Source organism: Tachysurus vachellii, chromosome 17 (genome assembly GCF_030014155.1).
Source record: "Tachysurus vachellii isolate PV-2020 chromosome 17, HZAU_Pvac_v1, whole genome shotgun sequence".
In the NCBI taxonomy this organism is placed as follows: domain Eukaryota; kingdom Metazoa; phylum Chordata; class Actinopteri; order Siluriformes; family Bagridae; genus Tachysurus; species Tachysurus vachellii.
The window spans coordinates 15,916,407-16,488,421 of NC_083476.1; the positions used below are offsets into that span (position 1 = coordinate 15,916,407).

General features: G+C 37.2%; 47 protein-coding genes, 1 long non-coding RNA gene and 9 other non-coding genes across 78 annotated transcripts in view; 33 read left to right on the forward strand and 24 right to left on the reverse strand.

The window, feature by feature from the left end:
- Positions 1-784: 784 nt before the first annotated feature.
- Positions 785-4,826, reverse strand: tmem179bb (transmembrane protein 179Bb). 2 transcript variants are annotated; one of them, XM_060891227.1, is made up of 5 exons: positions 4,688-4,826; positions 3,925-4,046; positions 3,025-3,162; positions 2,404-2,482; positions 785-1,718 (listed from the first exon to the last, which is right to left on the reverse strand). In XM_060891227.1, exons 1-5 carry the CDS (start codon positions 4,784-4,786, stop codon positions 1,575-1,577), a joined length of 582 nt encoding a protein of 193 aa, XP_060747210.1. In that variant the 5' UTR covers positions 4,787-4,826; the 3' UTR covers positions 785-1,574. The 2 variants fall into 2 exon arrangements, with proteins under 2 accessions (XP_060747210.1, XP_060747209.1); XM_060891226.1 differs by having other exon boundaries at positions 3,850-4,046.
- A 1,047-nt stretch (positions 4,827-5,873) lies between these two features.
- sumf2 (sulfatase modifying factor 2) lies at positions 5,874-9,769 on the forward strand. The gene is made up of 9 exons (XM_060890771.1): positions 5,874-6,128; positions 6,981-7,128; positions 7,501-7,615; positions 7,693-7,737; positions 7,899-8,049; positions 8,152-8,207; positions 9,048-9,132; positions 9,234-9,375; positions 9,523-9,769. The coding sequence occupies exons 1-9, from the start codon at positions 6,077-6,079 to the stop codon at positions 9,626-9,628; spliced, it is 900 nt and encodes a 299-aa protein (XP_060746754.1). The 5' UTR covers positions 5,874-6,076; the 3' UTR covers positions 9,629-9,769.
- A 5,048-nt stretch (positions 9,770-14,817) lies between these two features.
- On the forward strand, positions 14,818-24,844 carry bicdl2l (bicaudal-D-related protein 2-like). The gene is made up of 6 exons (XM_060890753.1): positions 14,818-15,359; positions 16,587-16,709; positions 17,825-17,980; positions 18,121-18,194; positions 18,362-18,482; positions 24,282-24,844. The coding sequence occupies exons 1-6, from the start codon at positions 14,940-14,942 to the stop codon at positions 24,600-24,602; spliced, it is 1,215 nt and encodes a 404-aa protein (XP_060746736.1). The 5' UTR covers positions 14,818-14,939; the 3' UTR covers positions 24,603-24,844.
- A 305-nt stretch (positions 24,845-25,149) lies between these two features.
- Positions 25,150-32,930, reverse strand: abhd11 (abhydrolase domain containing 11). Its single transcript, XM_060890754.1, has 6 exons — positions 32,703-32,930; positions 29,618-29,753; positions 28,783-28,956; positions 28,519-28,689; positions 28,045-28,226; positions 25,150-27,356 (listed from the first exon to the last, which is right to left on the reverse strand). The coding sequence occupies exons 1-6, from the start codon at positions 32,819-32,821 to the stop codon at positions 27,221-27,223; spliced, it is 918 nt and encodes a 305-aa protein (XP_060746737.1). The 5' UTR covers positions 32,822-32,930; the 3' UTR covers positions 25,150-27,220.
- A 2,394-nt stretch (positions 32,931-35,324) lies between these two features.
- Positions 35,325-42,297, forward strand: LOC132860403 (zinc finger matrin-type protein 2-like). Its single transcript, XM_060891591.1, has 6 exons — positions 35,325-35,339; positions 37,936-38,026; positions 39,320-39,443; positions 40,438-40,511; positions 40,616-40,761; positions 42,157-42,297. Exons 1-6 carry the CDS (start codon positions 35,325-35,327, stop codon positions 42,295-42,297), a joined length of 591 nt encoding a protein of 196 aa, XP_060747574.1.
- A 19,067-nt stretch (positions 42,298-61,364) lies between these two features.
- On the reverse strand, positions 61,365-68,406 carry LOC132859602 (claudin-3-like). The gene is made up of 2 exons (XM_060890373.1): positions 67,728-68,406; positions 61,365-62,592 (listed from the first exon to the last, which is right to left on the reverse strand). The coding sequence occupies exons 1-2, from the start codon at positions 68,218-68,220 to the stop codon at positions 61,949-61,951; spliced, it is 1,137 nt and encodes a 378-aa protein (XP_060746356.1). The 5' UTR covers positions 68,221-68,406; the 3' UTR covers positions 61,365-61,948.
- A 7,931-nt stretch (positions 68,407-76,337) lies between these two features.
- LOC132859743 (claudin-like protein ZF-A89) lies at positions 76,338-88,279 on the forward strand. Its single transcript, XM_060890637.1, has 2 exons — positions 76,338-76,910; positions 86,906-88,279. Exons 1-2 carry the CDS (start codon positions 76,412-76,414, stop codon positions 87,535-87,537), a joined length of 1,131 nt encoding a protein of 376 aa, XP_060746620.1. The 5' UTR covers positions 76,338-76,411; the 3' UTR covers positions 87,538-88,279.
- On the reverse strand, positions 77,256-78,400 carry LOC132859742 (claudin-3-like). Its single transcript, XM_060890636.1, has one exon. The coding sequence runs from the start codon at positions 78,199-78,201 to the stop codon at positions 77,671-77,673; it is 531 nt and encodes a 176-aa protein (XP_060746619.1). The 5' UTR covers positions 78,202-78,400; the 3' UTR covers positions 77,256-77,670.
- A 988-nt stretch (positions 88,280-89,267) lies between the features above and the next one.
- On the forward strand, positions 89,268-94,080 carry LOC132859744 (claudin-like protein ZF-A89). The gene is made up of 2 exons (XM_060890639.1): positions 89,268-89,802; positions 93,355-94,080. The coding sequence occupies exons 1-2, from the start codon at positions 89,304-89,306 to the stop codon at positions 93,978-93,980; spliced, it is 1,125 nt and encodes a 374-aa protein (XP_060746622.1). The 5' UTR covers positions 89,268-89,303; the 3' UTR covers positions 93,981-94,080.
- A 2,152-nt stretch (positions 94,081-96,232) lies between these two features.
- On the forward strand, positions 96,233-97,417 carry cldn28 (claudin 28). The gene has a single exon (XM_060891414.1). It carries the CDS (start codon positions 96,322-96,324, stop codon positions 96,883-96,885), a length of 564 nt encoding a protein of 187 aa, XP_060747397.1. The 5' UTR covers positions 96,233-96,321; the 3' UTR covers positions 96,886-97,417.
- Positions 97,418-100,161: 2,744 nt separating this feature from the next.
- Positions 100,162-101,862, forward strand: LOC132860125 (claudin-4-like). The gene has a single exon (XM_060891208.1). It carries the CDS (start codon positions 100,216-100,218, stop codon positions 100,849-100,851), a length of 636 nt encoding a protein of 211 aa, XP_060747191.1. The 5' UTR covers positions 100,162-100,215; the 3' UTR covers positions 100,852-101,862.
- A 2,065-nt stretch (positions 101,863-103,927) lies between these two features.
- LOC132859916 (uncharacterized) lies at positions 103,928-108,513 on the forward strand. Its single transcript, XM_060890892.1, has 2 exons — positions 103,928-104,659; positions 107,582-108,513. The coding sequence occupies exons 1-2, from the start codon at positions 104,173-104,175 to the stop codon at positions 108,511-108,513; spliced, it is 1,419 nt and encodes a 472-aa protein (XP_060746875.1). The 5' UTR covers positions 103,928-104,172.
- A 3,052-nt stretch (positions 108,514-111,565) lies between these two features.
- Positions 111,566-114,273, reverse strand: LOC132859965 (methyltransferase-like protein 27). Its single transcript, XM_060890973.1, has 5 exons — positions 114,152-114,273; positions 113,918-114,046; positions 113,665-113,800; positions 112,008-112,100; positions 111,566-111,894 (listed from the first exon to the last, which is right to left on the reverse strand). Exons 1-5 carry the CDS (start codon positions 114,266-114,268, stop codon positions 111,689-111,691), a joined length of 681 nt encoding a protein of 226 aa, XP_060746956.1. The 5' UTR covers positions 114,269-114,273; the 3' UTR covers positions 111,566-111,688.
- Positions 114,274-120,671: 6,398 nt separating this feature from the next.
- nf2b (NF2, moesin-ezrin-radixin like (MERLIN) tumor suppressor b) lies at positions 120,672-139,165 on the forward strand. 3 transcript variants are annotated; one of them, XM_060891309.1, is made up of 17 exons: positions 127,992-128,130; positions 128,808-128,914; positions 129,836-129,961; positions 130,142-130,264; positions 130,369-130,452; positions 130,898-130,966; positions 131,677-131,759; positions 132,383-132,458; positions 132,558-132,695; positions 133,240-133,314; positions 133,437-133,550; positions 133,711-133,833; positions 134,035-134,252; positions 134,352-134,454; positions 134,896-135,035; positions 135,214-135,367; positions 136,562-139,165. In XM_060891309.1, exons 2-17 carry the CDS (start codon positions 128,825-128,827, stop codon positions 136,607-136,609), a joined length of 1,764 nt encoding a protein of 587 aa, XP_060747292.1. In that variant the 5' UTR covers positions 127,992-128,130; positions 128,808-128,824; the 3' UTR covers positions 136,610-139,165. The 3 variants fall into 3 exon arrangements, with proteins under 3 accessions (XP_060747293.1, XP_060747292.1, XP_060747291.1); XM_060891308.1 differs by lacking the exon at positions 136,562-139,165 and having other exon boundaries at positions 127,994-128,130; positions 128,807-128,914; positions 135,214-136,352; XM_060891310.1 differs by lacking the exons at positions 127,992-128,130; positions 128,808-128,914; positions 129,836-129,961; positions 130,142-130,264; positions 130,369-130,452 and adding exons at positions 120,672-120,686; positions 120,795-120,878.
- LOC132860195 (methyltransferase-like protein 27) lies at positions 121,022-363,320 on the reverse strand. 3 transcript variants are annotated; one of them, XM_060891311.1, is made up of 6 exons: positions 363,313-363,320; positions 124,505-124,629; positions 124,271-124,399; positions 124,018-124,153; positions 122,372-122,464; positions 121,022-122,258 (listed from the first exon to the last, which is right to left on the reverse strand). In XM_060891311.1, exons 2-6 carry the CDS (start codon positions 124,619-124,621, stop codon positions 122,053-122,055), a joined length of 681 nt encoding a protein of 226 aa, XP_060747294.1. In that variant the 5' UTR covers positions 124,622-124,629; positions 363,313-363,320; the 3' UTR covers positions 121,022-122,052. The 3 variants fall into 3 exon arrangements, with proteins under 3 accessions (XP_060747294.1, XP_060747296.1, XP_060747295.1); XM_060891313.1 differs by lacking the exon at positions 363,313-363,320 and adding an exon at positions 128,564-128,600 and having other exon boundaries at positions 124,505-124,626; XM_060891312.1 differs by lacking the exon at positions 363,313-363,320 and adding an exon at positions 127,911-128,048 and having other exon boundaries at positions 124,505-124,626.
- On the forward strand, positions 169,545-203,059 carry caln2 (calneuron 2). Its single transcript, XM_060891626.1, has 6 exons — positions 169,545-170,084; positions 178,539-178,660; positions 180,939-181,082; positions 184,670-184,782; positions 198,300-198,456; positions 199,349-203,059. The coding sequence occupies exons 2-6, from the start codon at positions 178,546-178,548 to the stop codon at positions 199,474-199,476; spliced, it is 657 nt and encodes a 218-aa protein (XP_060747609.1). The 5' UTR covers positions 169,545-170,084; positions 178,539-178,545; the 3' UTR covers positions 199,477-203,059.
- LOC132859710 (legumain-like) lies at positions 203,789-210,077 on the forward strand. 2 transcript variants are annotated; one of them, XM_060890568.1, is made up of 7 exons: positions 203,789-203,977; positions 205,546-205,591; positions 206,446-206,536; positions 206,637-206,769; positions 207,075-207,245; positions 207,339-207,406; positions 208,899-210,077. In XM_060890568.1, the coding sequence occupies exons 4-7, from the start codon at positions 206,641-206,643 to the stop codon at positions 208,987-208,989; spliced, it is 459 nt and encodes a 152-aa protein (XP_060746551.1). In that variant the 5' UTR covers positions 203,789-203,977; positions 205,546-205,591; positions 206,446-206,536; positions 206,637-206,640; the 3' UTR covers positions 208,990-210,077. The 2 variants fall into 2 exon arrangements, with proteins under 2 accessions (XP_060746551.1, XP_060746552.1); XM_060890569.1 differs by lacking the exon at positions 205,546-205,591.
- Positions 210,078-214,342, reverse strand: sdf2 (stromal cell-derived factor 2). Its single transcript, XM_060890567.1, has 3 exons — positions 214,074-214,342; positions 212,833-213,029; positions 210,078-212,312 (listed from the first exon to the last, which is right to left on the reverse strand). The coding sequence occupies exons 1-3, from the start codon at positions 214,246-214,248 to the stop codon at positions 212,016-212,018; spliced, it is 669 nt and encodes a 222-aa protein (XP_060746550.1). The 5' UTR covers positions 214,249-214,342; the 3' UTR covers positions 210,078-212,015.
- On the forward strand, positions 215,219-231,688 carry supt6h (SPT6 homolog, histone chaperone and transcription elongation factor). Of its 2 annotated transcripts, none has more exons than XM_060890778.1 (37): positions 215,219-215,355; positions 216,033-216,149; positions 216,467-216,622; positions 216,754-216,824; positions 217,269-217,446; positions 217,554-217,635; positions 217,748-218,003; positions 218,359-218,460; positions 218,543-218,656; positions 218,831-218,920; positions 219,011-219,153; positions 219,283-219,431; positions 219,512-219,625; positions 219,853-219,982; positions 220,079-220,229; positions 220,543-220,697; positions 220,869-221,061; positions 222,373-222,512; positions 222,645-222,762; positions 222,857-222,933; positions 223,058-223,193; positions 223,560-223,697; positions 224,247-224,414; positions 224,510-224,637; positions 224,735-224,942; positions 225,258-225,405; positions 225,547-225,689; positions 225,887-226,027; positions 226,219-226,414; positions 226,517-226,755; positions 226,866-226,979; positions 227,485-227,609; positions 227,692-227,804; positions 227,961-228,038; positions 228,308-228,489; positions 228,626-228,828; positions 230,116-231,688. In XM_060890778.1, the coding sequence occupies exons 2-37, from the start codon at positions 216,044-216,046 to the stop codon at positions 230,300-230,302; spliced, it is 5,172 nt and encodes a 1,723-aa protein (XP_060746761.1). In that variant the 5' UTR covers positions 215,219-215,355; positions 216,033-216,043; the 3' UTR covers positions 230,303-231,688. The 2 variants fall into 2 exon arrangements, with proteins under 2 accessions (XP_060746761.1, XP_060746760.1); XM_060890777.1 differs by having other exon boundaries at positions 215,228-215,359.
- On the reverse strand, positions 232,286-239,388 carry rab34b (RAB34, member RAS oncogene family b). Of its 2 annotated transcripts, none has more exons than XM_060890779.1 (11): positions 239,235-239,388; positions 238,018-238,078; positions 236,858-236,943; positions 236,694-236,759; positions 236,414-236,515; positions 235,634-235,698; positions 235,494-235,545; positions 235,323-235,404; positions 235,094-235,184; positions 234,877-234,984; positions 232,286-233,329 (listed from the first exon to the last, which is right to left on the reverse strand). In XM_060890779.1, the coding sequence occupies exons 2-11, from the start codon at positions 238,069-238,071 to the stop codon at positions 233,271-233,273; spliced, it is 765 nt and encodes a 254-aa protein (XP_060746762.1). In that variant the 5' UTR covers positions 238,072-238,078; positions 239,235-239,388; the 3' UTR covers positions 232,286-233,270. The 2 variants fall into 2 exon arrangements, with proteins under 2 accessions (XP_060746762.1, XP_060746763.1); XM_060890780.1 differs by having other exon boundaries at positions 238,018-238,081; positions 239,235-239,326.
- Positions 239,504-242,412, forward strand: rpl23a (ribosomal protein L23a). The gene is made up of 5 exons (XM_060890782.1): positions 239,504-239,612; positions 240,549-240,729; positions 241,306-241,482; positions 241,672-241,741; positions 242,350-242,412. Exons 1-5 carry the CDS (start codon positions 239,588-239,590, stop codon positions 242,362-242,364), a joined length of 468 nt encoding a protein of 155 aa, XP_060746765.1. The 5' UTR covers positions 239,504-239,587; the 3' UTR covers positions 242,365-242,412.
- LOC132860535 (small nucleolar RNA Z17) lies at positions 241,144-241,214 on the forward strand. The gene has a single exon (XR_009649847.1). It is a non-coding gene; the product is annotated as a small nucleolar RNA Z17 (small nucleolar RNA).
- Positions 243,071-248,667, reverse strand: tlcd1 (TLC domain containing 1). Its single transcript, XM_060890781.1, has 4 exons — positions 248,218-248,667; positions 246,802-246,884; positions 245,182-245,264; positions 243,071-244,653 (listed from the first exon to the last, which is right to left on the reverse strand). Exons 1-4 carry the CDS (start codon positions 248,421-248,423, stop codon positions 244,270-244,272), a joined length of 756 nt encoding a protein of 251 aa, XP_060746764.1. The 5' UTR covers positions 248,424-248,667; the 3' UTR covers positions 243,071-244,269.
- Positions 249,364-257,689, forward strand: ca4c (carbonic anhydrase IV c). The gene is made up of 9 exons (XM_060891593.1): positions 249,364-249,688; positions 251,779-251,895; positions 254,316-254,363; positions 254,729-254,893; positions 255,114-255,259; positions 255,386-255,478; positions 255,583-255,649; positions 255,910-256,073; positions 257,064-257,689. Exons 1-9 carry the CDS (start codon positions 249,364-249,366, stop codon positions 257,253-257,255), a joined length of 1,317 nt encoding a protein of 438 aa, XP_060747576.1. The 3' UTR covers positions 257,256-257,689.
- asl (argininosuccinate lyase) lies at positions 258,143-270,499 on the reverse strand. Of its 2 annotated transcripts, XM_060890250.1 has the most exons (17): positions 270,391-270,499; positions 265,917-265,972; positions 265,121-265,315; positions 264,406-264,489; positions 263,803-263,859; positions 263,109-263,206; positions 262,930-263,007; positions 262,089-262,166; positions 261,865-261,917; positions 261,582-261,644; positions 260,434-260,548; positions 260,013-260,097; positions 259,835-259,894; positions 259,660-259,743; positions 259,309-259,389; positions 259,122-259,228; positions 258,143-258,513 (listed from the first exon to the last, which is right to left on the reverse strand). In XM_060890250.1, exons 2-17 carry the CDS (start codon positions 265,929-265,931, stop codon positions 258,369-258,371), a joined length of 1,398 nt encoding a protein of 465 aa, XP_060746233.1. In that variant the 5' UTR covers positions 265,932-265,972; positions 270,391-270,499; the 3' UTR covers positions 258,143-258,368. The 2 variants fall into 2 exon arrangements, with proteins under 2 accessions (XP_060746233.1, XP_060746232.1); XM_060890249.1 differs by lacking the exon at positions 270,391-270,499 and having other exon boundaries at positions 265,917-266,144.
- Positions 266,647-271,206, forward strand: crcp (calcitonin gene-related peptide-receptor component protein). Of its 2 annotated transcripts, none has more exons than XM_060890255.1 (6): positions 266,647-266,757; positions 267,249-267,285; positions 267,378-267,476; positions 268,275-268,369; positions 269,588-269,645; positions 270,406-271,206. In XM_060890255.1, exons 1-6 carry the CDS (start codon positions 266,750-266,752, stop codon positions 270,547-270,549), a joined length of 441 nt encoding a protein of 146 aa, XP_060746238.1. In that variant the 5' UTR covers positions 266,647-266,749; the 3' UTR covers positions 270,550-271,206. The 2 variants fall into 2 exon arrangements, with proteins under 2 accessions (XP_060746238.1, XP_060746239.1); XM_060890256.1 differs by lacking the exon at positions 266,647-266,757 and adding an exon at positions 266,786-266,871.
- tpst1l (tyrosylprotein sulfotransferase 1, like) lies at positions 271,345-278,425 on the forward strand. 4 transcript variants are annotated; one of them, XM_060890253.1, is made up of 5 exons: positions 271,345-271,398; positions 274,759-274,816; positions 275,028-275,882; positions 276,267-276,465; positions 278,184-278,425. In XM_060890253.1, exons 3-5 carry the CDS (start codon positions 275,044-275,046, stop codon positions 278,226-278,228), a joined length of 1,083 nt encoding a protein of 360 aa, XP_060746236.1. In that variant the 5' UTR covers positions 271,345-271,398; positions 274,759-274,816; positions 275,028-275,043; the 3' UTR covers positions 278,229-278,425. The 4 variants fall into 4 exon arrangements, with proteins under 4 accessions (XP_060746236.1, XP_060746235.1, XP_060746234.1 ...); XM_060890252.1 differs by lacking the exon at positions 271,345-271,398 and adding an exon at positions 272,566-272,880; XM_060890251.1 differs by lacking the exon at positions 271,345-271,398 and adding an exon at positions 272,566-272,865.
- trnaw-cca (transfer RNA tryptophan (anticodon CCA)) lies at positions 278,755-278,826 on the reverse strand. The gene has a single exon. It is a non-coding gene; the product is annotated as a tRNA-Trp (tRNA).
- trnae-cuc (transfer RNA glutamic acid (anticodon CUC)) lies at positions 278,915-278,986 on the forward strand. The gene has a single exon. It is a non-coding gene; the product is annotated as a tRNA-Glu (tRNA).
- On the reverse strand, positions 279,205-279,276 carry trnaw-cca (transfer RNA tryptophan (anticodon CCA)). Its single transcript has one exon. It is a non-coding gene; the product is annotated as a tRNA-Trp (tRNA).
- trnae-cuc (transfer RNA glutamic acid (anticodon CUC)) lies at positions 279,503-279,574 on the forward strand. The gene has a single exon. It is a non-coding gene; the product is annotated as a tRNA-Glu (tRNA).
- On the forward strand, positions 279,625-288,818 carry zgc:152891 (uncharacterized protein LOC767741 homolog). 2 transcript variants are annotated; one of them, XM_060891412.1, is made up of 15 exons: positions 279,625-279,733; positions 281,408-281,562; positions 281,661-281,874; positions 282,045-282,126; positions 282,259-282,348; positions 282,530-282,645; positions 282,811-282,983; positions 284,030-284,173; positions 284,349-284,552; positions 284,977-285,063; positions 285,280-285,449; positions 285,882-286,003; positions 287,581-287,681; positions 288,064-288,234; positions 288,493-288,818. In XM_060891412.1, the coding sequence occupies exons 2-15, from the start codon at positions 281,416-281,418 to the stop codon at positions 288,670-288,672; spliced, it is 2,001 nt and encodes a 666-aa protein (XP_060747395.1). In that variant the 5' UTR covers positions 279,625-279,733; positions 281,408-281,415; the 3' UTR covers positions 288,673-288,818. The 2 variants fall into 2 exon arrangements, with proteins under 2 accessions (XP_060747395.1, XP_060747396.1); XM_060891413.1 differs by having other exon boundaries at positions 279,637-279,733; positions 281,412-281,562.
- On the reverse strand, positions 283,372-283,444 carry trnav-uac (transfer RNA valine (anticodon UAC)). Its single transcript has one exon. It is a non-coding gene; the product is annotated as a tRNA-Val (tRNA).
- Positions 292,050-310,139, reverse strand: st6gal1 (ST6 beta-galactosamide alpha-2,6-sialyltranferase 1). Its single transcript, XM_060891195.1, has 8 exons — positions 309,666-310,139; positions 298,975-299,181; positions 298,505-298,849; positions 297,240-297,504; positions 296,580-296,677; positions 296,391-296,492; positions 295,221-295,395; positions 292,050-294,761 (listed from the first exon to the last, which is right to left on the reverse strand). Exons 1-8 carry the CDS (start codon positions 309,675-309,677, stop codon positions 294,517-294,519), a joined length of 1,449 nt encoding a protein of 482 aa, XP_060747178.1. The 5' UTR covers positions 309,678-310,139; the 3' UTR covers positions 292,050-294,516.
- On the forward strand, positions 314,273-314,345 carry trnav-uac (transfer RNA valine (anticodon UAC)). Its single transcript has one exon. It is a non-coding gene; the product is annotated as a tRNA-Val (tRNA).
- Positions 314,587-314,658, reverse strand: trnaa-cgc (transfer RNA alanine (anticodon CGC)). Its single transcript has one exon. It is a non-coding gene; the product is annotated as a tRNA-Ala (tRNA).
- On the forward strand, positions 316,121-316,202 carry trnas-uga (transfer RNA serine (anticodon UGA)). Its single transcript has one exon. It is a non-coding gene; the product is annotated as a tRNA-Ser (tRNA).
- rap1gap2b (RAP1 GTPase activating protein 2b) lies at positions 317,013-356,084 on the forward strand. 2 transcript variants are annotated; one of them, XM_060890742.1, is made up of 23 exons: positions 317,013-317,226; positions 323,721-323,756; positions 338,839-338,923; positions 341,118-341,153; positions 343,068-343,103; positions 343,214-343,432; positions 343,774-343,877; positions 344,004-344,082; positions 344,307-344,360; positions 345,155-345,238; positions 345,457-345,557; positions 345,830-345,959; positions 346,140-346,295; positions 347,067-347,138; positions 347,234-347,320; positions 349,175-349,315; positions 349,440-349,583; positions 351,494-351,609; positions 352,467-352,574; positions 353,045-353,162; positions 353,549-353,654; positions 353,790-353,860; positions 353,947-356,084. In XM_060890742.1, the coding sequence occupies exons 1-23, from the start codon at positions 317,183-317,185 to the stop codon at positions 353,953-353,955; spliced, it is 2,136 nt and encodes a 711-aa protein (XP_060746725.1). In that variant the 5' UTR covers positions 317,013-317,182; the 3' UTR covers positions 353,956-356,084. The 2 variants fall into 2 exon arrangements, with proteins under 2 accessions (XP_060746725.1, XP_060746726.1); XM_060890743.1 differs by lacking the exons at positions 317,013-317,226; positions 323,721-323,756 and adding an exon at positions 328,083-328,202.
- On the forward strand, positions 358,469-365,867 carry ncbp3 (nuclear cap binding subunit 3). Its single transcript, XM_060891307.1, has 13 exons — positions 358,469-358,822; positions 359,393-359,458; positions 359,550-359,655; positions 361,779-361,904; positions 362,026-362,154; positions 362,293-362,438; positions 362,536-362,644; positions 362,886-362,985; positions 363,177-363,286; positions 363,434-363,731; positions 363,810-363,988; positions 364,091-364,273; positions 364,368-365,867. Exons 1-13 carry the CDS (start codon positions 358,646-358,648, stop codon positions 364,664-364,666), a joined length of 2,028 nt encoding a protein of 675 aa, XP_060747290.1. The 5' UTR covers positions 358,469-358,645; the 3' UTR covers positions 364,667-365,867.
- Positions 365,868-367,174: 1,307 nt separating this feature from the next.
- On the forward strand, positions 367,175-374,094 carry pgap2 (post-GPI attachment to proteins 2). The gene is made up of 5 exons (XM_060891085.1): positions 367,175-367,642; positions 368,466-368,715; positions 368,901-369,007; positions 370,144-370,252; positions 371,874-374,094. Exons 1-5 carry the CDS (start codon positions 367,472-367,474, stop codon positions 372,002-372,004), a joined length of 768 nt encoding a protein of 255 aa, XP_060747068.1. The 5' UTR covers positions 367,175-367,471; the 3' UTR covers positions 372,005-374,094.
- Positions 374,095-374,802: 708 nt separating this feature from the next.
- rhogb (ras homolog family member Gb) lies at positions 374,803-383,071 on the reverse strand. The gene is made up of 2 exons (XM_060890346.1): positions 382,895-383,071; positions 374,803-378,424 (listed from the first exon to the last, which is right to left on the reverse strand). Exon 2 carries the CDS (start codon positions 378,373-378,375, stop codon positions 377,800-377,802), a length of 576 nt encoding a protein of 191 aa, XP_060746329.1. The 5' UTR covers positions 378,376-378,424; positions 382,895-383,071; the 3' UTR covers positions 374,803-377,799.
- Positions 383,072-384,507: 1,436 nt separating this feature from the next.
- stim1b (stromal interaction molecule 1b) lies at positions 384,508-416,481 on the forward strand. Of its 4 annotated transcripts, none has more exons than XM_060890667.1 (15): positions 384,508-384,622; positions 384,726-384,796; positions 385,324-385,444; positions 393,867-393,997; positions 395,337-395,451; positions 396,205-396,316; positions 397,194-397,306; positions 400,780-400,957; positions 406,114-406,291; positions 406,768-406,932; positions 407,354-407,454; positions 407,620-407,855; positions 408,050-408,124; positions 410,717-410,774; positions 412,531-416,481. In XM_060890667.1, exons 1-15 carry the CDS (start codon positions 384,535-384,537, stop codon positions 412,949-412,951), a joined length of 2,163 nt encoding a protein of 720 aa, XP_060746650.1. In that variant the 5' UTR covers positions 384,508-384,534; the 3' UTR covers positions 412,952-416,481. The 4 variants fall into 4 exon arrangements, with proteins under 4 accessions (XP_060746650.1, XP_060746651.1, XP_060746653.1 ...); XM_060890670.1 differs by having other exon boundaries at positions 384,559-384,622; positions 384,723-384,796; XM_060890668.1 differs by lacking the exon at positions 408,050-408,124.
- Positions 416,482-416,831: 350 nt separating this feature from the next.
- slc6a7 (solute carrier family 6 member 7) lies at positions 416,832-428,965 on the reverse strand. The gene is made up of 15 exons (XM_060890671.1): positions 428,578-428,965; positions 426,138-426,354; positions 423,347-423,478; positions 422,729-422,877; positions 422,546-422,595; positions 421,959-422,097; positions 421,366-421,500; positions 421,174-421,277; positions 420,951-421,075; positions 420,677-420,789; positions 420,160-420,297; positions 419,947-420,046; positions 419,048-419,166; positions 418,389-418,562; positions 416,832-418,255 (listed from the first exon to the last, which is right to left on the reverse strand). The coding sequence occupies exons 1-15, from the start codon at positions 428,671-428,673 to the stop codon at positions 418,091-418,093; spliced, it is 1,956 nt and encodes a 651-aa protein (XP_060746654.1). The 5' UTR covers positions 428,674-428,965; the 3' UTR covers positions 416,832-418,090.
- On the forward strand, positions 427,356-428,698 carry LOC132859757 (uncharacterized). The gene is made up of 3 exons (XR_009649760.1): positions 427,356-427,531; positions 427,636-427,722; positions 428,564-428,698. It is a non-coding gene; the product is annotated as an uncharacterized LOC132859757 (long non-coding RNA).
- Positions 428,966-433,354: 4,389 nt separating the features above from the next.
- On the forward strand, positions 433,355-442,977 carry rrm1 (ribonucleotide reductase M1 polypeptide). Its single transcript, XM_060890999.1, has 19 exons — positions 433,355-433,493; positions 435,022-435,110; positions 435,407-435,584; positions 435,783-435,883; positions 435,961-436,020; positions 436,131-436,170; positions 436,265-436,427; positions 437,608-437,749; positions 437,830-437,913; positions 438,534-438,695; positions 438,915-438,994; positions 439,138-439,339; positions 439,466-439,615; positions 439,761-439,982; positions 440,095-440,171; positions 441,175-441,310; positions 441,570-441,665; positions 441,754-441,942; positions 442,031-442,977. Exons 1-19 carry the CDS (start codon positions 433,475-433,477, stop codon positions 442,220-442,222), a joined length of 2,382 nt encoding a protein of 793 aa, XP_060746982.1. The 5' UTR covers positions 433,355-433,474; the 3' UTR covers positions 442,223-442,977.
- Positions 442,978-444,262: 1,285 nt separating this feature from the next.
- On the reverse strand, positions 444,263-457,063 carry LOC132860407 (short transient receptor potential channel 2-like). The gene is made up of 22 exons (XM_060891595.1): positions 456,866-457,063; positions 456,559-456,700; positions 455,929-456,084; positions 455,499-455,671; positions 455,236-455,318; positions 454,678-454,841; positions 454,537-454,579; positions 453,681-453,868; positions 452,482-452,694; positions 451,273-451,298; positions 449,998-450,702; positions 449,387-449,596; positions 449,121-449,285; positions 447,931-448,105; positions 447,419-447,619; positions 446,802-446,964; positions 446,002-446,094; positions 445,672-445,864; positions 445,442-445,569; positions 445,294-445,390; positions 445,092-445,200; positions 444,263-444,831 (listed from the first exon to the last, which is right to left on the reverse strand). The coding sequence occupies exons 1-22, from the start codon at positions 456,908-456,910 to the stop codon at positions 444,263-444,265; spliced, it is 4,041 nt and encodes a 1,346-aa protein (XP_060747578.1). The 5' UTR covers positions 456,911-457,063.
- A 1,303-nt stretch (positions 457,064-458,366) lies between these two features.
- Positions 458,367-467,066, forward strand: tnfsf10l3 (tumor necrosis factor (ligand) superfamily, member 10 like 3). The gene is made up of 5 exons (XM_060891314.1): positions 458,367-458,983; positions 461,026-461,175; positions 463,323-463,359; positions 463,470-463,565; positions 464,625-467,066. The coding sequence occupies exons 1-5, from the start codon at positions 458,711-458,713 to the stop codon at positions 465,080-465,082; spliced, it is 1,014 nt and encodes a 337-aa protein (XP_060747297.1). The 5' UTR covers positions 458,367-458,710; the 3' UTR covers positions 465,083-467,066.
- A 3,119-nt stretch (positions 467,067-470,185) lies between these two features.
- Positions 470,186-480,831, reverse strand: clcn5a (chloride channel, voltage-sensitive 5a). Its single transcript, XM_060890538.1, has 12 exons — positions 480,666-480,831; positions 479,919-480,097; positions 478,724-478,872; positions 478,387-478,486; positions 477,674-477,984; positions 477,315-477,521; positions 477,091-477,171; positions 476,223-476,768; positions 473,956-474,142; positions 473,456-473,854; positions 472,416-472,632; positions 470,186-472,160 (listed from the first exon to the last, which is right to left on the reverse strand). The coding sequence occupies exons 2-12, from the start codon at positions 480,061-480,063 to the stop codon at positions 472,070-472,072; spliced, it is 2,433 nt and encodes an 810-aa protein (XP_060746521.1). The 5' UTR covers positions 480,064-480,097; positions 480,666-480,831; the 3' UTR covers positions 470,186-472,069.
- Positions 480,832-484,192: 3,361 nt separating this feature from the next.
- Positions 484,193-485,713, forward strand: si:dkey-22f5.9 (liver-expressed antimicrobial peptide 2-like). Its single transcript, XM_060890954.1, has 3 exons — positions 484,193-484,385; positions 484,537-484,703; positions 484,828-485,713. The coding sequence occupies exons 1-3, from the start codon at positions 484,320-484,322 to the stop codon at positions 484,865-484,867; spliced, it is 273 nt and encodes a 90-aa protein (XP_060746937.1). The 5' UTR covers positions 484,193-484,319; the 3' UTR covers positions 484,868-485,713.
- Positions 485,714-486,994: 1,281 nt separating this feature from the next.
- Positions 486,995-501,486, forward strand: phka1b (phosphorylase kinase, alpha 1b (muscle)). The gene is made up of 32 exons (XM_060890616.1): positions 486,995-487,134; positions 487,375-487,533; positions 488,673-488,720; positions 490,081-490,249; positions 490,470-490,552; positions 490,651-490,731; positions 490,851-490,949; positions 491,654-491,800; positions 491,945-491,998; positions 492,109-492,231; positions 492,342-492,437; positions 492,967-493,074; positions 494,062-494,140; positions 494,218-494,352; positions 494,442-494,551; positions 494,655-494,799; positions 494,966-495,044; positions 495,491-495,561; positions 495,749-495,910; positions 495,987-496,063; positions 496,744-496,889; positions 497,212-497,365; positions 498,034-498,113; positions 498,200-498,278; positions 498,372-498,501; positions 499,197-499,298; positions 499,542-499,657; positions 499,757-499,801; positions 499,917-500,075; positions 500,160-500,213; positions 500,342-500,542; positions 501,077-501,486. The coding sequence occupies exons 1-32, from the start codon at positions 487,057-487,059 to the stop codon at positions 501,248-501,250; spliced, it is 3,543 nt and encodes a 1,180-aa protein (XP_060746599.1). The 5' UTR covers positions 486,995-487,056; the 3' UTR covers positions 501,251-501,486.
- Positions 501,487-501,838: 352 nt separating this feature from the next.
- Positions 501,839-517,736, reverse strand: LOC132860347 (phosphatidylinositol-binding clathrin assembly protein-like). Its single transcript, XM_060891533.1, has 19 exons — positions 516,894-517,736; positions 514,272-514,414; positions 513,239-513,314; positions 513,031-513,133; positions 512,817-512,910; positions 511,599-511,710; positions 510,758-510,864; positions 509,662-509,703; positions 507,430-507,515; positions 506,285-506,339; positions 505,653-505,795; positions 505,395-505,492; positions 505,017-505,127; positions 504,901-504,931; positions 503,959-504,091; positions 503,793-503,816; positions 503,651-503,707; positions 502,732-502,848; positions 501,839-502,530 (listed from the first exon to the last, which is right to left on the reverse strand). The coding sequence occupies exons 1-19, from the start codon at positions 517,021-517,023 to the stop codon at positions 502,516-502,518; spliced, it is 1,677 nt and encodes a 558-aa protein (XP_060747516.1). The 5' UTR covers positions 517,024-517,736; the 3' UTR covers positions 501,839-502,515.
- Positions 517,737-518,090: 354 nt separating this feature from the next.
- rab38c (RAB38c, member of RAS oncogene family) lies at positions 518,091-523,496 on the reverse strand. Its single transcript, XM_060891395.1, has 3 exons — positions 523,113-523,496; positions 521,306-521,586; positions 518,091-519,709 (listed from the first exon to the last, which is right to left on the reverse strand). The coding sequence occupies exons 1-3, from the start codon at positions 523,303-523,305 to the stop codon at positions 519,548-519,550; spliced, it is 636 nt and encodes a 211-aa protein (XP_060747378.1). The 5' UTR covers positions 523,306-523,496; the 3' UTR covers positions 518,091-519,547.
- Positions 523,497-525,396: 1,900 nt separating this feature from the next.
- Positions 525,397-529,227, forward strand: rab39ba (RAB39B, member RAS oncogene family a). 2 transcript variants are annotated; one of them, XM_060891393.1, is made up of 3 exons: positions 525,397-525,704; positions 526,470-526,696; positions 527,765-529,227. In XM_060891393.1, the coding sequence occupies exons 2-3, from the start codon at positions 526,482-526,484 to the stop codon at positions 528,189-528,191; spliced, it is 642 nt and encodes a 213-aa protein (XP_060747376.1). In that variant the 5' UTR covers positions 525,397-525,704; positions 526,470-526,481; the 3' UTR covers positions 528,192-529,227. The 2 variants fall into 2 exon arrangements, with proteins under 2 accessions (XP_060747376.1, XP_060747377.1); XM_060891394.1 differs by lacking the exon at positions 525,397-525,704 and adding an exon at positions 525,835-525,945.
- A 128-nt stretch (positions 529,228-529,355) lies between these two features.
- slc7a3a (solute carrier family 7 member 3a) lies at positions 529,356-542,374 on the reverse strand. The gene is made up of 12 exons (XM_060891166.1): positions 542,296-542,374; positions 536,413-536,861; positions 536,154-536,315; positions 535,887-536,058; positions 535,652-535,770; positions 535,314-535,536; positions 534,793-534,932; positions 534,199-534,301; positions 533,876-534,102; positions 533,139-533,305; positions 532,931-533,039; positions 529,356-531,683 (listed from the first exon to the last, which is right to left on the reverse strand). Exons 2-12 carry the CDS (start codon positions 536,777-536,779, stop codon positions 531,550-531,552), a joined length of 1,923 nt encoding a protein of 640 aa, XP_060747149.1. The 5' UTR covers positions 536,780-536,861; positions 542,296-542,374; the 3' UTR covers positions 529,356-531,549.
- Positions 542,375-546,689: 4,315 nt separating this feature from the next.
- On the reverse strand, positions 546,690-552,703 carry snx12 (sorting nexin 12). 3 transcript variants are annotated; one of them, XM_060890631.1, is made up of 5 exons: positions 552,342-552,703; positions 550,738-550,833; positions 549,957-550,081; positions 549,089-549,187; positions 546,690-547,485 (listed from the first exon to the last, which is right to left on the reverse strand). In XM_060890631.1, exons 1-5 carry the CDS (start codon positions 552,507-552,509, stop codon positions 547,428-547,430), a joined length of 546 nt encoding a protein of 181 aa, XP_060746614.1. In that variant the 5' UTR covers positions 552,510-552,703; the 3' UTR covers positions 546,690-547,427. The 3 variants fall into 3 exon arrangements, with proteins under 3 accessions (XP_060746614.1, XP_060746613.1, XP_060746612.1); XM_060890630.1 differs by lacking the exon at positions 546,690-547,485 and adding an exon at positions 548,143-548,159 and having other exon boundaries at positions 549,097-549,187; XM_060890629.1 differs by lacking the exon at positions 546,690-547,485 and having other exon boundaries at positions 548,246-549,187.
- A 1,253-nt stretch (positions 552,704-553,956) lies between these two features.
- On the reverse strand, positions 553,957-566,217 carry LOC132860244 (porphobilinogen deaminase-like). The gene is made up of 14 exons (XM_060891373.1): positions 566,055-566,217; positions 563,144-563,197; positions 562,164-562,236; positions 561,982-562,031; positions 560,484-560,539; positions 560,302-560,379; positions 559,293-559,370; positions 559,091-559,166; positions 558,889-559,002; positions 557,868-557,906; positions 557,635-557,754; positions 557,416-557,469; positions 556,231-556,317; positions 553,957-555,596 (listed from the first exon to the last, which is right to left on the reverse strand). The coding sequence occupies exons 1-14, from the start codon at positions 566,088-566,090 to the stop codon at positions 555,423-555,425; spliced, it is 1,089 nt and encodes a 362-aa protein (XP_060747356.1). The 5' UTR covers positions 566,091-566,217; the 3' UTR covers positions 553,957-555,422.
- Positions 566,218-570,289: 4,072 nt separating this feature from the next.
- The window catches only part of afap1l1b (actin filament associated protein 1-like 1b), an 18,861-nt gene continuing 17,135 nt past the window's right edge, over positions 570,290-572,015 (forward strand). The window contains exon 1 of the mRNA XM_060890212.1: positions 570,290-570,431. Within this exon, the coding sequence (XP_060746195.1) occupies positions 570,407-570,431 (25 nt within the window). The 5' untranslated portion in view covers positions 570,290-570,406. The remainder of the gene's footprint in view (positions 570,432-572,015) is intronic.

Genomic DNA, 572,015 nt, shown 5'->3' on the forward strand with positions numbered 1-572,015 from the left:
GTACCGAAATACAATTAATGACCCAACATTATAATGTTCAAATGAAGATGTTCAGAACCAAATCAAGAGCAGGGATTACGTATTTCAGCTTGTGTTGTAAATCCAAATAATGGGGACTTAATGTGAGTTTCATAATGACAATACATTTTTCTGTATGAAATGTATAGAGGCTTAGTTTTAGTGTGAGAGGAGTTCTTTAGCATGCACTAATTTAAGCTTCTCAGTAAGCTGCTTGTTTTTGCCAATTTATGTCATTAGAGATTTAGGTCACAGTGTCTCTGGGAATACCAAGCTTGTTTTCCTAGTTACTGGAAAGGGCTTGTTTGGAAACACCTACAGTAGCATGTATTCACCTTGCTCCTGTGGCTCTGATGAAGCTGAGCAGTGAATGGAGTGGAATGTGGAAAGGCTGCTACCATTAGGAGCACAGTTACAAGAGCAGTATCGAATGTCCGATGCAAATAGCTTTGATTGCTGGGGCTGCTCAGCTGAGGGAGGAGAATCAGAGACAACGCGTACACCAGCAGAACTCCCTCCGCAAAACCCTAGAGGTGCTGATGGACACTAATGTAGCCTTTGCAGACAAAGAGAGGGAAGCACACACAGCTCAGTAAGCAGCTGCAAGTGGCAGAACTTGTTTCCGGTGAAGCCTTGATCAAGACTGATACAATAAAATAGCATTTCACAGAACAACGTTCTAATTAAGAAGTTTATTTTCAAGTGTGAACTGTTGTAGAATTGTGTTAAAGTCTGTTAGCATAAGTGAGCAAACATTAACTGGGTGTTTAGTGTATGCATAATAGTAAAAGATTAAGGTTGTGACTAATTTTATACATGTTTCAAAAAGAAATATAGCTAAAAATATTAGCTATAGGTTTGAAAAAAATTGCCTTACTTTTGCCACAATTTCAGGTTTCTGTTTACATTTTTCATCCCAGCTGGAACAAGGATGTGATCCCAAAGCTACTCACACTGCCTCCCTTCTATAAAACAGAACTCACAAGGCTTTCAACAGAGAGGGTGCAAAGTGATGGGAAAAGTGAAGGGAAATTCTTGTAAATGATTTTAACTGCAATTACAAATCACCTTGCAGGCAGGTGCAGGCTCTGAAAATGACAAATTGCAACGTATAACTGGTTGTGAATGTTACACTCCTTACTTAGTCTTCAATTATTTCAATAATTTCAAACAATGGCTTTATTCCACACCATGTTTTGCATTAAGTTTCTGGCAAGAAATACAAATGCTTTGCAAAACCAGAAAAGATGTTTGGAGGTTAAATCATTTCACTGTCTCATCAATGTACCTCAGAAACCCTTAGTGGTGTAATCTAGTTTGGTTAATATAGTATTTAGATAAGTATATCCTTACAATCTTTACATTTGCTTGGCCATATCTAGGATAATGGTCATTTTCACTAGTTCATATGAGATTTTTAACAAAATATTTGACAAATTCATCAAATACAAGTAGGCTTCTTGGATTATCAGTTCTCACAATTTCTTTTGGACATGTCCTCTAGTCAGTCCTCAATGTTCTATGCCACATGTTGATGTGTTAGTGTGTGGTGAGGTTCACAGAACTCGAGCCCGGCGGTGGAGGAAAGGTTCGGTTTCATCACAGCTCCATTGGCCCTCTTCATTAAGGGCCTGCCGTCTCTGCACCACCACAACTGCCACAACTAACAGCCAGAAGAAGAAACTCACCCACACGGATTTCTGAAGAACGAAGTCAACCAGTTTTCAGATTATAAATCAGCCCTGAATTTCTTACAAAATCTCATCATGAAAATGTATCTTCACAGTTTTTCATAGCGGACATACTTTCAAGCATGAAATTATCTGAATATTGCTGTCTATGCAATGTTTGTCCTAGTTTTCCTGACACGCCATGTAAAATTCTGTTCTGAACTATATACTGCACATAGGTCATCTACCATTTTTCATCTACTTCCTTACATTCTCCTTTACACCTCCTTAGTTTAGTGTTGGAGAAATTGTAAATAAGCAAACGACAAAACTTTTGACTATAACTGTTACTGTAGCTACTTCAAAATGATAGCTAATTTACTTAAATGCAAATAATTAGCTAGGTTCTTGATAGATTACCTTACAGAGCTGCCAGTTTACTAAAAAAAAACCCAAAATATCTGTTTAGCTAGATTTCTATAATAGCCTACTTGGATAACAAACAGGCTAATGATAGTTAGTATATTCCACATAAGCGCTAACGCTTGTAGCTACTAGCAACTAGCAAGTGAGACTGAGATTTCTAAACAATAATCCAAACTTTACTGAGAGATTTAACAGAATTTAACTGATATCAACTCAGCAAACTCTGTGTGTGTGTGTGTGTGTGTGTGTGTGTGTGTGTGTGTGTGTGTGTGTCTGTGTGTAGTAATACCTCAGCACTGTACAGTTGTATGTAAAATTCACTTCCTATATAGGGATTCGACCATGTCATATTCTGTGCGTCCTTACAACTGAAAGCAACAGGTCAAAAATAACAAAAATATTGTTATTTCTTTTTTAATATATAGATTAATTCAATATATAAATTCGTACACATTCATTATATCATATTAGCCAAAATAGGAGCCATGTATGCATGAGATATGCATGCTGAATCTGAAACAAATCAATTTGATTCCAAACAAGTGTGGGAAATGTTTAATTTAATTTTTTGTTTATTTGATCATTAATAAAAATAGATTCATGAGTAAGAACATTAGCTCAATCCCTCATCTTAGCTTTCTTAACCTTTCAGAACTTTTTAAAATACAATGTAAATAAAAACTATTTCACATTGTAAAGTTTAAACCTAAATTCATTTAAATGTTTATATGAATTACATTATTAATTAATTATGCAGCCATGATAGAGGCAAAGAATCAGTGAAGCCTATTTTGTGTCAGGAGTCCATGTTAGTCAGACGTATTAGTCAGACTATAACTGATTCATAAATCAACAAAAGACTCCATCATCGAATTCAGTTCAAAACATGATTAACATCTTATTTACACACCTGCTGAAGGAGGAGTTGTTGTGAAGGACAGAGAGACACAGGTTGTCTCTACCAATCTTCAAAATACACCCTGACATCAAGAGAAAAAGTAGAAGGAGTCCACAAATCCACAGGGACACACTGAGCCACATACTTCTCCTAACAGACACAAACACAGAGCAGAAGAGGAATAATTTTATTTTACACCACAGAGATCTGCTGACTTCTCTAATCAGATTTTCTCAGACTGTATTGATTAAGTGTCTATAAGAGCTGCTGTTACACAGAGGAAAAATGAGTGTAATCTTTAAGTGTAAGAGGTTTTCTGAGAGATGGTTCATTCAGATTTCTTTTGGAGGAAAGGAGTCTGAAGGTGTCAGCAGTTGACGTTCCAGCATTATAGTTTCTTTGTAACATCAAAACTGTCTGAGGGAGAAACTGTTTATAACAGAACATAATTGAAGATAGGAACTTTTTAATGTGCATTCTGCAGCAATAAACATAATTATAAATTTAATCAAATTAATAGTATAATGTGCCATTATTTAATTCATTAAAAATATATCTGTTGGCAAATATAGTATAACAGGAATGTTATTGAAAACTTATATTGGTCTTCAGCATTGTGTTAGGATGCATAACATGTCCGTGCTGCTGATTATTTTACCATAACAGAATAAGCCATAGTGTTTTATTCCTTACTTGTTTTTCACCGGACTCACAAATAAATACAATGTTTTAATTTTTTATCGATCTGTGAATAGTCAATGAATCCAGCATGCAAGCAGTTGAAAACTAAACTTGGGGAAATTTCCCATTAGCTATTTTGCATTGATGTGAGTTCACCTTTTAATGTAATCATTGACAAAGCTTGCATAGATCCAGTAGAGGATTAGGGAAAAACAATAAATGGCCACACACATGGAGATGGATGACACAAAATAGCAGACTGAGGGAGAACTGGAGCTTTCAATTGTCAAAGATTGGTCAGATGTGTTGAAGCAGATACTCCCATAGAGGATGCACTGTCCTGCAAAGTGACCCTGAAATAAAATACATGATGTTAAAGTGAAGAATTTTGTAGTAAGCAAAAAAATATGCATGCAAATTCAAATAGATATGAAATGTATGTAATGAAATATTTTAAAAGTAAATTAATATCTCTCTGTCTCTGTCTTTCTCCCTTTTTTTCTCTCATACACACACACACACACACACACACACACACACACACACACACACACACACACACACACACACACACACACAGACATCATTGAGATTTCATCATCTGACTCTCATAAAGCCTAAAGTGGGACCATAGGTTGTTAGTCACATGACCAAAAATTTAATTAAATCACAAATAATACTACATTCAGACTAAGAAGAACTATCACCATTATTATACTACATTATGAAAATGTATTGGAAATACATTTACTGTATATCAGCAAATATGCCAATAAATGTGCATTTATATTTTCTTTACATAGGTTATTAACACCAATATATAGGCTATATCTCCACACCTATAAAATGATAAAAGTATCAAAATAAAACCATGATTACAAATGGGATAATACAATAGCACAATATTTTATGCAGTAAACCCAGTAAACATTTTCTCCCATTAGGATAGTTGTACTTCTGAAAGCAGTTAATTTGTATTTGTAGGGCGTTGTACCTGTGTGATGGTGACCGAGGCAACTGTTATCACTCCACACATGAACGATCCCGCATATAGGACAAGTTCCAGCGCTAGCAACCATGGCACCCCCATCATCCATAGATGCTCTGTCCTTCAGATAGAAAACTCTCTGAGCCCAAGCACACATTCCTCTAGGAGGACTGAGTAGAGTGACGTGGAGCATGGGTATCTTTAATGCCAGCCCTGTCCCCTGCAACAATGTCACTCTTTCCCATTTGCTGACAGTTAATGACACACACTAACATGGCTATTACAGAAAGAATGTGCTGAGTATCCTTCAGTGAGATAATCTACACACGTCTCCTCCGTTCGAGTAACAAATATGCAGTGATCTTTCAGCTTTCACCACTTTTGTTAATCTCATGAACCATCACGTGGTAAGAAGCCAAATTACGAATCAGTAATGATACTGTCTGAAAAAAAGTATATATTTTTTATATACTTTTTTATATTCAAAATGCCATGCCAGGCCATGCTGCTGTTTTTAAGTAGAAAAATATTCAGATTAATGAATTCATATCCTACTCTCATGCATATGTGTGTGTATGTGTTATACAAGCCCATTTAAATATAAGTCTAATATTAATCTTGATCTCTTGTATAATATTAATCGTTATACATATACTCTTGTATAATATTAATTTGTATAATAACAAACTTTTTGTGTTTTATTTCTTATGTTCTGTAAAGCTGCTTTGAGACAATGTCCATTGTTAAAAGTGCTATACAAATAAAATAGAATTGAATTAAATTGAACATTTTATTGCAAACATTTTGATGTTGCCTTTCATAGCTTGCAGAAGAAGCCACTAGCATGGAACTAAAAGAGACTTAATTGGGATATGTCATAAATCTACACAAAATAAACCACGACAGTGAACATTTTGGCCTTAACATAAGATTATTCTAAAATATTTCGGAGAAGCTGAATCAGGCCAGGATTTTCTGCAGCAAGGCGTGTTTAATCATTGAATTGAACATTTATATATGCCATGTTGTGTTTTATGAATCTCAGACTGCTAGGTTTTATAAGCCATTATTAGTCCTGGTGGGTGAGAGACATTTTTTTTTTTTACAGCTAAGAGAGTTATAACTTCACTGCTTGCTGTTTCTCCAGACCATCAGGGGGCGATAATCCTCACCTACAAACTGGAAGAAACTGAATGTGCACTGAATCAGAAAAACCGAGGACTGGAGCTTAAGTGTGTGGATTTTCACACTGTAATAAGGTTCTAAATATTTCATATAAAAGTAAAATGGCTGTAATTCGTTAGTCTTAAGTTCTTTTTAGTCTTAAGTGCTGTTTGAAGAAATTGTTCTGATGTGTTTGTGAGTCTGTGCACAGCTCTGAGATTTGTAAACATCATGTTGTTTACATTCATACTTTTATGGAGTCACAATATGTTGTGTGTAACAGGTAAGATGTCAAAGTGCCCCAGACCTTTGTTATTTTAATTATATTACATTTATATTATACCAGGATGGTGTTTCACTTGTTTGTATAGTAATACAGTGAAGGCTGAGAGAAATACATAAATAAATAAATAAATAAATAAATAGAGAAAACTCAAATTGGTCACAGTCTTCTTCCTTTTTGAGTGTGAACTAAATATTTTCTAACAATGTGTATGATCTCCTTTAACAACTTCTAACATCAGTTGTATTCTATGTACAGAATTTACTCCATGGGTTTATTATTCTTATTGTCATGTTTTAAGTTAAATCACCAAAATTCTATGTGTTCATGTATATACAGCTTCTTACATGTTTAATATATAAAAGTCGCAGTGGCTTGAATAAGTATTCACACTCCTAACAACCTGGAATTAAACTGGACTTAATTGAGATCTACACACCGTGATACCGAACAAAAAGCTCCATGTTTGTCTGAAACCCAGCACTGTTCATCACCCTAAAGACATCCTCACGGTGAAGCATGGTGGTGTTAGCATCATGCTGAGAGTTACCTTTGACTTCTTGGTTGATTCTTTGATTAATACCATATTTACCCAGACACTAACTTTGGTAAAGATTATTTTCTAGGCAGAGATGCTGCTGTTATATATTCTTACATAAGTCTTTTATTATTTACACTTCAATCAATATATTTAACTCAAATCCGAGTGCAGGATCCGAGTGCATATGCAGAACTCTTAACATTTTACAGAATATTTCTGTCGATTTCATTTCTAGGCTTCTAGAAATACTATTTTTTTTTATTTGGATTTAAACATATTTCCTATTTTTGTTGTATTCTCTTTGGCCCCAGCTGATGAGAGTATGGTGATGGTTCCTGGTGGGAACCTGAAAATAGGAACAAATGCTGCTGATGGCCGAGATGGAGAATCCCCTGAAAGAGCTGTGAAAGTCGAGAGCTTTAAGATGGACAAATATCCTGTAACTAACTCTGATTTCAGGTAAGTGTTCATTTACATTTCTGGCCTTTAGCAGACGGCTTATTATATCCAGAGTGACCTTCCAATCAGTAGTCCAACACCTTAACCACTGAGCTAGCACATCCCTTTCCAAAGTCAGTAAGGAATAATGTAAGGACAGGATTGTAAGGGATTGTTGACTATATTGCTGAAACTTTGATGTTCTTTATTAAAGATGGACTGTTACGTTTGATGGAGTCTGAGAATCCTACGTTTTACACACATTTATCATACACCAGCTTAACACACAGCTTACACCATTTAGCACTAGGCTTTTTTTTTTAACTTTATTTATTTATTTATTTATTTATTTATTTATTTATTTATGAATGATGCATTATTTTTTCTCTCCAGGGAATTTGTTAAATTGCAAAAATATCAAACAGAGGCTCAAAAATTTGGATGGAGTTTTGTCTTCCAGGATTTTGTCTCTGAGGAGCTGAAAAGCAAAATCACTCAGAGGATTGAGGTATGAGCATGCAGTGACTCTTGTGTTGATACTTCTCTTTTGGCGTTTTATCTGCATTTTTTATCATCTCCTTTCAGTCTGCACCCTGGTGGCTGCCAGTTGAGAAAGCATTTTGGAGACAGGTAACTACCTCATTTTTGCGTGTATGTAATTCATTAAGTGCTTATTTTTATAGTTTAGAGATGATTCTAAATATATTTAAGGCATAATTAATGGTCTTTAGTATCGAGCCTTTGAGTATATAAGGTTTACTGACATTTATTTATTTTTTGATCGATTGTAGCCAAATGGACCAAATTCTACCATCAAACGGCGTCTAGACTCTCCAGTGGTGCAAGTGAGCTGGAATGATGCTCAGGCTTACTGTAAGTGGAAGAAGAAGAGGCTGCCCACCGAACAGGAGTGGGAAATAGCTGCACGTGGAGGGCTAGATGGTAAACCACATATCAATCAGCATTTCCAAAGAGTTCTCTTCACCTTGGGGGCTTGTTGTTAATGTTTTACATTGATTCTGGTGCTTCCAATGTGTGTTGCAGGAAGAACGTACCCATGGGGCAACAAGTTTCTCCAGAATCGCACCAATTTGTGGCAGGTCAGTGTGGGTGTATTTTTGTGTAAAAAGTGTTAAAAGAAAAGCATGCATTAGAGTTGTTAGATTTAATCACATTTCAATTTCAATCAAAGTTTTCCTCATCTTTAAATAATTAAACACTGGGATGTTGGTGTGCTGTTTTATTTATCGACTGCTGCACTACATCACAGACTCTGTTTGGCTGAATATAGATTTTGAGCATGCACTTAATGAACATGACTCTGAACATGATTTTTTTGATATTTTAATATTTAGACAAAAAAAAAAAAAAGAAGTGTCTTATAAGGTGGCCAGGACCTGATGTTACGTACATTCAGAATGATAAGTAATGAATAAGACGTGACAGGCAACTAATCAGGGATGAGTTGGTGTGGCACCAAGCAGAGACAATCTTTACATGTTATGTAATGACATTTTATATGTTATATTATATACATGTACATTTTATATGTTTCTAGTTGGATTTAACATTATGGAACATTTACAGCCAGTTTATGACATATTATAGTGACTATAAGCAATTATTCCTTCTGAGGTCTTTTTATCTCCCTCTTGAAGTTAATAATACAAAAAAATGAAGATATTTTTATTAGCCACAAACAAAGGTTTCTGTGCTGAAGACGGAAAAATAAACCTGTACCTTAGAGAAAACCTAATTCAATAAAATCCAATGCAATAAAAACTATACTGTATTTAGATGAATGAATTAACACAAAACCGGCATTTGACACTTGCAAACACTGCTGTTCAAGAACTTTATGATAGTGATCAGAATTTTATTCATTACTGTGCAGCCTTTCACTTAGCTTGATGTGTAAAATAACACTATGTTTACTGTAGGGGTCTTTCCCAGAAGGAGACACAGCTGAAGATGGTTATCATGGTGTAGCTCCAGTAACTGCATATCCTCCACAAAATAATTATGGTACCTGAGCATATATCACAAAACAATAAAGAGAGAATCATTTATATAAATGTTGGACGTGACATGACATAACATGTTATGATGTGTGTGTGTGATTGCAGGACTGCATGATATGTTGGGGAATGTCTGGGAGTGGACGTCTACACCTTTTACATCTCCTCAGGTCATGTACGTCCTGCGTGGGGCGTCATGGATCGACACGGTCGATGGTTCAGCCAATCACAAGGCGCGGGTCACAACCCGGTCTGTATTAACTTCCTCTTAGTAGCCGTTCTTCAAACATACTGTTTATTGCATTTTATCTACTTCCTCTGCACTTTTATAGACACACTTCATCATTGTGGTTTATGAAGAATCGTTTTTTTTACTCTGCCTCGGCTTTGTCTGTAGAATGGGAAACACACCAGATTCAGCGTCAGACAACTTGGGCTTTCGTTGTGCGTCGGACTTCAAGACTAAAAAACAAAGCAAGAGCAAAGGAAAAACAGAGTTGTGAGGACCTAATGGATAAATCAATGATTTTGTCAGCAGTCAGACGCTTTAATAATGCATCTCTCCTGTGGAGACCAGAACCAGACATTGATTATGAAAAATCATTCCATTTAACACTGTGAAAATAAAAAACAGCATTTTGAAAGTCCAAGTTTCATTATTTTATTACTAAAATATTATTATATAATTTTTAACAATTATAGGCTCTACTGATATGCTTACCAGCACCAATTATTAGTTATTTTTTGCTCTCTGTTTTAGTTGCAGTCACTGATTACATTTATTCAGACAATATAGGAACATGACTTTATTATCAGGGAGCCACAATTCTTATTATTTTTTATTATTGAATCGCCAGCATTCTGCATTTCACTCGTGAAACTCGCCCATTTCAGGCTACAATCTTATTTTTAATAAGGTTTACTTTGATATTAAATGAGTCACAAAGTTCAAGTTTTTATTTATTTATTTATATTTTATTTTTTTTAAAGCAAAGAATTAGCAAATACACAAACTATAATTAACCAGCATCTACACTACTGGCATGAGGATGACATCTTAATGCTTTACTTATCGTTTTAAATTAAACGGATTCATACATTAATGCAGAAACTATTCTGTTTCTTTGTAAAGTGCAGTTGTACAAATCTAGAGCTGAGGCAGGCAGCAATGTAATGTTGTTAGTTTGTGAAGGAAGTTTTTTTTAATTGTGCATCTAGGTTGTATTGAATCAACAGCCTTCTTTCGATGTTCAGCCCTTCACATCTGCAACCCATTTCATTCATTCATTCATTCATTCATCTTCTACCGCTTATCCGAACTACCTCGGGTCACGGGGAGCCTGTGCCTATCTCAGGCGTCATTGGGCATCAAGGCAGGATACACCCTGGACGGAGTGCCAACCCATCGCAGGGCACACACACACACACACACTCATTCACTCACGCAATCACACACTAGGGACAATTTTCCAGAGATGCCAATCAACCTACCATGCATGTCTTTGGACCGGGGAGGAAACCGGAGTACCCGGAGGAAACCCCCGAGGCACGGGGAGAACATGCAAACTCCACACACACAAGGTGGAGGCGGGAATCGAACCCCGACCCTGGAGGTGTGAGACGAACGTGCTAACCACTAAGCCACCGTGCCCCCCAACCCATTTCAATTAAAATAAAATCAGAAAAATAATCAGTTATTTACATTTTCCAAGCTCACAAAGAGCAATCACAGTAAGTTATTTCTAATTAATTAAGAAAGGCAAAAGTTATGAATGTGGCCATGGTTAAAAAGTGGAATACTGTGTAGCCCTTTTGTATATTTTATCTTTTAAATAAACAAATTTAAGGTAATATGTAAGGCAGCGCCCTCTAGTGACTCAGAGATAAACTTCAACTTGTTCACAGCCTTCGAAATTTCACAGCCTATAATGAAACTGAAGCTTTCTTGTCCTAAATTTTAAAATTATTTACTTGTTGCTTCCTTTGGAATTTTTGGCATTTGGATAATAAAAAAAACAATATACGTGCCAGGTCAAACAAGCTAGCTAATAATCATAAGAACTCTATAATAAATGTAATAACTTTAACATGGTGAGTGGTGATTTTGGATTTCACGCAAAATTAAAATGATCAATGTTTTACTGTGAGACCTACTGCTTTAGAGGCATTATGCAGTTTTCGTCTAGTGTAATGCTTCATTTGATTATTCATTTAGAAGTTTCCTGTTTGCGGGCATGTCATCTTGTCTCCAGAGTCCTCAAGGACGTATCGCTATCCTCAGCAGCAACAGAGAGCAGTTTAAATTTTGGAGTGCTCTCAAATACAGCTGCTCTATTCTGAGTCTGTCCTTTCTTCACCTATTGACCGTAGATCTTAAAGGCACAGGCTTCAACCATCTTCTGCAGTGGTTTGATAACACACAGGTCACTGATGGTTTCTTCATCGGTCACAGGTTTGGCCTGATAGATGCAGTAGATGCTCACAGGGGCCAATTAGGTCAGACAGATAACCTGGGAAATTATTTAATTTAGTAACTTATTTAAGATACTCTACATTTACTAGATTATCGGAGGTATATTATGATGTTAAAAAAAATATTTCACTTTAAAAAAAAAAGAAAGAGTTTAATTGTTTTGCTAAACAACCTAGTAAACCCTTTGCTTTTACTCTGAATTTCCAGTAAGGGCTGAAATTATGTACTTTTGTGACCTCATACTGTTTGAAGAAAGAGTGGTTCAGGGTCTCTGTAGCTGTGTTGCAGCTTTGTAGGTCCACCACCATTGACCTGGAAATCTACAAGAACACTATGTTATAAAGCCTGTTTCTATGAGTCTTTAGGACAGGGATCACAGTCTGGATGTGGACCTAGCAAAAATTTGAAGCCTTATACAGTATATACCTTTTAACTCTTCATTTATTAAATACCTGTGTTTTTGGTTAACTAAACCAGAAATTAAAGCTAAATTTCCAGAGTTATACAGTTCTTTAACAGGTTCCTTTTATGCATTTCTAGTGCACTGCAGGAATTGCAATAAACCTGTAGCATGGAACTTGTGCAACAAACCTTGAGTAATTTGCAGCTCTGTATGAAAATAGTCTAATGAAAATATGCACTTCCAAATTCAAGGCTATGTTACTGTGCTGTAAAAATGGCTGGACAGGTCAAGTCAAAAGAGACACCTTGCCCCTTGTGGAGAAGTTTACTGTAAGTGCCTTGGGATCTTATTCGCAAGTGATGGGAAAAGAGGAAGCTTAGTTTTTAGACTTTCTATTTCAAAGTTGACCTTATCATTATCTAAAGTCACAAGTACAGGTGGCAGAAATGAAAGTCCTGATATATTAGCTTGATATCCTGCTATATCCGGACCTACACTACTGATTTAGAATGATTAAGATCTGTCACTGATATACTGAGGCATACCAGGTCATTCACGGTGTCTGAGCAGCAGTCTGCCCACTCTGGAAAGCAGCCAGAATGGTTCTCAGCATCAGTGTCAGCTTCCTGTGCCAGAATGGGGGTGTGTACATGATCAACCCAGAAGAGAGATAAAACACTGTATAGAATCTATAACAAAAAAACCCAATCCTAATTAATAAACAATAAATGTTTTACATCTGATGATTATTATTACACATAATTGATACAGTACAAGTGGAATTTTTGAATGTTTTGGAGTTATTAGAAGGGATGTCCAGTGCTAGTGAGATCTCTGAATGTTAGACAATAAAGGGAAGCTGTTCTAAGAAATAGTAGATCTAGATCTGTTTGTGCTATTTGTGGCTAAGGACAAATAAAAAATGGCTCTGGGTGTTTAACACTGATTAGGAGGAAAAAGATCGATCTTCTATGCATGTTTGGTTAGGAAATTGAAGATTTGTGCTTTAGCTTGTGTCAATCCAAATCAGGTCAAACCTGAGATGACAAGGATCAAGGAAAAATCTTTTTAAAACAACACAAGGGAGAAACCTTTAGAGAAAACAAACTCAAATCCTTTTCTGTGACACCAGATAGTGGGATTGTAAAACACTATATAAACATGTAGAAGGTAGAAGATTAAAGGTACAGACAGCCGTGGCCAAATGTTTTGTGAATAACACAAATGTTGATTTTTGTTAAAGATTGCTGCTTCACTGTTTTTAGATATTTTGTCAGATGTTACTATGGTATACTGAAGTATAAGTACACGCATTTCATAAGTGTAAAAGGATTTTATTGACAATTACATTAAGTTTATGCAAAGAGTCAATATTTGCAGTGCTGGCCTTTCTTTTTCAAGACCTCTGCAATTTACCTTGGCTTCAACTTCTGGGCCACATCCTGACTGATGACAGCCCATTCTTACATAATGCTTGGAGTTTGTCAGAATTTGTGGGTTTTTGTTAGTCCACTCTCCTCTTGAGGACTGACCAGAAGTTCTCAAAGAGATTAAGATCTGTGATAAATATAAATTGGGTGTTCACTTCATTTATTTAATTCCATATAATTTACATAGTCTTGTGGTCTTCACAGCTTTATGCATTTTAAGTTTCAAAAGTCAAAATATTGTAGATTTCACAAGCTGTGATAGCAAGTCTACATATGGTGGAACCTGTCGAAGTTTGTTTAGCGGTTGTTGCTAAACCTAATAGTGTCATAAAGAGTCTTTTCTCAGGAACCAACCAACAGTTAAGAGAAAAATCATATTCATGACAGCTTTATCTTGTTTACACTGTTACCTTAAATTGCCTTAAATTACCTTAGATGGCTTAAATTGATCACAGTTTAGAAAATACTTAAGTTGACTTAGGTTGATAAATTACCTCAGTTTTAACTATCATATGCTTAGTATAATTACCATATTTATTAGTTAGCTAGAAATATTGTTCTCACAGATTTTTACAAACATAACGTGTCTTCACTTTTGCATTTCATAAGCAAACATTCACAATATTTATTTGAAAACACTGACATTGTAAGCTAGCGGTTTCTCTGAGGTAATGGTTTTAATAACATATAACTGTTGTGTCTGTTATACACCAGTATAAAGGCACAATAGCAAGTAAAATGCTATCCCAATTACAGTATATAATTATTGGTAAATTACAATGAACGACACAGTACAATTTAAATTACACTGTATTACCCATAACACCAGTGTGGCATGAACCTTCTGTACATTTCTGAAAACAAAATTGACTCTTGTCTACGTTTAAACAATTAATTACTAAAAGAATGTTCATAAGCACCCCAACCATTCTGATTGTTGTAATGTTTTATCCTATAAATGTTTTATTCTTTATAAGTTATATTAATTATAAGTAATTCTCAATACTTTGAAAATGTAATAGAGCCTTGACATAAGAAGCATACATTTAGCATGTGTGCTAAACTAGGAACAAATTAGGATTAGCACTTGGATAACACTGATCACTCAAGTCAGTCATTTAAGAAATGGTGGCATAAAAGAAAGTCTGCTTCCATGTTGTTATTATGTAAAATGCAGAACGAAGGCTTCTGTGACACCATGAAGCAAAATACTGGACGTGTTTACAGTGTAATATATGATATGCCTAACCCAGTCTCATAAATGTGTCTAAGCATGTGTATCTTAGCTACAGTGGCAATTGCGTCAAGCAAGCCTTTGTCCCCGAGGCACAGGTGTCATTCTTTGTGTCATTACATGAGGTGATCATTGAAAATGCACATGCTATTTCTGTCCAAAAGCTGGAATAACAAGTTCGCCCTCACATTCTGTATTGCTGTGCTGCCACCCATTCAAGTCATAGCTTGCATAGTCAGGTGGAAGCATTTGCTTTGTTAACTTCTCAGAGGCAATGGAGGGATTTAATCTGTGTTATAGCTCTCATCTGAATGAAGACACACCAGATACTTTTAGAGACCTATTGCAACCATCTCAACCCATTGACAATATGCATGAAACCAGTAAGGATCGTCAAGGGGAAGGTCTAGTTTCTGCCGTGGAGGATGAAGCAACCTTTCCAGGTACAAACACAACGATGTTGAGGCCAACTCCGTCCACGCTAGATGAGAGAGAAGAACAGCTGGAAGAAGTCAAAGACAGTGATATTAGCAGCGTGATGGAGCAATCTGATAAAATTGAGCAGATGAACCTGGGGTCAAAAGATCCAATTATGAATAAGTCTATTCGGTCGTACTTAGATGAAAGTTTACCGGACCTGCTCAGAAGTGGGAGTCCACTTAGGAGACGAGTATCAAGCCCAGTGTCAGACACGGTGAGATAACTACAGCGTTCCATTATATAATTTATAAAATAAGAGCTATCATACAATACACTACATTATAAACGGTCATATTTTGCTGTGTGTTTTATGTAGCGCTTAAAAATCTCAAATTGCCAGGGTGGTTGTAAAAGTACTGGGGTACCAGATGAAAAGGACTTATTAAGGACTTAAAAAATAAATATAATTAATAATTATTAACTTTGAGAACATTACTACTGACATAATCCATGTAAATACTGTAATGTCTGTTGTTGCCTATGAAATACTACAAATTGACAGAAACTGGCCTCATTGCATATATTATCCCTAACACCTTCTAATAATATACTTGTTCGTGGCTGTTCTAAGTGTGAGAGTGTAACTGCAGAGGGATAAGTAATGTCCAACAATGAACAGAAATAAAAATACATAGAATAATCCATATTTACAGCAAAAGACATTCATTCTAACATATGATTAAGGCTGCGTCCTTCTTCTTTTCTGTATGAGTAATGAGTTTATGGCACCTGAGCACTTTATTATGTGTAAAAGTGACATAGCCATGACAAGGAAGGTGGTGTGGAATTTACATGGCTTTGCTTTAGGGCTAATGCTAATAACGTAAGCGATGCTGGTACATACTGGTGTGTTATCGCCACACACTGTTCACAATTTGTCATATTTGGCCTTGCAGTCAGAACCCAGTTTCCCATAAATCTAATAAAGGTAATTTAACTAATAAAGAAAGTGTTTCTGAATCTGCATGAAATTTAAAACGGCATTATTTCATCATTTTATACCTTTCTTGTATGATTTCATGTCTTTGTTTTATTTATGATCCAATCTTGACAGCCTAGACTCAGTATCTGTCATGTGGTATTACGTCTACATAAGTAAAGTTACGCAGGTTACTGAAAGCTTTGGTTTAGCAGGATTAACAAGATTCCTGTTGAGGAATGCAGACTTGCTGGGTTTCGGGTGATATCATGCGTCACATGAGGAGCCGCCCTGTGCACAATAAATGAAACCTGGATGAAATCTAAACCATATTCATCAAAAATAAGAATTATTAAAAAGATACTTACACTGTTGTTTGAACTGTTGTTTGCATTGTCAAAATCTGGTAAATGTGATGTGAACAGATTTTACAGCTTAAAGTAACCGAAAATCCCAATGATCATGTACAGTACATGGGTGTGTTTGTTGACTTGCTTTGTGTGTGTTTGTGTAACTCTGCAGTTAAAACAGATGCGCCGGGATGTGGAACTGTCTCGGCGTAGGAGTATAAAACTAAAGGCTCAAGTGGATAAACTTCAGGAGCAGAGTCAGGAAGGGCTTGTCTGGAATCAAGACAGAGAACAGGTGAGACAGACAGTACAGATAATCAAAACACAGACAATTATTTAATTACTTCACTTGCACAAAACTAAGACATCCAGTTCTATGAATTAACCATTCATAGCCCTTAACCATAAGCACGCACGCACACCCACTCAAACACAATAACACCCCCCCCCCCCACACACACACACAGAGTTTACCTCATGACCTCATAAACTGGTATTATGTGGCTTCCATTTGCATATTGCACATGGTTTTGTGATTAGTTTATAAATCAGTATCTTTATAATACCTTTTTAATACCTGTTACATAGTAAGTACTTTTTTACATTACATTTTTCAGGTCCAGCTTTTTTTTTTTTTCTAAGAACTATTTACTCTAGTTAATCCAAGCCAAAATTATTTAGTCATAAAATATATTTTCTTAGTTTTAGGGCAGGGGTAATATTAAATCATTAATATACATAAGAATAAAACAATATAATCACTACAAATATATGCCTCGCAAACTACTTTCACTTAAATATATAATAAATCAACCGTTTCACACCTCGTCACCCATTCCCATCCAAAATCTACTAATCAGCGAAGACTAACACAAGCTTCCTGTGAGACAACCGAACACAGGCAACCAAATCTTTATGAATTGCTTCTCATGCTGCCTCACAGAGCAGCGGATAAAACCGACACCTGGAGAAAGAGGCTGTCTCTTAAAGACCCCCACGATTGGCTAGTGCTGTGATTGAAAGGGGATAAAAAGAATCCATTCCCTCCAACCCACACAGCATGACCATTTTTACTCTCTTGGACCCTTGGATCTTGGATGGCAGTGGAATGTTCGGGATTGAAATCTTTAAACTTAAATTTAAGTTAACGGAATGAAATGAGATGAATTGATTAGTGTTTATCAAGATGCAATTTTATGTAATTTTACATTACATTTCTTTCTACAGCTTTCCACAGCTGTCATATTTAGGATAGCTGTCATATTTTAAAAGCTGTCATATTTGACAGAATAGCTGTCATAACTGAAACATCTTGAGGCATTTTTACTCTGACTTTTACCTTATTTTGATGATATTTGGGGGATATGATGGATTCGGCATGTTTGATCTTTCATCATTGTTAATCTATAGGTGACAGAGGAGATTCAGTACATTGTAAAGCTCCTGATGCCTCTGACTGATTCAGAGCCAACAGCAGATCTTCCTTCGGGGGGCAACTCACTGGATATGGCACTGTATCAGCTGAAGAATATTGCACGCAAACTTGCTCTCAACCACACATCTCAAGTAAATTTCCACTCTCTTCATCATTTCATCTCATCAACCTCAAACTTGCTCATTTAACCTTAACTCAGATCAGTGAAGATGTTTCACATGGCATTTTAAAGCTTTTTGCATGGTTTAAGTAAAAGTCATATCATTCACAGGGAAAAGCTAAAGACGGGGCATCGGAAGATGTTTTACAACAAGCTCTACGGGACCGAGACGATGCTCTTGCAAAGTAAGTTTATAATTTTTGTAGTTAGAAATCATCAATGCTAACAGACTTTATCAATGCAAACAGACATCAACCAAAAATCCTGACAAACTATTTCGGAAATATTGAGTTGTTTAATGAATCTGTCTAACTTCTGACATTTGCACTGTGCTGGAAATTGATCCTGATAGGAAAAAAGCTATGGAGACAGAGCTCATGAAAAGCAAGACAGAAATGATGTCACTAAATAATCAGCTCCTGGAGGCAGTGCAGCGGAGACTGGAGATGGCTATTGAGCTGGAGGCTTGGAAGGTGAGTTTATTTGGAAGGTCTTCTAATTATTTTCTGAATTATTGACAAATTTAAGTCTCCATTGTTAAGACTTCGTAACAGTCAGGACTGTTTTCACCGTGGGAAAGTCTTCAGGACAGGAGTTTGCAATTTTGTGCTTTTTCTTCACATTATATTTTTCCTTTTTTTTGTCTTATAAACTTCAAGAGAGTAAAACAGAGAGGATGATACGAGAATGACTTTATAAATGCTATAATATAAGTGATAACAGGATCAGGATATTCAGGTTCAGGACATTAAATCTCATAATCTGTCATTTTTATATCATTTTTTATTAAAACAATTTTAAACAATTGTTTGCAAAATGTGATATAAAAGGAATAAAACTTGTGATTGGAAGATTTATGGTAAATACTTCAGGGTGGTAACAGTAACAGTAATAAAATACACCAGTGCATAATTATACAGACATAGGCTTTTTTTTTTAACTTAGATTGGATCTAAAGATATAAACATATAAAAATAGATATACATATATTATATATTTGTTGACTAGAGATTTTTTTTAAGTAGTGTGTTAAAAGACCTTTGACTTCCAATGTTCATGCACATGTTACTTATGATAAAATGTAGTAAAACTCCACCTAAGCCTCAAACAGTCCTATAATGTGGGTTTACTTTATTCCTGTTTGAATGACAAGCCTTCAGTGGTGTGTGTTTATGATATTGGTTATTGTGTAGAACTGGTGTTGTCTTGTTCATATTAACAGGTTGGGTGAGGTTTGGTGGAAGCCAGCAGAACAGCTTTCCAGTCATGTTGAAAGACACAAACTAGATACAAAATGTTTGAAGTGGCCCATTGAATCTTTGTTTTGTTTCATGCTTTGTTGGTATTGCAGGCTAATTTTCAATGCAAATAATGCAAAAAGTTTACATTCAACTGAAATGGTTTCTGGGAGGTAACCATCATTAAAAGTGAGCAGTGAATAGTTCTGGTTCTGCAAGATACCATAAACTGTGTTGACTTGATGTAAGTCAGCACGTGTGTGTGTGTGTGTGTGTGTGTGTGTGTGTGTGTGTGTGTGTGTGTGTGTGTGTGTTCTTGACCCGCTCTCTCTCTTTTTATTTTAAATAACTTAGTCCATAATTAAATTAATTGAAATAAGATTGTATGTGAAATAATATTTCTATAATTAAATGACAAAAATGTAAACGTTTCTTGTGAAGTGCTTCAGATGTACAGTAATAAGAAGGTAGAATACTACACTGAAAAAAAAGTTAGTTGAGTTAACTTAAAAATATAAGGCAACCGGCTGCAGTTTTTAACACCCTTGTGGACGGTGACGACATCATTTTAATGACAGATAAGATCCCCATCAGCACGGTGGCTTAGTGGTTAGCACGTTCGCCTCACACCTCCAGGGTTGGGGTTCGAGTCCCGCCTCCGCCGTGTGTGTGTGGAGTTTGCATGTTCTCCCCGTGCCTCGGGGGTTTCCTCCGGGTACTCCGGTTTCCTCCCCCGGTCTAAAGACATGCATGGTAGGTTGATTGGCATCTCTGGAAAATTGTCCATAGTGTGTGATTGCGTGAGTGAATGAAAGTGTGTGTGCGCCCTGCGATGGGTTGGCACTCCGTCCAGGGTGTATCCTGCCTTGATGCCCGATGATGCCTGAGCGTCAATTTTGCTGAACCACAAAGAGTTAAGCATCTTCCTTTGTTTTGTAAATTTGCAGATTTGCATGCCCAAATAGATTTAGTCCCCTATTGCTGTGACAATAAACTCCACTCTTCTGGGAAGGTTTTCCACTAGATTTTGGAGTGTGACTGTGGGGATTTGTGATCATTCAGCCTCAAGAGAATTACTGAGGTCTGGCAGTGATATTGATAGGCACAGGCTCCCCGTGACCCGAGGTAGTTCGGATAAGCGGTAGAAGATGAATGAATGAAAGATCCCCATCTTCATCCCTTTGTGAGAGTATTTTCTGGCTCTGTTTCCTGCAGTAAAAAGCTGCATAAAGACAGGGTCAAAACCCATCTTTGACTAAATTTTGCTGAACCACAAAGAGTTAAGCATCTTCCTTTGTTTTGTAAATTTGCAGATTTGCATGCCCAAATAGCTACATTACACCAAAAAAAGCATAATAGGTTCCCTTTAAACATCTTCATGCACTCCACAACCTGATCATCTGTGACGTGTATTAATCCAAAAACAGACAAAATATGTAAAACTCCTGTAAATCCTGTAAAACTCAGCACAGACCTTTAAAAAAAAATCATGAAACCAAGCAAACATGCAAAACCAAAAAAGACGAACGTTAATAAACAAAATGAACTCCATCTAAAATTTATAATCCACTTACATACAATTTATTATATTTATAACCGTATATTTTGATACATTCCCTTCAAATGAATCAGGTGAAGTGACACTCTAAAAAAAAAATAATAATAATATTAAGTTTCCTCAACTTAATTGTAAGATTTCATTGTAAAATAAGGCATAAACATGCAGTTAAATCGTTTTTCTAAGTAAACTCAGCATCAGTAACTTCCAATGTCCAAAGCAACCAGCACCTTCTTTGGACACAACATCTTTAAACTGAACAAGTCATGATTTTAGCAGGGCCGATTTCCAGATCACAAAGTAAAAGACTGAAATCCCTGTACTGCTGGACATACACTATATGGCCAAATGTTTGTAGCTACCTTACCATGACACTCATACTCATGCTTTTTGAACTTACATTTTAGATTTAGTCCCCTATTGCTGTGACAATAACCTCCACTCTTCTGGGAAGGTTTTCCACTAAATTATGGAGTGTGACTGTGGGGATTTGTGATCATTCAGCCTCAAGAGAATTACTGAGGTCTGGCAGTGATATTGAGTGAAACATCCAGCATTCAATTTCACCCCAAAGCTCAAGACACTCAAATTCATCTACTCCAACAGGTTTGGGTCTTGTAGCTCCAGTGAAAGGAAATAATGCTGCAGCACACAAAGGCATTCTAGACAACTGTTTGCTTTCAACTTTGTGGCTACAGTTTGAGGAAGAACCACATACTTGTATGATGGTCAGGTTTCCTTATACTTTTGGCTATGTAGTGCAGTAAACTGAAGGTAACTTAATAAATTCTTGTTAAATGTTAGCTAAGTTGAACATATGGTGATAGATTTCAAGAGCTCAGAGAGCATGTGAGATTAGAGAGCGGTCAGATCTTCCAGGCATTCTGGAATTAAAATTAAATCGGTGATTGTATTAATTAAAATGAATCAGTGAGTTCAAAACACTTGTGCAGATCATTTCAGATCACTATAACAGTAGGATCATCTGGTTTTTAATTGAGGATATAAAGTCTGCTCTAATTTGTGAAGGCTGGCAGTTCTGGTAATATAATGTAATTGTAGAAAATATCACTGCATAACAATTTTGATATAAATTATTAGATTATTAAATTTTTACATTGCACAAGACAAAAAAAAAAAGAACCACATTAGACTGACTGCTTGGTGTTAACTGAATGTGTGTTAGATCTCTGGTTTGTGTGGCGGGTTCCTGGCTCTGCAGGATTCTACAGTCTGGAGCCAGAATGGCCATCTGGGCTGTGGCATGCTTTCAACACTGCATTTAAACCCCAGCAGTCTGTGATGTTAAGAGGAATACACCAGCATTTTAACTCTAATTTTCATCCACTTTATCTGTAGTGTGATTGCTACGGACATGATTTTCAAGATGCTTTTTCTGCATGCGATGGTGATGCAGCAAGACATGAAGTGTTTATTAGCATTCTTATCTAAAGTTGATAATTTTCTTTCTAGAAGCACAACCAGATCACTTTTATTCCTCTCACAGCACAGTAATTTGTCAATGCTTCTAGATTTACATTTATTAAGGATGGAGAGATGCATTTTATTTATTTTACGGTCAACATTCATGTGTTGTCATTTGCATTACAGAAGCTATAAAAAGTCATTCTTTAACCAGCATCTACAGTATGTGAGCGAATTAGACAAAAAATATGACTTGTTCACTCTCCTGAAGATTTTACTGTCAGGAAATTTGCAGTTACAGCTTTACCTCTGACTGTTACAAAGCGCTGACACTGGAGGCTTGATGTGGATCTGTTCTAGTGTAGCGTCAGAGCAAGATAATAAAAAAGTCATTCTGAATATTTAGGCTATTTCAAAAAGGTTTGAGCCAAAAATCATGTATTCGTAGAAGTCTAACTAGTCCCATCTTTTAAATTGATGAATTTATATCTAAATTGACAGCTTCCTTTGAAGAAATGATTTGCATAAACGTTTTAGCTGCCTATACAACTGCGTCTAGTCTTCATAAAATGGTAAGTGAATTGTGAGTAAGCCGGTTTTTGTTCTTTTCCCAATACAAGGAAAAGGCCTAGGGTTAGGCCTGTGCAAGGTACCTTTTAAAGAAAGGGTTCATGAAAGGATATGCATTTGTATATTTTTTCTTGTTACTCTCATGCATAGCATGCCTCTTCTTTTTCTCTGTTTGCTGAAACTCGTGGTTTCCCGCTAAATTGTATAAGATGGACATTCTGTATGACCAATCCTGTTTGGGTGATAAAAATCTACTAGAGGCTTTAAGCTAAGTAGTTTGAACACAGTGTAGCTATTCAGGCTGCTGGCCCAAATGTTTATTTGTCAATGTAGCAGCTAGCACCCAGAAAGAAAAGTGTTGTTTAGTCAAAGGCTAATTGCTAAGCCGAGCATTGTTGTGCTGGGCAAAAGCATTATTTCTTGCAATATCAGGCAGGCTACAGTAAGTGGACACTGACATCTGAAACTGTGGATGCTTGAGTGAAGTGAACACTCCTGCTCAACAAAGCATTATCATTGTCTAGACTGTTACTCTAAGACATCAGCCGCCATAAGCGTTATCTGACTGATTGCCTGAATCGTGGATTGTTCTAGTCTCATGACTAGCCTACACTAATCCTCTTGTTTAACCAAGTCGTCTCCATTTACACCAAAAGCCATCATTTTGCGACAGAGCGACTGAACTTGTGTTTTTCTCTCAATTGGAACCTTGCAGCCATTAGGAATACTATCATGGATACTATATGTTTTTTTAGTTGTTTTGCTATTTCTTATGTACACCAATGAATGTGCCCCAATGTTGCAAGCTTGCTTATTTAAGGTTCAAAGAGACTATTTAAAGATAAGACATCTCAGTTGTATCCTTAATGACACCTGTTAATCATGTTGTTGTTTTTTATTTATTACATTGCCATGTGCTTACCTTTTAAGTGAAATGTTTTTTTTTTTTTTTTTATCATTCATAGTTTTCTGCATGAACAAGTATTACATGCAGTCTTATTTAAACCAAAGGGAAGGGGTTAAATAAGGAAATGTGTTATCTACTTATACTGCATAAACATTTAATTACAAGTATTTTGGAGTTGAGTTTTTTCTGGTCTTTCTTGTATTTTCTTGACTATTTAGTTGATTCTTAAGCGATGACTGATAACAGGTACTGGGCTATAGTAATTTCTTCATTGGAGGCACCACTACTTAATTCATTCAGCTGTTTTAGTCAATACATACACATTATTGCCCATATCTTTTACAAACATTTAGTTTAACAGGTCATATATTTAGTGGTACTGTAGAATTGCCAGCCCATTTACCACCAACTGTTGGGAACCTGAGGATCCTGCAACGTTAGTAGTATGAGTGTAATTCCTTTAGTTCCATCTGTACAGAGTGCTCCAGTTTCAGCCTCTTCATGAATGTCAGCAGTTATTAGTGCTTGTTATATAGATTTCATTTCATGTTACAATTTCATGCATTTCTGACAGGATGATGTGCAGACCATAATCCACCACCAGCTCCTGAGTCAGCAGCAGGCAGAACAGGCCCAGAAGAAGCCCAGAGGTTTCGGTGTACTGAGACGCTCCAAACAGCCCAGTCCAATCCAGTCTCCAGTAGTGACCCGGGCATCCTCTCCTTCCTCAATGTCCCCCAATACTCCTGTGGCCCAGCGCTGGAAAGACAGACTGAGACGAGGACGTGCCAGTCAGCTTTCCCCTGTTGTCTATGACCATTCAAACAGCCCGTCACCACTGAACTCTCCAGTCAGCAGCAAGGACGACAGCTTTCAAACAGTCTCTCTTGACTGAGCTTTACTATTTATCTGTATGATAGGCTACACAATTGTCAAAAAAAAAACCCCAAAGGGGTCAACTGATGCTGATTTCTGTGGAGTCTGTTAAGTGTGAGGCCTACAGATTATGTATTTTACTTTGAAATAACATTATTCCTGAAAAATGACACTGAACAGGCACAAACAAATTCTACAGTTGTAAATTATGTATACTTACAGAATACTGGATAATATACAGAATAAAATGGATTTTATGGACTTTTGTCTTTATATGCAGAAGAAAACATTACTTTCATAACTGACATTCACTCAAGCAAGCAACAAAGAAACAGCACCTACTGTAGAAGCATTGAGGCAAATGTGTGTTCCAACATTTTTAGTTTTCAAAGCCCACAGTCCTACATGTTTCTACTGGCAAAATCAAAGCTTGTTCATTTATCGGTAGAGTTAAAACTAGTTAGAGCTACTGTAAACAGCTTCATAATTCTGAATGAAGTTTGTCATACTTTGATTTCCCTTCAACTTGAAGGACAGCTTTAAGATAAAAAAAATTACTATAATAATGATAGTCATATATTACTTTTTATTAAAGATATTCAGAGAAAATACATAGTGAATTCACACACTTGCAATACAGTCCATCCACCACACACAACTGCCAGTATACGTATTTACTACAGGATGAGCGTTAAGTCAGGAACCATGTTCACAGTTATTACATTTTGTATGTAAACATACATCTGTTAAGACACACCACAGACTTTTGGTGTTTAATTCTGCAGCATGTTTTATACTCCTAAAATACCTTTTCCAAACATATACATATAGACTGGAGGAATACAAACAACTAACAGCCATAAAATATAAATACTTTCATCTGAATCTTCAGTAGTATTAATTCATGAATATGTTCAATATAGTAATATAAAATACATTTTAGTCACAGACGCACGACCACGGCAGCTTACAGGTAGCCACATTACGACACAGTGCTATTAAACCTGATGGAGAAAACTTTTCAGATTATAAAACCTGACAGCATAGCTCTTAAAACTTAAAGACTTTTAATTCTGTATGGTAAACTGGGTTAAAAGATCAGTTTAGACAAAACTGAAGTTGAAATAATTTTCCCCATCATAATGATGTTTTTATTTTTATAAAATGAAAGAAGACAGGTTGATGGAGGCAGGATTAGATGAGTAGACAAACGAGAAGTTCCTTAGCTAGACCACTGGGTGAGTAAAAGCTCCAGTGTGCTGCCCAGACAACTGTTGGAGTTACTTGGAAACCTACGTCACTAGGCTAGTAAGTGGTAGCTAATGTACAGTAATAAGACAATGCATCAAAGTTCAGTTAATGAATATGTGTTAAAATGAGTGTAAAAAAAAAAAAGTTACCAAACTGTCAACAAACAATTTGGCACACTGCAAATAAAAAATTCTGGTTTTGTCTAACTAGCTTCTGTAATTACTCTCGCCTTGTTTAATTATTTAGCGATGTGTTATGAGTTTGTACTGCATTTTATTTTGCTCGGTTATGTCACTGCTTCCACTTAGAAACATTGCCTGTTATTAATATGCATGGTGCTACTCTGGAGTCTGTAAGACATAGTTACTATCCAATCTAACGAATCACATGTCAAAACACCAAACATTTCTTGGTTTTAGCTCTAAGCAATCATCTAAACATAAAACAATATTCCTCATTCTTTTTCATTCTCATGAAAAAAAGATTTAAAACTGCTCCCAACGTGCTCCCAAAAATAATACCTACGGAACACAATGTCTAGATGTGTGCTGCAGTAGTGGGGTCTCAGTGCTTAAAAACAGACCACGATTGCATAGGCATCTTTGGGTATAACGATGACAGGCAAGTGTTCATGACTTGTACCCAACCTTCTTAATAAAGGGCAGGTCATTTACATTCTAGTTCATTATGATTACATTTGTCTGATACACTGCATTGTTTGCTAGAATGAGCAACATAATGTGTCCTAAAATGTTATCTGAAAAGAATTTGTGAGGAAAAACTGTTGTCAGTGTGATTGAGTGATTACGGTACTGTGCAATAGTCATAGATTACATTTAGTGAAATTTTGCCTTATGTGGACATTTTAATGACCAGATTTAGTCTTACATGGTAACTCAACTTAAAATAAAAAAATCCATGTAACAGAGAATTTTGATATTATTTTTTGCAATATTAATGTATAGAACTCATACATTAATGCATGGCAGCATATTAAAACCCATCCAATGCTACTACCAACATCTACTTTAAAAACAAACCTTTCTAAACTCGTCTAAGCTTTCTGTAAAGATCTTGTTAGTTACAGTGGGAATAAAGGTGGGTACATTTTAGATCATTATATAAAGAGTTTCTAGAGTAGAACATGTATATTATATTCCAATTATATATATATCTATATATATATATATATATATATATATATATATATATATATATATATATATATATATATATACACACCTCATTATATTCCAGTATTTCTGTAGAGCACTTTATACTTTTGCACAGTACTGCGTGTGTTTTAGACAGACATGGACAAATACATTTTTTAAAAAGACAAAAGAAAAAGGTTGACCTACAGTAAGCAGTCAGTCAGTTAAAGGACTAGGACTGCACAAATGTGATAATGGAACTGATGAACTCCAGAGGTTTGTCAGCATGAATCCAGTGACTGGCATCAGGGATGTACTGGATATCTGCATTTGGAAAGAGACGCTGGATTTCATCGTAATCTTCAGAGCTAAGGGAGGAAAAAAGGAGAAAGAAGCAGCACAATAAATAAGTAATCCAGTAATAGAGATTGCTAGAAAGTAAACAGGTCTGAACATGTTTTATAAAATTCTCACCTTCTCCTAGCCTTTAAAAATAATGCCTACCTAGAACAGAGAATTAAAATTTCTCTTGCTAATTTATACCTCGGGTTATTTAAGAACACGTGAACACAATTTTAAAATTGTATTTCACTATTACTATAATGTTTTATACAATAAAATCTAGAACGTCTCCAAAATGAACTTAATTAAAAATAAATAAAGATTTTTTTTTTATTTTCTGCTTTTCCCATCATTATTCATGTGACTAGAAGTTTAGATTAGTTTAGAGTGACTTGGTGACTTAGTGAAGTCATGCATAGTTTTTTTAGAACAACATCCGATACTGTGCCGAAAGCAAAAAAAATAAACAGCTTTCAAAGTAGTAGAGTGGGGATGAAGGCAACAGTCAGTTTCCTGGCAGGATGACTGTTTCATAAACACAAATGTTTTTTTCTACAGATATAATCTGTAGCGCTAAGAAAGAGTAAATAAAGTAATATTGCTGTTACAGCAAAGTTATAGCAATGTTAGTAATAACGTGTTTGTGTGTGTGTGTGTGAGAGAGAGAAATGGAGGCTGTGCCAATTTAAGGTGCCATTTTTATGGTGTTATTACCTGACGTATTCGGAATTACTGCCGCCCAGGAAGAGGGTGGGGCCGTCATAGGTGGTGTTAAACTCTGGGAAACCCATGAGGTCTGTCAGGTGATTTGAGATGGCCTCCAAATTGATTCTCCAGGCATAGTGTCCGTTCTGCTCTACCAGATTAGTAAGGAGGAAATGCCGGACTGAGCGCTCCTGTGCACAAGCGCACAAAGGAGAGATTTAAAATGTACACATCTCCATTATCCACCATGCCTGTTAAGACTACTGTGTGGCAGATTGCAGATAATACTGAGTTCTACCTAATACTCTGCATAAAACTCAATTAGGTACAAGAATAAAAATAAGAAGAATGAACGTTTGCAATCAATGAAAACCCTGTGCTTTATAAAAAAATCTATCATTCTTAATAAAGGAAATGACTGAAATAGCTAAAAGGTCCAAATGAAATGCTTCGAGCATTAGAAACATGCATCTGCATGCTTACTTTGACATGCTTTCGGAGCTGATCTTCGGCCACCCTGCGTGCAGTCGAGCGTGGAATGTTGCTTGGTATCTTCACCTCCTTCATAGCATCAATGTATCCTTTCATAAAGGTACGAGCTGACGTTGGAACGGGACTGATGTCTACTACGACGAGCTGCTCTACCAAACTGGGCTGCCATCCATGAAACAGCACAAAAAACTTGAAGAAACTGCATGAATCTATGACTGGAGTCTTTAGAATTAAAACTCATCATTCAGATCATACCTGTGACAAAGCTGTAGCCATTGCAGTTTTGCCCCCCATGCTGTGCCCGATGAGAATACACTTTCCAATGTGCAGCTGGTTAAGCAGGTGCTTCAGATCGTTAGTCATGGCCTCATACGTCAAACTTGGACTGTGTATACTATTGCCATGGTTACGAGCATCTACTGTCAGCACCTGACTAGACAAAGTACAGTTAGGACACTAGCAGGCGTACAGTCAGTTAGTACACTATAAACTGGGTTATGGATTCAGTCTTATTCAGCTTGGATTCAGCTTGGACAATAGCAGCACTATTTATTTTATTTAATGCTCGAAGCATTTTAATCCCAGGTTATATTAAAGGGGTGGTTTTAATAGGTTATAATGTAAAAGTCATGATTTTGTATAACAGATGCTCTGAATAATCTAAAACAATTTAAAAAAAAATAGTGTTGCTATTTAAGAAGGAAAAATTTAAAACTGTTGATATGATAATGGCTTCTAAAAGGAGGCATTTATTTAATTTATGTAAGGAGTCTCAACGAGTTCCCAGACATGAGAAAGTTGTCAGGACAGAGGACAAAGGTTTGTGTCCGGTAAAAACATGAGCCTGGAGAGGGAACAACATTTTATAGCTGCTGTAACACATTTTCAGGATGTTCCACAACATTACCCTTAACTATAAAGAAATTGTAATCATCGCAAATCGATGTGGTATGAAAGGAATGAAGCTCTTTGAGACATGCTGGAAAATAAAGTCATTGATTACTTTCCTAAAACTGAACAGTTTCATGAAGTTTTATTCCTAGCAAGAGTTCCTTTTCATATAGAATTGTCAGCCTGTGCTCTATCATACCTTTCGGCCTGTCCTCTGCACCAGAGACTTCGCTATAGAGTGGAAGTTTGATTTGCTCCCGAATAAGCCGTGCAGAAAGACGAGGGGAACGCCGTCCTCTTTACCGTCATACACATCATAGCTCAGGCTTACAGGGCTACAACAGACAAACCACACACTGTTATCACAATGACTCACTAAGACTAAGTCTTGTTGGGTATTGATTGATCAGACACTTGGTTTGGTCCATTATGTTTTTTCCCTCCTCAAGAATCAAACAATATTATGGGCTTTGACGTCAGGAGCTGCTAGCAGGCAGTGGCAACTCCGCTGGACGGTGGCTTTTAGTTGGAGAAAAAGAAAAAAACCATACCTACATTTCCTAATATAATTCTTTTACAAATAAATGGTTTAATGTATGCATTGCTGACATTTACACAACTCTTTAAGGTTGGTAGCTGTGAGAAAATAATAAAGTGAATACCACTGAATTTCTTAACAGTGTAAGATCATGATCATGTGGAAAAGAATAAAACAGTTATATTGCACAAACCTATCCAATCATGATGATTGGTAATGATTTTAAGAATAGAGCTTGTCATGTGGTACGATCTCTTATGTTCCATCAAGATGCTGATGTAACATATGTCTGTACTCAGCTAAAGTTAAAATTATAGTCGTACAGTTATTTTTAAGACTTAGTCAGAGAATTTAGAAAGAATTTCTTTTACTGTACATTCTTCATTTTATATCAACAGAAAGCAGCTTTTTCACACTGTATATTTTAATCCTCCATCCTCCAATCCTCCAAATAACATTGAATAAAATGAAAATAATACAATTTTAAAAATTCGTAATACTTAATTCTTTTAAAGTTAATATGCCACATGCCAATTAAATAAATGGGAGGCTTGCAACAGAGTCTATGGAAGTCAAAATGTTTCATGTTAGTCATTTAGCTAAGCTTTTCAATATTGCAACCTTTTAGTTTAGAGCTGTTTACAGAATGGAAAAAAAAACATACTCATCAAAAATGAAAATGTAATTGTATTCGACAAAATGACAACAATAATGAAATTGCAACAACGGTTTGCAGTTTAGTCTAGAGCCCTGTTTGGAATTCAATTTTTTTAAAATTATCCAGTAATGTATTTGATTGAGTAAATTTGTGACTGACACAAAATGCAGATCATGATGTGAACAAAACAGTGTGATAAAGCTCATATTTATTTTGTTTAATCTGAAAAGATCTTGTTGGTGCTTCTATAACTGTTTCTACAGGCTTACTCAGGGGAAAGGTCTACTATTATGAAAGTGATATGTCTCAATATCATGAAAATACCAAATTTCATGCAAACTGCAATGCTTCTTTGGGTTATGTAAAATCTGGTCAAATATTGCATTACAGTATGGACCATCCACTTTTAATGAAAATTTAAATGACAATTAGCTTTTGACTACTTATACCTAAAGAGACTGGTGCAGCCACACTTTACTCTTTTAGTCTGTCCAGTTCTCACCACAGTTGTTCTTTGTAATACACTTCCTCACATCTGAAGTTCTATGAGAAGTGAACCTAAATAGTGGCATTATTGTGCAATGAGTCAGGCAAAAAAAATTCCCGACTTCATGATTTTTTGCCTCTTGAACACACCATCAACCGCAATGTGCTCGTCATGCTGGCAGTCTGTTACTTTAGAGAAGTTTCTAAGGTTCTCTAAACGGTTTTAATTGAGAAATCTATTGAATAAAATAATAAATAAAGCGAATGATAATAATAAAAAACTGTGACACCACTTTGTATTTAATGCATCAATATCACATTCACTATATTATACAACGAGTCCGCACACCAGCATGAGGTGAAGCGGCTGGTGCTACGGTGCAGCCAGAACAGCCTAGACCTAAACACCCTCAAAAGTGTGGAGATGATAGTGAACTTTAGGAAAGACCCCTCAACACTACTCCCCCTCACAATATCCAACAGCCCTGTGTCATCTGTGGAGTGCTTTGAGTTTCTGGGCACTACCATTTCCCAAGACCTGAAATGGGAGTCCAACATAAACTCTGTCATCAAAAAGGCCCAGCAGAGGATGTACTTCCTACGTCAATTAAAGAAGTACGGTCTGTCACAGGAGCTGTTGATGCAGTTCTACGCTGCGGTCATTGAATCACTCCCCAGAACTTATAGGATACAAGAACCAGAAACCGGGCAGGAAAAATCACTACTGTCCCTTCACACCCTCTTTCAGCTCCTCCCTTCTAGCTGGCGCTACAGAACTTTGTTTACCAAAACTGCCAGACACAGGAACAGTTTCTTTCCTCAGACAATCACCCTGATTAACAACTCACCAGAATTATATTCCCTGCTTCATATCTATAAGTGCTGCATTATCAGAACTGTCAGTCATCACATCATCAGTATATGTTACACACAATACTACTGCTGTATAATGCACAAAAACACAATATTGCACAATATTATTTGCATTACCATGCACTTCTCACACTTTATGTACATAACTGATCAGTCATATATTCTGTATTCATATTTAATACTCATACTGTCTATATCGCATCACATCGTCTGCATTGTCTTGTATAGTCTGTACTGTCTTGTCTCGTATAACGTTATTATATGTATAATATAATGTTGTTTATGTCTACTTTTGAGAGTCACAAACAGTTGGAACCAAATTCCTTGTGTGTGTCAACACACTTGGCCAATAAACCTGATTCTGATTCTGATTCTTTTGCACGTGAATAGCGGAAGTGTTCTGAATAACACGATTTAACTTCATCTACTCTACTAGATCAGTTGGAGTTATTGAACACTGTTATCACTGAAACAGATCTGTATTTCAAACGTGGACTTTTGAACAAACATACTGCATAAATAACGGTTTAGCTCTCATGTCTGTAGCCTAGCAAGGTTAACTAGCTAGGTCCTAAATCCAGTGTTCTGTAACCAGCCAATCAAAAGCTGCAGACCTGACGTTACGTCCATGACCTGCATTTCAGACACATTTCTTACAGTTAAGATAAACAACATTTAATTTAATGTCCTTTATATGTATCTATCTGTATTAGTCCTAAAGGTCAGCACCTGGTGGCGGCAGCAGCGCCGTCCAGCCGCGACGCCCCGCTACAAAAATACTGAGCTCTGACTCCAGACAGCCGCTGCAGATGTCCGATTAATAATCCTCTGGTTAATAAGCCACACATGACGCTGGTGTTCGCGCTGACACATGAACTAGCGCCGCAGAGAGGGAGCGTGTATTTAAAATCAGTTTACAGTTCCGGACGTTGTGACGTTCAGCGTGTACATGCGACGCCGACGTCATGACGTCGTACGTGTGAACGCACGCCTTGCTCCTTCTTTAAATCCGTTTTTAATAAGTGGAAATAAGATTTATTTATTTATTTATTTATTTTAAAGTGGAAAAATTTGAAAGAGTCTTTAGTTTAAGAAAGATTTCATTGCTGTATTTAATATATAGTATTTAGGTAAGAAATAAGTACATTTCATCTGAAATTATGAAAAGGAAAAATAAGGGCATTAATGATTTATTTATGGTTTAATTCCCGACTTCATGATTTTTTTGCCTCTTGAACACACCATCAACCGCAATGTGCTCGTCATGCTGGCAGTCTGTTACTTTAGAGAAGTTTCTAAGGTTTATTTTTCTAATAAGTGGAAATAAGATTTATTTATTATTTTTTTTTAAAGTGGAAAAATTTGATAGAGTCTTTAGTTTAAGGAAGATTTCATTGCTGTATATAATATATAGTATTTAGGTAAGAAATTAAATTAACCTAATTAGAAATTATGAAAAGGAAAAATAAGGGCATTTATGATTTATTTATATTTATGACTAGAGCCGATCCTGACCTCCCTGGGGCCCTAAGCAAAATTCTGCTAAGGGGCCCTCCTACCTGACCATGTAAGCCATTTGCCACACATTCACACTTGACTTCACATCACATCAACTTAACTTTACCGTTATTTGCTCTTGCGGACATCAAACTTGGGGGAAGTCGTGGCCTGATGGTTAGAGTCTGACTCCTAACCTTAAGGTTGTGGGTTCGAGTCTTGGGCCGGCCACGACTGAGGTGCCCTTGAGCAAGGCAACGAACCCCCCCAGCTGTTCCCCGGGCGGAGCAGCATAAATGGCTGCCCACTGCTCCGGGTGTGTATTCACGGTGTGTGCACTTTGGATGGGTTAAACGCAGAGAACAATTCTGAGTATGGGTCACGTCACTTATTTGTCACTGAAGAGAACACAAGTTTACCTGATTGCTGTTCTCGCATTTCACTCTCATTTTGTTTCTTTATAGGTCCGCTTCATATTGTCATCTTTGTAAACATTAACACGCGCTGTAAAATGAGGCAGGGGGAGGCGGGGCCTTGCGTAATTTGCGGGGCCCTACGCAACTTGCGTAATGAGCGCATTTTTGCCGTGTAAAAATGTTTTTATTTAAAAAGTGAATAGAGTCATAAAGTGAATAGGGTGTATTTAAGGAACAAACCACTTGAGGGCGTGCTGTAAAAGGAAATTAATCAACACAGAATCACACGTTTTTTGTATATTATAGAAGATTTAACGCCTTTTGAGCAAACAGACTCAATAATGCAACATCACCAGGTAATAAGTGACATCTTTTGAAAACTATATTGGATATTTTGTAATTAGAATTTTGTTGGTTAAATTTAAAACCACAGTCTTTACATGCAGTCAAATTCTAGTTTTTAAGAGTAGAATTATAAGAGTAGAATTAGAATAAATATAGAGGAGAAAATTTAATTACATTTTCTCCTTTAGTTCTCCTTTAGTAAAATTACTTTTATTTTCACTAAATGTAGTTAAAAGTAGTCCTAATCTTCGTCATAGGAAAATTCTCATGTCTAGATGACAAATCTATGACCTCTTGGCAAAGTTCCTTTATGTTCTTCGGTATACACAGGTTTACTGTACTGCAACCACACCACAAGTTTAATCATTCAGCTCACTGCATAACCACAATTCTGTGTCATTGCAGACATATCTGTGTTGATCTGACAGAAGAAATTAGGCTTTTAAATAAAATAACCAGGTACTTTAGAATTCCTGAAGCCATTAATACAACCAGGAAAGACCTTTGGAACAGGCCTACTTGTGTAATAATGGTCAAAAACAGAGCTTGGGTTTTGTGCATGACCAGCCTGTCTGAACCCACTAACCACAAAACAACCCCATGTATAAATGAGCTATATTTTCCACAGGACTCTTTTTTAATTACAGATCCCTTCTGAGGGATGCACAAAGCAATGGTGTACATGGACAAGATTTTTATTTTGAAATGTTACTGTTATTGACCAGCTAAGCATGTTCCTTTTATACATGGCATGAGTTAAAAAAAAATGATTAACAAAACTCACATTATAAACATTTACAGAATCAGAATCAGAACACAGTGACGTCATTAGCACGTGTATAAAATGTTTTTATTTAAAAAGTGAATAGAGTCATAAAGTGAATAGAGTGTTTTTAAGGAACAAACCACTTGAGGGCGTGCGGTAAAAGGAAATTAATCAACACAGAATCAGAATCAGAACACACAAGGAATTCCAGCTGTTTAATAATCACAGACCAAGCTGTCTCAGTGTTACGACTTAAATTTAGTAAAATTGAGACATTTTTTGGATATTATCGAAGATTGAACACTTCCTGAGCAAACAGACTCAATAATGCAACATTACCAGGTAAGAAGTGACATCTTTTTAAAACTATATTGAATATTTTCTAATTAAAATTTTGTTGGTTAAATTTAAAACCACAGTCTTTACATGCAATAAAATTCTATTTTTTTAAGAGTAGAATTATAAGAGTAGAATAAGAATAAAAACAGAGGAGAAAAAAAACATGTACAGAAAATATACAAATGTAATATATGAACACAACTTGGTGGCAGATCTATATTCATGCATTATATCCATCAATGGATATACTGAGGATCTTGCACCTCAATGCAACTTAACAACATAAAGGAACTTGATATTTGTATTAGGTTTACACATTCTTAAAAGTTCATTGGCACTGACCAACCAGTGATGGGGACAAGTAAAACAACTTCAGGGAGCTAAGAGCCTTTATTTCTCCAAAGAACCATTGAGAAACCCATTTTCCAAAATGTATAAAACCAAGATACAAGTTTGGTCAAGTGAAATATTAACCAAGTACAAAATACTTGCAGTTACAGCAGTTTAAAAATTAGTCTGAGTGTTGGGTACTCATGGTGCCATGGTTATATTCATTAATGACAATCTCAAACATGTATCATATCTTTATTAGGTTTGTTTTCCACTACTTAAAGATGTACAAAAATATGCAAGGTACAAAAGAATTGTAAGAATTACCAGCAACTAAGTCAAAAAAGTGGAAACCAAGGGACTGGACTGAAAAAGAGAACAGCAAAACAAAGTGCTTTTAGGGGCAGGATTGTAGAGTGAGACAAAAGGCTCTGAAAGTGAAAATTTTCAATTTTGACAGAAACAAATGAGAACATCAATGAGCATAAAATAGTGAAAACATGCTGTGCTGGTTAATAATAAATCCATGTTACAAAGATGCCCTTTGATGCTTAACCACCACTAATGTGCTCTGTGCATGCAACAGCTTGTGATACAAGACAAAAAGGTACACATTTTCCTGGAAAACATGGTTTCAGACATGGTCTGTAGAAATCATGGTAAGTCAGTACATTGTCCAGAGTGGCTGTTCACTCTGCAAGGCAGTTCCACTGCACATGTTGTCAGTCTCCAGGAGAAACCTCAACCATCCCAAAACATTCTCCTCAGCAGTTAAGTGACTATTAAATGTGTAGCCCAGTCCGGAAGATGGGCCTTGCTGGCTTATTAATTCAGGCTGCACAGAAAAAGGAAAACAAAAGAGGAAGGTAAAAAACATGTCCGAGACACTGCTTGAAAGTTACAAAAGCTCAAATCTTGTTCCAATTACTTGGGACATGAGAGATTTCAAGAATCCATTGGTTGAGCCATCACTGGGTTGAGCAAGTACAGAAATGTTGGGGTTAGAGTTTTCAGCCTACCTTGCCTTTTATCTTTTTCCTTCTTCACCAAGGTCAGTGTTCATTTGCTCAAGCAAACCCTGCCTAAGGGCAAATGCATGCAAGCCATGCATTTGCCAGTCTCACCTGTTGTTTCCTGCCTGTCAGGAAGCTGGTGATCCACTGACAGATGGAAGGGGGTATAGTGAGCCTTAGGAGTTTGGAGTGGAGAATTTCCTAATTATTGTATTAAAAGTCAGCAAACAGAATCCGGGCGTATGTCCCTGGGCAGTCCAGGTGTTTCAGAATGTAGTGCAGTCCAATGTTGACTGTGTTGTCCACTGATCTGTTTGCACGGTAGGCAAACTGTAGGGGATCCAGCATCTGTTCTGTTTCAGTCTTTATGTGGACCAATACCAGCTGTTCCAAGGTCTTCATGACGACAGATGTCAGAGAGACAGGCCTGTAATCATTCAGTTCAGTGATGGAGGATTTCTTGGGGACCGGGATGATTGTGGAGAGTTAAAGCAGGAGGGGACTTCACACAGCTCCAGAGATCTGTTGAAGATATGGGTAAAGATAGGAGCCAGTTGGTCAGCACATGCTTTGAGACAGAAGGGGGAGACCCCGTCTGGGCCGGGAGCTGTATTAAATACACAACACTGTGTCCCCTGATTCCTTACTAGGGCTTTGAATCACATGATTCTTTTGTTAATATTTATGCGTTAGACTGTTTGTATGTTCACATTTCTTTTGAGAACAATATTCAGTATTGTTTATTTATCTAATCTTTTTCATAGACATTATGGGTCTGAACGATTCGATTCAGTTTTGATTCTGAGCCAGTTCGCAGTGACACATTGATTTATATATTGCATATTAAGTACTAAAACTGGTTTGTTTATTTATCAATTGCATTCGCATTTTTCACTTGAAAGAAATCACGTTACTTGCTTATTTCTTTTAATGAGTTATGATATAAAAAATATTATTTTATTTATTTTTTTTTTAAATCAGAAATGTTTGGGATTTATAGGTTACGAATATTGAAGTAATTCCTTCTCGTTGTACTATCTATTCCTGTCTGTCTTCTGACAGATAAGTTAATAATTGGTTGTGGTGTATCTTTACATTTATTTAGGTTTATTGTCTGAGAACCAGTATTGGAGCCTAGGAAGATTACTGTAACTCCATCCTGTACCTATCAGGGTCTCACAACAATATGTATAATCCTATGTATAATTCTATAGAAAAGTCTAAACTGAAAATAAACTTTTTCATGTTTTTAATAGGCACAGAATGATTTTCGGCGCAAGTGGGACAAGGATGAGTATGAACAATTGGCTCAAAAGCGAATCACAGAGGAAAGAAAGAAAAAAGATGGTGAGTACATTGTCCTCTCATGCTTTTCTATGCAATTTAGGAGTGCTGAGTCAAGCTGACCTTGTCTGATAGCCATTTTCTTTTTAGTCTAACTTGTTTCCAACATATTAACATATATTTTGCACAATCTTTTGTAATATTTGGTATAATAAACCTCATTTATATACAAAAATGCCTCATTTTTAGTAAAAAAAACAAAACAGAAATTTTGAATTACTTTTCAAAAAATTATTTTTTATTTTTTGAGGCACAAAAGTTGATGAATTATTACAGGCTGGTATATTTCAAAGCCAGGACATCGTTTTGAAACCATTTTGACCATTTTTAATGTTGGCAAATAATAAAACCTGTTTTTTTGCAGGTCAAACTGACTCGAATGCTTAGAAATCAAAAATTCTACAATGATCACCATTCTGTGTGATCAGCCTTACAATTGTGAACATTTTACGCTTGTAATGTCTATTTTGCTTTGATCACCCAAAAACAGGGTACACACACACATACACATATATATATACACACACACACACTCACACCACTCAAAAACATGGCATAATTTTTTGAGTAAATGGCATAATGTTTTTGAGTAAAATAAGCAGAAATTATTAAATATTATTTTGGATAACCACTGGCTGGTATATGTCAAACATTAGTCAGCATATACCCAGGTCAAAGCTGACTGATGCAACTGAATTCATAAGTAAGAGAGAGCAAACACAACATGTGTGTGTGTGTGTGTGTGTGTGTGTGTGTGTGTGTGTGTGTGTGTGTGTGTGTGTGTGTGTGTGTAAAGTTTGTTGGTAGATCAGATATTGCCACCAACTGGACAAATGCATATCACAAGTGTGAAATATTTACAAATGAGTAGCTTTTGTTTTTTCTGGAGGCCTAATGAATTGCAATGCCCAATGCTTGTGTGTGTGTATGTTTTGTGTGCGTGTGTTAGTGGACATTTTATGTGTGCATTTTTGTCTCTGTATGTATGCTCATTGCACTTGAAAGGGCAAAAGTGTGACCCATTGCCCCACTAAATGTGGCCAAATTCTGTGCAATCGTTTTCTGAAGCATTTTTCAAACATCATGCACCCTACCTTTAATGTAAACTAGTTGGTTTAGCGTATTACAGCATCATCAATTGTTGACAGAATAACTTAATTCCTTGGCAGGCTAATGACAAAACTCAAAATTAGTTTAGATTTCAGTGATGGTCATGACACTAATAAAGTGGCCACTGAGTTTAATTAATTGATTAGTGTTTAATTGATTAATTTATTTCTGTATTCGCTTCTCTAGGCAAACCCGTACCCCCGGTCAAACTAGCGCCCCTCCGGCACAGAGACTACAAGGTGGATTTGGAGTCTAATCTTGGAAGGACCACCTTCATCACAAAGACCACACCACAAGCTAAGATGGGAGGGTAGGTCGCTGATGAACATCTGCAGAAGGCCTACATGTCCTTTTTCACATTGTCACACTCCATCTCCAAATTCCACATCAAACCATTTTAGTTTAGTTATTTCCTGCTTATTTGACTGTTATTTACACACTACTAGAAAATAGGGATTTCTCTGGAGGCGTGGGTAAAATGGCAAAAATGTCATTACAATGTGCAAACCACTTATACACAGTGCATGAGGCTACAAACCCCAAAATACTGTTAGATAGTGAGGATTAAATAAGTGTGCCATTTATTGTATGTAGTTTGTCTACTCATCATTTTTCAAGTTCATGTCAGGAAATTTATTTGCATGCTTTCTGAACAAAATCGGCCCCTTTCCAAACCCTTTGCATCATTTCATCAAAGACCATGATTATAAACTGTGACTTCGTGCAGTATTTTAATACATTTTCTTAAAGGTGAAGAATTTAACTCATAATATTACATTTGACATCATAAATTAGAATAGCTGTAATAATGACTAAAACAATTAATTTACAAACATTCCACGTTGATGTAGTAATGTGTCTAGCAATGTTGAGAACATATGAAAGGAAATTTTGCATATGTACATGTTTATATTGAGACTGAAGTCTATACCACAGATTTATACCACAGATTGGTGACAGAAAAAAAATAAACCTTCTAAGCGGATCAACACACTGATTAGACAGTTTAAAATTCAATTCTGATGAAAACATCAACCCTAGTAACACATTAGTGGCTTCAATGCCGTTTTATAAGGTTGCCCAAATTTTCCATGTGGGTTTTACACTACTTCAGCAAGTTGAGTGATCGGATCACAAGTTGTGTCCCATTCACACCCTGTTCACTTGTGATATGTTTACACAGAGTCTGATATTAAACAGCCTCTCACCATAACCCTCTCTGTGGACAGGGCTCACTCTGTACCTTTACTTTTTTATGTTTCATTAGTACGTCTCATAAGTGATGCTGTACTTTTTCCCTTTAGGCACTACTGCAACGTTTGTGATTGTGTTGTGAAAGACTCCGTCAACTTTCTGGATCACATCAATGGCAAGAAGCGTGAGTATTCACTTTTATTACCATTTATTTTATTTTATTTTAATTTACCATATGCAGTAGGTACTGTACCACACGTTAAAGTTTGCTTTTTTCTTCTTGTACAGACCAGAGGAACCTGGGAATGTCAACGAGTGTGGAACGCTCCACCTTGGACCAGGTTAAAAAACGTTTCGAGGTGCACAAAAAGAAACTGGAAGAAAAAAAAAAGAAGGACGATTCTGAAGAGCGAATGAAGGAATTGCGAGAAGAGGTGGGTTATGGGATTAAGCTTATTCTCACATCAGGAGGGTTGTTGGTTTGGTTTGAGAAGGAAACGTTCTGAGCTACGAGAAAATCACATCATAGTAAGTTTGTAACTGTAATTCTATGTATAGACAGAGCAGTAACAAAGAACATACGGCTTCTCCTTCATCTCGTATAAAATAATGCATATATACACTGCTGAATTTTATACACAAACACCAAATTTCCCTCCATGATGTTTCATTTTAGCTGCAAGAAATCTCCTGCTAGTTGTGCCACATGCTGCTAAGCAATACGATGAAAGCAGGTAGTAGGAACACCTGCTGGTTACTTCATAGTACAGCGACTGGCTGTTCTATTTTGGTTATGCGTTTATTGATTCATTATGTAATCAAACAATCTACAAAACCTGATCGTTTTACAGTCTTCATCTGTTCAGTTAGAGCGAGTCTGTGTCCATGATTGCCTCATATTCCCGTTCTTGCCTGACAGGCGTTGAACCCCACGTGGTCGTCTTCTGTAGCCTGTCTATTTGATAGGTTGTACATGAGATGCTTTTCTGCTTGCGATTTATATAAAGCATGGATATTTATGCTGCCGTCAGCTCGAATCACTCTGGCCATTCTCCTCTGTCATCTCATCAACAAGGTGTTTCTGTTTCGTTTTGTTTTCCCTCCGTTCTGATGTTTCATGTTAGTATTGACATGAAAGTATCTTCTTTATGAAATACTTGAACTAGCACTTTCTCCCCTGTTTGTTGTATGTATTTAAAAAGAAAAAAAAAGGCTCATGGTATCTTAAGTCTGTATCCCAGTGAACCAGAGTTAATTTATTCAATAATAGAGACTTAAAAGCACTTTTGTATGTCGCTCTGGATGAGGACCTCTGCCAAATGCTATAAATGTATTGACTGAGACTCTTTCATCAGTGTTCATCTACGTATACAATTAAGAGAAAGGTCTTTACTATTACTTTATTAAGCACTGTGCATTTTTTTGATAGACAGCCAAATTATGGTTAGGGACTGAGTAAATAATGATCACATTTCCCAGAAAGCATTTTGAGACTAGATTTTTTAATTTGCAGAAATGAGGAAGGACAAATGTGATTATTTTGAGCTACTCTGACTAATTCTTATAGAGACGCAACAGTTCTTTCCTCTATATAAAGCATAAATTCTAAAGATCTAAACCTTAATCTAATCAAACACCATGAACTGAAGAATTAATGATGTGCTTATGTTGAGGGAACATCAACAGAGTGCTACTTTAATCACGTCTATTATATAATCATGAGAATGATATTAGGAATGTATTTCATTCTGCTGTTCTATAATACTGTAGTTTTTCTGTGCATAATACATACAATACATTTTATGGAATTGTTGTATGTCTGTTTTCAGGAGGAAAAGGCAAAAGCGTACAAAAAGGAGAAGCTAAAAGAAAAGAAACGAAAAGCAGAATACGACCTTAATTTTGAAGATGAGGAAATGGCTGCTGTAATGGGATTCTCAAAATTCAGTTCCTCCAAAAAGCCCCATTGAATATTAATGTGTTGCATGTACCAATGCTGAGGCCTCACTGCTCTGTTTAGCTTGAGGACTGGTCAGTATTTTTTTTTCCCCTCTATTGTTTTCAAATGCACAATGAGAATACAATGAGAAAATTCACAGCCAACAATAACCAAAGATCCACTTATTTTGCCATCCTTGGTTATTTGACATTTTAGTACTTGTCCAAGTCTGGTGATTTAGTATTCCATTAATTTTCCAGTCTACTATAGATTTGGAGTTACACAGTACACTAAAGCAATATTGCATTGATCTACCAATGAATATCTCAGTGACATGAGGTAAAGTGTGTAGGTGCTAAAGGATAAAACGTATTTGTTTTTTTCTCCTCTGCCTTTGGTCCTCTTTTAAGATTTGAATGTTTGTTGATACCTTTCTCATTTTACATTAAAAACCTTTTAAACTTTTTATTTGAATACATATTTATTCTATTTATGCTATCAGATTTCATCTGACTGACTCCATTTCAGTGAAAATCTCAGTGTTCTGAATCAGCTCATGTGCAAGCCTTTATTTTTTGTTTAATAAAATAATGGTTATTACAACACATTAAGTCATCCTTATTTGCTTCCATGTGTAACACTACTGTAGACCACTCCTTCAAAATTAGTTTGAAAGAGGAACACTTCTAGAGAGCACGGGCCCAAAAAGGAAATACTTCAAATCACTCAAGGTACAAAGATTTATTACAAAAATAGGACACCAAATGATTTACACAACAATCAAACACACATGAAATGATTTATGTAAATAACTCATCAAAAATTGGTCCCAGCTCTCCAAGATGCTAACAGCCAGCTCACACTCTTACTACTGTATATTAGCTAGTTTCCTGGCATGTGACAGACCCTTAAAGCATAGGGAGACATTCCCCTGATAATACATACTGAAAAGAAAACAAATAAAACTATAAAACTAACAACTCAGGGCTGGGAAGGTGTTATATATAAAAAAGAAATACAAAAGCCCCAGCCAACTGGACTCGTACATGAACAATCCACAAAATCCATGTGCTGCCACCATGTAGCACACACCTCTGAGACCGGCCAGCCAGGGAAACAAACAAAAAACAACACAGGAGAAACAGCAATTGACTTAAATCTAAAACAGAAGAAAACAAAATTAACAATACATCATGTTTTATTAAAACATGAAACATTTTAAAACCATGGTTACCAACTGCATGATCTCACTCATTTTCTACCGCTTATCCGAACTACCTTGGATCACGGGGAGCCTGTGCCTATCTCAGGCGTCATCGGGCATCAAGGCAGGATACACCCTGGACGGAGTGCCAACCCATCGCAGGGCACTACATGGATTTCAAATGATTTATAAAAAGAACAACATACTTGGATGTAATATTTTACCCCTAAGAACCTTTACCTTCTTTTTTGAATGAAATGTGGCATTTTAATTACATTTACATTGCTCTCAAAACTTTTGGGGCTATTTGTAGATTATTTATTTATTGTTCATTCAAAGTTTTAGTGAATTTCAATTGATTTAAATTTAAATTAAGCATGCCTGAAAGAAGAAAAAAAGGTTGTGGAAAACTGGCTAAATGCTAGTGTGTCATTCCTGAAAGAGTCGGCTCTTTTAGAACAGTGTTGTGATGAGCCGACTCTCATTTTTGAGCTGTTTTTGGATGAGCTAATGGACGCGTTATTTTTGGAATGTTATTTGGTTAAATGGAAACTAAAGTAAAATTGCGTGAAAGTCTGTAGTTGTTGAGTTCTGGCTAATTACTGGTCAATATCTTTTTTGTCCGATTTGGGAGCTGAAGATTCGACTCTGAACTGAGCCAAATGATTTGACACTGTGAACACAGTAGGAATTTGCCCAGAAATGAGTTAATCTACAAGTTTCACCGAGTTTGATTTGCGACAGTACTCCTATGTCACCACTTGGTGTCGTGTTTGTGTACCAAAAATATATAAATTGTATGATTATATCAAAAGTACAACTATTTTAATAGTTTAAGTCTATATTTCAGTTGCTACTTATTCTGTTGCTCATAAATAATCATGAAGTGAAGCAAGTAACCAAGTTACTACTAAATGAATGAAAACATAAATATGAACCCAACATTCTATGAGATTATGTACTATTTCTAGCCCTGTAATAGTGTTTATTAGACTGTACTGTTTGGGTTAGACTTATTTGATAATAAATCTAATAAAGCTTATATAATGACTTGTTACTAGCATGTAGCCAATGAACAATGAAAAACATCTTATAGTAAGTAATGACTTGATGTCATTACAGAACTGAAATAACGATTTGGTCATTTTGTGTGTTTAGAACAGGAAAAAGGCCATTGAGACTAGATTAATCCAGGAACCTTGCAATCGTCTGCTAGAGACATGCCTCAGAAGCAGGGCTTGCTAGCCTAAATGGGCCAGTTAAGCTATACGTCAATATAATATTTAATTTTTTCACATCAGATTATTTGCTCTTGACAAATGTCATAAAGTTAAATCTAACACAACAGCACCACAAATAATCTTTAAAAATATGTAGACTGGAATAAAGAAGCCAGGCTGATTTTTTCTAGCTCAGCCTATAGATTCATACATCCTCGTCAGGTCTTTACACAAAGTGATATTGGAGTTGCTTTTTATTTGGGCTGATATTTTCAGCCCACTTGACTGACACATCCATAACATGTCATTACCATTAACTGAGGTGCATATGAAATACAGTCGTGGGTGTCATCAAAGTAAACGAGGAGGGTTACAGTATATACAGTGTCATCTCCAGAATACATTTGGAGACAAACTTAAATGGACTAAACACATACCGTTCAATCAAAGGACAAATTACACAAAAGGATGTACAATAAAGCCATAAGGGTTTTTTTATACAAAAGGATTACAAATTTGATTACATCAAAAAATATTACATCACTTTTATTATGTTATTGATAAAACCTCATGATTTAATGCACCAAGCTACTGATATATTTGCTTTTTAGCTCTACCATCTCATATCCCAAACACCTGTCACTACTGAGAACACATAGACAAGTACTGGTGCAATATTAGAAGACAGAGCATTAGTAATCAGGACAGACTCTTATTTGTTGCAATCATGTGTATAAGAATAAAAGAGTTGATTCGATATAAATAGAAAGAAAAGTCTAATCCAATTTCTAGGTTTGAAAAAATAAACAGCTGGTTATCAGCACTGAGTTGAAAAAATTGGCCAATCATGTCTGTGACTTTGATTTGACTTAATCTCCTGTGTTACTTCATATACAGCCACTTACACCCCATTTACACTCAGCATCCATTTCATCTGCCAGGAAATGGAAAAAAAATTGTTCTGTGTAGTGAGTACTGTAGGGTTGAAAGATATGAGGATACACAAACTGCAAATGTTATCACCAGGAATGAATCTAGATGATGAAAAATAATGCTGCACATAAAGTTCACCCATTTCCATTAACAAATAAAAGGTCCTGGGTACAAAAACTGAAAACATGTTTAGGTGGCATGACACTACCTCAGAGCTGTTTATTTTCCTATCGGCCTTATCTGAGAATTGTTTTCCCTCTTATACGACAGGAATATGCAAATTGTTCTAATGAACAACACAGTGTACTTGTCTATAACAGTTTATTATTATGTGTATCAGTTATAAATAGCTGTTTCTTAACCAGCCTCACTTTTTTCAGTTCAGTTTATTATACCATTCTGCCCTAAAGACTGTAAACTAACAACAGGCTAAACACTAAAGACTCCTTCTACATAACTGTTAAATATTAATCTCCTTACAGAACATCTCACCATATCAATCATCATATAGGTTACGTGTTATATGAGCGATATCAGAACTGTGCATTATTATAAATGTGTGATTTGTCTTGTAGCCAGCACAAAGCTGCTATTATAGAAATGTCATTAACACCTTCAGAGTATCGAGAATCCAGTAGTGCTGTGGTATGAAGAAGAGTAAGAGTACATGATCCTGCCTCTGAAAAACCAGGGATTAAAAGCAAAGTAATCATCTACAAAAAAGTTTAAAAATAACAGTACCATGCAAAGTCACATACTACATAAAAATTTAATATCACATTATAAATCTGAACAAAATTCCTTAATAAAAGCTTCAATATTGCGTTCAACAAGATACATATGTAGATAAATGTGGTGTGAAAGCACAATAAAGAAGCCGTTCAAATAATGTTCCTTGTGTCTTGTGTGAATATTTGATCAGCATCATCACACCTGCTTCTTGGTACTTGGGCGCAGAGGATCTAAAAAAGAGAAACATTAAAAAAAATTGTCAATACTTATTATTAGCAGATTTATTCATTTTTTACTGTATGTGTGTAACTGCTTGCCTTAATTGAAAAAATCCTCTCTTCTCCTCTTTTTTTTTTTTTTTTCTAATTTCCCAGGAGATCTTGGAGATGAGTCTAGATAAGTTACACAACACAGCATATTGTATAAGCCACCAAATTAAGAAGATGACACACACAACGCTGATGCTTGGGTAGATGATACTCCAGCCCACTGTTGGTGTTTAAAATTGAACAGGTGTCCTGAACCTCAACTCATCTTCCTCACTCTCCAGTGTCACTGCCTCAGAGTTAGCACCAATCAACTCCTCCTGACTCTGTTCACCACACACCTTAAATGCTTTAATAAAATTTGATCCACTATCAGTTGTTGTTCTGACGATTTTTTCTGAGATGCCATATTCTGAGTGGATGTCATCCAAGGTCCCAGCAAGCAAATCAAATGTATGTGATCCTTTCAAATGTCGAATCTACGCTGGAAAGGAGGTCTGCTACCATTGCCTTTAGACAATAAAGTGAGCAGTTACACCGATGCAACTCCGTTGTTGTGCTGTCCAACAATCAGTAGTAGTACCTATATAGCTGACCTATATAGTACCTATATAGTACCTATTTAACTTTGCGGCTGCTTCCTCGATTCTCAGCTTCACTGTTGGTCTGGACAAAACTGTACAGCTAGGTTGCATTGTATGGTTTAGATTTATGAATGTTGGAAGTTCAACTATGGTAAAGGGCTGAAGGCTTTCACAGACAAACTCCACTACAAGCCTGTCAATTTTGGACTGAGTAACCTGCCTACATGACATGGAGTAGTTTTTAATCTTCATCTGTTTCACAGCTGATTCACCCCTCTGTTCTTCAGTTTTTTCTTTTCAATGCGCATTCATTGTACTGCTTTAATTGTATGGATGTTTTCGCTGTAAAAAAAAAAGAAAAATCGAGTAACACATTTGTAACCACTAACAAAAATTTAAAAAATAAATAAACATGATTTAAATGTAAAACTGATGTTTTATGAAATTTGTTATTTATGGGTTTTACATTAAAACATACACCTATAATAAGCCGCAGAGCCGATCCTGACCTCCCTGGGGCCCTAAGCAAAATTCTGCTAAGGGGCCCGCTTACCTGACCCGTGAGTTGAATGAGGTATAAACAAATCTTTATTGAATGGAATATTTTATGATATATACTCGGTGTTCTTTAATGCTTTAATCTCTCGTGTCTATAGTTTTAATACCATATATTTAAGACAATTGTTAGGGTTGTTTGTTATTGTTGTGTTTGTGTTTTCTTCATTTTTAATATTTTTTTGTACATATTTTGGAACTATTTAGTAACTTTATATATATATATATATAAAAAGGGTTAACATGTTTTTACATTCTCTCTTTTTGCATTTGTAATATCTTTTTGACCCCTTAACAGATCTTGTATCAATTAAGTAACTTTAGATTTGATAAATCTTTGAAAAAGCATGCATCGCGATCTACAGAATATTCAAGCCACGGCTGTGACTGATACCAAGCGGCTGATCCAAAAAGAGTTCGGGGGTATGATTTCAGAACCAGCTGGTAAGGATTCGCCCTGTTTAAATCATTCAGGACAGAATTGCTGCAACTTTGAGTTGGTGTATTTGTGTTTTTGACACCATCGGAAGCTGCAGATGAACTCGACACATCCATTTCTCCGACCTCATTGCCGCAAATGGATGAGGAAGTGGTAGCTGTGTCCTGGAGAGCTAAAGTGGTTTTCTTTTGTCCTTTTGGAACAGAAAATCTGTACATGTTGTATTTTATTAGGCTATATATAGTGTGTTAATCAAGTTCACTAACAGTTCTAATAAAGTTATTGTGACTGTCGTTTATTGCTCTATAAGCACGTTCGTTTACCTCAAAGGTTGCGTGAATGTGAATGAATGAGCTAAGTCTGTCTGTCTGTCTGTCTGTCTAGGAGGGGAAAAAAGGGGGTTGGGCAGAAATTAGAAAATAACGTATCTCGAGCTGAATTGAATATTGCACCAATTTTGTGATTGGCTGTTATGTGGTGTGGGGCCAGGTTGGGCCAAGCCTCTGATTGGGTGGGCCACGCCCACTCTGCCCCCCCCCGTGGAGCCGGGCCTGCAGTAAACATTAACACGCGCTGTAAAATGAGGCAGGGGGAGGCGGGGCCTTGCTTAATTTGAATATTATATATTTATAAACAAAACATTTATATCAACATCACTAAAATGCTATGTTCCTTATTGAAAAAGACCACATTATTAATTCACAGCAAGAATTAATTATAATTTATATATTTAATCTATCTATCTATCTATCTATCTATCTATCTATCTATCTATCTATCTATCTATCTATCTATCTATCTAGACTTTTATATATCTATTTTAATTAATGTAGAAAACATTTATCACAAATAACAGTGATATCGCAAATAAAAGGAAGTGATAAAAAATCAAACTCTTAAGAAAAATTGTTTATTATAACAATAATAATTACAATTGTAATATTAATTATAACACAAAATACTTAAGAATAAACCTACTTGAAGTACTATATTAAAGATTTTCAGCAAAAGTAGCCTATTTCACAGTAAGTCATATTTTCTAATTGTAGAAAGAGGCTATTTTTTAATTACATTTTTTACTTTATTAACATGTATTTGTTGTTGTTAAATATGAGAAATAAAACCTGAGGTGTGTGATGTATCACCTTATTATAATTACACTCATTGTCCATGTCATTAGGACATTTATTCTTTCATTAAGTTATCTAATCAACCAGTCAGATGTTATTGCAATGCTCTGCGGGTCAAGAGCATCAGTTAATGTTCAGATCAACCAACAATGTGCAGTGGATCTCTCGAACTTTGACTGTGACAAAGATGGTGCTAAATTGGCTGGTTTGAATATTTCATAAACTCCTGAAATTTTGACACACAACAGTCTCTAGATTTTACACAGAATGGCCTCGTTGATACCAGGGGTCAGAGAAAAATGGGCAGTTTGGTTTGTCCCTGCTAGGAACAAAATAGTAACTCAAATAATCACTCTTTACTGTGTTGAGCAGAAAAAGTATGGAATTATAATGATGCCTAATGTGTTTGAAACAAATAAGTGTGATGAATAACACTAATTGGGGAAAAAACGGTGCTTGCATTTAATTGGCTGCAATTGAACATTGTTGTTTAATTAAGCCTTTCTCTACTTGTTGCTTTGGTCTTCGTCAATGCCCGCTTGCACCACCTGCTGGTGAAGCGGAGAAGCAGCAGGTGGCAATCATGCATCGGTGTTCGACGACTTCTCCTGTGATTCCCGGATGTAAGACATAGAATTTCTTGTCAAATTGTAGTCGCCGAATTTTGAACATTGAACATTATTAGTTATGAACATTGAATTTTTTAACAATGAAATTGTGTTTAAAACGTTTAAAATTCTTCGAAAAATGCACAGCTTAATTATACAACCATGTTGACTTGCAGCCCGTTTAAATGCAAGCACTGTTGATGTGATGCACTATTTGTTTTTCAATTAGTGATATTCAGCACACTTATTTACTTCAAACACATTAACATTATTATAAATGTCTCAGCATGCACAAAACAATCCAACTTTAAAGTGGATGGGAAACAACAGCACTTTGAGAACTGTCCAGTTCTGAAACCATGGGCACTAAAATGAAGTTGGTTTTCCCCTTTCTGAAGGCTTTGCACTACATTTTGGAAGGTTGCACTCTTATAGCTATAAGAGCATAAGTTCTGTTGGTTAATTAAGTCAGGCAAGAAGGCCAGGCGCAAAACAGCCACAGCTGACACATTACATAATTACAGATAGATAGATAAATAAATAAATAAATAATAAACCCGAGGTAGTTCGGATAAAGCGGTAGAAAATGAATGAATGAATGAATAAATAATAAAATAATAGCAGTAAAAATTAATTCATGATTATACAAAAGCCAAATAAAAAAAAGGTTTTCAATCGGTTTTTAAACATGGAAACAGTGGGTGCCTGACTGATGTGCGGAGGCAAGCTGCCCCATAGCCTAGGGGCAGCAACAGAGAAGGCATGGTCTCCTCTGAGCTTCCTATTTGATCCTTGGGTGTCAAGAAGCATTTGATCAGCTGACATGAGCAAACGGGCAGGAGTGTAGGGGTGCAGTTCAGTAAGGTAAGACGGGATGAGGCCATTTAAAGATTTAAAAACAAATAAACAAACCCTAAAATACACTTGCAGTTAGTGAAGTGAGGCCAAAATTGGTGTAAAATGATCATATTTCCTTGCACCAGTCAAAAGAGGTGCAGCAGCATTTTGGACCAACTGAAGGCGAGTAATCCAGCCGAGATGTAATAAAGGCATGGATTACCGTCTCAAATTGTTGCCTGGACACCTTAGATTTTATTTTTGCCAAGCGCCTTAGGTGAAAGAAACTGGACTTCACCCCTGCACCAATTTGGCTATCCAATTTAAGATCTACATCCATTTTAAAGCCAGGATTGGTTATCACGGGTCTAACATATGATGCCAATGGACCCAGGTCAACAGGGGGTGGCTTGCAGGAGCCACTTGGGCCAAACAACATCACCTCTGTCTTGTTATCATTAAACTGTAGGAAGTTTAATGCCATCCAAGCTTTAATGTCATCAAGACATGAAAGAAGATGTGTAATGGAGAAACCCTCCTTTCGCTTTACAGGTGTATAGATCTGGGTGTCATCTGCATAACAATGGAAGGATATCCCGTGGTGTCTAAGGATGATTCCCAAGGAAAGCAGATAAAACGATAAGAGTAATAGCCCCAGAACTGAGCCCAGTGGAACCCCGTAAGACTTAAACCACTCTAAAACAGGGCCACAAGTTGACCTAGGCGAGATATTAGAATTTGATGGTCAACTCTGTCAAAGGCAGCAGTTAGATCTAGCAGGACAATGATCACAAAGTCACCAGAATCAGACGCAATGAGGATATCATTAAAAACCCTTAACAAAGCTGACTCTGTGCTCTGCAATGTTTTGGCTTCCAAGCAAGCAGACTGTGGGGCATTAAGAACAGAGTCGATTGTATTAAAAAGCACTCGGGTTATGATAGTTGGAGGAGATTATGGATGAAAAATGCTGTCTTCTGGCCTCTTTAATAGTGTTCTGGTAATTACGTCAACAGTCAGTAGTACAAAAAGCTATGAGGTAATGCACTTAGAAATTGTAATGCTACAGCATAGAAGGGCCTTCTTAACATTTCCATGCTTTTAAATTTGTGGCGACATGTGTGTGTGTGTGTGTGTGTGTGTGTGTGTGTGTGTGTGTGTGTGTGTGTGTGTGTGTGTGTGTGTGTATGTGTGAGTTCACACCAGACGGTGGCGTCAGACACCATAATTTGCCATGTCTTTATTTGTTACAGGCAAGAGGACGACCTAATACCTAATCTAAAAATAAAATCTAAATCTAAAAACTAATCTAAAAACTATTCACATTCAAATAAACTCATCTATAAAAATAGCATCATCCTAAAAAGCATATTTTGTTAGTTAGTTTTTATTTCCGATCAATGTGCAAAAACCTCACATAAGTTTATACAGTGTCTGTGTAGGACTATTTAAAATATATCCATGATTTTCTGCTTTGTTGTTGTTAGTTATATTTATAATTATACTGTATATCTTTTATTTTCTGCTGCAAAGAATGTGCAATCTCATTTTTCAAGAAAACATGTACATATGACAGTTAAGTACAGCATCATTGAACAAAGCAAGAACCTTGTTTTAGTGCCTATTTAGGCCAAGCCTTTGGAATCCCTCACTCTTAAGAACTCTTATCATAACTAACTAGACCTATACTGTATTTTGGCCTGTACTTACAGCTCATTTCAAAAGTTTGTTCACATTCTGATGTAACCCACGCTGTTATCTAAAGTTATTTACATTCCACTTTTGTTAGATGTTCTACATATTAATAATATGTAATATGTTACATTTCCAAAAGTAATTCTAGTTTGTAGGAAGTCAATATCCTAAAAATATTAATAATAATTTTTAATCGGACATCCATATTCTGGTTTGTAAATTTACAGTTTAAAATGTACATTTATCCTAAGTTTTCAAAAATATACACTCTTCATATCACAGCTACAGACTTTATTTTATGTGTTTACAGTGTTCACGATGAACAAAATTCACCTGCTTACAAATTATTTCGTTCAACAATTAGTTGTGATTTTTAAACTAGTTCTGCCCCATCTCAAGTAGTCTCAAGTTTCCCCTGTAAATTCCCCTTTCTGGCCTCTCCACAATGGGTAGCCCTTACAGTTTGTAGTTGTTAAAGACTTGTTGTGTAGGTTTTGTGAAAAAGGCAGGTCAGTGACTGCTGTGCTTGGTGCTATAGGCAACGCTGGACAGAAACTATACACAGTGTTGCCATAGTGAGATCTAAAGCAGGACCGAAAACTTGCAATGCCATTTAAGAGACCTGTCAATGGCTTAAAATAAAGAGCTAGCCCAGTGCAGTTATAGTCTCTCTATGTCTCTATATTCTTGTTTGTTATATGCTGCAAATGAGGAAAGCAGCAGATTTATCTTAACATTGTTTATTCCGTTTACAGGTTAATTTCATAAAATTAATGAATTAACTGCCAGAGGGACTCAATTTCTATATACTAACTAATAATTTCAATACTGACACAAAATAACAGTGAAAAATTAATGTCTATCTAAGAGTCTACATACGAGATACTGTACTTGAATTTTACTGTTAATATATCAAAAAAGCAATAATTCATTATTTAAAGTACATAAGACTAATCCCTGTCTGACAACACAGTTACTGAATGACTCCAGAATGTTGTGAATGTTGTGAACGATTGTGTTGACGATTTTCTAATCAAGGTTGGCTAAATAAAAATAACACAACAAATAGATTATTTAATAAATAATAACCTTTATGAGGTTTTATTTGGAACTTAACCCCCAACCCTACCCCATGGGTAATGCTAAACGTAACATTTTTACCTAGTTGTCCATCTAAACGACAGCCAGGTTTAGGGTTCTAGATATAATCTTTTCACCTGTATCTTTCAGGATGCAAATTCTTTTCACAGAAGGCATCCTTAGGCATAAGTCTTTATAACTTTAACTTATAGGACCTGATATACCATTAAACTCATAACAAGTACATATTTAGGAAATGATGACTAATGTTGTACCTTTGAAAACATTTACAGTATTATATTTATAGAGCTGGGGGCACGGTGGCTTAGTGGTTAGCACGTTCGCCTCACACCTCCAGGGTCGGGGTTCGATTCCCGCCTCCGCCTTGTGTGTGTGGAGTTTGCATGTTCTCCCCGTGCCTCGGGGGTTTCCTCCGGGTACTCCGGTTTCCTCCCCCGGTCCAAAGACATGCATGGTAGGTTGATTGGCATCTCTGGAAAATTGTCCCTAGTGTGTGATTGCGTGAGTGAATGAGTGTGTGTGTGTGCCCTGTGATGGGTTGGCACTCCATCCAGGGTGTATCCTGCCTTGATGCCCGATGACGCCTGAGATAGGCACAGGCTCCCCGTGACCCGAGGTAGTTCGGATAAGCGGTAGAAGATGAATGAATGAATGAATGAATATTTGGAAAGCTTTCGTTTGGAAAGCGAAATATACCTGCATATGACAGGTAGGCCTATCCAGGGATCGGTTCTAGACCTTTATTAGGGTGGCTCAAGCCCCCATGTCTGTGAACTCAGCCAACCTTAAAACTATAAGTATAATTTTTTCTTTCAAAAATAAATCGATGGGAAAGAAAATTATTTATCAGTTTGATCCAAGAGCGAATTTTTTTTACTTTGCTTTTACGCGCGTGCGTTGTAGTCTCCCAAAAGTGCGTCATCAGCTGTCTGCTTTATTAGAACGGAGAAGCAGAGGCACGTGCAGCGTGCACGCGCAATCAGAGCTGGAGGCTTTTATCTATAACGTTAATCAGCGGAAAGCCGCAAAGACGGCAACCAAAAGCAGTGAAATTTCACTATTCTTATTACCAGAGTTGATAGCACAAATAACATATTAATGCAAACAATCCATTCAATACTAAATAAAAATAACATTTATTGATTTGGTCTTTGTCTTGTGAATATTTGTTTATTAATGACTGCATTCATTGGACACACTGTTTGTAGAGAATGCACACATACATGAACTGATCTGATTCAAGACTGGCATCATTACATCATGCATAAGATTTTGGTGTCCACTTTTGCCATTTTAAATAATACCATAACTTTTGACTTACTATGTAGTCATATATAATATAAAACTCTTCTTGTTTTATAGTCTCACTGAGGGCTAAACCCCCCTAAAGTTGAAATCCTAGAACCGCCCCTCGGCCTATCTTACGTATTATTACTTGAACGTGTAAGAATGAGTAACGTGTCGTTCACAAACGAATCGACTCTGAGTCGTTTTTTTGACATCTGATTATTCATTCATTCATTCATTCATTCATTCATTTTCTACCGCTTATCCGAACTATTCTCGGGTCACGGGGAGCCTCAGATCTCAGGCATCATTGGGCATCAAGGCGACTATTCGTTTGCGTGAATAGGAAGTCGTGTGCTCGACTCTCAGCTGTGGTGATAATGATACGTAGGAATAAATCACTTTAATCAGACACGTGGATGTTTTTATTATTGAAAGGTAAAGTGAGGCTTCGTTCAGCAATTTCTTATGACAAGATAATGCAAACAGTAACAGTTAATTGGAATAAACCGCCTGGAATCTGAAAGAGTCGGCTCTTAATGGTGCGGTGAATCAAATGACACGACTCAATGAAAGGAGTCAGAAATGTAGGCTCATAACGTCAAAGGCAAATAAACGCATCTGCTGTAGTATCGGTCATGTGACTCAGTCTTTATTCTGATCACGTGACTCAGAGTGCATCCGTCTGATACTGAATATAAAAAATACATCTCTGTTAAACATAAAAGCCAACAGTAATAAAGTTCAGCTAATAGCTCGTAGTTTCATTGAATATAATATTTAATATAATAGGATGTTTTCGTATAGGATGTGAATGTCTTTTCCGTGTGCTGAAAGTCATTACTCACCGAAATAATTAAATATGTTAATCTTTACATTTTTGATGCCGTATTGCATAGTTGCAGCTATGCTTTTTATTATTCTTAGAGCATAATGTGCATGACAACTTTAGATTATTTGTTTTTGACGAATTCTTTGAATGTCCAATCTAATTAAAGTTTAACACTTTTATAAGGACTATGGAATTATATCATGGGCTACACTCAGATGATTGCCTAGGGATGTGGAAGCCCAGTGGTTAAGATGTTGGACTACCAATTGGAAGGTTGTGAGTTCGAATCCCAGGTCCACCAAGCTGCCACTGCTGGACCCCTGAGCAAGGCCCTTATCCCTCAATTGCTCAGTTGTATGAATTGAAAATAAAAATGTAAGTCACTCTGGATAAGGGTAATGAAGCAGTGAAGCAACTGAACTTAGCTGGTTTTCCCAGTACTGGGGACATAAAATATAAACATGTACAGATATTTTGTTACGTAAATGGTAAGCTGTCTAAGACAGGATAGCTTTGTTTGGCTTTTTTCCAGAAATCAGATATGTGTGTGAGATGAGAGGGACTCAAGAGCCAGTACAAGACGAGTTCATAGAACCAGAGGGATCTCTTTATGGAAAAATGATTATGTGAGATTATGTACTGTAAGCAATATGTTATTCTTCCAAACAGATAGTGATGTTTTACCTGTCACTTCTGAGGGTAATTATGTGAGCAATATGTGTGGATAAACATGTGAAAATGAATTAACTATATATATATAAAAAAAAGAAAGAAAAGAAAGAAAGAAAGAAAGAAAATAAATTACACACATAACAATAAATAATAAATGAAGCATGGGGAAAAATACAAAATCATGTACAGAAACATGCATGCTAACTAAATAATGGTTAATCACGTGAAAATAATGGAAATGGCTAAAAAAAAAAAAATAAAATGACTCATGGACTTCAAAAATATAACATAAATTGTGTTTAAAAAAACTAAACACATGCACTATAGTAGATGTGAAAAATATGTGCAGCATAATATGAGCAGGGCCTAAAAATCATGAGATTATTGAGTGAAGTTTGTCCTGGCACTGAGTGATCCAAAATCAAAAACAAATAGACACAACCAGAATAATGCTTGCTTGAAAACTCAAGTAATTATCTATATTACACTGGCAAAGTCCAATGACACACAATGGATGATATATAAGGATAGCCAAGGAGACAAGCCAATGAACAGGAAACAGATGTTAATGATAATGGAAATTGAAGGGCAGAGATGAAGCTGTGTGGATTAATCAGTTGTTTCTGCCTCACAGCTCCAGGGTCACTGCTTTGATCCTTAGTTTGGGTTACTGTCTGTGATGAGATTTGCATGTTCAGGCATTATTATCTTATTGTGTTTCTCCATGTTCTCTTTTTCCCTTACACCTCACAAAAACATGGCAATAAACCGACTAGCTATGCTAAATAACCTAGATGTGAACGAGTGTGTGAATGTCACTATTCCAATCTCCAGGATAAAGCATTCAATGAAGGTAAATAAATGAATCAGACACAAAGAAGCTGGGTTAATGATCAGAAAGTTGAGGGTTCAAGCTTCAGCACTACCAAGCTGCTACCTTTGAACAACCCCCTTAACCCTCACAGTTCCAGGGCTCTGTATCAAGGCTGACCCTGTGCTTTAACCATAATATATACTGTAAGTGACAAATAAAAGCTAACACTTCCTCCTGCCAGTGATCTCACAATACTGGTCATGAGTTCTCATTTTGACCAGAACAGCATATATCACCTATGCTTACAGTATCATTTCACGATGAACATGAACATACAGATAATTTAAACATTATTATCATGATAATATCATTTGACCTTACCTGAGGTTAAACAATTCAAAATACAAGTTTTTTTTATATTATTATATAATTTGCTATAGATTCTGACAATATAATCTGCAGGTAAAGTCTAATATGCTGTTGTTTTAAATGTTGAATTTAAATCAGAGAAAAGAAGAAGTTATTATTATTACTGTTTAGTAATATGGTGGCCCAATGGTGGCAGCAGCTCTCCCATATTTAATTAAGCCAGACACAATCAGCTCTAGGACCATTTTTTTATATTTTCTGGTGGTGAGAGAAACTGAATCTGAAACACCACACAGAAAATAAACCTAGTTTATGATATAACCAGGGATACTGAAGTTATAAATTGCCAATACTAACTGCGGCATCTAAAGACATCTTTATTCTATGTATTTAGAGAGTAATGAGTGTGTTTATTACGGAAGTTATGTGAGGTATTTAAGTTTATATTGGTTTATATGTGTATCTTGGTTCCAGATGATAAAACCCTGAAACTGTACTTACTCACAGTTGTCTGTGGTTTGATTCCTGAGTCAGTCATGATGGAGATCCATGACAATATTTTAAAGATTCTACACAAACATTGATGAATTAACAATCAGCAATACGTAAGTAAGCAATAGGGAAGAAAGTAAAAATCGGTCACTATCTATTGTTTTCACAAATTATTGCTTCCTCTTTTTTGTCCCTCTTGCTTCCTGCTGACCTTTTCTTTTTTCATTTGCTTCCGCATTCACATCACCTCAGATATAAGGTTGACTAATTCTCTTTAGACATCAGCTCATTTTAGAAAGTCTAATCTTGTCAGAAACTAAGAACTTTAAGTCATTAATTGCTTTTTTCCCACAATCACTTGAATTATACCAGAGATGAAGATGATGTTGATAAAACTAGAGTTGTGTTAATCTGTATAGGTATAAAAGCTCCTTTGTACTTTCTGTACTTGGAAAAACAGGTTGCTTATCCCAAGAGTATTGTCTCTGTGGTGACTTTGCTTAAGGAAGGTGTGATCCATCTGTTCCTTGGTGTAATAAGGTGCAGTAGGCAAGCGTAAATTATCTCAACTGCAAACAAATCCTGTGTGTATTCATACATACATACATACATACATGCATACATACATGCATACATACAGGAAATTATGCAATAAAGCATGACCAGACAAATCCTACTTTAAGGCATTATAGCAACTATAAACAGTCCTAAACAGTCACTAAATAACATGATTTAGAGTAATCCATATATTATTACACTTACACAGTCTATGAAATCATAGCATGAGTGCATTAAAATAATCCTGTAATTTGCCTAGTATTCAGAGCTATTGTCTGAGCTGATGTTACAGACAAGTAATCAAACAACAGTTCTGAACAACAGTGCTCTAGAATACTTCTTATATGGCTGTTTTTTAATTATATATTGTTGGAAAATTTGAGGTATATAAACACATTCAAACACAGTGCACATTTTAAACATATATTAGATTAGATTAGACATCTTTGTGAATGAATGTGTCTGAAGTGACTGAGAAGCATAAAAGCTCTCAGTTATTCAATATTTTTGAACTTATCTAAAAAAACTTACTGTAAATGGCCTTTGTAATAGGATAATCTTGTATAACATCCTGTATAACTGAAACTGCCTTATCGGCCACAATTAGGCCACTGTTAAAGATACTTTTAACAGGTTATATTGTGGTATGTCACAGACACACACACGCATGCACACACACACACACACACACACACACACACACACACACACACACACACACACACACACACACACAGACCAACGAAGTGTGGTAACATCATCAGCTGAACCCCTTGAGATATCTATCTATCTATCTATCTATCTATCTATCTATCTATCTATCTATCTATCTATCTATCTATCTGTCTTTGCTACCTTCAGACATTTACATGTATTACTGAACTACACCTAACCTTTTTTATTTAGTTTTATCAGATTATGCCATACTGTTCCCTGGAATCATACATTCTCATACTCATTTCTCCCTACAGCAATTTATAGTAACCAAGCCACCTACCATGCTGTTTTTAGGAGAAATACTGTAAGGAAACTGGAGAACCTGCTGGGAAGCCCATCTGGATAGAAACAGTAATCTGAACTCAGTACTGAGTCCTGGACACTGGAGCTGTAAAGCAGCAACACCCACAGTTCCACCATATGAAGAAAATATTCCTTCCCTCCATTTTCTGTGCTGTTTATCATGCACAAAGTCTTGGGGAGTCTAGAGCCTATCCCAGGGGACTCAAGGTAGTAGGTACGCTGGACAGCCAACCCATCACATGGTACAATCATAGACCCATTAACACACTAAGGGCAATTTACAGTCGATATGCCAAGGTTTTGGGCTGGGAGAGGAAACTGGTGTACCAAGAAAAAAATTCCAATGCATAGGGGGAACATGCAAATGTTTCAATAATTAACTACAATATCTTTGAAATCATCTGAACAGTTTCAAGTCCTCTCAGTTTAAAATATGTGACCCATCATAATTTTAATGACATTGAAATTTGATGTTACACACCACCATTTCATATTAAATCAGCTCATGTGACTTATGATGATTGTGATATTTGAATTTTTACTATATGTTTTGGACTTTTGTTGTTTGTTACAAGATACATGAACTTTTCTTGTGGAACTTTTTTTTATTTTTGTCTCTAAAATCAGCCAGAAATCATTAGGGATACAAACAATTATAGATAACTGTAGTGGACATTCTGATATTTATTATCAGTTGCTCAAAAATCTTATGACTTATCTGGGATAGTTTGTTGTTGTTTTCTTTCAGCAACAAAAAGTAAATTTTAAATTTTTAGCTAAATATACATATTCAGTAGTCATGCAGGAAAGAGAGTTATTACTTTCGACAGGCTTGAGTTGTCTAAAGATTATATGGCAAAGAACTATAAATATCGATAGAAATAAATCTATAGATATGTGAAATGTAATTTGTGACAGTTTGACAGGATGCCTGTTTTATGATATGTCTTTAAAAATGTTTTTTACACCACAGCCTTGACTCAAATCTGGTGTTGGTTTGAGTTTTCTATAACAGCAGCTCTAACAGTAATTCTGATTGAATTTCAATTCACAGGTGTATATTATATCTACAGGGACTCGTATTTAAACTTTACATTATCTTTACATAATCTAATGCTAGTAATAAATGCATTTTTAACAAAGAAAACCATATTATCTTTGATACAGTAAAGCTTCTTATTTACAGTAGCATTAGTGGAAGGAGTCTCTAGTATTAGTACATTTTCCACAGTGGGTGAGTCAAGACAGAGCACTTTGGACTTTCTGGTTCCTTGGTTACATGACAAACTGTCTTCAAAAGAAGACAAGAAAAGAGAGGCTATTGAGGAAATGACTGTTTGTGATAAAGAAGAACAAACCTGTCTCATGGATGTTCATTAACCTTAAATTTAAATATAAATGGATAAAATGTATGATGCGTCATTCCTACTGAAGCATATAATAACGTACTAACAAGCAAATTATTATCAAACAAAGCAGAATTAAACTTCTGGACATGTGGAAAATAATTAACAATCATCATTGGAGTGAAAACAGTAACTGTTGCATTTAACTTAAGCGATAAAGGATTTTTCAGTCAGTATGATATTGCACAAGAAAGTTTTGTTTTTGTTTTAACTGATACTTCATATGAGAATCCCATCAGATACTACGTAGACATCTTTGCTTTCTATTTCTCTTTCCTAAAAAAAGCTTTGTTTTATTCATTAAGCACCACCTCTAGCAAACAATTCTGCTCTTAAAAGCTCTGTGTTGTAAAGAATTCTTTATTTGTTTTCACTACACAAAGCAGTCTGTCTTCTTTTGTTGTTACAAAACACAGAGTAAATATCATCGGCCATTTCAACTGTATTCCTTAGGTTTTTTAATATATGATTTATTTTTAGAAGTAAAAAAAGTAAGCTGCAAATTTAAATACAAGCACAAGTACATTTATATTTTTGACGTTTAAGGAAGAAATCTGAGATAATATACAGTAGGTTTCAGTCATCACCATCATCATGCGAGTCTTCAGTTTCTATCCCTGGTCTGATTTCCATAAACAAATACATGTAAAAAAGCAGTGTGTCCTTTCTTCCTGAGTCTAAAAATTATAACAGGGTTATGTAAAGAAAAGACAAAAACATGTATAAAAATGTAACTACAGCCATTCAAACCACCAATTCACATTGCAAATTCTCATTCAGCAGGTAAAGTCTTAAAAGCAACTCCAAACACAGAGCAAACAGAGCACAAAGCAAATATGAACAGCATAACAGAGCCCTTCATCTCGGAGTCTACTCGGAAAATTCTTTGTCTTCCTTTATTAAATCTTTACCCGTCTTTTAAAGAATTTCACACATAGTCCTTCCCATAGGCACTAGTGGAGCGAGGAGCAGTATAGGCTTTTTTGGGTGGCTTGTACCTGGCCTCGCGTGGTGGACAGCTGCAGCATAGCAACGCTCCTCCGAAGATCAGAAGCGTAGCAGCCCCAAAGCCTATGTACAACGATGCTCCCAACTCCCTGCGCTGACTGGATGGCACCAACGGGTTGTAGAAATCCTGAACAATGGTGCTGGAGGACCAGGACACCGGGATAAGTGTCAGGAGGCCAGAGATGATGAAACAGATGCCAGAGACAATCATGACCTTTGCCTTGGATGCCTCATCCTCAATGCAGTTGGTGCACTTTGCACCCATGATAGAGATCATTAAAGCCAGAACACCCAGAATGATGGAGATGATGCACATAGCTCGGGCCGCCTGAAGGTCTTGAGAAAGAGCCAGCATGGAGTCATACACTTTACACTGCATCTGTCCAGTGCTCTGAACTACACAGGTCATCCAGATGCCTTCCCAGATGATTTGTGCTGTGACAATATTAGCTCCAATAAAAGCTGTGACCCTCCACATTGGCAGAGCGCAGGTTATAATAGATATGATCCAGCCCAGTACACCCAGGGCGATGCCCCCAATTTCCATTCCCATTGACATGGTGAGTTGCAGGTGCTCTGGCTGTGACGATACACAAAAAAGGCAAAAAGTCAAAAACCAAACCAATCTCTTTGTGCGGCTATACGAAATGGTGATACTGTAGGGAAAACAAGCTCCTTTTATATTCCCAAAGCACTGTGTGAGGAGGGAGGAGGCAGTTCTTACTGTGATGACATCATGCAAAGAGGCTGCAGGCGGCTGGTTTCATACACAGAGTATCACCTGTCTATCTGGGAGGAAGTTATGTAGACAGTTCTTTTTCAATTGCTCAGTAAAACCAGGATTTTTTACAATGGAACAAAAACACTTAGCTGCTTCATGCTGAAAGGGTAAATAAAACCATTGCTATGTATTTTCTTCAGTCAGCTATGAAAAGCCATAAATGGTTTTAAAACAATAATTTTTATTGTGTTTAGACAATTCAGAGCCAAATCAATCAAAGATCTAGACTCTCAACTCTAGTCATTATCATAAGATTTTCATCTTTCATTAAAGCACAATATTATTTTGTTGTGGTTTCTGTAGACCAGGGACTAGATTAAAACCTTGGTGTGTGATTAGCAAAGACTTTTAAAATTATTATGCTATGTCAAAATTTAGCCAAGATACTAACTTTAGCAAAACAGCATCCTAAAGAGCAAAACTTTGCTTGCATTGCATTGGTAATGTAAAACCACAAGGGCAGGAGTCTTACAAATGTGATGAATTTCTTGCACAAGTATCTGGATTGTACATCACTTGCAGTGCAGATCCGGGTTCAAATCTATTTCATCTTAGCAAAATTTCCAGTACACTTTCCAGCCCTCAAAAAAACACAAAAAGATCCAACTATAATTAAAAAAATGTCATAATGCTTGGTTGGGAACTAAATATTTGCTGTTTACCATGTTTTTGTCAGTGCTTAATACAAACATACCTATAAATGGTTTTAAACCAATAATAAAGAGATAAAACTCATGTTCACACAATTCAGAGATCAATCACAGATCTAGTTGACAAGTAAGTTAAATAAATAGTCTGGTAAGTAACAGTTCCTGGTTTTATGAAATGATCATTGTGGTTAATATAAATATTTACAAATGTCACTAGATTCACCTGGATTACAAGCAATACTTAGCAATACTAAGCTGTTTTTGTTTGTTTTTTACTTTAAGATACTAGCTATGTAAGCAATGCTTGTAATCCAGGTGAATCTAGTGACATTTACTGAAGTTGAATATCTTTGTGGTATTACCTTTGAGGTAAATTTCCTACCCTATCCTTTGTCCACGTTGGTTTAGATGTTGTATATTGACAGTAATATTTAACATTGTCACAGATCTGGACTTTGACTTCAACACTGAAAAACATTCACTTTGTTATTTTTTTACTGCTCCCGCAATGCTTTGGCCTTGTGTTTGGGAACATTGAGAAGTGCAGTTTTAGAACGTTTTAGCAGACTAAAACAGTCTAATATCAACCTTGTATTTTGCTCCATCCAATATTCCTTCCATTTAGACCAGAAGCAAAAACATTAAAAACTTCTTCAGACCATGATGCTGCCATCACCGGATCTGCCATCATCAGTTTAGACATCCTAATAATGTAGTTAGGTATGGTCTGTGTTATGTTTCCACCATACTTTGAAATTTGTCACACACAAAAAAACGCAGATCTTCACTGGATCTTTCACTTATATAGTACTTCTTGATCAATGGTTTCTAAGTTGGCTTTTAAATATGTTGACTGTTACACTTTCACTCTACTCTCAGTTACTGTACTCTGTAACACATTCAGTGTGATTACTTGCCTTGACATGGTTTCCCTCACCAGATTCTGTCTTGTTTTCTGTCTTGTCAGTTTTCTGGGTACATATTGGGATATCCAAGATATTCGAAATAATTTTACACCCTATTACTATATTATGAATATGAATGGGGGGGGCACGGTGGCTTAGTGGTTAGCACGTTCGCCTCACACCTCCAGGGTCGGGGTTCGATTCCCGCCTCCACCTTGTGTGTGTGTGGAGTTTGCATGTTCTCCCTGTGCCTCGGGGGTTTCCTCCGGGTACTCCGGTTTCCTCCCCCGGTCCAAAGACATGCATGGTAGGTTGATTGGCATCTCTGGAAAATTGTCCCTAGTGTGTGATTGTGTGAGTGAATGAGAGTGTGTGTGTGTGTGCCCTGTGATGGGTTGGCACTCCGTCCAGGGTGTATCCTGCCTTCATGCCCGATGACGCCTGAGACAGGCACAGGCTCCCCGTGACCCGAGGTAGTTCGGATAAGCGGTAGAAGATGAATGGATGAATGAATATGAATGAATATGTTCTTGGCATTCATTTTCACTCCTTTCCTTCAGACTGACAGGGTGTAAAATACTTATATGAGAAACATTTTCTACAAATAATTAATTCTGACCATACTGAAAATTCACTGTAACAGAACCTGAGTCAAAAATACTGACAGGAACAATGCATGTATTTATCTGTGCCATGGAAACTGTGCCATTTCTTACATGTGCATGAAATTCAGCACGAGTTTCATAGAGAAGAAGCAAACAATTTAACAGGTTATTATATGTGGAACCATGACTTACAGTCCCACTAAGATTGCAAAATGCAGAAATAGTCACTGGTGGAAAACTTATGCAAGACTTTATCATGAATATTAATTAACCATCAATTGAATAGTCGGTTCTTTAGAGCACCACAATGACTGCCTTATTCCTAATTATTCTAATACAGGAGATGTGTAGGCTAAATATCCAACAATTACTGTTTTGCAGAATGTACACACTATTATTATTAATAATAATATTATTATTAATAATAATAATAATAATAATAAGAAGAAGAAGAAGAAGAAGAAGAAGAAGAAGAAGAAGAAGAAGAAGAAGAGAAAATTAAAGCAGCTTGTTGTGTAGCTTAAGGAGAAGTTTCATTTTTCATCCAAAGAACACAAAGTGCTTGAACCTGTTGTGTGTCTCAGGATTACAGTGACTACTGTTTATAATAAAACTGCCTAATATTCAAATTTAAACTGTTTTGTGATCATACTTTCATTATTTTATAAGGATGAAGTATATCACCATAACATTGTCAATGTACAAAGAAGAAGTGCAAATGCCATAAAAGTTCAAAAACAAAAATGCCATAAATGTTCAGGTATTATAAAACCTTTGAGAGTTTTGTTTAGCCATTTTATGGTATCATGACCTCTGTGCTGAAAAGGAAATGCTTAAATCACTTATGATTAAAAGGTGGGGTCAGTCTGATATTTGGATATACTTCCTTAACTGACTATTTGTATCTCAACCACATGTAAAGTTTGAGCTTTTTTAAAATCTGCTTACTTCCAAAAGATAAAAAAAACCAAAAAAAAAAACAAAACAAAAAAAAATACCCACACCAACCTCTATCACTGCCTCTTTTCTAAAAGTGGCACAGATGCACCACTGCCACATTGACGGTAATAAAAACTGAAATGATTGCACTAATGTTAATTTCATTATGACATGCAGCTATCCAATAATAACTTGACTAAAGCTTGACATTCGAAAAAATAAATCTATACACACTTCATACTCAAACTGATCCTGATCTTGGATAAATTTGAATCTTTGTGAACATTCAGAATAATGCCATGTTCACCAACTTAATGCAACATACTCTACATTAAAAGGTTATGTACAACTGCATGTGTTTAACAAAATATGTATTTATTACCATTTAATTTGTTGCTTTAATGAATGTACTGTGCAGCTGCGTTGATAGCGCAAAATAGCAACCAACAACCTAGTGTTGTTTACAGCAGGTTGGTTTGAGGATACAATCTGTGTTATAATGTTTAGCTCCTTTACCCTCTGCTCAGTTCAAACAGACTGAATTGTAAGTCACAGTGGATAAAATCATCAGCCAAATGACATAACTGTCAATATAAACAATCTAGGTTCTTTCAGACCTTTTTGTAGCTGAAAACCTGTTAAAGTTACTTAGATTTAGCTTCTCTTGATGGATGAGAATCCATATCTTATAGCAAGATATACGTGTAAAACATCATATTTCATGGAGCTATTATCTAGCTATTTTACAGTTCCTCGATGCAATGCTAACTAGCTAATTTAATGGCAGAGAAACCAGTGGCTTCTTTTGCAGGTTATACATTACATATAAGATATACCTTTATTCGTCCCACAATGTCGAAATTTCTCTATATACATATAATTATAATTTGATAGAGCTATGCCAGTAATACTGTGAATTGCTAAACATTTTAGCAAAATGTGAATAGGAAGAAAAAACAGACAGATTTGTTATGATGATAGATTATGATTTTATCTCTGACAAAATGTTAGGTATAGAGAATATTTTAGATTATTTAACTCTCAATATGACATATTACTGCAAAATACTATATTAAATAATAAATATACAAAATATGTTAAACAGTAATTGTTAATATGAGCTTTTTATATATTTAAATACCTGGCATAATTAAAAATGGTACATGAAATGGAGTTAAAATATTGAAAGGTGTATTTACTTATGTATAGATTTTAATCATTCACAAACTTAATCTTCTTTGCTTGGTAGTACATTCTAACTTAGATATTGATTATCATGTGATCACAATGTCAAAAACAGTCAATTATGTTTACTAAATAATAAACGCCTAAAATCGATAACTCTGGAAACTATTTTTACAGTCGAACACAATATCAATAGTCCAAGGGCCTACTTTTTGTAAACTTTCCCTGTGTCTAAATTGATACTGAGATATATTGTATAATGTTTATTAAGAATTACATTTTAATAATGCATATTAAACAAAAAGAAAAAAACAAAACAAAAATAAATATTAATTTCATCCTGTCCTGTAGATGTCCATGTATTGGGATGTGTAATGTATTAACACACTCCAGTTAAAGCATGTCCAGCCTGAGGCATCTGTGCTCATATGCCTCTAATGCTCTCTAAAGCTGCTGAGATACCTTCAGACATAGTCTTTCCTGCTATAAGAGCTGGGAGCCACTGAGCGGTTAGTCATGGTATAAGCCACGCGACCTGCAGGAACGTATTTCATTTCCTTATCTGTAGGTGGGCAGCTGCAACACAAAATTGAGCCTCCAACCAGAAACATGGCCGCAGCACCCCAGCCCAAATACAGTGAGGCGCCAATCTCCATTTTCTGGGACTCGGGCACAATTGGACTGTAGAATTCCCGAACAATGGTATTTGCTGACCAAGACACGGGGATGAGTTGTGTGAAGGCTGCAGTTATGAAGGTGACACCAGAAATAATCATCACACGGGCTTTGGCAGCCTCATCCTCGATGCAGTTGGTGCACTTAGCTCCCACAATGGACACCAGAAGAGCCAGGATGCCCAGAACAATGGCCACTATGGTCAGAGCTCGAGCAGCCTGCAGGTCCTGAGGGAGAGCCAGAATGGAGTCGTAGACTTTACACTGCATCTGTCCGGTACTCTGAAAGACACAGCTCATCCAAATGCCCTCCCAGTAAACCTGAGCTGTGATGATGTTGTTTCCAATGAATGCGGAGACCCTCCACATAGGAAGGGCGCAGCATACAATGCTGAGGATCCAGCCGAGAACAGACAGAGATATTCCCAGAATCTCAAGCCCTAATGCAGCCATAGTGTCCTTGTTTCTCTGGTAAACTTACAACTAATCACTCTTTCTTAACTCCTTTCAGTAAATTAAGTCAGTAATCCTAGAGTATCAACACAACTAACAGAAGTTAGGAGCATGTCCTGATTCACTATGTTATATTGTGTTCAGAAAGAGAGGTTTGTGATATGGCTGCATGGACCTGCCCTTGTAATCTTTATAATGCTTAGAGGAAAAAAAAACCTGAACTAAATAAGAGATGATAAGCTACCATTCTGGCATTGGTTGACCTTCTTCAGTTCTGATCTTTAAATTATCCCATGGCCAATAGCACAGTTTCAACAATGTTTATTGAAATTAACTGCAGGATAACGACCAGCTTAGGTTTGGCTTATTACCTGATGGTTAATGGTTAGCTAGTCTCATCGGTGTTGGATGGCATATAAAAAAAGACTTCTGGGAAATTTCTCTCTGCTTTCCTGCCTGACTATTGAGCTTTATGCAAGTATTATTATTAGGACTGAACAAAAGAAACAGGCTGTGAATCTGTTAATATTACAGATTTAGGGTCAGTGCCATACTGTCAGAAGTATCATTAGAATGACATAAATCTAGTCTACAAGTACAGAATATAAAGCAATTTTAAACCAGACCATAAAAACTAGGAGGGGAATGAATCATCTCTATAAAGATTGGCTTCTCCAAAACACTTCTGTTGCAAAATTCAGTTAAACATTAAAGATATTAAAACAACACCTTCAATACACTTTCAATCATTTCGCATTCATTTAAATTTATTCAGAATATTCATTTAAGCATTTAATGTTATTTTTTCATACATGGTCATCTGCTGTTCTGCCTCAAGATTCAATGTGTTGTCAATTCTGAAGCGCTTTTCTGCTCACTGCAATTGTACAGAGTGGTTATCTGAGTTACTGCAGACTTTCTGTCAGCTTGAACTAATTTGGGCACTGTGTACAGTCCATCCACATTTGTAGAAATACCTCAAATTAGCCTGTCAGACACAACTGTCAAGCCATATTTTCTCCCCATTCACATTACCCAAAGCTGCTGACCATACCATATCTGCATGAGTTTATATATTGCATTGCTGCCACTCGATTGGGTGATCGGATGATTGCTTGAATGAGTAAGGTAGGTTTTCCTAAATACTGTAAATGCTCAGTGAGTGTGAGTTGAGTGGGGGTATTTTTATTTATTTATTTATTTATTTATTTATTTGTTTGTTTGTTTGATTGTTTGTTTGTTTGTTTCAGAATCAGGTTTATTGGCCAAGTGTGTTGACACACACAAAGAATTTGGTTCCAGCTGTTTGTGACTCTCAAAAGTACAGACATAAATAACACTATACTATACATTTAGCTTGGACTATACAAGACAAGACAAAACAGACTGAACAAGACAATACAGACGATAGATTAGAAATAATCTATATTTCTTTATTTATTTAACCATGATTGATTTTAAAATATTAAATTATTGATATTAATTAATCTAATTTCAGCAGAATAAATGGCCAATAATTCCCTAAAATATCCTAATATGTGAGCTCACAGAAGCACATAAAAGCATAAAATATATATAGTTTCAGTCATGTTGGCCCTGGAAAGAAATACCTTTTTATGGAAAAGAAATGAATTTATTTTTTTAATTTTTATCTCTCATATTTGCTTACATGTTGTACTATTTGCACCATATTCATGTAAGGACAAACTAAACATTTACAAATTCTGATAACATTTAACCTTTCAAATTAGCTTTATCTTGAGTCTGGCAGAATGCAAACCATTAGATATTTGCATTGCACATTATGTCAGATTAAAAACTGATTATGTACCAGTCAAGGAGGAACTGAAACAGGTCCAACACAATAGCAAACTGAGAAATTTACCATGATGTATCCTTATTGCTTTCAAAACTGTTGCCAGAAATATTGTGTACTCATTAGCAGAATTAGAATATTGCCATTTAAAAGCACAATAAGTCGTAGATTTATTTTAAATAAAAGATATTTCTTCTTTTCTAAGATTTCTTATGCTATTTACCCATCTCTTAATTCAAATCACATCTAGTCACCTGTCAAATCATTTTAGTGACAGATGCTGCTAAATATCCCTCCCTGCACCATCGATTTTCTGTGTTGTTGGCACCCTGGAAGGGATGCCAGCAACACAGAGAGCACAGTCACGGACGATTTACACACTACAGACTTCAGTAACTAAACGAAACCCACTCTGCGCACAGGGTTGAGGTTTAAACAGACCATGGAGGTGTGATGCAAATGTTCCAACCACAAAACCAGCATGCCCTACAGTATATATACTTCTTGTAAATCACCTACCTACATACTGCAATTAAAACTATAAAATTAACTTGTCCATATATTTCACACACTGCTCTTCAGTTTGTAATGTAAAGATAACTTATCACACAGCTCTTATGTATCTTTAAATGCCTGACATACAGTAAGTGAGGATGTTTTTTTAACCTACTCAGTCAGGAGAGACTGAAACTACATGCTGTCTGTTCATATCTGATCAATGGCTGTGTGTGTGTGTGTGTGTGTGTGTGTGTGTGTGTGTGTGTGTGTGGTTTCTGTTCCGTGACCTACGTGATAAAGTAGTCTAGCGAGTTTCTGTTTGCTCAAATTTTCTGCTCGAATGTCACCTCCGCGCATGCGCATGAACTAACCAGGGTGTTGTCGCACCTAACCATGTAAATAAGTAGTCTGCGAAACAGTTGAAAATCAGGTGTTTGTGCACTCAAAAACGGCCAGAGAAGGCAGTGCTGGATGATTTTTACAAAGCCAACTTGTTTAAATATTTACTCATTTACTGTTTCCGATGATTGATCTAAAAAAAAAAAGGTCTGTTTAATCACTTTTACTAATGTGCATCTTATGTGCATCTGTAGAATCTGTATTTCATCAGATCCAGTGACTCTCTGAACATGGCGTTTCGTTTTTCCAAATTCCAAATATATTCATATATTTGGTATACACATATTGGGTATACACACACACACACAGACACACAGAGACACACTCTCACAGAGACACAAACACACACACATCCCATTGCACCTGTTTCAGGATATTAGGGAGTGGCTCATTGCTGTACAAACACCACTCATTCTTCAACCGTGACACGACCGGAGATTCCTGAGAGCCAGCATACAGTAGTAGATCATCTTTTCAGTGAGTCAGATGGTGATTGTTGTGAAGGTTGTGCGGTTTAATCTCACTGCTGCGCACGCGCACACATTCAACTAGAACTAGTAGGCTGTATCCCAAACCATATAAGTAGCAGCCCGAGCCATAATAACAATGACATCAATGGTGTAAAGATATATTCCACTGTTTAGTACCGTAGTATGTAGTTTGGAACGGATCCCAGGAATTCAGGTATTTTGAAAATAATAAAACTTTTATGTGCACATCAATGTGTCGGTGAAATTCAGTTCAGACATTTAAATGTCATGCAAAAATGCTCAGTGCGTCGTTTGCATAAAACAACTGACATAAAAAGAAACCTGAAGGTCGGTGAGAAAGTGAGATGAGCTACAGATCACACTTGTGATACAGATTTTTTATATATTTCTCATGCTGTAGTGTTTATTTAAGATAAAACACCCTGTATATTTACTATTCAATACTTATAAATATAGAGTGATTTATGGTCGTGGTGACTGAGCTTGTGGATTTTTGCAGTCGGTTCCTGACGTTCAATAAATCTATAAAGGTGAAGACTCGAAGAGCGACTGTAAAGTGAGTCGCTCGTGAGGTATTCAACAATCTTCAGCGGTTTGACGTCACGTTCTGTCAGTTCAAAGCAGCCGTGGCATGCGCGAAATTTTTGATGATGTCTTCTTCATAGTCATTTATGCTTTGTGACATATTACATGATTAGGTGAAAAGATTATTTTAAAACAATATGTTAACAATTATCAAAAATAAAATGAAATGTAAGAAAAAATTAAAAAACAACATCTGGACATTTTAGCCTATTTATTTGGTTTAAATTATACTTTCAGATACTTTCAGAGCTTTTTTAGTGTTATGTAGACATTTTCTTTTATATTCAACCGGTTTACAAAATATTCTATGCGTAGATTGGTCGTTGGTCAGTGAAGATCTGTGATAGGTCTGTTTGAAAGTGCTGATCGTTGATTGGTTGTTTTATAAACTCGCTTTTGATGTCCGTTGAACTCGTTTCGTAGTGCGCATGTGATGCTTGTTCCTGCCGAATCTATAGTGCGCATGCGCATGTGATATGCACAGGTGGCCCAGTTAGATTGTATGTTTTCGCATTTGTAATAGCGTTCCACTATTCAGGATAGCTACTCAAAACGTACAACGATTATGTCCACATTAAATCATTCCTGCTACAAAAAATTATGAGGAGTAAATGTGATTTTTGTGCATTTAAAAAAATGCTTATTCTTTTAGTGCTAAATTCATTTCAATCTAGTTTACATTAGTGTTTCTAATCTATCAATAAAAATGGGAGCAAAACATGATGTAATACTAAGATTAATGTAAGATTAAAATGTTACACATGATTCTTAATACTTTTCTTAATGCTGGATCACTGTTGTCATTTATGTAAATGACTATAAAACAGTGCTTTTATGACATTTTTATGACATTTACAAAGAGTGCATTATTTCATAAAGGTTTTTTTTTGTTTGTTTGTTTGTTTTTTCTTTCATTTTGTACTAGTGTACTACTGTACTAGTGTACTACTTTCATTTCTTTCTTTTTGTACTACAATGACCTGGAAAAGTTTGTTGGAGTTTACAGTCACTCCCCAGTACCATTTCATGCCACACTAGCTACGTATGTCTACATAGCATGCTTCCAAGAAACTGGCACAACACATGTTGATATACAGTATTTTTATCATTTAGAGAGCTGGTTATAGTAGCTTTGGATAAACCATTCATTCATTCATTCATCTTCTACCGCTTATCCGAACTACCTCGGGTCACGGGGAGCCTGTGCCTATCTCAGGCGTCATCGGGCATCAAGGCAGGATTCACCGTGGACGGAGTGCCAACCCATCGCAGGGCACACACACACTCATTCACTCACGCAATCACACACTAGGGACAATTTTCCAGAGATGCCAATCAACCTACCATGCATGTCTTTAGACCGGGGGAGGAAACCGGAGTACCCGGAGGAAACCCCCGAGGCACGGGGAGAACATGCAAACTCCACACACACAAGGTGGAGGCGGGAATCGAACCCCGACCCTGGAGGTGTGAGGCGAACGTGCCACCGTGCCCCCTACAGCAGTGTGATATCTAATTGAATTTTGCTGGCCACAGTAGATTCTGTTAATAGGGATTTGTGTACAAATGTTTTATGTCAGTATTTTGTTTAAACATGTTGGACATTTTTGCTGTGACTTGCCATATAGATTTTTATTCTAGAACTTTCTTTGTTTTATTGCTTTTGTGTTTTTGAGGTTTGGATTGATTCTAGTGATCAGACAAACATACTAATAAAGTTAGGAAATAAATGATAAATATAATAACATAAATAATAGTAGATTTTCTCCACAATAACAGCATTTTAAAAATTGCAGGCGATCTACATATGCTTCATGGACCCCACTTTGACAACGACAGTACTGCAGTAACATTACATGAAAGAGATCGTTCTTTCTTTCAGATCATCTCTTGTGTGTATGGATAAAAAGAAGTGAAAGAAACAATAGTTAATCATACTTTCAGTCATTTTTAGTGTCCTGTTTAACCTGTTCAGGGGTGTGGTGGATCTTGAACCTATCCCAGGAACGTTAAGAGCAAAGCAAAAATACACTTGGGATGTGACACTAGTTATGATATGATTGATATGATGGATTTGATTTGGGGCAAAATCTATTTATCAAAAGTCACCATATATAAATACACATAAGAAAACACAATATTATTGATGTAGTCAGTAGTAAAATGTTCAAATTACAGCTACAATTTTTTATTAAAGACATTATTCCTATTAGCAATAATGCCTTTTAACGAGGGCTTTTTGATTACAAATACAACCGTACAAGTACCTACATTAGATGCTTTCCCTTAAAAGCCCCCTTACTAAGTTTAAACACAATCAGTGTTTTCTCAAGCACACTATGACAAAACAACTAATTATCAACACTAAAGACTGATTACAAAGGAGATCAGAGGACCTTTATCTAAATAAATGATTCTTTCACTATCGACTACTATCATCTGTTGTGACAACAACAAACTGGTCTATTTGCCACAAATAACTTCAACTTTCCCAAGCATAGTAAAAAATATATCTTAGCCATTAAATGGACTAGGGTATAGAACTAAGACACTTTGGCCAAAAAATTAAAATCTGACATGTTTATTGAGGGATATTTTTGCTTTACATTGCTTAAGTGTGTCAGCTTATAGTAGGGACCAGAGCTATAACTAGGATGGCCAATGGCTCACCTAAACTAAGCAAAATATCACCAGTTTTTTCCAATCTAATACTGTCTAGTTTTAGTGAAACTGTGCCCACTGTTGCCTCAAATTACCATAATTGGCTGAAAACATCAATGTTGTCTTTTGCTGTTGTAGTTCATCCTTATAAAGTTTCAGAATGTTGTGTGCTCTGTGATGCTTTTCTGTTTATTTTTTTCTCAATTTTAAAGAGTTTTTATTGAGTTACTCTTGCAACCTGGAATTGGACTGACATTAGGTTATTGTTTATATTCAATTAAGGAGCTGGTGGGCTAAACTGCTCAGGTAACCTCACTGCATGAATTTGAAAACTGGACATAAGCTACCTGAAAGGAATAAATAAAAACATTTCAAAACTAACAATCTGTCAGTTCCCACATAGCTAGTTATGTCTCTGGATGGGTCACAATTGGCCTGAAATTCTTGTGATTGGACCATTTTTTACCTAAGCTCAACCGTATCTTAACCAATGTATAAAAACTGATTGCTTCTGCAGATCTTCCTATAAACAACTTTTTTCCATGCAATAACATCATTCTCTCAAGTATAGATATAAGATTAAATGCTAGTAGTGTGCTGTTCCTTACTGAAACAGTTAGTGGTTTTTATATAATAAACACTACTAATAAATAGTGCATAGGTTTAATCAGTGGAATCACTCTGTAAAATGAAAAAAAAAAAATACACTGTTTAACATACTATCCTGTCTACAGTTTTTCAGCCATAAACAACAGCAGAGTAAAAAGACCACACCAACAACGATTCAGAGGTTATTTGGAAACTGTGGGACAAAGCAGGTGCCTGTTTAGTCAAAGCTCAGGACTTGGTATTTAGTCATGCTTAGGCACATCATGTCAACGTTCACTTGAAGGCACTTTTAAAAACTGGTTGAGCCAGATTGGGTTTCCACAGGATTGTTGCATCTGTCCCTCCCCCATTTTAAGTAATGCAGGGACAAAAAGTACACTCAGTCACATGGAATGTTTGCATCTTTTTCTTTTCACAATTCAGAAGCTTTTCCGATGGTAGTTGTTGAACATCTTTTTAAAAATCCCATGATTTCCTCACTGCCTTTATAAGGCATTATTCAGAATGTGATGAGAACGAGAAAAGTGATCCCAGGCACTTATGACTGATCTGAAGGAATTTACATCGGTGTTAGTTTAAATCTAAATGTTGAATGTGTGATTTTTAGAATAACACACTATATAGCATATAACAATATAAGTATATATTTTATGCAATCAACATTATCACATGGAAAAACCTTTTGTCTCTTAATAATGTGATTGTCAAATACCCAAAGATATATCATCCATTGAATTTGGAACTTAGAATATAGAATTTAATTTAAAAAGTTATATTATCTGGAAAATCATTACATGTATATATATAATAGGTTAATGTATCTCAGGTTAATACATCTTACTTGGGGTTTTTAGAGGTTTAGCTTCTCTGCACACTTTTTTATGAGCTGAAAGCATACCCATATGTACAATAACAGACACACCTTTGTATTCACAATGCATTTAAGGCCTAAAGGCTTTTAGCTAGGTTTTTTCCCAAATTAAGGTTGTGAGGTGGTGCCTGTGTCACAAACCCCACCCCCTATCAGACACTTTTATAGTATCTGCTCTTACTGTGTTTGTCAGAAACTTGCCCAGAAACCACAGAGCTCTGTCAAAACAGCGTAAAAGGAAGAGAAGAGAAGGAGAACAAAATGGTATCGGCAGGGATGCAGATGCTGGGCGCTGCCCTGGGTGTCATCGGCTGGATTGGTGTTATCATCGTCTGTGCTCTCCCTATGTGGAGGGTCACGGCTTTCATTGGCAACAACATTGTCACATCGCAGATCCAATGGGAAGGCATATGGATGAACTGTGTGGTTCAGAGCACAGGGCAAATGCAGTGCAAGGTGTACGACTCTATGCTGGCGCTGAGCTCGGATCTCCAAGCCGCCCGTACTCTCACAGTCATCTCCATAGTGGTGGGCATCATGGGCATCCTGCTGGCCATGGCTGGAGGAAAGTGCACCAACTGCATAGAGGATGAGCAGTCCAAAGCAAAGGTTGCTGTGGCAGCAGGTGTTATCTTCATTATTTCTGGGGTATTGTGTCTGATCCCTGTGTGCTGGACTGCCCAAACCGTCAACAGGGACTTCTACAGCCCTCTGGTAAACCAAGCGCAGAAGAGAGAATTAGGTGCATCGCTGTTCATCGGTTGGGGAGCTGCTGCTCTGCTGATCATCGGAGGAGGTCTGATGTGCAACAGCTGCCCACGTAATGAGAAAACCCCATACACAGCAAAATGTGAATAGGAAGAAAAAACAGACAGATTTGTTATGATGATAGATTATGATTTTATCTCTGACAAAATGTTAGGTATAGAGAATATTTTAGATTATTTAACTCTCAATATGACATATTACTGCAAAATACTATATTAAATAATAAATATACAAAATATGTTAAACAGTAATTGTTAATATGAGCTTTTTATATATTTAAATGCCTGGCATAATTAAAAATGGTACATGAAATGGAGTTAAAATATTGAAAGGTGTATTTACTTATGTACAGATTTTAATCATTCACAAACTTAATCTTCTTTGCTTGGTAGTACATTCAAACTTAGATATTGATTATCATGTGATCACAATGTCAAAAACAGTCAATTATGTTTACTAAATAATAAACGCCTAAAATCGATAACTCTGGAAACTATTTTTACAGCCGAACACAATATCAATAGTCCAAGGGCCTATTTTTTGTAAACTTTCCCTGTGTCTAAATTGATACTGAGATATATTGTATAATGTTTATTAAGAATTACATTTTAATAATGCATATTAAACAAAAAGAAAAAAACAAAACAAAAATAAATATTCATTTCATCCTGTCCTGTAGATGTCCATGTATTGGGATGTGTAATGTATTAACACACTCCAGTTAAAGCATGTCCAGCTTGAGGCATCTGTGCTCATATGCCTCTAATGCTCTCTAAAGCTGCTGAGATACCTTCAGACATAGTCTTTCCTGCTATAAGAGCTGGGAGCACAATTGGACTGTAGAATTCCCGAACAATGGTATTTGCTGACCAAGACACGGGGATGAGTTGTGTGAAGGCTGCAGTTATGAAGGTGACACCAGAAATAATCATCACACGGGCTTTGGCAGCCTCATCCTCGATGCAGTTGGTGCACTTAGCTCCCACAATGGACACCAGAAGAGCCAGGATGCCCAGAACAATGGCCACTATGGTCAGAGCTCGAGCAGCCTGCAGGTCCTGAGGGAGAGCCAGAATGGAGTCGTAGACTTTACACTGCATCTGTCCGGTACTCTGAAAGACACAGCTCATCCAAATGCCCTCCCAGTAAACCTGAGCTGTGATGATGTTGTTTCCAATGAATGCGGAGACCCTCCACATAGGAAGGGCGCAGCATACAATGCTGAGGATCCAGCCGAGAACAGACAGAGATATTCCCAGAATCTCAAGCCCTAATGCAGCCATAGTGTCCTTGTTTCTCTGGTAAACTTACAACTAATCACTCTTTCTTAACTCCTTTCAGTAAATTAAGTCAGTAATCCTAGAGTATCAACACAACTAACAGAAGTTAGGAGCATGTCCTGATTCACTATGTTATATTGTGTTCAGAAAGAGAGGTTTGTGATATGGCTGCATGGACCTGCCCTTGTAATCTTTATAATGCTTAGAGGAAAAAAAAAACCTGAACTAAATAAGAGATGATAAGCTACCATTCTGGCATTGGTTGACCTTCTTCAGTTCTGATCTTTAAATTATCCCATGGCCAATAGCACAGTTTCAACAATGTTTATTGAAATTAACTGCAGGATAACGACCAGCTTAGGTTTGGCTTATTACCTGATGGTTAATGGTTAGCTAGTCTCATCGGTGTTGGATGGCATATAAAAAAAGACTTCTGGGAAATTTCTCTCTGCTTTCCTGCCTGACTATTGAGCTTTATGCAAGTATTATTATTAGGACTGAACAAAAGAAACAGGCTGTGAATCTGTTAATATTACAGATTTAGGGTCAGTGCCATACTGTCAGAGGTATCATTAGAATGACATAAATCTAGTCTACAAGTACAGAATATAAAGCAATTTTAAACCAGACCATAAAAACTAGGAGGGGAATGAATCATCTCTATAAAGATTGGCTTCTCCAAAACACTTCTGTTGCAAAATTCAGTTAAACATTAAAGATATTAAAACAACACCTTCAATACACTTTCAATCATTTCGCATTCATTTAAATTTATTCAGAATATTCATTTAAGCATTTAATGTTATTTTTTCATACATGGTCATCTGCTGTTCTGCCTCAAGATTCAATGTGTTGTCAATTCTGAAGCGCTTTTCTGCTCACTGCAATTGTACAGAGTGGTTATCTGAGTTACTGCAGACTTTCTGTCAGCTTGAACTAATTTGGGCACTGTGTACAGTCCATCCACATTTGTAGAAATACCTCAAATTAGCCTGTCAGACACAACTGTCAAGCCATATTTTCTCCCCATTCACATTACCCAAAGCTGCTGACCATACCATATCTGCATGAGTTTATATATTGCATTGCTGCCACTCGATTGGGTGATCGGATGATTGCTTGAATGAGTAAGGTAGGTTTTCCTAAATACTGTAAATGCTCAGTGAGTGTGAGTTGAGTGGGGGTATTTTTATTTATTTGTTTGTTTGTTTGTTTGTTTGTTTGTTTGTTTGTTTCAGAATCAGGTTTATTGGCCAAGTGTGTTGACACACACAAAGAATTTGGTTCCAGCTGTTTGTGACTCTCAAAAGTACAGACATAAATAACACTATACTATACATTTAGCTTAGACTATACAAGACAAGACAAAACAGACTGAACAAGACAATACAGATGATAGATTAGAAATAATCTATATTTCTTTATTTATTTATGGTTTGTCCTGCAAAGTGCTAGAGCACAATAAATGTATAACCATGATTGATTTTAAAATATTAAATTATTGATATTAATCTAATTTAAGCAGAATAAATGGCCAATAATTCCCTAAAATATCCTAATATGTGAGCTCACAGAAGCACATAAAAGCATAAAATATATATAGTTTCAGTCATGTTGGCCCTGGAAAGAAATACCTTTATATGGAAAAGAAATGAATTTATTTTTTTAATTTTTATCTCTCATATTTGCTTACATGTTGTACTATTTGCACCATATTCATGTAAGGACAAACTAAACATTTACAAATTCTGATAACATTTAACCTTTCAAATTAGCTTTATCTTGAGTCTGGCAGAATGCAAACCATTAGATATTTGCATTGCACATTATGTCAGATTAAAAACTGATTATGTACCAGTCAAGGAGGAACTGAAACCAGGTCCAACACAATAGCAAACTGAGAAATTTACCATGATGTATCCTTATTGCTTTCAAAACTGTTGCCAGAAATATTGTGTACTCATTAGCAGAATTAGAATATTGCCATTTAAAAGCACAATAAGTCGTAGATTTATTTTAAATAAAAGATATTTCTTCTTTTCTAAGATTTCTTATGCTATTTACCCATCTCTTAATTCAAATCACATCTAGTCACCTGTCAAATCATTTTAGTGACAGATGCTGCTAAATATCCCTCCCTGCACCATCGATTTTCTGTGTTGTTGGCACCCTGGAAGGGATGCCAGCAACACAGAGAGCACAGTCACGGACGATTTACACACTACAGACTTTAGTAACTAAACGAAACCCACTCTGCGCACAGGGTTGAGGTTTAAACAGACCATGGAGGTGTGATGCAAATGTTCCAACCACAAAACCAGCATGCCCTACAGTATATATACTTCTTGTAAATCACCTACCTACATACTGCAATTAAAACTATAAAATTAACTTGTCCATATATTTCACACACTGCTCTTCAGTTTGTAATGTAAAGATAACTTATCACACAGCTCTTATGTATCTTTAAATGCCTGACATACAGTAAGTGAGGATGTTTTTTTAACCTACTCAGTCAGGAGAGACTGAAACTACATGCTGTCTGTTCATATCTGATCAATGGCTGTGTGTGTGTGTGTGTGTGTGTGTTTGTGTGTGTGTGTGTGGTTTCTGTTCCGTGACCTACGTGATAAAGTAGTCTAGCGAGTTTCTGTTTGCTCAAATTTTCTGCTCGAATGTCACCTCCGCGCATGCGCATGAACTAACCAGGGTGTTGTCGCACCTAACCATGTAAATAAGTAGTCTGCGAAACAGTTGAAAATCAGGTGTTTGTGCACTCAAAAACGGCCAGAGAAGGCAGTGCTGGATGATTTTTACAAAGCCAACTTGTTTAAATATTTACTCATTTACTGTTTCCGATGATTGATCTAAAAAAAAAAGGTCTGTTTAATCACTTTTACTAATGTGCATCTTATGTGCATCTGTAGAATCTGTATTTCATCAGATCCAGTGACTCTCTGAACATGGCGTTTCGTTTTTCCAAATTCCAAATATATTCATATATTTGGTATACACATATTGGGTATACACACACACACACAGACACACAGAGACACACTCTCACAGAGACACAAACACACACACATCCCATTGCACCTGTTTCAGGATATTAGGGAGTGGCTCATTGCTGTACAAACACCACTCATTCTTCAACCGTGACACGACCGGAGATTCCTGAGAGCCAGCATACAGTAGTAGATCATCTTTTCAGTGAGTCAGATGGTGATTGTTGTGAAGGTTGTGCGGTTTAATCTCACTGCTGCGCACGCGCACACATTCAACTAGAACTAGTAGGCTGTATCCCAAACCATATAAGTAGCAGCCCGAGCCATAATAACAATGACATCAATGGTGTAAAGATATATTCCACTGTTTAGTACCGTAGTATGTAGTTTGGAACGGATCCCAGGAATTCAGGTATTTTGAAAATAATAAAACTTTTATGTGCACATCAATGTGTCGGTGAAATTCAGTTCAGACATTTAAATGTCATGCAAAAATGCTCAGTGCGTCGTTTGCATAAAACAACTGACATAAAAAGAAACCTGAAGGTCGGTGAGAAAGTGAGATGAGCTACAGATCACACTTGTGATACAGATTTTTTATATATTTCTCATGCTGTAGTGTTTATTTAAGATAAAACACCCTGCATATTTACTATTCAATACTTATAAATATAGAGTGATTTATGGTCGTGGTGACTGAGCTTGTGGATTTTTGCAGTCGGTTCCTGACGTTCAATAAATCTATAAAGGTGAAGACTCGAAGAGCGACTGTAAAGTGAGTCGCTCGTGAGGTATTCAACAATCTTCAGAGGTTTGACGTCACGTTCTGTCAGTTCAAAGCAGCCGTGGCATGCGCGAAATTTTTGATGATGTCTTCTTCATAGTCATTTATGCTTTGTGACATATTACATGATTAGGTGAAAAGATTATTTTAAAACAATATGTTAACAATTATCAAAAATAAAATGAAATGTAAGAAAAAATTAAAAAAACAACATCTGGACATTTTAGCCTATTTATTTGGTTTAAATTATACTTTCAGATACTTTCAGAGCTTTTTTAGTGTTATGTAGACATTTTCTTTTATATTCAACCGTTTACAAAATATTCTAAGCGTAGATTGGTCGTTGGTCAGTGAAGATCTGTGATAGGTCTGTTTGAAAGTGCTGATCGTTGATTGGTTGTTTTATAAACTCGCTTTTGATGTCCGTTGAACTCGTTTCGTAGTGCGCATGTGATGCTTGTTCCTGCCGAATCTATAGTGCGCATGCGCATGTGATATGCACAGGTGGCCCAGTTAGATTGTATGTTTTCGCATTTGTAATAGCGTTCCACTATTCAGGATAGCTACTCAAAACGTACAACGATTATGTCCACATTAAATCATTCCTGCTACAAAAAAAATTATGAGGAGTAAATGTGATTTTTGTGCATTTAAAAAAATGCTTATTCTTTTAGTGCTAAATTCATTTCAATCTAGTTTACATTAGTGTTTCTAATCTATCAATAAAAATGGGAGCAAAACATGATGTAATACTAAGATTAATGTAAGATTAAAATGTTACACATGATTCTTAATACTTTTCTTAATGCTGGATCACTGTTGTCATTTATGTAAATGACTATAAAACAGTGCTTTTATGACATTTTTATGACATTTACAAAGCGTGCATTATTTCATAAAGGTTTTTTTTTTTGTTTGTTTGTTTGTTTGTTTTTTCTTTCATTTTGTACTAGTACAATGACCTGGAAAAGTTTGTTGTTTACAGTCACTCCCCAGTACCATTTCATGCCACACTAGCTACGTATGTCTACATAGCATGCTTCCAAGAAACTGGCACAACACATGTTGATATACAGTATTTTTATCATTTAGAGAGCTGGTTATAGTAGCTTTGGATAAACCATTCATTCATTCATTCATCTTCTACCGCTTATCCGAACTACCTCGGGTCACGGGGAGCCTGTGCCTATCTCAGGCGTCATCGGGCATCAAGGCAGGATTCACCGTGGACGGAGTGCCAACCCATCGCAGGGCACACACACACTCATTCACTCACGCAATCACACACTAGGGACAATTTTCCAGAGATGCCAATCAACCTACCATGCATGTCTTTGGACCGGGGGAGGAAACCGGAGTACCCGGAGGAAACCCCCGAGGCACAGGGAGAACATGCAAACTCCACACACACAAGGTGGAGGCGGGAATCGAACCCCGACCCTGGAGGTGTGAGGCGAACGTGCCACCGTGCCCCCTACAGCAGTGTGATATCTAATTGAATTTTGCTGGCCACTGTAGATTCTGTTAATAGGGATTTGTGTACAAATGTTTTATGTCAGTATTTTGTTTAAACATGTTGGACATTTTTGCTGTGACTTGCCATATAGATTTTTATTCTAGAACTTTCTTTGTTTTATTGCTTTTGTGTTTTTGAGGTTTGGATTGATTCTAGTGATCAGACAAACATACTAATAAAGTTAGGAAATAAATGATAAATATAATAACATAAATAATAGTAGATTTTCTCCACAATAACAGCATTTTAAAAATTGCAGGCGATCTACATATGCTTCATGGACCCCACTTTGACAACGACAGTACTGCAGTAACATTACATGAAAGAGATCGTTCTTTCTTTCAGATCATCTCTTGTGTGTATGGATAAAAAGAAGTGAAAGAAACAATAGTTAATCATACTTTCAGTCTTTTTTAGTGTCCTGTTTAACCTGTTCAGGGGTGTGGTGGATCTTGAACCTATCCCAGGAACGTTAAGAGCAAAGCAAAAATACACTTGGGATGTGACACTAGTTATGATATGATTGATATGATGGATTTGATTTGGGGCAAAATCTATTTATCAAAAGTCACCATATATAAATACCCATAAGAAAACACAATATTATTGATGTAGTCAGTAGTAAAATGTTCAAATTACAGCTACAATTTTTTATTAAAGACATTATTCCTATTAGCAATAATGCCTTTTAACGAGGGCTTTTTGATTACAAATACAACCGTACAAGTACCTACATTAGATGCTTTCCCTTAAAAGCCCCCTTACTAAGTTTAAACACAATCAGTGTTTTCTCAAGCACACTATGACAAAACAACTAATTATCAACACTAAAGACTGATTACAAAGGAGATCAGAGGACCTTTATCTAAATAAATGATTATTTCACTATCGACTACTATCATCTGTTGTGACAACAACAAACTGGTCTATTTGCCACAAATAACTTCAACTTTCCCCAGCATAGTAAAAAATATATCTTAGCCATTAAATGGACTAGGGTATAGAACTAAGACACTTTGGCCAAAAAATTAAAATCTGACATGTTTATTGAGGGATATTTTTGCTTTACATTGCTTAAGTGTGTCAGCTTATAGTAGGGACCAGAGCTATAACTAGGATGGCCAATGGCTCACCTAAACTAAGCAAAATATCACCAGTTTTTTCCAATCTAATATTGTCTAGTTTTAGTGAAACTGTGCCCACTGTTGCCTCAAATTACCATATTTGGCTGAAAACATCAATGTTGTCTTTTGCTGTTGTAGTTCATCCTTATAAGGTTTCAGAATGTTGTGTGCTCTGTGATGCTTTTCTGTTTATTTTTTTCTCAATTTTAAAGAGTTTTTATTGAGTTACTCTTGCAACCTGGAATTGGACTGACATTAGGTTATTGTTTATATTCAATTAAGGAGCTGGTGGGCTAAACTGCTCAGGTGACCTCACTGCATGAATTTGAAAACTGGACATAAGCTACCTGAAAGGAATAAATAAAAACATTTCAAAACTAACAATCTGTCAGTTCCCACATAGCTAGTTATGTCTCTGGATGGGTCACAATTGGCCTGAAATTCTTGTGATTGGACCATTTTTTACCTAAGCTCAACCGTATCTTAACCAATGTATAAAAACTGATTGCTTCTGCAGATCTTCCTATAAACAACTTTTTTCCATGCAATAACATCATTCTCTCAAGTATAGATATAAGATTAAATGCTAGTAGTGTGCTGTTCCTTACTGAAACAGTTAGTGGTTTTTATATAATAAACACTACTAATAAATAGTGCATAGGTTTAATCAGTGGAATCACTCTGTAAAATGAAAAAAAAAAAAATACACTGTTTAACATACTATCCTGTCTACAGTTTTTCAGCCATAAACAACAGCAGAGTAAAAAGACCACACCAACAACGATTCAGAGGTTATTTGGAAACTGTGGGACAAAGCAGGTGCCTGTTTAGTCAAAGCTCAGGACTTGGTATTTAGTCATGCTTAGGCACATCATGTCAACGTTCACTTGAAGGCACTTTTAAAAACTGGTTGAGCCAGATTGGGTTTCCACAGGATTGTTGCATCTGTCCCTCCCCCATTTTAAGTAATGCAGGGACAAAAAGTACACTCAGTCACATGGAATGTTTGCATCTTTTTCTTTTCACAATTCAGAAGCTTTTCCGATGGTAGTTGTTGAACATCTTTTTAAAAATCCCATGATTTCCTCACTGCCTTTATAAGGCATTATTCAGAACGTGATGAGAACGAGAAAAGTGATCCCAGGCACTTATGACTGATCTGAAGGAATTTACATCAGTGTTAGTTTAAATCTAAATGTTGAATGTGTGATTTTTAGAATAACACACTATATAGCATATAACAATATAAGTATATAGTTTATGCAATCAACATTATCACATGCACACCAGTAATATGGAAAAACCTTTTGTCTCTTAATAATGTGATTGTCAAATACCCAAAGATATATCATCCATTGAATTTGGAACTTAGAATATAGAATTTAATTTAAAAAGTTATATTATCTGGAAAATAATTACATGTATATATATAATAGGTTAATGTATCTCAGGTTAATACATCTTACTTGGGGTTTTTAGAGGTTTAGCTTCTCTGCACACTTTTTTATGAGCTGAAAGCATACCCATATGTACAATAACAGACACACCTTTGTATTCACAATGCATTTAAGGCCTAAAGGCTTTTAGCTAGGTTTTTTCCCAAATAAAGGCAGACATTGTGGGCGAGGTTGTAAAGTTTAAAGGGTTTCTCTAGATTCACATGTGGCTTTTATTAATTTGTAACCAGTGTCTGATGGAATAAAGCAAGAAATTTAGTACATAGAAACTCGGTTCTTCAGTTAATTTGTTTAAACTGCTTTTCTATTTAAAAGAACTGATAAAAAGGTAAAATCTACTACCATGATCTATTTTGTTTGGGAATAAGATATCTCCATTTTTTGTTTTTTTGTTTTTATTTGATTTTTTATTTTTTTTTAATTTAAAAAAATGGAGATATCTCATGCTAACAACACCAAAATTTTTATGAGTCATGCACTCAGTTTCTGATGTAAAAAAAAAGAGTGAGATCATCAGTGAAGATGTGACTATTCAAGGCTACATGTTGGTAATTTGTTGAAAGCAGGTAAAATGCTAGCGGGTGAGTCAGAATGTCACAGTGGGCCGTCTCTTCCTACACATGATCAAGACAAATGAGCCAAACCAGCCGAGCAGGTTGTGAGGTGGTGCCTGTGTCACAAACCCCACCCCCTATCAGACACTTTTATAGTATCTGCTCTTACTGTGTTTGTCAGAAACTTGCCCAGAAACCACAGAGCTCTGTCAAAACAGCGTAAAAGGAAGAGAAGAGAAGAGAAGGAGAACAAAATGGTATCGGCAGGGATGCAGATGCTGGGCGCTGCCCTGGGTGTCATCGGCTGGATTGGTGTTATCATCGTCTGTGCTCTCCCTATGTGGAGGGTCACGGCTTTCATTGGCAACAACATTGTCACATCGCAGATCCAATGGGAAGGCATATGGATGAACTGTGTGGTTCAGAGCACAGGGCAAATGCAGTGCAAGGTGTACGACTCTATGCTGGCGCTGAGCTCGGATCTCCAAGCCGCCCGTGCTCTCACAGTCATCTCCATAGTGGTGGGCATCATGGGCATCCTGCTGGCCATGGCTGGAGGAAAGTGCACCAACTGCATAGAGGATGAGCAGTCCAAAGCAAAGGTTGCTGTGGCAGCAGGTGTTATCTTCATTATTTCTGGGGTATTGTGTCTGATCCCTGTGTGCTGGACTGCCCAAACCGTCATCAGGGACTTCTACAACCCTCTGGTAAACCAAGCGCAGAAGAGAGAATTAGGTGCATCGCTGTTCATCGGTTGGGGAGCTGCTGCTCTGCTGATCATCGGAGGAGGTCTGTTGTGCACCAGCTGCCCACGTAATGAGAAAACCCCATACACAGCAAAATACAGCGCTCCTTCTCGCTCCCAGGCCTCTGCACCCTCCAACAAGGACTACGTTTAAGAAGGTCAAACACTGCTTATCTTACCTGCACATGTACTGAGCAGTTGTCAAAAGGACTTGATGGACAATTGTGAGAGTGGTTTTGTTGTTGTTGTTGTATTGTTTTTGCTTTACACAACATTAGACACTACTGCACCATGTTCAGCCAAAGTTTTTCTTAATTCGATGTTTTTTGTGATCAAGTATAAAATTTAGAATCAGTTTTCAATTCAGTTTTTCTTTATTCTTCACATTTTAAAGAATCCATGGTTTTGTAAATAAATATTTTGTACAGCATATATCTTTAATTTTTTATCAGGTATCAATACAAAACTAAAGATTAAAATGAAAATTCGTATGTTTCAGACGGACCTTTGTTTTTACTTTCTTTAGTTTTTAATCATGTATTTGAATTAATTTGCATAATGCGTTGTAGTTGTCAACACTTTATTTGTTGTTGGTTGTTAAAGAAATTCAAGTCACAAAGCTTTCCAAAGGAAGATGATTACCTTGACAATCCAGTTCAGGTGTGGCTCAGTTGAAAAAGACTACAGGTTCTTTGTGTGCCTGTACACAACTGCATAACATGTAAATGAAATGAAATCAAAAGCTTTTAATTTATCAGGCAACTATGTATTAGGGACATAAAGCCAAATTTTTTATTTAAAGTTTTTAAAACCTTTCCAGTAATTAATTATCAATCTTTTTGTTGTGTCATAATCTTTTTTGTTGTGTTGTAAAATAGAGCACATCTTGAATACAATCTCTTGGACTTGTCTTATGCTTTTTTACACACACACACACACACACACACACACACACACACACACACACACACAGTCTCTAATAGTTCTGGTCATCAAATTGAGTGTTTTAATGAGGGAAAATCAAGTAAGCTTGTTGAGAAAAGGTAATATCAGATCATATGTGATCAACCTTTTGTTGAGAGGACAGGAGAAATTCCATAATGTTCTATTAATATTTTACATTTTTAAAGTTTTCAGTCCAAATATAAAGCAAATTAAAAAGTCCATTATATATACAGTATGTCAGTGTGTTCTTTACACTTAATAATGAGCCAATAGCTTGTTTAAATAAAAATTAAGCAAACACCATTCCAGTCAACCAATCATACAGTCATTCAACTGACTAACTAATAATCCGGTTAATATATTATTTAATCAATCAATCAATAAATTAATCAATCATTAAACTGACCAAACCAAAAACTCAACCATTCAATCAACAATCAACCAATCAATCAATCAATCAATCAATCAACCATCTTTATGAAACACAGCCGTCAGCTGTCTTTATTTTCCAACCCGGCTAACCAACAGTCACCATGATTACAATGTTTTGTGCAGATATTATTGCATACCAATGTAATCATGGAATTCAAAGTCAGATTTAAAAATCTACAAACAAAAATCAATCATTTATATGAGCTAGCAAACACATAGCAGTAATATATTAATAGGAGCAAGTAGCAAATTATTAGTGGTTATTCAATTTTAAAATTATAAAGGTTTAGTGTGTCGACTTTAGCATACATATTTTCTAGCATGCTAGGGGTCGCTCAGGTTCTAGTATATCTAAACAAACTTTCAGAACAATGGATGCTTCAGGAACACAGATTTAAGTATTGGATTTCTGCTTATTCTTCCCTGTGAATGTGCAGAAAACCACACCCTTTAAGTGCAGGGTATAAAATCAGTGTTAATACCACATGCAGACTCATTTCTGAAACTAATCCATTAAGCACTGATTCCAAACTGTCAGTAAAAATGGTATCCCAAGGACTCCAGATCCTGGGTGTTATGCTGTCTATGACTGGATGGCTGGGGACAATCATCACCTGCGCTCTGCCAATGTGGAGGGTGACGGCTTTCATTGGAGCAAACATTGTCACAGCGCAAGTCATCTGGGAGGGTTTATGGATGAACTGTGTGGTTCAGAGCACTGGACAAATGCAGTGTAAGGTCTACGACTCCCTGCTGGCCCTTCCTCAAGACCTTCAAGCAGCCAGAGCCATGGTCATCATCTCCATCATAGTGGGCATTTTTGGTGTGCTAATGGCTGTGATTGGAGGAAAGTGCACCAACTGCATGGAGGATGAATCAGCAAAAGCTAAAGCCTGTATTGTCTCTGGGGTGATCTTTCTCGTTGCTGCTTTCCTCATCCTCATTCCTGTCAGCTGGTCTGCCCAGACCCTCATCAGGGACTTCTACAACCCCCTTGTGTTAGAAGCCCAGCGTCGAGAGTTAGGAGCTTCTCTGTATATTGGCTGGGGATCTTCAGCTCTTCTGTTGCTGGGGGGAGGACTGCTTTGCTGGAATTGCCCCCCAAAGGAGAACCAGACATATACAGCAGCCAAATTTGCCCTTGCTAGATCATCCCCAGGGATGAATTATGTGTAAGCAGCATGGTGCATGTTTCCATGAGAACTATAAACAAAAGTGGATTCATCTACTGTGTTAACTATTTCTCCGGAAAGGCATGTATTCGATCACATATGTTTAACTATTACATGATTGTAGAAATGCTAATAATGACATGGATGCATGGATGAATAAATGAATATGAACAAATTCTGTACATGGAATAACACTGTTTTGAAAATCCTTTTCATTTAAGATTTTGCCATTAAAAGTCTGTGAAACAGAGTATTATGTGAGTCTTTAATAAGCACCTCTACTGAGATTGATTTAAAAATATTACATTATTTGACCTATTGTCAAGCATGTTTCCTTGCATTCACATTTTAAAAATATGAACACGATTTCTTATCCTAACTATAGTAAAATATAAAAGGAAGCATGAGCAAAAATCTATTGTCTTGGATGGACACAGAAAATTTTGGAACTTGTATGGTCTGAATCACTGCCACTGGTTAAAGAAATGTAGTATTATTATACAGAGCAGTATATATTACACAGTCCCTCTTAGATTCTGAGATTTTATGATCATAGAAATCAATGCAACATCAAACAGACAATATTAAAATAAAATATACAGAGGAGCCTGAACTTGTTTAAAATGCAGATTTGGGTTAAGACATGTGATGTCATCACAACAGGCATTCAGCCAAAACTCTTTTCAATTCACGTGCATCAAACATGAAGACAGTGGTTACATAGTGTAGTAGTCAAAAAGAAGAATCCTGTGCTTACGATTTTATCAAATCAAGCTTTTTTGCCCATAACAATCACAAAGAAACTCCATGAAATCCACCAACTGAGTCCTACTCTTATTACATTGTTCTTTACTGGGTTTAGGTCAAGGTAGGTGACTAAAAACGGGTATGGCATGCAAACAGGTTAAAGAATAGAATACAATACAACACTGTGCCCTGATCTGCCTGTGCATGCAATTGTGCTACATAACATGATATATTATTCACAGTAATGGCTGTTGGTAATGGGAATCAACTATACTGTTTGAAAATGCTATGAATTTAGTAGAGATTGATTATCCATATCCATAAAGATTTTCTAGTGTTTTAGTTATGGTTAAGGCAGTTTTTAAAGTTTAGAAATGGTAAAGCTGAACAAAGAGAAGCAATCTGTAAGCACAAAACAGCATTCAAATATCCATTAGATTATCCCAATTTTTTTGTAAACAATTCCACATTTTGTAGCACCACTTTTCTACAATACAGTTTTCTATAATCCCTGTGCTTATCTGGGACGGACTTCTCTGGATTATTTTAGACTTTTCCCACCTCCTAAAGCATGTCACAAAGTTGCCTGGCAACCCTAAACTGCTGCTAGGTTTGAATGAGTAGGTGAATGTGTGCAACCTCAAGCCTAGTGTTCCCAGGATAGACTCCAGATTAGTGTTAATTTCGTCACCTATTTTTAATTTAGTCTTAGTCTTAGTCTTGTGCCAAATGTCCTTGTTAGTTTTAGTCATATTTAGTCATTCACATATCTTTTTTTGTTAGTCAAGTTTTAGTCGACTAAAAGTCTCGTCATTTTAGTCTAGTTTTAGTCAAAATAAAGTCAAGGTATCTTAGTCAAGTTTTAGTCGATTAAAAGTCTTTTAATTTTAGTCTAGTTTTAGTCAAAATATTTGTCTTTTTTAAAAAAAACACATTATTACTTAGATTATTACTGATAAACATTTCAGTAAAAAAAGTGTTTCACATCTCAAACATTGGTTAAATGTCATAATTACCTGACAAAATACACAATGATTTTTGTTGAATGCAAATGTTAAACATGTCTGGTTTTCCATTTCTGATTTAGGAGACACATTCACAAATGATTAACCTGTTCTGAAGAGTATTTTATTTTAACCAACACAATTCAAAAGCTGGGGCCCAACAGACTCCGACTGACAACTTAAGTTACAAAGGTTTTTAAAACTGTTTTTGGTTGTCTTGTGTCATGTTCAAATCAGAAATAAAATAAATATACTCAGAAAAACTGCAAAGAATAGGCCTACTTTACTGTGGGCCTAAAATACAACCTATTTACAGTCCGCGAATCACATATCAGTGAGAAGTTGAGAACATTCGTTTAAACAGTGCATTCACTCGAACTTGACTGCACATCACATTTTTTACTTTATTGATACTGCTTTTAATCGTAATGCAAAGACCGGTCATCGGGACATAAGCTGTCATATACAATAAAAGAGCCTGCGCAGCGACAGGAAATATAATTTAACACAAAAAGCCTGCCTAGACGGTGGACTTGCGCTCAGGATTTTTTTATTTATTTATTTTTTGAGCGGCATGTGGACGAATTCTTTCTATGCACACACTAAACAGTGCAAAGCCACGAACTCGTTCTGAATATTTTAAAGGCGTAACAGCTGATGAAAAAACAGAGACAATTTTAGACAAAAATGAAGAGAGATTTTATCTTAGTTTTTATTTTATACAAAACATTTTCATCTCGTCTTTTTTCGTCAACAATAATGCATGTTAATTTAGTCTTAGTCAGCGTTTTTGGACAGTGGTGCAGTCTTGTCATCGTCTCGTCTTAGTCATGGAAAAAAAAGGTTGTTGACGAACATATTTCGTCTCGTCTCCAGATGCACAGTGACCTCGACCAGGATAAAGCAATTACTGAAGATGAATGAGTTTAAACATGAATTTTAAACAACTATGGTAGCTTATTTTTGCCTGCTACAGTTTAGATAGATAGATAGATAGATAGATAGATAGATAGATAGATAGATAGATCTTTGTAAATTATCTCTGTATTAGGCCAGATGCACCATTTTGTTTTAGGAGCATAGTCTTTGTTTATATAATTCAAGCCAAATGCTGGATGCATTTCAATCACAATTGCACTCCAGGGCATCAAAATGAATTATGGGTACTTGGTATATTTGCCATGTTTTATTATTCATCATGACACTAATTTATTCCATTGCTTTATGGTACATGTTACCATTTTTGGGCCTGGAGTATTTTCCTTTTCCCAGCACACCTAATGCAAACAATCAGATAAGTATCAGCTCTATCTTAGTTGAAATTGGTGTCCTAGAGCAGGGAAAAACGACAGAGAATACTACAGGACCAGGATTAAGAACCTATATCTAATGAGATTCTATTAGAATATTAGTAACTTTTATTATTTTAGGGATTGTTACCGACATAGCAAATCCTCCACACTGCGTAATGAATGTTCTTTCTTAAATGTTCTGCTTGCCGGTTTTAATTGGTGAGGGCTGAGTGCAGTCACGTGATACAATCAGGTGTAATGATTAGCACCGGTGCATGATTACCGTGACGCATACAAAAAGGGCACAGACAAACAACTCATCAAGCGTTAGAGGATCTTTGGAACTTGGGTAATCAGTGAAAAACGATGGCGACAGCAGGTCTGCAGGTTTTAGGGTTGACTCTGGCTCTCCTCGGTTTGCTCGGTGATATCGTTATCTGCGCTCTGCCTATGTGGAAAGTGACGGCCTTCATCGGGCAGAACATCGTGACCGCGCAGACCTTCTGGGAGGGCCTGTGGATGAACTGTGTGATGCAGAGCACAGGACAAATGCAATGCAAGGTTTATGACTCCATGCTGGCTCTACCCACGGACCTGCAGGCCGCGCGCGCGCTCGTCGTCATCTCCATCCTCCTGACACTGTTCGGGCTGCTGCTTGCGGTCGCTGGGGGAAAGTGCACGAACTGCATCGAGGACGAACCGACCAAGGCGCGGGTGTCTGTGGCTGCCGGCGTGTTCTTCCTGGCTAGTGGCGTTCTGTGCTTGATTCCTGTGTGCTGGTCTGCTCATACGGTCATCATGGACTTCTATAACCCTATGCTGGCGGACGCACAGAAGCGCGAGCTCGGCGCGTCCCTGTTCATCGGCTGGGGCGCTGCTGCTTTGCTGCTGCTCGGAGGCGCGCTCTTCTGCTGCCAGTGTCCCAAGAATGAATACCGAGGTTATTCAGCCAAATACACTGCGCCAAGGCCAAATGCTCCTAGTGCTGGCGGCAACTATGTGTAAAGAAGCTTTACTGTGGCTGGACTGTTAATGTGTCTTAAGTAACTAATTATTTTTTTTTTTAAACAATTTTACTTTAATTAAAGCTAATGGTTTTTATGCATTCTTTTTAGTCTCTTCTTGGGCTCTTAAAACTTATCTATACACCGTGCAAAAAAAGCTTAAAATCAAGTAATTGTTTCTAGTGTCGACTTTAGTTTGCTCACCCTTTTGTTTCATTGTACTATTGCTCTAAAGAAGCTTTAAGACCGAGGTGTAAAACTCAACTGCACGGGGGGCCAAAACTCAAAGCAGGCTTTAGCCGGACAGGATAAACATTTATTGAACACGCTAAAACTAAATGTTTGAACATGAATAAAACCCGGCATATTTAGTCCAGAATTTTTACTTTTCTGCAAAAGTAAACATAACGAACCAAAACATTCACTTTTCTTTGCTCTTGTACTTTTTTTTTTTTTTTTTTTATTTTTTTTTTTTTATTAAAAATAAAAAACTTTTTTGCTCTCCTGTCAAAATCATCCAAATTCAAAATATGAGCATTATACAAAAAACCTGGAAATATAAAATTTGTGCTTTTCAGCTAAAATCAAAACATGCAGTTTTCTTTGCTCTTATGCTATATTGTCAGAGCTGGATGCTTGGCATCATTTCTTGGCAACAAGTTCGTTTAGGTTTGGTGTAAGGTTGTGGAGATTCTCAGGATGGACTGCAGGTGTTCATCAGTGAGATGACTCCTGTGTGCTTTTGTTAATCTTCATCACTGAAAACAGCTTCTCACACACGTGCCATCTTGGATTAAATTCCTTAACTACAGCCACATTAGCACTTCAAATTGCTGGGCCGTTAATAACGATAATAGATCTATAATAATTTCGCAGGCCAGATATAATTGTACGCTGTGCTGATTGTGGCCTGTGGGCCTTGTGATTGACACCTATGCTTTAAGAGTATTCTCATAGACCAACGTGCAACTAATTTAACTCAATTCCTTTTCATAAGGGTTGTAATAAACCAACAACACACTTGATCAAGCAAGAATGTACATGGCATTTCCCGAAATAGTGTAGATTAGCAGTTAAATCTGTGGGTTGCTTGTAAAATATTTGTAATATTTACATTCCAGCCTGTCTGTTAATCCTGATTAAATTGAATTTCTTAAAGTAAGACCAGAAAATTTTGAAGAAATGTCTGGGTAAACTTTGCTAGTTTGGTTGCGTCTTGGCTTGTGCTAGCTGTCTGGGGTCAGAAAACACGTGTTTAATTTTTACCAATACTTTTCAAAATGAAATGAATAAAATTTAATGGTGGACAATTAACTGTTTAACAGCAAAATAATGGTTCATCAGCCTAAATTCTCTGGCTGGTGGATAAAAGTATATCTCCTATCCAAACCAGTACATTCTCATGTGGACTAATCTTTTGTCCCTACATTTCAAACGGTCATTGAAATCAAAATGTATGATGATGTGATGCTATTTCCACCTGATGGAGGTTTTTGAGAATTTTGCCCCACATATTGATTGTAACATTTTGCCTTTGGTGTTGCATGTATAGGTTTATATATGAAATGCCATGTTTGTTCAGCTTCTCTGTACAGATGCTTTACCATGTTAGCTATTCTAAGCCCTGGGAGAGACACAGCTATAAATAAATGCTTCTGTACTACAATCTCTATTTGTTTAATACATTTTCTTAAAAAATTGCTGTGCCCTCTTTGGGCTTTGTGCTTTTTGCTAACTGATCATCCATTTTAAGGTCACAGGAACACTAGAGAAGAATTATGATACCTGCCTTTGGGATGAACAATGAAGTCTTTTCATTCAGTTCTACTCCCAGCCTGTCCAAACTGCTTGTGTTCTCTTTTTTATAGTGTATACTTGTTTGCCCTTTCACTCTCTCTCTCTGTCTCTCTCTCTCTCTCTCTCTCTCTCTCTCTCTCTTACTCTCTCTCTCTCTCTCTCCCTCTCTCTCTCTCTCTCTCTCTCTCACTCTCTCTTACTCTCTCTCTCTGTCTCTCTCTCTCACTCACTCACTATCTCTCTCTCTCTCTCTCTCTCTCTCACTCTCACTCTCTCTCTCTCTCTCTCTCTCTCTCTCTCTCTCTCACTCTCTCGCCTGCCCCCCCCCCCCCCGTGCTTGCTCTCTTTCTTTCGAAAACAAGCTTACAATAAAGAATCAAGTCAAGCAGGAAACTAAAGTCCTGATAAACATAAACTCCACCCCTTCCTTCCTGCCAGTCTTTTCCAAAGCGAATCGTTCTCACTGCGGCATACTTTCATACTTTTTAACTTGTGTTGAATTTTTTTGTAAAAACTAAAGGCGTAGGCTGATATATTTGTCAGAGATGGGACGGCAACTCTTGGCAGTCTTTCTGGCATTGCTGGGATTCCTGGGTACCATCCTGATAGCTGCTCTGCCGATGTGGAAGATGTCGGCCTTCGTGGGAGCCAACATTGTGACTGCACAGATTATATGGGAAGGCTTGTGGATGGCCTGCGTGCTCCAGAGCACTGGACACTTGCAGTGCAAGGCATATGACTCTATGTTGGCTCTACCTCAATACGTCCAGGGCACTAGGGCCTTGATCTGCTTCTCCCTTGCTACTGCCGTTGTCGCCATTGGCTTAATGGTTGTCGGTGCCACATGTACCAACTTCTTTCGTGATGAATTGAATAAGAAAGCCCGGATTGGTATTGTAGCTGGGGTGGTCTACATCATTGCAGGGATCCTGTGTTTGATCGCTGTTAGCTGGTCAGCATATATCATCATCCAGAGCTTCTACAATCCTCAGATCATCGCAGCAGGAAAGGGAGAGTTGGCGGCCTGCATCTATATTGGATGGGTAGCTGGATTCCTCCTAGTTTTGGGTGGTGGACTATTTATCAGCACATACACCAACAGCTGCTGAGCTTTTGGAACAGACACATTTCAAATTTAACTCCATGAAGAATGAAAGAACTTTCATTTCACAGACTAGTTTAACAAAAGTTCTGATAAATCTAAAGCCTTAATCAAAAGAATTTAGTGTTTTACCTGTTTATAGAAATCTATCACCACGAACTGAACCAACTAATATAATAATGGACACATACTAAGACTTTACCTTCTATACTATACAATGATTCATGTTTATAATGCACTTTTTCCTGGTGGTTAATGTAAGGCAGGGCAAATTCTAAAACTTTATAAAGACATTTCAGCTGGTTTAATTTCAGATTAAATGACAAAAAAGCTCTACATAGAAGCCTTTTTGTTAGTGAAACACTCTTTAAGGATTCCCACAGGGGGACAACTGAAGAACCAAGTTCTCCATTTGGGGTTTACATTTTTTCTATGAATGCATGTCTTTTAATGTGGAGTATAATTACAAATTGAGTTAACAAGTTTTAATAACACTTTGTGATATTTAATAAATTCTCATCACATTTTTACACTTAAAATTGTGTTGAAATATTGACAGTGCATTAAAGCTTGCTTCATCTAACCTCCACAAAATCTCAGACTATACCTTTAAGGGCCTTGTTCATATATCACATATTGTCTGTATAGTGGGTGCAATGACTCTGGGGAGACAAGGATGCATCAATAGTATTTTTATCAACTGACTATTAGTGCAAGTTTGTGTTTTGAATATGGAAAGGACATTATATACTTCAATGCTTACAGGACAGAATTATTTCTTCTGGAACTACTCTTCATGGTCTTTCATGTTCACACATGCACCAGTGAAAGTACTTATATAGATATAGACAGTAGCTCATATAGATATTGTTGTTATATAGTATTATTAAGATTAGGATATTAAGATTTAAGATTTTTTCAATAATGTTGGGGTGGTGTTACACAGAGAATGATAATGATACTTCCATCCAACATAGTGCTTTGTGGGCACCACCATCATCTATGTTTAATTATGCTGAACGATGTCAGCTTTCACTGGAGCCAACATTGTGAGTTTCCAGGTAATTTGGTAATAAGGTAATAAAGCTTATCAATGGATTCCACCCTTCTTATTCTTGTACATTAGGCAGTTCCCCTACATTAGGCAGCTCGATAATGATTGTTGCCTTTTTGTTGGGGTTTTGGAACTATCCTGACTATCGTCAGAGGCAAGAGCATTAGTTTTGTAAAGGGTGAGAGTGATAAGGCTAAGATCCCTAGTGGGACCATCTTCATCATCATCACAGGTATTCTTGTTTTCATTCCACTGTACTGGACCACAAACTCTAATGTCAGGTTCTTTTAAAACCCTGTTATTATGGATGCCCAAAAGAAGGAACTGCGACATTGTTATCATCACTGGTATACTATTGATATGTTAAATCTGAAGGTGTGGATTAAGTTTGAGGCTGTACTTTAAATGAGAGGGTTAAATTAAAGCATTAGTTTATTATCTTAAAATGGATAAGCTATATTATCTAGTCTAATATTTGTAGTAGGTAAGAAAGAGGTGTGTATTAATAGGATGAAGTTTTTTCTAAATAGTCATTTTATTTTACATCTGTAGAAAGAGTGTTGTGTCTTCGTAAAGATGCCAGCAGGTTTTCTGTCCTAAGCAATTTTCCAGATCAGAGGCCTTTAATCTTCTGGTTTGTCTGTTTTTTGTCTCATTTGTCTTCAAGAGAGAGAAAAGGGAGTCAGGTGACAAAACAACTGTTTATAACTACTATATCATAAGTTATAATAGGAAGTATTTTTGTCTAGGTTGAAGTTCCATAACATTTATTGTAAATACAAATGGTAAAAAAAAAGACATATTATCATCACCAAGTTGCTGTTGTTGGTGGCAAGCTGACTTAGAGGAACCTTTGGGGATGGAGTGGTGTCCGTAATGTATGTATGTTCTTCTTGTGGTTTGGAAATCTATTCCTGGTACTCTGGTTCCTCTGGTATTTATATAATTATTTGTTTGAATCGTTAAAGGTGTTATGTAAAATGGGAAAATGTGGTGTGGCATTTTGGGGCACTGCTTTCATATACATACTACCACAGGGCTCTTAAGACAGGCAAGAGTGACATCTACATCTTTGATAGCCTCCCAAATTAGTTCAATCCAGTCACCTTTGAAAAAAGGAACCAGGGGCCTCTATTACTGAGATGTTTTCTGGCACCATCTCAGGGCCCCCAGTTTGAGAACCACTGGCCTAGACTACAGTTACAGACACTCATGAAAATCTGATGCTGATTATCTGGGAAACATCTCTAACAGCAGTCAAAATGTCATTGTGTCAAACAAGGAGATCATGACTTACTCTGTGCTCAAAGTGATGCTCGCAGCTCCAGTGGTTTTCTCTGTGGGTGAACGAGGATGGTGCTGAACAATTCCAGAATTTTTATTTTTTTTTTCATTGGTTGTTGCGTTAAATCTTACCTATATACAATAGTGCTATTTTCTGATTGGCTATTGTGTAGCCTCTTTTTTTGATTGGCTGATAAGTGTCAGGCTCGACTAAGAACTCCAGGGAAGACACGCTTGATTCCTGCCCGGTTCCATAGAGACAGCGATGCAGACAGATACATTTTGGGTGCTGCGGCATATTAAATATATGATAAATAGTACGTTTTTCTGCGTGAGAAATACAATGTGTGGCGGGAGCGTGACAAAAGACCAAAATGCGTGACTGTCACGCTCAATGCGTGACACTTGACAGCCCTGCTACCACTGCCATGCTAGAAAAAATATAGCTAAGCTACAGTAGCATTTGAGCTAGCTAAGCTATCTTACATATTTTGATGTATAACTATTTTTCCAGTTTTGTGTATGATATATATTTACTGGATATACAATGCAAGAGACATTTACGAATTCCTGCACTCACAAACACATGCTGCAACTTCAGTTTATCCTGTTATTGACACAAACCAAAGACATGAACAGAAATTTAACATCTTCTTTACCCTACATCAATGCTGGTAAGCTGGAGATAACTTATCTGAACCAAGACAAGTTTCAGTGAACACGTCAGCCCAGAAGTGCGTCCTATAATCAGGTTGTGAAGATAAACTCTATAAAGATGATGTTTGCACAAGTGAATGTGCTCTTACTGTTGCATGGCATAGCAGGGATCAAGTTTGACTGGAAAGGTAAAAAACTAGTTTCGAGCAAATGGTCATGTCATAACAAACACTCCTCCCTATTCAAAAAAGTGTACGGTCAATGAAAAACTGAGTCAGACAACACATACACTCATAGAGGGACAGACAAAGTTATTCCTCCTCTTAAAGGATATACAGCAAAATGGTATCCCAGAAATGTCAAATCCTGGGCCTCATTCTGGCACTGATTGGCTTCGTGGGCACCATAGTCATCTGTGGTTTACCAGCCTGGAAGATGTCGGCTTTCATCGGAGCCAATATCGTGACGTTCCAGGTCTACTGGGAAGGCTTATGGATGGATTGCGTGGTTCAAACCACAGGCCAGATGCAGTGCAAGGTCTATGACTCCATGCTTATTCTTCCTGTACATCTGCAGGCAGCTCGAGCCTTGATCATTGTTGCGCTTGTTGTTGGAATCCTTGGAATTATCGTAACCATCATAGGAGGCAAATGCACCAGTTTTGTACAGGATGAAAGTGCTAAGGCTAGGATTGCCATCGCTAGTGGGATCATCTTCATCATCACAGGGATTCTCGTTCTCATTCCAGTGTGCTGGACCATAAACGCTGTTGTCAGAGAATTTTACAACCCCTCCATTATAGATGGCCTAAAGAAGGAACTGGGACCTTGTCTTTATATCGGTTTTGGAAGTGCTGCACTGCTCATCGCAGGAGGAGCCGTCCTCTGTAGCTCATGTCCACCAAAGGATGATACTCCCTATCATGTGAAATACTCTCCAGCCAAGTCTACAATGAGCAGCAACAAGGTTTATGTATAAGAAGAACACACATTTGGTTTTCGGGTCACTTTAGAGGACTGGTAAAATGATGGGGCAACTGAATCAAGAAACTTCTTAGCACTATACAGTGTGTGTTAGTGGTTATCAGTGCTGCTATCAGTAGTAAGTGCATCAGAAGAAATGTAGCTATAAGCTTGTGATTACAGTAAAATATAAAATGTCATCAAGTAACATTATGGGCTTTTTGCTGACTAACAACAAATCTTATCAAACATAAAAAATCTTAAATTGTGATCACTGCCATATAATCTATTTTGTAGAATTTCATAAGCAATAAGGCTATATGCATAACTTTTATGTATTATATGTACATGCTTATTTATATGGCAACTTTCGAAAATTACTGAATTACTGCTTAGTCTCCGAAGGTCAGACTGACTTTAATGAAGGAACTGGGACCTTGTCTTTATATCGGTTTTGGAAGTGCTGCACTGCTCATTGCAGGAGGAGCCGTCCTCTGTAGCTCATGTCCACCAAAGGATGACACTCCCTATCATGTGAAATACTCTCCAGCCAAGTCTACAATGAGCAGCAACAAAGTTTATGTAGAAGACGGACACATGTTTGGTTTTACATTAGGTTCACTTTAGGGGACTGGTAAAATGATAGGGTAACTGATTCAAGGTTACTTCTTAACACTGTCCTGTGTCATTCAATTTAAAGAAAATAATTATAAAACACACGGTATAATAATATTTATAATTCAGTAATAATATTTAATTTTAATACTTTTGGATTTCTTTATTTGTTAATGATGCTACTTTGTGCACTTTGGGTTTCCTCTGTGTTCTCCGGTTTAAGATTCAAGAAGACTTCTTTAATGAATCTTGTGTAATTGATGCTAAAATCATAATTGTAAAAAATTATGAATTTGAAGCAAACTCGTCAGATGTTTAAGACACAAATAAAACTTCTGTATTTTAACAAAGTATTGTAAAAAGGCTGTTTTGGTAAGTGGGAATAAATAAATCATTACTAAAGGCAAAGACATTACCAATGGAAATGTGTAATAAGCATTGTGGTAAATTATATATTAAGTTTTTATTTATTATAATGTTTATCTTGTTATTGCTAATTATTGTTTTGTCCTTTGTATATTAGTTGCAGGTAGACGTTGGTGCAAAAACCTGTGCCAAATCAAATATGCGGATTAGATGATCCACTGCGGTGACCCCATACACAGAGCATCTAATTTACTCCATCCACTTTATAAGAAACCTGCATGTTCATGCACGTATCCAATCAGCTAATAAAATGGCAGCAGTACAAAGTATAAAGCAATGCATATACGGGCCAGGATATTCAGTGAATGCACACATCACATCAGAATGGGGTGAAATGTGATCAGTAAAAGTGATCTTACTGTATTTTATTTGATTATTGATGGTTGTTGGTGTCAAAAGGGCTGGTTTGAGTATTTCAGAAACTCTTAATATACTTCCTAATATAGTGGGATTATTACACAAAGCAGTCTATAGTATTTACTCTGAATGGCACTAAAAAAACATCCACTGAGCTCTAGTTCTATGGTGAGAGAGATCAAAGGAAAATGGACCAACTGGTTTGAGAAGACAGGAAGCCAACAGTTACTAAAATAAACACACTTTACAACCATGACATGCAGAAAAGCATCAGAGAATACAGAACATGTTGAATCTTAAGGTGGATGGGCTACTACAGCAGCAGATCACAGGGAGTTTCAATTATAACAACCAATAATACTAATATTGGAATAAAGCAGGCTTTTGGTTCAACACCCTTCTCCAGTGTGACTTACAATTATAGCATTATTTAACCGAGCAGTTGATGGTCAAGAGCTATGCTTAAGGGCTCAGCAGAGGCAGCTTGGGTGTGCTGGGGTTCGAACTCATAATCTAAAAGTTACCCCTACACATCTACATACAATATAAGCTTTATGTGTGAATGGAAATGAAGGAGTTTTTCATGTGTGGATTTTAAAAAAAAAACTCATTTTATATACTGAATTGTAAGAATAATCCCTATGTTCAGCAACATATGTGGAAATTCCTCTTGGAATGACTGGGATTCTATATCAAAAGCCCAATGTCTTAAGCACACCACAGATCTAAACTACATTACTGTAGTCTTCTGTCACTTTGAACCTGTCTGGACATTCTGCTCTGATCTCTCTAATTAATAAGGCATTTCAACTCATTGACTTGCTTCTCACTGGAGGTATTTTCATTTTTTTCATTATTACTTATGAACTGGGGGCACGGTGGCTTAGTGGTTAGCATGTTCGCCTCACGCCTCCAGGGTTGGGGGTTCAATTCCCACCTCCGCCTTGTGTGTGTGGAGTTTGCATGTTCTCCCCGTGCCTCGGGGGTTTCCTCCGGGTACTCCGGTTTCCTCCCCCGGTCCAAAGACATGCATGGTAGGTTGATTGGCATCTCTGGAAAATTGTCCGTAGTGTGTGATTGTGTGAGTGAATGAGAGTGTGTGTGTGCCCTGCGATGGGTTGGCACTCCGTCCAGGGTGTATCCTGCCTTGATGCCCGATGACGCCTGAGATAGGCACAGGCTCCCTGTGACCCGAGGTAGTTCGGATAAGCGGTAGAAAATGAGTGAGAGAGTGAGTACTTATGAACTCCAGACATTGTTGTATGTGAAAATCCCAGATGATAAGTAGTTTCTGAAATACTCAAATCAGCTCATCTGACACCAACAACCATGCCATGATCAATGAGATCACACTTTTCCTCCATTCTGATGTTTGATAAACACTCCCTATTTCATCACAAGTTCTTTAAGGGAGAAGGCACAACAGGCTTATATTAAAAGGCTTATATTTTAGGTAGGTATCTAGACATCTGTGGAGGAAAGACATTTTTTTTTCCTATTAAAACAATCTGCATACAAAGAGCAAGGCACAGCCAAGAAGCGTTTCGTCCATTTAACTGTTCATTTCTGTGCCTTTCATTAACACAAGTGGTGGTAAGTGGTGATCTCATCTGAACAAGGATAGGTTTTAGTGATCGCATCTAATATTCAGGTCAGCTATCCTCAGACCTGCATCCTTTAGTCAGTTTGTGAAAATTGACTCTGTGAACATACTGTAATGCATCACTGAAATCCTACTTTCTTGGGTGGCATTTCAGGAATCAAGTCTGACGGGAAAAGCACAAAACTGGTTTCACGCAGTCATAGCAAAAGTCCATGTCAAGCAAACACTCCCCCTGTTCACTAAAATAAACCGTCAGCTAAGTACAGACTCAGATTTGGCATACACTCACAGAGGGACAGACAAAGTTATTCCTCCTCTTAAAGGATATACAGCAAAATGGTATCCCAGAAATGTCAAATCCTGGGCCTCATTCTGGCACTGATTGGCTTCGTGGGCACCATAGTCATCTGTGGTTTACCAGCCTGGAAGATGTCGGCTTTCATCGGAGCCAATATCGTGACGTTCCAGGTCTACTGGGAAGGCTTATGGATGGATTGCGTGGTTCAAACCACAGGCCAGATGCAGTGCAAGGTCTATGACTCCATGCTTATTCTTCCTGTACATCTGCAGGCAGCTCGAGCCTTGATCATTGTTGCGCTTGTTGTTGGAATCCTTGGAATTATCGTAACCATCATCGGAGGCAAATGCACCAGTTTTGTACAGGATGAAAGTGCTAAGGCTAGGATTGCCATCGCTAGTGGGATCATCTTCATCATCACAGGGATTCTCGTTCTCATTCCAGTGTGCTGGACCATAAACGCTGTTGTCAGAGAATTTTACAACCCCTCCATTATAGATGGCCTAAAGAAGGAACTGGGACCTTGTCTTTATATTGGTTTTGGAAGTGCTGCACTGCTCATTGCAGGAGGAGCCGTCCTCTGTGGCTCATGTCCACCAAAGGATGATACTCCCTATCATGTGAAATACTCTCCAGCCAAGTCTACAATGAGCAGCAACAAGGTTTATGTATAAGAAGAACACACATTTGGTTTTCGGGTCACTTTAGAGGACTGGTAAAATGATGGGGCAACTGAATCAAGAAACTTCTTAGCACTATACAGTGTGTGTTAGTGGTTATCAGTGCTGCTATCAGTAGTAAGTGCATCAGAAGAAATGTAGCTATAAGCTTGTGATTACAGTAAAATATAAAATGTCATCAAGTAACATTATGGGCTTTTTGCTGACTAACAACAAATCTTATTAAACATAAAAATCTTAAATTGTGATCACTGCCATATAATCTATTTTGTAGAATTTCATAAGCAATAAGGCGATATGCATAACTTTTATGTATTATATGTACATGCTTATTTATATGGCAACTTTCGAAAATTACTGAATTACTGCTTAGTCTCCGAAGGTCAGACTGACTTTAATGCTATAATCTTCTATATGTTTCACACTATGTTTCTTTTGTCAAACCCAAACCCATTTAGCAGTGATAATGTTTATGATTTGCATTTGCTGAAGGAATCAGACTTCTTTATTTATCTGAATAACATATTACAACTAACTTTGGAAGTATCAAGGCTGCTTTTTGTCACTTGGAATTACTAACTCATTACATTATTATAGAGTTATCATTAGAGAGTTGTACATTCCTGATGACAAATAAAAAACAATTGCTTCCATATGATGTTGGTGGTTTTCTTTTATTATAATTTTATTTATTTTAGTGTTAAGAGTAAGTATGGCTTTTTACTTTGCATGTCAGTTGTTCACAAACAAGAAGATAACATTTGTCCTGTCACTTGTAAAATATTTCCACCACCCAAAAGGTGGGATGAAGCTCGAAAGCCGCCGTGTACAAATACTTTTTTCAAGGATTGGCAAAGAGCTCATTCCCTCTTTATGCAGGTGACAGGAAACCTGAGACACTTTTTAGCCAATAGGAGTGTTTGTTTTTAGTGTTTCCAACTCTTAGTGATTAAAGAAAGCTTGTGGTCATTTTTGTTATTGTTAAACTATCAACAATTATTAAAATGAACTAAAACTAAATAACAATTACATAATACTATCATAATATTCATAAATTCTAATAACCTAAATTTAATTTAACAGACAACTCGTGTCTAGCTTGCTCATTGTTGATAAATATAAGTACATTTTTATATTACTTTAAAGTTGTTTTGAGACAATTGTGATTTTTTGAAATGTTGAAAAGCTATACAATGAACTAGATCACCAGATCATTTAACAGGCTAATTTGCATATTCGTTGAAATATCAAGCTTATATCAATTCGAAATACAGTGCATGAAGAAGCAGGGGTGGCTCATCCTGCCCCAACATTTACTGTATATCAGCCATTCAACAGATGTTCATATCCATATATTCAGTCACGTTAAAATTCTAATTAACTAATATGTTTATAAAATGTTGCTGTTTCACATACATAAGCCCATTGTTACCTGATATGGAACCTCATATTTTGTTTAATTATAGAAATTCGGAACTAAATCTTTCCAGTTTCTGAAAATAACGTTTAAGGGCATAGTGTATCTAAATTTTTCAATACCTGATCTTTTTAGGCTAGTTCCAGGTCTTTTGTGTGGTTTTTGGAATGTACATGGGGTGCAAATGTTTCTGAAACCCGACAACCCTGGTTACAGACACACCTGCTGCATTGAACACATTTGAACAAAGGTATGTCTAAAGCCTAAAAGCAAAAGGAGTTGCTGGACTGTATATTGTTGACTCTCAACAGTCCATTGAGGGTTACTCTAAAAATTCACTAGATCATAACCTGTAGCATAGATCAAGTTTGATAACTTCAGTTAAACATATATAGAATAAAGTGTAAAGAAAAAACAAAGAACAAAGAAGTTCTGTAAAGCAGATTGGGCAAAAAATGCTGATCAGTGGCTCATCATTAAAATCAATGGTGATCAGTGATTGGTCATTGCATAAAATGGTTGTCAGTGACTTGGCAATGGATAGAATAGTTGTCAGTGATTGGCCACTGGACAGAATGGTGATTAGTGATTGGTCATTTGATAGAATGGTGATCAGTGATTGGTTATTGGATAAAATGGTGATCAGTCATTGGTTATTTGATACAATGTTAAAAATCAGTTACCATAATAGAGCAATTTTATATTTTATATTTAATATTAATGTCAATATGCCGAATCTTCTCGCAAATCTTTCTCCGTACTCCGTACCATTGGCAGGGCATAGAATGAACCAATTCTTTTTAATGTGGCAGCAATGAATCTACATGTTTGTCTGTACGTAAGCATTATGTTGTATGTAGATGTACACTTAATATGAATAAAAAGGATTTTGCTCATAAAAAACAATAAGAAGTGTGTGTTCAAGACACAGAGAAATGTAATTATCCAGGATTGTAAACTGCTTTTTTCACTTGTATGGGTTGGAAATGTCCTGAAATATGACCAAAGCAGGTTCTGGACAAAGAAAAAAAAAGCTGGATTTGTGTTTACAGGTGGCTCAAATTAATACTGTTGTCCTTGAATGAACAGAGAATCTGGTTTGGCTAGTAGCATGTAGGTTTAGAATTATATAGGGATGGACTGCTCAGGAGTACACACCTCCTCTCTTATTCTCATCTACTTTAGTTTGGTGTACAGTAAGTGTATGAGCTAGTTCTTATGTGGATACTTTGCTGGCGATAGGAAAGGTATCTGAGAGAGAGAGAGAGAGAGAGAGAGAGAGAGAGTACAAAGACTCTATAGAAAAGAGGATTTTAAATCAAAGTTTTAGTTAACTGCACTTTCGGCCAGACGACCAGAGTAAAATGGCATCACAGGGAATACATTTGTTGGGCAGTGGTCTCGCCCTGCTTGGTTGGGTGGGCATCCTACTCTCTTGCATCATACCAATGTGGCGTGTGACTAGCTTCGTGGGTGCAACTATTGTTACCTCTGAGATCATATGGGAAGGCATCTGGATGTCTTGTGTTGTACAGAGTACTGGTCAAATGCAATGTGACCCTTATGACTCGATGCTGGCGCTCAGCTCTGATCTAAAGGCAGCTCAGGTCCTCACTGTAGGATCGCTCCTGACTGGCTCCCTTGGTCTCATACTAGCCTTCATTGGGGGAAAATGCACTCACTTTATGGACTACAGTAGTGGAGCTGCAAAAGGTAGAGTTGCCACTGCTGCTGGTGTGGCACTGATCATTAGTGCCCTGCTCTGTCTGATTCCTGTGACATGGGCTACTGTTGTTGTGGTCCAGATCTTTTACAACCCGCAAGTAATTGATGCCCAGCGCAGAGAGATTGGCTCATCTATTTACATTGGCTGGGGTGCTTCCGCTCTTCTGTTAATGGGTGGTGGTATGTTCTGTAGCACTTCCTGTTCCCAGAAGGCAGAAGACAATGGTTCTTCAAGCAACTACAAGGTTGTTTGTTCATCTGGAGTTGAATCTAACATACAGCGGGTCCAGGTCCACAGTCCAATCCAGAATAGCAAGATTCAGGCGAGGTCTGAGAGCAGTGATGGAGCTCCGTGCAATCATCAGCAGCACAAAACAACCTCTGAAGGATCCATGAAAAAGACATTGTCTCCAAAATCAGAAAAGCCCATGATAGAGTCTGAGCGAAGTGATAGGCCATCTACAAAGTCCCAGCTCCAACATACAGGTTCTGAACACAGCCTGGGATCTTCTGATAGTGAGGCTGTTTCCGCAGGTCCCGAGAAGACCTACATCTGAGCTGGAAAGACCCTGCAACACCATTTTTCTATGCACCATATACATATTTGGATTGAAACTGGGATTTAGATGAAGAAATTATCACAAAATTTAATATTTAAAGCATTGTGTATTGACTTGCACCATAGTTTCACTGGCCTTCACTATTACCTCAGGGTGTATGGAGGTTTCCTATAGTTGATACGTCATTAATTATCTTCTACATTTGTGAACAAGATAGATACTAAAGCAATGACATATACACATTCAATTCTGCTTAGCTTCTTAAGTTGAACTGACAACTAGAGAGACTTTTTAGTTAAAATGTGTTATTTATATAATGCAAATATTAAATGTCAAGTAACAGGTCTTAAAAAAGAGGGCTCTATTATACACTGTCTAGACTTAACAGAATGGTGATAAATGGAAATAATTAATGTTGGAAAAATAATGAAGAAGATTTATCTACATACAATTTGGGAATGTCGTTTAATTCACCCTTTTTGACATAAAATTCCGAGTCCTTGGGCTCTAATTTACATGTGGAACCACAACTATGCTTTCTTATAGAGTCACTGGTACTCAACATAGCAAAAAATGAATTAACCCTAATTAAGTTTGTTTGTGTGACAGCTGCAAGGATAATTTTACACAAATGAAAATGCCCCCAAACCCCAGATCTAATTGATTATTGAATTTTATTGATGGGATGAATGAAATTGCGTCGTATGAGAGCATTGTAGAGATTGTATAATGAAGAAATCTTTGGCAGCATATAAAAATGGTGTGAATGAACAGGACTGCTCAACAATTTGATTTCTTATGATCTTGTTTTGATTCATGAAGGTGACTAGTGGCTGGATATATAATTTACTGTAAAAGTGAACACTGAATACTGTGGTGTGCTATAATTTTACTGTTGAACAATTAAAGGAGTTGAAAATAGAGGGATTATCCAGGGTTAATCATAAATAATCGTGATGTGAAGCAGAAAGGTTCAATTTTATCAGGTTGTTTGAAAGATTAGCTATAAACCCTTAATAGGATTTACATGTAATGGAAAAGATGACACTTCACGCATTTGTGATAACATCCTCCATTGATCTGTACAATGATTTTGATATGTTTCTTGAAATTAGCAATGTGTACATATTTGATTAGAATTGTATTTGATGTATTCAATCAGGAAAAAGTATGTAATTCATTCATTCAATTTAGTTTTATTACACACACATTCAGAGATATTTTAGACCTAGAAAAGAGACTTTTGTTTAAACATCAAGAAGCACAAATTGCTGGTGTTTTCATAGCATAATTCCAAATAAATCCATCTATACCAGGTGTGTCTGAGGTTAACATTTGGTCGAAAACAGAATCCCCCTTTTGTTTACGCCCTTTTGCTTTGCCCATTCATCGTGGGTCTCTGGAGTGAAAGAGTTCCAGGCCAAACTGGTTTAACAGAAAGTCAGCTCCCGGAAGTCGTTTACATTTTATGAGGTCTCACAACATTCAAAATACATACAAATAGTTTCACTGCATACACCGTGGTGTTCTGTAATAGTGTGTGTTCCAAAAGGCACAGTTCATTTGCTCTGAGTCACAATAATGTATAAAGATATTCACTTGTTTGCCATGTGCAAATAAACTTCAATCTCATTATTTTTATTTTGTATTTCAGTATCACAGCTCTGTGGAATTAAATTATTTCACTGCATTCGTGTTGCCCTGTGTTGGTATCTAAACTGTTCTAGTGTGCTGGAATGAGTGCGTATAAAATATTAAATATGACAAATATGAATTTATCAAATTTTAAAATCTGGTCTACTTTTCTTTTGTAAGGAAAACATTTTTTAAACATTTTCAAGTGAAAATGAGGACAATGTAATGAGTTAGAGGATGGCTTTGGTTTCTCAATATATAATCTCGTCCAGATATAGACAAATGAGCTTCAGTTCAAATCAATTTGATTTTATTTGTATAATGCTTTTATGAGTAAACATTGTCACAAAGCAGTTTTATAGAAATATATAACTTCAGAATATAATTGTGACAGTTTATATGTACTCCAAAGGAGCAAGCCACGCGAATGAAGCGAGAAAAGCTTCCTTAAAGTATCAAACGTTCATCTTTGTATAATTGATCTATTCCATCTTTATATCTAAATAGAAATACATAGTACAGGTATAACATGGGATTGAAGAAACAGCAATTAATTGTGTAGTAAGGCTGCCATCTAGTGATAGATGATAAAAAGAAATCTATCTTCTAGTATGATCAGATTAATATGAAGACTAATAAATAGATGTTGGTAGAATGAATAACATCTTGAACCAGTTCTCTTTGATTTTGCTAATCCTTTCCTCTCTCTCTCTCTCTCTCTCTCTCTCTCTCTCTCTCTCTCTCTCTCTCTCTCTCTCTCTCACCAACCTTGGGGTAACCATGGACAACCAAACTGTCCTTTTCCTCTAACAGTTCTGATCAACAGTCCTCGCACACTAGCAACATCAGATTTGTCCATTTCTATCCCAACAGGCCACTCAAGTGCTTGTTTAGACTCTTCTTATTTCAGTCTCTGTAAATGAAAAGTTCCTATACAATTACCGAATTTGGCAGACATCCTTACCCAGAGAATCGTACATTTTAATCTCATTTTATATAACTGAGCAATTGAGGGTTAAGGGCTGGTAGCTTAGTGGACCTGAGGTTTGAACTCACAACCTTCCATTTGGCAGACCAGTACCTTAAACACTAGACTACCACATATTCACAGCTGACAACAATTTAGAAAATGTTCCATAAAATTTAGATTTAAAATTGTAGCTCTAACGACTCTCTGAGCTGCTGTTACAGAAACCTATTCAACACCTTATGACCATTCAGAATAAAGAAACCAACACAGTTGTGGTATAACATTATTTAATGTTATAAAAAGTTCAATGCCAAATCATTATTTTGATTATCAATGTAGTGCTTGGTTAGTGGGGATATATTACTTAACAACAAGACTTAACTGAGGAGACATTGTTCAAAATATAATTGGATTTAAAAAAGTTCCTCTAATTGTTTACATTAGTCATTGGTTTTGTCCCATTGACCTGCCAAATTTGTATACATAAAATCACTATTAGGCTATTATTTAAAGACCATCCACACATATAATATGCTTTTCTTGCTCCTAGCACAATCAATTCTGAATTTAAAACACTTTCTGATATAGATAAACAACTCCACTTATGTATCCACACTCATGGTCAGACACGGCCTTCTCCCACTCGTCCACTACATCGACAGCGACACGTCTCCATTTCTTTTCTTCCTCCATCGCAAGAATCGCACGTTCCATCTCAGTTTTGTATTCGTGATTATCAGCATTCCCTCTTGTAGTCATGCACACATAGCCACCTGTAGTAAAAACACAATACAGCCCATATTTCCTCACCTCATGAACATTACGTTACATGTCTCAAAATAAGAACACAGCATAACAGACTTGGAGGTGATCAAGATGTTCCTACCCGGCTTGGTGGCTTGCCAGAGCTCCTTGATGATTTCCACTGGCACGTTTCCAATACTCAGAGCTCCCACAATTACTACAACATCATACGACTCTACAATAATACAAAGAATGAAACATCTTAGTGAAACATCCACTAGTCCTGTACAGTGCTGGGTGACTACAAACTGCAAGTCCATATAGTCTGAGTAAACTACACCTGAAAGACTGTCTAATCACATTTGTTACTTTTATTGGATTCTCTGCTAGCAGTGAATCACAAACTTACTAAACATGACCATGAAGTGCTGTCATTGCGCCTGAGAAATTATCTCTGTTATTTCTATATCTGACACTAATAATGGCTTGCTCTCGAGCTGACTTTGTGAGATGACTCGTCTTTTTCTCATGAGAGATCCTGTTATTCGAGTGAATCAGTAATAACAGAAGGCAAGGGCACTGTTAGCTCTCACAATATATTAAGAAGAGACTTTAATATATTTGTTTGTATTTTACTGAAACTATACATGACTATAATCATTATTATAATGACATATATGAAAGGCCAGCAGTCGTCTAGAAAGGTTCATATTGTAATCTGATTAAATGACAGTCTTCTTAAGTTATCTTAAATGCTATTTAATTAAATCTCTAGTACAATTTCAATCTCAAAGCGAAACTCTCCACTTTACCCAGTCTGTAAGTCAGTCATGATTGTTCCATATACTTTCTGTGAATTGGTTTTTGATCGCTCGTTCGCCTCCATAGAGAGATTTCATCTTACAACTAAAATACTAAAATTTATTTCTTGGTTATTTGGTTAATTGCACTTTATGACAATATAAAACCCAGTTTGAAATGAAAATTATCTATAATGGTACTATTCTGTGTCCCCCAGATGAGGATAATCATGTCAGTGAGTTTTTCATTGGCACCATTGCTACTGATTTGCTCATTAGGAATACATTTAAAATTGACCGTTTATATGCTACATTTATTTACTTCTAGTCTATATCAAATTTTGGGACCTTCCAAATTCACATTGTTATTTTAAATCACATAAAAAAGGTGAACTCATTATGTGTAATTATCTCAAGGTGACTGGTTTTACCAGAACTGAATACATTTTTTTATTTGTAAATCATTTTGAAAACTGTATAGTTTTTCCCTCCCACTATGGAGTACGTTGAGTAAATTCATGACTTAAAATCCTCAATAAAGGATAATAATAATAACCCTCATAATTAATTTAACTTCCAGGTTGTACATATACTATAAAACGTGTAAAAGTATGAGGGGGTGAATAGTTATGCACTGTATGTTTATTACATAAGTTATGTTAGACTGTAATGAGGGGTATGTAAATTTACGTATTTGATTTATGACTTTGTGGGGGATGATGACTGGCTATTATGAAAAGATAATCTTGTCATTACACATGAAAGCCGATCTCATCCGCCATGTCTCTGATGATGTGAGGTCATGTTTGTTTACTAGACATTCTGAAAATCCTAGGTTTAATTAGTCAGTATTACTGGATTGAACTCCTGATTCCTGATCGTAATTTGAAGGTGTTTTATTCTGGGAACATGTTGTAGTGTGGGTGGTCTGATTAACAATCCATCCTGTCACAATTTCATTATTAGTTAGGATTCTACAGTATAAGAAGCAGCTCTTACCATCTTGAACAGGCAAGGGATCCTCACACAGCATGCACTGCTTAAGCTCCTGATAAAGACCTGTTTTTCTGGCCATACTCAACATTTTCTCGCTTCCATCCAAGCCCACAAAGTGGCAAAATCCATTTTTCTTTAACTGCACAAAGACAATAATTCACACTATCTTAGATGGTCCATCAAGTACATCATGTGAAACAACAGCAGATAGAAGGAACATAAAATTGATATTAAAACATGAAAATTCTTCTCTTACATTTCCAGAGACCAGCCCTGTCCCACATGCCACGTCCAAAATAATAGCTCTCTCTTTCTCGCCGGTGAAGTGTGAAGCAATGCATTTTGCAGCTAAGAAAGGAGCACGGTAGTCCAATATTGCCGAATCCTTCCAAAACAATTTTAAACACATTCATTGCATGGTGGATCAGGTTCAGTATTGAAAGCATAACAAGCATACTTTTCTAAAAGTGTGTGATTTTGTGCTGCTTACTTCTTCATAGTTCTCGGCCCAGGAGCTGTAGAACGCAACCTTTTCCTTGATCCCTGAGCTTTTATGAGCTGAAAGATAGTTTTTCCTCACATCTGCAAAGGTCCTGGGATCTGCCATAACTTCTGAAAAACAAAAATATTACTGTTACATAATAGAAATTTCAAATGTACAGCCCATGCTTGTTGAGTATTAATGAAGTTGTGTTAATGAAGTGTTGAAGAGTCAGTTGTTATTCCTAATCACAATTCTTGATCTGCCTAATGCAGGGCTCCATGCTCTCCCGCCACAAATTGTATTTCTCACGGAGAAAAACTTACAATTTCTCATATATTTACAGGGCTCTCAAGTTTTGAAAACAGGAAAGAGTGACATCTCCAACCCCCTTTATCATTTGTAATGTTGCTCCCATTTAAAACAGTTCGGCTCAAGCCCAGCCATTTTTAGGGTCATGATTGAGGACAATGTCCCATCCAGAGACAAGCTGTTTCGTGTTGAGGTTTTGTTCAAACCGACAATCAAAAACACCCTCGCTAATTAATATGTTTTTTTCATTGGTTGTTGCGTTAAATCTTAAATATACAATAGCTCTATTTTCTGATTGCCTATTGTGTAGCCTCTTTTTTTGATTGGCTGATAAGTGGCAGGCTCGACTACGAACTCCAGGAAAGACACGCTTGATTCCTGCCCGGTTCCATAGAGACAGCGGTGCGGATAGATACATTTTGGGCGCTGCGGCATATCTGCGTGAGAAATACAATGTGTGGCGGGAGAGCGTGAAAAAAGACTGAAATGAGTGACTGTCACGCTCAATGCGTGATACTTGATAGCCCTGTATTTAATATGCCGCAGCGCTCTCTCTATGGAACCGGGCAGGATTCAAGCGCGTCTCCCCTGGAGTTTTTAGTCAAGCCTGCCACTTATTAGCCAATCAAAAAAGAGGCTACACAATAGCAAATCATATAAAAGCACTATTGTATCTGGGTAAGATTTAACGCAACTTGTTTGACACAAACAATGACATTTTGACTGCTGTTAGAGATGTTTCCCAGATCATCAGCATCAGTTTTTCATGTCTGTAACAGCCAACAGTTTTACAGCCTGTTCACTGACAACACCTGCACAGAACAAGTAGTCTAAGCCAGTGGTTCTCAAACTGGGGGCCCTGAGATGGTGTCAGGGGGCACCGGTTTTATGACACTTTACAAAATAATGAATGTATCAATAAATTCTGTTAATTAAATCTCAGTAAAATAAGGCTACTAACCAACAGCACTACATTGTATAATTTAATATGTTTTGTTTAATTCAAATATTAAGTTTTGGAATGTTTTATCTCATAAATTTTCTTTTTTTGGGGGGGACTAGTCATATTTTCGTTATCACACTATGACTGACATTTTGTCACATTAAACATCTCTCTCCAAATAGGCTTAATAATTTTATTAGCACTAAATAAATGAAAGTGTATTGCATTGTCGATGATATAGGTTACTTTCAAAATCATGTCACATTTGATATCCTGGCCATGGATGCATTAATCATTGCATCTGTCTTTCAAAGATGTCAACTAAAAGGCAACTAAGCATCCTCTCATTCACCATAAGAGGAAAGCCACCTAAAAAGTCCAGGTTGCAGAATGCTGGCCCAGAGAAGGTGGCGAAAAGGGTAGGCCCTATTGTTTGGGTGGGGGGTTGGAGATGTCACTCTTGCCTGTCTTCAAAACTTGAGAGCCCTGAAAATGAGTTAATTAAAAACTTAATTAAAAAAAGCTTTTATGAGCTGAAAGAACTGTATTCCTCACATCAGCAAAGGTCCTGGGATCTGCCAGAACTTCTGGAAAACAAAAATATAACTGTTATATAATAGAAATTTGTACTAAAATATAGATACATTTCAGACGTACAGTCTACTGCATAGAAGAGCCCATGCTTGTTGAGTATTAATGAAGATTAATGAAGTGTTGAAGAGTCAGTTGTTATTCCTAATCACAATTCTTGATCTGCCTAATGAGTTAATTAAGTTCTGAAAGGGGAACAAACTTTTGCACATGCCACAATCATTACTGATTTTTTTTTGTTTGTTTAAGGTTAAAAAAGTGCTGCATCAGTTGTATTTTCTTGGAAAATAATCTAATTTGGCCAATGTGCCAAAATATTTGCATAAAACTGTAGGCTGTTATTGTGAAATGTCTGCATGACAGATTAGTCCTTGCTGTTACTCACATTAGTGCAGCTGTAAGCTGATGTTCCCTTACCAGCCTGTTTAGTTTCTATCACTTGAGGTTAATATGACACATAATTGCAGGTTGTCATATTATGATGAATCCACAAAGCACAAAGTTGTCTGTCCCAAAGACTTTCCCATGGTAGAAAACCGACAGTTAAACATCTCTTAATTATGGAGACCCCTTCCATAATTGTTAAACACGCATCCTACAGACATTTTACCACAGCGACAATTATACATCTTTACTAACAAAAAAAAAAAAAAACATTTTGTGCATTTATTATTATGCTTAGTGCTTGTGTTCTGTTTTTCCCTTATTTTAGCCTTGAACATTATCTATGATTTTGAGTGTGCCCTCTACATGCCTCAGTATAAAAGCCAATTGTTTTCAACTATGGACTGTTCAGTCTCTCTTTGCATACAGTAAACTATCTCTTTCACTATATCCTGCCTCTTAGTCTTAAGTACAGTGTTTTTGATCAAACCTAAAGCATAAACCAGGGTCTAAAGGCAGAATTCTGAGGACACCTTGGACAGAGTAATAACCCATCGAAGGGCATAACTGTACACACTCCGGACAATTTAGAGATACCAATAAGCCTATACTGTAACACGTTTTTGGACGGCGAGGAAACCACCAAAGCACACAGAGAACATGCAACCTGTGCAAACACAGAGCAAAAACAGGTGAAGGTGTGAGGCAAATGTGCTAATCTTTAAGTCCCCTCTGGCTCAATCATAAGCCATAGTTATTCATTCCTATCTTAACATGTCATAAAATGTTAAGAATGTTTCATTACTCGTGTAGTAAATCAATTTGACGGGTCATATTTCTTTTAATACATTTTTAACAGGATATAAACATATGACGCATGTTTATAAACATATGTCATAAATATTGCAATGTTGACTGTGTAACTGTGAGATTTGTTCTCTGTGAGTGAAATATTCAGTTTTAACAGATTGCAACGGCATGCAAGTCTTAGTCCACCTTAAAAATGCTTACAATTCTTGGACTGTGTTCATAAAATGAAATAGTTTCACAATCATTAAAAGGTCTGTGGAGTTCTGAGAGACTGAAAGAAGTCCATGGTTGTAAACAGTTTATGAACTTCAGGAGATTTTAACTTTTTGCTGTTCACCTTCTCGCCTGTAGAGCGCCTCTGAAGGCAAACTTCTGACAATCTTACTCTACTTAGCCAAATATTAAATCGCAGCAGCATGTTAAAAAGCCATACAATACCTTTACAGGGCTGTCAAGTGTCACGCATTGAGAGATCTCATTTCGGTCTTTTCTCACGCTCTCCCGCCACACATCGTATTTCTCACGCACCGCTTAGTCGAGCCTGACACTTATCAGAAAAAAGAACTATCTGGGTAAGATTTAATGCAACAACCAATGAAGAAAAAAAATTCATTAGCGAGGGTATTTTCGATGGTCGTTTTGAACAAAACCGCAAAACGAAACAATCATGACCCTAAAAATGTCTGGGCTTGAGCCGAACTGTTTTAAATGGGAGCAACATTACAAATGATAAAGGAGTCTAAAAAGGCAACAAACACTTACAATAAACAACACCAGTCATAATCTCTCTCTCTCTCTCTCTCTCTCTCTCTCTCTCTCTCTCTCTCTCTCACACACACACACACACACACACACACACACACACAAATTACTAAATGGAAATTCAACAAATACTTGGTGTATTTGGTTAAATTGCGGTCAGCGATCCTTACCTAACACAACTACCCCATTATTGTTTTTCTCTTTTCGGGGGCGGCGGTTGGAGATGTCACGCTTGCCTGTTTTCAAAACTTGAGAGCCCTGCCTTTATATTTATGATTAATATCATTAATCTATCTAGACTATAATATCTATCATATCATATGATCCTAGAGTACGTGGCAAAAATGTCCGCTTGGCGTTGATTTTATGCTGATTGCATGCAGCGCAAAAAGGCCAGTTATCTAGTTATTTCGGTTCAAGCTGCAACTTTCAGCCGTGTTGTTGTTCGTCTTTGTCGGGAGCAATCGGAAAATATACGGCCTGGAACAATAACCGGAGGACTGAAGGAGTCAGGTAGTCGCTTTATTTAATTCTTCGTGTCATTTTCTGAACAAAACTACTAAAGAATCGGGTTCTAAAAAACAATTAGTTGAATTATAACTAGCTAGTAAACGCCAACTAAACTTAACAGCCTTAATCTAGTTATCGCTGTATATGGGTTGGCAATTGCTAACTAGTTAGACATCACATTTAAGTGTTTGTAATTAAAATTGTATAAAGATTAAGATGTTCTGTTATACATATGGACAGCAAGACATTAAAAAAGCAACCACTTTTAGTTTTAAAGCTTTAAGTTCTGCTTTAACTCACTTGCTACAGCTTTATCAGCGAATTTAGTTCATATAATTGTATTTAATTTTAAGTTTAATATGAGACAAAGCAAGTTAGCAATGGCTAAAGCCGTTATGTTATATTATACTTGTATGTCATTAGTATACTTATTATGTAAGTCATGCCTCATACCTGCAGCAGCTCTCTTGTCATGCGATTTAAAGAGTAAATCCCTCAGTGTGATTTTCTTTAAATACCATCCTTATGCTGTTTACACACCCACTCACTCACACCCACATACATATAGTCATAAATATACACATACATTCCTTCATAATATAAAAATCCTTTACCCTTATAATGCTATTTTTGTATATTGTGCATTGATGACTATTTCTAAGCAAATGCCCATTGATTTCTTTTCGCTTTAAGGCTATTAAAAGCTCAAAATGTCGATTCTGGGTCTTAAAAAAAACAACCCAAGACTTTTAAAGTCAAAGTCATCACCAGGACTGATCATATACAGTAGGATATGTTTGCCAGACCTTTATCTGTTAAGAAATGTCGCTGGAGGATGTCTGTAGTGATGATGATGAGCGATCTCTCTCTGTACAAATCTCAGCGATGAGTCTCTTTTCGATGTACCATGCATATTGAATTCCAGTGCATAAAATTTCACTTTTAATATATGCATTTTGTATATAGATTGTAGCCATGCAGGCTGCACTTGATCTTTAGTAGAACCTCTGTACCTTAAAACGTATGTATACTTTACTTGTGCAAGAAACTTTCTAATTTACCTAAAACTCCTGGAAAGTGTCTCTTGGAGAATTTTTATAATACTGAAGAAAAAAATGTGAAACCATTTATTTTTTTACCACAGGGATTTTCTATTGGTCATTTTATAGAAGGTAAAATAGAGTGTAGTCACTTCACACTTACAAACCCTCAGTCTGTAAAGATTACTGACATAACGGATTCAGACATGGCTACAATTATGGACATAAGCTCTCTAAAGCCCTCATATTTACCCAGTTCTAGAGTCTGATTTTTATACATATGCAACAGAGCAGTAGAAAATGGATTGTTGTAGAGAATGAATTGTGTCTCAGTAGCTCAAGTTTAGTAATAATGTCAGCTTGAACCAAAAGTGCACTGAAATTCATAAATAGATCCATGGATTTTAATAAAAAGACAAAATATTCTTGTACACATTTCTATAATTAACGTAATATTGTAAAAGTAAATCTGAGCTGAGGATGCATACCATCCCCAGTGTTCCTTTGAAAAGGTCTTTACAATGAATATATAATATTGTAATATAAAAATATAAAATATAATAATAATATATGCCCTGCGATGGGTTGGCACTCCGTCCAGGGTGTATCCTGCCTTGATGCCCGATGACGCCTGAGATAGGCACAGGCTCCCCGTGACCCGAGGTAGTTCGGATAAGCGGTAGAAAATGAGTGAGTGAGTGAGTAATAATAATATATCATATTGGATTCCACAATTTGTAATGATTGTTTTTTTTATTGTTATTTATATTACTAGGTAAAATGGAAAGGCAAGGACTTGTGTCCTTTGTGTCCTTGTGTGCCGAACTATTGGCCTGAGGGAAACTTGGTTCTTTGGTCTCAGGTACACTTTGAAAGACACGTATGCTTGGCTTAAGCCTGAAAAACAGGTAAGTGGAGTTATTGGTTTCTCTGTTTTTGTGAGATTATGCTCAATTTAAATTTTCAGGATTTTTTACACACACACACACACACACACACACACACACACGTTTTAAGTTTGGTGAAGCAAAATGACATTCTCACAGCGTTCTCCTCTCACTGATTCTCTATCCACAGGTTTTGGATCAGGATGTACCAACAGACTCTCCTATAACATTTCGCTAAATTCTTCCCTGAAAAAGTTGAGGAGGAACTCGTTCAGGAAATCACACAGCACCTTTTCTTCTTATAAGTAAATTAGAGTTTAGCAGTGGTTATAATTCTACTGTATTTTCTTAATGTTCAAATTATTGGTATCAATCTTACTATAATATTCCATAATTTTTTGTATCTCGCCAAGGTCAAGAAACAAATACTAGATGAGGAGATCTTTTGCTCTCCAGAGGCCTCGGTCTTTCTGGCATCATATGCTGTTCAAGCCAAGGTCAGTTTTATAATGTAATGCTTTGGCTTCTCAATATATAATCTCGTCCAGATATAGACAAATAAGCTTCAGTTCAAATCAATTTGATTTTATTTGTATAATGCTTTTATGAGTAAACATTGTCACAAAGCAGTTTTATAGAAATATATAATAATTAATCAGAATATAATTGTGACAGTTTATATGTACCCCAAAGAAGCAAGCCACGCGAATGAAGCAAGAAAAGCTTCCTTAAAGTATCAAACGTTCACCAATCATGGGATTGTGTTTCGGTAGTGAGCTGTAGTAAGGAGCAAAAACAAAAGCTCTTGAAAAAACAGCAATTAATTGTGTAGTAAGGCTGCCATCTAGTGATAGATTTCTTTTTATCATCTATCTTCTAGTATGATCAGATTAATATGAATACTAATAAATAGATGTTGGTAGAATGAATAACATTTTGAATCAGTTCTCTTTGATTTTTCTTTAATTCTTTCCTTTCCTCTCTCAGACACTCTGCACGGATCTCAGCATGCCTGGCATCATGGGATTGCATCTCATCAGCTGAAACTTAATCCCAGCAAAACTACACTGCCGTTCATCTCCATCTCTCTCTCTCTCTCTCTCTCTCTCTCTCTCTCTCTCTCTCACACCTTGGGGTAACCATGGACAACCAAATTGTCCTTTTCTTCTAACAGTTCTGATCAACAGTCCTCACACACTAGCAACATCAGATTTGTCCATTTCTATCCCAACAGGCCATTCATTTGCTTGTTTAGACTCTTCTTATTTCAGTCTCTGTAAATGAAAAGTTCCTATACAATTACCGAATTTGGCAGACACCCTTACCCAGAGAATCGTACATTTTAATCTCATTTTATATAACTGAGCAATTAAGGGTTAAGGGCTGGTAGCTTAGTGGACCTGAGGTTTGAACTCACAACCTTCCGATTGTCAGACCAGTACCTTAAACACTAGACTACCACATATTCACAGCTGACAACACTTTATTCAAAAATACTTCTGAAAGAAAAAATAAGTTCCTCTAATTGTTTACATTAGTCATTGGTTTTGTCCCATTCACTTGCCAAATTCGTATACATAAAATCACTATTAGGCTATTATTTAAAGACCATCCACACATATAATATGCTTTTGTTTTAGATCCTAGCACTGTTTTAGCACAATCAATAGTTTAAAACACTTTCTGATATAGATAAATAACTCCACTTATGTATCCACACTCATGGTCAGACACGGCCTTCTCCCACTCGTCCACTACATCGACAGCGACACGTCTCCATTGCTTTTCTTCCTCCATCGCAAGAATCGCACTTTCCAGCTCAGCTTTGTACTCCAGATTACCAGCATTCCCTCTTGTAGTCATGCACACATAGCCACCTGTAGCAAAAGCACAATACAGCCCATATTTCCTCATCTCATGAACATTACGTTACATGTCTCAAAATAAGAACACAGCATAACAGACTTGGAGGTGATCAAGATGTTCCTACCCGGCTTGGTGGCTTGCCAGAGCTCCTTGATGATTTCCACTGGCACGTTTCCAATACTCAGAGCTCCCACAATTACTACAACATCATACGACTCTACAATAATACAAAGAATGAAACATCTTAGTGAAACATCCACTAGTCCTGTACAGTGCTGGGTGACTACAAACTGCAAGTCCATATAGTCTGAGTGAACTACACCTGAAAGACTGTCTAATCACATTTGTTACTTTTATTGGATTCTCTGCTAGCAGTGAATCACAAACTTACTAAACATGACCATGAAGTGCTGTCATTGCGCCTGAGAAATTATCTCTGTTATTTCTATATCTGACACTAATAATGGCTTGCTCTCGAGCTGACTTTGTGAGATGACTCGTCTTTTTCTCATGAGAGATCCTGTTATTCGAGTGAATCAGTAATAACAGAAGGCAAGGGCACTGTTAGCTCTCACAATATATTAAGAAGAGACTTTAATATATTTGTTTGTATTTTACTGAAACTATACATGACTATAATCATTATTATAATGACATATATGAAAGGCCAGCAGTCGTCTAGAAAGGTTCATATTGTAATCTGATTAAATGACAGTCTTCTTAAGTTATCTTAAATGCTATTTAATTAAATCTCTAGTACAATTTCAATCTCAAAGCGAAACTCTCCACTTTACCCAGTCTGTAAGTCAGTCATGATTGTTCCATATACTTTCTGTGAATTGGTTTTTGATCGCTCGTTCGCCTCCATAGAGAGATTTCATCTTACAACTAAAATTCATTTCTTGGTTATTTGGTTAATTGCACTTTATGACAATATAAAACCCAGTTTGAGATGGAAATTATCTATAATGGTACTATTCTGTGTCCCCCAGATGAGGATAATCATATCAGTGAGTTTTTCATTGGCACCATTGCTACTGATTTGCTCATTAGGAATACATTTAAAATTGACCATTTATATGCTACATTTATTTACTTCTAGTCTATATCAAATTTTGGGACCTTCCAAATTCACATTGTTATTTTAAATCACATGACGAAGGTGAACTCATTATGTGTATCTGAAGGTGACTGGTTTTACCAGAACTGATTTAAGGCTATCACAGCCAGATACATTTTTATTTGTAAATCATTTTGAAAACTGTATAGTTTTCCCCTCCTACTTCAGCACTATGGACTACATTGAGTAAATTCACTACTTAAAATCCTGAAAAGATTGTAACACTACAAAATATGTAAAAGTATAAGGGGGTGAATAGTTATGCACTGTATGTTTATTACATTATGTTAGTTATGTTAGACTGTAATGTGGGGTTTGTAAAATTACGTATTTGATTTATGACTCAATTTCCAGTCCTTTTATGGGGATGATGACTGGCTATTATGAAAAGATAATCTTGTCATTACACATGAAAGCCGATCTCATCCGCCATGTCTCTGATGATGTGAGGTCATGTTTGTTTACTAGACATTCTGAAAATCCTAGGTTTAATTAGTCAGTATTACTGGATTGAACTCCTGATTCCTGATCGTAATTTGAAGGTGTTTTATTCTGGGAACATGTTGTAGTGTGGGTGGTCTGATTAACAATCCATCCTGTCACAATTTCATTATTAGTTAGGATTCTACAGTATAAGAAGCAGCTCTTACCATCTTGAACAGGCAAGGGATCCTCACACAGCATGCACTGCTTAAGCTCCTGATAAAGACCTGTTTTTCTGGCTATACTCAACATTTTCTCGCTTCCATCCAAGCCCACAAAGTGGCAAAATCCATTTTTCTTTAACTGCACAAAGACAATAATTCACACTATCTTAGATGGTCCATCAAGTACATCATGTGAAACAACAGCAGATAGAAGGAACATAAAATTGATATTAAAACATGAAAATTCTTCTCTTACATTTCCAGAGACCAGCCCTGTCCCACATGCCACGTCCAAAATAATGGCTCTCTCTTTCTCGCCGGTGAAGTGTGAAGCAATGCATTTTGCAGCTAAGAAAGGAGCACGGTAGTCCAATATTGCCAAATCCTTCCAAAACAATTTCAAACACATTCATTGCATGGTGGATCAGGTTCAGTATTGAAAGCATAACAAGCATACTTTTCTAAAAGTGTGTGATTTTGTGCTGCTTACTTCTTCATAGTTCTCGGCCCAGGAGCTGTAGAACGCAACCTTTTCCTTGGGCCCTGAGCTTTTATGAGCTGAAAGAACTGTATTCCTCACATCAGCAAAGGTCCTGGGATCTGCCATAACTTCTGGAAAACAAAAATATAACTGTTATATAATAGAAATTTGTACTACAATATAGATAAATTTCAGACGTACAGTCTACTGCATAGAAGAGCCCATGCTTGTTGAGTATTAATGAAGATTAATGAAGTGTTGAAGAGTCAGTTGTTATTCCTAATCACAATTCTTGATCTGCCTAATGAGTTAATTAAATTCTGAAAGGGGAAACAAACTTTTGCGCATGCCACAATTATTACTGATTTTTTTGTTTGTTCGTTTAAGGTTAAAAAAGTGCTGCATCAGTTGTATTTTCTTGGAAAATAATCTAATTTGGCCAATGTGCCAAAACATTTGCATAAAACTGTAGGCTGTTATTGTGAAATGTCTGCATGACAGATTAGTCCTTGCTATTACTTACACACATGGACAAAATTGTTGGTACCCTTCGGTCAATGAAAGAAAAACTCACAATGGTCACAGAAAAAAACTTTAATCTAACAAAAGTAATAATAAATAAAAATTCTATGAATGTTAACCAATGAAATTCAGACATTGCTTTTCAACCATGCTTCAACAGAATTATTAAAAAAAATAAACTTATGGAATAGGCCTGGACAAAAATGATGGTACCCCTAGAAAAGATTGAAAATAATGTGACCAAAGGGACATGTTAATTCAAGGTGTGTCCACTAATTAGCATCACAGGTGTCTACAATCTTGTAATCATATATATTTCTTTATGTAGGGCTCCAGGTAGTCACTGTGTTGTCTGGTGACATGGTGTGTACCACACTCAACATGGACCAGAGGAAGCGAAGGAAAGAGTTGTCTCAGGAGATTAGAAAGAAAATTATAGACAAGCATGATAAAGGTAAAGACTATAAGACCAGCTCCAAGCAGCTAGATGTTCCTATGACTATAGTTGCACATATTATTCAGAAATTTAAGATCCATGGGACTGTAGCCAACCTCCCTGGATGTGGCTGCAGGAGGAAAATTGATGACAAATCAAAGAGCCGGATAATCCGAATGGTAGAAAAAGAGCCCAGAAAGACTTCTAAAGAGATCCAAGGTGAAGTTCATGCTCAAGGAACATCAGTGTCAGATCGCACCATCCGTCGTTGTTTGAGCCAAAGTGGACTACATGGGAGATGACCAAGGAGGACATCATTGTTGAAAACAAATCATAAAAAAGCTAGAGTGGAATATGCCAAACGTTGACAAGCCACAAAGCTTCTGGGAGAATGTCCTATGGACAGATGAGACAAAAATGGAACTTTTTGCCAAGGCACATAAGCTCTATGTTCACAGACAGAAAAATGAAGCATATCAAGAAAAGAACACTGTCCCTACTGTGAAACATGGAGGAGGCTCTGTTATGTTCTGGGGCCTAGAATTAGATTAGTGCTTGTGTTCTGTTTTTTCCCTTATTTTAGCCTTGAACATTATCTATGATTTTGAGTGTGCCCTCTATGTGCCTCAGTATAAAAGCCAACTGTTTTCAACTATGGATTGTTCAGTCTCTCTTTGCATACAGTAAACTCTCTTTCACTATATACTGGCTCTTAGTCTTAAGTACAGTGTTTTTTGATCAAACATAAAGCATAAACCAGAGTCAGAATTCAGGCATAACTGTACACGCTCTGGACAATTTAGAGATGCCAATAAGCCTATAACGTTTTTTGTTGGCGAGGAAACCACCAAAGCACACGAAGAACATGCAACCTGTGCAAACACAGAGCCAGGGTCTGTCACACATTGAGAGTGACAAGTCACACATTTTGGTCTTTTGTCACGCTCTCCAACCACACCTCGTCACACAGAAAAACTTACTATTTATCATATATTTAATATGCTGCAGCGCCCAAAATGTATCTGTCTGCACTGCTGTCTCTATGGAAACGGGCAGGAATCAAGCGCGTCTCCCTTGGAGTTCTTAGTCGAGCCTGACACTTATCAGCCAATCAAAAAAAGAGGCTATACAATAGCCAATCAGAAAATAGTACTATTGTAATCTGGGTAAGATTTAACACAACAACCAATGAAAAAAAAGCAAATCCTGGAATTGTTCAGCACCATCCTCGTTCACCCACAGAGAAAACCACTGGAGCTGCGAGCATCACTTTGAGCAAAGAGTAAGTCATGATCTCCTGTTGTAATGTTACAACAAATTCACAACTTGTTTGACACAATGACATTTTGACTGCTGTTAGAGATGTTTCCCAGATAATCAGCATCAGTTTTTCATGAGTATCTGTAACAGCCAACTGGATTGAACCAATTTGGGAGGCTATCAAAGATCGCAGCCTTGGTTTTAGTCCTTCCACATTCTAATGCTGATGTCCAGATGGTATTTTCGATGGTCGGTTTGAACAAAACCTCAACACGAAACAGCTTGTCTCTGGACAGGACATTGTCCTCAATCATGACCCTAAAAATGTCTGGGCTTGAGCAGAACTGTTTTAAATGGGAGCAACATTACAAATGATAAAGGAGTCCAAAAAGGCAACAAATACTTACAATAAACAACACCTGTCATAATCTCTCTCTCTCTCTCTCTCACACACACACACACACACATACAAATTAATAAATGGAAATTTAATAAATACTTTGTATTTGGTTAAATTGTGTGCAGTGATCCTTATACCAAGCACAACACCCCCAGTGTTTTTTTGTTGTTGTTGTTTTTTGGGGGGGGTGTTTGAGATGTCACTCTTGCCTGTCTTCAAAACTTGAGAGCCCTGCAGAGCAAAAACCGGAATCCCCAGAGGTGTGAGGCAAATGTGCTAATCTTTAAGTCCCCTCTGGCTCAATCATTAGCTATGGTTAATCAATCCTAAAACAACATGTCTTAAAATGTTTCATTCCTCCTGTAGTAAAACAATTTGACGGGTCATTTTTTTAATACATTTTTATCACATTTAATAAATACAATTAAATAATTATATGTTTATATGACAAAAATATTGCAATGCTGACTGTAAATGAGATTTGTTCTCTGTGAGTGACGTATTCAGTTTTAACAGATTGCAATGGCATGTTTGTCTTAGTTCATCTTAAAATTGCTTACAATTCTTGGACTGTGTTCATAAAATGAAATAGTTTCACAATCATTAAAAGGTCTGTGGAGTTCTGAGAGACTGAAAGAAGTCCATGGTTGTAAACAGTTTATGAACTTCAGGAGATTTTAACTTTTTGCTGTTCACCTTCTCGCCTGTAGAGCGCCTCTGAAGGCAAACTTCTGACAATCTTACTCTACTTAGCCAAATATTAAATCGCAGCAGCATGTTAAAAAGCCATACAATACCTTTATATTTATCGATATGACCCTAGAGAACGTGGCAAAAATGTCCGCTTGGCGTTGATTTTATGCTGATTGAATGCAGCGCAAAAAGGCAAGTTATCTAGTTGTTTCGGTTCAAGCTGCAACTTTTAGCCGTGTTGTTGTTCGTCTTTGTCGGGAGCAATCGGAAAATTTACTCCGGGGATTCGGCCTGGAACAATAACCGGAGGACTGAAGGAGTCAGGTAGTCGCTTTATTTAATTCTTCCTGCCATTTTCTTAACAAAACTGCTACAGAATCGGGTTCTGAAAACAATTAGTTGAATTATAACTAGCTAGTAAACGCCAACTAAACTTAACAGCCTTAATCTAGTTATCGCTGTATATGGGTTGGCAATTGCTAACTAGATAGACATCACATTTAAGTGTTTGTGATTAAGATTGTATAAAGATTAAGATGTTCTGTTATACATATGGACAGCAAGACATTAAAAAAGCAACCACTTTTAGTTTAAAAGCTTTAAGTTCTGCTTTAACTCACTTGCTACAGCTTTATTAGCGAATTTAGTTCATATGAGACAAAGCAAGTTAGCATTGGCTAAATAGGCTGCACAGCCGTTATGTTATATTATACTTGTATGTCATTAGTATACTTATTATGTAAGTCATGCCTCATACCTGCAGCAGCTCTCTTGTCATGCGATTTAAAGAGTAAATCCCTCAGTGTGATTTTCTTTAAATACCATCCTTATGCTGTTTACACACCCACTCACTCACACCCACATACATATAGTCATATATATATACACACATATATTCCTTCATAATATAAAAATCCTTTACCCTTATAATGCTATTTTTGTATATTGTGCATTGATGACTATTTCTAAGCAAATGCTCATTGATTTCTTTTCGCTTTAAGGCTATTAAAAGCTCAAAATGTCGATTCTGGGTCTTAAAAAGAAACAACCCAAGACTTTTAAAGTCAAAGTCATCACCATGGACGCAGAGATGGAGTTCAGCTGTGAGGTAAATTAGACCGCATTTCAGGATACAACATTGATATGATGATCATAGGTTTAAGGACTGATCATCTACAGTAGGATATGTTTTCCAGACCTTTATCTGTTAAGTAATGTCGCTGGAGGATGTCTGTAGTGATGATGATGAGCGATCTCTCTCTGTACAAATCACAGCGATGAGTCTCTTTTCGATGTACCATGCATATTGAATTCCAGTGCATAAAATTTCACTTTTAATATATGCATTTTGTATATAGATTGTAGCCATGCAGGCTGCACTTGATCTTTAGAAGATCTTCTGTACCTTAAAACGTATGTATACTTTACTTGTGCAAGAAACTTTCTAATTTACCTAAAACTCATGGAAAGTGTCTCTTGGAGTATTTTTTATAATACTGAAGAAAAAAAAGTGAAACCATTTTTACCACAGGGATTTTCTATTGGTCATTTTATAGAAGGTAAAATAGAGTGTAGTCACTTCACACTTACAAACCCTCAGTCTGTAAAGATTACTGACATAACGGATTCAGACATGGCTACAATTATGGACATAAGCTCTCTAAAGCCCTCATATTTACCCAGTTCTAGAGTCTGATTTTTATACATATGCGACAGAGCAGTAGAAAATGGATTGTTGTAGAGAATGAATTGTGTCTCAGTAGCTCAAGTTTAGTAATAATGTCAGCTTGAACCAAAAGTGCACCGAAATTCATAAATAAATAGATCCTGTACACATTTCTATAATTAACGTAATATTGTAAAAGTAAATCTGAGCTGAGGATGCATACCATCCCCAGTGTTCCTTTGAAAAGGTCTTTACAACGAATATATAACATTGTAATATAAAAATATAAAACATAATAATAATATATCTTATTGGATTCCACAATTTGTGATGATTGTTTTTTTATTGCTATTATATTACTAGGTAAAATGGAAAGGCAAGGACTTGTTTGATCTGGTGTGCCGAACTATTGGACTGAGGGAAACTTGGTTCTTTGGTCTCAGGTACACTGTAAAAGACACGTATGCTTGGCTTAAGCCTGACAAACGGGTAAGTGGAGTTATTGGTTTCTCTGTTTTTGTGAGATTATGCTCAATTTAATTCTGCAGGATTTTTTACACACACACACACACACACACACACGTTTTAAGTTTGGTGAAGCAAAATGACATTCTCAAAACAAAATGACATTCTCAAAACGTTCTCCTCTCACTGCTTCTCTATCCACAGGTTTTGGATCAGGATGTACCAACAGACTCTCCTATAACATTTCACTTTCTTGCTAAATTCTTCCCTGAAAAAGTTGAGGAGGAACTCGTTCAGGAAATCACACAGCACCTTTTCTTCTTACAAGTGAGAGTTTAGCAGTGGTTATAATTCTACTGTATTTTCTTAATGTTCAAATTATTGGTATCAATCTTACTATCTTCTTCCATAATTTTTTGTGTCTCGCCAAGGTCAAGAAACAAATACTAGATGAGGAGATCTTTTGCTCTCCAGAGGCCTCGGTCCTTCTGGCGTCATATGCTGTCCAAGCCAAGGTCAGTTTTTATAATGCAGTGTTAAAAATAATTCTGCTATTATTATTATACTTATTGTCATGATACAAGCCTCACTGTTTACCAGCATCATTGGTAGAGATTATATTTTAGTTTCAATTTCTATGCAATTTCTATGCAATGTGAACCAGATGTACCACATGTCCAGAGAATTGCTTGAGGTTGTTGTTACCATAGAGAAAGAAGAGAATTTTTTCTTATTTTTTGTATTTCTCTTTGAAATATTTGTTAGATACTTAAATGAATTTTTGCACACCCAACCAATCATGATTCTAATCTAAACCTTGGCAAAACTTTTATTCTTCATTGATTAGATGGAAATTTTAAATGGATTGACTTTTTCAGTTTATACTTATAGTGTGTTTCTATTCTTTAGACTGTGTAAATGGTTTTTTAACTGTGTGCTTACACTGCACTCTTTATACAGTATGGAGATTATGACCCAAATTTCCACAAGCCAGGCTTCCTGGCGCAAGATGAACTCTTGCCTAAAAGGGTAAGTGTTGACTCTCGAGCACATAGAACTGATTTGCATAACACATTAATGTTTGATTAAAATGTTGTGACCTTTAAGTAAGAAATAAAACAACAAAATGTGTGATTAATAACGATGCATCATACGTTTTATCTGTTAAATGACAATTAATGTTATGGAATGTGACCAAAATATGTCACTTCCTCACTCATAATTGAACTTAGTACAAATCTTTAAAAAATGTAAAATTGCCACCAAGAAACTGCGAAGCCCATAATCATTCTTCATAAAATTCCTGTGCTAAAAACTTAATTACATCTTTACCTCTGCCTGTTAAAAACAATAGTATAAATCTCTTTACAGGAAACATCACCGTATCACTGATATCATGTGCTGTTCTTTGTTAAATAACCACACTTGGATTACAGATAATTAGTCCGCAAATTGGAAAACAAAACCTTCGATTTTATATTACAAATGTTAGATTTATATAAGAAAACTTGGATTAAATGGAGCAGTCATCATACAGGTTTCACTGAATGAGCTGTGACTTTAGAAACCATCAGAAGGAGTGTATTAGTATAAATGTGTGATTTGCTGCTGGAAATACTGTAAGGCTGCTGTAATAAAACTAAATCAACACCTTCTGGGCAATCCGAGTACAGAATTGAAGAATAAACCCAATTTCAGGGTTTTATATATATACATTGTGTATGTGTGTGACTTTCAAGGTGCTGATGCAGTATCAGATGACACCAGAGATGTGGGAGGAGAAGATCACAGCTTGGTATGCTGAGCACAGAAATCTAGCAAGGTAAAATATTATACTGCTGCTGTTTTGTTTTCAAGGCCTGCATGTATCTAATAAATACCTGCTGATTGTGATTTGTAGATGTTTTGCACATTTTTGTCTCGCAGAATCTATAGATCTATTGCTTCACCGCTTTATCATACAGCAGTGGTTTGGAAAAGACGTAAACGTTCACGATTAGGATTAAACGCAATGATTATGATATTCTTTTAATACTATTCATGGTGTTCAGAATGTAGTGTTTGTTTTTTATTTCCTTCTTTGGCTGAATCCCAGATATCCCCTGTGCATAAGGAAGAATATAATAATAATAATAATAATAATAATAATAATAATAATAATAATAGCTTTAATGTTTAGCTTAAGCTGCCGTGATTGTTGTATTAGATCCGTACATCTAAAAATGGTACAAAGCTGTAACTAATAAATATCGCTGCATTTACATATTGCAGTATTTGTCATATTAATAATTTCTATTAAGCCGCAATGTTCTGAATAATATATTACTTAAAAAACAAAACAGGCCTTAATGAACTTTTGGCACTCAGCGTGAAACCAAAAGGAGACTTAAAAATAAAAAAAGAAAATAGGTCTGTATGTTTCGTACTAATCCTGTATTCTTTTAGGGATGAAGCCGAAATGGAGTATCTGAAAATAGCACAGGATCTCGACATGTATGGCGTCAGCTATTTTTCAATCACAGTAAGCCATCGTCTTATCTCACGTTTTTATAGATTTACGAAATTATCTAGAATAAACCAAGTTAGAAGGGTAAGTTGTTCTGACAAATATTATTTTCAGCAAAATAAAAGAGACAAGGAGCTCCTGCTTGGTGTCGACGCACAGGGACTTCATATCTACAGCCCCAATAGCAAACTGAATCCCCAGAAGTCTTTCCCCTGGAGCGGCATCCGCAACATCTCATACAGTGAGAAAGAGGTATCGGATTAGCTCGGTGTTCCACAGTAAACAAACTGAACTAAAGCTCTACGCGGTTTTGTGCCAGAGCCTAGCAGATTCAGCTGGAGAACTGAGCCACTGATCTGCTGGAGCAGGACTGGCTTTGAACAGTAGAGAAGAGAGAACTTTATTAATCCCCAAGGGGAAATCTGGTGTCATGAGAGCAACAGCAAAGACTAGGACTTAACACCAGAGCAGCATGACACATGCAGTGTACAATAAACTCACTAGTATCATGAATAAGAACTAGAATGCATGCCTAACTATTATTTACAGACTGAAACTGAGGTCTCTGTGCAGATTTACTGTATGATAAATATTACAGGTTGACGGTTTAACTATTATTAAGACAAAGTGTAGTCTGATAGTGTGTGTGTATAAAATAAATGTACAGTGGTCATTATTAAGTCAGAAATAATGTGTATATAAAGATATACATTTTTTTGGCATGTTTTCTGATGTGTGTCCTTGTATTTCCCAAATCATGTAACTCACAAATCATGCGTTTGTGTTATGCAAACAGTTTACTATTAAGCCGCTGGACAAAAAGAAGGACGTCTTTAAATTCTATTCTTCACAACTCAGAGTGAATAAGTTGGTAAGTTAAGTGTCTAGTGTATCGTGCGTTCATATGTTTTACAATCTATACTGAATTCTGTGTTAAGAAATATTCATTCATTCTATTCTATATTCTATTCTATCCTGTTTGCATTTTTGAAGATCTTACAGCTGTGTATTGGGAACCATGACCTGTTTATGAGGAGGAGGAAGGTGGACTCTATTGAAGTGCAGCAGATGAAGGCTCAAGCCAAAGAAGAGAAAGCTAGGAAAAAGGTCTATTTCATGTATTTCCATGCAGCATTTATAAAGTTTTAGTTTTTTTTTTTATTATTGTTACACTGTGTTTGGTTGCCAAATCTCTCCATAATACTTCGGGGGTTTTTTGGTGCTGGGTTTGGGTTTCATATTCGTTTTCATTTCCCATTTGTACCAGATGGAGCGTCAGATTCTAGCGCGGGAGAAGCAGATGAGGGAGGATGCAGAGCGGGCGAAAGAGGAGATGGAGCGCCGGCTGTTTCAGATTCAGGACGAGGCTCGTATGGCTAATGAAGCTCTGGTGAGTTACAGAAAGTCATGGAATTAGATGAAAGATTAAGTGTTTCTCTGTAAAGATAGATTTGAATAAATAGTCAAAAAAAGTAATCTAATTTATGCGACATTCTTCCTGATGTTTTAAATCTATAAAACTATAGTTCTACACACATTCAGTATCTCAGTATATTTTGGCATACGTGTTTTTCTTCATCCCTTCACGTAGCTGCGCTCTGAGGAGACGGCAGACTTGCTAGCGGAGAAAGCCCAGATCGCTGAGGAGGAGGCAAAGCTGCTGGCTCACAAAGCAGCCGAAGCCGAGCAGGAGAGGCAGAGACTGGAGGTCACGGCCCTCAAGACGAAAGAAGAACACAGGCTAATGGAGCAGAAGATGAGGGAGGCGGAGCAGTTAGCTGTAAAACTGGTGGAGCAGTCAGAGAGGAGGTCTACTTTCAGAAATTACACTGCGTTTTATTTCAGTTTGTTGGCTTTGACGTACAGCAGAAGTTGCTAAGAGTGAAACCTTTGTTTGTGCTTTCTAAGGTCAAAGGAGGCTGATCATTTAAAGCAGGATCTGACCGAGGCCAAAGACGCAGAACGTAGAGCCAAGCAGAAGCTGCTAGAGATCACCAAAACTACATACCCCGTAAAACCGACCTTAGATTTCGTTTAGTTTATTTTTGCTGCTATTTCTGTTAACTGAAGCATTACATTAAATTGAATTGATAACACTTGGCTAATAGAACAGGCTGATATTACGGTTACTCAACGTTCTCAATGTGTTTGAATTTGACTGCTACTGATTATTTTTCTATAACAAAATGCCCCATCATGCTTTCTTTTCTTTCTTTTATTTAAAACAATCCTATCAATTTAACTTCAATTCTGATTCTCTGAGATACTTTACGACGCAATATTGGGTATGATTTTAGCTACTTATTAGCTATACTTTTTCCGGCCGAGGTTGAATTCTGTTTTCAGAAAAATTCAGTCAGGTCCAAATCCAATATACTTTTTACTTTTTAGCAAATACCCAAATACAGAGATTAAAATGAAAATGTTTTGTGCGTATTTTGCTCTTTTATAGTTGATAGCTGCGTATTCTAATCCTCCACCTGCACCTGGACCTGACAGTACGGAGATGCAGATGGACGTGGCCGCGTCGTACCGACTGGATTTCAAAGACTCGGACATGAAGAGACTGTCCATGGAGATCGAACGTGAACGGTACGAATGTGGTGTTGTTACATCACAACATTTGAATGTTTCACAGGAAACTTGACACTATACTGCTCCTTTGTGTACCTGGGTTTGGTGGAAGCGTTCGTGTGCTTATTTATATTGGTTGTTTATTGGGGGGTACATGTGGAATACAAACGTGTGTGTGTACGCTCATTTCCATCAGGCTAGAGTACATGGAGAAGAGCAAACACCTTCAGGATCAGCTTAAAGAGCTGAAGTCAGAGATCGAGTCTCTGAAGCTGGAGGAGCAGCAGCAGCAGGCGGGTCTTTACAGCCTAAGGGGTTACTCTGAGCCACCCTACATCCCCCACAGCAACGTAAGACACACACACAACACACACTACAGCATCAACCCAATGCTCTCTCTGTAACCTCTAGAAAAATCAAGTGGGATTGACTGGCAGAAAATGGAGATTCGGTTAAGATTTGAAGCATTGCATAACTTAAAAACATGCTAAATTCTATCTAAAGTATGCATTGATGAAACCCTAAACACCCCAGTCACATGTTTTGGTTGCCTAGAAACCTAACTGACCTGGATAACGTATCTAACATAAGGTATGTCATATCTCTGATATGAAAGCTTCTTGTCCCGGGTTAGTGATTTATTCTCCTCCGTAATGTAAATGGCAGTTGTATCATATTCCTACTCAAGGTATAACTTGTAATTGTTTCCATGTGCATTTACAGACTGATTAATCATAGACATCGTGTACACAGTCAGCTACATCGTGTACACAGTCAGCTACATCGTGTACACAGTCAGCTACATCGTGTACACAGTCAGCTACATCATGTACACAGTCAGCTACATTGTTCGCCTCTGATTTTTTTTTTTTTTTTTTTTTTTGGGCTTTAGGATTAACAGAAAATGGCATTTTTATGTGAAAGTTTCCAAAACCTTCTAGTTTATCAAAAGGTCACAAAGGCAATAATGTCAAGCCTGTCTATAAAAATCAAAATAGACCACAGTTATACAGGAAACTGCACTTATATGATCAAAAGTGTGTGGACACCTGACCTTTAAACATCCCCTGGTGAGAAGTCGGTGTTCCAGTGTTCGATGGGGTTGAGCTCGAGTTCTTCATGGAGCTCTCACGAGAGATCCTTTTGAAACTGGGTTGTTTATGATGAATTATGAGACAGGAAAGAATCTGGCTAGAAATCAGACTGCAGGTTTTTGAAGAATGTGCTGTCTAATGCTTTAAAGCCACTGCAGTTAAATTCTGCACTTTTTTGGCAAAGATTTCTGTTTGTCTAGAGCTTCACCTTTTGTTGGCTAAAATCTCTGTTTTTTTTCTCCTGCAAGGTAGCTGCAGGACCGTTTTTTAGCAGGACCGTTATCTCACTGTTACAGACATTAACAAAGTTTTCATTTTGTTCATGTCTTGGTTGTTTGTCTCCTCAGAAACTATAAGGAAATCCGAATATTCATGCAAGAATTGTCTAAATAAATATATGGGTCTTTAGAGATGATGGAACGGTTGTGACTGTGTGCTGGTGTTTTGCAGAGAAACTCAGCCTACATGACTCAGATGGCGTTTTTCGAAGAAGTGTGAATAGACAGAAACCTGACAAGGAGGACGGAGGTGAAGAAATCATCACTACAGTGTGTGACACTCATCAGGGAATGTACGATATCGAGCACCGATTATCAAGCACACACGCCTGCACAAAACACTTCGGGGGGAAAGTCATTTGAGATCATTTTAATGACTGGTTTAAAAGCTCTCACTAAAAGTGCTGTGCACAGAGCAACACCGAGGTTACTACAGTTACTACAGTTTTCAAGCAGATGTTTAATTTTTGCAATGCCAAAAATTTCTTTTATTTTTATCTTATCTAGACCATATCATAAAATTTAGTTTTCACAAAAAGAGCAAAGAACTTTCCTCTTATATTTCTTTAAGGTACAGTACGTCTGTTTTAATTTAACCGGGGAAGTTTAACTAATGTGCAACTGCTTGTTACCATCAGTCTTTTCATTTGAGAAAATATTTCATCAGCGTCACATTTCCTCCTGGATTTCAGCTAGTAACAAGCAGTCCTCTTGCACTAGTGCCTTTTTAACACGTTAAAATGTTACGAATGCAGGGGTAAGTTATAAAAAGAATTATGTCGCCAGTGTAACACTGCACAGTCTAACAGACCTCTGATGCTTTACCTTTCTGGCAGCTCGGTTTCCGCTTCACTGTTTATTCATTTGGAGGACTCGAAGCCTGGCTCTCTCCATTTTCTACATCCATGGTAAAAGATTTAGCCATATGCCCAAACCACTGCTGCAGTCCTTTCCTTAAAATATGTGCTTTCATTCACCACTTTATTTTCAAAAACTTTTCGGACAGAATCAAGCTCTTAAAATCTAGACAAGTCATTTCCTTTGCACTCTAGTGGGTGTTGAAGCTTGTAAAGTGTAGCACAGGTTTGCATTTTCCTGAAAATGCTGTTCTGTAAGGGATAAAAAAACAACAAGGAGTGCTGATTGATGATTTTCCTCTTATACAACAGCCATTTTCAAACAATCACAATATTTATTTTTAATGAAAGACACATTGTGCTTTTTATCTGCTTTGTAAAACATAAGCGTAAAACTACAGAGCTATGACTTTTAACACTCCTTTCATAAAGGTCTCCACTTAAAACACTAGATCAACAATTCCACCCAGTTTTACATCAGATTATGTGATTATTTGTTACTGTACAAACAATAGAGAGGACTGACAGGGGGATTAACACCGGGACTGCAGCAAACAATACTAAACTACTGGGACAATAACAGGACAAAAACTAAAACCTACTGTACTATAAAGGCCAGCGTTAGTGCTGTTTTAGATGACGTGCATATAAAATTAAAACACCAGCTAAAGTGTCCATTTTGATTTATAGAGACCATTTCAATTTATACTCATTTGTTTCAGCTGTACGACATTCATATTTTTTGTTTTTTTTCCCCAGTTGTCAGTTTTGCAATATTTCTTATACATTTCTTGTGCTGGAAAAAAAACAGGCCATTTTCTATTACAAATTATTTATACTTAAACCCCTTTTTTTAAAATTACTTTTAAACAATTTAAAGAAACCATTTCAATTTATACTCATTCGTTTCAGCTGCACTACATTCATCATTCATGTTTAAATGCTAATGTCACAGAACATTGAGTGTGTAATGACCGAGGTACTTAAACACTATTATTTTTCTTTGCTTTGTTTTCTTTTCCCCCAATGTGAGTTTTACAATTTTTCTTATACATTTCTTGTGCTGGAAAAGAAAAAAACAGGCCATTTTTTATTACAAATTATTTATACTTAACCCCCTTTTTTTTTCTTTTAAACAAGTGACTATAGTTTAAAGTGATATGCAGTTTGTTCTTTATTCTTGTTTTTGTGTGTATCTTGGTGCCTTCCTGGTCAGTATGAGACTGCATGATTTAAACTGGGAATAGCTTAATTCTCAGCTATTGATTAAAGTGGCAGAAAATGTTTGGGGTTTAGCAGTAAGCTTTAGAGGTTTACAAAGAATTCATGATGCTTTGAATTTGAAAATTGGGCAATTCTCCTTTTGTAGCACCTTTTTTAGCACATAAACACAAGTTCATTGGTTTTTGGTAAAAAATAAAAAATTAAAAAACATTCCCTTGTTCCTATAAACATAACCACGTTATACACAGAAGGCAATTATTCATGTTTTAATGAAACCTGCCCATTTTTGCCCATGTGTCAAACACTAATTTATCCTGAACTTTTTGTTAACTACAGCTCATAAGTGCCTTATGTTTTGTAGAAGATTTTTTTTTTTTAAACCTTTGAGTGTTTATACAGATTCAGTGCCACGTGTAAGTCTTTACTGAGTTGCAGTATTATAGCCTTTGTTATGAATCTGCTACAGTTTACAATTTACATTTTGTCGCATTTAATTCCATGCTTTAACCCAAAGTGAGGGTAGTTAGTCGTGAGGCAGAATAGAGGTGAAATCTGAGGCTGGGCAAAGTTTCTAACTTTTAACTATCCGGTCACTAGCTCAAAGGCTTCGGCACTGAGCTGTTACACATACTTACACCTCTGATGTGTAGTGAATTGAAAACTAATTCACAAATAAAAGGATGACTTTTTACAAATATTTGTGTGTGCCTTTAATGAGGAGTGTATGAGTTATATCTTTTTCTTGCCCACGGGATCTTAACTAAAGTCATAGGAACCCAGAGGTTCTTAAAATCATCTTTTAAACCGTGTTCTCGTTATCTGTGGACTATTTTTAATTTAATTCAATAAACCCACTACCTATATACATCAGCACTCATGTTTCTTCCTTGTATACTAGCCCAATATGGTGTAAAAACATGAAACTGGCAACCCTGGTTTAATTCCCAGTAGAGTGTTTTTTTGTTGTTGTTGGTTTGTTTTTTTGTTTTAAAGTAAGCTTTAAATTCCCCCAAGGCAATATTTCCAATTTCTACCTAAAGATGGCAGAGTTAACCAGTTCGGTCCAGCACAGAATGTGCTTTTATTTCCTTATCTACAACAGATCCTCCCAGTTTTCTTTAGAGTACAGTAATCAGGACACACAGCATCACTGAAGCGACTCACCTCTGTTTTCCCCGGGCTGTCTCCACAAGCTGGCAGTGGTTCACAATTTTGAGTTGAGCACTGGGAATATTTGTAGATGACAGTTCAGGGCTGTGCTTCTGCAGACATGGGAATCGTTCTTCCGCAAACATTTTTTTATAAAGTTCAGTGAAAAATAAATATAGTTGTGTATGTGTAATGTGAGGAAGAAGAACACATACATTTTCTATACCACTTATCCTACGCACTGTCAAGGGAGCCTGGAGTCTATCCTATTAAGGTGCACACACACTCAACCATTCACACACTTCAGACAGAAATTACAGTCAACCTACAACATCTTTGGACTGGGGAGGAAACGCTCAAAGCTTGAGGAAAATGGTCAAGAATCGAACCCCTAACCCTGGAGGTGTGAAGCAGGCATGTTAAGTGCAAATCCATTCTAGCTTCAGCTCCAGTGCTGTTTTTAAGCAAAATGATGACCTTTCCCTTCTGCAATGTCATTGCAGTACCTGCATTCCCTTTCTGAAGCACAAAGCCAGCTCAGAATTTACGCTCATAAATAATTTGCAGTTTAGAAGGTTTAGTGGATTTTTCACCTTTTTTCTACTCTTGCATGTAAATTAGAATTTCAAAGCCCTTTTTGATGTTTTGTTTTTTGTTTCATTGAGACGTTTCTGCAGTTACAGGTGTGTGAAGATAGCAGACACTATAAAAATCTAAAAATGCCCCAGAGACATTTAATGCCTTGTATTCTTTTTAATAGATATGCAAATGCACTATAATCTCTTGATTATAATCAGTTAAAGTCTATACTCCTGCTTAGTAAGTAGAACAGAAGGTTTTTTATGTTTACTATTTTTATAGCCATCTGGTGCAACATTGCAACCGTCTGATAAATCAAAATGGTTGATTTTTTTATAGGAATATAATATTACATTAATTCAATTCTGGTGGCACAGTGAGTAGTGCTGCTGCCTCATCTGCTGGATTGATGACTCTAAATGACTAAATGATGATATTCCTATGAAGTGTATATTCAGTGACTCACACCTAATGTTCCTAAGTTGACTGCTTCCTGTCCGGGTTGCCAGTGTAGACCTCTGATCTGCATATTTGATTTGGTACAGGTTTTATATCCCTTCCTTTGTGACCGGCACTAAGAGGTAACCCCTGAGTGGACACGTTGGTTCACAGCCTGTGACTCAAACCACTGGGCCGTCGCAGGATCCCCAGGGGACTATCACCTTGGCTTGGTATTGTTATAGGTGTTATCACCCAAATGATCAGGTGATACTCCTGTTTAATTTAATACCCTTTCTGATGTGCATCTTGGAGTGATATCTGGGTGCATTCAATCTGTAATTTCTTACATTATTGTTATTATTGATATTCATTCATTCATTCATTCATCTTCTACCGCTTATCCGAACTGCCTCGGGTCACGGGGAGTCTGTGCCTATCTCAGGCGTCATCGGGCATCAAGGCAGGATACACCCTGAACGGAGTGCCAACCCATCGCAGGGCACACACACTCTCATTCACTCACACAATCACACACTAGGGACAATTTTCCAGAGATGCCAATCAACCTACCATGCATGTCTTTGGACCGGGGGAGGAAACCGGAGTACCCGGAGGAAACCCCCGAGACACGGGGAGAACATGCAAACTCCACACACACAAGGCGGAGGCGGGAATCGAACCCCGACCCTGGAGGTGTGAGGCGAATGTGCTTATAATGTGCTTATTATTATTATTATTATTATTATTATTATTATTATTATTATTATTATTACAGCCTGACAAATTCTCTATCTGTACACTGTGCACTGCTTGTACCTGTTCTTTATCTTACAGAGGCTTTGTGTCATACCTTTGTTTTGAGTCTAGTCCAGTCTCCCCCTTATCCTATCATTGCTTTATCACAGTGTGTCCACCTGTTTAGTATTAGGCCATAATTACTTTGTCTGTTGTTTTTGTGCCGCATTGCCAAGTCGTGTCTTTATTGTCTCGATAAGTCTTGTCTAGTCCGAGCTTCGTATATCATTGTTCTCCCTCATATGGTTAGGAATTCTCCTAACTTGCTCCTGCAAACCTGTGTTAGAAACATCCAAATAACCTTCTACTTTCTTAAGGCAAAATAACACAACAAATACTGACCATTTTAGACTGAATTATTTAGGTCAAAGTAACAAGTCACCCATGCCTTTTGTGCTGTACTGTCTTCAGACAAAAGGCAAGTGTCTCCTTCTTCCTCCTGGCTTGCTAGGCTAAATTGTGTATGGATTTTTCTGTCCTAGTTTCTGAGCTGATGTGTCCTAAGGTCCCATGTCACATCTGTTGATTTTTTTCCCCCTGCTGCCGTCTTACAGCCTCGGATCGACCCGTCTCACTAGGGACTGTGAAGTGCTCACACGTCTTCTCTGGCAGCAGCTGGAGAGAGTAGGTACTTGAAGAGCATGCTGGGAATGTGACATACAGTATATGACTGTTTCTTTTCCTACTGAACGTACCTGGATTGTGTGGTGTTTAATAAAGCAGTGGAGTTACATTGCAGAATAAAGTCAGTTATTAGTTGGGTTTTAGATGTAGAATATCAGCAGATGTTTGTGCTAGCAGGATCCTTAATGACAGTAATTATCACCTCAATTAGTGAGCATGTAATCATGTAGAGAAAAGATGTTTTAGCTTTTAAGTAACTAATACCTCATGTCAAGTGTATTTTAAAAAAAATGGAAATGGAGAACCATCTTAACTAATGCCCTATGGAGTGATTGAGTTCACCTTGAGAAAGAAAACCAACAATCTTTCATTAATGATCTCATTTCTCCAGCCACCAAGCCATCTGCTTTTTCATGACCTAGATCAGCCTGTAACAGAAGAAATCACAGAATATGTATAGTGGTTTGGGAAAACCTGACATACAAGCAGGGAGATTTTTTGCGAGTTCAAATCTTGACAAAACCATCCATGACCAGGAGAACTGGAGAGCAAAACCGCCTGTGCTTTGTGAGTGGGAGGATTGGCATACATTATATCCTGTCTATCCCTGTGACACTAGCCATTTTAGTAGCATCTATAAAACTGGGGAGAAAATAATAAAAAATATCATTTAGGGTGCATCTCAGTCAGCTCTCTAGCTACCTAGGATGTGAACTCTGGCTTACTACACATTGAGATACTGAATTTCTGTCGACATTTAAATTTCCTCATCAGTCGCTGTAAAAACCCAAGCGTATCAAATATTTAAGTTTGTCATGGAACTTTAAACAAAAACGTAGGCTAGCTGGTGGACTTTTTATTTAAGTCGTTAAATACTTTAAAGTCGTTAGATGCAACTAAACCATATATAGAACATCAAATGTATCTGCTAAAAACTGACGTAACTAATCATTCGAGAGCAACAACAACAATAAGCTACTTGCATTTGTAGAAGTCACATGAGAGTTTGTCGGCCTTTTTTTTTAGAACAAACTTCCAGTAAGAGAACATAGTGAGCAACAAATGCTCTCTGGTTTTAACAGTGTATTGTTAGAGTTTTTCAGGGAGTGAAAGTTCCAGTTCACTGAAAGGATTTTGCAATTGAGAGAGAAACAGGCTTTAAAATCACAGATTTCCTGAGCAGTGCCCTGACTACAGAACTAGGGAGCTGATCGAGATGCATTTTTATTCTGTCTAAAGTGCCTAAAGTGTTATTTCCTCACACAGTGAATGTCACATTTTAATAAACGCCATTGTAAAACTAACAATTGCGCCTTGGGATTATCCGACTCTAAACCGGCAGAGAAGCTCATCATTGTTTCATCAACAAGTTTCCGTACTGTAACTTTTCCTGTGCACTTGCTCTGTCATTAGATGTTTTTGTTGTTTTGTGTTTCCAGTTGTATGTACAACCTGTTGTTTTGTGTAGAAAAGGCCACTCGATAAGTAAAACGAATCCTCCTAAATACACTGTCTTTCCTGAAAGCTATTAAACGGATTGATGGAGTTGCTTACTAACGTGTAAACTTATGCCCTTTTGCTCTTACAAACTCGATGAGCCATTAATACACACCATCCTGAAATCCTCATTAGCGCTGGTTCTGCTTCATTGGTAATCATTTTCAATTAAAATGCCTCCTCTTCTTTCTATGTTTCCATCACAGTCACCAGAGACACAGTCTGTAAAGAATCATGGATTCAATTAAAATAAAAAGAAGTGTGTGTGTGTGTCTGTTCGCCCCAACAGAAACACACACTTTTCTTTTTATTTTAAATGTTAATGATGGCCTTGATGTTGTTTCTAAGGTAAAAACATAACCATCGAATGTCATTTTATTGAACTATTCTTTCTGCTAGTCACCTCTTTTATGAAACTAAACACTTCTCAGAAGATAAAGAAGAAAAATAAATGCTCTTAGCTGATAAGCTGCAGTACCTCGGTTCTGCCAAATTTTGAAGCCATTAAAAACAAATTAGGAGAGAAATAAAGTGTGTGTATACAGTAAATTCATATTGTTTTAAGCAAAAGTTCAATTAATGTTGATGTCTTGGTGTAAAGTAAGGTGTTGAATTTTCTCTGCTTAAAATGTAAAGGGAAAAAAGGTAAACTATCATCAGACATTCTCTGCTGTTATCATATGCACCTTAGAACGAATAGTGAATTAAAAAAGCACTTGTTTTAGACCATGTATGCAGACATAGGAAATATAATTGGAGCTTGTAATCAGTTTGGCTATGGCTTAGTTATCTGTCATGATTAGCATAACATCTGTCAGAGCTGAATGTTTCTGTTAATTACCAGTCTTTTTTTTCCCTGCCTTGCTTTCAAACGTGTCCTCGGGCAGATATGAGGACAGTCTGACTACAGAAAGCATCAGTGTTGCTTTGTCCTGTGGAGTAAAGTACATCTGTGATCCGCAGCGGCTTGTGACTGTAGGTTTTACTTTGGGCAGGATGACATTTATAATCACAACCTCAAGCAAATTAAGTTGAAAGTCTATCACACTTTCACTATCTATTGAATGTTTTGAGGAACCCTTTAATAAGCAGTCGAGAGTCGGTGACATGTAGTCATCTGCCAGACAGTCTGGCAGCTTGTTTCCCATCGCAGTGCTTGAGATGAACACAAAAGAGCTGAAAGCACTGACAGGTTGACAGGATTCAGCAAAATTTCCAGTATAGTTAAATCTAAAACATGCAAAATTCCTGAAAATAGCTAAAAACATTTGGTCATTGGAAAAGGAAGACACAGTTTCTTTTCCGTTTTTTAGTCATTGTGTGAGAAACAAGGTCAGTGTCCCAATCTTTATAATCTAGCTTACAAAAGAAATAGTTCAATACATCATAGAAACCATAGACACTTTGTACTGATATCTTTGCTGAATTTATTAGACTGAATTCTGATTATTTGCTATAAATCATGATCTTAGGCACATGGTATTTTTAAAAAAGCCCATTTTCTCAACAATAAAAAAGAAAATTCCCTAATGGGCCTCTAGTAGCTCTCAATCCCGTTTTGTTTATTATTATTATTATTATTATTATTATTATTATTATTATTTAAATGTAGACAATTCAAACACAAAATAATGCATTTAAACAAACATTGTGCTATGAAAAAATTGTATCTAGCATTGATAACAGCAAAAAACCTTTCTATCATATCAATTTAAATTCAATAACATTAATCAGATTTATTTATTTTTTTAATTTTATTCTTTTTTTTATATACTTTTTCTATACTTCTGTAAAGCTGCTTTGAGACAATGTGAATTGTTAAAAGCGCTATACAAATAATTTGAATTGAAAGAAGAAAAAAGTCAGTGATTTTATTGAATAATAGAACCGTTTTAATAAAAAAATGTTCATTGCTCTCCAAAGCTTCGACATAAGATAAGAACAGAACCCCAAGGAACCTTTAAAAAAAAAAAGTAGTGTTAAAATGGATGGTGTTTTGGTTTTGGTCCCTTTCTTTAGAAAGGCATTATTAAAACAACCAGCCAGTGGTGCATAATAGCAAACGTCTAAGTTAAGACTAAAAGTAAAACATGATTTGTCTTAAAGCCAGTTCTCTGGGTCACACCAGTCCTAAGTGTTACACTTTAAGTCTCCTTAATTTTCTGCTTGTACAAGTCTGGACCTGAATATTTTAAGGCTTTTGTTTCTCTTTCACACTGATTAAATGACTCAAAAATCCTGAACACATTTATAAGTTTATAAGCTCAAAGATTTGTCTTTAAAAATGTCCTTGACATTGATTTCTGAATAGATTTGAATAAGTTTTATGGAGGTTACTGTGCAATTTAAAACACAAAAGCGTTCGTATCACATCAGAAATGTTCATTTTGGTTTTGCATTAGATGTTCCACTTTGCTATAAAACCTATTTTACAGTGATCTGTCACATAAAGACATATGAGAGTCTATGGTGAGTTGCTCTACATTTGATGAAATCCGACGAGGCAGGTCTAGGTCAGTCAGCTCTAGACAGGTTCAGTTTGGGTCTCCTCAATCTGTCGTCAGTTTCCTGTCCTCTGGGATTTTATTAAGGAATTATTCATGTTTTCCATCTTTATTTTTGTGAGACTGAATGACTCATTAATCTTTGGCTCTGAGTAGTTTGACACTGGGGGCATAAACTCACTATAAAATTTGCATTTGAATCCAGTAAAAGGCAAATGACAGTGTGCTTCATGGGGTGAAGTTTGCCTCCTCCTTTCACGCTCCAGGTCAGACCTGGATATCATTTCTTTGTCACTTTGCATTCTGTAAATTTTCTGTATGGATTTAATGTGCTTGGGGAGTAAATAGTCTTAGTATCAAAATACTAGAATTTTTTTTTTCCTCAGAAATAGTGTAAGAGGCTCAGCGGTAGAGCTTTGTTATAATGGGCCCCTGAGGAAGAAGCCCTATACACATGAAACAAAATGCTTGCATGTGAATATGCAATAATCTTAATATTTCGTAAACAATCAGTAACATACCGTGATTGTGCTCAGTACTACTGCACTACTGCATTATTTTGTCACTACTGCCTTAAAAATTCACAGTTCTATTAACGAATACTGGCACAGAGATTAGGTCATACATGATAACCAAATAATAAGCCAGTTATGTTTTTCATTAATGAATACTGAACTGTTACAAATGAATTACTTCAAAAAAAAAACAAAAAAAAACAAAGCAATATAATAAATGGACTAACCTTTAGCAGCTTCGAAATCACCTAATAAAATTAGAATATAATTCACATTACACAGCCAGCGAGCCAGCCCAGATCTCTACAAAACCAGGCTAAGCATTGATTACATTTCAAAGTCCATCATTTTCACATAATCTAATGCAATATTTCATCATGGGAAAGTCTCTATTGAATGTAAAGTTGTAATTCATTAGGTGTAATTCATTGATTGAGCTTTAGTAACCGCTTTATCCTTATCAGGGTTGCAATTGATCAATCCCAAGAACACTGGGTGCAAGTCACATGAAGGAAACATGGACACAGTGCAACAGAAATGTATTGAATTGTTGAGCTTGTTGATAACTGTTGAATTGTTGATAAATAATTTTACACTGTCCTCTGTCAATTAGTCAATCAGAGCAAAACCAGCCAATCACAGGCTTCCTTGTGCTCAGGTAGGTGGAAGAGATAGAGCATTCCAATGATTCCAATGCAGAAACAGCAGTTATTCAATATTGAAGTAGTTCACTTCCTGTGTCTTGGAAGCACATGCTTTACCCTTTACTTATGGTTGGGATTTTGGGATTGTTTTATGATAGTGAAATGCTTTGTAGTGGCTGGGAATTGGCAAATAACCAAATTGGGAGTACTTGAATAGAAGATTCAATAAATTTTTTTGTGTACAAATTTAACAATGAAAATTGTCACATATCAGCTTTAGAGGAACATATAATTTAGGACATAAATGATTAATTTTAAAGCCAGATGCAACAGTGGCAAGGAAAAACTCCCTGAGGTAATATTAGGAAGAAACCTTGAGAGGAACCAAACTCAAAACGGAACTCATCCTCATCTGAGTGACACTTTATGCGATTAAAAAATTGTTTCCATCTATAACTGTGTACTGTATGGTCAAACATGGTGGTTGTTTATCCAGGAAATTCATTCTAGTGTCTAGTTTTGATTGTATTTGTACTTGTACTGTATTTGTATTTGTACATCTCTGTGTAAAGGTACAGTATAAGAATGGGATCCGGGGGCAAGAGGTCTCCTCGCTGGCGATAGACACTAGCCTCCAGCAGCAGGAAGACATTCATCATGCTACAAGCCAGCTGTCAGAAAAAAAGATTCACCTCTGGATCTCAGGAAGGGATAGAGGAACAGATGCTTTGTTTTCCAATATCTGTACTTATGCGAAGAGGAAGGTGGCCAGTGGATCCATCTGTTTGCCTGTCAGTTTTTAAAATAAGGATATACTAGTGATGGCTACCACCTACAGTACAATTTCTTTTAATATATTCAATTCAATTAAATTTTATTTCTATAGCGCTTTAAACAATTGACATTGTCTCAAAGCAGCTTTACAGAACAAAAGAAACATAATACAGAACGTTTATTATACAAAGATACATTTTATAATATTAGACCGATACTTAAATGTGTTTGTATTTATCCACAGTGAACAAGCCTGAGGTGACTGTTGTGAGGAAGAACTCCCTTAGATGGAAGAGGAAGAAACCTTGAGATCGACCTGACTCAAAGGGGAACCCATCCTCATATGGGTGACACTTTAGGGTTTGATTATAATTTATTATAGACACTGGAGTGTGTTGTTATGAGTAATGTCCATTCTATATTGATTAGGAGGTTGTCCTCAAAGTCCACATGTGCTTGGCATCTCCTTTTTGACTGTCCGAAATCCTCGTGAAGTGGAATCCTACTGGAACTTCTCTAGATGCCTCAGGATCCTCACAGCTTTAGCCTCTTCTCACTAAAGATACTAATAACAATGATTTTGTTTGTTGCCTCATCTCAGTTACAACAGATTTGGTTTCAGCTTGATGTATCTACTTGATGTATAAATATTTAACTCCTCTTGGTTGGCAGATTATGCAAACATCACATATTTTTTTTCATTCAGAACCAAGATTTCATCAGTTGCTTTGTAAAACTATTTCACTAAACTGTTCAACTGTTCCAACACACTAAACTGTGTTGGAAAACTGGACACGTGGCAGGGACACATTAATAGAATACATGGCATATCTTGTCAGGGTCGGGCAACTGTTAAATAAATATCTAAGAAGTGAGAATGACAATGTTCAATGAGGCTGATCCTAAATTTGTCCTAGTGTCTACTTGTGAAACATTTAAAGTGATTTTTGCTTTGTTATTTATGGTTAATATGGCACAGTTTGTACAGGAGCCATGAGCAATTTTAGTACAGACAAGTCAAAAAATGTCCACAATGTAAAATGTACCTCTGAATCATAGAGAACATCCTGACAAACTCCATCACAGTTTGATACGGCAACTCTACAGTGTGTAAAAAGAAATCACTGCAAAGGGTGGCGGGCAACTTCCTCCCATTGAGTCTCTTCACCACAGTAGATGTCTGCACAAAGCACATAAAATCTTCAAGGTCTGCTTCCACCCTAGTCACAAACTGTTCAACCTCCTTCTATCGAGGAAGAGATACAGGACCATCTGCACCAGAACCAGCAGGTTCAGAGCCAGTTTTTCCCTACAACCATAAACTTACTGAACTGTACACCATACCGCTAGGACCCTGATGTCTCACTATTACTTCTGTAATATCTGTAATCACATTGCAGTTCTGCTCCACCCTGTACATCCTGTTACATCTTTTTCTACCAATTATAATTGTATATAACTGTACATTCATTTCTTACCATAGTTTACATCCATTTATGTGTTTTACTTAAAAATATACTATATATTTCCTATTTACACTTGTACATACAATGTACATAATGCTCACATGTACACAATATATACTGTAATTCTCCTTTTTTTAGACATATTGTACTTTGTCTATACAACTAGCACATGTTCCTCTTTTGCACATACTATACTTATGTATATATATATAACACTTGCCATAACATTATTTATTATTGAACAAATACTGAAAAATTTATCTGCATTTTCTTTCTACAATTTGCCCTTCTATTAGATGCTAAACAGCATTATCTATCTATCTATCTATCTATCTATCTATCTATCTATCTATCTATCTATCTATCTATCTATCTATCTATTTATTTGTTATTGAACAAATGTCTCCTATGATATCTGATTCAGTCTCTGAGTCTTGCTTGTACCAAAAGTGGCATAACACATTATATCCAATAGCATGGGTAGAGGGTGATTTATTTCAAAACATGAAAAATAATTTATAACACCAAAAGAGTATATTTAATCTATCCACATTGCACATACTGCACTTTAAAATAAGTGTGCAGTGTGCTTCCCTGTCTAATATTTCAGGAGTGATATGGCATTGCAAATTCTGAGTCAGCTGTAAAGTGCCCAGCCCATACATATTTCTGTTTAAGCACATTGAAACGTTCCTAGAAAAAAATATCTGCATAAATAAAATATTACTATTATTAAAACCATTCAGCAGCTGTAGAAACGATTTATGAAGTTTATGAGAAGCTTTAGAAATCATGTAGAAAATAATTTTCATAGGCATTCTGGTTCAAGTGTAAATAAAATATCAGTGCAGAAGCTTGCTGCCTTTTTTTAAAAAGCAAAGATGCTTTGTGTGACTAAATAGCTGAAGCTGTAAAGAGACCTTTATTAATCATTCATGGAAGGAGTTTCTAGCATCAGTGCGTTTTAACAATCAGTAGCTTTTCTATCATGGGAAAGTCTTTGAGATAGGACTTAATTGTAATTGAAATGATAAACAACAACAATAATTACTGGCAAACTGATGTGGCGCAAGAGGAATAAATTTGCTCATAAGACACTGATTCTGGAAAATAATCTGTTTCTGTGTTGATAAATAACCATCTTTATATTTTTTATTTAATGCAGAGCAGATCACATTTATGGAATTATTTATGTAGAAGGTGTTCTATCAGCTATCAAAGTTATTATATAATGTTTGACTTTTACAACCAAGGTGCCTCCTACGCCTTATTTTGTATTGTTCAAGAGATTTCTGTGCTGTCATGCTGGAGCAGATGGAGATGATTAGTAGCCGATATGAAGCACCTCAAATGGTATGATTTGCTGAAGCAATTACCCACCCAGCAGGCCCATTAATCTCTCTAGCTGCATTTGATTATGATATGATTCAAATGCCTGCAAAAAAACACATTACTCTACAGTATCACAGGGGATTGTTCGGAAAGAAAAATCATCAGATGAGTTTCCCACAGCAGCTGACTCAGTCAGCTTGCTAATATGTGGTGCAATTACTGAGTGACGCTAAGACCTTTGAGGCTTTAGTGGGCTTTAATTAGTGACAGTACTGGAGTAAAGACCCTGGGTCACTGGCAACGTGGGAAAGTTGAGTTTTTTCTTCCAGAAAGTTACTCAGAGTGATTAAGTTTGCTTGATTTTAAGTCAGCACTTGCATGCTTGACACTGCAACTCTGTCTTTGGATTTTTTTTCAGCTCGCACCTCTGTCTGGATGTGTTGTCAATGTTTCTTTCTTTTTTTGTACTTCTTTTATCTTCATTTGTCTGATGCTAACACCATAACTAGTGCCGTTTGCATTGAACATGCACAGCTAAGATACACTCCTGCTGTGGTCCTCTTTCTTCCTCGATGTGTGTGACAATCAACACAGATTAATCTTCAGTAATTATTTTATCCTGGCTCATTGTGGATCTTAAAGCTTAAATCTTATGGACACTGGAGCCTATAATAGGAACACTGAAGCCTACCTTGGAACCCTGAAACTTATCCTAGAAACACTGGAGCTATCCTGGGAACCCAGGACCCTATCCTAGTTAAACTGGAGCCTATTCTTATAACAGTGAAGCCTACTGTATCTAAGAAGAACTGGAGTTTATCCTAGGAACACTGTGGCCTACCCCTGAAACAGTAAAAACTATCCTAGGAACACCAGATCCTATCCTAGGAACACTGAAACCTACCAAGGAACACTGGAACCTTATCTATGAACACCAGAGCCTATCCTACTGTAGGAACACTGAAACCTACCAAGGAACACTGGAGCCTATCCTAGGAACACTGGAACCTTATCTATGAACACCAGAGCCTATCCTAGGAACACCACAGCCTTTCAAAACTTTTGGAACCACACAGTTAAAATAATCTCTCTGTCATATCTAACAAGGTGAAAGACAATGGTTAGACTTTTCAAGTTGATTTATGTTCCAAGATTTGTGCTATACAGCTGCTGCACGAACCCAAAAAAGTGTAAAATCTCTGAAATTGTGATGCATTTTAAGAGAAAAAATAGATCATATTGTTCAACAAAATGAAAAAGCATATTTGTAGGAGAATACCCATTCATAGAGAAAAGGTAAGCCAATTCAGGGGTTCAGGTTCCGAATAATGATGTGTACAGTTTATTTTAAAATGTTTTTGCCTATTCTCACAAACCATGCCAATAATTACAAAGTATTCCAATATTGCACATCAACATTTAATATAAATTTCACCAAATGAAGTTTGTGCAGATGTATTTCATTTCAGTAAAGATAAAATGACCTTGTGTCTGACCCAGCTCCTGCAGTTTTTCTTCACCACCTTTCTCCACCATTCTTTTTCTTCATATTCTATCAGCTTTCATAAATTGTATCATGTTGTTTCAGAGTGTCCTTTGTACCCATATGTTTTTTTTATATTATACCGGATCTTTCTGAATCCTCATAGCTTTGCATAACATCTTAGTGTTGGCCGATTTTCATGTCTACTCTAACTGTCCATATGGTCGAAATCCATCAGAGGGCAGCCTGGCTGTCTGCATGGGCAGCAAGCAGTTCTTACTTGCCAGTGTGTGTGGACACGCACACACTCACACTGTTCTCTTGCAGGGGCCAAACAAAAGGGCATCTCGCTCTATTATCTCCCCCTCCACACAGACACAGTGATATATCCACAGACACACCTTTCCTCACTGCAGGGCATCTGTGGTTAGAGCTGCACTCTGAGGTGGCCTTTTATACCTGTGGCCTATTTCCAGGCAGCCCACGTGGGCAGCGGGCAGCAGCAGTCTGATTAAGTCTGGAGTCTGGAGACCCTGAAGTTCCTAAAAGCCTTGAGGAAGCTCACTGTTTTTTGTTTTCTCCCAAAGTTTCCCTCATCGCAATTAGTGAATATAGCTACTGGGCAAGTGTGTGTGTGTGGTGTGTGTGTGTGTGTGGAGAGAGAGAGAGAAAATATGTAATTAATAAATAAATAAATATACTTCACTACAAAGGTGGGCACGGTGGCTTAGTGGTTAGCACGTTTGCCTCACACCTCCAGGGTTGGGGGTTCGATTCCTGCCTCCGCATTGTGTGTGTGGAGTTTGCATGTCCTCCCCGTGCCTCGGGGGTTTCTTCCGGGTACTCCGGTTTCCTCCCCCGGTCCAAAGACATGCATGGTAGGTTGATTGGCATCTCTGGAAAATTGTCCGTAGTGCGTGATTGCGTGAGTGAATGAGAGTGTGTGTGTATCCTGCCATCCAGGGTGTATCCTGCCTTGATGCTCAGTGACTCCTGAGATCCAGAGCCTTCTGCGATCCTGAACAGACGTCTTTTTTCCACCATATACGTATACATCTATCTTCTACCACAATAACGGACAAATATATAACTGTTTAATTGTGCCCAATTATAATAATCAGCAACTTGCTTAGGAACACTACAGCATACTGTATGATTTAAGTTATCTTGCTAACTCTAACGCTAATTCAGAAACTTCTACCAAAATCTCATGAAAATCACTCGTGAATATTTTTTTTTAAATTTATTTATTTTTTATTCACTGTGGGTATTTAATTATTTTACAGTATAGCTGACATCACATCTCACCTTGTTTAGCATCCACTTCTATTTAGCTATAGTTAAACCTAGCTTTTGCATTTTCGTATGTGACTAGAAAGTGTTTGTAACTTATTGAAATTTGACAACTTTTACTAGTCAGGAACTTCACGACATCAAAGGCGGACAGATGGACAGACAGACAGACTGATAGCTAAGTATACAGCAATTTACACATATAATGTCTGTTGACTTTGCAAACAAAATCTATTTATTTATGCAAGGTCTTCTTGAATGAGTTTGGCTTTATGTTTTGGGTCATTGTCTTGGCCATTAGGTTCTTCTCATATCTCTCCGAGCACATTGCTCCATCCATGTTTCCTGTGATTCTCCAGCACTGAGTAATTCCCCAGCACTGCTTGAAGAGAAGCAGCCTCATATCATAATGCTCCTCTGTTCTTCACTCTAGTTACGATGATCTTCATCCTTCATCCTTCATCCTTCATCCACAAGCAGAATTATTTTTAGTTGTGTTTTAGTTTCATCTAAATTCAAATTCAAATGTATTTATAACGCTTTTTACAATGGACATTGTCTCAAAGCTGCTTTACAGAACATAAACATAGACAAACATAAACAAAAAGTTAATATAAAGATTAAAATATAAAAAAATGTTAAGATTAATATTAGATATATTTAAATGTGTTTGTATTTATGTTTGTAAAACTCCCTCAGAAAGTAAAGGAAGAAACCTTGAGAGGAACCAGACTCGAAGGGGAACCCATCCTCATGTGGGTGACACTGGAGGGTGTGATTATAATATACAGTCCAACAGTTGTGTATTGATGAGGAGGTTGTTGTCCTCAGAGACGACATTTAGGTGCAACTCCTCTTAGTATGTCTGAATATTTCATGAAGCAGAGTTCAGAACTGGAGCTGGTAAATCTCTAGATCTTATTATTATTATTATTATTATTATTATTATTATTATTATTATTATTATTATTATTATTAGCAGGTACACAGAAAAGGTGAAACAAAACAAAGACAAGGCAGGTGCAGAGACAGGACCAAAAACATACCCGTACACAAGCATGAGCCCATGGTGCTTGTTGTCATAGGAACCACGATGCAAGGTGAAACAGTTACAGTGGTGTACAATATTTAGTCCTATTATATCAGCACCAAGTCTAACTAAAACAGATTACTTCTGCATGTCTTGATAATATACAGTCCTGATAATATTGATCCTGATTTGAAATATTGCTTTTTTCCAGTCGGTTTGTGTGTGAGAAATGCTGGATTTTAGAGGTGAAGTATTTCAGTGAAGTGAATCGATGGGAACGTGGAGTCGCCGATCATGTGAGTAGTTGTCATGTCATGTTGTCGTGCCCCATTCATATTAAGCATGGCCTTGATTTCACAAAACAGATTATGCTATAATGAATCAAATACCACCCCTCTCTCGCTCTCTCTCTCAAGTATTAATCTTATCTTGTCTTTGATCTCTGATTATAACCCTTCCCTATTTTCCTATTTCTCATTTTCTTACCTTAACCTCGTTCCACCATTACATTATTCCCTGTTTCCTCTTCCCTGTTACTTTGCCATTTATCCTTTACTAGCTGGCACAATCTCTACATACCTCTCTCTCCTCCTAAGTGTTGTTTTTTTTTCATTCTATTGAATACTATTACGGTTATATAAATAGGCTGAATTTCTTACTTCACTTTTTTCCACCAGCTGCCTCACTGTTCACTTGCTTCCATCTCCTCTCTGTTCTTTCTCTAAACAGCATATGAAAGAGAAGATGGGTAGATAAAAAAAAAATGGCTGGGTGAAACATCTGGCTTAACTGTTGCCTTTGATCACTGCTTAAATTTGACATTTACTTACATGTAATCAATATTTCCTCCAGACTGATTTACATAATCTAACAGTTGTTTTTTTTTCACTGCTAAGTTCACACTTAGCGCTGATGGCTGTGAGATCTTAATCTAATAATTGGACTGAAAAGGAACTGAGCAGCTGTGAAGCACTCTTTTTCCCAAAGGAACGAATTCTGGCACTTTGGGGATTTTCGTCGAACACAAACCACACTCTGTACCGTTATACTCTAAAGACTGTCTCTAAAGATGCAGTTAAAAATAGATCACTGAGTCAGACTTCTGCATGCACCGATTAGGACAGATAACCAGATTTTAGGAACTGACAAAAATGATAATAGATCCAGGATTTTAAATTTATAATAGCGGGGAAGTTTGTGAAGTTTTGATTTCAGAAGATGCTTTGCTTAACCAGACCATTAATTATTTACCAATACATAAAATATACAAGCTGCACAGTAAGGATTATGTTAATTTGTTGCTTTGTCATCAGATATCTGTGGTGTGCTGCATATAAGAACAGTAAAAGTAACCAGAAATTTCTCCAGAAAGAGTTTCACAAGAAGTAATGTACATTAGGTTCATTTCCCAGATAAGATTATTAATATATTATATTATTATTCAGTTCCAAGATGATATTTCTATATAATATTCATATAAAATGGGAGTATTATATTAATGAGGTCCAATCATGGAGCAGACCAAGTGAGGGTTAAAGATGGATGTACTCTAAAGACCTGAAGAGTCTCAAACCTGCACAATGTGTATACACTTTTGATTTTGCACCAGAGGAAAATTAGCTTTAGAATTAGCTTTTATACATTTACTCATGTGAAGTAGACCTTCTAAGGGTTGCAGTAGAATGATGTGAGGGCCTAGAAGGCATGGCACAAAAATTACAGCAAAATCTAGCAAACCCTGTGATATTAGGAGGAAAATTAACAATTGTTCATAATGACCACAGATTTGGGACAAGACATGTTGTGCGACATTGTCACAACAAGCATTCAATCAAAAACAAATCTCTTTGATACACGTGTTAAACATGAGTGCAGCTATCATAGAAATTAATTACGTTTGTCTTCACTGGTAGTAGTTTAAAAGATCAATCATGTGTTTGTAGTTTTGCTAATTTAATTAGTTTTCCTAAAAAAAAAAAAACCTCTGCAAATTACTGTAAAAAAAAAATTCCACAGCAAGCATTTTGGCACAAAAAACACCCATGTATTCACAAATCAAAGATAACAGCATCATTCACTCATTGCCATTGTTTGGCTTGAGCGTGCACATGCATAGACTTTCAACAGAGGCTGCAACATGTGGACACGTTCTATAATAATTCAGTCATTAATAACTCTTTCTCATAAAACTGCACCTGGCATTTTAGCATGTTCTGGGATTACTGCAGGCTAATTGTTAACCTTTAAGAGTGCACACATGCGCACACACACATTCACACACACATGCACACACACACAGCACACACTCAGAGACGCATTATATATCAGACACATTATGCTACACTATCAGTCCATAATCGGTGCTTTTGTGATTATCAAAAGATTAAATTGTACACTATGGCTAGATTAAATATACAATTGGTTCATAATTCGTACAAATCAGGCCATAATTTATACTTAATCTATCTATAATTTATACACTATCAGACACAGCTGGCATACAGTGAGGTACAGTACATACAGTAAGTACTCGCACACTTTTGTTTTGGTTTGTCAAAATACATCCAGTGTATATATTCACTTCAATTTTACACACCTAATACCATTTAAGCCTAAAGGGAAATGAATTTAGATACCACAAAATAATAACCCAAATACTTTGTTGCAAAGCTGTTGTCAATTACAGCAGTAAGGAGTAGTTCGCCCTTTTTTGCAGCAGTGAGCTTGTGATGCATTTGCAACTTCAAAATCCTTCATAAAGGATTCAAGACAGGGATTGTTTTGTTAAAACCTGCATCTTCTATACAGATTTGGTTTCTTGACGGATATCAAAATTTCCCATAGTCCATCCTAGCACCATCGAGCCATTCTTCTGTGATTTCTGCAATGATTGCTAATGCCCCAGTACTGTTAGCAGAAAATCAGCCCTGTATTATGATTCTCTCACATTCATAATTCACTGTGGGTTTGTTGTTCTTACGATCATATGTGCAGCCCTTCGTTCTCCAAACACGACAAGCTGAACCATTCCCAAAGAGTTTTTTTCTTTCATCTGACCAGAGTGTGTTATTTCAAAAGATTTCTGATTCATCTAAATGCTTTTAGATGCACATCTCTGTGCTTCGTTTTTAAAAGAGGTTTGTGTGAAGAGCAGGAATAGAGATGATTGCAGAAAAGCTCACTGCTTATTATTGTTGTTACTGCTTTCAGGTTGTTCTGCAACCTTTTTTTTTTTTTTAAATCACTGCTGTCTTCTCTCTTACCATCCTTATCGTTAGTCTGAGTTATAGTACTTTTTTAAAATCTACTCTTTATTCTGTTCTTGTCAATGTTTCTTCCTCGTTATTTCTTGATCTAATTTAACATTTCCAATTTTTAGATTTCTGTAAAGCTGCTTTTTGACAATGTAGAGCAGAAGCTACTGTAAATGAGCTTGGCACAGGAAAGATGTAGACCAAACAACACCAGGGGGAGTTAAATAAGGCTCCTCAACACTCAGTGCATGAACACCAAAATATTACACTTCTTTAAACCCCCTAAGTTTATGTCTAACTCTAGACATGTGCTGTGTAGCATAACAATATTGGTTGATAGACTTTTTTTTTTTAATTGGGTATATGCCATATTCCAGAATATTTTGGGTGGGCTAGACTTTCCATCTCCAACCTGTGTGTGTGGAGTTCAGGTTTTCTCCACATGTTTTGGGGGTTTTCTTTGGGTTCTCCAGTTTCCACCCCAGTCCAGAGACATGTAGGCTGATTAACATCTCTAAATTTTCCAGTGTGTGTGAATGAGCAGGAGTTTGTCCCAAAGTCTCTGTGAGCCTGTGAAGGACAGACATGTACAGAAAATTAATTGAGGTATGAATGGATGGATGGATGGATGGATGGATGGATGGATGGATAGATAGATGGATGGATGGATGGATGGATGGATGGATGGATGGATTTGTTCCTCACACTGCGTACCTCCAAACATTTACATTTGGCAGTTATAAAAAGTGTGTACATTAGATTATTTTAATCTTTGTTCTATGACTGCTCTAATGGACTGAACGTGAATCTAGCAGCTGACCTTCAGATGACTTACCTGTGTACCTCGATATTAATCGAGACTGTGAGTGTGTATTGTGCCACTGAGAGGAACTGACCTTTTGAACACAGCCTGGTGTTCCACATCATTGATCCATAGGAGGTGATCCAAGTAGACAGACATCTTCCCACATAGAGAGGTGGTGTGACATACTATTAGATTTTTTCTCTCTTGTAATTTTCTCTAGTTTTCTCAAGCATAGCGATGATTGAAGGGTTATTTTTTTTAACTATATGCATGTAAATACCTGAAAGCACAGCACACACCCTGCTGTGTGTTGCTCTAAATATTGTCTGCTCTCTCTTGTGGCCAACAACAAAAAAATACTTTATGTGTGAGCTATAACATCCTGCTGGAGGCTTTACGTGGCTCAGTATGACTCTGTCCGTTTTATTACACAGAGCCAGATTGTGGCATGTCAGATTCAATTTCTTTTCACAGAGGACCGAATGACAGTAAACCAGTTCAATTTAATAATGATACAGTCACATAGATGCTTCATCTGCCAGAGATATAGACATGGGCTTGACTGCAATCCTGTAAGAACTCAATCGAGTCAACGTTATTAAAAGTTCGGATAAACATTGCATTTAAACAATTTTAACAATTGCCCCAAGAAACATTTCTTCTTAAACTTTGCTTAGAAGTTTGCCTTGTTATTTACTTGGACTGTGTGGACTGCCTTTTTTTGGGTACTTGACAAAGCTCTGCCTCTCGCAGAGTGCAAGACTCTGAGCTGTTTGTTAATGTGGAGAGTGAAAGGTCTGTTTGGCTCTCAGCTCGTTTGGGACGCAGCATGACACATGATCTGTTTGCACTGCTGCTTGTTGATGATATAGTCAGGTCTATTAGAGATGGCGATCAGTTCTCAGGATAAATGGAAGCAAATCTTTTTCAAACTCTTTCATAAAAGAGAAGTGCAGGCACAGCAGGTGTAATAATAATCCCCCAAGTCCACCGCAGTCCTTAAAAGCTGGCAAGGGCTAAGGACTCATTTTCACTAAGCTTACCCTTTCTTGCTCTACACTATTACTGTATATACTACATTTATACAATGTGCAATATGCCTCTAATTGGTTTGTTATATATACATTTCAATAACCACTCATGATTTATTCACCACCAGCTGTTCCTCTCTCTCTCTCTGTCTCTCCCTCTCTCTATGTCTCTCTCTCTCAATCTCTCTCTCTGTGTTTCATTGTTTCATTTGTTCGTTTTTCCTTCTTTGTATTTTCCAGAATATTCTTTGCATTTATCTTTCTGTGTTTTTTCTGAGTCTGAAATTAGCCTTGTAACCAGTGTAGTGTCTCATTGAGGAGGTGAGTTGGTGGACAGGAAGCAGACAGAGAGAAACATTGCCTTGCTGGAAGACATATTTTGCCTTCTCTTTGCCTGCACACAAGCAGCCATCTCTCCTTTTCTCCTGTCAACACAGATTTATCAGTGGGCCTTGGTGGGTGATCATTATTCTAAAGACTCCTCCATGGCTGATAACCGCCATCAGTTCCACTAGTTGAAGAAGAAATCAGAGAATAGCCATCGGGCTAGGCTTGACCTCATTTTATGGTATCTTTGTAGAGAACTTCAGCCATTGAAAGTCTGCAGGCGTGACAATCCATCCGTCTACTCCTCCTATGAGGTGCTTTGTGAATCTAATGGTGTGAAGGTTGCTATTGGTCAAAGTACACCAGTTTCAATCATGAAGGGTCACAGCTGAATGTTTTCCCTCAATTAACACATCTGATTCAATACATCAGCAAAATGGCATATACTTCTCCAGCTGAGTCAGGGGTTTAGTAAGAAGGAAACAAATAACTGGACTTTTTTCATCTCCTGAGAGTCCGTATGCAGCTGATCTCATTTTCAGGCCAGGGCTGTTGTGAATACCTTTCTGTACATTTTGGGATCAGAACATTTCAGTATCCAGAAGTCAAATGGTGATTGTTCGTTTAAAATCCATTCAGCATGCTCTTTATGGATCATATGCAATCTTTACTGGTGAGCAGTCTACAAAGTTTTGCACTTGGTGTTCCACTTCTCATTTAAAAGCTTGCTTATGAGTGCTCACTCTGAGGTCTTACCCAAAACCCACAGCCATATCAGCATTAATCACAGCATAGAGTAACGTGCCGGTTGTAAAAGACATTCAAATGTGCATTAAAATCATAATCCATAATTAATTTTACTCATCGTCGAGCATCTTTGAAGTGCAACATACAATGGAACAAAAATAGTAATATAGCCGATCGAGCCGCGTATGATTGATTACCTAATTTATTCTACAGTCTACGTCATTTGATACAGAGATACGACAGACAAGTAGCTGATTTTGCCACGCTGCATTATTTTTATTTGTCAGTGTGATATGATGTCATTTCTGTACAGGTGTTAGGACTGGCAAAATCAATTAAACATCACACATCTGGACAAGCTTTGATTGTTTAATGACTTTCTTGAGAGGTAAACATTTCAAAAAACGATCTTAATTTTAGGTAGTGAAAATATCTTGAATAAAGGGAAATATATCTAATAATTTTCCTTATGAGATTATTATATAGCTAAATATATTGCCAGTTGAATTTCTGTAAATTTTTCACACAGTTTGCTTTTTTCTTTCCTTAAAATGGACAAAAAATATCTGTCAATATTAATGACATATAAATAAGACAGAGGTGGCCAGTAAAGCGTGTTAGAGGTCTGTCTGCTCTGATATTGATGACTCACTTAGTGGTTATTTGCTGCACTGCATATTTCACTTCCCAATAGTCTCTTGACACAGCAGTCAATATCCGGCTGCCTTTCAGTACTTAATTTATTTGGGCTTTCAATTTTTAACAGATTTTAACAGTGGAAAACTTTTAGCAAGGCACCACACGGAGAACACAGGTAGGAAATATCCATATTCCAAATCATTCAAATTATCCAAATTATCCATATTCAACATACATTTTGTTATAAGAATTATAGAAATTTATAATAACAGATTTTCTAGCATTTTTTTTTATTTTTTTTTTATTCAGGTAATTTATTTACAGTTTAAGAAATATATCGCATATGCACGATTTTGTTTAAATAAAAGTGAAACATTTTTAAAAGTGAAATATTACATCAGTTTCTGGCTTTATTGTTTCACCTCATTATATTTACATACAGACTGAATGCTTCACTGTTTTTATATGGTGAATTTTCACTGCCTCTATGCATCATGTTTTAGAGGTAATGGGTTTATCTTACAATGCAAATGTGAATGCAAACAAAGTCTTTTCTAAACACTACAGAGTGAATCTGCTCTTATTTCTTGATCCATGTTGTTAACCTTTTAATGGTGACAACTTTCATTTCTTGCAAAATGTTAAGACAAGCAAGCATTAAGCTGTAACATGTTTTAAATATTTTATTGAATTGGATTGCAAATTTTAAATTACTCCATACCTTTCCCAATTGAAGGTTATTTAAAAACAAAACAAACTAACAAAAAAATTCTATTACTGTTGTCTATAAACTCCTTTTCATGGGTGTTGACTAAAATAACCTATGGAGTATTTTAACTCCTTATCAAACTTAACTTAATCTAAGTCTATAATCTGAAATATCTGCTGTAACCTTCACGTTGCCTTGAGTCACGATAAATGACGGTGTTTTGCTGTTATTCTGTATTCTACATGCATAAAGCCTTCAGTCTGTATTTTCAAGGTCACTCTGATGCACTCTCAATGCGATTGCCTTTTTTCATTCTGTGCAATATTTCTGACTGAAATAGGGTTTTATTTTATACATGCCTTTCTATGACCTGAGTCCAGCTGGATTTACAGTGTATGCTTAACATTTATATAGTTCACTGGCTTCCTGAAAATTGGTCCCCTTTAGGTCTAGTGGATCAGGACCTGTGTTTTTACCACTGTGGCCTGCCTTCGATTTCCAGGCAGGACACCAACAAAGCCATGCAGGGGTTAACTCTCAGTACAGGTCATATTTTGTAACCATTTTGTAACATACAAGATTGCTAGAAATATTAAAACAAGATATAGATATCCTGTAAAACCACTGCTAATAGATTTTTAATACCATATTTGTAAGAATGTTTCTTGATTAATAATTGATTGCTTAATATATATGTTTGCAAACAATTTATTGTAACTACCTGGAAAAACAGCACAACTGGACATTATCAACCATTAATGACCAATACAATACAGAATGCTTACTTTTTAGGATTTTAAAACTCCCAAAGCACTCTGAAATTTCCAGTAACATAACGTCATGAAATCGAGACCTTACAGGACAACCTGAAAGTGCAATAGGATTTTCTGATAAGGGGAAATTTTGCAAAGACAAAGTGTAATTGCGGAGAAAAAGAAGAACACGTCCAAAATTTTAGGCTTAGTTTCAGGTCTTTTAAGTGGTTTTTAAAATGTAGAAATTTTGCTAAAACCTCACAACTCTTTTTAGTTCTTGTTCAGTAAAACAAAACTGCTTTACTGAACAAAGTTGAACAACAAGTATGTCTGAAACCTAAAATATAAAATAAGCTTCTAGACTGTAATCTCGATGACTGTATGCAGTGGAACCTCAACTGAATTTTTTTGTTTGTTTTGATTATTTTATATTAATATTAATAGATAATCACCCATAGCTTCCAGCAAGTGCGATAGCTTCTGTATTTAATTTTGTCCGAGGCTATGTTGTTAATGCTCTTCTGCCCCATCAAAATCTATGGTCATGAGTCACTGCTGCAAGAGATTTCGGATGGACTCCGGTAATGCATAATGAAATAAAAAAAAAGGGAATGAATTTAAGCTCCACTGATGTTCATTTTTCAATCCCCTCTTTCTCCTCAGGAAAGTTTGCATATATAACTGTCCAGCTTTCAAATAATAAATGTTTTTGGCTTCTTGGTTTAAAGTATTAAACTTTTTGGAGGAGGACAGATTTCTTTGCTTCACATACTTTATTCATACAAATCATTTCTGTTGCATACACATGTAAAAAAAAACATGTACATGTTTTTAAACCTAATAACTGAATTGACTTCCTCAAGGGCAAAGCGGCAGCAGCTCAAGATCTTGCTCTGCATTGAATCCTAACAGATTCGTTTAAACAGTGTGAGTGAAAGTAAATAAACAGATGGGGTTTGGCAAGAGCGTGAGTGGATTAGTGACGAGGAAACCCAGACATTCATATTTGGTTCACAGCTCAGGAAGAGAGCAGGCTGACAGTGAAGGGTTACACTCTTTTAATATAGTGTGACTTTGCACACAATCTGCCCAAGGTTTCAGCTAAACTCCAGTCATTCTCATACATAAATCAGAGTTAGTGAATCTTATACAAAGAGGGGAAAAAAGGTGTCTTTCATCAAGTTCAAGTGCAGCATGGTGTAAAATCAGTTTTATACATTTTCATAATATTATTATGACCGTGCCAAGGTTTTTGATGTCCCAGACTACAAAAAGGACACATCAAAGCTTCCATTTGCATTCAAAACTACTGATTACCGTGACTGCATGTTAAATTCAGCTGCTTTATTGATATTCTCTTTAATCTGTTTTTGACTGAATTCTTAAAATCGTTTCTATAATATATAATGTTAATTATTTCAAAGGTGCCTCTGTATGTTGTTTTTCTTTTGATGTATTTAAAAACTGCTTACTAAAAGTGGTATTTCTGCAAAACCCTCTGTGCCTCGGTAAAAGCCCATTAAAGATGCCATTTGGATTTAAGCATAAATTAATTTGTTGCGGCTAAATAACATTTTTTTGTTTTAATAGTTTGGATGTCGCAATCTGTGCAGTCTCACAAAATCAGCTTTAAAATTAGCACAGAGGAACCTGGTATATGTCCAACTCACAGGAACAGAAGCAAGAAATCAGAGCTGCATATTAGAGGAACGAGGATGGCCTGCTTCCTGCATGAAGGTCACGTGTTCATGTTATATTCACAATGTTTTGCATTATTCATTTGTGGTCACCTTCAGAGGCTACTTTAAAATCCTCAATTTATTTATTTATATGATTCTGTTTCCATTTAATAACTGAATGCAGTGCTGCTTTATTATTTATACGATAATACACTCCCAGTTAAAGGTATAGTAGTCTCATTTTAGTTTTTTAATAGAGCACTTTAAAAAAAATTGCATAGGCAAAGGCATTACCACAAGTAGCTTAGAAATCCTGTTGCTAATATAAACCTGTGCTTGTCTGCGTTTCCATGGGCCAGCCTTTTTTTTTTACAGACATAACCGCTTTTACTTCACTCACATCTCAGTCTGATGATGAAATGCATTTATTATCAGCAAATATCTGACAACATGTGCAGCAAAACTGGAATAAACATAGGTAGTGCTTTTAGAAAATGGAGAGATTTACTACTGGAAGTATGTCATCTTGATGCATGCATGTTTATATATAAAAAAAAAACACGTTATTAACAGGTAAAGATTCAATTATGGTAATGCTTTGGATGGACCACCTTCATATAAATGCATGTACAGCTTGATAACTGCATTAAATTTCTGTGCAAGTAAAAATAAATGTCAAGTCATATGAAGTTTATTTATCATTTGCACAGGACATATGTACACTGAACTGTTTGTGGGAAAACTAAGGGTAGGAGTAAGTGGATCATGTAACAGAACTTACACACAATACACACAAACACAAAAGTAGAATAACAAATACAATACACACTGAGCAAAATATTAAATAATGAGCAACCTAATACTTAACAATATAATTCATGATTGACTCAGAGCTTGCAAAGATTTTGGAGTAGGCTGCATGGATACATCTGGGCCTCAGTCCAAAACCTAACATCTAAACATCTTGTGAGTGGGATTTGAACTTGCCTGATCTAGCGTTCCTCAAACACATGGGATTCTATTTATATCTCAGTGTAATATTACATAACACATAAATCAGATCCTACTATTAGCAGGCTGTTAACAGTGCTAGAATATTATGGGCTAAGATAAATTGCTCATATTATCAAACCAAGGACAACTGGCCCTGTTTTTCACTCGCTGGTGATTGGGCTCTTTAATCCTAATCCAGAGGAAGTCAATACATCACACTGAGACAATGATTACAATCTAGTGGTAATTCTCAAAGTGATTGGGTTCCTTTATTTATCTCATTATCTTTTTAATTAAAACACATTGCATCCTCCTTCTTAAACACTCACTGATCCCATGCCCAACAGGCTTCTCTCCTTCTCAGACCCTTAAACTGAGCTTTTAATATCATCCTTTTGTGAATACAATATTAATCAGTTTATGGTGATGCTGATAAAAAAAAAATACACCAACATCAGAATCCACAGTGGTCCTATTGTTGCATTATAGAATCATCTAATTTCACAGGAATAGGCAGTTGACTAACATTGCAAATGACCAACCTAATTTATTCTTGACTTTTTTTTTCAGATTATATTTTCTGCATGTTATTGAAGTAAGGAATAAACCATGATGTGCTATTACGGGACAAATAATCAACAAAGCAGTGGTTTGATGGGGCCTGATGTTAAGTGAAGAGATACTGATTATTTTCCTACAACTGTACATCCTGAAGTGTTTTAAGCCTTTGCCTGTGTCTGAAAATTGTCTAAGTGTTACAAAGTGGGCAATATGGGAAACAATGGGGGCAATGGTCGGGGCACTGGGCAATGGTGGGGGCTAAACAGTGGTGGCTAAAATGATAAAGGCTCTGGGTTGTTGTTTAGATTATTGGGGTTCAAGCCCCAGCTCTTATAAAGAAGGAATTTCACTGTGCTGTAACATACTGTATATATGTCAAAATAAAGGCTTCTATTTTATTCTATTATATTCTATTATATAAGTGCTGACACTGGAGAGTCCTTCCAAAAATGCTAACTAAATGTCTCAGCCGCTATCAATATATCAGGGACATTTTGTGTATATTAGAAATATATCGTGAGTGTCCGTCATGCAGGCCCCTGTGAATTAGCTGTTACAATGAAAAATGTGATGACTACAGTCAAAGCTGCTGTATAGCAGTACATACACAGAAATACAAAAAATGTGGAGATCCAGAATTGTAGCCCACAAGATTCTGTTGCCAGAAAAGTTTCTGAAGATTAATGCCAGAAAAAAGTACAAAACAGGTGCTTTCAATGCTGTGAAAGAAGTACTTAAGGCAGAGGTAAAAATGATCATAATTCAATTAACTACATTTGTAGTATTGTCACATGACATTTTATATTTACTGTCTTGCAATATGCCCATTTGTATTATATGGTCTTCTTGCTGGGTTTTAATGATTTATTTATTTATTTTTACCTTACTATATAAATCTAGTGCCAAGACATCCAGACAGTGTTGATGTGTTAAGTGTCATCTGACTTCTTTGACCCATAGAGTTAATTATCTTCCTGAGTGTTTTTACTTTCCTGCCCTGTTCTCTAGATGACAATCAGGTGGAGATTTCAGATAATGTTTGCAATTTCCCTCCAAGTGGCACAGCCAAGTGCTCACACGCGGTCTCAAGGTCAAAGGAAAGCAAACAAAAAACATTTTTCAGAGAAAGCAGTTAGAAAATAAATGGTACAAGTTGCGCTTTTATCGTAAATGATCTCAGATTTGATTCCATAGAGATAAAAAAAATGGCATAGTGTTTATAAGAATGGAGAGAAGGAGAAAAAGTTAAGTTTGAAGTAATACTGGGTGATACAAGACTACATACACGTGTTTCATTTAGTGTCTTGCTGTCAGCAAAACTTTGTACTTTCTTGTACTCCTTTCAAATAGCTTGTTGCTGAATTTTCAACAGAATTAAGTACAACTTAAAATTCAGAACGGATTTTTACATTTTTTGTATTTTGTCAAAGATAAAAGGAAAAAAAAATTACTGAGAGCAATATTTAAGAAAAAATCCTTTAGGAGTTGCAATATATTGAATACAATGATAGACCTATACCATTTTTGCTCATCTCTTAAAGGGTGCCAGTATTTTAAGAGTTGATTGTAGTTAGTTTAGTTAGATGAGACACAGACAGAAATCTGCTGAAGAACTCAGCAGAACAGGACCAGAATTGACTGCTTGTACATTAGCAACAAGCTTATCGGTTGAAGTTCAGTTTGTCCACAAACAGAATTGTACCACACAGGATTCATCCATTTTGACATGTTTAATGTTCAGTTTGTAAACTTTAAATATACACAGCCACAGCCAAAAGATATATTTATACATCATGGTGCAATCCTAATGGTTTAATAATGAGTAGTAGCTTCAGCTCCTAACTTATCTTTAGAATTTCAATTAGGATTGTAAAATAAAGAATGTATAACTTGGGGTCATTTCCAGTCTGTAACATTTGTACTTCTCACAATGATGTCTCACACTGCGGGATCTCAGGCACCCAGGGCACAAAGTGAGCTGTGACGGATGTCAAGGAGAGGAAGAGTAAATCGGTCAATGTCTCCATATTAGTTCACCTTCTATTTAAACCTGTATTGATCTTATCTTTTACAGTGTCCATCTTCAAATGCACCTAATTCCATTCATTAGTCAATAATCAGTTCTTCTATTCAGGTTCGTTACAGCAGAGGAATCACTTAAACTGTGCAGTGATGGATCAGTAAGTAACATGATAAGAATGGAGGTAATGTTCCACAGTTTCTTCCAGCGTCTCCACTTTATAGTCTGTCAGTCTTTTTGAAGTTCTGAAGTTCTCAGTATGTTTGTGCTTTTTTTTTTTCTGGGTTCTGTCAACACTTAAAATCAATTTATGCATCCATTGGACATTTGCAAAGTATTTTTTTAACATGTAAGAATTTTCGTTAAAATGATGAATTGATTATGTACATTTAATAGATACATGTTTTATTCATAAAAGTGAACATCTACTTCCTGTTTGCCCACATATTACTTCCCTGCAGTTCTTCGCATTATGGACAGGAAACCCTCTATAGTAGTGTTCCACAAATAATCATTAAGGGCTCCTATAAAAAGAGAACCTTTTTTCTACAATCTCAATAATAAAACGACCAAAGTTTGTTATTCTTTGTAAGTTATGTGCTACATCTTCTGTAATGTTAATATGTACAGTATCTTGTGCATTGAAATGTGAATATAGTGTGCCTTTAAAAGTAATATAAGTTACGTAATTGGACCTTAAGGACCACTGGTGTGCAGAATGTGTCTGTTTGTTCAGCTCTCCTTGCCTCTACACTGTATTAGTTAAAATACATACACAATTTTATATTAAATACTATACTTTCTTCAAACAGTATGCTCATTTGCATAAGTTTGTTCAGTATTTCTGCATTTTTTATGTAGACAATATGTACCAAATAATGAACATCACACTGTCATTTCTGTAAAACTAAATAAAATATACAAAATGTTTTTTTGTAGAATTCACAAAATGTTTGTATCTGGTTTTATTACTGGTCTCTCTCTCTCTCTCTCTCTCTCTCTCTCTCTCTCTCTCTCTCTCTCTGTCTCTTTCTGTCCCCCCCCTCTCCCTCTGACTCTCTTTGTCTCGCTCTCTGTATGTCTCGCTCTCCCTCTCTCTCTCCTTCTGTCTCTCTGTCTCGCTCTCTCTCGCTCTCTCTCCTCTAATGTGTGATTCCGTGTCCTAATCTGTGTTGTCTTTCACTTGTTGGTTGCTGCTCCTGACTTGACCCATACTTCCATATCAGTTGTGTCTAATTACAGTGTAAAAAATATTTTATATAAATTAAGGATTATTAAGGATGTAGGATATAGGTCACGTGATTCAGCAATAACTTGTGGCCTACCTGCAACATACAACATTGCACTATTCAGCTACTGGAGGAGCTGTTGAGTAATGTTCCACCCTCCACCACTTTGGTAGAAAAAGGGGGAAACGAAAAGACACTGCGGAGAAGTATGTAGGTGCTCACACACGCACACGCACACACACACGCACGCGCGCGCACGCTCACACACACACACACACACGCGCGCGTGCGCGCGCAAACACACACGCACCCCTAGCGATATGAGCGTTTTCCTGGCGTTTGGCGTCATGCGCATGATGAACTGGCACCAGCTACCCAGGCTATTGTGAATGTTTATGGGAAGGTGTTGGCAGGAGGGCACTACACCTGCTGGAGAGTGCTCTTGGCAAAGGTGGTAAAGAGTGAGCGCTTCTCAACACAACAGCACCTCTTTATGTCTTGATGCCATGGAGACTGGCGAACCATCATTCCCCATCACTGAACTCCCCGCTGTGGAGTCTGCACACATCAGCCCCAAGAAGGATCTATGAAACCTGCATGGATTTGTGAGATGTTTTCTCATTCCCTTCTGACTTTTCTATGATGATATGAGACGACGGCTAGCGGACATTTCCCCTGAATCCTGGGCATCCCGAACGGACTGAGAACTCATCCGCAACAGGACTCAGCCTTCACAGAGGTAAGAGATGTAGTTCATCCTGGCAGCCTGGATAAAGTGCTCATTGTTACAGTCGTCTCATATTGTCTTTGCACCTGTTGTTAATCTTGCTCTGTGTCCATTTAATGCCTGAGGACTTAAAGTCAACTAGACATTTGGTCCATTCTGATCAGTTTAATCCGACATTACGCATACTGTGTCTGTGCGTCATGGTGACCAGTAACCTATATTAATCTGAAGGAGTCCTCACTGTATGGATTGTAGGACATATTTTGTAGGAGGTAATTACTGAGTACAATACACCCCAAGCGGTAGATATTAGCAGCTGTAGTTCACATCCCCGTTCGTGCACATCCCCGAGAGAGACATTTGACATCCGAAGTTGTTGTTATTTCGTTTTGTCCGCAAGAGACGGTTTTGTATGGGGAGATTTGACCCGTACATTGGAAGCTAGTATGCTCTGTATAAATCAGACTGTATCCTAAGTCACACACCATTCTAATTTGATACACAAAGACGGTGCGCTATTATGTGCGCTCCTTGAGATGGTGTCCAGCTCACATTGGCGCGAAGCAGACGCAGGAATTTTACAAGTGCCCGTAAGAAAGTAATCCGGTGTCCATGTCTGTTGTCCAAGTTGTCCAGGTCGTAGTTGGGGTTGTGGTCACTGGGTCCGGCTCTGTTAAGTGAGAAAATGAGCGCAAGCGGATCTGAAGTCCTGAGCGCGGGGAGATTTGGGCTCTGCAGGTGGCCGGTGAGCGCATGTGCTCTGGAAACCCACCTTCCGTCGGATGTTTCATAAGGAGGTTAAGTACAGCTGTGTTTTCTGCTGTTCTCATATTTTCTGTTTAGATGATTTTAGAGGGTGTTTGAATACTCGTGATTGCAATTGATTGCAACTGGTGTAAAAAAAAGTCAGGTAATAAAGCCAAGAGGAGAAGAATGGCAGGGGCACCAAATATTTACATAAAATCCAGTAAAATGTAACACTAACATTTAAAAACACAGAAATTTCAAGATTTAGAATTGCTTGAGATCTGCTTTTTGTGTGTGTGCGTGTGTGCGTGTGTGTGTGTGTGTGTGTGTGTGCTTGTCATTTTCATTCTACTAAATAATTTTCAATTACAATCTAAAATGTCACTGGATTTTGTGTTTGTGAAACGTCAAATACATCTACTGCAAAAATATTAAAAATGGTTGACATTGTATTTTTTTTTCTTGCTTGGTTAGTTGGTCTGTTGTCAGTAATTTAGGATACTTCTTGTAATCAGGTAATAGTTTATTTGCCCACCAATTGTGAATTAACCCTTTAGGTTCATTTTTATAAACATAATGATTTAAATAATCATTTAGGTTATTTGCTAGACAGCTGTGTCTTGACTTGCACACTTTAACCCAAGGTAAAGATGTTGAATATGTATGCTCATTACATTCATAACTTGTTCCACAGAGAGCCCTGATTCATCCACAGAGATCCATCACTGGGCCAGAGGTTAATTTGTGCATAAAACATTTGTGACCCTAGTATTATACGATATGGATGAAAAATGTACCTTAAAACATCATACACTGTTATTGATCAGTTATGATCTGCCATGATTTGGCTCTTTAATGTACATGTTTATGTCTGATGACTTGTGTATGATGGACTAAAGGTGACTTTTATACTGGTTTACACTCGCCGAGCATTTCAACAGGAACGCCTGTTCAACTACTCATTCATGCGGTTATCTAAATAGGTGGTGTAATGGTGTGGGTAAAGTTTTCTTGCCACACTTTGAGCCCTTTAATACCAATCGGTCATCGCTTGAATGCCACAGCCTATTTGAATATTGTTTCTGACCATGTGCATCCAGGAACTGGCTACTTATAGCATGATAAAGCACCATGTGAATATAACAATAAGTTCAGTGTTCTTCACTGGCCTTTCTAATCACTAGCTCTCAATCCACTAGAGCACATTTGGGATGTGTTAAAAGAAGAGATTCACAACCTGAATGTGCACCTGAGAAGTCTGCAGAAACTGTGTGACGCTGTCATGTCAACTTGGACAAGACTCTCAAAGAAACGTTTCCATCATATTATGGAAGCACTGCCATGAAGAAGGCTGATTAGTAATGCAAGCTGAAATAACTGGATATAAAATAAAAAGAATTTGCAACCTTGACTATTTGATTTAGCAGATGATCTGGCCAATAAGGTATATTGGCACAACAAATCCTTTCTAAAAAAAATTCAGTGTGTAGTTTTTAGTGTTACAGTATATTGTAGTGTTACAATCAATACATTACACAATAAACAGTGTCCTGTTATTACAATCCACTCTAAAGCTCTCATAAAAACTAGCCCTGCCATTTGAATTGTTTATAGGATGCGAAAAGGTTTAATGTTAACATATTGACCTCCAGATTTAGTGCATATTGTTAAAGTTGTTTATATGAAACAAACATTTGTCATGTACCGGTTGGACTTTTCCAGACGTTCCCATTCCCTCTTATAGGTTTAAAATTATGACGACTCTCTGAACAACAGCCCCGAGCAATAGTTTGCCAGATGTAAGTGCAACCTTTAGTCTTTGGCAGGACTTCCACTGTCTAAATTTTATTTATATTGCACTTTCCAGATATAAAAGGCAGCTCAAAGTGCTCCACAGAAATAAAACAACATTACAAGGAAGAAAATAAAATGAGGTTTGAAATAAATAGGCTGAGTAAAAGAAATAAGAAGAAGCAGTATTTATCATCATGGGGTAGATAGAATTGTCACCTCATGGCTTGAAGGTGCCTGGTTCAGTCCCTGTAGCTGGATAGGGCACTGTCCTTTGGTAGGGTTTTAAGTGTATTTGCATGGTGTCTTGAAATGTGCTGGGTTCACATCCAGGGTGTAGTCTTTGTCATGTCTAGTGTTCCAAGAACAATCTCCGGATCCGCCAACATCCTAAGCAGGATTATCCCTAAACTATATACCTACATTAAATCATATAATGCCCACAATGCTTTTTGTCATTAGTGCTGATATTCTCTCCAGTAGGAATTAACACTTGCTTCATCTCCAATGTAAAGAGAGCGATGCAGCAACACTTTAGTCCTTCAACCTGTCCAGTTAATCTGTCTCCTTAATTGTACTCCATGATCAAACAGATCAGCCTCTTATCATCTTCTCATCCATAATAATGTGTCATATTGCTGCATTGAATTCTGTAAAAAACTAATCTTAAAATCCACTGTTTGACGTTTCCACTACTTATATATTGGATTAATTATTAATGACATTCATTGTCACAGGAAAATGTTCAGTGACAAAAGTCTTTTTTTTTTTTTTTTTTTAACCTAACAGCCAAAATTATTTTTCCTTATGTTGGTGATCATAAAATCTGTCTTTCCTTTATTAAATGCCTTTGTAACAATGCTAGCAATTTCCCCTCTGTGTTGTCGGTGGAGTATGTAACTGCTGATTTCTCATGGGAATAAAGACAATACAGCATCAGTAAACAAGTCAGCACCAGAGTTACTAATCATCACAAATATTTCAGTATTCAGTAAGCATATGTAAAGCGTCAGGGTGGAGGTTTTCTTTTACATGCAAATTTTCATGTTTCCTTTGGCTGAAACTAATGAGAAGACAACTTACTTGACTTTCTAGACTTCAAAAAATGTTGTATGGGATCCCTTGTGGGGCAACAGAAATGCATGAGTTGAAAAAAATCTGCTAATTGGTACATACTCCAATTTGGTTCTTACTTCATTGCTCCCAAATGCCGCTTTTATGTTACAGGTTGTTGCAACTATGCAAGTTCTGCACAATCTTTTGAGTGAGTAAATGATTTGGTTTTTAAGTCCATATGCCCTGGATGGCTGGCAGAGCACAGACTGCAGAGCTTGAGGCTTTAGATTTCCTATGTAACATTTTACTGCTCTTTTATTTCAGTCCAATGCAAATGGAGATCTATATATAGGTGCATGTACAGTGTAGGTGGGTTTGATATGCATTGCTCTATTATTATATTATAAGTTTGACTGTCTGAAGAATGCCAAGGTTTTCAACACACACACACACACACATATGTAGAAATGCTAAGAGTATTATGGTGAGGGGTGGTCCATGTGTCCCTGAAGCACCACTGACATTTCTGACAAGCCTACAGCAAAGCTGTGACAAATCACAAAGCATCTTAGAATCTCTCTCTCTCTCTCTCTCTCTCTCTCTCTCTCTCTCTCTCTCTCTGAGAGCATTTGCACACATTCTGTATCTTCAATGTTTTCTTCATAGCAGTCATGTCAATGTTTCCATTACATTTTTATTATCATTTCTATTCATATGTATACTTTTGTCCTCATGACCGGATTCTTATTTAATATTCATCTGTGATCTCTTTATAAGCTTGTCAATGTCAGATTTTGCCCTGACTAAATCGGAATCCAATGTACTTGTCAGCATGAGGATTGCAATTAACCTTGTCAAGATGCAAGGCCATTTTTTTCAGATCATTATCAGGGCAAGCACATGTGTGCCTTTTCAGAACCAGTTTAATGACATGCCAGCAGCTGTGGCCAGTAGATGTGGTGTCTGTGACCCAAATCCCACCTCTGGCTCTGTTACTGATGCTGGAGCAGAGCCAGGAGCAGACATGCAGCCCAAAGAGAGTGGGACCTACGACTTCATATCTACACCAGCTCACTTCTAATATCTCTGCTGACATTTGAAAGTTTCAGTAGCTCTGCCACTTTGAGAGCTGCTTGAAGCTTAAGCCAAATCCATCAGTTTCTGTCTGTGAAAAATGACAGACAATTTGGCACTTTAAAGTATCCAGTTTGATGATAGTTCAATGAGATAAGATTAACACACAAAGGTTACTTATTTTACAATAAAAGCACACCCAAACTGTTTCATTTTTCTTGCACTATAGCAATTTGTGAGCCTTTTCTTCTGTCATTTATTATTTATTAAATAAGAACATGCACACTTTTTCTCCCATTATAGTTACAGTATAGTTTTAATGTTATTTAAAGTTAATGTCTTAACAGCTACAAATACATCAACACGTCTCCTCACAAACCTTTCTTTTTTCTCTCCCACACCCTCATAAACTTAATAACACACAGCTTAGGAACCTGCAAAAGCCCTCTGTCCTTAAGCTTTACCTCTGATTGTCCTGATCAACTTTATCTCTGATCGTTACAAAGTGCTGACACCGTGGTGTCCATAAAAAAACTAACTCTATTCTTTACTATTATAAGAAAATCTAAAATTGCTATACTATCAAACTTATGTTTTACTGGTATTTGTAATGATGTCACAATGTGCTTTAAGTTTCTAAAAGACACTACTCTACATTTACAGATCAAATTCTACACTGCGTATTGAACTGCAAAGATACAATATTCTATCCATTTCCTCACTCCTTGTTCTCCTTATGGCACCGTGACACCGTCCTCTTTGAAAGTGTGAAGATGATGTAATAGAAATCATGATATTGTCTTGTCAAGTTATTACACCATGAAATTATCCAGACTGCCTCATCTTGAGTTCAGATGGCACCTTTGCACCTTAGGCAGGAGGACAGTCATGGTTCTTGAAGCGCAAAAATAGTCATGGATTTAGGCTGTGAAATCAGCAGTGCATTTCTGCTCGTACACTCCGTTAAGAATCCCCACCAGATGCAAAGAATGTGTGCGGAAAAAGATGATTTTTCCATAAAGCTTGTATGATATCTTCATGACAGTTCCAGAATCTGAGATGAACATGTGAGATGCATCCCACACTGGTGGATGTATTTTGATTATATGTTTACAATAACGGTTTCAATGTATAGTTTAGTTTATAGTTTAGTTTAATTGTAATATCAATACTAATAGTCGATGGATGAATGGATACAATGAATGGAACATGAAATTGTTTAATAGTGTATGTCATTAAAGAAAAGGAAACATAACGTAATAGATGGCCTTTTAGATAAAATCATCATCGAGGCTGTTTGTCAATAGATGTCGAAACAGAAAGAAGTAAGAAAAAGTTCTGGAAGTTTCTTGGAAAAAACTTAGCTGTTCTTTCATAAAATTGCAAGACAGGGCAGGACTGATACAGTTTTAAAGGCAAAGGACGGTCACTCCATATATCGATTTGACTTAGTTACTGCATACTGTTTTAAATAGTCATTTATTTGAATATTTTTCTTGTATCACAGATTTTATTTCGAGGTAAATACTTTTGCATAATCGTATATTTATGCATACATATTTATAATAATTCTTACAAGAAAAAACTTTGCATTAATCCTAACCCCTAACCCTAACCCTAACCCTCAACACACAGATTTATTATCAGAGACGTGTCCATGTAAAACTCCTCTAGAAATTCAAGAGAACCCACTTTCTATCTTCTTGCAGATAACTTAACCCTTCCCCAACAAACAGCTTAATTGTGGTTACTGAATTAGACATTACCATGCATGGAACATCATATGATTAATGGAATCAATACAATGTAAAAATTTGAGTTTGTGTGATTTGAGAAAGTTCATGCATCATTCAAATCAATAGATCATGTAAAGTACAACAGAAAAACCAGTTGGATCTTTATGCATTTCTGTAAAAGTCTCTAGTAAAAATCAACCATGTGTGAAAGTTGTGTTTTGCTTTTGTTGTTGTCTTGTGCTGTTGGGTTGTCTCTGTGTGAAGAAAGTCCAAATGTGATCATAACATAAAAGCAGTCTTACTGACAACTAGCTGTCTATATTTCCATTTCTGGAAGCTCAGAGTTAAGTCCTCAGCTCAGGTCTGTGTCAGAAACCTGACTGTTGTGTGGTAGCTGACTATTTTCATCATCTGAATTAGGAATGTTATGTCTCACTTTCTTTTCAGGGCATTCTGTGCATCAAAATATGCCAGTGCTTTGTGGTTTGTTTCAGCAGACAATAAGCTAACAATAATGCTTGTTAATTACTCTATGCCTCCTTGGCTGTCATAAATGGTTGACAATAACAGAGGCAGTCTATGCAACTGGATTAATCTTGTCAAGTGGATGTTACTGCAATAAGAGATGCTTTTTTGCTCACCCTGGTTGCAAAGAGTGGTTATTTGAGTTAGTGGAGCTTTTCTTTCAGCACAAACCAGAAAAGCACCTTTCATCGACAACGCATTTCCTCTGACAGAGCTAGTACTCAGTGGATATTTTTTGCTTTTCACACCATTCTATGTAAATCCCAGACTCCAGTCCTGTGAGAACCAAACCAGCCTGTCTGACCAACCATCCAGGTGATCCCACTTCTATTTTAAATCTGAATACAGAAACAGAAATGTAAAGGACTAAATATGTATTGAGTGTAACTGAGTAGTAATACAGCATTAGTATTTCTCTCAGGCTGTCAAGTGTCTGAGAAGCTCTTTCAAGGAAGACAAAAAGAATCCAGAGCAGAAATCCCCAAGTTTACCCCTCACACTCTTACAAAGATCTCTAAATCCCCCTGTCAGAAATATTGACATTTGAGGTTGGAGTGTAGAGCAGCTCAATGAAAAGCTTCCCCTCTTTGGCCAATATAAAAGTGCTCGTTAATTATTTATTTCTTTTCTTTTTTTTTGGCCAGTGTACTAAATACTAAAAGTGTGTGTGTTTGTGTGTTATATATCTTTTGTTGCACAGGATTTTAACACTATCTTGGCAGACTTTTAATCTTCTGTGAGATGCCCAACCACCAGCCAGGCAGATGGCTGTATTAAGCACTGCTGTGGATTGGTGCTGCGGTGTTAGATGGGTATGAGAGAGAAAATGGACCAAAGTCTCAAGAGAATCATGCATGAATGAATTCTGGTTCCAAAACAGTGTATGCACAATGTTACTAAAGGAAGATCAAGAAAAAATCCATCCATCCATTTTCTGAACCACTGTGATCCCTGGCCAGGGTCGCAGTTCCAGACAACATTTTGAAACAGCAAATTGTCATGGCTCAAGCAGATCTGTAGATTTATTGAGATATTAAGTGGCTTCCATGTTTGTTAGTGGACCCATGAGAAGCTGCTACACATACACCTGTAGTGGAGTAGATTAAAAAAAATAAAAGCCTGAGCTAAAATTAATTAACATTGAGTACTGTATGGTCACACATGCAACTACTCCACCTCTTTCTTTCTCAGCAACCAGTAGAGGTGTAATGTTTTGTTTGGAGGTAGTGATGGCTGTCTGTGATTTCGGACAGGAGCCTAAAACTCCTAATGTCAGTATCTCAACAAAGAAACTACTAGGGTTAAGAATTATACAGAATGATACAAGGCCCAGCTTCACTTCTTTATACCATTCTGTGTGTTTAATTTATAACCATTAGTAACGGTGTTGTGTTAAGTTCCACAAAGCTCCAGAATTTGCTTTAGAAGGTTATGTGTTATATTATACTATGTGATTATGCCACTGCTTTGTGTGTGAGGTTTTCATTCCCGTGTACATCATTTGTTTAATTACTTTGTGTGTTTGTGTGCTTTTCAGGGTGAAGATGCCTTTTCACCATGTGCGAGCAGGGCTGCTGTACACAGACAACTTCCTGACACACTCGCTCTCTGAGATCAGTGAGGAACAGTTAGCTCACATCTCCACCGAAGAGCTCGATGGTAAGTGTGTGTGAGTCTGTCTGTCTGTCTGTCTGTCTACAAAGCAAAGCCAGCCATAGCCTTTAATACACTATACATGAATCCATTTTATATCAACAGTTTAAAAGAAATCACCTGGTTTTAGCTGATCTAGTATTTAATCTTTCTGAATGCTTTGTACTTTAGCCTTTTACTTTGTTGATATTATTATATCAAATAAAGGCTCACAGACAGAAAGTTCATTTCTCCAAATAATTCCCTGCTGAATGGAACTTGCTGAGCTAAGCTTTTGGCTTTTGTTATTTTTTACTGGTATGGAAGAATACTTAATTCAATACATGTTCTCAATATTTAATTTTATCTTCAAAATATTATTATCAAGGGGGGGCACGGTGGCTTAGTGGTTAGCACATTCGCCTCACACCTCCAGGGTCGGGGTTCGATTCCCGCCTCCGCCTTGTGTGTGTGGATTTTCATGTTCTCCCCGTGCCTCGGGGGTTTCCTCCGGGTACTCCGGTTTCCTCCCCCGGTCCAAAGACATGCATGGTAGGTTGATTGGCATCTCTGGAAAATTGTCCCTAGTGTGTGATTGCGTGAGTGAATGAGAGTGTGTGTGTGTGCCCTGTGATGGGTTGGCACTCCGTCCAGGGTGTATCCTGCCTTGATGCCCAATGACGCCTGAGGCACAGGCTCCCCGTGACCCGAGATAGTTTGGATAAGTGGTAGAAGATGAATGAATATTATTATCATTTATCAAAGCATGGTGACATTTAGACTTTACACTATGCGGAGTATCTGGGTGTTTAGACTTTAGACTATCTGGGTGTTTTTCTGCACTTGATGGATACTGCCACTAGACTGCTATTCATTTGCACCATATGGATAATGAGGAAAATTAAATAATAATAACACTGTGACCAATCTTAATTTTAGTTTATAAGGAGATATTGACAGTTAGTAAGGTTTTATAGCCCTATAAAAAGCGTACAGTAGTTAAATAATAAATGACTATTATTCATAATGTCATTATGTCTTCTGTAGCCTGTAGGCTCATGTGTATATTGATCTTATCTGCAGTATTCTGACATCGTACCATATATTTCACTGGACTGATTCTGGTCCATGGATTGATACAGGTGGAAAGAGTAAACAGTAATATTTAAAAGTACATATCTGACATATCTGACAACAGAGCACAGAGCAACAAAGCTTCACTTCATGCAAATTTTTGTTTTGAAGAGCACGATTGTTTCACCTGATTAGAGAAGCATGTACTGTAGAAAGCTGGAGTAGTAGAAGGAGAGCTGAGATCGCCTCATAGGCCAAGTTAATGATGAGATTCTAAGATTCCCTTGGGCTTTTGCAGGAACAGGAAGGGCTCTTATAATCACAGCATACGGCACTGCCACTCCACTCCAATCATGTCACTGGGGTTTTTTTAATGGGCTTTAAAAAAAAAAAAAAAAGTAATGATGAGAAGTATGGGAGCTGAGTGAAGAGATGGATGGTGTTCTCATTGTTAGTGTGTGTTTGTCAAGCAGAGAATCTGTTCCCAAAAGGGAGCCGTGAAATAAACAGCACAAACAGTTAGAACAGTGTTTAGAGTTAGTGTTTATTTGCTGGATGTCAGTGAATTAGTTACAAACATTCTGATTTTGCTGAGTCCCAAAAAACGTGAAATAGGTTAAATTTGATAATCACTAAAACAGTTTATTAAACATACTTGCTCACTTCCTTGTTCTAATAACAGAGTAAGACATATTAGCTAGCTCGTTAGCAAAATTGACTACTTCATTACACAATACAGTAATTTAAATAACAGTTAATAAACACAGCTCTGGTTTTAGCTACTCAATGCAATTATTTAGCTTACATTACCTAGCTTGCTACTGAACGTCAGGGATGTTAATTATACAATACAAACTTATCTTAGATAACTGAAAATTGCTACTGGTTCTAATTACACAAGATGGTTTACTTTACGTTAGCTAGCCTGTTAGCAAACACAGCAAACTTACCTTTGCCTAATATTAGCTTGTCAGTTTGCTTCAATACTTGCAGGTATGGTGTCTTAGTTTAGGTAAGCTAGCTAGGTTCACACCTTACATAGCTAAAGTCCTCAAATGGTTATACAACAAAAATAAATTATATCTATTTATGCTAATTACATTATCCTTATAAGTTAAAGAAATAAGCAATAAGCTTTTTTTGTCACTAGTTTGTGTGCATGCAGTCCTAAATCTAGGCTAACTGTATTAGTTTTGGACAAAAATTTCTTGATGTTTCTTCTTGTGCACAGAGATTCGGGAGGCATTCCAGGTACTGGACAGGGATGGGAACGGCTTCATCTCAAAACAGGAGCTGGGTGTGGCCATGCGCTCCCTGGGCTACATGCCCAGCGAGGTCGAGCTAGCCATCATTATGCAACGTCTGGACATGGATGGTGAGTTTCTGCTCTCCTTAATCTTCTAACAGGCTCTGTCTATCGCTCAGCTTTTGCTTCACCAAAATCTCCCAGTCTGTATTCTTTCCTCTGTGTTTCTGCATATAGAAATGCTCCACATGTAGGCTATGGAATAAAGTCACTGCAGCTTATTCTGGAGAATTCTTTAGATATTTAAGGAATAATTCACAGGAATATTATCAAGGGTGGAATGTTGTGATGGAAAGCGGAGTTACTGTTACCACATCAACATATTGTTCTCAAGATCAGCAGGGGTTTTATTCCTTTTGTATCATGTTAATGTGCCAACACAAATGATTTTTTATTTATTATAGAATGACACATTCATTTTTTATCTATCTGTAGTTCCACTTAATGATGTATAATTTTAACCAAACAGTTTGCTTCTATTGTGTGTGGAGTTTGCATGTTCTCCCTGTGCCTCTGGGGTTTCCTCCGGGTACTCCAGTTTCCTCCCCCAGTCCAAAGACATCCATGGTAGGTTGATTGGCATCTCTGGAAAATTGTCCCTAGTGTGTGATTGCGTGAGTGAATGAGAGTGTGTGTGTGCGCCCTGTGATGGGTTGGCACTCCGTCCAGGGTGTATCCTGCCTTGATGCATGATGACGCCTGAGACAGGCTCCCCGTTACCTGAGGTAGTTCGGATAAGCGGTAGAAGATGAGTGAGTGAGTGAGTTTGCTTCTATCATTTATGATATAGAGGATATAAACAATTGTTTCTTCTCCACCCCAATTTTTAACTTTTTTTGGCAGTTTTCAAAAACGTTGTCATGTTCAAGAGAAAGTGAAAGAACTGGAGATTTTCCCGTTTCAGAAACGTAAAGGAAAATCTTTAACTATGATGTTACAAAACGCTAAAACTCGAGTCTCCTTCTGAAATGGTTCCTTCCAAAAAAATGGACATTTTTCACTGCTAAATACCAACATATTTTTATTTTAATTAACTAATTAATTTGTTTGTTGTTAGACATAGTAGATTATGTAGACAATCTTCTGTACAAGTCCAATACAATAATGTATTAGAATGAGTGCATTATCATAAGATGGGATTTGCTTTACAGCTGAAACGAATGTCAGAGTTGCTGCTATGGAAAATAAATCAACACCTTTTAACCAAACAAAACTGAGAATCCGATAGCACTCTGGTATAAATCAATATAGATTCTACCTCTTTGGATCTCACTTCTGCTTTTGGCTAGATCTATCCTGTAATGACAAATAGGATGTGACAGGCAGTGAGTGCATGTCGCTGTAACCTGCTGATTGTACTGCACAGAGATAATGCAGGTTTGTTTAAACATATTGTATCACATCAGTACCACACACAAAAAACTCTGGACAAGATTTTAACACATTCACACCCAGATAATAGGTACATTGTTTTATTATTCTTATTAATGGTTATTTAATTGAGATAATGTTTGTGTTTCTTTACTGGTCAATGATTCCACAATGATAACAGGTTTGGGTGAAGCCTTTAAGTTAAGATGCTCATTTATATGCAAAATGACTTTCCTTACCTGTATTAATAACAACATGCCTTTCCTCACCATTGTAAAGCAGGAAATAAAGTGACAAGTTCAAAGTTCTTTATCTGTCCTATGAGTATTACTTACATGTGATGTAATAAATTGAAATGGTTTTCCTTAGTTACTCATACTTTATTATCTCATTACTAAGATAATAAAAAAAAAAATTTTTTGCATATGAAAGACATAATAAAATATTATAGCCATATAGTAAAATATAGTTGTTTATGGATAAATGTAATGAGGATAAAGATCCTCGTAAAGAGCCGGTCGTGTTTTTTTGATACGTGGACCTGGAAGTAGATCACTTTTAAGCATTATGTAGTCTACAGTATATTAATTTCAAGCAAAGCCAAAACCATTATTTTCATGTGGGCTACAGATCACTTAGGGTTCAGCTTTCACACTCAACTGAAAATAGACGGCTTCCAAAACGTCTATAAGTCTAAGTGTATAAAACAACTTTATAGCATATGCTGGCTCCATTCAGATCAATGTTGCCATGAATAGGGGACCGGCATAAATTTGTCTCATTGGTCATTAAGACAGGTGATCAATCCTGACGGTACAACTGGATAGTCAGGATAAGTGCCCTGTCCAGCTGCTGCACTGGAACACAGCACATGCTAATTTCCTGAAATAATAGCTTAATATCAATGCAATTGGTTTCATGTTAGATATTGCTCCCATATTGCAATTAAATAGATGTGGCAGGGTTTAGTTCCACTCTTCTTGAAGTCTTGAGATCTAAACTCAGTATTTGTACAATTAGCACAATTAGACACAGAAATCAGATGTAGATCTTTTGATCCCTTCCCCTATTTTGCATCTGACCTCTGTAATTATTCTTTGTGTGTAACCCGCATCATGGCCGCTAATGCATGTGCATTTGGTCAGATTATGCAAACACTATTAGCCTCTAAACTGGAGGAAACTGGAGGCAGTGTATATTTACATATAATCTGGTCTTTATCTGACTACATTATCAGAGTTGTTTTTAACACTACATTTTTAACTGAATGTAACCAATAAGAAAACTCAAATACACATATTGCAGAGTTCAAGTTGCAGCCATAAAAAATATCCACATAAATATTTAATAGTAAAGCAACACATGGGCGGACTTTTTAGCAGCCAGAAATGCTTTGTCAGTTCTGGATGTCAACCAATCCTAGAGAACTCAGTGTCTGGGCTGAATGTTCTTTCTTTCATTCTTTCTTTCTTTCTCGCTGTCTCTGTCTCTCTCACATACACAGGCACACACACACGAGGGAGAGACAGAGTGTAAAATCTGAGTTTTTTTTTTAGCCGGTATTTCTTTTTTTTACTTTCCTCTGCCTCATGCCATTCACTTTGCTTCTCTTATGAATTCAAAAAAAAAGAAAAGCTGCTCACAACCTTTTGTACTTTGCATGTTTGGCTTACTTTCTGCAATTGTGTTCAAACAGGGTTGTGTTGTGTTCTTATTCCTACCACTTTTCACCTCGCTTGTTGTGGTTTGCACTTGAGCATGATTGCTGCCACAAGGAGGAAAACACACCAAGGTTCAATTTAAATAGATCAAACACTACAAATATGAAAGCACCATGAAAGGTAGAAATATTCATTGTTTCTTTAAATATTGCTGATGCCTCTACAGTTTTGTTGATGGAGAATCACTGGAGGTTGCACTGAGATTTTGAGGAGTGTAGACCTTCTAGTGTTGCTGTCAGGTTGGGATTTCATAAAGTCATTTGTTCTGGAAGGTGGGGTCATCCTAGATGAGTCTCCCTCCAAAACACAGAGGACTAGAATTTGGCTGAGCTAGAACCTCCAGGTTTAATGAGGTCATTTGGGATATGTATTATTAATAGCAAAATGAAACTTGCCTTTGGGTTACGCTGTGTTTTACGGCAGTTAGATGTGCACTGTGTAAGCACTAGCAAATGACTGTCAAACATGAGCGATTATTATTATTATATTATAAATGTTGAAGTGTGTGGGTTGCATCATTAGTGGTAAAGAAGTCGGTTTTCAAACATGTTTTTCTTGCTGCAGGTGATGGACAGGTGGATTTTGACGAGTTTGTGACAATACTTGGACCTAAGCTCCTCTCATCTGACACCAGAGAAGGCTTCCTCGGCAGCACTATAGACAGCATCTTTTGGCAGGTGTGAAAAATTACCTTTTCTATTTTTTTCTCTTGCATATTTGCTTTATTTTCACTTTTGTGACCTCTGTATCTGTCAGTCTCAATAAAGTAGATGTGATCTCTGAGTTAGTTGTGTTACCTTCACACACGGTCCTGCCTTAAGTACGAGGTGATATGTGTTGCAATGGTGTCCTACTGTATGTGTCTGTTAAAGCTGGTTGAAACAGACACGGCATGTGTGCCTGCCTGTTAATCCCTGTGAAGGAGGCATGGAATTTGTTCCTGTCAGTTCCTGTGAAGGAGGCATGGCCTTTATACCTGTTACTCCTAGTAAAAAATGTGTGACCTCTGTGTATGTCAGTCCTAGTAAAAAAAAACAAAAAAAAAAACACATGGCCTAAAGTTCAAGAGAATGATTTTGTCACATTGTAGAGGTGTCATTGTTTGCTCTAAATATATCCTACATGCTTAGGCTCTTATCTTAGATTCCTTAATCACGTCTTCAGATGCTTCCTGTGGTCCATGGTCAGAGTTGGTGATGTATTCAGTGAAAGTTTTTCATATTCAGAGATGGCTTACAGCAGCATGAGTTTTCTGGGTGGTTTATCCAGATCATTAAAATTTCCTATCTGCCAGATTATGTTTGAGGAGAAGTTTTGATGATGGGGTTATTCAATAGTGTGTAGAACATGGCACTTACCTTTAAGCATATAAACAGGAACATGCATCTGTCTCACTTATGAGTGTAACTCCACCACAGTTATCCAGGTAGCACATAACTACACACTTCTGAGGTCTGAATACCAATTTGTGCAATTTCAGTCTCAACTCCTCTTTACTCATGCATAACTTAACTGTGAATACAGCCCTGTGTGTAATGTATTTTATTTGAAAATATCTTTACATTCTGTGCACATGGAATTGTCTACTCCCACATAAAGCCTGTTTTCCATGGATTATAGCTCAGTCACTCCTCTACCTGCATACAGTGTCCCACGATGAGCAGCTTAAATGAATCTTCCCACAAATCCAAGCACAGAGTCCAGGACTACAAAGCAAAGCTCATCAATATAGCCACGATTGTCTTTCCAAGATCTCCTCTGTGGGAATTCCAACAGTATTACCAACTGCATATTAATTGAATTTTGCACAGTTCATTGATTTAATGTGAATCTTTGTTTGGATGTCAGGGCAGCTTGTGAAGTCTTGCTTGCAAACTAATCTAACTGCTATTCATGAGCATGCTAAACGCTTTAGTGCAAAATCAATATTGCCTGGATAGAAAATAGTAACATTCCCTGTTTTCACACACAGCCAAGTGAGTACCTCGATACATGTGTGTGTTTGTGTAACAGCAAGGTCATAGACACTGCATGTCTCAGGGGTGATTTAAAGGCTCACCTCAGCACACACCCAGTGGGACACAATGACTCATGAATGGAAGCATAATTCAGGTAATATCTTCACACCTGCTGAGCTGCATACCAATCACCCAGCAGCCTCAGCACACACAAACAATCCCTCTTATTGCAGCTGAAACCCCCATTTGGGTTTAATAATAGCACGGCGACAAGCAATATTGCATTTATGATGGAGGAAATATCATCCCAAACACACTCTAGCATTCATTTATTGCAAGTGAGGTTATCCCCTTTTCTTTGTGGATACAAACTAGTGACAAGTAATAAAGATAATAATCATCATTAATGCACAAAAGTTACTGCAAATGATAAACATAATATTTGCTTCCTGCTATAAACTTTCACTTAGATTATTACCAGGAGTAATTAATGTACCGATAAATGTGTGTGTGTGTGTGTTTTGTTTTGTTTTGTTTTCTTTCTCTGAAGCAGAGCATGCAGACAAAGTCGTACAAGGTCAAGCATGCAATGTATCTGATTCAGACTTTTCTTATACGATTGCTGAATTCTCATGAGCTTTCTACCAAATCAATTACATTACATACTGAGACTCTTTGAGAGATCATCCTGTTATGCCATTGTGGCATAAAGAATTTAGTCAGTGTAAAATAGATTATAGCCAAATTCTCAAGCTTGCATATTTGAGTCTTTTTGATAAATACGGTATAATCTGTACGTCAATTTCCCTCAGGGGTCCAAAAGTCGGAGAGAATTAAATGCAACAATTTACATTGCAAATTATATTATCGACAACACCTTGAGTAAAAAGTAGAACCTTTGAATTGTTGAGTTTTAGTATTCAGTCCACTTTTGCTTTAATTACACTGCGCACTCAAGCCGACATGGAATTCACGCGTTTATGCAAAACCCTATGATGCATTTGAGATTAAATCCATGTGACCATATGATTCATTTGACATGCTTCAAAAAAATATTAGGTATGCAGAAAAACTGACCTTTTGTACAAAGCAGTTAAACATCAAACGTTTGCTTACATTTAAATAGGGAACCAGAATATTAAATATTCAATATACTGAACATTTACTTATGGGGGCACTGACAGGTGTATGGAATGTTGTAGCCTTGTGGGTAAGGTGTTGGATCACCAATTGGAAGGTTGTGTGTTCGATTCTCACATCTACTCAGTTGTATGAAAATGAGATAAAATGTCTAGATAAGGGGTGTTTGCTAAACGCTGGAAATGTAGAGTTTTATGATTTCAACTGTTTCCCATTACACCTAATGTCTTTTACACTATGTTTGTTCAAGTTAAGTCATTTTTTGTTATGTTTTCATCTTATATACCATGTTTTGTCTTTATCCCTGCATTAGGGTCTGTTAAATCTAGGCCATGTCATTGCCAACGCAACATAATATAGATGTTTTTTAAATGTATTAATATTCTAAGCTTATTTATATCTTTAAATATGTGAGCATGTAAGATGAATAAGAGTTGCCCGTGTGATTTATCACATAGAATAATATCTTTTCTGCTTGAAGTTCCGATAAACCAAGTTGCTCCACCAAATTTCCAAGCGGTTACAAGATGTTACGATGGCACCAAGCTGGTAGTGAACCTTTTCTGCAAGTGCTGGAGTAGCTTCCCTGCATGCCGTAAAGCCACTATTGCTATATTGCTTTTATATGTATAAAGAGTGAGAGAATGAGTAAGAAAAAAGAGAGTGAGGAGAGAAAAATAATGTGTAAAAGTTAATGTGTGCTTTATGCATAGAGAAACCCATGCCTTTATTTATATGCTCAGTCAGGTCTAATGTTTAAATGTTTGTGCTTTAAAGCTATGTTTGATCCTGAGAACATCACAGCACCGGTGGAACATGAAAGACTAAACGCTCATTAGCGGAGCTGTTTCAAAAAGAGAACCTTTACAACTAACAAGCTCATTTAAGAGAAAGCCAGAAAGGAATAAAAAGTGCTAGAGGCAACAGTTGCATCCTTTTTTTTAAGAGCACTTGGACGAACTTTTTTGCACTTCTTACTACTTAGAATTTGCTGTAAAACTGAATTAGTGAGCATATAGACATTCATTATAATAGCGAGCTTGCTAAGATATTCTGAAATAATTTATCTAAGAATGCTTACCTTGTTTAGCTACCATTTCCTAGCAGTTTAGTTAGCTGGCCAGTATACAGGTACCTGACATCAGGGACCAGCTCATGATACCTTAAATGCTTTATAGCAAGACTTACGAACTAGCAGAATCTAGCAAATAAGGCATATAGGACAGAGTGTTTTTTATTTCTGTACCCGATGAACATGTGCAGTTTAGATGTTTCAGCAAGAGAGATCTTGGTGTTAGATTTGTAAAATTGCAAAGGGGTTTTAATTCAATCAAAACCTACCACAGTCACTGCACATGTGTTATTTACAGTTATAGGATCTGCAAGTCGTGTTTGGTTCAACAGCTTTCAAAGCTACTTTGTTAATTGCATTCTCCTCATATATCTTGCACAAGACCAAAACAAAGACAGGTCTGTGTGAGTCAGCTGAGCGTGTTTTCTTTTTACGTCCTTCATTAATATAAAACCCTTCCGCTGAAATGTGATGAATCACAGTATGACAGAGCTCGCTTGTGTTTATTCATAGTTGATTTTTTTTTTTAGCTGAATGATGAAGAATAATTTAAAGGAATGGGCTGTTTGAAATGATGACTGTAAGGTCATAAAAGCTTATTGTGGCATTCACTGCTCCTGAAAACAATTTTAATTTGTTCCCTTCCTAGAAGAGTGGAGGAAAACAGCAACGTTTGGGACTAAATCTGGAAAAGGGATATTTAACAACCATATGAGGGTGTACCACGTTTGGCTATATAATGTGTTTCCAAGCAGCAGAATGCAGAAATAATATTCCCTGACCTGGGTAAGAGGTTGGATTCCTTGGGATTGTTGATTATTTCCTCATAACAGCATGCCCAGTCATGTTTTATTCCTTAGATGCTGTAATACACCATGAATTCTTAAGACACATGCCTATAATTCTGGTCCTAATAAAAAGACTTGACAGTGGGTGGGTGGAGATTTGAGAATTTTGGTCCTTTAAAATTGAGTCATTGGCCAAAAAAGGGTGAGAATCCCTGGACTAATTCAGAATGCTTCAAGCTATCTGAGTCATAAAACTACCCGCTCTGTTGGTTTAAATACATTTTGTGTGCCAAATTTTGTGCTCAGCTTATTAAACTGTGTTTGGTTGTGCATCCATGCTCTAAATTATCTTTCTTATTTGTGCTTCCAGCCTGATATTACATAGAGCTTAGCACTGATGCTGATCATGAATGATTTTATAGAGATTTGTCATAAACCCACAGAGGCTTCTTAAATTATAATGGCCAAAAAGTGTGCTTTTTTAGTTACACAGCTTGATAATGGAAACCATTTGCACTGCAGTACATCAGTAAGCATGTGCATGTTAATGTCTTAGTGTTACTGGCTGGTTTGATGACATATAAGCAATGTGTGAGAGTGTCAGATGTCAAGTATTTAGCAGTTAGGAGAAGCCAGAAGTCACATCGTAACGATGTGGTTGCCAGTGTGGGTAATGATGATGAGCATATACATGAATGAAAATGGGAATATGCAGTGTTATTGGTGGGATGATAAACCCCACACTCCATGCTGTAATAGCCCTGCATCCAGCCACACCATGCACTGTGAAACACCATCTGTCCAACTCCCACTTCTCCAAATGACGGTAGAAGAAGCTCAAGGGACTGAATTTCAGGGGTCTACTGCCTTGGAAATTGATTCCTGAAAAATGTGTGTATGTATGTGTGTTTGTGTGTGAGAGATAGCGCGAGAGAGAGAGAGAGAGAGAGAGAGAGAGAGAGAGAGAGAGAGAGAGAGAGAGAGAGAGAGAGTCTATTTTATTCAAGGTCAAAGATTAAGTTATTGCCAAAATACAGGTACAATATCACATGGTAATGAACCAGTGAGTCACTAGGTCTGTACTGATAAGAATTTTTATTTGGTGGCCTCTGATATCTTCATGGAATAATACAGTATTGATTGGATGATGAGATTAAAAGGAGAATTGTGCTGGAACACAGAGCTTTAAATCATCTCCAGACATTATCTATGAGGTGAGATTAGTTTATCGTAATTCACTTGTATCCATGGACTGAATGGGGGCTGAATGAAAAATATCTTTAAACAGTGTCTACAGTCTTATCACAGAACAGCACCATGACGTTTGGTATTAGTCTATTAGGTGTTATCACACACCCTTGAAATTAAACACTAGATTTTTATACAGTTAACTTCTCTTGGGCAGTCGATCTCAGTTATACGTGTGACCAGATGAGTCACTTATCCCAGGAGAGGAGACATACAGAGGTAATACAAAAGGGTGTTTAACAACGTCTCCTAGAAGAATGCTCCCTAGATCATAGTTGCAAGTTATTTCATTGTAAGAGATAAAACATGATGAGGTGTGTTGTTATAGGAAAATAATCAACGACAGGGTGGTAACAGTATCTCCGAGCAGCATCACACTACTTTGTGGTTGATTTATTTCCAACAGCAGCACATCAAGAAGTAATTAGTCAATATTACCCTTTTTTAATTACTGGAAAAAAAAAACCAGCATATATGCAAAACATCTTATAACATAAGCAATACTCTGTATGCTGGCAAGAGCTTAATTTTAAACAGGACCCAAAAAAATAGGATCATATTTCTCCTGTTTGGCATCTCTTGTTTGTCACTGGCTTGACGTCAAGTTCAGAAGACTTATTTATGTACAGTATACAAAACTCTTTCTGGACCCAACTTCTTCTATCCCCTGTTTTCATACTAAGACAAAATTTGAGCATGAGGACCGCACCATCTTAACATTTACAAAAGCTTGACTTAAAACCTATTTCTATTCTTTGTCTTGTGATGCTATTTAATGTGATGTTATATGATGTTATGTACAGCATACATAACATCAGCAGAAAGTGCTAGGGCGGGAAGGCTACGAAATACGTGGGTGTTTACGATTCTTAATCAGGATAAAGGTGTTTATTAGCCAGTTTCTTAGACAGTGTTCGGAGCATCTCTTCATGGCCATGCTTGGTCTTGGCTGCGAGTTATGAGAAGCAGAGACAGGAATGAATGGGATAGACAGTGAGTCGAGTTCCTCTTTCACACATGATAAATGTGTCTGGACACCTTCGACATGCCGCTTTCCGCACTCGTCCCAGCTCTGCAGGTCAGCCAAAGACATCTGCCTCTGACACTTCACTTCACGCTCCATCTCTCTGACGCTCAGATGTGTCATGACTTGTTACATGCTGGGAAGACTGTCTTATGGATGGCAGGCTGGTTTAGAGGTCATTGTGCACGTTTCTGGAGGAAGAGCTTTGATTCATTCAAAACCGCATGCTACATGATGCCGGACGACATTTGCGACATTAGTGTTTGCATGACGCTCGTATAAGTGACTAATAAAAATGTACCTAACCACAAATTAAACTCACTTTCCCTTCCAAACCCTCAACAGGTTCCTAAAACCCACCTATAAGCTATAAAGAAATTGATTATACCGTTGGAATGATTTTAAGAATAAGAAACAAGAAAAGAGACCTAAATCTTATCCAATTCCCAGTGATTATCTTACTGTAAATAACATACCAAATGTAATATACAGTATTGTCAGTTCTGTGAATTATTATTTCACTCATAGTGCTTTTTACCTTTCTCCAAAACCTTTCTCCAAAATATTCAGTTTATTTCATAATCAATGTATTTTTTTTTTTTTTTTTTTGGAAGTAAATTTTAGATTTTCAAATATTTGAAACATGGCTTCAGAATAGACTGCTGGTAAAAACAGTCTGACTATGTCTAAAGTCTTCTTAGTTAAAGGCTAGGTTGTAGGCTTGAACACTTGATATCAACTACACACAATGGCTCTTGTCCATATTCACAAGTATAGCATCAGTGACAAAAATAAGTGTGACTTCTGTATTTTATAGTTCTTAGATACTTGTGTGTAAGGTGAGAACTTTCGATTTGAGACAGCTCATGACAACAATCATGAAATTTTAAAGAAAATAGAATAGAAGCCTTTATTTTGTCACGTATACATTACAGCATAGTGAAATTCTTTCTTTGAGGTTGAGGTCAGAGTGCAGGGTCAGCCATGCTACAGCGCTCCTGGAGCAGTAAGGGTTAAGGGCCTTGCACAAGGGCCCAACAGTGGCAGCTTTGCAGTGCTGGTGCTTGAACCCTGATTTTCCAATCAACAACCCAGAGCCTTTAACTGCTTAATAATTGTATTTAAAGGTGCAGCAGGAATAGCTGGTCAGTCCCTGCATGTAACAGCAATCTCTTATGGCAAATGTGTTAAATCCACTGTGCCTGAAATCACTAAATAATTTATACCATGATTTCTAGTAGATGTCGCATTTAACCCTCCATATTTACATTAAATATGCATACCATAATGTGAAACAAACATAAGCGTAAAGAATTTCAATCATTTTTTTTTTAATGTGATGACATTCAATTGTGTCCTTTGTATCGTATCTCTTTGTGTTACTTTATCTTCATATAGTTTATTGAGGTTTTTTTTTTTATTTCCACCCTTACCATGCTATCAGGCAGGTTACTGAAGTGTAAATCCACCCATTGCTGAGCATTTACGCCGAATCAATGATCTGCAGTATGCAGTGGCACAACAGATAAAGAAATATGAATAAAGAGAGGGCTTGGAGCATGATGTGATGTGATGCATGGACTACAGTCCTGTCTGGTCTCTATGGTATATATTACAGTCACCCTCCTATTATCAAACTATTGATTTCAATGTGTGTTATTAAATTTGGTGTGGGAAGCTAGGATCCTATAAAATAACTGTGAAAACAAAATGTGTGAAAAGAATACTGAGTCTGAGTTTGCGACCGAGTGCTTTGTTTTCTTTCAGCACAGGAGGGCTGTGTCTAATTTCATTTCAACCAGTTCAGCTCTGTTTTGTCTTGTGTTTTCAGTGCAGTAGGAAATCTATTAAATATCCACACTAACCCTAAACAAAAAGAATTGCATGGACTTTTCTTATGCTTATACTTTATTGCTATTAATGACAATGACGTTAAAATCTTGACTCTGATTGTTCAGATTGTTTCATTTTCTATACCAACACTTGTTCTAATACATTATCGGTTTTATAATAATAACTAATTCACGGGTCATGAATGCCTGTCACTCCACATAATCTAACTCTAATATCAAAAGGCTTAAAATGCCTGCTGTTCTTTGACAAATAAAAATGACTGATCATGTATGCGGAAGTTTTACTTGCGGAGGCATTTATTTATCGTCAGTGCTTTGTAACAGTTAGTGGTAGCGCTATAACTTTTGTGCAGTTTCTTAGTATCTTTGTTGTTAACTCCAGAGAATATGAAGAACGTACTGTTTACAGCTGTTGTTTTGTAAGTGATAACAGGAGCTAACTTGTTTCATGGACATTCCATAAACGGATAAACAGTATGGCAGGGTTTTCAATTAGTTTGTCATGGGGGCAGTTCATGAAAAGCATCCCAAATGATGGGCCAGAGAGATATGGCTTGCAATATGATACAACAACAATATATGAGACAGTAAAATAAGCTTTTTTCCTACATTTAAACATGCTTGTGTTGTATTTTGAATCTGCATTACAACATCAGTGCACCCAATGAACCTTTTTCTACATTCAACTGGGTAAATCAGACAGCCATATCGCAATCATTTAGAATTTAACTCATTTAACTGAGACTTAAGTGCACATAATAAAAAAGTTCACAATATGGAAAATAACATTGTTAATTGTTATGTTTAATGGTATTTTTTTTTATCAAAATAAATTATTTTAGTATGACTATTTAAACTACAACAGCCATCTGAATAATTGACAAACATTTAGGCTGCCTTCTAATGAGAGAAATTATATTTTTTTAGATTTGGCAACAGCAGTGAAATCAGATGTATATTTTGAGGGATGTGTGATTACTCGTTTTATTGGCATTTATGTGTGAGTAGGAATATTCGTATGTGTAATTAGAGAAGGGTTAATGTTGTGTGTGTGTGTAAAAAACTGAAGGAAGAAATGAACAGAAGAAATGATACTAACACAAGTTCTGATCTGATCATCGTTCTGTCAGTCTCACAGGAGAGGCTCGCACCACTCAACTAATGTCACGTGACTCCTGCTCTGTGCTGCGACTGTGGCTCATGCTGAATGAAACAGAAGTGCGTCACTTCATAACTATAGGGTCCGTTCTCCCACTGAACTAAATTTATTATATAGATGTCTTTTTCACACTAGGATACTTGGTGGGCCGGAACAAAGGGCCGCCAACTGAATAGCCTGGCAGTACGGTGTGTTTGTTGTAATAAATCATTTTAATTACTGAAACATTTGCTTTGAAATGAGAGGAATGAAACACAACAGAATGTGCTGTTATGGGAAAATAATACTCCCTATCCTGGATGCATCACACCACCCTGCGACTGATTATTTTATTATAACACTGTGCCGCGTTGTGTTTCATTTCTTAAGTGTATATTGTGAAAATTGCACACGAGCCAGTGTCAGTGCTTTTTGTCTGATACATTAAAATGAATAAAAAGGACCTTAATTAAGGTATCAGTATGTGGGTTACTATTAATCAAGCTGTGAGCAGTTTGGTGGTGTATGCGGCTTCTTCTGAGATTCAGGGGAAAATGTAGGTTACATTTCATTGGGATCACTTATCAGGTAGGGAGTCTTTTTTCCCTTTAATTTTCTTTCAACAGGCAACTCATCTGTCACTTTATTGCTGACTAGCATCTCTAAAAAAACAGCGTGAATTGAAATAAATCTACAACTACACCACATCGTTCCATAATGCAAAGTATCCTAATTCAGCTTTGTGTAAATCTCCATGAAAATTAAGTCAGGCCATGAGGCCAGTCCTGACTTAGAGCACTGAGTCTGTCTGGGAGAGGGAGTGGTGAAGCTGCAGGTGTTTCTAGGTTCATCACTCTACATGCACTTGTTGTATATTCTGCTCTAGATTTCCATAATGATTATCTAAGGCAGATGTTAGTGTTAAGATGAAGGACTTGGTTATGAGTGGGTTACATTTCTATTTTTTATTTGGCAAGAGGACTAACAGTAATTTATTTGTGGTGGACCCATAGCCCAGACGAGGCTTGGAAATATGTGGTGCGTGTTGCAAATACATTTTGGATGGTTTGCCGTTCTGTAGGCTGGTGACACACATCTTATTACAGAATCATTTACACCTATGGAAGGCCAGTCCACCGACCGGTAGTTTTTTGGGGAGGTTGGAAGAAACTTTAGAACTTAAAGGAAATCAGCATTGACACAGCAAGAACATGTTAAACTCACAGCACTTGGACAGCACAGGCATACAGAAGACAGACAGACAAACAGACAGGAGAGTAACCCGAGATCAGGATCAAAGTTGAATAATATAACAGAAGGTGGCTTAGTGGTTAGCACATTTGCCTCACACCTCCAGGGTTGTGGGTTCAATTCCCGCCTCCGCCTTGTGTGTGTGGAGTTTGCATGTTCTCCCCGTGCCTTGTGCGTACATGGTAGGTTGATTGGCATCTCTGGAAAATTGTCTGTAGTGTGTGATTGCGTGAGTGAATGAGAGTGTGTGTGCCCTGCGATGGGTTGTATCCAGGGTGTATCCTGCCTTGATGCCCGATGACGCCTGAGAGGCACAGGCTCCCCGTGACCTGAGGTAGGTCGGATAAGCGTTAGAAGATGAATGAATGAATGTTATCTAATATGTGATTGTTTCTATGGTAACAACACCTGCAGGGAATTAATATGTATGCTGCACATAATGTAAGGCAAATAATAAATAAATAACATTGTCAGCGCTTTAAAACAGTCAGTAGTTTTTCGGCTGTGGGAGAGTCTTACATTTTCCTGTTTCTCTATAACCATACGTTGTTGTTTTTTCGTTTGTTTTTCTTTAATTAACTTTAAAAGAAGTGAGAAAAGAAGAGAGCTTGCTTATGGAATGACTTTTGTAACTGCTATAATGGAAGTGATAACAGGAACAAAGTTTCACAACATTAAATATAATCTACATTGTCAGTGTTTTTTTTTGTTTTTGTTTTTTAATAAAACATAGTGTTTATTAATTTCTTAGATATTGTGTATTGTGAAGGCCAAAAAAAGTCTTATGGGATTATAATATGATTAGATAGAATAAAAGGAAATTAATTTATGGAATGATATGGGATAAGTGCAGGACTAGGTGTAAGGCTGAAATATGGCAGCTTATATAGCAAGGTTTGTCGGGATATTAACTAAATTCTTCCCATAGCTTGTTGGGTTGAGGTGAATGTTAATGGCAAGCTAATGACTTTGATTAATATTTAATACATGTAATCCAATTTAATTGAAATTTGAAAGCAACATGCGTGCATAGCAAATTAAAACTGTCTTGATTAACAAATGTATATACAACAGAATAAAAAGCATTGATTTCCCAAGAACAATATAATTCAGCAGATTGTTGCTTTACATTGCTTTGTTTATAATATTTTCTAATTACTGCAGAAATTCTAAGAGCTGCTCTGAGGCCATTCGCTGTGCTTTAGTGTTTGAGGATTCAGAGCATGAGTCCTTTGCATGTTTTATATAAGCTTCAGAACTGTGTGATAAGGGATTAGTCAATGCATTAGTAAAAGCCAGTGGATAATAAAGACCATAGAAAACCCACTCTTTTGACTCTAAACTCAATTGCCTGTGGACAGAACAGCCTAAAATCACTGAAAGGCAGTCTGAAGGATTTTTTGAGATCTTTGGGTAAACCCTAAAAAGTACTGAACCATAGCAAAATCTTTTTCAAATTGTCCCACCATTACGTCTCCTCTCTTGAAGAGAGAAATGCATATTTTTCCATGTTCTAGGTATACACCATGTATGTGTATGTCTTTAATTCATTTTATCTCTATATTCTGTAATTAAACACCTGCAGTGTTTATTCTTTTGAAAAAGTCAGTTTGTGCCTGATTTTGAAGGAGTGAGGACAGAGCAATGATTGTGAGGACAGACATCCACAAGAATAGTGTATGTTCCCATAGGTGTAGTGTACTAATGTCTTGTACCTTTCATGTCAATTTGTTGACTGGCATCATAAATCATTTGGGAACTAAAGTGAAGGGAAAAAAAGTTGAGGTTCTTCAGTTTGTCCCTTTCTGATAAACCTTTGATTTATATATAACATCTTTTATTGAGGTATCCCAATATCAAAGTATAACAGTCTCCACATTGCATTACGCCGTTCTCTGTCTCATCCTTGTCGATTATTTTTGTAATCGGGATACTTCATTTCACGGTATGCAATTTTTTTTTTTTTTAACTTTTCAGAATGAATTATGGCTAGATAGGATTAAGCCTTTTGAAATACCAAGTACTTCCCTACAGCAAATCAGTGACAATCTGTTTCACATGGTCTGAACCAGCATGATATCATACATTCTCATAAAGCTGTACAATTAATCATATTTAAAACACTATTTCAGTTATTCATGCATTTGTTTATTTGTATTTATATATAAATATAAATACATATATAACAAAAAGTGTTTCAACCTGGTCAGGGTTACAGGGGAGCTTTGGGCAACAGCGGGAACACTGGGTAGCAGGTGCTAGTCTATCAAAGCTAACATATACACAACCATTTACATCTAGGGGCAAATATAGAGTTGCCTATCAGCATGTTTTTGGGACACATACCATATCACAAGCTCAGGATCAAATCAATGACCTTGAAGGTGTGAAATGACCATGTTGCCCACTGTGCCCACAAGCATAAACAATGACAATATAATTAGGATAAGCTATATATATATAGGAATTAGAAGGTGCTGTAATGAAGGTGTGATGGAGATTTATGAAATATACTCAGGTTTATGATGTAGGTCATGGTAATAGAAATGCTATTTTCTCTTGATTGTAAGAAATCATCATGATTTCAATGGTGACCAAAATAATAATCTTATTTACCTTTTTAGACATAATTGTGCAGCCTCCTCACTGAGCGATGCAGTGAAGTTCACCTCTTCTCTCTCTCTCTATCTCTCTTTCTCTCTCCCTCATTCACTCCCTGCAGTTTGACATGCAGCAGATGTCTCTGGAGGAGCTGAAACAAGTCCTGTTCCATGCCTTTCGGGACCACCTGACAATGAAGGACATTGAAAACATCATAGTGAATGAGGAGGAGAGCATGAAGGACAACTCAGGAAACTGCCAGACTGAATTTGAGGGAGGTGAGTGGTAAAGGATATTTCACTGTTTATTGCGGATCGTCTTTCTCGCCTATGGCTTCACTGGTGAATGGAAAGATGATCTTGTTGCTAGCTTGTTTCAGAAGTATTTGTTCTTGTACCTCTCACTTAATCTGCTATGTGGAAAAACCTTCATTCCATTGCTAACAATTTTGCAGTAATTACAGCCCTCAAACTGATCTCAGAACATCTGAAGAGGACATTTTTGATTTTCCTATAGACTCAATGGGCCTTTATGTTTAGCACTACACTAGCAGACTTTAACTTCTTGTTAAGAGGTACTGTATGCAACACACTTATTATAAGTCTGATCTGAATATTAGCAGTAATTTATAGTGCTTTTAGATCGTTTTTAAAGGAATCAACATGTATTTTTAATGCTAAATGAAAATAAATGGTCACAGCAACAGATGAGCTTAGTTATAAAGTAGAGGTAATCCAATGTCACTGTCTGTATCTGTATCCCTTTTGGATAAATACCTCTATCAGCTTTCATGTTTAAACCTGAAGTGGGGGTTCGCTAAAGAACGGTTATTATTCTGATTCTGATTCTGATGTTTATAGCATATTGTCTGTACATTCTGAATAATGACTCCATATTTGGTAACATCATCTGAGAACCTTTGCACATAAACATTATCTATTTTTTAGTTAACGTATTTGAACTTTTGGCTGATAATTCTGTTGCCTTTAAATTGCCTAAAGTCCAAGGTTGTGAAAATAAATATGGGTAATAAACAGGAGTGTTACAACCCCTAGTCACAAAACATTTACTTAATTTAACGCTGTGTGGTCTCTTCACAAAGTTTGAACCATTGTTTTCACTATCAGTTTCCAGACACACATTTGTTTCTCTTCTGTGTGACTTCTTTAGTGCATTCTAAAGGAAAGAATCGGCAAACGTGTGTCCGCAAGAGCCTCATCTGTGCATTCGCGATGGCCTTCATCATCAGCGTCATGCTTATTGCGGCCAACCAGATGTTGCGTAAGGGTATGGACTAGCTCCGTCCACTGTGACTCCTGAGTGATATTACCTCTGCTCCACTTATCTAGCCAAACAAAACATGACAACGAGAACTAAATCTGTAGTTGACGTTTATTGCTCTGTATCTGGGCTTGCAGTGAGCAAGCATCCCACTGTGCTAAAGACACCAGCCCACTCCTCTCTGAATTTAATGCACTCTAAAGACTTCTATGCATCCAGCTTTAAAGCATATAATGAAGTACTACTTTCTCAGAAGAACTGGAGCCAACACATGGAAGTCACAAACGGACAAGATAAACCACTAATAACAGTTGTTTACCCTCCCTTTATCTCTCTGACAGGAAGACATAAGGGCTTTGTGGTGCCCCATAATGCAATAAGATTTTGGCCCTTTCTTGTATTTGTACGTGTTTCTCTCTCATCTTCTCATCAACTCCAGTCTCCATCTGAAATAGGAGTCGCGAGGAGGACGCCACTTCACCAATATCTCCCATCAAGGTCACTTCATTGTCTGTATTTGAGCATGTGCATGTAAACTTGCTTCAGTCTTATAAACAGCATTAGATTTTGCTATTGAGAGACCATTTCCTGATTAAAAATGGAGTCACACAAGCTGTAGCAAAGCACAGTGATTGAAGGATGATACCATATTTTCCAGACAATAAGTTATTATTGAGTAAAAACGTGCATCTAATGAGTAAAGTGTGGGATTCAAATATATACTTGGTTTTGTTTGGTTTAGTATTTGGTGTTCAAGTTAACAAAAAAACAGATATTCTATTTGAATTTATTTCTTTGCAGCTTAGTTGTTAGTTGCATTTAAATCCCCAAAAGCACCAACAGTTCAACAGGAAACTTTCTGTCAGACAAAATGTTTTTGTACAATCATGCTGATTTCAGTCATATATGAAGAAACATGTTTGACAGACAGGCAGAAACGCCTCCTTATCCTGACCGGTTGAATGTTAGTGGTCCACATCATATACATTTGATTGTCTTGATTTATAAATCCCTGAGCCCACTTTTAATGCACAACATCCAGCTGACTGGTAGAGGGCATTTTATAGTCTGGAAAATATGGTAAATATTTTGGTAAAACACCAATTTCCAATACAGGTAGATGGACAACTGTGTGTAGCTAAAATAAAATGAACAGCTATTTTAGTAATTGCTAGTCATGCTTGGAACAACTTAAAGACATATCAGGGTTAAAGTCATTCTCACTGATTAAAACTAAGTATGAGGTCTTTTAAAGGTCTGATCAACATTTTGTTTTGTTTGACAAAGTTTTTTGGACTTTTTTGGTCCAATTTTGATTACTTATTCAGTTCAGACTCAGGCACAGACTGAAACATTGAAGTGCATCTGAAAACTGGTCTGTCTCTTAACCTTGTCTTTTTATCCCCTGTTCCTGTACGTAACCTTTTCTCTGTAGTGCAAATACTATAACCGTTTTAAATATATTTAAATGTGTCAATATTCCTGTTGCCTGTCCACTCTGTTTGTGTGTTGTAGTGTAGCAATGTCATGTTTTCTCATATAGCACTGCATGCATGTCTGTGTATATAATGCTGTATAGCAGAAATGTCTGTTAGATGCATACCTGAATGTTTAGTCCATGCATGTCAGAACCTGTTTCTACACATATGTGTAAAGCACTGGGTTTACTGGGTTTTTTTTTTTTCTTGGAAGCAGTCAGTTGTCTTCCTGTCATCTCTAGAAAAGAATTGATGTGATAATTGAATGAAATGGTCCATTAAATGCCATTTGGGCAAGGAATAAAACACAGCAGGGCATGCTGGTATAAGAAAATAATCATTGATGGGGTTGATTATATTGAGCTAATTATTTTCCAATAACAGCATGCTCTGTGATGTCTTATACCTCTTATACCACAGCAGTTTGCCAAATATTCCAAATTTATTTTGTAACAGACAATACACAGATTAGTTTCTGTTATTCCCTCCCTCACAAACCTCTCTTTGTTTGTTTAAGTTAATAAACCTACTGCAAATTGTCCCCACAAGCACTCCCTCCTTTTGGAAAACGTACAGAAAACTTATTGCTTTACCTCTGACTGTTAGAAAAGTGCTGACCCTGGAGACTCCTTCCAAAAAAATGTTAAATAAACGTCTCCTCACACACTCTTCATCTGTTTATGTGGACTGTCTGCCTTGCAAGTCCCTGTGTAAATTGTTACTATGGAAACAATAAAGTGATAGAAAGGAGTGTGTTAATATAAACCTGTGACTTGGCTTGTGGCCGACAAGCTGACAGTATAGTCAGAGATGCTGTTAGAGAATATGTATAAATTAGATCAGAGGTAGGAAAATTTAACAGAGCTGTGGTATAAGCTTGAAATAATAACTGTAGTGTGAAAAAAAAAGTCGGTACTGAATGTCCAAGACAGGGCTGCAAAGAATGAGAATCCAGCTAGAGTCAAGAAGCAATGGCAAAAAGAATAGGGGAAATTGCCATGCCTCATGTGCTTATTTTTTATTATTAGCATTCAGATATTAAATAGAAATGTTCCAGTTCCAGTGAACAAGGTGTGGCCTCTGTGCTGTCAGTTCCTAAGAAGGAAACCAGGCTATCCAAGTGTTTGTATAATTCTAAACCACAATGTGTCATATCAATTGTACATTATAATTATAACTCTAAATTGTATTATTTGGATTTTTTCTTCAGATCTTTCAAAGATTTGATTGTTAATGTGTAGTGGTTCTGAGAAAAGCTGCACGCTTCTGTTAAACAAATAAGCAGTCAGTGGCTCCATCTAGTGAGCCTAGTGAGCCAATCAGTCTGTGGTTTTCTTTCTTTCTTTCTTTCTTTCTTTCTTTCTTTCTTTCTTTTTTAAGGAGAAAGCAAATATTTATTGTGTTTGTATTTAGTCCATTTAAAATGACCTACATTTAAAAGAAGCTATTAAAACCCCAAAATATATATTTTTCATTTTAATTGATTCTATCATTCCCAGATAAAAATATAACTGTAAAATATATCCAATGTTCTGTCTAAAAATGCTAATAATAAGGTGTCTGCTTCTGTTGTGTGCCATTCATGTTGATGCCATGTAGTGGACTGAAAGTGCCAAAACTCCAGGTGCAATAGTTTGTTTATGCCCCAGTCATTCAGTTTAACCCTGACATTGCAGTCACAGACACTCAATAAAAGACTAGTTTTGGCTGTTTTTTTTTTTTGTTTTGTTTTGTTTTGTATTTTGTTTTTGACTATGTTTTTGAAATATTTACTACACTTTATTACAGTTTTTATTTTGCGTGTAAATTATTTGTTTTTGTTTCCAAGGTTTTTATTATTCTTTCTGGAATTTTTTATCTGGTTAAGGGGACAGTGGGCTCTTGAATCTAGTTTGCTCTCAATCCAGAATCCTCTCTTTTAGCATGCCAAGTGAAATGTTCGGAAGAAATTTGTATTACGTATTTATTCTTATGTATATGATGCATTTTATTTTTAAGAAGCGTAAAAGGGATTGTGGATATGCATAATGGTGTACACTTTGCATGCAGGCTATGGATTGACAGTAAAATTATAGCAATATGATTTTTAAATAAGAAAAACAAAACTTGTAAGAAAATATGAACGGATCATTTGTATATTGAATAAATGACATACAGTGAATGTGAAAATAAACACCTTGTATCAACTACAGTGCAAAGACTTATTTATTTTCTCTTCTATTCGCTGTTATCTTCCTTCTTTGGTTTCTTATGTTTAATTCTTCATTACTGATTTTATATAGTTATTATATATAGATATATTTGTTCAAATCTAATACAAGACTATAAAATAACAATAACAATAAACTAGCATGTTCTATTGGAAACTAGTGGAACATCATAATTCTCTTTATGTTTATTATTAACTGCATGTTCTGAAAGATACATTAAATAATACCTAGAAGTTAAATCATGATTTTTTTTTTAAGTAGAAGTATTGGAAAGGTTTCGAGAAGTATTTAAAAACTAAAAAACTCTTTGATGTTCTAACAACATGTTTAGTGAAGTATTAAGACTGATGTAATCACTGTAAGAAAAAAATAATTAATGTTTGTTGTTATTAATTATATTATCAGTAAACATTTCGACACTACAGTATGTACATACATTGCAATTATAGACTATCGATAAATATGTTGTTGCTATTATTATTATTAACACACACACACACACACACACACACACACACACATACACACACACACACTAAGGATTTTAGAACACCCTTGAAAGCGGCTTAGCCAATCAGAAGTGACGTTTCGCTCTGTGGTACTCTGTGATTGGATGAAAGCACACACTCGCTCACTTTCTGATTCATTTGCAACAGGAAAAAACAACTAGGATTCCAGAGAAATCCGAATGCGCGATAAGACAACGAGGCGTGTTTTATTTTGTAAGGTTGCACTTGTCCTTACAGCCTAATTTGTTCTGTTTTGCCAAACGGATATATCTAAAGCTGCTTACAAACGAAGAAGAAGCAAAGCACGAGTGCTATTAATCTGTACGTATGACGACAGTTTTCTGTTTGTTTTTTTTTTACTAATATTTAAAAAGAACATTTAAAACTGATCTTTATTTTTCACAAATAAGGTGTTATGTATGCATGTAGGGGTTGAATTAAAACAAATTACGCTAGAATTTATCACATGCGAGTGGTTAGTAAACACGGAAGTGACAGGAAGCTGTGTACAGTCATATCAACTCTGTATGTCAGCTCTGTACTCCTTACAGGCCTGTAGAACTTCATTAATATTCTACACTATAGCCTAGAAGATATACGTGTAAAAAAAATTATATTGTTTAATATATAGTGTAACGTTTATTAAACGTCGTAAGTGCTTTATGACGTCATCGCATTTGTCCACCTTAACCTTTTTGCTGTGTATGTTTTTACTTCATTTTATTTCATTAACATTGCCTTTTTCGTTGTTGTTTTGTTAGTTGTTGTTGTTGTTTTTTTTTTGAGACAAACACACCAAAGATTCACAACGTCACCATGTCGTTTATGTCAAGGGTTGCCAGGTGTGCATTATAAAATCACCTTTTCAGTAGCTAATTGTCCAGTACTAAATACTGGTGGGCCAAATTTTGTTCAGTACACTTTGCACTTACACTATACACTATACCATATGGTGTATGCATTTTAGAAGGTTTGTTTTGTCGTAGATGGATTTTCTTTAATAACTCTTCCGATTCTATGACATACACACAACAGCTTTAACAGAATCAGAATATGGTCACTTTGGGAGAACGTGCAGTACTCTACAGTGTCCACACAGACAGTAATCTAAGCTCAGGACCAAACTGGAGCCCAGGCAGCAACTAGATCAAAAGTAGGACAGTATTTTTTGAAATTTGTATACCTATATTAGGATGGAATTTGTGTATCTATAAACAGCTGAGAAAGCTTGAGTTTGTCAACCTTGGCAAACCATGTCTCTATTGATCTTGTTTTGTGCACAATGGCATCGTCATGGTGAAAAACATCTTGGACTCTTATTATCAGATGTTCTATATGAAGTACATTCTATATGAATGTGCAATTTTAGTTTTGTGCTAACACTTTGAGGAAGGCCCTCATACTGGTGTGATTGTTAGGTGTATGCAAACCTTTGGGAATTTTGAGTATTTATATTTTCTGCTTTATGCCGTTTGCTATTCCTCCTCATCTAACCAACTCCTGCTATGTTGAAGTCATGTCATTTTTTCCCAGACAGTGGCATGCTCCAATTAATCTTCAGGGTTGCCATGCTTGTGTTTTAAAAGCATTTGAAAGGCCAGTTATATAATAGCATAATTCAAAATGTTTCTTCTAAACACAGTAATATTTATTAACATTTATTATGTAGTACATGCACAAATCTTCTCTTAACAACAACAGAATATAGTCTACCTGAAACTACTCAAAAGTATTGCATACATGTAAAAGGCATGTATTTGTAAGCTTAGTACAAGCTATATAGTTAGTAAAGGTTATAGTTAAGGAAGTCTTTGCTTTCATTTCACTGAACGAACTGAGCTTTTTATCCCTAATTGGACATCAACACTGACTGGATTTTCTTTTTTCAGGTGTGAAGTCTGTGTTCTGTTGAGGATATTCTGAATTCATTTAAGGGTAGGTTTAAAAAACAGTGTAAAAATATTAGAAATAATTAGAAACTAGTCTGTTTTCTACTCAAATAATGCAATTTCCTCAGTTTGCTCAGAGTCAATGAGATGAAAAAATGCAATGTTATTCAGGCATGAGTCACAAATTTCAGGGGAAGACAATCTCAGCTCTGCACTTCGAGTGAAAAATAATTAAAACAGTTTTTAGAATTTTGCTAAGTAATTCATTCATTCATTCATTCATCTTCTACCGCGTATCCGAACTACCTCGGGTCACGGGGAGCCTGTGCCTATCTCAGGCGTCATTGGGCATCAAGGCAGGATACACCCTGGACGGAGTGCCAACCCATCGCAGGGCACACACATTCTCATTCACTCACGCAATCACACACTAGGGACAATTTTCCAGAGATGCCAATCAACCTACCATGCATGTCTTTGGACCGGGGGAGGAAACCGGAGTACCCGGAGGAAACCCCCGAGGCACGGGGAGAACATGCAAACTCCACACACACAAGGTGGAGGCGGGAATCGAACCCTGACCCCGGAGGTGTGAGGCAAAACGTGCTAACCACTAAGCCACCGTGCCCCTCTTGCTAAGTAATTGTATAATAAAATAAACTTATGTGATTTCTGGAGAATGTAACAAGGATATTTGAGCTAAAAGCCTAAACATACATCCAAATGAAACCAAAATGTCTTGCAATGGCCATCTCGGTTTCTGGATTTGAATCCTACTTAAAACCTGTCATGACTGAATCTAGACAGCAGCTTGAAATGTTTGGGCTACAATATTTAACATGGCGCGTACTATATTAAATTCCAATCTGACAATAATGTGCTTGCATTGTGTTTTCACAGATCGCAACATGGCCATGTGACTATTTTATTGGCTCTTCATCAACAAAATACAGTTAAGAGCATACTCGTGCAAGGAAAAACAAACATTCAGGTAAATATAGTCTGAGATCCAGCTGTGTTGTACTCTGTAATAATGTGTGGCTGTAAAAAGAGTAGACAGGGTGAAATATCTTCTCTGATATGTTTCTCAGAAAAATGATGGAGGTTCCAGACCTTGTGGCAAACAAAGATGTCTACATGATGCTTTTACAGAGGAAGATACAGAATGCAAAAACCCCAGAGGAAAGGGAACAATTTGAAAAGCAAAAGTTTGAGCTCCATCAGGTAAGCATGTTACCAGTGCTAATAACTGATCATTATTAAAATGTATTTAAAATACCTCTATGTGTTAGGAAGGGCATCCATCAAAAAACCTGTGCCAAAATCAAACATGTGGACTAGATGATCCGTTGTAGCCACACTAAACAGAGAGAAACAACATTTAACATACCGTTAATCCATTGAAAGTTATCCTCATCCTCATATCCTGGCAGTCAGTTCTTGGGAGTTCTGGTGCTTCCCATTTGTGTAAAGGAACAACATTGAATTTTTTTATTTTAATATATACTTTGGGATATTTCTTTCCTTAGGGCAGAGAGCTGGTCGTACAGTCTATGCAACAGATAGTGGAAAAGTGCACAGACTCCAATCAAGATTTCCATGAGGTTTTGCATGGAAAAAGCAAAGCCTACTCAACCAAGGAATATAAGGAAGTTGCTGAGCACTACAAAGAAAAGTGTTTTGACTGGCATGATAAAAAGGTGGAAATCTCACATTCTTGCTTTAAGTGTACAAGTGCATAATGTCACCATGTCGTTCTGCCTGGTTTCACACTGTGTTTGTTGAATTTTCAGTATCAGACCGGTCTGGACCATCTGTACCTTTTTGCTAACCTGCTTGATAAGAAAGTGACAGTGGAACGGTAATATCCTCCATATGTACACTACATTTTAGATATATTTTCTAGGGATGAGCGAGTACAGCATTATCTGTATCTGTATCCGTATCTGTTAACCATATGAATTATCTGTATCCGTACTCTGAGTGGGTGGGGCCTAATCCGGAAGTAGGCTTGGCTGTTGTCTTGAAAGGGGCGGGGCTTTAACCGGTAATAATTAATTTGTAATATTTATAACGCTAGCTCACTACCTTTATGTTTTTATGAAATACAACAAAAACGAGTCAGACACTCAGTGTCTGGTTACTGGTTAGAGACAGTTGAAGGTTTAAAAAAGAAAAAATCTCCGACAGGCAGAGACGCAATGCGAGTCGCATTCTACCAAGCAAGCACCACGTCTGAACGAACCCACGTTTACCAGAACTCTACTGGTTAGTAAGTACGTATTATTAACGTTACAACCCGAAGTAAAAAGCTGAAGAAACCCTAAACGTTAACGGGAAAAGACCCGCAAACCCGAGTGACTGAGGGAGAGACAGAGAGCTGTTCTGTGTGTGACTGTGAGTGAGCAGAGCGAGACACAGCAACACAATACATCTGTATGTGTGTAGGGGAGGGGCGCTGTGACTAGCCTATCACTGTATCGGAGGGGCGCTGTGACTAGCCTATCACTGTATGGGAGGGGCGCTGTGACTAGCCTATCACTGTAGGGGAGGGGCGCTGTGACTAGCCTATCACAGAACGCTGACACAATCAGATACCCAATGATGGTTTTCATTCAATCCGAGCACAGATATTGACTCGTATTACTCGTATAATACTCGTACTCGGCAGAAGTGCTTTATCCGTACCGGATACTCGTTTCAGCAGAGTATCCGGCTCATCTCTAATATTTACACTCATTGGCCATTGAGCAGATATGAGAATGAGTCCATTAAAAACTCATTAGAACTGGATCAATTTTTTTTTACAAGATATTCATCAAACAGTAAATGGGAACTAAATACAGGTAGGAACTAAAGACATGAAGGGGAGGAACTGATGTCCTAACCCTGACGTATGCTATAGGATTGGTCTGAGAAATCATTTTGGATTTTTCTGCATCATATTTAATATATATCTCCGTTCAGTTGTCTCTTATGATGTGGTCACTTAGTCAGTTGCTGCTGCCATTTCGGTCATGGCTCTGTGCCCTAGATTGTATCTGTTGTACCAATACCAACCCTGACCCCCCAACACACACACACACACAACCATATCAGTGTCAACCATATTAATGTACTAAGAGTATTCAAACAGGGTGTGGCAGGGCACATCACCAGACAAATTACACACAACAGCTAGTTTAGAGTCAGTAATTGAATTTCAGGGAAAGTAGGTAAAAGGACGAGGTCAGTAATAGTCTGTACCACGCCATCACATATTCAACATCTCCCATCATGTCTCTTGATAACTGCCTTACAGTGCTTTCTTTTCCCATTAATTTCTTTTTTTTTTTTTTTTTTTTTGTGGTCAGGATTAAGAGTGCAATCGAAGAAGTTGGTACTGACATGAGAGCCAAAATGGAAAAAAAGGAGAACGAAGAGGAAAACGAGATGGAACAGTAAAAGGAAATGGAAGATGATGAAGAACATAAGATAGCAAGCGGGAGAATGAATGAATTGGTCTCGATTTGCAAAAAATTATATATAATTTATATATATTTATATAATTAATATAAACACATATATTAAATAATATAAATGCTACTTAAAGTCCAGAGACTTTTTCAGTATTAATAAATACCGTAATAGAGTTTATTTTATCACTACAGATAAACTGAGTGGGCTCTTGTGATTACTTTTTTTTTTTACTTTTTTACTAAATTTGCTTTTGCTTGAAATTGCACTTAATCAGTCTGGATTAATTAAGAGAACAGCAATCGAGACCTTCATATAATCATGCTGATGTTTGCTATACACAATACTAAGGAGCTTATTCCTAATGATCTGAGATATTCAGTAGTCTTCTGCTTCTGACTTCTTGTAGTGACTTCTCAGCAAACTTTGGTTTACTGAGTTCAATCGTACAAATCTTTTTTTAATGACTCACTGTCATATGTTATTTTTTTGTGTTACAACATCGCACATTTAGCAGTTCAGAACATCGCATATATAGTTGTTTTCATAGAATATGTAGGAAGTGTGAAGGCTTTAAATTAATAAATCATAATTAAAAAAAGCTCAATTTAATTTTCAGTGCACTTTAATTTATTTCTGTTTCTCTTTTGGATTTTCAGTCTTATGTCTGCGTTAAATGCATCATTTCACAATGTAAAAGTTTTGTTCAGCTAAATACAGTGGCTCTTAAAGCATGTAACCATTTCATTTTGTAGTTGTTTGAAAAGGAGAAAACAGCCTGGCCATATTTTGATCTAGATTAGTACATGTCATCCTTTCTGCTTCATCACATTGCTTGCCAGATTTTCCACAAATAATCAAAGACCATTTTTAAACAAAGATGACTTTATTTCAAAACTGTCCTTTAAAATCAGCATGTCTTAATTGTACCATGTGGAAATCAGGCAATACATATAACAAAATGTATTACCAGTGTCCTAATACAATCAGCTCCAGAATTAATGGCACTCTTGAAAAGAGTGAATTTTAAAAAAAAGACTAAAATCGACATTAAAAATAAAATGTATTTGTCGTCATTGTTTTTTTTTTTGTGGATTTTAAAACCACATACGACACATTTTTTCCATGGGTTTATGTTGGAGTAACAGCTTAGAACAGGAAGCAGGTTAATATCCAAGACTGTAAATATGGCTTTTCTCAGTCAATGTGAGTAATAAATTCCTTTTTAAAAAAAAGAGAGGGGGAAAATTAACATTAATTTTCAGCATCTCAGTCCAGTCAGCATTCGGAATTTTATGCAGCAGGTTTTTTGCGATGTTGCAATATTTACTCTGCTGAATTTAAAGCTCAAATCACCTAATACTAAGAAGTGTATAATGAATCAAAAGCAATTCTAACTACATTTCTGGCACTGCCGCATCCCACATAGATCTCAGAAGATGTTTTTATTTTTCAGATTTATATGTGCAATTCTGATCCAAATAGAAAATGAACAGAAAAACAAACAAAACTCCTTATTAAATAATACACTGTTGAATCATTTTCCATCTTTCAAGTTGTTGGTTGTTTTCTTATTTATTTCCATGTGGTTAACTGACTTGTTAGGAGTGGAGTGTTTGCATTATAATACTGAATTGTGTGCACTGGACAAAAAGCTAGCCCAATAAATAAAAATATAAATATTACCGTTTTAAAAATACTTGCAAAAAACATTCTGTAATGTTCGTGTTAAATAACACTGTAATGTTAGGATAAGGCAGTTAATGGGTAGTGTTTCTTGTGTGAAAGGAAAAAGGGAACGAAGGGGAAAAGGTTTCATAATAGTGCTGACAACGCAGTGCCTCATAAAATCTAGCACCCAGTTAGAAGTTCGTAAATGCTAAAAGTTGTCATAGGATGATCTATCCAGTTGGGTAGAATGTTTTGCACCCCCTAAACATAATTTCTAGATGTTTCTTTAACAAATTATCAAAATACATTGGAAGAATGGCTTATACTTGCTATGCTATACAGACATGTTTGGTGTTTGCATGTCCTCAGAAATTAAGGCAACATGTCCGGCATGGTGCTATACAAACAAAACTAGTCCATAAAACACCATGTTATTAATCAAACCAAGACTGTGTCTCATATCACATGATATGCATGATTCTAGGCTGTACTAACACTAATTAGTTTAACTATCATGGTTAATGTTTGAATTTTAACCGTTCATGAAAAACTGCTGGGCCCCTGAGCAAGGCCCTTAACCCTCTATTACTCAGTTGTATAAAGTGAGATAAAAGTCGCTCTGGATAAGGGTGCCTGCTAAATACAAAGTATGTGAGAGAAAAATAAATCAAGTCAACAGGATTGCTAGCTGCACTACATACTGGTAAATGTTATTACCATGGCAACCTGTATTAGGAAACTTCATAGCACAGCGACTGGAACCTAGCAGCAATAAAATCTTAACGTAAAATGTGTGTGCACAGTTTAAATGAAGCCCCTGATGGACAGGAATGTTTTGACTCTGATGAGCCATCTATGCATGTGAACAGTGCAGCGCAGAAGAAACATTACAAGTCAGATCTCAAGTATAAACCATGCTTTCAACAGAAAAATACTCAATTTGGCCAAAATTCTACTTTTAGGGGTTTTTTTGGCAGTGATATGTGAGTCACACATCTTTATTGTATTATCCCAAGGGTATGCTAAATTTTGCACTCAATTCTATACATAACACATATGTTCATGTGTGCATCCAGTTCCAAGGTGCTACACACTGTGTTAACATTCATTACAGATGTTGATAAACTTATATAAAAGTATTAAATACGGTTGAATTAAATCAACAAAATGTTTACTATGAAGTCTCTCTGCCCATCATATCACTGTACAGTTAAAGTAATGTGATTGGTCACATTTATCTGTGTATATAAGATCCTTCTGTACGGGATTTTTGTAAAGAACCTGAAGAGAACATGAAATCTGCAGTGTGCTATCAGACAGACTGTTTGCTGGAGTGAAAGCAGTCAGAACTCAGTGTGTGTCGGACTGCTGAAATCTTTGGGTCCTGTTTCACTGGGTTTAATAAATACACCCTCCATGGTTTTCCAGTAGCTGTGCTGGCTGTTGCTGGTCATCGCGTGCACTTCTCTCTGCCCATGGATAGGCCTGCCATACTGCTCACCCGTCACTGACAGCAGCGCTTCTGTGGCAGTATGTTGGAAACGCACCGACTCATCACGCTGCCATACAGAACCACCACATAGTACAGTCCACTCATCCAGATGGTCACCTTCACCATCCTCTCCAAAGGCACTGACTTCCTAAATGATCAGGGAAACAAGTTAAAGTAACTGTTTAGCAAACTATTCCCTTTCAGCCAAAGGTTTTCCCATAAATACCTGCCCACATCTTCAGATAGTTCCTTTAAGAGTGTTATTAGGCTACATAATATTTTGTCAAAGAGGACCAAGCTGAGGTGGAATGAGTTGTGGACTGTAAGACAACAATATCATAACAAATGTAAAACATTTACTATGATATATGTGATGCATCAAAATACATAACTTATTGTTAAAAAAAGACAGCTGACAGGATCATAGATATATATATGTAGTTATATATAGAGCTCATAGGGTCATGGTTTTACACTATACTGGGATAATTCAGAGAAAAGTTTGGCAGAGGAGATTATGGAGGGGATCATGTCTGTACTTTAGAAATGTGTGGACACCACGGTGACCTTGTTTCAACTTATTTCTGTCCAAGAGACAGAGTCTGTCTTTATGAATTAATTTCGATTAGTGAGCAGTGAAATGTCTGCAGTGCTTGGTGCTTATCGACCTGGTTGGACGACAGTGGAGATGCAAAGTAGTGGCTGTGCAGATTTCGGCCTGTGTTCACGTGTGTGAGCCTGATGTTCTGGCCACATCTGACTGGAGTCCCCCGATTACAACCTGCCCCAATGGTGCCACGCACGCTCCAGTAACTATTGCTGTCTTCCACAGTGGTCACTCCAGTCACCGACTGCTGGCCGCTACCTGATACAGAATATCAGAATCCAGATAAAAAAAGAATATCAGAATCCAGATAGATATATATCAGAATCTAGATAAATCTTTTAAATTGCTTTAAAATGTTCATTCTATCTCAATTCAGTTAACAATTCAGGCTATGTTAATGTTGCAATAAAGTAAATCAGTCTTAAATCAGAGCACTGTTTAATTCTCACATTCTTAAATCTGATTGCATTGATTAATTTCATCAGAATCAGGTTTATTGGCCAAGTGTGTTGACACACACAAGGAATTTGGTTCCAGCTGTTTGAAGTACAGACATAATTTCATTCATTTCAACAGAAGCTCTGATGATAACAAGACAAATCCCTGTCTATAATAATGATAAAATATTTCATATGTATTCTTTAAACAACAATAATGTTTTTTGTTTACAAATTGTTGAAATATAAGAGAAATTTTCCAAGAACACGTCCCGAGACATGCCAAAAACATCAAAGTTGCCAATAGTTATCATTTGTGATAGTTTATTATATGACAAGATTCCTGTTACCACTTAACTAGTTATAAACTAGTTATTACTTTTTAACTAGTTATAAACAGTCATTACCTCATCTGCCTCTTGTTTCTCTTTTTCTCTCTTTTTAAATTAATAGGACAAAAATAACAGCTTGTCAAACAGAAAGAACAAACTCCCTTGTCCTCAAAACTATCTTGTGTAGGAAAACATGCCATTACAATGTGGAAATAGACATGGATCTCCTTATTAAAAGAAATTTGCCATAGAAAAATAACAATAGCAATAGCTATGAATGAGCTGTTTTTATACGACTGGCAACAGCGCATTAATACAAAGTTGTGATTTGTCTTGCAGCCGGAACTATTACCAGAGCTGTTGTGATCAAAAATGAATCAACATTCGCTGACCAATCAGAAACGAGGAGCGTTATACAACCAACAGCAACCAATTAAAACATTGTTAGCTGTTGGACCGTGTCCTGAATCAACGAACATAGTACCTGACACTGCCTTTAAAATACAGTCGCGTGCAGAATCGTGATCACTCACCGGATCCGTAGCGCACATCATGAGAGTGGAGCCTGACGTTGTGTTCAACGTTCAGCAGCTTCACCACTGAGCCGCACGTGACAAAACTTATTTCCGAACCAAAGGAAAAACTACACACACAGGATAATGAAGCTGAAACACATAAAAGCACCATGGAAACAATACGTTTCCCCATTGCTGTCACTTCTATAGATGTCTAAACGTTCTGAAAGACGAGCATGAGGCAACGTCATCACCGAAAAATACCGACGGAGCGCGCGTGCTGTTCGATGTGCGCGTGCTGTTCGATCGCGCGCCTTCGTGTGGTCTGGAGCAGTGTGTAAGACATGCATCTGCACCCGGATCACTGCCCAGTGATAATCATGTTTAAACTTTATCTTAGGTTAATGTATTTCCTACACTTCATGTAACCTCTTTAACCCGACTCTAAAAAGCAGCTTCACTGAATATTAAACATGCCAGATATTTGTTTAGGTGCCCCAACACCCTATTAACACTATTTTGTTTTCCTTTCATTTCTTATATGTCTGCATGTACAAACTAGAAATGCTCAGCTATACGCTATTACATGCATGTAGAACATTATATGAAGTTTGTTTTGATTTTTGACAGTACCATTAAAAGACAAACTTTTATCGTGGAGCAAGATAATGACCCTAATCACAGTGCCAACAAGATGTTATTCCGTACTTAGTATTTTATACACTTCAGTATTCAGTACTATTCACTATTTCATACACTTGACCTTTCTACCACACTTGCAGAACTTGTATTAGATACAAAATGCTGGCATTCTTTATGTAGTAATTTGATCCATAAAATCCGTTATAAAGCCACAAATCACAAAACTAGATTTAAGTATATAGTGGCAGGCCGCCTAAGATTGAAAAGATAATAAACTAATATCTCATTAAAAACTTTTACATTTAAAACGTTAATGAGTTGCCCTTTCCAATATGGCGGCGCCGTTGACGTGCTTGCCTTAACCTATCCGAGTCATTGTTTCATATCTCAGAGGGAAAATGTCTGTAATATGTATTTAGTCCATTTCACTTTAAATTTGTATGTAATCGTTGTTAATCTGAGTTTCATTCGTGTGGCCATACCGCAAACATCAATTAATCTAACGTGCATTTTACAGTTTTCAGTCTAGACCGGATGTTACATATTCCTGAGCGGAAGCAAAATCACGCAGCGTTTTGTTAGTTCTCTGAAACGTTCTACTCTTTTTATCCTAAAGGACTTTTTTCAAGTTTTTAAGCGGCCCACACCGCAGGGGAACGTAAGTATGTTATCGAATTACATTTTAAAGACGCCTAATCCAGTTTAGTTTGTTTATAAATGTTGTTTTTATCCTTGTTTATGTAACTGTCTATGTTAGCTATGCCGCTGAAGGCCTTGTTGTCTTGCTAGCACATGATAGCACATGCTAACACTTCCTCTCTGCTGTCGCACTGCGCTGGGAAATCTATTATTTGGGTAAATTAGAGCTGATCGTGCGATAAATTGTTAGTTTCCTAACCAGCTCACCAGGATCATGTCGTTTTATTTGTCTTTATTCTTACTTTTTTGTCATGTTCCCATGTACATGGTTCATTATGTAGCCAGTCAGTGCCTTTACGTTGTATGTAAAACATTCGTCTGCGTCAAGAAACACGATCTTCAGCTTCTTTGTAATGACATAAGGCATATTTAAGTCAGAAATGTCTGAAGCACAGATGTTTCAGTGCTAATGTTTCATGTTAACCGTTAATAGCCCGTTATTAGTAGATAAACGGGGTTTACTCGGTCAGATCGACGCTCTGTTGACAATAATCAAGTAGTGGGAACCTGCTCCGTCCCCGAAACAATCCAGTCCTTCTGAGTCAAAACCATTAAGGGATCCACTTCAGTTTTTTAGTGCTGCTGTTTTTCAAATACGTTGTTTTTAAAGGGTTTTGTGTGTAAATCTTTTAATAGCCCTTGCAGACATGTCAGACTTCATTGAAAGCGAGGCGGAGGAGTCTGAGGAGGAGTTTGCGGAGAAGGATCTGAAGCCCAAGAAGACACAGAGGTTTATGGAAGACGATGATGATGGTAAGAGGTTTTTTTTTTTTTTTTTTTTACACCAGCCTTTTTACATCTAAATGTACTGCTTGAATCTGACATCAGGATTTTTAGTCATTTTTTCTGACATGTACCACGTATCACTTAATAATTATTAGACCAGATCTATAAGATATAAGCTTTTGTGTTGATATTAAAATTCGAAAATGTGTAATTGTTCCACCTGCATCTGTATGTATGTGCAATTTTGTGATCTGTATATAATACGCTTTAATATGTGTAACTAACCACGTGTCTTTCCCTGTTTTGTTGGGGGTGTTTTGTTTTTTGTTTGCTTGTTTTGTTAGAAGAGGAAGATGAGAACACAGAAGATCAAGATGAACATGGAAACCTGAGAGGACTTATTGATGATGACAATGAGGAGGAAGAGGAGGAGGAGAATAGAAGTGGAGGTGGAGACAGTGATTCTGGAGAGGAGGTCCGGCATCGACGCAGGAAGCGTGGTAAGTATTAGTTATGTTTGTTTTGGGCTTTTCAGAAAAGCTAATACACAAGCTGTGTATTTTGTTGTTGTTGTTTGTTTGGTGTTTTATTTATTTGTAGCTCACATTTTGCAAACCTTTTTCTCTACTAGATTATGATGACCTTCTGGATGACGATGATCTGGATCTTATTGAAGAAAACTTGGGAGTTAAAATGAAGAGGGTGGGTCTGCAGAAGCTTTAGTTCTGCTACCATGCTCATGATGCCTATATGTGGTAAAGATTGTATATAAACATGAAACGGGTTAAGAAAAAACCCAGAAGTCAATTTGTTTATATGATTAAGTCTTTATTACCATGTCAAAGGCAAAGATTGATGTCATCATTTCCTGTTTTGCATGTGGTGTCATACGTTATATAAATATTTAATACATGACAATATGACAACTAGAATTTTATTGTGATTTTGCATAAAATACATTAACATCATTTACAGTTATGGCATATGGCAGATGCCCTTATCCAGACAGACTGGTTGATATGTCAACACAGATAAGCAGTTGCAGATGAAAGCTCTTGCTCAAGGCAGCTTGGCGACCCTCCTTGTGCTCTCTGTAATACTGTTTGTGCCACTGAAGTGACCCAGATATCATATTCACCTATACAGAAAAAGAAGTACTCGCGTGTGAGAACAATGGATGATGATGGTGAAGACGATGAGAAAGACCAGATTGCAGATGAGATCTTTACCAGGGATGGTGATGGAGAAGGGGAAGATGTTGGAGAAGGTGGTGAAGCACTGCACCCAGGGGATGATGAAGAGGAAGAAGACGGAGAGGAATCAGGTTAAGTATCATGAAGTACTATGTGGCATACATGATTGAATAGCATAATGACAGATCTGCTGTTTATGCTGGTATTAATGCTGATTATGTTGTGTTGACCTGTACAGACATAGATGATTTTATTGTGGATGATGATGGACAGCCCATCACCAAAAAGAAGGGAAAGAAGTTTACTGGCTATACTGACGCGTAAGTAATCATACTATGTACAGTACATCAGTATATACTGTTGTTTTTAGAAAATAATGGTGTTCTTTTAAGTGACATGAGACTAATTGACACTTTCTTCCACTTTTTTAAGTGCTTTACAAGAGGCCCAAGAAATCTTTGGTGGAGACTTCGACTTTGCTGAGTTTGATCCTGACACATACGCTCATGCCGAGGAGGAAGAGGAGGATCAAGATGATGAAGCATGGGAACGACCAAAGAAGCAGACAAAGAGGAGAGTGGGCCGCCGTAGCATCTTCGAGATCTACGAACCCAGTGAGCTGGAGAGCAGTCACATGACTGATCAAGACAATGAAATACGTTCCACAGATATGCCTGAGAGGTTCCAGGTGGGTTTGTACAGTAACATTAAATGTAAATTACCAGCTGGTATCAGCAATTTGAATTCTGTGGTATATTATAGAGATCACAGTTTTAAAGTTTACAATTAAGGATGTTTAATTAGATACTTGGCTCAGACTTTCAGCTACAACGTGAGACGTTGCATAGCTGATGACAAGTCAAAGAAAAACGTTTAGTGAAAAAGAAATGAATGATAAATGTCAATCCTATTTTGACATAATTAGCTATAATGTAATCATTGTGTTTATTTTTTTAGATGTATTGAAACTTAAGTCAATTAATTATGATGTATTATGTGCCTAAATTCAGTAGAAAATGATTGTCTGTGATTGTGGTCTGCAGTTGCGCACTATTCCTGTGAAGCCTGCTGAGGATGATGAACTAGAGGAAGAGGCTGAATGGATCTACAGAAATGCTTTCTCTACACCCACTATATCCATGCAGGTATTGTAAAGCTCCTTGTTTTTGAATGGATTTAAATCCTACAATCCTCTGTGGTAATTATACCTATTTGCCTACATTTTAGGAGAGTACAGACTACCTGGACCGTGGAACCACCACTAACTTTAGCAGGAGAGGCCCCAGTACCATTGCTAAGATCAAGGAGGCACTCAACTTTATGAGGAACCAGCACTTTGAGGTGCTGTTTTTATGAAACAATAATTTACTGAAATAAATCTATATTTAAAAACCACGTTATGTTTGTTTCCAAGTAGAATCTCCCTAGCCAATATGTGCTTGCTGAATTGTCTGGCTCATTATTTATAATCCTCTTACTGTCTATTGTCCTTTTCCTCTCTTTTTCATCTTGCAGGTGCCATTTATTGCTTTCTACAGGAAGGAATATGTGGAACCAGAGCTCAACATTAATGATTTGTGGAAGGTGTGGCAATGGGACGAGAAGGTAAGCTTACTGTTCTATTTTACATCACTTATATTGCATGGTTTGTGTTGTTCATGTAGTATTGTTTGAAATGCGTGTCTTTTTCCTCAGTGGACCCAGCTGAGGACACGTAAGCAGAACCTAACACGGCTATTTCAGAGAATGCAGTCATATCAGTTTGAACAGATCTCAGCTGACCCTGATAAGCCACTGGCTGATGCTATTCGTCCACTGGACACAGCTGACATGGAAAGGTTAGCGGATAGAGTAAATGGAATATTTATGAATGAAATGTTTTATTAATGTATATGTACGAATGTAAAATTTATGTCTTTATATTGCTCTGATGTCAAACCCTTTTTTGTTCTTTTTTTAAATTGTAGACTAAAAGATGTCCAGTCTATAGAAGAGTTGAGTGACGTTTACAACCACTTTTTGCTCTATTATGGACGAGACATCCCCAGGATGCAGAACGCAAACAAAGCCACCAAGAAAAAACTGAAGAAGATCAAGGAAGTGTCTGAGGAAGATGGTACAACCATGTTATGATGGAATATTGCATTCCTGAGAATATATGGATATCAATGTGATACTGACTTTTGCTTATAAAAGGTGAGGAAGCTGAGGTGGAAGAAGAGGAGGAAGAGGAAGCGGAGCAGAAGGGGCCGGATCTAAAGCAAGCCTCCCGTAGAGACATGTACAGCATCTGCCAGGCTGCAGGACTTGGTCTGTGATTATGCCAGATGGGAGGGATTTTTTTAAATATAATAATATTCTGATTATGCTGATATATTGGAATCTAATATGTGCAGAAATTGGGTAATTTTATGCGCACTTTGACACATTGTTTTATGGATAAATTATATTGCATAGCGTCAGGATGTCTTTAGAGGCATGTGCATGCTGAAAATGAATGTAAAATAATTATACTGGCTATTTTCGTGGCTTTTCAGATGGACTGGCCAAGAAGTTTGGTCTCACTCCTGAGCAGTTTGGTGAAAATTTGCGTGACAGTTACCAGCGACACGAGACTGAGCAGTTCCCTGCAGAGCCATTGGAGCTGGCTAAGGACTATATATGCAGGTAACAACCAAGAGTCACCTTGACTTACAAAATTCATACTGCTTGCAGTTACAGGAACTGTAGCAAAATAATGCATATTTATTTTGGTGCTTACAGCCAGTTTAGCACACCAGAAACTGTTCTTGAGGGCACACGCTACATGGTCGCCATGCAAATTGCCCGTGAACCTCTGGTCAGACATGTCCTAAGACAGACCTTCCAGGAAAGGGCCAAGATTAACATCAAGCCCACTAAAAAGGGCAAAAAGGTAAAGGCTTTAAGACTCCATCATGTAAATAGGTTTGTCCATTTTTGAAACAAACGATTATGACCGTTCTGTCAAATACTGCACATACATTAAAATTTTAATTTTCTAACAATATGGGGAGGTTTTTGTTGTTTAGAAAAAAACATTTATGATCTCATTATAATGCTTTTCAATCAGCAGTGTGTTTTACTTTTATATAATTATAAAATTGTATATTTTTTTAAAGGATACATTAAATGGTGCATGAATTTAGCACAGAAAATTGTAGATTTTGTGATTTAAAGATTTAATCAGTCATTTTTTTGTGTTCCAGGATGTAGATGAGGCACATTATGCATATTCCTTCAAATACTTAAAGAACAAGGCTGTGAAAGAGCTAAATGGAGATCAGTTCCTGAAGATGTGCTTAGCAGAAGATGAGGGACTACTCACTATAGACATCAGCATTGACCTAGTTGGAGTTAAAGGGTAAAACCTATTCTATCTATTCTGTACCTTCACAGGTCTAGAACGTTTAAGTCTTGCTTGATTTAACAGATCATTTAAAAATGTGCAGTATTAAAATGAAGTAAAACTGTAATACAGTTAATTATCTTTTCCACCCTTTTTTTTTTTTTTTTGTCGTTCCTTCCATTGCAGCTATGGCGATCAGACCTACTTTGATGAGATAAAGCAGTTCTACTACAGAGATGAGTTCAGTCACCAGGTGCAGGAGTGGAATAAACAGAGAACCCTGGCCATCGAACGGTCCCTCCAGCATTTCCTTTATCCACAGATGGCCAAGGAGCTGAAAAACAAACTCATTGCTGAGGCCAAGGAAAACATTGTTAAGGTCAGTTTATAGTGCTTGAAATGTGATTTTAAGATGTTTTACCTTCTGCAAATTCAGATACAAGAACTCTCTCACACACAAGTTAGTATAATCAGGGTTTCCGCGGGGTCATAAAAAGTCATACATTTAACAATAAAAATTTAAGGCCATAAAAAGACATAAAAACGTCCGGATTTTCCATACAAGGTCATAAAAAACATTTAGCCACGACTTAAATTGATATGCTCGTCCATTAATTTGTTCTTCAATCAAAATGCGCTCGCGGCGGCAATGGCATTCATTTGTTTCGCCTGTTGTAGTTCTGTATGAGGAATCTGGGTGGTATCACACTGGTATCACAGCGTTCCAGAACTACAAGGTCCATGCGGCAGCATACAGACTTGTCGGAAGGACTTTCACAGAAACCCGTGCGAACTCCGAACATACTGTATCATACTGAGTCACTGCTTAGTTTAATTGAAATCATCCTGGCTATCACAATGGGAAAATGTACCTTTAACAATCTGTGGCTCGAAGACGGTGCGTTTAGTAGCTGGCTCAAGCCCGTCGCTAACAATTGGTATCAAGCCTATTGCACTCTGTGTATGAAGACATTGGAGCTGTCTAGTTTAGGCATAAAAGCCTTGAAGTCGGAAAAGCATATCGTTGCTGTAAAAGGCCTGCAGCGGGTGCAGGCGCTCCGTCACTAACGTTACCCGTTCCAAGTACAGCGTGGGATTCCGTTACTGTCACATCCAGTGCCACACACAGTGGTTTCGGATCAACCTAAACACTGAAAGCGGAGGTCCTGTGGGTGTTGATTACTATATTAATAGAATTACTCTTTAAATAATAAAACTTGTTACTTGTTACTCGTGTAGGTCATAAATTCAAATCATAATGGTCATAAAAAGGTCTTAAAAAGTCTTAAATTTGACTGATTAAACCCTGCAGAAACCCTGATAATTATATTATATTATATTATATTATATACAATGCATAGAGGCTGTGATCTCATCAGCACTGCATCTCCTCATTGCTCCTCATATAACTTAATTTCCTTCATTTGTGACCCAGAATTATCAGTCCTTTTAGAAAAAGTCATGAAGCCACTTACCCATGAAGAAAGCTATTAGCCTTATCAATGTGTACATCAAGGCAGTACATACTAATGCTCATGCAATTTGAAACCATTGTTAGCTCTGTTACTGATTCTAGAGTTTCTTGTGCAGTGATGATTGATCTGTAGACATAACCAGATGTTTACATTTTGAAACATATTCAATTGTAGTGATGTTTCTGCTGTGATGTTTTCATGACTCTGTGATGCAGTCATGCTGCAGGAAGCTCTATAACTGGCTGAAGGTGGCTCCTTATAGGCCGGACCAGCAGGTGGAGGAGGATGATGACCTAATGGATGACACTCAAGGCAAAGGAATCCGCGTCTTAGGAGTGGCCTTTGCTTCCGGCAGGTACTGACTGTTTATAGGGTTAAAAAAAGTGTGATTTGAATGGTTTTGTTACAAATGTATTTGCTGCCATGCCTATGGACATAATATAATTTTGTGGACATTCAAATATTTTGCATGTGTGTATTTGTACAGAGACACACCAGTATTCTGTGCTTTGATTAATGGTGAAGGGGAAGTTGTGGACTTCCTCAGACTTCCTTACTTCTTAAAAAGGAGGAATGCATGGAGGGAGGAAGAACGGGAGAAAAAGGTGAAACACTCAAAGGCTATAATCATTTTTTTTTTTTTACCACTTTGCAGACTTAATATTCTTAAAGTAATTCAACAATATTACATCTCAACAGCTTCAAGACATTGAAAATCTGAAGAAGTTTCTTCTTAGTAAGAAACCCCATGTGGTGGCTGTTGCTGGTGAAAATCGGTATTTTTCCTTTTTTTTTTTTCCCCTGAAGCTTTAGCAGATTGATATTCATACATATTGCTCTCTTCTTGTGTGTGTTAACTGTGCATCAGTCAGTAATGATTCTGCACTGTTTTCCATGCAGTGATGCACACATGCTGATGGAGGACATCAAGCGCACTGTCAGTGAATTGGAGCAAGATTCGTCACTGCCCGCTGTGGGAGTCGAGCTGGTGGACAACGAGTTAGCTACACTGTATATGAATAGCAGAAAGTCTGAGGTGACTCAAAAGATATACTTGGATTTTCCTTGTAATCACTGTAATCTGCATCAATAGCGTGTGTGTGATAACTACAGGCAAGAATTTCATCACCTTTTCAACTTGCACTTGCACCATCAAGTTACATTTCTTTTTTTAAAGATGTCCCATCTCTTTAAAGGAATAATTTCACCGCTTTAACTCAAGCTTAATTTACAAATATTGTATGACTAAAGAATTCATAATTACACTTAAATATTTCTAGGATATATAATAGGATAAATAATAAGTAATAAATAATTCTTTGGCTTCACTAACAATAGATATCAGTCAAGTGAATTAAGTACATCCAAAAGCTGCTGCTCATGCACTATTTCTCTGGTGTAGGCGGACTTTAGGGACTACCCTCCTCTTCTGCGCCAGGCTGTGTCTGTTGCCCGCAAGATTCAGGACCCACTGGTGGAGTTTGCACAAGTGTGCAGCAGTGACGAGGACATCCTGTGCCTTAAAATGCATCCACTACAGGTATTGTACTTCTGAGCGGTAGATAATATATCCACACAAGTTGTAATATAATATATTTTGGACTAATATTTATATTTAGGATTAGTTGTAAACTGATCGTTTGTAAAACATTAATATGTGCTGGTCACTCTGAGTTGTGTGATATACACAGAGTTCTATTTATATTTTTTTAATGACCGTTTCTGCAAGGTGAGAAAAAATTCTAAAAATTGTTGCAGATGTGAACTTCTGTTTCCATTTTGAGGCTACAACAACTTGCTTGCTTGATTTTACAGGATTTTTTAAGAATTGAAATAAATATAGTATTTTTTGCGATGTAAATTTTCTTGTTTGTACTGACTGAGAAAGCTAAACAAACTAGCTCTAATTTGTATTCTGAGAATTGTACGTAAAAGAAAAATCATATGTGCTAGAATTTTATTCATGCAACATATAGGTATTGATTTTTATTTTAATTTCTATGAATTATGTGATGGGTACAATAAAGGGTAGGTGAATGTTGTAATTCATTTGTTTGTGTTCTCATAACTGGTTACTTATAACTTTCAGGAGCATGTGGTGAAGGAGGAGTTACTCAGTGCACTTTACTGTGAGTTTATTAATCGTGTGAACGAAGTTGGTGTAGATGTGAACAGGGCCATTGCTCATCCTTACATGCAGAGCATGGTTCAATATGTCTGTGGCTTAGGACCAAGAAAAGGATCACATCTACTTAAGGCAAGTGTGCTCTCTAACATGTAGTGTTAAATATATGCTACACTATACGGATTCTCTGGTTTTCAAATTTGGTTTACTTTTATTTTTTTCAACAGATTCTTAAACAGAACAACACTCGATTGGAAAACCGGACGCAGTTGGTCACAATGTGCCATATGGGACCTAAAGTGTTTATCAACTGCGCTGGATTTATCAAAATTGACACTGCTTCCCTTGGAGACAGGTGACCTAATTCTAACGTGTTTAGATCTGATCTTCCTTTGGTTTAATTTGATGTAGAGCTGAAAAGTATCCTGAAGTGTCTTTATTTCACTCTGTAGCACCGACTCCTACATTGAGGTTCTGGATGGCTCTCGTGTTCATCCTGAGACTTACGAGTGGGCTCGTAAAATGGCAGTGGATGCCCTGGAGTATGATGAGTCAGCAGAAGATGCAAATCCTGCAGGAGCTTTGGAAGAGATTCTGGAGAACCCAGAGAGACTAAAGGACCTGGACCTGGACGCATTTGCTGAGGAGTTGGAGAGACAGGTGAGTCAGTAACAGATAATACAGCTCTTTCATACAGTAAGATTATATGCACAAGAAGACCAGGGATTTATAGGATTATGGAGTGTAATGAAATCATTAATATGTTTCTAAATGCATGACCTTGAAGAAAACATTTCCTTTCTTTTTTTTTTTTTTTTTTTAAAGGTTTTTTTAATCTTTTTTTGTAATGTGTCCATTGCAGCCCCTGTTTGAATACATTTGCATAAATAAGTAGATGAGAAAACCATCAATGCGTTTATTTAAAAACCTGAAAATGTGTAAGCACTAAAGAATGTTTTCCTTCCTGTTTCTCAGGGTTACGGCAATAAGGGAATCACACTGTATGATATCCGTGCTGAACTCAGCTGTAGGTATAAAGATTTGCGAGCTCCATACAGACCACCCAACACAGAGGAGGTCTTTAACCTGCTCACTAAGGAGACCCCTGAAACCTTCTATATCGGTAGGTGCTATACCACTGCCCCAGCGATGGACTTGAAAGTCTTGAATTAGAATCAATTAGAATCAAAAACCTTTGTGGATTTACATTATTTGAAGAAATCCATGTTATTTATTTTCCTATACCCTTCTCATATGTACATAGGTAAGCTAATAACCAGTGTCGTAACTGGCATCGCTCACAGACGGCCTCAAGGGGAAAGTTATGACCAGGCCATTCGTAATGATGAGACTGGTCTGTGGCAGTGTCCCTTTTGCCAGCAGGACAACTTCCCTGAGCTCAGTGAGGTGTGGAACATTCTCTTCTGTACTTTTTCAACTTTATTAATAAGCAATTTAAGTTATATAAATTGTTTGATTAAGGAGTAATTACAGGTATGATATGATGCTCTTTATCTCTTATATCTGTGCCCTAAAATGAGCATAAGAAATTGTGTGAAAATGGTCATAAACAAATAACCTTTTTTTTTTTCCCTCTTCCTCAGGTCTGGAATCACTTTGACAGTGGCTCCTGTCCTGGACAGGCTATCGGTGTGAGAAGTCGTCTAGATAACGGTGTCATGGGTTTCATCCCTACAAAGTTCCTCTCAGACAAGGTGGTTAAGCATCCTGAAGAGAGGGTCAAGGTGAGGTCATCATATTCAAGAACTTATTCTCATTCATTTCTCTTTTAATATTTATTAACTGCAATGAGAAATATGTTAAAAGCAGTTATTTAAGGAAGTTTCACCAGTTGTGAAGTAGAGTTGGCAGATTTTTAGTAACTACATATTCATCCTTACTCAACCTACAGTAGCTCACAATTCTTTGTCTTTAGGTTGGTATGACCGTTCATTGTCGTATCATGAAGATTGACATTGAGAAGTTCAACGTGGACCTTACCTGTAGGACATCTGACCTCAGTGACAAGAACAATGAGTGGAAGCTTCCTAAGGACACCTACTATGATTTTGATGCTGAAACTGAGGATGTCAAAAAAGATGAAGAGCATAAGAAGAAACAACAAAGGACCAGTAAGACTCTCATCTAATGATATTTAAGTGATGCTACAAAAAGCAAGGTGGTTCCTCAGATTCATAGATATGTGACTGTGTTTGTCTCTTTCTCTTTCATAGCTTATATTAAGCGTGTCATTGCCCACCCTTCGTTCCACAACATTAACTTCAAGCAGGCAGAGAAGATGATGGAGACGATGGATCAGGGTGATGTTGTGATCAGGCCGAGCAGTAAAGGGGAGAACCATCTGACTGTCACCTGGAAGGTAGCAGAAGGGATCTACCAGCATGTAGATATACGAGAGGAGGGCAAAGAGAATGCCTTCAGCTTGGGACACACACTGTGGATTAACACTGAGGTGAACTTGTCAGATATTGTGTGGAGGAATCTGCTACAGTTTCTTAACTCGTTATGTGTGCCAGAAATGTGACATTTTTCTTGTACTGACTAGAAATTCTTTGCATGCAGGAGTTTGAAGATCTTGATGAAATCACTGCCCGTTATGTGCAGCCCATGGCTGCTTTTGCTCGGGATCTGCTTAGTCACAAGTACTTCCAAGACTGCAATGGTGGAGATAGGAAGGTGTGATACTGAGTGACAAATGATTAAGCATAATACAATAAATGCACGAACAAACATTTTTTTAACATTTATTTATGTTTAATGTTAACATTTATCATTAATATTAAGTATGTTGCAAGAAAGTAACACGTCTAAAAATCAAAAGGGAAATTTGTACAGATAATGTTATGATGTACATTCTGATAATTGTTTACAGTAACGTTGAGTGATATGAACTTGGGGTTTACAAAAACATTGGCAACTATAGCTTTGAAAGCATGCGTTAATGTTCGGAAGCTCGAATAGAATTTAGCTAAATATATTGAGTTATACAGTGATACAGTTGTGTTGTGTAGAACACTTCTATTACACTTATCACTGCATTCTATAGACCTATAGACACTAGTCAGGCCTGTGTGTGTATACAACCTTTAAACCATCAAAGAAATTAAAACACATCTGTAGTATGTTCTCTATTAGACTGTGTCAGATAACGTTTTTGACATTTATTTATCCTGTTGTGCAGAAAATGGAGGAGATCCTTATAAAGGCAAAGAAAGAGAAGCCCACGTTCATCCCTTACTATGTTTCGGCCTGCAGAGACCTACCAGGAAAGTTCCTGTTAGGATACCAGCCTAGAGGGAAGCCAAGGTATGTCTAGCTTCAAACATAAAACTTGCTGTTCACTTTTACAAGTTTACAAACATCAAACATGTGGTTGCTTTGACTGCAGGATAGAGTATGTGACCATCACGCCAGATGGATTCAGGTACCGGTCACAAATATTCCCCACAGTCAATGGACTTTTCCGCTGGTTTAAAGATCACTACCAGGAGCCTGTGCCAGGTCAGTGACGGCTCTTGTGTGACCTTTAATCTGGGCTGATTTCCAAATTGAGTAACTCTTCTTTAATTGATGGTGTATACATGGTGTTTATTATTTAGTACACAAATATGTATTTTGTTTTTTCACCTGTGTGAATGTATGTCTGTATGTCTGAAGGAGTTACGCCCAGCAGTAGCAGCAGAATGCGCACACCAGCATCTGTGAATGCAACTCCAGCCAACATTAACTTTGCAGGTCAGTGCTACACATTTTAAGAATTGTTAGGTCTGTACATTTTTAAACCTCAGGGGACATATACACACACACAATCTGTGGGGAAAAATTATAAGGCACAAATATTACAAGACATATACCAGTTAAGTGAGTTTGCACCTGCTATGGTGCTCAGACTTAAAAAGTTTGTCTGTTAGAATACGGTTTTAATTAAGCCCCAACAGCCTTTATCTATTCCCTGTCCACTTAATATTTAACTTTGATTTTTTCTTTTTGTCTTTCTCTTTTAGACCTAACCCGGGCCGTCAATGCTCTGCCCAGGAATGTGACATCACAGATGTTTAACGCTATAGCAGCAGTAACAGGGCAAGGCCAAAATCCTAACACTACTCCAGCACAGTGGGGCTCAAGCCAGTATGGTTACAGTGGAGGCAGCAGTGCAGGAGGAGGAGGCAGCAGCAGTGCTTATCATGTATGCATATCAAACCCTGTACAATATTTACCTCACCACAAATGAGCATACAATCTTGTAGGCATTAGAGTCAGTTTCATTTCTTATATTTTAATACATTTAATAATTTTCTTTTTCCTCTTTTGTGAACTTGCAGGTGTTTGCAACACCACAGCAGCCTATTGCGACACCAATGATGACACCCAGCTACTCGTACACTACCCCTGGCCAACAGCAGACCATGAGCACACCACAGTATCCCAGCAGCACACCACAGTCTTCCCACAGCCACCACCAACACCCTTCATCAACACCATCGTCATCCTCTTCTTCATCCAGGGTTCGGACACCACAGCCAAAGTGAGTGAATGTTAACATTTTAGAGCCTTCTATAAAGATCTATAATATTCTGCTGCGTAACTTGATTTAAAACAGTAGTTCAGCTAAAGCTACATCGCATAACCTTGCTTGAGTAAGCAGGTGTGGGTTATAGCAGCGGTCCCCAACCTTTTTTTCACCGCGGACCGGTCAATGTTTGATAATTTTACCGCGGCCCGCTGTGGGTGGGGGGTGGTGGCTATACAATTAAATTAAAATTAATAATTTTAATTTAATTGTATTTAAACATGCCTTTTTAACTCACTACAATGCTAAATCAATGAGAACCCTGAGCTTGTTTCTTTGCAATGAGACGGTTCCATCTGGGGTAATAGGAGACAATAACACCCGAAGTGTGTTGCTTATGTCCAGTTTATTCCGTTTTTTTGTTTTGGTTGCTGTCACTGCAGAAAACCCCGCTTCACACAGATAGCATGTCGGAAATGGCAATAGGGATTTAAGTGCTGTGGTGGCAATCTCAGGATATTCCGCCATGACTTTAATCCAGAACACCGGCAGAGATTCTAACTTTCTAACGACGTCTGTTTCTTACTCATTTTTGCTAATTTGTGGGTTAAATTTGAGCAAACACAATATACACGTACACCAAGTACTGTTAAACATGAGAATGTACCGGTGAACAGAGAGAAGAGCTTCTCTCCGTGCATGCACCTTCTCTCACTTTCTCGTCCATGGAAAGTCGCACAAACCCAAGAGAAATACACCACATTAAATAAAATGGAAATAATTTAATGTTCCTTGGGCAGCCCGGTACCATTTGGCCCACGGACCGGTACCGGTCCGCGGCCCGGGGGTTGGGGACCACTGGGTTATGGGATAAAGATTTAAGAAGAATAAGTAGTAAAATTTACAAAATGAGACTGGAGTTTCCTCACTTCTCACTCATGAATTAGTGAATTAGTACACACAAGACAGTGTGTTATTAATGGCACAGACCTAAATGCAGTCAATGGTGGTGTATATTTTTAGTTCCATCTGATTTATGGTGCTTGTTTCTGAATTTAGCATAGCTTGATTATTGGGAAAAAAAGCCTACAATGTGGAGCATTATGGGTAATTTGCAGAGAGTCTGGTTTAAAAGCTCAGGTATAAGAATGCATATAGCAGTGCATCATAATGCACATTACATGCTTAAATCACAAATCATTATTTGACAAATCATTGTTAGGCAAGTAGCTAGTTGACAGTCATTTAACTGATCCCAGAGACATCCTAATCTTGGAAAATTGTGTGCTGATATCTTTCCAGACCAACTAGTCACACCGCTGTGGATTGGGGTAAAATGGCTGAACAGTGGCTGCAGGAGAAGGAGGCTGAAAGACGAAAGAAGGCAACTCGCGTAACGCCACGGCCTTCACCAAGCCCCATGATCGAGAGCACGCCGATGTCCATTGCCGGAGACGCCACGCCACTGCTGGATGAAATGGACCGATAGATCTTTAACACATCCTCATTGCAAAAACAAATCCTCCACATTCATTACATCCTCATGTCTCTTTCTCATCATGTGCTTTGTTAATATTTGCTCAGTTTTTCACTGCTCAAAGTGTTTCATTTTGAAAAGCAGTCATTGAGAACTAGTGAGACAAACTCGACAGAAACGACAAACTGAATCAGGAAACGGACCTGCAGTGTTTCTCTCTTTTCTTTCTTTTCGAAAGGAGCACAGGTGTGCACGCTCTCTATTCTTGTTTTTGTTGAGGTTTTTTAAGAGACTGAATAAAACAGACAAAAAACACATGGTGGACAAGCTCTGTGGCATTGCTGCATGTTGTTGAGTTGAGAGCTGGCTAATTCAGGTCCATGTCACTAAATGGAGAGCTATTCACTCTATATAATGCATCCTAATAAATAAAACTGACCTGTGGTATCAGCCTCAATGCTATGAGACATGTTATGACAGTTTAACAGGGAAGTAGGAAATAGGTCACATTTGTGAGGTGTTCATTACAAGATGCACTTAAAACAGTGTTAATGTTTCATGTTGTCAAAGACAGCATTAAGAAGAGATAAGACCAGAAAATGTGTCTTGATTCCAGTTCTCTCTCTCTCGCAAATCTACAAGTTTCAATGCATAATGTGTATAAAAGCCAGTGTTGGAATATGTTAAGAAGCTTTACTGAATTATGGCTACTGTGGTACTTTCATACATAGGAGTATGTGTTAAAGGTTTGCTGTAACACTTACTAAAGAAATGTTTGGGGCCACAAGTCTTGCTTTCTCCCCAATTTGAATTGTATGAGGTAGTTCACTGAATTTATTCATTATGTTTGGCTTGCTGTGCTTCAACTCAGCTAGGTATCGTTTGTTCATGAGCATATTTTGTGACAGTTATTTTCTTCTTTAAAGAAACCAAACCTTGTTGGTTTCCACAGGCACATTTTCACAGGCACAGGCTTCATCCTCTTTTGTGCAAAACAATTCAGAGAAATCTGCATTAATTTGAACTATTTATCATGAGTAGAATGTGTCCTGGTGTGACAATTAACTCATATACTGTGACCATTTTTTTTTTTAAATCTTCATTTTAAACCAAGTCCTGTTCATTCTAGTTTTATAAGTTCATGAAGACTTTTTTTTTTTTTAAATATTTTGTCTTTATTATTTCCCCTGAAGCTGCCTGTAGTGTAGTCCTTCCTTTATTACTGTTAATGAATTTTAGGGAAAGAGATGTTTTTTCCCCCCTGCCATGTTCTCTGTACAGGGTTTGGTCATGTGGGTTTAGTGTGACCTAAATGGTAAGATGTGAATGTGCTGTTCAGTATATTTCACTGCTGAGATCATGTTCATTTCTTTTCTCTGATAAAATTCTTAAAAGCAATCCACCGAGCTGTCTGACTGCTTTCATTACAGAGATCATATGGCACAGTGAGTGTAGAGTGTCACCGAAAGGACCTGACACTGTATTGTTAAAGTTCTGGTGTTATTAGTGTTTGATGCTGTTTGAGGCAAGGTGATGGGGGGGAAAGGCTCTTAAACCAAACATATTATGATCGTATCACTATTCTTAACAATTTTCCCCCCAAAAAATAAATGTTATTTGTTTGGGTCTTATCTCATACACTTACTATATGAAAGCAAAACAATATGGCCTTTGGATTATTGTTAGAATTTATTTTGCAGTGAATACGCACTGGTTAAATATCTTGTAAGTGTTTAATCAATTAAATACCCTACAATGTCCTCACAACTGTTTTTGGTATTATCATGAATCCAATATTTTGGAGGAAAAGCTTATTTAATACTAGATGCAAGTTGATGTGCGTCTCACAGTATTTTTAGTGTGGCTTATAAGAAGTTTTCCACCTTGTCTACTCCGTTTGGTCCCTTGCCAGTTCCCACTCATGAGCCAGTTCGTCCCTATAACAGAACAGCTACCAAATAGTTTTAGTTGGAACCTAAAAGAAATTGATGTAAATATCATACTGACAACTTTATTCTCTTTTTAACAGAAAACAAGCTTGAAACATGATTGTGTTGTTTTGTCATGTATATTACTACTTCACTATTGTGATGCATTTCTACCTGTTTTGTCTTAATCATTCACCACTGTATAACGAAGAACCAAAAAAGTTGACCTATACTTTTTTAAATACTTTTTTCAACCTACAAAATGTCAAATTTATGTCTGATTGTGACCATGCATGTAACGTTCATGTCACAACAACAATCAAACCTGCAGTCTATTTGTTAGACACCTGAAGGAAAATCCTTGTTGCTGTATTTTTGTTATTCCAAGCCCTGAAGAATAATACTTCAATTTTGTTCATGCTGGGAATCCAGTCTGGGGCTCTGCCATTTCTGGTCATGGGTATTAGCGCGTGTCTCATATTAAGAAACACATGATGTGGTGAAGGACACAAAGATTACACTCAAGTGGGCAAAATCCTCAGAGGGCCTTTAAAAAGAACAACGTTGTCTAATGGTTTTTTACACAGAAGGCTTTCTCTGTGTACACAACTTTGCATTCACATACTCTGATTATAAGATTTCTCTTTTTTTTTGCATTAATAAAACCAGTGTACATAAATGTATCTGTTTATTTCAATAGGAAATCTGTTGAAAAGAAGGACCTGTTTCAAAGATGAATTTTAAAAAGATGAATGCTTAAAAAACAGTGACAAGCAACACATGCACATAGTAAACTGTTTCTATAACATCAATTCAAATGCAACAATAAGGCAAAAAGCAAATTCTTTTGTCTCTGCACAACAGTGTGGCAAATTTTGAATGCCTAAAACTTGGCTCATAATCTGCAATTTTAGGATTAGCAGCTCAACAAGGTCACATGATTCAGCAGAGCTGGAGATTGAGTCCCGTGCCGCAGTCTGTAGTCACATTGTGTTGATCTTGGTCTCTGTCTCTGAGATGTTCATACACACGAATCCTGCTTCTTAGTTCGCTTAGTTACAGCAGTTTGCCTGCTTCTTTTTTGATGTTTTGTCATCGTGATCCGTGATTTCTGAAATGAGTTAATAAAAGTTAATAATAAGCCCATAGTTTTAATCACAGTAATCTGAGTAGTCTTTAAGACTTTAAGACATTAAGATTTTAAATTGAAGTTTTCACATGTGGACACTTCCTATTTTGTTTTAAACATTTTCCAAACTTAGTGCCTGTGCTTGTATTTTATTTGTACTTTCTAAACAGACATAAAAGGAGACAATAAAACAATACAAACTAGCAACAGATATTAGCAAATAAGTTATTAGTATTTGTATATTTATATTACTCAAGCTTAAATACTTCACAGGGGATTTCAGCACAGTGTGTGCAGTGTTACTGAATGTCAGCTTTCAGGTCGATCCTGAGCTCAGGTTACTGTCTGTTTGGAGGTTCACATGTTCTCTGGTTTCTTCCCAACTCAAAAAAACCTGCTCGAAGACTGTTTACGATAAAGGAATGAATGCGTATTTATGTGTCCCATTCAGAGTGCATTTTCACTTCACACAAATCCTGGGATAGGCTCTGAATCCATTCTCAATTCTCAATCAGAAGTTGACTATACTCACTCACTCTCTCACTCATTTTCTACCGCTTATCTGAACTACTCTCAGGTCACGGGGAGCCTGTGCCTATCTCAGGCGTCATCGGGCATCAAGGCAGGATACACCCTGGACGGAGTGCCAACCCATCGCAGGGCACACACACACTCTCATTCACTCACGCAATCACACACTACAGACACTTTTCCAGAGATGCCAATCAACCTACCATGCATGTCTTTGGACCGGGGGAGGAAACCGGAGTACCCGGAGGAAACCCCAGAGGCACGGGGAGAACATGCAAACTCCACACACACAAGGTGGAGGCGGGAATCGAACCCCCAACCCTGGAGGTGTGAGGCGAACGTGCTAACCACTAAGCCACCGTGCCCCCCTGACTATACTCATAATAATCTAATTAGATGAAAGATGAAATAACATTTGAACGGTTTTGGACATAATGATCAGCACTACATATTGAAGAAAAAAGGGCAAGGCTTCAGGTCTTTAGTTCAAAGATTATAGAATCCCAAGTGCAAAGCTTGGAGCCTGCAGCATCATGTTGTGTAAAATTTTAACTAGAAAACTGACTGATACGCTTCAGAAAAGCGAGGAGGGAGAATTATCTAGAAATACTGAATAAAACCTCCAGACATCAGCCAGAATGGTTTTTTCTGTCAATATTGGGTCTTCCCACAGGACAAAGATACTAAGTGAACCTTAAAGTGCCATAAACAACGTGAACGTACTGGTGTGGCTTCCAGAATACCAAAGAATATATGTGGACTAAACTGAAAAAGCTTGTCCTAGCAAAGAGGCCCACAAACCAGACTGAGTTACACCAATTCTGTCAGGAAGAATAAGCAAAAATCAGCAAAGTATTTATTATTATTTATGAAATCAAATCTTATGGAAAAAATACATACCCTGAGTACCTTTAGCACAAAGCTACTTTGAGACAATGTCCATTGTTAAAAGCACTATACAAATAAATTTGAATTGAATTGAATTAAAAGATACTTACTAACAATACCGTCTGATTGTTTATTATTGTTCCTCTCTAATTCAGCTAATACACGGGCCTCAAAGGTCAGCGATGCGACCCGGAAAAAGAAATCCCTTACACTCTCTCCTATATAGAAAAAAACCAAAAGGACTCACTGTGATCTGGGAAAATCACAGAGAGAATGCAGCGTTTGGACTTCAAATACAAGCCATTGTCCTGTAGTGTCATGTCCTACCCGAGAGAGCGGACACAGCCCAGTACTCGGCTCTTATCTCCTCTGAAAATCTGATGGCTTCTTGCTCCATTTTATCCAACACATCTGGATGCTGGCAGAGAGAGAGAGTGTGTGTGTGTGTGTGTGTGTGTGTGTGTGTGTGAGAGAGAGAGAGAGAGAGAGAGAGTATCACAGAATCATTCATGCATGTGGAAATAATTTCGTAGTATTTCTCAAATAATGGACTCACACTCAGGTCTTTCTTTGTCCCTACAAGGAAGAGCAGCACGCTGGAAGGATCGTTGTCTATCATGGCATCTTCAAGCCACTGCCTAAAGTCAAAAACCTTTTACATCCAACAAACAACTTATACAGCATTTATGTAGTTCGCAGGAAAATGTGTGATGTAGTTTAATGCTACCTTGCATGGTCCAGGGAATAGTAGTTGCTTAAGTCAAACACCACTATGATGGCTGAAGATCAGAAAAATTGAGGTTTGACCTGTGGTTTAGCTCTAAAGCTCATTATGCATCATAGACAATGTTTTAGATCTGTTCTTACCTTGAGCTCCTCTATAGTAGGTGGAAGCAACACATTTAAACCTCTCCTGACCTGCAGTATCCCACCTACACAGAACACAACACACTATTTACCATACTGGAAATATATATACTGTATGGTAAATAGTGTGTAAGATTAAATAAGATTTAAAAAAATGTTAGTTGCTCTGGATAAGGGTGTATATATACACCCTTATCCAGAGCAACTAACATTTTTTTAAATCTTATTTTTAAACAGCTGAGCAATTAAGGGTTAATGCCTTGCTAAGGGCCCCAGCAAACTGGACCTGGGATTTGAATTTACAGCCTTTCAATCAGCAGTCCAACACGTCAATCACTACGCTTCCACTTCTTTCCTCCTTTTTACTTTTTTATTTTTTTGATTGTATCAGATAGAATTACATAATTCTAGTAGTACATAATTTTGTTTTTAATTCATATATTGTTTTTTTTTATATAATTAATAGTGTGTCAGAAGTAATAGGACAATTACCGAATTAGTCTTCATTACAATTTTAGTTTTATACCCTAAAAATTTTTCAGATTATTTCTATTTACACTATTAAAATTTCAGAACTCAGCAACTAAGAACAATTAATCAACCTGTCAAACTGCTGATATTTATTTGTGCTTATTATACTTCATTTATACTGCAGGTTTATTCAGCTACAGTGAGATCAGATGTGTGCCACACATTAACATGTACAACACAATAGTAACCCTGTGATTAATGTGTGTGCTTTGTATATTGATAGATTTCTGTGGATGACTAATGACTCACAGCTGTAGACTGAAAGGCACTCCCAGGATTTCAAACCTCTCCATCTCAAAGTCCACTCCGATGGTGGCTTTGTAGCCTTTCTCATAAGTGCCCCTGCAAAACCTGAGAGTAAACAGGAGTTAAAATGTTAATCTCACCACACCTTTCAGCTTACAACATCTGCAAAATATATCTAGAAGACGTACCTTATACTGCACATACTATAGAATTTTTTTTTCTTATATTATTAATCTCCGTCTCAATTTTTTTTAAAAGTAAATGAATATATTGCACTGCTTACCTGTTGATCAAACTTGTTTTCCCCACAGAAACATCACCCACAACTATGACCTTGGCTACTGTGAATCTGACACAGTGACACATTTTTCAAAATTATGTGACTATTGCACATCATAGCGAAAAGCTGGATTTTGGTCAGAAAGAGAAGTTTGTCATGGGACTTACCTCAGTGAGTCTGACTTCTGACATGCAGTTTGCACAGTAACATGGAAGTCTGTTTTGGTGTGCACTGCAGCATCGCTTGTAAAAAACTAAACAGCAGACCAATTAAAAACAGAAAAGGGTTATTATGTTGAAATTAAATAGAATAAAACAATAAATGTAGGTATTTGGTTAAATTCGGGTATTAAATACAGCTTAAAACTTAAACAATACATTCTGTTATTTATTTGCTTGCTTGTTAAGTTAATTATTTAATTTGTCTGTCTATCTATCTATCTATCTATCTATCTATCTATCTATCTATCTATCTATCTATCTACTGTATCTATCTATCTAACGGTTTCCTCCCCTGGTCCAAAGACATGCATGGTAGGTTGATTAGCATCAACCTACCTTGATTAGCATGATTGCGTGAGTGAATGAGAGTGTATGTGTGCCCTGCGATGGGTTGGCACTAAGTCCAGGGTGTATCCTGCCTTGATGCCCGATGATGCCTGAGATAGGCACAGGCTCCCCGTGACCAGAGGTAGTTCGGATAAGCGGTAGAAAATGAGTGAGTGAGTAGTATTAAATGTCATTTTCTTTGGTAATTAATTTGATAATTGTGAAATCTGACATCTAATAAATAAATAAATAAATAAATAAATAAATAAATAAATAAATAAATAACTGAAATATTTTGAACACATTATTTATCAAATAAAAAAAATCTAATCATTGATAAGGTGAGCTTCTAATTAAAAATTAAAATAGCTTTTATTAAACATGAGAACAAAGTGTGGGTCAATAAATTTTCCACATTGTGGATGTGATTTAATGGACTATATTGGAGTAAAAAATATATAACGTGTTGTATATGTATGTTATATATAAGGACACTGTGGTGTAATTGGAGTAAAACATATAGAACATATTATAAAAAAATAAACAAAGGCCTATTTTTAAAATAAAAAGGAAATCTTAATACATCCACTTTGTGTCAGACCACATCACAGCACACTACTGTAAATTCATTTCCTAGAACATTACATTCCTGTGTTTTATTCCTTACTTAATCAAGGGCAAATTATTATTGCCAAATTCAGCACACCGTGAAAGCTTGTACAGTGATAATTTTCCATAAAGGACCGCACATAAGGAGTGTGAAACTGAGTCAGGATTACCAGCGGGAGCTCATGGATGATCCTGTCTTCTCGTATAGGTGGTAAAGAACTCATAATTGAGCTGCTTAGACACACAAGCAAATACAAAAACAAAATACATGTCAGATATCAAGCCAAATGGTGTACAGGATTATGCATCTATGTAAGTTGATCATGTACAGAAACCAGGTGGCTTCTGTTAAGAGGTTAAGACTCATCTGTTTACACCCACAAACACATAACTAATGCATGATGACTCAATCCTTAGACTATCAGGAAATACTGAAGTATTCACAGCCAGTGAGTCATAACGGAGTAATATTAATAATGGTAATAATTAAGTATTAACATCTTAACTCATTTTGCTTCATTATTTCCTGAGGCTTTAAGACTGTGCATGCATTAATACATCAGTATCAGAGTATCAGAGTATTAGTTACATGTTAATATATTCCTAACTGTGTTACCATTGAGCACTCTGATGGCCCCAAAAATTCCTCTAGATCAACAAAGAATCAATAATTTGCCACAACCAACTTCATGTCTATTTAAGCCTGAATTAATCTGCGATGTGAAATGAAGAGAAGAGTCCAGAAAATTGTAGAAAAAGATCAAATATTGTACATGGAGAACAAACCTGGAAAATTCTTTCCAAATTCACTGTGCATATGTTTACGTCATTACGTTTTTAATCTTCACTGCATGAATTATTTATGTGTTTTTTCTTATTTATTGAAGTATTCCAATAATTCTGATATTCATTTTGTAAAGCAACTTACTTATTCTTCAGTAGGGTGTAATGCTTAGTTCAGTTCTCCTTATTTCATGTTATAGCTTAACAGACTTCTTTTTTATATTATTATTATTATTATTATTATTATTATTATTATTGTTTAGTTAGTTTGTTTGTTAGTTGATTATTTATTTGTTGCTTAATTATTATTTTTTTAAATCTACAATCAAGATAAGAAAAAAAAAGAACATGGTTCAGAAATTTAAAATAGGTATACTCTCTAACTCAAACTAGTATTGTACACCCAAAAACGTACTTATTTTTGAAATTATTTACGACATCTAAAACATTTCTGAATTTATAAAAAGAAATAATAATAATAATTTACTTTTTTGTACTAATTGAATAATCTAATTAAAAATACAAGCAAAATGCACAAAAAGCTTAAACACATTCTACATTCACTAATCCTGAAACCAAATAGCCAGATATAACTGATACATACCAAATAAATGTGCAGTATATTAATCCTACTGAATTTATAACAGCCCACAAGAGTCCATCTCTCTCTCTCTCTCTCTCTCTCTCTCTCTCTCGCAAAGAAAGATCCAAGTCAAAATATTCCTTTAACTATTATAGAAACTAATTTAAATAACTTGAACGGCAACATTCACACAACCAGTCTAAGTTAAAATGCGCTCTGTGCTCACCATTAAACCCTGCCCTCTGCTGGTGATTATCAGTACTACCAAATTAAACTACATTACCCATAAAGCATTAATAGCGTCTCGCGATAATGTGTACCTCCGAACCCCTGCAAAATAGACCAGGAAACCCGTCTGTTCTTCCTTTCTCAACATGGCCCCGAAGGCGAAGAAGGAAGGTGCGCTATTTTTAATGAATTATTTTGTAAAAATAAGTATTATTCGTAAGAACCCGATCTTAATATTTAACGGAATGGTTATTGGAGCAGTTATGTTCGTAAATGTTACGGTTTTATGCTATTTACACAGTCGTAATGCTGCTTATAATCTCTTGAAATGTCGGACGTTTACTTCCAGCGGCACACGTTAGCCTAGCTAGCTTGTAGTTAGCCTAGTTAGCTAGCCCTAGAAAACTAAAAACTAGCTCTAGTCACCGATTTAAAAACTAGCTATAGTCACGTCCTGATCATGAAAATGTGCTTGTTGAAAAGTTTTCTTCATGCGTTTTTGTTTTAATTTAAGGTAAAAGTAAATACTCGGAGTTTTCGATGAAACTGTTCATGTTACTTTGCTTAGCCGGTTGGTACTCTGAGGTAATCACATGTGAACACACCATTAGCTCTCATTCACAAGAGACAAACATTACAAAGTGTTACAAAGCACGCTAACACGTATAGAGTTATCATTTTGGATTATTTCACGATTAAATATTTGATATTTTAAACATTGTAGCTTGTTGGCCCGACTTATTGTAGGTCCTGTTGTAGGTCTTCAAAGGTTGTTGGCTTATTAGGACGTGATTCTTCCAGAGCTGTAAAAGTGAAATGTCAGAGGGTTGAGATGAATGCTGGATGTTCTGTTGTAAAACACTAAGACAATCTTTAAAGACGTTGTGAGCTGTATTAACAAAATATCAACTTTTGTCTTTGGACATCACCTTAACCGAATGTATATATGTATATATATATATATATATAGATATATATATATATAGATATATATATATATAGATATATATATATATAGATATATATATATAGATATAGATAGATAGATAGATAGATAGATGTGTGTTTAGATTTCAATTTGTTGGCTTTCCTTGCTTCTTTTTGCAGTTGTCCCAGCCAAGACTGAGGTCAAGTCGAAGGCTCTGAAGGCCAAGAAGGCCGTACTGAAAGGAGTGCACAGCCACAGGAAGAAGAAGGTCAGGACCAGCCCGACTTTCCGCAGGCCCAAGACTCTGCGCCTAAGGAGGCAGCCCAAGTACCCCAGGAAGAGCGCACCACGCAGGAACAAGTGAGTTTGAATACTGGTTTTTGCATATTGCTTCATCAGTGGGGGGAAAAAAATAAATGTATTTGGTCTGTGGGTTCATGCCCATGCTCCTAATGCATTTTAATTCCAGTCTACAATAAGTATGTCAGTTCCTCAGGTACATACATATGTTGCACAATCATATAGCTAGTTTACACCATCAAAACATAAATATACATACAGGTAGCAACTTTTTTCTGTTTATTTCTGGAGCACATGGAAAGTAGTTTTAAAAACACTGCCAATTCCTCGAGTTATAACAAAACACTTCACTGTTGTATATTTACACAGCATGATTTTTGTTTTAGTAGTGTGATGGGTGTTTTTTTGTGTGTAATATCACTTCTATTTAAAAATGTTTCATTTGTTACCGGTGTCAGTTTTTTACCAAATTAGGATGCAAATGATGGGAATTGCGATCAAAGCATGATGTATTGTGATTACAGCTTTTTGAATACTGATGCATCCTAATATCTTAATGTGTAGTGTGCTGTTGCTGGTTTAATTCTTACCAACGTGTCTAACGGCCTCGGTTCTGATGCCCTTATACACATTCAGGTTGGACCACTATGCCATCATTAAGTTCCCCCTGACCACAGAGTCAGCCATGAAGAAGATCGAGGACAACAACACTCTGGTCTTCATTGTTGACGTCAAAGCCAATAAGCACCAGATCAAGCATGCCGTCAAGAAACTGTACGACATCGATGTGGCCAAAGTCAACACACTCATCAGGTGCAACATCTGTTGTTTTTTTTTTTAAGTTTCAAATTTTCTGTCTCCTGTGTAATGATGCAAATTAACAAATAGCTCTGATTTCTGATGTTCTCAAAGGAACCACTGAACCACAGGATGTCTTATTTTTATGGATGTGTGGTGATATACAATGGCTAAAATTTTCGAAAATATATTTGTGCTGTTTAGGCCTGACGGTGAAAAGAAGGCATACGTTCGTCTAGCACCAGATTACGATGCACTGGATGTTGCCAACAAAGTAAGTTATTGTAATTCATTCTGAATATTAAATTCAGCAAAATATAAAAAATAATTTAAGTTGCTATTAGTACACAGGGGAAAAGCATTCACTTGGTTTCATCAGATTAGTGACGTGTAGTTCTTGATTGATTACTACTGATAAGTGTAATGCAGTTATTTAAAAAAATGAAAAACTGAAGATTAAGTATTTTGGAAATTTGCATTTCTTTTAATGGTTAGGTTTTAAGTTTTTCATGAGTTAAATAGATTTTGAAAAATATTAATCTCCCAGCATACACAGATCTAATGCGTTCACTCAAGATTTCTTTGCCTAAACGTGTAATAAAATTCCTGGGCAATGCAAGTTTTTTACAGTTGTATACTGGAGGGATTTTGTTCTTCGAAGCATTCTTTAGTGGAAGGATTTCACTAGCATGTTTGAGCTGTGAAAAGAGGAGTTGCTGCATATTGAGAGTTCATGAGTGACCGAGCTTGTGATGTCATAGTTTCTGACTGAATGAATTTTGATGCATTCAAAGGAACCACTGATGCTCCTGGCTGTTTCACATTTTTCTGCATGCTGCACTTTCATGCAGTGTTGACTTAATGTCATTTTTCCCCTTACAGATTGGCATCATCTAAACTGCTCCTGGCGACGTGTACAGAAGAATAAATGTTTGTAAAAACATATACAGTGTTGTTTTTATTGACTCCTGTGGTGTTTTATTTGAACATGGCTATTTAAAATGTATTGAGACTTCATGAAAACAGCCTGTTTACATGGAGAGCAGAATTTGAACTCTGCACATTTTAGAAGTTTAAGTTTTACTAATTGTACAACCTGTTTATGATTTCTGTAAAATTACAAGAGACATCAAGAGTAGTAACACTAATATAAAAAATGGATGCAACCAGAAAATGCTTCTAACACTGTATAAGGTAGCAGTTTCCAGAATGGGGTTATTGTTTTGAACCAACTTTTAAATTAAGGTTTGGAACAAAAACATTACTAGCCGTGAACAATTAAGGATGTTACCAGGTGTGTAAAATATCGGACTAAACAATGCTTTGCACTAAACAATCATTTTTGCCATTTTAACATGCACTGCAGCGTTCACTAGAACACTTTGGGTTCCTTTGGGAGGATGGTGTTTGGGTCAGTAACAGGTTTAACCAGCAGCTCTCTCAAACTAATTTAGCAGTTGATGTTGGACCAAATATTAAAAATTTTGAAAACATGGTCATACTAAAGCAAAATGTTTTTCTAAAGGCTAGAAAAATACCATAAATCCTGTACAGATGATGATGATTATTGGGACTTAGTTAAAATAAATTCAGTAGCAGCAAATGAGTTGATACAGTAATAGTTTAATTTCTCAGTGCGTCCACTTTTATAGTCAAGTACTCATTAAAATAAAGAATAATGCCCAACAAAATTCAGAAAATAAAATGTTCTGTTCTAAATCCACCTATACTTCTCTGCAATGGGCAAGTTACATTCTTTACAGTTTTTGTAGGGGTTTTTGGATTCTGCACATGACTGTAGAAAGGTCTTTTTATATTGTGCTTATGGTGTCATGTACTTTCAGTGGCGGGAAGCACAATTAAAATGCGTTCTCTGTCCACCGTTTTTCTGGTCAGAAGCTCTCAGGTCTCTGATTAGATCAATACTTTCAAAATGAGAATGTAACATGAATTTTAAAAAGCTTGATTTCTAACCATTCCCTAACAAATCCTTAAGCTGATTTGGGATTCAAGTCAATTCCATATATATTTTTAAAATTAAACACCCTACATAATTATCTTTTGCTGAATTATTGAATACACTTTGGATTTATCAGTGGCATCTAATGGGCCAACACTGACATGATAGGAACTTGTACTTTAATTCTCGCCTCAATTCAGGTGACTCCTTTGGTGCATTTGTAAAAGTGCATGGAGACATTACCATGTATTTGCAATGTTTTAGTTTTAGTCACTATTAAATTTTTACTACACCCTTTTACTAGTGATCTCTATTAAAGACAATTTACTGTTCAGATCATGAACTTCACATGTAGTTATGTAAGGAAAATGTTTATGCAAAAATTCAGCACCATGAATCTTCATGTTATAGAGTGTTCTAAAGACAAATAATGTCATTTCACACTTATTGCATTTAAGAGATGCAATAAGTCTCATTCAGTCTTCTTCAGAAAGCAGTGTATCCTGGTTAGGGACTCCACTGGGCATGATGATAATTTGCAGCCAGGCATCCAGCATGTGCACACCTAGGGTCAATTTAGCATAGCCAATCCACATACCAGCAATGTTTGTGTGAGGAACCCAGAAGACCCCCACAGACATGGAGATCAAAATCAAACAGTAAACTCAGCTCATGATCAAAATAATTAAAATGAAAACATGCACTGCATGTGAAAAGCAGGTTTATCTGGTATGTCTGTAAGGTCTGTAAGTATAACCATAAAGTATTGTTAAACCAGACTCCAGCATGAAATTCAGAGGTTCTTGTTTTAACAGATGAATGTTCAATACTCATGTAGTGTTTCAGTCCTGGACAAATTTGCGGACACCGTTTGATTGGCTGTGCTTGGAGAAGAAATCTGTTCGCAGCAGACGATAGAAATAAATGAGGATCATGATGTTCATGAGCATCATAGATGTCAGAAAATACCCAGCATGGTCCAACCAAGAGTAGTTTACCAGAATGTACCATGTCAGGTAGGACTGCGCTCCCAGGCGAAAGCTGATGTATGTTGTGACATTGATAAACTTGTTAATGGTGTAGAGGAGAGAGTCTTTGGTCACTCCAGCCATTTTGAGCATGAGACGTGCATGTAGAAATACACTGTTTACTTCGACAAACAGAGCTACCACAGCACCAGCCACATATTGCCTTGTGAGAACAGCGTACAAGAACGTCCATATCACCTGCAAAGGAATGGTTTTGGAAAAATGTAAAGTACAATTATATGGCCAAAGCATGTGTACACCTGATCATCACACCCAGGTGTGGTTCTTCTCCAAACCACATAATTGCACAGGATGTCTATACTGTAACATAATTTTCCATCACTGGAACAAATGTGGTCTGAACGTTCAGCATGACAAGGTTGAAGTGAAAGGAACTGATTGAGGGGCACAGAAAATTGACCTTAACCCCACTGCACACCAGACCTCTTCATTGATTTCAGTGCCTAAGATAATATTCTTATTGCTGAATGAGCAAATCCATACAGCCAATCTCTAAAATGTAGTGGAAAGCTTTCCCAGAAGATAAAATGTTATTACAGCAAAAAGGGGATTAGATCTGGAATGGGTGTTCAACAGGCACGTGTGGGTGAGATGGTCAGATGTCAACATACATTTGGCCATGTACTGTATGTATTTAAGGAAAAATATTTTCAATATAGTTGAAATTTTTGATCAGACAGATTAGAGTGGAAGCAATTGATTTACCAATACATGATGAAGCAGAAACTCCCATGATTCTCGTGCATACCCACTAAAAATGATGTCTCCGGCATCCTGGATAAAGTACCCTGTCAGAAAAGTACAGAATTTGTCAGTTTTCTGTGCAATTTGATTGAAATTATCAATAATTTGGTCAGGATGGTGATGGATATAGAGCTTTCCTTAGAACATTGGGCATGTTGTGGGAATACACCTTGGAGGTGACTGGACAATAATTAGTAGTGACAAGATTCTGGGTGAATTTGTAATCATGGTTTAGTTTAATTAGCATTATTATAATTATGTTTATAAACCTAAGAAATGTTTCCAGTTCAAACCTCAAGCTTTACCATCCAAATACAAATATCCAAATACTATATTTTATATTACAGGTTCAAATTAAGAACGGGAATTTTTTTTGCAATTGGGAACTAGAATATGGAATAATAATGACTCCGGTCTTTCAGAGGTTTTCTGTCAACCTGCTAAATCTCCTGTGGCCATTTAACATTGCAAAGTCATTGCCTGGCATGGTTTGCAGTAAGACTATACAGTGGAGCAGCATGTGGCGTCACAGTGTGATCCTGAATTCAGGTTCGGGTTCTGAACTGGTATCTCACCCAGCGTGTATCCCCGCCTAGCACCAGTTGTTCTTGGGAAATGCTCTACATTCACCATGATTATGATTGTTTGGTGTAACTGACAGAGGGAGGTCTTTTGTCAAACAAACCTGGATTTCTAAACTTTGTCATAGTTATCAAACGGACCACTTAATGGTTTCAGCTCATTCGTAAACACCCATTCATGTTTTATTCACGGTCAAGATTTTCAGTTAACAATAAGTATTTTATCTGTGTAATGTTGTACACATAATTCATAATCCTACATTTAATCTTGCTTTCAAAAATACTAAATGGCAATCTATATGGTAGATATTTACATAAGCTTCTCATTATCAGTATCTTTCTGATTTGATTCACAAATGTCTCATTTCATGTATTTGATAAAATTCTAAATTACACCTGAAATATTTTAGTAAGACAGTTTAGCTGACCCAGACAGGACAGAGTTTAAACACAGTTTACATTTATCATTGTCTTGTATCAGCAGATTAGGATTCAGCCCACCAAACTAGATTTTCAGGATGTTAAAGTGAAAAGAAATTCTAGATAAATGGTACACTGAAGGTAGACAAAAACCGACAAAACCTTGTTTTCTTAGGTCAGGAATTAAGTCAAATATTTGTTCAAAATCAGTCAGAAGTGTCTAGCACAATAGTCCGCTCTTTGGACTTTGAATGGTTGTATTGTGAGAAATGGTTTTGTAGTCACGTAAAAAACACAAAGCATGGTGTGATAACCAGATAACCAGGAAGTTTTATGACTTTGCCACTAGGTAGTGGAGACATTATGTTTTCAGGTTGTCTGTGCATCTGTCCATGTGCTTATCCATGATAATGCGAAATATGAAGAATGGACTTAGATCGGTGTAACCAACAAATTAACTTATTCGATTTAGCAATTGTATAGTTTTAGTCGTATAGCCTTATTGTTCATTTTTTGAGCCTTAAGGCAAAAATAACTGTGCAATATAATGTACAATGTATTAAAGAAAGAGATGACTGACCTGTTGAGATGATGACAAGCAGATATGAGACAGGAGTAAAGGACGAGTGCAGATCATACACCATCACTGGGTACTGAAAAACACTGAGCACAACAAATGCTGATGAGAAATGATCTACAGGCTTCACTTTAGGGTACACTTCAGTGAGTAAAAAAACATCTTTACAAATATGTAGGTGTTCACATTTTTATTGCTTTTTCATTTCCAAAGAATGCGGTTAATAAATATATTTTATCCCAGAAATACATGACATGACCATACATGTGTTCTTTGAATATGACATTTAACATTTAGTAGACTCATGCTGTTATAATAACCGCCACTCTTCTGGGAAGGCTTTCCACTATACTTTGCTCTGGGGATTTGTGCCCAGCCAGGTCTAAGAGCATTAGTAGAGCATCACACATTGATCAGGCAAGGAGGCCTGGGGTTTAGTTGTTGTTTCAGTTCATCCTAAAGCTGTTTAGTATGGTTGAGTTCATGGTCATTCAAGATCTTCCACTCTAACCTGGGCAAACCATGTCTTCATAAATCATGGGTTGATTAATTCCAGTGAAAGGAAGCATACAAAGACAGCATACAAAGACTCTCTATACAATTGTGTATTTTTTAAGTTTGTGGCAACAGTTTAGCAAAGAACCACATACGGGTGTGATGGTCATGTGTCCACAAACATTTGGCCGTATAGTATACATTCCATTCTAAAAATATATTAATCTAATGAAATAAGACGTAGGAAGAGAGAAAGAATCCTGTCATTACTTCAATTGTGTTCAAGCTGCTTGACTTTGCAATGACAATTAGTTTCATCTTCGTGTTGCCAAAATATATGTTACACAACATTAGTTCACAATTTGTTTAAACTAAAAGCATCCATGTACAGGTCTACAGATTTCAGTAATTGCAAAGTGTCCTTCTTTTAAAATATTTTTCTTAGAAAGGTGCATGACAATATCTCTATTTTGGATCAATATAATGTTTAAACCGTTGCTGTGCTACCTGAGGCAAACAGCTCAAGTGCTCCAGTTTCTCACTTCTTCTCACGAAACGTTCCCAGCCGCTGCCTGTCTGACACGTTTTTCTAGTTTCTGTTTTTTGTGAAATCATCAACTGTATATCTTCAACAGACGTAATTAACTGTACAATCACTTACTGTATACTGCATGTATGGAGCATTTACCATTTAAAACCCTTTATTGTAGTTTCATTCAGAAGTTATCTGTATGACTTTAGTCCAGTAGGACATTGCATAAGTTGAGAGTTGATGATGAAATCTGTTCATGTCTAGGTGTTGTCAATTGTTATTTCTCACACAGGCAAATATTGTAACATGTTTACAATAGTAACAGCCAAAATATTGTAACATGTTTACAATAGTAACAGCCAAAATATTGTATTTAGCAGAATATCACTTACCAGGAAACTGCCCAGGTGCCAGTCAGGAGTGAGTGGACGACTGACACAGAGAGATTCTTCCATTTATAGCTCTTCCATTGATCACAGTTAACAGCATGGGGTCTGGGCAGAAACTTCAGCAGTGTCTGGAGTAGTCTGAAGGCCAGTGAACTGCAGAATACACAGAGGAGGGGTCGACGCTGCACCTCCTTCAACCAACCATCCATCCTCCACTTCTGCTTTAACACTTACCCTGCCTCACAACTCTTCGATGCCTTTCCCTTTTGTCTGGCTGCTTTCCCTTTCTTGTGGTTTTTTTGTGTCTCTGTCTCCTATTCTCCTAGGTAAGGTGATTGGCTATTAAGTGCAGTTTTACTCTTTCATTCCCTGAAAACTTGGAAGAGTCTGGAATTGTTCTGCACCGCTTTTCTTCTTCTCTCTCACTCACATGCTGTAGCTTAACAATGGGTGTGTGTCTGTCTCAATCTCTGTTTGCTGAGCAGTGATTGGATGAGAAGAAATGAGCCAGAAAGATTGCCGCTACAGGAAATGTCGGTCATACCATAAATTCACCCCCACACACCTCCCCAATGTGATTCTAAAGTTTGTGTCATTTAGCAATACAGCAAAACTTGTTTGAGTTCTACAGAATGGGAGAAGAAAGCATGCTGTGTCGTGTGCATGTATGTGTGTCTGTGTCTGTTTGTGAGTAAGAGAGCAAGAGCAACAGATAGAACACAGTATATCCGAAATTTTATTACGATTCATCTGGAACAAAATTCTGTCCATACAGCCTGGTTCTCCCACACATGCTTACTTTTCTGCTAATACACATTGATTCAATCCATATGTTCTGAGGCATAATATATTGGCTTAACTTATAACAGCTGGGTGCAAAGGCAAAATACCTGTTGGGTGTGCATTTTATTTTCCTTGTTTACATTTGAGGGGTAAGTCAGGACTTGTTCCACCCGCACCCTCAGAACAGCTCAATGACATCCTTTATTGACACACTGTTCAATGCTAACATTATATTGTATATACACTGATCAGCTATAACATAAAATCCACCTTCCTAATATTGTGTTGATCCCCTTCAAGATCTGATCTATTGAGGCATGGACTCCACTTGGCCTCTGAAGGTGTGCTGTAGTATCTTGCATGAAGATGTTAGCAGCAGATCCTTTAAGTCCTGCAAGTTCTGAAATGGCTGACACATGCCACAGGAATTTGGAGGTCAGGTCCACCTTGAACTCATGTCAGAAATGGTCATGTAACTCCAGCCATTCCTTAATCACTTTTGCAGTGTCACAGAGAGTGAAGAGAAGGTCTCTGTGTCACATTATCCTGCTGAAAGAGGTCACTGCCATTACCTCTTCTGTTGGATGGGCCATATGGCTAGCCTTTACTCACCAAGCAAATCAGTCAGCCATAGTCACCCATGACCCTGTTGCTGGGCCACCATGGATCCTTCCTTCCTTGGATCACTTTGGTAGGTACTAACCCCTGCATACCAGGAACACCCAACAAGTCCTGTTTTTTTTTGTTTGTTTGTTTTCCCAAACACTCTGATCCGGTTGCCTAGTCGTCACAATTTGGCCCATCAAATTCGAACAGTGTCCGATTTTCCTGCTTCCAACACATCAACTCCAAGAACTCACTGCTCACATGCTGCCTAATACATCCCACCCTTTAAAATGTGTCAGTGTAACACGCTTAAATTGAAAATTCTTTTCATTAATAAAGAATGTTTCCTATGTGGCCAGATTCTATCATGCCTCTGATGGCTGGGTAAAAAAAAAAAAACAGTCACAGTACATGGAAAAAGCTCAGCAGGGGGCAGAATTTCCATGTAAATGGAAAGACGCGTCCTATTCTGCCCCTGATTGGGTAATACTCGTTGCCATCGTTGGTTTGATTGGTTTGTTTTACGGTTACGGGCCGTGAATCACGGCCAATCAGAGTCAGAGGAGGGCGGGACGCCGCCTCGCCGGTTCTTTTGACAGAGTCGTGACAGAAAATCCATATGAAACGATGGCATCTCCAGATAACACCCCAACCCCCCCATATTTTATTATTTAGTTAATAAAATATGGTTCACATCTCACAAGTTCCTTCAAAAGCTTATTTTTTGTGTTCTCAGTCACACTTTGTTGGCGTATATTTATTATTGTCATAGCTGTGTATTCAATATGACCACTTAAGTTGTGATAGTGAGTGCATCTTTTCACACTGATTTCAATAGCAGATATCTTATTATAATGTCCATTGGTATCAATCTTAATATTTTTATGAATACATGTTTTAATTTATGATATACCACCACTGGCACACCATCGGGACTGTGGTCATCGTGGCCCCGAGGGGTGTGGCCCCCGCTGCGGCAGGCGTCCCTTATTTTTCTGTATTGAAGGTGGCAACCCTAGTGTGGTGTGATACATTATTACATCAAATGTGGTTGTTTTCTAATAATAGCACATCAATACCTGTGGGTAAAAAAAAATTGTAATATTTGGAACCATCTGTAAAAGCCTATGACAACAATTATCCATCTATCCTTTTTCTGACACCATGGAGGGAGTGGCAACCCATCACAGGGAACAATTACACATACACAATTTTAGAGAGACCACAACTAAAGTCTTTAGAATGGGAAAGGGGACTGTCAAAGCACGGAGAGAACATACAAACTCTACACACCCAGAGCAGAGAGTGTTTAAAACCCAGAGCAGAGAGTAATTAAAACCCTGTTGCTGAAGGTGCAAGGCATGCATGCTAACCACTGAGTCACCGTGTCCAGCTAACAACAATCAATTCAAGAAAATAATCATTTTTTATTCCACAAATTGAGGTATCTTTCCCCCATTTCTCTTCATTCATCCCTGAAATACATATCTTTATCATGTATCTTGCTACCTTGCTGCTATCTCTAGCAGAAACAAGTTCTCATCAGTGAACCTTAATAAGTCACAGTATTCTGTGATATTTTTAATAGTCCCACAACACACACATGTATTATTATGACAAAACAAGCAGGGCTGATTCATGGAACAAGGAGATCTATTGTAGCACATTTGCAGAGTAATGATCTCTCTATCCGTTGTTACCTAGAAAAAGATGGGTTCTGTTTTGAGTCTGGTGTCTTGCTCATGCTGCGATTTTCTTTGGTACCTCTGGATTGTTCATTACACCTCAAAATCCACATCCAGAAAAATGTTTTTGACAATATCTATATATGAATAAAATATATTATATTAGATTGCATAGCTTGTATTAATATAACATAAGATTATATTGAGAGTGTTAAAGATCTATACTTCCCTGGACTTTATTAACTTAATAAGCCGTTAAACATAATAAGCCGTTACAGCTAGACACACTGAAATGTGTGGGGACAAAAAAAATCTTTCACTTTTCCACATTTCTCTCTCTCTCTCTCTCTCTCTCTCTCTCTCTCTCTCTCTCTCTCTCTCTTGCTCACACACACACACTCTCTCTCTCTCTCTCTCTCTCTCTCTCTCTCTCTCTCTCTCTCTCTCTCTCTCTCTCTTTCTCGCACTCTCTTTCTCTCCTTCCCTCATATACCATCCATACAGGTGCTCTTCGTTCCTGAATGCCAGACCGAGTTTGTTCCTACTGGAGTCATGTTGTCCACTCTCCTTGTGCCATGTCTTCTGCTTGCTCCATGCATTCACTCTGGTAAGACTGCCACATGATTAGATGACTTTTAAAGGCAATTCTGTCATAACAATATATTGACTGTGCGAGAAGTAAGAAAACAAAAAAACAAAAAAACATAAAAAAAACAGAATATTGTAGTGGTGCTGATGAGAACTTGCTGTTGCTGTTTTTTACTAAAGTAGTTGCTTATTACAGTATTTAATGGTTTATTGATTGGAAAATGAAATTATTATTGTCTTGAATTTCAGTTGTGTGTTCGCAACCTCAGGAAGCAATTAAAATACATTTATGTATGCACACTGAGAAATCCATCATAGATTATGTGTTTATGTGGCTTTTATTACTGTTCATGTTTTTGTGCTTTAGTTTTCTAAAATAATTTGCATAAACTAATGCAGTGAATAAATTGTTAATAAATAACTGCAGAAATGATTTTTAAATGTATCATTGTCTAAAACTGTTAGAAAGCATGATAGCTTCAGGATACACATTGATTAACAACGCAAGTAATATCTGTGTGAAAAGTCCTAGAAAGATATTTATTGTGAGACTTAATCATCACCTTTGGATTTCCCCATGCACCCTTAATAACTTGTTTTTACCTGAGCCATTATTTAAATTCTATTTGATTTGACTTGCTTTCAAATCAAATCAGTTCACTGTGCTATTGTATAAGGGATTATATTGTACCTTTCTGAACTGTACATATCGTATTTAATCTGTACTAACACTTGTGCTATTGTATTGCTTACAAATACCCTACATTCCCACTGACCTTTTATTTGATGATTTACTCCCTTCTTTTCCCTCTTTTGTGCCTTTCATTGTCTGTTTTTAAGGTGCTTATTAGAGCATAATCAGTTAAAGTTCAGTTAATGTACCACCACTGAGATTATTAATTTCAACCCTTGGCTAGAAGTTAAAGCATGGACAAAGAATAGGGTAGAGGGTATTTTTCTGCCCCTCATTCAAAATCAAAAACATTTTCATAGTAATTATATCGTATTCTTGAATCTGATTCATTTCCTGAAAACAGAGATTGCTGCAAGACAAATCACTGGTGCAGACAATATTTCCAAAGGTTTGTTGACCCTTGATCATCACACCCATGTGTTTTCTTCTCCAAACTGTTGCCACAAAGCTGAAAGCACACAATTGTCTACAATATTTTTGATGCTGTAGCATTTTGATTTCTCTTCACTAGAACTAAGAGACCCAAACCTTTTCCCTGTGAACAAAGTAAGCTCTGTGAAGACATACTTTGTCCTGCACAGAACACTGACCTCAAGCCCATTGAAAACTTGTGGGATGAACTGAAACGGAGACTGTTTACAAAGCATTCTCATCCAACATCAGTGCCCAACCTCGCAAATACTCTTGTATCTGAGTATCCATAAATTTCCACAGCCATATATCAAAATCTAGAGGTTATAACAGCAAAGATGGGAACAACTTTGGAGAGCGATGTTCAACAAGCAAATATGGGTGCGATGAACAGGTGTCCACATAGGTGTATTAACATCCTTTTTCTATTTCATTATTGTTTCTATAGTGTAATCTCATTCAAATGAGACTTGGCAGGTGCTATAATCTAAACCTTATAATAAATAGAATATAGCATGTTAAACAAAGAAATAAATCTAACATTTATGATGAAATATTCTGTGATGATACATCAATTCAACATTTGTTTCAGCGCTTTGTAACAGTCTAAAAGTTTTCTGAAACAGGAGAATCTTCAGGACAGAGTACTTTGCACTTTGCAGTATCACGGTAACACGAGAAGCTTGTCTTATTAACTTCAAGTCAAAGTTAAAAAAGAGGCTGTTGAGGTGATGACTCTGTACCTGCTATTATGTAAGTTACAATTATTTTGGTCCTGCCAAATCTCTTGTCTTGCATATTTAGTGCTATCTCTACTACCGACAATCCTGATTCAACAAATCAGCTAATTAAAAAGTTCATCCTGGGTGAAGGTGGGTGTGTAAGAACAGGAAGAAATACTCAAATGTGCAGAACATGAGGTACTCCAATAGCTTGGTTAACTTAAGGTTGGTGAATTTAATTTCCAAAATAAATATTAAATGAATTTCTTTTTAAAGGACACCGACTTCAGCTTTACAGTAAAAAAAAAAAAGGAAAACAGAACTATTAGCTCCAGTGCAAGCACAATTTGATCTTGTTGTTGTAAATTGTGAGCAGGTGCCAAATGTTATACAACTATTACCATTTGTAATCGGATCAGTGGTCAAAGGATAAAAATACCAAACCAGTGAGCATTTTAAAAAACCTTCTCTTCAGATGTCATTCTGGGGAAACCTACAACACAGTGTTTCCCTAACAGATTGTTCCAAGTAGAAAGCTGAGATTCCTTAATTATCCAGTAAACTCTTAAAGAATCCTTGAAGATCCCAATTTAAACATTTCCTTTGTTTCAGCTCAGTGGTGCTACCAGAGCCAGTATTCATGTGACAATAATTGCAGAAGTAAGTTCAAACAACATTAAACATTCAACCATTTATTTATTGGTTAGGGTGGCATGGTGGGTCCTCAGTTCAATCTTGGGTTATAATCTGTGGATATAATCTCTTAATGGGTTTCCTCCACGTTCTGCAGTGCACTCTGAACTCCCACAAACATGATGGTATGGCTACAATCAATTTGCCTGACCTGGGAAAGTGTGAATACATGAGGGCAGAGTACCCTGCACTGGACAGGACTCCATCCAGAATTTATTCTCGCCTTACCCTCAGTGCTCCCAGGATAGAATCCTGACCCACCACAACCCTAACCAAGATAAAGCTCTTATTAAAGATGAAAGAATGAATAATAATAAATAAATAATTTTCAGAGCCCAGTGAGTGGGCAAAAGACTTTCTAGATTGTGGAGGCCAGAACCAGTCACCCATTAACATTGTCACACAAAAGGCAAGGCTTGACCCCTGTCTAACCCCGATCATCTTTGAAGGTTACACACAAACTCTGAACGTTACTGTGCAGAACCTCGGAAATACTGGTGACTCTTCAATTTCATTCAACTTTCTTCTTTTAATTTGGAAAATCTGTCTCAGCTGACTTGATTTCAGTTCAGTTCTAACAATCACAGTAGTATGTTAGCCTATTTTGGTTTTCTTACACTTAATTAGGTTTTGATTATACTTAGCATCATAAAGCACTTAAATCATATGCAGCATATGAATTCTGCTTTCTTGTTGGTAACATTTGCACTTCCATAGCTATGCTTACACTTCCTCCATCTCTGCGGATCCGAGGTGGGGCTCTGCCTGCCACCTACAAGGCCATTCAGCTGCATCTACACTGGGGAGTGAATGACGGGCCAGGCTCAGAACACACTGTAGATGGGGAGCAGTATCCTATGGAAGTGAGATCATAGATCACCTTCAGATATTAAGTTTATTACAGAGCAGAAACATAAATTTTTCATTCTTTCATTCTTTGTTAAACCCGTGACTGCTATTTTTTTTCCGGTGTTTCATCTCTCCCAAAGCTCCATATTGTTCATATAAAAGAACAATACAATACACTGAAGGAAGCCATTAATGATACAGTAGGGGTAGCAGCTCTTGCCTTCTTTTATGAGGTAAAAAATCTCTGGTTGATGTAATGTCTCTATATGAAAACAGAATTATGCAGTATATAGTTATCCAATTAATGATTTTATGACCTCCTTATTCTTTGCCTTAGGTGTCCACAGAAGAAAACCAAAAATTCACTCAACTGATTCAGGCTTTGGGAAATATTCCATATAACGGTGAGCTCCTATAGACATTGTGAGATGCTAAATTGTCTGGACACGCCATCCAAAGGAGACCATCAACAAGGGTCCGAAATAGCATTACATGTTGAGCTTTTTATGTTGGAAGAGTTCAGTTTTACTCACCTATCTAGCATCAGCCTAGGCAATCTAGTTTGTTACTATTTGGTTAGCCCTCACCTTTGGCAATAACATTTACAAACTTTGAGGAAAAGTTAATAAACGAAACGTGTTATATGATTATTGTATTCATAAAGGGAACAGCAGTACTGTCACAGAATTCCGGTTGACTGATATCTTGCCTTCGTTGGACAAGCTTTCCAGTTACTATCGTTACTCAGGTTCTCTGACCACACCAAGCTGTTATGAAAGCATCCTCTGGACGATCTTCCAGCAGCCTTTTTACATCAGCCAACAACAGGTAGATTGATGATTTTCTCATTAACACCATTTCACTTGGTATCACCCCGTATTCTTTTAAGCAAGTTTCATTGTACTATTGATATTATGATACAGGAAACACCATTTTAAGCTCTTTTTTTTGTCATAAAATAAATATTTCTATCTTAGCTCTTAAAATGGGCACAGACAGCACATGGGTCCTCTAAACTACTGCTTCTGTTTAATTTTGATTAAAGTAAAATCCTGTGTCACTGCTAAAAGTAGATAAAGTCAATTAAATTTGCCAACCCCTCAGAGATGAGTTACATTATTTGTAGTCCATTCTGCAGAGATAAACCCCAACAAGGGCACTTTGAATGGGGTCTATCCAGCAGTCATTTGTTGCCACTTGTCAAACTGATGTGATGAGAATTTTATTTTGTGGGCTCTTAAAATTACTTTTCAAAAGGAACAACCAATGGACACTTTGATTCTGAGATTTTTTTAATTGAATTACAGTGGCGGTGACAGACAAACAAGCTTACATTTAAGTGTGGGGTCCAATACAAATGCTGGTTGTAAGACTGGAATATAAACTGTACAGGTCTCCATGCACACTTTATTATAAGCTTTCCAACTCTAGCATGTGTGTGGAAACTAGGGAACTCTGAGAAAACCCACACCGACACTGACAATATACTGTAGGAAACTCCACACAGACCTGTGCTGTGATGTGGCAAGGCTACGCACTGAAACTACTTTATTGTGCCTATATTTTCTCATGGTGTAGGGTGTAGCCTTAGGGGGCAAGACTGCTTACTCATGAAACCATCACTTGATCACAAAATGGACTGCAGCCATTTATAGCCATTGGGGATCATGGTTTTAAGCTTGCTCTCATGGATGGTATATTTTCATATATGATCATGCATCAGTGTTTAACCAGAAAGCATCATCAGCATTGGAAGGTTCCTCTAACCACTAGGAGGAGACCTCATTACCATTATTCTTGTTTGTCTGTGTTCCACAGCTGGTGAACCTAACCAAGCAGATGTGGTTCGAGAGGGAAAAGCCCATGATTGAAAACTTCCGCCCAGTGCAGAAGCTAAACGGACGCATAGTGTACAAATCCACGGCATGTGTCTGTAGGTCGTCAGGACCAGTCTTTCTGTGTCTGTGTGTCCTCTGTATTTTCGAGCTGATACAGGGTATATTCACATAATGCACTATCTATAATTTCAGGATAAAAATCCAAAAGAATCACAATACATGTACATGTGAGCACATTTAAAATATAAAAAAGGCAACTGTTTATTAATTTGTTTGCAATATGATTAAAAACTTGCAACAAAATTCCACAAAGAAAGCCCCAATGAATTATAGCTAAGATGTAACAGACTGCTTGGATTTATAATGAATGTATAAAGAAAGAAGCTTCAAAGAGAAGCCATAATTTTAAGCCATATAAACATGACTTACATATGACATTATGCAACATATCTTGGGTAAGGCTCTTGGGGGAAAAATAAAGATATTCTCTTTGTAACATTCATTCATTCATTCATTCATTCATTTTCTACCGCTTATCCAATCTACCTCGGGTCACGGGGAGCCTGTGCCTATCTCAGGCATCATTGGGCATCAAGGCAGGATACACCCTGGACAGAGTGCCAACCCATCGCAGGGCACACACACACTCTCATTCACTCACGCAATCACACACTAGGGACAATTTTCCAGAGATGCCAATCAACCTACCATGCATGTCTTTGGACCGGGGGAGGAAGCCGGAGTACCCGGAGGAAACCCCCGAGGCACGGGGAGAACATGCGGACTCCACACACATAAGGTGGAGGCGGGAATCGAACCCCGACCCTGGAGGTGTGAGGCGAACATGCTAACCACTAAGCCACCGTGCCCCCCTTTGTAACATAATGGATGCAATTTGATGAGGCAATTATTTGTACTTCACTGTGCTGACATCAACAGTGCTTGACCCACAAATGGTTACACAAATGGTATAATTACATTAAATGTAATAGGTTAATGTCAATTAAAAAAAAATTACAAAACAAAATATAATCTAAAAACACTGTCAAACATTCAAACTCCAAAACTACTCAGAATATTTTATTTATTTACTTTGTTTGTTTATCTATAATATAACAATCCTGAAAGTCGGGGGTACAGCAGCAATTTATAAACATATAGGATTTTGACAAAGCCTGTAGAATGTTATACATAGATGCTACCTTTAAATGATCCTACAATAAAGAATTTGCTAACATTGATTATTATAAGTTTGTGACTGTGTACATTACGGTTGCAAGAATAGTTATTTGTTGTGTACTTTCAGCCAGGCTCTCATGTGTTCTATCTGGGCTGTAACGCTACTCTGTGCGGTGCCTCCTGGTGCACTGTATTGCTCCACACTGCTTGTGTAGTCCCACACGGTGGACACGTCACTGTCAAACAAAGGGCTAAATAAAAGAAGAGGGAAGAGAGTCAAGAGTCAGATTTTTTATTAAACAAATGCTGAATTATGTGTTTTATTTTATTGCAGTGATAGAAATCGTAACTCATTTTTTATTCATTTATTCCTTCAGTAACTTTTTTGCCCGTTATTATGTTTGTAATTTTGTACTTAGGGGTGGGAGGTATACATTAATTAGTCTTTAGGACTATTATATCCACATATTTCACAAAGAAAATTTGTGATAGTCATTTTGGAGTCAGCACGTTCTACATGGTTACCCTGATGAAGCTAAGAACAACACCAAACATCATAAGGGTCTCTTAATGAGTAAAAGCAGCTGAGGGAAAGAGAAGGTGTGCAGTGAGAGAGAGGTACTTGATCCTAAGAAAAACAACACAATATACCTGTGAAAGCATTCTTTAAAAATACTCTGCTGATTTTAATATGAGTATTATGGAGAATGAAAGCTAATTACTATGACAAATCAGGAAACTATTAACCTATAGAGGATATGACAGGATGGATATTGAAGTTAAATAATGTGAGCATGCATGCATGGAAAAAGCTTAATTAAAATTCCACTGATCTGTGGGTGTGTGATTGAATCCTTACCTGGCAGTATGGAGGTCTTCCACAGTAAGCTGGTTCAGTGGGACACCTTTAGACTCAGCTTGATAGACAGCTTTTCCTGAGCAGCTATGAGCTTCCCTAAAAGGCATCTACAACAAACACATGGATAATTAAATTTTAATTAATACCTCAACATTACACCAGCACAGCTGTGATATGATTTACTTACTCCTTTCCTGACAAGGTAATAGGCCAGATCAGTAGCCAGCATGTCTGGACTGAGCGCTGCCTCCATGACTTTCTGATTTACCTGCATTAGGTATCAAAAAGGAACAAATTAGTTTTACTTTCACAGCAAATCAACATTTTTCCTTATGAAACCTGTTAAAACTGGTGTTTGCTTAAGTCATTTACCCAACAGCCAATAACGTTTACACACAACAAAATTAATTGTATTTTCTTCTTTATATTTTTATTTGTTTTACGTCCCATGACAAGCTTCTTGGTGCCATTTTTCAGTGTCCAATATTTTTTGAATTGGAAATAAACTCAGGTAAGAACTAAAATGATGTGTACTCACCTGCAGTGTAGACATGACACCTGTAGCCACCTGCAGTACAGCATGCAATGAATCATAAGTGTCAAACATGGCCTCTTTATCCTCCTATAAAACAAATCCACGTGTGATTAGTGCCTAAGAAAGCTTTACCACACAATATTACTCTGTTCTCTCTATAAAACCAATGTCACTTTACCTGTAGATCTTTGTTGTATGTGCTGGGGAGTCCCTTTAGTACCATCATAAACCCTGCGCACTGAACCACATTTATGGATTAAACATCTGAACATGCTTTATAGGACACTTTGCTATATAAATTGCTTGAGAATATGTTTGGGCTGATTTTCCCCAGTGTCTTCAGTTTTAGGTCTTACTCTGCCAAACACTCGTCCTGCTTTGCTGCGGATGAGCTCCAGGCTGTCAGCATTCTTCTTCTGTGGCATCAGACTGCTCCCAGTGCTGTCCATGCCAAATACACAAACAGAGATTTAACTAACACAGCATTTCTAACAACTCTTTTTAACAACACACGGAAAATAAGAGCATGATCACAAATGAACAAAATAGATTCTGATTTGTATTGTTGCTTAAAAATGATCTTTGGTGTGGGAGTTTTGTAAACATGAGAAAGAATTACACCAACAAAACACTAATATAAGAGCAATCTATTGTAGTCATCAAGTACACTGTGCCAGGCTGGTGGTCCTCAGATTTGAACTCCGATCAGTATCAACGCCTTAACCACTAAGCTACCACTTCCCTCTGAACAGTGTTTTAGTAAATAGACATGCTCACCTGTATGCATCAGATAGCGTGACAAAGGAGAACTCTTTAGTGCTGTACAGCATCAAATCCTCTGCCAGCTTACTGAGGTGCATGAGACACATCGATCCCCAGAAAAGGAACTCAGCTGCCAAAACATACAAAAATCACACAAACCAACTATATAAAGATATCTACATTGAACATTATCATAATATTAGTGAAATATTTCAATGTCTGCATGTACTTTTCCACTTTTAATGTAAAGTGTTCAGAGGCAACTGGACAAAATAGGATAATAGGGTTAACCAGGGTTGTCCAAGTGTTCCTTGCTGGGGAATAAATTTATAGAATTAAATAAAGCATTAGGAGCCTCAGACTCTCTGTAATAATATATTATAATAGTCTGCTGAATGCTGAACAGTATTGTGTATATTAAAATTTTGTAGACACACACAGTTAATGGGCCAACTGATATGGTAGCCTAGTGGTTACGGTGCTGGGCTACCAATCGGAAGGTTTTTGGTTCGATCCCAGATCCACCAAGATGCCACTGTTGGGCCCCTGGGCAAGGCCCTTAACACTCAGTTGTATAAAAATAAGATAATTAAGTCGCTCTGGATACGGGCGTCTGCTAAATGCTGGAAATATAAATGTTTCAATGTGCTAGAAGGCTGAATTTTGGATTCTTTTTCACTTTTTGCACAAGCACTCAAAAGTAAAAATACTAGTATGCTGTAAAACAGGTCGGGGCTGATCACTGGGAGACACTCATTAAATATCTTCACTTGTTGTGGTGTGCAATTGGCCTACTTTAAATATGCCTGTTATTTAAGACTCCACAATGCATGTTAAACATTAAGTGAAAAGGTTCATGTGAACTACTATAGTGTGTATAATAAACACGTACAAAAAATAAACTATAACTAAACAGACTGAACAAATATTGTCCAATCAATGTACAAATTCGACACAGCTAATAACACTGAATCATATGTGAGGGTTGTACCTGTAGCTTGCTTAAAAAACAATAATATTCCTATATGTTTCAATGAATGTCTGGTACTTATACTGGGTTTTTATTTGTATTTTATATTATTTTTATTAAATATTTTGACCATCACTGTGTAGAGTGAATACTGGGTTTACATTCCTATAAGACTTAAAATCAAAAAACATACCGACAAAATCTCTCTGTCCGGTTGCATCCATACTGTTGATGCTGATCCCGTCAAAGTTGAGTTCTGGAGAATTTTGAGCAACAGAGTAAACAATAACAGAATATATTAGAAAATATTTAAAAACACTAATTTGAACTATGTAGGAACCCACATGATTATGCACAAAAAATATTTCACAGAAATTAAAGTAATATAACAGGTAACTCATTTAATGAGTCTAAACTACAAGACACAGTAATGCAAGAAAACAAATACAAAAGAAACAAACAACAAAATAAGAAACCTTTTCGAAGAAGTTCCCTATCAATGTTGAAGGGGTTCCCAGCTATGGCTCCACTGTAAAACAACATTTAAAATAATTAGACATAGTTTATAATAATATCACCAGATACCCATATTATACACACTTTTGTTTGTCAAGAGTGCAAACATTTTGTCCCTTTGAAAGAAGACTTTAAGTCATCATATAGGCTTGAAAGCATGCACTCAATCTCAGTTAGCACAGACCTTCCCAAAGGCAGAATGTTGACCCGCTTCCTGATTTCCTCCAGTTGTTCCACGTCTCTGCTCAGTGCCACTGAATGACTGAAACAACAGCAGCACAGTGTTTATTGTCCACAGTTTATCTGGGCAAAATTACACTATTGACGACAATGTCTTTAAACATATTCACATCAAACAGACTAAGTTCTGTCTCTTTTAGACCTAAAAATGCATCGGTGAAGCTTTAAATCGGATTCCATGAACTGACATTATTTATTGCATTAGTTAACATTTATTATTAACAAACCACAAAATATATTTGTAACATGAAACTCACACAGACAATTGAAAAATGCCACCACCTAGTGGTAGAGCATAAAAAAATATGTGCTCTTGGTTTTTGTTTCTGGTGTATTGATTCGGAAACTCATGTTTTATTCACATGAACTAAAGCATGCAATAACATACATAAGGTCAACTTTAATGTATTAATTAAATAAATTCATTCTGTGTTAATGCATTTTTAATGTGTAATGTTTAAAGCATTCAATGTTTAATCAAGTATCATGTCACAAAGTAATAAATGTATTTTTTAAACGTTCTTTTTTCTTTAATTGCTTTTGCATATTAAATTCTTGCTGCAAATATATATTTATTCCCATTATAAAAATATTAAAAAAATGCTCTAGAAATGTGTGCTTTTAGACTAATCAGTTCACCTGCAACATTCTGTAGAATATGTGCTTTAATGCAATCGTGCATGAACATAGCAGAACATGAGCCTAAAAACAAACTCAATGTAAACACTAAGACACCATCATCGCATAAGCTGTGCATAGTTTCTTAGGTGTGTAAAAAAGTGTACCTGAGAATCCAGTGGCTCCACCTGATTGGCTGTGCTCTCTGCATGTGTGTATATCCAGGAAAAAGGATGTTGATTTCTCTACAGGGCAGAGAAAACCATGGAAAGATGGGGAATAATGACAAGACAACCGCATGTATCAAAAAAAATAGATCCAATAAGAATTTATGTTATGTTCTTACGCGGCTGCCCTGTCCACCATGGTAGTTATAAGTTGGATGGTGTTTCCCTTCAGAGTGGTGATAGCATCCCGTAACCACAGCCGCATATCTGTTACAACCTATTCACGCAACATATAAAACGAAACAACATTACAAAATGCACACAAATGAGTTTATGTAAGTAACAAGACATGACAGGTGTTATAGGAAAATTAATCAATAGTGTGTTGAATAGTGTTACTCCCTCATCAGCCTCCTTTTCTCATGCTCCCTCTTGGTCTCTTTTGAGATTAATTAGAAAAACAAACTAATTCTCATTCCTGAAGTCTCTCCCATGGAGGAAACTTACTGACCATTCCAATTTGTCCTGAGACTGGTTCCATAAATGTTGATTAGTATCTCCTTACAGTAATCTGCATCACAATGACTGTTCTACATTTTTTATTTGTTGTGTAAAAGCTAAAAAATATGTTGGTTTTTTTTTGCTACATGTATTATGTCCCTGTGAATGAGCTGTTACTACAGGTATACAATAACACATTATACTGTGTGACTTAATATAAACCTTTAAATTGAATCAGCACTACTTTCAGAGCTACGGTAAAGAAAATTAATCAGTGCTTTCTGACCAATCAGCTTTGAGAATTTAACATTGCTGTGGTTTAAATGTTAGTAAAATCAGTAATGCTTGAATCATGTACAAAGTGAGACCCACTTGATCATTCCTGCTCCTGCCAGTATGAAGCTTTCCAGCTGCCTCTCCAATCAGTTCCTATAACCCAGACACACAGCATTAATAATGATTAGCACCACATTTTAATGACAACACTGTACAATTCCATAGCCTGTCTGAAGATTGGGGTTCATTTAACTGAACTGTCAACACTGACAATTTGTACAGCAGTTATTTCACAGAGAAATACATCAGAGATCAATGGATCTTCATTTAATTCTATAGATTGCAGTAAATTGCCTGATATGCCCTTGTATGTCATGTAATGATGTATTTTTTAAAAAAATACTTATACATATATTATACCTATAAATACTTATATGCAACTTCCTTTTGTCCATTCTATACAAAGCAGTGTGTCATGCAGTGCCATTAACCACATATGCAAGTATATTATTTCAGCTCCATGATTAGAGTTCTTTTGACAGAAAGGCTGTGAGTTCTGAGCTCCCGTTCTGGAAAAACCCCTCAACTGCTGATTTCAGCTATGCCTGTATCAAATTCTGCCTCATACTCTGCCTGGGGTAAAAGCATCTGCCAGATTAATTCAAACAAAATGTGTTTTGACAGTAAAATGCAGCTCACCTTTAGTCTACGTTCATTGGCTGTGTGAATATCCTCATCTCCTGGCTTGATCTGGAACGTACCACTGGACCATTCACCCAAAACCTGATTTAGCACAGTTAGAGGCAGACATTTCTACACTGTGCTCAACAGGTTTTGTAATGCAACACAACAGTGAACCAGTACAGATACATTTTTGGCCTAGCATGGTGCCTTCTTCAGTGGTGTCATGTGACTCGGGGTCTATTGTTGTTGTGAGCAAACAAACGTAGTTTATTATGTCCACCTACTATACCACTGTTCATGACCGGGTAAATCAACTAAAATAAGGATCAGTTACGGAAAATGTTGTATTTATTATCATTATAACTAAACAAAAACATGAATGAATGTTAACAACAGTTATATTTCATGCTTAACTATTAGTTAGCTATTAACTATTACTAGCCACTTTATCACAAAATCCACCTAAACTGGTGACTCACCATCATGTGCACCTACACCACCAATGGTTTCTAAACCTTACGATTAAATAAAAGGACTCAGTGTAGGTCAGTGATGTATTAAGCTCTAACATGAATATGAAATTGAACTCCAGGAAAAGGTTCAATTCAGTTAATTTCAATTCGATTTCTTAAATGCTGACTCAATCCCACACACAAATCTCACCATTCTTGTTAGGCCAGAAACATTGAAAGGGTTTCAAAGAAGGAAGCAAAAATTCAAGCCAACTAACCCGATCAAGGCCGTCCTGAATCTGCACCATTTCCTCCTGCGTGACCAGATTGGCTTTGTGTAGTGCCTTCACATAGGCTTTACTGCCCTTGATGTCTGCATCCCACATCCGATGATCATATGATATTGATGCATTAAACTTCTCCATGATAGGATCAGTGTTCCCTATAAATCTACCACCCCACAACTTGTTTCCCTGCATGGCATAAAAATATAAACAAAGTTGAACAAAGTACAACTGATGTGATTTTTCATCTTGTACCACACCACACCAATCTGATTATAGTCTTTAATTTATGAAAAGCACATTGTACTATTAAACACTAAATTATTACATTTAATGTTGTGTAAAATCTGAATACTTAGTTCCTGTTATATTCCTTGTTATAGCATCTATAACCAGTTGTTCCTTCACAAGCCTTTGTTAATTTTTATTCTCTTGAAGTTAATACAGAAGACCACAGTTTGTCATGTCACCGAAAAGCCCATCAATCATTTATACGTCCATAACAACGTGTTGTAACTATAGAAACTATCTTAAAATGAGAGCATTATATTGTATTCATCTATATTTTTGATTTAAAGCATGTTTGAAGTGTTACAGAAAACTACACTCCCTGTTAGCTACATTACTCTTGTAATTTAGTTCTAGTAAAAAAGTAAACAAGCTAAAGTTTGTACATTTAAATGGGCTGAATAAGTACTTTTAAGATTAAGAATAAAGGTGGATATATTTTATATTTTCAAGACTACTATCAATGTCGCTTTAAATTCTCCACAAGACGAGAAATCTTTACCTCAGCAGCTGCCATGGTTACTTCTTCAGGCTCCTTCGACTTCCCTACTTCAGTCTCTATAACCAACCGAACGTGATAAAATATTTCTTCAGTTAGGACATACAAGAATTAGACGCAAATCTCTCAATAATCTCGCGAGAGCATAAGCAGTCTCACGTAAGCAAAACGAGTCTAAGAAAAGCACAATTGCCTGAGGGGTAAACGGTTTCCTAGCTGTTGCATGAACGATTCATTCATTCAGCAAGGGAGTCGATGTAAAATAAGAGAAAGAATCGATTCTTCAAACACAAATCAAGAGTCGACTCCCAAACGTTGCACCCGTCGCTCACTAAATTACCGTCATCATGAATGTTCAATAAATGGAATATGAAGTCATGTATTCTTCTTCTTCTTCTTCTTCTTCTTCTTCTTCTTCTTATTGTTATTATTATTATTATTATTATTGTTGTTGTTGTTATTATTATTATTATTGTTGTTGCGTTGTGTAGTTGAATCTCCTTTTCTGTACTGATTTACTTTTGTAGAATCGACTCAAAACGTCTGGAACCGTAATCAGTATTCAAATCACTTGATGCGACCCAGTAATATAATAAAAATAATTACATCATCGTTCAGTTCAACATTTAATTAGTAAGAAATGTACTGAATACTAAATATCAACAATACATGTTAAATAAAAGAACTACATGAAATAAAATATTTTTAAATGAAGCAATACAAAATAAAGTTGACAAATAGTGATAAACAACACAACTTGCTGTAGGAACGTACCGTATTGAGGTAATGTTTCCACCGGATTATTTTACAGGGGTGGACCGGTGAAGAAACCAAGGATGGAAGTGTAAGAAACAGTTTTAGCTATAACGATTTAAACATGTTTATCTTTTTTTTACGTAACTGGTTAAATACGTTGGTGTGTTGACAATACTTTAAAGCATGCTAGGTGATGACAAAGGTAGGAGAAATCCAGATGTTTCCAGCTTTGTAAAATTCACCACGTGCAGTTTTCGCTCAGTGAATATGTAATATTTGGGTATTTAGCAACTATCTTTGCATGACAGTGCTCTATAGTGGCCACCCACTATCTGGATTCTTTAATTGTCTCACGTGTCGTTGAAAATCTCACATTTTCGAGTGTTATTTGCTAGTTCTCTTTTAGTTTTGGCTTGTAGCAGATACATATGTTTGCAGTTGTTTGTAACTCTGCAAATGTTGGATACGTTTATATTGCCCACCTTTCAGCATGATAAACGGACTTGATCTGTTCATACTTCACAAAGTAGTAAATCCTTTGGAGAATAAATGTAATATTCTGTCATGGCTGCATTGCAGGAGGGACCCTAACGCTGCGATGCTCAGCAATTATGAGGTCAGTAAAGATTCACTGAAGCATATTTACAATGTATAAATTAGCCATGCTGGCTAACGGTATGTTTGTAATTTGTGTTTTGATCATACTAGGTGTATCAGCTGCTGATGGAGCTTAAAGAGAAGAGGAAAGAGAGTGTTAAAAACAAACACAGCACTGGGCAGCAGAACCTAAACACTATAATGTATGAGGTTAGTGATGTAATGAATAGTGTTGTGAGTTCAAGTTAATATATTACATCCTTACATTTTATAATCTCATACAAATAAAAATGATTAAAATAACAGATGTGGTTTGTATTTATAAATGACCATGTTACAATCATTAAAACCTGGATGAGCTTTGAGGCATACACTAAGCAGTCACATTATTAGGAACATGCTATGAGATTCTGGGCCATGTTGATGTTGTGATATTGCATTCAGTTGTATGTTCATGTTCTACCCTATCCCAAAGTTGCTTTATTGGATTCAGATCTGGTGATTGGGAAGGCAACTGAAGTACGATAAACTCATTGTCATGTTCATAAAGCCAATCTGAGAGTTTGAAAGAAATAATGCTTGTTACATGGGGATGGAGCTCAGTGGTAGAGTGCATGCTTTGCATGTATGAGGTCCTGGGTTCTATCCCTGACATCTGCCATTTCAGTGCTGTAGCAGCTCAAAGGTTAAGGCTTTGGGTTACTGATAAGAAGGTTGGGCTTTCAAGGTCCAGCACTGACAACCTGTTGGGCCCTTGAGCAAGGCCCTGAACACTCTCTGCTCCAGGGCAACTGTATCATGGGTTAGAGTTAAATGATGCAAATAGTAATGGGTAGTAATGAGAGACTTCTGATATTTTCCTTAATATTATTTATCTTTGTTGCCTAAATTGAGTGAACCAAGATGACAGTGCCTATTACATGTATGAGTATGTGTATACTAAATATAAAAGGAACTTCAGCATCTTTGTTCATTGACTTTGTTTTTCATCTCTATTTTTCTGAATAGACTCTTAAGTATCTTTCCAAAACCCCATGTGCTCACCAGGGTCCTGAGACAGTGAAAGACTTTCTTAGAGCGATGCTTCCACACAAACTCACCAAGTGAGTATAGTGTCTTATGTTGTTAACACCTCATATAATCTTGTCACTGTATTCCACACACTACTGAGGTTTAAATAGCAATATGTAGTTTTAAAGCAGCTCAGTGGTGTGATTTAATTTCATGTCATAAACTAATCACTGAGTGGTTTGTCTGCCCTCTGCTGAGGAGTTCTGTAGTTTGCACTACCTGATATGGGACAAGTCTTGCACTCATCTAGCTCATGTTTTCTGGATGTCACATGAGTATTAATTAGTTTTATTATTTTAGACTTCCAAGACAAAAAAAAATATGATAAAAATATCATAATAAATGTTTGTTGTTGTATACAACTGTTCTTTTTTTTTAGTGAATGAAAATATTAATGAATACAATTACTTTCTTAAGTAGAAATATATCCCATAATGTTGTCCTTCAGTATGTGAGGTTATACACAATGATGTAAGATTAGTTCAAAATATTATATAATTAATATTGCTATCTAAATCCCTATATTTTGCTATGTTTGATCATTTTAAGGTTTAAGTTTCATCGCTTTCACAGAGGTTCTAACAGTTAGAGCTGTAGCATTTATACTTTTTGATCTTTTCACACCTGAAGGCTTTGCATTTCCACTTTATCAGCTGTCTGATCATTTAGAAAATTTACCTGTAAGAAAAGCCAGTTCAGTGAAGGAAAAAGGATGTAGGGTGTGTTTAGCGGTTACTTTCTCTTCATGCTGATTTTATCTGACTTTATCTTGTTGAATTGGGAGTTCACAGGCCTGGTTTTGTAAATAGAAATCATGGTGAACTGTGGTATGTGGACTTTTAAATAAAGCAATAAAGCAAACAAAAAAAACATCTCTTCCACAGATATAAATGAGGGTTTTTATAAGCAAGAGTCTGCCTCTCTGCCTTCTAGCATTTTCTGGTTAGCAAATATTTTTTGATAGTTTTTATATCTTTGACTCGGTAAACTGTGTATTTGTATTCTACAAACACACACTCCTCTTGTATTGTGTTCATGAATCCGGGATATCTAAAATGTCTTCCTATTAATTGTTTATTTATAGATTCAATTGTCTGTTTAGTCATTTGTGTTGTTTTGTGTATTGATGTGGCACGGCATGAAACAACTGACACAAATTGGTGCGACCCCCCCTTTTTTGACCTGAGATTCAGGTTTGTCCCCACACATACTAACTGTACTGCCTTGCCCTACATTTTCTTTCTTTATAGAGCTGAGAAACTGCAACTGCTGAACCACAGACCACAGACGGCTGTTGAGATCCAACTGGTCAGGCTTTGATTTATTCTTTGCCTTGTAATTTGTACCTTTTCTGACTCAGCCTGTCTCTCATAAGGATTGGAAGTCATGTTTCATGAGCTGTATTTTTTAGACTATAAAACAAGGGTTACTTTTTTGTCCTCTAGCAAGCTTGCTTGTAGCTGCAAGATATACAACAAGGTGATGATTTTTGCAGTAGATTAACATGGTCTGGATATTTTTAAAACATGAATAAAAACATTAAAACCAACTGCTGCATAAACCTGCCAACATAGACGAGTTATATATTCACCCGTAGATTAGGTAGTTCAGCTTGGAAGAGAATCAGGGCCTGGTTAATATTAATGTGCTGTTCCTGATACAGTTTCATGTTTTTGAAGCAACCGTAACTTGCACGGGGTCCTGTATGTATAAACAGATTAACCAACATACACAGTCAGCAGTAAAGCTGCAAGATTTATTTACATTTTCTGATTCTCAGCAACTAGGACTTTGCTTTATGGTTTCTCAGTGCTTTGTTTGGTATGGGGAACTGATTGTATTATTATTAGAATGCAATTAATTAACTTTAGGGTTGTTTTACTGCCTCCTTTTGATTATTTTCATATATTATTATAGGAAAATAATTTTTTTGACTGTAATTTTCTCAGTCAGAATTGTAGTGTTTTGTCATTACATGTAATGCACCTGATTGGAAGTAGTTTTAAAAACTTACTTTTCTGGATTGTTCTATTTAAGCTACAAAAATGTCTACCTTTTTTCTGCTCAGATGGTAGAAGAGAGTGAAGAACGGTTGACAGAAGAACAAATCGATGAGCTTATTCAGACTGTTACAGACATCCTCCCTGGAGATCCTCAGCAAGAAGGTGGTGCCACAGAAGACGCTGAAATGGGCACCAGCACAGATCAGTGATTTAAAAAAAGAGATCCAGGAATCAGCATCAGCTGATCTGATCTTTAAAAGTAGCATCTGGATGTTTAAAACAAGCACCCAGACATGTACGAGATATTGGGTATCTGAAGTTTTTCAAATAAGGAGAAATTCTTAAAATACATAATTTGGTTTAATAATGTCATCTGTACATAAACCTATTGTAACTAAGTTAGCACAGAACTGGTTAATGCGTATTGCCTTCACACCTGCAACATTTTACATTCACTCTTTGCATAACATTTTGCAACTGAAGCTTGCAGCATCTTTGCATGTTTACTAGGAGCAGGTTGGTATCAAATCAGTGTTGACTGAGATACAGAGCTTTAACATTGGCTTCATATTAAAATGAAAATCAAAAAATTCTTAGCAGTTTGAACTTCTTAGACATGCATTGTTAAACCATATAAACCATCATGTGTGAGATTACCCAAAACAAAGGCATGGATTGAGACAAGTATGCAGGTTTACACAATGCTGAAGTGTTGGCTGTAAGCTTCCCTTGCTTAGATCTTCTGCGTTACAGATGTACACATGCTTTAAGGAAATTGTGTAAAGCTGAGCTGTTTTGAAGCATTTTGATCTTCATTACATTAATGAAAGTTTGAGTTATTTATTCACATTGTGATTTAATTAAAGCTGGATCATGACATGCTGAGGACCATTTATTTGCTTTATTACATTAGAAGTGTTTCTGAGCAATGCATTTGGAGGTTGAACTTGCTAAATGTGCATAGGATTTTTTTTTGCTGTGGTTTTGTCAGTTTTCTCAGCAGCACATTGGTTGAAAAAGCAGGTCAGGGCAAAAAGAATTCTCTCTGAGCTTCAAAGGTATACTTCCTCTCCTATATATCTCCTACAATTTATGTTTATATGTGTATGTATATGCAAATTATATGAATCTTTGCAGTTATATTCATTCTGTTTAGTTGCAACTATAAGCAGAAAGACTTGTGTTCAGGTTCACGATATTTTTGTAGCACTTGACTCATCTTTCTATGTACAGCTTTTTACACAGGAAGGGTTTTTGTGTGTGTGTGTGTGTGTGTGTGTGTGTGTGTGCGCGCGCGTGTGTGTGCAAGCTTGTAGTGCTAAGTTTGTTGTTTCACTACCGGCTTGCATATTCTTTTAAACATGCTTCTACAGTTTAAGATTTTGACATTTAGATTCATTGACTTGAGAATTGAGGCTCTTGTCTAGACTCACAAATCACTAACTCACAACATTAAACGTTAAGTTGAAACAAATAAGATGTGCCTTTCAAAAAAAAGATTTTAGGTTTAATCCACAATTTTAATATTTTGAATGCTGGAATGCAGGTTCTTATTGACTACCAACTTTTATTGTAGATCTTATTTACTATAGTTAACTTGCTTAGGAGGGGTCTAAACTAGGCCAGTCACAGAAATTAAGTACCTTGTTGCTCATTTTTTAACCTAAAATAAATAAATGTTTTGAAAAATACAATATGGAATCGGCATGTCATTAGTTAAAACGTATTACAAACCACAAAAGAAACTAGACAAAAGCATTTAGAAAATCCTCAGACATGCATTGATCAATTTAATAGAGCATTAAGAAACTGAAAAATCTAAACGCATATAAAATCAGAAAACAACAATGTGGCTTACACAGTTAGGAATCTTAGTGGTAATTATTCAGGATAGGAGTAATGGTATTGTTCTGTAGGGGTGTGGTAGCCTAGTGGTCAAGGTGTTGGACTACTGTTCGTAAGGTCATGAGTTTGAATCCCAAGTCTACTAAGCTGCCACAACTGATCTGAAGGTCATGCGTTCCAATCCCAGGTCCTCCAAGCTGCTAGTACTGATCGTAAGGTTATGAGTTCGAATCCCGTGTCCACCAAACTGCCACTGCTGGGGCCCTTTCTAGTCTCTTTTGTGAAAAACCTTTGGATTTTAAGGTTAGGGTTAGACTGGACATGGCATTAATAGTTCAACGAAACAGTCAAAGGGAAGGTAAGACACGCGCGTGTCAGAGAGAGAGAGAGAGAAGGAAGGAAGGAATGAAGGCGAATCGCCTCAGCTTGAAGCGGGGACGGACATTTCAGCGCTCCAGTGTTTTGCATGTTTGCTAATACTGCTGCTAATGTAGTTATGAACAGACGAGGAGATGATGAATAGTGAAACGCAGTCACTATACAAGACTATACGTTTCGTTTCGCAGCCAGATAATGTCCTCATTCCCACGCGAGTACTTCGGATTACTAGTCGTCTCGCTCCAAAAACAAAACGCACATCTCGGACATGAAAGACTGAAGGATGGAGCCGTTTTTCTGTGGTAAAAAGACACGAAGTACTGATTTTTTTTTTATAGTGAAGCTTCCTGTGATAAATACATTAGGAAACACTGCTGTTTTCTCTTTGAGTCGTGACGTTGTAGGTTAGCAGTTTTTTCTTCTGCTCCTGCGCATGTCGTTGTGCTAAAACTTAACCATATAATTGTCTGCCATGTTAGAAACTATGGAAGCTAAAGGCTAAAATGTATAGCTCAGACACTGTTGGACGTTTGCACGAGCTAAACTAATGTTATAGCTTGTGTGCAGTATGCAGGTGTGTTGAGTTTTTTTTTTTATTACATTGGCATTGAGGTGTGTGTTTAGATTTGCATGATCCGTCCATACCTCTTTTAGTGGTTATTTAAATTTGATGATTATGAACGTGCTGAACTTTATGTCTGTGTTCTGTACTGCAACTCTGTCACGTGCGGTTTTCTTGCAGCGCGTGATCAACGTTTAGTAGAGTAAGTTGAGCGATGACGCAATATGTTTTGGACCATAAAGTAAATATTAAATTATATATACATGGTTCTCGCCGTTTATAAAACAAGTTGTATTTTTGGTTTTCCTTAGAATGTTTCACATCTGCAGATATTTCAATCTCTAACGCCCCCGTGCTGACACCCACACACACACCCACACACACCCCCACACACATCTATTAAGTTCCTCTGTTAAATTTGAGACGAATATGGAAGTGAACTTTACACTGACAGACTTAAAACATTCAAACACACATTTGTCTGACTTTCCACTGACATCATTTTAATGCTTATAATTCCTCACATGCTACAAGTAAGTCTAGTCTTAACTTTAACCTCAGTAACTAGACAGAAATCTTGCCTTTTTATTTTTTTAATAGAACAATTTGGTTACCTAAAAAAGTTCTCTTGGTTAAGTCACTGTGGATCATAGACATGGGTTCACTCACACACCTGAGGACAATTTTTTTAGGAGGTGGAAGGGAACTCGAACAGTTTGATGATTAAATTGAAATGAATTAAAACCTACCATAAAGTACAAGGTATAATAAAAACAAAGAACAGTTGATTCCCATAAGCTCTACAAGATTTTAAGTCGTATTGGTCTCTTCTCCCCGCCTTCGTTACCAACTAGATTCAATGCGTTACGTATTTAAAATTAGGTACCAGACATACTCCACTGGGTTAGGGTTAGGGTGGTGTCTGTAAAAGAAAAGCTGGTCTTTAAATTTCTGTGCTTCCAAGAAATGTCTGCACAGTGCTATAAGTTACATCCATATAAGAAATCATTTTGGTTCTTGAGTTTTAAAATCTGCCACTGTTACATTTCAGATCATTATTTTACACTGTTTAACTTTAATCCATGCATAAAACCAGGCTTGAACTTACCAGAATAATGTTTGTTTCTGTCTCTCAGTGCAAATTTTAAATGCAAATACCATCAATATATCAATGCAAATGCATGTATATCTGTGTTCTATCAGGATATTTCATAGCTGCATACAGCTTTGTTGATAAGTAAACTGATATAATGTTTGCCATTCATAATTGTACCAAGTATGGAAGTTCAACCTTCCTGAAACTGAATAAAAGGGTATTTTTGTTTAAAACAGGAAATGAAATATGCAAATGGTAAAGAAGTTTAGCAGATTTTGTTAGGGGAACTTTGTATGGCTTATGTTATCAGGGTATTATAAATCTACACAGAAACATATCTTAATATAAATAAGACACAATTTGTGTTTCTTCATACATGTGAATGTGAAATTGTTATAAACTATTTGCCTGAGAATTATAGTTTACTGTTTATAGTATAGTAACATTAATGGATAATAAATAATTCTAAACCTTTATATTGATATTTTATACTTAGATCTTTTTTAACTGTCTGCCTTATTTGTTCCCATTTTCCAGAGACAATGATGCAGATCAACAGCCAGAGGCTTGATTCAGCTATCAGTCCTTAAGCAAGGTTATAAGAGGCTTTTATTTCCAGATAAAATCTGTTTTTTCTCCCCTACCTTGCAGTCCCCCTACATTCTTCTCCATCTCTCTAATCTGTATCCTTGACATTTTGTCTCTAACTTATCTTTTCATTGAAGCGTTCTATACTTTACTACACACCGTGCTATACTATATCACTTTTTCCTTTTTTCTCCATATGTCACACAAACCTTTTTCAGTTTCTGGATTTTCACCATGAGGAAACAGACTCGACACATCCTGCTGGCCTGTGTGGTCTTCAGCTCAATCACAATCTTTTATCTCAGCCTTAGTGCCATGGAATGCCCAAACTCCCAATCTAGGAGCAGTGCTTGGGCTGCATGGGCAGCTAGCCAGCGTCTGGGCAAGAATCTCAGTTCCTCTCTGCCTGTTCCTATAGAATACAGTGAAGACACTCCTCTGATTTTTGTTGGCGGTGTCCCCCGTAGTGGCACAACTTTAATGCGGGCCATGCTGGATGCCCACTCTGAGGTGCGATGTGGAGAGGAAACGCGTGTCATCCCCCGTTTGTTGGCCATGCAGGCAAGCTGGAGCCGTTCAAGTCGTGAGAGGACTCGCTTGATTGAGGCTGGCGTCACTGACGAGGTCCTGGACTCCGCTGTCCGGTCCTTCCTCTTGGAGATCATTGTGGGTCACGGCGAACCTGCACCCCGTCTCTGTAACAAGGACCCTTTTGCTCTGAAGTCTCTCGTGTACCTCTCCAGACTCTTTCCACGTGCCAAATTTGTGCTGATGCTGCGTGATGGCAGGGCCACGGTTCATTCCATGATATCGCGCAAAGTGACCATCACAGGATTTGACCTGACGAGTTACCGGGACTGTATGGTGAAATGGAACCGAGCAGTGGAGGTCATGTATGAACAATGCCAAGCTGCAGCAGAAGGGAGCTGCCTGCCTGTGTACTATGAACAGCTAGTGTTAAATCCAGAGGAAGTCATGAGAAAGCTCCTTCAGTTTCTGGAGCTGCCCTGGGACCAGGCCGTGCTGCATCATGAGCAGCTGATTGGGAAAGCTGGAGGAGTGTCTCTGTCTAAGTGAGTAATGTTTTAGGGTTTTAACACAAATGGTTATCTATTAAATACTTTTACTATTGCTGAACTTTCCTCTGATAGATTAGGGCTGAGTCATCTTTGGTGCTTTGGCCCCTTAATTTAATATAATAATATATCAATCAATCATGAACTTTACAGCCCTTTACAGTTATTTGCACTACCATGCACTTCTCACACTTTATGTACATAACTGATCAGTCATATATTCTGTATTCATATTTAATACTCCTACTGTTTATATTGTCTCACATAGTCTATACTGTCTTGTATAGTCTTGTATAGTCCACGCTAAATGTATAGTATAGTGTTGTTTATGTCTGTACTTTTGAGAGTCACAAACATGTGACATGCACTCTTTTGCTACAGATTGGAACGGTCAACTGACCAAGTATTCAACCCAGTGAACACACAAGCGCTGTCTAACTGGGTGGGACACATTCCTGATGATGTAGTGAAGGACATGGCTAGCATAGCACCCATGCTGAAGCGTTTAGGTTACGACCCTCTGGCTAACCCTCCAGACTATGGCAAGTCTAGGATTTTTTCCCTGCACAACACACATCAGGTAATAAGGATTGTTATTTAAAAGAAGAGTTAAAGGCTGCTTTCACATTTGCAGTTCATAAACCACAAATAATGACCTGAAACTAGCCCAAGTTCAGGCACTGGTAACCAGAGACACTTCACCATGGAGTGCATACATTTCGATTTGCAATAAATCATTCTTTTTTATTTTCTCATCAATATTTGCCATATATATTACGACAGAAATAGTTCTGTACATTGCAGATACCCAATCTGCACTTATGCATTCCATTTGTTTTTCATAAGTTACATGTGTAGAAACTGATTAGATTTAATTGAGTTTCACCCATGTGCACTTTTTCCAACACTTGGCATTAAAAACCTCATCCCTGCCCACCAGTGTCACAGCGAAGCCTCAAGAAAACTACCGAATGACATGCTCTTTTTCTTTCCCAAAGTTGGGAGGGGGGAATGAAAAGGGGGGTGGGGGGACTGAAAAGGGGGGTGGGGGGAATGAAGGGGGGGGGGGGAGACAAGTGAGATCAATGCCATTAGGATAACCTTGGGCATTAGACATTCCATTGGGCAGAAACTTAAGCAGGGCCTCTTTCCCCATCCTGCTATATGTGAAGAAATATCCCACAAGGCAACACATGCAAAATAAAATGCATACATTTCTACATTGCTCGTCTATTATTAGTATTTCAGTAGGCTAGGTTATTACACCTATGTGTTACCTTGGGCGAATTGCTTCTTACTTGCTTTTCTCCTTGGAAACTCATTCACCAAACTGTCAAAGTTAAGCTCAGACTCACTAGACAGCAGATATCTTAAGTCTTCTTTGGCACATTTTAGTTCTGAGTTCATTTTTATACCAATTCAAGAGGGAAAATGAATATTCTCATCTCTAATATCACAATGTTGCAGAATAAAAGAACAATTTGGGAACTTTGAAACAATTACTGGGCGGCACGGTGGCTTAGTGATTAGCACGTTCACCTCACACCTCCAGGGTTGGGGGTTCGATTCCCGCCTCCTCCTTGTGTGTGTGGAGTTTGCATGTTCTCCCCGTGCCTCGGGGGTTTCCTCCGGGTACTCTGGTTTCCTCCCCTGGTCCAAAGACATGCATGGTAGGTTGATTGGCATCTCTGGAAAATTGTCCGTAGTGTGTGATTGCGCGAGTGAATGAGAGTGTGTGTGCCCTGCAGTGGGTTGGCACTCTGTCCAGGGTGTATCCTGCCTTGATGCCCGATGACGCCTGAGATAGGCACAGGCTCCCCGTGAGCCGAGGTAGTTCGGATAAGCGGTAGAAAATGAGCGAGTGAGTGAGTGAGAGAAACAATTACTGCAACCCTTTCTGCCTCCAAAGCCACAGTGTTTTTCTATCTTTATTACTTTAAAATGTTAAATATAGTTTAGATAGCAATTAAGGCTAATTTGTAAGGTGATAGTATGCAGAACTAGTGCCTTTTTCAATATCAGCAAAGAAAATATAAAAAAATCACTCTGGCTAGGTTTTTTTTAGGTGGAGAGCAGCCAAGTGTGAAAGTATTCTGTATACTTAAATATAATAATTGGAAGTTTTTTAAATGTTATTATATTATTTATGTTGAACTTACAAGCCGCATGTAAAAATTAATATATGTATTGTTGATTGTGTATGAGTGACCAAATGTAAAAGTGGTCTCAGGAGCATTGTCTGATATAAAATAGATTCTCTATGCACATTCTAACCCCATTGTTTTATTATTTTCACAGAATAAAGGAGCTGAAGAAAAGACAGATGTTTATCATCCTAATTAATTCGTGATATTCAAGCTTTATATGTTGGTGAAATTTACAGAATGTTTGAACACATTGTTTGACTGAACTTTTTTTGAATTACACCTCACAATCACCAGCTTTCTAATATCTGGTGTGGACTATTGTATCTATGAAAAGCATCACTATTCAATTGTTAAAGTGTCTGTCAAAGATAATAAATATTTATTTTAAAAATATCCTTTGAGCTGCTTTCACTGTCTTTCACCAACAGTGTTAGTCTCCTTAGCGCCCCACACCACACACTCACACACTACAAGCTAGCATATACATTTGAATTCAAAAGTTTGTATACCCTTGGAACAAAATATAGAAACAGAAATGTAATTTCCTCAATGTCTGTAGTTTGTCTTTATAACTCCATGATCTTCAAAACGTTGATGAATTATAGGGGTATATAAAATAATGTAGGGACCTTATACGTACGTCACCTAGAAATCATGGGAAACATTTGCATGGGTATAATGGAAGACAGCAGCAAAAAGATAAACGTTTACTGTAAACATATTGACCCCGACGTGATTTGAACACGCAACCTTCTGATCTGGAGTCAGACGCGCTACCGTTGCGCCACGAGGTCTTTACATTATATGCGCAATCTTTGGTTTAACGGCTTTATTTTGATTTAGTTCCCTTATATATGACTGTTTAAAGTTAGTTTGATATCTTCCCTGGTGGTCTAGTGGTTAGGATTCGGCGCTCTCACCGCCGCGGCCCGGGTTCGATTCCCGGTCAGGGAATTTACATTTTTGTGCTTCAATATAAAATTTGACGAACAAGAGGCCCACACGAGCCGGCTCTTCCATAATCCCCGAAAATGTAGGCGATCTTAATAGGCTCGGTCTGGGCCATTTTTTCACCGATATCACCTTTCGATATTTAAATAGGCTTTATGTGATAAATCTTCTAGTCGAGAGTATCAATGCGAACTGCAAATGAAACTATAATTAAAATGAGCTGACCCCGACGTGATTTGAACACGCAACCTTCTGATCTGGAGTCAGACGCGCTACCGTTGCGCCACGAGGTCTACCACAGCTTTGCTTTCACAACAATATTTACATTTTACAGAATCATGAGTCCGTCCGTGTTAGCAGACCTCCGTTGCTTTTGGTAACCATCCTGCCACGTTTCATGATCCAAACGGAAAAACAGAAAAACAAAAGAAATCTAACAAAAAACACACAGCAAACAAAACCAAAAGCATAATAGCAACGTGTGTCGCGTATAGTCGATTAGATCACATCATATAACCTTCCCTGGTGGTCTAGTGGTTAGGATTCGGCGCTCTCACCGCCGCGGCCCGGGTTCGATTCCCGGTCAGGGAACGTAGCCTTTTACCTACCTCCTGTCAATTTCCATAAAGGTTACGCAACTTGTAACAAAGAAAGCATTAATCTTATCAGCAACCCACCCACTCTGCATAACTGAATATCTAGGCAGCACACAGAACATCCGCACTGTGTTTCTCTGCGCATACAGACAAGGTAGGTTACCAAACGTCATTTATCATGTGTAAATTCAATAGTTTAAGAATAATTTTGAAATTAGTCTACCACAAGAGGTTAAAAGTAAAAAAAGATAATGATATATTTTCGGTGGCTAAGGATTACTATGAAATAAGGTTAATGCCAAAATCAAACTAAAGAGCAGCATGGTTCTGTGCGCAAGCTATAAAGCTTTATCACTAAGGTTTTGCTGATCAGTCAGTATACTAGTTTTCATGAAGCAGCATGAACCATAGATTAGTGTGGATGTCAAACTTGGGTTTACAAACATTTCACACTGTAGTACACTTTATATTGTGTAGTACTGCTGGGACTACAGAATATAAAAATACTGGAAACACCGTTGAAAATAAATTGTCACTTTTTACTGAAAGAAGCTGATACATTTTCTACCTTTGACTATTTTTTTTCCATTTGCATTTTCCATGTAGTTTAAATGAAATCATGCTTCTATGGTAATTATGCCTGCTTGTTATTTGCAATTCAAATGTAGATGTAGCTCCAAACCAAATTAACAAATTCGAAAACACAACAACAAGTCAGACAACCCAGAAACGGTAGTGTATCGTTTTTGAATGGAAACTTACCGATCATTGGACAAGACACCTGTCACTCAAGATATACAGGTATGGAATCTTATGTGTAATGTGTAAAGTTCCATCCATCCATTCCAACTTTTCCCTGTGGCAGACTGTTGAACTTCATGTATACTTTGAGTGACAGGCGTCTTGTCCAATCACAAACTATACCAACCGCTTCCGGTTTGTCTGAAATGTCGTTGTGTTTTCTGATTTGTTAATTTGTTTTCTGATTTGTTAATTTGTTTTCTGATTTGTTAATTTGTTTTCTGATTTGTTAATGTGTTTCATGCACCGATTCAGACAACCCGGAAGCGGTTGGTATAATTTGTGAATGGAAACTTACCGATCATTGGACAAGACGACTGTCATTAAAGATATAAAGGTGAATGAAAGGTGTCTCGTCCGATGATCGGTAAATTTCCATTCACAAATTATACCAACCGCTTCCGGGTTGTCTGACTTGTTAATGTGTTTTCGGTTTTGTTAATGTGTTTTGGGTTTTGTTAATGTGTTTTGGGTTTTATTAATGTGTTTTCGGTTTTGTTAATGTGTTTTGGGTTTTGTTAATGTGTTTTGGGTTTTGTTAATGTGTTTTCGGTTTTGTTAATGTGTTTTCGGTTTTGTTAATGTGTTTTGGGTTTTGTTAATGTGTTTTGGGTTTTATTAATGTGTTTTCGGTTTTGTTAATGTGTTTTGGGTTTTGTTAATGTGTTTTGGGTTTTGTTAATGTGTTTTGGGTTTTGTTAATGTGTTTTCGGTTTTGTTAATGTGTTTTCGGTTTTGTTAATGTGTTTTGGGTTTTGTTAATGTGTTTTGGGTTTTATTAATGTGTTTTCGGTTTTGTTAATGTGTTTTGGGTTTTGTTAATGTGTTTTGGGTTTTGTTAATGTGTTTTGGGTTTTGTTAATGTGTTTTGGGTTTTGTTAATTTGTTTTGCACTTCCCGGCCACCGTACATAAAAGATCAGACGCAGTACATATTTAAAGTTGGGGAAAGATCTACTTTAAGGTGAAACCATGTACATTATTTTAAAATGTTTTTACAGTATGTGATTTGTACACTCCATGTTAAGTCAGGCAAATGGAGGGCATTTACGTGACAATTCGAACATCATTGGCCCCTCTATCAGGATCATACAACATTCTGTGGGTCTCTCTGATTGGTTCTCAATGTGAGTGTCCACCAGTTAGGCCTTTTACAGATGATCAGTGTCTCCTTCCTGGTTCGGTAAGGTCTTCATTTATTTCCTTTTTTTTTTTTAACTTGAGTGAGAAAATGTAAGATCATCAATCATCTAAGTATGTTGTCCTGCACTTTTTTGGTAGAGCTGCACTGTTCTGGTGAAGCCTGATGCGGAAATAGGCTCAGTGGTTCTGGTGCGTTTACGGCTTGAGGCTCGGCCTGGATTCCCCAATCACGACTGGCACTGTCTAGATGTTAAGCTAAAGATGAGCTCTGATGACACAGAAGTGGAGTGCTTCCCCTGTAACAGGTGGATCACAACTGCAGATGGTGATGTGGAACTTCGCAGCAATAAAGGCAATCATGTTGCTTTTTTCAAACTTAAGCTCTTTGCTGCAACATACAAAAACAAAATATGCATTTTGCTAGCTAACATGCTGCAGATGTGCTATTAAAAACAGGAAGTAGTGCGTAAACATGATGTCAACAACAAAGTTGTCTTTTTGTGCTTTTTTTATTATCCTCAGTGTGCCTGCTGAATAGCGAGTCACTGCTTATACTTCGAGAGCACAGGGCCAGGGATCTCCAGAATAAGCAAAAACATATCAGGTATTGCATTAACGTAGAAATAATCTCTCACATTCACACCTCTGATTTCGGACTGATGGAACTCCTTAAACAAAAACAACGAATCATTAGTGTCACTTTGAAAGAAGACAGAAACTTTATTTATCCTTGTAGATGGAGGACTTTTGCTGAAGGTGGTCTCCGTTGCATTGACATGTCCAATGTGGAGGCACTGGGTCCCAATTTGATTTTTACCCGACAAAGGTACAATCTCACCTACATAAGAAAATGTCATGCTTTTCGGATAAGTCTTTTATGGACAGATTATTCAGCAAGTTTCCAATTAGCTTGGCATGTAGTGGTGGATGATTTTTTTTAACCTGATTGGGGGTTGCAATGCTATGTTGAAATCATTAAACCTACCTTTTATATTTCTGTCTCTCAGCCCAGGCAACAGTGTGCACTATCTTAAGGGCTTTCATGATAGAATTGAACCATGGCGTACCATGAAAGAATTGGAGATGCTACTCATCCTCAGTGGAAAAGATAACACAGTTGCAAGTATGCCAGTGATATATTTGCTAACATTCTAAATTTATATTTTCTAAATTTCTAAAACTTACTAAACAATGCAAATAATATGACACTTAATGTGATTTGAAAACATCTTTAGTATAATTTCTTCTATGGGATTATTGATTGCCTTTCTTTTTTCTTGTTTTTTAGAATATGTTCAGGCTCACTGGAAAGAAGATGCCTTTTTTGGATATCAGTGTCTGAATGGATGTAATCCTCTAATCATCAGACGGATCCACTGTCTTCCACCTAATCTAGCTGTCACATCCCAGATGATCAAGGATTTTCTGCCAGAGGGTTCGTCTCTAGAGCAGGAGTTAGAGGTTTGTCTATGTGTATAATAGACTTAATGAGTATATGGACATTTACAAAATAATATGATGACTGTAAATTCTAATATAATATAATATAATATAATATAATATAATATAATATAATATGAATCTACAATATCTAAATTTGAGAGTGTATATAGTCTAAATGCAAGCACAGAATGCTGTTTGCAAGACAATTAAAATATTCTAATAGCTATCATTTAAGAACAATGCCTTTATTTGACGCGTATACTGCATATTATTGTAAAATGAAAGGCTAGTCAGGATTTGGGGATCAGAGCTCAGTCAACCATGATGCATGGTGCCTGAAACACCTTGAGAGGATCAAGAGCCAACAATGGCAGCTTGGGCTGTAACCCAGACAGAGAAAAGCTCATGGTTCCACTGGGGATTGAACCCAGGACCTTCTGCGTGTAAAGCAGATATGATAACCACTACACTATGGAACCAGTCAAAGGCTTTTGTCTTACTATTGGCTAAAAGGCAAATCACTACTTTTAGCCACTAGTAAGACAAAAGCTTTTGACTGGTTCCATAGTGTAGTGGTTATCATATCTGCTATTATATGTTCTATTTTTTTTGTACATCTAATATCTTATTATTTCTTCAGTATCAATTAATTCACAGGGACCTTTATGGTGAAGGCCCAACAATAATCTGAGCCAATAATACATACAATTACAAAAAACCCATGTTATTTTTAAAAAATATTTATAGTTATGTATGTTAATATGGTGAAGCGTCCTGTTAAGAGACAGAAATTTGTATGAACTAATGTGAACTCCTATGAACTAATGTGTTCACCACTGTACATGTATTTACTCATTAGAAGTAGTTAAATTATATTTAAAAACGCTGACATGCCATTCTTTAAATAAAAGTAAATAAAAAAATACATTAATAAATCAATTGTCAGTCAATAAAACCTTTTAGGACATTACACAAAGCCATTCTTCATTCTTTTCTTCATTCCTTGCTGTGTTTTATACCTTACATAACACATACTTTGAATTAATGTTTTTTATGCACCATAGAGAGGAACTATATTTCTCCTGGATTATGAGGTACTTGATCAGATATCTGCCAATGTTATCAATGGTAAACAGTCATACCTAGCTGCGCCGCTGTGCCTCCTGCATTATAACCAACATGGAGAACTGAAGCCTATTGCTATCCAGGTGTGTTTAATATTTAATATGTTATATTTTAATGTTATTACTGAAATATTACTGCAAAAAAGTGCTGTCATGTACCTTAATATATTGATGTCTTATACGTCAGGCAGATCAATATTTTAAGAATGATTAATTTGATACCCAGAAATAAAGCAGCTTTCTGAATATTTGATGCTAGCTGCAGAAAATTGCTGGGCCTCAAAATCCGGTCTTCCTGCCTTCTGACTCTGCATCTGACTGGTTGTTAGCAAAGATATGGGTCCATAACGCAGATTTCCAAGTTCATCAGCTGCTCTCCCACTTCCTTCGCACTCACTTAATAGGAGAAGTGTGCTGCATCGCCATGCTTCGGAAACTGCCAGAAATACACCCTCTGCATCAGGTAAGTATTAACAAATACTGAAATGAAAAGAAATGATGCTCAAGGTTTTGCTAACTTCTGGCTGTCTAATGCCGCCTACCTCTCTTCAAAGAGGAAACATGAGCATGGATAATGCCATGGTGCAGAATCATGAGGAAAAGCCTAACCTTCCAGCAAGTGCCATAGTGGGTTAAGCCTTTTGTTCCATTTATCTAAAGATCCTTTTACATGTTTTGTAGTCTATGTTCTCCCTGTACAATCGGGGCTTCCTTCGGGTACTCCGGTGTCCTCCCCTAGTCCCATGGCATGTAGGGGTAGGGTGACTGGCAGTGGGATGGCATACTGTGTAGGATAAGAGTTGGATGTACAGACTGATGAACGGATGTGTTTTATTATTTAATTCTACTGAATTAAATTGGATTTATCTTTTTTCAAATATTTACAGCTTCTGATGCCTCATTTAAAGAATTCTCTTCAGATCAATATCCAGGCTCGAACTTCTCTTCTGGGTCCTGGTGGTGTATTTGATAAGGTTGGTATGATTAGCTTCAGTTACAATTAAATGTCTGTACACTTTGTTGCTAATTTTAAGTGATGACCGTCAAACACTACATTAAAACAGTGACTACTGTGGCACTGCTGATTCAGATTTTATTTGGAAAAAAATATGGTTGTTGTGTATTGTAACTAAATTTGCAGCTGCCTATTTACCAGGAAGATAATATTTGGTTTAACCTCTTCCCATCAGGCTGTAGGATGTGGCCTTGATGCATTGCCTCTTCTGCTTGCTCGAGGCAGCGCCCGACTACACTACACTTCACTATGTGTCCCGGATGACCTGAAAGACAGAGGACTGGATAAACTGCCCAACTGTTACTATGCACAGGATGCTCTGAGGGTGTGGAATGCACTTCACAGGTGCTTTAAAAAAGACATAATAAATAAATATATATATATATATATATATATATATATATATATATATATATATATATATATATATATATATATATATATACATACACACACACACACATAATATTAGTTTCAGATGTCACGACTGTTAATGCAGAAAAATAAGGGTGTGTTTTTATTGCATAATATGCATAATCTAAAAAACAATTATTTTCCCTGAAGTGATACACTACAAAAGTAAACCAGAATAAACCCTAAATTAGTTTTTTCTGGATATACTACCATATTGGTGTCCAGTACACTGAGGGATGCAGACAAAAAGCTCTGAAACACAAAATTAGTTTTTATGGGTGCTTTCTTTAAAGACCTGCATGTGGTTATTGTTAGGATTAATTGATACAGTATAGGAGAGCAACATTTTGATGTTTGATGTAGGTTTGTGGCAGCCTGGGTGGAACTGTATTACCACGATGACCAGGAGGTCCAGCGTGACTCAGAACTCCAGAACTGGATCCAAGAAATCCACCTTGAGGGTTTTCCACGTTTTACCCACACAGGTGAAAGTTTGAATCTCACTACAGTTATTTTTACAATCTGAGCACAATTTGCCATAATTACCAGAAAAACAACTAATCAGAAGAAAAGAAGAATAAGAATTAAATAAGAATAAGTACTAAATTGTACTATAACACACTAAATTCTAGCACATTCAGACTGTAGATTCATGCAAATTTTTTTAGTGACAGTCATTTACGGTTACATTTACAGCATTTGGCAGAAGCCCTTATCCAGAGCGATCTACAGAATTGCTTAAGTCTCTGTCATTGGATACATTAACTCTGGGTCACTAGGTTGCACACTTAAGATACCATGAGTCTAAAACATTGTTCACGATTTATTTTTTTTTTTAAACATATATGCAACAAACAAGGAAGGAAGTGCTAGTTGAAGTGTTTCATGAAAAAGTAGCTCTTCAACCACTGTTTGAAAATAGCCAGTGACTTAGCTGTCCAGACCACTAGGGGAAGTTCATTCCACCACCTTGGTGTCAAAACAGAAAAGAGTCTTGTTGTATACTTGCCTCTTACCCCGAGAGATGGTGGAACCAGTCAAGCAATGCTGGTAGATCTGAGGGTGTGAGGTGCAGTGCGAGGAGTGATGAGGGCTTTGAGGTAAGAGGGAGCTGGTCCGTTTTTGGCTTTGTAGGCCAGCATCAGTGTATTGAATCTGATGCGTACAGCTACCGGAAACCAGTGGAGGGATTGCAGCAGCGGGGTGGTATGCGAGAACTTGGGCAGGTTGAAAACAAATCATGCAGCTGCATTTTGGATTCTGCATTTGCAGAGAGACAAATTGCGTTCATAGTTAGAACTGCCAGCAGTGCGTTGCAGTAGTCCAGTCTTGAAATGACAAGAGATTGAACAAGTGCTTGAGCAGCCTGTGTGGACAAAAATGGCTGAATCCTTCTAATGTTGTAGAGAATGAACCGACATGAGCGAGTCACATTAGCAACATGAGAGGAAAAGGACAGTTGATTGTCCATGGTTACCCCAAGGTTGCAAGCTGTGGCTGAAGGGGAGAGCAGATTGTTATGCAGGGATATTGCAAGATCATGACCTGGGGATGAATCACCTGGGATGATCAGCAGTTCAGTTTTGCTAGGATTGAGCTTTAACTGATGAGCAGTCATCCATGATGATATTTCTGAGACATGCTGAGATCAGTTAAGTTGTGTATCATCTGCATAGCAGTGGTAAGAGAACCCATGTGAGGAAATAACCTCACCAAGAGAGTGAGTATACAGTCATGATAGAAGATTACAAAGAATAAAACCCCTCTTAGATTTGAGCAGTATCTGACCTCTAGTCTGTTTTGCATAACTGTGACGGTGCATGTGAAATACACTGGCAAGTGAATCAGGCACAAACGAGTGGATTATTTACACTGTTGTCACTTTTTTTTTGCCAAAATACCTTTGGAGGAAAGACTAGAAGTTGATTGGCTAATCAAGTACTGTATATTTAAACATGTATATTTGATATTTGTCCTCTTATCTTTCACAACCAGGTATCACATGCAATTACCTTAATTCTTTTTGATTCAATATTTTCTTACTAAAACTTCATTTCCCCAGGCTTCCCACAGACATTTCAGACCAAGGCAGAACTGACTAAGTACATCACAATGGTGATCTTCACAAGTTCAGCAATGCATTCAGCTGTCAACTTTTCTCAGGTGAGTTTACTCTTTTCTGTGAAGATTTATAAACTATTGCTTTGAAACATACATTTATAAATGAATAAATAAATAAATAAATAAATGCTTTATTTTTAAGCTACTTCATAGTTGCTAACTAATAAAAAAGAGTTTTGTAGCTTTGCAAAATACAACTGACAACCTTAGCAACAGATAATGACCTGAACATTTTCACACTTGGATTGTTTACCACTTTGTTTACCATCTTTCCCTGGTGTTAGACATTTCACCTGGTGATGAATCACTCTCAGGAGTCATAGGTTTTGCTGTATTATTTTTAGATGATACATTTTCATTCAGATCTTGATATTTAATACCAACAGTCTAACATTCAGATCGGTCCTGTTAAATTTAAATTCAGTTGGACTTCAGCTTATGGATGCCAAACTGCCCGGCTGCCATGTTACGTCCTCCTCCTCAAGTGAAAGGCTCAGTGACAGAAGAAGATATTTTGACATTCCTTCCTGATGTTAACACCACTTGCAGAGTGCTCATTGTGCTGTTCCTGCTGTCACAACCGTCTGTTGACTCTGTGAGTATAGTCATCCCTAACAACAAAACAAGACTAACAACAAAAAGCCCTGGGCCAAGAAGAACAAGAAGTTCTTGTTTTGCCAAAGCCCCTGGGTTGGGTTAGGGTTAGGGTTAGTTTTCAACTAACAGTTTTTCAGTGAAATTCTTGTAAGCAATAATCCTGGAACTGAAATAAAGAAAAGGTACAAATAGGGGGTAGCAAATTAAGCAAATAAATTAACCATTGTTCCTGTGTCCATGTATTGTTGTACTGTAGGTGCCCTTGTGCCAGTACAGAGAGTGGTACTTCAGCAGTGGTGCGCCTAACAAGCTTGTCAAAATGGTGCAGAAAGACCTGAGGGACATCGCTCATGACATCCGTAAGAGGAACAGCAAACTGGAGCTTGCTTACCCCTATCTCCAGCCAGATAACATTGAAAACAGCGTGGCTATCTAAAAATCTAATCAGCATCATTCAGAATATAACAAACCAAATTACACAATAAGCATAATGAGATTACATTATGCACCATGCATCTATTTTTTACAATAGATCATTTGACAGCTTTATGAATATTTAAAAGATTAAAGATTTTGCATAGGTGATTGTGTCATGTTAATTATTGTGGCAATTGTGCACTTTGTTCTTATGTACTTTGTAAGTTTGATTCCTGGCTTTTGGAAAACATTTTAGGCAAAGTTTAGGAAAGGATCACTTAGGGTTTTCCATAAGTGTGAAAATATTCAAAGTATTTAGAGCCAGTCAGCAGGTGCTCAAATACACACACTATTATCACTTAAATCTATATCACATGGACCTGGTAAGCACCAAATTCAATTTAGGGACTGGTTTGTTGCACGTCAGGCTAAATAAAAAGAGTTGCATACATGTCATAGTGCTAGGGTCTAACGGGGACACATTTTAATGAACAGCTCACACTTGGACTATTGAACAAAATATGTTACTGACAACACTGAGCTGCTAATATTTACACTTCACCTGAACAATCTCCTGCACTTCATTTCTCAGATTAGGGCCCATGATGCAGCAATAGCCTTTGTATGTTTAACTCGTATGCGCAAACTCTTATGCCACTGGTTTATACAAGCCAGTGTGATATACATACACCAATTAGCTGGTTACTCTGTCCAAGTGCACACAGAAGGTTAACATTATAAGGCCATGTACTCACATCTAAACACTGTCTGATCTTCCGTGAATGTGAAGGTATCCTACAAAGATTATCCTAAAAGTAGGAAATCACACTTAAAGACTGGATATACTTGAGAGACATTCTTTCCATATTAGGGGAAATAATTTATTGAATTAAGGAAAAATAGAGAGCATGTGTTTTACAGTGAATACACAGCTGACTTCAGACTGCAATCCATGCAAGCCATTATACCACAGAAGCACATGTGAGTCTGTCTACTGCTCCTTACAGTTTTATACAAGTTAATTTGTTTATTGCTAGTCAATTTTAAAACAGATAAAGCAAAGGTTCTGTAGGAAAATCACTTCCCAAAATAAAAAAATGTTAATGAGTGGAGCCCTGTTTCACACTTAGCTGTCTACTAGAACGAAAACATTCCCTTATTTAGACATTTTAACTGTGTATGCATAGATGAGTCACACACTAAGATGACAATGCCGATGTGAATATCTGTTTCTCATATGAAAGAGTAATCTACTACTAAAACCATTAGCAAAAATATTTGTAGTTTTCCAAGTGAATCAAATACAGTCAACCAATCAAACAAGGTTTGATTATTTCAGTTTGAACTGAAGCTGAATGGTCAGTCTAGCCACAGGCGTTGCGAGCCAGTGATATCTGTGCTGGTCCTAAGCCCAGATAAAATAAAGTGTGTTGCATCAGGAAGGTCATCCGGCATAAAATGTGCCAAACGTGAGTTGTCAGTGGATAAAGTTAGGTGGAACCAGATGACCCCTAACAGAAAAAGCTGAAAGTAGAAGATTATCTGAGGCTAAATGGTCATATAGCTAACAAGTAAATAAAGTTCATAGCCTACAGTTTAGTCTTCTGACCTAAACTTTATGGCCAAAAGTATGTGGACACCTATGTTTTGAAGATCTGATTCCAAAACAATAGGTGTCCATGTAGGACCCTTCAATAACTATGGAGCAAAAAAAATAAAAAATCATTACTCTTACTCATTATTATTATTATTATTATTATTATTATTATTATTATTCATCTTCTACCGCTTATCCGAACTACCTCGGCTCACGGGGAACCTGTGCCTATCTCAGGCGTCATTGGACATCAAGGCAGGATACACCCTGGACAGAGTGCCAACCCATCGCAGGGCACACACACACACACACACACTCATTCACTCACGCAATCACACACTACGGACAATTTTCCAGAGATGCCAATCAACCTACTATGCATGTCTTTGGACCGGGGGAGGAAACCGGAGTACCCGGAGGAAACCCCGAGGCACGGGGAGAACATGCAAACTCCACACACACAAGGTGGAGGCCTGGAGGTGTGAGGTGAACGTGCTAACCACTAAGCCACCATTGCCCCATTATTATTATTATTATTATTATTATTATTATTATTATTATTACATTTTCCTCCCAGGCATGTGTGTGTGTTTTTCCTAGCATATATACAAACTAGTATATTTGCATAAAATGCTTGTATAACACGCATCATGCTTCTTGGATACGTGCTGCTGCATAGATGATTTAGGAGAACTGTGGTTAATTGTGTGCATCATGTTTAAGCATGCAAACAATAGGCCCTACCTATTGCTTCCCCAGTAGGTGGGGCCGCTTCTTGTAGTTAGAGAGGCTGCTAAACATGTGGCCAATTTGTGGGGACAGCTTTTAGCATGCAACTGTTCATTTTTAGCTTGATACAGTACTAGTGTACAAATTTACGCTGTCATTTAACTACACCGAAGGACACACTGAATGTTTGATATGGGTCTGGTGTGTGCTGATTTTGGCTTCATTAAAGAACCAGTAAAATCTCAGATGAAGAGGTTAATGTTCTTCATGTTAGTGGACACTGAGAGTGCCACATGATGTTATTACCGGTATAGATGCCCCAAAATAAATAAATGTAAAAAGATCGAAGGGTAAACAGTGTAATGAATGCATAAAGTTGACATTCTTAAAGAAAACATTTAAAAATTCACAAACACTGATCCACACATAATTTATATTTATTAATATATACATACACAGTAGTACATCATCATACAGTGATACGTGGCAAAATTGTCATGCTTAATGGCAGCAGAATAAGACTTGACCAAAAATATTTTAATTGCATTGTAAGAGTACAGAAATGGCCTGGAATGTTAAAAGATTTAATTGTACATGTCTTGGTTATCAGCCATTTTTGCCTAAATGAGGCAGTGATATTTAAAAAAATGCCTAAAATGGTCTTGGTGGCAGAGATGGAAGTGTCAGACCTCCCCTGTATTTAAAGACTACTGTATATACTGATAGTCATTACTGTGATTAAGATCAAATTTACATGTGCACTGGGTCACTGTGTGTTTTTAGTAGGTGGAATAGTTTCCTAACCGATGATGTCTGTTTTGCCATTACAAATGTTTCCATGAACTACAGTATTGCATCTAAAAAGGCAAGCAGAATTCTGAATACAATAAATATTTTCAGAACATTGTTTTCATTTGATCATCTCTTGAGAACAAAGAAGACAGAGGCCAGAGGACAAAGATAGTGTGATCAGTAGAGATGTAATTATGCTTATTGGGTCTAGATTATCTTCACACATATTGCAAGTGAACAAAAGGAAAAAAGTGTCGTGAAAAAACAATAAACGTCTCTAAAACCCAGTTGCAGTTTTATTTCTGGTTTGCATGCTGATATTTTCTCTCTACACTGTGTCCACACTTTGGTATCAGAATGTCTACTGTGTCTGCTGAGTGAAAATTTATATAACTTATAACGAGAAAGCATTATACAGAGAAAGAAAACTCTAATGGTTCTAATTCTAAAAAATATGAGGAAATGTACTTAATATACATAAACATACTGTTGCCATAGTCTTACATGGGAATGAAATGTGCATAGCGGTCTTTTATATTGATCTTTCAGCGTAATTTTCACCTTAGATTCCTCGGACACATCTGGTGTAGGTTGATCAGTATGCAGAAATCAGGCTTATTAACAACACACTCTTTGCGGCAACAAAACCAGAATTTCATGCACTTCCAGCAAACATATATATAGATTTTGTTTTTAAATAATAACACAAAGAATGAAACAGATGTTTGTCAAAGCTAGAGTGCAGTGCAATTTAAGCTATACATGCAGTAACATTCTGTAAAGAATGAAGTTGAACAGTATTTCTGTTGGTATAAAGCCTCACAGTGCAATAAACAAATGCATATATACATTAAATACTTGCCTCAACTTGGGCCTTAAAAGAGACATCGTCAAAGATTGTATGCATATTAACAAATTACTGTTAATAGGTGCTCCATTTATACTGACAGGATTTTTATACATAAGTGATCTCTAATTATGAAAGGTTCCTCCACTGGAGATTAATTATTTACAGTCAAATTACATGCTAGATTGATATATACAGTCCGGTGCAAAGGTAATTTGTGTCAAATGGCAAACTTTTGTTTTCAATAAAATGGCATTTAAGTTCTTTGTAATTATTTGATGGCAAACAATAATGCTGCCATTTGCTTAATAATAACAATATTGAACAATAATAATAATGTGGAAAAGTATTTAGCAGAAAAACCCACAGATCAACATTTTATTTTTAATAGCAAACTTGAATATCGACCTACATAAGTAGTAGTAGTAGTAGCCTTTATTGTCACTGGTCACAGGTACCAGAAAAATAAATGTACTATAAGGAAAAATGTTTTTTGGACACGTAACCATTATACCCATATCTGCTTGTTGAATGGGATGTTCAAGATTATTTACTCGTCTCTTCTGGAAAGGTTTCCACTAACTTTTGGTGCGTGGCTGTGGAGATTTGAGTCCATTCAGCCAGAGGAGTTTTACTGAGGTCAGACACTGATGTTGCGTGAGAAGTTCTGAGGCAAAGCCAGGAATTAATTTCATCCCAGTGGTGTTCAGCAGGATGGAGTTCTTCCACTTCGACCTTTACTAATCACTTTGTAGGTCAAATGAAGGGAAACTTCATTACACTTCATGTACACTCAAATATTTGCAGCAGTAGTTTGAAGAAGAACTACATATGATGGTCAGGCATCTGCAAACTTTTGGCCAGGGTGTTTGAGTGAAAATTAACTGTAAATCGATATACTGTGTATTTTCTCATCATTATTGTTCACTACCAATTTATTAAAAATTAAGTGATAAAAGGCCATTTGATTAAAAACAAGAGGGGTTTTTATGCATAGTACTGCATATCCAAATTGTTTAGCCATTTTTTGGAGTTTCGTGGGCATAATTACTATAGTATTATTATAGTATTATTACCTTTTTGACCGACATAATTCCCCTCGGATCCCTGCACCAAAGACATAAAACATACTTAACGAAGGAGTAGGTAAAATAATTGTACGTGTGCTGACTTGCTTCTACTTCATGATCATTTTTTATAATGAATCTAATTACCTCATGTTCATATTCTATTCCTCATTTTGGCAATGTTTTCGGGTAAACCCACCATATATTGCCTTACTACAGGAAAGGCATAACTGTAGGACCACTTTAAAGGGTGATTTTGTTGTTTCAAAGAAGAAGAAGAAAAAGAAGAAGAAGAAGAAAAAGAAGAAGATGAAGAAGAAAAATACACATGCCAAAAGCACTCTGACCTAAAAAAAATGGACAACCACCCAAATATCATTGCTGGTCCAATGGTGGCCTCCTTTCATTAATAGATTGGGCTGACAAATTATGCATAGCAACAAATGAACTACGGTCAGTGATATAGGCACAAAGCATACCTCCCTTACTTGATAAATTTAACTAATAAACTGTCAACTGTGTCCTAACTATTCAGATAAAAACAGAATACCTGGTAATCATCTGATAGGTGTGGCATCCAAAATTATCCTTCGCTGGATTGGTGATGAAAAATAGGTGCTCTTTATCCGTTCAAGCATCTCATTAACAAGTAGCTTATAAAAGTATGTAAAGCTTATAAGGAAGGAGACCATTTCCTACATATCAGCTTCATTTTTCTAAATAAGCTGCAGTAGTCATACAATGAGTCATGCAATAAATAATACAGTTACATTCCTGAATGCTAAATTGAATAAATACAGTCTTTCATTTAGAAGTTGAGTAGTTGGAAGTCTATGTACAGTCAAAAGTGTTAAATCCAGGCAGTTTCACCCTGCCATAATTATAGATGTCTTGGTCTGAACCCTTGTTCATCCTCTTCACCAGGTTCTTCTCATAGAGCAGAGGGTGGAAGGCACCCATGGTGCAGGCTGCATCTTTGAAGTTCTGATAGTAGTGGCAGAGCTCGGTTCTGCGCCATGATGGCAGGTACTCATAGACATGGACCACATCGCATAGTGACATCATCAGTACTGTTCCTGGGGGAAACAGAAGACATTTTTCCTAAAACTATTTATCTGTTGCAGAACTGAATATAATTGTATTGTGTTTTGTTAATGTTTTAAATTTGTCTGCTCATGTAAACTAAATTAATTGAATTGTAATATACATTCCATTTTTCTGAATTTCAGAACAGTAGGGACTTGTGTGAATTAATACCCAGATCAAAATAATACAATATAAATAAAATTATAACAGTAGTATTTATTAGCATAGGCTACTTTTATGTCAGATTTTCTAATTAACAAATGTGTGATATCCAAATCCAAAATTTATAGATCGATATTTTGTTTTTGTTTGTGTCTAAAACATGTATGTAAATTAAGGGCTTTAGCATTTGTCATTAGAAGAAAAGTACAGAAAGAATAATCAATAACCAAGCTGTATTTCCTATTTTATTGTTAGTAAAATAAGGACCTAAAAAACTGAACACATACCTAGCAAGCCAGATGAAGGTGGGTTCTTCTGAATAGGCTCAGCCATGTTGTCTTGTATCCGCCTCCATAGCTGCCATCCCATGCTGGGATGTAGGATATAAAACTGCTGTTGAGGGTGCAGACGTCTGTACTGTTGATATTGTTTAAATATTGGGTAATCCGTCTTGTTATACCACTAAAAAATAATGAGAGGAAAGTTCAGTCATGCAATTATGATTCCTTCATGTATTCATACAGGTTGATTAGAACTTGATCGTTGTCTTTTCACCTTAAAACAGCAGTAGCTGAGTGACTGTCAATTCTGTTCAATCTTTATCCACAGTCCTTAGAATAAATCTAGGGTTATTTTACAAAAATTTGTAGTTCTGAAATTTCTGAGTGGTTTCATTACAACCTTTTTTTTGCCTTAATAATACAGAGTGTCACCCATAGCACAGTTCTTTATTTTTTACCCCAAACTATGGAATAATATTTTTGCTCTCTCTCTCTCTCTCTCTCTCTCTCTCTCTGATGGGACATTCTGAACTCTGGGTCATACAGAATCCTGGGTCATCTTGTTTCATTTAGCAATTAATCCTGGCATTTCATTGTAAACTGCAAATATGCGAACAAGAATGTTAACCCAAGGTTTAGGAATCTACAGTGTTGGCGATCTTGATTGGTTAAATACAGCATGTTAAGTTTAAACAACAGCAATTTTGCATAGGTGAGAAAAAAGATAGTTCTGGTTTTCTGCTCCTGAGCAGATATTGTTATCTTCCACAGATCTATAACCTTTTTATGGCCTTTTAAGTTTGTTGCACAGTTGACCAGGTTGGTTTGTTGATATCCAGCATCCACTAGTTGTTTAGCATCATTTATTTCCTCTTCGCTTTCCTGCCTGGTGATATAGTGACCTTTTTTTAAGCTCTTGCTACTTCCGTTTCGTTATGGATTCTGGTTCTCTGTGTTTTGGATCTTCCCTGCCACCTTAAAGATGTCAACTGAACTTTTATTCTCATCTAGTACAGCAGGACAGTTCAGGATGATTGCTATCATCCATTCAAACAGATGCTAGATTTGTTGCTTTTTTTGTTAAAATGTCACTGAAGTAGTCTAAAGCTAAATATAGTGACAAAGCCACTAAATCAGCAACTGTGGCTACAGATGAGGAGAAATTTTCAGGTTTACCTCACTTAGGTCAGAGGAGAAAGGGCCAGGATCCCAGGCCACTAAAATTCCACTGCTGTACAAAGAACTGGACAGGAAGTGGTGCTCTTCTGATGCCATCAGCTTAAAGTGAATATAAATAATTAGATTTGTTCTGTGTTACCCAATAAATTTGATGTTTTCTTCCCCTTTAGAGATTTTATAAAATACCTGAGAATTGATCAGGCGCACTGTAGTTTTAGAGCCCACATCTTTCTCAAAACCCACAGTGGGTGCAGCATTGAATCGTATGACTGCGTCATGGGAATCTGGAAACAAACATATTTCATAAAATGCAAAACATCAAGCCTTTGTTCAGATATTATCACACTTTTTTCAGTTGTTGTCCCAATTTGTAAAACAAACTATTTTTTATGCAAACTATAGGTTTTGCAACTAATGAGGGTATTTGTTAAAGAGCACATTGCAATAAATATATTTTTCTTTCTCTTTAGATGATACACGATTATAGTAATAGCATGATTTCTTCTTAATATATTATTTCTGTGTTCCAAACTTGTATTTTTAAAATCTTGTATATTTTCATACAAAAGGTCTTAAAGCAATGTCACAGGAACTCATGTAATGTATCAAAGAATAAGTGTTATGTCAGAACTTCTTGTTGTATCACTATAACAGGAACTAAGTAATTTGTGAATATAACAAAGTGAATAAAAAAAAAAACTAAAAGTGTAAATAAAATGGATAGCAATAAACAACAAATTAGCCACGTAAAAAACAAAAAAACACTTCAGGCACCAACACGGGTCTTTGCTGATCTTTGTCTTTGAGTTTAGTGAAAAGTTTCATTTGAATGTAAATCATACACACCAATTTCTTTCCCTAGTCTTGAGTTTAGCAGAGATCCTGCAGATGAAACAACAGCACATGTTTTAAATGGGCCAAGTGAAGATGTCAGGGGTTGTGCAGGCAGCAGTGAAGCCCAGGGAAATTTAGCAAATGGCTCCATCTCTGGAGTTAATGTCATGACTTTCACCATCTCTTTCAGTTGGCACAGAAGCTGTGGGCCACTTAGTTTTTTTCGTATTTTTCCACCTTCTGGGATGGGGAAAGTCACACCATATTTATTCATCGCCTAAAAGAGAGAAGGCAAATATTATAGAAGTAAAGAGAACGCCAATGGAAAAATAGTAGTTGGGTCTTGAGTTAAGGAAACATTCGCTTTATCAATAGAGTGAAATCATTTCAGTGGTATGTATATTATGCAACTTTGTTTAATCTCTTGCAGGTTTTAGGAATGGATTATTGAGGGTGAAGTTAACCGCCATACACACGTCAGGGAAATACTCATTTTATTTTCATTGTTTTGTAGCAGTACATATTACAGTGTGCTGTTTTTTATGAATAAAAAGTCTGCAAACTACGTGAATACATGACATGAAGTTACATAGAAATCCACAATAAAACAAAAGTAAAGTATAGTATGCGAGATTGGTGCATGTTAGCCAAACATTTTTTAGCCTAAATTATTTGTAACTGTATTTGGTTTTCCTTTAAAGGGTGATGTACATCATATGGACACTGCTGCTTTGTTGAAGAAGTCAGGAGGTTTTGGTAAAACATTCTTTTGCAGTCTAGCACACACTATACGGTGAACATAGTAATATTTCCACAGCAGTGTGTAATCTGCTAGAAATGATTGAAAGTTAAGCAAGCAGGTTACAGGTTTTTTGGTACCAGATTGTATAAGACTTTAACCAGCTTCTCTTAACACTGTTATTTACATAGGGGCATCTGAAACCTCTACATCTACATCTGAAACCAATGTTCAAGTACAACACATGTTTCCCAAAAGTAGAACATCTGACACTGTAATTCTTAGTCAAAAATGCCAAATCGTTCAGGTCACAGTTTGAAGTACTTATATTTCACATATATACAGAATAATAATGAAATTGTGTGACTGCTGATTCTTTTTCGTAAGTGCCTTTTACTTTACTACACCACACCTTTTAATTTATCTTTGGTAAATCACCTGAATCCTGCATGCAAGTTTTCATTAAAATATTTCTGTTGTAACAAAATTATTCTTAACTTTGGCATAAAGTTCACCTGAAATCTCATTCACTTCTTACCTGATAGTTCTGCACCACCTTCCTCAGTCTTTTGCCTAGCATAGTACTGGACATCTCATCATTCCATATAACTCCCTTAGTGACAAAGAAATCATCAACATTCTTGCTGCCACCTAGAATAGTCTCAATTGCACGCCTCAATGGTCTGCCCAATAGCCTGGCGAGAAGCCCGTTTTGTTGTTCCCTTCCTTTGCTCCCTGAGTGCTGCTCCTTTTGACTTGCCTCCAGTGAATAGTTTAAGGATGAGAGAACCGGAATAGGTTTTTGAGGATTTCCGGGAATTACACCTGGGAGTTTTTGAGGGTCCACATACATCGGTTTTGATCCCCCTGCTCCACGAAGCACCTGTATTGATTGGACAAACAAAACTGGATTAAGTTACATTTTGCTTTAATCTTGTATACCGCCTCTGAAATGTAAGCTGTGAATGTGTGTACTTTTGCACATACAAAGAAAGCAAATAACCGTACCTTTGCAATGGTGTGTGCCCTTGGCTGTGCCCGAGTCCTTGCCCTCACCCCAAATATAGCATCAGTGACGGGTACGCTATTTTCAGCACAAAGAGTATACAGTACAGCCATAGTCATGCAAAAAAGACCCATGCACAATACCCCTCGACGGGCTCGACGCCTCAACCTCCAAAGCAGACTAACACGATCCATTGCAGCACCTGGAACCTAGAAATGACACAGAAAATCATCAAGTGAATTTATATGTAGGGCACATGTGTTGGGTGTTAAATTATTAGGACAGAATAAAAGGAGAAAGTGGACCGTCAAAAGACAAAAAAAAAAGGCTGGATCTATTTTTACCCTGTTGTGATGTCCCCAGTGTGAAGTCCACTATATGTCCACATAGATATTCATTTTTCAGATCTGGTGAGCCTTTTTTTTTTTTTTTTTAAATCTGTGTACAGATTCACTCAGGCAAAAATGCTAATTGTGTTTCATTATTTATGAATCAGACATTTAAAAAATGGATCTTCTCAGATGTATTTTTCCTCCACTCAAACTTCACATTTCAAACCTATTATGCCTTTTTAGAGCCAATAATTAAAAAGTCATTCAGAGGATACTTATTAACGTGATGACAATTAAGTTTAATTTAGATATGGTATTAGGATTTCTCTGTCTTTAAGTATCAGCTTTCACTGTCAATTTGTTGGGCAAACAATGCTGCAAACAGCAATGAATGGGCTGCAAAATAGAACATGATTGATTTCATGATCATTTGTAAGATGAGATTAACTGCAGATTTAACCCTAGGCATTTAACTTGGTATTTATAATTGCTTCCAGTGTCACTGGGTTTGTGCATTTAAGGGTACATATTTTGTACTGCAATATGCATCCCTTACCTATTACTGTAAATATATCATGATCACTCTAATTATCAGCTGTTCAGTCATGAGTCAGGACCCTTTAACCAATCAGTGCAGAGGACTCAGTGAAGGGAAGCTCCACAATATTCACGCTAATTATTTATTTAAAAAAAAATGTCTAGATGGTAGAGCTTTTTAATCTACAAGAAAAAACAATAAATGCATATGCATATTTATCATGTTTTCTGTTAAGTATATATGTCAGGTGACAAGTATCCTCAGGAAAATCTCTGAATTGTTTATAGGATGTGCACCATGTCTGAGCTGCAGGCAAAGACTTGCCTCATGCAAATGTAGCTAGATGAGGAGCAAAAATAGACATAATACTGCATTTAAGTGCAAATAAGAACTACAGCTATTCTCATGTGGCAGGAAACAGAAAAGAAGATCAGCAAGCTGCATTATTTTCACTCTCTGAACTAGTCTTTGATAAGAATCGGTTGCCATGAGAACAGGAGGTGCAAAACAAGTTTAAGTCTATAAATGTTTATGTAGCATCTTCAATGTATGATCTTTAATGTGGCATTTGGAACTAGTAAGCAAGTAGGAAAGTTAAAAAACACAAGCTGTGCATATTTATAACTTGTGGCCCAGTGGCAGGACTCTGTAATCTCACTGCTGTGGCCTAGGTTCAATTGCCAGGCAGAGAACTAATCCAGCTGCTTAGGGTGCTGCTCCCAAGCACAGAGGGTCATGGCAAGAAGGGCATCCAGAACAAAACCTGTACCAAATCAAAAATGCAGACCTAGTAATCTTACTGTGGTAACAGTGACCAGCTAACTGAACAGCATCTGCACATTTTTAATTATAATTAAGCAGGTTTCTGATGAACTTTCATACTTCTATCACTACATGCTTTTGAACAACAGCAATGATTCCGACAGTTTCAGAGAGAGCCTAGTTTATCCTTGGCATAGTTTATCAGTGATCTTTATTTGTAAATAAATAAACAGTGTGATAAAGCTGCGTAAATTATGCAAACTAAACTGTTTTTTTTATCAGCTACATTCATTCTGGTCCATATTGACATGACTGCATCACTAAATTCATGCAGATTTTTCAGGTGCACTCTGCAAATCTATTCTACAACTTCTCAAATATATTCTATTGATTTCAGATCTTGTGACTGGGAAGGCCACTGGAGATCTCATTGTGATGTTCATGAAACCAGTCTGATACGACTTTTGCTTTGTGACATGGTGCATTATCACACTGGAAGTATCCATTAGAAAATGGTAAGTGATGCACATGATTGGAAGCAATACTCAAATAAGCAGTGTCATTCAAGAGATGGCCCTCAATGTGCAAATAAATCCTCCCTAACACCATTAAAAGGGACTATCTGATCCCTACACCAATACAACATTTGTCTGATTGTATATTTGGAATCACACCATCTAGTGTCACCCATAAGAGGATGGGTTCCCCTTGAGTCTGGTTCCTCTCAAGGTTTCTTCCTTTACCAATCTAAGGGAGTTTTTCCTTGCCACTGCTGCCTGAGTCACCTCAGACTTGCTCATTGGGGATAAACACATATACATACATACACACACACTGTGAACTATATATAAACACATATACATACAAACACACACACTGTGAACTATATATATTTTGAATTTTTTTATTATATTAATTCTTTATATTAATCCTTATGCCTATCTTCTGCTCTATGTTTACGTTCTGTAAAGCTGCTTTGAGACAATGTCCATTGTAAAAAGCGCTATACAAATAAACTTGAATTGAATTATAAACTACACTCTAAAGCTCTAAGGAGCTTTTAGGATGGAGGACGCTCTATCCAGAGCGTCCTGACAGGAAGAATCACAGCCTAATTGAGAGCAGCAGAATGGATAAGCAGACTCTCCAGACACCTTGACTTGCAATCTATCGACAGATATCCGTACGGAACTGGGCCCAAAACAGGAATATAGTGAGACAACAGACTTTGGCCATACGAACAACACTGCCTTCTCTTTATTGGGGTGGGGGAAGTACTTCCACTCCCTGAAGGCAACGACAGAGAATAAGGAGTTTCTTCCCACAGGTCATTCTGCCATCAATTAGGACAAACAACAGGCCTAAAGTTTGGACTTTACTGAATAACGCCCACTACCTCAGCTTGATTTTGCTCTACACTGCACTCAGTTACATACATCTACACTTTATTCAAAGTGTAGGGGATGTGGTAGCTCAGCGGTTAAGGTGTTGGGCTACTGATTGGAAGGTCATGGGTTCGAACCCCAGGTCCACCGAGCTGCCACTGCTGGGCCCCTGAGCAAGGCCCTTAACCCTCAGTTGCTCAGTTGTAAGTCACTCTGGATAAGGGTGTCTGCTAAATGCCGTAAAATTCAATATACAGTAATACTGTTTCTATGCATTTTTCCCTTATACAGTCAAAAATATGTAAATTGCTGCATGTCGTGCAGTACGTGGTTTTGTATGTAATCACTGAAATTTTCTTTTACACCACCTCCACCAGCGTGGATTGTTGACACAAAGCAGACTGAATAAATGGATTCTTGCTGTTTGAGCCAAATTCAAACCAAACCATCTGTGTGCCTCAGCAGAAATTATTCAAGAGACCGTTGTTTGTAAAAATCCCAGGAGATTAACAGTTAGAGAAACACTCAAACAAACCCACCTGGCATGTCATGGTCCACAACAATGAGATCGTTTTTCATCCATTCTGATGATTTAAATGAACGTTTAAAAAAAAAAAAAAAAAAAAAAAGCTTTACATAATCAAAAATGCATTACTCACATTTAGAACATTTTATGATTCACTGTATAAATCTAAAAATTGTTTGAAAGTTAATTGCTAAAGTGTGTTTTCCTTAGACAACTTATTTTGTCTATAACATATTTGGAAAATATCATTGTGGGGGAGACATAGCAGCCAACATGAACTTTGCTTGGTACCGTGGCTCAGTGCATAGTGTTGTCTTACAGTTCCATAAAGATTTTTCATATGATCGATTTATGCTTAATATGTGATAACGTCATCCTGGATTCTGTGAAATGATTTACAGAATCCAGTGACATATAGTGATTTAGGAAAATTGTGGTAAATAATATGCATCACATTTGAGCATGCAATGAGCATGCCTTGCACAGGGGCCCAGCTTAATTACAGTTGTATGTAAAGAAAGTTGTGTTTTCAGTGTTGTTATATGAGCTTCTTTTATTTCTGGTATACATTTGGATATATGAACTCTTTGTGCTATGTTATATGTTTTATTAGGTGACTAAGATATTAAAAAGATGCTGTAGTTCCTTCTCACTATTTTTTCACTCAGTGCTGTTTGTTTGCTTTGATTTGCTACGTTAATTGTAAAATACGTCCAGGTCACTTTCGTATTAGTGCAGTAAAGTAACAATAGGCACATCAGACAGTATCAACTGGCATCTGATGTCCTTTCAGATTCTGCTCTCTGACTGCCTGAAAGGTATTACAGATTATTTAGCGATTAAAAGATTAAGTTTTAATTATTATAATAATTCATTTTTCTAATTATTTTTTTAAATATGATGGGTAAGACTGGGAAAGAACATTGTTTATTAAAACTTAAATTTACACTTCAAATGAGGCAAATCTTAAGATCGAGAGCAAAAGCTTGAGAAATAAAAGAAAAAAAAACAAAACGCACAGATGAGGCAAACAGATAAATAAAAAGGTCAGTGTAACCATATACAGGAAGAAAGGAAATGGAGCGGTAGAATGTATAAAAACACACATTCTCAAAACGGAAGGAGTAGGTGTGCTTTGAACACCACATTCTCAGTGCTTGTCCAACAAAGCATAAGAAATCACACGCTTCACATTACACTACACTGCCATGAAAAATTTCAATAAAAAATAAATAAATAAAATTAATAGTCTACACACGCAACCTGAGTAAACATAAAATACGGTTTTAAACAATCATTGCAAGAAAAAAAAATCAACTGGACATGTAAAAAAGTAAAAGCCCCATTAATTGTTTAAACAATTAACCGGATTCAATTCATGAGTTCAATTTGACTAGACACACCCTGGAATTTTTTACTGTCAGTCTTGTTAACTCTTAACATAACTTCGTACTTCGTGACATCGTACATCAGTTTTTGTGAAGACGTGTGCCAAACAAAACCTTCTGCAAATACAGTACCAATAAGCCATAGTTCACAGCCAAACTGAAAAAAGTGGGGGAGACAAAATTCTTTATAAGCAGGCCAGAAACCTACTGACAAATGAGATCAGAATAGCCAAAAGAAGCTACTCTGAATAGCTGAAAAGCAGGTTTTCAGATAACAACCCTGTGTCAGTGTGGAAAGGCCTGCAAGACATCACAAACTATCGCCCACCCATCTCCCACTGAAGCAAACAAAGACCTGGCTGACGACCTCAACACCTTCTACTGCAGGTTTGAGAACAGCATCTTCGCACCTCCCATCCAACCCAGCACACTGACTGACATCACACCTCTGGGAACCCCATTAACAACTCCTCCCAGCACTCAAGTTGCCCTCACGATTTGTGAAGAGGATGTGAATCGGCTCTTTCAGAGACAGAAGACAAGGAAAGCCTCCGGCCCAGACGAGGTCTCCTCCTCCTGTCTCAAAGCATGTGCTGATCAACTGGCTCCTATTTTCACCCATATCTTCAACAGATCTCTGGAGCTGTGTGAAGTCCCCTCCTGCTTTAAACTCTCCACAATCGTCCCGGTCCCCAAGAAATCCTCCATCACTGGACTGAATGACTACAGGCCTGTCGCTCTGACATCTGTCATCATGAAGACCTTTGAACAGCTGGTATTGGCCCACCTAAAGACGGTCACAGAACAGATGCTGGATCCCCTACAGTTTGCCTACCATGCAAACAGATCAGTGGACGACGCAGTCAACGTTGGACTGCACTACATTCTGCAACACCTGGACTGCCCAGGGACATACGCCCGGATTCTGTTTGCTGACTTTAGTTCGGCTTTTAATACAATAATTCCGGAAATTCTCCACTCCAAACTGCTAAGGCTCACTATACCCCCTTCCATCTGTCAGTGGATCACCAGCTTCCTGACAGACAGGAAACAACAGGTGAGACTGGGAGGTGTCACCTCCAGCATTCGGACAATCAGCACTGGCGCTCCACAGGGATGTGTCCTCTCCCTAATGCTATTCTCCCTCTACACTAATGACTGCACTTCACGTGGCCAAACTTTTAAACTCCTGAAATTTGCAGATACTACGCTCATTGGTCTCATCCAAGATGGCGATGAATCTGCATACCGACAGGAGGTGAAGCAGCTGGTGCTATGGTGCACTCAGAACAGTCTGGAGCTAAACACCCTCAAAAGTGTGGAGATGATAGTGGACTTTAGGAAAGACCCCTCAACACTACTCCCCCTCACAATATCCAACAGCCCGGTGTCATCTGTGGAGGCCTTCAAGTTTCTGGGCACTACCATTTCCCAAGACCTGAAATGGGAGTGCAATATAAACTCTATCATCAAAAAGGCCCAGTAGAGGATGTACTTTCTACATCAATTAAGAAAGTATGGTCTGCCACAGGAGCTGTGAGGCTGTTCTACACTGCAGTCATTGAATCTGTCCTGTGCACATCCATCACCATCTGGTTTGGTGCAGCAACAAATCAGGACAGAAACAAACTGCAATGCACGGATAGAACAGCAGAAAAAACTAGAATGTACATTTCCTGAAGAAAATGTGAATTGTGCTTGCACGTGAGACAGTTCCCCTCATTGTGCTGAGTGTTTTGATATGTCACATGTCCATGTTGTGCTAATTTTTGATTTTCACGTGACGTCATCAGATACCCGTGAGCAAGTTCCCCTCATTGTTCTGCGTGTTTTGATGTCACATGTCCATGTTGTGCAAATTTTTGAATTTCACGGAATTTCATTTCTATGGGATTTTGTTTGCCCACTTTTTCGTCCGCTGTGCGAACATCGTTTGTTGGATCGCTTATAAAAGTCATAGCACACCTCTCCTCAATGAGCCGGTCGATTTGACACCTCATTCATTGGTCTAGGATAAAAGCTGCGGGACAAGTTACGTGCCGAAATTTTGTCTGGCACAATAACAAGAATGTTGCTTTGCAAGCACCATTAATAATTGGCGCCCCCCTGCCCACTCTCCAGGACTTGTACGACACAAGAACCAGAAACCGGGCAGGGAAAATCACTACTGACCCTTCGCACCCTGGACACAACCTCTTTCAGCTTCTCCCTTCTGGCAGGCACTACAGAACTTTGCTTACTAGAACTGCCAGACACAGGAACAGTTTCTTTCCTCAGACAAATCACCCTGATCAACAACTCACCATAATTATATTCACTGCTTCTTATCATAAGTACTGCATTATCAGGACTGTCAGTCATCAAATCATCTGTATAATACACACTACTGCTGCTGTATATTGCACAAAAAGCATAATATTGCACAATATTGTTATTTGCACTCCCACACTTTATGTACATAACTGATCGTTCATATTCTATATTCATATTTTATATATTTTATTCATTCTAAATTCATATTTTATACTCATTCTGTCTATATTGTATCTCATCGTCTGCATTGTTTTCTTGTATAGTATAGTGTTATTTATGTCTGTACCTTTGAGAGTCACAAACTGCTGGAACCAAATTTATTGTGTGTGTCAACACACTTGGCCAATAAACCTGATTCTGATTCTGAACTTAAAAACCTTCCAGCAGTGTGAAGTAGAATAATACGTCTAACCAAGCAGCATTCGATACATCTATCAAAAGGAACTGAAATGACACCAAGTGGCTTAAGGGTTCTCCAAATACAAACCAATTAGTCAGCCAGGAAAACTCACAAAAGTACCCTGCTAACAGGTGCCACAAACAGTTATTAAGTTTAGCTTTTATGTGTATAATCTAAGTTTTGTATATCATTTTTCCATTTATAAACAAAATACTTATTTAAAAACTGCTTTGATTCTCATGTTTATCCCCCCCACCCCCAATTTTGTCTGAGAATCTGAAACAAATGTAAAAATAGAATAAACCAGGAAGTACAATACTGCCACAGCAGGTAGATGAGCAAAAACCTTCTTTAAACAACATGGCTTGCTTTACTGCATACAGAATTTTTAAAACATCATTATCTGAATGACTGATAAGAATAAGCATGAAAATAAAACATGAGATTAATTTAGGCTCATATTTCCTCCTATCATAAACTTTCTCCAGATGTCTGTTTTGTCCCTTGTGTGTTTTGGACTTACATTTCAAGAAGGTATTAAACTGACACAAAACAGCATTATTATCAAGATTTCAGGAGATATGTTTAGGTGTCTAACAGGGACATCTAAACAAAGCACTTCCTTTCACGCCCCCCTAAAACAGCCATGCAGCAGGCCATCTTTATCAGATTTAGTTAGATTCTGCATCAATATAGGTACTTATTGATAGAGATAGCAAGATTAGGATGTTTTCTTGAGTGTTTTGTTTATACAGGCTTAATCATTTCAGAACTCAGCAGTTATATAGTTATATTCTTTCCCCAGGCAATCACCCTGATCAACAACTCACCATAATTATATTCACTGCTTCTTATCATAAGTACTGCATTATCAGGACTGTCAGTCATCAAATCATCTGTATATTACACACTACTGCTGCTGTATATTGCAAAAAAAGCATAACATTGCATAATATTTATATCAGTCAGTTCGATTTGTAAGTATGGTGAATGTGATTTCAGAACATCAGAATGGTCTTATACCCTTCAAACATTTTCCCATTTGGCTGTAGTCAAACAAAGTTTATGTCATTTATTGCATTCTATCTTGAGTTAATGAGAGCAACTTAAATAGAATGCATCCATAAACCTGGGTCATTAAAATGGGACAGAACTTTTAATCCTTTGTGTGAAGCTTTAATAAGCTCTTTAGAAGCACTTTCAAATGCTTTAACAAATTATACACCCTTTTAGCACTAATCCTCCCACATCTACATATGTAGACCCAAGAATTTCTTAAAACCTTATGCCAGTGTACCCTACCATAAATTGGGATCAGTGTCGGAAATAAATTATAAAATGATTTAATTAAAAGCCTGAAAAAGAAGCAACTTGTAACTAAAAGTATATGTCCCTTCTCATATGGAAGTAAACAGCACTGGGTGAAATGTAAAAAATAAACACATTTAGCAGGTGTTGAACTGTTTACATGGTATTACAAGTAGCTGTGCAGCATAATTCAGTGAACAGCTTTTCCAAAACTCTATCAGTTCTCTTTTCTTGATGTCTAGTTTTCATATTGTCTTTTGAGCAAACATTTTGTTTGGTGAAATAGTACTACCTTATTCTCATGTAATAAAAAATATATCCTCATGAAATTCTAAAAGTTATACAGCATATACTGCATGTAAGTGTTAGATTTAAATTTGTATTAAAAAAATAAAGTGTCATGTTAAATCAGAATAAAATCAGGTTTATTAACCAGGTGTGTTGACACACACAAGAAATTTGCAGCTGTTTGCACAGTTCCAGCTGTTTGTGACTCTCAAAAGTACAGACATAAATAACACTATACATTTAGCTTGGACTATACAAGACAAGACAAAACAGACTATACAGATGATGTGATACAATATGTTTCATGAAATGCTAACAACATTTAGCACCACATTCACATACTGCTCAATAACAATTTGGATGAATCATATGTTTCATAAATCACAATACTGTCATATTTGTGAAAAGATCCATCATTAGCAGTGAGAAAAAGCCCAAACTGTCAGCATAAGACTTTCACAAGTTTTTTTTGCAGCTGCAGTTTTCCATCACAGTTAAGCTGCATGCAAATACAATAAATAATTTCAATAATGGTGCTATAAACCTGTAAGGTTCCTGTCTAGGCAACAGCTGCAGATAATGCTTGTGCTTTTATTTTCTACATTATTGTTGTATCCAAAATGATGTGTGGGTGCAGGAAACATACGTCCTGTGCATTTAATTCAGGTCCTAACATTTCAGCTGATGCATGAAACAGTATCTGTATCTCCTATAAAAATAATAAATAAATAAATAATCAAAACAAACTTAGCTGGTCATCAACACTGACCCTTTGGACAGAAACTTCTGAAAAGACCTGGAAACTAAGGCCAGCGATACGGTTTCAACAAACCTCCTCAGCCTGCGACCCTCACTAGTAAAAGAAAAACACTACAGAAATATGTTCTTTAATTAACCAGCACAAACCATAATAAACACTTGCACAAGGGCATCAGCATCAGTAGGTGGACCTCTAAGCATGTGACACTATTATGCATGTCTATCCCCTTATATATTTTTCATATACTGTATGAGGATTTAATTATGGTTTGAGGATTGGATCACTGGAATTGCTATTACCATTAATTAATGAACAAAGCATGAAAGTTAAAGAGAAAATCTCTTAGAAGAACAGCCTTGTTAGTGATTCCAGATAAATGATAGCATTGAGATATGCCCTGGGTTTTATAAAAGTCAGTAGGCCTGGGTAATCATATCTAGTTAAATAGCTCAGCAGTCCATGCGTATTGGCACAATTTTACTGCGAATATAACATTTGTCCGTAAACCATCATCAGAATTTGACACCAGTAAAAACGTGTTGTGACTGAAATCCGGCGTGTATGCTTTCTGGACGTTAAATGCAGCACTGTGTGTTATTTATTAAAGAGATGCCAAAAGCTCAGAGGCGCGTGACTCGCTTTATTTTATTCTAAGGTACTAACGCACATGAGACAAACAAAATGCGTCCTTACCTTGTATCCCATATTCTTCTTACGCAGTTTTCTTCGTTAAAATTTATTCTAGTTTGCTACAAGCCTGCCTTTTTTTTACAGTCAAAACGGCGCAATAGTGAAGCGGAGAAATGCATTTGTAGCCAAATGGCACAGAGATTAAGGTCTATGTCAGGATGCTCACGAACGTTTCATAATAAAAAAACGCATTGAAACAACGTCTCAATCGTCTCTGTCGTCTCTTCGTAGCCGATATATTCTGGTTTTGATAGCAAGTTGATTAAACCCGTTATACTGAATGGTAGAATCCGCCATATTTATTTACCCCTCTCACCACAGCACGCTGCCCTTCGGGGCGTAGACACCTATTGTTATCGTTAGTTTTCTTCTTCTTCTTCTTCTTCTTCTTCTTCTTCTTATTATTATTATTATTATTATTATTATTATTATTATTCCTCTTCCGCCATTGAAGTCAATGGCAGCCCATAGAACCGTATGTAGGAAAGTTATGAAATTTGGCACAGTGTAGAGGCCAGTCTTAGAAGGTACTATAGCAACTTTGGTGTGTCTAGCTCAAACCCTCTAGCGCCACCAACAGTCCAAAAACCCAATTTTGTGCTGACTCGTAAGGCCTAGAGGCAAAATTCTTGCAACATCAGAATCAGAATCAGAATCAGAAAGGTCTTTATTGCCACACATTTACACACATTTACACTTTTGAGAGTCACAAACTGCTGGAACCAAATTCCTTGTGTGTGTCAACACACTTGGCCAATAAATCTGATTCTGATTCTAATTCTGATAAACAACATTATATTATACATATAATAGCATTATACTATACAAGACAAGGCAGTACAGACTATACAAGACAATGCAGACGAACCAAATGCAGTTCGAACCAATGCAGCTTGTGACCCAGCTGTTTGAGAGTCACAAACAGCTGGAACCAAATTCCTTGTGTGTGTCAACACACTTGGCCAATAAATAAACCTGATGAAATTATACTGAGAGAGAGAGAGAGAGAGAGAGAGAGAGAGAGAGAGTGTGTGTGTGTGTGTGTGTGTGTGTGTGTGTGTGTGTGTGTGTGTGTGTGTGTGTGTGTGTGTGTGTGTGTGTGTTAATTCTGGCATATTCAATTAAGTTTGCTCCAGACTCTGGTTTTCTTACTATTGTAGTGTTAGCAACATACTATAATGTACCCCTAGATAAGTAAAAATCAATGTGTGGGCATCGTGCCCTGCAATAGATGTCCCCACCAGGGTGTACAGTGGAGCTCAAAATTATAAAACAATGATAGACATTTGATTTTACATATTTTGGAGTAATATTAGCTGTGTGTCCCAAGCCCGGATAAATAGAGAGGGTTGCGTCAGGAAGGGCATCCGGCATAAAACATTGCCAAATCTAACCATGCGAATTGTCAGTAAGAATTTCATACCGGATCGGTCGAGGCCCGGGTTAACAACGACCGCCATCGGCGCCGTTGACCTACAGGACGCCGGTGGAAATTGGGCTACTGTTGGTCGAAGGAGAGTGCACAGACAGAGAGAGAAGAGGAAAGGTAAGAGTGTAGGACTGAGAATAGTAACTCTGAATGTTGGTACTATGACAGGGAAAGGTAGAGAGCTGGCTGATATGATGGAGAGAAGGAAGGTGGATATACTGTGTGTACAGGAGACCAAGTGGAAGGGTAGCAAGGCTCGTAGTATAGGAGCAGGATTCAAGCTGTTTTATTATGGTGTGGATAGTAAGAGAAATGGGGTAGGTGTGGTCCTGAAGGAGGAGTTTGTGAGGAATGTTCTGGAGGTGAAGAGAGTGTCAGACAGGGTGATGAGTCTGAAGTTAGAGATTGAAGGGGTGATGTTGAATGTTGTTAGTGGTTATGCCCCGCAGGTAGGTTGTGAGTTAGAGGAGAAAGAGAGATTCTGGTGTGAATTCGATGAGGTGATTGAGAGTATTCCCAAGGGTGAGAGAGTGGTGATAGGAGCGGATTTTAATGGACATGTTGGTGAGGGGAACACAGGTGATGAGGAGGTGATGTGCAAGTTTGGAGTTAAAGAAAGGAACCTTGAAGGACAGATGGTAGTAGACTTTGCTAAGAGGATGAACATGGCTGTGGTTAACACTTATTTTCAGAAGAGGGAGGAACATAGAGTGACTTACAAGAGTGGAGGTAGGACAACACAGGTAGACTACATCCTTTGTAGAAGAGGCAATCTGAAAGAGATTAGTGACTGTAAAGTGGTAGTGGGAGAGAGTGTAGCCAGACAGCATAGGATGGTGGTGTGTAGGATGACTCTGATGAGGAAGAGGTCAAAGATAGAGAAGAAAACTAAGTGGTGGAAGCTGAAAAAGGAGGAATGTTGTGAGGAATTTAGACAGAAGTTGAGGCAGGCTCTGGGTGGTCAGGTAGTGCTGCCGGATGACTGGGAAACTACAGCAGAAGTGATCAGGGAGACAGGGAGAAAGGTGCTGGGTGTGTCATCTGGAAGGAGGAAAGAAGATAAGGAGACTTGGTGGTGGAATGAGGAAGTTCAGGATAGTATCCAGATGAAGAGATTAGCCAAGAAGAAGTGGGATATGGACAGGACTGAAGAGAATAGACAGGAATACAAGGAGTTACAGCGCAGAGTGAAGAGGGAGGTGTCTAAGGCCAAGCAGAAGGCATATGATGAGTTGTACACTAGGTTAGACACTAGAGAAGGAGAGAAGGACTTGTACAGGTTAGCTAGACAGAGGGATCGAGATGGGAAGGATGTGCAGCAAGTTAGAATTATTAAGGATAGAGATGGAAGGGTGCTCACAAGTGAGGAGAGTGTACAGAGGAGATGGAAGGAATACTTTGAGGAGCTGATGAATGAGGAAAATCAGAGGGAAAAAAGAGTAGAAGGGGTGAACTCTGTGGAACAGGAAGTAGATAAGATTAGAAAGGATGAAGTCAGGAAGGCTTTGAAGAGGATGAAAAGTGGAAAGGCAGTTGGTCCTGACGACATCCCGGTAGAGGTCTGGAAGTGTCTAGGAGAGGCAGCAGTGGAATTTTTAACTAGTTTGTTCAACAGGGTATTAGACAGTGAGAGGATGCCTGAGGAATGGAGAAGGAGTGTGTTAGTGCCGATCTTTAAGAATAAGGGTGACGTGCAGAGTTGCAGCAACTATAGGAGGATAAAGTTGATGAGCCATACAATGAAGTTGTGGGAAAGAGTAGTGGAAGCTAGGTTAAGGAAGGTGGTGGAAATTTGTGAGCAGCAGTATGGCTTCATGCCCAGAAAGAGCACAACAGATGCAATTTTTGCTCTGAGAATGTTGATGGAGAAGTATAGGGATGGTCAGAGGGAGTTGCACTGTGTGTTTGTAGACTTAGAGAAAGCGTATGACAGGGTGCCAAGAGAAGAGCTGTGGTACTGTATGAGGAAGTCAGGAGTAGCAGAGAAGTATGTCAGAGTGGTGCAGGACATGTGTGAGAGGAGCAGGACAGTGGTGAGGTGTGCTGTAGGTCAGACAGAGGAGTTCACAGTGGAGGTGGGACTGCATCAGGGATCGGCTCTGAGCCCCTTCCTGTTTGCTATAGTGATGGACCAGTTGTCAGAGGAGGTCAGACAGGAGTCTCCTTGGACGATGATGTTTGCAGATGACATTGTGATCTGTAGTGAGAGCAGGGAGCAGGTGGAGGAAAACCTGGCGAGGTGGAGGTTTGCGCTGGAGAGAAGAGGAATGAAAGTCAGTCGTAGTAAGACTGAGTACATGTGTGTGAATGAAAGGGAGGGAAGTGGAACAGTAAGGTTACAGGGTGAAGAGGTGAAGAAGGTACAGGAGTTTAAGTACTTGGGGTCAACAGTCCAGAGTAATGGAGAGAGTGGGAAAGAAGTAAAGAAGCGAGTGCAGGCAGGTTGGAGTGGGTGGAGAAAGGTGTCAGGAGTTCTGTGTGATAGGAAATTATCAGCAAGAATCAAGGGGAAGGTGTACAGGACAGTGGTGAGACCGGCCGTGCTGTATGGTTTAGAGACAGTGTCACTGAAGAAGAGACAGGAGTCAGAGCTTGAGGTAGCCGAACTGAAGATGTTGAGGTTCTCTTTGGGTGTGACAAGATTGGACAGGATTAGGAACGAGTACATCAGAGGGACAGTCCATGTTGGACGTTTGGGGGACAAAGTTAGGGAGGCGAGATTAAGATGGTTTGGACATGTTCAGAGGAGGGAGAGTGAGTATATTGGTAGGAGAATGTTGGACATGGAGCTGCCAGGCAGGAGGCAAAGAGGAAGGCCAAAGAGGAGGTATATGGATGTAATTAATGAGGATTTGAAGCTAGTGGGTGCAAGTGTTGAGGATGCAGAAGATAGGGTTAGGTGGAGAGAGATGATTCGCTGTGGCGACCCCTAAAGGGAAAAGCCGAAAGAAGAAGAAGAAGAACTATAAAAATGTTTTATTAATTAAAAAATATGTCTCATTCTTTCTTTTGGCAGGTGGTATAGTACAAACAATAATGCTGCAGTACTGCAGTAGAAGAATAAGTTGTTGCGAGAAGGCTTAAACACTAAAAAATGAACGAGGAAGGGCCTGAGCATAACAGGCACATATGTTTATCGTATAACCCATTTAAACAACTTGGTTGGAGGCGTTTTTCAGCTGGTTCCATAGTGTAGCGGTTATCACGTCTGCTTTACACGCAGAAGGTCCTGGGTTCGAGCCCCAGTGGAACCACAAATATGTTTATATTTTTCTTATTTCAGATTAAAAAGTTGGATGCATTTATAAGTAAATAAATAAATGTAAATGTCTTATATAAACATAAAATGTTATAATAAAAAGTAATTGAAAAAACAACTAAGCAGACATTCCAGTCAGCTAGCATTGACCACAAAAAAACTGCTAGATTTTATTATTATGATGTATTTGTTTTTTTAATAGTATAGGTTTCTATGAGTCTGTTTATAAAACCTTTTGGAGATGCCGGGGATTGAACCCGGGACCTCATACATGCGAAGCATGCGCTCTACCACTGAGCTACATCCCCACGTGACAAGCCGCGGGCGCAAAGAGAACCTTTAAAGCAATAACATGATAAGAAATATCAGAAATACTGATTATTATTATTATTATTATTATTATTATTATTATTATTATTATTATTATTATTATTCCGCCCTAGAAACGGTCGTGCAGCCCAAACCGTAAGGCCTAGAGAGCTCAAACTTGGTCAGATGGTAGTACTGGTCACAGTTACTCAGGGCCAAAATCTCAGCGGAATCGGGCTTCAGCGCCCCAAAACGTGTTTGTCACCATAACCCCTAAACCCCTAAAACCCCTATGTCCAAATCTCAAGTGCTTTATATCTTTGGAATCCTTGGCTCATGACTTAAAAAACGTATATCTCCAATTTCATAGATATATAAAAAAGGATGCACATCTTAATAAAATATAAAACTTTTTAGTAAATGCCATTTTAATTACTCTTATGGTCTAATGATCATTCACGTGGCTTAGAGAAATATTAATTTTGGGCTACGTTAAGAAGACTTGTTTAGTCTCAGACACATGTTAGGCAGTTTAAATATTTCCGAGTAAAACATACAGACATTCCTCATCCACGATAACAATATATTAATTTTGTTCACTGTTGCATCTAAAATAAAATGATCGGTATGGATGAGGGCCCAGGATAAATTTACACCCCTGCAGAGACTAGAAATGGCCGCCAGGGGGCGCCATTTTACAAATAGATGTTATACGATAACTGAATTAGGAAAGTAATGTGAAGCACGTCATAAAAACGCGCCCGAAAAACACAATTCGACTTACCAAATTCAAAGTGGTATAATATATATATTTTCTTTCCACAATAAGCCAAATTCATTTCCCCCTTTAAAGTTATAAACACAGTGCACGGTATTCGTAAAGTTTAACAAATAGTAGGAATCGATTTATGTGATGAATTCGTCACGATTTATGTGATATCTTCTCAGTAACGCCACTATTATCATCTGTAAATGTAGGACGTTCTGTAGACAGAACATTACGTTTCACAAATAAAAACGTCAACAGTTCTGTGTTTTAAATTTATGACGAATGACTGCGGCGGTTACAGAGACGTATAAGCGAAGTTTATATAAACATCTGAGTTGATGGATCTGTGACAGTGAAGACAACAGTATAAGCAATTTAATAATATTCTATGGTGTGTGTATATATACATACATATACACACATATATGTATATATGTATACATACGTATATATATGAGAGAGAGAGAGGGAGAGAGAATATATATATATACATACATATATATATATATATATATATATATATATATATATATATATATATATATATATATATATATATACATACATACATGGATATATATCCATATACAGGATATATATAGGATATAGGTTAAGTTATAATACAAATATGTATGTAGATTGGATTTACTTTTCTACCCTTTTAAAGGCCTTTGTACATGCTGTGGTTTCAGGCTGCGATGGCCGAGTGGTTAAGGCGTTGGATTTGAAATCCAATGGGGTCTCCCCGCGCAGGTTCGAACCCTGCTCGCAGCGTAGGAGCGCAGCTTTTTGTCTTTCTACATGTTTAGTTTGCAAACCTGTATCTCATCTATGTTTTAGTAGCCTACTTTTAACAGTTTGCAATGGTGGGCAAACAGCAGTGGAGCCTGACAACCCAGAGGTTGCTACAGAAAATCCTTTTGTACCTGATATGAATGATTAGGTGTCAAACAAACCATTGAAACCTGATTGTTGAATCACATCCAGCTTGCAGTGTGAGGTCATCACCTGATTATTATTGACACTCACTTGCAATCACATTATTCCCTTGAAATAACACATACTGTCTTACTTTACTTTTTACAAATTCTGTCTTCAGAGTCTGGGAATAGTCAAATCTGCCGGTATTTATGAGGCAGTAGTGATTGCAATAAAACAAAAAAAAACTTTATTTGTTCCTGTCAATCCCATTACAGTCAGCCCATTTATGAATCAGTAAATAGCTGTGGTTAATGGACGATGACTAAAATGACAAATGGTGCTTGTGATCAATATCTAAATAGATATATAAATAAAGCTTATGAATAATCATTGGGCTTTTTTTACTCCAGCAGTGTAAAAAAAAAGGCCCAGAGAGGACCAGTGACAGAGAAAGTGGTGAGAGAGAAAATGAGAGTGAGAGAGAGAGAGAGAGAGAGAGAGAGAGAGAGAGCAATGACTGCATCCAGCCCCACCTCTCCCACCCTTCCTTCCTTCCTCCCTCTAGTTCTTGCTCACTCTCAGCATGTGTGGAGTTAAGTGCTAAATTGAAGGAGTGGCAACATATAGCAAGTGCAGGTTTTAAAACTGTCACACAGAGATAGAGAGAGAGAGAGAGAGAGAGAGAGAGAGAGAGGGAGGTGGGGGCTGAAGTAAAATTAGTGGAAGAACAGAAAGAGACCCACACACCTCATCACAGAGAGACGAGGGAGTAAGCGTCCAGAGTAAGAGGGAGAGAGAGTGGGAGGAGAACAAAGAGTGGGAAAAAGGCAACCATGCTGAGGAGAAAGAGGAGCGTATCCTTTGGAGGATTTGGATGGTAGGTACTTCACATGCAGCAGCATCAGCTGCTAGCTGTGTGCTAACTAGACAGAGTGTGAATGTGTATGTTCCAGATCCTGTGTGTGTGTAAAGCTGACACAGAGACTGTGTGTGCATGATTTGAATGATGAGTTATTGGGTCATTAATATGTGTTTATGTTGCATTAATATTTTTATGATTTTGAACATGGGTTTAAATTTGGATCATAAACTAAAAATCAGGAAAATAAAGTTTCAGAAAATGCCTTCTGTTCTGAAAGCTACAGCATGCAAACATATGATCCAAGTTCATATGTACAATATTTTAAAACTAGTACAAACCATAGTCATGAAACCATTTAAGAACAGCATTGTGCTTTAGCAGTTCTGGAAACAATGTACCAAGAAGAGGAACAGCACTTATAGATTGTGTTAGTGATGATAATGAAGGTGTTTACCAGCACTTCAGCATTTTAGCATCTGTTTGTTCACACTGGTTTTATATCAACACTATAAAGGTGCTCTGTCTCTTACAAGCATACAAAAATACAATCTATAGTGGCACCTGAGCGTGTAATTAATTATAAACCTCTCCTAACTCTAAATAAAGGGTGTCAGCTTCCTAAAGATATCTTTTTCAAAAAGAAAATTACTTAGGGTTTCCCCTCATTTTCACTGCAGTAGATTTGCCAAGATATTTTAATAATGCATACATCATTAGTTTTCTACTGGATCTATGATTGTAATAGAGCCAACAATTGATACAAATTTCCATTGTTTTTTTTTTTTTGTGTCCATGCATTACACACACTCAAATTACACTGAGTTCCTCATGAACTGAGTCAGGAAGAGGCAGGAGATATGGCCCAAAGTTTGGAGGCAGTTGTATATCAGAACTTATTCAGGTTCTAAGAAATTTCCAGCTTAATTTTCAAAATTGAACAAATGATTGCAATGTTTTGGTCAAATATGTATAAAAAAGGTTCCATCTCCTGTCTAGGGTTTGTTTATAACCAAGAACATCATTAGAAACCTTTCAGGAAAAAAAAAGGAAATCTTAATCTTACTGGTTAACGTCCTTTATAACGACCCTTTGACTCTTTTTTCTGATGACTTCTGATTGTGTGTTTAGTGCCAGGTGATGACAGAAACAGTGTATCACACTCTGACTAACCAAGCATTCTGTTCAGTTTGGCATATCTACTGTTTCGCTTCATGTCTTTCTCAGAGCCAGGGTTGTTAATAATGTAGAAGAAATAGCAGAAGCTTTGCCTCTGTGCCTGTATATGGATGTTCAAATATTTAAATATTTGAAACGTACTGTATATTTAGATATATGGGAGATGGATATAGGGGATTAGATTGAAAAGACTGATGTTTCCTTTTGCCTGTCAATTTGTACACTGGAAAGATCAAATGTACACAATTTTGTGCTTACAGTAAATGTGGTCGATCAGCTTACGTAATTAATTAATGCAGTGAAAGTCTATCCCAAAATCTTGAACCCTGAATACATAGACATGCACTTAAAATAGCTGATCACACCACATCTAGTTCTTCAAGAATGTCACACACGTGTGGTTGAACTTTAGTGGGACTTGCTCTGAATTGTATACATGAACAAACATCACTGTTTAGCTAACATTATGGAGGCAGCCATCTTAGAAATCTGGAATCACTTTGAACTCCAGACATGTGTGAATTTTCTATAACTGACACTTCCACAACATTAAATGAAAAAAAGAAGGGGTGAAGTTGGACCTTATCTAGCTTCTCCTTTGGTGCAGGTGAACCAAATGTCCATGACAACGTGTCTATTGTTCCATGTTCTACAGCGTCTGATGGGTTACGGCTAGGGTTTAGGTTTAAGGTTGGGGTTAAGGGTTAACCTACAGGAGCAGTGTGCTCAGAACAAGCTCCACCCACTGGACTTTTGACTCTAAATATCTCCAGTTGATTAATTTCCTAAGTAAAGTGTCATCTCTTAATGTATTTTGCTTATGCAATTGTGTGCTTTATTTAGTGACAACACTTTGGGCAACATATGGGTGAGACGGTTAGATGTCCATTTAGGTTTGGCAAAATAGTGTATGTAAGTTAATTATCTATAAAAAAAATAGTTCATGTTAGCACAGACCACCTGTTTACACAATCTTTGTGCATCAGCTTGTATTCACTGTGAGAAAATTTGTCTCATGTGCACACACCCTTCCTCTCTTGTCACCCACATCCCCACCACACCCAGGCAAACCGCAAGCCCCAAAACACTACCTCTAATTCGATCAAAGCACACACACATACAATGCACGAATGGAAAAGAGTACTGAGCTTGCAAAAAATCACATATGATATAAAACGAGAAGTAGTAATATGTGATGTTTCACTTTTGAGTCTGAAAAGGCAGGTGTCTAAACACACACTTTCTCACACACACACAAACACACACGCACACTTGCATGTTTCTGTTAAAACCTACAGACAAGTTGTGGTGGGAAACTTGAGTAAAAATACTTTCAATGTAGCAACAATTCACTTGAGTACATGTAAAAACTTTAAAATGGTGCATGTACTGTGTCATGAAGGATAAAACCATGAGCAAGTCATACTGTATCTGCTTGTGTGATTGCTTTAGAAAATATTTTAATGGTAAAGTGAACACCTCCTCCATTATCAATAGTATGCAAAGGAAGTTAATGTTATCTAGCTCATGTAAATTCATACATGCGTCTAGATACCTTTCATAAAAAGATGCCTCTTAGATAGTATTTAACACAACTGCTTAAAGTTAAAGCAACTGCTACTGAATATCCAAGTAATATGTTACGGCTAATAGAGAGCTTACATACTGAAAAACATTAAATGATCTGGGTAGTTAATCTTGCTCACTAAGCTGTATCAGCTAACATGTACACGTTTCAGCAGGTTGAACGTTCAGCTGTGAGATAACAATATTTCCATGGATTTCTCCTTGGGTAATTTGCAGCTCGTTCTCATTCTGTTTAAAACCGATGATACCTGATATATTTGGCCAGGGATGCTTGAGTCTCTCCACTGTCTTAGACATTTCAGCATTGCTACATCAACAATTAGTGCCTGAAGTCCAGACTTTTGGCAGGAAACTGCTATACTGTATTTTGATTAGGTCTTGAAATTGAATTCTTTTTAATTGCACTGGGTGAATGAACGGTTTAGATGTGTTTACTCTGCACTTATTAGGACCCCCATGAAATGCTCAGTAGTTTCTGCAAATTTTATACGCTGATGCAGAACCAGCTTTTCCAAGCTAAAACATGTATTTGTGTAGGTCTAACCAACAGTAATCTAGTATTGTTCAACAACTTCAAATTTGTGTCGATTCAAGTAACAGTAAAATGTACTGTTCATTTTAACACAGCAACCAAGATGACTGAGAAGTAATTCATAGGCTGGCCTTTTTTTAATGATAGCTCTTGCATTTGCTAATTAATGCTAATTAATGTGTTATCAGAACTGCTTAAACTGCTTTATATTAATATAAAGCATTAATACTAGTTCATGTTTTATCTTATTAGCTGTTGCATTTGCCTGTTGTCTTTAATTCTAATTCATGTATTTTAGTAGTTGGACTACTGCTCAGAAGGTTGTGAGTTAAAATCCCAGGGCCATCAATCTGCCACTCCTTGGCCCCTGAACAAGGCTCTTAACCCTCAGTTACTCAGCTGTATAAATGTAATTCACTGTAGATAAGGGTGTCTGCCAAATGCCATGAATGAAGTTAATGTATTATACTATTAACTATAATGCTAGCACTTGCATTTGCTTAATTTGCTAGCACACTATCTATAATGCTAGTTCATGAGTTAGCCTTTTATCTATAATGCTAGTTATTGTGTTTGCCTGGTTTCTATAATGCTTATTTATGGGTTGTTTATTTCTATGGTAATTCATGGATCTTAGTAAATAGCGTTTACCTTTATGGTGTTTGGCAGAACCCCATATCCAGAGTGACATACAAAAAAATGTGGTGTCTATCAATGAATACATCAGTACTGGTTTGCTAGGTTGCAGACCTTGAATACCATCCGTCTAAAACTGTGAGAGCACACAAACTATATTCACTATATTTATAGTAAAATCGTGGTTGTGTTCACTAGTTCACTCTGACTTTCTATGATCTGGGTTCAGGTTTATGTAGTTTATGCATATGATATGTCTCACTCTGGCATTTCTGTGTGTTGGTGTTTAGAAGGTTACAGTTTTATTAGATGACCTTTCCTGCATGTCAGTGTGAGTAACATTGAATCTGCCTCACTCTAACTAAAACCGACAGCAAAATAACACAGGGATAGACCTACTTTATGTGGGGAAATAAGGCGGGTCACAAACTTGTGCTAGTTTCATAGACATTGGTTGGTTCACAATTGATGAGCTGCATTAGCAGAAAATGGTATTTACAGCTATTTTCTTCTGTCTCCAATCTATTAACAATTTGATTGTAGCTTGAAATCAACACTGGTCCTCTAATCATGTACCTTCACACATTCATATTAATGGAAGCCCTGGCCATGCATTATTAAATTTTTTCTTTCTGTATTATTGTGATCACAACTTAATTTTCTATCTAAAAGTTGTTTTATCATGATCAGGACATTTCTTGTTATATTGACGTAACAAAAGTTGATTTCTCATGATAACTTAATTTCACCTATGATCTCGGCATAAGATCATCTTCTAGAGGCAGCAGAAGTGCAGTAACGCAGAATCATTGATGATCACATTCACTTTTACTTTGATCAGGAACTCAAACTGAAACAGCTCTCTGTCTGTCAGTGATTGGTATTTATGATGGAGATTTCAGACGCTAACAAGCACATACACCAGAAACATTTGCAAGGCATGAGAGTTTGCTCGTGATACGATAACGTCATGAGAAAACCTTTTTGTTATGTCGATATTATGAAAAAAGTTGTTATCACAAGAAAACAAGAAAAAAATATAGAATAATGCATGGCCTGTTAGTATAATAAAGTAATGAGTTGAACAATTTATAATAATAGAATAATAATTGTAATATGTTAAAATACGCTTTTAAAGTTCAGGCTGTTTCTGTATCTTCCTTCTAATTTATGACACAATCCGGAAGAATTGAGCCTCTATTACCTCTTTAAGTGGACTACAGCCTTTCAAATGTGACAGATGAATTAGCATTATAGAAGACAGACAAATTCATGAATTAGCATTATCGGAAACAGGATAATCCTTGAATTAGCATTATATTACAGAGAAAAACTGAATTTGCATTACAAGAATAACTCATGAATTAGTGCTCTAGCAAGCAGCTCTGAGTGCTGAGGCTAATCACAGAGCATACTGTTCACTTCAGTCACTTTTAGCTGACATTTAGACATTTAGCTGAGGAAAAATGCAGCTTCTCATTGGACTGGCTGGATAATGGTGTTTAGTATATTATTTCCTTGGATGACTAGAGAAATAATATAATGTTCTGATTATGATATATATATATTATATATATATATATATATATATATATATATGTTCACTCCCAATACCACTAGCATGCAGATTTTTTCCCACTGATTATATACAAGCTTGTTTTGCTCATAGAAGTAAAATTCACATCAGACAAATAATTTATGTGTGTGTTTATAATGTCTAATGAACATTACATATTCATGATAAAAAGGTCATTTCACAGACACACACATACACAAACAGTATAAATTATATAAATATGTTTTATAAAAATTAGAAATGTTTTTAAAGCATTTACTACTGCATATATCACATACATTTATTGTTATTTATGGTTATGAGTTTTATAATTAGAAAACATATGCATGTTAGTTTTTTATTTCTTGTTTTTTTTTTTTTTAGTTGTAACACCCTGTATCAGCTTACCAAGATATAGATACAGTCCTTACAGTTTTATTTCCTGGTTTCTGCAGATCATTCCTCAGTTGATGCACCCTGACAGTTGGTTGTACTTTTTTTTTAAATATGTACATATCTCCTGGGTTTCCTATCTACTTTTTGCTTCTGTGCTATCATATTTGGTTTAAAAGTCTAGTTAGTCATGTGTTCTGAGGGTTTGAACACTAGCAGATTTTTTATTTAGGAGTTTGGGTGTGGATATATCTTTGGTAACTTCGTCTGCCTGTACTCTTACCTTGTGATTGATACCTATTATGACACGTTTGTATGCATGTATTACATTCACCTGCCTCTGAAACGTCAGTGCAGCCTGAGCTGCTCTATCATGTTCGAGCACAAGTGAAGACAAAGGCAAAATTCTGCAGACCATAAAATGTGATATCTTTGTTTCTTATTCCTGTTCCCGAAGCACCCATATGCAGTACAGTTTACTGTCTTTTTTGCCCACAACACACTTGATTGTACCCATTGGCAGTTAACAAGCCTGAACTGGATTAAACAGGAATGTTAGAGCAGGGGATAAGTCAGAGACAATTTATTTAGATTTGATGACTAAATCTTTCTGTTTCTATCCAAATCCAGGATTGACAAACCATCAGTTACTGCTCTTCGATCCCGGTGAGTAATCTGCTTAAACACACACACACACCACACACACAGATACTTCTATATATATATATATATGTATATGTATGGTAAACAGTCACGGTAAACATACAGACTGCGTATTTGTAAAGAGATGGATTAATGGACATCCGCTAGGCTGATGACTGTGTAATTAGCATTATTCCTAGTTACAAAAAAGGCCTGCAAAGCTATATGATTTAAAATGTTACCGCTCTATCATTCAGGACTGCAAATGCAATCAGATTTCCATTCAGCAATGACATAATCTGTGTGAGGAACACAAATAGAACATGTTCAATTTATAAATGGATTGCAGCCTTGAGTTACGATCGACTGATTGTTCTGTTTGTTGCTTTGATTACACTTTATGTTAATAACATGCTCTACAGAGCAAATCAATCTGTAGATCTTAATAAACTCACTTTAATTAAATGTACATGCTCTACAAGGCAAATAAGTCTTTAAACGTTAATAAACTGCATGTTGTTTTTAAATGTATATGCTCAGCACATCATGTGGTAGCAGCAGTAGCTCAATACAAAAGATCCTGCAGATCAAGAGCTTCAGTTAATGTTCACATCACAAAGTTATTAGCTCTGTGACTTTCAAGGTGATATGATTGTTTCTGGCAGATGGCTGGTTTGAGTATTTCATAAACTGTGAATTTCACACACAACAGTCTCTAGAGTTTACACATAATTGTGCGAATTCTGTGGGTGAAAATGGCCTGTTGGTAAGAGAGGACAGAGGAAAATCACCATATCGGTATGAACTGCCAGACTCACACAAAGTTGTAGATTCAAAAAATCATCTGGTCTTAATCCACTCTTTAACTGTCAGGTTTCAGTGTTCACCCTTTTTCCCCATTCTGATATTTGTTGTGAATATTAACATAAGCGCTTGGCCTGAATGTGCATGATTGTATACATTGTGCTCCAGCCACATGATTGGATAACTGCATAAATGAGCCGGTGTACAGGTGTTCCTAATAAAGTGAACAGTGTGATAGATAGATAGATAGATAGATAGATAGATAGATAGATAGATAGATAGATAGATAGATAGATAGATAGATAGATTCAAAAACAAATCCCACAGTCCTATAGTCTCCTTCCTTTATTATTAAATTATAGTATTAGTATTAGTAAATTTAGTATTAAATGGCCTGTATTTGCTTATTTAAATCTGAGGATAGGATCTATAATGATTGTGAGCCACAGGTTTAATAATAAAGTTGCCTTATGCTTTTACAGTGAGAAACCTTTAGCAAATGGCAGAAATGTTGTGGTCTGTAAATAAGACAATGCTTGGAGGGAAGAAGCCATTAAAAACAAGTGACTAGTAAATTACAAAACTGAATTTTTTTAAAGCAAGCAGTAAATAAGCAATAACAATAAAAATAAACTGTAAGTGAGGCATTTATTTTTACTACTTGGTTAAAATTGCAGGCACTGCAATTATGTGTCATAAAAACCGATCAGTATGCAGCTAGAAAGCGATTTGTCTGAGAAAACAGACCTGTAATATTAATCCTAATACAAGTGAGCCTTGGTTATGGAAATGCTTGATCAGTACAATTGCTTGGTAAAATACCACCAAAGGGATTAATAATAAACATGTAATGAACATAAACCGTTGCAACAATTCTCTGACACTGGAAAGTCTTCAAGACAAATGGTTTTGCACTTTGTGGTTTCTCTGTAACAACTTTAGTAGAGAGAAAGAAAAAACAGACAACAGGAACCTGCCTATTCCACAACATTAAATAAATAAAAACGTGTTAGCACTGGCAATTTGTGTGGTATAAGGGGAATAAAACACTTTGGGGCATTGACTGTTATTGACAAATAATCATCATAGTGCCTCCTCTCTCGCTCTCTCTCTCTCTCATGGGGAATTGTGAAGGACTGCTAAAGTGCTATTTGTTGGCAGGGAATAAGTGAGGATGAACTGGCTGAATGAGGTCGTGACTGCATGGCTGTCTCACATCTATTTACTCTCATACACATGGAAATGATTCAGTGTTTAGCCCCAGATCTTGCTGGCTGCCATGTCTCCCCCACAGAAACAATGCAAACCAAATTTTAATATTTCCAGGTTTAGTGTCTACTACTGTGGGCACAAATGCTCACAGTATGTGCAGAGTGCATTTTATTTATAGCATTCCCATTTATAAGATGGATTCTTTGAACCTGTAGTGGCTCTGGACCCTCTGATGTCCCCTTTGTGTTGCCTATGAATCAGCATGCATTAAAGCCCTGAGCCATTATCCCTTGTTGATTAGATGAGTAATGCTCTTCAGGCCACCACAATAAGTGAAATTTAATGAGAGAATAAGCTGCAATCCAGTTGACCAAAAATTAACAGGATGTTCAAATTCTAACAATTGTAGTTGATCAGCCAAAACCTTTCTCCTGTTGTTTTCCCCATCTTTGCATTTCGTTTTTAATGAGGAATTTTGAAAAAGTAAGTATTTATGAAGTTCATAACAGACCTTAATTACGAGCCACAGAATTTCCAGCTTTCTGACACAGTTACACTTCCAAGCTTTAAGAGGCAGGGCCTTTGTTGTCCAAGATTTCCAAATGATATCATAGGTAAACATCCTGCAGTGGAAAACAACAATAATAATGTTGCTATAGAAACAATAATGTATTAGAACAAGTGCCTTAAAAGATACCTTACAGCCTGTACTACTGTATCAACATCTTCTGACTATTCAGATTTGAGAATTCAAAAGGTATGAAAGATGTATATTGAAGTACGCGTTCAGTAGTGGGGACGTGTCCAAAAGCTAAAATTACACCTACAAATCAGTGTCAGTGTTGTGTAACTGGAAGCCAGTTATGTTCACTTTGGCGAATTTACAGTGGTAACAGGTGGTATATCCACATCTCAGCCTTCACCTGCTGTTCAGTCTCCCTGACTACAGAGTGCACAGTGTGCCAGGCACAGAGGCTGGCAGGACTGCTACAAGCAGCCCGTTCACATAACACTATAATACAGTGTTCTCCTTGTACGCCCAACAAAATTCCAAGTGCCTGAATATAAAATCTCATGCTAAGACTCAGCCATATGCTGTTTTCTACATGTTGTGCTTGGTGACTCTTTATACATTTTGCCTTGATCTGGAAGGACTGCACTGGTAAAGGTTATCATGTTTGCTTATGCCAGTAGAAGGTCAGCACTAGCCTAGATGCTAATTGGAAATGTTTCAGCAGGTTGCTCGGGGATGTCTTTTAGGCTGTGATTTTTTTAATCACAGCTCTGACATCAGACCGATCTTCGTGTTGTTTTTGCTTGGCTAAGCATGCAAATAGATGACAGAAGATGTCAGGAGGCTATGGAACAGATAAAACGCTGTTGGCAATAAGTGTGATTCATGATTGCAGTGCCATTTTGCCTTTTTAAAGTGAATATTAATCTAACAATAAGATTGAAAACAAATGTGTTAACCTACAGTATGTGAGACAACAGTCCAATTTTTGTAATGCTTCTTGGTTGATTGAGTAACAGGAGCTTTATTTTTTTTAATTTTTTTTTTTTGCATTGGTCTACAAACTAGCAGCATGTGGACATTTGAAATTATTTTAAATTCCACTGTATAATTTTGCATAAAAGAATTGCACTTTCCAAATGACCACTTTAATCAATATCACAAACTAAATAAAAAATACAGCATAAGAGCACAGGAACTTACTATGCAATTTCCTTTGGACTATGCAACTTCCTATTGAACATGTAACTTATGGAATGTGCCAAATATTTTATGGGGTGAATGTCTTTAGGTTTGATTAAATGATGTGTCACTAAAATGTACATTTTTCATAATCTATAATGGGGAAAAAACATTCACATATTAATGCAAAAATCTGAAGGTAATGCAATTGTAGTGCACTGAGCCAGGCAAAAATGCAGTTCTAGGTGACGTGGTATGAATTCACGTCGATTTATCCGCCGGTCTAGTTTGTTCATGATTTATTAAAGTATGTCAAATATCAACTCTCTGCTGTGTATGGTTAATTCCAAGTGTATATTATGCATCCTGTTAACATCTATGGTAATTAGTTCCTACCTCATTTCCACAGCCTGATTGTCTATCCAAATGTGTTATTTATCAAACCAGTCTTGACAGAGAGGGCACCTAGTGCTCACTGGGGTTTATATGGACATGGTCGCTCGCCACTTTTCTCCTGCTCTCTCTCTCTCTCTCTCTCTCTCTCTCTCTCTCTCTCTCTCTCTCTCTCTGTGTCTCTCTCTCTCTCTCTCTCCTCCCACCCCTTGCAGAAACAACAAAGTGAAGTGCTTCATATTCATCCTATGACAGTGTAATAAGTAGCCATTGCAAGCACATCTCTTGTTCCGTCCTGTGAGTGAAAACTGGAAATTGAGTAACTAGACAAGACACAGCACAGTGAACATGCCACGCAAATTGTGGTGAGTTTAGCATGCATATGAACAATGTATGTGTATGTGTGTGTGAATATAATGAAGTGAAAGTGCATACATACTGTATATGCACATTTGTTTTCATTTTATTGTGGTGTTGCATCCACAGCATTAGCTGTTTTATGCATGATTTATGTAGAGATGGTCAACTTTTTTGACTCATTTATATTATATTATACTATATTTATTTTTATATGGACAAACGGACAAATAACGGGTTTACTTCTTGCTTACAATGTTGTTAAAGAATTTGATGGGATTAGTGTGTGTAGCTGGACTCCCGAGAGACGACATGCATGTGTAGAAAACGTTTGTTAAAGGAATAGAGCTTTAACAAACGTTTTCTACACATGCATGTCGTCTCTCAGAAAAATTCTCTAAGAAAAGAATAGAATTTGCTTATAATGGATGTTCTCAGGGCAGCTATAAGGGCAATCAGCAGATGTTTAAACTATTTGACTAATACACAACTGTTTCATTCTAACAATGTCCTTTAGCATTGCTGACATTTATTCTGCATTTTTATCCCATTTTTACAACAATAGTACAATACAGTAAAAAGTAATTCCAGTTACTTACATGTTCCCAGAGGTTTTGTGGTATCTATGCCGTCACAGGTTGTGGTTTGATGAGTTGACATTGGTAACAAAGAACCACACATTATTCTCCCTGAAAAAAAAATACAAAAACCTTTGACTTAAGAATTCATGAGTGTGGCATTAATTATTATTACTACTGTTGCCCACTGCAAATGCTGGCAAATGACAAATGAGAATAATCTTTTGTGTGTTCCTGTGATCAGGATATCAGTCCAAGATAAATAACCTGTTGTAGTTAGTATTATATAACTAAAAATGGCTCCCAAGTTCTGGGAGCAAAAAATGTATTTGAAAGATTGTCAGATTACAAGATTACAAGATCTGATTACAAGTTCATATTCTGACAATTCCACAGCCTTCTGTGTCCAGGAGACAAATCTGTCTGTACTCTCTGGATAAGAGAAATTGTTTATTCTTTCTTTTGTCAATCACAGCAACTGTAGCCATTTATGGATGTCTATAAGCTTATGTACGGTATGTGGAAGAAGGCAGACAGCAGTTTGAACACACAGGGTTTCTTGGTTTCGGATGTCTTGGAGAAAGCATGTGCATGTCTTAACTATCCCTGGTGGTAGCTATAATATGATAGAGGAGAGATGCTGGGTGGTGAATTGCCAAATTGGGTTGGATTCGGGGCAGGGGGAAAAGAGGAAAAAATCAAAAAACAGTTTGGGATGTGCTATAATTAGAAAATTATCAACCTCCAATTGTTAGAAGTAATTTACACCACCCTTTTTTATTTATCCTTTATTTAGTCACAGAAGATCTTCTTGAAGGGAGTCCTGGCCAGGATGGCAGTACTGAATACAGAATAATTTCACACATTGAAATATATACAATACATAAAACAACACAAGACAAAAAGCCAAAAAAAGTGAAAGGGGCCATACCAGGGATATCTATCAGATTTCACCTCAGGTCAAGAATTATATTAAACAGCAACATTTTTCCTTTAGTTTGTAAAAAACCTCAAAAGTATTCAAAGAATAAAGGGTTTTTAATGTAATGGTATTTCGTAACTATTTTAGTAACATGCTTCAGAGTATAAAAAGAGAGCTCTTCTTTTAAAAATCACTCCTAAAACAAACAATGCTTTAACGCTGATACAGTATAACCGTCATCCCTGTAGTCCTCATGGGCAGCAATTTAATTACAATATGCTATCACTGTTTATATCATTCTGCCCTAAACTCTGCTCTTTCTGCCTGTAGAATCTCCTCAAATTAGATTTTTGGATTTCTTCTGCCTTTGAATTGATGTTTATAAAAAAAATTTAAGTTTATATACATTTTGCCATATCCCTGAATGCTCTTTCACTCTCTATACTGTATCACTGCCATCATCTCTCTCTCTCTCTTTCTCTCTCTCACTCTCTCTCTCTCTCCTTTATAGAGGGTAATGGTGCCTTCATCTGATGAAAAATAGATGTGTAGCCTCAAGTCGAAGGTGCTCAGACAGGCAGAAAAGTGTTACACAACCAGTTTTGAATGCTGGTCACAGAATCAGCAGGATTGCGTTTCATTCTTCTTTCTTTTGCCAAAATTTAGCGGAATACAGACAAATACGCATATAAATATTTTGTATAAGTAATTGTGTAAAGTAAATAAAATATTTGATTATCTCATGTCATGAGTTATAACCTGGCATTGTAGACAGCAATAATCACCCACAGTACATTATGTACATCTTTTTTTTGTTGTTGTTTTTTGGGAAACTTTCACTGTGCAACAGTAACTGATAACTTACACAATTTGCGCAAAACCACAGTAGATATTTAACTCTTTCGTTTTCCATTGCAGACCAGGTTTAGCGTGAACGTTGAGGACAGTAGTGTTGCCTAACGCTGCCTGCTGAGTCTGTGATCTGCACAACTTTACACTGAGCACTTTCTCTTCTCTCTGCTGTGAAACTGAGCAGGGAATCGAAATCGACATGAAAGTTTTGCTTACGCCAGATACACCAGATAGCCGGCTGGTGTGAAATTTCATTATTTCGGGTGGAGGTTGTTATTTTTTGCAGAAGTTATGAATTACTGTTGGAATCGATTTCAGATATTTATCATTTGGGTACATAGTTGTTAATGTGCTTTATTGTGCAACAACAGCAGCAGCAACAACAATAATAATAACAATAATATATACATGTGTATAGTATATATATGGGTACATACCTTAGTGGTTTCCAGCATTGACAAAGTTAGTTTTATGCTTTGACAGGGTTGTTGTCCTGCTGAAAAAGTATTCTGCATCTTATATATGAAGAGCTTCATTGTTTCAAAAGTTTTTTTTGCATCTTTGTTATTTCCACGGTATTGAATAATCAAATGTGTAGTGCACACGTAAAGATGTGCCACATAAAACCATCCATCAATTATACATGGCGTAATGGAGAAGAGTGGTTTCCTTTTCCTACCAACACTTTACCAGTAGAGGGACCTACATTCACACACACTGATATACGCTTGTATTTTTAGAAAGCTGATGACGGCCAGATTATGATTTACCCTCCGTTCATAATTACAGAGATTAGTGAAAAAGAATGATTAGGCAGAAGAATTAAGCAGGAAATACAAAAATAATGCTGTTTCTGATTTGTGTAGCCAAGCCCACGATTCCTTTATGTGCGTTTTACTTAATTCCCTTAATGTTTAATATTTATCTTCTCCATTATTAGGTAATAACATGAAATACCACAGCTTATGCCATTTCATTCCTATTTGAGCTTTGGGATTTGTATTTGCATTTATTATCGATTTACAGATTATTATTAAAATATTCTTAAAGCATATTATTCAGTTCTGTTTCTGAAGTATTTAGCTACAAATGTAACCCTTATATTTACTGATGTGACGAATGTAACTCTATTATCTGGAGGCTTGAGAGATTAGATTTCATCGACTCGTCCTTTAAAACAGAGAAGAGTTAGTTTTCAGTTTGCTAGTAACAGTCTAGATAAAAAGCTAAGCATGAATTAGCATGAATTATGTTTAACTAAAGCCACACACAGCACATTTGTTTTCCAAGTTTATCCATATTTAATGAAGTCACTGTGGTGGAAGGCAACAACATTGGAATTTATTGATTATCCTTGAGGGTGTCTTAAAGAGTTCATTTAAACAATTAATAGCTGAATGAAAACAAGCTAATTTGGCTAAAGAAAGGTAGGTCTTCCTCTGAGACAAATGCTTATAGAATTTCAGACCTGTTACTCTTGCATAGCAAACAGGCAAGAATGGAATTGTATAGATAATGATTAAGCTCACATGTTTAAAAAATGTGAGATATTCTGTTTAATTAAAGAATAAATGGTGAATCGTGGTCCTAGTGAAAAAGGTTTTAATGTCCCGATGATTCAAATGCGAGTGCACAAGTAAAGATATATGTGCATATGAAACCATCTGTTTATTATAAATAATGTAATGGAGAAGAGCAGTTTTGTTTTCCTATCTTATAATAATCCTGCACATTAGACCTATTTGTAATTCATAATATCTCCTCCCAAAACATATATCTGGCTAAATTATTGACATCTTTTGAAAATATTAATAAATGCAAACAAATGATTATGCTTGCAAATAATGTTTTTTTAATTGTTTCTAGTATTTGAAATATTATAATTGAGGTTACAAACATGTAAACATTTTTTGGTTAATAATTACCATGATGAAATTAAAAGAGCTTTTTTGATTAAAAAAAAGTCATGTAACGAATATAACAATATAAGTTTCTAATTTGCCAGGACCAGGACACATGGGAATGCTGCAAAAATAAAAACAACCAGAAATCTAACAGTTTAGTTGATTCTAGAAGTCGAAGAGTCTCAGAATTAGCAGGGCATCCAAAACTGTATGAATTTTAGATTATGTTAAAGAAGAAGCTTTGTCTTCATCAAGCTTCATCAAGCATTCTGTCCATGTGGTATGTACTGTATGTGCTTGATAAAAATGAGGAGTGCATATAGCTACATATAACTAATATTTACTATAATGGTTCATAATGTTAATATTTAATACATTTACATTTGTTTAAACTTCTGTAAATATTTTTGTGTTCTTTGACTAAAAGGATGTTTAGTGCAACTCATTGTAATTCTCATTATTCCATGTGTTATCATCATCGCCATACCATCACCACCATATTGCTGTTGTGTGTGTGTGTGTGTGTGTGTGTGTGTGTGTGTGTTAGATATATGAGTATGTATTATATATCATTATCCTTTCTTTCTTTCACATGCAGCCATACAGTGTTTTCATAGATCCAATTCAGCCTCTCTCTCTCTCTCTCTCTCCAACTCACTCTTTCTCTCTCTGTGCAATGTCAGACAGGTTTTGGCCTTTTCCTTAAGTTCAATACAAAATTATTTCTGGAAACAATGACATTTTGGCTTGCAAAATGCAGCATTTCTGCCTTGATGACTACAGGAAGTGGAGGAGGAGTAAGTTGTGAGTCTGCTGACATTATCCATTATGTATCTACACGTGTTGCTAACTGTTGGCCTCTAACCCAGAGAAAGCTCAGAGAAAGAGAGACAAACACACGCTGTAAAAGGTCAGAGAGAGAACAGGTGAATAAAAGCGATGGGCACAGGATGCTAGAGAAAAAAAAGGAAAGCCTGTAGGTCAGCACTGTTTCATTTGCACTGGGCACAAATGAAAGGCTATGCAAAGGAAAGATAGAGGAAGACATGAGCATGAGCAGTGATGGGGCAAGAGCAGACATAGCAGCTTCCCTGCTGAGCACACCACCTATTGCAGCACCACATGCATCAAAGGAGGGTTTTTGTCAAGCTGGAAAGGCAGATAAACCTGTCTCTGTGTCCTCACATGTCTGGTGTCAAGAATAATTGGTGTCCTTTCTGGGAACATGCATATTCAAGCAACGGCCTGACATCGTATCCTGGGTGTATTTCTGTCCAGTGTTCCTAGATTAGATCCATATATTGCATATATATACCATGCAAACCAGGTTCTTAGAATGTAGTCAGTTAGAGATTGTAAAAAGTCTAGACAATGTTTTTCCACTGTTCAACTGTCCAGGTTCTCAGATGAAAGTATTAGAGAGAATGTGGTCTTCTGCCATTTTAGTCTGTCTCTGTCTCAAGATTTGGTGCATTGTGTTTTCTGAGTTGCTTTTTCTGTTCATCACAGTTGTAAAGATTAATTATTTGAGTTATCATAGCTTTCCTGTCAGCTCAAACTGGTTTCACCTTTCATCATCTCTCATAACTGTCTCATAAAATGTATTTTCAATGAGTAGAACTTGTGAGATATATCTATATATATATTTAAATATTTAAAAAGATACTCACACCAGTCCATCCAGGCACCAACAACCATGAAATCACCGAAATTACATTTTCCCTCATTCTGATGGTTGAGCTGATCTCTTGACCTGTATCAGCATGATTACATGCATTCTGCTGCTAACAAATGATTGGCTGTTTGGATAGTTGCATTCATGAGCAATACCCACCAAAGAAAGTGGAATGTGAGTATGTAAATGATCAAAACTAATGAGGGAATATAGTTAAGAATACCGGCAAAAATAAACCACCATGGCTCCATTACAGTTCCATAGACCTGTACACACATTCACACCGAGATCCAATGCCATGGTGTGTTTAAGCTGTGTGTGTGTTTGTGTGTGCGTGTAGAGCTGTCACACATGGCCATGCACACTAAACACCTGTCCCTGAGCATGTCTCCCATCTCATCAGCTGTGAGTGCTTATCGAGGCGCAAGAGTTTCTGCCTCTCTTTGCCTGTCTGCTTGAATGAATGGTCTTAATGAAGCACTCTGAGTCTATACAGCGCTATAGACTGCATTTAACCTCCAGCCTTCACAGCCATCGATTTCTCTTTGACTTTTCCATCACACTGCAGACAACAGGTGTCTATTGCGCTCTTGCTGTCTGCTTTACTGAAATAGAAGTCTCATCTACAAGGATGACATACATCTATTTTGTTAATAAAGGCTATAAACAATTATCCAGTATTTCATGTAATGTTGCTGTGTTAATCAAAATAGTTATATATTTTTATGTTATATACTATATATCTAATAGGAGGATTTGCTCAGTCTGTCCTAGATTGGTTGTGGATTAGTGGATTGGAAGCCCATGTAAAGAGACAGATAACACTCTCATTGAGGACAAGAGAGATGTATCATCATCATACAGTATCATTAGGGTTGTAATTCCGTGTCTCTTTAGTGCTCCAAATATCCATTTCCATATTCAGATACAGATCCAAACTCGGCCTGGTCTAAACCGGATGTGTTTTTATTTTTTATTCTTTTGTCTTTAAAAAAGTATTAGAAATGTAAAGAGGCAGAGGAAAGGAGAGTTCCTCTCTCTCAGCTACATCACAGTTAAAAATGGATCTCATGACGAGTCATGATCTGTCAAGAAATGTATTTTTCAATATAGAAAATAAATAAAAAGCCGCATGCATTTGTGGACTGCAGCTTCTGAGGGAATGTTGGCATGGATATCTCATCAGTTTTAGAACACCTGCTTAGAAAATAACACCCTTAAGCATTTGTATGCATTCTCTGTGACTGAAAGTGTTAACACATCTGCCGAAGCCCCACATGCTATTTACCGCTAGGGTCAAACTAGTTGCATTTCACCTCTGCTTGGAATTTAATATGACTGCAATACTGTCTGTATGCCAAATTCATTCCATGTGTTAGAAAGGAAAGCTAGTTTTTACAGTGGACTCAGAATACATTATCATCTCCTCGTGAATAAGTATTGGCAATTGCAAGGTGCTGTGTGGAAACTAGATTCACAGGGACAGAGCAAATTTGCATGCTGGCAGCATCTCATTATTGACCATTCTTCTATGTGGGATAAAGACTCAATCGAAGCCATGTGACTTGACGTGATAGCCATTCACCAAAGTTAGGCATTCTTTTGCAAATGATATCCTTTAAAAGTATTTCACTCTGCCAACTCATCAGATAACACCATCTGAAAATGTCCCTTTTATCCTGAAGGTCTACTTCTTTTAGGAGCTTTCTGCATTTGTGACTCACCTTCTGCTCCTGTGCTTGGTTTCAGCAAAAAAAAGATTTGCACTCCCCTAAAACGTACCCTTGCTTTAGTAGACCGTTTTACCTGCACACTGTAGATCTACACCCAGGATTTCCAACTGTAATTGTGTAACTATCCTGTACTCATTTGAGGACTCACACTATTCACATACTGGACATCTATCGGGTAAGATTATGGTTTACCTTTCGAGTCTTTCTCTCAAGGTTTCTTCATGTCATCTCAGGGAGTTTGTCCTTGCCACAAAAAAGAATGGTGGGAAAATGGATGGTGCTGATGGAAATTTTGTGTGCTATAGGAAAAAATGTGAAGGCTAAGAACTATAAATCAAACTGTTGGACAGGTAAACACCTAGTACCTTGTTATTTAGTTTGAGTTAGAGTTTGAACCCGAATATAGGACAGTCTGTTGCAATCAATGACTGGTCATTTTTTATTTGCTCCTGTTGTCATCAGACTTCCTGAAAATACATGTAAATATTTGCAGTAATTGTATATGGCAATTAAAATCAACATTCCGGGATCGTGCTATTAATTGTCACCAATGGGGTGGAGAAGAGCTTGTATTTGTTAGAGAGCAGAAAATGTAGACGGCCATTATAATTAGAAAATCCACAGGAGAATAAGGATATGAAGTGGTACAATTTGCCCTCGTTTCATAGAACGCAGGAAAAACAAAGGTGTGAGAGAATCATAACATAGCACATGGACACAGAACGGAGATATGCTACATATAAAGGCTCACAGAGGTTAATGAGCTGAGGAGAGATGGAGAGAGAGAGAGAGAGAGAGAGAGAGAGAGAGAGAGAGAGAGAGCGAGATGCAGCGAAATGCCAGCCGAAAGGGAGGGCTGGTGGAGCAGCGTGAGTAAGACAGACAAAAAATGAGTGAGAGAGGGAGAGCGAGCGAGAGACAGACAGACAGATGATGAAGGATGCTCCAACACAAAGACACTCAATCTCAGGAAATAGTGGAATAGCGTGGGCTGAAGCTCAGTGCCACTGTAATGTAGGCAGACTGAGACTGAATCCAGGTGCAAGTCTGACTAGGAGACTGAGGCATGTCTGAGCTCAGATCCAGGATGCGCTGCAGGAGAGCAGGGATACGTGCAGCTGTGGCTCTCATCGGACTCCTGCACCGCTCACGCAAACAGCGAGAAAGAGAGATACTCAGAAGCAAAGGCAGCCAGCGGTGGGTGAGCGTGTGTGTATGTGTGTATATGTGTTCACATCAATTCTTGCTCAGGTGTGAACAGTCAGAGATAATTGATTACAACTGAAGAGGACTAGTACTTTTCAGAGACATTGTGATTCGTAGTTTTGAAATGTACACAAACATGATATAATAACATTCTGCTCTTTACCTTATAGTATTGAAGGGCTTTTTTTAATCCAGGTCTTGTTTACGTTGATTTGTTCCTGAACATTGTTTATTGTTTATTAATTTATGGATTTGCTCAATCCCTTATGTGCTCATTATTGCCTCTTGTTTGCCAACTGATTGCTAAAAAGTATAAAATTTTATTAGCAGTTTTTGCCAGGGGCGTGTTTGTTCCTCAACTAGTTTTAATAAAGTCTAAACTAATACCAGCAGTTTATTTTGAGCACACATTGAACTGTGTATAGTCCTGTAGTCAGGAATATGTAAGAATATTTACCCAGGCACCAAATCTCAAAGTATGCATTTTAAAAGCCATATCCATGTTTTTATGATTAGTTGTGGATAATTAAGGCCATGTAACACACCAAAGGAAAGGGGATGTTTCTAATTTACTTATTTACAACCTTTATTTCTTAATAAATGTAGTACTTCTATGTGCCTAGTAACAATTTATGCATAACCACCAGACAAGCAATTTATTATTTAATATAGAACTGTAATAAATTAGCTTAAAAACAACTATTGCGTGACTTTAAACACTGATTTGTATATATGTGAAGTGAGGTGATGTTGATTGATATCTATAATTAAATTATTTTTAGTATTGACAGGTTTGATTGATTTTTTTAAGCCAAACTATGAAACATGGTGTACATGCTGTTGAGAGTTTGTGTGCTTGAGGCCTTAAAGATGGCTTTCTCTACACATTTACACAAGTCTGTCTGCAAAAGTGATGAGCTGGTTTGGAAATCATTTGTTACTTCAGCAACAGCCTGGATTTGGAAGCGATAAAAATGTCAAACCAGATTTTCCCCCAATCTGAATCTTTCTGGGGCATGAAAGATAGGGATTATGACACAGCAAGGATCAATTTAATGAGTGAATTACTGGCTTAGGTGGTTTAGCTGTTAAAATTAAGTAACTGAAAGCTGAGATCTTGTGATATGTCTTCTGCTTTAACAATGATCTTTTACTTTTATCATAATCAAGTTGTAAGCATTCAGTGTGCCAAAATCACATATTTGCCCTCTCATATGCCACTGATTGCAATTCCAAAAAAATTCAGCCATAACGTCTGAGACCTCTATATTAAGTATAATGGATGATATGGCAACGACTGCCTAATAGGAACTAGAGACATGTCCGATGATGGATCCTTGGAAGCTATTCTTAAGTCCTACAGAGACTGTATGAATTATTGGGCAGGTATTTTTAGGCATGTTCATCTTTCTGTCTCTTTCTCTCACACACACACACATTCAATCTTATACCATATAATGTGCCATGCTATAAAAAATGTAAAGCTGAGAGAACTGAATGCAAAGCATGCTTGTCAAAGCATGATTGAGTTTTTCTTAAATTCTAAAGAATTCTGTATGTAGAACGGATGACGGTAGACGAGGTCCATCTCCTTTGGATGAACTTTATACTGATGGAATGGAGCGAGCTCATTCTAGATAAAGTTAGAGAGTGTAAAAGGGTGGATGTACATCCAAGGTTATGGTTGAAGGTCTGAAGCTGTTTGCCGTGCGATCAAGTAGTATGCAATTGGTATAAAATTCTAATGTTTCCTACATGACAATGTATATTACAGGAAGCAGGAGATGCTGACCATCTCAAGTATTCCCCTGGCAGACTGCCCTCCATCTCCACCAAGAACTGCTCCTGCTGCCTTGAAGGTGAGATAAGTCCCTTTGTATTGCATGACTCAGGAATACAGCAAACTTTCTGCAAAGAAGCTGGAGATAAATTTACAGATTGGAAACCTAATTCTGTTTATCTTTTTTTTTTTGCTCTGTGAGAGGTGCTGCACCAATACAGCAAAGTCTGCAATAATTCTAATAATTTATGCTGCGTTTTGGGGTTTACAAGATCTGACTGTTAATGCTATTAAAAATTCTGTATAAGCTTGGGTTTTCAAAGATGTTGGACTACCTATTGGAAGGTCATTATTTTAAATCCCAGGCTGCCACTGCTGGGCCCTAAACAAGTCCCTTAATCCTCCCTTAACCTTGTTCAGTTGTGTAAAATGAGATAAAAATGTAAATTGCTCTGGAAAAAGGTGTCTGCCAAATACTGTAAATGTAAACCTGAATGCCAATCAGTTCTATTAAGGGGGATGTGGTAGCCTAGTGGTTAAGGTGTTGGGCTACCAATCAGAAGGTTGTGAGTTCGATTCTTATGTCCACCAGGGTCCCACTTCTGGGCCCCTGAGCAAGGCCCTTAGCCCTCAATTGCTCAGTTGTATAAAAATGTAAGACACTCTGCATAAGGGCATCTGCTAAATGCTGTAAATGTAAATGTATTAAATGGTTAATTGGTTCTATTAAAGGGGTACAAATAAAAAATTCTAATCAGCAATACATATGTTGCAGATATTCAGGCTCCTGAACGGTGCACCAGAAAAGCATGCACTCTTTCATATTGAGATCATAAGTTTCAATTCTACTAATTCTGCGCGCATCCATGCCCAGGAGACTAGGGAGCAAAATTGGCTATGATTTCTCATTGGGAGGGATTATACAGTCTCTATCTTCCCTGTCAAGTACAGTGACATCAGCCAATCATAAGCATCTGTGGGCTTATATATATATAAAACAGGAGAAATAGCAAAGCTTGTTATAATGACATCTGAGTGTATTTCTCTGCCTGAACGGCAACTGAAAGAGATGCAGTTGGCTGGTTTCATGTGTCATAGAGGAAGCGTGTTAGCCCTAAACCTCCACAGTTGATATTTTTTGTATAAAAGGGGAGAAGTGGCTGGTTGGTGGGAATTAGCCAAGACCAAATTAGAGAGAAAATTGGGGAAGTGAAAGATTCAAGTTAAAGCTGATGGAAAAACGATACTGACACATCCAAGATAGTGAGATACACAACAACGGTCAACTGCAAAGTGAGCATCTATTCTGTGTGGATAAAAATTAAATTGCGTTTTGTTTGTTTGTATGTTTGTTTGTTATAAATAAATCTGGCTTCATCGTTTTTTATTAAGTTATATGTTTGTTTCTAAGGAACTGAATCGATTTAAATCAAACGATTTTGTAGTGACCATTTGACCATTTGTGGTGACCATTTTTTTGTATTTACCACATCATATCAGATCTGTACTAAAAAAGAAGGAAAAAAGAAAAGTTGTTTTATTATACAGTACATCATTTTTCCTCTCCTAAACTTAACTACCTCCACAAGCATTATGCCAGTACTGACTGTCTGCTGACGGTACAGGACTGCATGAGGTATTGATGTAATACATGCTCACTATTGTAGTGAGAGAAAGACATAAATGTAAAAAACATTCTGCCATTTTGCCAAAACACTAATGCTGAAAGATCATCTACTGGTTAATATCAACCATGATAAATAAGATATAGGGCCAGGGTCCAGGGAGAAGAAGAGGTAATTGGCTATGCCACTAGTGCAAAGGCCTATAGGATACAAAAAAGTACCTATTTTGTCTTTTATTGAGCAGAAAGAGCTTATGATGTTGGAGAAATTGTGTCCTTCTTGATCAGTAGAGCGTGACTCAGACAGTCCCTAGACCCAGAAACAAAAAAATGTTTTATTCATTTATTTATTTATTTATTTTAGTTTTGGAAGGGGAAAGAATATCACTAACAATAAAACATGCCTGACTGAACACAGACATTCGAAGTCTCTTTCTATCTTCGTCCACATTTTGGATAGAAATAATAATAAAGGAATACATTTATTTACATTTATATTTATTATTTTTAATTGTTAAGATTATTTTAATGTGAGTGGCACATTATTAGTGTCAAATCAACCAAATAAGAGTAAACTGTCATGTTTACCAATTATTATATTATGCCTTTTGGTTTCACGGATTAATTGATCTTATTTTTTCCCCCACAGTCTGCGCCATTTTTTGATTCACTCGAAAAGATGGAGGTAAGAATATAAAAAAAGGTATTTGTCTGCCTAACAAACAGGTTTTCTAGAGTAAATTATGTGACTTAAAAATGAGCAAATTTCACACATCAACTAGTCAATGATGTCATGACTGTTTGACCTTGACCCTTAGCAGGTGTCTGAGGTGGATGAGATGAGGCCAGGCTCACAGGGAGTAAAGGTCTGCAGAGCACAGATAATAAGCTTAAGGCTACACTACAGGTCAAAGGTGGTGTCACTGGGTTTTAAATAAGACTGAAACACAATGTGGCATGCTGCTATAGGAAAAGATTTAACAATGAAGTGATGTGATGTTGGCCAATGCAGGCCATGAACAGAAGCTAATAATTTTTTTATAATACTATATATACTCATTCCTCATACCACAGCAATTCCAACTTGGCAGCAATTCCAATGTTTTATTTATTAAAGACCGGATTTTGTGGAACGCTAGTATCCCTTGATGGAAAGCTTTGACAAAGTAGAAAGCTTCAACGGTCTTCAGCTTTATTAAAGCATTGTAAGTTTATTATTGTGCATGTTTTCATGTGGAATGCTTTCTGACCAGATCAGATTTGAGAACTTCACAGGATTTATAAGGAGTAACATATGACAGGTTTTGTTCTTATCAGAGTCAACAATGGTATGGTGTTTTGAGGTGAAGTGCAATTATCAATTCAAAATAGATTTCATTTATTAATGAACAACACATCAAGCTTTTTAATAATTTGTGTTTATATTTAATGATATAAAAAAGTTTTCACTTATGTTATTGCAACACATTTTGTACAATCTTTGTCAAGCCTTCACTATATACTGTAAGCAAACATAACATATACGATTCAGCAGATTAATATAATTCTGTTTATATTAGCCAAAACTTATATCACCTGGAGTTGCAGTGATGTAGGGAATAACACACAGCAGACTGCTGTTATATGAACATAATGTATTTTGTGCTGTTACAATTACAATTTTTTTTTTGCGATATCTTATAGATATTACTAAACAACACATCACAGATTTAAATGCTTGATAGTTAGTGGTAATGTTCAGGAATGTCCAAGAGACCCTAACCTTAAGTCCCTGTTTTCACATATGTTATAGCGCTTACATCCGAGACGCCTTAAATAAATGTTTAATAAATGTCTCCTAACAAATACGTTTCCGGTTGCATTCACTTCCTGTTTTTGTTTATTACAGTTTAATCTCTAGATTTGGAGCCAGTTTGTATTTAATGACATATTATGCGTTCAGTTATGTTACGTTAAGTGTAACCAAAAATGCTTATTTGCTCGTTTATTTCAGCAGAGTACATTCTTCACAAGGTTGATTTACACACCCAGACATCATTATAGTTGCACAGTTTCTTTTATTCCCAGATTTTCACGAATCCACCTGATACCACCTGAATCACTGACCTATAGTGTTCCAATTAAGCAATGTGTCAATTCGCAGTGTAAAAAAAAGTGAAAATATCTTGAATACATGTGGATTTTACCTAATTTATCTAATATTTCTTATTTTGATTTTGACAAAGAAGCAACATTTTCCAACAAAAGAAGATGTTTTAAAAATAGGTTTGCTGAGCTCATATTAGTTTTATTATAATCTCCTGCTGAGGAGTATTAGGTCAGCTTGATAATATTCAAGATATTGACACTTTTTTGTTCTCATATCATTTTACCCTGACATATACTCATTCTGGTTATGTGCATGATTGTTTTTCGGAAATGTAAAGTCTAGGTATTGTCTGCTATCAGCGTGCAGTATTGTTATTAATAATGTCTGTTCATCACATCTGTGCATCTCTGCATCTGTAAATAGTATTTGCACTTTTCTGTGTGTGCATAGATGATGAAAATGTGAAAGTTTGAGAGAAAAAAACTTTTCACATGTTGTTATTCCCTTTAGGATGACTTATCCGTTCCATATCTGAGTATCGAAAAGGTGAGAGAGAGCTCAGTTTGTTTGCTTTTCACACACAGCCAATTAACTAAATAACTAAAGATTTGAAACACATTTATTTTACTTTCCTAAATATGTCTTCTGTGCATCAGGTGTTAGAGGATGGTCCACCGTACCCTCAGGTGATCCTTCCACGGCTTGGAGGTTATTGGGTCGAAGACCTTGAGACTCCAGCCGCCACCCCAAACTCTGGAGAAAGCAGTTGTTATTATGAGGAAGATGAAGAAGGCATGAACCCAGGGGGAGAATTTGGATATCGACTGGAGAGTAACTATGGCATACAAGCCTACCGCAACCACTTTCTGGGCAAAGTAAGCATCTGGGGAAAATATTAACCAACAGGAGAGATTATTATTGTAATTATATCTGGTTATGCAACAGCATTGTTAAATAAATGATTCAAATCATAAACAAACAAACAACAAAAATATGTATATGGTGAAGCTTCCTGTTAGAAGATTTTTGTAAGGAGTAGGGATCAGTTTTATTTGAATAGAAGTTTTAATATTTTTGATGATAAAACATAACATATTTATATACATTGGCATGTATATAACATGTATATAACATTGGCATGTATATGACATATAAATAGGGGAGAAATGCTCCTGTGCAATCTCTATGCCTGACTCTGAAACACCTCCCTTCACAGGAACACCTTGACTTCTACTGCACGGCCAGCAACCATGGCAACCTCGTCATGTCCCTCCGGCATGAAGAAACAAAGGATCGGGAGCATCTACACATCATTTTAAGGTAATAACAGCTTTGGGACAGATTCTATTCAACATGCATTTATATTTAATGCTAATTGCATTTATATAGAAATGCAATTATTTATTTGATCAATTCTAAATCTGATGCCCTCAATCCTTCTCTCAGGACTCCAGCAAAGACAATCTATGACAGGATTTTGGTCACAGGTTTGCCCGAGCTCCCCAGTGTCCCTCAGTTAGCCAAGGTGATGACGCAGAGCTTTTAATTTCCACTGAGTGAGCCCTGAAATCATGCTGACCTTTGAGCCATCAATGTGTATTCTCTTTAAACCCGAACCATTCTGATCACTTTGATCGTAGCAGTTAATTGCATGAGATAATAATAGTGTATCTCATTGACTTTAATCAATGCGCTGAGCCTTCGTCAGAGTTTAATTCTGTGGTTCTCTCTTTCTGCCTCTTTTTGCAGCTCCTTTGTGAAGATATTGGCAGCTTCAGGTTTAGTCCCGTGCTGTATCCTAGGGTGAGTCAGTCTATAGACCTGGGAATTTTAGTTCTTACAAGAATTACTTTCAGACAGTGGACCTTTCTATACACTATATAACACCCACTACCTCAGCACATATTGCATATATTGCACAAAATGCACACACCGAATTATAAACATGCTAGTAACGGAGAGCAAAGACATCCTATCTCATAAGACTTTGTCTCCTCCTGCTATAGACTTTTGTACTTCATCAGGTATCATCTCAATGTCCCTGTGTTCAGAGTGTAACTAGCTGGCCTATAGCTTTTTTAAAGAGAAATAGATAAATTTGCATGGTCTTCATTGGTTAATCCTCTTTCTCTTCAAAGCTGCTGGTAGACAATTAAAATACAATTAAATAAGGTAAAAAACACATGAATTAGACGTTAAATTATGGAGTTAAATACAGAATCATAATGATGACATTGTCGACCTTTTATGAGTAATGATAGTACAATCAGACTCACATAACGTATAACAATTTACATATAATTTTAACTGAAGCAATCAGGAAAAAAGTAGAACTGTTGCATATGTTCACTAGAATTCAACTGCCCTTGGATGATCATTATACACTATTTTAAAATTAACAGGCTTTACCTTCTTTTCTCAGTAAACTTGTTGAAAATCTTGTCTGTGATAATTACACAAATACTCTAGGGTATAGAGATTAGCTTGGAAAACTCACTCTGTGAGGGAAATTTGCTCTGTGGTGGGACTTTGATTAAACAATTTCTGACTGGATTGATTTTCAAACCTTGTTGAAATCTCCTGCTCTTACTTTACAGGGGTCTCAGTTAATCATGAATTACGATGAACATGAGCTTAACAATACTTTCAAGTTTGGTGTCATCTACCAGAATTTTGGTCAGGTCAGTGATACAAACTTTCACCAATGCAACCCATATATGCAAATAACTATTGTATGGATTTATGGTTTGCACTTTATATACAGTAGTATGTTTTGAATGTAAAGCTCTTAAACCACTTCTGTTATTAGATGAGTTGATAACCCTAGCTGAACTTACACTTGCTTCAGCTAATCCTTTTTGATTAAATTATAGTTAAATATTCTCTCTGTTTAACCCAGACATCAGAAGAGGAGCTGTTTGGAAACAGTGAGGAAACACCAGCTTTCAATGAGTTCCTCCAAGTCCTCGGAGACTGTGTGGAACTGCAGGATTTTAAAGGGTAAATGAGATAAAGAGTCACAGGGGCATCTTATCACACAGAAAGAAACCTTTTATTATTAAATGGATGGCTATTTAAGCACAATCTTTTTTTTTTTTGTGATGGGGGGCGGGTTGTTGTATCACAAATGAAGATGCTCAGTATTCTATTCCTTTCTACTCCTAGACTTATTCATTACAGTACCTAATGTATATTGGTGAAAATTATTCTGATAGTAAGAAATGACCTGAGGCTTCAGATTTCTCACTGAGCCTGATCTTTCTCTCTTCTAGTTTTCGAGGTGGTCTGGATGTCTGTAATGGGCAGACAGGCTCTCAATCAGTTTACACTGTGTTCAAAGGCCGGGAGCTTATGTTCCATGTCTCTACTAAGTTACCATTCACAGAAGGAGACACACAACAGGTAGATATTTAGTCTGAGAGCTACCATTTAGCTACACCACCTAATAATCTAGTTTTATCAGACATGATAAACGTGTAAATTTACTAAAGCATCTGTGGCTATATTTCCTCTCACTCACTCATTTTCTACCGCTTATCCGAGGCTATATTTCCTAATGAATCATTTTTTTCCCTTGTACAGCTTCAAAGGAAGAGACATATAGGAAATGACATAGTGGCAGCAGTTTTCCAAGAAGAGGCCACACCCTTTGTGCCTGACATGATCGCATCCAACTTCCTTCATGCATATATCCTGGTCCAGGTGGAGAATCCCGGGACAGACGACACCACATACAAGGTAGAAAAAAATTTTTATGCCAACCATTATGCCAAACACATATATTCAATATTTTAATATATTTCTATCAAGCATCATTTGGTTGTAATGGACCTATAAATGCACAAGGCAGGGTATAAAAATAAAATAATCTAAAATGTATTTATAATAAACTATTATATAGTATGCATTGGAATTTCTGTTGTTTTCAGTGAGTCAGATCTTGTGAATCTGAATCGACTCTTTAAACTACCAAATGGCTCATTGTCATGATTTTCTATACTGGACAAATTCTGTAATGTATTGATTAGTGATTGTTTTTCTTTGTCTGACTATGGCTGGAATTGTTTCAGGCATTTTTCCTTTACCTTCTAAAAATTAATTAATTAATTAATTAATTAATAACATGATTTTGCATTGAATTTATAAAAATCCATTTAAATAATTGCAAAAACAGCAAGTCAGTAAAAACATGCATTGACAAATACAGTATGGAGCCCTACATCAAAACCCTAATAAATAATCTGCGCTCCTAACACACATGACTGCATACATCTTTCACAGGTCATATATGAATCATTTTATAATGTTCATGGAAATAAATTTGATTCAAGGGCCTGATTTGTTCATGAACAACAAATGTCAGTAAGTAAACTGCAGTTAAACTGGTTTCTATATTGGCTAGACAGCGATGGAGATAATAATGAAGGACAGTCCATTTATCTGGCTTGTCATCGCCAGACTTAATAAGATATCTTCACGTATTAGCTAAATAAGAACGATGCATTGCAGGTCTCTGTCACAGCAAGAGATGATGTGCCACACTTCGGTCCTCCACTCCCAAATCCACCAGTCTTCAGAAAGGTAAAATAGCACTCAAAATAGCAGCTTCTATATTAGAAAAGACTTTATTGTATTGTATGTCATTGTATTTGCTGCCTCATTGTGTCCATCAACAGGGCCCAGAATTCAGAGAGTTCCTGCTGTCTAAGCTGATCAATGCTGAGCTGGCCTGTTACCGCTCAGATCGATTTGCCAAGCTTGAGGTAAGCACAAAAAACGGTCAACAGCATATTCTTTGAGTATGTGTGAATGTGTGTGTGGACCATTCATTGTACATCCATGCTAATGTTCAGTGTCCCCATGATATGATCTGGGTCTGCCGCACTCTTGAAAAGAGTAATGCGCTTACTAATGATGAGCGATTAAATTTAAAGTATAAACACTACAAATTAACCTGGATCAATGATTTTGCCTGTATTATTTATATTATAAGATGGATGCTCATTAGGCTTGTTTGGGCAAATAATGTACAGTGATGTGAAAAAGTGTTTGCCCCCTTCCTGATTTTTTTCTTTTTTTTGCATGTTTGTCACACTTTAATGTTTTAGATCATTAAACAAATTTAAATATTAGCCAAAGATGCCATTATTAAATGAAGGTTTTTATTATTAAGGGAAAACAAAATCAAACCCACATGGCCCTGTGTGAAAAAGTGTTTGCCCCCCGTTAAAATATAACTTAACTGTATTTTATCACACCTGAGTTTAATTTCTTTAGCCACATCCAGGCCTGTTTACTGCCACAGTTGTTTGCTATCAAGAAATCACTTAAATAAGACCTGGCTGAAAAAGTGAAGTAGACCAAAAGATCCTCAAAATCTACACATCATCCTGAGATCCAAAGAAATTCAGGAACAAATGAGAAAGAAAGTAATTGAGATCTATCAGTCTGGAAAAGGTTATAAAGCCATTTCTAAAGCTTTGGGACTCCAGAGAACCACAGTGAGGGCTATTATCAACAAATGGGGAAAACATGGAACAGTGGTGAACCTACCCAGGAGTGGCCGGCCGACCAAAATTAAGTCAAGAGCGCAACCACGACTCATCCAAGATGTCACAAAAGACCCCAAAACAACATCCAAAGAACTGCAAGCCTCACTTGCCTCAGTTAAGGTCAGTGTTCATGACTCCACCATAAGAAAGAGACTGGGCAAAAATGGCCTGTACTGGCAGAGTACCAAGACGAAAACTGCTTGCTGCTGAGCAAAAAGAACATAAAGGCTTGTCTCAGATTTGCCAGAAAACATCTTGATGATCCCCAAGACTTTTGGGAAAATACTCTGTGGACTGACAAGACAAAAGTTTAACTTTTTGGAAGGTCCCATTATATCTGGCATAAAAGTAACACCTGGAAGACTTGCTGTGATAAATGGAACCATGAATTCTGCTGTCTACCAAAAAATCCTGAAAGATAATGTGCGGCCATCTGTTCGTGACCTTGTGACCACACAACTTGTGTCCTGCAGCTGGACAATGATCCAAAACACACCAGCAAGTCCACCTCTGAATGGCTGAAGAAAAACAAAATGAAGCCTTTGGAGTGGCCTAGTCAATGTCCTGGCCTGAATCCTATTGAGATGCTGTGACATGACCTTAAAAAGGAGGTTTTTGCTCAAAAACCCTCCAGTGTGGCTAACTTACAACAATTCTGCAAAGATGAGTGGACCAAAATTCCTCCACAGTGCTGTAACAGACTCATTGCAAGTTTTCATAAAAGCTTGATTGCAGTTCTTGCTGCTAAGGGCGGCCCAACCAGTAATTAGGTTTAGGGGCAAGAACTTTTTCACACAGGGCCATGTGGGTTTGGATTTTGTTTTCCCCTAATTATAAATACCTTCATTTAAAAACTGCATGTTGTGTTTGCTTGTGTCATCTTTGACTAATATTTAAATTTATTTGATGATCTGAAACATTAAAGTGTGACAAATGTGCAAAGAAATAGAAAAAATCAGGAAGGGGCAAGCATTTTTTCACAAAAAAGTGTCTTCACTTCCAGTGAACCCCAAAACAATATAATTGACGTATATATTCTAATATTTTCCTGTGTATGTTTGTTAGGAGAGAACGCGAACAGCATTGCTGAACAGCCTCCATAATGAGCTGCAAAGACAGACTCAGGTGCTTCTGGGTCAGCCGCTCAGTGGTGATGAGGAGCGAATGGAGAACGGAAGCCATGGGGGAATACTGGAGTCTATCAAGGTGCACAGAAACTGAAATTACTTCATTAAAAATCAGGCACAGCAACCTCACTGTTTTTAAGAGCAAAGATGACTGAGACATCTTACCCTTGTCCTTTTACCTCCGTTTTTTCTGCCTGCCTCAGCGAGCAATGCGTGTGCGTAGTCACTCAATGGAGACGATGGGGGGCTCTCAGAAGCATGGCCGGTCTGTAGGCAGTGCTGGAGTGCCCACCAGTCTGAGTGGAGCAGGTCTCACCCACAGCAGCCCTGAGTGCAACAGGAACTCGGTGAGCACAAGACGTTACCATCCACGATATCAATACGCTTACAGATACTTTTTATTGTTTGCTATGAATGGGTTTAAAGCAGAGGTTCGAAATAATAGGGTCATCTATGATGCAGACAGTTTCAACCATTATTTTAACTATTATTTTTCTGCACCTGAACTAGAGATATCTGAGATATTTACAAACATTAAAATTGGTCATATTATTGTTGTTATTATTGCTAACACTTCTTAAGCCACAGCGTTGATCCGTTCAACGTGCTTTGTTGTTATCAAAGTGGCCTTTACATCACAGATTGGCAGTGGACAGGTCAGCTTTTTTTTTAACTTATAAAAATAAGCATATTTCTGTGCAGCCTGGTCACGGTATAGACCAGACAATTGAAATAAACATAACCATTTGCTAGCACTTGTTTATTCAGGGTTTAGTGCCCTGGTGGGAGTCTAATAAAAGTAAGTATAATGAGATGAGATTTTTTTCTTTTGACTTAATCTCTTTACTTTGATAAGCTGCTGTGTGATGCACAATCCCAGTCCTCTCCTTATGAGCAAAACAATTTGGGCTCCCTAAGATGTGATGAGGGAAACCAAAAAAGGTTGAGAATCCCTGGTTGAAAATTATCGTACATGCATGAGATATTTTCAGTATATCTTGCCATGCTTGTACATGGGCTGACTGTGATACTATTTGTTTATGACCTCATCTTATGACCATGATGTCCTTTCTTTTGACCTAGGAATTCATTGATTTGATTCAATTCTGTTCTCTTTTGATAAGCATGTCCCAAGCACAGACACTCTGCCAGTTTAGAATAATTTAGATAATCCTTTTTGTAATAAACTCACTGTAATGAGGAGGCATACGGCTGTGGATCCATTTGCAGCTTAGTTTTAATATCGATCAGAAGAGTAGTCAGACAGGCAATGGTCAGGACGGGCAGAGGTACAAATATCAGAGCAAAGGCAAAATCAGAGTCGAAAACAGGCAAAAGGTCGGGGCAGGCAGAAAACAGTCAGAAGAGTCAGAAACAAGACAAGAAACAGAGTAATACCAGGAAACCAAAACACAAGAAACCGCTCAGAATGACAGTACAGGGACTAGTCGAGTCCTCGCACAGATGTCAAGTTCATGAGTGGTTTTAAAGGGAGCGGAGATGAGAAACAGGTGGCAGTGATAATGAGCGTGATAGGTGGATAATGGGAGGTGTAGTGCGGAAGCGCGCTAGTACTCCGGAGACGCGTCTCTATGGTGACGCTCAGGCGGCGGGTCGTAGTTCGTGACACTCACCAATTTGCCAGTGAACAGTTACCAACAGATAACACAGAATATTTCACCTTTCTAATGTATCAATACTTCCTGTTAATCTCAGAAAATGTCAGAGAAATCTTTTCCCTCAATTCATATCGAAGGTAGAGACAGCAGCAGCACGGCTTATGCTTCTTCTCTGAGTGAACCCGAAAATTCTAACAGTGCACAAATATAACGTGCTTTTACTCCCTGTGTGGATAATTAATCTAAACATGTCTCTTTAATTTGGTACAGAAGCTAGAAAAGATGTTAACATCATGAAAATATGCATGTCATTGCATCTTAATAGACATTATTTGTATTATTTGCAAGAAACTCATATCTTAATTAGTTTTAAGATACAGTTCAACCTTTAAACTTTGGATTTCCTGCATGATGTTCTCATGCCAAGCTATGTGCTGAGAAAAAAAGTGATTCCAGGTTCAAGATGGCTGCTCTAACATTTTTCACTCTCTAACAACTTTTTGTTTATTTTTGCTCACAGTAGTATCATTCGGTGTCCTGCACCACATAAACAAGTCAAATGATGATCATTTAGAAAATTCGATAATTTTGGTTTGCTTTGTTAACAGAGAGAATTGACTGAATTATATCTTATTTAGTCCCCAGTATCATCGACGGCTAAGTCTCCTCTGAAGAGCCCGGTGAAGAGACGCTCGTGTCTTTTCCCACGGCTGCACACTAGCATGGACGGTCAGACAGAGCGTCTAACACGCAGGTCAGCCACACTGATATGTAGAAACACAATCACACTTAGCATCAAACTGACCTCCACTGAGCTCAGTTCAGCCAAAATAATTCATATGTTTTGACCATTTTATGTACATTCGTATTTATTGGCATATTTGTAATATTATAACCATACTGTGCTTATTTTATGTGTGATAGTCTGGGAAAACACCTGTCTTTTTTGTCTATAATGTACTTTGGCACCACGACTTCATATTGGCTTTAACAAGCAGGCTTGTTGTGTGATTTCCTCACACAGTTCTTGGATAGCTATATGCTGTATCAAACCAGACATAAGCCTAATTAATTCTGTTTGCAATCAAATGCTGGCTGTGAAAATGTCTGTGATGCTGCTGCACTGCAGTCAGAATTTAATCTTTAAATGTAATTGTTACCCATTTTACTTTGGGGCAAAGTAGAATTTATGACATTTGACTTCATTTGTGGTTTTGCTATGTGCAAAAAAAAAGAAATCAGACACAGATTCAGGAAAGAAATTATATACTGTGTATAGTAAAAAAATGTCAATAGTTCACCATGTGAATTGTTTTCCCAGGCTGCCACACAAACGTGAAGCACTTTCGGTGTAACTCCCACATGCTGTAATCTTGCAATGTTTCATAAATGCTTTGCTGAGGAATAAAAAGCAAATGGGAACAGTTCAGCAATAGAACTGCCTCTGATGCACAAAGCTCTGAGGGATGCTATAAATCATCCCATATTTGTACTGAGATATTGTCAAACTCTGCTCACTGAGAAATGACTGCGCAAAAACAGCCTCACACTCCCACTGTGAGGAAAGAGGCTGCTGAGTGATTTCCTCTTTTTGTTCACACTTTACTCCAGTATGCTCTGTGATCAGAGGAGTCTAGACAACGGTCACCTCTCACAAGAAGTTAAATCAGAGACCTCATCAAACCCAAGTTCTCCAGAGATCTTCTTGAGTAAGGAAAGGTACTGTCACAAATTATTAACAGTACACTCTTGTCCTAGACTCTTATAAGTCACCCTCTAGATGACTTGTAAGGCAAAGTAAATGTCACCGTATTATATCATACTATATCTGTATATATCTTATCATTTCTGACAAAAATCTAATTGAATTTATTTTGAATGTTTAATATACTGTTATATTAGTAGGGGAAAGTTTCATACTTGAATGAGATACAGCTACTGTATATTAGAGCTTTAGATTGTAGGTGTAGATTGGATTAAATGTATTCACTGCACTAAAGCAGTACAGACAATAAAAACGGCAGGAATACGGCATATGTTGACATTTATGCTTCATATGCAGACTGAATGAAGATGGATCGTCATGTACTTTTACTTTGGTTAGAGGTTCATTGATGTCTTTAACATCTACACTTCTTTAGAACATATTTTCAGTCGTCTCTCTGTCTGTCTCTCCGGTCTGAGTGTAGACCGAGTCTGAAGCTGAAGGAGTGCACTCAAAGCCCAGAAATCTCTCGCTCTCCATCAAGCACCAGCAGCTTCAGTAGTGTGGCTGGAGATACAGACACACTCGAGGAAGGAGACCCTGTGAGTGTGCATGTGTGTGTGTGTTTGTGTGTGTTACTTTGTAGTTTAATCTAATCCCTTCATGCTATGGGAGCCATGTCATGGTTGGTGGTTGGTGTTGCATAGTAACAGAGCTTCAGATGGCTGTCTGAACCACACAGTCCAATTTTAGACAAATAAAATGAAGACTGTTACTATTAATTAATGATTCAATTGAATGTCATTGTTTTTTTTAAATACATTTAAATCTACATCTAGATTTATGGAATGCTGCTTTGTTACAGTATCTTTGCAGCTATACCATAAAATAAACTGAATGGATGATTGAGTTGTGTTAAAATTTAGAAGGAAAATGGAATTTACAAAATAAGGAATTATTAAGGGATTATATTTCTTTTTCTCTTTAGAACAATCTCCAGGTTTCTCCCAGTTTGTCACCTGTGTGTAGTTCCTCTCTTGGTCTGGAGGGTCAAAGTGTAGGAACTCCTGTTATCATGTGTCGCAGTCCCACAGGTAATGAATTGCAAATATGAACATTTCCTTAATATGTTTGAATTGAGTTTTACTTCAGATGATCTCCTTTGCTTGCTATTATAGAGAGATTGTTTCATTTAAATGATCGCTTGCTTGCTTTCTAACTTTCAAAAGACTTCAAGCATAAGAATTCTCCCAGGTCCAGTCTGAGGTTCCGCTTCGACAAGCTGAGCAACGCAGCACCTGTAAGATCTTATTTAACACTTTTTTAGTGTGATGTATATGTCCTGTACTCGACTATGATGTATCTTGATGTTGTCATTCTGCACAGGGGCACTAGTGACCGGACAATGAAGGGAGACCAGGAGCACTGTGTGAGACAGATATGAGCTGTGGAATGAGACACCACACTGAGGAAGTGGGACACTGGATTTGAAATATTGCTAAAGCTTGAGTTGCCTCCAAGATGCCATGAGTGATATGATCACACACACATTTCATATACACAAATAACACAGCATTATTAGAGCTTAGCAGGTTTATTCCACCATTGATTCTGTTTACCTTGAATAGTAAGCCTATGATTACAATGAAGTTTTTCCAAAAAAAAAAAAAAACTGTGATGAGTTCATAGGATAAAGCTAGAGCAGAGCATTTGATAGCAACAGATATCAATGGTTGAGACAGAACAGTGAACGTTATGTCGGACAACATTCCTGCAACATATTTAATTCAAAACAACAAAGAATTTCAGAAATATTTTTTAGTTTCTGTTTTGCACTGGCCATGCATTGTGATTTATTGTCTTTGACAGCTCAGCTGAATGAGATTAGAGTTCCTTTTATTGTCCAAATATTCATATCTGTTATTATGCTTGGTAATAACCATGCAAGCATATGAAAAGTAGACAAACCTTTTGTAACCAGGGTCCCCTTTCAGTGTGAACAAAACTCATACACTCCCTTATAATGTGTGCACAGATTTTTTTTCTCACATTATCCTATCAAACTAATTTTAGGTATTATATGGGCCAGCTTATTTATTTATTTAGAGATTTATTGATTTCGAAACGTACCTCCAAAGTACACACTCCAGTTACACTGTGTTAAATTTTTTTTATTGCCATAATTTTCTTAGTTTTACCAATATTGCCCTTAAATTCAATTAAAATGATTTAGATGTGTATTTTATGCAGCTTTTATTAAGCTCATTCAAATTTAGGGACCAGTTACTGTTATTACAAAATATTAACTATACTAAGCTTAACAAGAGAAGTTGGCAGACATCTATACAAACATCACAACATTAATAAAAATCAGATTAAAGTCTTTGACCCCTTGGCTAAATGTCACAGTGGGCACTGAGTTATTGCATATTGTTTGATTAAATCTGAGCCTTGGTTAATTAAGTAAGAAATAAAAACGGACAATGATTATTTTCCTATAACAGCATGTCCTCAAGTGTTATTCTTCATATACCATGGCAATTTATAGGAAATTTTATTGTAGAACATCTGTAAACTTTATGTTTTAACTTGATTTAAATTTTTTCTCTCTTGAAGTTAAAGAGGCAAAGAAAAAATACAGCTTGAAACTGGAAAGCACTCAGTCTTGCAGAGACTGCTCACAGAAAGATTTACTCTCAGCTTTAATCCATTTATGTGGAGAATCTGCAATACGAGATACAAATCCCTGTGTGACTTGTTACTATAGAAACGGTAACATGAAAAAGATTTTTGTATCAGTGTGACTACTTTGCTTAAATAAAGCTTAAGTAAAAGAACTAGCACAACGTATTAGAACAAGTGAGTTCATATAAACCTGTCTTTTGTCTTGCTGCCAGAAATGCTTTCAGAGCTGCTGTTATAGAAACTTCATCATATTCTGTCCAATCAGAGTCAAGCATTCAGCTGTTTTTTTAATACTGTAGTATTAAAAAAACAGTGAATATGGGTATTAGTAGGAGTGACAGAGAAAGCAATTGGATTAAAAATTGTTGGGAGAGAAAACCCCATTTACGGGAAGTGCAGGTTTAATTTCCAAGAAAGAAATATTTCTGCAAATATTTTATTTTAGAGAATAAAATCAAATCAAATATCTGGTACAATGTGAGATTTATAGTAAGTAGTTAGCAATACTAGGGTCTTCTAAGAGAGAAATGGTACTGAATCGTGGTACTAGACCTCATGGAATACAACAAATTTAGAAATCGACCTTTATACATCTATAAATATATATTTATTCTAGTTGCACAATGCTGTCTTTGATTTGGAATAAACTTGAGTAATTGTTATTGATTCAAAGACAATGAGCAGTTCACTTGGTAATATTGTTAATGCCATATAGAGATATTATATGTTAATGGAATGAAATGCACTTGTTTATACTGTAAGTCCAGCACTTTTTTTTGTTGTTGTTGCTGTTGTTGATATTGTTTTTCTTACCGGATAAAGCTCTGGATTTCATTGCACTGTGTGTCAGTCCACATTTTGCACATTGCTTAATTTTTATTTGTAATTTGTACTATATACTACTGTCAAATGATTAAAAAAATACTGGGAGAAGCTTCTCCAATTTTATGGTGGTCTGAGAAAACCCTTCATGTGTTCACATTAGGTGTGAATATATGAAGAAAGTTTCCTGAACCATAATATTTTACTCTTTTGTATATATATTTTACTCTATTAGTAAAAAGGGAGAAAATATTAATATAATTTAAATATTTCAATCCAGTTCCAATAAAATACACCTCTCTTACCTGTACATTTCTAATCTATTTATGGAAAAACAACATTTCCTCCAAATTTAAAAGAATTTCAGATTTATACTTAGAAATAAGTCATCGTGTTGATTATGAGCATCATCCACATCAGTCTTTGTTTCATCATCTGAAATCAAAGTCACTCAGTTCATTTAAGCACAAGGCTTATGGTCGTCTCTTCACTCAGACATTCTCAGTGGAGATGGGTGGAGAAACAATTGCTGTTTAATTCAGTCAGTTCAGTTCTGCTAAATTTTATTTCATTAGGTCATTTAAACAATTTGACAGACTAATTAATGTTTTCCCAGACCACCATACAAATCCTTTTGTTCATAATTCCCTGACTGACAGTGAACAAACTATAGTGAACTCAGTTAGATTCCCCTAACTATAGTGAACTCACCAGTATGTATATTTATTAAATATGTTGATATGATTGTCAGAATGATGTTGAACTGAAGTTAAAACATTAATCCACTTAGATATTGATCTCTCAACCCTGGAGGCCCACTGATTTGCACAGGCTCTAGCATGATCCAATTTGTGGAGGCCATATTTTAATCATGATCATGAGTTTTGGGTTTTACAATCAATTCATTGTAACACCATGAGCTAATATTAGAATTCAGTGGTCATTGACTCCAGTACATTTAATCCCAGCCTTCATTTTTTTTAGACGTTTAACTCACTGTTTGGTTGCATATTATAATGGCATATTTATTTTAATTTAAGTCCAATTAGGTTTTCCATTTAGAATTTAAAAGATATTCTTTAATATATTGACAAAAGAATGGTTGTATTTGGATTCAAGCACATGTATACAATTTATAATTTAAAAGAAAAAAATGTTTTGTCAAGTTGAATTTAAAGCTAAATAAAAAGATTATTTTTTTGCTGAATTGCCTGAAGCTGTGATGAATAATTGGAGCATAGAAAACCGAAATCCACAGGGTAATGGGCCACCTGTACCAGAGCCACGGCCACACGAGCATCACATGGTGGCACCTGCCATCCTTAAAATAATCCTCGCCACTCCAGTTATCACTCCAACTCAAACCTCTCATCATCTGAGAGATCTAATGGTCCTCACAATTCATTCACACTTCATAAATTATATTGGTCCATTATTGATTTCTATCATCAAAAATTTTTATCAAATCCCTTCAGTATTTGGAACTATAAAGTCAATGCAGTGATGGCATTGCGTAGCCATAATAAGAACCCGTGGAATGGAAATGTATTACGCAATGTATTACAGAATATTTCAGTTTCTTACATTATGGGTAATTCTTCTGAAATTTTATTTCTGAAAAATCATATATATATATATATTTGGTTGTATGTTAATGACTACTGATTTTCTTAATTAAGAATAATATTTTGTATCGTTTTAATCTTTATTCTGTATATTTTTGTCAAAAAAGCACCAATTTACACAGTGTAGTTTAGGTGACTTGAATATTTGTGGTACAGATTATTCATTGAGTCCCAGTCAATGTCTTTCTTATATATGGTAAATAAATAAAACATTTTGTAATAATTTTGTTTCCAAAATTGATTTTCCAAACTCTTGATTCTCTCTCTCTCTCTCTCTCTCTGTCTCTCTCTCTCTCTCTCTCACTCTCCATACATACATTTATACATAAGTACATATACATAAGCTGAATTAAGATTTCTTACTTTCCAGTCAACGTACAAATATCACCAAATATCACTTGGCATTTTAATGATGATATATTTGACGATAAAGTGAGGATATACAGAGAAAATGCTTTATTGGTGGTCAGAAACATGCACATATGTTGTAAATTGCATCTCAAGTTAGTATTTACATGCTACATATAATTACTGAGCACTTTTAAACATACAAAACCATGCAGAAAATATATATTGGGATTGGCATCTTGTCTTAACATGGTCTGTATTTGTATAAAACACAGCTATATGTGTTTAGCTAAATGTTTGTCACAACTGTATCCAGTGATTGTATCAAATGGTTCAAATGGCACATATTCACGTTGTATTGAAGGCACCGTTTAAATAGAAAACCCTTAAGTACAGTAATCACGATAGCGCGTGAAGGCAGCAGGACACCAACAGGTGGGCTGTTCTCAGAAGCAGCGCGCTAATCACACTGCGCCGCTGCGCTTTTAGCTTTCGCTTGGAAACGCGTCAGCTAGCGGAGTTAACTAGTTTTCGGTTCACTTTGTTCGATGAAAAAAGACGCTTAGCATTTTAGCTAGGTCGCTTATTAGCTAGTCTGTTACATCATGGCGGCTGTTCGCAGTTTGCGGGTTTCTGTGAAACACGAAAGCGCGTCGGATCAGTCAGACTCTGACTCGGACTCGGACCGGAATATTCGTGAAGCCGAACCCATGGAGGTAGAAGAGGGAGAACTTGCCCTGGAATCCATTTCTGTTCGCCGAAGTTTAAAGGAATTGTTACCGGTAAGCTAGGTAGCGTTTGCTAACTAATGGGAGAGCGAGGGCGCTTTGTGCAAAGGCCTTTGTGCCACGGTGTTGCGTAGTGAAAGTGACCGGTGATAGGTGCCGGATGCGCGGTAGAGTCTGTAGGTAGAGCACTTCCACATCGGGAGTAGCCAGTCTGTGTTAGCATTATTGTGTCAAAATCACTGTAAATTATGATTTGTGTAACCTAACAGTATGTGATTTACTTTTGCGAGTACAATCTATATATAACGTGTTGCCTGTGACAGTGTAATAAAATATTAATTACCACAAAGTGTAAGTTTTCTTGTCAGTGCTAGTTGTAGCTAAGCGGCTAGCTAGTGTTAATTGTTACCTGGCAGCTGCATGGCAGTTACAGTACCATGTTAAGTTCCTAAAGAAAGTGGTGGCATCTCGTACGCAAGCTCGGTTTTAGGATTCGTTATTAAATCCTCAGATAGTATAATATCAATCACTAACACTTACTGCCACGCTTAATGGCTGATGTTTTATTAATGACCGTGTCGTGTAACAGCAGAATGAGTAGTTAATATGTTGACCTTTTCTTAGGACACAAGCCGGCGATATGAAAACAAGGCGGGAGCTTTTATTACGGGCATCGATGTAACATCCAAGGTATCTCTCTCACAGTTTTAGTAGTCATAATAATAATAATCTGTCTGGTAATAAGCTGACTTCTACTCGTGTATGTGACTGTTTTACTCAGGAAGCAATTGAGAAAAAGGAAAAGAGAGCGAGGCGATTTCACTTCCGTGCAGAGGACAATGTCACTCAGAGGAACGTGGTGCTGGACAGAGAGCTTATAAAAAAAGGTAAGTAGGGCTTTAAACATGGTCTGCATGTCTGTGATGACACACAAGTTCTTCTGTCTATTCTAGGGTGTGTGTGTTCTGTTCACACATGGATATCAGTAATGATTCCTAGAACACAGGATATGATTTGCCTTTTTTATTTATTGGAAAGTGGAGTTGAAAAGTTGAGTAAATCCCATAAACTTTCTTTTGCGGTTTGCATTATCTGTTATACGTATTAAGAGACAAGTGATATTTTACTTGTCATTAAAGATGTTATGAATCATCAATATCTGTATTAACTATTTCAGAGCAAACCGATCATTCTGGAGCAAGTAAGCATATATATTTCAACGTTGCACTAACAGTTAAACCTGGTAATTGGTGCACTGTACAATTATTTGATTGTAGTTGTTGAAAGATGCTGATGCGAACATCCAGATTATCTAAAAGGTTGAGTGGAACCATTTAAGCCACGCAAAAGAGCCTCTGCTACAAGACAAAAATGATTCAGGAGCAGTGAATTCTAACAAAATGTTATTTTAAAGCATCATAGTTAGTCATTGTGTTTTAAGCATTTAAAGTTACAGAGTGCATTTTGCTAGATATTAAATAAAAGAATAAGTATGCTTCCAATCAGTAGTCCAGTCAGTTGAAGATGTCTTAACACGAGCTACCATTGCTCATCAAGGTTGTGATGAGTAAGGGTGACATGGTTTGCAGCCAACTCTAGCATTGCCATAGACTAAGGACTAAAGCACTGCATCGGTCCCTTCAGGTTAAGCAAGAATAATTACTATTTCCCGCACTGTCAGTGGATAGTCAAACAGCATTTAGCAATAAGCAAAGTGAAAATACACAATGAATAAAAGCAAGTAATTCAGATAGAGTCACTAATGTGTCTAATAAACATTTTTCTAGTTTAGCTCATGGTTCTTTGTTAATATAAATTGAATTAATAATTTAACATCTGACTCCCTCTGACTTAATATCATTAGGCATGTATTGCTTGGTACTGTGTGCTTTATTGCAGGAGACAGCAGCTATTTTTGCAGCTTTTATTAAATTATAAGTCAGGCTTTGCGAGTAATAAGGGGTATTTTGCTACTTGCCAAACCAAAACTGGGAGGTTCAGGAATTTAATTGTTTTCTATCCCTGCATTTTTACATTTTTGTTTAATAAGCGAAAATTGGGTTACTTGATACTGCTTTATTTTTGTGTTGTGGTGACTTGTTCAATTATGTGAAATAAATTCTGGGCACTTTAGTTGTTTACTTTCAACATTCTTAATTGGATATGACTACAGCCGTGTTCCTCTGTGGAAAAGGATAACCAGAGAACCATCTCAGATCAGATATTATTTGGGTAGTAGGAAATTGGTGAAGCACTTTGTGTTCAAGTGTAAACAAAACAGCCACATTCAAGAGCTGACCCACAAATCCAGTTTGAGATTGCAGAAAATAAACCAAACAAATTATGTTCTATGGGATGTGAATTGCTGAAATGACATGTGATACAGAGCTGGAGGGCTGCAAAGCTACCATGTTTTTATCTTTTATATTTAAGTTCAAGAAACAGTAGATACAGTTTACAAAAATACTGATGTTTTTTAAATGATTCTCCAATTTGTTTCTTCCTGCCACCACTTTTGTGACCAATTAATGAAAGACAAATTTGTTCGCATTTCAAACCTTGCCCCTATCTCATACAACTCACCTTTTGTGGTCTACATAAATTAGTGCAATGTGAAACCAAACTGGACCACATAAAAATTAATATATAAAGTGGTTAGTATGTATACATCTAGTGTACATCAACACCACGATCATTGCTGCACCAGATAAAACATCATCATACTCAATATGATGTCCATTTCACTGCTGTGCATAGAATGCTTTTCTGAAAAACACCAACAGGCTACAGTCAATTTTATATCAACAAAGTGTTGTCTAGGGTCAAAGCCTGATAAGTAAGTGTAAGGTGGCTATACATAATAAACACACAACTCACTGTATATGTAGGAAATGAAATCGGTGTCAAATAGGCATGTATGATTGAAACTGTCCTAATTAAATCTGATTCTTAAAGAACTTAAAGAAAATTATTTAAAATGTACACATTTAACACCTTTTTTCTCTTTTAGCAATTCCTAAGATCCGACTGGAGGCCTTACATTTGAGCGGTGTGGATGACCTGAGCACCCAGGATGTGTTTAGCTTCTTTCAAGAGTATCCTCCAGCACATATCGAGTGGATTGATGATACAGCATGTAAGTTCAGAACCATGTACAATCAATATTGGTATTTTGACCACTGTGTAATTGTTGAATATATATATATATATATATGTGTGTTACGGATGTTGAAGCATTATTTAAAATGAATTTCTAGGTAATATAGTTTGGCTGGATGACATAACTTCAACCCGAGCTCTGATTAACATGAGCCGGATGCCTGACAAAGACGACACTAACACTGCTGACTCCAAAACAACTGACCTTCCAGTCCAAGAAGAGAGAGGTCAGTCCTGTCTGTCGTTTAAGCATCATTTACCAAGTTTAAGAAGAACATGTACCTTCATAACTTTTGGCTATAGGTCAGATTTTAAAGAACATGGATTTTGCTTGATTTTCTTTCTTTCGTTTAAATCATATTTAGTGAGGCAGGATCATGGCTCGGATGAAGAAGAAGGGGAGGTTGATGATGAGGTGGTGAAGGCAGACAAAAGCAGTGAAGACAGTGAAGGAAAAGCCAGTGACAGTGAGGAGGAAACAGAGAAAAAAACAACACAGGAAACTTCCCATGTAAAAGAATTGCTTATATAATTAATACCAATTTTAACTTGGTTTTGGAGAAAACGTGTGACTGGAGTTTATAGTTGGTGTTTTCTGTGATCCACAGACAGACGAACTGTCTCAGGCAGAGCATGAGTCTCTGCTCCGCAATGACCTGCGTCCCATGACCAAATCCTTGAAAGGCAACAAGCTGTTCCTTCGTTTTGCCACACATGGTGAGTCTGTAGAGTTAGACCTATAGTAAACATCCTTGATTAATGATTTTATACTTTATGATTTAAACATTGCTCCATATGCATATGGTTTTCCAGTTAGATTTGCTTTTTTTTAGTGATTTAGAATAGACGAGTGCAACTGTATGTATAAAATGTGTTTTAATAAAGCAGACAATTACTAAGGCAAAACTGCTTTAGAAGTGTAACAGAGACAATGCAGTAACACACGTTTTAATAACAGATGATAAAAAGGAGCTTGGTGCTGCGAGACGAAGTCGCTACTATATGAAATATGGCAATCCAAACTATGGGGGAATGAAGGGCATCCTGAGTAATTCTTGGTAAGATAATATAATATTATATTAACTCACTTGTTCAGTGACATTTGTTTGTCTGTGTTTAGGAATTTTAATTACCTTTTAATTAAAGGATGACTAGCTCTTTCTTCTGAAATTGAAATCCAGGTTGAATTGATGCCCTGTTTTGCATTTTAGCTGCTTTAACTTGCTGCTACATTTCTGTATTTCTTTAGGAAACGTAGGTATCATACACGGAGAATCCAACGTGATGTTCTAAAGACCAAAAAGTCCTTAATCGGAGACAGTATGGGACATACTCCACCATATACACACAGACATTCAGGTATGAGTCATATTTACAGACAGCCTCAGCAGCTCTGTTAGATGAATGTGCTTAGTCATTCAGTCTGGCACTTCATTAATCAGTCTCACACTGTAGACAGTTATTTTAATTTACCTGACACTAGAGCATTTCTCTTTGTAATAACAGCTGATCTGGTGAATCTACCAGAGGAGCCTATTGAAGAAGAAGAAGAGGAAGAAGAGGATGGAGAGGAAGACATGGACGCTGATGACAGAGTTGTAGAGTATAAAGACAGGGAAAGAGGGGCACAACCTGGAGAAGGGAGCCTCCGTAGACGTCTGGGGGGCTCGTTCTCCGAGTCCTCAGATTCAGACGAAATGGACTATGACCTAGAGCTGAAGATGATCTCAACACCTTCACCTAAAAAAAGCATGAAGATGACCATGTATGCAGATGAGGTTGAAAGTAACCTCAAGACCATCAGGTATGTGAAGTTTAAATAATAGTCTCTCGTTTAACCGAACAAAAAAAACCTCTGGCTAACTACTACTTCTTTCCATAGAAATTCCATTCGGAGTGACTCCGGTTCATCTAGTAGCGGTATACGTAGTCGCATTGGTAGTGGTGTGAGCAAACCTACATCAGAAAAAGTGACAGATGTCAGGCAGTTACTGGAGGAGAAAAGACAAGGACTTTCACAAACGAGGACATGCCCCCCTGTGGCCTCCACTGGAAAGACAGGTGGGACAGTACTTGGGTGATCATTCATGAAGGCACAGTCATCGTTATTCAATGAATAAACACTTAATAATTATAACTATAATGCCTCTCTTTTTTCACTAGATGTGAGACAGAGGTTGGGGAAGAGGCAGCACTCTCCAGAAAGGCACCGCTCTGTCTCTCCTGTCCCTCCTAGAAACACAGCCGCTCGTAGAGAGCCACTTACTGACGTTCACAGCAGACTCGGGACAACTAAACATGAATCACGGGGCCTCTACTCAGAGCCCACCAAGGACAAAAAGTCAGGTAAGAAAAATAAGACGGTGCAAAATGGTATTATTTTCTGATGTCTATGATCATTTGTACACGCTGTGGTTTTTTTTTTTTTTTTTTGTGTTAGGTGGTCTGTGGAGCCGACTGGGGCCGTCAAATAAAGAGAGCCAAAGCGATGGCAAGTTGTCTGCCAGACTAGGAAAAGCACCTTCCTCACGTGGGAGCAGGCAGCGGGATGACTCGGACGGGGTCGATGATTCTGAGGATGAAGATGACGATTCACAGCTGCAAAAAATGTGGGGGGCGATGATCAAGCAGAAGGAGCAACGGTCCAACAAAATGAAGAAAAGCCGGCTGGACAACCTTCCATCACTTCAGATTGAGATCAGCCGGGACAGCAGCAACGGCTCCGACAGTGACACTTGAGATGGAACAGGAGACGTAAACTAGAGAGATAAGGAGGAAACGAGAGAAAATAAAATGCTGCTGACTTGTTGAAAAGAAACTTGCAAGTAGTTAGCTTCACTATCCAGCCCTAGTCCGTACATGGATCCTGCCAACATCCTTTCTTGTTCTCTCTCTGAATGCACCTAACACACATGACTCACACTCCTCTGCCAAAAGAGAGAGAAAATCTAGTCTAAATAAGGGTCCTTGATTAAGAAATGTAGTTTGAGCCTTTCTTTATAAAGAAGCAGTTTGTAATTTTTAAAACCCTTTGCTGACTGTGGGGCAAATTTCTTTTGCAATGAAAATGCTAACAAGCATACACCTTCCACTGCATGGCAATATTGCAAAGTAGTTTTTTTCTTTATAATTGTATTATTTGTACAGGTCTAAAAAGCATTTAGAAACTACAAGCTGCACCTTTATAAGATTAGGATTGTTTGCTGTATGTACAAGACCCATGTATGTTGTATGGCGATGCACCAGGTTGAGAATAATGTTACATCTAAAACAGCAATGTCTCTAGAAAATACTTTTCATAAATATATTGTCATTAGCAACAGGTAATGCTGCCATCTCACAGATCCTGAACTCCTGGTTTCCCACAGGTTTTCCTTTTTCTTCTCAAAAACTTTCCACTTAGTGGACTGATTAATCTAATCTACTCCTACTGTTGCCCTTGACCAGGATAAAATGTTTACAGCTAAACTACAGCTAAATAAATGAATCATGTTTGATATTAAGAATGCTAAAACTGATATCTAAAAATAGATTTTTGTAGTTGGGAATTGTGTTGGGATTTACAGATTAATTCACTGGTGCATACCATACAGATCAGGGGTAGATAATTAGGCTGGAGAACCAGAGTCCAGTGAACTTTGGTGGTTTTTCTGTTTACTCTCTAAGCAAAGTAAGAGAAACAACATACTGTAGCTGGATTCTGACTCTCCACTACAACATCATCATGTGCATCAATGACAGAGGTGCAGACACTAGGTACAGCAACACCCATGTTGATTGGTGCCGTGGTGCAAATTTGGGACTGAAGATTCACCATATCATAGCCAATAATTCAGATTTTTTTAAAAAAAAAGTTCTACATTCCCATACAGTATGTGGTCAAATAGCTCAACAAGCAATGAAATGTATTGTATGTGCAAATAAACATCTTTTTACATAAGTCTATTAGATATACTATGTACATTTTGGACAAATCTTTTTTTAAATGATTATGTATCTTTTGCTACAAACATAATTCCAAAGAAACGTTCTGTTGCAAGTTCTGTTGCATTCATTAAGAAAAACAGTTTGGCTAAAAAATGTTTGCACAAATTTGAAAAAAAACAAAAAAAAAAAACACATTTTTATTCCACATGTTCCTAGGGTTCTTGTTAGGGTGATATGTCAAGAACAAGTGGTTAAATGTTTGTAGGATTTCTATGGAGCTATGATTTTAATGAGTAGATGAACTGATTACATTTCAGACTCCAACAATGGTGGAAGTCATAGCAAAGTCAAATGTCTGAAAAAGCTTTAATAGCTTCCTTCCTGTTTGTGTACAGAGGAGTTTGTATTTCAGATGCTCCATGACTTATTATAAATGTGTAATTGTTGATATTGGAAATTATTCTTTAATATGTTTATATTTAGCAACTTTAATAGGAGTTGCCAGTGTCAGAAACTTAGAGTTAAATCTCCATCTTAAGAGTTGTGTTTGCCCACTTCAAGAGAGGCAAAAAAGAGGAAGCTGGTGAGGGAACAACTTTATAGCTGATGTAAGTTATGTAATAACCTCAATATGTTTCACAGATGTTCCTCAATGTGAAATGTAACTATAAATTGACACAAATTGTTAGGGTTGACAAATTGCTGCCCTATAAGAGGAATAAAACAGTCAACTTCAGGCTGGTAAAAATCACTGCTTCAAAAATGGCTACTGTTGTGTTTTATTCCCTAATAACAGATCAATATTGGCATCAAATTCCATTTCACCTTCAGCCACTGGAAGTCTGAAAGCTTTTGACTCCAACCTCGTGCTAGTGCAAATGTGTTATAACAGAGTTGCTGACAAAGATGATGCTGAATTCACTTGCTTCCAATCCAGTCGATTAAGTCTTTGCTTTAAGTATGATCACTGATGTTAGATAACCGGATCTATTTTGCTATCGTTCTGCCGTTATCGTATTTCAAGTGATTATAAATTGAAACTTGAATTCGTGAACACTTATCAACCATAATTCCGCTCACACTTGAAGGCATCATGGCTTTGTAGCCTATACGCTTCAAAATGAGCGTTAACACCATTAGTGAATAAAAGTAAAATAGTAAGTTTCACGTTATGATTCGGTTTGGTTTTTTCGAAATTCTATTCATAAAACGCGAACACACTTAATGTTAAGTCGGATATTATTAGCTTAGCTGCTAACAACATTGAAGACTTTTATTTTGACTTTATGGAATACACGCCACCGGACGTTAGTACGTCGTTATGTACTGCCACCTCTTTTGGCAAGGAAAGAAGCCTGCTTAGATTAATACTCAACTAATTTATGGGTACAAGGTATTTCTTATAAAACGCGTTTCAGTAACGGTGTATTTTTTATTTTTTGTTAGCAGCTAAGCTAACTAGGTAACGTTGTAGAGTAGCTGTCTAGGAAAACAGGAGACGTATAGAGTGGTCGGTGGTATGAAATGGGGAGAAATGTACTAGTAGTGATTAGTCTGACCTGTTGGTTTAGGAGTTAGCAGTAGCTAAGTGTGTGAGGGTGTGTTAAAGTGGCCGGGATGCTTCAGGGGCCGTATGGCGGCGCCACTGAGCGCGATAAACTGCTCGTCCGGCTGCCTTTCACTGTGTTCGCTGTAGGAACCGTGTGTCTGCCTCTCCTGGGCCTCCTCACCTGCATCACACTTTCTGTTATTTATGATTACAACGAAGCCACCTACACTCATTGCCAGGTGTGTAAACCACTGTCGAACTACGAGCTGCTTATTATTGTAGTAATGTAACCCATAAACGTGCCAAAAATCGTAGACTAATCTGCATATTCATGAATGGGTGAGATCATAAGTCGTCTGTATACTTAGGATTTTTGCTCAGATTTTGTTGTCACAGTCAAAAATCAAACGTCATGTAAAAAAATCTGGTCGTATAATGTGCCAAAAATCGTAGATTAATTCATATTACAAGTTGCCCTAGACTAATTTGCATATTCATGAATGGGTTAGATCATAAATCGTCTGTATACTTTGGATGTTTGCTCTGATTTTGGTGTCACAGTCAAAAATCAAACGTCATGTAAGAAATCTGGTCGTATAATGTGCCAATAATTGTAGACTAATCTGTTACAAGTTGTCGTAGACTAATTTGCATATTACAAGTTATCAGGGTCCCAGCAGTGGCAGCCTGGTGGACCTGGGACTCGAACTCACAACTTTTTAATTGGTAGTTCAGCACCTTAACCACCAGAGTTCTGCCAAACATTATTATTTTCATTAAATTCATTTTGTAAACTGTTTTTTTGTTCATGCCTGACTCCCTCTACAATGCTAAATAGATCTATTATCACTATATTAATAATTCTATGCATTTTCTTTTTTAAATATGTGTGTCTTTCAGGCGTCTTCGATACACATATTTGTTGGTTGTTGGTAGAAAAATATCATTTCAGAATGAGCGCAGTTAATACTCAACAATCATTTTTTGCTGTAATTTATCAAAAGTGTTTGTTACCGAACCAGGAGTCTCTGTTCTCACACACAGGTTAAATTCTCTTTCTAGGTCCACAACTACCTCCCGTCCATCAGCGCAGCCATCAGCCTCACACCGCAGCGCTACATCTGGCGCTTCTGCATCGGCTTGCACTCGGCACCACGCTTCCTGATAGCAGCGGCTTACTTCAGCTTTTACAGAGGCCGCTTTGCCAGGCACATTGTGGAGCAGCTCCTGAGTGCCTTCACTCTCCTCTGTGCTGTAAGCGAGAACGCTGGACTGCTGCTGCTCACCTACGTGTCTTCTACAGAAACATACAGTGAGTGGGGTTATATAATCTGGTTTTTATATATATATATATATATATATATATATATATATATATATATATATATATATATATATATATATATATATAATGAGTTTGTCATTTTTCTCCATTATGACCACAATTATTCTTTTGTTGTCATGGTATTATATGGAACATTGTTTTTCTTATTGTAGATTTTCATAAAAATGGCTTCATTACATTCATCGCCAGCTCTGGGCTCCACATGCTGTGCACCTGCAGGCTGTGGTATGTGATCACGAAGAACACCTTTAGTACTGAGGTAGTATAACCCTTTTCTTCACTTGTGATTGTGTTTGTACTCAAGGGCCTTTGTCTTTCTTAAGTTGTGTTTTTGGACCACATGCTCTATACTGCTAGGCTGACTGAAAATTCTATCTCTATAGAATACTTTAAGCCATGCTGGTATTCGAAAGCCATCAGTGTTTGAGGGGGTTTAGATCACTCTACTTCGTCAGGGATTATTTTTCTAAAAAATAGAAGAGCTTTCTATCAGTCAACTTCCTGTGACCTGATCCACTACTGGATATCCTCGGCGTCTTTGTAAAGCTGTAATTCTATGGGCCAGGCTTTCTCTTCTGTCACCACCCACTTCTGTTTTTCTGATTCTTATTATAGATACCTGCATTGATTTTGATTTTTGGTTAAAAATTTGTAGTTGAAAAATTCAATTTGGCATGGTTGTAAGCTCTTTTGTTCACATTTATGTGTAGTCATTATTCACAACTGATTTACATGTAAGACTAATAACACACCCTTAGTTAACACCGTTTTGGAGGTTAAGCGACTACAGCCTGCCATTACAAAAAAATTTCACCGAATTGTTTCATTATGTTAATCATTGTCACCACCAGAGGGCACAATTTACACCTGTTTCACAATTAACACAATTCACACAATTGACACATCCTGCTTCTCCGTTAATCATTTGTGCGCCACCGTTAGTAAAAGTGTGCATAAGTTTTCTTTTTATCTGCATCTGATCTGTTGTGTTATGTTGTAAACTTTTCAAAGCAAATCAAGCCATAATGTAGATATATCTCTCATGCACCCAGTAAGAAAAAATAATCTTTTAATTTGGAATAGAATGTTGCTAATACTCAGCTGCTATTTAGACGATATGTGTTACTGGTAACATGTCTCTAGAAGTGCAACTGAAGCTGTGAACTGGGAGGTTATGTGTCAAAGACCGCAGTGGCTCTTTATTTTAAGGCTGTGAAGGTGTGTAACATGTAGGGGAAGTGGTTTAGATAGAGTGAAGTGTTGACAGAACATCTCTTCAGATGATTTCACCACTTCTCCTCTGCAACTAGATGTGGTGCAATGTTCGTTTCATGAAACATTCAACCTTCTCTTTCTCTCCATTTTTCTCCTCTTGGTCTCTGTCTCTGAAAACAGGAGATGACATCATACCGCTACAAGGTCCGCCTCTTCCTCTTCAATATTGTCTTAGCAGCGGCTGCGGGTTACTTCTTCAGGCGCCACAACAAGTATTGTGAATCAGGAAGTGAGTTTAACGTCTTAGCTCCATTTTCTAGGTGTCACTCACATGAAGTCTGTTTGTAAAGACAAAGTGCAATAAGTGTCCTTATAAGGAAAGAAGCTCTAATGAACAATTCTTTGAAGCTTCATGAATGTGCTTTTGATTGCAGCTGTAGGAACAAGAAAAATGTACTCATCTAAAGCCCAAGATGATTTTGTTAGTCTTAAGCTGATCTTTAAAGCTCTGTAACAGACTAGATTAAATGAGTAACAAATGATATTTAGCTTAAATATACAAACAGCTACATAAAATCTGTTGTTACAAAAGTCTTAATAAGGAATAATGTGATTGTTTAATGCTTAATCATTAAGGATCAGTGCATGCCTGTGTACACAATGAGATCATTTGAAGTGGTTTTGTTTTGTAATGAAGCTTTTCGTTTCCACTTTTGATTCTGAACAGATAAGACTCATCTTTTTAAACGCTGGTTCCCTTGTCTCCATTTTTTCTAAACAAGTAGAACAGGCAGAGTAAATCAAATGAAACTTTAGTAGCCCCTGTTCGATATGCTGCCACTGTGCTCACATTGTTTCGTACTTTTTTGGGTCTGATACAGTACTGAGATCTGGGTTTCATCACCGAAAAGGTTTGCCTAGTGTTATCATTCTACATAGGATAAAATATTTTAAATGGACGTTAAAAGAATTAGTAAAAAAATGTACACAATTTTCTTGTCAAGCAAGCCACTGACTTTGTTTTGGTGATATTGACTTCCACTACTTGTAATTGAAGTGTGTGTTACCTAAAGAAACTAATGGAGGTTTACAAAAATGTCTGGTACTGTATCAATATTTAACCAGCATCATTTTTGTCAAATCCCAAAAAAATCATGGATCTAGTCTACCAAATTATTTTTGGTATGCTATAATGAGGGGGGAAAAAATCAATAGAAAGTTGAGTCAGAGTTACCACTGTGATGATGATTTTCCTACAATAGCAGCCTGTCACAAAGTATTCTAGTCCTCTAATAACACAGCAGTCTGCTAACAGTGAGTTTTAATTTATACTTAGGAATGTTTGTGAAACACATGAGTACTTTTAAGCAGTCATTCCTTCAGCAGCTTCATTTTTTCCTTGCGTTCCTGTTAATAAGACTCAAAAAATGCAGCTTTTTCCTGAGCATTTATAGCATGAGGCAGACGCCCTTATCCAGAGCGACATATATTTATCTCATTTATGCAACAAAGCTGTTTAGGGCCTTGCTCAAGGGCTCAGCAGTGGCAGTTTGCTGAGCCTGGGATTCAAACTCTTAACCTTTCGATAAGTCATCCAACTCCTTAACCACTAAGCCACCACTTCCCCTCCTTCCTATTCTGATGATTTACATCATCAGAAAATTTACTGCATAAATGTTTCACTACAGTCCATGACTCTGTTTTTCTTTTTGAAATAATGACACATTTTAATCAGTTTATTATTAATCTTAGATTATACAAGTCTCTGTTACTATACAATTGATGCCATGTTAGAAAAAATGCATGAGTTTAAAGCTGTGATTTGAATTCCAGCCAATTCAGAGCTGCTGTTGATTTAAGCAGGATTGTGTGCCACTTTAACAGAATCTGTGGTTGCTTCTTTTTTCTAGTTTACACCTTCTTTGCTCTGTGTGAGTATCTGGTAGTGCTCTCCAACATGGCCTTCCATATGACAGCCTACTGGGACTTTGGATGTAAAGCAGTGATGGTGGCAGTGCCAGTGGAGTCCAAACACATCTGACTGTTAGATAACACGTTAACATGAAACCACATTAATATGGAAAGAACTGTGCATCTTAATTCATAGAACCATTATTCCTGTGCTGAAGTAAGTGCTTGTGTCTGCGTGCGTGTGTGTGTGCGTGCGTGTGTGTACCATTTTTAATTTTGAATACTTACCCAAACAGATAAAAGGTTTAATTGTTTTTTTCTAAATTGTACTGTGTTTACAAAGTTTTTGTGATTATTTTGCACAGATTTCTAAATGTTATAACGGGATATTTAAAAATCTTGAAAAAATGTCACTCAAGTCACTGACTGAAATCATCAGTTTTAAATTTTATTTAAAATGTAATATTTAGAATTATACTACTACTAATAATAACAACCAAGATGTTCCGCTTTAAGTCATCAGTGAGAAGAATTGAAAGTAAACACTTCCTGTAATGTATTTTATATTTGGGAACTTATCTCAGGTCTGATTTCATGACACATTAAGGATGTAAAGTTATATCATGAGCAAGAGATTATACTGACCTCAACCATCAGAGCACCAAAGTCAGGTTTATTACCACTGACTCTGAATGGTGTTTAAAAGAAGATTTAAACCCAAACTGAAATTAACACCAGAATTGGTTAATAAAGTATCATGAGACATTTACACGATGCTAAGCTGCTAGCTATAAGCTTTCATTATTCCTTTATGGTGTTATTTATACTGAACATGTTTTAGTTAATGTCTTGGGGACACAAAGATATTCTTTAAATAGTGAACAAGAAACACAGAATCGCATTAAAGGTACTACGATTAACAATAAAAACACGGTGTAATGTGTATTTCGGGTATAAAGTGATTGGAATTACGTAAAGAATTACTTAAAAATTCTACTATCTAGTCATTTCAATGGCTTATACACACATCAGGAGTTTAGGTTTTAGAATTCTAGCCAAACACTAGTACTCTAGATATCAGAAAATGCTGAAAATCTCACACACAGTAGTCTTAAAGTTCAGACCTGCAGCTTAATAGTTTTAGCTTAATAGTCTGTGGAATTGGCTTGTTGACGAGAGGACGGAGGAGAAGATTCTTGAGATGAATCTTGAGATGGATGGGTGAGAAGGACCAGGTGACGTCCTTAAACCCTTCAGCAGAAGCAGAATAATAATAATTTGTTCCTAGTCTAATAGTTGACTGGGAATGGTTTATTACATGAATATGGTCACCAATTAGCAGATGTAACAGAGTATGTAAACAAATGAATGGAGCTGCTGGGACAAAGCCTGAGCCTGTTATCACCTTCAAAACAAATGGAAGTACAGAGATCTCATTTTACTGTCAAATAATTTGACTCGGACAGCAGTGGGTTATAATACCAGAGAAAGATACTATTTCTATCATAATGATGGACTTACTGACGTATGTGTAAGTGACATCAGACACACTGTGTGTATATACAGTGTTGTTGTTAAAGCCTGAAAGAGCAAAAGAGTTTCAGTGGCCGAGACGGCACGTTAAAACAAACAACAAAAAAAAAAAACGAAAGGCTCATGTCCATTATGGAGATGAAGCTCTTTTAAATTTTGTGTCAGTGGCACAGATAGGGAAATGGCTCTGTCACCACTCTATTTAAATATGTCGAAGCAAAGCAGCTTCCTCTTTTCAGTCTGCACATTCATCTCAGGCAGAAAGCTGTCACTGCATGATTCAGTGGGTAAAATGTGGTTTAAAGTCATGTCTGAACAAATAAATCAATGAAATCAAATCTTCATTTCAGGCGGACTAAAGGCTTTTTACTTGTTTTTAAGCAGCTATATATTGTGGCACAAGATTAGAAAAATGGCTAAGAACCCAAAAAAGGTATATTGAAATTTAAAATAAGATGAACTGTAATCATTCGTGATAACTTCATGCTCGCTCACAATGTGTGTATTTGTTAAATAAAGACACTTTGTACCTATTTCTATTACTATTGTTAGTGCCTATATGTCTATTGTTATGGAACATCCCTGAGAAGTTGGTTCTGGTTATGACTTGTGTTGTAAACGTGCTGTTTATTTTATATCTGCCTCTGTTTGTGCTTCTCTTTTGAAATAAATAGGACATCAAATGTATCTTGTCATCTTATAGATTCAAGTTTTTTTTTTTTGATCTAAAGACTTTTTCATGCTGGGAATGCAATGAATTTTTATTCAGTGTTACAAACCTCTGACACTTTAATGAATGCTGAATAAAATGTTTCACAGATAAAACTTTTGTTACTATGGAAACACAAATGTAGGAAATTCTTATCCAAAGCTGCTAGAAATCCTCTCTCTATATATATACGTGTGTGTGTGTGCGCGCGCATGTGACTGAGCAACAGATGTTGTATGCATGACTGTGCAATTGCTTTTGTACAGTTAAACTGTTTCTCTGATGTAATGCTGAAACTTGAGTCAACGCATTTCTTGACTATTTATTGGTGTACAAGAAAACTAAGAAATAATTTTGTTCAGCATTAATATTCTTAACAACTACAAATTGCTGAGATTTTAAAAATCCCTATAATGAATAATTGTTTCTGTACATCATAATTGAAGTGTAATAGACCCTGTGTAGGTTGTTGAAACAAACTTTAGTAAATTCTTATACAAAGCTGCTGTGTGTGTGTGTGTGTGTGTGTGTGTGTGTGGTTTGCATGCTCTCCCTGTGCTTTGGGTTTTCCTCTGGGTTCTCAGGTCTCCTCTCCCAGTGCCCTGTGTCTCCTGGGAAAATCTGGACATCTCTCTCAATTATGTGCATTTAAATAACAATATTAAGAAAGTTATCAGGACTAACAATTGTACTTAGAGATTGCTTTAATTTTATAACATGTCATGGAAGCTGTGTTTATTTGCATTAATACAAATTTTAACAAATACATCATTAGGAATGTTGGAAAATAAATTACAGTTAATTACTAGTTAATCATTTTCCATGTGGATTTTAAGGTGTGGAGACACACTGCTGAGCCTCTAACATAACATAGTATTGTCTAATAAGATTGTTGTCAAAAAGATAATGGCAGACAGGGGATGTGGTGAAGTGCTGACGGCTCGGGAGGTGGGGGGAAGTGGGAAGAAACCTAAACCCTTCCCCAGCTCTACTGTTTCCAGGAGGGAGATAACTTCCTGTGTAACAGCACAACATGGTGAGTTGAAGGCGAGTTTTTCTTGACCTGTTTATCCACCACACAGTGACACTGAGCTCTGACCTGCACCTACGTCCTCTGTTTATCATAAAGAAAAATCAAAAGCTTACAACTGACTATTTTAATGCATGATGTTTCTTAACAAGGGGATTTTTCAGTGTAAAACATTTCAATTTCATCGTTTTGTTTTTTCTCCAAATTTGGATATTAGTTTCGATCGACAAACGTATCGAGTACATGCTTTCAACGTGCATGAGTTAATAATTAAATATTATAAAGAGGTTTCTGTATTGAATTCGACTTTTGGACACAACGGTGTGTTGTTTTTGAGTTTAATCCCTCCCCCTCACCCGCCAGATAAACATGGTACCTTAATAAACATCACAATGGCATATTTAAAAAAAAAAAAGAAAGAAAAAAGCAGGGAATATGTGTAAAAAGATCTGTGTAAAAAATGAAAAAATCTCAGTAACGTTGTCTAGCGCATGCATTTGAACTCATGAGTGTTAGCAGCGTGTGTGTATGCTGTCTCAGCTTGTAGAGACTAAACTCATCCTGATGCATATTCAGGTTATAATCAAATCAAATCGAAATTCACAGAGCCTTAAAGACACCTGTGTCAGGTGTTGGGCCATGGCTGATTAGAAGTGTCTGTAATGCACGTACATAATAAAGAAGTTCTATAACAACTGCATTTGAGTTCTAGCTTCAAAACTTGCTGACTCATTCCTATGTCCTTAGAGACTCATGGGAAATGAAAACCAAAGATTAGTTCCTAGAATGTTTGTGTTACATGGTGCTGGTTTTTACACGATTGAGAAACCGTACTGACGGCAAACTGGGTTTCCAGTTAATAATCATCTGGCCAAATTCTTTCATGTTTTTTATTCATGATTAAAAAAAAATATTTTGTTTAAAAATATGTAAATTTCAACATATCGGCATGTTCTATATGGCTGCATGAGAGTTTTTTTTAAAGATTTTAAATTTAAATTTGTTTTAAATGCATGACTGTACAAACTTCGATAGAACTAAGATGTGAAAATGTTGCAAGCTGATTCCTGTTCAGTCATCAAGCGCTGCAAGTGACAGGTTTTCTAATTCGAGCTGCTTCCCACCGAAGCCCCACCCTGTCCTGCTGGGAAACAGTAAACGGGTATGGAGTGTGATGTCAGCTGGAGCCTTTGCTTCCTGATTAGACTGCCAAGATGCCTGTTTTCCCCCAATCAAATCGAAGTCATAGGGAAGTAGTGTGGTCAAGGCATAACTGAGGTTTCCCTGCACTGCATCGCTTGCAGCTGCTGATGCAGACACTCACTGTGCTTGCAACTCAGCGAGCTATAATCCTGTAGTTCAACAAGCACCTTATAACGTTTAAAAGCTTTAGAATACCCTGTAACTACTAGCTAATGGTACATTAATCACCTGATTAATTAATTGCCAAAACACAAATGCACACAATGTTCCCTTTACTTTAAATACAGTCCATCAGCAAAAATGTGGACTTTTAAATAATAATTAAATGTCTATTTCATTCTGAAAGTTTTTTTGTTTGTTTGTTTGTTTTTTGGGTGGTGGGTGATATTCGATGCTCATTCCTGATTGGTCAGAAGCTGTTGTTTAATTTTGTTCATATGTAAATATGTGTTTATTTTATATGAGGTTTATATTAATTCTCTTATTTTAATGTTAGCATTTTCTGGCTTACACAGAATGGATGAAGTACTTAAATTTATTTTTGTTTTAAATTTGTAATCGATGAGACTTTTTTTTTTTTTTTTTTGCATTTCTGGAAGGAGTCTCCAGTGTCAGCACTTAATAACTGCTTTGTCACAGGAGGACAGAGGTAAGTTGGCTCTTTCCAGGTTCTCACTAACATGACAAGCAAATGTTTTTGTCTTATTAGCCTTGAGAGAAAGAGAAAAATAATAGATAGTAAGTATCACATATCTCTTTTCAATAAAAAAAAAAGTAAGTGTTGTGGTATAAGAGGAAGACTTGATGTTATAGGGAAATGATTTAACCCTTGTCAAGCCTTGTCCTCTTTTATTCCTTACTAGCTTCATCTACTAATGTTTAAGCTAATCATCATTATTTAAGATACAAATGCGCATTTGTTTCTCAGCTAGATTACAGATATAACTAATTTGCATTATGATTATTATTTAAACTATTCATAACTTACATTATTACACTACTGTTAAGCTTACAAGAGACTCTTAATCGTTATCCAGTTTTTCAGTCATGACTTGCCTAGGTAAAAAAGACTTAGAGGACATGTTACTACACTTATGGTGAAGGGAAATCTGTGTAAATTTCTTTTGACCGAGGCATAAACCTTTCATGAGGTCATAAAATGCACAATCGTGTAACCTCATACTATTATGTGATTAAGAATGGCGGGGAAAAAAAATTGTAAATGCTTTAGAATTTCCTTGACGCTTGACTGACATGCTCGTTTTTTTGCTGTGTTTGTCTGACTGTACGTATCAAAGACTATTCTCATAGACTGTACACAACAAGCACCAGCCAACTGACCCCCTGATGCCTCCTGCAATCCTTTTCCAAAAAACTGATTCTCTTTATAGATTTCTTATCATAATATTAACATCAAATTCTTATAATCATATTTCTCAGGTCTTGGTTTTCAGAGAAGAACACAGTGTCTTTTGGGTGAAGCGGGTTGAGGGTTGAGGAAAGCGCGAACAGCCTCGGCAAACACGTCCTTGATGCCGTCCTGGCTGAGCGCCGAACACTCCATGTACTTGACGGCATGGATTTGGCGGGCGAGCGCTTGGCCCTGCTGCAAGGTTATGGGAGCCTGATTCTGATCTTTCAGCTTCTTCTGCACCTCAGGGTCATTGCGCAGGTCACTCTTGGTACCCACAAGGAGGATAGGAACGTTGGGGCAGTGGTGCGTCACCTCGGGATGCCACTTGTGCTTGATGTTCTCGTAAGAGGGTGGGCTAGAGATGGAGAAGCAGATGACAAACACATTGGTCTGAGGGTAGGAGAGTGTGCGCAGACGGTCATATTCCTCTTGTCCTGCCGTGTCCCAGAGGTTAAGACTGATGGTCCGGCCGTCCACGCTCACTTGAGAGCTGTAGTTGTCGAACACGGTGGGGATGTACTCTTTGGGAAAGGCGCCAGTGGTGTAAGAGATGAGCAAGCAGGTTTTCCCCACTGCACCGTCTCCCACAACCACACACTTGATGCTCTGCATGCTGGAAGGATAGAGCACTCAGATCGACCGAATCTCCTTCAGCAACCTCCTGAGAAAGACACACAAAACATGTAACCAAGAGCATTCCACCATGAACGAGAACAGAGAAGATGAGGAAGTGGTTAATGTTTTGAACTGAGGGAAATGAGCCTAAATGCTGCCATCTTAATCTATTGTTCATATATGATGGGGACGACTTAAATACATTTCCCTTTTCCAGGAAGGGAACCTAAAACTATATATATATATATATGGTGGAAGCTAGTAAAAAAATATGGTTTGCATATATTATTGGCATGAGGCAGCCAATAATTTATACAAAACATATCTTGGACTTCTTTCCTGCTTTCATTATAAGGTTTGCGGTAAGCTGGGTTCACTGTTGTGCTGCATGAAACAGCCTTCAACTACTTAAGAACTTAATACTGGTCCTAAATAACATGAGTACATATTTCAAATACTAAATATGAAAACAATCACCAATTTATACAAAATAATTTACAAAATTTGGAGAATTTTTACTAAATGTCTATTTCTCTACGTCAAAGACAGATATTAAGGTATTAAACAAGGAATAAAAACTTTCTTCTGTTATTAGAAAATATTTAGAGATATAATAACTTCACAGTATCAGCACAAATTTAAGCGTGTTTTTCATCACATAACTCAGCAATTTGAGAACATAATATTTCATTTCATGTATTAGAGTAAACTCAAAGCTCTCAGTCCTGAAGACTTTCCCATGTTGAAAAAGCTTAAAGTTGCAGCTTTTAACTCGGACAAGGACAAAGCACTGACACTGGAGTCACCTTCCAAAAATGCTAAATAAATATCTCACATATTAGAACAAATGCATTAATGGAAGCTTACGGTTTCCCTTCCAGCCAGAACTACTGTCAGAGCTACTGTTATAGAAAAGTAATCAGCATCTTCTAACCAATCATATTTGAGAATTGTGCAGCATTGTGCGATGCTTCCTGCAAGTGTATCAAGGAAAACATGTAGCTCAGAGATATATGTGCAACAGATGAACTTTATTACTGATGAATTTGACATGCTCAACTCTTCTGGGTTTTATTTATCTAATGATTTCTAAATTCATTTTGTCACAACTTCTCCATTAAGTTTTCTTTTCTTCTCTTTTACTATTCACTTCTCGTTTCCTGCCAAACCTTTGCATATGCTGTGAAGAATCCATGATCACGTGGAGTTACAATGACTTAAAAGTTGACACGCACACTCAAGAGGTAAGAAGTAAATCTCTCAATGTTTTTCAGTTTTCTTTATTTTATTCTTTCATACTCGTTCAGAGTCTAGCAGATAATTTACCACAGGATAATGAAGCAAGACCGTCTCTGCCCAATCTCCAGGGATGGGGGAAAAAAACGATTTAGAGCCCAGCCCATTCTGCTTTAAGGCATTAGCTAGTGAGATGTTAGTAAGCCAAGAACTTAGCAAAACAATTCAAGAGGTGGAACCCCCTTGCTCTGTCCCTCTCTGGTCTGAGACAACTGACTGGCCTGTAAGAGTGATAATGTAAGTCAGGAAGAATTTGCAAGTGCAAAAACATGTTTAAATACAAATAACATATGCAATTCACAACGATTACAATTACCCAGTTTTAGTAGCGTTTTTTTTAGTAGCTTTAGTAGTTTTAGTAGCGTTAAGACCTTCTACATTATTATGCTAACAATTTGGGGTCTGGTTAAAGCTGACTTATTTGCGTTGATTAGCAACAGGAAACATTACTGATGGTGTCAGAAGTGAGACAATACCTGCTTAGAAAATTTGCTACAACAATGGAGTTATCAACAATGTTATCAAGATTATTAGTTATCTACAGTAAGTGAAAGAGAAGCAAGAAATAAAGAATGAGTGTGAACAAATATCATTGGCCAAAACATCTGCACAACTACAACCAAAACTTGTGGAGAAAATCAATTATTAACACAAGGGTCAAAATTTCATTTATAATTGGCTGTCTGTGTTTTAGACGTGTTAATGTCAGACTCTGTTTTAGACGTGTTAATGTCAGTCTATGTTTTAGACGTGTTAATTTCAGTCTATGTTTTAAACGTGTCAATGTTAGTCTTTGTTTTATACGTGTTAATGTCAGTCTATGTTTTAAACGTGCCAATGTTAGTCTTTGTTTTATACGTGTTAATGTCAGTCTATGTTTTAAACGTGTTAATGTTAGTCTTTGTTTTAGACGTGTTTAAGTCAGTCTGTGTTTTAGACTTGTTAATGTTAGTCTGTGTTTTAGACGTGTTTAAGTCAGTCTGTGTTTTAGACATGTTTTAGTCAGTCTGTGTTTTAGACAAACTATCTATGTCAAACTATCTGTGTTTTGGATGTGTTAAACTGTCTGTGTTTTGGACGTGTTAAACTGTCTGTGTTTTGGACTTGTTAGTGTTCTGGATGTGTTAAATTTAGTCAGTCATTTGGCTTTGTTAAACTCTAAAGTCAGTGCACTGACACTTTTTAGCCTGAAAAGAAAGAAAAGGGAACTAAATCAGACTGAGATTGCTTGGGAAATGAAAAAAAGTGGAAGTAACTGGTTAAATATGAAATATTCTCTCAGTTCTTCACAAAATGTACTTGCTGAGTTTGCATGAATGGTTTATGGAAACAAAGGTTTTATTCAATTTGGGTGAAGTTACTGTATCCTTGGTCTAAATGTAAAAAGTACCAAATACATTGTCAAGCTCTTAAAACACTAATAACACCTTAATAAACTGCAGTGACTACAGAAGCCGATTACATATGTGTTCTTGCTTAACCAAAAACGAACTATTAAGTGTACAAATAGTTTATTACGACACTGTTACGCTCATAGTGTCTCAAATTGACGCATGTCACAGAGCTCTAGTCGTTTTTGTAATTTCTGAATTTTTAAGGTTAAAGCAGGGCATACGGTAAGAGGGGGTATTAATAAGGAACTCTCACTTAGTACAGGCAGCGAGGGGTTGCAGACTGCTGAGCAAAGAATCTTCTTTTACAAAACGTCCGCTTTACAGAAGAACGAGCCACAGCCAGTCAGATTGCAGCTAAATGTGTGGCAGATGCTGGGTTAAAGCAAACTATGTTTAATGTAAAACATATTTGCATAATTGATATCCTTCAGATCAGGGAAGTAAATGTGCGCAGATGAATGGACTTTACAAAACTATGATACTGATATGGACACACACACACACAGTCTATAGGATGAGGATGTCTCTCTACACACAGTTCCACTTTTCCTGAAGCAAAAGCCACAATCTTTATCTGTCTCTTTCTTTATTCTTGCAACATTTCTTTTTCTGAGTTAAAACAGGCTAAACTACTAAACTCATTGAAAGAAAATAGAAACATATTTAAAAATACATGAGATACAAAAGATAACCCTGAGTTGACATAATTTTTTGATCATTTTATTATTTTTTGTTTGTTTGTTTGTTTAAGCCACAAGATAGGCTTAAAGGCTTAAATCTTACTTAAAGGGACCAAACTCTACTTTTTCTTTATCTCTAAATGAATGCATTTATATGAAACCTAACTAAAGCTACATCCCATGAACCTTCTCAAGTACAATAGACACACTGAGGGTACAAAGGAAGTACCCTTTATAGTACTTTAACTGTTCGATCTTAAAATAGTCGATCTTATAAAGTCTATGCATATGATATGAACTTTTATGTCTCTCTGGTTCCAAACCAGTCACTGAGATGCCCCCCACATTATTATTATTATTATTATTATTATTATTATTATTATTATTATTAACAATAATATTAATAATAATAATTCACAAAGTAGTCAGACAGACTATATATAAAAATGGTACTTAAACCACACCATTTCACGCTGCTTATCTTTTGCAGATTTTACCTTTGAAATTCATAACAGAACTGTAATTCTTCTTTTGAGTAAAGCTGATAAAGCTCTAGATACAAACTGCATGCATCTTTCAAGATAAAAAGGTGTTTTATAAAATTAAGGAACCAAAATATACTGTACCATCAGTAACACATTTCCTTTATTACATGTACCTTATCTTTTACCTGGGGAAGGTGCATGTGTAGCTGTTAAACTAGGTGTAGACTGAACAGTCCAGTTATGTGCTTCCTTTTTTTTCATACTAAAGATGCACAATATGCCATCCTGATGGTACAACTCTAGTGACATGGGGTTGTTGATTAATACCCCAGACAGTGTAGAAATGTAGTGGTGATAATGCATGGGAGTGGCACCTGGTACTCTACAGACGAGTGACAGATGAACGATTCTATAACTCGAGACTCGAGAAAGATCAAAACAATCCGACATGAATTGTTGATGTAAAACGACATAGGTCATGAATGATGCATATAGTTTAGGTCTGTGCGCGCGACTGTCTGCTTACTGCCTGAAGTCAACGCCCGGAGTAAAGAGAGAGAAGAAATACGCTCAAATGTTCAAACTGTCACACGGCATGCACAGCCTAGGAAGTTTAACATAACTCACACGACACAGTGATGTGTAAATTAAGACGTCTTACCGAACATACTCCGCTTCAATCCCAGTTAATCCCAGCGCGAGCAGCGGGTCCGTCTGTAAGCACGCGCACTCGGCTGTGGCTCTCAGCTACTTATTGAACAATGTAGGAAGTAAAGCGCGCTCCGAACAGAGGAAGTATGGCTTAACGGCATATTTGAGGAAGTTTGCTAAACTGAGGCCATGAAAATGTGCGTGTGGGTGTAAAACTAAATGTTCTGCACAGGGAATTCCCTCAGTGCTGCAGACTGGCCTACCGTCATCATTAATTAAGTTACTGCAGTGTATTCTCAGATTTCACTCCCACTCAGAAAACAATCTTTTTTTCCTTTCCCGTCATACAACTTTGCATAAATTCCAGTTTTGCGGTCCTATTGACAAATAAGGTCTTAAAGGGACCGACTCAAATACATGGTCCCGTTTAGTGTGAAAGTGCAACGGTCCCGTTAATCTACTGGGTCAAAGTGGTTTTAGTAAAGACAGCAAAAGGTTTCAAATAGCTTTTAGCATAAATCAGCAAATAAATGCACTGTTCCTGCATTATGTGTCTTCAGATAACATGTTTAAAATCTAGTTATTACAGACTTGTTTCATTTAAATAGAATTGTTTTGGTGTAAGCAATAAAATCATGTTTTGATAAGAAATGAAATTTGATGCAAATTATATGTAATGTTTTCTCAAAAATGACCAGCCACATACATACTTTTTTCTCTTTTTTTTTTTTTAGTGTAGAGGCCCCTAAGCAACATCCCAATGTATAATCCATCATCATTCACTCTTTTAGGGCTCATGTGGTGTGTAGTGTAAAGAAAATACATTTATTTTAGATTATCGTATTTATTTTCTTTGTTGCTTATATGGCATAATGTAGTTGTCTTAACTATTTCTTTGTAATCTATATATTTCCCTTATTGATTTATGAGAGAGAGAGAGAGAGAGAGAGAGAGAGAGAGAGAGAGAGAGAGAGAGAGAGAGTTTGTTTTCCATTATTTGTTTATGGTTTTTTGAAGGTTTTTTAATTCTGTTCAGGGGGGCACGGTGGCTTAGCACGTTCGCCTCACACCTCCAGGGTTGGGGGTTCGATTCCCGCCTCCGCCTTGTGTGTGTGGAGTTTGCATGTTCTCCCCGTGCCTCTGGGGTTTCCTCCGTGTACTCCGGTTTCCTCCCCCGGTCCAAAGACATGCATGGTAGGTTGATTGGCATCTCTGGAAAATTGTCCGTAGTGTGTGATTGTGAGAGTGAATGAGAGTGTGTGTGTGTGTGCCCTGCGATGGATTGGCAATCCGTCCAGGGTGTATCCTGCCTTGATGCCCGATTACGCCTGAGATAGGCACAGGCTCCCCGTGACCCGAGGTAGTTCGGATAAGCGGTAGAAAATGAATGAATGAATGAATAATTCTGTTCATTTTTGCTTATCAATAATATGACTGGTTTAGCTGGGACCCTTGTCCCCCCCCTCTCTTTATTTAAACACGTTTTAAATAGTCATTGACACGGTTTGTAAACAAATACGGATGATCCAAATGTCCCATCATGATGAATAGATCTGTGCACAGACGTCTTCATCTCTATTAATACGCTTTTGTAGGATTTTCAGCACAAGATGGCGGTGTTGCTCTGGTTTAGAAGATGTTGAACTGTTCATGTTAAACTTCAAATTCTTTCCTTTCTGTCGTCGGGTGCAGGAAGTGCAGCAGCAGGCTGACATTCATGACTTTCACTCTTTAATAGGTTCTTAATCCGTACTTTTTTGTTCTTTGTGGCATTTTTGTTAACGTTATTTATCCAAAATACCAGGAATCGTATTGTGTTTGTTTCTGTATTGCTTGAGAAGGGCTTTCTGACGGAGATGGACATTTATTACTGAACTCGCCCATTGTGGTATATATCAGAGGTTTGCAGGAGGTATTGTGATAAATATATTTATATATCTATATATCTCTATATATATATTTATAATACAATCTATTTTTTTCCAGATAACAATGTTACTAATTTTGAAACCATCAAGCGAAAAGCATCCTGTATGAGTTTGTTCTTGTCACTAAGTCATTGCAATTTCACTTGAATATCACATCTGTGATGAGAAGTGAAGGTAAAGTTAGATATCGGATATTTATGGTACAACAGATGTTTTTTTTTATATATCTATGTCTTGTTAACGGGCATGTTTTTAATCAGAAAGAGTGACGTGAATTGAGGAACTTGTGAACCCTAAGACTAAAACCCACATAACCAACATCTTTTATCAAGAATTATTGTTATATATCATGTTATATGACATATATATATATTATATGACATATATAACATGTTGTTACATATCATCAACTTCCCGAGAATGAACTCTAACTGGAACCTGAAGGATTCATATCTGTGTGTGTGTGTGTGTGTGTGTGTGTGTTTGTGTGTTTGTGTGTTTGTGTGTTCAGGTCAGCATGGAGTCGATACGTCTTGCTTCTCTGTGTATCATCATTCTTTGCCTGGTGAGGAGAAGCACAGCAGAACCACCAAGAATACCAGACCACATCCAGCCTACTGACAGGTTTTCAGGTCAGAGAAATAACCTTCATCTACTTGGTTTCTACACACACAGACCATTTTACAGGTAAACATGACACTTTGGTCACAGTTTATCAGCCCATTTCATTCTTGTCTTTTAAAACAAGGGAAAAACCACTAACTGTCTTCAGCTAGAGTGACAATGTTCACCTTAATATCCCTGCTGAATTAAGAACATTTCTCCAACCATTAATATCCATCCAGCATCTGTGCCGTGGTTAGAAACCGACCCTGATGAAGGCCAGGAGGTACTTGACAGACTCATAACATGCCAATATCCTTCCAGTATCACTGTTGTGCTCGAGGTATACGACACAGTTGTGTCTAGTTAGCAGTCTATAAAATGATGAGCATGATGGTGTTGAGGACAGTATCAATAGGGCCTGATGGGAAAGAAGTTCTCCCACCATCAGCCATTCAAATAGTGCTAATATTTACAAAGGCCTCATTCCCAATTCTATACATTTTAAATTCCATTCAAATACTAAATACATGTTTTGACTGATTATTTAAAACCTCCATTTGTTGAAATTTGCTTTATATTATATGTGTTGCACAATGGTGGGGGTTTCATTCCCCATTTAGCACCAGAGACTTGTTATTAAACCTAGTGATTAAAAATCTGCAACAATGGTGTCTCACTGGTGCAAGATTCACAATATCAACATGCTTAGACTTTCATTTCAACATTTTCATTGGAGGAGGTAGAACCTGCAGCACAGTTAATGACAAATTGGGCACGTTTAAAGGGGCCACTGTGATCTTGTATTATAGCAAATCAATATGTGCATACAAAGACACCATGAATGTGCATTCAGCATGTTCATGATGTACAGAATTGTTTATAGTGTTTGGATATATTTCACAAATTGGGAGAGGGAAAGTTCAGATAATGGAGAGAATATTCTCTGTAATGAATGTCAGAAATGCATGCTCACTTTGGTGACTTTTTCCAACTCAAATGTATTTTTCAGGTACCCTGTTTGGGGTTAGTTTTAGTTCTTTTATGTGGTTTTTGGACTGTAGTTGGGTTGGAAACTTTGATGAAAGATTTAAATTCTGCTTAATGATACTAGCTCACATGTGAAGCACACCTTCTTGTACAATGGTAAATGTAAAATAGCTTTAAACAAGCTGCTAGACTGTATGCTGGATAAGTGTATGTTGTTGAACCTCAGCTGCTGCTTTTGGAGTTAAAAAAAAAAATTCACTAGATAGAAGCCTGCAGCAAGTCAGGTGTAGTCTTGACTTAATTGTGTTGTTATTAACGTTGCACTACCCCACCAGAATATTTGATCACGAGATACTGCTGCCGATGGTCATGTGGTTGGATGGACTTGCAGTTATACTGGTCAGGGGTGTTTACACCTTTAGGTTTAGATTGTCTTTTTTGTCAAATTGTGATTTAATCAAAATACACACTAACTGATTAAATCAATTCACACTACTAGACTGTTACTCACAACAATTTAGTGGTCTACTTTATTATTCTGGTTAACACTGGACTAAAAATTTGTCACTACATTTAAACAATATTGTCCCATCCCTTCTCAAACAAAAGAATCCACGATGGTTTAGAAAGGGTTATAACAGGCTAGTAAAGACTTGACTGACCTGATAAACATTATACAGTGAGAATGTAGCCACTTTGCACCAATCATGTGCTCTATTTTTTGTCCAATATGAATTAAGTCACATGAAAAATTCTTTCCTCAGTGAATTTTTTTTTTGTCATGGACACAGACAAGACACACTGATCTGTGCACAAAGACACACTGACTTTAACTGAACCCGAATCTCTGTGGGAAAAAAAAATTATTAATTTATTTTTGTATTAATTATAATTTTATATTGTAATTAGATGTTCTTATGTTAAATGGTGCTGTTAGAGAAGAGTGAGTCCAAGGGTCTTTAATGCTCAGAAAAGAAAACTGTGGTGACAGGGTGGTGTGGAGAACAGTGTCAGGGGGTTAAAAATGTATACTAGTGCCCATGGTCATGCTGAGTATCATCTAGACACTTTCAAATTTTAAGTAAATACAAATTAGTCCATGAGGTTTACATAGACATTCCTTGGGGTGAAAGTGATGACAAATACAGTGACATTGTTTAAATCCACACCAACTTTTTAAACATTTCTACGAATCACAGAATGATGGATGTTTTGTAAGCTTATTTAAATGGTGTTAGTTTACATCACCTAGGTTGATTCTTCACTGGGAGACTGTTAGAAGAAAAACTAACGTAAGCTGCGCAGACAAAAAAATCATGTCATGTTTATATATGATGCAAATGCTTACTGTATCTGTATTTTTTTACAAATAAGTTCATGATATAATAATATGCTTCAGAAGATCCACAATTAATTGTGCATGCCTATAGCATCTTCTATTCTGTATCACTTGATATAGTTCTGGGCCAGAGTTTACGCTATGTGATGTATTCTGGAGAATTAAGCCTCTCTGTGGTTGCTAATTTTCTATTCAAATCAAATCAAATTTTATTTGTCACATACACATACATACAGAGTACAACATGTAGTGAAATGCTTTTTGCATCTTTCCGGTATTCAAACATAAAATTAATGCAATTAGGGATAAAAAATAAAACCAAAAGGAGGTAGATAAATAAAGTATAAACTATATAAAAACTATATAAAATATGAAAATATATGTGAAAAATAATGTATATACATAAAAGTGTATGGTTTTAATTGTTGTCCTTAAAGTGTCCATGTGTAGTATAGTGTGTATAAAGTGTATAAAGTGGCACTGTGCTGTGCAAGTCTGGACTGTTAATGTGACAGTCCAGAGTTAAAGTGTCATAGTGCAAAAAAGGTTATGCAGAAAAACAGTGAAGATGGAGGAAGAGGTCCAGTACTAGATCCTGGGTGTTTACTATTTTCAACTGGTTTACATTAAAGTTTATTTAAGCAAAACCATAATTCTTTTCTAATGCTTCACAGAAAAAAGGAAGGATTTTTATTACCCGGGCTGTGATGTTGATGACTGACTGTGTAATGGGGCAGAGATACAGTTTCATAACCTCTCCTGGAAGGAGGCACAATACAAACTTCTCCTTTTTAAGGAATTGACTTAAAAGAATCTTTGTGGTTAGAATGTGAAGCTTTGAGGCTGTTTGTAATGCCAAAGCAAATTCAGTAACTAGTGAGTTACTGCAGTCGATGAATTAGTTGGGAATTATTTTTTTGTTAGTTTGCTGTACACATGTTGTCGTATTGACCGCTCGCCATTTTAGCTGTCTGTTATGTACACTATGTACACTATATAGTCTACAGTAGTTCTATATGGTCTGTACTGTATAAGAGATGAAACTTGCACAAAATGTGCAAATCACCAGCCACCTCCTGCCTTATACTAATATTTACTCCTAAAAATCAATAAAGCACTCCTGCACCACCTTTTTTTCAAAACCTATGTCCAATACAATGTCTCGTGTCTGATAAGGATACAAATCCGGCTTCTAATCAAATTATTCATATACAATAAAAGCAGTAATGCAGAGACTGTAGAATATTTTTACACATTGTCTAAACATTTTGAGCAATTTGTCTTAGATGTTATGGCACTGTTTTTGTTTTTTTAATTTCTCTATACAAATGCAAAAAAATTAGCTAGATTAGCTAAAAGTTAGCTAGATTAAAGGAAATAATGCATTCGGAGATGAATTTTTACATAATTCATAAATTCATTAATTAATGATAATACAATTGATCTTTTTCTGTGTTTTAAGTCTGATGTTTCAACAAAAGGTCTTTAGTAAAGGATTAGAAAGCAATACTTTATTCTTAGCATTGCCAGGTGTTGGCTGTCTTATTTGGTATTTGAGAGGAAGAAAGGAAGTGGTTTGAAATTCTGTGCCACCTATTTTGCTTCAAGATACGAAGCGTTGTAGTACGTTGTATGATAACACCATAACGATCTTACTTAGGGGTGCAGTGTGTGTCAGAGCAAAAGATTGCAGTTTACTCCTGTTTGCTAACATCAAAACTAGCAAACAAATACAGGTTTTTTTTTTACATTTATACCAAGTTGCTGGAAAACATAAAACATTTGGTTTGTCAGACAAGTAACAGTCACTTATGTGAGCCATTGTAGATGTCATTATTCCACCTTTTTCGCAGATGTTTTGAAGTTACTATTACTTTATCCAAAATAATAAGGCATAGATAGTAATGGATAGAAATTCATTTTTAACCTTGTTCAACGGTGAGAAAATGGTGAGAATGGTGAGAAAACATCAAGTCACATACAGTGACTAACCACAAAACCCTTTTGCACCATGCCTGTTTTAATTCAGTGATATTTATAGATGTGTTTACCATGACCTGTTTACCTTTCACTCTCATTATGACTCTACACATGTGTGAACACACCATTTCTAAAAGAAAGAGAAAAGAAGTGGTTTAAATGACCTCCTTTCTGTGCAAGTCTATGTTTGCAAATATTACATACCTTTCTAAACAGTGTAGTTGCTTAGCATTAGCTTAAATTTCGATATATACCTGTCTGGTATGATCTAGCATCATGCTAATGGCTGTACACAGGGAAGACAGATTCACTCATGTTAAACCTGCTTAGACACTTCATATGTCATGTAATCAGCAATATAAAACCTTTTCTCCATTCTTTGCTTTTAATTCACAGTATGACAGAATTCTGAAACATTGCAGCTTATTTTCTTACGTGTTTGTATTGTGACTAGCATCTGATCAATGCTGCTATCATAATACAGTGATGAAATGATAGTGTTTTGTTATTTAAAATTTGCCAACATCTTTGTAACAAAACAAAGCACAGAGCTCTGACCTCAACCCGACTGAACACCTTTAGGTTGAACTGAAACCTTGACTGTGTTCCAGGCCTCCTCACCCTAACATCAGTGGCTGACCTCATTAATTCTCTAGTGGCTGAATGGGCAAATCCCTCTACAGCCACCATCAAAATCTAGTGGAAAGCTTTCCCAGAAGACTGGATGTTAATAAAACAGCAAAAGGTTAGAGATTAAATTTGGAATGTGTATCCTTACCGCATTCACATCTGGAAAAGAAGAAGCTATTTTCTATACTTTTTAAAGATCAGTGGTTTTTATGCGTTGTATTAAGTCTGTCAGGCTGAGGGCTGCTAAGAGCTTGTAAAATATTGCTAACTAATTTTTCGTCAGTTCAGGTTTCTGACAGGGGGGGAACGGTGGCTTAGTGGTTAGCACGTTCGCCTCACACCTCCAGGGTTGGGGGTTCGATTCCCGCCTCTGTCTTGTGTGTGTGGAGTTTGCATGTTCTCCCCGTGCCTCGGGGTTTCCTCCGGGTACTCCGGTTTCCTCCCCCGGTCCAAATATATGCATGGTAGGTTGATTGGCATCTCTGGAAAATTGTCCGTAGTGTGTGATTGCGTGAGTGAATGAGAGTGTGTGTGCCCTGCGATGGGTTGGCACTCCGTCCAGGGTGTATCCTGCCTTGATGCCCGATGACGCCTGAGATAGGCACAGGCTCCCCGGGACCCAAGGTAGTTCGGATAAGCGGTAGAAAATGAGTGAGTGAGTGAGGTTTCTGACAGACGTTATTCCTCTTTTTTGTCATTGGTTAAGGAAATTGCAATCTTTTGCTTGTACATGCATGCTTGTCCAGTCAGGTCAGGGAACATTGCTGAAGGGACATTTTAAGGCTGCATACAGTACTTTGCAAATCCTCATGGCTCCATCAGCACCTGACTGATTTTTTAGGTCTTTTTCCCTACCTTAATCCTAACATATGACTACTGATCACACTTCTTATGTTTTTGTTTTTGAACACTAATGCAGGTGAAATGGTTACTGTAACCACTAAATGCTGTCTAAGTGAAACTACCTAGAATGTGTGAATGTGTGTATGATTCAATTCAATTAAAATTTATTTGACTAGCACTTTTAAGAATGGACAATGAACAGCTTCACAGAACTAATATAGATTAATATAATAATAAAATTCACAATTACTATTAGACTTATTTATTAATGTGTTTGTGAGGCGATTGTGGTGAGGAAAAACTCTCTTAGATGGAAGAGGAAGAAACCAGACTGGGTGAAACTGGAGGGTGTGATTATAAATATACAGTCAGACAGTTGTGTATTGATGAGGAGGTTGTTGTCTTCAGAGACCATATGTAGTTGGCATCTCCTCTTAGAATGTACGAATACTTCATAAAGTTGAAACCAACTGGAGCTGGTACATCTCTAGATGCCTCAGGGTCCTCACAGGTTTGGCCTCATCTCAATGAAGTGTAGTGGCTTGAATATGACTGTAAAAGTGGCTTTTATAGGCATAATGTTCTCACTGGAGCTGAATGATGCAGGTGCTCTGGGGACGACCAGGTATTCTGATTGCCATGCCAATCCAAAGACATGCATTGTAGACTGATTAGGCATGTCAAAATTGTAGTGTGTGTATAAATGTGCGAATGTGGGTGCAATTGTGTTATGCAATGGACTGGCATTGAATCCACTGGGATAGGCTCATAAAATCTGTGAAAAGAATTTGGGACTTGCAGAATTTCAGATTGCTTTAAAATTCAGTGTAACCTTTTTTTGTGTTAACTAAAATCCCTAAAATGAATTTGTGATCTTTGACGTTCATAGAGGTGAAGATGTGAAGCTTAAGCATCATTGCAAATGATGAGGTAGCTGATAATACATCAAATCTATGCTATATTTAGAGTGGCTCAGTTTCTTTCTACTCTGAAGGAAGAGTATTTTTACTGTCATCACACAAAGCACTGTTGTTTTGTTTAGTTTAGATTTTTATCATTCAACTTGTGGCGTCCTTGTGTCTTTGCAGGGACTTTCCAGACGATGCACAATTTCAAAGCAAACCATCTTTTACAGAGTGTTATCTCCTTTAGATAAGCTCTTCACTATGGGGCAAATAGTTTTTATTTTATTTAAAAGTTCAAAGTTGTATATTTATTATAGGCATTAAGCCTATATTTTTAATAGACGTGTATCAGACACACCTTTCGTATCATCAAGAAACAATATTAAAGTTAACTCTGAGATGCGCACAGTTTGATTTTACTCCTCCTACTGTATCAGTAAACGTGCAGCTGTGCTGTGTTTCTGTCTATTAATAGTGCAATAGTACATCAGTAGCTGTATGAACTTCATTTCAGCCCTCATGCTGTTAGGGTTATTTTTACAGTGGAACCCCAGACTTTCTCCTCTTTATTATTAGTACAGGCAAGAGTACTGAATGATGTGTTGAAAGCAGGATACATGACAAATTGTTTAAGATAAATATTAGTTTCTCATTTCAACACTAAATGCAGGATGAATTGACTGTTGGATTTTTAGGATGTTGGTGTGGTTTTTATTGGAGTGGTCAAGCTCTCCTGGAGCACCACATTTTATCCAAAAGAGTTAAAACATTCATAATTAATTCATTTGACAAACTGGCCAATTACAGAAGTGTTTTGTAATGGGTCGTGATGGCTCAAGCAGTTGATCTGGTTTGTTGATCGGAGGATTGGGGTTTAAGCCTATTAAGCCCAGAATATTATTCTGAATGAACCTATCATATTATGTTCTAAACAGATCATGAATAGAAAGCTCACTATTCTTCTTCTTCATTGTCTTCTTTTACGTCATCCAGAAAGTTTTCACAGGTCATCTGTTTGAAGACAGATGTGTGCCTTGTGACTTAGAACCCATGGGACAAAAAAGTCACATGAGCTGGAGGTTTCTACTTTTCATGTGGGCGAGAATGAGCGAGTGAAAGAAAACCCATGTTTAGTAACCTTCCCAGAGCATTTACAGTGTTTATTCATGCATCCTCAGTTTAAATTAAGCTACTAGTTTGTTTATACAGGCTGTCAGAAAAATCAGGAACCACTGAGAAAAAATGACATATGCTCACCCTTATGCCATGTGCATCTTCAAGGTTGCTGTACCATGCTTTACATGATTTTGCTCAGTATCTAATCTCTGGTGCTATCTCAATGTTAATTTCTGCTAGTAGGACTAATGTTAGCACCAAGCTAACATAAGTGTTAATTTAGCTACCATGAAGCTAACGGGTGAATTACAACACATGACTTAAAAAGCATCTTAGAGTTCAGAAAGCTCTGTTGTTAATGAGCTGAAGACTGTCAGCATCAAGTTTTAGGATAATTTGATTAGTATTCTGACAGACACAAGGTAACATGAGCCAGTCTTCACAGAACAATTGTAGCTAACTTGCTAACATAGACTTTATTTATATAGAATTTATTTCAGTATTTATTTCATGTTCCTCTCTCTCTCTCTCTCTCTCTCTCTCTCTCTCTCTCTCTCTCTCTCTCTCTCTCTCTCTCTCTCTCTCTCTCTATATATATATATATATAAATGTGTATGTATATATATACTTCTCTTACAACTCCTGCAGAGCTTTGTACGATTGATAAGGTCCTATGTCAGGATGAGAACGCTGTGCTGAGTTTCGCAGCCATCAGAAGCATCCACAAGGATATGGATGATGACGCGAATGGCAGTGTGGATGTGACGGAGACAGATGGGGTGAGAACTGACGATTTGAGGAATTTCAGCCTATTTTTCCCAGATTTTTATCCTTGAGGTTGTGACCCCATATGATGAAGTTCCCATTAAGATGCTTACCAAATATATATTGTTCTTATGTGTGTAAACAGCAAACCAGTTAATATATAATAATAATAATAATACATAAATAAACAAATTTTATATATATATATATATATATACACACACACACACACACACACACACACTGGTTGTTCATAAGATCAGTAACTTACTGAAATCTGTTATCACAGTACTGAAATCTGTTATCAATATCTTCACAACAAATAATTGGATCTTGTCCTCGTGATAATAGATGTTATTTATATGCTATAGTCTGCTTTGTCTATAGTGTGAAGTCAGCCAGCTGTCACTATGGCAGGAATGGGGATGGCCAGGGATTATTGCATAGAGCATAGTCTGTACTCAGTGTCCTCTGAAAAGGAAAGGGTCATGTTCTGTCTGTCATGAGGCAACATGGCATGCTAGCCAGTGCCTTGTCCATGAGTGTTCTTTTATCCTATTAAGAGACACTATCTTCTGAGAATGATATTTGTCCTGCCAGTACAGATCTGGAGAAAATATGTCATGGCAAAACCAAAAGCCGGTTTAGTGGCTTTTGAAGGCCTCTGATATATTTAAACATTTGATGTGTTTATACTCTCTACACTGCATTCACTGTCTGTAATCCTAAAGACAAGTTACAGCATGAGCCTTTAAACGCTGTGTCACTTGTATCAACCAAACCTGCGTGTCCTGAGAACAGTTTAGTTGCAGCTCTCTGTACACTGCCTGTTGAGTAAACCTCCTAATCACTGACTGACCATAGTCTATTCAAGGTTATGGATAGCCAACAGCTCTGTTTTTCCATCTAATCATCAGTATGAGTCATAGCACTAATATCTTGCCCTGTTCTTAACGTAATGTGTCATTCATTAATGAGCATAGTGATATTAATGATACCATCCAGCCATATAGAAGGATATTTCTTTTTGTTGGAAAACAAACACAAAAAAAATTAATGATGTAAACACATTACCCCTTTCCTCTACAAAGTAGTTCAGCTGGAAAACATGTGAAAATTGTATTGATCAGTGTCCAGGGTCTGAAAACAGGCAGCTATGACAAGTTACATTCCCACTTAAAGTTGAATAGCATTTGGGGATGGATGCAATATAAATGCATAATGACTGAATGACTTCGTCTTTGTAATGTCAATACTTTTTTGTCCGCTGTCTTCAGAACAGCATGAAATGAAGTTTTTTATTTCTTACTATCATAGCAAAATCTTGAGATTTGTCTTTGTTCACTCTTGCAGTTTCTCAGAGAGGATCTAAAGTATCATGATCCCAAGGCAAAACACAAGAGTTTCCATGGAGCTGACCTGCAGATTACTGTGGAGGACATGTGGAACTCCTGGAAGGCCTCTGGAGGTCAGCACATTTACTCGTCCATACACGCACCATAAAAATAAATCACAAAGCTGTGGTTGTGAATTTCTTAACATACATACACAGTATGTTTTGCCACACTACTCATGTTCATGCTTTGATGCCTTTGTTAACCTCTGCTATGGATGAAAGACAAGGTGGCTCTGTCCCAGTGTGCCATTTGTAGTCTTTGATGATGGGGCCAGTGGAGAATTTCAGCATACTGACAGCTACTAATCCCTTTGGCCTGTTTGCTCACAGTGATATTTCTCTCTGTTATGTGAATACAAGTCTGAAGAGGAAGTCATGTAACAGTTTATGATGAGGTTTTTCCCACTGGGACACAGAGAAACAGATTTTTTCCATTGGACATAGTGATGAAAAATAGGCCATGCCTATACGCCATTATGTTTAAGATAACAGAGAAAATAAAAAATGTTCTTTAGAGTGGGTGTGACTGTGTTTGTGGCCTTAAATGGAAAATTTACTGTTTTCCTCCTAAAGCCTAGACCTCCTAATTGAGTTTCCTGGTCACCCTGAATGCTAGAGATTGCTAGACTTATGTTAAGTCCTGCAATCTCTATAATTCTTTAGACAGTCTGGTACATTTTCTGAATAAATTTGGCTAGACACTTCACTTCCACACTACACTTAGGTTAACTGAACATTTTGTACATTTTATTTTTCCCCCAATCTATCCTGTTTCCAACCAAAACTGTGAAAAAATCTTACTATCATACTATATATCTTTCTTAGCGTATGCATGGACGGTGGAGCAAGTGGAAGTTTGGCTAACTGATCATGTGAAACTGCCACAATATGTCGAGTCCTTCAGGAAGAATAAGATTAATGGCCAAGCCTTGCCCAGGTAAAACAAAGTCATACAGTCTTGCATACGTTTACATTTATTGATATAATTATATGTTTTGTAGTTGCTCTGTTGAAGGAATTTGATAAAAAAAAAAAAAAATGAACAAGTTACTAAAACCTTAAAACTGACTTGAAGTTAATTTGTTTTAATAATGTATGTCGAGCTTTTACACTAGTACACCAGACACCTCATCAAAATATCAGCAGATTGTTGAGCTTAGCTTTCTTAGCTAAGGTTTCTCTTCTCAAATTAAGCAAAAAATTTATTCTTTGAATCTGGCAAGTATTTAAATTTTTCTCTGTAGGTGTTTAACCATGTGGTATTTTGCACATTATGCTAGCAGCAGAGTTAGATGATGGCTTTGTTCTAGTCTTTATTTTGCTCTGATTCATAAGTATTTCCATATACCTACATGTTCCTGATTAAGAAAAAAATGTCCTTCAGCTGTGTGTGATGTTTGATATGCAAAGGTTTTTTCCACACGTTGTGTAGTGCAGCAGAGGCGTGGGTTTCAAAATGAGTATCATATACTGTAGTTACGCATCAATGTGCATCACAAGACCGTAGGGTGTAGATATTTCTAGATATTGAACCTCTTAATTCCTTAAGGGACCCTTTATATATATATATATATATATATATATATATATATATATATATATATATATATATAAAATAGCTCAGACTTGAAATCTGCTTGTTCTAAGAACTGGAGCTAGGCATTTTTTCGACCCTTGAGTTAGAATGGTTCATTAAGTCTGTATACTGTATGTTGCACAAGACTAATCTAAACCTAATCTAGATCTTTTGCTGTATTGTATGCATTTGAAATTTCTTTATAAACTGTACATTATGTATCACCTCTCATCATTAGACTGGCTGTGAAAAATGCCACCCTGATGCTGTCTGTGTTGAAGATCCTGGACCGCAGTCATGCTCAGAAACTGCAGCTTAAAGCTCTGGAGATAGTCCTGTTCGACCAAGAGTGTAGGCATCCCAGTTACTCAATTTTGTCTTTAGAAGTATTGGAATATACATTTCTGATAGCTAAGTGCTAATATTATATGCTGTTCTAAAGCAAATTTGAATTATTGTTACTGCAATGTTCAGACAAATGACAAAACAAGGCCAAAAGACAGTGAGGTAAATAACACAACAGGCTATGCAAGTAGTCAAATGCAGACTGGGGACCAACTGCTTCTTTGATAAATGAATCCTAAATTAATACTAAAATGTTACACATCATTTCAACCATAACAAAAGTCATCCAAAGCCAAACCTGTCCAGCTTGACAAAGCAAGCTGCCTTGGTCTGCCAAGCCTGGAATTAAAGAACCGTGTGTGGCCTGTGTGAGTCCTGACCTCAACCCCACTGAACACATTTGGGATGACCAGAAATGCAAACTGCACTCCAATCCTTGTCGCCTGTTATTGGAACCTGACCTCACTAACACAAATCCCCATAGCAATGTTTTAAAATCTGGTTGAAAGCCTTCTCAGAAGAGTGGAGCTGACAGGGCTAAATCTGGAAAGGGAACAGAGGGATATTATAGTCAGTGAAAGACAAAAAAACAACATTTTTGGTGCTGTGAAATATTTAACAATTATTAAATATCTGCCTTGCTAAGGTGTCTAGCAAGCAAAAAGCCAACACTGTGGGAATTTTCCTGTTACAAAATTAATTTGACTGTCTAATTATCTAGCAGATGAGCACTCCAATTGATTCACATGAAACCATATGGTGAATTCTATTAGATCATACTACAGTATCTATTTGATTATTCTGTAGTGTTGTTGGAGAATTATAGTTATAGTAGATGTAGAGGAGCCTGCAGTCTCTCATGGGATTACACAGTAATGCAGAAAGAATTGGTGTTGTTCATGGGGATTGTTGAGAATAGGTTTGCAGGTTAAGTCAGGCACATCCAGAGTCTATTTCTAGATTCAGAGAAAACACACTTAGGATTATTTTTACATGTAAGTGAATATTTTCAGTCCGTGTTTGGAAATAGCCAGGTGCTGTGGAGGGAGAAAGCATACACAGCTGGCTAAGCATAGAGAGAGATAGAGAGAGAGAGAGAGAGAAAGAGAGAGAGAGAAAGAGAGAGAGAGAGTGGTAAAGAGTAATGCTGCCATGCCACATTCTTTCAAGATAATTATCTTCCTCAAAGCTTCACTATTTGAAGGTTTTTGGTTATTACTAAGCATGTAACTTCAAACTAACCCCAACCCTAACTTTACAACCTTATCCAAAGCTGCTAATTTTTACTTTCTTTACTTACATTTATATCCTACACAGGTTGGTGCTGCTACTTTGAACTCAAAAACCTTTAGACTTAGTAGTTCAACATTTTAATCACTGAACCTGCAGTGAAAGTCTGCACCCTTCAAATCAAGTTACAATTTGAACATTTATAACACAGCTAGCTGCAATCCACTAATTAGCTTGGACAAGCGATATTCTAAGAGTGCTTTTATTTTCTCTTAACTGCACTTTGACGTTTCATTGTTTATATCTTTCCACTCCTCTTTGTTCACCATGTAAATTTCCACCTATTAGTTCAAAAACGGTTACTACAATAGTGTTAGTGAAACCATCAGTGTACATAGCAAATGGTATGAACATTTTTTCATGAACATAACTTTTGCTTGTGACAGTTTTGAGCAAATATTTGAATTTTAATCTTTCTACTACTCTCACCCAAGATATTAAAATCTTTCTAGGGACCTGTTTTTTTTTTCACTCCATCTAGAGTCTGTAGATGTTTATTGACTTTACGTTTTTAAAGATCAAGTTCTAAGAGACACTTTTATATCTTAGAATGAGGCTTAGAAAAATATTGTTCTTTGTAAGCACCCATGTTCTTGAAATGGGAATGTTTATTTGACCAGCGAACTCTTAATTGAAAATGAAACCCAAGGAAGATTGATGTACTAATGGCATACCATGAGTAACTCCATTACTGGCAAGCTTCCACTTTTACCATGTTAGGCTGACAGCTCTTAATATATGCAAAGGTTATTTATATGCTATCAAACACATGATATCCTGCCTTCAGCAAAATAACAACAGTAATAATATTAGGATTGAATCTGATATCCCAAAATTATGTTACACTGTACATAAAACATAGAAATCTGTCTTGTAAGCTGCAGAGCGATCTAAACCAGTTGGAGACCCATCAGTGCCATAATGACGATTTGTGGCCAGATGTCCAGGAGAACATAGATGCCAATTATCACTCCGCTGTTAATCAGAGTGACAACTGCAGGTGTCTGTAAGCTCTTTCATATCAAAGAAGGTAGTTAGCATCTTTTCTAAGCACATTCTGCATCACACGTCCTGTGATGCTTCACAAGCAGCAGCTTGAACAGATGTAGTGTCTTCACATGTCCCAGAGGAAACATGTCTGTCCTCATCCTGTCAGATCTGTAGCTGAAACAGACGAGGACACACGGTATTAGCACACATATACACAATCCACCCAGTAGAATGCCACACTTGACAAAAGCAGCGGAGGAAATTAAATCAACAGCATTAACAGAAAACATTGTATGGAAACAGCAGAATAGCAAATAATCCAATTAAGTTCTGTAACTAGAATGCTCTGTATAGATAAACCAATAACAACTCAAACTAAACCTGAAATGACTATAAATATGTTTTTAATCACATAACATGCACTATGAGAGAGAGAGAGAGAAACAGTCAGACAGACAGACAGACAGACAGAGAGAGAGAGATAGAGAGAGGGAGAGACAGAGAGACATGCACTAATTTCCCCACTGCACTTTCTTTATTGTGTAGAGTATGTAAAATGAACTGTAGACGGAAATAGAATTTGCTAATCTGTTGATCGAAATCTTACTGTCATGTAGCTGCAGGAAAGCCCAGTTTCTACAGGCAAAGGCCAGATTTCCACAGCAGTAAAATATCATATTCATAAATCTTCTAAATTTAAAAAAAGAAAAATACTCCTTTTTCAAAACTAGTCATTTTCATGTTTAAATATGAAATGACTAGTTTTATCATTCTTTTAATCCGAGTATCTTACACTCTCCATTAATTTGCAATCACAGATCCAAAGTGAAGAAGTAGGACATTTAAATTATATGTATATATATATATATATATATATATATATATATATATATATATATATATATATATATATATATATATATATATATATATATAGATAGATAGATAGATAGATAGATAGATAGATAGATATTTATTTATATATTTGTTATTTTGTAGTATGATCAGAATAATCATGGGTTGTTTTCCTAAATAAATTAAATCATTCAATAAAAAGATTTCTTATGAACTGGATATTGGTTTTGTAGCTGGACCTTAGTTTCTGTAACACATGCTAGCACATTGCATTGCATTACATTGCATTGCTAGCACAGGTGCTCACTGAACATTTAATTGACCCGTTGCTATTTTTTTTCAAGTGAACTCGTACGGCCACTTGAAAGACTTGGTGCTGGTGGTGTCCATTGTAATCGGTGTAGCAGGCTGCTGGTTTGCCTACATCCAGAACCGCAACTCGAGGGATCACATGGGCAAGATGATGAAAGACTTGGAGGGACTGCAGAGAGCAGAGCAGAGTCTTCTGGACCTGCAGCAAAAGTGAGTGTCACCAGTTACATTTTACCTATTTGCATACTTATTGCATGAAAGTGCAGTTTCTGGAAACCAGTAGCAAAAGAGTTTTACAGTAGAAAAGCAGCATGAACATTAGCACATAGACAGGATACCTTGACAGCAAAGGACTAAATATTCATATAAGACTGAATATTTTTGCCAAGAATTAATAACTAAATTTCGAATTTAATGTGTGCATATTTTAGTTTTATCTTTATTGTGGCAACCTATAAAAATATTAAACTATGTAGCCTGTGAGAATTAATGTGACAACAGTTTTTCATCTCAGTCACAGAGGGTTGATTGCTGTTTCCTTCGAGTGTTTGCACTAAATAGAAATGTATTACGTTTACTAAGAATTTAGTGGTGTTCTTACACTTTTCTGACTTTTTATTCCTCTGTATTGTCCAGGAAACTCTAAACACCCTGTCCTCTGAACTCATATGTGCACTCAAGGACACACCTTTAATACATTTCAATGCAAAATTAATTTCATGCTTCCTTAAATACCTTAATTAAATTTAGCAGAAGAGGTAAATATGACAAGGAAACCTGTCATTTTAAGATCACCATATTTAACAAAATCAAAATGAAAAATTATAAAATTTGTATGAATGCCGATAACTTATTCCTGCACACAGACTTCCATAATTGGTCATAAATGCACGACCACTCTGAGCTGCTCTCATATCCATATATGCACCCAATTTACACATGTATGGTTCATTGTGGTTGGTTCCTGTTTCGACTGGTTCTTTTTCTTGAATATACATGTTAAAGGCCATTTGTACTATCTCATGTGTTGTACAGTATGTGATACAAAGACATGTTGCATACTGTCACATACTCTTATTTCACACCTGTCTCAAAAAAACAGACTATACTGTATATCCACAAAATTACACTACATTACTTTTTGTTTCTGTGAGATCAGCCAAGAACCTAAGAAGCCAAGAAGCTAATGTGACAGGATTCACAAGCCATAGTTAACTTTACTGCTATCTTTAGATAGTTAGCTAACTTTAGGTATGCAATCATAAAACTATTTATTGGGGCTCTCACATTTAAAAAAAAACGAAATACGTTTTAGTGTCATGATGTGTGTGTCCAGCTGTTGCTACCATCATTATACAAGTCCTCTCACATAGGATATCACACTACGGTTGCCAAATCCATAGTTGTCCTATAGAATTGGGTTACTTTTGACTCAACACTGCTTGTTTATTTACTTTTTTGTCTGAGGGTCCAGGATTGTATATTTGTAATACACTAGACATTGGGAATCCTCAGGGGAAATCCCCAAAGCTCAGGGAGAACATGCAAACTCCATTCACACACTGGAGGTGCGAGATATTAAATTAAACAGTAAAACACTACATTGTACCACTTGTGAGCCAAATGTGTAATCTGGAAAAAGATATTTAAGAATAAACTAGTCTGTTACATACTGTTTGTGGACTGAGAATACAGAATCCTGATGTTGGCCTACAGGAAAGAAACCTGATATGGTCTTTTGCTGTTGCTTTTGCTGTTGTAGTCAAAATATTTGACATGTAAAGCGTTCTCAGGAGATCCACATGTTTTGAAATACTCAATGCAGCCTCTGTGGATTGCCAGAACCATGTCATGGTTAAAGTGAATGAGATCACATTTCTTCTCAATGCTGATGTTTAACTGAAGCTTTTGAAAGTCTTGATTCTATGTGTTGTGCTGCTGTCACATGATTGGCTGATGATGACTCTCTAGGTTTACACATGTTACTTATAAAGTGGTCAGTGAGTAATGTATACATTCTTGGAAGAGATAAAGTGAGTGTTGTTCTATCAAAGATATGCTTCCTTGCAGTCATGGTTCATTTTCAGTCAGTTAGATATTGCTGATAGAGGCGGCACTCTCTGGCTGGGTGACATAAGCCTCCTCCAAAAGTCCTTAAATGGGAAAAGAGAAGCCGGACAGCTGTGCAGTAAATCCGAACTGTTTGTTTCAGACAATCCAGACTGTTGACCACTGCACTGTTCAACCATAGCGTTGCACAAAAATCCTTTTAATGCAGTTCACAGCTCTGTTACAATCGCTGATTTGAGCCTGATTTTTCCTGATTTAAACCCCACAGAATACAGGCCTTATCTCCACCATGCCACAGCCAGTCTCATTCTGTTTGTTAAGCTCTGCAGCCATCGAACATTCCATAAACTTTCCAAAACTTTCCATTTCAACAGATTCTTACGAAGATTAGGGCGTAATGTTGCAGATATAACGTTTCTGAAATGTTCGAACATCCCTTGTAATAATGATGTGATAATGGTCTCTAAATGTCACACCACGTTTCCACTTCCACCAGATAATCAAAGAACCGTCATTGTTCTAACAGCTAAATATGTTAAAGCAACATTGTAGGAACGTTTGTACACACCATGTAAAAGAATTGTCATAATATAAATAAATAAATATAAATAAATAAATAAATCCACAGATTTGATTGTTGTTCCTGGGACCATAATTTCATAACTGTACCATTACTTATTGGTAGGTTTAGAGTTTTTCTAGCTTATCACTATTTCAGTATTTCTTAAAAGCTGATTTGTAATGATGTTGATTATTAAAGCAATGAAACCTGTAAATATTCCTGGGATTTTGTCTCAGCTGGAATTCACACCTAGATCCACTTCACATGTTTTGACATGTAAAACAAATATGCAAGCACAAAACCAGCACACCTTTCTTTAACCTGAAGCAGTGTGCTATAATTGTGCAATAATTTTTATTGGTCATTGCTGGATCACTGTGTGTGACATGAATGTTTCTGTCCTTCACACTAAGTCCTGCTTGGAACATGGTGCTGGCTGTTCGCCACATCTCTGACCTTCATCCTGTCAGTCTGCTGTGAGAAAGCTTTGTGGTTTGTGAATGAATGAACTAACGCACTCGCTCCCTCCTACTTTACAGCCAACTCAATGCTGTTTCATTTTAAAATCATTTACAGTTCTACAGTTTGGCCTGTTGTTTCATTTTAAGAAGAAATCTTTTTAATAATTAGGTTTAAATAATAATAATAATAATAATAATAATAATAATAATAATAATAATAATAATAATAATAATAACTGGTTAGTAGATTTTGTTGGGACTGCACAACATTCATATTGACATGGCCTCAAACAATATTTACTGTACATGATTGCCTATAAAACTTGATGTACTGTATGCTATGGGCTGCTTTCCAGTGAACTTTTAGAGTAAACTTGTAATACTGTGTCAACAAGACTTGAACAAATTGTCTACCAGTTTTTTTATCAAGAGAACAAACATGGCAGCTGATCATAACACTGCGCTCTTAGTAAAAAAAAAAAATTATCTTCATGGTCATTCAGTTGCACACAGTAGGGCAGGTTTTTGTCACAGTGTGCAGTGTGGGGAACACAGAATAGCTGATAGCATGAACTGTCCTTTTTGAGGTTAAATCAATGGAGCATTGGCTAAGCAACGTTTGTTATTTCGTTCAGTTGTACAAAATTGTAATTGTTAAAGGTAATTAGCATTTCAGCAGAGCATAAGATGTATGGAGATGAGAGTGATTATGAAGATTAGCATTTCTTGAGTGACTTGAGCACTTCAAAAATTTTAATTCATGAATATGAACTCGCTCACTGCCCTTATCCACTGACTAGAACTGAATTCATCTCTGATAAATTGAAGATACTGTTTCTAATGTTTCTTTGTAGTGTTCATTGATAGTTTTGGTTTAGTATAATAACTGCTGTCGGTTTTTCTCTCAGAGTAATGCCAGGCATTGTCTAGTGTCATAACTGTCAGCTTGATTTACACCTCACTTCCTGTTCACACTGCAATTGCATCAGTATTGCACACGCGATGACGGCAACAGGACAGAACCACTCCCTCTTTCTTTCATGTTAGCCTTGTTGTTCAAACTTCTTCCCCTTAAAGTTTGAACCTTTCATAATGGTTTTATTTAGTTTTAAAATGAATAGATTGCTAAAGAAGAAGAAAAACAGTTTGCAAAAGCAGTCTGTCAAATGTAGGTTGTCTCAGCTTTGTGTGTGTGTGTGTGTGTGTGTGTGTGTGTGTGAGAGAGAGAGAGAGAGAGAGAGAGAGAGAGAGAGAGAGAGAGAGAAATGGCAAGTTACTACACTGTACAGGTCACATCTTGTTTAGACAAGCTGTGAGATGAAAAAAGGAGACACAGGCAAATGTTTATTAGATTACAATGTTCAAAATACAAATTCTGTCATGTGTGTACTTCAGGTACTTCTTGTAATGCCTTCCTTAGTCTCCCTCTGCTGGTAGACAAGAACTGCATGTCTGTTTTACAAGACAAATCGCCATTCATAATTCTCAAATTGGGCAAATAATCAAACTGCTCTCCGTATTATGTGTGTGTGTGTGTGTGTGTGTGTGTGTGTGTGTGTGTGTTTACTTTGTGCCCTGTTTTTTTCCTGCATTGTTTTTTATTTAAGACTTGATATGCAACAGTGATATAGTGATGCAGCCTGACATCAATTTGCCTACGATTACATTTTTAATGAAGTAAATCACAAACATGATCCTTTTTTAAGAATTGTAAATAATATCTGTAAATAGTTTTAATGAAGCATGAAAATTAACTGCAGGACTGTAGTGACACATTTTTTATACTGAAATGCTGCATTCTTAAATCTGATTTGTTTATAACAGCAGCTTATTTTCATGTGTTATATTAATGTTTTTTAAAATACTTTAATGTTTTTGTAGTAACAGATTTATAAAAGCATGTAGTGAAGCGAGCAGGGTCTCAGTAAGCTGCATTTTATTTATCTTATTAGCCTAAAGACAGAAAAATATGAATAATGAGGTTCCTGTTATAAAAGGAAAGATTTTTTTTGTGGATGTTCTACAATGTACTTATAAACAGATAAGAATTATGTCATTCTTTAATAAATCAAAAATGTGATGGTGAATCACTTCCTGTTATTGGAAAAAAATCAGCTTTGGGGTGCTAGTTGTAACTGTTCTTTCACTTGGCTGCATTACGCCACCCTCTTTCTGTTTTGCGCAACCCACCAGTGTTTCCACAAATGAGGCACAAATGCAGAAAATACCTATGAAATGATTTGCACTCTGAAACCAAAATTGTGTGCGTGTAGGCTCCAGATAGAGCAGGACAAGCAACGCTCAGTGGAGGTGGAGAAGGTGAATCTGGAGCAGAAGTTGCGAGATGAGATTAATGAGGCTAAAAGTGAGGCTCAGAGACTCAAAAAGCTGCGTGAGGGCACAGAGAACGAACTGAGCTGTCAAAAATATGCAGAGGAGGAACTGGAGCAGGTGACACACACACACACACACACACACACACACACTAAGATATGGATTGTTAGAAAGACCTTTTTTCCAGTGGTAAAAAAAATTATTATTGGATGTTGATGTTTTACCTTCTGAAATCATTTAGCTTGATATAGGAATGAAATAATAAATAAAACATATTACATATTCAGACAAATGTAAAACTTGAAAAGAATCACATTTTTTTAAAACTAATATTTCTCATAATATTTGATAAATGATATATTAATATTTCTCACACATTATTTTGAATAAATAAACAAACAAACAAACAAACAAATAAATAAATACATAACACTACAATATAAAAGTATTCTTCAGAATTTTCACTGTTTGTAGTTGATGTTATATAAAAATATTAAAACTTTTTATTTTTTCAATTTAAAATTTAACTTTGGCAAATGTGTGTGTGTGTGTGTGTGTGTGTGTGTGTGTGTGTGTGTGTGTGTGTGTTGTAGGTGCGCACAGCTCTAAAGAAGGCAGAGAAGGAGCTGGAGTCAAGGTCCTGGTCTCCACCTGAGTTACTGCAGAAGTGGCTGCAGGTCACACATGAGGTGGAGGTGCAGTACTACAACATAAAGAAACAGAATGCTGAGAAACAGCTTCTGCTGGCTAAGGATGGGGTGAGTCTCTCTCTCTCTCTCTCTCTGTCAGCGGTACAGGGATAAAACAGACCCAAATGCAGGATAGCTAAAATAAACTAATTTAATAAATAAAACACACAAAACAGGGACACAGACAAAACCAGACATGACACAAGACATGACTAGAGGCGACACCTAGGACGAGGATTCCACGCCGCCATAGGGATTGCGGCATTGTTAAATACACAAGACAGTTAAACACATCAGGAACAGGTGTGCAGAGGCAGGGAGGAATAAACAAGGGCAGGGCAGACACATGAACACTGAACATAAACAAAAGCACATGTCCAAAGTCCGGGCTGGATCCAGACACCTCTCTCTCTCTCTCTTTAGCTTTCTTTCTCTCTTACACGGACACAAACACAAATTTTGTACATATTTGTGTCTTTTCTTCCGCCAGGCAGAGAAGATAAAGAAGAAGAGAGGCACATTGTTTGGGACGTTCCACTTGGCTCACAGCTCCTCACTGGACGACGTCGATCACAAAATCTTGTCAGCCAAGTAAGTCTGTATTTGATGAGCACAGCATGAGCCATACATACTATCATTGTTATGCTGATCCAGTTAGGAACATTAGCTCCAAGTTGTTCCAGTGGAAGAAAATACTGGCCTTGTGACATGCACCAAATACGTTTCCATATCACTTTCTCACTGTCCCCCTCACAGACAGGCTTTAGGGGAGGTAACAGCAGCTCTGAGGGAGAAGCTGCATCGCTGGCAGCAGATCGAGTCTCTCACAGGTTTGAGCCTTGTAAATAATCCAGGCCTGTCCTATCTGGCCTCAGCCCTCAACCTGGACCCTGCCTGCCTGGGGATTAGAACTGCCCCTCCGCAGCACCTGCTGCTTTCTGACGATCTGGATGACATGGACGAGGACATTCTGTCCCCTGGAACTCTTCGCTGTGAGTTCAGCCGTCACCACACACACATACACATATACATACATAAACACACAAACACTCCTGCACTGAATGAAAAACCTGGCAAAGGTTCCCTCAGAAGAGCTTGAATGACTGCTCTGGTCCTTTAAGCCTGTAATGTTATTGGAGAAGTGAGGAGTTCATGAAGCTCTGTTCTAACTGCCTGATCTTTACAGATGCCGCCTGGCAGATGGACCGGAGTGTTAGCGACCTTTGGCCTGTGGCATCAGAGAGCCTATGGAAACATTCTGGTTGGAATCACCTCGATATAATCTCAGCTAATCCTAACATATCCCTCCATGTCCCTCCTAACTGTTCTTGTTTTCTTCCAGTCTCTGTGGAATGTGTACTAATAACCCCTAAGCCACCAGCAGCCACTTGAAATCTACATCTTAATTTTTCATTAAAAGGATTTAACTGCATCCTGTGGTGTAGATCTGCGGGTTCACTTCTGACTCGGACATACACGGCTTGGGACAACGTTAGGTTTAACAGATTTAAAGCCTTAGTATTTGCATGCTTTGAGTCAGCCCAGACGTGCTTAGAAACGTTTTCCATGTGTTTTTCATAGATATTGTCTGGTTTTCACTCAGACTTGTTGGAAGTCGCATCTGAAAGTCCAACTAAAATATATGACGTTTAGAAGGAGTTTTTTTAGGGGCTCAGGACTATATCTTAAATTCAAAATTCCATAAGTTTCTAGTGACTTATCTTGGTCAAGTGACTTATCTTTGAGAGATTGGAATATGCTCTGGACAGGACACCAGTCCATCACAAGGCACCTAACACGTACTGTATAACCACACACTCATTCACACCTAGGGGCAGTTCAGAATAGCCAGTCTAGAAATTATAATGAATTAGAGGTTACATATTAATATAAACTGGGGCTACTGGCAGAGCTACTTTTTTAGGCAATTTATTTAAATCTTCTGACCGATCACAGTCAAGCATTCAGAGCACTGTGGTTTAACTGTGTTTATACTAGCTCCTTTTAGTCCCCTGGTAGTCCAGCAGCAGGCCCATGCTCTCACTGTTTTGCCCCGGGATTCGATTCCCAGGCAAGGAACAAATCCAGCCACTGAATAGTTAGCTATCAGTGCTGGACCCAAGCCTGGATAAAAATGGGAGGGTTATGTCACGAAGGGCATCCGGCATAAAAGCATGTGCTAAATCGAATATGCTGACCAGATGATGCGCTGTGGCGACCCTGGACAGGGAGCAGCTGAGGGAACAACAACATAATAGCTCCTTAAAAATGTGCAACCTCTATATACATCAGAATGTTTGCTTGTTTTTATGAGCAACATATGACATTTCACACATCCTGTTAACTTTAAAGGTGTAAAGAGGTCAAACTTCCTCTCCCTAAGATTGCTTGAACAGGAAAGATATGGTATTTGAACATTTCTTCTGGTTGAGACATTTCTAAAGCTGTCTCATTTCTAACAGTCAACAACCCACAGTTAGTTCCTACAGAGCAGGAAGAGAAATGAAATGCTGAAGCAAACATCCTCCACTCAACAGTAATAATCACTATATTTATTTATTTATCGAACTTATTCCTCTTTAAAGAGGTCCTTAAGTATCACTATTCATAGGAACATCACATTCTGATGGGACGGCTTGTGTGCAGCTTTTACACCCCCTTAAATGTTTACGGCTTGTAGTTTAGAGTTGAGCTAGATCCTGTAAACCATTTATTTTGTTTAACACAGCTGTTTGTTGGCTGTGTGGCCTGACAGTTCATTTCTATAAGCAGAACTGTTGGTAGGAGGTAGTATGTTCAACATTTATTTAAATGATGGTCTCATGAATTACATCCAGTGCAACAACAACAACTTACAACTCTGAAGGGCTATAATAAATATTTTTTAAAAATTGGTCTAAATAAGTCCAAAACATTCCCATTTAAAGTGGGAAATACTCTGACCATAGGATTTATTTGACCCAAAAACTTGATAAACAGCAAATAATGCCTTCGTTTTTCTTTATAATCAGCAGCTAACACAGCTGTCACAGCCGCTGATATGTATTTTGTGTGTGTGCATGTGAATGTGTGTGTGCGTGCGTGTGTGTATTTGTAAAACTTTATATATCCACTGAACTTTTTGATACACTAACATGATCTTTCTTGTATTGTGTTCAGTATTTCTGGTATGCCAACTGTTTTTTTTTTAGCCCATAGCTTTTAGCACTTCCTGTTAGTCAGCTTTCTTTTTCCTGTAACCTTTATCTGTATTCACTCACATACACAAGTGCTTTACTGACTTATCAGAGTTCACTTGCAACAGAAATTCAATACAAAAAAAGCTTGTGTCTCATGATCATCACAGTGTTGAGAGCAAATCTGAACAAAATCAATACTGTTGTTTCATCAGCTGTTTGGTTTGATTTGGTTTCACTGTATAATTAAATAAACCCGAAAGCGTAGGTTGAGGTGTTTTCTGAAATGTAAATACAGAGATGGAACAAGGTGAAGAGACTTTTGACTGTTTTGCCAAGTAAATGTTGAAATAAATCCCCAGGCATACAAAGAATCATTAGATAACATAGTTTAAATAAATTATTCAAGCATTTATTGTCACATTTTGTTTGTCTATCCAAAAATTAAGAACACTTTACATAGCAAAAGAACCAAGTATCGATTTCTCACTGAACCGAGACTAGCAGCTGTAAAAGTGCCCTAAGATGTAGCACATCTTCTAGTTTCTCGTAAGGTTAACTTTAATACACCCTCTTGCTAGTATTTGTATGACTTTCCTACTCCAGAAAAAGTTATTGTACCATGTTATTAATAAATAGGGTAATTAAAGCTCATTAACGTGTGATGCTCTCTACAGCTTCCAGTGCGATGGTGACGCGGCCACATCACGCTGACCCTTCGCTGAGCTTTCAGAGGTTGGTAGAAGACACTGAGGGTGAAGTGGGTCCTCTGTACACCCCTCGGGCCCCCTGTCGCCCGCACGCACGGCAAGCTCGCAGCCACTCTATAGGCCAGATGGAGTTCCTGCCTGTACCTTCTCTGTCCTCTTCTCTATCTCATCCCTCCATTTCTTCTCCTCTGCGACAGTCGCTCACTTCTTCTTCTGGCTCTCGTTTCGCTGGCCTGCTCTTCCGCACGTCTAACTGCCATTCTGTGGAGGCAGTGCTCGGCCTCCCACCCCTGGGGTTCAGTGCTGCTCAGCAACACCGGAGAGCCAAGAGCAGCGGGTATCTCACACTGTTGCAGCAGGGTGCAGCTAACCACTCAAGTGTGACTCATAACTAGCTCTAAGATTGAGACTAAATGCTGCTCTTCAGTGGCAACACCCATGTTTCTGAGTTCTGCATGTTTCTGTATAAGCTGGAGTTGTGGTATTATTCAGGCAGTAGAGAAAAAAAACAAACCAGACGATTTTACTGGTAGTGTCTAGCTAGTGCTTTGGCCACACATCTCTCGATAAATCAGTTTTTATAACTAAAAATTGTAAATATAGTAATATTTGACAGCAAATGAAAAGTTATTCAACAATAACATGTTGGCAATTTACCTTAATGCACTGAAACTCATTTGTTATCCGTTACATACACTTTCACACGTTTCCCCAAGCATACTTCAATAGTTTGCTGTTACATACAGATATATTAAAAATGATCAAAATAATTTTCAGCTAGGAATGAATATCTGGTAGAGACAAAAAAAATGGTTTGTTTTTACACTTCTGCTTTCTGGCTCATTGGTATTCAAAGCATCACTCGCTGTTTGCGTAAAGTTAGACTTCTTCACGTAATCTTCACCAAACCTCACGCGCTTGCTGTGCCTCCTGTTGGTGTGAATCACCTGCTCTTTTTGAAAATGAATATCGTTTAGTGTTTTGCCAGGAGTGTGGTTCTCATTGTTCCTGATATACTTGAGTTTTTCAGCCTTAAACATTATTACAGGTTGACTTGCCACTTACAGCCATCAGATTAATTCATAAAGATCAAGAAAGGTATAAAAAAAATTTGAAAATGTGAATACGAAGTGTAGAATTACAAAGCAACACTTTCTTTAAATGATGCCATTAAGGTAACTCTGAACTCTGAACTCACTTTAGTTCAGAGCGGAATAATCTCCAGCTTTCTCAGTGCAGATATATACTGTATATTTCCAGTTTTCTAGTACAATTCCACCAAACTGTAGGAGGCAGTGCCTAAGACTAATAAACAACAGAAGTAAAGAAAATAGAGACTCTGATTGTCCAAGCCCCATTATATTACAGTATATAGCTGCATTTATTTTTATTTATAGATACAGTAAGTCACACTTATTGATGATGGTGATAAAGAGATGAAGACAGTGTGTTAGTTGTATAACGATAACAATCACACAGTATATCCAGTGCAAACTAAAGAATCAGAAGGCAAACATCATACATGCCTCAGCTGACTGGCTGCAAGCAGGGCTAAGTAGATTTTAATTAATTTTATAGACTGGATAATTTAGATTTTTCTCCTAAATCTAACCCTAATTATTTTGGTATTTTTAATAAATTCGTGTTAACATCTAAGCCATGGCTATTTAGTGTCGCACTCAAACCTTCTAGTTTTGATTAATTCTGAACTGCTGAATGTTAAACACAAAATAAAGAGTTCTGTTCCCTAATAATCTTTCTGTTCTGTCTCACGAATGCAGGGAGCTGAACCACTCGGACTCGGACTCGTCTCTGTCTCTGTGTCAGTACAGCGAGGGTCAGCGTGGTACGTCCACAGAGCCGGGCAGTAGGTCCCCCCTCTCCCGACCTAACGGGGCGGGATACGGCTCGACAGACAGTCCCATCTTCCCAAAGAGGTCCTTCGGGATGGAGAAGTGTGCCAGTTTGGGAGAGATCCACACCCAGTACAGCGGCCTGAGCTCAGCCGCATCCACACGCTCCCTCAGCACTTCACCAGTAGATACAGACAGACCTGAAGAAGGGAAGAGCAGCAGAGGCAAGAAGAGCCCAGGGGACGAGGACAGTGGCTCCACAGGGGAGGACGCTGATGTGTCCAGCTCCAGCCGCAAGAAGCACACCTTCACCAGACTCTTCCAGAAGCAGAAGCAGAAGAAACAGTAGTGATGCAGTGAAAGAGTAAAAAGATTTAAATCTACTTCACATTCAGAGATATTGTATATTCTAGAAATATTAGTACTGTTGCAATAGGTATAAGGGAACATCTACTGTATGATTATTTTGTTTTTAATGATTTGGTTTATATAGTGATTGTCATCTAATGGGAACAAAAGTATTAGCCTTGTGCAGAAATGTGTGATTTTTCTGTCAAATAATTTATTTTACAGATATGGATACTTTCTATATGGTCACCCAATTTCTATCCTAAATATTTGTTTTGTTTTTCTTTTATTACAAGCTACATGTGCCATGTGTCTACAGGCGTGGATACAGTAAAGACCACGATAACATTCACAGATATACTACAACAATCTGTGCATTTGGTGTACATTTTATTCTTTGTTGTTATGTATTTATATTTTCATGTTTACACCAGATATACAGTATATGAGCACCAAATGCTGAAACCGGATGGAAATGTTAGACTGCTTTATTTTTGTTAATCGCACAAGCACAAATATTCTACAACTCTTCATATGTGTATTAAGCTTTATTTTCTTTTTGTTTGGTGTGAGGAAGCCTGCTCATGGTAGTGTAAACTCTGTGTAAACTCCTGTTCTTGGCAGAAAGCAGTGGAGCCTGTTGCAACATGTCTTCCTTGAGTTTCGATGTGTTGTGCATGCTGAGATGCTTTTCTGCTCAGCACAGATGTAAAGAGTGATTATTTGAGTTAACGTTGCCTTTCTGTCAGCTCGACTGTCTCCGTTCACCTCTTGCAGAACAACTACTTGCTGGATGTTTTTTCAACATCGTGTGTAAAATCTATAGACTGTTGTGTGAGAATCCCAGGAAAACAGCCAGCCTTGAAATACTCAAATCAACCTGTCTGGTACCTAGAACCATGCCACGGACAGAGGTCAGATTTTTCTCCGTTCTGATGATTTAAGTGAACATTAACCGAAGCCCTTGGTCTGTATCTGTATGATTTAATGTAATGCCTTGTCACATTTGATCATTTACAGCTTTTTGCAGATGCCCTTATTAAGATCGACCTTTTTTTTCTTTTTTTTTAAGCTCATTTGGTACAACTGAGCAATTCAGGGTTAAGGGCCTTGCTCCGAGGCCCAGCAATAGTAGTTTGGTGGATCTGGGATTCAACCTCACAACCTTCCAATTGATAGATTCACAACTTAACCACTAGGCTTCCACATCTCTAGTCACCTTATTACCACCTGGTTGGCTGATGAGATAACTGCATGAATCAACAGGGATACAGGTGCTCCTTTAATAGTGACATGATCTTAAAGACATTTCGTTGATATGGAAAAGGATCAGGGAAGCCTGTTTACTTAAAGCTCAATTCTAATAGGATTTTTGATTTCCTTCAGTGAATATTTAAAATAAATGACTACATAAAACACAATGCAAACTCTAATATAACAGTAAAGTAACAGTAAAAGTCCCATAAACAGTGCGTTTCGAGTGAACCGGTTTTCTGTTCAGGCATATGTGTTAAAATTCTCGCCCAGGCTAACTGCACAGGGGCACGGTCGCTTAGTGGTTAGCACGTTCGCCTCATACCTCCAGGGTCGGGGTTCGATTCCCGCCTCCACCTTGTGTGTGTGGAGTTTACATGTTCTCCCCGTGCCTCGGGGGTTTCCTCCGGGTACTCCGGTTTCCTCCCCCGGTCCAAAGACATGCATGGTATGTTGACATGCATGGCATCTCTGGAAAATTGTCCCTAGTGTGTGATTGCGTGAGTGAATGAGTGTGTGTGTGTGTGTGCCCTGTGATGGGTTGGCACTCCGTCCAGGGTGTATCCTGCCTTGATGCCCAATGACGCCTGAGATAGGCACAGGCTCCCCGTGACCCGAGGTAGTTCGGATAAGCGGTAGAAGATGATAACTGCACACACATGGTGTAGCTTCAACAGGTGATCAGGTTGATAAACACCGGAGTATTTAAGTTTTTAAGAGGATGCAGGTACATTTAGAGGCAGATTCATCAACCCTTCACATCACACCTTTCTAAATGTGAACTAAAATGCAAAATATAATAAATCTATTTATTAATCTAACTCTAGGTTTAGTAAAATGCACTTGTAGTAAAATTATGTAGATAAAAGTGTGTGTGTTTTGAAGGGAAAAGGAAATTTGGGATATGGAGCATTATTATTTGCATAAAAGGTCATGGTTTCCATGAGGTTCATCCTTTCCATTAAAGCTCAGATGGCGTTCTAGTGGATTACGTCAATCATCAGGATTTACAATTTAGTCTAAGCAAAAGGGGCAAATAGAAAAAAAAAAGTGTGACTTAAATTCATGTTAGTATTTCAAATATTAACTCTTGTTACTGCCAGTAAGAAATGTAATTATCAAAATATAAAATTGTGTATAAAATATAAAATCTATATACACACAGTTAAGAAGATTGTTGTGGACCATTTCACCTTTAAAATGAACATTAATTCTCTCACAGCTAGCCATGTAGTTGTATAAGAAAGTGAGCTGGCAGGTTTTTCTATAGAGAACACACACACATATATTCCTTCACCTGGCATCAGGAGTGGACATGTTTAAACGTGCCTTTGCATCTGTCCTACCCAGTCGTTCATGTAATCAGACTGGCTTGATCAAGCTGTATCTTGTTGCTCAGACCTACTTTTTTCTTCTGTACGCTGCACTCTGTCTGACAGCCAACTACTTACATCAGGTTAGTACTTTAATTAGCCAAATCCTTTAATTGTCTTCAACTTTAACAAGTATTTCTGTTAGTTTCAGTATATTCTAGTTTAAATATTAAGTTATGCAAATATTTATAGCACTGTTTTAGAGCAGTTCACAAAATGTAAAAACAGTACGATCCAGAATTAGTTCTCAGACCCTTCTGGAAAATAGCATGAGTGTAGCAGTACATCTGGTTTACTGGGACATGGTCGTTACTCTGTAGCTGAGTGGAAATCTTTCCTGACTGACGTATGCTCCGAATCCGCAAGAAGGAATCAGTGCCACATAAATGCCAGAGGCAAAGTTTTGACCTACAGTCTGCACACAATGACAGCTTGTTTGCATGGAGTCTGATGTAACACCACACTTAAGGCGGCGCTCTGCTCTGTGCAGCTCATCGTAAATCCAGAGATTTCTCTGAGGCGAGACGCTCCAGGTATGCCGAATTTAGGCGTTACCCATGGTTCGGAGTAAACAGACATCATGTCTGTGGAAAAGCCGATGTAGCTTATGCTGCCGATGTGAACAGTGAATGTCACTTCCCAGTGTTTTAAGATGAATTTTTATCATTTAAAACACCAGCTGGTATGTTTTTATTTCACAGCTACACTGTCTCTACTGAAGTAGTTATTATTTACTAAAGCTCTGAAATACAGGTTATTTATCAGACATCATGGAACTGTATCAGTGAGCATAAATCTCTGAAATAAATACGGATCGTATAATACTGAAATAAATACGGATCGTCTCCTTTAACACCTTACTTTGGAAAAAAAAACTGAATAAATTGCATGTTGTTCTACTCAACACAGGGTTGTTTCTTTCTTATACAATGTTATTTTAGTTTTTGTAATACAGATTTATTTAATATTATTTCATTTTTTAAAATAGAATTAAAATAAATTACCTGTAATTATTCATAAGAGACATACATTTTGTTACATTAACAATAATAATAATAATAATAATAATAATAATAATAATAATAATAATAATAATAATTAATAAAATCTCTATATTTTGCACGAGTTTTAATTAAAATACAATTCAGGTTTGTTTTCCATGTCTATAAGTTTAGGCCAATTAGCAATATTTATGAAGCGGTAATGGTGTTTTAGTGAGAAATACTGCTGTTAAACTGTATGACATTGCAAATCTTATATGTATCTAAGCAATATTTATTTCATTTTGAATGAATAATTTCTTTTCCATGTTGTTGTCATTTCCCACAACATCGTCCACATAATCAGGTTGTACAGCTGTTGCATGACGGCTACCAGTCCGGGAAGTCCTACCAGTCCTTTTTTGTGTTTTCATTTCTCCAGCCACATCAGCACAGAGCATCGAACACACACTGGAGCTCAGTGTTAATTAGCTTTGCTCTGATTTACAGAGGAAAAGGGAAATAGCCCGATGTTCACACTAAAGTAACAAAGCCATTATTTTTTCCTATGTGTGGTGAAATTCCAGCCACAGTAGAGAGCACAAAGGTAAAAGCTAGACAATAAAGATTTTCAAAATTCTACATTAATAAAGGAATGAAACACAATGAAGTGACAGTTCTGTGTTCAGGACATTACATAATACCTGTAATTAATTCTCACAATGTTTGACATGCAAAAATGGAAGATGTTTCGTCTGATGGTGTCAAGTATATGATTTCTTTGAATAAGATTTTAAGAACAAAAAGCTTGGAAGGAAGTACTGTAACATCATCAGTGATTCTGGTGACAGTAGGAAGCTAGTACAGTTAGCCAGCTAGTATGAACTTTTAGCATGCAACGTAGCTCAAAAGCAAAGGCCATGAGTTTAAAGGTCAGAGTGAGCTCAAGGTTATAAATTTTGGCTATCCCTGTTTCTCGTTAGAGTTAATAAAAGGAAAATACTGCTGGACTGTGCATGACCAAAGGCAGTTGCAACAAGAGAGAAATTACAAGCAACATGAGCAACTTGCTAGCGTGAACATAGGGTATATCCCTGTATTCCTCCCAGACAGCAGGCTTAATAATGCTGCTTTGGTCTCCAGGCCTAGTGTTTGGATTCAAACTCAATTCTCAAAGGCAGGTTGAAGACAGTTGGATGTCCCACCATGGTAACATTTTTAAAAGTTTAACTTGCATTAATTGTTATTAAAAAAAATCCCCATTGGGGAAGCGCTTACTGCTTTCTGAGCAGTGACTGTGGTTGTAAATATGAACTGATGAGCATTTCTTATGCCTTATTTCCAGTTTTGTTAAGTTCCTTTAAGGAAATAGTCACTGTCAATGCACTAAAAAAACATATAGTGCATTTTATAATGAGAACATATTTTTGGTCCCCATAGTATGATCTTGCTCCAGTGACCATAAATAAGGCTTCGAAATCCATATCCTTTAACAATAAGGTGCAGTTCAGCCTTCTCACACTGGCACAGTGATTATGCCTCACTCGCCTCCCACGTCATCGCAGTGAAGTCCATATCGGTCAGGTTGACGGTGTAGGGTCCTTCCACTCTCTCAGGCTCTACGCTCTGCGCCTGAGCGCCATTGCCCTGGTTGTTGTCTCGCCAGGAGTTCAGCGGTCGGATGGCTTTCTGGAAGCGCTGAAAGACAGAGGGACACAGGGAAGCATGGCCAACGGCCCCTTTAATGTGTTTCGGTATTGAAAAATTATAAAATATTTAGATTTTGTGGTTTCTTGCTTGCATCATAGGTTTGTCCCAAGTGAAAACTCACTTCCGTCATGGTGCCAGACTCTTTCCAGACAGCCACAATGGCCCAGATGGGGATTTGCAGGCAGCAGATGAGGCCCATACACACCCCCAGCCCTTTGCCCCATGTTGGGTACTGATATGAACCATAATACAGGGATGTTCTGTACATCTCAATGAAGATGTAGGTCAAGATGAACTACATGGGGTAAAATACACAATATTTCATAATGAGTATCTATACAATAGACCTGCAAGTCATTAACAAACTGAGGAGGAAAGCAGAGAGATAGAATGTCACAGGTAAAATAAATTATTTAACACAAGCTGACATGGTGTTTGTTTCAAGCTACTCTCAGGTGCATGTTTATGGTTCAGAAGGTTAGGACCTCTGCAAGCATGCTTTAGGTTAAACAGACTAACTTACATATTTAAAGTACTACTCAAGACGTCATCTAATATCATAATACTTTGGTTCTAGTTAGAATGGTACAACAGAGTCTTTAATTCCTGAGGAGAAGAAAGCACATCTATCTCCCAGGATCTTAACAAGTGTTCTTAAACATTAAAAGCATCCTAACCAACTGCGTCACAGTGTGGTGCAGAAGCCCCACAGTGTCTGAAAAGAAAGCTGTATAATATCTGGAATTTCATCCAAAAACCAAATCCACACACTGTACTCACCAGTAACAGGAAGGGGGTGCAGAAAACCCAGCATGCTTTGAAGTAGAGCAGCAGTTTGGTGCACCAGGATGGGCAGGGACAGATCATGTCCACTATGTCCTGGCAGAATTGGTTCACTCCTGAGTTAAACAAAACATGCAAAATATCCCTTTACACACTATTCACCCATTTGGTTCTACAATATAAGAGAGGGTGTACAATGTCATGAAGATGTTGATAATGACTTGAAAAATCTGCAGAGGAATTCTGTCACTCTGTATTCCTAAAAGTTGACAAATGTGAAAACTATGGAGTACCAGATATAGAGTTTCCCGTCTATACCATTTTTTTGTTCGTCAGTACTAAATGCTGCTGCATAAACAACAATACTGTATTATATACTATAGTATACATTTCTCCTTCAGCCTAAATGAAAATCCCATCGCAGTTTACCCTCAAATTGGTCAGCTGCCAAATCCCACCCTACAGATGGCTGTCTTCTATAATACGGCAGCTACCCACAGGCTGAGACATGCTTCCGCTGCAGCCAACTACATCTTTTTGAACTGCTGTTCATGCTACCTGACAGGGCTACGAAGGAACTTTCTGTCTACCCTCATCCATACATGAGTTCACAGACAAACACGATTGGCTGGTGTTGCTGTGATTGACAAGGAAAGCATGTATGGCAAACTCCATTCCATCCACCCAGAACACATAGCCAATTGTGCACTGTTGGTAGCTTAATAGTGACTAATGGTCCTTAACAATTGTGAAAATATGAATGCTTGATACTAAAATCAGGCAAATACAGCAAGCTGAGGTAACGTTTCTCCAGAGTGAAACCTCTACATAATATGCTCCGGCGTTAAAGGACAAGTGTAAGTGTGAGATGGAAAGAACAGCGATAAGAGGCACACCATAGAAGAATGAGATGCCCAGACACATGAACAGAGTGATGATGATGAGACCAAAACTGGTGCTGAATGAGTCTATGAGGGTGAACCAGTAAATCCCTCCCTGTTAAGAAGAAATGCACAGGAATTAATATCAAACATGGTCACGCACACTTTTTAACAGCATGTTATTGTGTATTTCACATTATTAATTAAATAGAGCTAGGAGACACTCACATCAGTTACCAGTAACAGTCCCATCAGGTAGAAGCCAAAGCAGAGTAGGGCCAAGAAAATGGTCTTCTGCTTCATATTGACTCTGAGCTGAGGAAACTCATCCAGTACTGCTGTGGTAATACCTTCCATATTACCAAACTAGAGAGAGAAACAAAGGCAAAACTAAACTGTTGTTACTATTCTCATCAGCATGGCAGGAAGTTACAACACTGCATGGGGTATTATCTAAAACCAGCCATCCTGCTTAACAAATGTGTGTTAACAATGTCGTAAAACCATTGGTTTAAAACATCTTTGCAAATGCTGTATAGACATCATGAAGTAGAATGAGGAACGGTTCTGCAAACAGACTTGTTTGTGTTCATCTTCTTAAGTAAGTTCATAATTTAAAAAAACATAACTATTATTACTAAGTCACTATACATAGGTTGACTTAGAACTCCATTAGTGTACCCAAGGTTTTTACAAAAACAATATAACACTGAAGAGAGATCAATGTAAATAAATAGGGTATTACCAGTGTGTCTACTCCTAGCATAAAGAGCATGAGGAAAAACAGAATGGCCCAGAAAACTGAACCAGGCAGAAGAGCCAGGGCTTCTGGATAAGCTACAAACGCCAAGCCTGGACCTGAGAGGAGATCAAGCACATAATCGATGAGATGTTTAACCCAGGATCAGGTAACTCATTTTCCTTGGAATTCAATATGTAATGTTTCAGTTGAGCCAAATCCCAAGAGCAGAGTGTAGTAGAATGGGGTGTGTCTGCTGACTTGTTGGAAAACAACACACCTGTATCAGCTACCTCTTCCACAGGCACACCCTTCTTCCAGGCCATGTGACCCAGGATAGAAAAGATAGCGAAGCCAGCAAAAAAGCTGGTGGCACAATTGCCTATAGTGATGACTAGTGTGTCCCTGCAAATGAAATTAAGATTTAATCACTGAATTCGCCTAGAAAGCGCAGTTAAAAAAAAACAATGAAGATAATAAGGATTATAATAAAGAGGACTAACCTGATGACATTATTGTCAAATTTATTGTAGGAAGCCATAGAAAGAAGTCCTCCTACTCCAATGCCCAGTGAGTAGAAGATCTGTGAGGCTGCATCATTCCACACCTACACAAACCCATAAAATCACAAAATTAGTTTTTCAGAATAAAGCTATCTATTGCAAAATATAAAGGCTTGATAGCATTGCATGTACCTGTGCGTTAGCCAGTCGCTCCCAGACTGGAGTGAGGTAAAAGGCTACACCCTGGAGTGAGCCCTCTAAAGTGGCACCTCTGATAATCAGAACAATCAGCACAAAGTAGGGAAACGTGGCTGTCACATAGACCACCTGGAAAAGAGGAAGTTAAATTAATTACCCTATCATTACCTAGACAATGTGTACACTTAAAATATAACTAGTGCTGCAAAAGCTAACGCGCGCTAATATGCTTTGTGTGTAATAACAAATCTATATCTGCCTAGATACTAACCGGTAAACCTGTGAGACAGTTAAACTATGAAATACATAACAGAGTGATGTCAAAAAAGATCAAGTCATGTGCTATGTCATGTCTGAAACTTTCCAAAGCAGCTATACAGGCTCTAAAACAAGAAAGATCACTAATGTAACTTGTATATAATACAACAGCTGCTTGCCAGATGCAGCAGCCTAAATAAATAAATTCATGTCAAGAAAGATCTATAGATGATTATTTATCAGAATACGTGTATGAGACTGAGCAGGTTAGACTGAGTAGGTGACAGTGTGTATGTTAGGTAGTGTGTATCAGATGCAGTGGATGTTACCTTGCCAGAGCTGTGAATGCCCTTCAGGATACACAGGAATATGATGACCCAAGCAGCCAGCAAACACAAAGCAAGCTGCCACCTCACTGGACCAGGGTCATTCAGGCCCTCACTGTTCACCACACCCAGGACACGTTCACTGCAAAACACACACAGAGAAAGAGAGCGAGAGAGAGAGAGTTAAACAAATGTATACAATGGCCTTAAGTCTAAAGCCATATCTGGGTTTCTAGGGTAAGAGAAGTGAACAAAAACATGATGTATAGCACTGTAGCACTTGTGGTGAACAACTGAACCCATTAGACATAACATTAACAGCTTCTATGTGCATAGTATAAAGTAGTTAATATCTTAGGATAAGGATTTTAATATATTAACATATTTAAAGTGATTTTTTTTAAAAGTGATATACACTAAAATCTAGCAATAATGACTCTGAATTTAATTTAGGAGAAATCACAATTATTAATTTGTCCCAAGACCTCAAATTATTAAAACTAACATTAATTTAATAAAATAATTTGACACAAAAACTAAACCTCAACAGTAACTACAGTGATACAGCAAATGTCCATAAGAATCCTTACTTCCAGAAGACCTCAGATGCACTAAGGGAATGTGTGACATTGGTTTTGTTCTGTGGATCATAAACAGACAGTAAGGTAATATGAATAAGTACAAGTACAGTTTAGTTATATCTTCCTTTTTTATTAAGTGTTTTTTATTAAAGAAGGAATTCAGTGTCTGGATGGCAGGTATATTACACTCACCCCACACAGAGCAGCATTAGCAATAGCATCACAGGACCATGGCAGCGGGCTCTGAAAAGAACTTGCCAGGTAATAAAATGTCCAAGCGATGATGACATTGTAGTAAAGACACACCAGCGTGGACACACAGAGCATCCCGATACCAATCCCTGGAGACACAGTGACCAGTGACTTAGCATTTTTTTACAGCCTCAAATTTCAACTCATATCATTTTGAGAATGTGACTATGTAAAAAAAAAATCAAACATTTGGTTAGTCCAAAATTTGATTACTTTTCAAATAAACCTCTCTATGTTGTTATATTAAGACGTTATGTAAGATGTTAAGGTGTTTTATGTTTCATTCATTTCTATGAACCTGTTTTGATATTGATCAGAAATCGTGTCAATGGCTTAAAAGCCTGAATACACACTACGTGAATAATGATCACATTAGTACAGATGTAAACACGCTTCAGGAATTTGTAATGATCCAGTTATACAAATTATCCATACCTTGGCTACTGGAGAATGATTTTACTCCAGAAGAATTCAGTGAATATAAAATATTTTTTTGTGAACTAGAAAATAAGCCCCAAAATGAACGAATGTATGAACCACAGTCAAGTATGCTGGTACCTTTGAGCAGCGGGCAGCACTTCCAGACGGTGATGGGACCTGCAGCTCCATACTGACCCAGGCTGAGCTCCATAAGGAAGAGGGGCATGCCCGTGAAGAAGAGCATTATGAAGTACGGGATGAGAAACACACCTGTAGCAGCAGAAAAACATGCCATTACCTGCAGAATGATTTGTATAAAGCATTTTTTGGATTATATTTGGTGTGTAGGTTTATAGGTAATTTATTCATTATAAAGTGGTGTGAAGCCCCACAACTGCTGTAAGTATACCTGCTACTCATTACACATCCCACCATCATTGCATTGCAAACATCAGGCTCACTGTAGCGTGTTGTGTGTCACGTGAGCTTGTCGCTACTAACCTGCTCCTAATTGGCTATCATTAATTTATTGGCTATTTATTTTCTCCTTGTTTTTTTCTGTCTATTCCTTGTTTGGCTCAGTTGGTGTTTTCTGTTTGTTTTTACCGTTCCTTTCGTGATTTTTGTTTCCCTGTCTGTGTTTCTCTTTTTTCTTTAATAAATCATGTTTTTTGTTATCCCTGTATTTAACCACTTGAGCCACTACTGCCCCAGAGCAAGTATCCAGAGCAACTTATGTTTTATCTCATTTTATACAACTGAGCAATTGAGGGTTGAGGGCCTTGCTCAGAGGCCCAGCAGAGGCAGATTGGTGGACCTGGGATTCACACTCACAACCTTTCAGTCAATAGTCCAACACTGTAACCCCTAAGCTACCACAACCTCCTTACCTTCTGATTAGATTGTCATTTGTTCAGTCTTTTCATTAGCTCAATTAACATTTCCTCATTTTAATATTCCTCTGACTTCTGAAGGTATGGGAAGATAAGTTACTGTTAACTCTAACAGTGAAATAATGGCAAGTATTTTTGTTCTACTTAAAATGATTTAAAGTAGTTTTCATTCACACAATGAATGTTTGGGAACAGAATCCTGGGTGTAGCTCCATCATGAACCTGACTGATATACCGTATTTATTTCATTTAAATCTTAATTTATTGATTATTATTAAGTAAAGAAAACCCTTGTATAAGCAGGGGTGTACAGGCACATTTTCCAGGCCAGACTGAGAGTCTAGGATGAGAAAACCTGTTAGGAAAACAAGACTGCATGAATCACAGCAACACTAACAGGAACTAAACTAGACTAATGCAACAGTGCCGTTTTATTTAGGAATCATTTAAGATATTTGGACTGTGAGCCTTGAGAGAGAAGAAATAGAAATGTGTTCAGTTCTGTTGTTGAATCGGTTTGTAATGTAGAAATAAAAACGAAAATACACTATGACGAAGCAAATTTGCACAGAAACATCTGTACATTAAACCTCTAGCCCCTGGCCAATTAAACTCTATGGTCTGGTTTCCCAGCCTCATGGTTTGGTTGCCTGGAAATGTAAAAAGTGGTAGCTAATTTAATATTAGTGTATGGCCAGAAAGTGAGCCGGTTAAGTGACTTAAAACAAACTAAAGCAGACAATCAAGACAAACCTCAGGTAAGACTATGTGTTGCTATAGTCCTTTTCCTCTCCCTACAGGTTTTTTAATGTAGCACATTGTTTTTACAAGCTTTTGCAAAAAAAAAAAAAAAAAAGTGACCATGTCGTTAGTAGACGTTTCAGCTATTAGCTGAGGTGTTTTCACTTTGCAGTTGTTTTCCCAATAAAAACACAGTCCTGGTTAGTGTCTTTTTACTTCCCAGTGACATATTATGATAGTTGGATTGTTATATCCTGTCAGAAAATGGGTGTCTTCATGGTTAAACCCAGGGTTAAGGATCTATGCTGTTGATTAGACAATCAGAGTTCAAGCCACATTTGGGCCCTTAAACAAGGCCCTTAAATCTATAAGGATATATAAAATATAAGGATATTTATAAGGGTGTCTGCCAAATGCTGTAAATTTAACGCAACATAATGCATCTCCATTATATCTGCGAGTCACACCCAAGACCAGAGTCTGTAAAAGATTTTTCTCAAATGATAACATTGCTAAAGAAGATAATTGTCAGTAGATATTTATCCAAAGTATGTATTAGTGGAGAATGTTTTTATGAATTACATGTTAATTAAGTTGCAAATCTGTATAATTCATCATACACACATGGTCATAAACATGTCCCAGTTACAGCCTGGTGGTGTAATGAAGCCTTTGGGAATGTGTAAATAACTGACTTTTAAATATATTGCTTTACTGCCATCTAAAATGTCATTAAAATGACAAGTACAGTTTCGCTATGTAGTTCCACTTTTTAATTGTTTAAGCCTTCCTTTATATAAGTGAGTTCTCATTAACTGGTTTACTTTCTTTTTTTTTTTCCCCTCGGTTCAGCTCAGTTAAACAAAATGTTGAAATTCCTGTCTGTGGTAAAGACATACACGCTACAGATGAAATGATTATACTCCAGGGTATTCCTTAAAGTGCATGGATGCTTCAAATTATATCAGAGTCGTATTACAAACAATATAAAGGTTATTGTTTTACAGTAATAATTTTAGAACATCACGTGTAAGTGTTTTCTGTGCTGCAATGCTGGAAATGTCAATTTTACAAACCTCTTCCAAATTCCAGGGTTTAATTATCATCTAGCTGGGAACCAGTTTTATTAGTTATGCAGGATGACAGGGGAAGTAATTGCACTGTTATATGCATAGCAACAATATTTCCTGCTTTCTTGACTTCCAGTAACAGTTTGAATAGAAGAATAATAATTATGCACTAATCACAGAATGCAAACGTTCAGATGATATTTCACCCTGCAGGCCAAAACTCACCTCCACCATTCCGGTAACAAAGGTAAGGGAATCTCCAGACATTTCCCAGGCCGACGCAATAGCCGATGCAGGAGAGCAGAAACTCATACTTGCCACCCCACTGCCCTCTGGGAAGGTTGACCGGTCCTTGATGGACAGGCGAGGACGCAAGCTGCGACTGTGGAACAGGACTGCTCACATCACGAGGCACAGAGAACCCATTCATCTGGGTTTGACCCTATCAAGGACAGAAAACAGAAACCAGTCAGACTTGTATTAGTTTTCAAACACTTTTTTCCATCTTCTAGTGGTGTATGAATCAGCTTTGGCTTATTTATAGAAGCATTGCTCTGGTTATCAATACACAGACTATACAATTATTTAATTATTGATTTTGAAGGCTTAAATTGTTGACTTGGGTTCAAAAATGTATTCTGGGCTGCAGTCTTTACAGGGTCTGTATTTTCTTTTTTCTACACTGGAAGGCTGACAGAGGTTATACAAGCTTAATTAACATTGCATTGCAGAGTAATTACTATGTAAAATATAATTACTATTTGTGACTGGATAATTAACCTGCTCCAAACTATAATTGGAATTTGATGGTTCTTTTTATGTTTAATCTATTATTATGTCTATGAAATATTTTTCATTTTAATCATCCTCCATTTTTATCAACTGTCACAAAGGTATTTAAAGCAACATAATATTACTATGGCAAGATTAGATTTGCTTTACTGATTACTGATTTAAGATTAGGCTTGCTCACTGGGGATAAATATAAACACATTTAAATATATACACCATTAATCTCGAATCTTTGTATAAATCTTTGTATAATGTTAAGCATTTGTACTTATTATCCTTTTTTCTTGCAATATTTCTAATGTTCTATAAAGCTGATTTGAGTCCACTGTTAAACGCGCCATACAAATAAATATGAATTTAATTGTATTATACAAAAAGTTATCACCACCCTAGATATGAGAAGTGCACTCTTTTTACTGGCAGCTTTAAAATGCCTTGAAAACTGGGTGTGACCCTCTGCAAACTATCTGGGTGGGAATGGTGACATCACCAGCGTTGCGCTGTGTAAAATACTGAAAGGGAAGTAACTCGGTTGCCAGGGAACAACTGAGACATGTGGTTTTGTATACAATATCTCACAAGAGGAAACAAGTTAGAGAGCTTCACCTTAATCACACATATGCCTCATCTGAGAGTAAATGGGTTGTTTAAAAAAATAAGTTGACATTATTTACAGATATGTTGAAAAAAATGGTAAAAAGTAGGAAGGTGGAGAAATCCAAAGTCACAGACTAACTGCTTTGCATAAATGATCACTGCTGAAACAATGGAGTTAACACAAGCACTAGAGCAGAAGTGTTCAGACCTTTTAACAGCTAAAAAAGGAGGTTGAAAAAAATTCATTCAACACTGTCAAAAATGTAGTTTTTGTTATAAATGCTAAAAATGTAGTGTTCAAATATTTTTTTAAATGTCCACTTTCATTTTTCAGTTTTAAAATCTCAGATTTATTTAGCTCTCACCGCAAAGCATGGATTCAGTATCAGACGAAACTCAAGGTTTTGGTCTCAGTATTGGGGTAAGTATCGTGTTATTGTATTTTTCTTTTAGAACCATGAGATATGTTTACATCATAAACACTCACTCAGACTTAAACCTGTTCTAATGTGAATTAAAATACTTTTTTGTTGTTATTTAAATAGTACATTTCCTAGCTTCGTTAACAATGAAATTTAATTTGTCATTATATGTGCTCGATTTAGCACCTAACATCCCAGTATGCATCAATGACTACAGAATTACACAATTCTCTTATAACAACAAACCTTTACAACTAATTTCACTGTAGTTACTACATCATTCCTAATAGTTACTAAGTAATATTGTTGAACATGAATGAACCAAATAACAACCTGCACAGATTAGAAAATAAATAACTTCCAATAAGAAACTTAATATGGGTTCATTTGCAGTCCTGAGTGTCTCTGCACCCAATAGTGAGACTCCTGATTTGACTACAAACACCATGAGTGTATAGTTTAAGCGCTTTGTATTATAAACAGTAGCGAGAGAAACTGTAGGTAAAGTAAAAATCACCAGACTATGTGGTTACTTTTAGGCGATGCGGTTACATTTAGGCAACTTATTTCATGCTTTTGTGTCACACAACCGGAAATATTAGCACCCTGCTCTCACGCCATAGGCTTTTATTATGTCCTGCGTGTTGTAGCTTTACGTTCTAAAAAAAAAAATGAAGCCAAACAAGTTGCATATCTTCTTCAATCTCAACTAGCAAGGCAAGAACTTCGCCTTTACGTCGAAATGTTTTTTTTAAATACCTAAGAATAAGAATAGATATGTATAAATAAATTTGACAGAAGTCGTGTTAACCCCCAGTGCGCTTCTTCTATCTTCTCCAGCACTCAGCACTCACCTCTCCGGTGTTCCCAACAGGTACCGCTTCATTCGCCATCATCTCTCCGGAGCTTTTCTTCTGATGCTCGTTACATGGTTCCGCTAAGGGTTTCATCTGGTCCAAGTTCAAAACACACGCCGGAAATGTAATCTAGTCTAATCGTTACTTTTTACTCAGAAACTGTTCATGAGGCTACGGTACAAGTATAACTACCGAGCCGTGAAAAGCGCAGGTGATGAATGTTCAGTGCGCCATGTTGTCCACTGGGAGGAGAACAAACAGAAAATGACTCACCTCCAACAGGTTTCCCAAAGCCACGCCTCCTGATGTGCTCTTACTTATGTGTCACAACTCAGTGAGCCACCAGGAAGCTTACAGAAGCTTCAGTTAGTTCATTCACTATCATTTATTATTATTTGTTACCTCATCCCCAGCTGTAATTTATTACCAGTCTTAAAAAATGCTTGTTAGAAACAAAAGTTTGAAAACATAATTAATTGAATTATAATTAAAAATTATTTTACACACTTTTTTAAACAGGTTACTAGGTTCAAACCTCTAAAGTGTAATTCTAAATATGTCATTTTTGAATAAATAAAAATAAATAAAAAGCCATTATATGCCTGATCATTCTTCCCTCACTGCTATCAAGCCCAAAATGAAACAGCTTGTGCTATCTGTTTGTTGGCCTGATGTGTCAAAAGCTCTCAGTATAATTTCAACAGGAAACCACACACTGCAAATACAGGAAATATTGTCTTTGGTAGTATATAATACATCATAAAAGGTAATGAGAGATCAGTAGTAATGAACATAGACTAGTTTTCTAGTTAAAAAAAAAAACACACAAGAGTTGTCTAAGTTTTTCTTTGAATTCATTCAATTAATAGAATCCAGATGTTGATTTCATATATATTTATTTTTATAAACTTTAACTGTAATTTTTTTTCCGTACACCTCACTACAGAGTTGTTTTTTTTTAAAATTATCTATAATATTATAAAACATATTAGACTCGTAACTTAAATATCTACAATAATATGGATTTAGCAATATTATAGTTTCATTGAGGGTTTAAATATAAGATGTCTACTTTAGGAAGACTACACCAACATGGATTAAGCCTGATTTTCTGACAAATTCAAGTGACAACACTTTAAGACGACTCTGATCTGAAATGGGCTTACTAAGTTTCAGTAAAAGGAATTTGCATTTTGGATCATTTGCAGAGGATGAATTGCATTCATTGGTGAACCTGCTAGCAGTGAGTTGCTGTAGTCCAGTCTTGAAATGACAAGAGACTGAACAAGTCCCTGAGCAGCCTGTGTGGACAAAAATGGCCGAATTCGTGGTCATGTTGTAGAGAAGGAACCGACATGAGCGAGTCACATTAGCAACATGAGAGGAAAAGGACAGTTTATTGTCCATGGATACCCCAAGGTTGCGAGCTGTGGCTGAAGGGGAGATCAGATCGTTGTGCAGGGATATAACAAGGTCATGACCTGGGGATGAATCACCTGGCATGAGGGTCTTGTGCCGAAGCTTCAAGCTTTTCTGTGTAGAAGGATGTCTTGGTAGAATTCACGTCTGAGGAGAACTTGGCCAGGAGTGTACGGTAAGAAGGAGTTTGTTGTCACTTAAATCACTTTGTAAAAACTTGTAGGTGGCTGAAAGTAGATTCTTTCAAGAAGTGAACTGAACAATCATCAGCTGGATTATTTTGAGAATTAAAATACCACCAAGCTGATAGCTGATTCATTGGCCACAAACACATTGTATTAATAGGATTCAGAGTGTAACTAAGAGACTACAGTCGTTGATTCAGGCCAGATAAATGTCTTATCAAATGACAACGTCATCTCGGAATAAACTTTGACAACTGGGATAATGTTAGAGCTGCATGTAATTAATAGAGGCCACTCTCAACCTTGCCTTGACAAAGGTGTTTTGACTTGCAAATAGTTGTAGGTAGACATCTAATACATATGCTTGTTTTGCTTGTTTTGATACATCATATAACATCACTGTTAGCAAGGCTGTAACATCATGGTTTATTTCGACCATGGATCATACTTGCTTGCTAGTACTGTGTAAATAATTTAACAGATTGAACATAACAGATTGCGCTTGAAGCTTAAAGTATCAGAAGAAAACTATCATGAATTCTATCATGGCTCAGCCACAATTCAGTAGTCTTCGAAGTGGCTTCAGATGGAAGATGGTAAGCAACAGCTTATTCACTATTCGCTAGCCCATTGTTCGAATATCAAAGCCTCCTTTTCCAATGTGCTGCCTCAGTCCATTCAACTGCTTATTTGCCTTATTGATGTAATTCGAATTTGAAGGAAATTGTCTACTTTTATAGATGTTAGTATGGAAGCTTAGATGGCTGGATCACAGGGGCTAAATATGGTACAAAATGTTAAGACTTGTCACTGGTAAATATCAGGAATGCTTATCTTTTTCAATCATCTGTATAAGAATCGCAGCAGGAGGCAGTGTTCAGGAAGCAATTGTACTTAATGTCATCATGGTTGGCTACAATATGGTGCCAAAATCTGATGAGAACGAAATATAAAGAAGTTCCTAATTATTGGCCAGGTACTTTATATAGAAATGTATTGAAAGGAAACGTTTTAAATTACAATTCAGCAGTGGGGGTCATCATAAGGAATAACTTTAGTTGTGTAGACAGCCTGAATGAATTTTGCAGCTTTCTGATTATAAATATTAGCCATTCTTCTGAAGATGTTTTCAGCCCAGTTTGGTAAAGTGGCATACCAGCTTCTTTATTGGATTGGCATTTTGAGGCAATTTTCTGTCAAAGAGGAATTGCTTTCTAGTGTTTAACCCTGTATCCAAGAATACAGATGGTTTTGGCATCCAACAATGATATGTTCCATGATCTCTATGCTTTACTCTTTATGATAAATGGAAAACATCATGATTTTTCCACATTAATAGTAGTTCATCTCCAGGAAGTGTACAGATAGTGAACAAATAGATAGTGTTTTTACAGGCATTGTTTTAAATCTAGAATACAATTGGCTCTTGCAATGTCAGGCCAAGTCATGATTTCTCAAATGCTTGTATGATCAGTTACATATAGTCATACCTCTGGGGAGGGGCTAAGTCCAAGTAACTGTTTTTTCAGGGTCTATAAGTCCCTTAGCAGACACCCTTATCCAGAGTGACTTACAATTTGTTTATACAACTGAGCAATTGAGGGTTAAGGGCCTTGCAGTGCAGCTTGATGGACCTGGGATTCAAACTCATGACCTTCTGGTCAGTAGTCCAATGCCTTAAACACTTGGCTACCACATCCCTAAGCAATTCACTGACAATAATACCTGATTCATTAAAAAAAAAAAAAAACATGGCTGCTGTCAACAGATTTCAGGAGGCATTAAACAGGATAAACACTGACCTATTGTCATGAAACTTGAATGGTGCGTTTAGGAAGGGATCCTACAGTAACTGATGCAATCAAACTGGCCATTGGAAGGGGGCTTCAAATGGCAATCAATCCATATGCTAGTGAGCTTGATTTACTAGATGTGATCAGTTGTAACTGACTTACAGTACCTGATCTGATTTATAGATTTTTTTTTTGTTCTAGGTAGCAGTAATGAACTGGCCACAAGAGGTAATTCAGTGCCTTGCATAAGTATTCATACCCACTCACATTTTGACATGTTACAACCACAAACAAAAATGTATTTTATTAGGATTTTGTAATAGACCAACACAAACTGGCACATAATTGTGAAGTGGAAGGAAAATTATAAATAGTGTCCAAATTTTTTTTTAACAAATAAATATCTGAAAAGTGTGCCATGCATTTGTATTCAGCCCCACTGAGTCAATACTTTGTAGAACCACCTTTCGCTGCAATTACAGCTGCAAGTCTTTTGGGGTATGTCTTTACCAGCTTTGCACATCTAGAGAGTGACATTCTTGCCCATTATTCTTTGCAAAATAGCTCAAGCTCAGTCAGATTGGATGGCGAGTGTCTGAACAGCGATTTTCAAGTCTCACCACAGATTCTCAGTTGGATTTAGGTCTGGACTTTGAATGGGCCATTCTAACACATGAATATGCTTTGATCTAAACCACTCCATTGTAGCTCTGGCTGTATGTATTTGATTTGATTTGATTTAATGTTTAGGGTCACTGTCTTGCAGGAAGGTGAACCTCTGCCGCAGTCTCAAGTCTTTTGCATACTAACAGGTTTTCATCTAAGATTGTCCTGTATTTTGCTCTATCCATCTTCCCATCAACTCTGACCAGCTTCCTTGTCCCTGCTGAAGAAAAGCATCCCCACAACATGATGCTGCCACCACCAAGGCTTGGGATATTAATTTATAACCTAGCCCTGCTTTAAACTTCTCCACAACTCTATCCCTGACCTGTCTGGTGTGTTTTTTGGTCTTCATGATGCTGTTTGTTCACTAATGTTCTCTAACACACTTCTGAGGGCTTCACAGAACAGTTGTATTTATACTGAGATTAAATTACACACAGGTTCACTCTATTTACTAATTAGGTGACTTCTGAAGGCAGTTGGTTTCACTGGATTTTAGTTAGGTGTATCAGAGTAAAGGGGGCTGAATACAAATGCACGCCACACTTTTCAGATATTTATTTGTAAAAAAAAAAAATTGGACACCATTTATAATTTTCATTCCACTTCACAATTACGTGCCACTTTCTTTCGGTCACTGAGATTGTTGAAAGGCGCTATATAAAATAAACTTATTATTATTATTATAACCGGAACCGGAAAAGACGTCATTTGAGGTGCCCGGGCTTTAGATTTTACGGCGGGCATTGCGGTCTTACATCAGTTGGTCAAACATCATTTGGATTTAAAATTCACCATCTTTATATTGTTTGCTATATAACCTCAATCAATATGCACGTGATTAAGAGAGGTGGGTATTTTTCATTGCATATATCCAGAATGGCTGCAAAAATATTAGGAACCTTGTGACAGTTAGCTAGCTGATTTAGCATAGTTTTGTTTCCACAAGTTTTGTGTTTATGTTCCTACCCACTATACCTTATGATATTCAAATGATATATTTCTTATATATAATTGAATAAAACCGAAGTTTTTCTGGTTAATTTTAAATACAATGCAAGATGTTGAACAAAGCAGGTTAGCAAGCACTTACAAAGCTAGACTATGTATATTAGTGTAAAATACAACACTGGTTAATGTAATTACAGTGAAGTCACTTATTACTAAAATATTTGGAATAATATTGAAGTAAAAATATGATTTTTACTTATATTTCCTACACTTCTATGTTGCTCCTTTGTTATCTTCATTGGCGCCAAATCGCTTGACGCCTTTTGTTTACAAAAGTCTTGTCACTTTTTTTTAAACCTATTTATTATTAAATGATTGATTTTTACGCTGTTTTCTCTACCACTGTAAAGTAAAGTTCTGAATACTTTACAGTATAACACCTTAATCACAGACCTGTAAAATAAAGTCTCCATACAAACTAAGACTAATGATAAAAGACAGTCAATTTTACTGTATCAAGAAACCTTTAAAACATATTTTTTTTATTTCCTGAGGTTTGAATTAAAAATAGGTGTTGGTTTGTCAATCTCTCCTCAAAGATATGAGCATTAAAAGTATTTTCTAAAATCAGTTTCTTTGTCAGACAAACAGCAAAACTGCTTGCTGATGAAGAAAGTGACAGCTAGCTAGATGTATAAACAACTTCTCTTAGAAATGAATAGAAATGATAGACCAACACAAAGTGGCACATAATTGTGAAGTGGAAGGAAAATGATAAATGGTGTCCCTATTTTTTATTATTTTTTTTAAAAACAAGTAAATATCTGAAAAGTGCTGCATGCATTTGTATTCAGCCCCACTGAGTCAATACTTTGTAGAACCACCTTTTGCTGCAATTACAGCTGCAAGTCTTTTGGGGTATGTCTCTACCATCTTTGCAGATCTAGAGAGTGACATTTTTGCCCAATCTCAAGCCCCAGTCTTGCAGACTCTAACAGGTTTTCATCTAAGATTGCCCTGTATTTGGCACCATCCATCTTCCCATCAACTCTGAGAACCCTGTCCCTACTGAAGAAAAGCATCCCCACAACATGATGCTGCTACCACCATGTTTCATGGTGGGGATGGTGTGTTCAGGGTGATGTGCAGTGTTAGGTTTCTGCCACACATAATGTTTTGAATTTTGGCCAAAAAAAGTTAAATTTTGGTCTCATCTGACTAGAGCACCTTCTTCCACATGGTTGCTGTGTCCCCCACATTCTTTTAGAAATTAATCAAACCAAATTATATCCACCAAATTGACGAAAGATTAATTTGTCTACATGCTTCAGTTGATATGCAGATACTAGCACACACAATCTGTGTAATTTTCAGTCAGGTCTAAATTTCATAAAGTCTTACCAGATTGTAATTTTTATCGTTTACAGATGGACGCCAGGAGCGTGTTATGTTTGATAAGATCACTTCTCGAATTCAGAAGCTCTGCTATGGACTCAATGCTGATTTTGTTGATCCGGTTTGTATGCTTATTTTGATAGACTTTACATGTGAATGAAATTCATCTTGCTTAACTTAATGTAGTTTAAAAATTTAGCACAACAGACAGGAGCACATGCAAGTGAGGAGAAATTGGTGAAAAGAAGAATGTTGTCCCTGGCCTTGATTTGCCTGGGAAATTTGACCTCCTGTCAGACCTCATTTGCCTTGTTTTTAATGACTATGACAATATAGTAGAGCAGATTGGTTTTAGCAGTACTGTAACTTGGTTTGCAGTTTTCCTAGACATGTAAACCACGTTGTAAATGCTTACAGACTCAGATTACCATGAAGGTGATCCAGGGTCTGTACAGTGGAGTGACCACCGTTGAGCTGGACACACTGGCTGCAGAGACTGCAGCAACACTCACCACCAAACACCCAGACTATGCCATCCTGGCAGCCCGCATTGCCGTGTCCAACCTGCACAAGGAGACAAAGAAGGTCTTCAGTGGTGAGTAATCATGTGGGGTTAATGTCAATAACAGTGAATAAATATGATGACATCTTTGGTGTCCTAAATCTGACACGGCCAGTTACGAGGTGAAGGCTAACACAGATTATATTCTTGGGTCAGTGTTGATCCAAGAAATGTGATGCATTTTCCCCAACTAAAGTTAATGGATGTTTTTTATTTATTATTTTTTTGCAGATGTTATGGAGGACCTCTACAACTTTGTTAACCCCCTGAATGGAAGACACTCGCCTATGATTTCCAAGGACACTCTTGCCATTATAATGGAAAATAAGGATGTAAGAAAGCAGATTGAGTGTTTTGTTTCTCTGTAATGTGATTAGGTTTTAAACTTCTCATTTTCTTCCATCTATAGCGCCTCAATTCAGCCATCATCTATGACCGGGATTTCTCCTACAACTTCTTTGGCTTTAAGGTAATTTATCTGTTGGAAATTAGAATAAGTATTTGACCTCAGATATACTTGACCAGTAGTTTATATTGTTTATATATTGTTTATATTGTACAACACCTTCTTTTTTTAAGACCCTGGAGCGCTCGTATCTGCTTAAGATCAATGGAAAAGGTAAGAATAGATGTGGGAGAAATGTGTTTTTAAATGATAAACAATAGACACTCACTTTGCATAACTGGTTATCTGTGTGTCTGTCTGTCTGTAGTTGCGGAGCGGCCTCAGCACATGCTTATGAGAGTTTCAGTCGGCATCCATAAGGAAGACATCGCTGCTGCCATTGAGACCTACAACCTGCTGTCTGAGAAGTGGTTTACTCACGCTTCCCCTACACTGTTCAATGCAGGCACCAACCGGCCTCAGCTTTCCAGGTACACCCACACCACAGTGTTTGAAGAGTCATTACACAGAAGCTCATTTCATTAAAGGTGGGGTCTCCGTTGTTTGAGAAATGCTTCAGAAAACTTTGTTGGGACGCCAAAAAAAACAAAAACAAAACTAAAATGTAGCCAATGAGCAGAAAGGGGCGGGTCTTGTCAATATGTGTGGACAGAGTGTTCAGTGTGCATGTGTGACATTAGCACAAAGCGGTTTTAACATTGACATGGAGGATAAAAACAAAGAAAGCGAAAAAAGGCTTACGATAAGGCAAGAAGTAGGACCCGTATAAATATAGGATCAGCTTTCCAGTGCTGGAGAGAACAGAAGGAGCGGGAAGTTGGCCGCATATTCACAGATTCGAGTTTCCCCGAGTCAGTAACTCCTGAGCTAAACGTTGTTACTACACAAATAACACTTTTTTTTCTATCGTAGTAATGTAGAGAGGCAGCTACAACAGCGTTTTGTGTAGTAACAGCGTTTAGCTCAGGAGTTATTGTCTCGGGAAACTCGAATCTGTGAATATGCGGACAACTTTACTTAAGTCGCCAAGGTTGCTTTTTTCCTTCTCGATAGGTGAATAACGTTGGTTTTGCTTTGTTTCACAGAACTAATATATGCTGTCCTTTGCATGATTATGCTTGTGTGTCATTTTTGCTTGTTTGTTTATCTGCAAATGTATTGTTCTTCCCTTCAGCTATGATAAAGACACATTTCTTTCCATTAGTTGCCTGGGTTATGTATGCATGTGTGGGTGGAGCTATCAATACAGGTGTGGGACCCATTTGGGTTAGGGGCATGTTTGTTTTGGTGATTTCAAATGTCAACATTGGCTTTCAAACAACGGAGACCACACCTTTAAATCTGAGCTTTCTATGCTGTTTTCTTTTTATTCAATTTGTAGTAAGTTGGTTTAAAGACACATTTCTCCATCTGTACTGTCTACTATAAGATGTATGTAGTTCTCAAAGCAAAAATTTTAAATTAGACTTTAAATTAATGAGTGACTTCTTTATAGCCATGAACTAAACATGCATTGTTGCAATAAAAGGGCAGGTTTTTCCACTCAGACATGTTGGTTGCCTATCTGTGCCTTTTTATAAGCAAGGTCAATTTTAGTAGTTTTTACACTTTTTTAGTAGATTAACACTGCCACATGCTTTTCCCCACCAGTTGTTTCCTACTGTCTATGAAAGATGACAGCATCGAGGGAATCTACGACACTCTGAAGCAATGTGCGCTTATCTCTAAATCCGCTGGGGGCATCGGGGTGGCTGTGAGCTGCATTAGAGCCACAGGCAGCTACATCGCAGGAGTGAGTCCGCCTTCACCACTAGACCGCAGCTTAGACGGGTTCTACAAGTCATGAATTAATGATATTTTTTCTATTTTCAGACAAATGGCAATTCTAATGGTTTGGTCCCTATGTTGCGAGTGTACAACAACACAGCTCGATATGTTGACCAGGGAGGAAACAAGGTGAGAGAATGAAACCTTGAATTTGTACAGTACTAAGGCATGTAACTTACCAGCGAGATTGAAGCTGAACATTTACTATGTAAGGAAAGCCACAATTAAAATATCTTTTTTAGGACTGTTTTTTTACTGTAATATCATTAAACTGGCTCATTATTTTATTCTGCAGAATGCCTAGACAAGGTTCTAAAGTAAATGGAAAATATTTTTACTAAAATCCAATATCATATTTGGACGATTTCTTTATTTGGCTCATCATTTTTGGCTGTTTTAGAATCTACCAGATTTCCCTGATGGCCACATAGCATTTCAGATGAAGCCATTAGCTATTGTGCTAAAGTGCGATTATCCAGTTAGCAAACTGAAATACTGATGTACTGTAGGCCTTTATTTAACCACATGCATTACAAAATCTCAGCTGATCAAATTAAGTGAGATGGTTGACTGGGAATAGGGATCATGTGGAGGAACATCTAATGTTAACATGACAAATTGATGATCTGCAAGCAGACAGGGTTTATACACTTCAGCACTTCTGTTCTCTAAAATACAGGATGGTGTTGTCTATAACAAGCCATACTTCTGAGTTTACCATATATGACACAGCATCCTAATGTCTGCAGAGACCTGGAGCTTTTGCCATGTACCTGGAACCCTGGCACTTTGACATTTTTGACTTCCTGGAGCTGAAGAAGAACACTGGGAAAGAAGAGCAAAGAGCCAGGGACCTGTTCTATGCACTCTGGATCCCTGATCTCTTCATGAAGAGAGTAGAGACCAACGGGGTAAATGCAGCAAAGTTTAATTATCTGGCGTAGAGAATGAATTTAAATGGCATGTCATAGGCTTTAGTGTTTTTGTTTTTTTTTTTTTTTTTTTTATCAAACAAATAAATCAGCATGCCACAACGGTGTTTTGTTTTTGTTCTTTTCTGATCGCTTTTCAATGATTATTACTGTAGTCGTTTCTTTCTGATGTGTACACAATTTTGCTTTTTTTTGCAGGACTGGTCCCTTATGTGCCCGAACGACTGTCCGGGTCTGCATGAATGCTGGGGAGAAGAGTTTGAAAAGCTTTACACAAGGTAAAAAAGAAAAAACTCTACAGCAGTTACAAGTCTTTCACATGCGAGAGTTGCCACACACCTGACTGAACCAGAGCTGATTTGTTATTTCTGCTCAGAGAATATTTTTAAATAATTGATCGAAACGATTGTTTGCATGGCAGTTATGAGCAAGAGGGGAAAGCGAAGCGTGTGGTGAAGGCTCAGCAGCTGTGGTACGCCATCATCGAGTCTCAGACGGAGACGGGCACTCCCTACATGCTGTACAAGGACGCCTGTAATCGCAAGAGCAACCAGCAGAACCTGGGTACTATTAAATGCAGTAACCTGTGCACAGAGATTGTGGAGTACACCAGCAAGGATGAGGTGAAGACTGAGTACTAACAAAAACTGCACTGTGTCCATACACACTAGTTCTAATGTTTGGGAATGTGTCTATGAAAACGTGTTTTTATTTCCCCTCTTTCAGTAAACCTGCTTTTCTGCTTGCAGGTGGCTGTGTGCAATCTTGCATCTCTTGCTCTGAACATGTACGTAACACCTGAGAGAACATTCGATTTCCAAAAGTTGGCGTCCGTCACAAAGGTCATTGTTAGGAACTTGAACAAAATAATTGACATCAATTACTATCCAGTGCCAGAGGTGAGGGTTGTTTTTATTAACTTGTGTGTTTGTCTGTTTAAAAATATGTAAATTTATTTTAGTTATTTGTCAGCATTATGTTTGTGATTATGATGTTAGGATGTGGTTTGTGATGTGTGCTATTTTTTCATTTATTTTTGGATAGGCAGAGAAATCAAACAAACGCCACAGGCCCATTGGTATCGGAGTGCAGGGGCTGGCTGATGCCTTTATACTTATGCGTTTCCCTTTTGAGAGTACAGAAGCTCAGCTGCTCAACATCCAAATCTTTGAAACGATCTACTATGCAGCACTGGAGTCTAGCTGTGAGCTGGCAGAAGAACATGGCCCGTATGAGACCTACGCTGGCTGTCCTGTTAGCAAGGGTGTAAGTGTCCAAACTGGAGCAAGGCACTAGAGGCTCTCACATTCTTCCTAATAATAATTTATTATATGTGTGTAGATTATTAGCATTTAAATAACCTGTTCTTGTATCTCAGATCCTGCAGTATGACATGTGGGACAAGACACCGACAGACTTGTGGGACTGGAAGGCCCTGAAAGAGAAGATTGCAAAGTAAGGTTTAGTATTTGTGGGTCTGTTTGAACCTTATTCTGAAAAAGACTTTGCTGGTGCATGAAATACCAAATAAGATCTTAACCGTTCTGGACACTTTAGGACGTTTTCGTCCACTAGGTGGCCTAGTTTCCCCGGTTTTTTTTGGTCATATTTTACTTTGTTTCAGTTAGAGAAATAATTTTTTGGGATAAATCTTAATAAACATGTACTTTGGAAATTTTACACCCATACGTGCACTTCGAGATAAATTGTCCATCAATTTAATTTGATTAAATTCATTTTCTATAAAATATCAGATATTTTTGCAAAAAAATCTGTTAATCAACTTCAGTCCTTATCATTCTTTTTTATAGTAAAACGGTCATTTTGTGTGTATTTTTATGCAAATTTGACATCACTAATTAGTAAGTAAAAAGTAAAAATTGTTTTAAACTTTAGTAGTTTTGAACTACTTAGAACTGAATTAGAACTGAGGTTGATTAACAGATTTATGCAAAAAAGAATGGAAAAAAATATTAATCTGATTATATTTATACAAGCTTAATTTAGGGGATGCTTTTGAACACATACATGACGAATGGGTAGTATTCGTGATTTTTTTTTTTCGTGATTGGTAGTATTCTGGGCATGTGGAAAAGGGCAAATGTCATTGGGATGGACAAATTGGTAGTCCAGGATGAACAGAGTTTTCCTGTTACTTTTTTAAAATGAACAGTGGATGTGGAGTCTGAGCAACCATGAATGTGATGGAAAACCCTACACCTTACTGCCTTTTTTAAAACAAACAAGCAAAAAAAATTCATCAATTATCAGTGAAAATGGAATTTGGACAGTCAATGACGGTTCTTTGACAGAACAGGACAGAAGTTCTGTAGAAATGTTGGGCCAGGCTTATGACCAAAACAAGTTCAACTGTTTTCTGTTAGAAAAGAAAAGATGTAGAAGTTCCTATAAACAAACAGACATGACTGACTGCAGCTTTGCTTTTGTTGCTTTGTAGGCATGGGGTACGCAACAGTCTGCTCTTGGCTCCCATGCCCACTGCTTCCACTGCACAGATTCTGGGCAACAATGAGTCCATTGAGCCCTACACCAGCAACATCTACACACGCCGCGTGCTGTCTGGAGAGTTTCAGGTCAGACACAACTTACTTGTTTTTGTTATACGAGTTGCTCAGTTTTGAACAGGGAAGATGTAGCAAAGTTAAGAGAATGTGCCTTAGAAAATTGCATTACCTCCATGCACTGTTTGTGCCTCTTTTTTAATTTTTTTTTTAGGGATTTATCAAAGCTATGCTTTCATCATTTAGGAACAAGAATGTTCTAGAAATTATTCTTGTACGTCTTGAAGTATTCCGCATTCATTGAAGTATTTTTTTTATCATGTCCATTCAGATTGTGAACCCTCACCTGATGAAAGATCTCACGGAGCGAGGACTGTGGGACGAGGACATGAAGAACCAACTGATTGCTCATAACGGATCCATCCAGGTTAATATTTTGTTTTCTACATAGTAAAGTTGATCTGTATTCTTCTTGGTGTCTCTTTTAATGGTTCTTGGTTTACTTTGTTTTACAGGAAATCTCCACAATTCCAGACGACTTAAAGGAGTTGTATAAGACAGTATGGGAGATTTCACAAAAAGTGGTCATTAAGATGGCTGCAGACAGAGGAGCTTTCATTGACCAGAGCCAGTCACTTAATATCCACATTGCTGAGCCCAACTATGGAAAACTCACCAGTATGCACTTCTATGGCTGGAAGCAGGTGACTGAAAGGATTTATTCTCCATCTTTTGGTGTTTGGTGTGCTGTTCTAGCTACATGCTTTGCTCACACTATCATTTTCTCTACAGGGACTAAAGACTGGCATGTACTACCTCAGGACAAAACCAGCTGCCAACCCCATCCAGTTTACCCTGAACAAGGAGAAACTGAAGGTGGCGCAGGAAACCAAAAACAGTGAGGAGGAGATTAAGGAGAGGAACAAAGCTGCTATGGTTTGCTCTCTGGAGAATAGGGATGAGTGTCTGATGTGTGGCTCTTAGACACTTTCTTCTTTTCCTCATTCTGTTTTCCTCTGTTCCTGGTCAGGTGTTTATTAACTGATGAACTGAAGAAGGTTTAACTTTGCTATAAGACTAACTGGTATCTTATAAATATGATATTGTCTGGGATACAAAGCATGTGTACAGTTATTTCACTTGGCTACATGGTGTAACAGTATTGTACAGATGTTTTATCTTGGTATGACCAACATAAGTCATGTATCAAGGTACTAAGAGCAAAAAGTAGCCAGGTGATACATTTTTCATAAAGATCCTCTACACTTTCTAGTATTTTCAATACATCTGTATTAAAAAAAAAATAACTTTTATGTGATGATAAAACAATTTATAGAAAAATGAGTGAATATTGATCTTGTATATGAAAATGATCAACTTGTTTCTCAGCCATGTTGTTTATTAAAGCAGAATCACAGGTGTGTTCTTGCAAAGCAAGTGTACTGAGAATCCCCATGTGATAAATCATTCAAATGTCATGGGACTCTTATAGGACATCCTGGCTATGATGCACAAACAGGTTTAGAGCAAGCAGCAACCTGCATAGGCCATGGGGACAAATTATAGCTCACTTAATAAAACTTAATTCAGGGGAAAGGGGAGAAGGAAGAGTCAGTTTACACTGCATGGAGCTATGTAACATTTTTGTAAAAGATCATGTAACATCATGTAATAACAATTTGCCTATCATCATAGCTTATAAACCACGATAGGACTTTAATAAATGACCTAAAATATGATTATTTGAATGATTTTACACACACACACACACACTATCCTGTCATAAATGCAACAATGTTTGAGCTTAACAAGCAAGTTCATAATCACAAGCTTCAGTAGAATGTGCTAAACCAGCAGACAGATACATCAGGTTTCACCCCAGTCAGCTAAGAACAGGAATCTGAAGCTACAGCAGGCAGGTCTTGTGCTTTACTTAAAGCTACTGCTCGCTGGATGGTTTTTTTGCACCAATCTGTGTAAACGGTAGAGACTGATGTTCTTGAAAATCTCAAGAGATCAGCAGTGTCTGATATAACAGGAAGCAACCAACCAATTACATAAAAAAGATCATGTTTTCCACTTTTTTGATATTAGAGCTCTTGACCTGTATCTATATACTGTATGGGACATGGTAGCCTAGTGGTTAAGGTGTTGGACTACTGATTGGAAGGTTGCGAGTTCGTATCCCAGGTCCACCAAGCTGCCACTCCTGGGCCCCTGAGCAAGGCCCTTAATAAATATGTAAGTCACTCTGTATAAGGGTGTCTGCTAAATGCTGTAAACGTACATGATGCATTGTGCTGCTGCAAAACAATTGGCTGATTAAATAATTAGTTATACCCTGGACTGGAGTGTATAGTTCTAATGATTTACATTTAAAATTTTTCCCTGTTCCAGGAAACATTTATTACATTTATTATAAAAATGTTAATTGAAGTGTCCCAAATGATTCATTCTGTTCTCTTATCCTACCTTGTTCACCCCTATGAATTATTTTTTGGAATATGCCACAGGTCACATTCATCAATCAATCAATCATTATGACAATTTCAATTAAGCACTTATGGTCATGGTCAAGGTGAATCCATGGCCTATAACCAGAAACAGGGTATTTCCTGGATGGGGTGCGAGAGCACCGTGTACATCCACATTTAAACACTCACTCACACACAGGGCCAATAGATCCTAGCTAATCCATCTGCTGGAATGTTTTTAAGGGTTAGAAGGAAAAAGTGGAAGGAATCGCAGCGGACATATGGAGAGCAAGCACAGAAATCCTACACACACACAGTGACCTGGGTAAGAATCTAATTCATGACCCTGGATTTCCCAGTCACATGAGAAATATACACAAAATCTGGGTTACAAATGACAGATTTACCAAAATGTATGGACATAAACTTCAACATTGCTTTTAGTTACAGAAATGTTTCTAAGATGTTAAAAGACTCATTTAGAACAAGCAGAATAGTTTCTAACTGCAAGTATAATTCAGAAAAAAACAACAGGGAGACATTTTCTCAGTTACTCAGGACTGTTATCAGAGAGTTCTCCTTCTTGAGAACCAAACCCAGTATCCTGAGATTCACTGCTGCTGATGAGTGATTCTTCTTTTCTTTCATTGGCTCTCCCCTCCTCCATCTTCGTTGTTTCATCTTCGACCAGAATCCGATCATTACTCTCATCACTGGGTGCATCTTCCTCTTCCTTACCTTCAATTTGATCATTACCATCCTGTTCCCTTATCTCTTCACCTGCTCCTTCATCCTCCTCCTCCTCTAACTTGCCTTTATCAGCAGCCTCATCCATATCTTTACTCTTCTCTATGTTCACATTACCAACGTCATCAGACTTAGGATTGTGGATGTTGGCCAGCAAAGGAGCACTCATGCCGTCTGAAGGCACGCCGCTGTTAAAATCTCTAAAGTTGTTTTTGGCACCCTGGATGTACTTCCCTATGATGGAGGAAGTGCTTCGCCCTGAAGGATCTGTTCGGTTCTGCTCGAAGTCTAACATCGTCTGGTGAATTTGCTTCATCTCACTGTGCAGATGTCCAACCACTTTACTCAGCTCTGTGACCCGGTTTCCAATATCTGCACAAGTAAAAAAGATTTAAGGAAAGACAAGTATATAAACTGATAGCGTTTTGTTCTGAATATCTTAAACACACAAGTTATCACCCACTTTCTGTGAATTAAATTCTGTTAAAAAAATCCATCTGGTGCCATAAAGAGAACCTTGTTTCCTTTCTCTAAGATAAAATTAACAGTTGCCCTTTAAGAAAAAGCTCCAGCTGGAAGTATTTTACACATTTTCATCAGTCTTATTCTATTGGAAGATCATTTTTTAATACCTTTGCGTTTTGTCTCCTCAAACTCTCTCCTGGCAGATTCAATGTAGCGCTGCACTAAAGCCCGGATCACCTGATTTCTGTATGACGCCTTATCATCTGTCTCATTATTCTACAGTAAGTAAAAAGAAAACAATACAAATTAATAAATTGTTCAGCTTAAATATCTGAACAGTAATTGTTTTCGAAAGCAAAACAACCTCACCATAGTGTCGATGGGCGGATAGTCCGGGGTCGAGTTGAAGTTGCAAAAGCAGCATAGTTTTCTAATCAAAGATAAAAACAAATAAATGCATTTGAACCTGTAAATCCATTTCCTTGATTTGTATTGAAGCTACAAACCTGTAGCTTACCGTATGAGGTAGAAGAAAGCTTTAGGTGAGGGAATGATGTTGAAGGGAACAGGCATTGTGAGGCCCTCCCTGAAGTAGCTCAGATAGAGTTTGGAGCGAGCAAATTTCCACTCCACATCCGCATCATCCTACAGAAGATGATATAAACCGAAATAAATCAGGTTTAAAACATTGTTTCATACTGCATAGAATTGCAGTCTTCAATACAGTAGCAAACAGGAATAGCTTACCTCAATCTTCTGATAAGAATTTGTGATCATAGCAACGAATGTGTTTAGTAGCACAATGACGATCAGTAGTGTGTAGATCCCATATAGGATTCTGCCCACAAACTCAGCCACAGCATAATTAGGCATATCCACATTTTCCTTATTGACAACACCAAACATTGTCCAGAACAAGAACTGGAAAGTCTCATTGAACCTGAAAAAAAAAAAAAAACACTTTTTTTTCCATGTTTATGCCCAAAATTACCAATCAACCACTTGAATTATTTACAGAATTTATAGGTTAATTCTATGTATTAAATGTTTTATTATGACTAAACAATAAGTTCAAACCTTCCAAGTTTTTCAGAGCTGACGTAAGAAACATAGATATTGTTGATGCCACACAAAAAGGCTGTACCGATGATCATCAGTATAAACAAGAACCTAGAGACAGAAAAGTACAAAAAATTTGGTTACAATTTTCTACAAATGTAGTAAATCAGGGAGACATCTTTCTTGTCATATTAAAATATGTTCTAGGTTAAGGGTAAACTTAGGGTACATTTGGACTTAAATAAATCTAGTATTTAGTAAAATTTAATAAAGTTTATTTAAGTTTAATAATGTTTTATTTCTACTGTTTATGTTTAGTTTAGTAGTGGAAATTAAATGTATGTGAACAAGTCAATTATTTGAGCATCCTCTACTGGATAGATGGAGAGGAATTATCTTTAGCTGCACTGATAATAGATGATAGTAATATTAGTGCCTCAATGCATTATGTAACTGTCAGTACAACAGCGCCTTTAGATTTACATTTAATAAAAAAACCCCAATTAAAACCCCCAGGTTACTGCTAACAACTTTGAGTTATTATATAGAATTATAAAAGTATGTATCTCTCTCTCTCTCTCTCTCTCTCTCTCTCTCTCTCTCTCTCTCTCTCTCTCTCTCTCTATATATATATATATATATATTTATAAGTATAAATATATATATATATATATATATATATATATATATATATATATAGAGAGAGAGAGAGAGAGAGAGAGAGAGAGTTTGATAGACTATACTTAAATAGTACATTCTTCTAACTGTTTTTTTCTGACACTTCTTTGCATAACTGCTACACCACAATAAATTTATACCTCATCATATCATCAATCATCTTTCCCATAGAGATCTGAAGCGTTCCTAGAGACTCGTGTGCAGGCAGGATGTAGGCCAAACGTGTGAAACTCAGCATGCTGGTGACAGCAAAGAGCACTTCGGCTATCATCTGAGGGTCCTCCTGATGCCAATCTGCACGAGCTGGGAAAAAATGGTCAATTAAAGAGTTAGTCAAAAAGAGGATCAGTGATGTTTCTCCACTGTAACTGTCATACAGAAACCATGTACTTTTTCCAGATTAGATGAAGTAATCTGTAACAGTGTGACCACTAAGTCATATAAATAAAGCCATTCATAGACAATCGAGAGATACATTAATATGGTCATTCAAATTGGATTATGTTGCTGTACCTAAATCTGGGTTTTATTCACTAAAGTAAAAAAATTAAATCTCTACTTCACACTCTTAACTGTACATTTCTCTATGATTGTTATAATTAAGTCATGGAGTCTTTTGTGAATCTTTCATTTACTTTTATACTGAATTATTTATGATTGTCTTTGGAAAAAGATTCTGGTCCACCATTTCATTAGCTGAATGGGTATTTAAATAAAGATTAAAATATATTAAGGATGTGAAATAATGTTTTCCAACCAGACTGGTTAAAGTAGATGCACTCAATCTCATTTTCTGGTAAGTGGCACAGAAAGGAGCCTTTAACCAGAATGACCACTCGCAGAGAAAATGAGGCCAGATACATGCTGAGCACCATCACATCCAGACAATTCCACAAGTCCCGGAAGTAGCTCCTCAGCCCCTCAATCCAAACCTCCTTACACTCAAACCAGAAAAACCCTAAAGAAAACAGTACACTTGTCAGTACTTTACACACATCTACAGAACAACAATATTTTAAAAGAGGTCTTCGGTAAGGCAGAGTGGTTTATACAGTATAGATTACAGATTGCTCTCAAAACTCTACTGTTGTCTATTGTTGAGCATTTCCTGTTTCCTTTATGGATTAATATGATGTTGCACAAAACATATTGCTTAAGTGTTTTTTGGCTACCAACAGAGTCTACTTTGTATGCAACACACTATATGGTCATTTACACTATAGCTAAAACCTGCAATGCTTTTTTGAGGTAATGAAGGAAAACACACACCAGCCACCCACACCATGTGGACAGTGTTGTACAACAAGGTCTGTTGCCTGGTTATAGACCCCTCACGAAACCTCTCCATGATTATAGATTCCACTAGCAGTGTGATGAGGAACCACAAATAGGAGGCAGAGTGAAGCATGAATTTGACCACAGGAACTTTCAAAATCTTTCCCACCTAAAACAAATACACACAAACAAACAAAAACAACATTTATACAACTTTATATAAAAAAAAGATGTAAGAAAATATGTTTCATTCTAGTGACCATGCTAAATGCCTGTTACAAATGCTATTAAACATCTATTACAGTTGGTCTCTAAGTGGGGTCCGTGAAACTTAACCAAGGGCTCTGTCATTAAAGGTGGGGTGTACAATGTTTGATAAATGCTTCAGAAAACTGAGTCGGGCCGACAAACAAAACAAACGTGTAGCCAATGAGCAGAAAGGGGCATGTCTTGTCAATATGCGGCGGAGAGAGTGTTCAGTGCGCATGTGTGACATTAGCAGAAATTGAAGCATTGAAACATTGACACGGCAGATAAAAACGAAAAGCGAAAAAAGGCTTACTGTACTCTAAGGCAAGAAGTAGGGCCTGTGTTAATATAAGATCAGCTTTCCAGCGCTGGAGAGAACTGAAGGAGCAGGAAGGCCTGTGATGGGACACCCAGCTTGCTTTTTTCCTTCTTGATAGGTGAGTAATGTTGGTTTTGCTTTGTTTCACAGAACTAATATTTGACGTCCTTTGCATGATTATGCTTGTGTGTCATTTTTGCTTGTTTGTTTATCTGCAATCGTAATGTTCTTCCCTTCAGCTATGATAAAGACACATTTCTTTCCATTAGTTGCCTGGGTTGCATATGTATGTGTGGGCGGAGCTATCAATACAGGGGTGGGACCCATTTGGGTTAGGGGCGTGTTTGTTTTTCAAATCACAACCCGACATTATCAAAGCTGAACTTATTACTGTATACTCATAGTTATTAATCTTATTTTTTTTAGATTTCCACTAAGGACCTATAGTTGATAAATAAAAAGCTTTATGGCATTAAGAAATTGTGAAAATATTATTTGACACATATTTAGACTTATTATACATTTATGAGCTCAATATTTTAATAGATTTATTAGTCTCCTAAAAAATAATTCAATGCTCATTTTTTTCCACAAATACTGACCAGACCACACAAACCTTTGACTTGGGGGCAATCCAGTAGATGAAGCAGAGGAAAGGCATGGTTATAAAGAGCCCCACAGCCACCAGGAGTTTCCATGCTGTCCTGCTGCCTCTCCAGCCAGATATGTTTCCAGACCAGATGGAGGAAAGGACCTGCTGGCAAATTGGGTGGGCTACAAACTGTACATAGACAAACATGTATTTTACCCAAACATGTAAAAGTATACAACATTATCACACTATCAGCATTTAGATATGAGTCATGACGAGAAGAAACTAGCCTTTTTCTGGTTGTAGTTCACAGCGAGTCGTAATCGGGCCAGGTTTGGTATGCCCTCTTCGAATAAGTGTTTATCTAGCTCTTCTTGAGTGTCTTCATTTTCAAAGCCACAATTGTTAAGAATGGTGGTAACCTCACTCTGATTCCGGCACATTCCCAGTAATTCCACTGCATAGTCCTGACACAGCTCCTCGAGTGCAAGGTACTGAGGCTGAAACAGAATTTAGACTCATTTATTCATGAGTCAATTAGCACTGTCCAAAATGGTTCACATTTGCAATATATTTAAAAGCAACACAAGTATAAATCAGCTTTATAAATGCATGATACCTATCTATCATATCTATAGGATACGTGTGATTACTTGGACAAAAATTAAAACACAGTTCCCTGTACAGAGTAAAGAATAGAAAAAACTGTTAAAAAAAATTATGTATGTTGAAATGTATGTATTATGTTGAAAATTATGTATGTTTAAGAGCTGCTGTTGAAGGAAGTGGACTTTGGTTAGGAAAGCATCGTTAGCGTCTTGTCTACAGTAATCACACCGATGCTTAAATACTTAAATGCTTAAGAATACATTTTTAACAACTTTGACTATCTCTGCCGAACCTTAAACTCCGGCTCCCTCTTAGAGAGTTTGCGAAGGTCCCTGCTAAGATAAAAAGCACTCAACATGGAATCTTCAGCAGTGATGGACAAGTATGCCCGGCTAGCAAGGCCACGGTAAGTGTTAATACGTGACAGTGAGAACTTGAGCAAGTCATATTGGCGCCCATTCCGGCACTCAAGACAAGAACAGGAAACCTTGTGAGGCCATGGGATGACATGGCCTTTCTGTGTGAGCATAGTCACAATGTCATATAGATCCTTCTGGCAGGCCAGTGTCAAGGGGGTCACCCCAGGGGCAAACTGAGAATCATCAATGGAGTGGTCAAAAATGGCCTGGTTAAAAGAGTGCACATCCATCTTGTTGCCTTTCTCTTGGTCAAGACGGTCAAGGAGGCGCTTCACAATTCGTGGCTGGTTAGTGTCAACAGCCACCAAAAGAGCCTCATGGATCTGTCGAAAATCAAACTTGACTCCATGTAGCAAAGTGACCATGGCATCCTCGTTGCCCAGGCGGATGGACAGGTTCAGTGCTTCTCTCCATTGCCTGTCTTCTGAGTCTTCTAACTGGCGGATGATACCATCACCAGTCTTCAGAAGACTACGGATCATAACCACTTTTCCCTCCTGAATGGCGCCGATGAGCTCCGGGGGAAAGCGCATCTTCTTGTTCACAATCTCGCGCCATTGATCTGCCTGGAAGTTAGAAATTGACAATACAAATGTGATATAACATTAATGTTTAATTCATTTTTAGCTTTAAATTAGCTTTTGTTCCTAAAATGTTACAATTATTCATTTTCTCTTTTAACATACATGATTGCTGTCAAATGAAAACTCACTTCAATTGATAAACATTTGTTCTTTAATGTGAATTAAGTTATTCTAAACAACAGGTCCTTTGCAATTTAGTTTTTCTCCCTTAACCTAGTTTCACTATGTAGTTTGTGCAACTACAGAGAAATCGTCTCAGATAAATATTTATGCATATGACTTATTTTTGGCAGTGAATAGACTGTAGATTCAAAAACATATCGTCTTTAAACCATTTGCAAAACATATACTCTCCAAAATCCACTTCAGGGAATTATAATAAAGTCCAGTTTAGACCATAGATATTCACTGTGTTCCTACTTAAGAGCTGATTATAATCTCAACACTTTATATATTTCTGTAAAGCTATTATGTTCAATGTTAAAAAAAAAAAACCCTAATTTTTCATTAAACATTTGGTAATTAGGTCAAATTCACAATGCAAGATCATAAATGCTATCTTACCGTGAGGTGCTCCATCATGTCACAAACTGGAAACAAAAATTTATCAAAAGCAATATTCCTATAAGGCTGTTTAATGAAAAATCAGTTATTCCACATGTTCAACATCTTTTGCACCTCTTGTGCCAGCACAATTCGAAAACCTCCGTAACTGGACTGCAATGTGTTCACTCCAACATGCAACTGACGAGTCAATAGCAGATCAACATGCTTCAGTTATTTTCCAATCCAAACACCTTGCAATCCCTAAGGGTCACAGCCAATTAAAAACTCAACACTGACAACATGTTTCATCTCATTATGGCCCTTTGCTCAGTGTAGCTCTTCTGCCATAAATATTTCCATCTAAACAGAATAACTGTGAATGCTGTGCAACAGACATTACAGGCCAAGGTTTGTTTTGTAGACATATATTTATATACATTTTTCCAGTCAGTGACACCTTAAAAAAAAAACAGTACAAAACATTTACCATTTTTGTATAAAACCATTCCAGTTTTTAACAGATATTAAGTGTAATGTATAAAATATTCAAATACAAATACATGTATACCACATTGTGGAAAAAATCATATTCTTTCCACATTCAGGTGGAAATTCTTTGTTGCAGATTTAGTCCATTATTTCAGTGCCATGCACTTTACATTGACCATGATATTAAACATTACTGTCTAACATGGGTTGGGGGCACGGTGGCTTAGTGGTTAGCACGTTCGCCTCACACCTCCAGGGTTGAGGGTTCGATTCCCGCCTCCACCTTGTGTGTGTGGAGTCTGCATGTTCTCCCCGTGCCTCTGGGGTTTCCTCAGGGTACTCCCCCGGTTTCCTCCCCCGGTCCAAAGACATGCATGGTAGGTTGACTGGCATCTCTGGAAAATTGTCCGTAGTGTGTGACTGCGTGAGTGAATGAGTGTGTGTGTGTGCCCTGCGATGGGTTGGCACTCCGTCCAGGGTGTATCCTGCCTTGATGCCCGATGACGCCTGAGATAGGCACGGGCTCCCCGTGACCCGAGATAGTTCGGATAAGCGGTAGAAGATGAGTGAGTGAGTGAGTGTCTAACATGGTGACTCTGATACTCCTTGTCCTCTAGCTAAGGTGTGAGAAACCACACATAAATGACTTCACTCCTCATTATTTTCTTAGATATAATGACAATGTCCTACATCAGATGTATTTATTTGCCTGAGACATTTACCCAGTCACGACTAGTTATTCGCCACAGTTACTGGCATGCTGTTGGATGCAGTCGAAAGGGAATCTGAAGGTGCACATAGGACATGGCACCATGAGCTCATCTGTGCTTGGATCAGAAGGTTGATGAAAGGAAAAAGATGACCCAGGCTCTCTCTGTGTGACACTCGAGAATGCACCAGAATCCAGACAGGAAGAGGCATGAAGAGGCAAGTATTCTGGACTGAAAGACACTGTATGGCATAGAAAATAAAAGAAAAAGAGAATTAATGGCAAATTTCTCTCAAATGAAACACACATACAGACATGCAGGCACACAAGGACTGTAAGAATAATTGTATGGAGAAGCAAACTTATGGTGTGGAAAGAATTTTTAATGAAATGTATGTGGACACCTTTCCCCCAAACCTATGCCACATTTATGAAGATACATGATTGTGTAAAATGTATTTATATTCTGTATCTTTATTATTTTCAGTTGGAAATGAAGAACTCAAATGGCCTCCACAGAGCCCTAACCTCACCGCCACCGGACACCTTTGGGATTAACTGGAATGCAGACTGCACCCCAGTCCTCCACCCCTGACATCAGTGTCTGACCTCACTAATGTTCTTATTACTGAATGAGCATAAATCCCCACAGTCCTGCTCCAAAATCTAGCAGAAAGCCTGGTATCAATTAAAGGAAAAATGAATGGCTCCCAAGTGGCACAATAAAAAAATCATTTGCTTTTCATCTGCCTTTGTCTGAAGATCACATTCTCTCTATTGATCTAGAAACTATGTCCAAGATTATGTCCTAGTAAAATTTCAAGGTTTTTTTTGTTTATTTAAACAACATGGTGGTATATTTTTATTTTGCTTTTTATTTGCACAATGACATTCAACTACGCACTGATTTTTTTCCTTTATTGCAGGAACATAATTCATCTAATAATTCATTTAATACACAAGTATACATTGAAATTACACAGTAATAGATATCTATATCTATAAACAGATCTCTGCTGTGGTTTCACATTTCCTAGAAATGCTAAACTGTTTCCATGGTGTATTTCAGGACATACTGCATAAGCAGCAAATATATGCATAAGCAAACATATGTTCTAGAAAGTCATCGTTACACCATGTGCATTGTCACTACTAAATGTTCTCTGTCTGTGGCAATTACTTATTACAATAAGATGACAGGCCAAGACACACACATACACACACGCACCTCCACATATTGGGCATACAGTCTCAGGAGGTTCAGGATCTGTGCTGTACTTTGGTGGTGATGTTGCTGGTATATGAGATTTAACAGGGCTGTGCCTGAACATATTATTTTTCTTCTGGGTGGCAAGAACATCTGATGTACCACATCTGGACCTCTTTGGAGTAGAGGACATGCTCGCTGGCTTTTGTCTGAAAAACAGAAAACATTTGGGTATAAGCCTTTGCCAAATGAATACATAAAAGTATAAAAAAAAAATTAGACACATGGTTCCCCCAGGGCATAATCAATGCTCTTGTGATTTTGGCCAGACTAATTAGCTGATTACTCATTCTGACCAAGCAAATATCGCAAGGTAACTACAAAAATAGGCATTGAAACTTCAATAGCAGCAGTAGAAAATGTAGTCTGTATAAGGTATACAGTTAATTTTACATTCAAGAAGTAGAAAATGAAATATCAAATACATTAGTGTGTGTGAAATACAGACAAAATATCCAGAAAATACAGTAATCATTGTTTAAAGACCAACTATTCATAAGCAAGCTCTGACAATAATTAGATTATTGTAATTTTCAGGGAGTGTTACATCAAAAACATTTATTCACGGTGACTAACAAAATGGACTGTGAGACAGTGAGAACAACAACCTGCCTTTTGTCACATTCTAGGCAGAAGCAGACCAATAAAAGTCTGTTTTCCAAAGATAAACGGTATCAAAAACCTGATGATGTAACCATAACAATGCTTTGCCAGTTAAACAACTACAGATAATGCACCCAGAGACACATATCATCTCTTGCATAACTTTGGCACGTGGTACAATTTTGTTTGGACATGTGCATAACACAGTACATACATTGTTTCTGACTTTCTCCTACATGCCCGGGTCCTGTCTGTACCTAAAATGAAAGAACGTCCATTTAAACACACTAATAAAAGAACTGCAATACAGTTTCAGGTAAAACCCCATAAACTCTATGCTAAGCATCAGTCTTACCATGCTGTGTGTTCTGGGACTTCTCCTGTCTCTCCCTACTGCTGATTAATGCATTGCAAGAGGCTTTGTGTAGAGAGCGCCTGATGTTCTGTGCAGCTGTTACCATGCGTTCAGCCCTGCTCAGTTTCCCATGATCTTTCGTGGGTTCTCCTGGAGAGATTTCTCTGAAAGATAGAAAAAGAGAATTAAAGTGAGAAATAAATTTAAGTAATTAATTAAGAAATAATAAAGTAAGTAATTTAATTAACCCAGACATCTTTGGTTTGGGTTTGCACACTTGGCTGCTTTGTTGATTGTATCCCAGATTTCACCCAGATAAATTTACACTTGCAGCAAAATGCATTTATGTAATATGCAAATCAGATCATTTAATTCAGCTACTTCCTATATTGTTCTATATTGTATTAAATGAGTGTTAATTGGATTTCTGCATGTATTTTTACTTAAAACATCCAGACTCAAATTTAATCTCAATAATCATTATGCATACCTACCTAGTTATTATAACTACCACAAAATGAGTTGCTAAATGGTATAAGACCTTTTATTTATGCTTACCCTGGCTTCTGACCAAAGAACGTGTGTTGTACAGGAGGGCTAGAGATCCACTCTCTTACTGACCATGTCTTATCTGGTGTAGTCTGTTAAAAGCCCATAATTGTAAGCATTAGTTTATTACATGTTTATGCTTATTAGTAACCTACAAGTCAGTATTAACAAAGGTTGTGTGGATTTTCAGCCTGTCAGTCAATAACCTTCCCTATAGGCAAGTCAACATGTTATTCCTACAGCAACGAGTAAAATGACTTGCAGTGTCTTACCTTATTTTGGGTAGTTAGATTTTCCTGATTGGCAGAAGGCTCTTCAGCGTGTTCATTGGCAGTGCGGACACGAAAGAAAGACAGGCCAAATTGGTTGCGTTTGTTGAAGGGCTGACTGCAGGTGATCCTCAGCCGGTCCCAGCTCTCTTCAGCAGCCTGGGGCAAGAAATCACCTGTCCAATCACATACAAAATCTGTCATGTCCCTAAAGTATAATCACCTTCACAAAAATATTATCCATTGATCCATATTCCATAGCAGCAATAGAAAATATAGTCTGTAAACGGTGGGGTGGTTTTAGACCTTTAATTTTACACTCAAGAAGTAAAAGATGAAAAAAAGCCTAATACATTAGTGTGTATTTCATTTCATATATTTTTTAAAAATCCCTTCAAAAAATGGTAAAACAGTGGCCTAATATAAATGACACCTTTTTTGAACATGCGCACACTGTGCTTTCCTGTGCCTTGTCGTGAATCAGCTGGGCTCATCAGGGTCGCAGTTGGCAGCAGTGTGACATAAGGATGATCTATAGGCCATGAAGAACGGCCCACATCCACCTGAACGAATGCAGAGCCATGATTTCCTTACAAAGACAAAGACGAAGTGTAAAAATCATGAAACACTTACAGATAAGCACATCTGATTCCTTGCTTTTTTGTGTTGATGTCTCATGCGCCAAGATAATCTTGTTTTCCTGTGTATTGTGATATAAACGTTGGTCGAGCATTTAGTAGATTGTGGATGTTTTCCCCAGAAACTATGAGCTAACTTCAACCTGTACTGGTACTCAAATATTAAAGTGAGCTACTGTGAAACTTTTAAACCAAGCCTCATGATCACATGCGCAATAGCTGTTCTTAGCATAATGCTTTGACATATACAGACATTTTAATAATCAGATAACTTAGAAAGAAAGATGGTTAGCTGTACAAACAGGTGACATTTAATAATGAGTGGAGTTGTTCTTCAGAGACGATCAGTGGAGCTGAGATAGTTTCTTACAGCCTTGCTCGCTGATATGCTGGGTGAATTGTCACTAACACACGGAGGCACTGACCAACGTCAATAAAGGCGATGGATGAAGCCCGGTCCAGCTGCAGCTCGGCTTTTAGAAGGCCGCTCCGCTCCGCTGCACTACACAGCCACGGGCTGCTTCCTTCACCGCCACAGCACAAGTTCACCACACGGTGCTTCGGGTCCTGCAAACACACATACTGCAGTTACTTTGGTTTACCACATCGGTAGACACTTTATTTTAACAGTATACAACGTATTCGCGTCGCACGGAAGCTAGTTTGGCTAGCTAGCTGTGGGATAAACAGCTAGCTAACTGCTAAACTGCTAGCTAACTGCTAAACGCTTACCTCTGACGTGAAGGAGACGACGTGTTTAATTCCAACTGGTGCCATTTGTGAAAGTAGTTCACTTAACAACCAAAAGATAAATGTTTTTTTTTCAAGTAGTCATGATACGTATGATATGATGTAAAGTTTTAAGTAAACTGATTTAACAGACGAGGAAGCTTTGAAAACAACTAGCCGCTTTTCCCGCCAGCTGTTTTAGATGACTGTCGCTAAGCAACGCAGCTCTTCTTCTTGATTTGCGACAGTAAAGGCGCCGTTTTATGGCACAATACTGCCGCCTACTGAACCAATGTGTTGGGAGAGTTGAGGCTGGAAATTGCTCTGAAGGTCGAAAAACACATCCAGTATATAATACATCCAGCATTTGTACATGATAGTTTTTAGCTTTATCTACTCTCTTTGTTAGAAAATGTCTCAATAAATTTCTCTCTAAATTAGGGGTGTCAGATATGAAGGTTTTAATCTGGGCCACCAAATTAATTTTTCATTGTTTTCATTGAATTGTTCACTGTTTTTAATAATAATAATAATAATAATAATAATAATAATAATAATAATAATAATAATAATAAATATCAATAACATTATTATGATTGTTACTACTACGATTATTATTATTATTATTATTATTATTATTATTATTATTATTATTATTATTAGTAGTATTATTACAAAATATGGAAAGGTTCATGCTTATGCAAGGCACTGCAGGTTAAAACCATAATTTGGTATTTTTTGTAGCTATTTGAAGGGCATGTGGCCTGCACTGAGCCCTGACCACAACTCCTATGAACACCTTTTGAATGAATTGGAATACTGACTTCTCCCCAAACCTCCTTGAACACAACTAAGACAGAAATTCCCATAGACATGGTTCAAAAATCTAGTGGATATCTTTCCTATAAGAGTGAAGGTTATTAACATTTATTTGAACAAAAATAGTAATTAGGTCAATAAAGAAAGTTAAAGTTCAAATATATTCCTGGCTAAAGAAATTATATGAAAATTATACATTAAGTATGTTTTCTTCAACTGGCTAGTCAAAAAGGCACATATTCCCTTATAATGTTCCAAACACAACATAAATATCCATTGAATACTTACACATGCAGTACATTTAAAGTATTATTTTACAACAAAATCCTGTTTTATAATTTGTCCTTTATTGTAATACTTATTTTAGGTTAATAAAAACGTTTCCTAAGGGTCTATTGTCCAGACCATGTGATTGTGGTCTCCTAGGTCTGCTGGGAAAGTCTCCGTCCTCTACACAACCCTGTGCAGGATAAGCAGTACAAAAAATGATTTACTATACATTTAAAGTCATTTACTGGCATCTATGTCCCATCATTCCAACATCATGAATCCATGTCCCTTCCTATTCAACTGTACTATTACTCATTCACATTCAGTAAGAGTAGGAAGGCAGTGGATCCAGAGCATAACCCAGGATGACATCCTGGATGGGAAGCCAGTCAGTTCCATGTCACTGTGCACAGACTCACTGATACATTCACATCTCAAGGAAAATTGATCTGATCCAGTCCACTTAGTGCAAAAAAAGAAAACAGGCAAACCCTGAGAAAACCCATGTGAAGATTGGGTGAACATTGAGCCTGGAGACTAGGAGCTGTTCTTACTGACTGTCATATTAAGATGTTTATTTGTTGCCTACTGAGAAAACAACAGGAAACGTGTACTTAAAGTTGTTGGAGTTTGTAATTCAAGCTACAAGACTATATAAAGGAAATGCGCAAGTACATTTGCGCCACGCGCGGTGCGGATCGGACAGACTGGTGCGTGCTGTGATTTGTTATGGGTTCATTGTTCTTCAGCTAACTTGTGATGGATGGAGTATCCGTGTCTCCAGCAGCCTCTTGTGAATGCAGTGAAGAGCAGTCATCCGAAAGGAATGCTCTGGCATCCGAGGACAACTCCGAATCTGATTATCCGAGATCTGCGCGCAGCGAGTCGAGCGCAATCATCATGGCTCAGCCGAAGATACCCATGGAAGCGCCGTCCAAGTTATGGATAAGCACCGTTTTTATAGTCATGGTTGCTATTCAAGTCGCGTCGACTACTGGATTATTCGTTTATCTCAATATGTCAGTGGCTCAGGTAAATAATCGCCATTTAATCCTGACATTAGCTTTAAAAACATCATGGTATCATAAAACAAATGCATTCCTAAATGCATTTGCTCGAGTGTTAGCTTGCAACCTTTCTGCATTGCATAGTTATTGTTCCCTTGCTTGTATTCTCATCTTTAACACATACAATTTGCTGTTCAACTAAAAAGACTGCATTGTTATTATCTGTGTGCACGTATTAGAACGTATTATAGAGAACTTCTGACCTATGCATGTGGTACTGCCTGTGTGTGTGTAGAGAAATTATCCAACACTGATCTAAATATACTTTCCTAAAAAACAAGTAGAAAGTGTAAATGTGTGATGTTGAATAATCAGGATGTCCAAGCACATTGTCCTAGTGATCCATTGCAAGTTAAGGTGTAATAATAATTTTAAAAAGTCTATCTGTCTGTCTGTCTGTCTGTCTGTCTATCTATCTATCTATATAGATGGGGGCTACATAAAAATGGCTTCATGTAGATACTACTAAATAAAACATTTTTATGCCAGCTTAATATGGTCAGATGTCTTTACTTCACTAATTTTGTTTAATGTGGAAATCCACAACCTAATGCCTAATCCTTGACTGCATTGAAGCAACACTTAACTCAGAGTACATAATGCAAACCCTCCTGTAAATAGTTTGACCTTGCTGAAACCACAGGACTTGAGGAGCAAAACCATGAATATAGCGTCAAGTGACTGGCATTCCCACAGAGATACTGCTGTTAAAACACTCACCCAAACAAACGGGAAGCAGTGCATTTATATGAGATTCTCACATGTGGTTGTTTATTAAAGTAATAGGCTAGTGACTTGCTGTTTGCACAACAGTGAACTGGAAATTACTGAATATGATTTAGTTGTTGCTGTTTTTTGTTGTTGACAGAAAGATCAGCCTCATAGCTCCAGTGCAATACAAATTATAAAAGTACAAGACATAAAAGTTTGTTGGGGGAGAAAAGAGAAGCTAGTGACGTGATGACTGTTTAACCAGTGGTGCAGAATAGGTGCAGAATATCAGCCTTGCAATAAAAAGTCATCTTAATTCACGTCCCCATGCATTGTAAATTCCACTGAAATGCAAACAGAATCCTCTAACTGCCCCATTTAACTTTATAAAGTCATTATTGTATTGTGGTTATGAATGGGAACTGCAGAAATTGCCACTAGAGGCCCATTGGGAATCATGTGTCCATGTTTGTACTCTATGGACATTTACAGTGGCGGAGCATCAGACAGGACTCTTATTGATAGTGTAGCTACAGTCATTGTTTTACACCAAAGTGCGCAAGTTCTTGTTTGACAACAATTGAAATTAATTGGAATTAAGCTAAATTAAATTTGTTTAAAATAAGGCATGTTTCTCTATACATGTTTCAGGAGAAGGAAACTCTGAAACTCTTTGCTGAAACTTGGCAAAGTGATAATAGGAAGTACGTTTTTTTGTGAGAAGACAATGTGGCATAAAACACTTCCAAAGCATCATACCTGTCATGTAAGGGTGTAAGGGATATCAGTAATAAGACACTATTATAATATGAACATCCTGAGTACCCCAGTGGTGCATAGGAAATACAGAATAACTAAGGAGATCATCTTACATGACTTCCTTTTTAACATCAATGTCAAATATCAAAATTTAGGGAGTTTTGAAACAAGACACTACAGAATGTGTTTTCAGTCTCACTTGCACCCTTATCACCCATGAGTGGTTAACATCACCACACACACAGTAGTGTGAAGAGCTGAGCTGTTCATCCAGCTCACAGATTGTTTGTCATTTTTATGGCAGTATTTCTATTACAGTTTTGTTGTAATGACATTTCTGAGTTGCAGCATGAATTCCTCGGAAGAAAGGGATACAGGCAGCTCAGCACATCTGCTTACATGATGAGCATGTGTTTTTACTTATGCTTTAAACAGCTCTTTGTTTCCATCCATGTGCACTGTGTATGACCACATTATCCTTTGGGTAACTTTGTTTTTAATCTCTGTTCCTCATGTTTTTTTCTGGCGGACGGATAGGCGCGGAATCAGGGTGTGTTTGAGGAACTGCGCTGTCTTGGACTGCTGAACGCTCTGGAGAAAGATCAGGAGGTGCCAGATGGTCTGGTACAGCTCTTTGGTGAACCATGCATCAGACTGGCTGAAGGAATTAGGACATATATATACAAGGTAGATGTGGATACATTTTCTGGGTTTTTCTAGCCGGACAGTGATTTTTTAAATTAGTCATGTACTCATTTGTTATTTATTTATCTTCAGTGAGGACTTTACCCTGTGGATCAGGGAAACACTAGGCAGGAATACACCATGAATGAGATGTCAGTCCAACAACAGACAGCATTCACACCCTCATTTACACCAGATGTTAAACCACATGTTGTGTCACATGTTAAGCTATATCATGTGTTGAGTCAAGACATCATTCACTTGCATTTTAAAAGGGATTTCAGTCCACAACAGCTGTTTTAGAGGCACCTCAGTGAAGTGTCAAATTCCAGGATGTTTGCATTGCTGCCCTTGGTTTGAGCCCTTGTGATTGTGTGTGTGTGTGTGTGTGTAAAGAAAGCCCAATAGAATCCCAGTTTATATGCTGTACACTTTATTTAACCCCTGTTTGGTGTTCGTATTTTTGTTACTCAGCCAGTGTTCGTGGGTCTGGTGGACCCGCTGCATTTTTGGGTTTTTAATTCAACACAATCAAAAATTTTAGGTTAAAATACTCTACAGATGTTTACTTCATCCCAATTACAAGCAATATAAACAGCATATATGGTTAATATTTGCCCTTTACCTTTATTGCATCACATTTTTTAATTAAAGTGCTAATCATTTTTGTTGTTTTTTTTAATAAAATGTAATAAAAAAAAGAAAATCAAATTTAATCAAGTTATAAGTGAAAAAAAAAATCAACAAATTTACAAGGAAGCAGTTTTTCAAAACTATTGATGTTTATGAATATGGGTCCCACAGACCCGAACAACATACAAGGGTTAAATCATAAGCTAGACAGATGCTGCTTTTGAACCTGTAGTTGAACAGCAAAGTGCTTGTATGCTATGATACAAACAAGTGGAAAAAAGATACTGTTTTATATCACGGTTTAACAGTTATTCAGGGACACACTGGTGAGAGCTTTTATAATCACAGATTCTAATGAGCAATACACCAGCTTGGGAACAAAATTCCCATTTAAGTAGCTACACACTGGAATGGTGGATTCGATTTCCTCATCTTGATCTAATATCTGTTTTTATTATCTTGAGTAGCTAGTTAGAAGATGGTGTGTTTTTTTGTCTATTTTTTTTTGGTATTCTCTTGAGCTATGCATATACCATGAATTATTACAAATTACACAGTTATATTTTCTCTCAAGACAAAAACTGAACTAACAAAGGTGTCTAAAATGAAAAAAGTAGGCTTCTTTATGCTGTGAGTAACCCATACAGATGTGCCATGCAGTGTGAATTGACTGTAGGTTGGATGAAACTCTTGCGTACGCGACATGAGCAGTGTGAAGTCGGGGTAACCAAAGATTATGATCAAACTGGAGACCCTGGAGCTGTAAGGCACCACAACTACTGCAGAATAGATCAATATTAATGAAAAGATGTATTTTTAAGAGCATGGCCTGTGTTTTGTTTATTCAGGCATCTTGCAGTTTGGGTTAAAATGTATAAGGCAGCATTTTGGGGCAACAAAAAATCTAGTGGAACTTCATATCTTTCACACTGAGCTTTCATCTCTCTCTTGTTTCTCTTTTCAGTTTGGTTTGTTTCTCTCTCTCTCTCTCTCTCTCTCTCTCTCTCTCTCTCTCTCTCTCTCTCTCTCTTCCTTTCTCTCCAGATATGACCTATAATCTGTAAAACTTTCTTGTATATTTGATATGTGGGCATGAAGGAAAGTCGATCACTTATGATGTCAACACTTCTTTGTCCTTTTGGCAGGAATTTCCCTGCAAGTCCTTGTGGCTTTTGTTTTCTCAGAGGCTCTGTGCCTGATTCTGAGGGGATAAACGTGTCTTGAATGTTGTTATGAGGCGCTGTGAAAGCCCCAGTCTCCTGCTGAGCTCTATTATCTGTGGGCAGTGTTAAAAATTCCTGGATCTAGATCCTTTTGTATCACATTTTACACTGTAGTGTGTTTTTTTTGTGTGTGAAGATGATAGAAGACATTTGAACGTAATAATTTTAAGGAGGTCATTATCATTGTTATATTCTTTTTAACATTGTTATTCATATTACACTAATATTCACTGTTAGACTTTTTATGTTTTCATTGTTGTGAATTTAAACTGTTTTTCTTGATTTATTGCTTAGGTTACAGAAAACGTCATCTCTCAGCATATTTTTCATGGTAATCATGAAATCTTGAATATATACAAATTAAACAAATAATTACATTTCAAAAGTGCATCTTGCCCATGCTCTGCTTCACTCTCTTGACTTGAAACGCTTGACTCACAGAGCAAAGACAAACAGCCGAGCCCCGTCTGAAAGTTCTTCCTGATGGGAACCAGCGGCCCTCCGCTCACCTCACCCTCCGAGACAATGGACTACAAGGTGTGTGTGTTGGGTGTAAACCTCTGATCTAATGTAAGCTCATATTTCAAATATTTCAGGCATTATAATCGCAGCTATATAAAAAACACAGTGGATGTCAGCTAGAAGAGGATGTTCTAGGATTGAGTCTGGTCCTCAAGGTTTCTTCTTTATGTCATATTAGGGAGTTTTTCCTTGCCATTATGTCACAGCTCAGTGAAATTCTTCACAGGTTTATATTAATGCACTTGCTATTATTCCTATAACTACAGCTAATTCTCAGATGCATGTATGGCAAACACATTATAGTCTATGTTTAATAATATATGGATTAAAAAATGTGCTGTAATTTGCCAAAAATGTGAATATTTTGAAGCTTATTTTTTTGACGAGATATTTATTTAACATTAACACATTTTCTAATGTTATGGGGTATTCAAATGATTTTCTGTTCCTCTGTAAGATTACAAGCTGTCTTATGAACAAATCTTAAAATTTGATACTAAATCCTATACTACATTGCTGCAGATGGCTGACCATGACCCTATATGTAAGCCTACCCCAAACTATAGCCACAAAATGTCTTGAATGTCTATGGTTGTGTTAATATTAAGATTTTCCTTCACTGCACATAAAAATGCTCCATGCACAAAACATTTGTCTATGAAGACATGGCTTACCAATACTGGATTGGAAGATCTCGAGATGCCTGCACAGAGCCCTGACCACAACCTTAGTTAACACCTTGGGGATGAACTGGAACTCAGACTGTGCACCAGACTTTCTATCTGGACATCAGTAACTGACTTCTCTAATACTCTTGTGGCTGAATGAGTCCATATCCCCACAGCCATGCTCCAAAATCTGATAGAAAGCTTTCCCAGAAGAGTGGAGGTTGTTATAACAGCAAAGTAGCGATTTGTCAAGAATATGATGGTCAGGTGCATATACATTTGGCCATCACACCACCCCAAGTCTCAAACAATGATTAACAAATAATGGATTCATATTAATGGACCATTAGTGCATGCAATGTTAATGTTTATTTTAAATTGTAGCTCCTTTTTTTTTTTTTTTTAGGCCCAACATCTTTAACTCCTCAAAGAGACCTCCATCAGTCCTGCCGCCACCTTGTACGTTCCTGGGGAAACCAGAGCTTCGGCTCGCACATGCACAACATGACATTGTCCAACGGGCGCCTGCGGATCCCTCAGACGGGACGCTATTACCTGTATGCTCAGATCTACTTCCGGTACCTCACACTGTCCAATGGCGAGCACCAGTCCAACTCAGAGAGCCAGCAGGTTGTGCAATGTGTGTATAAGAAGACGGCTTATGTGCAGCCCATTCAGCTGTTAAAGGGAGTGGGCACTAAATGCTGGTCCCCGGACAGCGAGAATGCCCTGCACTCCATCTACCAAGGAGGCATGTTTGAGCTGCGAGCAGGAGACGAGATCTTCGTTTCAGTGTCTGCTCCTAGGGCAGTGCATGCAGAGGACTCGTCCAGTTACTTTGGAGCCTTTCGCTTTGACCCATGAATGCTGCTCATTTGGGAGTCTCTGAAGCGTTCAGTGTTAGGACTGTGAGAAAAAGGAAGGGAGTGGGTGGAATAAGGAAGGATCTGTAAAACTTCCTGTTTATTCAAAAACCTCCATGATGTGATAGCATATGACTCAACAGCAGACTAATGGGGTGCAGACTTGTTGGCAATGTACATATTAAACCCAGAAGGATACTTCATAATGGATTCTAAAAAAATCCAGGATAAAACTCATACTCAGATGTCTTTAAGCAATCACTGCTCTTTGCTAAAGAGCATCATGAATGGTATGAAGTTTTTTCCTCACAAATGCACAGTGGGGCCTTGAATGGGACTCTAATGGGTGGTCCAGAGTTTGTGGGAACACAGCTGAGGAATTTCATGAATTTACCATGAATTAGTCTGCACGAAATGCGCCACAATGTATGGATATACAAACACACGAGAGCACAGCTGGGTTATCAGAGAGTTTAACATTACAGGATAAATGTATGATAAACAAAACCCACTTTGTCCAAAAAATTAAATCTACAGTCAGGTCCATAAATATTGGGACATCGACACAATTCTAACATTTTTGGCTCTATACACCACCACAATGGATTTGAAATGAAACGAACAAGTTGTCCTTTAACTGCAGACTGTCAGCTTTAATTTGAGGGCATTTACATCCAAATCAGGTGAACGGTGTAGGAATTACAACAGTTTGCATATGTGGCTCCCACCTTTTAACGGACCAAAAGTAATGGGCCAATTGGCTTCTACGCTGTTCCATGGCCAGGTGTGTGTTATTCCCTCATTATACCAATTACAATGAGCAGATAAAAGGTCCAGAGTTCATTTCAAGTGTGCTATTTGCATTTGGAATCTGTTGCTGTCAACTCTCCAAGATGAGATCCAAAGAGCTGTCACTAACAGTGAAGCAAGCCATCATTAGGCTGAAAAAACAAAACAAACCCATCAGAGAGATAACAAAAACATTAGGCGTGCCCAAAACAACTGTTTGGAACATTATTAAAAAGAAGGAACGCACCGGTGAGCTCAGCAACACCAAAAGACCCGAAAGACCACGGAAAACAACTGTGGTGGATGACCGAAGAATTCCCTGGTGAAGAAAACACCCTTCACAACAGTTGGCCAGATCAAGAACACTCTCCAGGAGGTAGATGTATGTGTATCAAAGTCAACAATCAAGAGAAGACTTCACCAGCGTGAATACAGAGGGTTCACCACAAGATGTAAACCATTGGTGAGGAAGGCCAGATTAGAGTTTGCCAAACAACATCTAAAAAAGCCTCCACAGTTCTGGAACAACACCCTATGGACAGCTGAGACCAAGATCAATTTGTACCAGAGTGATGGGAAGAGAAGAGTATGGAGAAGGAAAGGAACTGCTCATGATCCTGAGCATACCACATCATCAGTGGTAGTGTCATGGCGTGGGCATGTATGGCTGCCAATGGAACTGGTTCTCTTGTATTTATTGATGATGTGACTGCTGACAAAAGCAGCAGAATGAATTCTGAAGTGTTTCGGGCAATATTATTTGCTCATATTAAGCCAAATGCTTCAGAACCCATTGGACGGCGCTTCACAGTGCAGATGGACAATGACCCAAAGCATACTGCAAAAGCAACCAAAGAGTTTTTTAAGGGAAAAAAGTGGAATGTTATGCAATGGCCAAGTCAATCACCTGACCTGAATCCGATTGAGCATGCATTTCACATGCTGAAGACAAAATGTCCCAAGAACAAGCAGGAACCGAAGACAGTTGCAGTAGAGGCCTGGCAGAGCATCACCAGGGATGAAACCCAGCGTCTGGTGATGTCTATGATGTCTATGTTCCAGACTTCAGGCTGTAATTGACTGTAAAGGATTTGCAACCAAGTATTAAAAAAAGTGAAAGTTTCAACGTTCATCTGATTTGCATTTAAATGCCCTTAAATTAAAGCTTCATTTCAAATCCATTGTGGTGGTGTATAGAGCCAAAAATGTTAGAATTGTGTTGATGTCCCAATATTTATGGACCTGACTATATTTTTCCTTTATTTTGAATATAGTCGAGCTGAAATATATTTTGTGTTGAAGTCTGGTTCTTTAGTTTTATTTGCACTGGAGCTATTAGTCTAATCATCAGTGATGCTTATACCCTTTTAGTGTTATGAATGAATCAGATCATTTGTGTCAATCATTCCCACAGAAAGAATCGACTCAGATGTTTAAAGGTTTGCACCGAATCATTTAAACAGTTCCTATGAATGAAACTGCCTTCATCTACGAAAAAAATATCACATATGTGAGTCATATACCCATAGTTTAACTCTATACAAAATGCATGTCTAAATGAACACACTCACTAAAAATATTGTCAAGTAGTAACCAGACTTGTTTATGTGGTTTCTAACACTATTGTACATTGTAGGCAACACATTGTCTTGCCTAACACATTGTAGGCAAAAGCAATTCTAAGTTGTAACACCATCTTGAAGCCCTTATGAACACTATACTGATACTGGATAGGACACACTTTGCTGCTCACCACGGTTATAGAAAGTGGTTACAGTATTTGTGTTCCTGTCCTCCTGACAGGTCCTCTATTCTGAAACAACAGCATCACATAGTGTAAGGGTGTTTTTGAGATGAGTGTGTATAGGTTCAGACATGCAGGTTGCATATTGCTAAATTGGTAGCTATCTGATACTTCATCAACCTCATAACTCCAGTGCAGGACTAAAGCAAATGTACTGCAGTTACTGACTTATTGGGTGTGAGGGGATATTAATTTCCTTATGGGCTGAAATGGCTGCTTAAGTACATAACCATAATTTAACTGAAACTAAATAACAACTGACTGTCTAATATTTTTATTTACTTGCTAACATACATACGTTTATATAATTCGATGGGTTCATTTGGCTCTGTGCAAGATAAACACATGCTCAAATTTAAGCAGATCCAGCTGTAGAATGCAGCTGTAGAATGCAGCCTATGACTAGTTTTTTTTTTATGGAACAAGTCAATATACAACAAAGATTTCATCAGGGTGGAAAAAGCAGTGAGAAATTATACATAGAAGTATAGATCAAAATCTTACTTGTGTCTAGCCCAAAATGTACTATGAAAGCGAAAGTCACAAAATTGCTAGTTTTAAGTAGACTAATGCATTAAAAACTGATACGAACAGGAATCTGAGTCTATAGTCAGCACAAGATTCAGCCAAACTGGACCTTAGAAGACTTCTCAATCACTTGGTCTTTTTCCATTCTTCAGTTTTAGTGAGTCTGGGCCTCAGGTTCTTGTTTGAGGCTGAAGGTTTAGAACCTGATGTGATCTTCAGTTGAAGTTAATCTGCCTGAAAGTTGGATGTTTTGTGTTGGTTTTCTGCTCACCATAGACTTCCTGGCAGCTCAGACCATTTTGTTCATATTCCTCTAATCTTTCTCATAAACAACCCATTTCCACCCACAGCAATTCGAAGGGTATCATCAGTTTATGAAATACACAACCCAGCCCATCTGGCACCAACCTCCAAGCTAAAAAAAAGTCACAGAGATCACACTCATCTGCATGATTTCTTGCCTTCATGCGCCATCTGCTGCCACATGATTGGCTGTTTAGAGAATGCATGAATGTTCAGTTGTACAGGTTTTCTTTACAATGTAAACTTATCACGTGTGTATAGTGTACATACTTTGTTACTGAATAAGAGAAAAGACTTTTAAGATTCAAAAGGTTTCTCTTTTATAGATTGCTTCTTTTATAAGTATTCAGTTTCAAAAACACTGAAGTACGGTATAAAGTACAATAAAAAAAGTACTTTTCTTCCCCCGGCATTTCAGCCAGGTATATCTTAATGACCTTGAGCAATGAATTGTAAATAGGCTCTTTAAGAAAATAAAAGACATTCCTATGTTGATGTTTGTGGTCTTTGAATAGCTCCAGATGCTCACATGTGCATCAGCCTGAGGCTACAGTGCCAAATGACTCACTGAGACACTCTCTCTCTCACTCTTCATGCCTTAATCCCAAGACAGAAGTGAGCACTGAATCCCAATCAGAATTCACTTGAATTATCTTGGAGTGTGTGGTGTCCCATGCTGCCAGTGGGAAGAAGTGAGAGCACATGGGAAACATCATAAAGTCAACACTGGACTTAAATCACACAGAAAAGTCTGGTTAGTGTGTCAGTGTAGATTACACACAAAGACTTCTTTCTTTCAAGTAACTGTTGGCTTTATGTGTTTACCAACAGGACAGGGTATTGCATTACTCAAAGAATATATAAATATTTTATAAAATCCCCATAAGCCACACCCCAAGATTTAGTGGAAAGACTTCCCATTAGTGTGGAGGCTTTTATAACAAAAGCACGTGTGTGTGAGATAGTCAAGTGTCCACAAAGCCATATACAGTATGTAAAGTGAAGAGATATATGACTGGCAGCTGACTCAGGGAACATATGTGGGATTTTTTAATGCTCTTGCTTGAGAGAAGACAAACAATGCACTATTTTATCCCACTAAACCATGCCCCCAAATGCTACAGTTATAAGGATTGGAAATCTAACTCTCGTTTCAGTGAGTCGGATCATTCGTCTCAGCTTACACGAGTCAACTTTTGACTCGTTTACTAAAGTTTGTTATATTTGGACTAGTTGAGCTGTTCAGCAGATTTTTCCATAGAAACATTTCAATAAATTCTACAGCAATTGTAACAACATTGCCTATACAGTATCTAGTTTAAAAAGGAAGTCTGAAGTAACTGCTTTAAGAACATCGCTGATAATCAGATCAACAACAGGAGCAGTTTCTGCTTTTATCGGGGAAATAAAAATATGTGGAATTGATAGAATAAGCTCTGTGAAAATCCTAACAGGCACTCGCCTGATTTTATGTAAATTTCAGCCTAAATATAAAGCAAATAATTGCAACTTGTTGAACCTACAGTTAATGTCTGACCTCATTATTAGTATTTAAGTGTTGTAAATAAATAAATAAAAATAAAAATAAATAAATAAATGCAGTTAAGCCAGAAAAGTACAAAACAACTTTTTTCCACAGTGACACATTTAGAGACAATGGAAACACAGGAGATCAAATCAGAACTTGGCTTATAAGTGTTAATGAATAAATTACTGTGATAATGATACATTCATATTTTAGAGGACTACATAAACCTTCATAATAGACATACAAATCAGAATTAAACAAGTACAAACAACTGATTAAAGACAATATATTCTTAAGACAAGATAAGTACCAAAATGCTCTTTTCAAATGGAGTGCTTGGCAAAAAAAGTGGCCTTGTGATGTATGCAGATCTGTAGTGCGGTCCACAGTAAGTTGAAAACAGATGAGTTGATGTCAGACCACGCTACATGAGGACAGCTGCGATTAAAGGGGCAGATCCAACACAATTTGCTTTCGGAGCTCTCAAGTGTGTTAAAACGAAAACCTGATCTGGAAATCAGGTTTTGTGTATATAAATACTGGCATTAACCCTAGCCCTTGATGGATTTATGAACAGCTTAAAGCGTCTTTGGAGGACGTAAACAATAAGAGCATTGGCTTATGCACCTGACTGAGAGCAGTGGCAACAGGCAGCCATTTAGAACAGTCAGAAAAACACTCAGACACCTCCAACCTTCACTTCATGTAACTAATGCTTTGGATAAGATGTAGATATTTTAAAATAGTCTTATCTTAAACACAGAGATTAAGGATGTGGTTAAAATATGGGTAAAGTTTTCAACCATGCATACATCATATCCTGAGGAATATAGTGTAATACAAATTTTTTAACAAGTGGAGAGACCACTGCTACAATTGATCATATGCTGTCTAAACACACCTGAAGAAGAAAATATAACAAAAATGACAGAGTATATGATTGGTGCATGACCACTGGGCTGTGCTGATTAACATGACAAATATCGCAATCAACTATTAAAGCAATCGTTAAAGAGATTTCCAGTAAAGAAATTTTTTATATATATATATATATATATATATATATATATATATATATATATATATATATATATATATATATATATATATATATTAATGGAAGGACAACAGTGGTCAAGCAACCGAGCAGAACAGTCAAACCCAGTTATAAATCCATATGATGCCACAAAACAGCCAATGAAGTCTAAGTGGAATGCCCAGCTGCCCTGCAGACTCATAAGGGGTTAAGATCAGAAGATTTTGAACGTGTAAATGTGCAAACCCCCATGGGACTCACCTGTAAAGGGGGAAGGAAAACGCCCTTAAAATCACCTTATCCCCATATTTCACAATGCTGTAAACCTTTTTCTCTTTAACCTTCATAAACAATTAGCTACCTGCTCAAGAGGTCAAAGTCACAGTTATGTAAAAAAACATGAACATTTATGCAGACCCAAACAAATACAGATGTCCACTTGCAGTCACCTGATGCTGGGTTTTTAGCTCATTCATTAAAGTTATGGCAAAACTAATGACAGAAATATTGCGAATCAGTAAGATAAAATGAATTAATTGCTTGTAATGTGTCTCCAACCACACATCCGTGAGCTGTATTCAAAAAAAGGATGAACACAATCACAGATTTAGCTCACAACACAATTATCCTCATTTTGTACTAATTTAAATATACTTTAGCTATTTAAGAAACGTGTATGATTGGGATTGTGCATGCATATCCACTCAGCTAACCCGTCATTCGTTTTCTTCAGGAGGAACTGATAGTCATGGTATGTTATGACAAATTAGCTACTTGCAACTTTGAAACCAGGACTTGGAGTCATAATCTGGCCAAGTTTAACGATTAAGCTGTAGTGCATGAGGTGTCCACCTTGGACCTGAAAACGGCCGTCACAGTGTGAGTGCACTCCCAACATAGCACTGACGTCTGTAGTGCAAATCAGACAGGTGTTTTTTGATATTTTTTTTTTTGGAGAGGACACATTCGGAGAGGAGGTTGATATTACAAAAGCCAGCTTTCAGTTAAAGAGGATGGAGTCTGGGTCACGGTTGGCTATCTGAGCCATGTGCTTTAAAATGTCCTTTTTGGTGATGATTCCCAGTAAGCGTCTGTAAGTGAAGAGATAAGAAAAGATATTAAAAATACTATTCAAGGTCATCTTCCTTCACTAAAACTATTCCACATTGAGGTTTGTCCTGAGCATTTGACTAGATGCAAATGATAAACTGTAAAATTTAAATAACAATAAACTGAACAAATAATTGAATTATAATAATTATTTTTTTACTTTTGTGTCTGCAGTTGTAGAGATTCATACTAAAGGCTCCAAAACACCAGAAATGATTTCATAAAGACTTGCTTACCCATTATGGGTGACGAGACACTGGCGCAGCCCAAGTTTGCGGAAGATGTCCACCACAATGTCCATGGCTGTGTGATCAGTAACCGTGAAGGGACTGAGGTCCAGGATGCCACGTAGTTTCAGGGGAGGGGGGGAGTTAGGGGGTTGGGGTGGCGTATACTCCGTGAAGAAAATCGGTGATGTGCTCACCACACCCTCCTGGCGTTGCCGAGCATTTTCTGCAGAAGAAATTAACATCAAAAGAAACTCAACACCAATTATGTTATGCTACAGTTATGATGATGTGCTCAAGTTATGATGATGTGATGAAGTGCTCAAAGCAAAAGAATATAAACAGTATTAAAATATATTTGAGAAAAGAGTAACATTTTAAAGTGAATTGAGGTAACATACGGCTAAGTACGGTGACCCATACTCAGAATTCGTTCTCTGCATTTGACCCATCCAAAGTGTGCACACACAGCAGTGAGCACACACCGTGAACACACACTTGGAGCAGTGGGCAGCCATTTTTTTATGCTGCGGTGCCCAGGGAGCAGTTGGGGGGGTTCAGTGCCTTGCTCAAGGGCACCTCAGTCGTGGCCGCACCGAGACTCGAACCCACAACCTCAGGATTACGAGGCAGACTCTCTAACCATTAGGCCACGACTTGTCCCACTTTTATATCAGTCTAAATGTGTTGCCTAATACCACAAAACCACTAGACATTGGGCTACAATATGGGATAAAGAGAAACCTGCAAAATCTGTATCATACTCTTTATTCACTTCTGCAAATCAAAATATTTTTTGTTAACTAAGTATCCAGAGAGAGAGCTATTCATTCTAAAGCCTGCTTTCTGCTGCACTACACATATAAGCTGAACTGATCTGGCTGTTGCCCTAGTGGGCAAACTAATACATTTATAATTGCCCTAGTGGGCAAACTAATACATTTATAATTTGTAGACTCCTGGAATATACAAGACAGGAAAAGAACTCAACATGCGTTTTCTTTTGGAAAGTCTCAGGAACAGCTGTGCTGGTTACAGAAATTACACACCTATGGAAATGATTAGATCCCGGCGCAGCACAAAGCCCACCAGCCTCTGAGACTCATGTGAGACCACCACTGGAAAGCCGCTGTAAGATGTATCAGCGATGAGACTCTCAACCTCCTCTACGCTCATGCCATCCTGTGTAATGACTGAGAGTGGGGGGTCACTACGACGAGGCCGCATAACATCCATAGCCAGTGTTTTGTGGCTGAACTCCTCTTTGGGCTCTAGGAAAGGGTAGCCGTTCAGACGGATGTGGGCCTCATAGATGCCCTCGCGGCCCAGTGCGTCTGCCACCCATTTACTGGTCATGGTGGCAGCCATTAGGGGCACAATGTACTCCAAACCTCCAGTCAGCTCAAACATAATGACTACCAGGGAAACCGTCATCCGAGTTACACCACCTTCAGAAAATAGAAGGAAGGACATCATTGCTTATATTTTACACATCTCTGCTACATTTTTCATGAAAAAAAATTCGATAATTCAAATGGTAATCTCTTACCCAAACAAGCAGCAGCTCCCACCATTGCATAAAGGCCTGGTGTGATGCAGTCTGCCCCAGGTGAGCACCAGCCCTTAAAGATAACCCAGTCATGGTTGTAATATGCCAGCTGCTCCATGCCCACACCCAGCAGCCTTCCTGCAATCGCCCCCACAGCCATGCTGGGGATGAAGAGACCCGAGGGAACCTGCATAGAAGAAAATATCTAGTCAAAAAATCCCATTCATCATGATTAATGACAAGGATTTAAAACTACACACAAAACATAGCCTGGCTACGAAACCATCAGCACAACAAAGCCAATTATAGTACACAATCTAGTTAAGCAAGAAAATGTTTACTTATCATCATCAACTACTCATTACATTCATGCTAAATATTAAGGGTCCTTGTAGTGAGTATAAAGACATGCCTCATGCTCCTAATGGACCTCAATACGCACTAATGCACTGAAACATTCATTGCCAAATGGTGTTCAATTCCTCTTAAAATAAAACTCTCTGCCTTGTTTTTAAATATCTACAAGATTAATTGTCATTTAAATACATGATCACTTAAATTTCTGTGGGGAACACATGTTGTCAAATACATCATCACTCCCAACCAATTATTTATTTGGTAGTAGAAGCTGTCTAGAGACAGATACAGCTTGTAAACTTGTCAGACAAAACGAGTACATCTATTATTTCTGAGTGGCAGATTACGACTTCGCACGGCCCATTAAGTTTCCGCCTTAAACAAAACACAACAGCAACAACATCTGCATGATGTTTTTTAATTTTACATTCAAGGAGACTTCTATCCATATTAGTGAAGTTAAATTCTCATTAAACTACTTTTAATAAACACTTTTATTTAATCTGATGCAGGGAAACATCTTGAGCTGCAAAAATGAGTTGACACAACATTCAATATATGTTTCAAAGTAATAGAACATCCCATAATTCTCTATTTACGGAAAGCGCTTACACTAGTGACGCTGACTAATGCTGCTGATACAGACACAAATGTTCAGCTTTTCACTTAACACTTTTTTAAATCTTTTTAACCACATAGGCTTCTTGTTTAGGTATAAATAATATTAACCCATTCCTTCTAATACATTACTGTTTCTATACTAACAGCTCATACACAGAGAAGTATTAAGAAAGGTGTACTTTAACCTTTTAAGTAAAACCTACAATGTTATGAAAACTTTACTGTACATTTATGGAAGAAGTCTCAATTGTCAGTGCTTTGAAACAGCCAAGGTGCCAGTGTGAAGGTTTATCAGTGTGAAATGTCAGTTTATTTGGTATAATTGATGATAGTGATAAATTGGACATCCGCAACATTAAATCTAAATACAAAAATATTGATCAGTCTTTAAAATGGGTGACGTTTCGTTCGGTAATAAATAAAACATTGTAATGATTGGCATATTAAATTTCATTAGGCAGGCTTGATATTTAATATTTGGAATTTAAAATGTTCAATTATTTAAAACAAGCAATAATATGTGGATTAGAAAGCTCTGAATGAGGTAGAGAGAAAGATTAATTTAAATTCAAAATCACAATTGTTTAAAGTGTATAACATGAGATTAATTAAAAATGAAATAGCTTATTGTGATTGTAACAGGGAATAATCATTACATTTGCCCGAGTGGAAAATGGTCTTTCCCCATAATTTTGTTTGGTACAGTCCTTCCCATTTACAGACAAATTTATATTAAATTATTTGTATTATTAAAGTAGTATTTTTACAATTCTAGTATACCCACATTACATTAATAATGCACGTAGTAGGTATATATGTGCATATAGAGCACTAGTAAAAATTCAGCATCTACAGGACTTTGGTTTATTCATACTTCTACAAAGAAAACCATAAAACAAAAACAGCCTTAAGAGGGTCTGAAACTATGGCTACAGTTCAGCAGTTTTGAAACCAGATTTACAAGCTCCACCATTTTCCCTGACATTCATTTACAACAGTAGTAAACCTGCCACTTCTTATCCTCTAAAACAAGGACTAATTTTCAGTGACAGTGCGGGAAAGAAAAGTTGTATGTCAGCATCCAACATTTTCATAAAATATCCTTGTAACAGAACCATTTTCTTTAGAATTCAAAAATTAGAAATACAGATTAAAATGAACTTTTTGCTAATTTAAAAAAAATTTGCAAAAATTTCATTTTAATCTGTATTTAATCTGTAATCTGTATCTTATATTCTTCTTTTTTATATTATTATATTATTGTTGCTGGAGCTAGTGTTTTAACTGACCTTCATGCCAAAGGTAACCACGGTGATGAGCATCTTGAAGACGAGCGCCAGTGCCAGTTGCCACATGGCTGTGAAGACGTCGTGGCCAGCAGGTCGGTCAGGCAGGGTGTTGCTGCTGCTCTTAATGTCGGTTACATTAGCGTAATTGCACAGTTGAGAGGAGTCGAGCAAGCCACAGTCATTGAACAGCTCTGAAATGAGCTCACTAGTGCTCATGCGCGTGTAGCTGTTGGGAAAAGCCAACACGGCTGTGAGTGCCGTAACAACCAACACCTCCAAGACTGGGTAGTGGCCCAGGCGTGTCGTTTTGCGTCGCCGACACCAAGCGATGTTTGCCCGAATAAAGAAAGCGCCCCAGATGCCACCAAAGATGCCCAGAAGCACAAAGGGCACCAGCTCCACAAGGTGCCAGGGGGAGTGAAACTCCACATAGAAGAGCACCAGCCGGCTGTTTCCGAATGGATTGATGGAGCGCAGCGTGAAGGCTGCCACAAGAGCGGCGAAGAAAGAACGCCACAGTGTCTTTAAGGGGAAGTAATAACTCACCTACAGGAGAGAAATGATCAGAGAGAAACCACTTGGACTTTGTGATCTTATTGACTATAAAACATTTATGGCATTTGACACTCATATTAAACAACTGTGCAATTGAGGGATAAGGGCCTGGCTCAGGGGCCCAGCAATGGCAGCTTGGTGGACCTGGGGTTTGAACCCAAACCGTCCATCCAGTAGACCAATGCCTTAACCACTACACTACCACATCCCAAAAGATAAACCTTCTATTTCACAAAAAGCATCAAAACCACTTCAAATAAAATTAACAGCCCTAAAAAGACTCAGCGGGAATGCACAACTAAAGGTCAATTACCTCCTCTAGACTGAATAAAACTCCTCCGATAGGAGCACCAAACGCCACTGAAACGCCGACTGCAGCAGCAGCAGACAGCACCTGATTTAACAACACACACACAAAATAAATTAAACTGTTACATAAGTATACAAAGCATAGGTATAAAGTTAAGCTAAAACTCCCAAATTGCCAATTTAGTTTCAGGATATTTTTCCACACCCATTTCTCTCCATCTCACTCACCTCTCGTCTTTTGGCCTCATTCATTCGGTACTTGGTAAAAAGATGGCACAGTATGTTTCCACAGCAACAGGCCACATGGACCAGTGGTCCCTCTTTGCCCAGACTCAGACCAGAGGACACAGCCAGCACCAGAGTGATTGTTTTAATCATCAGGGTCCACTTGCCCAAGTAACCGCGAATAATGAATCCGCTGAGAATGGTCTTAATCTGGGGTTAAGAATGACAGTTCAACATTTATCAGAAAAATATGTATCTATATCATGAATGACAATGACAAGATATCCTCTGTGTGAGGAACAAATAGAAAAAATATTGCAAAACATGGAAAATACAAAAACGGAATGAATCTGATATTGTACCTCAGGGATACCAGAGCCACAGGCATAAGGGGCAAAGGCTCTAACCAGAGACACTGCAAGGAAGGAGAAGAGCAGAGCCCAGCACACATACATCAAATAGTTAATGATGTAGGCAAAGGGCCCTTCGTTGATGCCAATCATGAGCTCGGCCCAGCTCTTCCACTGCGGACACTTGTCTCTCTCCTGGAATGTGGTCTCGTTGGAGTTCCAGCAGCAGTGTTCATGGTTGAACCAGAATCCAATGAGACATACTCCTTCCTTGAGGTCGGTCATCCAGTGAGCGGAGATGTCGATCCCACCAGCCAGAGCACCTTTACAACGAATAAAGCAGAATGGAAATGTGAGGATTCATTAATAAAATCTCTTATAATAATTAAGGCTGTGGGATATTTAAAAATAATTAAAACAATGTCAACCATGTATATTGGAACAATAACGGTGATCAGTCTTGTAGATTTATTGTTACACACAAAATTATAATTACAACGTAATATTAACTGTGAAGTGCTTTAGATATTTTAAAACTTTTAAACGGTATCGAGTGGGTAGTGGCCTCAGACGATACACAAGATTTCAGTATCGGTATCAACACTGGAAAAGAAAAAGTGACACAGTAGTGTGCCAGCTGCTGGATTTTCAGGAACAACGCATTTCTATACACTTCTTCATGTCCAGTTATTAAATTCAATGACAGAAAAGGGGGGATAACTAACCTGACATCAGTCCAACAAATAACATGAGAAGCCAACCAGAGAATGCGTCATTGATGCTCTTCATTAAAGCCCATGTAGACTCTTTGCTCTGACTGGCAATCTGCAAAATACAGTCCTGCACAATCAGTGCCTCCAAAACAGACTAGTGGACATTATTATAGTCTCAGGGGTGTTGAAAGGGCTGAAGCATTTCATTTCAACTCAACAAGAGCAAACTCATTGCTGTGATGATGCATATATAAGGCGATCCTATATGGTCAGAAAGAAAAAGCCTAGCCACACTAGAGACCGGATTTTACACCCCAGGCATATTTTGCTGTAGTGTAGTATACACAACCTCTCTGTGACGATCCCGGTCTTTGGATTTCTCCCGCACCCAATCTATAGTGTTGAAGTCTTCGTAAGTGCCCACTCCAGGCACTGGCTCATCTAGAAGATCCATCAGCTTAGGAACCCCATTAAGTCCATTCCCAGCTCCACCTGCACCTTAACAGAGAGGGTGTTAGACAAATACAAATAGAAAAGTTTAAATTAGACCACAACATTTTTTAATGGTATAACTAAGGTATAGATTTGAACAATGTGAAAACATGAATTCAATAAATATTATAACTGTGATATAATATAATATGGTTAACTGTGATACTTATTGTATGTATTGAATGTATTTTATTGAAAATATATATTGAAAATATATGTTATTTTTATTGGCAGCTACATAATGCAGCATTTTTCAAAATACTTGGTCTTTAGCAAATCAAAGCATTCAATACATCAGTGATCAGTGTGATTCTGCCTTGCTTTTAGCTGTTACATTTTAGAGATTCTAATTAATTGTGGCATGATATCACAAAGTAATAACAGAGCCTTGTCTCATAGCACAGCAATTTTCCAATAATTACAGGTTATACATTTTCTCACCAGCTTCTATCAAAGTTAACTATACAAAATACAACTTGTGCAAATCTGGCTGCCTTGAACACTTTCCTCTGTCAGAAAACAAAGTTAGAGCTGACTGGAAACTCCAGAAAATAAGCGAAAAATGTGTAGAAACGTGTGTCCAATAATAAACGTGTGTTCTGAATAACAGCCAGCACTTCTGTTTCGGTTGATGCAATATTAAATGAATCATCACTAAACAAGAATTCAACAGCACCATGTATAAACTATTATCACATAAAATGCTTATTTCCACTGCCTGCAGGAATATGGACAAAATGTAGCTAGAGAGTTCTAATAATTTTGAGGTTACATAATGTATGTATGTATGTATGTATGTGTGTAGGGATGTGGTAGCCAAGTGGTTAAGGTGCTGGACTACCAATCGGAAGGTTGTGAGTTCGATGCCCATGTCCACCAGGCTGCCTCTTCTGGGCCCCTGAGCAAGGCCCTTAACCCTCAGTTGCTCAGTTGTATAAAATGAGATAAAAATGTAGGTCGCTCTAGATAAGGGTGCCTGCTAAATGCTGTAAGTGTAAATGTATGTGACATGTGTTATAGCCTTCTGATCTTGGTGTCATTTAAACAACTACCTGATCCAAAGTCCCGGTCTAAAGGAGGTACATCTTCAGTACTGGAGAAATCCAGAGTGACCCCAGCAATTTCCACTAGATCCTCATCACTGCTAGTGGCCGTGTGCATGTCAGGAAAGCTCTCAACATAGCCAGAGTTTTCCATCCTCACTTCCCACAGGCGGCCAGAGCAGACAGTCCTGTAATTAGGCAATGATTTAATATAACCTCATACAGTATGGGTGCTGAGCTGGAGTGACTGCTGTCTAACAAATCAGACTCAATCCTATATTTCAATCCAGACAGCAGATTTGTAAAAGAAATTTTTACAGAAACACTACAAAAAGAACATTTGGGAGGTAATACTGAAAAGCACAAAGAACAGAAAGACATCTGATTCTATTATGATCCAATAGCTAGTCATGCAAATCCACTTCTTATTATATCCGATTAGCAAAGCCGCTTCACGAATCAGAATCAGACTCGCTTAAGCTGGATAGCAAACAAAACTTCTTTGCTATTTTTTTCCCCCCTGAACGACACAACATCCGAGATAACAGAGCAACCCATTAAACACATAAACTCGTCCTGAGCCGCTGTTTTCAGCTAATAAATATCAGATAATGTACATAAGAGCTGCTACTGTAACTAGCTGGATTATAGAAAGTGAGATAAACACTGACAGCTAACGCTACCGTCGTATATAATGTTAGCTTAACTAGAGAAAAACATTAAAGTAACTACGCGATCCGAAACAGAAATTCCTACCTCTTAGTTCAGCGCTTTCGGGATATGTTTTAACCAAGTTTATAACATGTTACATATTTACTTAAAAAAAATGAGTACTGTTGTCAGGTCGGTTAAATATTATCTTACTAGCTGCTACGCTAGCTAGTTTTAGTCAGCCAGCTTGACTTGTATTTCCCCGACAGACGTGACTAATAGATTGTCGATAGACGCATACAGTGACTCGATAGTCGATTAACAGAAAACGATTTCTGATTATTTATTTATTTAATTTACATTATTTTCAACATCACAAACTGGAGTCTTTTATCCATATTATACAACTGCAGTTTGTAATAAGATAAATTCTTAAATTATTAATGAACTACACGTCATATGTAGAAATTTAAATGGAGAAATCACACACACACACACTCACACGTGGTTATTACATGGCTGGGTGTGACAGAGTCTTTTTTCTTTTGTTAGCTCTGTACAGACAAATGAGTGCCAGCGTGATCAGCTGCATTCTCACAGAATCACAAATCCAGGCCAAAGTACGCATGGAGCATGCTTACACACACACTCACTCACTCTCTCTCTCTCTCTCTCTCTCTCTCTCTCACAAACACACACACGCTCTCTCTCGCTCTCTCTCTCTCTCTCTCTCTCTCTCACACACACACACACACATGCTCTCTCTCTCTCTCTCTCTCTCTCTCTCTCACACACACACACACACATGCTCTCTCTCTCTCACTCACACACACACACACACACACATACCAGTAGATAGCTATTTGACCTTTTGACCCTTGTGAAGCCAATACTCAGTATCTGGCAAACTACAAGATAAAAAGAAACTGAGGAAGGTGAACAAAGAGAACTCGTACACACACACACACACACACACACACACACACACACACACACACTATATGCTATACTTTATACTAAATATTAATACAATGTGTACATAAAAGTAAATGTTAAGGTACTGTGTAAGGTCAGTCAAGTGATGTGAGCACTAAGGCCTTGAACACTGCTATTATTTGGCACATGTGAGGATGATGAAACTGGTCATGAACTTCTTGTAAGGGCTCCCATCTGAGAAAAAAAAAAATCCTGTTACCCTTTAATTAAGGTTTTAATTTCCATTTTGTGTTACCAACATTGTCCTTATACATTAAACTGTTACACTACATTACATCTATAACCGGGGGAAATTGTCCACATTTGGCTGAAGTCCTCATTTAAAGTAAGCTATCTGACTACTTATTACTCACTCATGTACTGTCCACAAACAAGCCTTATTTTTACTTTATTTGCTGTTAAAGTTTTGCATACTGTACTCTTACAAATGAAATAATGCATGTGTAAAAATGAAAGTGTAGCAACACATCACACTTCATTATGGTTAAAATTCTGTTTAATGTGTTATGGACACAGATATATACAACTTATAATATGACACACTATGATTCTTAAAAGCATATAAAGAATTCATATGCTGGCAAGGTTAGACTTATACCAATTTAAATACGATGTATCAAAATACAAATTCAGTTTCAAATTTCAAAAGTTTCCTATTATTTTGTGAATTGTGCACACACACACACACACACACACACACACACACACACACACACACACACACACACACACACACAGATATTTGATCTTTCATCTCCTTTGAAGCCAATACCTAGGAAAAAAAACAATAAGCTCCCATATACAAATAGAAAGAGTAAGAAAATAAAAATATAGTGTGCAAAATACATTATCATGTGTATTAGAGTGTAAAGTGACAACTATAATATAAATACCTACCTGAAGATATTTATGTCAAAATTTAATTTTACAGTCTGTGTTTCATTTAACAGACACAACTAACCAATAAGACATATAGACTAAAGAAAGAAAAGCTTAACTGCAATACTCACGAAACCTGCTAATAACATTTTGTCATTTACTTGACAGAAACAGAAGAAGCATGATATAGAGAGACCCAACAGGTAAGTAGGTAAATAGGTAAAAGGGCACAGAGTAGACCACTGCCCTATGTGTGATGTGTGATGTGTAATCCTTATTGGCTATTTAAAGCACAGTGTTTAGAAATGGTTGTGACTAGTCTGATCTGGAACTGACCAACCACTGCATAATCACCGTTTCTCTGTTAGAGTGAACTGGATGACATGGTGCTGCAGGTCAGGCAAAGTCACGTGATGAGCAATAATTAATTATATATTAAAGTTTGTTTCTCATGGTACATTTTTTAATTTTTACGGTATAGAACGATCATGTAAAACAATGTAAAACTATTTTATGGATCTTTACCAAAGAGTGGTTTACCAAAAAAATGCTATATTATTATTTATTTAAACCACAGGGCTGGTGAATGTTCAATTTTGATTGGTTAGAAGGTGTTAAGTTTCTATAACAGAAATGTCTGATATACCCCTGATAATCACTGATACGGTGATGATTTCCCCAAGGTATTCTCTCATTATTTAATATTTTTGGAAGGAGTCTCCTCTTTAGTTCTTTGTAACAATGAGAGGGAAAGACTTGAATTGAGATAAAAAAGAGAGACTAATGAGGGAGTATCTGTTTTAACTATAACTGAATAAATAAATGAATGTTCCACAGAAAACTATAAAAGAAAACTATAAAAGATTTAAATATTTTGGCAAATTGTTGTGGTATAAGACCCAAAAAACACTTTGAGACATGATAATGGAAAACAATCAACTTTAGGGTTGGGACAGAGCATACCAGCTCGTTATTTATTATTAGCAGCACACCGTGTTGTGTTTTACTTGTTGCTTATTAACTCACATCTGGAGTACCTACAGCCAACATACAATGTTTTTTTTCCATTTTAATCAAACCACTATAGGAACAAGGAACATCATGGTGTGTTGGAACGAAAGAAAAGAAACAATAAATACTTGTCCTGAGCAGAACAACCTGAGAGAGATTTTATTGTGCTTCAGAGACCTGGACCAGGCACATAGATATTGACCTTAGTGTAAAAGGTAGAAAGCACATCATGTATTGACACAGAACATTTTGACCCTTTTTGTACACTGGACCTTTGCTGGCTTCAGATTTAAAATTGTGATTATATAGTTCATATAGGTTATAAAGATAATATAGAAAGGATGCATGGAAAATCACACACACTGTATAAAAGACTATTGCATGAAAAATCCATGACCTTTTAGAACATTTGTACAATTTATTTAAGACTTACATGCTGTCATCAGCTTTTTCTAGCATATTCTGGTTTGAATCACAAATTATTGCTTAATGTATTAGTTTAGTTAATCTTGGATCTTTAACATTTTTTTCACACAAGGATCTTATAAAAACTTTTTAGTATTTCTTATTTAGTATTTATTAATGTTTTCTACCATTATAGAACTATTCATGACAGAATTTGAAGAAACTTTGCATTATGCCCCCAAAGGTCAAGTAGCAAGAAATTAACAGTTGCCAGGTTGGAGATTATCTCAACTGTCAAATATTTGAACAAAGTGATTTCAGTATGTCCATGAGCGTGTCAGTGACAGCAGGGCAAAAAAGCAGAGCGAGGCATGAAAGACTGTCCTACAGCTTTATAAGGCCAGACTGATCTCCTGGACTCAATCAACTGGACCAGCATTAAGCTTTGAAGAAGGAATAACCACCAGCATGCAGCATTACAATCAAACTATAACCATATTTTGCCTTTTGGCTTTGATTTTCACACTGCACCAGGTAAAATTACAGCTTATTTATTGACCTTTTTTCATATTTTATGTTCTTGAGTGTAAACTTTTCAAATAAAAAATGTTATTCCAATCGATTTTGCTCGTAATATGTCATCATCACTAATAAAATGTTGGTATCATTAACCTGTGTGTTTTAGGCCACCAGTGCACCAACACTAATCTCTAAAGCCACATCAGCTATCGAGCATTCAGACAAGGTACTGAACCGTAAAGCTCGCATGACTCCGCTGTGGAGAATCTTGGCCAGTAAACCACATGGTGCTTACTGTTATGACCATTTAGAATGCTCTACAGGACTCTGCAGGTAAATAACACTGATTACAGATTACTTACTGTATATACACTTCATTGCGGTTGTGCCTGATGAACATGTACAGTATTACACATTTAGACGTTTTGCTCAGTTTGATCTTGTTTACTCTCCACAGGAACGGTTTTTGCTCTTTTGACGAACCTGTTCAGTCCTAGTGGATTTGGAGTTTACAAGAATTTCGCTGTTGATGTCGTGTCAAACTTAATAACAAATACAAAGGAAGGTATATAAAATGGGAGCAATACGGATTTATTCATTCTTTTTAATTGAATTGTTATGTAAGGACAGCAAAATATTGTGCACTTTTAATTACAAATATATAAACCATGTAATTGTTACTGTGCAAATTATGAGCTTAAGTTTAAATAAATTCTAGAGGTAATATTAAAGTGCCATATGTAAATATGTAAATATTCATATTTTTTACTGAAATCATATGTTCAAATATCAACAAATATAAAGCAGTGATACAAAAAGAGGAAATGTTAATGTCTGTGTATTACACATAATTAAATTATTGTAAATTTATTATTAATGTAACTATATATGCACTTAAAAGTTTAGAGTACATTCAAGAGGCATTTAGGTTTATTTTTATTATTTAATAAGTTGAGAAAAAACCTACAGTTAATCAATTTAATCTCAAATGTACTGTGTTCCGCAATGTTCTTATATGAAATGCCTCTTTAACTTTTTTAAGGAGTCTAAAGTGTTTTCTAAAGCATTTAAGACAAATCATAAACTTAATTCTATTAAGAAATGTGATATATTTATATAGTGTGTTTTGTTATTGCCTACACCTGAAAGAGTGAATTATTTTCACAAAATTGTACTGTAAAAGCATTGTGTACTGTTGAAGGCCTTGCTGATGCATAATTCAATATAAACGATTACTGCATTCCTTAATAAAATGGTCTTGAATAATTACTGGGTTAGCGAGGATCATATTTCTATAAACTGTTACCTGAATGAGTGTCAAATAAAAATGATCTTTAATCTTATTTTTTTTCTTCTAGTTTTTTCTTCTAGCTGAAATATTGGCATATAGTTTTGCAACAATTAGAACTGAAGTTTTATTAAAAAAGAAAATATAGAAAATATCACCTCAGCATGCACATCATCGTGAAATCTAATCTATGAATATGCAAAGTTGAAAACTGTCCCAACGCTGCACCCACCCACACATACACTGTACCTAGTAAATAAGTGTAAGGTGTAATTTTTCTCCTGCAGGTTTTATGGACAGGTTTTATGGACTGGTTAATTTATTTTATGCTACAATAACACTTACCGGCCTAGATGTCCTAGATGATTTTCCTAGATGAACGTCCTAGATGATTTTCAGCTCCACTTGAGAACCTGATTGTATTTTAGAGATTAATAATACTTAATACTTAATATAATTAAATATATTACTTAACTGATTAAATAATACAATAACACTTGTCTGTTACGTGCAATTCTATATCGTTGTTTTCCTTTTTCTTACAAAAAGACAGCAATCTGCACACCCAAATTAATTAGTTCTGAAAATATTTAAGAATATAATATTTTATATTTATTTATTTAATATAAATTTAATATTTTAAAAAGAAAATTTAAAAAGAAATTTAAAATTTAAAAAGAATTTAATATTTATTTAAGTTGAAAGAATTTTATTTGTTGAATTATTATTATTATTATTATTTTTATTTATTTATTTTTTTTCAGATCAGCACCTACAGCCAAATCACAGCTGTGCTGATATTCAGTATAACATCACAATTGATAGCTTGATGCTGCTTTTATCCAACAGTTCTACGAACATTAAATTAATCTTGAGATTTTTTGACACAGTATGGCTAAATATTTAATTTCATTTTTGCTCCATCAATGAAAATCATTTCCTTAAGGACTAGAAACCACAGTTGGATAAAGTGTTGCCATGCCAACACACAGACTGTCTGACAGCCCATAGTAAGTGTAGTTATAATTTCAATGTAAGAAAGCAGTGCCTAGAATTTGATTAGCTCTTGTCCAATCAAATTAGTGGAAGAGAACTAAATGTTATATAATGGAAAAGATCACACACAAGTCTATTAGTTTTATATTATTATTTTGTTCTGATTTTGCCCCATTTATCTTTAAAATTTTCTGCTGTGTAAAACAGAAACAAGGTTTTCTTTTTCTGATTTTCTCAACTGGGACAGAAGTGTAACAGATAAGCCTGCAGAGGAGTGTCGTGTCCCCCCTAGCTGAGACGCTGACATTTGGTTGTATTACATGCCTGGGTAATGTCAGCATAACACTAGGTGCTGAGAAGCCCATTAGACTAAACGTTAGGAAGACAGAACAGTTCAACATCATGAGAAGTCGCAGTAATTCAGGAGTCAGGCTTGACAATTATGCACGAATGGTCCATAAAACAATCCTCTGTCACCAGGTAAGAGAAAACCTTTGTTTGTCAGAACTTAGAACTTACATTTAGTTTATACCTCTGCAATGTAAACAACTACAATAATTCCTCATTTGCTTTATTCCCATGATGGACCATATTCAGGGTGAAATGCCCTCTGCTGAATGTGGCTGCCATTCGATTGTACTGTATTAAGATAGATCTACATATTAAATAACAAATTCTTTATGTACAGAGATGTATTGTTTTCTGTGATGAATATCCAAGGATCCGGTAACAGGTTTACTATCAGGAACTGCTGATCTCCCACATGCTTGGGTCCGAGACAATGTGTACAGTATTCTGTCTGTGTGGGGCCTGAGTCTGGCCTACAGGAAGAATGCTGACTGTGATGAGGACAAAGCCAAAGCCTATGAGCTAGAGCAGGTATAAGTTATCATGTTCTGTAGCCAGTGCACTTACTTTTACTTTTAACTGGTTTTCTTAAAAATTAAAATTAAATAATAATTAAAAAAAACTCTCTTCTGGCATTTTAAAGGATCCGTTTGATTGTTTTTAAAGCCCTCTGCTGGTTGCAAGGGAAATTACAATGAATATAAAAATCCTTGCCCTTCTTCCTTTACTAATGTGTTTTTAGTGTGTGGTATCAGAATCAGAAAATGTTTTAAGAACACTTTTGCATTTACTGCATATTATCAAAAGAGACACTGTTCAAAGCAAACAGAAGCGGTTTATGCTTGTGGTCCATGTTCCAAGTCTTTGCATTGCCCATGTTATTTTAACTAAGGAGTTTATTATCATGTCAGTAAAGTTAGCTTGCTAACTACTCAATCAGTAAGGTTTAGCTTACTAGCGAACATGTATAATTTATATTGCTTTAACGCACCTTCATAGTTCAGCTAAAATATACACAATAAGAGCAAAGGTAGTTAATGCTAAATTTAATTCAAGTCAATTTATTTGTATTGGACTTTTAACAACAGCTTATATAAGGAATATATAAATTCAAGCTATAAATGATACATTTAAAATTTTAATCTATCTCCAATAAGCAAGCCAAAGTCGATGGTGGCAAGATCTCATTCTAAATGGCTAGGTCTCCTTCCAAATGAGGTGTTGCCTATAATAAACATATTCGAATGTTAACTTGGTTTAGTTATGGTACTTATTTTTTCAGCACAGTGCCACAACATTGTTGAATAGCACTTCCTCTCTAATAACGTCATTCCCATTCATTAATACAATATTTAAAAGATTCTTTAGTCATACTAAAACCATGGGGTCTTTATCGTCAAACACAGATTTTTACGTGTTCATTTAGGAAAAATCTCACCAAAGATAATTTATTTTCATATAACATTTAACACATGTAATTTTAATGCGCGGTCATGTGTGCTATTTATAATTTCCATGAGTCTTCTTTAAGTCAAAGTGAATACCCAAGTGAAAATGCCATGGGGGCAAATAGCTCAGCTCCTATTACTGTTTTGATTGCAGTGGTTGGGATGGGTAGAAGCAGGACTCAGTGCAACTCTCTCTTACTTGCTCTCTCTTTTCTCTGACAGACTGTAGTAAAGCTTATGCGGAGCTTGCTGCTGTGTTTGATGAGACAGGTATAAACTTTGCATTATAAGCAAATACACAAATGTAACTATCAGCATTCAAAATTTATATATTCATATGAAAAATTCCCAATGGAGTCCCATAAAAATTAATTGGAATTGGGTGTTTTGAATTGGCTCACATTAAAGAAGGGTTGTTGATGGGAGTTAAGAGGTCGTTGCTCAATAATCCAGTTGAATTTTTATGAATTACCTATTGGACTATGATCTGCTTTCTATGGGGTTCCTGTTAGATTAGTTAGTCTTTTAAATTTGGTCTGATTCCTATGGGGTTCCAAATGGAGTTCTACAGATTAGTCACCTGGTTACATCAGATGAATTCATTAGAATATAATCTGATTTTTATTCTCCTATTGGATATAGGGGGGCACGGTGGCTTAGTGGTTAGCACATTTGCCTCACACCTCCAGGGTTGGGGGTTCAATTCCCGCCTCCGCCTTGTGTGTGTGGAGTTTGCATGTTCTCCCCGTGCCTCGGGGGTTCCCTCCGGGTACTCCGGTTTCCTCCCCCGGTCCAAAGACATGCATGGTAGGTTGATTGGCATCTCTGGAAAAATTGAGATGTGTGTGAGTGAATGAGAGTGTGTGTGCCCTGCAATGGGTTGGCACTACGTCCAGGGTGTATCCTGCCTTGATGCCCGATGACGCCTGAGATTGGCACAGGCTCCCCATGACCCGAGGTAGTTCGGATAAGCGGTAGAAAATGAGTGAGTGAGTGGATATAAGTATATACCTATAAACACTGCACATATACTGTATGTCAGTCATTGAAATATGGTCTGATTTCTAATGGGATTTTTTATGGGTTAGTTATGGGAATACAGTCTAATGCCTATGGGATTCCTATTGTAAATGCATTAGTTAGTCATTGAAATATGATTTCATTTCTAACGGATTCTTAATTGATTTGGCCAAGGCAGTGATGCCTACAGGATATTTATGAGTTACTTGTTAAAATATGGTCTGATTTCTAATGGGTTACTATTGGAATTCATTGGGTTAGTCATTGGAATATGGTCTAATTTGTAATTTTGGATATTTACAGTATGCTTTAGTTTTATGGATTACAACCTTAATTGTAAATAATTAAAATAGGACTATATGGGATTAGACTATTATAGGTCTTTAAGATATTGGACAAAAGCTCCAAATAACTTTATACATGCTGCATACTTACGATGGCAGTCTAAGAGAACATATCATGAATTCGCCATGATTTTCATGAGTGCTCTATTAATATATGTGGAGTTGTGCTATTATTATCCCATGTATTCCAAAGAGAATCAATTTTACATAAGAGTTGCCATGCAGTGTCACATACTGTAACTGTATAAATACTGATGTATTCCTAGCTAGACAAAGTGGAGAAGTTCAAGTACAGCAAGAGCATCACAGACTGCCTGCATGCCAAATATCACTCAGGAACATGTGCTACTGTGGTCGGAGATCAGGACTGGGGTCATTTACAAGTGGACGCTACGTCCATCTTTCTGCTATTCCTGGCTCAAATGACAGCTTCAGGTCAGTACTGATAAGCTTCAAAAACTAAGCTCTCAACCAATTAAATTTTTATCTGTAGAATGTTTTTCTCTTGGTTAAAATCTCTGTCACCTGATCTCCTTTTTTCAAATGTTATATTTCATGATCATTAAGAAAAATTATGTAAAATGTTTAAGAATTTTTAACCATTTGAACAGATTTAGTTTGGTGTTTATTTATAATGTTTGGTTACGGTGTACAGGGCTACACATTGTGTACACACGCGATGAGGTCGATGTTGTCCAGAATCTTATCTTCTACATTGAAACAGCATACAAAGTTGCAGTAAGCCTTCTGTACAGCACAAATCCACTACAAATATCTGAATAGTTATTCTTCAGTAGTATTAAAAATAAGTGGGTTTTCTTTGGGATGGTGTTTAGGATTTTGGAATGTGGGAACGAGGAGACAAGACAAATCAAGGAATTCCTGAAATCAATGCCAGCTCTATTGGAATGGCAAAGGTAAGAAGTTGTGTTTGTCTTGACAACATTATTGAACAAATGCCAAATGAAAATAAGATTAGGAAAAAAAAAATCACTATGTGGATGTATGGAATGATCTCCAGTCATGATGTATTTAGGCAGCCCTGGAGGCTTTGGACGGATTAAATCTCTTTGGTGCCAAAGGTGGCCCAGAGTCTGTTGTTCACACTTTGGCGGATGACATACAGCGTTGCCAAGTAAGAGGGGCATTTGATTTGTCACATTACATAAAAGGAAAGAGCTAGATTTTTTTCTCATACTGCAATTTAAAGTCTCTTTATCAAATAACTAATGACCTGCTACAAAAATTAAATTTACAGAATTTAATCAAATATACACAACCCATTATCCCAAATGTAGCCATTTAAACAAAATTAAATTTGTTTGTTTTTAAAAGTTTCTTTATTTTTACACTGGATCTATGCGACTAAAGTAGGTAACAAGAAATATTACATTACCTCACTTTAATATCTTACCTCAAACCACATCCATTTTAATTTAGGAGTGCTCAAAGACTCTATTATGTTTTTAATTATAAAATATGATCCAGGGATCTCTCATGACAAATTAATTTATGAACATAAACCCACTATTCAAATTTTTGTCTTACTGATTCCATGTGTAAGATAATATGACTATTAATCAGAGACATTGGGGATTTTTGCATTAACGTTCCAACAAAAGAACATTTTAGGTCCAAGCATATATAAGAATTATTGAAGTTTGCATTAAACCCATACTGATGTATTCCTTTAATTATTCAACCATAAAATTAAGTTATTGTCTCACTCAATCATTTTTTGTGATATGTTTGTATGCTGCAACAAAATTGCCTTCGGGAAATGAAATAAAGTTGAACTGAACTGAACTGAACTGAACTGAACTCACTGTCTCTCAACAGTCAATCCTCAGCTCAATGCTGCCAAGAGCCTCCACATCTAAAGAGGTGGATGCTGGAGTTCTTTCCATCATCTCGTACCCAGCGTTTGCAGTTGAGGACATTGACATTGTTAACATTACTAAAGAGGAGATCATCTCAAGACTGCAGGTGATCTAATAATGAAGTCTGAGGGCTAGAAAAGCAGCAAGTTTATTATGATTAATACAGCTTCTTAAGGTACTATCTTCATCAGAAAAAAGGGATTGCTGTTCTTTGTCTTTCCTAAATGTCCACTATTTTATTCTTTCACAGGGCAGATATGGATGCTGTCGTTTTCTCAGAGATGGCCACAAAACCCCCAAAGAGGTCAAATACATTATAATGATAAATGAAAATAAAATAAAAATGTATTCTGCACCAAATGGCCAAAGCTTTTGCCCACATGAGCTATGATTTTCTATGATGTGTTTACTCAGGATCCCAGTCGTTTATACTATGAGTCATCAGAGCTGAAGCTCTTTGAGAATATTGAATGTGAATGGCCGTTATTTTGGACTTATCTCATCCTGGATGGAATTTTTAGCAAAAGTCCTGAGCAGGTTTGAAACATGCAGGTCAAAAATAGAGAACATTTTTAGCATTTGTTTAGTTTATTAACAGAACATCGAAATTGCAGTAAAATTTTATCCGCTTGGGTGTGATATTGCAGGTACAGGAGTATCGAGATGCCTTAGAAGGTATTCTGATCAAAGGAAAAGGTGGGCTACGTCTTGTTCCTGAGCTTTACAGTGTTCCTCCAAATAAGGTACATCAGCAACTGACCAATCAGAATGATAGGTACTGTCAAATTAGAAAACAACAAAAACAAATAGATCTACTTCAGAGGCCTTTCTTACTGAATTGCAGAAAAATCTGAAAAAAAAATTCTAAATTAATAAAATAACAGGTCAACCTTCAGGTTTTCCATCAGGTTTTGCATTGTTAAACTGTTTGATTTATGGAATTTTGTTGTATGCATAATATAAAAATAGTTTCCTTGATGATTCTTTACATTAAATTCTTGTCAGAATAAGCATGTTTATTTCTGGACTCTCAATTAGTCTACAAAAAGCTTGTTAACATAAATCTACAGAATGCCTATACAATTAACATCAGCATTAGAAAGTAGGAAATTGTTGTACAATGTTCTATTAACACACAACCAATTTCACAAGAAGCTCAGGCTACAGTCTGGATGTCCCAGGTCTATGGCCTTGAATTGTAGAGACAGGAGGCCACTCTGGGTCATTCCAGTAGACCCTGAACTCTAATTCTGTGTCTTTTATTTAAATAAGGTGGATGAAGAATATATCAATCCCCACACTGTGGAACGAGTGCCAGTGGGCAAGTGTCCATTGAAATGGGCCCAGTCCCTGTATATATTGGGAAACTTGTTGGCAGAGGTATTGCAGCTGCTTCATTTTTACAGTAAAATACCTGGAATATCTTTTACTGAGTTCAATATTATTTATTGATTTCTTGTAAATATCCAATATGGGTGAAAGTTAAAACGTGACTACAAAGTGCCTAATTAAATGTATACAAAAGTATAAAAAAGGTAAATATTACTTTGAATTAATAAATTAATTAAATAAATTTGTTCTCCATTGAATGTGTTCCTTAAATACATTCTATGGCCAAAGGTTTGTGGACACCTAACCAGCACTCATGTGCATTTTGAGCACCCAGTTACATATTTAGTCCACTTTAGTGCTGTTATAATAATTTTCATTCTTCTGAGAAAAATATCCACTAGATTTTGGAGCATGGCTATGTGGATTTTTATGCTCAATCACAAACAAGTTCATTAGTGAGGTCAGGCACTAACGTGCATTCAGTGTCCTGCTCCTTCCAAAGCCAATCAGTGGGGTTGAGGTCAGGGCTCTGTTTGGACCACAAGCGTTCTTCAACTCCAACCTGGGCAAACGATGACTTCATGTAGTTCACTTTGTGCACAGGGACACTGTCATGCTGGAACAAGTTTGGGCTGCTTAGTTCCAGTGAATACATTCTAGACAATTATATGATTGTATGCATTGTAATTGTATGTTTTTTGGCAACTGTTTGAGGAAGAACCACATGATAATGCAATGGTGATGCATATATCAATCAATCAATCAATCAATCAATTTTATTTATAGAGCACCTCACAACAGCCAAAAGGAGCACAAGGTGCTTTCCAGAGAAACAACAATAAAAAATAAAATCAATAAGAACACAATGAAAATAAAATAGCAGTTGAAACAGGGTCTACATGTTAAAAGCTTGTATGAATAAATGACATATAGCGTATAGTAGATCCAGTATGTCAAAATAAAAATAAGTATAAAACATTTACTGTTAATAATTTTTTTTACTATGTCATTCTTTATTTTTGATTCATCCTTTAGGGTTTCTTAGCACCTGGAGAGATAGATCCCCTCAACAGACGTTTCTCCACCATACCCAATCCGGTTGTTGTGGTTCAGGGTAAGTTGTACATAGTATGTAATACCAGTTGAATTTTGTGCTTTGGAACAAGGCATAAGTTCCATCTTTTTTTTCAGTGTCAATTTTAGCAGAGACAGAGAAAATTCAACAACTTTTACAGAGCCAGGGCATCGATTCTGAGACCCTGGAAGACATTCATCCGATTAGAGTTCAGCCCTCTACAGTTCTTAGTCACATCTATGCCAGACTTGGTAAGATTAGTGTTAAGACTCCAGGACCTGCATATAATATTTTTATAGGTCTTTTGATGTGTTAAACACAAATCTGTAAAATTTTAAAGGACGTAATCAAAGACTTGGTCTGACGGGGAGGCCATATCGCAGTATTGGTGTGATGGGGACATCCAAATTCTACATCATACGCAACACCATCTTTTCCTTTACACCCCAAGTGAGTGAATTTGTAAAAAATATGATGCAATGATCTGGCAGTACAAAATATACATTGTGGTTTCCAGTGTGGTCTAAACTATTGTTTTCTTACTTTTCTGTAGTTCGTAGATCCTCAACAGTTTTACCTGGCCCTGGATAACAAGATGATTGCGGAAATGCTACGTATTGATTTCTCCTACCTCTGTTCACGTTGGAGGATGACCGGCAGGCCTACAGTCACTTTCCCAGTCTCTCAGAGCATGCTTAGTGAGTATTAAAAAGAAATTGGCAAATCTAACATTCTCAAAATCTCTTTGGTTTGTACCTCTAACAACTCCATTAAGGTTGTTCCGTTTCGATTGAAGCCGTAAGAATCCATTTTATAAAAATGTACTTAAAACATTAATAGTAAGACTATTTTTCTTAATTTCAGCTGATGATGGCAAAGAAATTGATCCTGCTCTCCTTTCTACTTTGAAAAAGCTACAAGATGGCTACTACGGTGGGGCAAGGTAAGAACTTGAAGAAAAAATCTACTCTATTTTTTTAACATTTTCTAACATTAACCACAATATTAATTGACTACCCACTGATAGTAACTCATCATGCTCATCATCTTATAGATCACTAACTAGCTCAGCAAGTGTCATATCTCAGTGTTGCAATCCATTCCGTTTTTAAGAGCTAATTATAGATTTCTGACTGCTGTTACTTTTTGTTTGAGACCATTTTCTCCTATTAAATTCCAAATTGCAAATGCAGTTCGGAGAGGAATAATGAAAATACAGCATCAACCTAGAAATCAGCACCAAAATCACCATTCTCAATAAGCAAATAATACATAATACTTCAATAATAACATATTTAATGTGTTTGAATGTATTTCCCTTATCTTATGCGGAACTTTAATCCTATATGCAGAACTTTATGTAAAAAAAATCCTGTCTCGTATATGTAGAGTGAAGACTGGAAAACTGGCCTCATTTCTGGACACATCCTGTTGCTCTCACCTCACTTTTATGGATTGTGGTGAGTGGATTGATTTTCTCCATTTTGTGGTAACTAAAACACAAGTGTCCTCAAGATGTGGAATTGTTCATAGAGGAAATCATGGCTTTGCTTAATTTATTATGAAATAATCACAAAAAAAGGCTAGCTTGTACTAGGCTTTTTTTTATTTACTTCACTGCATTTTGAACCGGTCGTGTTCTCACAGAGGTGGACGACCTGGCAGAGTATCTCGATCAGCTGCTTGCCTTTCCCCAGCAGAGTCCCATCAGTGCCACTAAAGGAGGACTCAACCGCTTCAGAGCGGCGGCGGATAAAACCCGAGAGATAGTGTCACTAGTACACAAAGCCAAAGTGTTGAACATACATAGTGAGTCAGATGCAGTTATACCTCCAGTCCAAGAGAACCTGGACTAAAACTCGCATTTATTCTTTTGTATTCACAGATCTGGGTCTGTATCTGCCTACAAAACTGTTCCATGACCCACCACCGGTCCTGCATCTTACAAATAAAGAAAGCCAGGTACTTGGTAAAAGGAAGACAGATTAAAGGAATATTTCAGCATGTTAAACTATTATTTACCATGTCTGGGACTGTATTGAGAAAGCAGTTACATGTGAGCCGGGAGTAACTCTTTACTAATGCTTAACGCTTAAGTAATGCTTAAGCTGGGAACTTAAGCATTTTAATCTGAAGCGAGCATCCAGAAAATCAACTTAAGCAAGTCTCTCAAGCATGTCTCTGAATACAAAGAACTTTGTCTAATTAAGTCAATTCTGAATATGGTTCCTGGAGTATATTTGCTTTTACAATAGGCAGTTAAAATAGTATTTTTAGCTTATGGAATAAAGAATGTCTAAGGTCAGTTGTTGGATTCTATTAAGAAATATTTAAACAATGCAATTATGCAGTATAATGTATATTCACCACTGCAACTGTTACACTCTATGAACAACGTTACCCACATAACTAAATATGTAATACAAGAATTCTTCAACCTAAATGAAATCATTTTCAGATTAATTGGCTTAAAAACAGTCTTATATAAAATACTTAGATCTTAAGTCAATTTCTTTTTTTCCTTATCAGAGGAAAAAAGGTTGAAATACTGTCCCTTGTACTACAGATACTGTAGACAATAGACTGAAAAAACTATTGTTTGCCTTGTGACTCACAATGTTTTCAATTTTCCATTCAATTAGGTCCCTCAGACAGAAGTTCCTCCTTCAGTGGATCTACCCAGAGATGTGAATGGTGGAATTGATTATCCAGCTCTGGTGCAGATGCTGAAAAAAAGCCAAAACCTGCAAGATCAAGCTGATATCCTCTACATCTTTTATAAGGACAAGTACGCACACATCTCTCTGTGGGAAGTGAAATGATATAGTGTTGTTTCTGAGGTTCTTGTATGAGACTGTATGACAAAACACCCACAGAAACTAATCTACACTTTTATTAATTCTCATAGTGTGTAAATGTGTGGTTAGTTATATATTGCTTATGTGTGTTTTTATCCTTAAGTATTCACAAATTTGAAAAATGCAAATAGTTTTCTAAACACACTGCACTTTGTAATCCAGTCTGAATGAAGTGCAGGAAATGGCAACTTATTAATGATTTGAGTATGTATTTGAGACATTTTAGAAACATGCACGTAAATGTGTTGTTAGAGGTATGGACTGGGATACCAACCTGCATGGGAAAGGCTGGACGGTAAAGCGACTTCTGAGTGACTTGTATGAGAAAGCAGCTAGCCTGAGACTCTGGGGACTTATCCGAATGATCTCTGGTATGCTCCACAGGAAAGTGGAAGAACTGGATGAGGTAACTGCCATTTTAATCACAACTACTGTCAAATGATCTTATTCACTAAACCTAATGTAAAAGAGCACATAAAACTATAAGAAAATATCATAGCAAAAAAACATCTCTCTCATCTCTCTTCCTTGCATCTGAAATAGGCTTAGTAACAATAAACACCAGGACCAGTGTGCTGTTGATTTTTTTGAAGGTCCTGTGGGTTATGTGAGGTTTCCTTTTACACCACAGCAATTTGCAAACTTTATTTCCTAAAGAATGACATGTCATGTTTTGACCGTTTATAGTTATAGTTATTGTTATATAATTTCGACAAGACATTTTAATCCCTCTTTAACCTCTAGCAGCTATAAACAGTCAGTCCCTGTTTTTTACTCTCATGAAGATAAAAAGACAAAATTGTGCTGACACAGGAAACTCCTTACATAACTGTTAAATAAATAAATCTCCTTACATAAAATTTTACTGTTCCAGCATGTTTCTAAATAAAAAACTATTTTGTATCCATTTATCATTAGTCTTTGATCATGTAGTGTGTCCATCATATAAGTCCCTGTATATTTTTTTTACTATAGAAACAATCACACTTTAAAATAATTGCATTAATACAAAATCTGTGATTTGTTATGTCGATGGAAGCAACATGTGGTGTAACATCCATCCTCTAATGACAGGCTTGCACCGATTTGCTTGCTCATCAGAAGCACCTGACTGTGGGTCTTCCTCCTGAACCACGAGAGAAAACCATATCAGCGTGAGTTCCTGTGCATACTATACACAATACCATTTAAATGCTGAGCCACACAGTCATGTGACACGAGTGTCTCTGCATCCATGTAGCCCCATGCCCCCAGACAAGCTAGCCAGGCTTATCGATGAGGCCAGTGAAAACAACATCACAGTTGCAATCCTCACTCAGGTTAGACCTCATCTCACTTCATTTTTTTTTAAATAAATCAAATAAAGTTGTTTGTATTATGTTTGTACTGACACTCATGTGCATGATTGGCAGGAGATCATGGTGTACCTGGCCATGAGCATTCGAACGCAGCCAAAACTTTTCAGTGAAATGTTCCGCCTTCGCATCGGCCTCATTATCCAGGTCATGGCCACTGAACTGGCACAATCTCTCAAATGCTCTGGTAATAAATCATCCTTACATGGACCTGCATGTACCATAATACAAAATGTCCTAAATAAATTAGCATTGCTTTCACTTTTACAAGTTAAATTGCCCCTAAACTGAGAAAATGCTTTAAATGCTCATTTTCTTCTGGCCCAAAACATTTTTGTTAGTTCCAGAAAAAAAGGTTTCCCTGCAGTCATGTTCTTTTAACATGATTATCTAAGTAAAACGAGATCATGTGTGTTTACAATGCCCTTAGATTGCATGTGTGAATCTGAATTAAAAACATGGCTACACTATTAATAATCTGCAAAAATAAAACTTCATGAAACCCTTAACTTAAAACCCTTAAATATTAAAATAAATGGAGCATTTAAACAAGCATCACAAGAGGAAAAAATATAACCATGTTTGCTACATAGTGTGTGTATTGTGAATCATGTGATTAATACTACATTTGACTTTTTCCTTTAGCCTCATCACTTGTGTGCTAAGCTAACTAGCTTACTAACCTAGCAAATGTTAGCTAAAGAAAGCAATGAGTAGGTTATTTTAAGGTTTGGTAAATATTCTTGATGGAAATATGTTGAAGCAGCAAATCTCTGATTCTTAAGCTGATTATAATAGAGCTTTTTAAATTCATGGATTTTAAAAATCCATCTGTGAAAGTGTAAATTTTCTGTTTGGAAAGAAGCTTTTTTTTTTTGTTAGCTGAAGAGTCCACTGAAAGTCTGATGAACCTGAGCCCATCTGAGCTGAAGAACCTCCTTCTCCAGATCCTCAGTGGCAAAGAATTTAGAGTGCAGAGAAGCAGTGAGTTTATAGATAATTTATTTAATTTTACTTACCTCATTCATCAGTTTTGAATAAAGTTGTGTGTTTTTGTAAACCAAACTGTGCTGAAAGTTTTGCTTTCCCTGATGCTGTGCTGGAACCCATCAAAGAGCACACATCATAAATGGGGCTCAATGTCCTACGTTCGATTTCTGTGGATTTTTTTTTTTTTACTAATGTTATGCTATTCATTATGTGTATATGTGTACACGTGTATTTTAGTGCGCTCGGTCGGAACTGGTGTCAGCCCAGCCATCTGTATCCAAGACAAGAGTAAATCTGGTTCTGCAAAAGGTCAATTAAAAGGCAGCACTCAGATAAAGAGTGACCTCAAACTGGTACGATGCATACATTCAAACGAAGAATAATTACTTATTGTTCTTTCACTTACTTGAAAAAACAAGCTAATTTCTGCACTTTTTAAAAAATTCTTTAAGCCCTTATCGGTGCATTCCTTGGACATTAACAGCATTGAGTCAGGGGTGAGTACTGCACATGATAAAACTTAAATATTTCAGAGGAATCTGCAGTAAATAATTATTTGGGTAATATTTTGCACTAATGCTTTTTCTTAATAAGTATGTATGTTTCTGTCAGAGGTATAGACTTCCTTCTATTGAGTCATTTCAAGGTTCTTTGGGAGCTACAGTGCAAGGCAGTACACAAGGCCAGTGGCTTCGTCGTCGCCGTTTAGATGGAGCTCTCAACAGAGTACCTGTTGGTTTCTACCAAAAGGTTTGGAAAGTTCTACAAAAGGTCAGCAAAACCATAATTAATTTGAATTCTGTGTTTCTCTGTAAAGGTATTAAGGCTAAATCTTCTTTTCCTTTTTATTGAAAGTGTCATGGACTCTCTATTGAAGGGTGTGTCCTTCCATCATCAACCACAAAAGAGGTGATCCAGTAATAGCACAGTGTATTTGCTTGATTTTCATGTGAAGTAGTATTTGTCTCAATATAATATTGTGTAATTTATTACAATTAAAGATTATTATTTGTTTTTCTTTTGCTAAATATATTCAGATGACTCCCGGTGAGATAAAGTTTGCTGTGCATGTTGAGTCCGTGCTGAATCGTGTCCCACAGCCTGAGTACCGGCAGCTGCTGGTGGAAACGATCCTAGTCTTGACCATGCTGGCTGAAGTGGACGTCCATAAAATAGGAGACACCATTCATGTAGAAAAGATTGTGCAAATGGCCAGCGACATGTTCTATAAGGATCAGGTAATCCTCACATACAGTACATATTCACATATGGCCTTTCAAAAAATATTGACACCCATGATGACAATGGGCCAAAATGCATGCAGAAAATAATAAGTGATCTCATTGGGCATAACTTATGTGAACAAGTGTAGTCATTGCAATATATATTTCAAAACAAAAGTTTTGTTAGGTCACCCAATTTCAATATTACCCAGATCCTTCTAATTCATATGTAATATTTTACTTGGGGAATAGCAGCACTAAGTTTAGAGACACCTGTGAAAAGGTTATGTATTGTTCACCAGTGATCTTTGTATTTGTTCGACCATTTCTGTGTCGCCTTGTTCGAACACTAATGATATTTCAATAATTTTGATATTATAATAAAATATTTCTGATGTCTGTTTCAAATATTTCCTGAGCCTAATTTTTTTAAACATTACACACATTTGAGCGCTCGTATTTTTTTTCTAGAACCTAGTTGATATACATTACATTTTTCACCCGGAACAAAATGCCCTCTCATACAGTATATCTGTATCTCTATTACAGAAAGACCTGGGAGCAGATGATTCTCTTCTGGGAAAGGATCCATCCAACGGCATCTGCAGGTTACTTTATGACAGTGCCCCCAGTGGCCGATTTGGGAGCATGACCTACCTCTCTAAAGCTGTGGCTGCTTATGTTGATGAATACCTGCCAACTGGATCCTGCTCGCTTCAGTGACACACTTTATTCAGATTTTATTTATGGCTAAAAAATACGAGTGGCTGGGATGAAGAATATCGCTGAATAAAGTTATATAATAAATAACAAAACAGACAAATTTATCTGTGAATATCTAAATGAGAGAGAATAAACATTATAATCTAGTAGATTTTTGATTTTGTAGGGAAGAAATTGTCACTGCAGTGGTCATATTCATTTCTGAAAAAACAGAGCTTATAATCTCATTAAAAAACTAAAAATTGCTGTGTTGTTATGTCATAAAATATAAAACTGTATCATGTTACAATATACTGTACAAATGCAAACCATATAAGACCAGTATAAGTGGGTGGAGTGGGTAGGATCCGATTAGCATATTTATCAGATCTGGGGTTCTTTTTTATAATAAAAAAATGTAAATGCTTTTTTGGAAGTTCCACACAAAGATTTTTGATCTATTATGATCAAAACAAGCTTTCAAATCGTTTAGGTATAATTAGATTTGCTAGTAAAAAAAAAAAAAAACATTATGGACTCAATATCTTCTGAAAACCATCAGAGTCCATATGCTTATTATCAAAAAGGAAAAAAATATAGACACGAGCACACTGCTGTATTTGTTTTTAATCCATACAGCCATACCTTAACCATACCTGAATGAAATGTTACAAGTTACTGTATGCATAAACAGCTTCAACTTGTAAAGGTGAAGTCCAAAATGTTCAGGGACAAGACAAATGTACAAAAGTGACCTGTACACGTTTCTCCAGGACTCAAGAATTCAGGAGGCCAGCAACTGTGGCACGATCATCAACATTGACAGTGGTTCGAAACACTATTCAGGCAATGTGCATACAAAACCGTGGCTTGGTTTAGACATTATAAACATTAAAGATTCAAGTGCACACAATTACAACAACAAACTCTCCGACCGTGGGAGGGAAATAGGGGGCGGGAGACTTGACATCATGACATTGTTTCATTCCACCGCAAATCACTATACATTGTCACTCCTTTCGCATTCAGCCAGTGACATCATCTAAGAGGGCCATCTAGAATCACTAGATCTGACACTTAGGAAATTAAAGAGAACGTGTAAAATGACAGGACTATGTTATGCTCTTGGGGCAGGGATGCTACAAACACACAGCTCAAGGGGCAAAAATGGCACATGAATATGTCAGTCTCTGAACCAATTCTCACTTCTCCGTTGTCATATTTGGTTTTGGGTTGGTTGATGTTTTTCCTCTGGCGCTACTGTCAGTCTGATGCTCTCCTTAGCGCTACATGAAGTGCATCTGAAAATGAAAAAAAAAAAAAATCTGTCGACTCAAAGCTAAATATTTCAGTGAAATGTCTGTCACAGTAATATTTCAGTAATTATATATCAGCATCCTGTGTGTACTAGACTAAATTAAGGAAAAACAAAAACTTTTATGTTATTTCAAGGTTAAATAATATGTGAAGTTATTAACTTGCAAAGAAAATGCAATTTGTACCTGAGTCCCAGGGATAGGGGTAAAGGGGTTGGTGGTGCGGAGAACAGGCTGGTTGTACATTACAGGCTGGGGTGCCATCAAGGGCATTGAACTCATCTGGCCCATGGGAGGAGGGATCTATTAGAAATCAAACACAGACAGATTATTCATAGTGGTAAATAATACAATTATATTAGTAAAATAACTGAAAATAACAAAAGGATAGTTTAAAAAACTGTACAGAATTTACCCTTGCCCCAAAATGCATACGTTGGACATGCATGGTTTCTGATTGCTTCTTTAGGTTTGCACTACAACTACAAACTTACTAATGCTACCGAAGAAGGGAAGCTTACAGCATCCAGCTTAGCACTGAATAAACCGATTGTTTATCTCTCATCAAATGAACAAAAAAGAAACTACACCATATACAGTAGATAGAACCAATAACAGCAGCAATTTAAAAAGCTACATTACTTTCTCCTATCAGAAAGTTGAGCCTCAGACGCAATATAACTTTACCTTTGTAAATACAGACAATACAGTTAATGTATTTTATACCACACCATTGTTAAATTCTTCATGGTCCATTAACTTTAATTCTGTTAACTTCATCAAACAGCTCAATGCAATCATTCCAGCTTCAAGACAAACATAAATCATACATATTTATTGTTTAGTCTCATATTTTACAGCTTCTTTTGTAATTACCATCATAGAGGCTTGTACAGCAGAAGGCCCATGTAAAGAAAAAGTGTGTTTTCCCTGCTGTGTCCGATTCCTACCATTATCTACCTATAATGTTACATGCCTGTGAGTGTACTATGATACAGGCACGGAGTCTACAGAATTAAAGCTACACTCTCTCTATATATATTGTGGAAATTTCACATGATTTTACAAATGTAAACATTTGTCAAGATGTCTTTTTAATTCGTACCATCCCATATACAGGCACTTGGGGGGTTGTCATTGGTAATGCTACCGGAGCTGGTGCCTGAAACATAAACGAATCAGTACACATTATGAACAACAAATGGTTTCAATATGATTTCTCACAAGGAATTAATGAAGAGACTTACATAGCCAGTATAAATCATTCCATTCTGCAGTGAACAGATGGAAGAGGAAAAGAAATGATAAAGTTAGCCATTAAGGCAGCTTTTGTTTGCACTTGTGTTTATGTAACACTGTCTATATTCCCAGAGAAATGTGTGGCTGAGGTTGGAAAAACGCTAATGCTCCTACCATCTGTGGCACAGGAATAGGGGCAGGGGCCAAGTGTGTGTGTGTCCACTGTGCGGTGCCACTCATGGCTTTAGACTGCCAGTGAGATCCTCCTGTGGTTTTCTTCTCCAGGTGGGTCCACTGCATCTCTGGCCTAAAGAAAAAACATAGTCCGTCTTCACTGACAAAGACCAGTCCACAAATATTAGAACAAGCCAACAGCATGGAGCCTTAGAATAAATATGCAGATAAAAGGTCTGTTAGATTAGATTACAATTAATCTGCATTCATATACATATATACACAAACTCTTGTATTTTATTTCATACTTATACAGAAAACAAGTATCTTTTTTTTTTTTTTTATTTAGACAGAAATTTTTGATTTGATCAGTCTAAATGTGCTCGATCCACTCAGCCATGACTCAGATCTAAAATATCTGGTAACTGCTGGTCCTGTGGCAGAAAATTTACTTGTACATTTTTGGGGACATCATCAAATGGGCTACAGTAGGTAATTGTGTATACAATATGGCCCAAAATTTGTGGACACCTGATAATCACGACAATATGTCCTCGTTCAACAGTGCTTGTGGCCCAGGAGATTTGTGCTCATTCATCTACAAGATCATTAGTGAGGTCAGACACCGATGTCGATTGAGAAGGTTTGGTGTGAAATTGCGACGCCAGCTTTGGCAAACCATGTCATCATGGACGGGGAGTCTTACTGGAACATTTATGTGCTGCATAGTTTCAGTAAAGAGAATTTATAATGCTACAGATTCAAAAGACATTCTATACAATTGTTTGCTTCCAATGTTGCAGTTGTTTGGGGATAGGAAACATATGAATGCGCTGGTCAGGTGACCACAAACCTTTGGCCATATAGAGTATATGTGTGCTATAGGGAAGATCATGTATTTGATGCGTACCTAATCAAATGAATGTACTGATAAAATCTTACTTTTTGGCCAGGGGTGCTCCAAAGTGCAAATCTATGAGAAACACCACAACCTTGATCAGATCAGAAAATAAAATATAATTATAATTATAGAAATGCAACATGAATAAAAGACCTACTGCCCACTAGGTTGGCCAAAGAGGAGTCCAGGTCGTTAGTCAGTAACTTTCCTCCGTTATAGAGATGTGTGCCTTGGCCGTGGACCTGTGAATTAGGCTTGAGTAGGGGTCCTAAAAGCGGACGCAACCTGTGGCAGGAGACAACACGAGGATACAGGAATGGAATGTGTGTCTTCTCACAAATCATTACATTCATTCACAAAACTTTGACTCACCCAGAGAAGGTCCAGTCATGCAGGAATCAATTTAAAAAATGCAAAAGGAAAAATATGAAGTCATTTGGCAGGCATATAAAGATGTAATATTTAAAAATATGTAAATAAATAAATAAATAATTCATATTGGTCTGTGTGGTTGTGTTAGTAGTGTAAATCTGACCTCCCCAACCGTTGTTAGTAGCAGGCAGGGTGCTAGTCGGAACAGGGACGCTGAGGTTGTGTTGGAGGTCGAAATGATCACTGGTGAAACTGTGCACACTTTTAGTTCAAGAGACACAAAAATACACTACTTTTACACCTTTAAGGATAATATACATATTCAAAGGTCTATGAAATGGATATCAAACAGTAGCAACAATATCTAACCATCCCATAAGTTATAAAGTGAACAGTGTGAGTAGTGTACTGTTCTCAGTACCCGTTTGTGATGGGTAGATCTGGTGGATTGGAGAGGAGCTCAGTAGCACCACTGCTGGTGCAGCTGCTGTTGGCACTGCCCACAGACTGCCCGCTGGGGGACACCGTTGGGGTCTGCATGCCAATATCTTTGAGCTGTACTCCCTGTGGTGAGGATAAATAAGAAGCATATCAACAAGGGTACTCTCTTTTTGATTGAATTTCCTCTGTAAATATTTCACAGTCATATTAAGACCAGTCCTTTATAACTTTCCTTCCTCTGTAATGTAAAAAGATAACAACAATTATTGGCATCAGTATTTTAAAACTTAGATCTCAACTTCATTTGAATGAACATCCAAAGTTAAATTGAGTTATATTTTTCAGGTATTATTTGATCATATATTATTGGAAAACATACTTCATTTACATATCTTTATTTTTGCATATTTATTGTTTACTAAATAAATCTGTGAGATATTTCTATATTAAATTATACTTTCAAATTAAAGTTTCATTTTGACAAAAACAGTTACGGTGATACTTGGACTTAAGGACTTAAGGGAGGTCATGACGTATTACATTTTGTACAGTTAAATATTGCCTTTAGGTTCAGAAACTAAACAGTGAGACATAAGAGCTGTGATGTCTCACCTTTGCAGGCTGTAATCTGTTGCCATCAGCCTCCTGAGCCTGCTGTTTCTCATCCCTGTAAACAGGAAAAGTAATAAACAGTAATAATCAGTCTAAAAGCTGAAAGGCTGATTTTTAAAATGTTCACGTGAAATATCATAATGTAGAAAAATATGATCTCAGTAACTTGTCATGACCGTGGTGTGGTTGTTGGTGCTAGATGGGCTGATAAGTACAATGTTTTTCAGTTCTGTGAGTCTGTGATCACTGTAGCATCATATTCTTGAGTCAGGGTCTTGGCTGAGTGGAACTCGAAATGGTCTTCTGCTGTTGTATTCCATCCACACCAAGGTTTGTGTGTTGCGCACACTGTGAGATGTGAGATGCTTTTCTCCTCACCACGGTTCTTAAGAGTGATTTTCTAGCCTTCCTGTCAGCTTGCTGGTTAGTTTTCGCACCATTCTGTACAAATTCTTCAGACTTGCATGTAAAAATCCTGGAAGATCAGCAGTTTCTGAAATGCTTAAACCAGCTCATCTGACACCAACAACCATGTCACAGTCAGTACTTAATTGATTTTTTTCTTGTCCTTATGTTTGATCCACATTAACTGAAGCTTTTCTCCTGTATCTGCACGATTTTACGCACCATGCACCATAATTGGATGATTAGATAATTGCACAATTGACCTGGTGTACATATCCTAATAAAGATGGGAAGTTGACTGTATTGATTAATGTAAAACAGAACTACTTGTTTCTCTAATCCATGTGCTGTATGTTCTGTACTTATGTTCAACTGTAATGTTGTGCTTTTGTTAGATTTCTGTTACAATCACAGAAACAAATGGTACTACAAAAGAAATGGTATTAAGAACATTTTTTCAGGAGGTGGCTTGGTATAAAACATTCAATGTTTAAAAAAGTATATAAAATAAAAAAGTATATAATAAAAAAGTATATAATGTATAGCCTGCAGGATTCTTTTCATTCTGGCTTGAAGAAAATGTGCTGTCTGGTGGAGACCTGTTTATAAGCAGATGCTTTTTAATATCTACGTCTTACTGTGCCACATAATTGTTTTTTTTCCAGCATCCCTGGGTACAGTTGTGAGGATCAGTTTAACTGCATGAACTTTTTACTCTGAAATGTGTATCTGTAAGATACCTGTTGATGGAGGAGAGCTCTTTGATTTTCTTGCCTTCCAGAGAGGCCAAGTGTTGTTCAAGAGCTTGTAAGAGACTACTTGGGGCCTGGAAGTGACGCAGGTTGAGGAAAAGAGATATTTCAGACACATGTGTGGACAATGAGTACCATACATAAGCACACAGACATACACAGACATACACTCTCACAGACCCTCACACATATATTAACATGACATTTGACAAACACACAGACACTACATACATACACTTCTCCATCACTCATCCACAGACACATAAATATAGACAGACAAACATGTACAGAGTCACAAAGGGAAGGTCTGCATTACTGACATAACCTAATAGTGTTCATGAGCCTCTAAAATAAAAGGGAGAAAAAGCAAAAAAGATTCAATAGAAGATGCTTGTACATGCAAAATAAAATTGTGTTATTTCCCATGCAAGTGTTCTGACACCTCATACACGGCTTGTGAAGCAAACTGAGATCAAGGACTTCTCAAAGGGGGAGACACAAATTATAGACTTTTCTACAAACAGAAAAGTGGGACCTTTTTTTACTGACCATGCAGAGCACTTCAAAAAGCACAGATATAAAAAGCCAAAGCGCAACCTACTAAACTTTGGATTCCACTTGAAGTTCAATTTCATGATTGCATTGCAGCAAATGACATATTTTCATGTGTCATGTCTTTTGGAATAGTTCAGTAAACACATGCCCTTTTATCGTCAAGAAAAGGAAATAAAAACATTTGGAAGCCAAAGCAGGTTATACAGAGAAAGGCAAATGCTGGATGAGAACATGAGTGTGTGCACTTGCTGACAGAAATGCATTTTTCTTCCTCTATAGGCTATAATCAATGAGCTGAACTGGCTGATGAGGAACATTAACTTTTCAAGAGAATGACTTTGTTCTTACACAACATTTGCCTTTCAAGGACTAGACGTGTCCACTCTGCATGCCAGTTCGAGGGAGGATTTCCATGACTAACAAAAGAACAGATTTCTCAGACACTCTAAGAGGAGACAAAACAAGGAATAGCCCACTGAGAAATCTGAAACATATGTGAAGAAACAATAGACAGTTTAAAAAAAGAAAGAAACGAAAAAGATAGCAAGAAGTTAAGGAAAGGTAACATGGCTGTAGGAGTGTACAAAAGGCCATACTATCTCTCACAGCACGATTCGACCTGTGGATTTTCCTTTTCTATATATTTTGCGATGTTGTTGTTAATGTTGGTTGATGAACCATTTCATATAGATGTTACATTATGCAGGCCTTCTGAATACTGCTTCAGCTGAAGTAAACAAGGCACTCCTTCCATTTAAAAATGTTTTCGACATGGTTAGGTACCACTGTGTAGTATGCCAGCCCAACACCTTCAGGAGTCCCTGTCTGATGTAAATGAAAATGTCAACGAAAAAAGCCAAATGGTGGCAAACTGAAGGGGGAGATGTGTGCCCAGCACCCCTCTGTCAGTCGGCATGGAGCGTAATTGGCATGAAATGCAAAGAACAGCATAAATTGGAGGCCTACGTTTGGCATGGTTGCTGACTATAAACTTCAGATGGTGCCAGGCAAAGTTTTGTCCCCTGCTCCAGTTTTAAGGCATTCTATTTATTATGCACATTCACAACCCTTCCCAAAAGCTATTAAAGCAAAAGATACCCTACCAGTGCAGAGATATATAGCAATGGTGAGTGCCCGCAGTGTAAAAGCTAAACACTATACCCACAATCCCTCAGGCACAAACACCATTCAGCTATATATCAGTCTGCACTGGAAATAGAAGCGCTGTAAATTTCTCATGGATTTTACCAGTAAGAAATGGTGGCTTGAAGAGCAAGCACTTAATCTAAACGTGACGTCATCGCAAACCTCAATAGCCTTGAACGGCCTTTCATTCCTAATAAAAATGCTGTGCTAATACACATGGCAATATTCAAGGCATAAGGCTTCATAAATGAGAGAGCTTCTCTGAGGTCAAAGGTGACCAGCTTTAGTACCCATTTACCTCTGATGAAAACAGAAAACGCAAAACAGCACATCAGATTCCCAGGGAGAGCGCGGGTATGGAGTAAGTTTCTGGAGGCCCCTATCCTAAAAGTCTGGTAGATGAGGGGTAAACATAGAGGAAATGGGGGAGGCTGGGGATGGAGGTCTATGGGGTGAGGTGGTGATGAGAATTTCAGGTGAAGCCACATGGCAGAAATTGAGATGAAATGTGCCACTAACCTGTGAGAGATCTGGGATGTCAACCTGATCAATTCCAACTTGCTGTGACACAAAAAAGGAAAAGAGGGAGGAGAACAAAAAACCCAATGTGGAACAAAAGAGGTAAAATAAAAGAAAAACCAGAAAAGAGGTATGTGGAGGAGGGAGGAAGAATAAAGAAAAAGAGCCATTACTCCATGCGGCGTTTGTGTGGGTGTTAAAGAAAATATGGACAACTGCATGTACAAAGAGATAGACAACAAGGATTTGGATGTTGAATTCATGGGTGAGAAAACAATGAAATGTCACTTTTGGTCATGTGAACGGAGATGAAATATTTATGACTAGGTGAGAAACATCCAAAAGAAACACACAACTAATGTTGACTTTGGAAAAAAAAAGGACAAGAAAAAATGGCATACACACATTGTTATACAAATAAAGAAATGCGCTCTTAAAGTCAACTTTAGTCTGTTTTTGGATAGCACTGCACCCAGTTCCTGAAGAGACATATTACTTAGCCAAAAAAGACAAAATAATAAAACAGAATCTAGAAATTAAGCAGGATGTGCAGGATTTTTTTTTTTTCCAAAAATTACCTCCATACACAGCAAGACATTATGCTTTATAAACAAATAAATAAAAGGAATGGCTAAATTCCAGCCATGTGGCACAGTTGTCAAAAAATAGCATTTGCTTTAATGAATACTCATTTTCTAAAGGCATAGGACACCATTACTGAACCTTTATCCATCAACCTTTTAGATACGAAACACTACAATGTCCTCACTCATATTTGATCACAGTCAAAGTTATTCCACGTTGACAACTGTGCCCTGCATTTGGACTGCAAAACTGGGTTTATTTCTGCAAACTTAAGTAAAATAACTGAAATAGTTGATCTTCATATGAATAACACATCATTGTTCTTATTGTTGCTGAGATAGACTGAGAGACATCTCGCTAACGCATGCAGTGCAGGCAGCAGAACAGGCAGAATGAAGGGGAACCTTTGGTAAAAGTTGAACCGAAAGCCAAGAGGGGCAGTAATAAAAAAGGGCCTGTGTGGAAGAGCCCGACCAAACCCATGCATTGAGTGTATTCAGAAACATTTTACCTCTGCCACTTTGAGAAACTCTGAGAGCTTGGTCATCCTGATTAGAAACCTCTTGTATATTTCCAGGGCTTCTTTACACTGATGCTTCTTCATATCAAAATATTTCTCTTTGAAACGAAACAAGGTATTTAGTACAGAAGCTGTACAATAGCACACAATCTTCCAGTAATTTCATTCATAAATGTCTTATACCACAGCACTGTTTTTTAATCGGATTGGTCCGAAGGTGTTGATTCATTTTTATAACAGCAGCTCTGACAGTAGTTCTAATAATAATAATAATAATAATAATAATAATAATAATAATAATAATAATAATAATAACAATAATAATAATAATAAAAAATAAGAATAATAAAAATAATAGCGTGCTTCTTTTAATACATTAGTAACAGTTCATTCTCAGGGGCTTGTATGGACGGTGCTCCACATTTTTTTGCTAAGTTTATTTAACATTTACAAAAAAAAAAGTCTCCAGTGTCAGTAAGGTTTTCCAACTTCAGTACATGTGCTTTTTCTGGTTTCTCTGAAATATGTTTATAGCTGCTACAATATCAGCGTTTTGTGAGGGCTCCATTACAACATTAAATGTAACTAGAAACTGATAAAATGATGACACGTCATTCTTTAATTAATAAAACAATGCAAATTTTGGGAAAATGCTGTGGTATAAGAAGAATAAAAGATTTTAGTTTTATTTAGAAGAAAAATAATCAAATTAGTAGCAGTAACAGAGAATTTGCATCACCTTGGGCAGCATTACACCACCTGCTGATATCCCTTCAATAAACAGCAACATAACTGACACCAGACAGATATATACAAGGGGCTGTACTATTACCTAGAAGGTTAATAACACCCTCGTTGTAAGCAGCAAAGATGCGGATAGAGTCCTTGAAGAGCAACATGAAGGCACCATTGATCACACCGTTTGTCAGTACATTAGAGCTGGCCTAGAGGGAAAATCAGATGTGTAATGCATTTTACTGCCAAATTTACAATTCCGAATGTAGTGATGATAAAATATTGAACCCAAAGAAATACAATTCATGCCAAAAGACATTTAAGTGCCTTAGGATTCTGGATTGTCCTATATAACATAAATGAGCATGTGCAGCCTTTCCTTTTGTCCAGATGAAAAGGATATCTTATAGGATTTTTGCTGTATATGACAAGGTTTCAGCTTTTTTTTAAACCCAGAAACCTTTTTTTGGGGCAAGGCTCTGCACAAAGATGTACATTGTAGGGCCAAAAGTATGTGGACTCCAGATTTAGTTCCTAACTCTTTACTGTTATAATAACCTCCACTCTTCTGGGATGGCTTTCCTGAGCTTTTGGAGTAAAGCCATGGGAAGTTGCCCTTTCAGCAATAACAAGTACTGAGGTCAAACTTTGATGTTAGGTGGGACAGCGTTCCTGTTCATCCTAAAGGTGTTCAGTAGGGTTGAGATCAGGGCTCTGTGTGCGGGCCAGTGGAGTTCTTCCACAACAACCATGCTAAGCAATTGCTTCACTGAGTTTGCTTTGTGTACAGGGGTACTATCATACTATATCAGGTTTGGGCCTCTTAGTTCCAGTAGAAGGAAATCATAATGCTACAGTATACAAAGACTTTTTATACAGTTGTGCACTTCATACTTTATGACAGGTCGGAAAAAGGTGACATATGGATGTAACGGTCAGACTCTCCACATACTTTTAGTCATATAATGTACATGTATTTATAAGAGAACTTTTTAATATGATAGGGTTCTTATTTTTGGGGAAAATAGGAAAGAATTCAGTATTTGAACAGACCTCTGAACTCCAAAGCAAGTGTCAGTAGTGACATACAAAGTAGAGAGGATGTAAATAGATCACAGAAGCAAGGAAAGAAGTGGATTTTTCAGACATTTTTGTCAAATCAGACTAAATGAGTCAACTTTATAATTTTCATCTGTTTCATCCTAATAGATATGTTTTGTTTTCTTCAACAAACAACATGGAGTTTTACCAGATTATTAGCATTACTGAGAATTTCTGTGCTAAATCCACTATCTCACCTCTCAAACAGGTTTACCTCAAAGTCCAGAAGTGCATCCAGCTGAGTTTGAATAATTGGGAGGGTCTTCATCAGCTTCTCTGTGCTCATGGTGCGCATCACCCCATCAATCCTACAGAACAGTGAAAGCTTAGAGAAGCTTGCCAAAGCCGTAAATGAAAGTATGTCTACAGAAGCATCCTTTAACATTTTGGGTTTAAAAAAACAAACAAAAAAAAAACAAAAAACTTACCCCCTCTTCATCTTGGTAAAGTCGACTGCTACCAGTCTGTAGGACATTGCCCGTTCATTGAGATATCTGCTATATCTTCTGATGTAGGTGGACATGTCATAACCTACAGGAAATAAGTATTCAAAGGTAAATGTAAGTGTCTTGTCCTGTAATCGCTGCATGGAGAGACACAGTTAGAGTGTGGTGTTGTTTTAAAACTCATACTCACCTTGTAATGCCCCTTTATCTATGAAATTATTCAAGTTAAAGAGTGTGCTTCTGGATGCAAGATATTGGATGAACCTCTATTTAAAGAATGAAATAACACTTGTAAGTGAAGCTCTCTGACAAATATGACTATAGTCATATCCATCATTTAAATTTTTCTCATCTTGTTCATATATTCACTTAAACTGAAACTGAAATCTTACTGCACATTAATTAACCCTGTATGGACCTACGGACCTGGACGGGCACTTATTTTTGTAATACAACTTTTTTCTGCCATGTAATTAAATTTACTGGTTACCAAGGCAACCAGAACAAGCTTTAGCATTACATGGTCAAATTACATCATGGTAAGTAATTTTTAATCACTTAAATAATAAAGCAAATTTTTAAATAAGTTAAATAAAATGCACCATCTGTAGAATAATTAATAAATAAATAAAGACTTAAACTGCAGAAATAGCAACGGCTCATTAGTCAATACATATGACATGCATGCCAGCATAATCTAGCTAGACATTTTTATGTATTTTTAGATCGATATCAAGCAATTTATGGAAGGATTTGTAGAAAATGGATTTAAATAATGGGTTTTTAGAGTTTTGGTATAGCATAGTGTTTAATATAGTGGACATTTTATCAAGGTATCCTAGATCACTTGTAAATGATTAAAATGATTGAAAAAAACTATTTTACTATAGATAAACATGATAAGAAAATGTTTTCCTAATTTAGGAATAAAAAATAAACACAGAACAAATTTCATCAAGTGGTATAAATTTTATAAATAAATTTGATATAAAAAATAGGCCTTTAAAAATTCCATGTGTGATGAAATATTTAATATGTTGTATCCCACTGTTATATATAAGTGTGAAATATTTTATGTTATAAATGAACTAACAAATCTATTTTTTTGGATGTAATAAATCTATAAACACAAGTTAATTTTTTTCACAATATGATTGCAGGTCCATAGAGGGTTAAAACTTAATCACATTCAGCTACATTGAAAAATGTGCTGTGCCTCTTACCTCATTGCCATACATCATGAGATGATGTGTGGTGATAAGGGTCTTGAACACCACAACCCAGCTTTGACTGGATGTCCTTTCAATCAGCGTGTCAGCCAGATGAGGTATACTCACACTCAGCTCATTGGTGCAATGCATCAGATCTAGGCATTGCACAAAAACAAAGACACAAATGAAAATCTTGACATCACAATAACTCAGGAACACTTATGGAAAAATAGGCAGAGAGAAACAGATAACAGGTGTATTGCTAAGAACGCCAGAGCTAACCGCTTTTATAATGTCCCTAAGGCCTACCTCTGTGCTAAACTTGTTAACTGAGATTTTAATTGATTACCTGCTCCCATAATGAACTATTCTCAGAAGTTATTTGTGAATTAAAGAAAAACTCACATTGGCTTGTGAGGCTGGTGGATGCTCAACTCCATAGTGGACCCTTCTAGGCATGTCATCAGCAAACAGTGGAAATTAAATTTTGGGGGGATTTAATTTACTCTGGCCAGCTACTGGTTTGAAAAACCTTTCGTTGTCCTGCTTGGCGAATGAATTTTAATATTCAAATAGGCCTAGGGTTTATTTATTCATGGAATAGTCACTGAGAAAGGACTTCAAGGAGGCCAAAGTAATTAGAGAAGGGAAAACGGTACAATATTCTAGAATGCTGAAGAAAGGTTTAATGTTCTTAGTCAAAAATATAATTTTATTTCTGCAATGTAAAACGGAGTACCTTATAACCCCAGATCTACTACAACAGACAAGCATTCAGGTGCATTTTGCAGCCAAGCTTGAGATTGAAAACTCTGATTGTAGCTTGGGTCTACTTGGGTCTACTATGCTCTAAAGGCCAAAGATTCATGGAAGATCACGAATAACTCTTAGTATTCTTAGAAAAAATTGAATAGTTCCTGAAATCTCCTTGCATCTACTAGCTGCCCAAACCTAAAGGAAAAATCCAGCATGTACATTTTGCATATTAATATCTAACTGTGTCTAACGGTGACTTAGTGGTTAGCACGTTCGCCTCACACCTCCAGGGTTGGGGGTTCGATTCCCGCCTCTGCCTTGTGTGTGTGGAGTTTGCATGTTCTCCCCGTGCCTCGGGGGTTTCCTCCGGGTACTCCGGTTTCCTCCCCCGGTTAAAGACATGCATGGTAGGTTGATTGGCATCTCTGGAAAATTGTCCGTAGTGTGTGATTGCGTGAGTGAATGAGTGTGTGTGTGCCCTGTGATGGGTTGGCACTCTGTCCAGGGTGTATCCTGCCTTGATGCCCGTTGACGCCTGAGATAGGCACAGGCTCCCCGTGACCCGAGGTAGTTCGGATAAGCGGTAGAAGATGAATGAATGAATGAACTGTGTCTAAGATTTATGGGAACTCAACCCTACCTAAAGGGACTAATGCAGCAGTGCTTTAGTCCTTCCAGCTTTCTCAACTCATCTTCTGTACACTCTGCTCAAACAGATCACCTTCAAAAGCTTCATTTTCAGGCTAATACCAGAGTCAACACACAGCAGATCACTATCTAGCAGAGTCTCTACTATAACTCATTGCCGCATTGCATTATGGAACCAGAAGTCCAATGTTTACTTTCTCTACTACTTCTACATACGCTTACTAATTAATATGACATTGAATATCACTGGGAAATGGAGAGAAACCAAATGATTTTTGTATTTTCTTTTGTTGTTAAATGCAAAACCTGATTGTTATTTATGCTTGAGATATCTGAACTAGCTATTACTATTATCTTCTCACAAGAATAATGATACAGCATCAACCCATACATTAGCACCATCATCACTACAAACATCACAGATATTTCTGTACAAAATATTTCATGTGTTTCATGGTGGCATTTTCGCAAAAATTATGTTGATTATGACTATATGTGGCAGAATAACATCTGTTCAGCAGTGAATATAAGAAATTGTTCTGGATATTTAAACATTAATAAATACGTAATGTACCCTGTATACAGTATAAACTCTCTGGACCTGCATTGACTGTCATCTGCTTATCAATAGCATTGATAATAAAAGCAGCATAAATAAAAGCTGTTCGAATTGATTGAATTGTTTTGTGAATGCTTTAACATCATATATGATCAATTTCCATATGCCCTTGATACTGTAGGCCTATGCTATTGTCATTTCATTCTGATCAAGTATGTTTGAGATGTGTGGGATTATGAACTCGTTAACACGCCAAGGCTTTTAATGTTTGCCATTATTATACATAAAGGGTACAAGGAATGAATCAGAATCAGAGGGTTATTAAAATACAACATAACCAACACCATGACATTCCTCAGCATCATTTATATTGTTGCAGTGAGGCCTCATTCGTGTTTTTGTGAAATGTGTGATTATTGTCTACTGAACAGGCTTTTAGTATGGGCTTTGCTACCCTGACCTTGAGTATAATTGGAAATGATAATTGGTGCCCATTGATAATCATGTAAAAACGTAATGAATAGGCTGTGAATGTCTTATGGATAGGATAGTAAAGGGGTGAAGAGAAGGAAAAAATCAAATAAAATGCACAATCGACGTATGAAGGCCGGATAGCGATGAGGCTAGATATATGTTTGCGTTGTGAAGGACGATGTATGGACTTAACCTACAGTCAAGGTGCTTCTTCTTGGGCGCGCTGACTTCGTGCGTCGTGGCCTTGCACACGGCTTTGCTGATGGCTGAACCGCTCATGCTGTGCTGCGCCGCGGCGATCCGGTCCGTGATAGACTGTCCCGACATGATCTGTTCTTCAGTGTGTGTGTGTGTGTGTGTGTGTGTGTGTGTGTGTGTGTGTGTGTGTGTGTGTGTAAAATAAAGAGAGAGAGAGAGAGAGATCGCGTTTCAATCAATGGACGTATTCACTGCAGGGGTGGAGAGCACACTGGATATGTGCAGAGATCGACAGGATGCGCTGAGATTCAGCTGAACGTTGTGCCGATCAAGGACGAACGAGCGCGCACTGAACAAACCCCCAACGATCCGAAAGTGACGAGCGATCGAAATGCGGTTAACTGAAGCAGACCGTGCGTGCGTGCGTTACTACCCGCAATAGGACATCACTATGGTGACTGCTACCCTCCCGCGCCGCCGGTTAACCATGTAACTGCTGCTCCGATACCAATGGCGTTACGATGTACGTTTTCTTCTTCTTCTTGTTGGAGGTGAGAAGCTGAGGTGAAGCTTGTAGCAGAAAAAACGCCCCGGTATACACTTACTAAAGCGCAGAGCAGAACAGGATGAGAATCAGGTTCAGGTTCAGGATCAGGATCAAGCTCAAGCTCAAGCTAGCTACTCAGTGTCATTGTCAGATTCCTTCAGCCTGCTTCATGAGGATAGAGCAATAAGCATAACAATCATCCAAATCCCAGTCTCACACCAAGGTCCTTACACATGCGAATTCAGCATTTCAGCATCTTGATGCCACAGATGAACAAATCCAGCGTTTGCCACCAATTCAGATCCGGATGCTCAGCGCAAAATGGCAGAATCAGGTGACCTGAGAAAGAGGAGGAGGAGAAGAGAGAAGGAGGGGGTCTGTCTATCCGGGGTGGGCATCTTAAAGTGAAATTTTCACTATGCAATAAAAAAACTCAAGCCACTAAGGTTTCTACCTCACATACACTACACACATCACCAGTTCATTTACAAGACATGGTTTCAAATTCCTTTATTCATCACCATTCCAGCTTTATACATCTGTTCATTCAGTTCATTTCCATGTACATTAAATGTGGCACAATAAATAAAGTCTATAAATACAGCATATCAGCAGTGAATGAAAAAAAAATGCTATTAAAATACATGCTGATTGTTATTTAAGAGATATAAGCTCATGTTTCATTCATTAAGTCATTGCACAATCATGGTGCAGCATGTTTATTGCCCTGTATCAAAGGGTTTTTATTACATACTGTACTATGATATTAAATATTGCAATTGTTGTGGTCATTTAAAATCAAGCCTCTGTGAGATATGAATAAGCAAGACATTGTTCAATGTGGCACAAATAAATCAGGTAAACAAAACACAAAATAACCTGCTCTGTACAGCCCTAATGCCTCAGCTTACTCATGTGATCTTTGGTGTGTGTACATTATTGGTTATTGAAAATAACACCGTGTGCCCTGGTTTGTTCCCACATTGAAATATATTGCATTCAAAAATAATAATGAAACTCAAAGGAAAATTGACACCAAGCCAGTTTGCACCAGTATGTCCTACTTATTTTCATACCTCTGAAATTCACTAAAGTTGGTGTTTTGAACAAAAAACAAGCAAAAACTGTGATGCATGCTAAAACACCTCTCTAGCACTTTGTAAATACTGTCCGATTGCTTGGTCGATGCAGCATGTTTCATTATCCTATTTTTTATTTCTTTATTTATTTCTCTACATGTGGAAAGGAAACAAAGGAACAAAGGAAACTCGATATTCAAAGATTCTTATTATTATTACTATTTTTATTGATCCAGTCCTGAGCTTAAGTTTTGGATGGTTTCCTTCCACATCCCAAAAAACACAGTCTCTCATTAATTATGCCCCAATTTGCGATTGACTGGCTTCCGAATCAGGGCATATTCCCCCCTCATGTGCTTGTGTTCCAGGAATAAGTCCTGTCACCACAAACATTATTATTATTATTGTTGTTGTTGTTACGCTCTGAAAGCCTGCATGTACCCATACACTGAAGGTGAAAAATATTTTTCCTAAACCCTAGAGCCATTTCTTTAAAAAGGTCATCGAAATGGTAGCTCAGTAGTGAAAACCTATTGAGTTCCTGATCAGAAGGTCATAAGCTCAAATCCCAGCACCATCAAATGTCACTCCTGGGTCCATGAGCAAATCCTTTACACTGTCATTTATATATCAGATTATTTCAACTGTAGTTTGCATCAAATAAGGTATATTTTCAAATAAGGTATATATATTAATGCACAAAAGGGTTAATTATTGCTCTATTGGTCCATTAGCCTGCACAATCTTATGCTGCTCACAGCCTAAAATAAAGAGGTTCTGTAATTGTTCCTCACAGAGATTTTTTTGGTCTTTTAGCTGTGCACCACCTGCATCAGTTATTGGGTCTGTACTGTAGATGAAATGATATAGGAATATAAACCAGCAGTGTGTTATTTTGTTTCTGATGCTTTACTGCAGTGCCTTATCTTAATTGCTTTTTTGAGGGTGAAGCCAGTAACTCTGTGCCCTTTTCTCATGCTCTCTTTCACTCGCTCTCTGATTTCAGCTCCTCCTCACCATCAGTCTTCTATTTGGGACATGCAGAGCATCTGGCTTTGCCACGATCCTTGGTGTTGTTGTTGCCGGACAGGGTCACTGTGTGTGGGTCTGATTCGGTGACAGCATTCTCCTCATGAGTCAGTATGTTTTCAACCAGGCACCTGATTGCTGCTTCAATATTGGTGTTTTCCTATGAAAGGCAAGAGTCACAGATAAGAACATGCTTTGGATTCAGTGCTTATTATACGACAATAAGACACATAAGCCTACAGTAAACACTACACTTACATTTATAGAAGGAAAACAGTTCAAGCTATGAGACCTTGGGTGTTACATAATAATAATAATAATAATAATAATAATAATAATAATAATAATAATAATAATAATAATGTTTTTTTTATTTAAAATGCATTTCAGTATACCAAAGGACATTGTACAGATGCTCAGCGCATATAAAAGTATGTAATAATATCAAAGGTAATACAATTTAAATAAAAGAAAAGGAAATTAAGATAAAAGAGCAAAATGTACACTTTTGTTTTTGTGAAATGTGAACCACATTTCTCTGCCACAGAAAAGGAAGTAATGGAATGCAATGTTGAGATGAAATGAATCTTTCTTGGTAGTGTTTTTTAATATAAGAATTGAATGACAGCAATGTGTCTAAAGTGACAGCAAGGTTTCTCACTTGAGCAGATATGCATGTAATAAAGTTGTGCTGCTTCTTTAAACAGTCCGTACAGGATTTACTGAATTTTTTGGTGAGAGTTGAGATTTTCTGACGCTTTGCGAGCATTTTTGTGCCAGTCTGCGTGAATTGGCAAAAAAACAAAACAAAAAAAAAACAAGCACAGGATTCTTCTTGTAAACACACACCAGTGAACACACATATGTAAATACTTTTTAAGATTGCTGTACTCATGTTTGATACACGTCAATTGAAGAGGTTTTTTCTTTAATCTCTACGTGTTACTGCGTGCTGTGCTGGAGTAAACCACAGAAATGTCTAACATGAGCACTAGTCAGCCTCAATGAAAATCATGTGACTTGGCAGCAAATTCTGCTTCATGAAGCAGCAGATAAGTCACATGATAGAAGAACCACTTTTTGCGAAAGCACAATGTTTAACTTTCGTAACAATTTGATCTGCTTTATGATTCAAACTTATCGTTTACCTCTTCCACTTTATTTTAGATTTCAACGATTTGTTTTATAAGCCATAATCTCAATGCAGAGCACTCTGCTTCTAAACACCCAGCCTCCACAGTTCACACAGCAAGGTGTTAATATTTATCTGAGCAGCTGCTCTGGGTCCCTTTCATACAGATCCCATCTCACACACCCTTGTGAATTTAATTAGAAAGGAACTGTGAATTGAAACACATGCCCTCACTAAACAGTGATATGTGTCCATGTGGTTCATATCACAATAACACACACACACACACACACACACACAAAAACCATCCAACTGACCTATGAATTATCCCAGTGTCAATACACAGAATCACCAGACCAACATTTAGGCCATTAATTTGAAGCCCTTATTTATTGTTGGGGCAACATGTGGAAAACATTGTTCAGATTTCTTTCACTGATTCAGCATACTGTGGAAAAATGACCAGGCTGAAGTTCTTTCTGGCCATGACCCATAACATCTAAGGTTTGGTTGGAATTCATTTATATTATATAGCAAGTACACAAAAGGGCTTCAGAAAAATAGTGCCTTGTGAAATATGTTATAAAACCCAAACAGAACGAAACCCTCAGAACATCCACTCACCTTGGCTGATGTTTCAAACCAGCCCGCAAATCCGTTTTCTTTGCAAAATGTGTCGAGTTTGGGAATCTGAGTGGACAAGCCGTCCCGTGACTGGTCAGACTTATTGGCCAGCAGAACAACTGGGACGGGTTTGCCATTGCTGAGAGTAACTTTTGTGTCAAGATCATCTTTCCACTTTGGTACTGCATCAAACGTTGATGCTCTTGTCACATCAAATACTATCAGAGCCCCAACAGCCTCACGGTAATACACCCGTGTCATATTACCGTAGCGCTCCTGACCTATTAAAAAAATAAAAAAGAGGGGCAAATCCCAATTCAAACATTACTGTGTTTATTACATGCATATAGGTAACTTGACATGTCAGAGTTTTCACAATAAATGGGTATATGGATTCGCAGTAAAATGACAAGCTGTTTTTAATAATGTTTTATTAACTTCAAGAGAGAGTGAGAGAAAAAAGAGAGAATAAACAGGTAAGGGAGAAATGTCTACGTTTATAGCTGCTATAATGTAAGTGCTCCTAGAGCTATCTATAAAGATCCATTATTGTCTCACATGTCTCATGTCCTATTAAAAGTAGGATGCTATTATTCAATAATGAAAATATGTTAAATTGCCGTGGTGTAAGAGGAATAAAACAGTAACTCTGCTTCTCACTGGGCCACTTCACTACACCGTCTCATGTTTTCATTCCCTATAACAGCCAGGTTGTGTCCATACAGTTTTAAACTGGATCAATATCCGGATCAAAGTCTTACCCTGTTTCTTTATGTTATAGATGTTTCTTTTAGGTCCTCTGCATTACTGTATCAGTACAGCAATATATTAAAATGTTATTAAAATGTTAGAAAATGCCGGTATTTCAATAAAGAAAGCAACATATTACATAACAGACCAGAAGCGTCAGATTCCCTAAGATGCTGGGAAAAACGTATAAATCGGCACAAACTGTTCCAGAGACTCTCTCACTATCTCTCCATTTCTGTGCCTACAATTCCCTTTAGCACTTTAATCTAATTGCAATCAGACTTATTGTGCCCTTTATCATTTAGTCTGCTAAGGTTTACTCACACATACGCATTTTCCTTATTATATTAATTTATCCCTTCTCTATGTATCTTTGTTAAACTACAATAAGTTTCATTTACTACTATGAGTGAATGATATGTATTTTTTCTTATTACTCAACAGTGTCATTGGGTGCATTGAAAGGTGTTTATAAATACATTGTGATGCTTATTTTTAAAGAGCAAAGAGCTGTCACAAAAAGAATTGTAGCAACAATTCATTTCATTTTTTTTCTGAAGGCATCTTTGCATTACAGAATCTCTCTGCAGCTGCCTAAGTAGTTGTTTCTTATGCAATGTTTGTGTGTAAAGTTGCCGGACATAACACAGTAATTGCATATAACCACTAAACACAAATTGTCTGTAAAGCCTCAGAGGTCTATCCGCATATCTATCTATCTATCTATCTATCTATCTATCTATCTATCTATATATATGTGTGTGTGTGTGTGTGTGTGTGTGTGTGTGTGTGTGTGTACATAAATGTGAAATATTAGTACAGTACAGTAAGGATAGATACACATAAATAAAATAGTGCAGATGTATGTAAGACACAATATGTGTAGAGAATGAAGAGTATAAAAAATACAACATGTAATATATACATTGTATGTATAACTGTACAGAAGTTATATACAGTGTTTTTTACAGTGTATATACATACAGATATAAACTATTAATATAACTGTTAAGTAATAGCACTTATTTTAGAAATCATGCATTAAAACCAGTCTCACCTGCAATGTCCCATAACTGTAACCGGATGACTGTGTTATTGTCCCAGTTCAACACTTTCAGAGCAAAATCCACGCCTATAGTTGCTCGGTAGTGTTGAGAGAATATCTGATGGACATATCGCTTAATTATAGATGTTTTTCCAACTCCGAGGTCTCCAATCACAAGAACTTTAAACAAATGCTCTTGCTGCATGGTTGTAAAATCTACTAACAATCTGTTACTGTTTAATTTCAGCAGCTTGTATAAACTTTGGCATTCTTTAATTACTTAAAAAAAAGGTTTGAAATATCTTCGAGTAAGACCGACACCCCAGCAATAAGACTAATACGATAAAATATTTAAAACGTTTTTTTAAGGAAGCTCATAATATAAAACTACTTTCTCCTGACTGTGTTTTATTATTACACCCTGATGTATTGAAGAGTAAAGAAGAATGTTTGCCTTCACGGCTTCCGTAGTGTGTATCTGCCAAACCCCGTTCTGCGGTCTCGTGCACACTTGGGCGGGGCTGAGCAGCTCCACTCTCTTGAGCTTCTTCTACATTTAAACATTTCCTTGGTTTTGGTTGTTCTTTTTTCTATAAATGACAGGTTTGTAACCCGGGTCTGATCTTGCATGTCTGATTGTTCTCATTGCTCTAACACACCACGTTTAATTTTGACTAGGCAAATGAGTGAATTTATGTGATGTGTATATTAGTTAAACATCACCTGAGGGATAATGGGCACAATTTCATATAAAGAGTGTTTAATAGTAAAAGAGTGTTTAATAATACAGCTTTATAGTACAAACACACACACACACACACACAAACACAAACACACACACACAAACAAACACACTCACACACACACACACACACACACACACACACATAGTTAAAATAAATAAATAAACTGGCCCTGAAGTTAGAAACTCATAAAGTGCTTGTAATTAGCTTATTAATTTAATATAGTGTGTTAATGCAAGGAAAACCCATGTGCAGGATAGAATTATACAACCTATTCTCAAATCCTTACATTGACAGTGAAAAACATCTCTCACACACAGCAAAACAAAATAATGCACAGACACAATTACACATATATTATCCTGCCAAATGTATTTGGACACCTGACCATCATACCCGTTATGTGTTTCCTCCACAAAATTAACATAAAGTTAAAAGCACAAAATGATATAGAATATCTCTGAATGTTGTAGCACTGCAATTTCCTTTCACTGGAACTAAGAGGCCCAAACCGGTTTCAGCATGATGACCTGGAATGAGCTTCCAGTATTTCCCTGTGCACAAAGGAAAATCCATGAAGACATGTTTTACCGAGTTTGGCATGGAAGAACTTGAGTATCCTGCACAAAGCCCTGATCTAATCCCACTAATCACCTTTTTTTTTAAATGAACTGAAATGCCAAATGCAATCCAGACATTTTTGCCATACATCAGTTTACCCTACCTCATTAATACTCTTGCATCTGAATAAACAAATCCCTACAACCACACCTAAATCTCAGAAGACTGGCAAAAAAGGGTCCATATAATGGTCAGGTGTCCACAAATATTTGCCCATATATTGATGCATACATGTATAAATACTGACTATGTATGGGGCATGTGTTAGCCTAGTGGTTAAGGTCTTGGTCTACCAATCAGAAGGTTGTGAATTCAATTCCAGGTCCACTATGATGCCACTGTTAGGTCCCTGAGCAAAGCCCTTAACCCTCAGTTGTATAAATGTGAAATAACGTAAGTTGCTCTCAATAAGGGTGTCTGCCAAATGCTGTAAATGACTACCAAGTTGTACATTGTTATGCAAAACACACAAAGTGCTCTTGTCAAACTACACACAGATATTGTATTACAATATTGTATCTTTTACATTTGAAGATGATCACTAAAAAAACAACTAATGTTACTGTACAAAGAAAAAGAAATGTTTCAAGCATCTTCTTTTCAATCACTAGAATTTGTGATCTGACAGTCTGGATTTTAAACATATGTATCCCCTTTTATAAACCCCCAATCCACAGGACACATCTAAATGTGTATCGATTGCAACCATCTGCCCAGAGCCGTAGCTGTCTTTTCTAGTGGGGGTGAATTATTTGGCGACGCATGTTGTAGTAGGCCTGATGAAGAGATCCTCCTACACACCGTAAAGCCTGCAATATGTGTTCAGAGGCTGGAAGCACGACAATGCGCGCCCCCGCGGACTGCGCCATCACTGTGCTCTTTACGGTATTGGTACTGATGAGGGATGAGTCAGGCTATATGATGCTGATGATGCTGCCATTTCATCAGCAAATTTTACAAACATTCTTTCATCCATTATTATGAGATTGAAGATTCGATTTTGGGAATGGATTTTTAAAATAAAAAAACTGATATTAGATCACACTCTTCCTCAATGATGATGGTTCTCGGTATGATTGCACCGTTATAACGGAAACTAGTTGCATAGGCTGTTATTTCTAACAAAACCTGCTCGGATGTGTGTGGATGCTTTGCTTTGGGACTCCGCTTGTTTTTCACACCGACACACAATGAAGATCACTGGTTTTGCTTTTGCAAGACATTAAGAAGCTTAACTGAGGTATGTTCAGTGGGTTATTAATCGGGTGTGTGTGTGTGTGTGTGTGTGTGTGTGTGTGTGTGTGTGAGTGAGTGTGCGAGCGTGCGTGTGTGTGTGCGCGCGCGCGTATTTGGCCTGAGACGCGCATTTTGCTGAACACAACTTGCCCGAGGATACAGTTTGTACTCAATTTTTAGGCCTACAATGGACAATGAAGTATGATCTACTCACCAAATGACCATGTGTGCTACTCCAGGTTAAGGTTAGTTATAGGCATTGGTCGTTTTTGTAAACTAGCCTTAGGTTTGATCATCTAAACGTTTTTATTAGCATGAGACGGAGCGATGCGTTAAATTGCAGCATCATTCCGGTGTAGCAGCCACATAACAACACACCATCACTGCCATTACAACACTGATCCAGATGCTATGTTGAGCTTCTAGCCAAAAATGGCTGGTGAAGATTCGTGGTTACTTACAGCTATAAATCTGTCACAGATTTATTCAGACATGTTAAGGCAACTTGGCTATTCTCCACGATTACCCGAAATCTGTACTGACACTCCTTAACGTTTTAAACTCCCAGCTTCCAGGTCTTCACATTAAATCATTATTTACTTCATATTAAAGGGTTCTTCTATACAGAAAAATAAAATCAGACAATTCCCAATGCACAGGGAAACCATGCAAACTTCATGCACATGGGAATTGAACCCCCATTCAAATGAGCTAACCACTAAACCACTGTGTCCTTGTAGAGATTTAAAAATAATCTTTTTGTCTATAGATCTTATGAGATATGGAAGCTATATGGCTATACCAGTTCCGATTGATCGTCATTGGTGACTCAACAGTGGGGAAGTCTTGTCTGATCAGACGTTTCACAGAGGGGCGTTTCGCACAGGTGTCTGACCCCACCGTTGGAGTGGATTTCTTTTCCCGTCTGGTGGAGATTGAGCCAGGCAAACGGATCAAACTGCAGATCTGGGACACGGCAGGACAAGAGAGGTTCAGGTATTCAGCAATATCTTAAAAGTTTTTTAGCTTATATATGATGTATACTCAGATGTAACACAATGCTAGTGCTGCAATGAACATCTGTATTTGTGTTTAAAGTGGATGTTTTTTCTAAAAAGAAAGTTTCAAAAAATAGTAGACCAATCGAACTCACCACAATCCCGACCAGGTAGTTACTAAGGATGAATGATTGAACATGTTTTTTCCTCAATTTGGTGTCCTGCCATCTTCCACACACCACTAAGCTCTCATGTGACTTCCATCTGCAGAGGGTGAAGACTATCACATGATATCCCCGAGACCTTTACCCTGCTGCTCATAGGGTCACAGGGCAGTGTTACACACTCGAAGGCCAACACTATATGCCCTCTTCCACACTGATGAGCTCAGAGATGCCAGTGAATAACTATTGTCACTGTGATTGTCAGGGAGATAGTATGCCATCCTTCCCAACCAAAGACCATGGCCAGTTTTGCTATCTTGGCTTTTCCAATCTCCAAATAGATTGAACATTAATGTTAATGAAAATATGAAAAGATTCATATCTCCTCACTCGTGTGCCCCTTCACTGTAAGTAATTTCTGCTTCATCTGGGATCTCTATCCCAATAAACACCCAATACACCCAATACACTCTAGTTTTACGCCCTTTTTATTAGGGAAATACTTTTATAATGAATACAATTATTAAAGAAATAATTAATAATTGTTTATGTAACATAGGAAGAGAACAGCATGATGTTTTATTTATTCCTAATACAACCAGAAAGATCAACCCCAACCCTAAATGCAAGAAAAACATAGTAAAAAAAAGAATTAAAAAAAAGAGAAATATTAAAAATGCGGGCTAAGAATGGGGGTAGACAATGCAGAGAATTATTTTTTCCTAAAATTAATTTATATCCATTTACAGTCCAAATCTTTTGTATTATGTTACATCTCTAATCTGTACCTGCTTTTTGTCAGTTTGTTCTTCTATTTTATGTTCTGTTTTTCATTTATTACTTTAAATCCCACTCTACTTTTATTACTTTCTGATCTGATCTGCTCAATATCCATGTTTTAGGTCTATCACAAGGGCTTACTATCGTAATTCAGTGGGCGGTCTGCTGCTGTTTGACATCACTAATCGTCGCTCCTTCCAGAATGTTCATGAGTGGCTGGAGGAGGCACGTAGCCACGTGCAGCCGCACAGCATCGTCTTCCTGCTGGTGGGCCACAAGTGTGATCTGGAGCCACAGCGGCAGGTGAGCCAGCAGGAAGCGGAGAAGCTTGCAGCCGCCTACGGCATGCGTTACGTGGAGACGTCGGCACGTGACGCTATTAACGTGGAGCGGGCTTTCACAGAGCTGACACGTGACATCTTTGAGCTTGTCAAACGGGGTGACATCACCATCCAGGAAGGCTGGGAGGGGGTGAAGAGTGGCTTCGTGCCCAATGTGGTGCACTCATCTGAAGAAGTGACCAAGAGTGATCGCCGCTGCCTCTGCTGATCATCATACTTCTCCTCTGCAAACCCAGTCATATTGTGTTCCTTTAGCTTGGCCTCTTACACTGCCTTTTTGATCGATGAGCTTTTGAACACAGCTGTATATAGCAGAACCCAGATCCATTTTAGGACATGTTCTAGGTTTCACTCCTGAGTAGATCTGCACAAAATCCAGGCCTTGATCTCGTTAAATATTAGTTTAAAGATAACGAAATTACCCATTTTTAGTGCAAAGCAAAGAACTCTGGACTAAACTGGATGGACCATGCACGGAAGTGTAACCAGGAAGAGTGTTACGTTAGGAATGCTTAAATAAGTGAATGCATTGCCTCCTCGACCTACTTGCAGTCTTTTGAACCCAAGACAGAAGACAAATTCAGACATCAGTGTCACGTTCTCCTGCAAGCTAAATGAATTTAGGAGACATGAAGCGGGAGAATCATATAAATCGAAGTATCAGCATCTCTTCAGTTGCCACATCGTGTTCTACATTATTATCATCTATTTGCTATTTATCTCATTTTAAACACGTTAAATGTGATGTTTTCTTAGGAAGCATGCGGTGAGCATTCCTTAGCTTACTTGCTAGTCTGATTTGTATATCTAACTCCATTTCTGCTTGAAATAAACTCCATGATTTGGTTATTGATGGTAATTGATTCACTCAGATGCAGTAACCTCTGATGTGTGACTATTAATCAGGATATCAGCCAGAACATTTCAGAGATTTGACAAAGGACAACCGAGTAAAGCAAACACGACACCTGACACGTTTTGTTCAGACATTTTACACAGCATTTAAAACGACCATCTTATATATCCTCACTGTTATTCTATCATCTTACCTCTTTTTCTTTCTGATCCAGTCTTTGAACGTGCATTCGGAACGGGATCTTCTTTAGAGCTTTACCTTTTTCATATCCATCCAAAAATGTATTGTTTGACTATTAACCAATACATTGTCATTTAACAGGTTGAAACAACTACTAGCTATGTATTTATTGATCTTGTATGAGAGATGAACAGTAATACCAATAAAACGTGACATGAAAGATTATTAATGAAAGACAACATATCATCCATGTTATTTTTTTTTTCATCATGCTTCGTGTAATGTATCGTTAGCTTGGATTGTTGAGTCTAAAATAGAGTGAGATTGGCAAGTCACTCAAGAATTACAATTTTATTAAAAAACAAAAAAAACATTTTACATGACATTTATTTACAGTGTACAAAATCCAGTGACAGATTAATACAAAGATAAAATATACACTTAAAGTGAAACTGAAAGGCAAATGGCTTGGTAAACATAGGCGTCTAACCAGCCACAAGGATCTTCAAGGAGGAGTTTTAACTTCAGGCACAGTTCTGCATTGGAGAAAAACAATGTCCAATGTGAAATGCCTTAAAGATGACAATAATGTATCTCACAGCAATGAATATTTACATGGAGAGATCATGTAAATAGATACATTTCATATATTGAACATACACTAATATGGTAATACTGTACAAAAATACATGTCTAAACTTACATGAAAGCAGGAATAATTAGTTCATCAAATATAGACAAAGCAAGAAAGGTAAAATTAGTTAGAATATCATAGCATAATATATACAACAGTGCACTACAACTACACTACATTAGAAGTAATGTGACAAAAAAAATGGTAGAAAAAAATGTATTCGTCCACAGCAACAAAAAAAAAGAAAAAAAGTTTCAATGGAAACTAAAAATATTTTTTATTATATAATATTACTGTTTTTATTATATAACATTAGTATATTTTATTATATAAAATTACTGTTTTTATTATATAATAATCCTATTTATATTATAGAATTTACTGTTTTTTGTTTTTTTTTTTACTCAAAAGTATCCCTAGTGTGAGATACAAATTCCATTCATAACCAATTCATTTAGGATTTTTGTATAATGGACATTGAACAAAGCAGCTTTAGGAAAATATACTGTTTCTGGATGTCATTTCTAAATGTAGAAATGTATTCATTTTGTGAATTAAGCACATCCAGTACATAAGACCTTCACATTCCAGTTTTAATACAGCTGTTATCAAAAATGCCATTGACAATTATTTCCAGTGCAGTTTGGGATCAGTTTTTTCCCCAATCACTTTCCAGATTTCATCAAATCCCATTTCAGAGTCTGTCTAGTCTCTTAGATACTTCATTTTTTGGGTTATAAAAGGGCATTAGAATTGAAGTATTTTTTTTTTTTTTTTTTTTTTTTTTTACAAACTTAAACAACAAAAGAATTGCTCTCCAGTTGCCCAACCCCACACACACACAGATTTCCATCCCACCCAGACATTCTACAGTACTAATCCATTACTGGTAATAGTAGATATATCTATTTCTTAATTTTAAAATAAACAATATCTATTCAAATCTTAAGGTTTTTTCCTTAATACTGAATAAACTGCATAAACACTGACTGGTCTTAGAGACGAATGTCAAAGCGTAAACAAGCAAAGTCAAAATGTAGCGATTTACTGTTCTGTTCACTTGCTGTTGTCTTTTGTACATTAGCCACTAGAGGTCACTGTAACGTCATACGAATGTTAAAGTGTAACGTCACTTTAATGTTAAAGATTAACGTCACATTAATGTTAAAGCGTAAGGTCACATTAATGTTAAAGCGTAACGTCACAATGTTAAAGCGTAACGTCACAATGTTAAAGCGTAACGTCACAATGTTAAAGCGTAACGTCACAATGTTAAAGCGTAACATCACAATGTTAAAGCGTAACGTCACAATGTTAAAGTGTAACGTTACAATTATTTTAAAGCGTAAACAAGCCGCTCACTGGGAAAGAACTGATGTTGCATTTTGTACATTAGCCACTAGAGGTCACTCTAGTAACTAACATCACACCAAGTTACACACAATATGGCCGGACCTCACAATGGTTCTTTGTAGCAGCTCTCTCCCAAAAGGGCTCCGTTTTAACAGACGGTGTAATCACAATAAGATAATACAAACAACTAACAATCGCCACATGTTCACAAATACCCTGTATACACTTGGCCTAATGTCTAACAGACACCAGTTTCTACAGTATGTCTGAGTACACTAGCATCCATCAGCTAGAACACTGCTAGTATTTATCTGTACTGTACTAATACCAGCCGCTTAGGCTATCAATGTCAAGTAAAACTTTCTACATCATACTGATTTCATGTACTGAACACAGTCTAATTATTTTCGGGTGTTTGTTTTTCTAAATAAAATGCTCGACACAATCTATAATCAAGATTTCCAATTGTGTAACACTGAATTTGTAGACTTCACTTTATAAATATAGAACTTCATGGTTAGAGATGAGCTACTTCTCTGGTTATCAAGGAGACATGGCTTCCACCTCACTGTCATCGCCTACTAAATAAATGGGGGTCTTCTTATTCTTTTTTCTCTGGGTGCTGTTCAATGCCTCGCTGCTGTTCCGGATCCCATAAAAGAAGTAGATCATGAATCCTGAAAGGGAAAAAACATGAGGAGATTAAAAATAAATGAACAAGCTAGAGGGCTTTTTAAGCATTCTTGTAAACATTAATGATATATGACTAACAGAAGCGTTCAGCTAATGTTAATGTTGCCATGGCGATAACGCTGATTTTTTTCTGTCCTAATAAAACGTTTCTAAATTTGGTAGACATAAATAATGTCTAGCATCTATTGAACATACAGAACTGGCAAAATTTTAACAACCGCAAAGTTCTTGGACAAAGTTCAATTGACACGCTGTGTCTCCGTTGTATTCGTATGAACATGACAGGTGCTTTGTGTTGCTGTGACGTCGACCGTTTGCACATTTTCTGTTACCCTGGATAAGAAAATTTGCTTAATGACTGGTTACACTTGTTTGAAAAGTCAACATACTAAACATACCACTCATACTGAACCCCACCTACATAGTAAATGTAAAACCTTTCACTGAGCCCAGAATATCTTGATGATTACTCGGGCTGCATAGCCAAGTTTTCGACAAACAATCGATTAAAATAGTAAAAATAAATAAATAAATAAATAAATAAATCAAACTCTAGATGTTAAGCTTTTAGTTAGAAGAGGAAGGCGTGAGTGATGTGCACACTTATCAGGAAAGGGCCAGTGTACGCGTAGGGTTTCTTGTGGGTGTGTGTGTTTATCAAAAAAAAAAAAACATCTAATACACTAAATGCTCTTCTTTCTCAGAAACATATTTCTGTTATAAGCTGAAAGACAGTGTGGCTGTGAGGAACGTGGACAGAGCCAAACAAGCTAAGAAAAACGTTAGAGTGGGATGTGTGTGTAGATTAGACAAATATAGTCAACAATGCCAAGCACTTCTGTGTTTCATAGCGCTGTGTGTGATTAAGGTACGAACATGCAAGAAGCAGCAGCAAAGGAAGCAATGCATCAGTGATTACTGAAGTAGTTTATTATACAAGCGAATGGCTGGAAAAGGAGTACAACTGCTTCCTCTGCACAAAGAGAGACTGAGGCTTGCTGGTGTATGATTTAGGGATTAAGGGAACGCCCAGAGAGAGGGGGTTGTGCGCAAATGGAATGAGAACCGACCAGTGAAATAAGGAATTTGACAAAGTAAAAAGTAGATGGAAGATGGAAGTGCGGGAAAACGTACAACCAGGACACAGTAACGTCCCTTATATATAGTGTGCAGTATATATACACAGGTGATTGTGCCATTCTGAACACACAGGTAAAAAGCATGTGCTCACCAACAGCCATCCAAACTGCAAAGCGGCACCACGTGGCCAGATCCAGTTGCATCATGAGGTAGATATTGACAAAAACACTAAACAGAGGCAGCCAAGGCAGAAGAGGCACCTGCAGGAAAAAAGCAATGAGAATGAATTAAGTTAATGAAAATGACCTTCATACCAAACTATACAGATGTGAAGAATAAGTTTATTATCTCATGAGTACCTTGAAGGTGAGTGCTTCTTTGCTTTCAGGCTGCCTCCAGATGATGATGACACAGAAGAAGCAGAGCAACGTGAGAATAGTGCACACGGCCACTAACACAAGATCGCCTGCCATCAGTTCATCCAGCCACACGGCCAACACCACACACAGCACGGTGATCAGTACGGCTGAGGAGAACAAAGTACACACACTTATCACACTGGATCAAATTACACTTGTGTTCCAACAGTGAATTCCTTTGAACCCAAGCTGCACAAATAATCACAATCAGTATTTCTGTCTGTCTGTCTATCCGTCCATCCCTTTTATCCATGCATCTCCACCTTCCGTGATATCCCTCCATCCATTCGACCTCCCTTACTCATCTTTTCCTGTATAAATCCAATTCCTCTATTCACCCATCTATCCTTTCCTTTCCACCCATTCATCTATCCATCCAATCCCTCCATTCAGTCCATCCACCCATTTAACCCACCCCATCTTTTCATCCTTCTAACCAAACCTACAATACACCCAATCATTTCATTTATCCAAACCTTTCGTCCATCCATCCAAACCCACCCTCCCTCCCTTCATCTATCCATCCACCCATTTATTTACAGCCAAATTGTAGTAACACGACTGACACTCATTAACATAACTAAATAGCAGTCTCGAAACTAAGCTACCGTATACCGCGCTTAACACACTGCTTGAACAATGAAAAGAAAAAAAAACAACAATTGCAGAACTCTTACAGATAATCGCAGTTACAGCATAGACGATTGCTCCAGATATTTTGGTTGGGCTGTCCCTTGAAGAAACAAAGAGCAGCTTGAAGGAGAACTTCTCTCTGGGGAGGTGATCACCTGAGTCAAGACCGTATTCATCACCACTGTCTCCAGACACCGCCACCTTCTCACCTCCCACTAACTCTACCAGTTTTTCACTCTGACTGGAGGAGCCAAGCATTCCTGGCTGGTATCTACACAGAAAACACACACACACAAGCCAGTTATTTCACATATGTAACATTTTGTGTGTAGAAGAATGTTTCGAATGGATCTATGACGCAGCATACCTGAGAATGAGAACACACACAGCCACCAGGGAGTAGGCCAGCAATGTGCCAATAGACATAAGGTCAACCAACGCAGCCAAGTCGAACAGGAAAGCCATGAGTGCTACCAAACATAAAAGAAATACGTCACCTAACTGCAACCATTTCTTTTTACTAGGGGAGAGTGATATAAAAACATCCTGATAATCAAAGCCATTCTATTATATACAATAGATACTGTTTATAAATTGTGTGGAAATCTATCACGTTGCATTTAATAAAAAAGCCTGCAAAGAACTGAGCTATAATGTCTACTAGTTATTTAACACGCGCAAAAAAATAAATAAATAAATAAAGAATTGGGGAAAACTGCAATTAAATTATTTTCAAAAATCAATTTTTAAACACCAAATCAGCTGCTCAAGATTTTTATTGAATGATAAAAATCTATTGTTTTTGATCCACTATAGAAAAATGTATTATATACAACTGATATTAAAAAACCTGTAATTGAACAATTGAACACAATATTAATATTAATATTAAAATGACCAGTCCTAGGTTGTGCAGAATCAAAATATCAAGCATGGAGAATATAAGCAGAGTTTTTCTCACCTGCTACAATGCCAGACACAACCGTGGCCAGAAGCGGGGTTTTGGTGCGCTTGTTCATGCTGGACAGAGAGCGGAAAAGCAGCCCGTCCTCGGCCATGGCGTAGATTACACGTGGCATGGGAAACATGGAGCCCAGCAGACTGCAGGATGGGAAACAGTCACAGGTTAGGACTCTGTTATGTATGTATGTGTCCACCAAATCAAGTATACGATATCAAACATGTCTTAACAGCCAGATTATCCAAAGCATTGTCAAAGTTAACATCATCTTCACTGACAGAGAAAGTGGTAAATGTGGTGGCTTCATTACTTTGTGGTGCGGCGCTTTTCTGAAACTCAAATCAAATTTCTACTTAATTCAAATGTATAAGATGTGGAGCATCGCCTCATGTGCACACATGTGAGTTGTCCATGACCTTGTTTACTTGCCAGGTCTCCCACAATTCCCACAAAACAACAGAGAACCGATACGTTCACTAAACAAATATACATGCCAAAAAAGTCCTCTCTGAAAGCCTTACCTCGTCGAAAGGGCGCAGAGTGAACCCACGGCCACGATGTATCGTGCTGGTGCCCAGCCTACATGGCTGAAGGCCTCAGGCAAAGGACTCTGGGTATTAAGCTTGTAATACGGCATCATTAGTGTGAGTGCGGCTGACACACCGAAGTATGCAAAGAAGCAGATGAGCAATGACACAACGATCCCCACAGGGATGGAGCGCATCGGGTTCTTGGCTTCCTCACCTACAGAAAATGGGTTTAGGTTCAACACATCAGCCGTGGCACGCAATAAACTAAACAATACTCAGACACGACACAGTGGATCAACAGCATTTCCAGGAAGAATATGAGGACTTACTTGTTGTTGCGATGCAGTCAAAACCCACGAAGGCGTAGAAACAGGTGGCCGCACCAGCCAAGATGCCTCTGAAGCCAAATGGTGCAAAGCCACCAGATCCAAAAGATCTCTCCACCTCTCTGAGGATAACAGAACAAGTCTTCACACCATCGGCATGTAATTCACACATCCAACATGCAAAACGAAAGACGCTAAACAACAACCCAAAGGTCATAAATATTAAAACAGTACTCACTTTGCTGCTGTGATGTTGGTATCATTGAAAAAGTCATCCATGGTGAGATTCCAGTTTGCTGTATTGCCTTTTACGAAGCCTGAGATCATAACAAAGCCCAACACCACCAGGTTGATTCCAGTGAAGATTTTGTTGACGAGAGCAGACTCACTCACACCAAAAGCAAGCAAACCTAGAGAGGAAATAAGTGAATAAAACACATTCCCTTGGGTAACATTCTGCAGGCATGAGAAATGAGAAATGCGACCACATTAATAGTTTGCTTACCGGTCAGCAGCAGAATGAGAATGAGGGCAAACAGGTCCGGATATTCAGCAAGCACATTGCCTGGAACCTTCATGGCCATGACTGACCGGAAGAAGCTGGAGATACGCTGTTCTATCAGGTTATCAAAGGTGGAGCTCCAGGCTCGAGCAACACTGGCCGTACCTGAAGATCACAAGAAGCTCATGAGCCCCATTCTCAAATGTCAGTGTCTCAAATGTCTAGCGCAGTGTTCCCTTAAAGTAGCAGTCACACAACTCACCAATGACATAAGACAGGATGAGGTTCCAGCCAGTAATAAAGGCCCAGATTTCTCCCACGGTCACGTAGCTGTACAGGTAAGCCGAGCCCGTCTTGGGTACTCGAGCCCCAAACTCTGCATAGCAAAGTCCTGCCAGCATGGACGACAGCGCTGCTACAAGGAAACAGAGGACAATAGCAGGACCTGCCTTCTCTCTTGCTACCTCTCCAGCCAAAACATAGACACCAGCACCGAGTGTAGAGCCCACGCCCAGAGCCACCAGATCCAGGGTGGAGAGGCAACGGGCGAATCGGGTCTCCTCGCTGGAAAAGTCTAGAGCACGGCGCCGCAACAGCATGCGTCCTACAGAGGCCAGTTTGTCCACCATGGCTGGATGTAGTCGAGATATTCAGAGGTTGTTGATGTGCGTAAACTTACACAGCAGTAGACAGGTTTGTTTATACACACACCTAGGAACGAAGACAGAAACAGTTAGGGTGTGTGTTTGTAGATGTGTGTGTGTGTGTGAGCCCTGCCTACCACTTTCGTAATTATTAATGAATCTTTCAGGTTTTTTTCCCCCCTCACATGAGCGATGGATCCACGTCATTAATTCCAGGCTGTCTGCCATTTTGTATTTTGAATTCCAGCCAGGAGCTGAATGTCACACCAAACAAGAGTCTTTGTGTTTTTTTTTTTGTATTTTTTTGTATTTTTTTTTTTATCAACACCATGAAGACAATACTGACTGGATCACATTCCTGGGCTTGTTAATACATTTCTAGCATATTAACCTAACTCAAACCATATAAATATTCTTATTAGTTTATTCCAATTATTCGTCAAGCGTCATGGTGTTTTTTGTTGTTGTTTTTTTCATAATGACAAACGATACACTTCCATTCACAAAGCTTTAAGACTTGCTCTTGCAGTGTCACCTGAGACACCTGCAAAGAAGACAGCCTCCAAGACACGGTGTAAATTTCCACCATGGATATTTGACCAGCTGGAACCATAACACCCACACGGACGTCATGTCTTGCTATTGCTATCAGTGAAAACGCTCCCTCCATCATGATAACATCAAGCAAGGGAAGTTTAAGTGATTTTTTTTTTGAGAGAGAGAGAGAGAGGTTCAAGGATGGGCAATGTGAACAGGAGCGAGTCAACACAGCTGCCTGATTGCTTATCTTGAAGCTTCACTAATATTGATATGAGACTGAGAGGGCCTTGCTCCTTACCAAGGCCATCAGGTTCCTGGTGCTGATATTTACAATGACAGTACACATTATTCCTGCATCATTATTTCAGCTTGGGCACGGTCAGGGACGAGTTTTAATAGCAACACTCCTTATTCGTGCGTCATTCGTTTCGCATTCAACCGGGACTCCAGCTTGTGGATTTCGGGACATGAAATCCTGAAAATCAGATACCAAGAACTATTTTTGAGACCGAAAAAGGGCGGGACTTCACAGATACTATGTAGATATTGTGCAAAACACATCTGCCATTTCCAAAAAACTGGATTTCCTACTGAAAATACGGAGGTCATTTAGACAAAAACCTTACATGACCTCTTCCGTGGTACGGATGTGAAAACCTAAACAGTTTGTCTCGTACAGTACCGTGTATGTACTCTGTGTTTATACATCAAAGACAGGTGGGACAAAGAAGGAATTTGGCAAAAAAAAGCAACAAAAACTTCCCTGTAATTCGACATACAATAGAAAGGCTGAAATAGACCCTTTTATCTGCATGATAGACTGTTTATCTTGGCAAAGAACCTGGAGAAACTTAAAGGTTTGAGCAAAATTGGCACAAGCATCAGCTCAGAGCTTAAAACCACCACTAAGGCTTTGCACAACATCGTACAATGACCGCCTTCATTCGCTGCTCGCTGGCTCTGCTTGCTTGCGTCTCCCGTTAGTGAGAACGGTGCCATAAGAAATGCACAAGATTTAAGAAAAAGCTCCACTAGTTTAGTCAAAGCGACCTGTACTTTGTTTTTTAGGGATTTTTTGAGTAACGGCTGAGAGTTACCGAGTGCAAAGTGAAACTCCAGCCTGAAGAAATTCTTTTCAGTAGGAGTCTCCGGACGCTAATCGTCCAGCGTGTGTGAGGCTCTCGCAAGGGTACGACTGTGTTGCTTTGGGAATACAGTGGGCGGCTAGATGTGGCCCAATGTCTCACTAGGGCACAATGGTGCTAATCTCTTTCTTGTGTTTTCCATGAGGCTGTCCAGCTGATATGCATGTGGCCATGAGAAAGTGTATCATAGTGTCAATAATGATCTTGATGAATACACGAAAATGCTCTAATTAAACAACAATACCCTCCGATGGCTCGTTACCTCGACACTAAAGCCTCTTTTGTATTCACCTGAATTAAACCGTCCATTAGCTACAAGCCCCCAGTCTACGATAGTGAATATTTTAAACTACAACTCAGGAATGAGGAGGAAAATGTGTATGAATGGCCAAAAAAAAAAAAAAAAAAAAAAAAAAAAAAAAAAAAAAAAAGACCAGGACAGATCAGGATGCATGTCTTGAGTAAACGCGGATAGCAGGAGAAAAGAGGAGGCGAGTTTGTGGAGTGACTCACTGATGAGCTTTGCTTGAAACAAATCCTGCAATGCACCTTAAGCTGATTGTATAAAGGACGACCTACCGTACTATTTAAACAGGCATCTTGGGGGTCAAAGGTTTTTGTTTTGGTTCCTTCTATCACGTTAGATTACACTACCACAACCTGAAAATAAACCTTCTTACATCTGAATGAAAAGAAAACAGAAACTTCCCCTTTCAGCGTTATTGTTATTGCGGGAAAATAGATTTCGCATAAAAAGGAGGACGTAGTTAAATAAAACACGTTCATTGTTTTCACAGGTTCAAACAGACACTGTATGGCTGTACATAAAAGACCCATTCAGGCTTCATACAGTCAGTCTGCATGCCAGGATTAGCTAAATCCTCACAGGCGCAGGCTTTCTTAAAGTCCACTTCTTTCTAAATTAAGGTCAGTAATGTCTCGACGCAGCAGACCGTAGCACCGATGCTCAGTGAACTTATGGACAAACTTAAATACGAGGCTGTGAGATTCTTTAGCGTGCCGTGACAAAACACATAAGATTTTGTTTGCATTTTATTTTGTTACACTGAAAACATAAGCTGATCAGGTCCGGAGAAATAAGCCAGGTTTAGAGAGCCACAGGTGCCATTTGCAATCGGTGCCAAATTACATGCAAACAGCATGAGAGCCTGAGCAGGATTCTACAAACTCTCAGCTGTTTACAGTTAGGAAAGTGACCCTGATTCGGTTAAGATGCGTAGAGGCACGTATCCCTGAGAACGAATCCAGAAACATGTCCAAAGGCTGGGAAGGCTTTATAATCTTCTCTCCTTTATGCTTCCTTCCAAACTCTAAATCTTATTATCCAGTAATGACATGGTAAGGTACAGAAAATTATTACAAGTGACAAACCGAGAGTGGAACCATCGTGTAGTACTTGAATGGAGCCAAGTGAGCCAAAATGTCAACCTAATAAGTTTTTTTAATAGTGTTAAGTGTCCCAAGGTCACAGATGGTGATGTTGCGGTCTCGATATATCAAAATTGTAGATATAATACTGTGTAACTCGAGCCCGAGTCTTAACGTCATTGTAGCCTTCAGTTAATTCATTTCAGACTAAAGATATTTAAAAGATTAAATAATTAAATAATCTAAAAGATTTCAGGTGACTCGTGTGTCAGATTAAGATTAAAACAGTGCGTAAGATTATCAGTCAAACGTCACCGTTCATAGGTTCTTGCGTCCATAAGGATCTACTTATTTTACTTTCTCACTCAAGAGTAGTCTTTAATTAAGACCAAATGAAGTTAAGAAACTCAACTTAATTTGTACATTTATTTTTACATCAGCATCTTACACCTTAAAGCCAAACATATGAAAAGAAACAGGTGAAAACATGAGAAAAAGCTTGTTTGTCCTTTTTTGGAAGGAGTCTCCAGTTTGCCGACATGGGAAAGGACTTTGCAGTTTCTCTGTAAAATGATAAGCTGAATTATTTATTTATTTATTTTTCTGAGCGCAAGAGAGAGAGACAGAAAAAGAGTGACATAAATAGCAATAAATAAATATATATATATATATATATGATGTGTTTTTCTTTAGGTAATAAACTGTAATCATTGTCAAATAAATTACTGTGGTATAAAAGGAATAAAACATTTTGTGGCAGGCTGCTATTGTACTATCTGTCTCTTTAAAGACTGGACTACTCATGTATAATATAATCACGGTTACAAACTAAATTAGCTGTACGATCTGCATCATGGAACAACTGGGTTTGGCACTGAGTTATGGATAAAGCTGCAGTAACGGAGGCATAGCGAGTGAGTTATTACACATATAAATAAAAGAAAACGTATAATCTTTGCAGATTACAGGGCGGCCAACATGATATATGAGTGAGTAAATACTGACACGTTAGCCATGTGTGACACGGTGCAAATATATCACAACCATATAAAGCATGAGCTGCCAACGAGGCAGAATGAGCTGGCATCACTGTGCCCTTAAGCTGATGCAACTCTCTCTCTCTCTCTCTCTCCCTCTGTCTCTCTCTCTCACACACACTCACTCTCACAGACTCTCTGTCTCTCTCTCACTCCTTCTGTCTCTCTCTCACACACTCACTCTCTTTCACACTCACTCTCACTCCCTCTCTCACTCTCACACACACTCACTCCCTCTCTCACTCTCACACACACTCACTCACTCTCTCTCTCTCTCTCACACACTCTCTCTCTCTCTCTCTCTCTCACACACACTCTCTCTCTCACACACTCTCACACTCTCTCTCTCACACACTCTCACACTCTCTCTCTCTCACTCTCTCTCTCACACACTCTCTCTCTCAAACACACACTCTCAAACACTCTCTCTCTCTCTCTCTCTCTCTCTCTCACACACACACCCTCTCTCTCACACACACCCTCTCTCTCTCTCACACACACCCTCTCTCTCTCAAACACACACTCTCTCTCAAACACACACTCTCTCTCACACACACACTCTCTCTCACACACACCCTCTCTCTCACACACACTCTCAAACACTCTCTCTCTCTCTCTCTCTCTCTCACACACACACACCTATATATTACTCTCATATTCCCAAACTATGTGTATCTACATTGTATCATTATTGAGAATCAAAAGAAAAGCAGATGCAGAAAAGAACAAGTATAGTGATGGATTAAGGTTAATATGATCTTACTGAATCTAGAGAACATCAAACCCACACAAAGGCACCGACTTAAAGCAATGAAGAAATTTGAATTTGGTTGAAGAAATAACGTTTTTACGACATGACGGAAAGTGACACGAATAATGCAAGATCAACTAAGATAATGTATATAGGATTAATCTGTTATGTAAGATAGCTAAACATATACGGTGTATTGTTTTAACGCGTTATACATAATAATAATAATAATAATAATAATAATAATAATAATAACAACAATACATGGATGGATTCATTCATTCATTCATTCATTCATTTAAACACAATCGCAATCCGTGACTTATAATTAAATATGACCACAACACACGATAAATTTAACTCTACTATAAAATGAACACATTCACAACACTCCTCGTTTGTGTTGTGATCATTTGAAGTGATAAGCCAGCTAAAGCTAATGCTAAAGCTAACCGTATAAAATAACCCCATTGGCGCGAGCGATTGCATCAGAAAGACTTCATGCGAGGCTCAGGGTTTAGTACTAAACACCTCACTGAACACCGCACTAAACACCTCACTAAACACGCCATCTCTTACCCCCTAGACATAATGTGAAAGATACGAAGCAAAGCGTTTTTATATGAAACGTTACATTACCTTTAGTGGACCTTCAGCGGTGCACGGTGTTACAGACTTGTGCACTACAGACTGGAGAGCTTTTAGTGCTCGAGCGGTGATGTCATGTAAACAAACCCGCCCTCCCTCGACCCCACCCCCCTGTGCCGGGAAAAAAACGTGCTAACCACTAAGCCACCGTGTGCCCCCCCCCCCTTCATTCATAGTTCTAGTAAAATAAACGTCACAAAATCTAACGGGATTGAGTGTAGCAGTATAGTGTTATATATCAGTACATCTCTCTCTCTCTCTCTCTCTCTCTCTCTCATTGAGTGTAGCAGTATAGAGTTTTATCTCTCTCTCTCTCTCTCTCTCTCTCTCTCTCATTGAGTGTAGCAGTATAGAGTTTTATCTCTCTCTTTCTCTCTCTCTCTCTCTCTCTCTCTCTCTCTCTCTCTCTCTCTCTCTCTCTCTCTCTCTCTCTCTCTCTCTCTCTCTCTCATTGAGTGTAGCAGTATAGTGTTATATATCAGTACATCTCTCCCTGGTTTATTGCCAGGACTGTAGGGTCTACATGTACAAGAGTTGTCTTTGTGTGTTGGTGCATATTAATAGTTGAGAAGAAGCATAAATATAAGAAAGAAAGGTTATAAAAAATAATGTGTTTAAGCATAAAGTTTTACAAAAAATAACAAGGAATTGTATGTAGACAAAAACAGAAACATGAACTGTCATTGTGCAGTGCAAATATACAATTAAAAATATTACTTATATTACAATTGAAAGAAAACCTTAACTGTACATTTTTGCAGGATATACAATAGTGGACCAGTGTCAGGAAGGAAGATGCATTATAACAGACAGATCTGTGAACATTATTGTAATGTATCTGAACAGTGGTGGGGTAGTTTATTGTCCGTTATTCGCCACCTTGGACATTGATAAACTACCCCAACACTGTTCAGATACATTACATTAATGTTCACAAATCTGTCTGTTCATAAACATGCAGTAACCCAAGCTCAGGATGCTGTGCAAATGAGATGTTTTATTCCTTAATATTATTTTTGATATTCTTAAGAACAAATACTGTATTTGTATTTTAACATTTTATACCATAGAAATATCTAAATTAGATTTTGTTTGTTTGTGTTTATTTTTTTTAAGGCTATATAAGGACATATTTTTTAAGGATATATAAGTTAATGAAAACTGAAAGGCCAATTCAGCAAATACTGTAAAACGTAATTATAAAGCACATTTAGTTTTTTAAAATATTGTTTTATATTGAACTTTTCTTTCTTATCTTATTTTATCTGATCTTATATTTTGCACAAACCACTGCAGAACCACTGCTAAGCTGATATTATTTACAAGGTGAACCATTATTAGATTAGTTTCCCATTTCATATTACTACATCATATAGTATAACAATATGTACATACAATATTATAATGAAAAGGTTCAGGAAATAAGTGCAGCCAAAAACACTAGTATTTTTTCGGTAATGACTGTAGTGTAAGCAAAGTGTACACTGTGGCAACATTGCCAAATACAGATATGTTGCAATTTTTCACCCTTTTTTCTTTTGTTTGTACTTTAACTGACCTATTGCTAAAACAGTGGTGTACAAATTGTAACCGGCTAAAGCAAGTGTACCAAACTGCCATTTTATTTTCTCTGTATAATGTACACAAACCAACACATGTACCGTTTTCACATGGTTCACATGCCTATACATGATTCATAATGTATTGTGTATATTTCTGTTGTGCGTTATTTATGCATGACAATAATGTCAAATAATTTCTATTGTGATATCTTTGAATGCATGTTTGTTCCAGCTGTTTGCTCTGTGTGTGAAAATACACACATTTTCCTGTTTGCTTTGTGGTATTTTTGGTACTACAAAAGCATACTTTGTCTGAGTTTCTATGGATAAACGCATGCTGGGCAGCACTCCAACAAATGAAAAGAAGCTTCACTATTGGAAACTTCTTAATGGGCTGATCCAGGATGGTGGACCATGGTGTCTACCCCTGTGTTGCTGTCAAGCTTAATACAATAAACACTAATCGTGGAATTGTGAACTCGTTGCCCCTGTATGAAGCCTGTTTTATGTACCAAGAATAAAAAGTGGTTCTAGTCATTTTTGAACAGACCGAAGCCTAGATATCGAACCCATTCCTTTAAATTCAGTCTACGCCCCCAGTATTGTGAACCAAGGCCCTTATTTGTCTCACAGTGTCGGCCCCTTCATCAGGGTTTGGACAAAGACTGCCAAAGAGTCATGGCCAGGAAAAAATTACATGCCCTTTGACTTTGGGTATGATGTGTCAGAATGTATAAACCTCAAACAGATCCCTCATATATCTTCCACTCCATGGCTTAATGTGTCATTCATGCGTTATGCACAAACTTAACACAACCCCTCACAGGGGGTTTACAAAATTTAACTTACAATACAAAACTCCCAGTTTAATGGAAAGGAGAGAGATGTGTGGCCTTTAAGCCTTACTTGAAGTCTTAAACTTCTAATGAAGTATTTATATTGTACCATAAATAAAATTTACCACCTAAAAGCCTTTATTGTTGTTGTTTTTTTAGAGACTCTAAGCGATATTGCATGATACAATATTTGTTGTAGGACAGGGAAGAACAAAACAGTATACAATAAAACGTATTTAAGTGTTTTAGGTAGTGTTTAATTGAGTTTTTATTCAATTTTCGAATGAGAAAAAGTACATGTGTTTTATAATATACTGTAATTCCCCTGCAATTTGATGTACAAGTTGCATCACTCGCAGTGAAGAAAATGAATTAATAAATACTGCCATCTGTCGGATGAGGTAAAAACTGCAGCTCTGAAAATGACAGACCTTGCATGCAAATACTACATATCCATGACTGTCATCATTTCCCTAATGAAATAAATCAGTGCTTTCACAGACTTCATTAAAATTGAGTTAACATTTTATTTGATACTTACACTATACCGTTATTAGGAAAATATTTAACCATATACTACATATATACTTTATATAAAAATAGAATTAAGTTGAAAGGGGCAGTTATTTATTATTAGTAACAATTAAAATAGCCGACTGTATCTAATCCCATTCTATATCTAACAATGCAGTGCTTTTGAATTCTTGAATCTGATGGTTCAGATTTTCAACACCAGAAGCTCTGAAAACAGTTCTAAGTGTAATTCACATCACAGGTTTGTATTAAACAATAAGTATATTGAATTATTTTCCATAGGAACAGCTAATTCACAGGAACGTCCATGGTGGACAATCTCGATGAGCTAAGGTTAATAATAATCAGAGTATAATAATAATCTCTTTCTTTCTATAAGGGGAGTCTTTTGAGAATTTAGGGAAGGAGTCTCCAGACTCCAGTGCTTTTTAAGGCCAGTGAGTTTTCCGGCACAGAGAAGTCTTCAGGACAGATGATTATAGACTTTATTTTCTCAGTAACACGGACAGCTCAGAAAGAGTGCTGTAAAGGACTGGGTCTAATAGCTGCTATAACATAAATGATAACAGGAACTAACTCGTCTTGTGGATGCTTCACAAAAGTACATGTCACCATACATTAAAAAGCATCATGTGTTCATTAATAACAAAAAAAAATTGCTTTGATACAAGGGGAATAAAACCTTTTGGGACATGACGTCACAGTAAAACAATCCATGTCAGGTACATTTCCACAGGTTCTCACCAACCTAGAGTTTTATCCCCATTGTTATGGTGATTACATTTATGGAAGGAGTCTATAATACCAGCACTTTGTAACAATCAATACCATTTCTGCCACCAGTTTCTCTATAACATGACAAGCGGAGTCAGTGAACATCTGTTAATATAACTTGCAGATGTTCCACAACAATATATAGAACTATGAATGATTAATAAATAACAAAATTCCATTATCAGCATTATCAACTAACTTCAGGTTAGTAACAAAATCTCTGCTTCTTATCAGGCCATCAATCAAAACTGCCTGTCATTGATTATTTTTCTAACATGACACTTTATGTTTGTTGCTTACTTATAACTCAACACAAGCTACTTTAATTTTTTCATTAAGCCTAGATCATTTGTAGAGGAATAATCCTGTCCGGGTTTAATTTTACTTTAATTTGGATTTGCTGTTAGCTAACACACAGCTGCTAGTCTATATAATGTACATATCAGTCACATCGGAAAAGTTTTTTTTGTACTGCTATAAAGTTGATAGTCTATTAATTTGCCTATCCTTAGAGACGTAGAGTGCCCGGTTTAGCTCAATAAAGTTATTACTGAAGCAGTCAAAACAGGGAACTGGGGCAGAAAACACACTGCGCTGCCAGGGCAACAGTTTTAAAAACAGTACTCCAAAGAAAATTACATGGTATTATAAAGTGAGTAACACAACAATGAAATGCAACTTTATCTAGTTGGAGTAAAGCAGGCAGAGGGTTTTTAATTCGAGGGGCAGTAATGACAGGACAATTCATGAAAAATGAAGAAATACTACACTTTTACAAACTAAATGTATATAGGTTGAAATCAGCAACATTATAAAGATATATAAAAAAAAAATAATCTTGATAAGCATGTCAGAGGGACTGCAGTGATTTTCATTGTGATTGAAGGTGTACAGTCTGAAGTGCAGTAATCCAAGACCAACACAGAGAAGCCAAGAAAACAAAGCTGTAACACTAATTTTTGATATAAAAACATATGTAATTGATCAGAAGGTACATAAATGAACCATGGAATGTTGAACAAGAACGGTGCGTGGTCCCAATTTCGCTCCTCACGTCTGCCTTGCTACATTTTGAACACATTTTATGCATCATTCTGAATTATGCGGCAAATGAGGCTTACTGGATGCTTATGTTCATGACTCAGGCGAAGACAGAGACTCCAGGGACTCGGCTACTTGTTACAGAATTTTCCTAAATGTGAATTAACATGACATCTGGCACTTCAAGAAACAAATCATTCATGCATTGAGAGATACTCGTGCAGATACTCTATTCAAGTCATTATAGCTGGGCCTCTAAATGATTTAACACTAAGAATTTTTTAAAGTAATTAAAGCCTGGACAGCAAAACAATTAAGACTGTTTTTTTTTTTAACTGGATTCAGTGTTGTCTTTAAGAGCACCTGAGTAAGCGTGCTAGGCAAGTATGAGCACAGAGATGAGGCAGTCTTCTGAGCGGAGGAGGCGCCTTAGTCTTACTGTAGCATCTGAGAATAGAAGTAGGAGGAAAAACCATAATGACATGACACCGGCAGGAGGACATGTTCTCATGACAGTAACAGCAACAAATAAATAAAGAAATACTGCTTAATAGACAAACCTAATGTCAGACTGACACTGACTATGCAAAGGTTTACTTACTTTGTGAAATAAGACACTCATCAAAACATCCCACATATCACATGGTATTAGTTTGAATTGTGCATTTCAAGCAATTAAAATAAGCAAGTTAATGCAGAGCTGGCGATTTTGGTGCTGTAAATGAGTTACAAGTTAAAATATTAAAGCCAAGCATAACCCATTAGTTCATTGAAAGTAAATAAAAACTTACCTGATGTGACAGACATGCAATCAAGACATGCAACACAACTTGCACATTAATAAGCAGAAAAACAAACCCAAAACCCTAGTCGTTTTACTAGCCACCATTGACCGATATGAGTGACAAGCAGAAATAATTAGCAAAGCAAAATGGAGGACAGAAATTACAGCGCCTGCTGTCAGTATGGGTGATGAGTATGTGTTTCTTTACAATAGGATTAGAACAGAATTTAGATCCATGCAGACACTGGGTCTCCCCAACAATAATTTTACAACAGTATGATTATCAAAGTGAAGAAAAACCCCAAAAACTTACTTCATTCATACCTAAAATAGAAGAGAGAATAAACAAGGTAAGAGGAAATGACTCAGTAAACAATTTATGCTTTCAGTAAATCTCCGCTCAACAGAACTCACTATTTTGTTATACTTTATTTACAGACAAACGTCACAGGCACAGGTTGATTAACACAGGAAGAGAACATAAATATAGTCATTCTGAGGAAAATGACTCGACTTTGGCGGGACAACTTTTACAAAGTTGGCAAATACATTTGTCCTCTATGAAGCGATGTTTGACTCGTAACAATAGCGTGACCTTTACATAATTTAACAGCTGATACCACATCACAATGGGTACATTTGTTGGGAGAAAAAAAAAAAATCCCATAATGCTCTCTGACCAAGACGCATACACAACACTTTTACCTTTTCAGTGCAGAATTACGCGTTTGATCAATAACTGCAATACTTGTAATTCTAATATTTTAGATGCGAGTACCACGTGTCACATATACAAAACGGAACAGATTTCAATTTCTAAGTGTCCTCTATAGTAGCACTTCTGAAATTCTACTGGAACGCACTCTCCATTCTCCTAGTACTGACCAGAACATCTGCCTGAGAGGACAAAGACATGAGCCAACCATCTTTAGTGCTACAGCGTTCAGGTATGATCATGTGTCTCTCTCTCTCTCTCTCTCTCTCTCTCTCTCTCTCTCACACACACACACTCTAAGAAGTACATTTTATAGATGTAAAACAAATACACTGTGTGTGTAAAGAGCAACTCTCAGACATGTACAAAACATAATCTGGCCAATAGAATCAAGTCCTGCATTGTTTTACGATGCATCTAACTTTACTTGGTGCAAAAACCAACGTTACTCTGCACTGTTTTGCAGATGAGAGGGAATAGAAGTTGAGAACAGGAGAAAGAAGAACCCGCCCCGAGTCCCGCTTTTGTAAAGCCCTACTGCCGTACTTTTCCAGGGACGTAGTTGCGATCGATGCTCTCCTCCTGCAGGAACATGTGAAGACAGCGCTCATTCTGAGCCAAGGGATGACCAGCAATTCTGAAAAGGACAAAAAAAAAAAAAAAAAAAAAAAAAAAAAAAAAAAACATTTTGGTCAAATGGCACCCTTTTTCGTAATTTGATATTGAATAGATATTTTATCTATTAAACCCAGTTTTTTAACTTATTACTTGGATGAAGTCACATTAAAAAGACAAGACTTACGATGAAATCTCACAGACTAATACAAAACACTCCATCTGATCGTGCTGAGCTTCACCGAGAAAATGAACAATGCTAAATGTTTTATAAGCTACTTTAAGGCACTTAATAAAATTACAATAAATCTCATTTTAATCTACTGATTAAAGCAGATGAAATATATGTACAGATTCTGCATGCATTGAGGCACATTGAAGTGTACACAAAACTCACTTTTACAATATTTTTTAAGCTTTCATTGAGCAATGTGCTGCTTGAAATAGAGATGAAAACAGAACACACCATGGAAAGTTCATGACTTGGGTGTAAACATTGAGAAAGCTCTTCTAGTATCAGCACATAGTACTGAATAGACTGAAAAGCTATAATTAAATTATAGTAAGGGATATATATATATTTTTGCTGAACATTGAGAAATGCTCATTGAAGTATGCCTAACATTTTTTTAATTAGCATTAAGAACACACAGAGACTACAATATTCTCCACAAAATACAATCCACAATATTGAGATAACTATTTTTCAAACTTAAATCTTGTTTGTTATATTCAACAGTTTATTATGAATCTTTTCAAGATGATGGTTGTGTATCGTCTCGAAAACTAACCTGTTGATGAACTGTTCAAGTCCGACTCTCCTCTCTTCGATGAACGACTCCTCAAATATTCCCTCGTCTCCCCGGAAAGGGAGCTGTCTCTTCAGTGCTTTCCCGGGCAGAGGAGGCACAACAATCTACAAAAGAGTGACACGTGTGTTTCAACTCAAATCAAACCACAGGTGGGGGAAAAAGGAAGCAGGTGGTGAACCAAAACCAAACAACACATCAGCAACTATAGGTGACGGAGTGTGACAACTAATTGTTTGCTGCTACAGTTTTTCATTTATTCAAAACACAGTGGACCCCATTAAGTGTAAAACGTGCCAAATCAAAGATGCGGGGACCAGATGATCGTCTGTGGCGACCCCAAACAGGGAGCAGCCCCGACAACACCACATCGACACCCTGATCCCATACAATCTTCAAGCTCATTTCCAGTGTGAGCTCTTCCTTTTCAAACTGCTAGGAGCAGACAATGTCTTGATGTCCTACAACTACCTTAATCTAAGGCTTCAAGATCAATCCCTGTAGATATGCATTTGTGGTGCGAAACCTTATTTTAACCAAGTGCCTCACCAATAGAGGAGTAAAATCCAGGTTTAATGATTACGGTTTTCATTCTTCGACATATACACCACATTGTATTTAAGTGACTTAAATTCCATGCCTATTAGCTGCATCTGCTTTAGTACTTCCAAATTAATGAAAGCGGCATAGCAAAATTTTGTGAAGATAGTTTTTTAACAATTTTTGTGCCATTACTTGCATTTTTGTATCTTTATGAACTTACCTTACTGTCTCGTTCCAGCTCATTTTTCAGCCACTCAAAGTCGCTGTACCTTCTTCGTACACAAGAATCTTTCAACTTGAAAATGGGGAGGTTGGTCTGTTTACAGAAAACACACAATATTTGTAAGTTATCACTTTCTTCAAAGCCTGTTTTTTTTCTCTCTCATGATTGACTATGTATCTCAAAATGATCTGTTGGCTTTGTTAATCCTTTCTTACAGTCCACGTGACTTTTTGGTGAACATTTCAAACAGTATAAAAACAGACGAATTACAACTGACTTGCTGCTAGAAAATAAGATTAGTCCGTACACGGTTGGGTTCTGTTTATAGAGTACTGTAAGTCCATGTTTAGTTGCTGGCAAGCTGGACGATGGGAAAATGGGAGGGGTGTGTTACAGACAGCAAAACTAAAGCTTTTTTTTTTGGTAGTAAAATACTTCATATGATGTAAAAAAAAACCCACAAATTATATAAGTCGACTTATGGAAAAACAAATGATTAATGCTTTTAACCATCACTGTGGAGTGACATTACAAATTAATTCAAAGATGAATATAGTCACCAAAATAGGTGAAATGTTTAAAAAGGTCACGTGTGTCCTTGACCACACAGCTTGTAAATTATAAATCAGTTAAGACTCTAACTTAGTAAACCAGACTGAATAGACTCAATGATAGAGATTTAAGACAGATAAGGGTGTCTGCCAAATACTGTAAATATAAATAAATATATGAACAATCTGTATATTGTGGGTAAAGCGTTGTGCATCTGATCCAGTGCATTTCACAATGACACGTTTAAGCTTTGGTGAGAAAATGAAAGACTTCAGCAGGATGATCAGTTTCATTAACGACATGAACACAAACTTCGCCTAAAGGAGTAAAGAAAATCAATCCAGACTATTTCTATCAAGATAAAACAGTCATTAAAACATTTCATTACTGCTCAATGTTAGATAACGTTTTCATAACCACAAATAAGTATATAAAGCTGCTCCTAATCGCGTATTCCATGTTATTATTTGTATGTTTTTGGTTTTTTTTAAAGTACTTAACTAAGCTTTTTCTATATTTTTTAGTATAAAACACGTACACTGTTGTTCCGTATGTATGTTAACGCCTTTATATAAACGTGAATAGACTATGTAGAACCGAACCGAACTGTGTACTAATAATTGTAAGCTTTTACGCATTTTATGTTGTGGGGTTTTTTTCTAGCTTCATGGTCGTCGCTGTTTTGCGGTCACGAGCCTTCCAGCTTAATTAATCAGAATCGGGTTATGGCGCTAAAGCTAACGATAAGTCTGTCAGGACGCAACAGCGCATAGCTAGGTGCTAAGCTAAAGGAAGAAATAAAGCAAAAAAAAAAAAAAAACCTAGACCACGTTACACCGAAATATACACCTGAAACCGAATTAAACGACAACGGTTTGAATTTCGATAGCGTTATAAATATTTCGCGTCGTCTAAGGCAACAGTTAACCCTGTAGCTACATAGCTAGCTATAGCAATTTAGGCCGAACCGAATTCCAGACCGCGAGCTATACTAACTAACTGGCTGCCGTTAACCAGGAACACAATCAGGCTTCAGATACAGAACGTACCCGCATCCGGACTTCGTAAGTGGTGAACCGATTCCGTCCAACTCCGATAGTTTGAGGATCGTAGACGTCAATTTCCAGAAAATTACTTGGAGGTCCGTAAGCGTCCGTCAGGTCCTGCGGTTTGGAGTTTAACCGGCGAGTATCGGCCACAGTGGCTTCAGACGTCATTATTACTGGCTAACTAGCTACTTCTGGATGTAGTCTAGATCACGCACAGTAAACGTCTCTTTACTAAGACATTAAATCAGTAAAAAACAAACACACCGAGACGCCCTTAGATGAAGCCTTCGCAATTTTTGTGCAGCTCAGCAACACCACAGGAAATCCCTCCGAACGTGTAGGTTTTTTTTTTTTTTTTTTTTTTTTTTTTCTAGAAATCGAACGTTGGATCGACCCAGATCCGTATGATAGCCAATCAGAGATCTGCTTGCGCAATCACTCACATGCCAGGAACCAATCGAATACTCGGCCATGTCGGATCGGGCGGGATTTAAGCCTATCATGTTCATAGCCGAGATATTTCAAGAATTTGAGATGGAAAACCAAATGTTTGGAAGTCAACAAGCACAAAATGTATTTTATAACGCATAATAGTCATAGCGTTTATGGGACAAGATATATACTGTATATATAAGATATATGCTGTTTCTTCAAAGCATTTAAATTCAGTAAAATGTAAATTTATGGTAATTATAATGCTTTATTGTCAAGTTTGTATAGAAGAAATCAACCTGCTGTCTAGGAGCAAAAGAAATGTGGCCTATAAAACACTAATAAAACATATAAACAAACATAAATGTGTTGATATACACATATGTAAGCTGGTTTCTGATATGCAATGTTACATATGCAATGTTACATTATTTGCTGACAACACATTAGGTCACTAGTTCAATGTTTCCTCCTTATTTTGTCCAAATCACCTCCTGATTAATTTAGTGAGATCAGTGAATAAAAATAAGCTGAAAAAAAAAAAGTATTTGTCAAGTTTCAGGCACTACACGGACCGTGTAACACGGCGTAGGAAAAGTAGGCAGAAAAAAATGTAACACAAATCATCCCAGCAATCTTTGTGTTTTATAATGTGTTTAAAACAGGACACTAGATTTAAATGAATGCGGAAAACAAAATTATTTTTGTATAGTCTCTATATTAAAAGAAGTATAACATCCCATAGTAATATAAGTACACATGCCTCATGCACAATTATTACAAAAGACTGCATGCCATCATTGATGCTAAAGGCAATACACAATATGAAGAACTAAAAGGTGTGCAAACTTTTGAACAAGGATTATTTCCTTATTTTCTAATTTATTTTTTGATGAATGTGCCATTCTGTAATGCCTTACATATTAACTTGAGTCCTACAAGAAATGAAATAAATTTGTTTTGCCTTTCCACTCATATTTTCTTTAAAAAAAATGGTACACGTCTTGCAAATTCTTCCAAGGTATGCAAACCTTTGAGAACAACTGTTGTATGTTGTATGTAATGAGCTTCACATTAAGCATTACTGTAGTGGATACGAGATCAGGTAATGATAGTAATAATCATTTATTATACTCTACAATCATACTGTAAGATTTACATGATACAATGTTCCAGAGACAAGGTATAAATGTGACACTCAACTGTATCATGAATTTCCTTATCACACTTTATCAAATATCGGGAAAGTTTTATTAAACTTTAGTAAAATAGTTCTCTGGAATGTAGCAATAAACACAACAAGCCAAATGAAGATTAAAGAATAAATTGACAATGAACAAAAATAAATCAATTAAAACGATACAATAATAAAACAACAGCAAGTTGATTATATTTATCAAATAGTTGTATTTTTATATTTGGCTGTAAGTATGAGAAGACATGATCACACAAGCATTAAGCAGTAATAATACATTCACTAACAGGAAGTAACATCTCCCGAGAGTTTCATATGTGAAGGCAAAAATACTGGGGAAAAATAAAAATACTAAAAAAACACGAGGTTCCCTAGTAATTCAAGTTTCATTTTCACAGCTGCTTCCATAAAATATTTGAAAAACAGAACAGGAATTGTTTTAGAAACCAAATTTCAACTTCTAATAATATTAAGCAACAGGTCTATCGAATAATAAGCTCATGTACAATCAAAATCGGATGAAGAAAAATGAATATAAATAGAAAATAAAGTGTTTGACTGTCCGGAAGAGGGAAAGTAAAATGAAAGTCATCCATCCGTCTTTGTTATCAAGTACACTGAGACATCAAAATGATTATCACTTAAACAAAGCAGCTTTACTTGAAGGTCTGTGAATTTTTCTCAATGAACGATTCCATGTTTATGTTTTTAATATTTTTGTATAAATCTCATATTGTGGATTACGCAGCTCTGACAGTAGTCCAGTGATCTAAATCACATGGTTTATACGAATGCTCTCATTCAAACAAGTTATCGTTTCTATAGCAACAAATCAGACCGGGACTTTAATTTAAAAACTGTCAGGTGTAGTTGTTGATATGATGAGTTTCTTTATGATGTTCATTTGGAATTCACGGGTTTCCAGAGTAAGCGAGTATTTGTAACAGTAACAAAGCTGTAAAACTTAAGTGTAAAGCTGTAAATGAAAGTTTTTTAGAACACAGGAAACAAGGGAGGATATTGTGGTTTCTTGGCAACTTCAGACATGGTTTTATTACCTTTAAAAGAGTGGAACACAGTGGAGGGTGAGGGAACATCTGTAACAGACGGCTTTACTGTAAGAAAGTGGCGTTCCACTTAAATTTATTATTATTATATATTACATGTAACTATTAACGGACAAAAAGCATGAAGTGTCGTTCTTTAATAAATATAAAATTTATCAGTGTTGTCAAATTGCTGTTGTACAAGAGGAATAAAAACCTTTCGGAAATGCTGCCGATAAATAAATAATCAGCTTCAGCTAGGTAGCAGTAACCCTGCTTCACACCACCCCATTGTTGATTATTTTCCTCTAACAGCATGCCAATGTATAGATATAATAAAGACTGTTTGTGTTTGACACGCCATTCACACTTGACTGACGCACGATGGAATGAAAACAGCCAACACATCTACCGCGCCTCATTAAGCTGTCTGGCTACAGTCAGAATCTCTTTGGCTCCTTTACTCAGCAGCAGATTGGCGAGGTCCATGCCGAGCTTCTCAGCTGCGTCCTGAGCCGCTCCTGACACCTTCATTGCTGTGACTCCCACACGCTGCATTCTCTCATCAACCTTCTCCTGCTCCTAAACCAGGCAGTGATGGCCAAATAAAAATGATGTGCGAGTTCAGTTGAAAAACTCCCCGTTCTTTATGCAAATTGTGCATAATTGCTGTTCGGCATGAACTGTTTTAAGTATATTATCAGATAAAAAATGGAATCTATTTTCTGTATAATACAATTTCATGTTTTTACTTCAGAGTATTTTTATTTATACACACTTAATTGCTACATTTAAATAATAACGATAATGATAATGATAATAATAATAACAATAATAAATTAATAAATTAAAAAAACAGCAGAACAGCAAATCAGTCTGCATGATTTTATTGGAGATTCTTTGTAAAGCTTTATTTGGAGTTTTTTGTGCTTGTTTTGTGGAAAACTACTTAAATTGATGAAAGTGCAAGCACAACGTTCTTCTTTTAAACTCCTATCAGTGAAGACATATATGTAATTACTTTCTACGATAGCTGTACTCATGTTCAACGCACACAAATGAACTCTTTTCATTGAATTCAATCAGATACCTGAGCACTAGATTAACTGTTCTGCAGTTTATCATTATTCGTACATAAGTGCAATCTTCTCTGTATAATAATAATAATAATATTAATAATAATAATAAGGAAAACTGTAGTATTTGGAATAATTACCTGATCCTCAGACTCAATGCTGGTCTGCATGGTCTCCTTTAGGCTGTCCGAGCCATCTAAACTGTACACTGCTCCAGTCAGATACAACTGCAAAAATATGAACAAAAACACAAGATAAGATCGCTTTCATATGTATACGATAAGAAAATATCTGCATGGAAGGAGTCTCCAGTGAGTATTTGTAAAGTTTTATGACACAGGAATCTAGGGAGAACATTGTGGTTTCTTGGCAACTTCACCGTTAATAGTAAGGAACACTGAGGAGGTTGAGGGAACATCTGTTTATAACGGCTTCACTGTAAGTGAGTGGTGTTCCACTTAAATGTATTATTATTATTATTACATATTAAATGAAACTAGATTTGTAAAGTTCGTCGCGACAAACTTTGATGTTGGCTTTGACGGTGCAAGTATTCACAAAGGCCGGTGCTTTTTGGAGGCGAGTGGACATAAAGTGTTACTTTTGGAGGCAAGTGGACAGAAAGATAGGGTGCCAAACATTTGGAGGCAAGTGGAGACGAGCATGTGACGTCATCCGTATACTCCTGAGGAAGTTCTTCTCATTGGGCTGAGTGATTTGATATGTCCATGTTGTAAAATGTTTTTTGATTTTGCATATTTTTGGGGCGGGGCTGTGGCACAACCGAAAGGCCAGTCGGTACACTAAATTAAAAGTTTATTCAGAGTATCACCCTGAAGGAGCTGGCCGAGTTTGGTGTAGATAGTTTGAAAGCTTGCCGAGTTATAAACCTCCAAATTTTATAATGGGAGTCTATGGGAAAAAAGGCCATTTTGAGACCTGGTACCGGAAGTACCGTTACTAGGATCGCTTAGAAAAGTAATAGCAACAAACCTCAGACCAGAGTCTACAACATATCCGAATTTGGTGCATGTGGCTCGAAAGCCCTAGGCCGCATTAAATTTTATAATTTTTTGTCTAAGCTGAAATAGGAAAACAGAATGTTGGCTTCTACAAAGCCAACATAACTATTAATGGATAAACATTGATAAATGATACATTTTTGACTTTGTAAGGACAATTGCCTAGTCTCCATGAGATGAAAATTGTTTTGTTAGCAAAGTTAAGATTAGAGTTAGATTTAGGTGTTGTGTGTGTGTGTGTGTGTGTGTGTGTGTGTGTGTGTGTGTGTGTGTGTGTGTGTGCGCGCGAGTGTGTTCTTCTACCTGAGAATCCTTAATTTCTGTGTGAACAGCAACCGGAACACTGCATCCTCCTTCCTGTAATGTGAAACAACACATCACACAAGGCAACCATAAAAGAGCAAAGCAGTAAGAAGAGAGTGTGTGAGAGTGTGTGTGTGTGTGAGTGAGAGAGAGAGAGAGAGATAATGACTGAGAGAATACAGACAGGTTACAGACACCAGGGGACAGCAGTAATCTTACCAGGCGCTTGAGGAAAGCTCTCTCAGAGATACAGCGCAGCACCGTGTCCCGATCTTGCAGCACTGACACCATCTCCAGGATGTCTTCATCACAAGTCCTCACCTCCACAGCCAGAGCTCCCTGAAACACACACATATATACTAGAACTGACATGTTACTGCACCGGAGCTAAGTCAATGCTCTATCTAGAAAACAGTACTTTATTGAATGATTAACATCAAAAACAGACCCACCTGTCCAACTGCATACATGCAATCAACCGGACCGAGGATCTACAACAGCAGTGATAACACACAGGTAAGTAAGAACACTGATGGAACACTAAATCCTGTTTAATTTGTATTGTGCTTGTTAAACAACAGCCTTTGTTACAGAAAAGCTTTGCAGAAATCTGGATTTAGGTTTATCTTATACATTAGCTTGTATATTAAAACCATGAAACCTGAAAGCAATCGTCAGCCAACTTCAAGAAGAGTACAGGTACGTTAAAAAAAGGAAAGTAGGAATTTATTTAATTTCACCATTTAAATTGATATTTATATTTGTTTAGAAAGGATGCAAAACACACGATTTGAGACAGGAGCAAAAATACATAATCGTATACGTGTTTCAAATGTTGTCTCACTGGAAGAAGGAGTTCGACAAGATTCATTTCATTAAAGATGGGGTGTACGATGTTTGAAAACCTGCCAACACAGAATGCTCAGAATGATTCGGGCCGACTAACAAAACAAACGTGTGGCCAATTAGCAGAAAGGGGCGTGTCTTGTCAATATGCGACGGAGAGAGTGTTCGGTGTGCATGTCTGACATTAGCAGAAAGCGATTGAAAGATTGACATGGCAGATACCTGCCGTTACCTTTGCCTCGGGTTCTATTTGTGGAACGTCATCTTCCGCGTGAAACGGAGCTAAACCTTTCACAGTACAACACACAGTACTACAAAAACACGTTTGACCTGTATTACCTTAGAATTACTCATTGAGTTCATTTATTGATAAAAATATCCCCTCGGCCAGCTGCCCCAGCAGGTTCCACCATAATAGTTGCCTGGGTTCCGTATGTATGTGTGGGGCGGAGCTATCAAAACAGGGGTGACGCCCATTTGGGTTAGGGGCGTGTTTGCTTTGGTGATTTCAAATGTCAACATTGGCTTTCAAACATTGTTCACCTCACCTTTAAATAAATGGCATTAAATAAGCTGCACAGATAAGAGCAAACTCTGATCTTTGTGAAGCGAGAAACACAGAGATACCTGGCTGATTCTTTTTTCCCAGCCCATCCTCTTCAGTCCAGCTGCAGCCAGAATAATAGCAGCGAAGTCACAGTTCTCGTCTAGCTTCTTCAGGCGTGTGTTGAGATTACCTCTCTAAGACGGCTCGCTAAGGAGCGTTCTGATTTATATAAACACTCAAGCAAGCATTCAGCTGAATGGACATAAAGCATTAGAAAGATACAATGTCCTTAAACTCCAGGTGAGGAAACCGCTTCTTTAGCTGCGCGGCCCGGCGAAGGGAACTCGTGCCTATGATACTAAAAGAAAAAGGAATATTCAAGCCTTCGACGTGAATTCCACAAATCAAAACCCAGAGAATAGATGATGTAGGAATAACCAATGCAGGAAACTGGTGTAACTGGTGTAACTAAGACCTGTCATACCTCTTGTTTGGTAGCGAATCAAGACATTTTCCAGCATTTTTGGGATGCAAAACTACAGCATCAGACGGGTTTTCTCGCCTTCGGAGGAAAGTAACATTATATTAAAACAGGCTGTCATCATTGATATGTGCATTTCTATATTAATTATGTATGGCAGTCTGAGAAAACTCCTCACACCGTCAAAGCAAAATGGAAATCCAAAATGTTTTAGTATCGACTCAGTAATGCAGAATACATTAAATAAATCTTTCTAACACAAATTGTACTCAGATTAAAAAGGTACTGTACATAGCAGATGCTTTACATTTAAGACTTAAATAGGGATGTGGTATCGCAGTGGTTAAGGTGCCGGACTACTGATCAGAAGGTCATGAGTTCATGCTGGGGCCCTGAGCAAGGCCCTTAAACCTCAGTTACTCAGTTGTATAAATTGAAATAAAAATGTAAGTCACTCTCGATAAAGCTGTCTGCGAAATCCCAGAAATATAAATGGAAATAATCAATTAAAAACAGGTAAAAGAAACATGTTCTAAAAGAAAGACAGAGTAAAGTTTGTGCTTTGCAGTTTCTTAACTAAGCGATATTTAGCTTTGGTTTCTCAACTTCATGAATTATTAACAAACTAAATTTCGATGTGGCTCCTTACGAATGCGATCCTTGAATACAACAAGGTTAAGGCAAGATTAAAAAGTCAGCTAAATAAAAACGTTTCCAACATTCTGAAACATTTTAGTAAAATATATTTTCTTTCTTTTTTTTTTCCTCAGAATTCATTTCATGCCACAGCAGTATTTGACGTTAAAAAAAACATAAAAATAAATAAATAAATAAATAAAAATGCTGGCTAATCCTACAATAGATAATATAAATGAACAAAGCCACCAGCTGTCTGACCATCTGTTTCTGCTCAAACTAACTTTGCTTCATGAAAGGAACCACAGGCCATGGAACATCTAAAAGCCTTTAAAGCCAGTACTTGTGTTTTTTTCAGTACAGAGGACCCACATACTTGAGCACGGCTCCTATAGTAAAACCAGGAGGAAGACTCGTGGGCAGGTCTTTTAAAGAGTGGACAACCAGGTCAACCCTGTGAAGACAAAAGGATAAAAAAAAGTCTCAGTACACATCAAACACCTGGTTATGTACAGAAGACAGCAGATGTAAATATCATCAGATCAAAGATGCACTTACTCTTTTCTTTCCAAAGCGTTCTCTAACTCCTTGGTGAAGAGACTCTTTTCACCGATCTGTGACAGAGAAAAGAAGCTATGAGATGATATACTGATATGATAATGAAAATCAAGACAAAATAGATGTTAAACATGTAACACTTAGTGATGAAACGTATTTACATGTAACATGTAACCGATAGAATGACCGTTAGTTCTGCCGTTCTAACACTGATCATGTGACAATTCAGCTGGCTGTTACTCTTCACCTCCATATAGTATCTTTTCTGTTGAATGTTTATTATTTATAGTATTTATTAATTATAGTAATTAATAATTAATTAATTGTTTTATTGTCTATCCAGACAAATTATCTATCTATCTATCTATCTATCTATCTATCTATATATATAATTATTATTATTTATTATTATACTTAATAATAATAATGCTCATTTAATAAGTAATTTTCTAAAAGCCAGCAGAAATTATCATTAAATTCTACATTATATAAATTATTATTTTTATTATTATATTATATATTATATTTTTATAATAATTATTATTATTATATTATTATTAGCAGTAGTAGTAGTATTATTACTATTTAATAAGAAGAAGAATTTCTACTGGCTTTTAAAATTTCTTTATTACATAAGCATTTCTTTATTACATGGCGAAGTAAGGAATAAATCAAAAGGTTTGTAGTTATATGAAAATAATCTACAATAGGGTGGGGTGAAGTGTAGATAACCCAGAAGTTGATTGTTATCCAATAACAGCATGTCACAAAGTGTTTTATTCCTCACAATAGCCCGTTTGGATTTTTGTTGGAATATCAGCAAGACATATCAGTGATGTCTCAATGATTCTACCTTCTTTTTTTTGTTCTTTCATTACAGCATTGTTATCGTACCATTTATTACTCGGCTGTTACCATGGAAACGTTAACGATAACATCAGGATGAGCGTGTGAATATGAATGTGTGAATTTCTGTTGTACTCTTATACTTGGAATAGACACCTTCTTGCCAATCGTATCCCAGAATGCAGCTGTGCTGTGGTATGACAATGATTATACGAATGTCTGATACGAATCGATCTGATTACATTAAAAGTGAAGAGTCAACACTGGATGGACGTTACATGCTGAGGAAAAGAATAATTAACCATGGTCAGATTGAACGACTACATTTAGAGGATTACATATACAATATTTGTGACTTGAGCTGCTTTCTCCACTTATCAGGTCTCATTTATTTGGTTGATGCTGTTTGACTGTTTTGCCTGCTGAATCGAACACCAGTTTAGACTCCGCTTGAAAACCTCCCCAGGGTTTCAGAGCATTTTTGAACACTTTGAGAGTAGGAAGTGAGTGAAAGACAAACAGAGAGAAAGACATAAAATCCAGTTGTTGATTTTATTACATGCAGGGAGAAGTAGTTGAAAATCTTGCTTCTTTAATATCAAGCAGTCCTGAAAAAAATCTAGAAGAATCCGTCGAAAGAGAACAGACTTACCTTAGATAGAGCCGTATCAAGTATTTTGTCACCTATCGTCGACATGGCCACTGTAACAGACGTTCAGAATGTCACTAAAACGCGGCCAATCCAGAGCATAAGATTTAAATACAGCCGACTGCATTATTCTCCCATCCGGTCGGTAAAGTCGGTACTGTTTCACGCTTGCGATGAGCTCTTACCGATTTCGAAGTGCACGTCAGGGTACAAGCCTGTAAGCTTCTCTGCCACGCTGTCTGTCTGAATACGAGCGAGCTTACATACAAAACACAGTGAGATCAGAGAGCGTTGTTCGTGTACATGTTAGGCATCATCACAGCATCATTACAAAAAAACTATTTATTCCTCAAGGTACAAAATGGACAGAAAAGCGTATACGTCTGACGGCCACTTTAATAAGATCATCTGCTCATTCCTACAATTATCCAGTCAGCAACTTATCTGATAGCAGCACAATTTTGTCTACAGCAAACACCAAATCTGGACAGCAGAAGATGATCACCAAATGGTCAGGTTTAGCAGACTTGTGCCCAATGATGCCTCGGTTCTTGGCGCTACAGATGTTGAACCCCATGTGCTTTTCTGTAGCCAATCTGTCTGACATGCTGTTAGTTCTGAGATGCTTTTCTGCTCAACATGTTATTAACATGCTGCTATTTCATTTTCTCCAAGCTGTCCGGTCAGCTCTAAACAGTCTGTTCATAGTCCTCTGACATCTCTCAACAACAAGGCCATCTTTTAAAGCCTCAGAATTCAGAGCGTCTGCTCGTCGTGATTTATTATTTTGTCAAACTCGTGTGAAAATCCCAGGATATTAGTTTCTGGTTTGAATTTCTAAAATACTCCAACCAACCTGGCACCAACAGTTATGTTTGATGTGAAGCTATGGACTTGTATCTGCATGATTTTTACACACTGATCTAGTGAAACATAATTGGCTGACTGGATAACTGCAGGAATGAGTTGTACAAGATTTCCTAATAAGTAGCTGGTGAGTTTGATATATTAAACAACACGGCGACTAGAACAAATATTTAGTTGCTTTTTTGCTTTCTTTATGATGCTGGTACTGGGCTCTTTCATGCTAAAATGTATTACACAGAGCTCCATGAGGTGACTAAATTACTGTCCACATGTGGAAGGATGGATGCAGCTCACTTACCTGGCTTTTCCTCGTCCCGATACGGATGACCCTGCTGGCTTTGCCATCTCCATCCTTCAAAAATATACATATACATAATCTCACCGTCATGTAATTTTAATTTAAATATAAATCAACAGACAGAAGGGTTTTCTGACTGGATCCTCTTATCCAGATGCAATTCTACAGTGGTGTTTAACGGCTCATGAAAATAGACACTCGGTGCTTAAAGAATTTTCCACAAGTGTATTTCTGTTATTCCCTGGCTTCCTAGGGGCAATATTTTCATATAAAGTATCAAAAAAAAAAAATTTCCCCACAAATGTTTCTATCCTCAAAGTAAATGATGATATAAAACTCATGTCTGCTCTTTAAAATGGCACAAAATGTTTTTTTCAGAAGCATTTGACGGTGTTATCTTTAACCACTCAAATTCTGTGTATTTCATTGTCCTGACTCATTTTGCAGCCAGAAAATCCTTTATTTGTTTGTATCCTGATTGAAAATATCCTATAATTCAATTTCCATTCTATCGGCGGAATTAAATGTCAGTGTACTGAAAAAAGGGTTTAAATGATCCTTCTGCCATGGTCTAATATAATGTACTGATACTGGGTGAACTTGGGTGATTGTTCAGACAAAGAAGAGTAGAATGTGATGGATGTTACAAGGTGATATTATCAGGGTGGAGCTCTCTCTCTCTGTGTGTGTGTGTGTGTGTGTGTGTGTGTGTGTGTGTGTGTGTGTGTGTGTGTGTGTGTGTCTGTGTGTGTGTGTGTTGTGGACCTCCACCCTGGGCCCTGGCTCCTGGCCTTGGTGATTAGGCCGCCTGTTGACTATCCCTTAACCGTTACAACTACGCTGTAATCTTTCACATCTGTACACATCAGCTGTCTCGCTCAGAAAGCCCTGACTTTCACAAAAAAAGGACTATTACAGACTAACAGATTAGTACATTTTTGTACAACAGAAACTCCGACAGGTGTTATAACGAAGCCATAATTAAAATCCCAATTTTATATTAATGCGCTTGTTCTAATGGCTTAATATTTCTATATTAACAGCTCACTGACAGGGAAAGACAGCAGTGTGCATGAGTGACGTCAAGTAAATGACTAAAGAAGACGACCTCAAAAATAATGAAACGAAATCTTTCGACTTTAACAAAAAATACCATGATGGGAGGTAAACAGTAGTAAACAAACTAAATATTTTTTTTCTATAATATTTTATTATACAAAATTTTATTCTTTTGTAAAATTATATTATTATAAAATATATCTATTTTATTATTTATTATAAGTAATTTTTTTTGTATAATTTTTTTGTACATTTTTTATTTATAGTAGTAGAAGTAAGCTGATAAGAGCGAATACAGCACTTCTGGAGTCTTTGACTGTTGTGCTTTGTTTTATTTTCCCCAAAACAGGAGCCTTCATTGTTTTTTGGGACCTTTTACATTATATATCACTTTCTTTACTGCCATACAAACATTTTTCTCTAACATTATTTGATGGAAATATTCATTCATTCATCTTCTACCGCTTTATCCGAACTACCTCGGGTCACGGGGAGCCTGTGCCTATCTCAGGCGTCATCGGGCATCAAGGCAGGATACATCCTGGACGTAGTGCCAACCCATCGCAGGGCACACACACACACACTCTCATTCACTCACGCAATCACACACTACGGACAATTTTCCAGAGATGCCAATCAACCTACCATGCATGTCTTTGGACTGAGGGAGGAAACCGGAGTACCCGGAGGAAACCCCCAAGGCAAGGGAGAACATGCAAACTCCACACACACAAGGTGGAGGCGGGAATCGAACCCCGACCCTGGAGGTGTGAGGCGAACGTGCTAACCACTAAGCCACCGTGCCCCCCAGATGGAAATATAATGTTTGGAAATCCAGAATGTTTTATACTGACTCTGTGAAGCAGATTTCATGAAATAAAAACCCATAAAGACAATTTGTACTAAAAATAAGTAGTACAAACGAGATGGACATAAAATGGACATAACTGACAACTGAAACGTTTTACACAATATGACGGTGGTAGAAAACGTACTCCGATATTTTACTTAATTAAAAACACAACACTATAAAAAAACTCCACTACAATTAAAGGTCCTGAAAGTATCTAAGATTTATCAGCCAAATGGAACTAAAGGGCCAAAAGTAAACTTTAAAATAATACACATTTAAAAGATGAGCAGTTTTCATAAAATAAATGGTAATTAATGTCAGACAAATGAAGCAGAATAAAAGGTGACATAGTGGAGTAGAGCTATAAAGCTGCAGAAATTGGAAATACACAAGTACCATGAATAAATGTACATGCAGCACTGGTCAGGATGTGATCTTACTGACACTATTATCTACTTTAGGATGTTAAGAGTCACTAGTATTTTCGTCGGAGAAGCAAAATATCTAATCCCTTACAGAGGAAGGACATTTGTTTGTCATTATTAGGCTTCATATTTATTTATTTATTTGTTTGTTTGTTTATATTTATTTCCTCCACTCTCTCTTTCTTTCTCTCTCTCTCTCTCTCTCTCTCTCTCTCTCTCTCTCTCACTCTCTCTCTCTTTCTCTGTCTGTCTGTCTTTCTTTCTTTCTCTCTCTGTCTATCTATTACTTTCTCTCTGTCTCTCTGTGTATCTCTCTTTCTCTCTCTCTCTCGCTCTCTCTCTCCCTGTCTCTCTCTCACTCCCTCTCTCTTTCTTACTCCCTCTCTCTTTCTTTCTTTCTTTCTTTCTTTCTTTCTTTCTTTATCCCTCCCTCTCCCACACATTCTCACTAACCATTTATTCATTCATTCGGCATTAATAAATAAGTTGAATCTACTTTCATTCCTAAATAAATCAGAATTATTGCAGCCTTTAAACACTTCATGTGTTTTAAAGATAAAATAAAAAATGTTACCTGAGACTTTGTTTCTGTTGTTTTGGCATCAGACATCTTTAAATTCCAGCTTTAAATGTCACCAACAGTCTATAAGTGTTAAAGTGAGGACTTTTAACACAGGTCAACGTCCTGATGGTGATTCTTCTTCTTCTGTTAGTTTACAGAGCACATATTCTTGTTTATTGCCACCTAGTGTACACTAGTGGGTAAAACACATAACGGTACACGTCCAAGAAAACACGCGTGGAAAAGACACGCTGGAATGAGCAATCCTTTCAAAATAAAGGTCCAAACTTCAGAATAAAGGTCTAGACAGGATTGCCAGTCCATAACTCGATATGTCTAATTTTTCCAAATGTTTGCAAAAAAAAAAAAAAAACAGTATGTGTATATTAACAATACAGCATCATACATTAGGTATAATGAAACTAATCAAATCAAGCTTGGAATAAAGATTTGGGTATCAATGTGGGTCTGTGTGTAACAAAAGATTTAAAACTTTGAATATCCTGCACAACACTTTTAATTCCATTGCTTAAAAAATGGAAAGAAATTCGTACAACCAAGAGGTTTCTATAAATGTACCTCTGAATGAACCAGAGACGGAACAATAATTTATGGAACATTGGCAGTCAATGTGAAATCTATTTTGCGTTTTCCAAAGGCATTTGCCAAAAGCAACACTGCTCATCACACTGAATATTCTGGTAAAGCATGGTGATGGTAGTGGCCCCTTGGCCCTTGTTTGTGTCCCCTAATCTCCATTTAGATTAAGCCTTCTCCATTGTTATGCAATATTTGTTTATGCATGTGCTGGATAGATTGTGTCCCCTATGTATGCATACAATTTAAGGATCATATGCAGGTTTTAAAATACTGGCACAGAGTTAATGTTATCAATAAAAAACAAACAGTATTATATCTCCACAGTGGGATGTCACAGGTTTCAAACCCTGTACCGACTTGTCCTGCATATTTTAGTATCTTCCCTGCTCTAACAAAACCATTACAGCCCAGGAGGTTCTGCTGATTACATGATTCAGGTGTGTTTGGAGAAGTGAAATCACTAAAATATGCAAGACAGGGGTTTCCCAGCTTGGGACCCTCAGGTCTAATACGAAGTGCTTATGTAAAATATAAAATGTTCATTTTGAGGCTTTGTTTGTTTCATCAATGACATGAAGCACTACCAAATAGTAACTCTTATTCAAGTTGATTTCATTAAAATAGCTGTTGCTCTTTCTAATGAATTATGTAGGTGTTGGGCTAGCAATCAGAAGGTTGTCAGTTCAATCACATGTCCACCATGCTGCCTCTGTTGGGCCCCTGAGCAAGGCCCTTAATCCTCAGTTGTATAAAAATGAGATAACATAAGTTGTTTTGTTTAGATCTCAAAATAGGTTATTTAGGTTTGTGTATTTCTACACTCTGCAACTAAATAGTGAATTAAAAACTTGTTCAAAATCTATACAAACCAAAATTGCCTGTATTTTATTTATTTATTTATTATTTATTTATTTATTTTAGTGTCAACATTTTTTACAGCCTGTAATTCGTGTTGATTGACAAAACCAGCTTAATAGCAATCCAATTTTCATTCATTCATTCATCTTCTACCACTTATCCGAACTACCTCGGGTCACGGGGAGCCTGTGCCTATCTCAGGCATCATTGGGCATCAAGGCAGGATACACCCTGGACAGAGTGCCAACCCATCGCAGGGCACACACACACTCTCATTCACTCACGCAATCACACACTACGGACAATTTTCCAGAGATGCCAATCAACCTACCATGCATGTCTTTGGACCGGGGGAGGAAACCGGAGTACCCGGAGGAAACCCCCGAGGCACGGGGAGAACATGCAAACTCCACACACACAAGGTGGAGGCGGGAATCGAACCCTGACCTTGGAGGTGTGAGGCGAACGTGCTAACCACTAAGCCACCGTGCCCCCCCCACAATCCAATTTTAAACTCTGAAAACAATCCAATCCAAACCTTATGATCTGTCCCACTTAAATGCTGTATTTTAGCACCAAACAATGCCTACAATAGTTGCATTTACAAAGCATCATTTGTATAATTCGAATGCAGGACTAGACACAAACCCAAGCAGATAACAAATCCAGACAACAACAACAACAACAACAAACATATATAACATTTAAACTACTGGATATTTGTACCAACATTTTCTAGAAACATAATCTGAGCACAGTTTTGTTGAAAATCTTGTGTGATTTTGATGATCTCTATGTGCATTGAATAAATGTGTTTAGTTTCATTTGCTATATAGATCTGAACAATGAATGAACTCATTTTGCAGTGACAATTTAAGCCCTGTGTGGCATTTAGGGGTCGTTTAATTATGTAGACCAGAGGTATTCAACTAAAATTGAATTAATATATAAGAGAAAATTTCTTGAAGCAAAGGTCCAGAAGATCATAATGTCTAACTAGTTAGTGTGATATATATTTAAGTAGCCTAGTAGTCGTATCAACATATACAAGCAATCAATACCTGACTGTCAAATCAAATAAATTCAGTACAATACAAAAACCTTTTGACAATATTTATTGTCACGTAACATAGAAATGAACATGTATGATTGTAGACATGTATAATGTTCTCTTATTAAATAAATAAAAGTAGGGCTACATTTCAAAATAAGAGAATTGTGTATGTTTACTGTAAATAAAGTGCTTAACTTTCCCTTTTATATCTGAGTGAGAGAACTGAGCTCTAGCTTGGCTTGGGTTAGGGTTAAACCTGGGCTTGAATGGAGTCAGGGCCGCTCTCATACACATGTGGAGGTGCTCATTAATGAGCCTGGAACCATATTAAGTTTGTATTATGTTAATTGTAGAGAAAGCTGCCTCGCAGTTATATGTAGAGCCAAACGTAGTCAGGATGTATAGGGCTACTTTCCTCAGACCCGGGAAAGCTGTCTCAGGGACGCTGTCTTCAGATTTGAGTGGATGTGTTTGTTCAAAACCTTTATATTTTGTCTCATAATGGCGTTTCACATTGCCACTTTTAATATGAGACACACTGGTGAAGTGTGAAGTGTGAAAAGAAATCAGACTCCGTCTCACTCGTCTGTTTCTCTCCCTTTCTCCGTCTCACTCGTCTTTTCTCTCCCTTTCTCCGTCTCACTCGTCTGTTTCTCTCCCTTTCTCCGTCTCACTCGTCTGTTTCTCTCTCTTTCTCCGTCTCACTCGTCTGTTTCTCTCCCTTTCTCCGTCTCACTCGTCTGTTTCTCTCCCTTTCTCCGTCTCACTCGTCTGTTTCTCTCCCTTTCTCCGTCTCACTAGTCTGTTTCTCTCCATTTCTCTGTCTCACTCGTCTGTTTCTCTCTCTTTCTCCGTCTCACTCGTCTGTTTCTCTCCCTTTCTCCGTCTCACTCGTCTGTTTCTCTCCCTTTCTCCGTCTCACTCGTCTGTTTCTCTCCCTTTCTCCGTCTCACTCGTCTGTTTCTCTCCCTTTCTCTGTCTCACTCGTCTGTTTCTCTCCCTTTCTCCGTCTCACTCGTCTGTTTCTCTCCCTTTCTCTGTCTCACTCGTCTGTTTCTCTCCCTTTCTCCGTCTCACTCGTCTGTTTCTCTCCCTTTCTCCGTCTCACTCGTCTGTTTCTCTCCCTTTCTCCGTCTCACTCGTCTGTTTCTCTCCCTTTCTAGGTCTCACTCGTCTGTTTCTCTCCCTTTCTCTGTCTCACTCGTCTGTTTCTCTCCCTTTCTCCGTCTAACTCGTCTGTTTCTCTCCCTTTCTCCGTCTCACTCGTCTGTTTCTCTCCCTTTCTCCGTCTCACTCGTCTGTTTCTCTCCTTTTGTTTTCTACATGTATCGCTATCTTTCTTTCATGTGTAACTTTACTCTAATTCTCTCTCATCTGTATTGCGCTGTTGAGTCGCAGTGTTTACTTCAGGAATGCACAGACTTGATTGGTCTGTGCGTTTCCACTACCACTACCGTAAAGACTGCAAAAGATGCTCCGGTTAAAATAGAAGCGCTTCGTCAAGTTTTAAATCATAACCTTTTGTTTTGGCTGTAGGTCCGGGTCCGGATTGGACAGCTTCTGGGTCCGGACCCGGACCGCGGTCCGCCTGTTAGTGACCTATGATGTAGACTGTGAAATCATAACAAACCAAATAACAGCGAAACTTTGCGTGCTCTAGGACCCTGCGTTCTCTCTCTCTCTCTCTCTCTCTCTCTCTCTCTCTCTCTCTCTCTCTCTCTCTCTCTCTCTCTCAGCACGCGCTTCTTCACATCATCTCAGTGTTGTATTGGTCGCTGCCACTGACAGTCACCTGAACAGGGGATTATTTAAATAGAACATAAATAAATATATAAACAACCTACAATTCCATATGATGGAGATTTCGGAATCCAACTGTAAGTTTTTTTTATTTATTTTTTATTTATTTTTTTTTAAAAAGATGCTATTTTCTTTGTTTCTTTGTTAATACAGGTTTAATTTGTGTACAGAGTAAAAATAACGTCGCCTAGCATTTAATATCCGTGTGATCAGGTTTACACAATTTATCTGTAATTACATCTGGTGACGTCATGTGAGCGGAACCTGGACAGAGCCACCTGTCTGGGGTGGTGACGTCATCAGGTGCATCCCTTTGTAGCTCTTCCACCCCACCCTACCCCACCCCCTGCCCCCAGAACAGCACCTTGACTTAACTCTTAAAAGTAGCCTAATAACTGATGTATGAACCTTAAAGCACTTTTCCAGGTGTAAGGATACTTTAAGAGTCTCAGCCCAGTGACAAACAATGGCACAGTTTACGGCTGTTTGTTTTTGAGACTGTATCAATAGCTCACATGTCAGTCATGATCAATAGTTTCATCCACTTTCAATTGTTTTGTATTTCAGTGATCAGTGTAAGTTCAGTGATTTATAACACGGCTCTTCGGGGACTGTCGTGTAAAGGACCAAAGTTGAAATGGTTTTGAAAACAACCAAATCAAGTATTAGACAAGTGAGCTGACAATGTAATCTATTTCATGCTTGGCAGGTATCAACTTCCCTCCATTTTTTCAAGCAAAATAATACATAAAAGGAAGGTTAGATGTTTGGCTTTCACACTGTCTTATTCGCAACTGGTTATTACAATGGATTATAAAAATAAGTGGATTCATTATTAACTCCCAAGGAACCGAAACACCACCAGCGGCAGCTATATGAATAAGTAAAAGTTGTATTTAATCAAGTTTATTCATTAGGAGTTCTAAACGTATTACCTTATGATACTTAAGCCTTATTAGGAATTAGCTCTTTTTCCCGATGTGTAGCTTGGAGTTTAATCTTGGTGCATACGATCTGTAATTTCTTACAAAGTACACAGGATGGTATAAAATAGGAGTTGATTTCTTTCTAGCCCAATCTAAAGACTCATGCAAACTATTAATAAACTAAAATAAAAAGAAAACCTAGATGTATAATCTGTATCATCTGTATCGTGTAAAAATTACACGAACAGATGATAGAACTTTGTTTACCTTTTATTTGAAGACACATGGCCTGATTCTGGACTTAAAAGACTTGATTTAAAAGACTAACCATCATGAATTTGCTGTGTAATTTTTTGCCTTATAAGACCCTGTGCTATAAAGCTACGGATAGGAAGTAAAGCTTTTAACCCTTGTTTTGTCATGTTATTTGGATGCATGGAAAGTTGAAGTCAAACAAAATAAAAATGTCCCATCACATCTATATGGACAAGCACGTTATTTTTTCTGTAATCCTTCATTATAATCCTTTTGGACTAATCCCCCTTACCCTGGTCTTAACTTTGACCTAGCTATCATTACTCAGTCTGGTTAAGGGTCAGGGCAGTGTGATGACTATTTACGACCTTAGTGAAAACATCCTTCCTTCTCATGTGGGAAATCCGCTGTGGAGAGCACGTGCAAGTGCCTGGTTGTGTGGAAGCCAGGAAAAAACAGCCCATCAACTAATTGCTGGTT

Excerpts from the sequence above, each read along its gene's own strand:
- tmem179bb (XM_060891226.1), bottom strand. The coding sequence starts at position 4,786 with ATGATGGGGGTGCCATGGTTGCTAGCGCTGGAACTTGTCCTATATGCG. Across the intron at positions 2,483-3,024 it reads AACAACTCCTCCTTCAGCAG|TTGTAAGGACGCACAGAATA; the intron begins GTGTGTAAATAA and ends TGTTGCTTTCAG. Across the intron at positions 1,719-2,403 it reads TACAACTGTACAGTGCTGAG|AAATCCGTGTGGGTGAGTTT; the intron begins GTATTACTACAC and ends TTCGTTCTTCAG.
- sumf2 (XM_060890771.1), top strand. The coding sequence starts at position 6,077 with ATGTTGTTTACATTCATACTTTTATGGAGTCACAATATGTTGTGTGTA. Across the intron at positions 7,616-7,692 it reads AAATCACTCAGAGGATTGAG|TCTGCACCCTGGTGGCTGCC; the intron begins GTATGAGCATGC and ends ATCTCCTTTCAG. Across the intron at positions 7,738-7,898 it reads AGAAAGCATTTTGGAGACAG|CCAAATGGACCAAATTCTAC; the intron begins GTAACTACCTCA and ends GATCGATTGTAG.
- bicdl2l (XM_060890753.1), top strand. The coding sequence starts at position 14,940 with ATGGAGGGATTTAATCTGTGTTATAGCTCTCATCTGAATGAAGACACA. Across the intron at positions 17,981-18,120 it reads CTCTCAACCACACATCTCAA|GGAAAAGCTAAAGACGGGGC; the intron begins GTAAATTTCCAC and ends TATCATTCACAG. Across the intron at positions 18,483-24,281 it reads TTGAGCTGGAGGCTTGGAAG|GATGATGTGCAGACCATAAT; the intron begins GTGAGTTTATTT and ends CATTTCTGACAG.
- abhd11 (XM_060890754.1), bottom strand. The coding sequence starts at position 32,821 with ATGTGTGGCTTATTAACCAGAGGATTATTAATCGGACATCTGCAGCGG. Across the intron at positions 29,754-32,702 it reads GGCGCTGCTGCCGCCACCAG|CCCTGTAAGCCTGAGCTATG; the intron begins GTGCTGACCTTT and ends TGTCTGTTGTAG. Across the intron at positions 27,357-28,044 it reads AGTAATTCCGAATACGTCAG|CTCTGAAGATTACGATGAAA; the intron begins GTAATAACACCA and ends TTCCTCCCTTAG.
- LOC132860403 (XM_060891591.1), top strand. Across the intron at positions 39,444-40,437 it reads CCACAAGCTAAGATGGGAGG|GCACTACTGCAACGTTTGTG; the intron begins GTAGGTCGCTGA and ends TTTTCCCTTTAG. Across the intron at positions 40,762-42,156 it reads TGAAGGAATTGCGAGAAGAG|GAGGAAAAGGCAAAAGCGTA; the intron begins GTGGGTTATGGG and ends GTCTGTTTTCAG.
- LOC132859602 (XM_060890373.1), bottom strand. The coding sequence starts at position 68,220 with ATGGCTGCATTAGGGCTTGAGATTCTGGGAATATCTCTGTCTGTTCTC. Across the intron at positions 62,593-67,727 it reads GGAGATTGGCGCCTCACTGT|TCACCATGTCAATGGGAATG; the intron begins ATTTGGGCTGGG and ends AGCACCTGCAAC.
- LOC132859743 (XM_060890637.1), top strand. The coding sequence starts at position 76,412 with ATGGTATCGGCAGGGATGCAGATGCTGGGCGCTGCCCTGGGTGTCATC. Across the intron at positions 76,911-86,905 it reads AGGTGCATCGCTGTTCATCG|GGATGCAGATGCTGGGCGCT; the intron begins GTTGGGGAGCTG and ends TGGTATCGGCAG.
- LOC132859742 (XM_060890636.1), bottom strand. The coding sequence starts at position 78,201 with ATGGCTGCATTAGGGCTTGAGATTCTGGGAATATCTCTGTCTGTTCTC.
- LOC132859744 (XM_060890639.1), top strand. The coding sequence starts at position 89,304 with ATGGTATCCCAAGGACTCCAGATCCTGGGTGTTATGCTGTCTATGACT. Across the intron at positions 89,803-93,354 it reads AGGAGCTTCTCTGTATATTG|GTCTGCAGGTTTTAGGGTTG; the intron begins GCTGGGGATCTT and ends TGGCGACAGCAG.
- cldn28 (XM_060891414.1), top strand. The coding sequence starts at position 96,322 with ATGGGACGGCAACTCTTGGCAGTCTTTCTGGCATTGCTGGGATTCCTG.
- LOC132860125 (XM_060891208.1), top strand. The coding sequence starts at position 100,216 with ATGGTATCCCAGAAATGTCAAATCCTGGGCCTCATTCTGGCACTGATT.
- LOC132859916 (XM_060890892.1), top strand. The coding sequence starts at position 104,173 with ATGGTATCCCAGAAATGTCAAATCCTGGGCCTCATTCTGGCACTGATT. Across the intron at positions 104,660-107,581 it reads AAAGAAGGAACTGGGACCTT|ACGACCAGAGTAAAATGGCA; the intron begins GTCTTTATATTG and ends ACTTTCGGCCAG.
- LOC132859965 (XM_060890973.1), bottom strand. The coding sequence starts at position 114,268 with ATGGCAGATCCCAGGACCTTTGCAGATGTGAGGAAAAACTATCTTTCA. Across the intron at positions 113,801-113,917 it reads CAGGGCTGGTCTCTGGAAAT|TTAAAGAAAAATGGATTTTG; the intron begins GTAAGAGAAGAA and ends GTCTTTGTGCAG. Across the intron at positions 112,101-113,664 it reads TCCCTTGCCTGTTCAAGATG|AGTCGTATGATGTTGTAGTA; the intron begins GTAAGAGCTGCT and ends GTATTATTGTAG.
- LOC132860195 (XM_060891311.1), bottom strand. The coding sequence starts at position 124,621 with ATGGCAGATCCCAGGACCTTTGCTGATGTGAGGAATACAGTTCTTTCA. Across the intron at positions 124,154-124,270 it reads CAGGGCTGGTCTCTGGAAAT|TTAAAGAAAAATGGATTTTG; the intron begins GTAAGAGAAGAA and ends GTCTTTGTGCAG. Across the intron at positions 122,465-124,017 it reads TCCCTTGCCTGTTCAAGATG|AGTCGTATGATGTTGTAGTA; the intron begins GTAAGAGCTGCT and ends GTATTATTGTAG.
- nf2b (XM_060891308.1), top strand. The coding sequence starts at position 128,825 with ATGTCGATTCTGGGTCTTAAAAAGAAACAACCCAAGACTTTTAAAGTC. Across the intron at positions 133,834-134,034 it reads GTATGGCTAATGAAGCTCTG|CTGCGCTCTGAGGAGACGGC; the intron begins GTGAGTTACAGA and ends CCCTTCACGTAG. Across the intron at positions 134,455-134,895 it reads TCACCAAAACTACATACCCC|TTGATAGCTGCGTATTCTAA; the intron begins GTAAAACCGACC and ends GCTCTTTTATAG.
- caln2 (XM_060891626.1), top strand. The coding sequence starts at position 178,546 with ATGCCTTTTCACCATGTGCGAGCAGGGCTGCTGTACACAGACAACTTC. Across the intron at positions 181,083-184,669 it reads GCAACGTCTGGACATGGATG|GTGATGGACAGGTGGATTTT; the intron begins GTGAGTTTCTGC and ends TTCTTGCTGCAG. Across the intron at positions 198,457-199,348 it reads CCAGACTGAATTTGAGGGAG|TGCATTCTAAAGGAAAGAAT; the intron begins GTGAGTGGTAAA and ends TGACTTCTTTAG.
- LOC132859710 (XM_060890568.1), top strand. The coding sequence starts at position 206,641 with ATGATGGAGGTTCCAGACCTTGTGGCAAACAAAGATGTCTACATGATG. Across the intron at positions 207,246-207,338 it reads TTGACTGGCATGATAAAAAG|TATCAGACCGGTCTGGACCA; the intron begins GTGGAAATCTCA and ends TTGAATTTTCAG. Across the intron at positions 207,407-208,898 it reads AAGAAAGTGACAGTGGAACG|GATTAAGAGTGCAATCGAAG; the intron begins GTAATATCCTCC and ends TTTTGTGGTCAG.
- sdf2 (XM_060890567.1), bottom strand. The coding sequence starts at position 214,248 with ATGGGGAAACGTATTGTTTCCATGGTGCTTTTATGTGTTTCAGCTTCA. Across the intron at positions 213,030-214,073 it reads TGATGTGCGCTACGGATCCG|GTAGCGGCCAGCAGTCGGTG; the intron begins GTGAGTGATCAC and ends ATTCTGTATCAG. Across the intron at positions 212,313-212,832 it reads CTCCACTGTCGTCCAACCAG|GAAGTCAGTGCCTTTGGAGA; the intron begins GTCGATAAGCAC and ends CTGATCATTTAG.
- supt6h (XM_060890778.1), top strand. The coding sequence starts at position 216,044 with ATGTCAGACTTCATTGAAAGCGAGGCGGAGGAGTCTGAGGAGGAGTTT. Across the intron at positions 218,921-219,010 it reads TGTGGCAATGGGACGAGAAG|TGGACCCAGCTGAGGACACG; the intron begins GTAAGCTTACTG and ends CTTTTTCCTCAG. Across the intron at positions 225,690-225,886 it reads ACTTCCCTGAGCTCAGTGAG|GTCTGGAATCACTTTGACAG; the intron begins GTGTGGAACATT and ends CCTCTTCCTCAG.
- rab34b (XM_060890779.1), bottom strand. The coding sequence starts at position 238,071 with ATGAGTTCTTTACCACCTATACGAGAAGACAGGATCATCCATGAGCTC. Across the intron at positions 236,760-236,857 it reads CAGAAGTCAGACTCACTGAG|ATTCACAGTAGCCAAGGTCA; the intron begins GTAAGTCCCATG and ends TCACTGTGTCAG. Across the intron at positions 235,405-235,493 it reads TATTCCCTGGACCATGCAAG|GCAGTGGCTTGAAGATGCCA; the intron begins GTAGCATTAAAC and ends TTTTGACTTTAG.
- rpl23a (XM_060890782.1), top strand. The coding sequence starts at position 239,588 with ATGGCCCCGAAGGCGAAGAAGGAAG. Across the intron at positions 239,613-240,548 it reads CCCGAAGGCGAAGAAGGAAG|TTGTCCCAGCCAAGACTGAG; the intron begins GTGCGCTATTTT and ends TTCTTTTTGCAG. Across the intron at positions 241,483-241,671 it reads AAAGTCAACACACTCATCAG|GCCTGACGGTGAAAAGAAGG; the intron begins GTGCAACATCTG and ends TGTGCTGTTTAG.
- tlcd1 (XM_060890781.1), bottom strand. The coding sequence starts at position 248,423 with ATGGATGGTTGGTTGAAGGAGGTGCAGCGTCGACCCCTCCTCTGTGTA. Across the intron at positions 245,265-246,801 it reads GCTTGTCATCATCTCAACAG|GGTACTTTATCCAGGATGCC; the intron begins GTCAGTCATCTC and ends CTTTTCTGACAG. Across the intron at positions 244,654-245,181 it reads TTCTGCTTCATCATGTATTG|GTGATATGGACGTTCTTGTA; the intron begins GTAAATCAATTG and ends ATTCCTTTGCAG.
- ca4c (XM_060891593.1), top strand. The coding sequence starts at position 249,364 with ATGTTAGCAGCAGATCCTTTAAGTCCTGCAAGTTCTGAAATGGCTGAC. Across the intron at positions 251,896-254,315 it reads TGCTCCATGCATTCACTCTG|CTCAGTGGTGCTACCAGAGC; the intron begins GTAAGACTGCCA and ends CCTTTGTTTCAG. Across the intron at positions 254,364-254,728 it reads ATGTGACAATAATTGCAGAA|AGCCCAGTGAGTGGGCAAAA; the intron begins GTAAGTTCAAAC and ends AATAATTTTCAG.
- asl (XM_060890250.1), bottom strand. Across the intron at positions 264,490-265,120 it reads TTCAGGACGGCCTTGATCGG|GTTTTGGGTGAATGGTCCAG; the intron begins GTTAGTTGGCTT and ends GTGCTAAATCAG. Across the intron at positions 263,860-264,405 it reads CCAATGAACGTAGACTAAAG|GAACTGATTGGAGAGGCAGC; the intron begins GTGAGCTGCATT and ends TCTGGGTTATAG.
- crcp (XM_060890255.1), top strand. Across the intron at positions 267,477-268,274 it reads TAAACACTATAATGTATGAG|ACTCTTAAGTATCTTTCCAA; the intron begins GTTAGTGATGTA and ends TTTTCTGAATAG. Across the intron at positions 268,370-269,587 it reads CTTCCACACAAACTCACCAA|AGCTGAGAAACTGCAACTGC; the intron begins GTGAGTATAGTG and ends CTTTCTTTATAG.
- tpst1l (XM_060890253.1), top strand. The coding sequence starts at position 275,044 with ATGAGGAAACAGACTCGACACATCCTGCTGGCCTGTGTGGTCTTCAGC. Across the intron at positions 275,883-276,266 it reads GGAGGAGTGTCTCTGTCTAA|ATTGGAACGGTCAACTGACC; the intron begins GTGAGTAATGTT and ends CTTTTGCTACAG. Across the intron at positions 276,466-278,183 it reads CCCTGCACAACACACATCAG|AATAAAGGAGCTGAAGAAAA; the intron begins GTAATAAGGATT and ends TTATTTTCACAG.
- zgc:152891 (XM_060891412.1), top strand. The coding sequence starts at position 281,416 with ATGGAGGGCATTTACGTGACAATTCGAACATCATTGGCCCCTCTATCA. Across the intron at positions 285,450-285,881 it reads GTGTGGAATGCACTTCACAG|GTTTGTGGCAGCCTGGGTGG; the intron begins GTGCTTTAAAAA and ends TGTTTGATGTAG. Across the intron at positions 286,004-287,580 it reads TCCACGTTTTACCCACACAG|GCTTCCCACAGACATTTCAG; the intron begins GTGAAAGTTTGA and ends TCATTTCCCCAG.
- st6gal1 (XM_060891195.1), bottom strand. Across the intron at positions 298,850-298,974 it reads GGGCACACACCATTGCAAAG|GTGCTTCGTGGAGCAGGGGG; the intron begins GTACGGTTATTT and ends CAATCAATACAG. Across the intron at positions 297,505-298,504 it reads AGGTGGTGCAGAACTATCAG|GCGATGAATAAATATGGTGT; the intron begins GTAAGAAGTGAA and ends TCTCTCTTTTAG.
- rap1gap2b (XM_060890742.1), top strand. The coding sequence starts at position 317,183 with ATGCTGAGGAGAAAGAGGAGCGTATCCTTTGGAGGATTTGGATG. Across the intron at positions 345,558-345,829 it reads GAACTGCAGGATTTTAAAGG|TTTTCGAGGTGGTCTGGATG; the intron begins GTAAATGAGATA and ends TCTCTCTTCTAG. Across the intron at positions 353,163-353,548 it reads CACTCGAGGAAGGAGACCCT|AACAATCTCCAGGTTTCTCC; the intron begins GTGAGTGTGCAT and ends TTTTCTCTTTAG.
- ncbp3 (XM_060891307.1), top strand. The coding sequence starts at position 358,646 with ATGGCGGCTGTTCGCAGTTTGCGGGTTTCTGTGAAACACGAAAGCGCG. Across the intron at positions 359,459-359,549 it reads GCATCGATGTAACATCCAAG|GAAGCAATTGAGAAAAAGGA; the intron begins GTATCTCTCTCA and ends TGTTTTACTCAG. Across the intron at positions 359,656-361,778 it reads CAGAGAGCTTATAAAAAAAG|CAATTCCTAAGATCCGACTG; the intron begins GTAAGTAGGGCT and ends TTTCTCTTTTAG.
- pgap2 (XM_060891085.1), top strand. The coding sequence starts at position 367,472 with ATGCTTCAGGGGCCGTATGGCGGCGCCACTGAGCGCGATAAACTGCTC. Across the intron at positions 367,643-368,465 it reads CCACCTACACTCATTGCCAG|GTCCACAACTACCTCCCGTC; the intron begins GTGTGTAAACCA and ends TTCTCTTTCTAG. Across the intron at positions 370,253-371,873 it reads CAAGTATTGTGAATCAGGAA|TTTACACCTTCTTTGCTCTG; the intron begins GTGAGTTTAACG and ends TCTTTTTTCTAG.
- rhogb (XM_060890346.1), bottom strand. The coding sequence starts at position 378,375 with ATGCAGAGCATCAAGTGTGTGGTTGTGGGAGACGGTGCAGTGGGGAAA.
- stim1b (XM_060890667.1), top strand. The coding sequence starts at position 384,535 with ATGTTAAACTTCAAATTCTTTCCTTTCTGTCGTCGGGTGCAGGAAGTG. Across the intron at positions 397,307-400,779 it reads AGTCCTGTTCGACCAAGAGT|TGAACTCGTACGGCCACTTG; the intron begins GTAGGCATCCCA and ends TTTTTTTTCAAG. Across the intron at positions 407,856-408,049 it reads GTCCCCTGGAACTCTTCGCT|ATGCCGCCTGGCAGATGGAC; the intron begins GTGAGTTCAGCC and ends TGATCTTTACAG.
- slc6a7 (XM_060890671.1), bottom strand. The coding sequence starts at position 428,673 with ATGAAACCCTTAGCGGAACCATGTAACGAGCATCAGAAGAAAAGCTCC. Across the intron at positions 422,596-422,728 it reads CTAATGCTGCTCTGTGTGGG|AACAAAACCAATGTCACACA; the intron begins GTGAGTGTAATA and ends TATGATCCACAG. Across the intron at positions 421,278-421,365 it reads AGCGACTGGCTAACGCACAG|GTGTGGAATGATGCAGCCTC; the intron begins GTACATGCAATG and ends GGGTTTGTGTAG.
- rrm1 (XM_060890999.1), top strand. Across the intron at positions 435,111-435,406 it reads ATGCTGATTTTGTTGATCCG|ACTCAGATTACCATGAAGGT; the intron begins GTTTGTATGCTT and ends AAATGCTTACAG. Across the intron at positions 435,585-435,782 it reads GACAAAGAAGGTCTTCAGTG|ATGTTATGGAGGACCTCTAC; the intron begins GTGAGTAATCAT and ends ATTTTTTTGCAG.
- LOC132860407 (XM_060891595.1), bottom strand. The coding sequence starts at position 456,910 with ATGGCACCAGTTGGAATTAAACACGTCGTCTCCTTCACGTCAGAG. Across the intron at positions 455,672-455,928 it reads TGTGCGCATGTTCAAAAAAG|GTGATTTCTTGCCCCAGGCT; the intron begins GTGTCATTTATA and ends GTGATTGGACAG. Across the intron at positions 453,869-454,536 it reads AGGAGAAAGTCAGAAACAAT|ACAAAAGCCAGCGAGCATGT; the intron begins GTATGTACTGTG and ends TCTGTTTTTCAG.
- tnfsf10l3 (XM_060891314.1), top strand. The coding sequence starts at position 458,711 with ATGGATGGAGTATCCGTGTCTCCAGCAGCCTCTTGTGAATGCAGTGAA. Across the intron at positions 458,984-461,025 it reads TCAATATGTCAGTGGCTCAG|GCGCGGAATCAGGGTGTGTT; the intron begins GTAAATAATCGC and ends GCGGACGGATAG. Across the intron at positions 463,566-464,624 it reads CCGAGACAATGGACTACAAG|GCCCAACATCTTTAACTCCT; the intron begins GTGTGTGTGTTG and ends TTTTTTTTTTAG.
- clcn5a (XM_060890538.1), bottom strand. The coding sequence starts at position 480,063 with ATGGAAAACTCTGGCTATGTTGAGAGCTTTCCTGACATGCACACGGCC. Across the intron at positions 478,873-479,918 it reads AGACCGGGACTTTGGATCAG|GTGCAGGTGGAGCTGGGAAT; the intron begins GTAGTTGTTTAA and ends CTCTCTGTTAAG. Across the intron at positions 472,633-473,455 it reads GGATCTAATCATTTCCATAG|AAAATGCTCGGCAACGCCAG; the intron begins GTGTGTAATTTC and ends TTTCTTCTGCAG.
- si:dkey-22f5.9 (XM_060890954.1), top strand. The coding sequence starts at position 484,320 with ATGCAGCATTACAATCAAACTATAACCATATTTTGCCTTTTGGCTTTG. Across the intron at positions 484,386-484,536 it reads TGATTTTCACACTGCACCAG|GCCACCAGTGCACCAACACT; the intron begins GTAAAATTACAG and ends TGTGTGTTTTAG. Across the intron at positions 484,704-484,827 it reads TGCTCTACAGGACTCTGCAG|GAACGGTTTTTGCTCTTTTG; the intron begins GTAAATAACACT and ends TACTCTCCACAG.
- phka1b (XM_060890616.1), top strand. The coding sequence starts at position 487,057 with ATGAGAAGTCGCAGTAATTCAGGAGTCAGGCTTGACAATTATGCACGA. Across the intron at positions 490,250-490,469 it reads GGCTCAAATGACAGCTTCAG|GGCTACACATTGTGTACACA; the intron begins GTCAGTACTGAT and ends TACGGTGTACAG. Across the intron at positions 490,732-490,850 it reads GCTCTATTGGAATGGCAAAG|GCAGCCCTGGAGGCTTTGGA; the intron begins GTAAGAAGTTGT and ends TGATGTATTTAG.
- LOC132860347 (XM_060891533.1), bottom strand. The coding sequence starts at position 517,023 with ATGTCGGGACAGTCTATCACGGACCGGATCGCCGCGGCGCAGCACAGC. Across the intron at positions 513,315-514,271 it reads TCATGATGTATGGCAATGAG|AGGTTCATCCAATATCTTGC; the intron begins GTAAGAGGCACA and ends TTCTTTAAATAG. Across the intron at positions 502,849-503,650 it reads AAGTGCCTGTATATGGGATG|ATCCCTCCTCCCATGGGCCA; the intron begins GTACGAATTAAA and ends GATTTCTAATAG.
- rab38c (XM_060891395.1), bottom strand. The coding sequence starts at position 523,305 with ATGCAGCAAGAGCATTTGTTTAAAGTTCTTGTGATTGGAGACCTCGGA. Across the intron at positions 521,587-523,112 it reads ACAGTTATGGGACATTGCAG|GTCAGGAGCGCTACGGTAAT; the intron begins GTGAGACTGGTT and ends TTTTTTTAATAG. Across the intron at positions 519,710-521,305 it reads GGTTTGAAACATCAGCCAAG|GAAAACACCAATATTGAAGC; the intron begins GTGAGTGGATGT and ends TGCCTTTCATAG.
- rab39ba (XM_060891393.1), top strand. The coding sequence starts at position 526,482 with ATGGAAGCTATATGGCTATACCAGTTCCGATTGATCGTCATTGGTGAC. Across the intron at positions 526,697-527,764 it reads GCAGGACAAGAGAGGTTCAG|GTCTATCACAAGGGCTTACT; the intron begins GTATTCAGCAAT and ends TCCATGTTTTAG.
- slc7a3a (XM_060891166.1), bottom strand. The coding sequence starts at position 536,779 with ATGGTGGACAAACTGGCCTCTGTAGGACGCATGCTGTTGCGGCGCCGT. Across the intron at positions 536,059-536,153 it reads TCTCATTCTGCTGCTGACCG|GTTTGCTTGCTTTTGGTGTG; the intron begins GTAAGCAAACTA and ends TTTCCTCTCTAG. Across the intron at positions 534,103-534,198 it reads GTGTGTGTTCTCATTCTCAG|ATACCAGCCAGGAATGCTTG; the intron begins GTATGCTGCGTC and ends TTTTCTGTGTAG.
- snx12 (XM_060890631.1), bottom strand. The coding sequence starts at position 552,509 with ATGACGTCTGAAGCCACTGTGGCCGATACTCGCCGGTTAAACTCCAAA. Across the intron at positions 550,834-552,341 it reads CTTACGAAGTCCGGATGCGG|ACCAACCTCCCCATTTTCAA; the intron begins GTACGTTCTGTA and ends TTCTGTAAACAG. Across the intron at positions 547,486-549,088 it reads GTCCCTGGAAAAGTACGGCA|ACTAAGGCGCCTCCTCCGCT; the intron begins GTAGGGCTTTAC and ends TGCTACAGTAAG.
- LOC132860244 (XM_060891373.1), bottom strand. The coding sequence starts at position 566,090 with ATGTCTGATGCCAAAACAACAGAAACAAAGTCTCAG. Across the intron at positions 557,907-558,888 it reads GGGAAAAAAGAATCAGCCAG|ATCCTCGGTCCGGTTGATTG; the intron begins GTATCTCTGTGT and ends CTGCTGTTGTAG. Across the intron at positions 555,597-556,230 it reads GCATTGAGTCTGAGGATCAG|GAGCAGGAGAAGGTTGATGA; the intron begins GTAATTATTCCA and ends TGCCTGGTTTAG.